The sequence below is a fragment of the Dendrobates tinctorius genome, unplaced genomic scaffold, assembly GCF_039654945.1.
Source record: "Dendrobates tinctorius isolate UK_male_01 unplaced genomic scaffold, ASM3965494v1 ptg000005l, whole genome shotgun sequence".
Lineage (NCBI taxonomy): Eukaryota > Metazoa > Chordata > Amphibia > Anura > Dendrobatidae > Dendrobates > Dendrobates tinctorius.
In genome coordinates this window covers 11,613,292-12,190,007 of record NW_027361673.1, presented here as the reverse complement: position 1 = coordinate 12,190,007, position 576,716 = coordinate 11,613,292, and the positions used below count along the sequence as shown (strand labels likewise).

The following is a 576,716-nucleotide window of genomic DNA, read 5'->3' as shown; positions in this document are numbered from 1 at the left end:
AAACACAAATTCTTTGGTATGATTATCTTCATTTAATTTGTCTTAAATGAAAAAACACAAAAAGAATTGTCCTAAAGCCAAATTGGATATAATTCCACACCAAACATAACAAAGAGGGTGGACAAAAGTTTTGGCACTGTTTGAAAAATCATGTGATGCTTCTCTAATTTATATAATTAACAGCACCTGTAACTTACCTGTGGCACCTAACAGGTGTTGGCAATAACTAAATCACACTTGCAGCCAGTTAACATGGATTAAAGTTGACTCAACCTCTGTCCTGTGTCCTTGTGTGTACCACATTGAGCATGGAGAAAAGAAAGAAGACCAAAGAACTGTCTGAGGACTTGAGAAACCAAATTGTGAGGAAGCATGAGCAATTTCAAGGCTACAAGTCCATCTCCAAAGACCTGAATGTTCCTGTGTCTACCGTGCACAATGTCATCAAGAAGTTTAAAGCCCATGGCACTGTGGCTAACCTCCCTAGATGTGGCCGGAAAAGAAAAATTGACAAGAGATTTCAACGCAAGATTGTGCGGATGTTGGATAAAGAACCTCCACTAACATCCAAACAAGTTCAAGCTGCCCTGCAGTCTGAGGGTACAACGGTGTCAACCCGTACAATCCGTCGGCGTCTGAATGAAAAGGGACTGTATGGTAGGAGACCCAGGAAGACTCCACTTCTTACCCCGAGACATAAAAAAGCCAGGCTGGAGTTTGCCAAAACTTACCTGAAAAAGCCTAAAACATTTTGGAAGAATGTTCTCTGGTCAGATGAGACAAAAGTAGAGCTTTTAGGGCAAAAGCATCAACATAGAGTTTACAGGAGAAAAAAGAGGCATTCAAAGAAAAGTACACGGTCCCTAGTCAAACATGGCGGAGGTTCCCTGATGTTTTGGGGTTGCTTTGCTGCCTCTGGCACTGGACTGCTTGACCGTGTGCATGGCATTATGAAGTCTGAAGACTACCAACAAATATTGCAGCATAATGTAGGGCCCAGTGTGAGAAAGCTGGGTTTCCCTCAGAGGTCATGGGTCTTCCAGCAGGACAATGACCCAAAACACACTTCAAAAAGCACTAGAAAATGGTTTGAGAGAAAGCACTGGAGACATCTAAGGTGGCCAGCAATGAGTCCAGACCTGAATCCCATAGAACACCTGTGGAGAGATCTAAAAATGGCAGTTTGGAGAAGGCACCCTTCAAATATCAGGGACCTGGAGTAGTTTGCCAAAGAAGAATGGTCTAAAATTCCAGCAGAGCATTGTAAGAAACTCATTGATGGTTACCGGAAGCGGTTGGTCGCAGTTATTTTGGCTAAAGGTTGTGCAACCAAGTATTAGGCTGAGGGTGCCAATACTTTTGTCCGGCCCATTTTTGGAGTTTTGTGTGAAATGATCAATGTTTTGCTTTTTGCTTCATTCTCTTTTGTGTTTTTTCATTTAAGACAAATTAAATGAAGATAATAATACCAAAGAATTTGTGTTTGCAATCATATTCAGGAAGAAACTGAATCTTATCTGACAGAATTGCAAGGGTGTCAATACTTTTGGCCATGACTGTATGTTGTATGAATGTAGTATATATGTAGTATGCATGTATTATGTAGTATGTATGTATGTTGTATGAATGTAGTATATATGTAGTATGTATGTATGTTGTATGAATGTAGTATATATGAAGTATGTATGTAGTATGTATGTATGTTGTATGAATGTTGTATATATGTAGTATGTATGTAATATATATGTAGTATGTATGTTGTTTTTTTTACATTCAACACATTAGCAGGACGATGGGACTACTACTGTCCCATCATTGGCTAATGTGTCAATCACTGTCATTGTAGCAGGCATAGCCCGATGGGACTTGTAGTCCCATCGGACAATGCCTGCACACACACACAACCCCCGGCAGGCCCGCACAGACCCCCGGCAGGCCTGCACAGACACCCGGCAGGCCGCACAGACCCCCGGCAGACCCGTACGGACCACCGGCAGGCCCGCACAGACCCCCGGCAGCCTGTACAGACTCCCAGCAGCCCGCACAGACCCCCAGCATGCCCGCACAGACCCCCGACAGGCCCACACAGACCCCCGGCAGGCCCGCACAGACCCCCGCCAGGCCCGCACAGACCCCCGCCAGTCCCGCACAGACCCCCGGCATGCCCGCACAGACCCCCGCCAGGCCCGCACAGACCCCCGCCAGGCCCGCACAGACCCCCGCCAGGCCCGTACAGACCCCCAGCAGCCCGCACAGACTCCTGGCAGCCCGCACAGACCCCCGGCAGGCCCACACAGACCCCCGGCAGCCCGCACAGACCCCCGGCAGGCCCGCACAGACCTCCGGCAGCCCACACAGACCCCCGGCAGGCCCATACAGACCCACGGCAGGCCCGCACAGACCCCTGGCAGCCCGCTCAGACCCCTGACAGGCCCGCACAGACCCCCGGCAGCCCGCACAGACCCCCGGCAGGCCCACACAGACCCCCGGCAGGCCCGCACAGACCGCGCCTCATGATGACATCATTTCAGCAGCCAATCATAGCCATGTCATTAGTTAACATGGCTAACACAACTGGCTCATTGTATTATGGGAACTTCCGATTCGATATTGTAAAAATATCGGAACTCAGTATCGGAACTCCGATACAGCAAAAATCGGCCGATACTCGATATTTGCAGTATCGGAATGCTCAACACTAGAGTTGAGCGATACCGTCCGATACTTCAAAGTATCGTATCGGATGGTATCGGCCGATCTTTAAAAAAAGTATCGGTATCGCCGATTCCGATACCGGAAGTCCCATTCAAGTCTATGGGACTTCCGGGATCGGAATAAGAAAAACCCTTTCCTGCCCTTGTACAGCCTCTCTGGGGTCTGTACGGGCCTTTCGGGGGGCTGTGCCGGCCTGCCAGGGGGTCTGTGCAGGCTCCGGTGGTCTGTGCCGGCCTGCCGGTGGTCTGTGCAGGCTCCGGGGGGCTGTGCCGGCCTGCCGGGGGGCTGTGCCGGCCTGCCGGGGGGCTGTGCCGGCCTGCCGGGGGGCTGTGCAGGCTCCGGGGGGCTTTGCCGGCCTGCCGGGGGGCTGTGCCGGCCTGCCGGGGGGCTGTGCCGGCCTGCCGGTGGTCTGTGCAGGCTCCGGGGGTCTGTGCAGGCATCGTCCGATGGGACTACAAGTCCCATCGGGCGATGCCTGCTACCATGACAGTGATTGACACATTAGCCAATGATGGGACAGTAGTAGTCCCATCATCCGGCTAATGTGTTAAATGTAAAAAAAAAAAAAAAAAAAAATATTACATGCTACATACATACAACATGCATACTACATACATGCTACATTCATACTACATACTACATACATGCTACATTCATACTACATAAATACTACATGCAACATACATACTACATATATACTACATGCATGCTACATACATACTGCATGCTACATACATACCACATATATACTACATACATACTACATGCATGCTACATGCATGCTACATGCTACATACATAACACATATATACTACATGCATGCTACATACATACTACATGCTACATACTACATGCATGCTACATACATACTACATGCTACATACTACATATATACTACATGCATGCTACATACATACTACATGCTACATACATACTACATATATACTACATGCATGCTACATACATACTACATGCTACATACATACTACATATATACTACATGCATGCTACATACTACATGCTACATACATACTACATATATACTACATTCATACTACATACTACATATATACTACATACATACTACATACATACTACATGCATGCTACATACATACTACATGCATGCTACATACATACTACATACATACTACATACATACAATACATTCATACAATACATACATAGACATACAGTACATATAACATAGAGTAACATACTTACCAATACTTGTCACATTGTTCCCCGAAGCCATTGTCTTTTCCGGGATAAATATTAACATAACAAACCACAAAAATACTCACCCACGATCCGAAGCAGTCCACGAGTGTGTCCCACGACGATCTTGGGTAGAGAACTGCAGCATCAGATGATGCTGCCGTTCTCTACGGGCTGCAGGAATCCAATGACGGAAGGTAGGTATCCTTCCGCACTGTATTCCTCCGCCACTTAAAAAAAAAAAGTCCCTAGTCTCACTTTATGCCATTGCTGTGTGGGAATTTCCCACACAGCAATGGCATAAAGTGAGACTAGGGACTTTTTTTTTTTTAAGTGGCGGAGGAATACAGTGCGGAAGGATACCTACCTTCCGTCATTGGATTCCTGCAGCCCGTAGAGAACGGCAGCATCATCTGATGCTGCAGTTCTCTACCCAAGATCGTCGTGGGACACACTCGTGGACTGCTTCGGATCGTGGGTGAGTATTTTTGTGGTTTGTTATGTTAATATTTATCCCGGAAAAGACAATGGCTTCGGGGAACAATGTGACAAGTATTGGTAAGTATGTTACTCTATGTTATATGTACTGTATGTCTATGTATGTATTGTATGAATGTATTGTATGTATGTAGTATATATGTGGTATGTATGTAGCATGTAGTATGTATGTGGTATGTATGTAGCATGCATGTAGTATGTATGTAGCATGCATGTAGTATGTATGTAGCATGCATGTAGTATGTATGTAGTATGTATGTAGTATGTATGTAGTATGTATGTAGCATGCAGTATGTATGTAGCATGTATGTAGTATGTATGTAGTATATATGTAGTATGTATGTAGCATGTAGTATGTATGTAGCATGCATGTAGTATATATGTAGTATGTATGTAGCATGCATGTAGTATGTATGTAGTATGTATGTAGCATGCAGTATGTATGTAGCATGTATGTAGTATGTATGTAGTATGTATGTAGTATGTATGTAGCATGCATGTAGTATGTATGTAGTATGTATGTAGCATGCAGTATGTATGTAGCATGTATGTAGTATGTATGTAGTATATATGTAGTATGTATGTAGCATGCATGTAGTATGTATGTAGTATGTATGTAGCATGCAGTATGTATGTAGCATGTATGTAGTATGTATGTAGTATATATGTAGTATGTATGTAGCATGCATGTAGTATGTATGTAGCATGCATGTAGTATGTATGTAGTATTTTTTTTTTTTTTTTTTTTTAACATTTAACACATTAGCCGGATGATGGGACTACTACTGTCCCATCATTGGCTAATGTGTCAATCACTGTCATGGTAGCAGGCATCGCCCGATGGGACTTGTAGTCCCATCGGACAATGCTTGCACAGACCCCCGGACATCAGCACAGCCCCCCGGCATGCCGGCACAGCCCCCCGGCAGGCCGGTACAGACCCCCACAGGGTGCACAGACCACCGGCAGGCCGGCACAGCCCCCCGGCAGGCCGGTACAGACCCCGGGCAGTCCACACAGCCCCCCGGCAGGCCGGCACAGCCCCCCGGCAGGCCGGCAGAGACCCCCGGAAGGCCCGAAATGACGGCGCATCATGATGCGCACACACCGCGCATCATGATGACGTCAGGCCGTCAATCAACTGAACTTCCGATTCCGATGCCGAATTCCGATATTGAAAAAATATCGGAAGTCGGTATCGGAATTCCGATACAGCAAGTATCGGCCGATACCCGATACTTGCGGTATCGGAATGCTCAACACTACTCAACACTAAAAAGCAGATAACGAGGGCCAACTGAAGCTGGGTCAAAAATTTTAGACTTTTTTATTGAATGATACAATATTACATGACTGCGAGTGGAAAAGTATGTGAAGCTTTGTGTTCAGTATTTGGTACGCATAAATAACTGCATCTAAATATTTCCAATAATTGTTGATTAGTCCTGCACATCAGCTTGGAGAAATTTTAGCTCATTTCCACCATACAAAAAAAAATTCAACTCTGTTATGTTGGTGGGCTTTCTCCCTAGAAACTGCTTGCTTCAGGTCCTTGCACAGCATTTTTATAGGATTAAGGTCAGGACTTTGGTGTGGCCATTCCAAAACTTTAACTTTATTTATCTTTAACTATTCTAAAACAACTTGTGTACTTTTGGTTGTTGTTTTGCTGCTTGACCCACATTCTCTTGAGATTCAGCTAATGGACAGATATCCGGACATTTCCCATTTTCCTTTATAATTTGTTGGCATAATTCCAAATTCATTGTTCCATTAATGATGACAATCCATCCTGACCCTTGATGCAGCCAAAAAGACCCAAACCATCATACTATCACCATATATCATGGATAGTTAGAGGCTTTTATTCTGTTTGCAGTGTTTTGCTTTCTAACCTCATAATTCATCTCACTTAAAGGGAATCTGTCACCCCATTTTTGGACTATAAGTTGCCGGCACCGCCATTAGGGACTTATCTACAGCACGGTGCAATGCTGTAGATAAGCCCCAGATGTAACCTGAAAAAGAAGAAAAACGAGTTAGATTATACTCACCCAGGGGTGGTCCGGGTCTGGTTTTGGTCCGAAGGGAGTCACGGTGCGGTCCGGCACCTCCCATGTTCTAACGGTGACGTCCTCTTCTTTGCCTCCTATTGTGGCTCCGACACAGATGCACTGCTCTGCCCTGTTGAGGACAGAGCAGAATTCTGCAGTGTGCAGGTGTCAGGAAAGGTCAGAGAGGTCCGGCGCACTGCAGGACTCTGTTCTGCCCTGAACAAGACAGAGCCGGAGCTGCGACGGGAAGCAAAGAAGATGACATCACCGCTAGAAGATGGGAGGTGCGGACCGGACAGCGACACCCATCAGACCAAAACCGGACCCCCGGGTGAGTATAATCTAACTTGTTTTTCTTATCATTCAAGTTACATTACATAATGCTGTAGATAAGTCCCTGATGGCAGTGCTGGCAGTTGATAGTCGAAAAATGGGGTGACAGATTCCCTTTAAACTAAAAAGCTTTGGTTTATTTCATGGTGGACTTCTGAACATTAACATGGGCTAATGTTAGAAAGGCAATTAGCTGCTTAGAGAGGTTCACTTGAGTTCTTTTATGACCTCGTGGACTAATATACTCATTGTTCTTGGAGGGATCTTTGCTAGTCAACAACTCTTTAGGAGGGTAATAATAGACTTGAATTTCCACTATTTGATAGTTGATTGGTGGAGTTCAAACTCTTTAGAGATGGTTTTGTAACCTTTTTGTTGATGATGAGCATCAACACCTCGTCTTCTGAGTTCCTTTTTGTTCATGCCATGATACATTTTCACAAATGTGTTATGAAGCTCAGACTTTAATAAATCCCTGTTCTTTATATGAAACAGGTTTCCCAATCACACTTGATTGTTATTCTACTGACTGAAAACAACAGACTATAATTTCATCTTCACATTATTTGCTAATTCTAAAGATTCACATACTTTCAGTCCTCACAAACATGTGATATTGGATAATTTTAGTCACTAAAAAAATTACAAAGTCTAATATTTTTTACTCAAGTTTGGTTTGATTTTCTTTATCTACTTTTAGGACTTAGGCTGTGTGCCCACGATGCAATCTGTAAGCGTTTTTGCCGTGATTTTTGGCGCGAAAACACTGCAAAAACGTTTAAAAATTTTGTACATGACGCACCCCATGCATTCCTATGGCATTCCACACATGCTGTGCTAATGCTGCGCTTTTTTCAGCGGCGGAATCGCATCGCGGAAAAAATTGCAGCATGATCATTCTTTTGTGCGGAATCGCAAAGAATTGCCACGATTCCGCACCCATAGGAATGCATGAGAATCGCTTACTTCCCGCATGTGGCTATGCCCACCATGCGGGAAGTTAAGCGTCTCATGTGGGTTGTTACCCACGGTGTGGAGGAAAGGAGACTGTCCTCCAGGCCCTGGGTACCATACCCCTGTAAAAAAAAGAATAGCGTTCCCAGCGATGCCTTGCGAGACCTGTGATGACGTTGGTCTCGCGTTACTATAGCGATCTTGCGAGACCGCTAGAGTCACGCGAGACTACGTCATCACAGGACCTTGCCGCAAGGCATTACTGGGAATGCAGCGCGGGACATCGGAAGGTAAATATACCCCTATTTTTTATTTTTTTATCATTTTTAACATTTTATCTTTTACTATTGATGCCGCATAGGCGGCCTCAATAGTAAAAAGCTGGTCACACTTGTCAAACACTATGTTTGACGAGTGTGACCAACCTGTCAATCACTTTCCAAGCGATGCTTCAAATCGCTTGGAAAGTGCTTGATAAAATCTCGGCAAAATCGCGAACACAATCGAGGTGAAATCGCGCGGAAAAACCGCGCGATTTCTGGGAAGGAGTCCGGTTTTCATTGTGCGTTTTAAAACGCTACGTGGGCCCATAGCCTTAATGTAGTTTTAGGTTAAATGTATTCAGAAATATGAAAAAACGTTTGAATGCCATGGTATTAGGATGCATCTGTATTTTAATCACTCTTATATTTAATATAAATTTTTCAGCCACATAACAGCACAAAATAAAAAAATCTGTGTTTTTTTTAAAAGTATGCATAATTTATACATGTATGTGAATAGAACCTTGAATATTAATAATAGCTTCATGCTATGGTTAAAACAGATGCAATACTGATGACAATATGCTCATGCAAAACTGGTTAAGGCCAAAATCAACACATAGTGTATGGGTTTATGAATTTTTAGTATGAAATCAGCAAAAAATCCAGAGCAAAGTAGAGTAGAATGCAATTTTCATAATTTGGGAGAAGTATTTTGCTGCTGTTTACTGGCACAGATGGATTGGAGATGGGCCAATCCAGCCAGGGCACCAATCCAATGCAATGCATTATAAGTTATAACCACAGCGCAGTAGCCAGATACAAACATTGTAAGAAACAGAACAGCTCAGCTTCATACACTGTTTAGCGACCACTGAAGGTACTGCTGCTCAGGTACTATTGAAAAGAATAATAGTGTAAAAATCTCCATACTGCTCCAAGCACTGTCACATCTGGCTGCTGGTAGAGGTGATAACAGCTGATTGGTGGGGCTGCTGGAATTTTTACCCCATCAATTTAATATTGATGACCTAGCATAAAAAAAGTCTTTAACATAAAAGTACTGGACAGCCCCTTTAAAGGGTGAAGATGTGGAAGCCATCAGAAGGAAATAGGGAGAATTAGCTTAAATGGACATTTCAAACAGCAATCTTAAGCCAGAGCTTGCTGGATTGAAATGCAACAGTGTCCAGCATGTCACTTTAGTAAAGATCTTTTTTTTTGCTGGATAGCACACTTGTCGCTCAAGGGGGTGCTCCGTGAAGAGTGAGCCTCCTCAACATTCTGTGGCATTTGTGACCGGAAATTGCAACCTAACGTTCAAAATGAACCCAGCGGCACCGAAAGGAAGGATCAACAGAGAGCACCAGGTCAGGTGATTCCTTTGACCCAATTACCCTATATACAGGGTGGGCCATTTATATGGATACACCTAAAGAAAATGGTAATGGTTGGTGATATCAACTTCCTATTTGTGGCACATTAGTATATGGGAGGGGGGATACTTTTCAAGATGGGTGGTGACGATGGCGGCCATTTTGAAGTCGGCCATTTTTTTCAATGGGAAAAGGGTCATGTGATATATAAGGACTCAGGAGGGCACCACTGAATAGGGAGTGCGGATCCACCAGCAGTCAGTATAAACAGAGACTATAAAACTAGTAGAAAAAGCTACTGACCAAAAATGCAGGGATCACTGCAAAAATTACAAATTTTATTGGTAACAGAAAAACAAAACCATATAAAAACATTTAAAAGTCATAAAATGACATAGACAAAGCACAGAGGCGCATAATAAAGCCAACAAGACTCACTCCAGTAGGTAGGAATACATAGAAATGGCTCTAGAATGTATAATATACAATGACATGCCTGCAACCGTGATAAATTGTCAGAGGTATATATTTATACACAGATCACAATGATCCACACAAAAGTGGATCTGTCTGGATAGGATACAATACAAAAATGGTTACAGGATATGTAGATGTAAGCGCACAGTGCAGACATGAAATACAAGAGGATTCAACAACCTATACAGAGTATGGCAAACATGATATAGCCCAATAGGCTGAAATAGGGCACTCCACAAGCTTCCCCCATGTAAGTGGTAGTACTCTGGGACAATGCAGGCAGGATCCAATCTTTGCTATTTCAGCCTATTGGGCTATATCATGGCACGTTCCCTGAGTTTTTTCAGCAAGATGGTGCACCGCCACATTATGGGTGTCAGGTCCAAGCATTCCTACAAGGAATCTGACCCCCTTAGACTAGCATTTCTTCTGTGCATCAACCAACGGCCCAGAGAGTCTGTAACTTTCGGTCACGGGAGGCAACGGGAACTCGGCAGATTACTGTCCACAGTCAGTGTCCCAGGAAACAGGGGATCTACAGCGCAGGCCTGTGCTATCACGATGCTCGAGGGATGGAGCACCAAACTTCTCCTGCTGCATGCGCTGTCTTCCCACCAAGTCTCCTCTCCGCTTCTCCTGCACAGCCCCTTTTATTAGAAGCACCCTCCCTGCTGGATGGTGCAAAGGTCGGTCCGGGTCGGAAAGCTTTTCCTCGGGCAACAATAGTGACAGCTCAAATAGTTCTGGAACCAGCGCGAGAGGTACCCCCGGTCCGGTCCATCTTCTTACACTATCACAGCAACATGTGGATGCTGCAACCAATCACTGGCTGCAGCGGTGATCCATGATGATCAGTGATTGACACAGCAGTCAAATTTCCCTGAGACAGGACATAAAAATAATAAAAAAATCTCTAGATTTATTTGAAAAAGTGGGATAATATATTTTAAACAGAATGTATGATTTTTTTTAAAAAAACAAAGGTTGGAATAGCAAAATATATACATTAATACAAAATTACTGAGTTTGTGATTAGCTTAAATGTATTACATAAAAAGATAATAACATATTTCTAATATATTACTTATTTCATATAAGATTGCACAAGAACTAGAAACATGCATGGTTGAAGTGCCAGCCCTACCTAATTACCTCATTACCTCTCGGTTTCCAATACATAGCCCATAGATTATAATCTTTACGAAGACTGAAAATTTGTACCAGATTTAACCAATGTCTTTGTAGCCTGATATCTATGAATGAAAATACAGTAGTAGCACATACAGTAGGGGCAGCAAAAAGAAATTTCTCCCTATTCCCACCCACGAGCAGGAGACCACCCAGCTTACAACCTGTAAGCTATTTGAGGTCTAAATTTTTTGTGGGAAAGATTTCCATGTAGAAATTGCATATAATAGGCTTAGTCTGTCTCATTATAGAATAACCTCAATTAAATTAAAAATAGTTAGCACAGTAACAGTAAAGTCCGTTATTTTCGTTCTGAAGCACGACATTACGACTTTGACCCAGAGTTTGCCAAGAATCTCTACAGTGGACAGGGTTAAAAAAGAAAGAAAGGAGGATGGGATTAGAGAAAACTACTTGAAGTAGTGTAAACAAGCTGTCACTGTAATGCCAGGACTTTTGCTATTTATTCCAACACTTTACAACCACATAACAGACAGATTAAGAGGAAATGAGTCTTTGTGGTCTAGCCATTAACACTTGTAGGTCACTTGCGAAATTATGCATCTTTCCACTTTATTATCGCAGTTAAAGAAAACAGCTTGTAGCATGTAATACAATGTCAGTTTTGGCACTTTTGTGACCTTTAGTTTTAGTAATAAATTTAATCAATATTACTCATGTCATTCTGCCTCAAGGTGTACAGAAGTTATGCTTATAGAACTATCATCTAAATAAAGTACTGTATATATTCGTGTATAAGCCGACCCGTGTATAAGCCGACCCCCTAATTTTGCCACAAAAAACTGGGAAAACATATTGACTCGTGTATAAGCCGAGGGTGGACTCCATAGACTATGCCCCCATATGCTGCTGCATAGTTTATGCCCCCATATGCTGCTCCATAGTTTATGCCCCCATATGCTGCTCCATAGACTATGCTGCCCCATATGCTGCTCCAAAGAATATGCCCGCATATGCTGTTCATAGATTATGCCCCCATATGCTTCTCCATAGTTTATGCCCACTATATGCTGCCCCATAGAATATGTGCATATTCATGAGTGGTAATGAGCGGTATCACGTGACCACTGAAGACAGGAAGGGAGACAGTGGTGAAGCGAGCGAGGCTGCAGAGACCGCGGCAGGACAGGTAAGTATGATCTCTGACACCCCCGCTCCCCCGCCGACCCCCAGGTATATGATCCGTGTATAACCCGAGAGGGGGACTTTCAGTCCCAAAAAATGGGCTGAAAATCTCAGCTTATACACGAGTATCCATGCAAAGAGAAGAGGTCGCACTCATTGAGATTGAAGTTTCACTGATTTATTGACATATCATGAACATGTCAAGTCGGGGGAGTGACATAAGGAGTGCAAGGTAGGCTGACAACGGCCGTTTCGCGCTGCTCGAGCCGTTGAAGTGCTCGAGCAGCGCGAAACGGCCATTGTCAGCCTACCTTGCACTCCTTATGTCACTCCCCCGACTTGACATGTTCATGATATGTCAATAAATCAGTGAAACTTCAATCTCGTTGAGTGCGACCTCTTCTCTTTGCATGGATTCCCAGGATTGACTGTTTCCAGGTCTTGCACCCGAGATTCCCAGCTGCTGGGCTTCTGCATGCCGCACATCATTTGAAGTCACACGGTAACAGCGGTGCCGTCCGCTTTTTATCTTGAGTTTTGTTATACACGAGTATATACGGTAGATATAAATCTAAAATAAAACACAAGCACAAAATGCTAAAGTTACTATGTGAATTGCATAAAATTAAACACAAAGGCTGGTTTCACATTTGCGTCTGTGTGTGCAGCATTTGATCCGCATAGATCCGCATGCGTCATGCATACATATAGTTAACATGGTGTACGCAAGGACATGCATACGCATACGTTCGATACGCATGCATACTTCAGAATGAGCAGGTCCAGGAAATGGTTTCATCCACCCCCAAAACAAGCCGTTTGGAAGTGTGGAAACTGCAAGACTCTGGATCTGACAACAACACTGGCTATGTAAGTATAGAACCTTTGAAAATGTCTGTCTCTCTTACTGCAGTCTGTACTTTGTACTAATTTTTTTTCTGTTCCTTTTCAACTGGTTGTCTCCTGGTGCTGCCGTCTCTCCTGGTGCTGGTGTCTCTCCTGGTGCTGCCGTCTCTCCTGGTGCTGACGTCTGTCCTGGTGCTGCCGTCCTGGTTAGGACAACACTGTCTATGTAAGTATAGAAGTTTTGAAAATGTCTGTCTCTCTTAATTTTTTTTCTGTTCCTTTTAGACTGATTGTTTTCTGATGCTGCCATCTTTCCTTGTTCTGCCATCTTTCCTTGTTCTGCCATCTCTCCTGGTGCTGCAGTCTCTCCTGGTGCTGACGTCTCTCTTGTTGCTGGCGTCTGTCCTGGTGCTGCCATCTGTCCTGGTGCTGACATCTGTCCCTGTCCTGTGCTGACTGCTGTGCTGTTGGACTACTGCCTGTAATGTAAGTATTGGTGTCCATTGTTTTTTTTGTTTTTTTGGCTACATTGTGTTTGGCTCTTAACAAGTTTAATTTTTGTTATTTTTTTTTTTGTAGTGTTTCACTTGACTGCTGCCTGCTCTTCAACCATGTCCTCAAGTGAAGAAATGACTGCTTCCCAGGGTGTACATGACACCGATTATGTAATCATATTTGCTATACTGATTGGTATGTATTGACTGGCAATACTATACCTCTGTTAAATCATGTAATTTCTTTACAGGTACCTTCTACTGATGAAGAGCAGGAGCAGTCGAGTGGAAATTATTCTTCCCAGGGTCATCGGGCTTATGTGTCTCAGGAGCAAAGATGGGGTGTAAGTATTCTTTTCACCAGAGTTGTAATTGAATTTGTTTTCTGTTTTACTTAAAATTCTTTTGTTTTATTTGATCTACAGGTTCCACAATGGGAAGAAGTCAAACAGGAAGTTGACAACGATCAACTAATTAACCTTGTGCAAGAGCGAGTACCATTGTGGGACTCCGTGATCGTCAGCACTCCGACATTGTAGTGATTCGATGACTCTGTGAAGAAGTGGCCAGATTGATGTTGCATGATTGGAAATGTGCCACGCCACATACCACAAATGATTTTGGTAAGTATTGCAATGTGGTCTGACGCGCCAGTAAAACTGTAAATGTAGGTGCATTTTTTTTACAATTAATGTTTTTCCTTTTTTCCACCTTCACAGTGAAGAGAATAAGAGTCCGTTGGCGCTCGATAAAGGATCGCTTCAACAAGAACATGAGACAGGAGAACCAGGTTAAAAGTGGTGCTGCTCAAAGGATAAGAAAATACAAATACCAACGTAACCTTGCTTTTCTGAGGCCTGCGCTTGCTCAGAGAACGTGAGTATCTTTTGTGTTGTCTGACTATTATTTAACCTTTTTTTTTTACTAATGTTTTTCTTTTATTTTCACAACAGAACCTGGTGCAGCACAACACAGCCTGGATCATCCTCTATTGATGCGGTCCCTCATCGACCAGGCAACAAACAGACGCAGTCCCAATCATCCACCAGCGATGTAGCAACCTGTCAGGCCTCACAGGCTGAGGAATAGGCAGCCACTGGTCCATCAGTGCATGCGGATGATACGCTGCAGACTCAAACGCTAATGTAAACCTAGCCTCAGTTCAACATTTCCATATACATACAATACCCTGCATAATTTGTACTAAATACTGGACAAGAATATATCTGACAATATTCAAATTCACCAGATCGCACAGATTTTCCCAGGAAATTGAACTTGAAATGTAGTTAGTCTCCATTAACCTCTTCACGACCGCCCACAGTAGATAAACGTTGGCGCTTGCTGGGCTTTGTGCAGCGCCGACGTTTATCTACTGTCGGCGGTTTTGTGCCCCCCGGGACCCCCACATACCTTACAACGCGGGGATCCCGGTGCGCAATGCATGCTGGGACCCCCGACGTCATCGAGACCTGATTGGTTCAGGTCCCGATGACGTCAGCGTCACAGCAGCCAATGGGAGCGATCGCTGGGAAAGCTGCTTGTTTCCCGGCGATCTCCCTCATTGTAACGCGGCTTCTCCCTCTGATCTAACACTGACAGCTGATCAGAGGTGAAGCAGCGTTATTGTGTGACTAGATCGCTGCCTGGCACAGCTGATCGCTGCCTGGCACAGCTGTGCCAGGCAGCGATCTTGTCACACAGTAACGCTGCTTCACCTCTGATCATCTGTCATTGTGAGATCAGAGGAGAAGTCGCGTTATTATGTGCCAGGCAGCGATCTTGTCACATAGTAACGCTGCTTCTCCTCTGATCTCACACTGACAGATGATCAGAGGTGAAGTGGCGTTACTATGAGTCAGATCGCAGGGCAGCGATCTTGTGACAAAAATAAAAAAAAAAGTAAAAAAAAAAAATGCAGGGGCTAGGGCTAGGGTTGGGGCTAGGGCTAGGGCTAGGGTTAGGGTTAGGGTTAGGGCTAGGGCTAGGGCTAGGGTTAGGGTTAGGGCTAGGGCTAGGGTTAGGGCTAGGGCTAGGGTTAGGGCTAGGGCTAGGGCTGGGATTAAGGTTATGGGTGTGTTGGTGTTAGGTTTGTGGTTACGGTTATGGTTAGGGCTGAGATTAGGGTTAGGGGTGTGTTGGGGTTAGGGTTGGAATTAGAATTGGGGGTTTCCACTGTTTAGGTACATCAGGGGCTCTGTAAATGCAATATGACGCCCGCAAACCATTCCATCAAAGTCTGCATTTCAGAACGTCACTACTTCCCTTCCGAGCCCCACCGTGTGCCCAAACAGTAGTTTTCTCCCACATATGGGGTACCAGCGTACTCAGGACTCAGGACAAATTGGACAACAACTCTTAGGGTCCAATTTCTCCCGTTACCCTTGTGAAAATAAAAATTGGGGGCTAAAAGATCATTTTTGTGGAAAAAAAATGATTTTTTTATTTTCACACCTCTACATTATAAACTTTACTGAAACACTTGGGGGTTCAAAGTGCTCACCACACATCTATATAAGTTCCTTGGGGGGTCTAGTTTCCAAAATGGGGTCACTTGTGGGGGGTTTCCACTGTTTAGGTACATCAGGGGCTCTGCAAACGCGACATGACACCCACAGACCATTCCATCAAAGTCTGCATTTCAGAACGTCACTACTTCCCTTCCGAGCCCCACCGTGTGCCCAAACAGTAGTTTTCTCCAACATATGGCGTACCAGCGTACTCAGGACAAATTGGACAACAACTCTTAGGGTCCAATTTCTCCTGTTACCCTTGTGAAAATAAAAATTGGGGGCTAAAAGATCATTTTTGTGGAAAAAAAATGATTTTTTTATTTTCACTCTTCTACATTATAAACTTTACTGAAACACTTGGGGGTTCAAAGTGCTCACCACACATCTATATAAGTTCCTTGGGGGGTCTAGTTTCCAAAATGGGGTCACTTGTGGGGGGTTTCCACTGTTTAGGTACATCAGGGGCTCTGCAAACGCGACATGACACCCACAGACCATTCCATCAAAGTCTGCATTTCAGAACGTCACTACTTCCCTTCCGAGCCCCACCGTGTGCCCAAACAGTAGTTTTCTCCAACATATGGTGTACCAGCATACTCAGGACAAATTGGACAACAACTCTTAGGGTCCAATTTCTCCTGTTACCCTTGTGAAAATAAAAATTGGGGGCTAAAAGATCATTTTTGTGGAAAAAAAATGATTTTTTTATTTTCACGCCTCTACATTATAAACTTTACTGAAACACTTGGGGGTTCAAAGTGCTCACCACACATCTATATAAGTTCCTTGGGGGGTCTAGTTTCCAAAATGGGGTCACTTGTGGGGGGTTTCCACTGTTTAGGTACATCAGGGGCTCTGCAAACGCGACATGACACCCACAGACCATTCCATCAAAGTCTGCATTTCAGAACGTCACTACTTCCCTTCCGAGCCCCACCGTGTGCCCAAACAGTAGTTTTCTCCAACATATGGCGTACCAGCATACTCAGGACAAATTGGACAACAACTCTTAGGGTCCAATTTCTCCTGTTACCCTTGTGAAAATAAAAATTGAGGGCTAAAAGATCATTTTTGTGGAAAAAAAATGATTTTTTTATTTTCACGCCTCTACATTATAAACTTTACTGAAACACTTGGGGGTTCAAAGTGCTCACCACACATCTATATAAGTTCCTTGGGGGGTCTAGTTTCCAAAATGGGGTCACTTGTGGGGGGTTGCCACTGTTTAGGTACATCAGGGGCTCTGCAAACGCGACATGACACCCGCAGACCATTCCATCAAAGTCTGCATTTCAGAACGTCACTACTTCCCTTCCGAGCCCCACCGTGTGCCCAAACAGTAGTTTTCTCCAACATATGGCGTACCAGCGTACTCAGGACAAATTGGACAACAACTCTTAGGGTCCAATTTCTCCTGTTACCCTTGTGAAAATAAAAATTGGGGGCTAAAAGATCATTTTTGTGGAAAAAAAATGATTTTTTTTTATTTTCACGGCTCTACATTATAAACTTTAGTGAAACACTTGGGGGTTCAAAGTGCTCACCACACATCTAGATAAGTCCCTTGGGGGGGTCTAATTTCCAAAATGGGGTCACTTGTGGGGGGTTTCCACTGTTTAGGTACATCAGGGGCTCTCCAAATGCGACATGGCATCCGATCTCAATTCCAGCCAATTCTGCATTGAAAAAGTCAAACGCCACTCCTTCCGTTCTGAGCTCTGCCGTGTGCACAAACAGTGGTTTAGCCCCACATACAGGGTATTGGCGTATTCGGGAGAAATTGCACACTTGTGAAAATAAAAAAAAATGGTTTTGAAGTAAAATGTTTGTGAAAAAAAGTTAAATGTTTATTTTTTCCTTCCATATTCCATTCATTCATGTGAAGCACCTGAAGGGTTAATAAACTTCTTGAATGTGGTTTTGAGTACATTGAGAGGTGCAGTTTTTAGAATGGTGTCAATTTTGGGTATTTTCTGTCATATTGACCCCCCAAACTCACTTCAAATGTGAGGTGGTCCCTAAAAAAAATGGTGTTGCAAATTTTGTTGTAAAAATGAGAAATCGCTGGTCAACTTTTAACCCTTATAACTTCCTAAAAAAAAAAAATTATGTTTCCAAAATTGTGCAGATGTAAAGTAGACATGTGGGAAATGTTATTTATTAACTATTTTGTGCGATATCACTCTCTGATTTAAGGGCATAAAAATTAAAAGTTTGAAAATTGCAAAATTTTCTAAATTTTTGCCAAATTTTGATTTTTTTAACAAATAAGTGCAGATCATATCTAAAAATTTTTACAACCATCATGAAGTACAATATGTCATGAGAAAACAATGTCAGAATCAGTAGGATCCGTTGAAGCGTTCTAGAGTTATGACCTCATAAAGTGACACTGGTCAGAATTGAAAAAATTGGCCCGGTCACGAAGGCAAAAACAGGCTCGGGTGCGAAGGGGTTAATTGAATGTCCCTTATTGCCATATCTCAGAGCATAATAAACATATGCTGCAGAAATTAAAAAAAATATTTATGCTCACCTTATTGCTCATCTCTCTGATCCCCCATATGTCCAGTCCTCTGTGCATCTTCTTATCACTTCCCCCAAGTGCTAAATCTAGGCTGGGCCGAGACTTCCAGCTCTGAAGAGGCCCAGAAGAGTTCTGTGCAAGCGCACATAAGTTACACTGTCATGACGTCATAACGTGTTCCATGACCTTGCACATGCATATGCAGAAACTTCCTGGACCTCATCAGTGCTGGGAGTCCCAACCTAGTGTGAAGAGGTCTGGGATTCAGCACACCACAGCGGTAATGATAACATGATGCTCAAAAGGCCAGAGGACGATGGCACAAAGCAGAGGGGGAGAGAAAGGTGAGCAGTAAGATGAGTATAAGTATTTTTTTTTATTTTTTAACCTTTTGATGGCCATTTATGGAATCTGCTCAGAGGCGAATTATGTAAATGTCTGCATTTTGGTTGACTCAGATTTTTGTAGTGCTCAAGTAGAATTCAATTCCACTCAAATTCACTGAAGTTAATGAAATTTTGATCAAAATATCAAAATGTAAAATGGTTGCTTAGGTTAAACAAATACATTATGAGAATTATAAAATTATTATTACTTATATAGCGCCATTGATTCCTTCCTTCCTCCTCCTTCCTTTGTCCATTGTCATCCTCGACAATCGTCATCCCTGCCTTGGTCGTTCTGAAGCTTCACCTACACTCTGTTGTGGGACCAGCTGTTGGGCCAAACCCACTACCTGCAGGGGCCGAACTATACTGGGAGCACCATGCTCTGAGTAGCCTACTGCTACTCACCAGTGCGCACGCCACATGACAACGTCTTTCACACTGGGCTAGGTACACCCATATTCTCTCTATGGCATGTACCTTCCCCTACTCTCCCCTTCTGTCACCTTTCATTGTCCGGAACGCCATGATCGAGGCCTCACACCTACCAGATCATTGCCGGCGTCCATCTTTCTCCTTCAGGGGTGTCCGTGGTGTCGGGGACCTGACCTAGGACGGCTGTCTTTTCACATCTTTCACCTCTTGTACCTTTCTTTCAATTACATGTCATGGTCGGCGTCTCGGTCTCCCAGACCCTCTTCACACATAGACCCCTCTTCGGATCTCACACTTCCCGTTGGTCCCTCAGACCTTCCCTTACCCGGACCTGTTGCATTTTACTTTGGCATATTATACATTAAACAACTTTATAATAGCACAAGTACCCATTTTTTTATTTTTTTTTTTCATTTTCTTTTGCTCATTTTCTTTAAACCAACATTTAACAAATAAACATCACATGCTTTTTTCCTTCTCCCCCCCTTCCTTGGACATATGCACTCCCTCGCTTCTTGACACCCCAGCTTCACCAGGCTTAATATAATCAACAACTTTAACTTCTTATATCAAACTTTTCATTACCGTATACATCAACTGTCCTTATGCTTTGGCACAACAGTGCAACAAAATTTTGAGAGTTTAAACCACTCCCAGGCGGCCGGCAGCGAGGGGCCCCACAGCCATGGAGCGCCCGGGGTATAGGGAGTGTCCTAGGAGTTCTTACTATGGGGGTTCACGGTCCTCTGGCTCAGCAACCACAGCTACCGCGTAGTAGCTATGGGGGCAGTACTCCTTGTAGTACGACACCCAGTCCCCCTCATGTAGAGCCCGGCCGTGACGAATAGATGCCACATTAATATAGACCTTTTGTCCAGTCTCATCCCGGATGAAACCGTATCCTCTATCGATGTTGGTGTATACCAGCTGGCCCCGTGATCTATTCACCGCCATGCCAGCCTCTAGCTTTTCATGCAGCTGCTTCCAAATCATTTGCTCCCATGCCTTCTTCCCCTTAATAACCTCCGCAACCCAAATGGAGGGTACAGCGCAGGCTCTAGAGTCCGGTGGGCGGGACTTTGCCAAAAAAGCGCGTGGGGCAGAGGCGGCCAATGATATCTGCGGCCCAGCAGCCACTGGGGCCGGGTGGCGGACGGGAGCAGCCATGTTTCTGGAGGACTGAGTCACAGGGCCTGTCAAGCAGGCCGCAGCCGGTTCTAGCCCCGGCATAGCCGCGGCCGCAGGGTAGGCCGCATCCAAAACCTCCAACAGAACCGGGGTGGCGGCCAGTTCTGGTAATGAAGCTGTTACCGGTCGGGGGAGCACAGCCGCGTCTTCTGTAACCGAGCTCCGCGCTGATGACTCCGGGCGGGATGACTCAGGGACGGGAGCAGGGGCCTCGCTCAACTCCACATACACCATAGGGCCCTCCGCGCTCAGACCTTCCGATACGCTGGAGTGTTGTGAGTTCATTTTTCCCTTCACCAATGAGGTCTGATGAACTCCCTCCTCTGGTGAAGGAAGGTAGTGAGGCTGATTACCAAACACATGGGCAGCTAGATGATGACTGGGTGGCTGGAAGTGAGGACTGGATATAAGGCTGCCGACGCCCTTCTTCCTGGCTGGTGATTTTCCTGCTGGATTCTTGGAGACCCGTCTGATTCCTGCATCTCAAAGCTAAGTTTTTCTGCTTTGCTTTTTTGCTTTGTACTCTTCAGTTTTGTTTTGTTTTGCCTTGTTTTTTGGGAGTTCTGCCATCCCCGGCGGGGGGTGAGCTGAACTCCATTTTTGTCTCTGATCTGTTGATATTTTGCTCTGTCTTCAGAATATACCTGAGTGCTGATATATATGGTTTAATCATCAGATTATTATTAAGTGAGAATTCACATTGTGATATGTTTGTATAAGATGAATGCATCATAGGGTTAAACCAGTGAGGTACTATTGTTAACTTTGAATTAGTGATGTCAGTTTCACAGCTGATTTTGGTGGGTGTTACCCAAGGCAGCCTTCTCTGGTTGCTTTTCCTTGATAAGTGCAACATTCATTCAGTATTTTATGCTATGATTAAGGGTCAAATATGATCCGAAACGCGTAAGCCTACACATGCTTTTATCATCACTGGAATTGCATTTTTTAATTGTGGATTAAATAAAGGCTTTTCTTAATTTTTTCACATCGTGTGCTGGAACTATAAAAAACTTTTTTTCACTGAGTGCTGATATAGTCTTTTGAAGCCTAGCGACTTCAGGGCCTGTTTTTCCTATCAGTCGGTTGGCTCATTTTGATAGGGTTTTTGCGGATGGCAGACAGCAGCTTTCCTATCCTGTCCTATGTAGTTAGCTTGGGCCCCATCATTTGCTCAACCTATCTTTCTATCTGTGTTAGTGTTTTCATCTTGCTTCACCGTCATTATATGTTGGGGGCTGCCTATTGCTTTGGGGTCTGCTCTGGGGCAGTTTAGTTTTTCCCCTTTGTGTCTTTAGGCTATATAGTTCTCCGGCTGTGATCAAGGGGTCTAGGGCACCGTAGGAACCCCCCACGGCTACTGCTAGTTGTTGTGGATAGGTTCAGGGGTCTGCAATCCGATAGCTGCCAACCTCTCTGGTTTTTCTGGACTTAGCTGGTATTTTGTTTTTTCCTCCTTCGGTGACTCATCATAACACTGGAGGCTGCGTGCCACGGCAGAATGGTGGGGGCCGCTTGTGAAGCCGCCGGCAGGGCCGGGGGAACTCTCACCTTCCCCGGCGCCACGGCCTCCGTCACGTCACCACGTGGCTCTTACCGCAGTCTCCGCTCAACTCATTCTCCGCCGGTATCAATGGCGCCCGCTCCTTCTGGCTCCGCACAGGCTCCGCTTCCTGCCCGTGGATCTGAAGATGACGTCTTCTGGCGCAGCTCAGTCTCCAGCCGCCATTGCCACTCCAGGCGGCCGATGCCCCGACACCCGCAGCATCTCATACCGTCCGGTGAGCAGCAATCGAATGGCGCCAAGCAGCCGCACCCAAGCTATTCTTCGGTGTCACTCCCTCTGTGTGGTGGGGCGTTGGCAGACCTCTCCACCCACCTGACAGGGTCCAATATATGGAAGCGTCAGTCTCTGGGCACATACCGCTTCCCTTTGGGGTACATTGGAGGGGGTCCCAGTCCATTCTGAACAACTGCAAACACCCGGACCTCTCCTCTACGCTGAAGCAATACCGCCATACTGCACAGTACCTGGTACCGCCCCGGATCCTCTGCTGGCCACACAGATCCGCCACCACGCTCCCCATTTGTATTCCACAAGTAGGTAATTTGTAATCCACAGGTGATTGTAATCCAAGCAGAGTAGTCCAAGCCTTTTTCCATTCTTTGAGGCAGGTCTGCCGCAGAAGATGACGTATTAGCGACGTTCATCCTGCCGACTACGCCAAGTGTAGGGTCGGTGGGCCGAGCTGGGAGGTGGTCCCTCTCTTACCACGCAGAGATGTAACAGAGACACGATGGAGGCAAATGTCGGGTACAACAGGTCCAAGTTTTATTCTCTCTTGCCGCCCACTTGACGGTCTCCGCAGTGCACCGCACTTCAATGCACTTCTTCACTTTACTTATCAGCCCTCCGTTCCCAGAGCCGCTTCCCGCACACCGTACTTTACACTGGGGACGTGTATGTATACACCATCCTCTCTTCACTCTTCAACGCTCCTGTCAGATCCGTCACTGTGGCCGCCTTAGGCCCGTAAACCAACAGTACTTCTACTGAACAGTCGTCTCTCTCGATACGGTATGCTTTACCTCAGTGCCTTGTCTTTTCTGCAGTACTTTCCTGTCAGGACCACCCCCTGACGTTCTCTCTCCTCAGTCCCCCCTGCTTTGGTTTTCCTCAGAGTGCACAGACTGTCGTAGTCCTCCTGTCACTTGAGCTCCCCCTGGGGAGTGGAACTTTCTGGAACCCTCCCTCAAATATATACCTTTCATGGTTCCCTGTAACTCTGCACCCCCCTGACCAACAGTTTCCTAAGCTCTAAGCTGATGTCAAGTCCTTTGCTCACACTCCTCCCTGCCCTCTAATGGTCAACCCAGGTACTGCACGTCCACTACACTTTCCTAGCTGTTTCCCCACTGTAGTAACTGACAACTATCTGAACTGTGCAAACCTTTCCTTCTCTATACTGACAGGTCCGTCCGTCCGTCAGGTCACGTTCCCTACAGGAGCATAATGGATCAAGCTTTTATTGTGCTTTTATGTCAGTAAAGGAATACACCTTGGAATTTGGGCATGGAGATCTTCAGTGTTTAGTCTTCAACTTTCTTTTCTGAAACCTCAGTGACTGCTAACAAGAAATCTTGCTACAGATCTTTTGCAGACCCTATAGGATTTTTGAACACCTGTCTTCTCAGGAATCCAGTGGCAGCTGATGACATGTTTCTCTATCTGCCATTTTCAGGTAGTATAGCCAGTGTTCCTTTAACTTTTAACTATTCTTCCAACTGTATCTCTGGGAAAATTCAATACTTTTTCTATCTTTTTGTATCCTTTTCCCTATTTGTGCAAGGCAAAAATCTTTTAACTTTCTGAACCACTCTCTTGACAACCCAACAATATTACTTGAGGCTAGTAAGAACTGGAGGCTATTGCCAAGGAGAAATGGGCTAAGATTCTGCAAAAGCACTGCTAGAACCTGGTACCTGGCTATGCCTCACATCTATAGCAGGTCATAACATTCAAATTGTGCTCTGATACAGTCCGTCCCAAAAGGGCAAATCTTTCCATGAAACTCCCAAATGTTGAATCCACTGAACTAAAAATTCTGAAAAGAAATTTCCACAATTACATAGGGGTGCATCTCACAAAATTAGAATATCATCAAAAAGTTAATTTATTTCAGTTCTTCAATACAAAAAGTGAAATTCATATATTATATAGAGAAACAGAGTGATGTATTTCAACTATTTATTTCTGCTAATGTTCATGATTATGGCTTACAGCCAATGAAAACCCATAAATTATTATCTCAGAAAATTAGAATACTTTATAACACCAGCTTGAAAAAATTATTTTAAAATCCGAAATGTTGGCCTACTGAAATGTATGTTCTGTAAATGCACTCAATACTTGGTCGGGGCTTCTTTTGCATCAATTACTGCATAAATGCATCGTGGCATGGAGGCGATCAACCTGTGGCACTGCTGAGGTGTTATAGAATATCAGGTTGCTTTGATAGCAGCTTTCAGCTGTTTGTTAGGCAATCCCTACATGTATTCAGGCTTTGTAGCAGCCACAAATCATGCAACTGCAACGACACAAACTAAATCTCCGAGCACGCCCAAACTACTCGGAGACCACCTGAGCATGCTCGGAAATCTCGAGTAACGAGTATAGTCGCTCATAACTAGTGGATAGTCCTGTCAATGGGTCAGATACACATGGAAAATTAATACAGATGGAGACTCGTATTATCAGTAAATGTAATACAATTGGATTATTGGATATTAGTAGAAAAAAATCTGATTTTTCAGTGTTTTTATTAATTTCATCTGCATTGTAAAATAGGTTTAATATATTTATGTTTACCAATATAAGTGATAATAATTAGATGGGAAGTATTTTTATTCCATTCTGTTGGTTTATTGGTGGTGCTACTGTAGGCTTTTCATATTTTTCTTCATATGAGGTTTATTATAGAGATAAGTGGATCAGGTAAAATCTGAATTTCCTGTTTGGGTGGATTTTCCCAGGAAATTCGATTCACAAAGACTCCTCAAGCCACCTCATCGTGGGCTGGAACTTCTCGCTCTGATGAGGGCTGGAAGGGCTCTGCGCAAGTATGCGTGAGGTTGCATCATCAATACATCACAATGAGTTGATAATACTGTGCATTTAAGCTGTAGTACAGCTCCTGTGAGGCCTTGAGAATGGCAATATTGACGCTAAGTAGCGGTGGCTTGAGGGAGCTCCGGTTGACTTGAATACCCACACTATTGTGGAATAAAGCCCATTTGTTGTGAGTTCATTCTTTGACACCTGAAGATCCTATTCTGACTAATGTGGATGCATTTTTTCAAGCCTTGGGGTTATTGTATGATGAACCTAATGCTATTGATCAAGCTGAGAAAGTCCTATTGGCATTGAACCAAGGTCAGGATTTTGCAGAGTTATACTGTCAAAAATTCCGAAAGTGGGCGGTCCTTACTACATGGAATGATAGTGCCTTGGCAGCTCTCTTTCGGAAGGGTTTGTCAGAAACCGTAAAAGATACTATGGTGGGATTTCCTGTTCCCTCTGGTCTTGACGATTCTATGTCATTAGCCATTCAAATTGATCGGCGTTTACGTGAACGCAAAACTACACGAGAGGCGCTGCCACCTTTTGGACAAATGTCTGAACCTATGCAATGTGATAGAGTTTTGTCTAGGGTGCAACGTCAGGAGTTTAGAAGGCGTAATAAGCTGTGTTTTTTCTGTGGAGACGTCTCTCATACTATTTCTGTCTGTCCAAAATGAGAGAAACGTTTTGCACACACATTTGCTGTGGGCAGTATACAACCTAAGTTTCTTTTTGGCAATTACTCTGATCTGCTCCTTATCCACATTTTCCATGAAGGCTTTTGTGGATTCAGGAGCAGCATTGAATCTGATGGATTTGGACTTTGCTAAACGTTGTGGTTTTTCCATGACGCCTCTGCGGACGCCTATTCCTTTGAGGGTTATTGATGCTACTCCTTTGGCGGAGAATAAACATCAGTTTTGGACCCAGGTCACGATGCGGGTTGCCCCAGACCACCAAGAAAATTGTTAATTTTTGGTGCTGCATAATTTGCATGATACTATTGTTCTGGGTTTTCCTTGGTTGCAAACTCATAATCCAGTTTTGGATTCGGAAATCTGGGTCTGTGGTGAGTTGGGGTTGTCAGTGTGTTCTTAGGGACGCTCCTGTTTTCTCCACCTAGCCTCAGTCTCATGATATTCCTGATTATCTAGCCGAGTTTTCTGATGTATTTAGTGAGAGCAAGTCTGCCTCTTTGCCTCCTCATAGGAGTTATGACTGTGCAATTGAGTTGATGCCTGGGTCGGCTTTTCAACTTATCAGTACCCAAACATGATGCTATGCGATCCTATATTAAGGAGCCATTGGAGAAGGGTCATATTAGATCATCCTCGTCACCTTTAGGTGCTGGATTTTTTTTGTGGCCATTAAAGATGGTTCATTAAGACGGTGTATTGATTATCGTTCCCTTAACAAGATGACGGTTAAATATCAGTACCCATTACTAGAGTTGAGCGAAACGGGTCGAAAAAATTCAAAAGTCGCCGACTTTTGGCAAAGTCGGGTTTCATGAAGCGAAACCCGACCCTAGGATGAGGTCGGCCACGAGGTCGGCGACTTACGCGCCAAAGTCGCGTTTCAAAAGTTTGTTTTGCGCTCTTTTTCAGCCAATCAGGATCCACGGACACTGTGGGCAACGTGATGACCTAGGCACGGGTCACCACCATCTTTCAGAAGGGCATGCAAGTGATTGGCTTGCTTTGGTGGGCGTCACAGGGGGTATAAAAGGGCGTGCACGCCGACCGCCATCTTACTTCTGCCGATCTTAGTATAGGGAGAGGTTGCTGCTGATTCTGTAGGGAGAGCGTTAGGCAGGGAAGAAGACAAAAAAACTGCTTCTGCTGCTAGCGATTTGGCCTGCACAACACACAAGTCACTGTGTGTGCAGTGCAAGGGGAGGCTATATTGTGGTGTATCAGTGGTGTTGGTTGTTGGGCTGCCTTTTAAGGCTTCCTGACACGCTGGCATTGCTGTTTACCCACTGCTCCGCAAACTGCTTTTTTAAAAGCAATCCAATCTCCCTTATCCTCTAGTCACTTTTGTCACAGCTGTGCAATCGAGCCTGTCACATAGCGCTCAGATATCAGTGGGCCTCACACAATCCACAAGTGTCCAGTGTCCAAAAGTGTGCGCAGAGATTCAAAATCTCCATTATCCTCTCGTCACTTTGGTCACAGGCAGCTGTGCCATCGAGCGTGTCACATAGCGCTCAGATATCAGTGGGCCTCACACAATCCACAAGTGTCCAGTGTCCAAAAGTGTGCGCAGAGATTCAAAATCTCCATTATCCTCTCGTCACTTTGGTCACAGGCAGCTGTGCCATCGAGCGTTTCACATAGCGCTCAGATATCAGTGGGCCTCACACAATCCACAAGTGTCCAGTGTCCAAAAGTGTGCGCAGAGATTCAAAATCTCCATTATCCTCTCGTCACTTTGGTCACAGGCAGCTGTGCCATCGAGCGTGTCACATAGCGCTCAGATATCAGTGGGCCTCACACAATCCACAAGTGTCCAGTGTCCAAAAGTGTGCGCAGAGATTCAAAATCTCCATTATCCTCTCGTCACTTTGGTCACAGGCAGCTGTGCCATCGAGCCTGTCACATAGCGCTCAGATATCAGTGGGCCTCACACAATCCACAAGTGTCCAGTGTCCAAAAGTGTGCGCAGAGATTCAAAATCTCCATTATCCTCTCGTCACTTTGGTCACAGGCAGCTGTGCCATCGAGCCTGTCACATAGCGCTCAGATATCAGTGGGCCTCACACAATCCACAAGTGTCCAGTGTCCAAAAGTGTGCGCAGAGATTCAAAATCTCCATTATCCTCTCGTCACTTTGGTCACAGGCAGCTGTGCCATCGAGCCTGTCACATAGCGCTCAGATATCAGTGGGCCTCACACAATCCAAAAGTGTCCACTGTCCACAAGTGTGTGCAGAAATTCTAAATCTCCCCTGTCCTATAGACACCTTGTACCTTGTTTTACATTACTATATAGTTTGTTGGATTTTGTCTACATTTCTACCAAAAATGAGGAAGGCTGGTGGAAGAGGCCGTGGAATTGGGCAGCTGGTAATGATGGTGTTGGTGGTGGATCTGATGGTAGTGGCAAGAGCAAAATAGGACCGAATGCAGGAGGTGCTGACCCTACGTCATCGTCTGGCTACATAAGGCCTCGAACGCTTAGTTTTCTAGGAGTTGGCAAACCGCTTTTAAAGGCAGAGCATCAGGAAAAAGTTTTGTCTTACATTGCTGACTCAGCCTCCAGCTCTATCGCCTCCTCTTCTTCAGTTGTAAAAAGTAAAAGCACTGAGTCGTCATTGGAGGCTCATGTTCATGAACCACACCTTTCCTTGTGTCCTTCACCCCAACCAAGATTGAAGGATGACGCAGGCCATACTACTGATTACTCCATGGAGCTGTTTTCACATACCATGCCTGGATTATCAAGTGAAATGGTGAATTACCCAGGCCAAGATGAATCTGACATGGAGTGCACTGATGCACAGCCGCTGATGGATGATTCTGCTGGTACATTCACTCAGAGCACTACATTGTCCTCGCAGTGTACAGAGCCAGATTTTGACCCTGATGAGACTCAGGTGCCCCTTCCCGCACACTATACCACCATACACGGTGACACAGAGAAAGGTGCACATGACATAGAAGAGGAGGTGATGGATGACCCAGTTGTTGACCCAGATTGGCATCCATTGGGGGAAGAGGGTGCTGCTTCCAATAGCTCAGATGTGGAGCATCCACAGCAGACATCGACATCGCAACAGCTGTTATCTGGCAGGCCCGGAGCACTCCAAAGACAGGTTCCAAACATCAAAAGAGTTGCTGGACAGCTTGTCCAGAGGGTCAAAAGATCACAGCGTGCTAGGCCGCAAAATGTCTGCCAAAGTAGGAAGAGTGCAGTGTGGCACTTTTTTGAACAAAATCCTCATGATCAGGCCAAGGTTATCTGTAAGAAGTGCGCAAAGACCTTTAGCCGAGGGAAAAATCTGAAAAATTTGAATACCAGTTGCATGCTTAGACATTTAACCAGCATGCACTTGCAAGCGTGGACACAACACCAAACCTCAAGTGCCACATGTGCAACTGATCACAACGAAGGTAGTCAGCAACGCTACATTGTTTCCCCCACTGTAAGCCCACCGGTTAGCACAGCAGCAAATGTTGAGGTGTCGTTGCAAGACCACAGCAGTCAGGGAATTCCACTGTTATATCAACGAAAGACTGATTCTAGGCCATCAGAAAGAACACCAACTCCATCACCATCATCAACCCTCTCTCAGTCCGCCCTGTCCACCGCTACTTCCACCATATGCAGCTCTCAAGTCCAGCTCACCCTCCCAGACACTATGAGTAGGTCAAGAAAGTACTCAGTCTCTCATCCGCGTACACTGGGTTTGAACGCCCACGTTGCCAAACTAATCTCGTTTGAGATGATGCCCTTTCGGTTGGTGGAAAGCACAGCTTTCCGCGAACTCATGGCCTATGCAGTACCACGCTATGACCTACCCAGTCGCCACTTCTTCTCTCGCAAAGCCATCCCAGCCCTCCACCATCATGTGAAAGACCGCATTGTCCATGCACTCAAGCAGTCAGTGAGCGGAAAGGTGCACCTCACAACTGATGCGTTGGCCAATCGGCATGGCCAGGGCCGTTACGTGTCCATCACTGCGCACTGGGTTAATGTGGTGGATGCAGGGTCCACAGGGGACAGCGGTGGTGGGACAGTGCTGCCTAGCCCACGGTATAGGAAACAGTTGGCTGTAGGCGTTCGACCCTCCTCCTCCTCCTCCTCCTCCTCCTCCAGAAGCGAAAGCTCGTCCACAGAGCGCAGTCGTACGAGCACTCCATCTGCAGCTGCCACTGTTGCACATGATGTGTCCCCCTATCGAGCAGCTAGTGGAAAGCGTCAGCAGGCTGTGTTGCAGATGATGTGTTTGGGCGACAGACACACCGCCGAGGTGCTGGCCGAGTACTTGAAGCGACAAACTGAGTCATGGCTGGGCAGTGTACATCTTGAGGCAGGCAAGGTAGTTAGTGATAACGGCCGTAATTTTGTGGCAGCCATAGCCCTTTCAAAACTCAGCCACATACCTTGCTTGGCTCACACCTTGAACCTGGTGGTGCAGTGCTTCCTCAAAAATTATCCGGAGTTAACAGCCCTGCTCCAGAAGGTGCGAAGACTGTGCGCGCACATCCGCCGGTCGCCTGTACACTCCATTCGTATGCAGAAGCTGCAGCGATTGCTCCACCTTCCCAACCACCGCCTCATTATCGACATTGCAACAAGGTGGAACTCCACCCTGCACATGGTGGAGCGGCTGTGCGAGCAGAGGCAGGCCATAATGCATTTGTGGGAGGATACACGGCCAGGCACTTTGAGAGCAGACATGGAGTTGACAGGCGTGCAGTGGTCGAAGCTGAAAGACCTTTGTAAAGTCCTTCAGTGTTTTGAGGAATGCACACGGCTGGTAAGCGCAGACGACGCCATCCTAAGCATGAGCATCCCACTTATGCGTCTGCTCATGCAAACTTTGACGCACCTTAAGGAGCAGGCGTCTGCAGCCAATGTTGATGAGGAGGAAGAGGAGGAGGGAATCCTTGATGACATTCAGCCATTGTCTGCTCAGGGACCTCTCCTGGACAAGGTGGAGGAAGAAGAGGAGGAGGATGATGGGGATGATTACTTAGGGGAGGAGGATGCATCTCGTGGGGCAAGTGAAAATGTTGGCGTGGCAAGGTCTGGTACAGGGTTTGTGCGTGACTGGAGGGATGTGGATTTGCCAGAAAGTGCTCCTCCACCCATCACTCGCAGTGCATCATTGACACCGGGAACATTGGCCCACATGTCAGATTATGCCTTGAGGATCCTAAAAAGGGACCCCCGCTTTGCCAAAATGATGAACGATGACGACTACTGGTTGGCCAGCATCCTGGATCCACGCTATAAAGGCAAATTACAAAACATCATGCCACAGGAGAACCTTGACCTAATATTGGCTAATAAACAAGCAACTCTGGTAAATCGGTTGCTTGAGGCATTCCCAGCACACAGCAGCGGTGATGGTTCTCACACGAGCCGTACGGGCCGGGGGCAGCTTGGCAGAGGTGTTCGTGGGGCACACAGCAGAAGTGGCGTTGGAGACAGGGGTTTCATGACAATGTTGTGGACTGATTTTTCAAATACCGCTCACACAACTGGTAATACTGCATCGATGGAAAGTGACAGGAGACAGCAGTTGTCAACTATGGTTACAAACTACTTTTCCTCCCATATCGATGTTCTCCCACACAGGTCATTCCCCTTTGACTATTGGGCCGCTAAACTGGACACCTGGCCTGAATTGGCCCAATATGCCTTACAGGAGCTCGCTTGCCCAGCTGCAAGTGTGCTATCGGAAAGAGTCTTCAGTGCAGCTGGATCAATCCTGACAGAAAAAAGGACCCGTCTGTCAACCCAAAATGTGGATGATCTAACCTTCATTAAAATGAACCACGCATGGGTTTCCAAGGATTTTGTCCCACCTTCCCCTGATGACACATAGGGTGACAGAAAAATGGCTTGCTTTGGTCCACCTCTTCCTGGTACTTCACCTATTTCGCCTTTTGCATCAGCTGAATGTCCAACATCAACATATGCCACTTTCTAAAACTCCCTAACTGTGCTGCCTCCCCCCCCATGGCCGGGGTCACCACCTACCGCACGACACCATGCGAGTGCCGTTGCCCTGGACAGGTGGGTAGGCCGACTCTTGGGCGCGGGCACTGGCACAGGGTCCCTCATAGTGCAATCAAGTGTCTCTGACGGTGGTGGTGCACACCCGCCGTCAGACACACCGCTGTACTATGAGGGGCCCAGTGCCAGCACCGACGCCCACGAGTGGGCCCCCCTTGCTTGGGCAGGGCCCCAGCATTTGCAATCTTTACCTCTCCCTGCTCCTCCGCTGTGTAATCTGGGCCGTCAAATCCATACTGTGCCTGACACCGTCTGAGCCTGCCTCCTGAGACATATATTTTGAATGTGTACGCTATCCATACATGTTATCCGGGGATACGGTACCCTTTCTAACCTTTGTGCAATCACGTGCAATCCATACTGTGCCTGACACCGTCTGAGCCTGCCTCCTGAGACATATATTTTGAATGTGTACGTTATCCATACATGTTATCCAGGGATTCCCTAGCGAGGAGACTTATTTGATTGTTTTCAATGTTGGGACAGCAATTTTTGGGGAGCACTATACTCTGGAGAATGATAGATGGGGCCCACCATACACTGGAACATTCCAAAGGTGGACATCAGACACTGGAGCAGCATTTACAGGGCCCATTATACACTAGAGCATTAGAAATGGGGCCCATTATGTTTGGAGCATTATTTGGGCCCATAAGACAGTGGAGCTTCATCCATGGGGACCAACATATACTGTAGCATTATGTGGAGCTCATCATATACTGTTTCAAACATTATATGGGACCAATGATTCTGTATGGAGAAATAGATGGGCCTCGTCATGAGATGTAAAAAGTGAGGTATTTTTCATTGTACTATAACGCTATTTATCTGCCGTATCGGAGCATGATGAGTTGTGGTATGTGTTAAAGGGGCGCTCTTTCGCCCAGGGCACATGAAAACCTGCAGCCAGCCCTCCCCCCCCCACAACTTTAGCCAAATAACCCCCATTTTTCAGTGCGTAACTTGTATTATGAAGTTAATTAAGGTTGACAAGCTTAAGTAAGAAGAATTGATGCTTTTGGCATTCAAATGGGCACTGTAGGTGTGTTTCCTGTCCTCCTCTCACTGCCGACTTTTATTCCCCATTGACTTACATTGGGTTTCGTGTTTCGGGACGACCCCGACTTTTCCCTATAATCGGACGATCTTGCTCGACCCGACTTTTGGAAAAGTCGGATTTCACGAAACGAAACGCGACCCTAAAAAACCAAAAGTCGCTCAACTCTACCCATTACCTCTGATGTCTGATTTATTCTCCAGAGTTAAGAGTGCCTGCTGGTTTACTAAGCTTGACCTCAGGGGGCGTATAATCTTATTCGCATCAAGCACGGGGATGAATGGAAGATGGCGTTTAATACTCCGGAGGGACATTTTGAGTACCTGGTGATGCCTTTTGGGCTCACTAATGCCCCTTCTGTCTTCCAGTCCTTTATGAACGATATTTTCCGTGACTTTGTGGATAAGTTTTTGATCATCTATCTGGATGATATTTTGATCTTTTCTAGTGATTGGGATTCTCATGTGGAACACGTCCGGACTGTGTTCCGGATTTTGAGGGAGAATTCCCTGTTTGTTAAGGGATCGAAATGCCTCTTTGGTGTACAGAGGATTTCATTTTTGGGATTTATCTTATCTCCATCGACTATTGAAATGGACCCGGCCAAGGTACAGGCCATTTATGATTGGGTTCAGCATACTTCTTTGAAGGCCCTCCAGAAGTTTTTGGGTTTTGCTCTTTTCTATCGTAAATTTATAGGTAATTTTTCTGGTATTGTCAAACCACTGACTGATCTGACCAAGAAGGGCGCTGATGTGCTGAATTGGTCTCCTGAGGCTATCTCAGCATTTCAGGAGCTTAAGCAGAGATTTACTTCAGCTCTAGTTTTACGGCAACCTGATGTCTCACTTCCATTTCAGGTGGAGGTAGATGCTTCTGAGATTGGTGCAGGAGCTGTTTTGTCCCAAAAAGACCCTGTGACTTCTAAGATGAATCCCTGTGCCTTCTTTTCTCGAAAGTTCTCCCCATCTGAACGCAACTATGACGTGGGGAATCGGGAATTGTTGGCCATGAAGTGGGCATTTGAGGAGTGGAGACATTGGTTGGAGGGAGCTAGACATCAAGTTGTGGTCCTCACCGATCACAAGAATTTGATTTATCTGGAGTCGGCCAAATGCTTGAATCCTAGACAGGCTAGATGGGCCTTGTTTTTCACGCGTTTTAACTTTGTGGTCTCTTTTCTTCCGGGCACTAAGAATGTTAAGGCAGACGCCCTTTCTAGGAGTTTCTTTGCCGATTCTCTTAGTGTGACTGAGCCTACTACTATCCTAGGTGAGGGGGTAGTTCTTTCTGCCATTTCGCCTGATTTGAGACGCGCCTTGGAGGAATTTTAGGAGGATAAACCTGAGCGTTGCCCTAATGGAAAATTGTATGTTCCTGACCAGTGGAGAAAGAGAGTGATGTCTGAAATTCATTGCTCCGCATTGGCTGGTCATCCAGGTATTTTTGGTACCAGAGATTTGGTGAGTCGGCCTTTTTGGTGGCCTGCCTTATCTCGTGACGTCAGGAATTTTGTACAGTCCTGTGGGACTTCTTCTCGGTCTAAACCCTGTTCTCGTTCTAGTGGGTTGCTGATGCCCTTGCCGGTGCCCAAGAGGCCATGGAACCATATCTCAATGCATTTTATTTCTGATCTTCCTGTCTCTCAGAGAATGACTGTTATCTGGGTGATTTGTGATAGATTTTCGAAGATGGTCCATCTTGTACCACTCCCAAAGTTGCCATCTTCTGCTGAGTTGATGCTCTTGTTTTTACAACAGGTGGTTCGGTTACATGGGATTCCTGCGAACATTGTGTCCGACAGAGGAGTCCAGTTTGTTTCCAGATTCTGGAAAGCCTTTTGTTCCAATCTGGGAATTCAGTTATCCTTCTCCTCCACGTTTCATCCCCAGACCAATGGACAGACTGAGAAAACAAACCAGACCTTGGAGTCTTATTTGAGATGTTTTATATCTGCTGATCAGGATGATTGGGTCTCATTTTTGCCCTTGGCCGAATTCGCACTGAACAATAGAGCTAGTTCTGACACTTTGATGTCACCCTTTTCTGTAATTTTGGGTTTCATCCTCGATTCTCTTCTGGGCAAGTGGAATCTTCGTCCTGCCCTGGTGTTGACACTGTGGTTAAGAGAATGCAGCAGATATGGGACCAAGTGGTGGATAAGTTGTCACTCTCTCAGGAAAAGGCCCAGCGATTTTCCAACCGGCATAGGACCATTGGTCCCTGGTTTAAAGTGGGTGATATGGTTTGATTGTCGTCTAAGAATATTCCTATGAAGGTTGCATCTCCTAAATTTAAGCCAAGATTTATTGGTCCTTATAAGATTTTGGAAATTCTTAATCCTGTTTCGTTTCGATTGGCTCTTCCAGTTACGTTCAAGATCCATAACGTATTTCACAAATCTCTGTTGAAGAGGTTTGTTGAGCCAGTGGTTCCTATGACAGCACCTCCTGACCCTGTGTTAGTCAAAGGCAATGTGGAATATGAGGTAGAGAAAATATTGGATTCTCGTTTGGTTAGACGGAGACTCCAGTATTTGATCAAATGGAAGGGTTATAGTCAGGAGAATAATTCTTGGGTCTCTGCCTCTGATATTCATGACAATAGATTGGTTCGTGCTTTTCACCGGGCCCATCCTGATCGGCCTGGTGGCGTGGATGAAGGTTCGGTGACCCCTCCTCAAGGGGGGTACTGTTGTGAGTTCATTCACTGGTTCACCAGCTGTGAGTTCCCCTTCTGGACTCCCTCTGGTGGTGACGGGAGGTGGTGCGGCTGGTTTTATCGGTGGAGATCTGCCACCTGAGAATGAGGATGACGATTGGATCTCACGATTCTCAGATTGGATTTAAGACAGCCGACGCCCTATTCAGTTGCTGGTGATGCCTTCTGGCTTGTCAGCTCTTGGTTTTCAGCTCTGTTCCAGTCATCTAAAGCTAAGTTTTTCTGCTAATGTTCACACTTGATTTTGTTGGTCTATTCAGTTTTTTGTGTGGTCTGCCAGCCCCGGCTGGGGGCTGAGTTGAATTTCCACTCTTATTTATCAGTATTTTGCCAATTGGCTTTTTGTCCCTTACTAGTTCGGCCTCTTTTTGCTCTGTCTCAGAATATTCCAGAGTGCTGATATAGTGGGAGAAGTCTAGTGACTTCAGGGTTAATTTTGCTATCAGAAGTGTTGGACATTATTTTTGTAGGGTTTTTTGCAGGTTGCAGACAGTGACTTGCCTTTCCTTTCCTGTCTAGTTAGTTTGGGCCCCATCGTTTGCTCAGCCTATTTTACTGCCTGTGTTTGTGCCTTCATCTTGCTTCACCGTCAATACATGTGTGGGGGCTATCTATTCCTTTGGGGTCTGCTCTGGGGCAGTTAGTTTTCCCTTTTCTTGCTTTAGGCTTATGTAGTCCTCCGGCTGTGACGAGGCGTCTAGGAACATCGTAGGCACGCTCCACGGCTACTGCTAGTTGTGTGGTAAGATCAGGGATCTGCAATCTGCATAGTTACCAACTTCTCTGGTTTTCTGTGGCTTAGCTTGTTTTGTTTTTTTTTCTCCTCGGTGACCCATTCATAACACCCATTGGAGATCATTTAAAAGGTGGCACGTTTTTCTAGTTTTTCTACATCTCATTATTAGCAACATTCCATTCAACAAGGATTAAATCATGTTTGCAACATGCAAAAGCAATCAGCCCTAAACTATAATGAACATTTATGAATCTAAAGCTCAACTTTAAAATATTTATTTATCTAAATAAACTCTCCTGGGCTAAGGAAAAAGCTTATTTTAGCAAGAAAAGTGCAAGCAACATTTCAGCCCTGTATAGGTAGAGTTTTCCAGTACTCGGTCCTCTCCTGTTGTGACTATAAAAGCACAAACCAGTTTTGGGATATAGGATACACCAATTTTTAAATACTCATATTCCTACTTATATTATGTTAACACTGTCACATCTGTCTTTTTCTAGTAGTCCACAATATGATTGGAAGTCATTATTACAAGATGTAAAGCTCATCCAAAGTGAAAAGCTGCAAGAACTTTTGAAGCTTCTGAATGTACAGGGGCAAAAAACCATTAAGAACTTTGATAAAAAAAAAAGCTCTAAGGCTGGTTTCACACTAGCGTTTTTAAGCGCTGCGCCTTGTGCGCTGTTATGCACTTGCGCATGTCTCCCCTATCTTTAACATGTGCGTGCATTGTTTAGCGCATGTCAACGTTCATCAGCGACTCTCGTACGCAGCGTTTTTTTAAGGTATGCGCCCGGTCTCGCCAGACGCTACATGTTGCATTTTTTGTTCCGTCCGTCTCCCCAAAAATTGCGCATGCGCGCGAGTGCGCGCGGAATGCACAAAAACCTAATATTAAAACCTATGGGAGCGCTGATAATCGCATTGCTCAGCGCACGTCTGCGCTTATCTGCACTTATCACAAGATGCCTTTTTGGAGTAAACAATGTCTAGACACTTGCAAAATCCACACCCCCGAAGAGAAATATTGTTTGGGATGAGTTTAGATAAAGGAAGGGGTGTGCTTGCACTGTCACAACTCTGCAGACAGCCTTGAGAGAAGACAGACATCAGCACAACAGTGAATTTTGCTGCTTCATCAGCCATGTGAGTATTCTTCATCAAAAGTATGCCTGTCTTTTCAAGTTTATTTTGTTCTAATGTTTTTAATTTTTTTTTTATTCAAGAATGTCATCTTCTGGATCGCATTATTCCCCAACCCGGGAGGAAGTTGCCCAAGCAGAACGTGAGGTGATTATATATGTGCCTTTGGGTAAGTATAGCTTGTTCCAATACAAAGGTTATATTTTCAATTTTTTTTTCAGTCCTCATCATCGGAACAGTCGAGTGAGGTTGAAGAGCGGGAGCAGCAAACTCAAGTCCCAGCGGTGACCCGTAATGTAAGTGAAATCATTAATGTATATCCATTTTTTTTTTTATTTGATTCCTTCTTGCCTTTTTTTTTAAACAAACAATTCAAAGACTCTAATGCTTTTCTATTTTTATAGGTTCTACAGAGGGCTGAAGACGTTTACCTGGACAATGAACAACTGATCCAACTAGTCCAGGAGCGTGTACCTTTGTGGCACAGCCGTGACCAGCTGCACAAGGACAATGTTGTGACTTGGAGGCTATGGAATGAGGTGGCCGCAGCATTGATGGATGACTGGGACAGCGCCCCTGCAACCTCCAAAAAGGCATTTCGTAAGTCATTTGCTCTGTGATGGTGCCGTAACTATTGACCCTGATTCTGTGGTGTTTCTTGATAGATAAATTCTATCCGTAAACACAACATACCAGTAACAATAGTGAACGTTTTTTGGTAATGTTGTGATGCATTGTGCTGCCTTGACTGTTTTGACTGATGGTACCGTTGTGTTTACTCATAGATATATTGTATGTGTAAACCTAACTGTATATCAGGAACTACAGTTAACGCTTTTTGGTAATGTTGTGATGCATTCTGCAGCCTTGACTGTTTTGACTGATGGTAACGTTAGATTTACACATAGATATCATAGATATATTCTATGTGTAAACCTAACTGTATATCAGGATCTACAGTTAACGCTTTTTGGTAATGTTGTGATGCATTGTGCTGCCTTGACTGTTTTGACTGATGGTACCGTTGTGTTTGCTCATAGATATATTCTATGTGTAAACCTAACTGTATATCAGGATCTACAGTTAACGCTTTTTGGTAATGTTGTGATGCATTCTGCAGCCTTGACTGTTTTGACTGATGGTAACGTTAGGTTTACACATAGATATCATAGATATATTCTATGTGTAAACCTAACTGTATATCAGGATCTACAGTTAACTCTTTTTGGTAATGTTGTGATGCATTGTGCTGCCTTGACTGTTTTGACTGATGGTACCGTTAGGTTTACACATAGATATATTCTATGTGTAAACCTAACTGTATATCAGGATCTACAGTTAACGCTTTTTGGCAATGTTGTGATGCATTCTGCTGCCTTGACTGTTTTGACTGTATAGATGTATTGTATAGATGCAGATATATTGCCTGATAATAATTTTTTTTTTCTTTTTGTTTTATAACAGTGGACAAAGTCCGAACCCGATGGCGATCGATGAAGGACAGCTTCAACACTGATGTTCGTGCAGAGTGGCAGGTTCGCAGTGGTTCCTCGGCAAGGACCAGAACCAAGTACAGATACCATCGGAATTTGGAGTTCCTGAGACCGGTCCTTGCCACTAGAGCGTAAGTATTTTGAATAATTTTTTTTTTGGATGTTGCTTTTATAAATCAATGCTTTTCTATTCCACAGCTGATGCTTCTGGTCAATGCATGTCAGTAATTTTTTTTTGTTGTTTTTTTCAACAGCACCTGGAGCAGCACCCTGTAACCTGTCCTTGGAGCGGTCCTTCATCGATCGACCTCGGACCCATCCCAGCCATCCGACAGCCAGGAAGCACTTTGCAGGTCAGCCACACACACAGCTGGTGACCAGGAAGCTGGTCAATCAGGTGTTCCCCTGTCCCAGGTCTCTGCCACTGGTTATGCGGGTACTACCCGCCAGCGGCAGAGGGCCTTGGACAGGCCTGTCTTGCCCGAGTTCATGCATTTGAGCGAGTGCTTTCGTGACAGCCTTAAGGCGCTGTCAGACAGAGTTGAAAGCGGCTTTTTCCTCGTGAAAAAAGATTTTAACCAAATGGAACTCCGCTTCAACTCTGTCGAACAGTGCCTTGGCCGTCTCGAGGCTGACCACAACAGACCAGCGCACCATTTTTTTAGTAAAATCGGACGAGCAATGGCGGAACACCTTAGTCCTGAGCAACAGCTGAGTGCCTTGCAGGCATGCAACACTGCTTACTTGCAGGCTATGCAGCAGAATCGGTATGTGCAGCAGTCAGTGGTGTCATTCCCCCCTGTGCCACCGCTGACTCGCTTCACCACTGTACCGACTTCTGCTGCGTACCACTGCACGGCCACCTCTATGCCAAGGCTTGATAGCCAATATTACAGCACCACAAGTGCAGCTGGTCACCTCACCGCCACCACCATCGCAACTGCCGCTCCTGTTTGGAGCACCTCCACCGGCCACACGCCTGCTTGGAATACAGAGACTGTGGACACCAGTGCAACGTGGAACAGCCCTGCCGCCAACACTCAGACAGGTTGGAGCCTGGCCTCCACCACCACACAAACATGGACCAGCACTGCAGTCACCGGTACTCCTGCAATGACGAGCACTGCCAGCGTCACCACAGAGCAGCAGCCGCCTCAGCAGCTTCAGCAGCCACAGCAGCAGCAGAAATCACAGGCTCGTCTATAGCTGAAAAAACAGCCGCAGCAACCTCAACCTGAAATGCAGCAAGCTGGGGACCCACATTCCCTATTTTCCACAACTGTGTTGCCTTCACAGGACTCAAGGCGGCATTGGGCACCAGGAGGCAGTCAAAGCGCCCAAAGAAAGGTCCTAAAAGTTTGACTGTTCAGCAACCCTCTCCTACTAGTTTGTCCACCTCCCTTTCCATGACTGACCTCCCTTCCCCAACCGCTTTTGTAGCCCCTTCACCCACCACACCTGCGTCCACTGTAAGTTTGTGTTCCACACTGCACACGCCAAAGATTATACCAAGTTCCCCCAAACGAGGGAGAAAATAATGTTTTTTTGTTTGTTTTTTTTAAATAAAACTAAAAATATGTTTTCACATAACAATGATTCATTAAAGTCTGTATCGCCGACTACACACACTGCACCTACACACACAGCGCCATACACTTTGTTTCCTTGGCCACTCATATCTTTACTACACATGTTTCTTGTGTGGTTCAAGGAGATATGTGTTGTCAACCAAACCAATCTGACTTGTATGTTCACCACCATTTTCTGCAGTTTACTTGCAAAAACTTAATGGAGGATGTTGTTGAGTGCAAGGCATATCTATTGTTACCTTTGCAGGTAAGATAAAAAGTGACTTGAGGATGGTATGTTATTACAATCCTCCTTTTTTTCATACCATCACAGGAATTTGTAGATATTCCTTGAAATTAACCACACCCTCTATTCAGTGTGTTGCATAAACTGATGGGTAAAATACACGTCATATTTACACTACACAGTCCTAGTATAATCAATATAGAACAAAAAAATGTTCCTGAATAAATATTATTTGCCGCATCGCCTCAGTGTGAATATATTTCATGCACACTGTTGCGATGAAGCAAATACACTGATGTTTATTTAGCTTGCCAGATGTTTTAAAATTAAGGGTTTTTTTTGAAATCTTCCCTTCACCATAACACTATTCCTGGGTACTGTAGAAGTGGTATCAGTTTGTACTCAAGCAACATATATTATACCACAAATAACACAGGTCAACGAAAAAAAATTTTTTTTCTGGTGTCCAAAATATTTTAATGAATTTGGGGTATTTTTGGGGTGCTGATTCTGAATATGTCATCAGTTTTGCCAGATTGGCTCAAGTTTTTGAGATTTTTGGTATCTTATTTATAGCACTTGTTGGTAAATGCGACGCATCATCTCATTAATTTCTTTGGATTAGTACTTGAACTGAGCAGTTCTCAATATAGTTTTGTGTTAATTAGTGTTCTAAAAGTTTGTTCATAGCTTGATTTTTGCACTAACTTTATGTTGTTGTCTGTTTTCCAGTGAAAAGCATGAACTCATCATGAAGAAGTTGTCTTAACGATCCAGACTCATTCTGTTACATTTGTGGTGAATATACACTGCCAAAACATAGAAGAAACATAACACACTTCGTAAAAAAAGTGTATTTTGCCTATTTTGGGGTTATGCTTGGGGACCAAGACAAGTTTTGGGCACCACACATAGTGTGCAAAGCATGTATCGAATTATTACGAAAATGGAGCAAAGGACAAAGAAAAAGCTTCAAATTTGGTGTTCCAATGGTGTGGAGAGAGCCAAAAAATCATCATGATGACTGTTATTTCTGTGCAGTGCAAGTGCAAGGATTCAATAAGCATAAGAAACGAAAATGGGAGTAACATGGAATCTGCAAGAAGGCCTGTCCCTCATTGTGAAGATGTGCCTGTACCTGTGTTTACCATAAATAACAGTCATCATGATGATTTTTTGGCTCTCTCCACACCATTGGAACACCAAATTTGAAGCTTTTTCTTTGTCCTTTGCTCCATTTTCGTAATAATTCGATACATGCTTTGCACACTATGTGTGGTGCCCAAAACTTGTCTTGGTCCCCAAGCATAACCCCAAAATAGGCAAAATACACTTTTTTTACGAAGTGTGTTATGTTTCTTCTATGTTTTGGCAGTGTATATTCACCACAAATGTAACAGAATGAGTCTGGATCGTTAAGACAACTTCTTCATGATGAGTTCATGCTTTTCACTGGAAAACAGACAACAACATAAAGTTAGTGCAAAAATCAAGCTATGAACAAACTTTTAGAACACTAATTAACACAAAACTATATTGAGAACTGCTCAGTTCAAGTACTAATCCAAAGAAATTAATGAGATGATGCGTCGCATTTACCAACAAGTGCTATAAATAAGATACCAAAAATCTCAAAAACTTGAGCCAATCTGGCAAAACTGATGACATATTCAGAATCAGCACCCCAAAAATACCCTAAATTCGATGAAATATCTTTGGCACCAAAAATGCTGTTGACCAGTGTAATATTTATGATTACATGCTAATCCGTCACATCAAACATTTTGTATGCTATTGAGTAAACCAATCTCAATTTTTACCTGCAGTTCATGTGATCAAAATATTATTGGTGGTCGCTACAAATGAACACACTTTGGAACTGATTTTCATAAAAAAAAGTGTGTGTTTATTCACCTACTCTGGAGTGATAGTAAATTGTTGATGCACAAGACACAGCATCAAGAATTCACAAGAATACATGGGAACACATGGATATTGTATTGCAGTGTAGAAAAAAATATTGCACTGGGTATAGGTATAAAGACATGTTTATTTAAACTAAAAACAGTAAAAAAATTTTAATTATACCATGTGATCCTGCCATTCCACTCTACCAACATCTGAGACGAAGTAAGCCGCAAAGTGGTCCCTCATTTGCCCTACTTCGACGGATGACCTGAGAGGGTGCTGACTGAAATCAGGCAAGGGGTTTGAAGATGGTTCATCAAGTTCAAAGTTAGGGTTCTCTTTACACATCACAAAATTATGGAGAACCACACAAGCTTTCACCACCTCATCCACAGTTTCCAATTTAAGATTAATTGCTGTGGCAAGAATGCGCCATCTGGACACCAGAATACCAAAGGCACACTCTACAGTTCTTCTTGCCCTGGTCAGCCTATAATTAAATATTTTTTTTTGGTTGTCCAAGTCACAGCTGGAGTAGGGTTTCACGAGGTTCTGACTCATCTAGAATGCTTCATCGCCAACCATTACAAAGGACTGTGGTGGAGCTTCGGTGTGGGGAAGAGGACGTGGCATGGGGAAATTAAATTGGTTGCCATACAACCTGCGGCCCATGTCCGAGTTCTTAAAGGCCTGTGAGTCATTCCCACGGCCAAATGCACCAATGTCCACTGCTACAAACTTACAGTCAGCATCAGAAATGGCCATGAGTACTGTAGAGAAGTACTTTTTGTAATTATAGCACTCCGAGCCAGTTCTTTTGGGTTTGATTATCCATATGTGTTTGCCATCAACAGCTCCCAAACAGTTTGGAAAATTGCAGATTGTCCAAAATTTGTCAACAATTTCTATCCACTTTTCTACGGTGGGCAGGGGCATATATTCAGGACAAAGAACATTCCACAAAGCCCGGCAGGTGTCAGCAACAATACCCGACAAGGTGGAGATTCCGATCCGGAACTGAAAGTGTAGTGAAGATAGGGTCTCTCCAGTTGCCAGGAATCTGATAAGCAGACAAAAAACAAAGGTGTAAATTGATATACATAAAAGAAAAGAATTATTTTTACATTGCCGAACCAGAAATATGCCTGCTATGGAATATTACATGGCAGAACCATAAGAAGGCAGGCATTGTTTTGTAAATTTCATTACATACCGTAACGTCACCAGTAGCCGTTCCTCAGGAGAAATCGCAATACGGAGATGTGTGTCCTGTCTCCGGATGGCATCTTGGACACGACCAATGGGATGTATCCACAAACGCCGATGCTGACATCTTCTCTGTCTCTCTCTCTCCCTTTGTTTGTGGCAAGCTACTGCATAAGCCTGAGCCATCCTGATGTCCAAATCCAAGTTGAAGTGAAAAGTCTTCCATCGCAGATCCATGTTGTCAAGATAAAAGCACTCTATGTGAACACTGTAGCTGAAAACAGGGTCTATTTAATGAATTCCCATATACACACCCACTGCTGTTCAATTGGTGTAGTCTGATGCAATAATTGTTCAGGGATTTCCCTCTGGTGATTTGTGCCTTCATGTGCAAAATAAACGCAAACGCTTGGAAAACACTTTACAACGCATACACACGCTGTGTTTTTTTCAATTTATGCGCACGATTATGCGAAAATAATAAGCAGCGTTTGCAAGCGTTAGTATGCGATTTTGCCACGCGTTTGATGTGCATAACAAACGCAGAGCAGAAAAACGCTAGTGTGAAACTAGCCTAAGGCTATGTGCACACGGAGTTTTTTGGCTCTGCGGATTTTGTAGTAAAAACCGCAGACAAATCCGCAGGACTAAAGTCCTGCGGTTTATCTGCGGTTTTGCCCTGCGGTTTTACACCTCATAATGGATGAGGTGTGAAACTGCAGCGTTTCTGCACTAAAGAATTGACATGCTGTGGATTGTAAACCGCAGCAAAACCGCGCGGAAAAATCTGCAGCATGTGCACAGCGTTTTCCAGTTTATCATTGAAAACAATGGTACTGTACAACGCACCTAAATATGCTGCGGACCCACAGCTGCAGAAACGCTGTGGATCCGCAGCAGAATCCGCACCGTGTGCACATACCCTAATAACTGTGACTGCAGAAAAAGTACCTCCAATGAATGTAGCGTACTCACCTTGACACCCTCCATTGCTGCCATTCCTTATCAATCATTATTATTGTCAAAGTAGAGATAAGGCTTATGGTGATGTTAGATGTTGTAGAACACACAGTCATCAACCAGTAAGTATGCCCCATTGTTTGCCCAATTAGAACACTCAGTCCTGTATTTAAAGCAGAATCATAGAATCATAGAATCGTAGAGTTGGAAGGGACCTCCTGGGCCATCTGGTCCAACCCCCTGCTCAAAGCAGGATTCGCTAAATCATCCCAGTCAGATGTCTGTCCAGCCTCTGTTTGAAGACTTCCATTGAAGGAGAACTCACCACTTCTCGTGGCAGCCTGTTCCACTCATTGATCACTCTAACTGTCAAAAAGTTTTTTCTAATATCTAATCTGTGTCTCTTCCCATTCAGTTTCATCCCATTGCTTCTAGTCTTTCCTTGTGCAAATGAGAATAAAGTTGATCCTTCTACAATGTGACAGCCCTTTAGATATTTGTAGACAGCTATTAAGTCTCCTCTCAGTCTTCTCTTTTGCAAACTAAACATTCCCAAATCCTGCAACCTTTCCTCATAAGACAGGGTTTGCAGACCGGTCACCATTCTGGTCGCTCTTTTCTGAACTTGCTCCAGTTTGTTGATGTCTTTTTTAAAATGTGGTGCCCAAAACTGGACACAATATTCCAGATGAGGTCTGACCAAAGAGGAGTAGAGGGAAATAATGACTTCACGTGATCTAGACTGTATGCTTCTGTTAATACATCCTAGAATTGCATTTGCCTTTTTTGCTGCTGCATCACACTGTTGACTCATATTCAGTCTGTGATCTATTAGTATACCCAAGTCTTTTTCACATGTGCTGTCACTTAGCCCTATTCCTCCCATTCTATATATGCTTTTTTCATTTTTAAGAAGTTTACATTTTACAGTTTACATACCTTTGCTGAGGAATTAATATCTTTAGTGTCTCTTCTGGTTTTGACTTTTCACTTGCTACTGAGTACGCTTCTGGTGACTTTATCTCTCCTTGTCCTAACTGCACCTCTGCTCCACCAATTCATTTTTAAGAAGTTTTATTACATTGTATTTGAACCCATGCTGGTTGCATTTTTCCAGTTCTTTAGAACTGTCTTCTAATACAGTTTTGATCCAATCTGACCTTAATCATGCTAATTGGAACTCCCCTTTTGTATGACATATTTTTAACACAGTGTTACTCCTGGTCTTCTCCCTAACTCCATGTTTGTTTCAGCCTGAACTATTTCCTGACCCTTTGGTTTTACACCAGGGATCTGTTGTGTTTCCTCTAGTTTCCCAGTTTGCTCCAGTTTATACTTGAACCTGAAACTTGGATAAGTTGCCTGAAATCTGTAGTGGCCTAAGAATTAAAAAAAAATACTGATGAGACTGATCCCAGTCTGCTGTGCATCACTAGTGCTTGGACATGTGCTTTTGGGCATTCTTTGAACTAGTGCACAGATCAGGCTTGCAGAACTTCAAGCAAGATCAAAAATGAATTAATTGACAAAGGAGGGATCCAACAGCAACAGACAATCCAAATTTTTTACTACCTGGAACCAGAATCACAATATGAGAGTCATAGTGAATCAAAAATGTTTCAGATGAATATGCACATATCACATTTTTTATGGATTTATATGATTTTTAACTGGTGCTGGATCCTACCTTTGCTGAGGAATTAATATCTTTAGTGTCTCTTCTGGTTTTGACTTTTCACTTGCTACTGAGTACGCTTCTGGTGACTTTATCTCTCCTTGTCCTAACTGCACCTCTGCTCCACCAATTCAACTGCTACCATACAACAGGTGTTCTGGTGACCACAACCCTAGGATTCTCCTTTAGTTAAGTTCAGCCTTTTTTTTTTAGAAAAACTAATTTGAAAACCAGAGCATCCCTTAGATATCACACCCCTGTCTAGCCTGTGCTAAACCTTTGCTGAACACTTTCAGGGCATGTAGAGGAATTAGCCAGGGGAGCAACCACGCTGGTAAATCACAGGATCACTTCAATCTTGAGATATAGGCAAGTCAGCCAGTTTATGCTCCATATTCCTGGGCAGAAAGGGAGCTTACACATGCCTGGTGCAGAAAGCTATGAACCCTCGTTCTTCAATTACATAATAATCTATTTGATTTGTACTTATGTTTTCAACTGGACAATAACCAAAAATACAATGTAAAACCTCCACCCTGAGTAGAATCTACTGTTGGGGAATCACATCTAGTGACTACCTCATGGAATTGTTTGAGAGACAGCCAAGAGAGTATCTGGCTGTCAACGAGGTAGACAGTGGCTACAATGAAAATATTACATAGTTTTAATCAGCATTACTTTTTTTGTCATTGTATAATTCAATCAAAATACTAATACCCTCATAGAAACAAGGATACAAGGAATGTATAAAAAATGTATCAAAATTGTATTCATTTCCATACAAAGTACACATCAATATAATGGATGCTACTGTAATTAGTCAACCAGAAAAACGGGCAGAGGCTGACATATACCAACAGGAAAAACATCAATGTAAAGCTCAGCGATTTATTTGTAGTTGTAAAATAGCAGCTAGTAAACCTATCGCAATAGCAGATAAGCTCAAAAAAGAAACTGCACTAAACTTGATTTAAAAAATACTTGAAAAATAACCACTCATGTATCAAGGCACAATGCCAATATCATCATAAACCAATATTAAATTCATGTAAAAAAATTACAATAACAAATGAGAGGCCATCTTATATATAAAGTGTCTATGAGCAACACTGCTGTATCAGCAGCGCTAATTAGATGAAACTATTCTGCCATGGGTTAAACCTAAATACCATCAATCCCAATAAATTACAATGGCATGCATAAAGTATTAAATTACCTGTTTAAATATGTCAACACACCAGCCTCGTCTACCCCAACGCGCGTTTCAGCGTTTCTTCTTCACACACCCCTTTGAAGACGGAACACCGAAACTCGCGTCGGGGGGAGACAAGGCAGGTGTGTTGACCTATTTAAACAGGTAATTTAATACTTTATGAATGCCATTGTGATTTATTGGGATTGATGGTATTTAGATTCAACCCATGGCAGAATAGTTTCATCTAATTAGCGCTGCTGATACAGCAGTGTTGCACATAGACACTTTATTGTTAGGTGTCGGGTTCTGGGCGCTGCACAGCGGGAATCCCGAGCTTTGCCATCGACGGTCTCCCATTCTTCTTCGGCTGCAGTGGAGCCTGCTCAGCAGACTCCTCGATCCTGGCATTCTGCTCACACCAGCAGTGTGGGCTCGGTTGCTGCTGCCACCTCTGGTCCAGTTATGATAATGCAGCCTGGCCAGCAGCAAAAGACTCCAGAGTCTAAGTCCTTCCGTCGCTCCACTGAGCATGCTCATGGGACGATCTCCCATTGGGGATCGGGAGTCACATGCTCAGGTCCTTCTCTAGTTCTGATTGGACCATCAGGGGGATCAGGAAGGTTCCGGAAGGACACGGCTATAAAAAGTTTGCATGGCCGCCCCGCCATGCCCTATGATAGACTCTGGGGCTATAGTGCTTAGTGTATGTGTGATGATGGATGAATGAGCCTGGTGACTGATGCATTATATTTCCCCCCTCCTTGGATATTACATATGAGTTAGGGTTAGGAATCAGAGTCAGCACCGTAGCTCTGACACTGCTTAGCACCGCAGTGTATCTCCTCATCATCCACTAGCGCCTTGGGCGTCGGCCAGTACTGGCCTCTGGACTACTGCTACCGCAGTGTCCGCCAGAGCAGCGCCGTGCGTCGTATGTGTGCTTTCCAGCACAGTTGAAAGGCTGGTTAGTGGCATCCGTCAGGGCGGACATTGCACCCACTCCAAGCGGTGGTTCACATTACTGTGACCTGTGTCGTTAACAGGTTGCGTTTGCTCGCCGGCTGGCGCGAACTACGTGAAGTAGCGAAGTTCGTTCCTGCTAGCACTGGGTTAGTGGTTACCCACCGCTGTCCGGCTTTCCCCTACACGCCTTCTCCTCATTGTTTAGCTGCAGTTGGTCACCTCTGCACGATGGGCCCCGGGCTGCGAACGCATCTCATATATTATTCCATCTTTATTATTTGGTGCGTTCTGGCAGCCCATAACACTTTATATATAAGATGGCCTCTCATTTGTTATTGTAATTTTTTTACATGAATTTAATATTGGTTTATGATGATATTGGCATTTTGCCTTGATACATGAGTGGTTATTTTTCAAGTATTTTTTAAATCAACTTTAATGCAGTTTCTTTTTTGAGCTCATCTGCTATTGAAATAGGTTTACTAGCTGCCATTTTACATCTACAAATAAATCGCTGAGCTTTACATTGATATTTTTCCTGTTATATGTCAGCCTCTGCCCGTTTTTCTGGTTGACTTATTAGCATCCATTATATTGATATGCACTTTGTATGTAAATAAATAAAATTTTGATACATTCTTTATACATTCCTTGTATCCTTGTTTCTATGAGGGTATTAGTATTTTTAGTCATGCACGGAATGTCACCTAGTTGTGAGGTTTAGGACTAACATATATACATATTGTATAATTCAATATATATAATAATATATAATTCGATATTGGATAAAAAAGCAAAGGAAACATCTAATGTAAGTTTGCAGGAGAAAAAGGCGATTCACAGCCTTAAGAACAACAGGGAGATCACAATTAAGCCTGCGGATAAAGGTGGTGCCATAGTTCTCCTTAATACAACTGACTACATCAAAGAGGCTCACAGACAACTGATGGATATACAGTACTACACAAAACTGGATGATGACCCAACTCCAAAATATCTGAGGGAGTTGAAAAGAGTCATCAAAGGTCTATGTACAGACCCCATAAACCTTCTGGACTTAATACCCGAGAATCCAAGGATGGGAACTTTCTATATGCTTCCCAAGATTCATAAGCCAGGCAACCCAGGGAGGCCAATCATCTCAGGGGTGGGAACACTAACTGAAAAATTCTCAGGGTGGATTGAAAACATCCTCAAGCCACAGGTAAGGAAGACAGCCAGCTATATACAGGACACTACAGACCTGCTTAATAAGCTATCCACGATAGGTCCCCTCCCCGACAGCATCATCTTAGCCACCATGGACGTCGAATCCTTATATTCCAACATCCCACACGAAGATGGACTAGCGGCCTGCCAAATGTTTCTTGAGGCCAATGGGATCCCCTCCAAGTCTGTAAGGCCTGTTTCACACTTGCTTTTTTTTGCAGCGCGTTTTTCCCGCAAAAAAAGCATTGAAAAACGCATACAAAAGCATACAACTGCTGCGTTTTTTTCAAGCATTTTTATGAGCATGCATGAAAAAAACGCAGCGTTTTTAGCGCGTTTTTACCGCGTTTGCGTTTTTTTCCAACATTAGGTGGCCCCTCACACTAACCCAAACCATGACTTTACTAACCCTAACCCTGACCCTAACCCTAACCCTAACCCTTAACCAAACCATACTTAACCCTAACCCTGACCCTAACCCTTAACCAAACCATACTTAACCCTAACCCAAACCCTAACTAACCTTAACCCTAACCCTAAACCTGACGCTAACCCTAACCCTGACCCTAACCCTAACCCTAACCCTTAACCAAACCATACTTAACCCTAACCCTGACCCTAACCCTTAACCAAACCATACTTAACCCTAACCCAAACCCTAACTAACCTTAACCCTAACCCTAACCCTGACCCTAACCCTAACCCTAACCCTAACCCTGACCCTAACCCTTAACCAAACCATACTTAACCCTAACCCTGACCCTAACCCTGACCCTAACCCTAACCCTGACCCTAACCCTTAACCAAACCATACTTAACCCTAACCCAAACCCTAACTAACCTTAACCCTAACCCTAACCCTGACCCTAACCCTAACCCTAACCCTGACCCTAACCCTAACCCTAACCCTAACCCTAACCCTGACCCTAACCCTAACCCTTAACCAAACCATACTTAACCCTAACCCTGACCCTAACCCTTAACCAAACCATACTTAACCCTAACCCAAACCCTAACTAACCTTAACCCTAACCCTGACCCTAACCCTAACCCTAACCCTAACCCTGACCCTAACCCTTAACCAAACCATACTTAACCCTAACCCTGACCCTAACCCTGACCCTAACCCTAACCCTGACCCTAACCCTTAACCAAACCATACTTAACCCTAACCCTAACCCTGACCCTAACCCTAACCCTAACCCTGACCCTAACCCTTAACCAAACCATACTTAACCCTAACCCTGACCCTAACCCTAACCCTATCCCTAACCCTGACCCTAACCCTAACCCTAAACCCCCTTAACTAACCCTAACTCTAACCCAAACCCCTAAATTCCATGGTTAACAAAAAAAAACGCATGTGCAAAAAAACGCATACATAAGCATGCCAATGCGCACATATGCGCACCCATAGACTTATATTGGGTGTCTTGCTGTAAAAAAACGCATTGCGCGCGCATGCGTTTTTTTGAGGCAAATCGGACGCACAAAAAATGCAACAAGTTGCATTTTGTGCGCCCGAGCGCATACCGCAAAAAAACGCATGCGCGGTAAAACGCGTACAAACGCATGTGTATGCGCACATAAGCGCATCCCATGCAAAGTATAGGGAAAAAAAACGCATGCGCTATTTAGCGCTAAATTACCGCGAAAAAAAACGCAAATGTGAAACCAGCCTAATAGCACTTACCAGATTCATCCTCACACACAACTTTTTCTCTTTCGGTGAGGAGCTCTACCTACAACGCACCGGCACCGCTATGGGAAGTAAAATGGCACCCCAGTACGCTAATCTCTTCATGGCTAAACTGGAAAATGACTTTTTAGCATCCTGCTCCATCAAACCCTTTGCCTATTTCCGTTACATTGATGACATATTAATAATCTGGACTGAGCCTGAACAAGAACTTCTAAATTTCCATGACAAATTCAACAAATTTCATCCAACCATAAACTTGACATTAGACCATTCAAAAACAAAAATCAACTTCCTAGACACCACCATAAAAATCCAAAATGGTTCATTCCAAACATCAGTATATCGGAAACCAATTGACCGTCCCACATACCTCAAATGGGACAGCTTCCATCCTAAACACATTAAGAAATCCATTGTCTACAGCCAGGCCCTCAGATATAACCGTATCTGTTCCAGTCCCAAGGACAGGGATGAACACCTAACCCAGCTTAAAATGTCATTTTTAAATCAAGGTTACCATCCCACCTCCATTGATGATCAGATCGTTAGGGCCACAAGGATCCCTAGAAGTCAAGTACTTCAATACAGAAAAAAAGAGGAAAATCATCGTGTACCTCTGGTAGTGACCTACAACCCACAGCTTGAAATACTCAGAAAAATGGCTAAGAAACTTCACCATATCCTACACAAGGATGACCGGTTAAAAACACTATTCAAAGACCCCCCCCTTGCTATGTTACAGGCAACCTCCCAATCTAAGAAACATCATTATCCGAAGTTCAATGCCCTCTGATTCACCAAGAGGAACATATCCTTGCAATGGGAGAAGATGCAAAACCTGCATTCATATAGAGACCAAAGACAAAATCCAAATTCCCAACACACAGCAGGACTATAAGATCCCAGGGACATTCACATGTTCCTCTTCCAATGTGGTGTATTTAATTCTATGCAATATATGTCCTGTGGGTGGCCTGTATGTTGGAGAAACAGGACAGAGACTGAGAGCAAGGATGAGGTCTCATCGTCATACAATTACAGACAAAAAAAACCATTTACCTGTGGCTAAACATTTCTGTGGTCCAGGACACAACATAGGCAATATGAAAGTTGTCATTTTAAAAGGCAATTTTAAATCGCAGACACATCGGAGAGTGTGGGAGCATAAATTCATTACTATCTTTGATTCTATTCACACAGGACTCAATTTGTCAGAAGGTTTTATGACCCATTACCATATCTGAGCTATCTACTCCAAGTAGCCCTTTGATCTTCAGAAGTTTTCATACTACCTATCTGATCTTACCTAATTAAGGATTCTCTCTTCAAGCTCATTGTTTGTTTATTGAAATGTTGTGCTTTAAACTGTGTATAAATAAGGTTTCTTCAAATATTTTGTCATATCAGCCTGATGAAGGGACATAAGCAGTCCCGAAAGCTTGCTTTGTAACAACATTCACTATTATTTGTTAGCCATTAAAAGGTATCATACCCACAAGATTCCTATTTTGTTTCTCTCACTGAGAGCACTTTATATATTTAATTCAATGTATGAAATGTAAAAAATGTTGATTTGTACAAACCTTTTTATTTGGTTATCCAGTTTTCAAGACAAGTTATTATTACTGACTTTAGATTTGCTTATCCTACATAGGATTTTGTTTATCAGTCACAAGCCCTCTATCAGCAGCTGCAGACCACCAGAGTTTCTACATCGAAATATAACCAAATATGCTAAATCTCAGGCCTAAAAGATTAATTCACCAAGACACATTTGATTTCCTATTTATTTTAATAATTCCAATGATAAAATATACTCATATAAGTACTCATTTACTCAAAAATCATAAAATACAACATACCATAATGCATAATACTATATGTAAACAGGATATATGTTGCCAAGAACATCATCTTCAATGAGCACAGAACGAATGTGCTAACGATGGTTCTATACACATAGAAACATGGTCAGTCTGTCTAAATATGCTATTAAACTACTGCCGATCGGCTTCAATGTGGCCATTGGGACCTCGGTTAAAGGCTACAGGATGTCCAGTGTAAATGCACATTAAAGTGAACACAACAGCATGAATTCAAAGACGTTGCCACGACTCTCAGACCATGTACTTTATCAGGTCCAAAATCTATGCTGATAATTTCTTGCTATATCTTGATATCCATTGCAGTTCTGTTTTTCTGATACAGACCTGTAAATACCCAGTAGCGACACATACTTAGAGCATAAGATTCTGGCTGCCTGTAGCTGCCACTAGTGGAAGTTTAAATGCTTTCTGATTACTGTTATTATTACTTCCAGTGAAAAACAGTAAACACAATAAGTAGAAAGCTCCTAAATGGTTTGTCCAATGTGAAAAAGCAGTTTAAATGTGTGTAAAGTGCAGATACAACTTACTAATGTACTTGAATTTAGAAGGCTGTCACCGGTCTCGACAACTAGAATGTAATCTCTTTCATTTACTTCTATACAAAGGTTTTTGAGGTCTGGATCAGGAAAAAGTTCAGTCCATTATATATATTGTGAATTTAACATAGTTGTATTCACAGGTGGATAATCTATTGTAACACCTATACTGGCTTCTGCTTCAGTCACTAGGCGGCGGCACTTTTTTTTGCAGTCACTGTCACGCTATTGTAAAGCAGGTAAACTGATGCAGTAGCAAAGAGGCACAGAGCAAGGGTTAACAAGGGTGTGGTTTAATTAACACAATAGGGGTTCTCCTCCCAGGGAGCCAGCAAGGGGTTAAACAACTTAAACTATGTAAGGGTTATTTTTAACTCAACAGTCTTTTTTTATCAGGTTCAACTTATTGTGACTCCGCTGTCCTTTACATGCTTGCATTCTGATGGGTGATGGGATGCCGGCGAAGGCCGATGCTGTGTCTTCAGGCTTCCCCACCCCACACACGGTCATGCTTCGGGTGGCATCGGTGGTCTCCGGTTTTGCCCGCTGAGCTCCTAGTCCATTGAACTCCAGAGCCCAAGAGTGCAGCTCTGCACAAGTCTCTACTCAGCATGTGCTTTCCTGTGTACCCGCCAATACCTGGATGCCAGCACCACAATGCTTCAGTTGGCGCCTGACTCTCGGTACGCCCACTGGTATCTGGTTAGCCACACGGCGACACTTCCCTCGGCATCCATCTCTCTGTACACTCACTGGTATCCGGGAGTCCCCCCTGTGCCGGTCTGGGTCTCTGCTCTGCAGTCTGTCTCTTGGTTGGTGCTGCCTGCTATTTAAACCCCTTGGTTTCTGACTTCCACTTCTAGAAAATTAATTTGTCCAGATGGCAGCCCTTCTGTGGAATCATTCCACTGGACTCCGTTGTAAGACCAGATCCATCTACAGGGGTTAAAGGGTGAAGGCTGGGTTTCCTCTGGAATCTTCCAGATGGAGTGGTTTCTGCCAAGTCTATCTGACGTAGACTTTTTGAGCACATGGCCTCTGACAGACTTGACATCTACTTGGTATAACAGTTCCCCAGACATTACATCTGTGTTTACATGAAGCATTTTTGAAGTGGTTTTTGTCACTATTTTCCAAAAACACAGAAAAACTAATTAATTTTTTTACCGCACTTTTGAAAAATGTAGGCGTAAATGTATTGTGATTGCATCTTGTGAAAGATCTCTCTCATGTTGAACAATAAGTGTGGACGATGCTCACTTATTTCATAGTTATATCAGTAACCTACCTCTGGGTCACAATAGCAAAAAATCGCAGGCACAGTTACATGTTGTAAATATTTTTCCACATATTAATAGACTGACAATTTTCAACACTCTATTGATATAGGAAACAACTTTGCTCCATTTCCTCAGTTGAAACAATTGTATTTTTTCTTTCAAGTTTAACTAACAGATCTCAAATGATGCTTTACTATCAGCTTATAAAATTTGGATAACCCCTTTAATAAATGTATTCTAAGGAGCAGGAATCATTCGTAAACCCACTAAAAACTATTATTCGATTAATCTTTAATGAGCAGGTGGGAGAGTGGCGTAGCCTGGCACGATCCACAGCTCCCGTCTCTGGACCTTCTCCTCAGTCCTCCTGGCCCTTCTTTAATGCCTCTGATCACATCAATGCTGGCAAATAAGATAAACACCTTCCCAACACATACTCACCTTCCTGCCGCCTTTCCAGCATGCATTAATCGCTTTCTGAGAAGCACGACCTCTTCACTATTAGCGTCGGAGGCTTCCAAGATGGCGTTAATGCCTGCTCTGCGACACGTCACAGCCTGAGGTGAGCGGCTCCGGGGTACTACTGCCTCCCATATCGCCCGCAGAGAAGGTTCTTCCCCCGGGAGCGGAGTGTGAAACCCCAGGTTTCAGGCCCCAGAAAATACATACTCCACACTGCAGAGTGACCCCCATTATCACAAAATGGCGCCTTGCGGACATGCTGCTTCTCCACAGCTGCACATTATTCAGGATCAAGTCAGCCTCTGGCCCCTTGTCCTCCTAGCTCAAGTACCTATATCCTCATGCTTATCACCAATATGCAAGGAGTCTGTTCCATCTATTACCCCTGATAATAATGGGGAATCTTTCTATGACTTTTATCTAACCTCTCCCAGGGACTCAGAAGGGGAACCATATGACTCACCATAACAAAGGGAGAGAATATGGGAAGAGATGAGAACACACATAAGGGCAATCCCAACCTGGGTGGACATGGAAAATTATATCTCCAGGCTGGAATCTTCCTATAAGGAAGGGGCTGCTTCAATAAAAGGAGAATTACAACATTTAACTGAGAGGGTGTCATCTACAGAAGCACAAAAGACCTCAATTACTCAAGAAATGAGTGTATGTGACAAAGTTATCTCCCCTCATACATATCAACTGGAATATTTGACAGGCTTGATGGATGATATTGAAACCAGTTGCCGAAGCAATAATATTAAGATCAGGTGGGATTTCTTTAGGGTCATGAGGCAAGGGACAACACCATCAACGCCATGTTGATAATTTCTAAACCCAAAACCAAATCTATTCCACTTGACCTTTTTTCTGTCGATGGAGAAAAGGCTTTTGACAGAGTTAGTTGGATATTCATGAAGGAAATCCTTCGTCAGATTGGTGTTGGCCCCCCTTTATTCAACTGATCTTCTCATTATACACAGGCACCACTGCACAGGTAAGAGTCAACTGCTCATTGTCTTCTCCCTTCGCGATTCAGAATGGAACTAGGCGGGGGTGCTCACGTTCCCCATTGTTGCATGTCATAGTGATGGTACATTTAGCCAACAATATCAGAAATAATATCAACTTCCATGGTATTTAAATAGGTCCCTCTAATTATAAAACTGCATTGTATGCAGATGATATTTTATTATACATCTGCCAGAACCATCTTTCTCTGCTTTCCTTGATTAAAGAATTTGAGAAATTTAGCTTTTTGATTACACTGTTGAAAATCTGAGGCTCCAAAAACCCATAGCTGCTGTTTTTTGGCACAGAGTTAGAGAAGGCTGGATTTTTATAAAGCTGGGAAATTTGCATCACCTGGCCTTTCCTAACGATGATAGTGAACAAGCCTATCAGCTTATTTAAGGTGTGAAACTTTGGTCAAAGTTATTTGAGAACACAAATCTCCAAGGGTGTCCAAATATTTTCAAAGCACCATTTCACTTTTTGTAATTTTTTACAAATGAAAAAAATTACAATATATTTTTTTTTTCCTAAGATACAAAGGAAATATGTAATCTCTAACTTTAGGCATTTTAGAGATCATTTCTTCTTCAACTTCCTTAAGTGTTAACATTAACAGTTACTTTGACCAGGGGCGCTCGATCTTTTACGTACCACTGTATAATGGCCAACAAAATGGCAAACAGGCAGGAACCAAGGTCCACAGATGACCAAAACGTTGGTCATTATACATATTAGGCCGGGGTCACACTAACCGGCGCAAAATACGGTCCGTAGTTTACAGGCGTAATACGGATGAATGACCCCTAAATAGTGCTCCGTATGTCATCCGCAAGCAATGTGTGGTCGCGTATTTTGCGCATGTAAGCATCCGTATGTAATCCGTAAGCTGAGATTTTCTCGCCGGATTGCAAAGTGGACATATAATGGAGCCCTATGACAGGTTTTATAACACAAACGAAAGAATAGATATAGACACATAGAATACATGTATATATATGTAGGGTTCTGCAGGTTCGCAGGATGCAGTGACGAGACACTAGACGGATGGTGGTTGGTGAAATAACTTTTTATCAAACTAGCCGCTGGGGCTTAACTGAACAAACAAGATATACTGGGACAAACAGTCCACGCAGGGACTCAACAATCTTAACAACACTATTGCGGTTCTTAGCCTTCCAGGGGCTGACAGGTTTGTGAACGTGGCCGCTTAGAGGTTGCTGAGGCGGCTGTCCTGACGCCTCGTTACTCCTGGGAGGAATGGGGCTCAACAGGCCCTGAAGAAAGTGATGACGGTGGGGCGCAACAGGCCCTGAAGAAAGCAATACCTTTGGGGCGCAACAGGCCCTGAAGAAAACAAGGCCGTTGGGGCGCAACAGGCCCTGAAGAAAGCACTGCCGCTGGGGCGCAACAGGCCCTGAAGGAAATGCTGCCACTGGGGCGCAACAGGCCCTGAAGAAAGCGCTGCCGCTGGGGCGCAACAGGCCCTGAAGGAAACGCTGCTGCTGGGGCGCAACAGGCCCTGAAGGAAACGCTGCCGCTGGGGCGCAACAGGCCCTGAAGAAAATGCTGCCGCTGGGGCACAACAGGCCCTGAAGAAAGCGCTGCCGCTGGGGCGCAACAGGCCCTGAAGGAAACGCTGCCGCTGGGGCGCAACAGGCCCAGAAGAAAGCGATGCCGTTGGGGCGCAACGGGCTCTGAAGAATGCAATGACGGTGGGGCTCAACAGGCCATGAAGAAAATGATGGAGGTGGCGCGCGGTGATGACGCAGTTCCCCAGATGACCTGTAACCGTCCTTTATCAAGGAGTCTCTCCCAAAGCCAGGGTAGTGAGCCTTTTATCTCGCCTGTGACGAGATGGCGTACCTTCAGGCCGGTGACGGCCAGGTCGGCGTGATGGGGAAGGCTGGGGGGAAGTGACCAGGCCTCTGTGACCTGGTTACGGTTACTCACGGCCACAACCTGAGGTAAAGTTCCTCTCTCGCCAAGGCGGGGGAAAGCGGGGACGATTCTCTGAGAACGGGGGTGGGTAGCAGTCTCCGGTAACAGTCTCTCTCATCGATAAATGCGCAGTTTTCTCCTCACAGGCTCTTGTCAGTGCCCCTGCAAGTCACTCTCCTCCCTGCCTTCACTCTGGCTCCTCTCCAACTGCCACTTCAGCGCGTCCCCTGCTCCTTTTACCCTAGCCCTGCCCCCTGTTGCCCTGACAACCTCAGTCGCATGTCTCCCTTTGTAATCCTCCTGATGTGATTCCTTCAATAACTCTGATGGCGGTCCCCTTGGTTCCGGCCCAATCACTATATGGGGGTCCTCCTCCCCACATTCCCCCACCCTGTAAGCTCGCCAGTCCTCGGGCGAGGGAGTTAGTCTATTGAGATTGGCCTGTAAAGGTGTCAATATTCGTTGCCATACGAACTGGTCTTGTTCATACCGTTCGGGGGGTTTGCAGACTGTTGACCGCTCGGAGCGTCTAAGTTCGACTGGGGTGGAATCTTCTGGGGTGGTGGACGTCGGTGGGCTGCAAGATGCCGGTGGGTTAATTGTGTCAACTGGCTCATTATTGGGTGGAGGGCCCTTGGGAACTGGAGGGAAATCCTCGTCGTCCGAGTCCCAGCATATGGACTCCGGTTCGGATGTCTTCGGGACGGGTTCCAGTTGCTTCGGGTCGGTGGAAATACACGGGCGTAACATATTACGATGCACAATGCGGGTGGGCAGTGTTTCATCCTGCTCGGGCCGTATTTCGTACACAGGTCCTTCTGGATGGATACGGCGTAGTACCCGATAAGGACTCTCTTCCCAACGTGACTCCAGTTTATTCTGGGGGCATTGATCTAGTACAAGCACACGGTCCCCGCTTTGGAGATGGGGAGGGGAGGTTGTATTCTTCCCTGGGTGTTCCCAGTCTTGAAGTTTGGTATGTACAATTCGGTGAAGAGTTTGCAACCTGTGGCGATGATTTCTACCTCCGTGATCCCTTTACCCTCTCGTCCGAACAGCAGGAAATAAGGAGTATAGCCCGTTACTCGATGTACCCGGTTATTATAAACCCATACTAATTCAGAAACATATTCAGGCCAACGAGCTTTCTTGTCACTCTCCAGAGTGCGTAGCATTTTAATCAATGTCCGATTAAATCGCTCACAAGCCCCATTCCCTTGCGGGTGATATGGTGTGGTCCGGGATTTATCAATCCCATAAAGATGATGTAGTTCCTCCATAACTTTCCCCAAAAAACATGCTCCCTGGTCGGAATGTATACGTTGAGGACAGCCGTACACTTGTATAAAGTTTCTGCAAATTGCGGAGGCGGCTGACTCCGCGGTCTGGTCTCGAGTAGGGGTGACCACAGCGAACTTGGTGAAATGATCCACCATGACGAGGCAGTGTTCGTATCCCTGGAATGCGGGACTAATGTGCAGATAATCCACCGTCAGGAGCTCAAAGGGTGCTGAAGTCACAATTGTCTGTGTTGCGGCCTTCTGAGCAGGCGGTTTGGCCAATTCACATAAGCGGCAGGTACGGCAAACTTCGTCCACAACAGCCAACAAGCGTGGGTGATAAACTTTCTGTTGTAACCATTGCAAAGTCTTTTTGACTCCAAAGTGGGCCCCTTTTTCGTGAGCCTCTCGAGCCAGTTCATGTAGTTGAGCTCTGGGCGTAACCACCTGCCAAACAGTCGTTGAGGTTGTTTGCGAAGTGATTTTATGGTACAGTAGTCCCTTTAGGATAATCAGTCTCTCCCATTGTCGCAGCATCAGCGACAGGTCTTGGGTCAAAGCTTGTCGTTGAGTATCAGTGGGTAATTGACCAGCGGCGACCCATGTCCGGAGAAGTCCAACTTCTTCATCTTCTTGTTGCTGTTGTATCCACTTATCCAGAGATTGTTCCAGGATGCCCCTGTGGGCCTCTGGGGAAGATACTTTTGCATCAACATTGGTGAGCACGGCAGCGGTAAGAGCGAACGGTATTTCCTCTCCTTCTAATTCTTCGTCTCAATTCTGTCCAGGAGTTGTATGTCGAATCCTAGAGAGAGCATCTGCATGAACATTCTCGGCCCCTCTTTTGTAAATAATCTTGTAATTGTACTTCGCCATTCGGGCCACCCATCGCTGCTCCAAAGCCCCCAACTTGGCGTTTTCCAAATGAGCCAGTGGGTTGTTGTCAGTTCGCACTACCACCTCGGAGCCCGTTAGGTACTCTGCGAATCTCTCCGTCATAGCCCACACCACTGCGAGGAGCTCGAGCTTAAAAGAGCTGTAATTGTCAGGGTTACGCTCGGAGTCATGGAGTGAATGGCTTCCATATGCGATCAGCCTCTCCCGGCCATCCTGAACCTGTGACAACACAGCCCCTAGCCCGTGAAGACTCCCGTCAGTGTGCAGGATGAATGGCTGAGAGAAATCCGCATAAGCCAACACTGGGGCATCCGAGAGTGCAGCCTTGAGATCTCGGAAGGCCTCTTCCTGAGGGTGTTGCCACTGGATTTTTCACCCATTGGCCCCAGCGGGAGCCCCCTTCAGCAGGTCATGCAGGGCTCGAGCTCGACATGCAAAATTCTTTAAGAAACGACGGTAATATCCAGCTAACCCCAGAAAAGCCTGCACGTCTTTCACCGTCTTGGGGGTAGGCCATTCCTGGATAGCAGCAATCTTCTCCCGGGATGGCCTCAAACCCTCTGCCGAAACGACATGACCCAGATACTCAATCTGAGAGCGAAATAGGTGGCATTTCTGAGGCTTCACCTTCAACCCGTACTTTTGCAGCCGGCTGAGTACCTGTCCCAACCGCTTCAGGTGGTCCTCGAAGGAGGCGGCATAGACAATGATGTCCTCCAGGTAGATCAACGTGGCCTCAAAATTGAGATCCCCTAGACATCGCTCCATCAATCGCTGAAATGTCCCAGGGGCGTTGGCCAGCCCGAATGGCATTTGATTAAACTCAAACAGTCCCATGGGCATTATGAACGCCGTCTTAGCTCTGTCCTCTTCTGACATGGGCACCTGCCAATACCCACTGGCCAAGTACAGGGTCGAAAAATATGTTGCTTTGCCCAATGCAGACAGAGATTCTTCTATGCGGGGCAGTGGGTATGAGTCTTTAATAGTGCAAGCATTCAATTTACGATAATCCACACAGAATCGTAGTGTACCGTCTTTCTTCCGGACCAACACGATGGGGGCCGCCCAAGGGCTTTGACTTTCCCGTATCACCCCTTTTTGTAGCATCTGAGCCAGCAAAGTTTTCACCTCTTGATAGAGTTGTGGCGGAATCTGTCGGTATCATTCTCGGATAGGGGCCGCTCCTGCTGTGGGGATCTCATGAGTGATGGCGGTGGTACACCCAAAGTTGTCCTCATGACTAGCAAATACTTCATGGTACTGTCCCAGCAATGCTTTTACTTGTGAAAGTTGGGCCGCAGTTAGTCCAGAAAGCTCGGCCCGCATCTGCTCCAAAATATTTCGGCCCTTCTCTTGTGTCGAGACTTCGTGGGCCTGTAAGGTTCGTATTGTTACCTCCCAAGGATCCTCGGGGTGTACTCGTAATTGAACCGCAGGAGCGGGCAGCACTTCTTCTAAAGGCTTTACTAGTTTGGCCAGTACAGTCCGTGCTTTCAGAATGGTATCTCGGTCTTCAAGGTTAACGCAGCGAACCAGGACGGTTCCTTTTCGCACCATAGCGAGAGAACGGGCCACCAGTATGCCAGGAGGTAAGTGCTCTGAGTGACACGGCTCCACCTGCACCTCTACGCCTTCCAAAGGTATCGGGGCCCGAATTGGCAGGGCCACCACTGTCTGTCCAGGAGGCAGCACAAGCAGGGGTGCCGCTGACGCGATGACCTTGCCCAGAGCCTCACCCTCCTGGCAGTCCCGATGCACCTGCGCACCTCGCACCAGCTGCTGGAATACCTGTCCCTGAGCTGTGCGAGAACCCCACTGCTTCAGTGTCCTTTGTGTGGGATCATTAAGCAACAGGTTACCAAACTCTTTTAAAATATTCATGCCTAGGGTGACGGGGTGTCGTTGATCAGCTTCTCCTTGAGTCAGCACCACCCCTCTGCGGCCGAGGGGTTTACCGCACAACGTCACCTGCACCCACACTACCCCAGCAACCGGGACCGGCAGTTGGTTGGCGGCTACTAGTCTAATCATGGGCCCCCACTGAGGCCTTGCTGCCTCCGGAAAGTTTCGTTGAAGGTACGCTGCGGGCATAGTGGTTACTTGTGACCCCGTGTCCACCAGACACCGGACGGCCCGGCCCTCTACTTCTGCCCAAACTACCGGACACTTTGCTACCAAATCTTCGGGACTTCCACCACCCCTAGTTGTGGTTTTCAGCTCCGAGCGGCGTCCCCCCAGCCCGGAGCCCTTTAGTTTAATGGCCACCGGGGTGGGTATCTCCCACGCCGCGGACACTCTCGGCGAAGTGGCCTGGTTCTCCACACTCATAACACCGGGCCGGTAGAGATTGACCACCCCGTGGAGAGCGTGACCCCAGGGACCGGGATTAACACTGGATCGCCCAGTCTCCAGTTCGGTTCTTCTCTTTACTTCAGCCAACTCGCTCTTAATATTTTTCAATTCTCGCTTCATTTCCTCCACCCACTGAGGTTCCTCAACTGTGTTCGAGGAGGCCTCTACACCTCGGACCTTCCCCACGGGGACCGCCATCCCCTGCTCTTGCTCCCGAACCCGTGCCTGACTTCCCACTTCTGAAAAGTCTATTTGGGGATTCATTCTGATCTGTTCTCGTAATGCCTGCTTTATCAGTGGATCTCGCAGTCCAGTCACCAGTAGGTCACGTAGGGTAATGTCAACAGGTCCTACCCCTACCCCGTCTTTTCTTTCAATAGCAGTATGCAACTCTTGGAGTACATTCATATACTGAGTAATCGTCTCCCCCTCTGCCTGCATCCGGCTAAACAGACGGGTCCTTAACTCTCCCCGTGGGTCTGTTCCACTATCTGCAACACCTTTTCAAAAGTGTTGCGGTGCCCCAGAGGTTTCAACATCACTGACCTCCGCACCTCCCCGTCTAGGGCCATGAGTGCCACTTCAGCTTCCTGGTCAGGGGTCATTGGGTGCATCTGAAAGAGCCCCCGCATTCGCTCTGTCCAGCTCCATGGCATAGTATTGGAGCCGGAGAATCTAGGCAGGTTGTTCAGCATGGCCCCCAATTAAATGCTAGTACGGGGGCCCTCATTATTTACAGAGTCTACAGCTTCCCCTTGACCTGCGCCACCACCATCTACGCTCGGAGACTGCATCCTGCCGACTACGCCAATTGTAGGGTTCTGCAGGTTCGCAGGATGCAGTGATGAGACACTAGACGGATGGTGGTTGGTGAAATAACTTTTTATCAAACTAGCCGCAGGGGCTTAACTGAACAAACAAGATATACTTGGACAAACAGTCCACGCAGGGACTCAACAATCTTAACAATACTATTGCGGTACTTAACCTTCCAGGGGCTGACAGGTTCGTGAACGTGGCCGCGTAGAGGTTGCTGAGGCGGCTGTCCTGACGCCTCGTTACTCCTGGGAGGAATGGGGCTCAACAGGCCCTGAAGAAAGCAATACCGTTGGGGCGCAACAGGCCCTGAAGAAAACGAGGCCGTTGGGGCACAACAGGCCCTGAAGAAAGCACTGCCACTGGGGCGCAACAGGCCCTGAAGGAAACGCTGCCGCTGGGGCTCAACAGGCCCTGAAAAAAGCGCTGCCGCTGGGGCGCAACAGGCCCTGAAGAAAACGCTGCCGCTGTGGCGCAACAGGCCCTGAAGAAAGCGCTGCCGCTGGGGCGCAACAGGCCCTGAAGGAAACGCTGCCGCTGGGGCGCAACAGGCCCTGAAGAAAGCGATGCAATTGGGGCGCAACAGGCCCTGAAGAAAGCGATGATGGTGGGGCGCAACAGGCCCTGAAGAAAATGATGGAGGTGGCGCGCGGTGATGACGCAGTTCCCCAGATGACCTGTAACCGTCCTTTATCAAGGAGTCTCTCCCAAAGCCAGGGTAGCGAGCCTTTTATCTCGCCTGTGACGAGGTGGCGTGCCTTCAGGCCGGTGACGGCCGGGTCGGCGTGATGGGGGAAGGCTGGGGGGTAGTGCCCAGGCCTCTGTGGCCTGGTTACGGGTACTCACGGCCACAACCTGAGGTAAAGTTCCTCTCTCGCCAAGGCGGGGGAAAGCGGGGACGATTCTCTGAGAACGGGGGTGGGTAGCAGTCTCCGGTAACAGTCTCTCTCGTCGATAAATGCGCAGTTTTCTCCTCACAGGCTCTTGTCGGTGCCCCTGCAAGTCACTCTCCTCCCTGCCTTCACTCTGGCTCCTCTCCAACTGCCACTTCAGCGCGTCCCCTGCTCCTTTTACCCTAGCCCCGTCCCCTGTTGCCCTGACAATCTCAGTCGCATGTCACCCTTTGTAATCCTCCTGATGTGATTCCTTCAATAACTCTGATGGCGGTCCCCTTGGTTCCGGCCCAATCACTATATGGGGGTCCTCCTCCCCACATATATATATATATAGATATATATATACATACATACATGTCATTGTGACAAACATATCTATATATTTGTACTTCACAGGGTTCTTCATAGCAGAATAGCCGCTAATTAACTTGCCGGCTTCTATGAAATCATTCCCCAACCCCACATGAAATGACACATGGTTTACATTCAGTAAAGCATTTCATTTCATGTTTTTTTATATGTCCCTGACTAATAATTAGATGAGGGTTTGTGTGCAAAATTTGGGAGTTGCAGTTTTTATTTTAAGGGGTTAATTCGTTGTTAAAAAATGCTTGGGCTTCCCATTGCCCTGTAGCGGTGGCGAATGGGTTAATCTAACAAAGGGTTAATGTCACCTTACAATCGAATGGTGACATTAGCCCTTTGTTAGATTAACCCACTCGCCACCAATATAGGGCAATGGGAATTTTTTAACAAAGAATTAACCCCTTAAAATAACAACTACAACTCCCAAATTTTGCACACAAACCCTCATCTAATTATTAGTCTGGGACATATTAAAAAACATGAAATGAAATGCTTTACTGAATGTAAACCATGTGTCATTTCATGTCGGGTTGGGGAATTATTTGATAGAGTTAATTAGCGGCTATTCTGCTATGAAGAACTCTGTGAAAAATAAATATATATATATGTTTTTCACAGTGACATGTATGTATATACAGTATATATATATATGTATTCTATTGTGTATATATCTATTCTTTCTTTCTTTATTAAACCTGTCAGTGTGAGTTTACTGTATAGCGCACTGAATTGCCGGCTTTTCTAAAAGACACCGGGTGCGTATTTCTCGCAAGTCACATGTGTGGTCCGTGTGTAATCCATATTTTTTGCGCACCCATAGACTTGCATTGGCATATTACGGGCGTAGTACGCTGACAATCGCAGCATGCTGCGATTGGCACGGACCGTAGAATACACCCGAGAAATATACGGCTGTTGGGAGCTGCCCCATAGAGAATCATTTGTCCGTGTGTAATGCGTGCTTTTTACATCTCTCACTCGTCCGTATTCCTCTCTAGTGTGACCCCGGCCTTAGAGCTTTATGCTGACACTTCAATAAAGTTTAATTTGATTTTCTGATTGCATCTCTTGGAGATCTGTGGTTATTTCCCTCTACATTTGGGTGGACTTCCACTACCACTGCAGCAGCCCCACTGAACCGGTAGTGTCCAACCATGATATCCTGCAATACAGAGGTAACCAGGCTCACATAAGTTCAAGAAAATACTATATATAAAACACAATAAATCAATATAGCAAAATGAAACATGACATTTTATATGCAAGATTATTGCCTTTGGATTACAATGCCGTTGCCTCCTCTTCTATTTAGTTTTCAGAGTGTGATTTGCTTGTCAAAAGAAACTCAATTACAGCAGTAATTATGATCATAAAGAAAGAACATTTTATGATCATATTGGATGTCGTTCAAAGCTTCACCCAAGCAGCTATTGTAAATGTGTGATGTAAGAGCTATCCATATTATTTGGTTGTACAGAAAAGTCTAAATCCTCACTAAAATACTGCTGATGATGATGATGAATTTTCCCGATCCATGGCCTATGAACTACATTGGCTGATTTCAATTTCAGTGCTGCAAATTGTATCTACATCTAATGTTCTTGTGTCCAGTATTAACAGGTCTGTGTGACAGATGAAACACGCTCAGTAAAAGATGAGCATAATCTCTTGTATTCTTTCTGCACTGACATGTATAATCTTTGTTTAAAACTGATAAAATATTACAAGAAATCTCATTCATATCTGTACGAATTTAAGATTATGACTTTATTCATGTATAATATAACAAAAAAAAACAATGCTAAGAATTCTGTTAGTATTTTTGCATGAACATAGATATTTTAGACTTATAATAGTTATTTTGGAACAAAATGTGCTTATGTTCAGTTATGGAAAATGGTGTTTTGTCACTTTGATCATCTAAGTTGCCAAAATTTTATCCAAAAGCAAAAATGTTGCAGTAAATTGTGAAAAATGTAAGTCAATATTGTAGGGGATGCGACTCTAGATGCAAGAGAACTAAATAAGAAACTGTAGCGCCATTCTGGCATATTGCTTGCATGGAGAGTGTGCTGCTACTGCTAGGACCAGCCATTTAATGCTCAAAATCAGTTTTTGACTTTAGTTGGCAATATCAATTTTAGACCTCCTACAGACATTTATTTTTTTTTTATTTCACCAGGAAAAAGTTGATCATTTTTCACCACTGTGTTGGATACAATTTATGATGCATTTTTGGTCCATGATTTTATTCTAATGTAGGGTTAGTGGCGGAGGTAGAGGAGATGAGAGAGATTGACCAACAGGGATGGGGGGGTGACCCACTTCTTGACGCCGATAGACTGGAGACTGAGACAGAAATTGAATTCAACAGGTCCGTGTTTATTCACTGCCTTTTGACGACTTCCACACTTCACGACAGGATTTTCACAACTCATTTTTACACAGACCCGGGTACCTTCATTTTCTCTGTTTCACCGTCGTGGCGTCCTTTGTGACTTCTTCCACTGTGGCTGCCCTAGACACTTTCACCTCAGCGGTTCGCCATTCAAAGTACACCGTTATCTGTTGCTCTCAGACCGTCTCTGTCTGCCGCCACTGTCCTTTTGGGTCATCCCCCGTGACCGTCTCTACTGTCAGATCCTCTCTGAGGGCTCTCTAATGCCTTTCTCTTCACAGTAGACCCTCCTTTCTAGTGAGCTCCCCTGACTGACTGAAGCTTCTGGAATCTTCCCTCAGACAGCCTTTATACTACCTGCCCTGGTAGCTCTGCCCACTATCACCTAACCGAGACCTCTGACCAATGACAGTGACCTTGACCCCTGGCAGTTACATAACCACTTTCTTTTTCGCTCCCCACTGCCCTCTAATGGTCACTCTACAGCACGGTACCCATTTCCACTTCATCTCAGTGCTTCCATTCCTACACTGAGCTATCCCTCTGCCTACAACTAAAGGCAGATCTCTCTCTGTCAGTTCCCCCTCCCTACACTATCATGGCATTCATTTTACTCATATGCCCCCAAAAATTCCAAGCTTTTCCTATCCATTAAATACTAAAAAACGGACAGTATTCGGATGATACATGGCATCCATTAGCAGTCCATTTTTTCATGGAACCTTTGATTTGAATAGTTGAGTTCAACCCTTGGCTCAGATGAAAAACAGAAATGTCTCCATTTTTTTTCACAGACATTTGGTTATGTGGACTGTTCCAAAGGCTAATAGGTACATGTTCTATCTGTGAAAAACGAGGATAGAAAATGTATTTGAATGAGGTCTTAGGCCAGGTTTTTCTTCAGGATTAAAATATTTGGCTTCAGTCCCATTATGTTGAATGGAAATGTGCTGCAATACCCGGCACATCCAGTGCAAAATATAAGGCTATATTCTAATTCAAGAAAATCCTTGTAAGATATATTAATAAACCAACAAAAGTCAATACAGTAAAATCCCATAACAATGACATACGTACGTTTAGAGATCTACACTGATAGATCAGCAAAAAACATCTCTCTGCACTGATTCTGGTTATGAAAAACACGTGAAAAATTCAGCTGAAAATTTTGTATACCAGCAGGAGTGCCCTACCTGTAGGCATGATTCGTTTGGGTGTAAGGGAATTATATTGGTTTTTGATATTGTATCTCTGCAGATTCCATCAATGTAAATAGTAAACTAAAGAGCACATAAACAGAAGATGTAATATGGCCAATCTAAATACGGTAAAACCTGCATAACTAGATATGTCTTTTGTTCCCCAGGCCAAGTGTCAGTTATACCACGATGAACATATTGTACTTATCTTCTTCACCTAATGAAATTTATAGGGTGTAAATCCTTTTGTGATCACTTTCTAATAATAAAATATAGTAACTTGTTATTCTAAAGAGCTGCTTTAGGGAATATGCTAAAGAAAACTAAGAAATATTGCACCTAAAACACACTCTTTAAACTAGGTGCACGTAAAAGAGATCCATTTATGTGCCATAAATATGTCATTCTGTTACTTGCTGTTCTTATGAGTTGGCATAGCTTAATTTTTGTTCCTATGACTCTCCGTTCCTGAGATATTTCCCTTTATTATTTGCTTATAAATATAGTATATTTTTAGCCAACTGGGTGTGGTCTCAAAAAGACTCCCATGGTAGAGAGATGAGGATCACACCATTTGGCTAAAATAAGATTGGATTTACGTACAGGGAAGAGTGAACCATATCTCAAGAGTGGACAGGAACAGGAATAAAAAAAAGAAACAGCATTAACATCAAGTAAAAAAATAATTACAAATGTGGACATAATTTTTGGTAATCTTCTGTTAACTCCTAAATCCCTGGGTCATTTTCTGTTTTTGAGTTTTCGTTTTTTGCTCCCCTTCTTCCCAGAGCCATAACGTTTTTATTTTTTGGTCAAAATGGCAATGTGAGGGCTTGTTTTTGAGGAATAAGTTGTTCTTTTGAATGACACCATTGGTTTTAACATATCGTGTATTGGAAAACAGGAAAGAAATTCAAAGTTCGGTGAAATTGCAAAAAAAGTGCAATTCCATAGTTGTTTATTTTTTTTAACCATGTTCACTAAATGCTAAAACTAACCTACCATTATGATTCTCCAGGTAATTACAAGTTCATAGACACCAAACATGTCTAGGTTCTTTGTCATTTAAGTGGTGAAAAAAATCCAAACTTTGTTAAAAAAAAATAAAAAATTGCGCCATTTTCTGATACCCGTAGCGACTCCATTTTTCGCGCCACTGTCAGAGATTTACAGTGGCATTTAAAGGGTTAACAACTACGGGTGGATCGTGATTCCACCCACGGCTGTTAGTGGCACATGTCAGCTGTTCAAAACAGATGACATATTCTGGGAAATATGTGGACTCAGCGCCAGAGCCCACATCAAAGGGAAGGAGTCCGACGTAGGCGTATTATTATGCCCAATGTCGGAAAGGGGTAAAATCCCACAATGGTCACTGAACTAACTTGAAAATGACAAAAGTAATTTCCAATTTAAATTTACGGCATATCATCTAATGAAAATCAGACATTGCTTATGAATTTTGGTTCAACAAACATTTTTTACAAAACAAACTAATGAAAATGACCGGGACAAAAATGTTAGTACACAACTTAATATTTTGCTGCACAACATTTTGAGGCAATCACTGCAAACAAACAATTTTTGTAACTCTCAATGAGACTTCAGCATCTGTCCACAGGTATTTTGGTCCAATCCTTATAACAAAACTGCTAAGGGGTGACGATGCCTTCTACAGACTGCATGCTTATCCATCCACAGATGTGCAATAGAATTTAGATAAGGGCTCATAGACGGTCACTTCAGAATAGGCCAATACTTTAAGTCATTCTTGGATATTTTTAGCTGAGTTTTGGATCATTATCCTGTAGGAGGACCCATGATGTGTGACTCAAGCCGAGCTTTAGTGGAAACTGAAAAGAAAAGAGCGCAATAGGGTCTTACCCGAGAAGATAAAAATGTAAGCCAAATAATTATACTCACCCTATGCAGGAGAGTAATAGACATAAAGGAACAAGGTCAGCCTGCTGCACATCCAAATGACCACGCCGTGGCCATAAAATCTTCAGATTCAAAGGTGGAACTTTTATGGATTAAGCGTGCGCTACCAGACCATCACTCCTCATCAGTTGTGTGTTTCATATATTTATTGCCCAACGCGTTTCAAGGTAAAAAAACCTCTTCCTCAGGGGATGACATGTACCATGGTGTGATCTAACATTGATGAACCTTGATTTTGGCGTTCACCTCTAATTGCTTTCAAAGTTATGCTGGAAAAAGGCTAGGGAACAAAGAAAGTGCAATAGGGCATTATCCAGATTAACTTGGAGATCAGAGGCAGTTCTCCTCACCTGATATAGTTGTGTGAGACACAACTCTGAAATGACATTAAATGTGGTTACAGCTGCTGCAGCCCCTCAGATTGGTAGATCCAACGTGTTAATGGTAGTATTAGGGAATTACTGCTACCATTACACGCTGGAAGTTGTTCTGGGCTCTACCATTTGTAATCAATTTTCCTCTTGTGGCCACGTCCAGGTGGCTACAGTCCCATAGACATTATACCTCTTAATGCAATTGTAGTAATTGGAACATAAGACTCTTTGGAGATCTTTAAAAGGGTTGTCCCATGAACAAAGTTAATTTTAATCAATAGCTCTTGCCATAATAATAATTTAAACAACTGAATGTTTACAAAAATGTTTCTGTGCTGAGATAATCTTATAAATGTGCCCCTGCTGTGTGCTGTGTAAAGGTTGTTTCTGACCGTGCAGGGACATGGTCTGATCATACCACATCTCTGGGACAGGGGAGGAAGTAAAAAAGTATACAGACAGGACATGGGATGTAATCTTGTAATCAGTCAGTCTGCTCATGTGAAGACGGATTACACGTTTGAAGACAGCTCTGATGATTTTTTTTTCATTTTCTGTTGAACATTCAGGAAATTTAAATTGAAAATTACTTTTGTCTGTTTCAAGGCATTTTGGTGACCATTGTGGGTATTTCTTACTTTAACAGAAGGGTAAGTAAACCCGTCTGAAATCCCAAAGCACTCGAATTAAGGAGTGATAAAGGGTAATCAGAGAAAGCATCTGAGGAAGTGTTGACAAAACGCGCATCGGGGTGGAGGGACACTGCTCGGACCCTGCATCATTTTGTAAGTTGCCTACTTAGGGCTTTGTGCCTTTGTTTACTATTGCATAGCAGCTAAATATTTGAGCTAATTACTCATAGTATACTGTAATTCTGGTTATTACTATGAACTTATATTTGTAATAGGATATTTGTCCATATAGCTCCTTTCTTTTGCCTTCCTATTTGGGTTTGGCTTGCCTAATTTTTGGTTTATTTATGCACTGGCACTTTATAATTAGGAACCTTTTTTTATAATAGATTTTTTTGTCTATACCAGTATTGACTGTCATTAATTATGCTGCTCCATAGGCAATTGATGTTTAATAGGGTCCTTAACTAATATGTCCCTCACATTTGAGGAATCCTTTTATCAGTTTACTTGTAGATATCATGATTAAAATAAAGATTGGTTATTGATTTCTTTAATTTTGTTTTGGTTGTGCTTTCTCTGATTACCCTTTATCACTCCTTAATTCGAGTGCTTTGAGATTTCAGATGGGTTTACTTGTCTTGTTGAGCACCATATTATTGGATCCTTTTCTATTGATTCTATTTTAACAGAAGGGTACTAATAATTTTGTCCATGTATGTATATATTTATGGCAACTGACAGGCACTCTTTAGCACAATGTTTTTCTATGGAGTCTATCATTCCTGTAAAGAATTTTCTGGCATTAAGCTACATTTCTGAAATCACTCTTTGTGACTATAGATTGATGAATCCTGACAATATCCATCATTCATGTGATTTCTGCAACTGCTGCAAGCAAATATTAGGCCACAGTGGTCACATTCTGTGCATATAGGCATCACTCCTGAGGCCAGCGATGAAAAACAGGGAACATGTGAAAAATGTACGGCACGTGATCGCAGCGAATCACGGTCTCTGGAAAGGCAGGAGATTCAAGAGAGAAATTTTTTTATATTTATTCCATTCTCTGCTATTGGCTACATTTTTATGAATTGTGGAAAACCGCATTAGTGGATAGTTAAAAAATGACCAGTAGAGTAAATCTATTACTAAAATAAAAAAAAACCCTAAATTATCATAACCAGGATCTTAGTATAAAATAGTGCATTATGTAAAAATATTGTCTGTTTCATGTAAATTATGAAGAAATAGTTTGAAATAAAGCGTGCCATTTTAGTTTTAGAATGACAACTTACTTATCAATGGAAGTGTTGGTTTTTGGGGATCTGGTAAGAGCAGGGCCATGTCACGTAACAATGTAGACATTGTTTCTATATTTTTTTCTGCGCTTTAAAATATAACTAAAACATTTTTTACTTACTTGCTTTGTTTCTAGAGTGAAATGTCAGAAATATTCTCATATTTCTCTATAGTATAGACATTAAACTAATATTTAGCTACTGTGATTTTTGCCCCTCCAATGATAAATCCATTAAAAATGCAACTAAAATTGCTTTGCGTGAAACTAGTATTACACAGTACCCCTATACAGTATTTTCACAGCTTAACACAAAATGATGTAGACAGCATGATGTATTTCCAGCAGGAAGCTGTACATTTATATCACTGATGGGTACAACAGGTATCCCTGGGTTATAATAGCTGCCATTGGGCAAACTGGGTAATTGCCTAGTGCCCCCAACTCCACAAGAGTCCTCTGCTTCATATCCATCAATTAGCCAGCATAGTCTCCTTTTCTTCCCTGCATGGAGTCTCCTTATGTACCTCCTCCCTCAGGCTTCTGTGTCCATGCTGCTACATCATCCAACATTATTAATTACATATGTCCAAAAAGCAAAGAAATAGGATGCTAGACATTTCAAATGACGCAAACACATACACTGTCCCCGACAGCTGTCAGCAATGCTGCAGTACACAAAAGAGATTCTGGCTAAAAGATAAAATAGTATTCTTTATTAATCGGAATAAGTCACCCCCCCAGGATGTTTATGACCTATTAATATGGGCATACAGGTAATAGAAATGTTAAGCTAGGCCTACCTGTATGCCTCATGTTAACGGCCTTGTTGCTGAGAAATGTTATATTCTTTCTGTATGCTAATGATTTCTTCCAGGCTCTGGGGCGTGCTGTGCCTGAAAGAAATCCCTGCCCTCTCTCTTCATTGTCATACTTACCTCTTCCCATCATTGTCAGCTATGTCCCCAGAATCCTGCACCTGCACGCTGCACTCCCTCAGACATAAATACATAACTTATCCTCCCTTCTGTGGGCACTGCATCCAGGGATCTTCTTCGCAGGCGCTGGGAAGTCACTGTGACCTCTGGTGTGCACCCCAATAAGATGCTCTCTCCACTTTCTCCCTGCACAGTCATCTCTAGGAACCATGTGTCCATGGCGATGACTATGCAAGGAGAAAGTGAGGAAAGCATTCACACCAGAGGTCACTGGAGCGGAAGTCGCTGGAGCCTGTGCAGAAGATCCCTGAATGTAGTGCCCACAGAAGGGAGGATGTATTTCTGAGGGAGTGTAGGGCGCAGACGCAGGAATCCAGGGCCGCAACTGATGCTGATGGGAGGGGGTAAGTATTTCAATAAGGGGAGGAGGCAGAGACTTCTTCCAGGCACCACACGCCCCGAAGCCTGGAAGAAATCATTAACATAAAGACAGAATATAACATTTCTCAGCAACAAGACCATTAAGATGAAGCATACAGGTAGGACCAGTATACAATTTCTATTACCTGTATGCCCATGTTAATAGGTCATATACGTCCCGGCGTGGTGGTGACAGATTCCGTTAAATGCATAGAACATAAAAAAAAGAACAAAACAGGGTGGGAAAAGACCTCCAATAGGGGGGAGGAGCAACAAGTGAGGCTGCGTTATCTCATATATACAGGTACATCTGTACTATATACAGATGCATCTCACAAAATTAGAATATCATCAAAAAGTTAATTTATTTCAGTTCTTCAATACAAAAAGTGAAACTCCCATGGAGTCCATGCTAAGCAGAGCCTGGAGGACATAGTGCCATTACAAGATGTCTGCTGCAGCTGCACTGCAGGATGTCAAACAAAGCATGCAGGAGATGCTGGTGAGTCAGAGCCACTGGCTGCCTGCTGTGCCCCTTCTGACACGCTTAATGAGGGCACTGGATCACATAAGAACATGGAACAAATTGGGATGTGGGGTAAGCAGAGGATTTATTCTCTTAATCATATAACTGCGTGCCAGCAAAATCAGGGGAACACACAGTTGTTGGGGACCCTCACTTAATAATAATAATAATAATGACAAATTTTATTTCTATAGCGCCGACATATTCCGCAGCACTTTACATTTCAGAGGGGACTTGTACAGACGATAGACATTACAGCATAACAGTAATCACATAGATCATAACAGATACCAAGAGGAATGAGGGCCCTGCTCGCACGGTTACAATCTATGAGGAAAAAGGTAGACACGAGAGGTGGGTGGTAACAATTGCACTGATTGTATGGACCAGCCATAATGTTAAGTGTGTACCAGTACAGACACAGAGGGCTAATAGATGCATAAAGCATGTGGGAACATGATGCGGGGAACCTGGTTATGGTAAAACTTTTGACAGGGATAGATTAGGTTAATGTGTTGAGGCGGTAAGCTAGTCTGAATAAATTTGTTTTCAGGGATTGCTTAAAATTGTTTGGATTGGGGACTAATCATATTGACCTGAGAAGTGCATACCAAAGAATTGGCGCAGCACGTATATAGTCTTGGAGACGGGAGTGGGAGGTTCTGATTATTGAGGATGCTAACCTCAGGTCATCAGCAGAACGGAGGGCGCAGGTAGGGTGGTATACTGAAACAAGGGAGGAGATGTAGGGTGGTGCTTAGCCATGGAGAGATATGTGGGTGAGGGTAATAAGTTTGTACTGGATTCTGGAGTGGATGGGTAGCCAGTGTAATGACTGGCACAAGGTAGAGGCATTGGTGTAACATTTGACGAGGAATATGATCCTGGCTGCAGCATTCAAGACAGATTGGAGGGGGGAAGAGTTTGGTAAGAGGGAGACCAATTAGAAGAGAGTTACAATAGTCGAGACGAGAATGAATAAGAAAAACAGTAAGAGGTTTTGCGGAGTCAAAAGTAAGAAAAAGTCGAATTCTAGAAATGCTTTTGAGGTGCAGATAACAAGAACGAGCCAGTGATCGGATGTGGGGGGCAAAGGAAAGCTCGTTGTCAAGTATGACCCCAAGACAGCGGGCATGTTGCTGGGGAGTAATAGTGGAACCACACATGGAAAAGGCAATGTTGGGTATGGGTACATTAGTAGCGGGAGGAAACACAAGGAGTTCAATCTTTGACAGGTTCAGTTTCAGATATAGTGAAGACATGATGTAAGACACAGCGTTTAGACAATCGCTGGTGTTTTCCAGAAAGGCTGGCATGATGTCAGGGGAAGAAGCGTATAATTGGGTGTCATCAGCATAGAGATAGTAATGGAAACCAAATCTACTGATTGTTTCACCAATAGGGGCAGTGTACAAAGAGAAGAGGAGGGGACCTAGGACTGATCCTTGAGGAACCCCAACAGTAAGGGGAAGATGAGAGGAGGAGGAACCAGCAAAAGATACAGTAAAGGAGCGGTCAGAGAGATAGGAGGAGAACCAGGAGAGAACTGTGTCCTTGAGGCCAATGGAACGAGCATAGTGAGGAGAAGCTGATGATCCACAGTGTCGAATGCTGCAGAGATATCCAAGAGAATTAGCATGGATTAATGACCATTTGATTTAGCTGTTAGTAGTTCATTAGAGACTTTAGTGAGTGCAGTTTCAGTAGAGTGTAAAGAGCAGAAACCGGATTTGAGAGGGTCGAGAAGAGAGTTATCAAAGAGATAGCGGCTAAGACGGGAGTAGACCAGGCATTCCAGGAGTTTAGAGATGAAGGAAGATTAGAGACAGGTCTATAGTTAGCGGCACAGTTTTGGTCGAGGGATGGTTTTTTAAGTAGTGGATGTATGATGGCATGCTTAAGTGAGGAGGGAAAGATACCAGAAGAGAGAGAGAGGTTAAATATTTTAGTTAGGTGAGTGGTGACAGCAGGGGAAAAGGACTGGAGGAGATGTGACGGAAATGGGTCACTGGTGCAAGTGGTTGGGCGAGAAGATGCAAGGAGCCTGCTTACTTCTTCTTCTGTGACTGGTTCAAAATCAGAGATTGAGCTAGATGCAGTGGGGGAGGGAGGACAGTGCATGGTATGAGGTGATTGGGAGATAATTTCCTGTCAGATCTGGTCAATGTTTTCTTTGAAGTAATTGGCCAGATCATCAGCTCGAAGCTCCTTGGTTGGGGCCTGTACTTTTGGGTTGAGTAGAGAATGAATAGTGCCAAAGAGACGTTTAGGGTTATTGGACCGTGAGGTGATGAGGGTGTTGAAATAGGTTTGTTTTGAGAGGTGAAGAGCAGTGTTGTATGTTCTAAGCATAAACTTATAATGGATGAAATCTTCATGTAGGTTGGATTTTCTCCAATTCGGCGCACCTGGAACACCGCTGCAAGAAACGTGTTTGCAGGGTGTGCCAGGGTTGTCGCCGTCTGTGTTGTGGTGTTCTATTTATAGGGGGTGCAAATTCATCCAGGGCACTTTGAAGTGTTTCATTGTAATGCTTCAATGCTCACTTCTATGCTGGGTGAAACATCCAGCTATGCCCAAAACACTCTACACCAGGAGACTCCTGTCCCCACAGCTTCCCCTTATATATCCACTGAGGGATCAGGCTTACTCACCTCAGGAGAAAAGGGAGTGCAGCAGTGGATGCAGATCCCAGATGAGACTTGTCCTGCTTCCCCACAAAGAAGGTGCACAAGCTCATCATGGGGGACACATCACCACGTTCAGCAGAAAGACCTGAGGTGGTCCTGCATACTTTAAACAATGTGGACACTATTCCTTTAAATGCTGTGGACATTTTACCTATTCAAAAAAATTCTCAGACCTCGGTAACTATGGCTACAGTGGGCGCATCAGCCTTGTGCAAGCCTGCTCTATGCAACTCCACAACACAAAATGAATCTCATACAGAAAGGCCACTACCCCTCAAATACACCTATGGGGATGATGAAAGACCTGTGTCCTTAGCAGATCTCTGGGCTATTCTCCAGACGATCCCAACTAAAAGTGACATTGCAGCCCTGACTTCTCAAGTGGTAGCAGAGTGTAAATGGCAGTTTGCAGAATTCAGGTCAGATCTCTCATCTCTTAATTCTAGAGTTGATGTAATAACCCAAACTCAGGAGAACAATGTTTCAGCTATACAAGTCTTACAGCTGAAAATATACTCACTTCAACAAAACCCTGATGATTTAGAAAATAGAAACAATTTGCAATTTGTTGCGGTTGCCGCATCATCAAAACAACGCATGTGGAGGCATCCGCATACATCCACATGGCCTGCATACCCATTGTTAAAGATAGGTACGCAGGCGGCATGCAAACGTAGGCGGAGCTGAACGGAGGAGGTGCGACAGTGGGCGGAGCTTCACGGAGGAAGTCCACAGCCCTCCTCAGCTCTGCCATCCGCAAATATGAACCTAGCCTCAGACAATGCCCTTCCCTTAATCCAGGTTGCCGTAATATTTTGTGGGGATCTAAATGTTACTCTTGACCCGGTGTTAGATAATTCTAAAAGTAGATCGCATCTCTCTTATACGGTTATCAAGCATATCAGGAGAACCTTTTTGCAAATGCAGCTTTATAACATCTGGAGGCTCCAGTACCCATCAGATCGGGATTATAGTTTTTACTCCCATCTGCATGATTCTTATAGTAGGTTAGACTATATCCTCCTCCAATAAAATGCCTTACCTTGGCTTTCAGATTCTAGTATTGGTAACATACTTTGGTCAGATCATGCCCCTGTATATTGCTCACTAAAAGTACCATCCCTTACCAAAACATTAGGGTCTTGGCGTCTCAATGAGTCATTAATATTAGATACATTATGTGCCTCGGACATACGAGCCTCCATACCTAACTTTACTGTTGATCACAGAAATGATGATACAGCCCTCACAATTAAATGGAGGTATTTATCAAACATGGGTCCCGAGTAAAAAAAAAAAAACCAGAGGTCAGGCAATCAAACTAGCTTTACAGAGAGTCACTGAGCTGGAGTTAATTCATAAAAAGGCACTCTCCACTGCAACCCTCAGAGATCTTCTCAAAGCGAGATTAGAAGCTAAAAAATTACTTGATTCTTCATGTAAACGTTTATTTCAGTTAGGTCAGAGTAGGTTCTATGAGTTTGGTAACAAACCGGGAGTAATGTTAGCTAAAGCCCTTAATGCTAAAAAGACCAAACAAATGTTCCCTGAATTAAGAATACTCACGATAAATTGGTTCATACCACACCTGAAATTGCAGCTGTCTTCCATTCATATTATTCAAAGCTATATAACTTACCTACATCTGCCCTACACACAGGAAATTATATTAATAAATCAGCCCTCTCCAAAAAATTGGAGGATGAAACAGTAAAATTCCTGGAAAATCCTTTTTCACATAAAGAACTAGAGGCCTCTTTTCGAGATCTCCATAGCAATAAAAGTCCAGGGCCTGATGGCTTCACAGCTGAATTCTATAAAGTATTTTTTGAACAATTGTCTCTGTTAATATTACAATCATTTAATTCCATATCTACTTTTCTTTCCTCCCCATTCCACAAAGGCACATATTGCAGTCATTTCCAATCCAGGGAAAGACCCCAACTCATGTAGTAGCTATAAGCCTATATATTAAATGTAGATTTAAAATTATATGCCAAGCTTTTGGCCAATAGGCATAAATCACTTAATACATCCAGACCAGGTGGGTTTTGTTCCAGAAAGAGAGGCGCGAGATAACACTTCGAAAACAATAGATATTATTAATCATGCACACGCTCAAAAAATCCCTTTAATGATCCTATTGCTTGATGCCGACAAAGCTTTCGATATTATCTCATGGTCTTCTCTCTCTCAAACCCTGAGCCACATCGGTTTGGGTCCAGTATTTACTTAAAAAATCTTAGCCCTCTACCACTCCCCCTCAGCCAAGCTAAAAATTAACGGCTCCCTTTCGGCCCCCTTTACTATAAAGAATGGTACTCGACAAGGTTGCCCCCTTTCCCCAATGTTGTATATCCTGATAATGAAGCATCTTATGGAGGCCATACGTGCTAATCCTGAAATATGTGGAATCAAAAAAGCGGGTCAGAGTATAAGTGTTCTGCATTTGCTGATGACCTGCTAGTTTATTTAACTACTCCTCATACCTCGCTTCCTTTCCTGATATCTGAGCCGGCACGTTTTAGTAGTCGGTCCAATATTAAAATCAATCTTGAAAAATATGAAGTCATAAATATTTCCCTACCCTTGCAAAAGGTGAATGTTCTAAAAATAAATTTTCCATTTAAATGGCCCTCAAATAATCATACTAACTACTTGGGCACCATTATTTCGGTGGATTTATCAAAATTGTTTGATATGAACTTTGGTCAATTTTTGTCCAGATTGGAAGCGGATCTTAATTCCTGGAACCGTGGAGAGTTCTCCTGATTTGACCGGGTTAACATCCTCAAAATAACTGTATTGCATAGACTTTTGTATTTACTTCAAACTATCCCGATATATATCCCATCCTCCTTCTGGACGAGAGTCCAATGTAAATACAGTCAATTTGTTTGTCGGCAGAACACCCAAGAATTCGTAGTACTGTTTTGGTGCTTCCAAAGGATTTTGGGGGTATAGGTTTGCCGGACTGCCGAAAATACTATCTGGCATCCGCCCATGCAAGAAACTTAGATATTCTGCACTGTAGAGAATCTAAACTCTGGGTATATATGGCCTATGAGTCTTGTCATACATCAGTTTCCACTCTACCATGGACTTGGCCTACATTCCTATTCTCATTTAGTCTCGGGCAAACACTCAAAACTGTCCACATTCCCAGTATAAAGGGAATTCTAATTGACCCATTAGGACCATTATCCCCAATTACAGATAACCCAAAATTTCCATCCGGTGTCTCCTCAAGCTTTTTTCTGGTTAGCTCCAAGAAAAACCCCTTGCGTCTTTATCATGTGGCCCCTGAGGGTGTATTGCTTTCCCTCTCAGCTATTTTAAGTGATCGTCCACAGAAAATAAGATATTCTTTTGAATATATAACTAGGGCATTTTTTCTCTACATTTGCCAATTATTTAGAATGGATGCGCCCCCTTTCTTAGTTTGAGTCCCTATGTATGGCTCCCACTAATCCTGCGCTTGAAATTTCCGATATTTATAAGCTATAAGCTTCTATTGATTAGTGATCCGGATATGCTTCCCCCTTTTTGTAAGGCATGTGCAAGGGGGCTCCATCAAACCTTTACAAGAGAACAATGGTATAAATGTTTCCATCTCTCTCATAAATCTGGTGTCTCTTCTCGTGAACAGGCTGCCACGAGAAGTGGTGAGTTCTCCTTCAATGGAAGTCTTCAAACAGAGGCTGGACAGACATCTGACTGGGATGATTTAGCGAATCCTGCTTTGAGCAGGGGGTTGGACCAGATGGCCCAGGAGGTCCCTTCCAACTCTAAGATTCTAATATAGCCACTAAAGCTCAGGAAACTAGTAATAAAATAGTACCTAGATGGTATCGTGTTCCTTCGGTCTTACATAAATGGTTCCCAGGAGTATCCAACTTGTGCTGACGATCTGACGATGTGGGGCCCATGTGGATTCGATGTCGCATATATGGTGGGCGTGCCCGGCCTTGGCGGCCTTCTGGGAAGGAGTTCTTAAAGTGATTAAAGAAATGACTGGGGGTGTCAATCCCTAAAAGTCCGGAAGAAATTCTACTATTTATGTTTCCCATGCCTAAGAATGCCGCTAAGATGGTAATTCCACACTGGAAGTCCTTAGACCTGCCTTTGCTAGCGGAATGATTTGGGGAGGTGGCTAGAGTTCACCAGATGGAATCCCTGATAGCCCATACACAAAAGGCAACTAACAAAGTGGCTGCAAAATGGTTTCATTGGGAATCCTTCTTATCCTCATTGATGTACCAAAATATGCTAAGATAATTGCTATCTTATCTTTTTACGATATTTAATATGCCGGTATCATAGTTCATGGTCCGTCTGCCTTAATGATTTGTCCTCATGGTCCCTATAAACATTTCCTCTCTTTTCTCTTCTCCTTCTTGTTATTTAGTTTAACAGGTTGTCAATTGTCTTTTGAAAACTACTGTTGATACCGTATAGAGTTGTTTGTTTTCATGTTACTACACAATTTTCTATTTCAGTAGGCACTCTTCCATATGGTGTGTTCTTTAGAACCTGTTTATATGTTTTTGTTGTGTATTATAAAACAATAACATTTTGAATAAGAAAAGTGAAACTCATATATTATATAGAGTCATTACAAACAGAGTGATGTATTCCAAGTGTTTATTTCTGTTAATGTTGATGATTATGGCTTACAGCCAATGAAAACTCAAACACCATTTTCTCAGCAAATTAGGATACTTTATAACACCAGCTTGAAAAAATTATTTTAAAAAACGAAATGTTGGCCTAGTGAAATATATATTCAGTAAATGCACTCAATACTTGGTCAGGACTCCTTTGGCATCAATTATCAATTACTGCATCCATGCAGCGTGGCATGGAGGCGATCAGCCTGTGTCACTGCTGAGGTGTTATGGAAGCCCAGGCTGCTTTGATAGAAGCCTTCAGCTCATCTGCATTGTTGGGTCTGGTGTCTCTCATCTTCTTCTTTACAATATCACATAGCTTCTCTATGGGGTTAAAGTCAGGCAAGTTTGCTGGCCAATCAATTTTGTTTTGAAATCAGGTATTGGTACTTTTGGCAGTGTGGACAGGTGCCAAGTGCTGCTAGAGAATGAAATTTCCAACTCCTAAAAGCTTGTCAGCAGAGTGAAGGATAAAGTGCTCTAAAATTTCCTAGTAGGCAGTCATGCTGACCTTGGTCTTGATAAAACACAGTGGACCTACACAAGCAGATGACATGGCTCCCCAAACCATCACTGATGGTGGAAACTTCACACTAGACCTTAAGCAGCTTGGATTGGCTGTCTCTCCACTCTTCCTCTAGACTCTGGGACCTTGATTTCTAAGGTCTGGTGTGAAGAGTCAATATGCTCACTGCACCCCTAGATGATTTCAATAAGATGTGTACTTTGCAAAATGTGGTCACTAATGGGCAGTCCTGATCTCCTGGCTCTGCCAAAGTGAAGTGCATCCTCAAACAATTCCAAGCAAATCTGTACTCCAATATGGCACTCCTTCCCTTCTGAGCTTTGCGCTGCGCCGAAAAAATATTTCTTTGACACCATATAGAGCATTGGCGCACTCAGAAGACATTGCGTAAAAAAATGTATGGTCCATTTTTGCCTATTATCCCTTTTGAACTAAAACAACATTTTAGTGGAAAAAATGTAACTCTCATTTTCACAGCCCAATGTTATATAATTCTGTGAAATACCTATGGATTTAAAATGCTCTCTACAACCCTAGAGCAATTCTTTGAGAGGTGTCGTTTCACAAATGGGGTCACTTGTGGGGGTTTCTGCTGTTCTGGAAACTTGGCGGCTCCAAAACTGCAACATTCTGTCCACAATCTATTCCAATTTTGCACTCCAAAAAACAAATAGCATTCTTTTCCTTCCATACCCTGCTATTTGTCCAAACAATAGTTTCTGAACACATATGGGGTATAGGTGTGCTCAGGAGACATTGCACAACATACTATATGGTCCATTTTCTCTTGTTACCTTTGTGAAAATGAAAAATTTGAGGTTAAAGCAACATCTCTGGAAAAAAACGATTTTTAATTTTCATGCTACAATATTTTAAAATTCTGTGAAGCACCTGTTGTTTCAAGATGCTCACCACATCTCTAAATGAATTCTTTGAAGGGTATACTTTCCAAAATGGGGTCATTGTTTAGCCACATCAGGGGCTTTGCAACTGCAACATGGCATCCGTTATAGGTTACGAATAACAGAATATTATAGGTAGATGGTTGACCCAGCTTAGGGGAAGGAATTTTTTTCCCTATGGAGAAAATTGGCTTCTACTCTGTGGGTTTTTTGCCTTCCCCAGGATCAACAGTGCAGAACAGCTGCACTAAAAATAGGCTGAACTAGATGGACATAAGGTCTTCCTTCAGCCTTCAAAACTATGTTACTATGTTACTATTCCAGACAATTTTGCACTCTAAAAATCAAAGGGTGATCCTTCCTTTCCGAGCCCTGCTGTGTATCCAAACAGTAGTTTTCTCCCACATATGGGATATCAGAGTACTCAGGAGAAATTGGACAACAAAATGTATGGTCCATTTTCTCCTGTTACCTGTAAAATGTTCATTTTTTCCTTCCACATTGCTTTAATTCCTGTGAAGCATAAACTTCCATGAATGTGGTTTTGAGCACTTTGAGTGGTACTGTTTTTAAAATGGATTCGCTTTTGGATATTTTCTGTCATTTAGCCTTCAAATTCACTTCAAATATGATGTGGTCCCTAAAAAAATCGGCTTTTTTAAATTTTGTTGGAAAAAAGGAGATAAACTTTTTGTATTTTAATTTATGTATCAAAAATGGTGCTGATGTAAAGTAGACATGTTGTAAATGTAATTTATAAATTAATTTGTATGGTAGAACTATCTAATTTAAGGGTATAAAGGGTATAAAAATGTAAGGTTTGAAAATGTCAAAATGTTGTAATTTTTGGTCAAATTTTTGAAGTTTTCATAAGTAAGCACAGAAACATATCAAACTAAAATTACCACTAACATAAAGTACAATGTGTCAAGAAAAAACATTCTCAGAATCACCTGGATACGTTGAAGCGTTCCGAGATATTACCGCATAAAGTGACAGAGGTCAGATTTTAAAAATGAGTCTTGATCACTAGCATACAAAGTGTTTCAGTCCTTAAGGCTGGTTTCACACTTGCGTTTTTTTGCGCTGTATTTTATCGCTAAAAAACGCATGCGTTTTTTCCCTATGTTTTGCATGGGATGCGCTTATGTGCGCATACACATGCGCATGTATGCATTTTTATGCGCATGCGTTTTTTGTGGTGTGCGCTCGGGCGCACAAAATGCATCCTGTTGCATTTTTTGGGCGTCCGACTTGCCTCAAAAAATGCATGCGCGCGCAATGCGTTTTTTTACAGCAAGACACCCATTGTAAGTCTATGGGTGTGCATACGTGCGCAATGGCATGCGCATGTATGCGTTTTTTTGCGCATGCGTTTTGCTGGTTTTGCTGACCATTGGTTAGACAATGTAAATTAGGGGTTAGGGTTAGAGTTAGCGTTAGTTAAGGGGGTTTAGGGTTAGGGTTTGGGTTAGGGTTAGTATGGTTTGGTTAAGGGTTAGGGTTTAGGGTTTGTTAGGGTTTAGGGTTAGGGTTTGGGTTAGAGTTAGGGTTAGTAGGGTTTGGTTAAGGGTTAGGGGTTAGGGTTAGGGTTAGTAGGGTTAGGGTTAGGGTTAGTTGGGTTGGGTTAAGGGTTAGGGGTTAGGGTTAGTTAGAGTTTAGGGTTAGGGTTAGGAGTTAGGGTTAGTTAAGTCATGGTTTGGGTTAGTGTTAATCCTAACCCTATCTTGATTTTTTTGGTGAGGCCAACTAATGTTGGGAAAAAACGCAAACGCGGTAAAAACGCACTAAAAACGCATACAAACGCATAAAAACGCTGCGTTTTTTCATGCATGCGCATAAAAATGCTTGAAAATATGCAGCATTTGTATGCGCTTGTATGCGTTTTTTCCATGCTTTTTTTGCGCAAAAAACGTGCAGCAAAAAAACGCAAGTGTGAAAGTAGCCTAAGGGATTAAATAGAGGGAAATAATCTGAAATTTGTGAAAAAAAAACCTTTTGGTATGTGTTGTCATTTTCCCATAACATGTTTATTTTTCGATTGATTGAGCATGTTGAGACTTTAATTTTTGTGAGACGAGCTGATAGTTTTATTGACACCTTACTGGGCTATACACAATGTTTTGTTCTGTATTTGTAGCATTTTTTAGTGAAAAGTGATGGCCAAAACAACGCATTTCTGGTGTTATTATTTTTCTTGCTGTGGCGTTTACAGTTTGGGAAAATGCATTTTATATTTTGAGGGTTCGGAATTTTATGAAGACGGTGATTCCAAACATTTTTTTTTAATTTATTTTAAATGCGCAAAAGAAGGATGATTTTAACTTTTATATCTTTATAACTTCTTTGATAATTTGTAAAACTTTTTTTACTATATTTTTTAGTCCCCTAAGGCAGGGTTCCCCAACTCCAATCCTCAAGGCCCACCAACAGATCATGTTTTCAGGATTTCCTTAGTATTGCTCAGGTGATAATTGCATCACCTGTGCAATACTAAGGAAATCCTGAAAACATGATCTGTTGGTGGGCCTTTAGGACTGGAGTTGTGGAACCCTGCCCTAAGGGAACATGAACCTAAGATTGATCAATCAAATGGTCTCATTTGAAGCTCAGCATAATGGTGAACTTCAGAGGAGTACTATGATGGGGACAATGCTGGCCTTCTCCAGGTCCCCAGCTGCCATAGTAACCCATCAGCGTCCGCATTCACATCACAGGATGATAATGGGAGCAAGTAAAGTGAGAGCAGCGGTGCTAGTTAAATGTCGCTGCCAGAGATTGACAGCAGCATTTAAACGGTTAACAGCTGCAGCAGAGCTCATCACCAGTCACATCTATTAGAGGCAGATGGCTGCTATTTAACGCCTTCACCACATTGAGATTTTCTGTTTTTCGCTCCCCTTCTTCCCAGAGCCATAACTTTTTTTGTATTTTTCTGTCAAATTAGTCATATGAGGGCTTGCTTTTTGCAGGAAGAGTTGTACTTTTGAATGACCTGCAAATCTGTAGCATAAATCATGATCTCCTATGAACGCAGGTCATTGACCAATGTTCATATGAGATTTATAACAGCAGGCACAGTGGTCTTCTGCAGACACCCGGCTGTCATATTAACCCATCACGTGACAGGGGCGCTGATGGGTGTGTCTTATGACACGCTTCCAGATTACGCGAGTTAAATGCTGCTTTCAGAGCCCGCATCAAAGGCAGAGACACGAACTTGGACATACCAATGTTGTGAAGGAGTTAATGTAGATGATATCTGCAGTGTGTAGAGAGAGTTCAGCTCCTGAGCCCCCTCCACACGCGATCACTCCGCAATCACGTACTGTATTTGATATACTGCCGATTTTGCAAGTTTTCCTACCTACAAAGAATGGAGAGGTCTGTAATTTTTAGCGTAGGTACACTTCAACTGTGAGAAACAGAATCTAAAAATAAAAACCAGAAAATCCCATTGTATGATTTTTACATAATTAATTTGCATTTTAATGCATTAAATAAGTGTTTCATACAATAGAAAAGCAGAACTTAATATTTGGTACAGAAACCTTCGTTTGCAATTGCAGAGGTCAGACGTTTCTTGTAGTTCTTTACCAAGTGTTCACACACTGCAGTAGAGATTTTGGCTCTCTCCTCCATACAGATCTTCTCCAGATATTTCAGTTTTCAGAATGTTCTTTGGGCAACATTGAGTTTCAGCTCCCTCCAAAGATTTTCTACTGTCTTCAGGTCTGGAGACTGGCTAGGCCACTTCAGGACTCTGAAATGCTCCTTACAGAGCCACTGAAAGACCCAGCCACGACCCATCTTCAATGCTCTTACTGAGGGAAGGAGGTTGTTAGCCAAAGTCTTGCAAAACATGACCGCATCCATCCTCCCTTCAATACGGTGCAGTTGTCCTGTCCCCTTTGAAGAAAAGCACCCCCAAAGTATGATGTTTCACACACCATGCTTCACGGTTGGGACGATGTTCTTGGGGCTGTACTCATCCTTCTTCTTCCTCCAAACACGGCGAGTGGAGTTGATACCAAAAAGTTCTATTTTGGTCTCATCTGATTCCCATGCCTCCTCTGGATCATCCAGATGGTCAATGGCAAACTTTTAATGGGCCTAGACATGTGCTAGCGTGAGCAGGGAAACCTTGCGTGCCCTGCAGAATTTTAATCCATGACGGCATAGTGTGTTACTAACGGTAATGTTTGAGACTGTGGTCCCAGCTCTCTTGCAGGTTGGTAGGTGCTCAAATACTTATTTCATGCAATAAAATTCAATTTAATTATTTAAAAATCATACAATGTGATCTTCTGGTTTTTATTTTTAGATTCTGTCTCTCACAGTTGAAGTGTACCTATGAAAAAATTACAGACCTCTCCACTGGTGGGAAAGTGGGTAAGTGGGAAAATTTGCAAAAATTCAGCAGTGTATCAAATGCTTATTTTCCCCACTGTATACACTATTGTGTTAAGGGGTTAAAGAAAAAGTAGCTGGCTGCAATAGAGTGGTCATTCTATAAATAAAAGTCACCTTTTTAAGTAACATTACTTAAAAGGAATGCCATTGTAAAATGAGCAATTATTTAAAACAGATTTGTATGTTAAAGGTTTTTTTTTACAATATTATATTTTCACATCACTAAAATCTTGCAATTTTTACACTGGTCATTAGGCCTAAAATTAGACACCTACTTCTTACTCTTTTCGGTAGCCACAATACGTTCGTTTTTTTTTATTGAAACATTATTATTATCTTAGTATGCACTAATTTGGCCAAATATTCATCACCTATTGTGATTGGTGGATCATGTGTTATCTGCTGTATATAGAGGCGTTACCTGTCATTGTAATTCTGTCTGTAATGATATGTAACTGCTGAAAAGTCTTCTCTTCAGAACTACAGTAAATGAGAGTCTAGCATAAGTCCTAATGGCCAGTTTGAAAAATTCATGAATTCAAATTTTTTTTCAATATAAATAATGATATAAAAAAACTGCAAAAAAATAAACAAAAGATAAAACCCTGATGTCACAATAGATCATTTTCTGATTAGCTATGTATTCCATGTAAATGGTCCTGCATTGCACCTATTTATGCAAAATAATCTATCAGACCTTGTAAAAGCAGGGCTCTTTTATGTAAATTATGACCGAATATCTTTTTTCTCTGTTCTTCTATTACCCAGATGACAGAAATCGATCATATGCATGGGTTTCCAGTTTATGAGTTTAGGGGGCATGGTTGTGGAATCTGTACAAACATTTCTAATTGTTTTATTGGAAAAGTAACTTTTTTGACACAATGCTGAGATCAAGAACTTTTTGTTTACATGTCCATGTATGAGTTTTCCTTTTTGCTAGAAGGTTGCAGTTTAATAGATACCTTTTGGCATGTATATAATTATTGAAATGGTCCATATATATATATTTTTTTAGGGTACTAGATGAAATCCGCCATATTATTTGCCCCTTGCAATATAAATAATAAACAAAAGTGGTTGTCCACTACTTTTATAATAATGACCCATCCATGATAAGGTCCTCAGTGCATGATTAGTGACGGTCAACACCTGGCCGCCCCACCAATCAGCTGTCATGCCTTCTGGCGACTGGTTGTAATAGTGTACGGAGCAGAACATCACAGCGCCGTCTCACTGATTATATATATACACCGCATTTCTTTTTTTTATAGCTTATTATTTTTAAAGCGAGGATGTGGAAACCACAATAAAGAATTGCGACCATAGATCCATATTGATAAGATTGCAAATTCTCTTTATTAAATTATGGACAAGACAAGACAAAAATGGGGAACATATGCAAAGGACAATCAAAAAGTGCAAAAGTGTAAATGCTGACACGAGCAGGACCTGCCCCAGTCCACCTGAGCTATCATGTTAAATGGTTAATATATATATTACTACTCCATATAAAGAGCAGCACATATTAGATCTAAATAGATCAGACACAAAGTATGTCGTACATAGAAAGGGGGCCAATGCCCATCATCTGTCATATGTAATATATATATGTACTATCCCAATGAAGTAACTTAGAAAGTTAACTAAAAGTTAACACTGCTACCCTCGGGCCATATAGAGCACGGCTCACATGTGTGGGGAAGGGAAAATGGTACAGTGAACAGTGCCTATACTGCACCAGCGGGCAGATAACCCGCCCTACTAGGGTAAAAACCCAAAGCACGTTACCTCAATGAAGCCTCAGGATGACCAGGCGGTACGCTCGTCTCCCCGACGCGCGTTTCGGAGCAATGAGCTCCTTCCTCAGGGGGCATAAGTGTCCATCACCATATGCATCTATTTAAATGCGCCTACCGGAAATGCCGCAGAACGCGCCATCCATCCCTCCCACTGTGGGCACACCTCCTACCGGTGACGCGGCCGGAAACACGTGGGCCCACGTGATCCGGCACCCGACGTCGGCAGGGCACGCCACACAGGGGGAGCAGAGGGCACGCATGCACGATGTAAATGAAGCTCCGGCGGCCATATTGCAAAAGGGCAGATAGATTGAATCAGACCGCAGCATAGTACATAGATGCAAGGACGCAAAAACAAAACAAAAAGAACCAACATTACATTAAAAAATTGTATATAGGGTCGTACACCATACTAAAATCCAATCCTCGATTACTTTAGGCAACCATAATGAGAGGCAGTGAGCAATAGAGGAAAGGAGGCATGAAAAATATGAAATAATATACAAAATTATACAAAATTATTTCTAAAGTACCCCACTGCCATACCTATCTAAATACTCATTATTACTCAATGCGATAATACATCTAAAACAGGATTATCCATATTACATAGTATATCCCATACAACCCCTCAGATACTCAAAAAGCACAGTATTGAAGCCAAATGACCTCATATATATAACCATCATATTTACAAATTCAAGGCATTAAAAAAGGCCCAAAAGTATCCCCTAGTTAACACACAATGTCCCATATAAGTGTGCTACATTGCAAAATATCTATAGATACAATATCTGCCACACATATATAGACAAAGGGGAACAACGATAAGGGCCATATGAGTAGTCCATTTCGGTTGATGCCCATTTAGGTGCCTTAATAGATGGACCAAGGTTTACGCCACTTCCACCATGGATAAAGCTGTATATCACGATATCCAAGGTAAAAATATCTGGGATTCTTCTCCATTCCATGAATGTTACTGGGTTGCCAAAAATTATTTTCTTCTTCACCGAGAATAATACTTATAAGTATCCCCAAACCAACACCTTTAAACCGACCCTAATAACAAATTAAAACAACATGTGTTAAAAACAATGATAAAAACCAACAACTCCTGCACCATTGTATGACCCCGCACAGTCCCAAACCGGGGAACTGTCATCACAAGAAAGAAGCATAAGATAGACTTTCATTTAGCCCCTTAGGATACACCGTATTAAGCGTCCAAATCCAACGCGTTTCTTTTTGAGCTAGCCGTTGAGAAATATTCCCCCCTCGAATACCCATATCTACCATATCTATACCCTTAAATTTGAGGCCACTACTATCACAGTTATGGTACAATTTAAAATGTTTTGGTAACGTTTTTAGTAGTTGCACCTCTTCCTCATTAGCCGCGGCTTGTATGCCCAGCACATGCTCCCTGACCCTAACTTTCAGCTGCCTAGTGGTAAGCCCTATATAGATCAGGGAGCATGGGCATGTGGCGTAATAGACAACATTCCGGGACAAACAATTGATGTTTTTCTTAATTTTAAATTGTTTCTGTCCTGAGGAATCCATAAATATATTGTCTGTAATCATGTTAACACATGCCACACAGTGTCCACAAGCCGCACTACCACCTTTCTTATCCCGGGTAAAATTATCCAAGAAGGTCCTGGGAGGATCTCCAATATAATGGCTACGTACAAGGTGATCACGTAGGTTCCTTGATCTCCTGAAGGTAATTTGTGGTTTCTCCGGAATAATCTTACCCAGGATGGGATCAGTTTGTAAGATATTCCAAGATTTATTCAAAATGCCCCGTACCTGGCCGGATCGGGCATTGAAGTTCGTGATAAACCTTACTATATCAGGTTTCATGGACTCGTCCTTCTTTTTATACAGAAGGACATCCCTATTATTATGTTTGGCTCGTAAATAAGCCCTCTTAATTGACCGATTGCTAAATCCCCTATCTGCAAAACGGCCCCTCAAGTCCTTAGCCTGAATTTCAAATTCCTCCTCTGTAGAACATAGACGTCTAAGACGTAAAAATTGACCTATCGGTACCGCACGTACCATATGTCTCGGGTGTGAGGAGGATGCATGTAGGAGCATGTTTGTGGCCGTCGGTTTCCTAAAAATCGTGGTCTGTATATTTCCTTCCTGACCCTTACTGATTCGAACATCCAAAAATTCAACCCTTTCCCTGTCATAATTAGCAGTAAGATGGATATTCAAACAATTATCATTCAGTTCCAAAATGAATTTATCCAATAAACTCATATCCCCCTGCCAGAACAATAAAATGTCATCTATGTAGCGCGTCCAAAAAGGGACGCGCTCCATAGATGACAGTTGATCTGACATCAGGAGGTCTCTCTCCCACAGCCCCAGGAACAGATTGGCGTAGGAGGGCGCGAACGCCGCCCCCATCGCTGTCCCCTGGAGCTGCAGGAAGAAAGACCCCCTGAACATGAAAAAATCATGCGTGAGGGCAAATTCTAGAACTTCCAAGACCAGGGCTCTCAAACTCGGGGAAAGACTGGATGTCGACAGAAAGAACTCAACAGCTCGTAATCCATCACCATGGCGGATATTCGTATATAACGATTCGACATCCATAGTGACGAGAATAGTGTCAGCATCTAACGTAAGACCATCCATTTTACACAACAACTGGTTGGTATCCTTAAGATAGGATGGTAGATCCTCCACCAGTGGCTGAAGGAGAGAATCCAGCCACCTATTGACACGCTCCAAATAGCCCCCCCTCCCCGAAACTATAGGTCTACCCGGGGGGCATTGAATATTCTTATGAGTCTTGGGGAGGAGATAAAAAGTTGGCACCATAGGTTCAACTACTATTAATGCCGTGAATAGTTCCCCAGAGATAATGTCAGCATCCCTAGCTCTTATAAGAATCTTTTTCAACTGTGTGCAGAAGGCGGACAAGGGGTTGAAGGTCAGTCTCTTATAGCATGTTGTATTCAAGAGCTGACGCATGGCTTCCTTTTCATACATATGTTTGGGCCATAGAACGATGTCCCCCCCTTGTCCGCCGGCTTGATCACAGTATCAGGGAGGCTTTTCAGGTGTCCCAAACGTTTCCTCTCCTCCCCTGTCAAATTGTCCCCTTGTATATATTGTGGTATCTTAGCAAACTCGTTGCCAACAACTTTCACAAAGAGATCAATAGCACTACAATTCGAGAGAGGGGGGAACCTCTTGGAGCGTACCCTCAAGGCCGGAGGAATCTTACCTCCCTCAGTGGTTGAGTGCTCCTCCGCCAACTCCTCAAGGATCATCAAAGCTGATTGTTCTTCCTCTGTAGGAAACAATGTGTTCTTATTATCATCGTAATAGAAACGTTTAAATAATAGAGACCTCGCAAAAATATGTAGGTCTTTAATGGCCGTGAATCTGTCAAAGCCCGCCATTGGTGAGAATGACAGGCCTTTATACAGTAAATCACAGTCAGCTCTAGTGAGCAAGTGATCGCTGAGAATGATTACCTTATTCTCCCTGCTTTGGTTTTCCGGTGATCGATTTTTCCTCCTCTTATGTGTATGGAAGTTAAAATTTCTCATTCGCCCATAATTAACTCGAGAACGAGTAACCATGGAAGCGGTAGAAGTCTCAGACGAAGCACTAAGTGATGATATAGAAGTGCTGGAAACACTACGATGTCCCACTAATAGATTGCCAGTATGTGTTTTCCATTGGTAGACCGTTTTATCTTGATAGTCCTTACTGTCCCTATTAAATTTTGAGGCCTGCGTCTCATTAATTTTTTTCACCACGGTATCTACCGTTTTTTCCAAATTATCCTCATATACTTTCAATTGTTCCACCGAACAACCAGCCTGAAGATCTAGCAAAGTCTGATCAATCTCTTTATCCAAAACATTGAGAGATTTCGTATTATGATCAATCAATAATTTCATTAAAGCCACTGAACATGTCCCACATGCATCCTCCCAACTAGATATAAATTCGGCATCCTCAATGGGAAAGGTTGGTAGGACCCGGACCCGTAGGCCCCTTGGTATCATATTCTTTACAGTGTATTTTTCCAAAAATATCCTACTCCACCAAATTTTTGTACGTTTAATAAGCAGTTTTTTAATGGACTCAAACAGCCCATCATTCCTATGACCAACAGCCCGCGTTCCACCTATCCCGTCCTGTCCAAAAACTTCATCAGCTTGTCCCAGCCAGGATTTTTCCCTGGCCTTGTAGTCCATTCTACCAGTGCAAAACCCTGTGCAAAACACAGAAAATAATTGACAAATTATAACAGCAACGGTACAGAGCTGCATCCTGAATGTATTATGTATCTCTCCATATAGGTGTCGCTCTATTTGGACAAACTAGGATCAATTGCTAGTATATAAAGCGAGGATGTGGAAACCACAATAAAGAATTGCGACCATAGATCCATATTGATAATATTGCAAATTCTCTTTATTAAATTATGGACAAGACAAGACAAAAATGGGGAACATATGCAAAGGACAATCAAAAAGTGCAAAAGTGTAAATGCTGACACGAGCAGGACCTGCCCCAGTCCACCTGAGCTATCATGTTAAATGGTTAATATATATATTACTACTCCATATAAAGAGCAGCACATATTAGATCTAAATAGATCAGACACAAAGTATGTCGTACATAGAAAGGGGGCCAATGCCCATCATCTGTCATATGTAATATATATATGTACTATCCCAATGAAGTAACTTAGAAAGTTAACTAAAAGTTAACACTGCTACCCTCGGGCCATATAGAGCACGGCTCACATGTGTGGGGAAGGGAAAATGGTACAGTGAACAGTGCCTATACTGCACCAGCGGGCAGATAACCCGCCCTACTAGGGTAAAAACCCAAAGCACGTTACTTCAATGAAGCCTCAGGATGACCAGGTGGTACGCTCGTCTCCCCGACGCGCGTTTCATAGCAATGAGCTCCTTCCTCAGGGGGCATAAGTGTCCATCACCATATGCATCTATTTAAATGCGCCTACCGGAAATGCCGCAGAACGCGCCATCCATCCCTCACACTGTGGGCACACCTCCTACCGGTGACGCGGCCGGAAACACGTGGGCCCACGTGATCCGGAACCCGACGTCGGCAGGGCACGCCACACAGGGGGAGCAGAGGGCACGCATGCGCGATGTAAATGAAGCTCCAGCGGCCATATTGCAAAAGGGCCGATAGATTGAATCAGACCGCAGCATAGTACATAGATGCAAGGACGCAAAAACAAAACAAAAAGAACCAACATTACATTAAAAAATTGTATATAGGATCGTACACCATACTAAAATCCAATCCTCGATTACTTTAGGCAACCATAATGAGAGGCAATGAGCAATAGAGGAAAGGAGGCATGAAAAATATGAAAAAATATACAAAATTATACAAAATTATTTCTAAAATACCCCACTGCCATACCTATCTAAATACTCATTATTACTCAATGCGATAATACATCTAAAACAGGATTATCCATATTACATAGTATATCCCATACAACCCCTCAGATACTCAAAAAGCACAGTATTGAAGCCAAATGACCTCATATATATAACCATCATATTTACAAATTCAAGGCATTAAAAAAGGCCCAAAAGTATCCCCTAGTTAACACACAATGTCCCATATAAGTGTGCTACATTGCAAAATATCTATAGATACAATATCTGCCACACATATATAGACAAAGGGGAACAACGATAAGGGCCATATGAGTAGTCCATTTCGGTTGATGCCCATTTAGGTGCCTTAATAGATGGACCAAGGTTCACGCCACTTCCACCATGGATAAAGCTGTATATCACGATATCCAGGGTAAAAATATCTGGGATTCTTCTCCATTACATGAATGTTACTGGGTTACCAAAAATTCTTTTCTTCTTCACCGAGAATAATACTTATAAGTATCCCCAAACCAACACCTTTAAACCGACCCTAATAACAAATTAAAACAACATGTGTTAAAAACAATGATAAAACCAACAACTCCTGCACCATTGTATGACCCCGCACAGTCCCAAACCGGGGAACTGTCATCACAGGAAAGAAGCATAAGATAGACTTTCATTTAGCCCCTTAGGATACACCGTATTAAGCGTCCAAATCCAACGCGTTTCTTTTTGAGCTAGCCGTTGAGAAATATTCCCCCCTCGAATACCCATATCTACCATATCTATACCCTTAAATTTGAGGCCACTACAGACACAGTTATGGTACAATTTAAAATGTTTTGGTAACGTTTTTAGTAGTTGCACCTCTTCCTCATTAGCCGCGGCTTGTATGCCCAGCACATGCTCCCTGACCCTAACTTTCAGCTGCCTAGTGGTAAGCCCTATATAGATCAGGGAGCATGGGCATGTGGCGTAATAGACAACATTCCGGGACAAACAATTGATGTTTTCCTTAATTTTAAATTGTTTCTGTCCTGAGGAATCCATAAATATATTGTCTGTAATCATGTTAACACATGCCACACAGTGTCCACAAGCCGCACTACCACCTTTCTTATCCCGGGTAAAATTATCCAAGAAGGTCCTGGGAGGATCTCCAATATAATGGCTACGTACAAGGTGATCACGTAGGTTCCTTGATCTCCTGAAGGTAATTTGTGGTTTCTCCGGAATAATCTTACCCAGGATGGGATCAGTTTGTAAGATATTCCAAGATTTATTCAAAATGCCCCGTACCTGGCCGGACCGGGCATTGAAGTTCGTGATAAACCTTACTATATCAGGTTTCATGGACTCGTCCTTCTTTTTATACAGAAGGACATCCCTATTATTATGTTTGGCTCGTAAATAAGCCCTCTTAATTGACCGATTGCTATATCCCCTATCTGCAAAACGGCCCCTCAAGTCCTTAGCCTGAATTTCAAATTCCTCCTCTGTAGAACATAGACGTCTAAGACGTAAAAATGACCTATCGGTACCGCACGTACCATATGTCTCGGGTGTGAGGAGGATGCGTGTAGGAGCATTATGACAGGGAAAGGGTTGAATTTTTGGATGTTCGAATCAGTAAGGGTCAGGAAGGATATATACAGACCACGATTTTTAGGAAACCGACGGCCACAAACATGCTCCTACACGCATCCTCCTCACACCCGAGACATATGGTACGTGCGGTACCGATAGGTCAATTTTTACGTCTTAGACGTCTATGTTCTACAGAGGAGGAATTTGAAATTCAGGCTAAGGACTTGAGGGGCCGTTTTGCAGATAGGGGATTTAGCAATCGGTCAATTAAGAGGGCTTATTTACGAGCCAAACATAATAATAGGGATGTCCTTCTGTATAAAAAGAAGGACGAGTCCATGAAACCTGATATAGTAAGGTTTATCACGAACTTCAATGCCCGGTACGGGGCATTTTGAATAAATCTTGGAATATCTTACAAACTGATCCCATCTTGGGTAAGATTATTCCGGAGAAACCACAAATTACCTTCAGGAGATCAAGGAACCTACGTGATCACCTTGTACGTAGCCATTATATTGGAGATCCTCCCAGGACCTTCTTGGATAATTTTACCCGGGATAAGAAAGGTGGTAGTGCGGCTTGTGGACACTGTGTGGCATGTGTTAACATGATTACAGACAATATATTTATGGATTCCTCAGGACAGAAACAATTTAAAATTAAGAAAAACATCAATTGTTTGTCCCGGAATGTTGTCTATTACGCCACATGCCCATGCTCCCTGATCTATATAGGGCTTACCACTAGGCAGCTGAAAGTTAGGGTCAGGGAGCATGTGCTCGGCATACAAGCTGCGGCTAATGAGGAAGAGGTGCAACTACTAAAAACGTTACCAAAACATTTTAAATTGTACCATAACTGTGATAGTAGTGGCCTCAAATTTAAGGGTATAGATATGGTAGATATGGGTATTCGAGGGGGGAATATTTCTCAACGGCTAGCTCAAAAAGAAACGCGTTGGATTTGGACGCTTAATACGGTGTATCCTAAGGGGCTAAATGAAAGTCTATCTTATGCTTCTTTCCTGTGATGACAGTTCCCCGGTTTGGGACTGTGCGGGGTCATACAATGGTGCAGGAGTTGTTGGTTTTATCATTGTTTTTAACACATGTTGTTTTAATTTGTTATTAGGGTCGGTTTAAAGGTGTTGGTTTGGGGATACTTATAAGTATTATTCTCGGTGAAGAAGAAAATAATTTTTGGCAACCCAGTAACATTCATGGAATGGAGAAGAATCCCAGATATTTTTACCCTGGATATCGTGATATACAGCTTTATCCATGGTGGAAGTGGCGTGAACCTTGGTCCATCTATTAAGGCACCTAAATGGGCATCAACCGAAATGGACTACTCATATGGCCCTTATCGTTGTTCCCCTTTGTCTATATATGTGTGGCAGATATTGTATCTATAGATATTTTGCAATGTAGCACACTTATATGGGACATTGTGTGTTAACTAGGGGATACTTTTGGGCCTTTTTTAATGCCTTGAATTTGTAAATATGATGGTTATATATATGAGGTCATTTGGCTTCAATACTGTGCTTTTTGAGTATCTGAGGGGTTGTATGGGATATACTATGTAATATGGATAATCCTGTTTTAGATGTATTATCGCATTGAGTAATAATGAGTATTTAGATAGGTATGGCAGTGGGGTACTTTAGAAATAATTTTGTATAATTTTGTATATTTTTTCATATTTTTCATGCCTCCTTTCCTCTATTGCTCATTGCCTCTCATTATGGTTGCCTAAAGTAATCGAGGATTGGATTTTAGTATGGTGTACGATCCTATATACAATTTTTTAATGTAATGTTGGTTCTTTTTGTTTTGTTTTTGCGTCCTTGCATCTATGTACTATGCTGCGGTCTGATTCAATCTATCGGCCCTTTTGCAATATGGCCGCCGGAGCTTCATTTACATCGCGCATGCGTGCCCTCTGCTCCCCCTGTGTGGCGTGCCCTGCCGACGTTGGGTGCCGGATCACGTGGGCCCACGTGTTTCCGGCCGCGTCACCGGTAGGAGGTGTGCCCACAGTGTGAGGGATGGATGGCGCGTTCTGCGGCATTTCCGGTAGGCGCATTTAAATAGATGCATATGGTGATGGACACTTATGCCCCCTGAGGAAGGAGCTCATTGCTCCGAAACGCGCGTCGGGGAGACAAGCGTACCGCCTGGTCATCCTGAGGCTTCATTGAGGTAACGTGCTTTGGGTTTTTACCCTAGTAGGGCGGGTTATCTGCCCGCTGGTGCAGTATAGGCACTGTTCACTGTACCATTTTCCCTTCCCCACACATGTGAGCCGTGCTCTATATGGCCCGAGGGTAGCAGTGTTAACTTTTAGTTAACTTTCTAAGTTACTTCATTGGGATAGTACATATATATATTACATATGACAGATGATGGGCATTGGCCCCCTTTCTATGTACGACATACTTTGTGTCTGATCTATTTAGATCTAATATGTGCTGCTCTTTATATGGAGTAGTAATATATATATTAACCATTTAACATGATAGCTCAGGTGGACTGGGGCAGGTCCTGCTCGTGTCAGCATTTACACTTTTGCACTTTTTGATTGTCCTTTGCATATGTTCCCCATTTTTGTCTTGTCTTGTCCATAATTTAATCGAGAATTTGCAATCTTATCAATATGGATCTATGGTCGCAATTCTTTATTGTGGTTTCCACATCCTCGCTTTATATACTAGCAATTGATCCTAGTTTGTCCAAATAGAGCGACACCTATATGGAGAGATACATAATACATCCAGGATGCAGCTCTGTACCGTTGCTGTTATAATTTGTCACTTATTATTTTTAAGCAGAATTATTTTTTTTGGGGGGTGGGGGCTTTTTTTTTTTAAATAAACTTTATTTTTCATCTTTTTTTGTGTCCCGGTGCACATTTGATTGCATACATCATACATTTACATGCTCAGTTTTCTCATCATCATTGCCTGTCAGTGTTATGCTGACAACCTATTAGGCCCTGCAAATCTTATTTGGTCTACTAGACCTATACTTGCATGCTTCTAATCACCACGATAACCCACTGGCATCCCATGAACACGCTATGGTAAGTGCTGAGCAATATGTTGGTGCTGTGCGCTCCTGTATATACCTGCAGTATTTTTATGCCCTTTTCCCTCTACAGGCCTACATTGTTGGCATGTAATTTTTGTAATTATGTGGATTAATAAAGGTTATACTTGCTTTTTACATTTGATACTTTTTTTCTTGCTCCAATTTTGTTCTCATGTTTTGCATATGTTCCAAGAGTGGGAGCTTTTCCATCTTTTATTCTATTTGACTGGCATTTGTGCCTTAGTCTCTGGATTGAAGCAACGGTTTCGCTGCTTATCTTAGACATTCACTGCTTATTTTGAATTTTTGTCTCTAATGTTGGTGCTATGGAAATGAAAATAATTATTAATCTAATGTCGAACTCCTTAGGCCTGTTTCACACTTCAGTTTTTTCTGTCAGTCAAAATCCGCCAAAATAGCGGAAAACGGATCCGCAGGCGGACTGACAGAAACAGGTGTGAGCGGATCGGCAGATGTACCGATCCGCTGATGGTAAAAATTTAAAGGAACCGTGCCTGGGGAAGGAAGGAGAGAGAGAGAGAGAGAGAAAATTTTCTTCCAGCAGCCAGACAAGATTCAGGGTTAAAAAGGGAAAATGTGGATCCGCAGGGCAAAAAAACGTTACAGGCTCCGTTCGATGATCTCAGCAGACGGCAAAAATTTGGCGGATCCGCAAAAAAACGGATCCAACGGATGGCCATCCGTCAAGATCCGCCGGTAATGCAACTCAATGGGGAAAAAAACGGATCCGCCAAGCAAAATGGCAGATCCGTTTTTTTTGCAAAAGGGCGGATTTTGACTGATGGTGACAAACGGAAATGTGAAACAGGCCTTAGATGCCAAGGACACAATGAACCCCTATACATCAGGGAGTCAAACAGCTGAGATCAGAGCTTATTCTGATGGCAATTACGGCAGGAGGCCACGTTAGTTACCGGAGGGCCCGGTCACCATGACTGTGTTACTATATGTATACAGTTGAAACCAGAAGTTTACATACATGATATAAAAAGACACATATGCATGTTTTTCTCAATTACTGACATGAAATCGGAATAAACTTTTCCCTTTCAGGTCAATTAGGATTACCATAAATATTGATAATTGCCAAATGCAAAAATAATGAGAGAGACAGAATTTTTTAAGGTATTTTTTATTACTTATTGCAAAGTGAAAAGTTTACATACACTAAGATTACTATGCCTTTAACAATTCTGGACTGCCCATATGATGATGTCATGTGTTTGGAAGCTTCTTTTTTGGCAACATCTGAGTTAAATAGAGACACACCTGTGAATGTATTTTAATGCACACCTAAAACACACTGCTTCTTTGTGTAGCATCATGGGAAATTCTAAAGAAATCAGCCAAGTTATCAGGAAGAGAATTGTGGACTTGCACAAGTCTGGCTCATTCTTGGGTACAATTTCAAGATACCTGAAGATACCTTGTTCATCTGTACAAACAATTATATGCAAGCACGAACAAGATGGGAATGTCCAGCCATCATACCGTTCAGGAAGGAGATGGGTTCTGTGTCCCAGAGATGAACGTGCTTTGGACTGATATGTGCATATCATCCTGAGGACGAAAGCAAAAGACATTGGGAATATGATGGCAGAAGCTGGTAAGATTGTGTCAATATCCACAGTGAAACGAGTACTGTATCAACATAGGCTGAAATTCCACTTTGCCAGGAAGAATCCATTACTCCAAAAGGAACATAAAAAAGACAAACAATATGTTTGCAAATGCACACAGGAATAAACACCTTAATTTTTGGAGACATGTCCTATGGTCTGATGAAACTAAAATTGAACTTTTTGGGCATAATGACCATCGTTATGTTTGGAGGAAAAAGGGAGAAGCTTGGAGGCCAAAGAACACCATCGCAACTGTGAAACACGGGGGTGGCAGTATCATGTTGTGGGGTTGTTTTGCTGCAGGAGGGACTGGTGCACTTCACAAAATAGATGGCATCATGAAAAAGAAGATTATGTGGCAATACTGAAGCAACATCTCAACACATCGGCCAGGAAGTTAAAGCTTGGGTGGAAATGGGTCTTCCAAATGGACAATGACCTGAAGCTTCCTGCCAAAATGGTAACAAAGTGGCTTAACCCCTTAACGACCACCGATATGTCTTTTAACGGTGGTCGCTAAGGGTACTTAAACCACAGCGCTGTTAATTAACGGCGCTGTGGAAAAAGTAAATAGCGCCCCCCAACCAGTGAGAATTTTCTCATTGGCTGCTGGGTTTTGATTAATGTGATAGACCCTATCACAGTGATCAAAACCCCCAATATTAGTAAATATGGCAGCACTTGGGCTGTGCTTTCTCTCTTCTCTCCTTGTAGTTGTTTTGGGAGAGAAGAGAGATAGACTACAGCTGAAGTGCTGCCCTGACAGTGAACAAAAATCATAATTTCTGCGTCCGCAAGTGTCCTAAAAATCCAGTTACCCACCCCCGTTCTCCGTAATCCCCGCATCCCCATCCTCATTATCAGGGGATTATAAAAATATATATTTTTTTTTTATAATTTTTTTTAAATAATTTTTTTTAAATAATTTTTTGCGGTTAGGGTTACACGTGTTAGGGTTAGGGTTACACATATTAGGATTAGGAGGGGAAAAAAATACTAGCATTAAACTAGGGTTAGTATTTCATTAGGCAAGGAAATAAAATGGCCCATAGAACTTACAGCGTGGAGCTAGCTTACAGCCTGCTTTCCTCCGGCAGTGAAACAGAATCTGCCTCTGAAGTTGAGCATTTTTCAGACAGTGACGACGACTCTTCCTCCACAGGATCCCTCAGCCCGATGGTAGCGGAGTCGGTTGTCACTGCTGAAGCTTCAGAGGCAGGACCAAGTACCACAGTCCTCCCATCGCTGTGGTATAGTGACACCTCATTTTCCCCTGAAATTCCCTCTTCTTCTGCTGTCCCTGGAATAAGAGTAAATATCGTCAATTTTACCCCCATTGATTTTTTCAAAATTTTCAATAGCCCCGAAGTCCTAGAATTAATTGCCCACCAAACAAACCTATATGCCGGACAATACATTTCCCAAAAACCCACTGCCTTTCATTCCCATTCCTGGATCCCCACAAATGTCCCAGAAATAAAAACATTTTTTAGGCATTATCCTGAATATGGGTTTAGTAAAAAAAACCACACTTGGCTCTTACTGGGCAACAAAAACTGTCCACAGCACCCCTGTATTTGCAGCCATCATGTCCCGAGTCCGTTACGAAGCCCTGATGAGATTCCTTCACTTCAGTGACAATTCCCAAGGCCCCCAAGAACTGACCCCAATTATGATCGGCTAAATAAATTGAGACCCCTAATTTCCCTCCTGCAAAATTCATTCCTAAATTCCTATACCCCAGAGAAAAATGTGGCAGTTGACGAGTCCTTGATGAGCTACAAGGGCCGTCAGTCATTCCACCAATTTATCCCCTCCAAGCGTGCCAAATACGGAATCAAATTATACAAAACTTATGAGAGCTCATCAGGGTACACTTACACCTTCCTAATTTATGAAGGTTGGGACCGCCAAATAAACCCCCCAAACTGCTGCCAGACAATTGGCATCCCAGGCAAAATCGTGTGAGAGCTAATGACGCCCTTTCTAAATCAAGGGTATCATGTGTATATGGACAACTATTACACAAGTTTCCCCCTATATAAATCCCTCCACGCTGCAAATACAGGGGCCTGTGGGACAGTCAGGAAAAACAGAGTGGGATTTCCGTCACAGTTGGTGTCCAGACATTTGGAGAAGGGGGTGTCATTCTCACTCGCAAGTGACCAACTTCTTTCAGTGAAGTGGAATGACAGGAAGGACGTCTACATGCTAACCACATTGCATGAGGACACCACTATGACGGTCAGAGAGAGGGGTGCCACCAGGGACAAGGTAAAACCGGTCTGCGTCACAGACTATAATAAATTTATGGGTGGTGTTGACTTATCAGACCAGGTTCCGCAACCATACCTGGTCAAGAGGAAGACCAGGGCCTGGTACAAAAAGGTGGCAATCTACCTAATTCAAACTGCCACATACAACAGCTTTGTCCTGTATAAAAAATCCCAAGGACTCCTTACATTCCTACAGTTTTAGAAAAAAATTATTGAGTGCCTCATGTTTGAGTCAATGGCACAGGGGGAAGTCTTTGAGTTTGAGGATTCCCAGAGACTTGCAGAATATTTAGAATTGAGAGTCCTCAGTGGTTGATACCTTTTAATGGCTAACTGAAAAGATGGTAACAAATTGCAAGCTTTCAATATTACGCAGGTCTCTTCATCAGGCTAGACTAATACAAAATCTGAAGAATAGACAAGTGATGTGAAGCGGAATAGTCATTGTGGGAGAGAGATAAGCAAAAATATTGGAGTAGTTCATAGATAAGCAGTGTGAAGGTTTTATTGCCCTCTGATTGCCTGTCTAGTTTGTGTTGTGATGACCCCAGAAGGTCTGAGGGGCAAATTCCTTAACTGATGTAAAAAGACATAAATCCATGCGACACAACACCTGCACTGAATGTGTCGAAAGTTTTCATAAATTTGTACTCAGAGATCTCTGAGTTCAAATTTATGAAAACTTTTGACACATTCAGTGCAGGTATTAATGTGTCGCATGGATGTATGTCTTTTTACATCAATTAAGGAATTTGCCCCTCAGACCTTCTGGGGTCATCACAACACAAACTAGACAGGCAATCAGAGGGCAATAAAACCTTCACACTGCTTATCTATGAACTGCTCCAATATTTATGCTTATCTCTCTCCCACAATGACTATTCCGTTTCACATCACTTGTCTTATGTATTGAGTTATTTATGTGCTGTCTTGTGTATATGTTATTCTTCTGATTTTGTATTAGTCTAGCCTGATGAAGAGACCTGCGTAGTCTCGAAAGCTTGCAATTTGTTATCATCTTTTCAGTTAAGGGGGTTTTACACTAAGCGATATCGCTAGCAATATCGCTAAAACGTCACTGGTTTTGTGACGTTATAGCGATATTGCTAGCGATATCGCTATGTGTGATACTTACCAGCGACCGGCTCCCCCGCTGTCCATCGCTGATCGCGCGAGAATGTCCGGCTCCATTTCTCGTCGGGCGCTTCCTGCTGAGACTTCCTGCTGTGACGACGAGCGACGCTGGACGCGGGCGGGAGGACGCCAGGATCGCTGTGTGTGAATGGTAAGTATCGTGCGCTGCGTCGCTGCTGCATCGCTGTGAGATCTTTCTGTATGAAAGCTCACTAGCGATCATTTAGCGATGCACCAGCGATCCTGACCGGGTCGGATCGCTGGTTGGATCACTGGTGCATCGCTAAATGTAAAAGGGCCTTTAGCCATTAAAAGGTATCAACCACTGAGGACTCTCAATTCTAAATAGTCTTCTATCTACTGGCTAACACGGTACAAAGATATATATCTTTCCTGTATCAAAACGGAGACTTGCAGAGAGCCATTTTCCTCGCCCTGTCCCTGTCACTCCCACCCAAATGTATCCTCAAAAATGATGCCGGGTTTGCAGGGAGCATGGTAGACAGAGTGATTCCCAATACTATTGTCCCTCATGCCCATCCCAACCAGGCCTTTGTATCTCCCCCTGCTTTGAGACCTACCACACCACCTACAATTATTAGTTTTTTTTTATATAATTTTTATTTTCTGCTTAGTGGCCCCAGTAGAGTAATTTGGAACATGTAATAGAGAATATTTTCATTAGTAGATCCCATTTTACCCCATTCCACATTTAATTCCAACACTTGATCAATCTCATACCAAACTACTATTCGAACAAATTCTCATCCACGTACCCACGTCTGTACAACCCAGAGTGTGGACCCCACAAATGTTCTTGAAAAGTCAGGTCATCTGAAAATCAATTCTAGGACTTGATTACTCACAAACATTTTTCACCATTTATCTAACTTTGTTTTTACGACTGTCTTGCTGCACAAAACTTTGGTTTCTGTTGTGAGTTCATTTTCCCCTCCGTCACTGAGGCCTGGTGAACTCCCTATTCTAGTGAAGGAAGGTAGTGAGCCTGATTATCAGGCACCTGGGACTAATGAAGACGATTGGCTGAGTGGAGTCACTGACTGGATTTAAGGCAGTCTACGCCCTTTCTGCCCTGCGGGTGATTTCTCTGTGGACTCTTGGACACCAGTCTGATTCCTGCTCTCCTAAAGCTAAGTTTTCTGTTTTGCCTTTTTGCATTTAAGATTTGTTTTTGTTTTTCTGGCTTTTTGGATTCTGCCACTCCCTGCTGGAGTGTGCAGTGTTCCGTTAGCTCTGTCTTCAGGAAGTACCTGAGTGCTGATTTAGTTTTTGAAGCTTAGTTGCTTCAAGGCCATTTTTATATCAGCTTGTTGGCTTTTGTCTCTGATAGGGTTTTGGCAGATTGCAGACAGCAGCCTTCCTATCCGTTCCTATCTAGGTAGTTTTTGGGCCCCGTCTTTGCTCAGTCTGTCTTTCTGTCTGTGTAAGTGTTTTCATCTTGCTTCACCGTCATTATATGTGGGGGGCTGCCTATTGCTTTGGGGTCTGCTCTGGGGCAGTTAGATTTCCCCTTTCCTTCTTTAGGCCTATGTATCTCTCCGGCTGTGATCGAGGGGTCTAGGTCATCATAGGAACCCCCCACGGCTACTGCTAGTTGTGTTGATAGGTTCAGGGGTCTGCAATCTGATAGTTGCCAACTTCTCAGGTTTTCTGGACTTAGCTAGCATTTCTGTTTTTGCCTCCTACGGTGACTCAATCATAACAGAATCACCCGCCAAACCGCAGATCCTTGGGTACTCAATAGCAGGAAAGAATTGTGTTTAAAAAAAAAAAAAAGGAGTGTGTATATTCTTTCCTCTATATCTCTGAGGCCGTAGGGGGAATTTTTTTTTTCTCTCAATGGAGATAAAGCAAGTGTCTGATCGTGTGGAGCAGCTCGCTGCTGAAGTGCGAGGAATTTCCGCCTACCTTGCTCATTCACATGCTGTTGAACCAAAGATCCCCACACCTGATGTATTTTTTGGGGATCGATCTAAATTTTTGAGTTTCAAAAATAATTGTAAATTATTTTTTGCTTTGAAGCCTAACTCGTCGGGGAGCCCCGCGCAGCAGGTTAAAATTGTCATCTCTTTGCTGCGTGGCGATCCCCAGGATTGGGCGTTTTCTTTGAAACCAGATGACCCTATTCTGACTAATGTGAACGCATTTTTTCAAGCCTTGGGGTTGCTGTACGATGAACCTAATGCTATTGATCAGGCTGAAAAGACCCTGTTAGCATTGAACCAGGGTCGAGAATCTACAGAGTTGTACTGTCAAAAGTTCCGAAAGTGGGCGGTCCTTAATACCTGGAATGATAGTGCCTTGGCTGCTCTCTTTCGGAAAGGGTTTGTCAGAAGCCGTAAAAGATACTATGGTGGGATTTCCTGTTCCCTCTGGTCTGGACGATTCTATGTCTTTAGCCATTCAGGTTGATCGGCGTTTACGTGAACGCAGGATTACACGAGATGTGTTGCCACCGGTTGAACAGACGTCTGAACCTATGCAATGTGATAGAGTTTTGTCTAAGGCGCAACGTCAGGAATTCTGAAGGCGTAATAAGCTGTGTTTTTTCTGTGGAGATGCCTCACATATTATTTCTGTTTGTCATAAACGTGAGAAACGCTTTGCACACACGTTTTCTGTTGGTGGGGTTCAGCCTAAGTTTCTTTTGGCGATTACTCTGATCTGTTCCCTGTCCACATTTTCCGCCAAGGCTTTTGTGGATTCGGGAGCAGCGCTAAACCTAATGGACTTCGATTTTGCTAAACGTTGTGGATTTCCGTTGACACCTCTGCAGACGCCTATCCCTTTGAGGGGGATTGATGCTACCCCTCTGGCTAAAAATAAACCTCAGTTTTGGACCCAGTTGGTCATGCGGGTCGCCCCAGACCACCAAGAAAATTGCAGATTTTTGGTGTTGCATGGTCTGCATGATGCTGTTGTTCTTGGGTTTCCCTGGTTGCAGATTCATAATCCAGTAAATTTCCTAAGGGTCGGCTCTTCAATTTATCTGTACCCGAGCACGAGGCTATGCGGTCCTATATTAAGGAGGCATTGGAGAAGGGTCATATTAGATCATCCTCAGGTGCCGGGTTTTTTTTTGTGGCCAAGAAGGATGGTTCTTTGAGGCCTTGTATTGATTATCGTGCCCTCAATAAAATTACTATTAAATATCAGTATCCGTTACCCCTGATTTCGGATCTATTCTCTAGAGTCAGAGGTGCTTGCTGGTTTACCAAGCTTGACCTCAGGGGGGCGTATAATCTTATCCGCATTAAGCAGGGGGATGAATGGAAGACGGCGTTTAATACTCCGGAGGGACATTTTGAGTACCTGGTGATGCCTTTTGGGCTCACTAATGCCCCTTCTGTCTTCCAGTGCTTCATGAACGATATTTTCCGAGACTTTGTCGATAAATTTTTGATTATCTATCTGGACGATATTTTGATCTTCTCCAAGGATTGGGATGCTCATGTGGAACATATTCGGACTGTGTTCCGGATCTTGAGAGAGAATTCTCTGTATGTCAAAGGATCAAAATGCCTTTTTGGAGTACAGAGGATTTCTTTTTTGGGATTTATTTTGTCTCTGTCAACTATTGAAATGGACCCGGCCAAGGTACAGGCCATTTATGATTGGGTTCAGCCCACTTCTTTGAAGGCCCTCCAGAAGTTTTTGGGTTTTGCTAATTTTTATTCGGAAATTTATAGCAAAATTTTCTAGTATTGCCAAACCATTGACTGACCTCACCAGGAAGGGTGCCGATGTGTTGAATTGGTCTCCGGAGGCGGTTGCTTCCTTTCAGGAGCTGAAGCGTAGATTTCCCTTCGCCCCGGTTCTGCGGCAGCCTGATGTCTCACTCCCGTTTCAGGTAGAGGTGGATGCTTCTGAGATTGGTGCAGGAGCGGTGTTGTCCCAAAAGGATCCGGTAACATCTAAAATGAATCCCTGTGCTTTCTTTTCCCGAAAGTTCTCTTCATCTGAACGTAACTATGATGTGGGGAATCGGGAACTGTTGGCCATGAAATGGGCATTTGAGGAGTGGAGACATTGGTTGGAGGGAGCCAAACGTCAAGTTGTGGTCCTCACTGACCACAAAAATTTGATTTACCTAGAGTCGGCTAAACGCTTGAACCCTAGACAGGCTAGGTGGGCCTTGTTTTTTACACGTTTTGATTTTGTGGTCTCTTTCCTTCCTGGAACTAAGAATGTCAAGGCAGACGCCCTCTCTAGGAGTTTCGTTGCTGATTCTCCTATGGTGACCAAGCCTGCTACCATCTTAGGCGAAGGGGTAGTTCTTTCTTCCATCTCGCCCGATTTGAGACTTGCTCTGCAAGAGTTCCAGGAGGACAAACCTGAGCGTTGCCCCAGTGGAAAGTTGTATGTTCCTGACCAGTGGAAGAAGAGAGTGATGTATGAAGTTCATTGCTCTGCATTGGCTGGTCATCCAGGTATTTTTGGTACTAGAGATCTGGTGAGTCGCTCTTTTTGGTGGCCCACCTTGTCTCATGATGTCAGGAATTTTGTGCAGTCCTGTGGGACTTGCTCCCGGTCTAAATCTTGTTCTCACTCTAGTGGGTTGTTGATGCCTTTGCCGGTCCCCAGGAGGCCATGGACCCATATTTCAATGGATTTCATCTCTGATATGCCGGTCTCTCAAAGAATGACTGTTATTTGGGTGATTTGTGATAGGTTCTCTAAGATGGTTCATCTTGTACCACTCCCTAAGTTGCTATCTTCCTCTGAGTTGGTGCCCCTGTTTTTGAAACAGGTGGTTTGCTTGCACGGCATTCCTGAGAACATTGTATCTGACAGAGAAGTTCAATTTGTGTCTAAATTTTGGAGGATGTTCTGGTCCAAGTTGGGAATTCAGTTGTCCTTCTCCTCTGCTTTTCACCCTCAGACCAATGGGCAGACAGAGAGAACAAACCAGACCTTGGAGTCGTATTTGAGATGTTTTATTTCCGCTGATCAGGATGATTGGGTTTCATTTTTGCCCTTGGCCGAATTTGCTTTAAATAATAGAGCTAGTTCTGCCACTTTGATGTCACCTTTTTTTTGTAACTTTGGGTTTCATCCTCGATTTTCTTCAGGGCAGGTGGAGCCTTCTGCCTGCCCAGGTGTTGACACTGTGGTGGAGAGAATGCACCAGATCTGGGACCAAGTGGTGGGTAAGTTATCTCTTTCCCAGGAAAAGGCCCAGCGGTTTTCCAATCGACATAGGACCATTGGTCCCCAGTTTAAGATTGGTGATATGGTGTGGTTATCATCAAAAAATATTGCTATGAAGGTGGCTTCTCCTAAGTTTAAGCCTAGATTTATTGGACCTTACAAGATTTTGGAGATTATTAATCCGGTCTCTTTTCGTTTGGCTCTTCCTGTCACATTTAAGATCCATAATGTGTTCCATAAGTCCTTGTTGAAGAGGTTTGTTGAGCCAGTTGTGCCTGAGGTGGCACCTCCGGACCCTGTATTGGTTGAAGGTAACTTGGAATATGAGGTAGAGAAAATTCTGGATTCCCGTCTGGCTAGACGGAGACTCCAGTATTTGGTTAAGTGGAAGGGTCAGGAGGATAATTCCTGGGTCTCTGCCTCTGATATTCATGCCAAAAGATTGGTGCATGCCTTTCATCGGGCTCACCCTGATCGCCCTGGTAGCGTTGTTGAGGGTTCGGTGACCCCTCCTCAAGGGGGGGTACTGTTGTGAGTTCATTTTCCCCTCCGTCACTGAGGCCTGGTGAACTCCCTATTCTAGTGAAGGAAGGTAGTGAGCCTGATTATCAGGCACCTGGGACTAATGAAGACGATTGGCTGAGTGGACTCACTGACTGGATTTAAGGTAGTCTACGCCCTTTCTGTCCTGCGGGTGATTTCTCTGTGGACTCTTGGACACCAGTCTGATTCCTGCTCTCCTAAAGCTAAGTTTTCTGTTTTGCCTTTTTGCATTTAAGATTTGTTTTTGTTTTTCTTGCTTTTTGGATTCTGCCACTCCCTGCTGGAGTGTGCAGTGTTCCGTTAGCTCTGTCTTCAGAAAGTACCTGAGTGCTGATTTAGTTTTTGAAGCTTAGTTGCTTCAAGGCCATTTTTATATCAGCTTGTTGGCTTTTGTCTCTGATAGGGTTTTGGCAGATTGAAGACAGCAGCCTTCCTATCCGTTCCTATCTAGGTAGTTTTTGGGCCCCGTCTTTGCTCAGTCTGTCTTTCTGTCTGTGTAAGTGTTTTCATCTTGCTTCACCGTCATTATATGTGGGGGGCTGCCTATTGCTTTGGGGTCTGCTCTGGGGCAGTTAGATTTCCCCTTTCCTTCTTTAGGCCTATGTATCTCTCCGGCTGTGATCGAGGGGTCTAGGTCATCGTAGGAACCCCCCACGGCTACTTGTGTTGATAGGTGTCAACACGGCTACTTGTGTTGCTACAACACGGCTAGTTGTGTTGATAGGTTCAGGGGTCTGCAATCTGATAGTTGCCAACTTCTCTGGTTTTCTGGACTTAGCTAGCATTTCTGTTTTTGCCTCCTATGGTGACTCAATCATAACAGGTTTCCATTTATATTACTTATATTTATGCTGGTGATACGGGCATGATCATTTTATTGGAGGATTTCTAAAAATTAGGACGTTCTGTACTTACACACTATGTTTTTTACTGTATGGTTCTTGCCGAACCTCTGGTACCAGACAATACTTTACAGATTCTGTAGGGGATAGGTTGTTTTGTGCATATAGCGGTTCTGACCTTGGTGGGTGGGAGCTTGCTATGGTGCACCACGTCAATTGGCACATTCATCTCTCATATAAGGATTGATGGAGCTAAAAGGACGTTTTATGACAAGTCTCTGAAAGAGACTAGCCCTGCTAGTGTTCTTTCATCTTTGGAACAAACTGAGCTTTGCCACAAAGTTGACTGCACTGTCCTCCACATTTTGCACTTCATTCCAGTACAGTTTATTCTTCCTGCTTCAATATACGCAAATGCGGAACAAATGTTTTGTTAACAAGACCAAATTTTATAACCAGCCAATGTATTTTTAGGAGCATGCCTCCCTCTGTGATTAATAATTCCTGAAAGGATTTTCAAATAAAGCCAAATTTGTCACATTGTCCCCCTTCCTATCTGAGCACTGCAGTTTGTCCAAACAGAACTTTTTGGCTACATATGGGATATCACCACCCTCACTTTTTGGTGTAATCTCTGACAAAAGTGAGAAATTCAGGTGTAAACCAAGATTTTTGTGGAAAAAATGAACTTTTTCAATATGACGACCTAATGTTATCAAATTCTGTTTCGTACCTGTGGGTTCAAATTGCTCAATATACCCCTGGATAAAATCTTTGAGGGGTGTAGTTTACAAAATCGGGTCAGTTTGGGGGGGTTTCTGCTGTTTAGGCACATGTCCAAACCCGACATGGCATCTGGTCTCACAATTTTGAGATTAAAAGTCAAACGGTGCTCCTTCCCTTCTGAGCTCAACCGTGCACCCAAACAGAGGTTTACCCCCACATATGGGGTAACAGAATTCTCAGGACAAATTGCACATCAACTTTTGGGGTCCAATTTCTCTTGCTACCCTTGGTAAATTAAAATATTGGGGGCAAAAAGATCATTTTTGTGAAAAAAATATGATTTTTTATTTTTACGGCTCTACGTTATAAACTTCTGTGAATCACTTGGGGGTTCAAAGTGCTCACCACACATCAAGATAAGTTCCTTAGGGGGTCTAGTTTCCAAAATGGTGTCACTTGTGGGGGGTTTCCACTGTTTAGGCACATCAGGGGCTCTCCAAACGCAACATGGCGTCCAATCTCAATTCCAGACAATTCTGCGCTGAAAAAGTCAAACGGTGCTCCTTCCCATCTGAGCTCTGCCATGTGCCCAAACAGAGGTTTACCCCCACATATGGGGTATCAGCATACTCAGGACAAATTGCTCAACAACTTTTGGGGTCCAATTTCTTTTGCTACCCTTGGTAAAATACAATATTGGGGGCAAAAAGATCATTTCTGTGAAAAAAATATGATTTTTTATTTTTACAGCTCTACATTACAAACTTCTGTGAAGCACTTGGGGGTTCAAAGTGCTCACCACACATCTGGATAAGTTCCTTAGGGGTCTAGTTTCCAAAATGGTGTCAGTTGTGGGGGGTTTCTACTGTTTAGTCACATCAGGGGCTCTCCAAATGCACCATGGCGTCCGATCTCAATTCCAGCCAATTCTGAGTTGAAAAAGTCAAACGGCGCTCCTTTCCTTGCGAGCTCTGTTGTGTGCACAAAAAGTGGTTTACCCCCACATATGGGGTCTCGTCGTATTCAGGAGAAATTGCACAACAAATTTTGTGGTTCATTTTCTCTTTTAACACTTGTGAAAATAAAAAAAAATTGGTTCTGAAGTTAATTTTTTGCAAAAAAAGTTAAATGTTAATTTTTTACTTCCACATTGCTTCAGCTCCTGTGAAGAACGTAAAAGGTTAATAAAGTTCTTGAATATGGTTTTGAGCAGCTTGAGGGGTCCAGTTTTTAGAATGTTGTCACTTTTGGGTATTTTCTATCATGTACACCCCTCAAAATAACTTTAAATATGTTGTGGTCACTAAAAAAATGGTTTGGTAAATTTTGTTGTAAAAATGATAAATCGCTGGTCAACTTTTAACCCTTATAACTTCCAAACAAAAAAAAATTATGCTTCCAAAATTGTGCTGATGTAAAGTAGACATGTGGGAAATGTTATTTATTAAGTAATTTGTGTGACATATCTCTCTGATTTAAGGGCATAAAAATGTAAAGTTTGAAAATTGCAAAATTTTAAACATTTTCACCATATTTCCGTTTTTTTTCTTAAACACAAGTCATTTCGAAGAAATTTTACCACTATCATGAAGTACAATATGTCACGAAAAAACAAATTCAGAATCAGCAGGATCCATTGAAGCGTTCCAGAGTTATAGCCTCATAAAGTGACAGTGGTCAGAACTGTAAAAATTGGCCTGGTCAATAAGCTGCAAAATGGCTCTGTCACTAAGGGGTTAAGAATAACAAAGTCAATGTTTTAGAGTGGCCACCACAAAGCCCTGATCTCAATCATATTGAAAATTTATGGGCAAAGCTGAAAAGGCAAGTGCGAGCAAGGCGACCTATAAACCTGGATCAGTTACACCAGTTTTGTCAGGAGAAATGGGCCCAAATTAAAACCAACTATTGTGAGAAGCTTGTGGAAGGATATCCCAAACGTTTGACCCAAGTCATTCAGTTTAAGGTCAATGGTACCAAATACTAATGAAATGCATGTAAATTTTTGACTTTGCAGCAAGTAATAAACATGCCTTAAAACATTCTCTCGCTCTCATTATTCTGGCATTTTGCAAACATTATTATGGTAATCCTAACTGACCTAAAATGGAAAACGTTTATTCTGATTTCATGTCAGATATTGGGAAAAACATGCATGTGTCTTTTTATATAGTGTATTTAAACTTTTGGTTTCAGCTTATGTGTATATATATATGAGCCCATGTTAGTTACCGGAGGGGGCCGTCACCATGACTGTGTTATTATATATAGATATGATATATACACACACGATCTGGGTGTGTAATAGAAGCAGCGCGCTTTATCTAATGATGACAGAAAGTCGTTTTGCTCAGCCCCTCCATTTGTGTAGCGGCTAGGCATGCAAGGGCCCTGTTACGTAACCCATGGCCGTTCCCTGCACTATTTCTCCCATAGTCGCCATTCTTCCCTCAGGATGTGCGGGCTATGTGGATCACACACGGACCCAGCTTATGCAGCAGAGCCGAGCTCTCGCCGTACAGTATGAGGCAGTGTCTGTACCGATGTGGAGCAGAGGCTGCTGCCTCCTCCTCCTCCTCACACTCCCGCCCTCCCTATCCTTGTTCGTCCTCCCCAGGCAGGGTCATTTCAGGACAAGCCCAGCGCCCTGCTGCAGAATCAGCTGGAGCCGGAGCTTTCCTCCTGCCTGTGCTGCTGCTCGTCCCGTGCATTTGCCTGTCAGGTGAGAGCTCGCCTTCTCTTCCTATGTGCTGATCCCCCGCATAAGAGGCTCCTGCCAGGACACCATGTCTGTGCTGCTCGGCTGGGTAAAGCTGCAGCTCTGCGGGTTGTGCAATGCTCATGTCGTATTATTATAATATCTCTGCTGCTGCTGTAAACTGCTCTGGGTGATTGTCTGCGCTGAGGTGGTTAATGCAGCAATGTGTCATCATGTAGACTCCAGTCATGTGACTCTATCGCATGGTGAGAAGGAGCCACATGCACCGGCTGTGCAGGCAGTGTGCTGCTGACAGCTGACCGAGGTACAGTGCTCAGTGTTGTGTGCAGTGGGTGACATGGGGTGTGTGGGGGGCTGTGTATACATCGCATTTGGGGGTCGTTGCATGGACTTAGTGATATGATGTATTCTGCACTTGTATCACTCAGGGTGCAGTCCTGGGACAAGATGGGGACTGAGAATGGGGCAATATATGTGTTTAGTATGTTTTCTCCATGGATCTATATCTTCTGTATACTGCATTGTCTTCTCTATATACTGATTGGTTACAGGGGGTTTTCAGGGGGAAAAATGTCCAGAAGTGATAGAACTTACTAATATAATTGTACTAGCCCCGATTGTCCGATGCGATCATCCAGTAGTCACGTCATCCTGGGTCCTGGCCATTTTTCTGTGACGGCACAGGACAGTTTTTTGTTTGTTTTTCGGCAGCACGTGACTGGAGCCATGCTTGAGAGAACGCCGGCTGACTGCTTATTCCTGTAATCAGAGTTACAGTATTCCCATGTTCTTGTATGGTAGAATTGTAAAGTGCTTTGTTATAAAAAAAAAAAATAACCTCCCTTCTCAAGAAATGTTTTATTTTTTATGCTATTGTTTGCTGCTTGTTGCCTAGGTTACTGGCCACCGCTGAGGTCTGACAGCAGTGATCCAACATGCACAACGCTTACAAGCTCTTTTCTAGAAAGCTTGTAAGAGCTCCTCCCAAGGTGGCTGAAGCGCACTGATAGATCCCGATCCCGGCGTCAGCTTCAATGTCGCTGCGCTCCTCCAATGCTGCAGAGGCAAAGTCATCTTATAGAGCATTATATTGAGTGCACAGCTCAGGCCAACAGTGCAACAGGGCCACTGGTCCGTACTGTCAATCAAGCAGGAGCACAGCACCCCCTGCCATCAGAAGGAATGGGGCAGTGCTGCTCAATATCTTGAGTCAGCCCCCTTCTCTGTCAATATATCAGCAGTGACAGAGAAGGGGGCTGCCACTGAAATTAGCAGTCAGCTGGGAGCACAGAACTGCAAGCCAAACTCCTGGAGCCCAGGATAGGACCCAGAATAATGCACCTGCCATAGGATCAGGACAATATATTAAGTGATCTGTATAATGTATTGTTTATAGCTAGTTTTTGAGCATTTTTTTCTTCCTGGAACCACTATTTGGGGTCATCTGTACATAAAATGTAACAATTTAGTTGTGAGCTCCAGGATAAAGCTTTGTAGAGTGCTGCGGTATATGTGGGTGCTATATACATAGTAAAACAGGCTTATTTCTGCATTTGTGTGTAGACCTTTATAGACATATTCCAGGCCTATATGGATGCCCAATGGCTACAATACGCCAACACTGCAATAGGCGCAGGAGCGGCCTTTGCACTCGGGCCCTGGAGCTTAGGGGACCCAGAAGGTCCATATGAAAAGAAATATACTGTTAAAGACCTGTGATTTTTTGTGTAGAAATAGCAACTCTTGTCCCTATTTGTATATAGGGCCATATATATGTAATATACTTGTACTTGTCATTAGGTTTATATTACTTATTATCCATTGTAGCATTTCTTAATCTCAGGCTGTGCATTGATGGGGAACAATTCATGTAAAGGTCACGTCACTTTAAGTGATGTAATGACATCCAAGGTGACAAGCGAGAACTCTCGGTAATGTCGTAAACTAGAGATTATATGCCTGGAGTGATCATCTCAGATGCATAGACGATTGCAGTCATAGGGTCAGTGGCAGATAAGTAGAAGCAGTCATCACACAGTAGAGTAGGTCAGCAATCATCTGCCGGCTCTCTGTCAGCGGTGCTGCTTTCGAGGCACCCCGAGTAGGGTCCCCTGCTGCTCCTGAAGGGGTGAACAGTTCAGTGATGCCAGAAAGGATTATGTTTGGATTAACTGAAAAAGAGAAGTTTGTTTTTTTTTATTCCACTTTAGCTTTTCAGAAAAATACAGCCTGTTCTCTGGTCTGAAGAGATTCCTTCATTCTTGATGAAAACATTGGAGGGAGACAGGTCAGATGGAAGAGTGTGCCAGCCAGTCTTTTATTACAGACATTTTCGTGTAAACTAACCCAGTTCTTCCCGTGTCCACCCTCCCGCTCCCTCCCTTCATGGGCATTTACAGACACTTGGGCAGATGCCAACTGGGAAGTTCACAGACTGCAAGTGCTGCTACCTTGTCCTTGTTTGAAATTTCAGGCCTGCACGCTCTGAGATCCCTCACACTCTGAGATCCTGCATGCTCTGAGATCCTGTACGCTTAGAGATCCTGCATGGTCAGAGATCCTGCAGGCGCTGAGATCCTGCTCACTCTGAGATCCTGCTTGCTCTGAGATCCTGTACGCTTAGATGTCAGGCCTGCACGCTCTGAGATCCCTCACACTCTGAGATCCTGCTTGCTGTGAGATCCTGCATGCTCTGAGATCCTGTACGCTTAGAGATCCTGCACGGTCAGAGATCCAACATGCTCAGGGATCTGCTCACTCTGAGATCCTGCATGCTCTGAGATCCTGGATGCTTTGAGATCCTGCACGCTCAGAGATCCAGCTCGCTCTGAGATCCTGCATGCTCTGAGATCCTGCACGCTCAGAGATCCTGCACGCTCAGAGATCCTGCATGCTCTGAGATCCTGGATGCTCTGAGATCCTGGATGCTTTGAGATCCTGTACGCTCAGAGATCCTGCATGCTCTGAGATCCTGCACGCTCGGAAATCCTGCACACTCAGAGATCCTGCACGCTCAGAGATCCTGCTCGCTCTGAGATCCTGCACATTCTGAGATCCTGCACATTCTGAGATCCTGCACGCTCAGAGATCCTGCATGCTCTGAGATTCTTTCTGCACACTTTGAGATCCTGAACGCTCTGAGACCTGCACGTGCTGAGATCCTGCTCACTCTGAGATCCTGCTCGCTCTGTTGTTCTGTTTGATTTACACTTAGCCGCTTACACATCATTTGTGTTGCTATGATAATTTGTTTTTTTCATCTTCTTTTTTTTTTTTTTTACCTCCCTGCTCTCTTACATTAGTCAGACAAAAGCCGGGCCTTTTTTATACCAGGCTTTTCAGGTCATCAATCTCATTAGGATTATCCAGTACTGTCGCTATGTTCCTGAACAGCAGGCTAGAGAATTTCCCCACTCATGTGATCACTTCTGTTGCTCATTTCATTGCCGTTTAATTGCTCGCAAATGAATAGTAATTTATTTTTAACCGCAACGTTGCGTCGGAGACACCAAGTGGAAGTGTTCCTTGGTCAAGAGAACGATGGGCAAACAAAATAATTTATCACTATATATAAAAAAAATTAACATAAGAGTTAATAATTTTGAGAAATCAAAAAACCTAATTTGTTTCAGAAAACTTTTTAAAAAGGTACAAAAACTTAGAACATTAATTTATTTATTACTTTTATGTTATATATTTCTATGTTTAACTGTTTATTGAATAGTATTTTCAGTTTAGTGGCATCTTTTTATGAATGTTGCATAAACAGCATTCCCATGATATTCTCCAAACTAAATCCAAATCTGGGGCAGAAAATATAGGAAAGTGACCTGTGGAAAATTCACTTGCCTGTGGTGTGGTAAGATCCTGCCAGCTAGCTGAGCCCTTTATGACAGTCATTTTTATGATAGTCTCCAGACTACATCTCACTTGCAGACTACAGGCTATAGCCTGTTGACAAGCTGTAAAAGGAGTCAGCTGTATTGAAATTCCAGAAGTGATTCCATTAATAAAATAGGGGATTTCTTTTTAAACTAAAAATACAGAATATTATTTATCATTATATAGAAACACTTTTTGGTAGTGCTCCACCATATACCGGCCCAGACACCTTTACATTTTTATACCAGTTTAATATACTGCATATGCATCCTGTATAAATATGCGTCATATACAAAGTCCTTTACCATTATAGATTTTAATGCAGAGATTTTTTTATTAAAAAAGGACATAATTAGAGTTTGTCAGTCCAAAATGACTGCTCAAATCAAGCACCTGTGCTTGGTGCCTCCTTGACGTGGCCAAATAGTTTGGTGCACCGTCCCATCCACTTGTTTTCCATATATCTCTTTCGGCTCTTTTGTGATTGACAGCTCTGGCGTTACAAGAGCGTATATAGTTAGAAGATAAGTGAAAATATGCACTGAACAATTTGACCATGCCTTGGGTGCAGGATGTGCGTGTGCTTGGCTTGAACAGTCATTTTGTGCAGACATAGTCTCCATAAAGGGGGTATCCGGGACTTTACAAAAAAAATGTACTTAAGAACTAACAGCCTGCAGGGCGCTGTTCTTCGCGGGCACAGAGCAGTCACATACCGCTCCTGCCGGGGATTCAGCTGCCTCTGTTGACGCGACAGGGCAGGACTTCCGTTGTCATTCTGACTGACAGCCGGCTAGTTAGGCAGCTGGGATCCAGCTGTCACTAAGAATGACTTTGGAAGTCCCGCACCGTCGACAGACCGGAGCGGAAAAGAAGTTGCAATTACCTGCCTGTTAGTGCTTAGGTACATTTGTTATTTTTTATGAAGTCCTAGATCAGGGTTCCCCAACTCCAGTCCTGAAGGCCCACCAACAGATCATGTTTTCAGGATTTCCTTTGTATTGCACAAGTGATGCAATTATCACCTAAGGAAATCCTGAAAACATGATCTGTTGGTGGGCCTTGAGGACTGGAGTTGGGGAACCCTGTCCTAGATTATGTAAAGTCCCCTTTAATTATGTTCTGCTAAATATCTTTACATTAAAATATATGACTGTAAAGCACTTTGTCTGCAGTGTATATATTTATACATGATGCATAGTTATTAAACTAGTGTAAAAAAAAACAAAAAACAGTAACGTCTAGAAGGTCAAGACTTCTGGTTTGAACAGTGATTTTGTGCAGATAGACTCCATTACAATTCTATGCCTTAAGGCCCCGTCACACTAGGCGATATCGCTAGCAATATCGCTATAACGTCACTGGTTTTTGTGACGCAGCAGTGATATTGCTAGCGATATCGCTATGTGTGATACTTACCTCCGACCGGCTCCCCCGCTGATTATCGCTGATCGCGCGAGAACATCCTGGACCGTTTCTCGTTGTCAGCTTCCTGTGGCACCAACAAGCGACGCGTGGACGCGGGCGGGAGGACGTCAGGATCACCTCGTCTGACAGGTAAGTAGCGACCCCCGACCCCTGTTATGTCGCTGGTGAGATCTGCCTGTGTGGCAGCTCACTAGCGACCACTTAGCGATGCACCAGCGATCCTGACTGCGTCATATCGCTGGTCAGGATTGCTGGTGCATCGCTAAGTGTGACAGTACCTTAACCCGTTTTTGTCCAAAATGATATGCAAGATAACTTTTGGACCCTAAGGCTAAGGAGTGGCGAAATGGAAAAACAAACAAAAAAGTTTTATTCCGCTCTGCTGCCAGTATTACATCATGTCCCCAGCTCAACATCTAAAATTTGGCCCAAAACACTAAAGAGTCACATAAAGTCAGTTGTGTCATCAGTCTAGTTATACAGTAGATTCATATATAAAGTAATATAAGGATTGGCTCGGCCATTTGACCTTACATAGTTAAAGAGAGGCTATCATTAAAAAAATGACATTGTTTCAATCAGGTTTTTGTGTTAAATGTGTTTTTTTATCTGGGTTTTTTTTTTTCATACAATGATTTTTAATTAAAAATAAAATTAGCAATCTTGCAATTTTCACACTGGCCACTGGGGCTTATTTTTTATTTTCCTATTTCCTGTCCTTTAAAGGGAATCTGTCACCCCATTTTTGCTGTATGAGCTGCGGCCACCGCCATCAGGAGCTTATCGACAGCATTCTGTAATGCTGTAGATAAGCCCCCGATGTAACCTGAAAGATAAGATAAACAAGTTAAATTATACTCACCCGGGATCCGTCCGATGGGTGTCGCGATCCGGTCCGGCGCCTCCCATCTTCATACGATGACGTCCTCCTTCTTACTTCTGCTGCGACTGCTGCGCAGGTGTACTTTATCTGCCCTGTTGAGGGCAGAGCAGAGTACTGCAGTGCGCAGGCGCAGGACCTCTCTGACCTTTCCCGACGCCTGCGCAATGCAGCAGGAGCCAAGCCAGAAGTAAGGAGGAGGACGTCTTCCCTTAAAGATGGGAGGTGCCGGACCGGACCGTGACACCCACCGCACCTGACCCTGCCCCCCGGTGAGTTTAATCTAACGTGTTTTTCTTATCTTTCAGGTTACATCGGAGGCTTATCTACAGCATTACATAATGCTGTAAATAAGCCCCTGATGGCGGTGGCCGCAGCTCATACAGCAAAAATGGGGTGACAGATTCCCTTTAAGGAAGAATTTTCAGCAAGTCTTCTTATCTTCAGAGGCAGAATTACAATGACAGGTAACACTTCTATACAGATAACACCAATAAGCAATGTCCCAGCTGACCCTCATTTTCCTCCCTTCACAATAACTTTTGCACATGCTTATTTGAGAATTCAGTACACATGATCAGGGGGTCTCACCACTTTAGCTCCGAACATGTGTTGTTTCCTGAAGCAACAGGAAATTAGAGTCTAAAAATGCTCCAGTGGCCAGTGTGGAAATTGCAAGATTTCTCTTTTTTTGTTTTTAATACATATTGTGCCAAAAATGTTTAAAACTACTTTTAAGAAAAAAAAAATGTTTAACCAATAGGTCATTTCTGATGATAGCTTCCCTTTAATTAAGTGTTTCTTTAGATTCTCTTGTTTCCTTTAGTTCTGCTACGCTTTTGTTTTTTTAGTCAGTTTTACAAGGACAAGAACATTGATTTAGGTTTCCTTTCCACTTTTTTCATGTTGTTTTTGTGAGCATATAGAAAATCTTCATATATAGTAAAAAAAACAAAATTGAGGTTTAATACATCTCATTCAAAACTTTACAGCTGTGGCTCACTGTTAAAGTCTCTGCCTTCCATGCAACAGGTCGTAAGTGTGAATTGCAGTAGTGGCAAGCTACAAAATGGAGTTGAGAATTATTGAAACATTTAGGAGAACAGTAAGATGCCAAGGGTCGGGTATCAGAACCTGAACTTACATGGGTCCGCTCCTCCCTATTTGTGACTTGCAGGTTATGGTACCTACGGTAATTTTTTTTACGATCTTTAGATATATGTGGAAACCTCACATTTGTCAGGAAAGTGTATTATGTATTGACTCTTTCTGCACATTGTGTAGTTATTATTTACAACAGGACTGGAAGAAGAATAAAAAGGTAATTTAATGAAGATCAGAAAGGTGGAAAATGTGGGTGGGAAATGATCCAATGAAGTTACGGGCCCCAGGCCTGAGGCTGTATCACTGAGCGATTCTAAAGATATTTACTGTTCTGATATCAGCACAGAACGTGTGAAATGTTCTCTAAGGCTGTGTTCACATGCAGCAGTCGTGTTGTGGCTTTCCTTGCACAATCACTTAATCATGGGAAAAAACAGTTGTGTCACCTGCAAGACGGCGTGTCTGATCACAATAGCCTCGCGTTTCTGCAGGTGCAGCAATTGTACGCAGGAACAATTAATATTCCTGTAGGATATGTACCTTCCTTGATTAACTATTATATGTGTTTCTGAGAGTGAGTGCAGGAACGTTCTAGATGACCGAGTGCTACCATAGTTGCGACTCTTTGGGTTCTGAGTTATGGTACATTACATAGAGTGGGCATGTCTGTTTGTCTCTATGCCCCTTCTAAAGAATAGTTTGGTATTGAGACATTTTATCCACAGGCCTGTAAAAATATAAAAATAATGATGTGGTTATTATTAATCCCCTCATGGCATGGTGATATTAGATTTTTTTTCCGTTTTCATTTTTTCTGCCAAGAGCCATATTTTTTTTATTGTGGGACGAGTTGTACTTTTGAATGACACCATTGATTTTACAATATAGTGTACTGAGCAGCGGGAAAAAAATACAAGTGTGTTGAAATTACAAAAAAGTGCAATTCCACAATTGTTTTTTATTTACCATGTTCACTATATGGTAAAACTGACCTGGCAATATGATTCCCCAGGGCAATAAGAATACATAGATGTAAGAAGGTGGAACTAAAAGGGCTGCATCCTCTGTTTCCGGGGGGGAAAGCTTGAGGGAGCCGGACCAACCTCTGAACCCAGGAGGGCGCGGACAGCCAGAAAAGGGTGCGCAGCATTGGAGGCAAAGAAAGAGCACGCGAAGCAGGGGAGTCTGGCACCAGCGGAGAGCAGTGCAGAGGGTAGCGCAGTGAGCAGCGCGCAGAGCGGTGAGCGACGCGCTCTGCTTCCCCCACCACAGAGGACTGGCTTGGCAATGGACCATATAGAAGGAGCCTCCGCTGCCTACAGAGCAGAACCATGCCAGCAGAGAGGGCCATGCCAGCAGAGCCGTGCAGAGCCGTGCAGAGCAGAGTCATGCAGAGTAGAGCCGTGTGGAGCAGAGCCGTGCCAGCAGAGCAGAGCCAAGCCGGGTACAGCAGCAGCCAGGGAGAGGAGTGCCCTGTCCGGGGAGCACCAGCGCCACACAGACCAGTGACTGCTGTTGCCTGCCGTCAACAGCAGGGACCAGAGCGAAAGAGACGGGCAGTGTGTGACCGGTGACCGTCATAAAGCCAGGTGCCAGACGCTTCAGTATCGTGAGTATCGTGTGCGGGCTGCCTGAAAGAGACCGGGAGCATGACCATTATCCACACCCCGACTGTGCTAGAGAATACCTGCCCAGACACATTTGACCTGACTTTACCAGCGCATATATTGTGGAGCCACGCTGGTCTTGTATAGTACTGTGGCCCTCACCGTTTTTTAGCCACTACAGTATATGGACTAGGACAGTGGAAGGTACCGGAGACCGACCACTGTCACCAGAAGACAGGGTATTGTCATTTGCCGGACCCCACTAGAGAAGACACTGCACCCGCCGTTGCCAGCGTTATTGAGTTCGCAGCAGGAGCTGCAGTGTTAGGACTTCCTGATACGATTGATACCAAACTGTCGTTACTTGAACCATTGTACTTCATTTAGCCATTTATACTGTTTGACCCTTTACCTCCCTACGTGGAGTATTCCCCTGTAAATAAACTTGTTAACCCTTGCACTGCCTTCCGTCCGTCCCTGCGATTTCTACATAGATACCAAACATGAAAACATTTTTCTAAATTTGGAAATTAAAAAAAATATACTGTATATATTGCTCTTGTCGGCATTATTCGAGACCTGTAACTTTTTCATTTTTCGTTATATGGGGCTGTGTGGGGGCTTATTTTTTTTTGTGCCCTGAGCTTAAGTTTTTACTGATATCATTTTGGGGTAAATATGATGTTTTCACTGCCTCTTATTGCATTTTATTGCAATGTTGTGGTGTCTGAAAAAAAACATAATTTTGCCATTTTGATTTTTTTTCTCTTTGCCCTGTTTTCCAATCGGTTTAATTTACTTTATATTTTTATAGATTGGACTTTTACGAACGCAGCGATAGCAAATATGTGTATTTTTATTGTTTTGTGTTTTTTTTAAATTTTTTTTCCTATTTTTAAAAACTTATTTTAAAACTTCTTACTGTATGTAATAGTTCCCATAGGGGGCTTGAAGCTGCGATCATCTGATCGCTTGTGCTGTACATTGCCGGGCTTCAGCACTTCTCTGTATAGAGAAAATCACAATCTCCTATGAACGACAGCCACGGGCTAGCTTTCACAGGAGAAACGTAATGACAGGGTTCATCAACAAACTCCCTGGATGTCATGACAATCCATCGGTGTCCTACGATTACTTCACAGGTGCACCGATGGGCATGTGGAATGACACGTCCTCTGCCAAGTCATATTTAATGCCGCTGTCAGAGATTAACAGCAGCATTTAACAGGTTATCAGCCACCGGCGGAGCTCTGTTCCACCAGTGGCTGTTAAAGGCACATGACGGCCGATTAAATCAGCCATCATCTGCCAGGAAAGATGAGGGTTTGGCATGCAAGCCCGCATCAAAGGCAGGGGCATGGGATATGCCGTACATGTATGTCATATGTCATGAAGGGTTTAAAGGCACAAATATGACCTTTTTACTGGAAGAAGGTTTAATTATCATCACAGATACGATTCTTTACAGTAAGAGCAGTGAGTCTATGGAACTCTCTGCCACAGCATGCTGTAATGGTTGACTCACTACCAAAGCACAATGAAGGAATTTTTCCCCTAACATGGGGCTTTTAGCTTCTCCCTATGTTTTTTTTTGTCTTATTCTGTATGTTAAATCTTAGGTTGAACTTGATGGACTTACGTCTACATTTGACCTTAAAACCTATGAAACTATTTTAACAATCAGAGACATCTCATTCTCATTTTTTAATGACCATGAATGTTAAAGTCCCGGGCAACCCCTTTAAGATAAGTATGGCACCTACAGTAAGTGTTTTATCAAAAGATTATGGTGCACGATCCCCATTATGTTCTTGCTATTGCTTGTAAAGGATTTCCTCCTTTAATCAAGTTTTTCCTCCTTTTCACAAGTGCACAGTGAGGCGGGTCAGGTCTGGGAAGCCTCATGAATATGCAGATATAAACGTAGGATGATATTGGACGCAGTACAGATTGCTTCTATTAACTAGACAAAATAAAAGAGGACATCAAACTCCTGCAGGAAGGACAGCTGGTTTATACTAGATGGTTTTTCTGCATTGCAGCTGATGAGGACGGATGATCCTCCTGACGTTATTAACGTGAAACATATGAGTTTCTTGTGTTTGATTAATAACAGGCTGGTAATTATATAAACAGGAGAAAAGCCGTCTGTGTTAGGTTTATTTGTAGTAAGCAATTGATTGTGATACACTGCAGAGTACAGGAATACAGTTCATGGTTCTAAACGTGGCTGTTGACATTTTATTATAGGGATATCCCAGGTAGAACAAGTGATCACATATCATTAGGATTGATGATAACTTCCGGATTGGTGGAAGCCCAACTGCTGGGACCCATAGATCACCAGTACGGGGCATTTATCCCCAAAAGAATAGAATGATGCAGCAGTTCAAATGTCTGACCGCTCATTCATTCTCTAAGACTGCCAGAGTGCTATACTCGACTTTCTCCAGCAGTCCCATAAGAGTGAACGGAGCAGCAGTTGTGTGTGCCCGCTGCCTCTTCATGCTTAGGCCTCTTTCACACATCAGTTTTTTGGCGTCAGTCTCAATCCGGCAGTTTTAGAAAAAAACGGATCCGTCGCAGATTGTGAAAAACTGATGCGACGGATTTTGTTTTTTCTCCGGATCCGACTGCCCTACCTGGTAATAGTAATTGGAGCATAAGCAGTTTAAAAAACGGAATCCGTCACTGGATTCCGTCATTTGACGGACAGCGACGGATCCGGCGCCCATAGGCTTCCATTCTAGCAAACGACGGATGGCGCCAGATCCGTCACTGTCCGACTTTTCGACGGAGGCAAAAAACATTACTTTGTCCGTCGTCTCTGGCCACCGGACACAAAATTTCCGACGGATCTGGCAAACGACGGATGAGGCCATCCGTCGCAGTCCGTTGCTAATACAAGTCTATGAGAAATAAACGGATCCCGCGGCATCATTTGCCGGATCCGTTTTTTTCTAAAACTGCTGGATTGCGACTGACGGCAAAAAACTGATGTGTGAAAGACGCCTAAGGGGGATAAGAGTGTCCTATTCCCATGATCAGAGGGGAGCTCAGCAGTCAGAAGGTATAGGTGATACATGCTAACCAGAAATACCCCTAGGAACATTTTTGATTGCTTTAATGTATCCAAAATAAAAGCAATGGAACTTTGGAAATATTGTACATTTTTGTGTATGCAGCCCCTATGCAGACTCATAGGTCTGATCCTGTAGACATACTGTACACCATATTAAAAACAGTAACAGAAATAAATTGCAAATATTCTAAAATAAAAAAAACAAAAAAACAGAATATTCACTAGTATCCCGATCCCAGCAGTGATGACAGTAAGCATGGTACATGATTGCGGAAGTCAATGATGGGCTGCAGTGATCACGTGGTGATATGACTGGCAGTTGAAAATAGACCAGCAGAAGACTATCACACATTGTACACTAGATTGGTTTTGTTTTTTTAGTTAGCTCTTGGACAACCCTTTTAGTGCTCGTGCATTGTGACAGATTTTTGTATGCTTTCACGTTAGGGCTCATTCAAACGTCAGTTTATCTCATACAAGCTCTATCCTTGGTTTTTACAGATAGAACTTGTACCTATTATAATCTGTGGGGTTGTTCACTTGTCCATGTTTTCTTGTAGACTGAGTGGTCGGCACAAAATCAAGTAGACATGACCGATATGGATCAGAGTCTCATATCGAACTTGTCAATGCAAGTCCGTGCTGTGTTCTTAATTGGGCTTTAATTCTTGTTCTGATAGCACTCATGTAATGAGAATTGTTCTTAAACTACGTAACTCAACACACACTGTGTGGACAAAAGTATTGGGACACCTACACAGTAGACCTACAGTTTTTATGACCGTCCATTCTAAATTCTTAGGCATTAATATGGGGTTGTTCCTCCCTCTGTAGCTTCTACTCTTCTGGGACAGCTTTCTACAAGATTTTGGACTGTGTCTGTGGGAACTTTTGCCTCTTCATCCAGAAACTGGTGTTGGACAAGAGGGTTTGACTTGCATTCTCCCTTCTAGTTCATCTGAAAGATGTTCTGTGTTGGCCGGTCGAGTTCTTCTACTCCACACTCACACAATTATGCCTTTATGGACTTTGTTTTGGGATGACAGCAAAAAAAGCTGCGCTATCATATTGAGGGAAAACATCCCTGATGAGCTGTGTTCCAACGTTGCTTGATCATTGTGTTTATTAGACTTTTTTGTTTGGGAAATTTGCTGCATTAATAGTTCAAATAAAGCGGATGTGTTTCACAAAACCTCATGACCTGTAGGAAGCCTGAAAAAAAATGCCGATAGAATCAGAATTTTTTTCATCAGTGCATCAAATCTGCACCAAAGACACATCAAAAAGCATAAAAAACGCAATAAACCGAGCAGCTTACTGTAGCAGAACACATGCTGAAAACACATTGTTTCCACATGTGGGGATATGGCCTCACGCTGCACGGAGAGGACATACATCACAGCTTTCAGTACATTTTCATTACTATATAAATAGCAATCATACTAGGAACACAGATGACACACTTTGGTGAAACTGAAAGTCAGTGGAAAGGGTTAGACCGGGCTACTGGGTCTAAGAAAGTGACTAATGCATATGCTTATCAGATCTATTAGCTTTAAGCCTCCTTTATCATATTAAGCACACAGTTTCTCAGTCAGAAGCCAATACATTACCAATACATTAAGGCTCAGGGTGATTTCACATTTCGCTTTCTCCATGTTCATGGGTCCAGTCAGGGTTTATGTCCGAACTTCCCCCTGCAAAACAGGATTCAGACATAAGCACGTAGGGGGCCTAAAGGTGCCGACAGAGCGCACGTTCGCTCATTTTCGGGTGTATATGCCTACTGGTGGCGGACAGACTGCATCTGGGTGTCCATCTCCAGGAGGCGGACGCGCTCCAAAATGATGCACGACAGAGCTCACGTTCGCTCTGCCTGCACCATTACAGTCTGTGGCCCCGTTGGTGCATACTCCATAATCTTGTTTGGTGGGGATTTGGATACAAGCCCCTACTGGACCAACGAATGAGTTCCAGAACGCAGTGTGAAAGCACCCACACACAAAAGTCATCTCACAATCATCACAATATTTGTCCAAGTACAACCCAGGAAATTATCCTAAGAGCATAAAAACAAGTTGTAGCCAGTCATCTGAGGGCAGACTTGTGATATACTGTCAATTTATAACAATTACATGGTTTGCAAAGCTGCAATTGTTCATATACCTGCAGTACTTAAATACCAGTGCAGTTTTACAAATAAGCAGCCTTTCCCAGGACCATATACAGGATATTTCCCCATTAAAGGCCCATTTACAATCAGTAATTATCATCATGATTCCGTCATTTCCAAGCAATTATCATGATCCTTGGTCAGCATTAACAATAGAAATATGCACTCTACAATAAATGTACCATAATACTATCAAATTATCAGTGGTAAGACTGATACATGTACCGTATGTTAGCACATAGGAATATGTAATCTCGGCATTGCTGCAATCTCGACCCCTTCCAAGTCAGTCTTAGGCTACATTCACACTTGCGTTTTTTTGCGCTGCGCACCGTGCGCAGTGCAAACGCACATAAAAAATGCATCATGTGTTTGTGTGCTTTTTTTTGCAGTTTTGAGCATGTTTTAAAAAAAACCGCATGCTTTTTTTGCGCTGACGTGCGCACTACTATGCGCACGTCAGCACACCCATAGACTATAATGGGTGTTTGGGTGAAAAAAAGACGCATTGCGTGCGCATGCGTTTTTTGGGGACAAGTCGGACGCACAAAAAATGCAACAAGATGCATTTTGTGCGCCCGAGCGCACACTACAAAAAAATGCATGCGCGTACAAACGCATGTGTATGCGCACCCATGTAATGTATAGGAAAAAAAATGCATGCGCGTACAAACGCATGTGTATGCGCACCCATGTAATGTATAGGAAAAAAAATGCATGCGTTTTTTTGCGCAAAAAACAAGCGCAAAAAACGCAAGTGTGAAACCAGCCTTATCGCCCATTTACACTGCGCAGTAATAACAGACAGGCATACCTAAGGTACTGTCACACTTAGCGATGTACCAGCGATCCCGACCAGCGATATGACGCGGTCAGGATCGCTGGTACATCGCTAAGTGGTCGCTAGTGAGCTGCCACACAGGCAGATCTCACTAGCGACATCGCGGGGGTCGGGGGTCGCTACTTACCTGTCACACTAGGCGATCCTGACGTCCCCCCGCCCGGCTCCACGCGTCGCTCGTCTCTCCACAGGAAGCGCCGCAGGAAGCTGACGACGAGAAACGGTCCTGGACGTTCTCGCGCGATCAGCGATAACCAGAGGGGGAGCCGGTCGTAGGTAAGTATCAGACACAGCGATGTCGCTAGCAATATCGCTATAACGTCACAAGTTATAGCGATATCTCTTAGTGTGACAGGCCCTTTAGGAACGATAACAGGCAGTATTAACAGACTGACAATCTCCTGATGAATGAGTAAAAGATCATTGTTGCCGTACAAAACATCTTTGTTCTCAGACGTGCACTGACCGATCTGTAATATATTGCTTGGTGTGTGTATGCGGCTGTTGTTCTTGGCAGCATGAGTCCTGTTAAAAATGGATGGTGCGCTGTATACAGTAACCACACATTGAACATTGTATTACAATCAATGAGTGCACGATTGATGACAAGTCGGCCTGTATAAACTGGCTATTCAACGGCTGCCAAATGGCAAGCATGTTGCAGTCCGGTGGTCTTTTACCAGCACTTAGTGGTCTCATATACTTATTAAAATTAAACAAGACATTTTTGTTACTAAGGGCCTAATAGCTAACAGGCAGTCAGTTGTTAACTGCCTGCATGTTCTACCCAGCACTAGCGCAGAGCAGTTACCGACCTCTCCTGCTGGTCTTTTTAGCTGCTACACATCAATCAACAGAGCTGCTGATCTCCTTCCGGGCTGCTCTGTCAGTGATGCCTGACTTAAGACTTTCGACATCAAGCTGATTGACAGATGTCTCCCCACAGTTAGGCATTCGGGAGCTAGCTGTCAATCAGCATGACACCAACAGTCAAACACCGTCAACAGAGCAGTGTGGAATAGAAGCCGCTGCTCTGACGACACAATGTCAGCGGAAGCCACTGAACCTCCGGCAGGAGTGGTCTATGACCGTTCTGTGTTGGCATAGATCGGCATCAGACACAGTTGGCAACTACTTGCCCAAAAGTACTTAGATACATAGTAAAAAAAAAAATTGTCCTGATGACCCCTTTAAGTTGGACAAACCCAGTAGACTCATCAGCTAGTTGTAAGCTTGCAAGCAGGGCCCTCATTCCTCTTGGTATCTGTTATGATCTATGTGATTATTGTTATGCTTAATGTCTATCGTCTGTAGAAGTCCCCTCTGAAATGTAAAGTCCTGCGGAATATGTCGGCGCTATAGAAATAAAATTTATTATTATTATTAATTTATTATTATATAACAGTCTCTATAGATACACTATAGACTATAGAGACTGCAGGCACTAGCACTGGGTCCTCTTTCACCAGAAGCTGATCAGAGGGTCGTTCACTGTCCTCCACTAAGTTGAATTCCTATCCAGCGTCTTGTGCCGTCATGGGCTAAACATTGCCCCTTAGAGGGTCCGCTCCTCCTATGACTGCTCAGCACAGAGTTTCAATGACTGTCCAGTGCCACTTCATAGTGCTATGGCGCGGCATAGGATAGGGGTTGAAGGAAAAAATGCTAATATTTTTTAAAAGTAGCTGGCACAGCCCTCCTTATCCTAGTGGTAAATCTTACTTGGTTCATTTATTGCACTACATTCACACAGACCATGAACATTTAGTTATGAACATATGGCAGCTTCTCAGTAAACTACAAAAATCTAGTTGTCATCTGACCATATAGGATTTTTTCAGGTTAGTGACACAGCAGAGGTATTTGCAGAATTTTGAGATATAACTTGGCAGTGATGTTCATGATGGATTATAGTGGAGACAGTATGGCTGACAGAATACCCGATAGTAATAAGTTATAGTAGCCAAGCACATAAAACTGATTGGGGCCAGGATTAGTGTTTTCACAGTGTCAATAGAGAGGTGAGGGCAAATGAGGGACATAATCTTTGGGTGACACTGAAAAGATTTCACAATGAACTGAAAGTAAGGTGTAATCACATATAACTTCAAGAAATCATGCCTTGGGTTCAGAAAGGAGTTTTGCTGAGAGAAATGGGAACATCTGGTTTAGGTGTATAAGAAGATTGAGGAAACAGAAGGATCTCAGTTTTAGAGAAAGTATACCTTAGGTTAAAAAAAACAGCTGATAGACCCTGATGCCTGGATAGTAGAAGTAAGTCCATATTTGTAACATCAGAGACAATGTCTCTGAAAATGCTTCGGGAACGCCTACCAAACAGGTGATTTTGCTAGTGGAAGCCTTGCCTTATTCACAGAATCACTCTAGATGTTCATAAATAAGAGCATTCCACCTTTTATGATGTCCATATAACCTAATGGGCAAGGGTTGTCGAAGGTGCAACTAGAAGATACATTGAGGGATAGGCCCACAGGTCCCAAAAATTAAGAGAATTGGTAGGCTTGGCAATTGAGAACATGATTGCAGCTGTTTTAGGAGAATTTAAGGCAGGGTTCTGATATTGCTGTGTAGCTAAGAACCAAGCTGTAAAATCTTCCGGTTTTACAGCAAATCAGTCTGAAGTACATGATTTTTGCGATGGGCTGGGCCTATTGTCAGATAGTCGATCATCAGCACTTCCAACGGGGCTGAGGTCACAAATGTTTGTTCGGGGGCTCTCTGCTCCGGAGGTTTGGACAGCTCGCAGCTCCTACAGTGCCTTCACACCTCTTCAACCGCCGTCTTCAGCAGGGGGTGATAAAGCAGTTTCTGCAACCACTGAAAGGTCTTCTGGCCGAAGTGAGCCCCTCTCTCATGTGCATCCGTGGCCACTTGATGCAGCAGTGCTTCCGGGATAACGACTTGCCAAGTGACGGACAGGGCCCGCTGCAACAGAATCTTCCTGCACAGCAAACCGTCTCTCAGGTGGAGCCTCTCCCATTTGCGAAGAATTTGCAGTGTCCCAGGAGATAGGGCCTCTCATTCTTGCAGGGCAGCTGCTTGAGGGCCACCCACTGACGAATTTGGGCGAGCTCTCCCTCTTAATGCTGAACCCGCACCCACTCGTCATGGGGCTGTCCTAACATATTTTCTTGTGGGTCTTCTCGAGCTTGCTCCCTCATAGCTGTCAACGTCCTGACAGAGCCTCGAAACTCAGGAACTTCTTCAGCCTCAAAGTCTTCGCATCTATTAGAGCCGGGCTTCTCATATGTCACTCTGGATAATACATCTGCATGTGTATTTTCATTTCCCCCTTGTAAGCAATTTTATACCAGTATTTGGCCATTTTGCCCACTCAGCGCTTCTCCAGGGCCCCTAACTTCGTGTTCTCCAGATGAACCAGGGGGTTATTATTGGTGCGCACCAGAACGTCATACCCAGACAGGTACTCTGCAAACTTCTCTGTCATGGCCCACACTAACAACTTTAACTTGAACGAGCTGTAATTGTCCGGATTCCGTTCGGAGTCATGGAGAGAACGTCTCGTGTAAGCTATCACCTGCTCTTTTCTGTCTTGAACCTGCAACAGCACAGCTCCGAGCCCATGCAAGCTTCCATCAGTATGGAGAATGAAGGGTAGAGAGAAATTGGCATAGGCCAGGACTGGTGCTACCGTCAGAGCAATTTTCAAGGCTTTGAACACTTTCTCCCTGTCAATTCCAAGAAGACTTGCACATCTTTCTCGGTCTTCGGAATGGGCCAATCCTGCACTGCTGCAATCTTCTCACGGGATGGCCTTACACCTTCCGCAGAGACCACATGTCCCAGGTACTCAATCTGAGTGCAAAACAGGTGACACTTGGAAAGATTTACCCTCAGCCCATGTTTCTGAAGCCGACTTAATACTTGTTCCAGACTCTGCAAATACTCTTCGAACGTGGCGGCATACACAATTATATCATCCAGATAAATGAGGGTGGCTTCAAAGTTTAGATCTCCCAAACATCTCTCCATGAGTCACTGAAAAGTACCAGGGGCATTAGCCAGACCGAACGGCATTCAGTTGAACTCAAACAGACCCATGAGTAGTATAAAGGCCATCTTCACTTAGTCGTATTCTGACATCGGTACTTGCCAATAACCACTAGACAGATCAAGCGTGGAGAAGTATCTCGCATTTCCCAGTGCAGACAAGGATTCCGCTATACGGGGTAATGGATATGAATCTCGCACAGTGCAGGCATTTAGGTTGCGATAGTCCACACAGAACCAGAGAGAGCAGACTTCTTTTCGCAGTAGGACGATGGGAGCAGGCAACGGTCTTTTACTTTCTCAAATGACAGCAGTCTGAAGCATCTGTGTGAGCATCCCTTTCACCTCCTGATACATTTGTGGAGGAATTTGGCAGTAGCATTCTCTCACAGGCGCAGCATTACTTGTTAGAGTCTCATGTGTGATTGCAGTCATACAGCCGAAATCATCCTCATGTCTTGATAGCGTCCCAGTAAAGCTTCCACCTACTCTGCCTGTTGCGGAATGAGTTCCACCAATTCAGCCCGTGTTTGTTTGAGAATGCGACGCCCCCTTTGCTGCTGTTGGGGTTCTGACACTGGGACTGTCTCCACATCTGCAGTCCATGGGTCTTCCCTTTTTTACACTCAATTGGACGGACTGTGGTTGTATTAGTTCCTCTGGCATGCCTACAATTTGCGCTATTTCGCTCTTGGGGGAAGCATCAGGGTGTCCTCCTACAAATTTACGCACAACACGGGTACCGTTCCATTGCGTACTGTAGCCAGGGTCTGTGCAACTGGGAGTCCCGATGGTAAATTCTGCATGGTAGCTGATTATAGCTGTACCTCAACCCTCTCCAGCAGAGTTCAAGCTCGGACAGGTAGCAAGAGTACACTTTGCCCCAGTGGTATGACAAGATTGGGTGAAGCCGGAATGATTACTTAGTCAGTCAAAGAGAAACATCCGGCACTGTCCCTGAGGAAGAAATACTCGTAAAGTCACTTATAACCGCTATCAGTGTGACACCTGTAACCCTTGCTGAACGGGTGCTCTATCCATGTGAAGAAAAAGCATGAACTATCATAGTAGAAAAAGACAGCAGGATGGCACTCACCGTTCTCTTGAAATGATTCACTTTATTTCATGTTAATAAAGCATAGGCAATGGCACGGGAGAAATGCAAAAAGACGGACGACAGCCGTTTCGTGCACAATGCACTTCAACAGGTCCCATGGCTGTCTTTTTCTACTAGGAATGATCACTTTTCCCAGCACTTTTCCATCACGGGAGACCTCCTGCGCCTGGGCTGTCTGGATCAGTTGTTGAAAAACTCTTCTCTGGGGCGTCCATGGGCTCCACTGTTTCAGGAACATGTCCGGAGACTCAATAATTAGAAGGCTTCCAAACTCCCTAAGCACATTCATACCTAGAGTGACCGTATGTTCACGCTCTGTGTCGCCTGCGGTTAACACCACCCCCTTGCGGCCCAAGTCTTTGCCGCAGACCCTGATCTGCATCCACGCCACCCCTGCGACCGGGATGGGCAGATGATTAGCAACCATCAACTTTATCACTGGCACCCACTTAGGCCTTTTTGCTTCAGGGAAGTGTCGTAGTTACTTGAGAGCCCATATCTACCAGGCAGCGGACGGCCCGACCATCCACTTCGGCCCAGACTAAAAGGCACACTGAAACTAAATTGGTGGGACTTCTGGTTCTCATTTCTGGATTTTCTGGCTCCTGGCGGCATCCACCAGCCTCGGAGCCTTCTAGTTTAACGGGCGGTGCTGGAGCAGCCGTCCTCATTGTGGCAATCCGGGGCCACATGCCCCAGCTCTCCGCAGAGATAACATGTAGGGGGCTCTTCCCGATGGAACACTCTTCCACACCATCATGGTTCTGAGAGAGTTCTACTCCTGGATGAACTTAGCGAGGTCACCTTCCTTTTGGTTTCAGTCAGATCTTCCCGCATGACTTGGATCTCCTTCCGCAAGTCTTCCACCCATCCTGGTTCGGTGATTAAGTTCACAAACACCTCCCCGCTCCGAACCTTCACCGCCGGGATTGTCACACCCTGCTACTGTTCATGCGCACGCGCCTCGCCTCTAGTCTCTACAAAGGTCATGCGTGGGCTCACTCGCAGGGCCTGTTTTAACAGCGCGTCTCTCATCCCGGTCACTAACTGGTCTCGAAGCACTACGTCAGTCGGCCCTACTCCCACACCGTCTTTCCTGACTATGGCCGCGTTGATCTCTTGTAATACATTCATGTACTATGTCACCGTCTCCCCCTCTCTTTGAACCCGGCCAAATAGCCACATGTGCAATTCCCCTATATCTGCGGGGTCCCCATAAGTCTCCTCCAGTATGCGCAATACTTTGTCAAATGTATCCCGTTCTCGAGGGGGTCGCAGTATAACTGAATCCCTCGCCTCTCCCTCCAAAGCCATCATGGCGACCTCCGCCTGCAGGTTGGGAACCATAGTGTGCATTCGCATCATCCTTCTAATCCGCTCAGTCCAGCTCCACAACATGGTGTTATTCCTATTGAACTTTGGAAGATTGCTCAACATTGCCCCCAGGGAGATACTGGACCTAGGTCCCTCCCCAGACTCTTGGTGTGCCTCATCCATACGGGTAGACTTCATCCTGCCGACTACGCCAAGTGTAGGATACAGCAGGAACGCGGGATGCAATAACAGTCAAGGGGGTTTAATAATACAAGTAAGGGGTTTAATAATGCAGAGAGAATTGGGGAAAATGGCTTACTTCAGTGGGGTATTATAACTAGGGGAAACAAGTTTAAGCAAATAAGGCAAGAAGTTCAGAAGTGTTAAACTTAACAAACCAGCGACTTAACCCCTTTCTGCCATATGACGTACTACCCCATCCATGTGCCGTGGGACTTAATTCCCAGGGACGGGATAGTATGTCATAGCGCTCAGCAGCGCCCAAATAGTGGTTTACCCCCACATATGGGGTATCAGCATACTCAGGACAAATTGCACAATAACTTTTGGGGTCCTGATACCCTTGGAAAAATAAAAATTGAGGGTGAAAATATGATATTTTAATTGTACGGCTGTACGTTATAAACTTCTGTGAAGCCCTTGGGGGTTCAAAGTTCTCCCCACACATCTAGATAAGTTCCTTGGGGGGTCTAGTTTCCAAAATGGTGTCATTTGTGGGGTGTTTCCACTGTTTTGGTACATCAGGGACTTTCCAAACGCGACATGGTGTCCTATCTCAATTCCAGCCAAAAAAGTCAAATAGCGCTGCTTCCCTTCCAAGCTCTGCCATGCACCCAAATAGTCGTTTACACCCACATATGGGGTATCAGCGTACTCAGGACAAATTGCACAATAACTTTTAGGGTCCTATTGCCATTGGGAAAATACAAATTGGGAGTGAAAAGATCATTTTTGTTGAAAAAATATGATTTTTTAATTGTATGGCTGTGCCTTATAAACTTATGTGAAGCCCTTGGGGGTTCAAAATTCTCACCACATATCTAGATAAGTTCCGTGGGGGGTCTAGTTTCCAAAAGGGGGTTACATGTGGGGGGGTTTCCACTGTTTAGGTACATCAGGGGCTCTCCAAACGTGACATCTGATCCAATCTGAATTCCAGCCAATTTTGCATTGAAAAAGTCAAACGGTGCTCCTTCCCTTCTGAGCTCTGCCATGCGCCGAAACAGTGGTTCCCCCCGACATATCAGGTATCAGCGTACTCAGGAGAACTTGCACAATTCCTTTTGCAGTCCCATTTCTCCTGTTACCCTTGGTAAAATTAAAAAAAATTAGACCTGAAATAATTTTTTTGTGAACAAAAGTTAAATGTTCATTTTTTTTAAACATTCAAAAAATTCCTGTGAAGCACCTGAAGGGTTAATAAACTCCTTTAATATGGTTTTGAGCACCTTTAGGGGTGCAGTTTTTAGAATGGTGTCGCTTTTGGGTATTTTCTATCATATAGACCCCTCAAAGTGAGTTAAAATGTGATATGGTCCGTAAAAATAAAATGGTGTTGCAAAAATGAGAAATCGCTGGTCAACTTTTAACCCTTATAAATTCCTAACAAAAAAATATTTTGGTTCCAAAATTGTGCTTATGTAAAGTAAACATATGTGAAATGTTATTAAGATTTTGTGTGTCATATCTCTGTGATTTAAGGGCATAAAAATTCAAAGTTGGAAAATTGTGAAATTTTCAAAATTTTCGCCAAATTTCCATTTTTTTCACAAATAAACGCAAGTTATTTGAATGAAATTTTACCACTAACATGAAGTACAATATGTCACGAGAAAACAGTGTCAGAATCAACGGGATCCATGGAAGCGTTTCAGAGTTATTACCTCATAAAGGGACAGTGGTCAGAATTGTAAAAATTGGCCCGGTCATGAACGTGCAAACCACCCTTGGGGGGTTAAGGGGTTAAGCAGTTGGAGTCCTGGGTGTAAACGTTGGCGCCAATGCCGTGGCACCTGTGGGGTCCGGCGTAGTCCTGAAGAAGATGGCGTCCTGGTGACAGCGATGATTCCTTGTGGTCCTGGTGACGGTCTTGGTTCCGGAAGATGAGGGAACGGAGAGGATAAAGTCTCTATCCTGAGCAGTGTTTACCACTGCGCGACGACTATATGCAGACTTTTCAGGGCACAGTTCAGCACGAGTCACCCAGTTTTCGTGCCAGGATGGGCGCGTGTCTACTTACCTCCAACGGGCCTTTTGACTAACTGTCAGTAGTGTCAGCAATGTCAATGGTGTCAGCGGTGGCAGCGGAGTTGGTGATATCAGCGGTAGCAGAGCTGTCGGCGATGTCAACGTTAGCAGCGGAGTCGGCGGACACAAGGCAAGTGTTTGTCGACAGTCTCTGGTAGTCGTGATGTGGCCCTTCAGGCTTGGGCCTGCTCTGATGCGATGCTCTGAGGTCGGATCACTCACACTGTCTGCCTGTTCGCTGTGCGTTCCTGCCAAGTCTGACCTGTTTCCCACGCGCTGCAGCGTTTTTAGCTTAGCCGCGCCCCCTATCACCGGGTGCAAAAGTCGGTCCGGTGCCTCAAGCCTTCCCCGTGCAACAGAGGTGACAGCCCCGACAGTTCCAGATCTGTCACGGAAAAGGTATGCCTGTTCTTCTCCTTACATTTATACAGTACATGTGTGTGAAAAAAGGGTACCTGTGTTATCAGTGTTTTTGATCTGTGTATCATCAGTGTGGTCCATCAGTTTGTCATCTGAGTTTTTCACGGTTGGTTAAAAAAATAAATAGATGACAAAGCTGCTCCTATTCTTTTCAATGTGAAATACATGCAGCACACAGACATGTTTTTCATGGACTCACAGAATTGTATTGGCCCTTGTCATCCGTGATGCCGGAAGAGAACAGACATGTCTCCATGAGCTTTGCATGGGCATATGGTCTATAAAAATTTACGGACATGTGCATAGCACCATAGATTATAATGTAGGAGCAGATGTTGCATCCTCCTATCTACTAATGATGATATATCCTGAAGATAGGTTAAAAAATATAAAGTATTGTACAACTCCTTTAACTATCCTTATTAGTTCATCAATTAGATGACTGAAGAACGTAGGATTCCAGTTACAGAGACTGTTCCTCTAAATGTACGCTCAGCTGCACTCTTGCTTTGATAGAGACAATAGGACTGTTACCGCAACGCTCTTCCTGTGCTTATACTCACTGCTATATATGATGGCGGACAATTTATCACACTTTCAGTTATGTTACATATTTTATGTAGGTGGCTACCCCTCCCAGTTGGCAGAGATTCAGACATATGATTTATGTTTAGGCAATGTTTTTTCAAAGTATCCGACAAAAATATTTATGTCAGTGTTCTTCCAGTTTAAGGATTTATGGCATTGTATAATATTCTGTGTTTAATGTCATGCACGAGGAAGAAGAGCGAGGAACAAAAGGCTTTGTAATTCCAGTTGTTGGCACATTGCTTATATGTTGGGTAAATACAGAATTGTTATAGATAGTAATGAGTAGTAAGCACCGGTTAATTAAAGCATGTATAACACCTTCATAAAACAATGAAAATGTACTAACAGAATGTATAACTGATATCAAAGATGTTCCTAAAAATGTAAAACCTTGTAGTCAGTGTGTTCCTTTTGGGTTCTTACCCTGTAAAAGTTTGTGCTTCCTCTGTTTCCAGTTATAGTATGGTTTCTACATTGTATTAGTTGATGGATGTTGCCTAAATTTCACTTCTTTCCTTAAATTAGGACACGTATATGTGCCCATTGTACAATCTCTTCCTCGTCATGCTCAGGTATGATTAGCTGATGGACGTGCAATATCACAACTACTGTAAGTTTCCCCAGAGTAGGATCAAGTCAAGAAAAGGGCAAGTGTCAAACAGGCACCATAGTAAAGGGATTTACACAACAGTATTCCACACTCACCAGACTGTCACATCATTAGTGGCTTGCTTATAAATTAAATTAATTCGCTGTCCTTGTCCTACAATGTACTTGACGTTAACATATCTAAATAGAGCCAGAAACTTTTACCTCCCTTCCCCTAGATCTTTTATATGGCTGTTGAATACAAACGCATGGGCCATGCACATACAGTGAACAAGTCAGTAGGACAGTTTTCACACCACCAAGAGACTGAAACACCGAGAAATACAGTACAACAAGCGTGAAAAAATACTCTGTTGTAAAAAAAAATATCTAACAATAAACAGCAAGTGCTAGTAAAAAGATGATAACAAAACAGGGTATTTAGTTGATAGGTTTTTTGCAAAAAATGTATACTAAGCCGCTCTACCAAACACCAAGAGTATTTTTTCACGTTTGTTGTACTGTGTTTCTCTGTGTTTCAGTCTTTTATATGGCTGTGTAGCTTCTTTGAATGTAAGACCTTCAATAACTAAGTGCTGTTTCACTTGCAGAAAAATCACGTTTTGAAGTTGCAAATGATGTTGGATGTCCATTGGAGTGTTACGATGCCTACACTTCCAGGTCCAAAGCATCCTCTCCATTCCCCTCCTCTGGTTGATTAACAGGTCAATGACTCTATCTCATCATGTCTGTATAACAGAGCCAACGACCTCTCAATCAACCATCGGAGTGTGGTGCTAGGCAGAGCATACAGTGTAAAGTTATGGAGCTGGACGTACATGCATAATCCCACCCCCAATGGACTTCCGATCACATTGGCATTTACCCTTGAAATGTGATTTCTGGCTGCTGAAGCAGCATTTTGGGAATATAATGAAGAGATGTTTTGTGCCCACCAGAAAAATAATATTCTGTCCCGATTCTCTACAGCACATATGCACTAGCTTTAATATTGTAAGATTATTTGTAAATCAATTTAAAGCAAATTGATCCTGGTGACGTGACGAGTCTTTAACTCCAAATGTAGTTATGTTTCTGAGGACCTTTGTGACTCTGGCCATCCAGCTTGTCTCTAGTACTGTGTTAAACACATCATCTATAGGGAATACATGATTCCTAAATCAGTATAAAAATAATTAGATCACTACTTGGTTCAGTTTGGAAAAAGGCATTCAAATAGTTTTAATAATGTAGTAATGTAATTAGGCAAATGTCACGATACCTCATGTTCCACCCAAGGCGTGCGTCCAATGGTCCCCTTCTCAATATGGTAAGCAATCAATGGAAACCCTGACTGTGACATAATATTCATAGTAAAATCAGCACATCTTGTCATATTACCATAAAATACTTTGACTTCAACTGAACTCTGTTCAGTGTAGGCTGCAAAATTCTTCAATTCAGGAGTTCGGATCTGCTATGATAATGGCATTTGACATAGTATAAGAACAGCATCTCATAGCACGGTGGCTCAGTGGTTAGCACTGCAGCCTTGCCGTGCTGGAGTCCTGGGTTTGAATCCCACCAAGGACAACATCTGCAAGGAGTTTGTATGTTGTTTGCGTGGGTTACCTCCGGGTACTCCGGTTTCCTCCCACATTCTGATAGTGAATTTAGATTGTGAGCTCCATCGGGGACAGTGATGATAATGTGTGCAAACTGTAAAGCGGAATATGTTAGCACTATATAAAGATTATTATTATATGCATGTGTTGCGAGGATTGTTTTAATATGATGAATTTTAAGACCCCAGCTGTGCACATTTTATCCATCCGTTGACAAAAATTACAGTGTTTTACCCCTATATTTTGTTAAAGCACCATTCCAATGTTTTTATAGCGCTGGAGTGGTGCTTTAAATGTAAGCTCTCTGCCCCTAGTCATTTACTCCCCTCCGGCGTCTACACCGATTTTCGGAGGCAGCTCCGGTCCCGCATCGTAATCTTGTGAGCCCAGGTTCTGACTGACCGGAAGTCAGAAGATACGTCTCAAGCTCTCAATGCAGGTCTATGAGAGCCAGAACAAGGCCAGAGCAAGGCTCTCATAGACTTACATTGATTAGTGACCTCCGGCGCACTCCATGAAACACTTGAGAAGCCAGCAGGTCACAAACTGCAGGAGACGGACCGGAGCGGCGGCGAAAACAGATAAAAATGCCAGAAGGGCAGTATCAGACAGGGGACTTGGATTTTAAGCACCACTCCAGCAGTGAGATTAAAAAAAAACCCTGGAGTGGTGCTTTTAGCTTCTTTGGGGGGCTATCTACTAAGGAAGTGCTAAAGTTCTCTATGAGAATCAGCAACTGGCTTTGATTCATATCGTTATTTACTGAGGTTTCCAGTGGCATTACTTCATTTTCTCTGCTATTTCTAAGCAAGGATAGCATAGCATCCAGATCAAATGTACTAGGGCACCATAGCATTCAAAGTTGATGTGTGTCTGTGCATTTATTAGTGCTGGCAACGGCTGGATAGAAATTCTAGACGCATCAGCACATATATCATAATTAACACCTTTACAGCTTCTGTCTACAATGATATGTCATAGATTCAACAGGAGTAAACTAGTTTACGAGTTCCCGAGGAGAGGGCCAGAACACAGGCTTCTGCTGTGGAGGTCAGATGCTAAGTCTGCTCTTTCCATAGACTTCTTGACTTGCAATTTTGCTAATGTTATTAAATGGAGAAATATATAAAAAATGCTATCCATAAATTACACATTATTTTATTAATAAGTAGCCAGAGCAATAAATAATTTCATATTGTGATAAATACAGTCAGATACCTTATTAGTCTAAATATCTAATCTGTAATAGTAAATAAATATTATATTTGGCAGCAATTGGGCTAAGACGCAATGAGAACAAGAAACCTAAAAATAAATGCCAAGCCATCTTAAACCTAGACATTGTAATCTCTAGCATATGGTATAATGTATTTATGTAGGGGGCATGTTATTTCAATATATAGTAAAAAATATATACCTGTTTTTTTCACTTACCGTATATACTCTCGTATAAGACAAGATTTTCAGCCCATTTTTTGGGGCTGAAAGTCCCCCTCTCGGCTTATATGCGAGTCATATACCAGGGGGTCGGCGGGGGAGGGGGAGTGGGGGTGTCAGGTCATACTTACCCCCTCCTAGTGCGGTCTCTGCAGCCCCCTGCTTCTCCCGGTCTTAGGCTCCTTCAGCGGTCAGTTGGTACCACTCATTAAAGTCATGAATATGTGCATATTTATGACTTTAATGAGTGGTACCACGTGACCCCTGAAGGAACAAAGGGAGAGCGGGAGAAGCAGGGGGGCTGCAGAGACCGCGACAGGAGGGGGTAAGTATAAGCTATATTCACCGGTCCATCGCTGCGCGCTGCTGTTCTCTCCTCCGCGTCCTCTGTCTGTGATGTTCAGGTCAGAGGGCGCAGTAATGTAGTTAGTGCCATGGAGCGGGATCAGTAAATATCGCCAGTCCCGGGGTCCTGAGCCAGCGGTGACAGGTGTCACCGCCTGCTTAGGACACTGGCATTGGGCCCCCAGCAACAAGAGGTGAGTATGTCATTTTTTAAAGGGAAGGTGCCTCAATTTTATATAATTTGCAAAAAAATAGTAAGTTACAAAACATGTTGTTTCAGCAAATGTTGTACTAACCAGGATTTATGGTTTGTTTGTAATAATGTTTTCATATAGCCACTGGGCGCTGACATCTTGATTTGCAGATCTGTGGAGGACACATACAGTCTGCAAATATGGCCGTCCCTGCACATAGGAAACTGCGGTCGGCTTCCGACCGCACATTGCAGCCTCAGTAGCAGAGAACTGGGCACGCCCCTGTGGGCTGCACCATTCACTGCTGTAGGTGTGGCTGGGCGCCATTTTACTGTAGCCAAGTGCTATCTGCTGAGCTCCACTTACCCTCTATCACAGGACCACTTGTGGCATAACAGGTCCTGTGTTGTGAGGAGAGGCTGACGATATGGAGAAGGTGGTCAGCAGAGGAGAGAAGCGCTCACTGGAGCCGGAGGATGGAGAGTGGTGAGTGCGGGTGACTTTCCTCTATGCTCCTCTGTACTGCTTACTCCAGGCTCAGCCCTGTGCTTCCTGCTCCAGCGTCCTCCTGCTCTGTCTCCGCCTCCTCACTCACAGCCCCAGTGATCTCCGGTAATCTGACACCTTTGCTTTAAAGGCTGTCTGAGGAGGACAGTGACTTATACAGCCCATAGTCTTGTGTATAATTGGGGGGGGGCTGGAAGTTTCACCAGTGTGGGCATATCTGTAATACAGTCTGCTGAGATGTGTATCTAATCCTCTCCTGTGTGATACTGCCTGCTGAGCCGTGTATCTAATCCTATCCTGTGTGATACTGCCTGCTGAGCCGTGCATCTAATCCTCTTCTGTGTGATACTGCCTGCTGAGCCGTGCATCTAATCCTCTTCTGTGTGATACTGACTGCTGAGCTGTGTATGTAATCCTATCCTGTGTGATACTGACTGCTGAGCCGTGTATCTAATCCTATCCTGTGTGATACTGTATTCTGAGCCGGGTATCTAATCCTCTCCTGTGTGATACTTTCTGCTGAGCCGTGTATCTAATCCTCTCCTGTGTGTTACTGTCTGCTGAGCCGTGTATCTAATCCTCTCCTGTGTGATACTGTCTGCTGAGCCGTGTATCTAATCCTCTCCTGTGTGATACTGTCTGCTGAGCTGTGTATCTAATCCTATCCTGTCTGATACTGTATTCTGAGCCGGGTATCCAATCCTCTCCTGTGTGATACTTTCTGCTGAGCCGTGTATCTAATTCTCTCCTGTGTGATACTGACTGCTGAGCTGTGTATCTAATCCTATCCTGTGTGATACTGCCTGCTGAGCCGTGTATCTAATCCTCTCCTGTGTGATGCTGACTGCTGAGCCGTGTATCTAATCCTCTCCTGTGTGATGCTGCCTGCTGATCCGTGTATCTAATCCTATCCCGTGTGATACTGCTCTCCTGAAATACTCTGTGCTGCTGTCACTCTGCTCCCAGAATCCTTGCTGCCTGCCATCCTCGGTGACCAAAGACCCCATTCCTCTCCTCAGATCCCGTCCTGGCGATGTGTGAAACCGAGGGGACAGGGGCCTGATGTATGGTGGAAGGAGCAGGGCGACAGCACCACAAAGTATTTCAGGAGAGCAGTGTGCTGGTCTGTGGGGGGCGCCCTGTTCGGTGCCAGGGATTGTACAAAGAGCGCTGTGTTTTATACACATGGATGGACCGTCTGCTTGTCTGCTCCACAGAAATCCAGGAAACATGTCTGCTGATTGATGGCCTGTTCTGATCCAGACTTAACATGCAAAGACAGTCAGTAACTTTGCAAGCCCCATCAAAATGGCTGCTCACTGTGTCTATAGATGTCAAGGGTTTTTGTGCCAGATTTCAGTAGCTGCTCCCCCTAGTGTTAACAAGTGGAAATGCCAAACTTTTTAAAATTATTTTTCATATTTTGCAAAATTAAAAACAAACGATAATATTTTTTAAGAAAATGTAAACATTAATTCTTTACATTTTTTCAATTGCTGAAAAAAAAATTTTTGGATGGCACCTTCCCTTTAATTTTTTTATTTGCAGCAGCAGCAATATATGGGGGCATAATCTATGGAGCTTCATTATGGAGCAGCATATGGGGGCATAATTATGGAGCAGCATATGGGGGCATAATCTATGGAGCAGCATATGGGGGCATAATCTATGGAGCAGCATATGGGGGCATAATTATGGAGTAGCATATGGGGGCATAATCTATGGAGCAGCATATGGGGGCATAATTGTAGAGCGGCATATGGGGGCATAATTATGGAGAAGCATATGGGAGCATACAGTTGTGGCCAAAAGTATTGACACCCCTGCAATTTTGTCAGATAATACTCAGTTTCTTCCTGAAAATGATTGCAAACACAAATTCTTTGGTATTATTATCTTCATTTAATTTGTCTTAAATGAAAAAACACAAAAGAGAATGAAGCAAAAAGCAAAACATTGATTATTTCACACAAAACTCCAAAAAAGGGCCAGACAAAAGTATTGGCACCCTCAGCCTAATACTTGGTTGAACAACCTTTAGCCTAAATAACTGCGACCAACCGCTTCCAGTAACCATCAATGAGTTTCTTACAATGCTGGAATTTTAGACCATTCTTCTTTGGCAAACTGCTCCTGGTCCCTGATATTAGAAGGGTGCCTTCTCCAAACTGCCATTTTTAGATCTCTCCACAGGTGTTCTATGGGATTCAGGTCTGGACTCATTGCTGGCCACCTTAGAAGTCTCCAGTGCTTTCTCTCAAACGATGTTCTAGTGCTTTTTGAAGTGTGTTTTGGGTCATTGTCCTGCTGGAAGACCCATGACCTCTGAGGAAGACCCAGCTTTCTCACACTGGGCCCTACATTATGCTGCAAAATTTGTTGGTAGTCTTCAGACTTCATAATGTCATGCACACGGTCAAGCAGTCCAGTGCCAGAGGCAGCAAAGCAACCCCAAAACATCAGGGAACCTCCGCCTTGTTTGACTGTAGGGACCGTGTTTCTTTCTTTGAATGCCTCTTTTTTTCTCCTGTAAACTCTATGTTGATGCCTTTGCCCAAAAAGCTCTACTTTTGTCTCATCTGACCAGAGAACATTCTTCCAAAACGTTTAGGCTTTTTCAGGTAAGTTTTGGCAAACTCCAGCCTGGCTTTTTTATGTTTCAGGGTAAGAAGTGGGGTCTTCCTGGGTCTCCTACCATACAGTCCCTTTTCATTCAGACGCCAATGGATAGTACGGGTTGACACTGTTGTACCCTCGGACTGCAGGGCAGCTTGAACTTGTTTGGATGTTAGTCGAGGTTCTTTATCCAACATCCGCACAATCTTGCGTTGAAATCTCTTGTCAATTTTTCTTTTCTGTCCACATCTAGGGAGGTTAGCCACAGTGCCATGGGCTTTAAACTTCTTGATGACACTGCGTACGGTAGACACAGGAACATTCAGGTCTTTGAAGATGGACTTGTAGCCTTGAGATTGCTCATGCTTCCTCACAATTTGGTTTCTCAAGTCCTCAGACAGTTCTTTGGTCTTCTTTCTTTTCTCCATGCTCAATGTGGTACACACAAGGACACAGGACAGAGGTTGAGTCAACTTTAATCCATGTCAACTGGCTGCAAGTGTGATTTAGTTATTGCCAACACCTGTTAGGTGCCACAGGTAAGTTACAGGTGCTGTTAATTACACAAATTAGAGAAGCATCACATTATTTTTTGAACAGTGCCAATACTTTTGTCCACCGTCTTTTTTATGTTTGGTGTGGAATTATATCCAATTTGGCTTTAGGACAATTCTTTTTGTGTTTTTTCATTTAAGACAAATTAAGTGAAGATAATAATACCAAAGAATTTGTGTTTGCAATCATTTTCAGGAAGAAACTGAGTATTATCTGACAAAATTGCAGGGGTGTCAATACTTTTGGCCACAACTGTAAACTATGGCGCATCTTATGGGGGCATAATCTGCGGAGCATCTTATGGGGGCATAATCTATGGAATATATTATGGGGCCATAACTTTTATGGGGCAGCATATGGGGCATATTATTCTATGGCGCATCTTATTGGGGCATTATTAACCTTTGTGGAGCATTATATGTGGCATATTTTGTGCGGTGCATCTTATGGGGCCATCATGAACTGTATGGAGCATTATATGGGGCTCCTTATTCAATATGGATATTCAAAAACATTTAACCTACTGATGTCTCAATTAACCCCTTCCTGCCATCCGACGTACTATCCCGTCCATGGGACCTGGGCCCCTATGCCCATGGACGGGATAGTACGTCTCAGCGATCAGCGGCACCCACGTGGTGAGCGCCGCTGATCGCGGCCGGGTGTCAGCTGATTATCACAGCTGACACCCGGCACAATGTGTCAGGGGCGGTCACGGACCGCCCCCGACACGGTAACCCCTTGCACACCGCGATCAAACATGATCACGGTGTACCGGGAGTTAAAGGGAAGCATCGGCAGGGAGGGGGCTCCTTCCGTGCTTCCCTGAGCCCCCCACGGCAGCGCAATGTGCAGCGCTGCTGCGGGGGGCTCCTTTCCTGCAGGCCCCCGAATTCAAGATGGCGACGGGGGCCTTCGGGGGCCTGCAGGAAGCTGGCTTCCTCAGTGCCTGCAAAGCGCAGGCATGTGGAAGCCTTCGGCACTGCCTGTGACAGATCGCTGATCTGTCACAGTGATCTGTGATGTGACAGATCAGCGATCTGTCACAGGACAGTGATTCCCACCTGGGACTATGTAATAAAGTTAAAAAAAAGTGTAAAAATAATTTTTAAAAAATCGCCAAATAAATTAGTAAAAAAAAAGAAAAATATTCCCCAATAAATTCATTTTTTGAGAAAAAAAATAAAATAAAATAAAAGTACACATATTAGGTATCGCCGCGTCCGTAGCGACCCACCCTATAAAACTGTCCCATTAGTTAACCCCTTTAGCGAACCCCTTAAAAAATAAAAATAAAAAACGAAGCAAAAAATGATTTATTATCATACCGCCAAACAAAAAGTGTAATAACGCGCGATCAAAAAGACGCATATAAATATCCATAATACTGCTGAAAAAGTCATCTTGTACCGCAAAAAACGAGCCACGACACAGCATCATCAGCGAAAAAATAAAAAAGTTATAGCTCGCAGAATAAAGCGATGCAAAAATAATTATTTTTTATATAAAATAGTTTTCATTGCATAAAACCGACAAAACATAAAAAAACGACCTAAATGAGGTATCGCTGTAACCGTACTGACCCGAAGAATAAAACTGCTTTATCAATTTTACCGCACAAGGAACGGTGTAAACGCACTCCCCCAAAAGAAATTCATGAAACGCTGGTTTTTGTTCATTCTGCGTCCCAAAAATCGGAATGAAAAGCGATAAAAAAAGTCACGTGCCCGAATATGGTACCGATAAAAATGTCAACTCATCCCGCAAAAAATAAGACCTCACATGACTCGGTGGGTCAAAATACGGAAAAATTATAGCTCTCAATATGTGGTGATGCAAAAACTATTTTTACAATAAAAAGCGTCTTTTAGCGTGCGACAGCTGCCAAACATAAAAACCGCCATAAATAGTAAATCAAACCCCCCGTTATCACCCCCTTAGTTAGGGAAAAATAATAAAATAAAAAAAAATGTATTTATTTCCATTTTTCCATTAGGGTTAGGGCTAGGGTTAGGGCTAGGGCTAGGGTTAGGGTTAGGGCTAGGGTTAGGGCTTGGGTTAGGGCTAGGGTTAGGGTTAGGGCTGAGATTAGGGTTAGGGGTGTGTTGGGGTACGGGTTGGAGTTAGAATTGGGGGTTTCCACTGTTTGGGCACGTCAGGGGCTCTCCAAATGCAACATTGCGTCTGATCTCAATTCCAGCCAATTCTGAGTTGAAAAAGTCATATGGTGCTCCTTCCCTTCCAAGCTCTGCCATGCGCCCAAACAGTGTTGTACCCCCACATGTAGGGTATCAGCCTACTCAGGACAAATTGCAAAACAATTTTTGGGTCCAATTTCTCCTGTTACCCTTAGGAAAATAAAAAATTGGGGGCAAAAATATCATTTTTGTGGAAAAAAAATGATTTTTTTATTTTCACGTCCGAGCGTTATAAACTTCTGTGAAGCACTTGGGGGTTCAAAGTGCTCACCACACATCTAGATAAGTTCCGTGGGGGGGTCTAGTGTCCAAAATGGGGTCACTTGTGGGGAGTTTCAATAGTTTAGGTACATCAGGGGCTCTCCAAACGCACATGACACCCGCAGACCATTCCATCAAAGTCTGCATTCCAAAACGTCACTGCTTCCATTCCGAGCCCCGACGTGTGTCCATACAGTAGTTTTCTCCCACATATGGGGTGTCAGCGTACTCAGGAAAAATTGGACAACAACTTTTGGGGTCCAATTTCTCCTGTTACCCTTGGGAAAATGAAAAAATTGGGGACTAATTGATCATGTTTGTGGAAAAAATACGATTTTTTTATTTTCATGCCCGGTCATTATAAACTTCTGTGAAGCCCTTGGGGGTTCAAAGTGCTCACCACACATCTAGATAAGTTCCTTAGGGGTTCTCGTTTCCAAAATGGGGTCATTTGTGGGTGTTTCCACTGTTTAGGTACATTAGGGGCACTCCAAAGGCAACATGACACCCGCAGACCATTCCATCAGTGTCTGCATTCCAAAACGTCACTACTTCCCTTCCGAGCCCCGACGTGTGCACATACAGTAGTTTTCTCCCACATATGGGGTATCAGCATACTCAGGACAAATTGGACAACAACTTTTGGGGTCCAATTTCTCCTGTTACCCTTGGGAAAATAAAAAAATGGTGACTAAAAGATCATGTTTGTGGAAAAAATACGAATTTTATATTTTCACGCCCGGGCGTTATAAACTTCTGTGAAGCACTGGGGTGTTCAAAATGCTCACCACACATCTAGATAAGTTCCTTGTGGGGTCTAGTTTACAAAATGGTGTTATTTGTGGGGGGTTTCCACTGTTTAGGTACATCAGGGGTTTTCCAATCGCGACATGGTGTCCGATCTCAATTCCAGCCAAAAACGTCAAATGGCGCTGCTTCCCTTCCGAGCTCTGCCATGCGCCCAGATAGTGGTTTACCCCCACATGTGAGGTATCAGTGTACTCAGGACAAATTGCACAATAACTTTCAGGGTGCTGTTACCCTTGGAAAAATAAGAATTGAGGGTGAAAAGATCATTTTTGTGGAAAAAATATGATTTTTTAATTGTACGGCTTTATGTTATAAACTTCTGTGAAGCCCTTGGGGGTTCAAAGTTCTCACCACACATCTAGATAAGTTCCTTAGGGGGTCTAGTTTCCAAAATGGTGTCATTTGTGGGGGGTTTCCACTGTTTTGGTACATCAGGGGTTTTCCAATCGCGACATGATGTCCGATCTCAATTCCAGCCAAAAACGTCAAATGGCGCTGCTTCCCTTCCGAGCTCTGCCATGCGCCCAAATAGTGGTTTACCCCCACATGTGGGGTATCAGCATACTCAGGACAAATTGCACAAAAACTTTTAGGGTCCTGTTACCCTTGGGAAAATAAAAATTGGGGTGAAAAGATCATTTTTGTGGAAAAAATATGATTTTTTAATTGTACCGCTGTACGTTATAAACTTCTGTAAAGCCCTTGTGGGTTCAAAGTTCTCACCACATATCTAGATAAGTTCCTTGGGGGGTCTAGTTTCCAAAATGGGGTCACTTGTAGGGGGTTTCCACTGTTTAGGTACATCAGGGACTCTCCAAACGTGACATGGCGTCCGATCTGAATTCCAGCCAATTCTGCATTGAAAAAGTCAAACGGCGCTCCTTCCATTCTGAGCTCTGCCATGCGCCGAAACAGTCGTTCCCCCCCACAAATCAGGTATCAGCGTACTCAGGACAAATTGCACAATAACTTTTGCAGTCCAATTTCTCCTGTTACCCTTGGTAAAATAAAAAAAACTGAACCTGAAGTATTTTTTTTGTGGAAAAAAAGTTAGATGTTCATTTCTTTTTAAATATTCAAAAAAATTCCTGTGACGCACCTAATGGGTTAATAAACTTCTTGAATGTGGTTTTGAGCACCTTAAGGGGTGCAGTTTTTAGAATGGTGTCACTTTTGGGTATTTTCTATCATATAGACCCCTCAAAGTGGCTTCAAATGTGATGTGGTCCTAAAAATAAAATGGTGTTGTAAAAATGAGAAATCGCTGGTCAACTTTTAACCCTTATAACTTCCTAACAAAAAAAAATTTTGGTTCCAAAATTGTGCTGATGTAAAGTAAACATGTGGGAAATGTTAGTTATGAAGTCTTTTGTGTGCTGTATCTCTGTGATTTAAGGGCATAAAAATTCAAATTTAGAAAATTGCGAAATTTTCAAAATTTTTGCCAAATTTCCGTTTTTTTCACAAATAAACGCAAGTTATTTGAATGAAATTTTACCACTAACATGAAGTACAATATGTCATAAGAAAACAGTGTCAGAATCACCGGGATCCATGGAAGCGTTCCAGAGTTATGACCTCATAAAGGTACAGTGGTCAGAATTGTAAAAATTGGCCCGGTCATGAACGTGCAAACCACCCTTGGGGGTGAAGGGGTTAATTTTACTTTTATTGGTATCTCTTTTTATTGTTTGCAATTTACCAGTAGCTGCTGCATTTTCCACCCTAGGCTTGTATGCTAGTCAATAAGTTTTCCCAGTTTTTTGTGGCAAATGTAGGGGGGTCGGCTTATACACGGGTCGGCTTATACACGAGTATGTATAAATCATTTTATTCAATGTAATAGTAGTCATAAAATAATTGCATTGTTTTTCTTCTTGGCCATGGATGGTATGATTTTCTACATGTCATTGAATGTAGTGAATTTAAGGTAATTTAATATATCTGGATTATACAACTTGAAACCTTAAAATACCAGAGAATATGGAAATGGCATCAGCCAGGCTACTGTGCGGAGCATCAAATGCTGCAAAGTATTTTATCATACAAAACAACATGCGGAGATCTTCATTCAAATTATATGCAAAAGTGAAAATCCTTATTGCTACAAGTGATTCTAATAGGAAGAAAATCCTTCACAATCGTGATACATCGTGGATATTTAGTCTTAACCCCTTCACCCCTGAGCCTGTTTTCACCATCCTGACTAGGCCAAATTTTACAATTCTGACCAGTGTCACTTTATGTGGTAATAACGCTGGAACTCTTCAACGTGTCCCAGTGATTCTGAGATTGTTTTTTCGTGACACATTGTACTTCATGTTAGTGGTGAATTATAGACCATATGACTTGCATTTATTTATGAAAATATCGAAAATTTGCCAAAAAATTTAAACATTTATCAATTTTCAAAATGTTTATGTCCTTAAATCAGAGAGTTATATCACACAAAATAGTTAATAAATAACATTTACCACATGTCCACTTTACATCAGCATAATTTTTAAAAAAATATTTTTTTTTGTTAGGAAATTAGAAGGGTGAAAAGTTAATCAGCAGTTTTTCATTTTTCCAACAAAAAAATGGCCACGGCTTCAAGAAAATGGCCATCTCCGGCGGCATAAGCATGGATTGAGATCTCAACTCAGCTCCCCAGAGTGGCTCAATGATATTGAGGTCAAGAGACTGAGATGGCCACTTCAGAACCTTCAGTTTGTTCAGCTGTAGGCAGGTCGATTTGGCCTTGTGTTTTGGATCGTTGTCATGTTGGAAATCCAAGTACGTCCCATCTGCAGGTTCTGGGCTGATGATTGCAAATTTGTCTCCAGTATTTGATGATAACGTGTGGCATTCATCTTTCCTTCAACTTTGATGAAGTTTCCTGTGCCTTTGTAGCTCACACATCCCCAAAACCTCACTGATCCACCTCCTTGCTTTACAGTAAGAACGGTGTTCCTTTCATCATAGGCCTTGTTGTCCTCTCTCCAAATGTAACATTTATGGTTGTGGCCAAAAAGTTCAATTTTGGTCTCATCACTGCAAATTACCTTGTTCCAGAAATTTTGAGGCTTGTCTCTGTGCTGTTTTGCGAATTATAGGCGAGATACTTTGTGGCATTTTTCACAGTAATGGCTTTCTTTTCGTGACTCGACCATGCAGCCCATTTTTCTTCAAATGTCTCCTTATTGTGTATCTTGAAGCAGTCACACCGCTAGCTTTCAGAGAGTCCAGTATTTCAGCTGATGTTATTTGTGGTTTTTTTCTTTGCATCCCGAACAATTTTCCTAGCAGTTGTGGACAAAATTTTGTTGGTGTAGCTGACAGTGGTTTTGTTTTAACAGAGCCCTTGATTTTCCATTTGTTAATCACAGTTTGAACGCTGCTGACTGACATTATCAATTCCTGGGATATCTTTTTGTTTCCCTTTCCTGATTTATACAGTTCAACTATCTTTTCCCATAGATCCGTTGACAATTCTTTTGCTTTACCCATGACTCACAATCCAGAAACAGCAGTGGCTGAATGAAAGATGCAAGAGTCTGTCTGGATCCCAGAAACTCACTCAGCTTTTATGCACACACAATGATTACAAGCAAACAGGTCACAGGTTCAGATGTTACCTTTAGTAGCCATTCAAACTTATTTGTGTCAACTTCTGTGCATGTTATCAAGCCAAAATCATCAGGGTATGTGAACTTTTGATCAGGGTCATTTGGATGTTTTGGGTTGTTTAGAGAGGGAAGGGGAAAGAGAAAGTGAATATAAAATTTAAACTTTATTAATCATGTATAAAATTATTATTATTGAATGAAATGTACATACATCAATCGATGTATTTGGAACATAGTGTGTGGTTGTTTATAATATAAATTTTAATTTTATATTCACTTTCCCTTTCCCCTTTCCTCTCTTCAGTATCTTTTTGGTTGTGTACACCTTCTGAGTATGTACCATGAGTTTGGATTTCTATTCTCTTGATGTTTTGGATTGTCATTATGATTTAAAAAGAGAAAACACAGTAGTTTGACAATAAATGGCTTCACCCAACCACTAACCATGAGTGGAGAAAAAGTTTTGGTGTTTTCATATTCTCTGAAAAAAGGCCAAGAAAGCAAAAGTTCTGCCGGGGTATGTAAACTTTTGAGCACAACTGTACTTTAGAGACGGATTTCTTATTTACTTACTGTTCAGCATTTTTATCCTAGATTTTGTCTGTTAACGGCCCTATTGTGAATGTGCACCTACACATTGTCCTTATACCAACAGTTGTGTTGTCCCATTTCTTCGGTTTTGCAAAAAGATGAAAGTAATGGCTCTTGGGATATGTAAATGATAAAAAAGGGTAAAAAAAAATAGTTTTGCTCTGAACGCCCAAAATAGGCTGATCCTTAAGGAAATCGAAAAAATCCCCAAACTGTAGAATGAAATATGTCCCTCATGAAAAAAAAATGACGTAAACAATGGGTCATTTTTTCACAGTAAATTCTCAGCCTTATTTTTTAATTTGAGACTTGTTTCTAGTGAAAATTTGATTTAAGAAAAGACGTAACGCGGCTGCCTCGCGTCTCCACGGGAGAGTCAGATGATAATTATTATACCAGTGTATGATAGCCAAAACAAGCAATGTCGGCTCACACAACTCGTCAGCTATCAAATGAATGAGCGGCAATAAACAGAAGAGACGATAGGACCATAAACTCCTTTTTAGTGGATCAAAGATTAAACAAAGCAAATTCAGTGCATGAACTCCAGGGCTGACATTTATCTGTGATTCTATGCAGCTTCTTTTAAATAATTTTTTTTTTTTTTTGCCTAATGGACTGTAAACAATATTGCATTCTAATTCAGTTTTCTATTCACACATTAAAGTGGCTGCTTGTAGTTCGGGTTGCACCTATTAGAGACAAATGCGCTTTCTGCTTTGCCAATGAGCTAAAAATTGCTTTTTAAGTCAATCTTTGTTTGCATAATTGGAAACGTAAAATGTTGTCACGACTGCATCGTGTAATGTGTCTGTTGTCAGAATTAATAGGCGAGTAGTTGCTCTCTGTTCCATTACCTTATACGATAAAATGGGCAGATGTAAAAACATACTGCTTTATTTGTAATATCATCACCGCATAGCTCACCTGATATATCTTCTCCCAGTAAGTCACTAACAGGGTTTTAGAAGGTGAAGGATGGAAAACACGTAGATGAGGAAGTAAAAGGATGGTCTCTGACAAATCCAACCCCTCTTCGGCATGGATTCCTTATGTAAGGGTTCACAACATGCCTTTTTCCATTTTTGATTGCTCAATAGATTCAGAAAAACGCTTGAAAACACAAGTAAATAAATGACTAAAAAATGCAGACAAAATGCTTAAAAACCATAAACACCAGCGGAAAAAACAGTAAATGAAAAATGCTACAAATGCTTTAGATGCTTCAGATTTACAAAACTCCATAGAAAAGGAGTGATTCCCAAATGTCTTCTTGAAAGACTGATGGTTTTGATAGCTGGAAAAAGATTCAGTGTGAACATTCTCTAACGCCACATCAAGTCCTCCATTATTCTATACCCGGTGCATGTAAATGGAGTGGATTTTCGCACATGGCAGCAAGCATCTACAGACATTGAGCACGCACATTTTTAGCACTAGTGATGAGTGAGGGGTGTTATCTGAGCATGCTCGTTTGCTCCCGTGCCTAACACATGCACTGATTGCCTGTTTGTTAGGTAATACCTGTATGTGTTGTTGCTGTCGAACAGCCATGAGACATGCAGCCGTAAGGACTTGAACTTTTTTTTTCGAGAACACCAAAGACGCTCGGATAGCACGCGAGCATGCTCGGATGACACTTTATCCAAGCACGTTCACTCCTCCCTAGTTAGCACCAGTGAATGACAGTTTGCTCAGTCTTAAAGTCAATCTTTACTATTTGTCCCACCATATCAATCACCTGTGCTAATGGAATAAAAGATTCCAGTGTGAACAGGGTGTTATTTGCAAAGAGACCAATTGCGTAATATCTCCCTAAATTTAATGTATAACTGGCTCCAAACCAAGACTTTATTCTCTTGGCCCCCTTTTCCTAAAGGTACCAGTACACTTATATAAAGATGACAAAATACTTCCTGCATGTTAGCCAGTCCTGGCAATTTGGAGTCCAGACAATAATGTGTATAAAATGTTCAGCTGTTGTTCATTCGGCATGTGTTGGAGGGGAAAAAAGAATCTGGCATATTCAATCTCAACATTTCCGATCCTTTGTACTTAAGGAAGATCATCCAGAGGTGTCTGGCATTGGCCTATTCCCTTCTCCTCATTAAAAGCATATGCACGCTATCCTGACCCGAGAGTGCATATGTTTGGGATGTTTGCTAGAATTAATAATAGTGCATGGACACTTTTAGGCTTGTGTTACTCAGTAAATGTTTCGGAATTAAATGGGGTGTCTACTAGTTTTATATTGCTGACCTGCTCTTAGGATAAATCATTAATATAAGATTGTGAGGGACTAACACACGGCACGACCAGCCATCAGCTGTACTCACCTTGGCAGTGGTTGAATGGAAACTGTTGGCAGTGGAACATCACTGATGTCTTTTAGACGTCTTTGCACCCTCCGAGAGGGAGATGCTTGAGAACAGGCTGGCATCTTTTCTCCTGGTGCCTTTTTTAGGCATCTTTTTGATCGTTTCTCCAGCGTTTTTTGCGTTTTCTTCGCCTGCTGCTGTTTTTTTCAACTTTTTTAAGTACAGTGCTAGAAGCCCTCCTGAAGAACGGTCAGGATAGCTCATCTAAACACTTTACGTCTTTGGAGACCTGAAGCCATTAGAAGAAACTCAGAAGACTGAACATGTGAACAGCAAGTTGTTTTCACATTGCATATGTTCATTTTTTTAGCATTTATGAGGCGCTTTTTCAGGAGCATACCTGCTTGAAAAAGATGTCGTGTGCCCTAGGTGTGCAGTCTATTAGACTGTGTGCACACACTGCGGAATCTGCAGCGGATTGATCCGCGCGGATTTACAAAATCCGCAGATATGCGGATTATCCTGCGGTTTTGCCCTGCGGTTTTACCTGCGGATTGCTCTGCGGTTTTGCCCTGCGGTTTTTCATCTCCACAATGGAGGAGATGGTAAACCGCAGCGGAATCCGCAGAAAGAATAGACATGTCAATTCTTTCTGCGGTTTAGAAACAGCAGAAAATCCGCGCGGAAAATTCCGCAGCATCTGCACTGCGGTTTCCATTTCCCATAGGGAATAATGGTACTGTACACCACAGCAGAAACTGCTGCAGATCCACAGGGCCAAATCCGCTGCGAATCCGCAGCAGAATCCGCAGCATGTGCACACAGCCTTACAATAAATCAGTAACTCTGCCTGTGCCCCCTTATTTCTTTCACCTTAGTAGTCATAAATGGCCTATGTGCCTTGTAATATAGTAGCTGACATTGAACAATAGTTCTGATTGTGTAGACAGACCATAATAATCCTATCACTTGACCTATGTGTGCCCTGCTACTGACAAACACAGAGGAAAATTACAAAGCAGTGTTAAATCAACCCAAAGCAAACACATTGAGGTAGGAGCTGCCATGTATTCATTTGTGCAGCGCAGAATATTCAGGCAATGTCCTCTTTGTGGGACACCGTGACTTGTGGCATTCTCTATTGTTTAGGACTGCTATCAATTATGTGGGCATTTACATCAGATCATTCACATTTGATGCAGTCATTTTGGCCCATACACATGATAATGTCAAACAACAATTGTTGTATGTGTTGAGGATTTGGTCTTATGCTTATAAAATATTTTTGCTTCCGATTTTTTACTTTTTTTACAGAGATATGGTTGAAAGTGTAATTTATAGGAAATGTATTGTGCCACCATATGACTGCACGCCCAGTGCCTGCATACCAAAAAGTATAGACTCTTTGTGCCTCCATATTGGGCTTCAGTGCGGGGTTTTTATTTAGATGTATGGTATATTCACAGTTTGACACACTTATCTAAATGTATTGTTTCTTTTTACGACCATGTACTGCCGTAGTTTGTATATAGTAACAATAGGCCTCTTAGGCTGGTTTCACACTTACGTTATTTTGCGCATGTGTTTTTTTCCTATACTTAACATGGGTGCGCATAGTCATGCGTTTGTACGCGTTTGTATGTGCATGCGGTTTTTTGTAGTGTGCGCCCGGGCGTACAAAATGTATCCTGTTGCATTTTTTGTGCGCCTGACCTGTCTCAAGAAACGCATGCGCACGCAACGTGCACGAAATTCACCCAAAAACACATTATAATCTATGGGAGCGCTGACGTACGCATGGTCATGCGCACGTCAGCGCAAAAAACGCATGCGCAAAAAACAAGAAAACGCATAAAAACGCATGATGCGTTTTTTATGCACGTTTGCACTGCGCACGCAGCGCAGCGCAAAAAAACGCAAGTGTGAAAGTAGCCTAACTGGGTAGAAATGAGCTGTTAATGCTGTGACTTCCCTATGAGCTTGCGGTACAGGGGGAGGAGAAAGCAGCAGTGTGAACCAATGATCAGGCAGTAGGTCTCAGACTACCTCATCATAGTCACAGATCATGACTTTTCTCTATTCAAGATAAGCTAAAAATTAGCCAAGCAATAAGCTATGACAAATTAAGAGCAGCTAGTCATCCCCTTGTCAGTGCTAACCTATTCATTATGCAGTTCTTGAACTCTTTAAAAGATAGTTACTTGTTGTCACAGCATGTAAAATGGTAGTAGATGTATATGAACAGCATGTATAAAACAAACTTGTATCTGTGCCTTTTAATATGGGGAATTGCATATGTAGTAATTCATTTCAGGGATTGTCCAGGCATATAATATTGCTGACCTATCATTATCACTATGAGATCGGTAGGGGTGCAAGACCCAGCACCCCACCAATCAACTGTTAAGAGCTACGGTGGTACAGCCATGTGTTAATATTGCATGGAGCTCTGATCATTGCCTTTATACATTGAAATGAGAAGGGCTGCTCAGCTCTATTCAATAATTGCCCCTTGCCACTACTGGAGCTAGCAACTAGCTAATCAGTGGGGGTGGTAAGTTTTGGATCTCTACCGTTCTAATGTAAATGATCTAACCTATCCTAAGGATAGGTCATAGACACGTGGTCAAAATTGTTGGTACCCCTTCGTTTAGTGGCAGAAAAACCCGCAATGGTCACAGAAAAAACTTGAATCTGACAAAAGTAATATTAATTCAAAAATCTATGAAAATGAACAAATGAAAGTCAGACATTGCTTTTCAACCATGCTTCCACAGAATTAAAAACAAAACTCATGAAATAAGCCTGGACAGAAATTATAGTACCCCTGAAAATAACGTGACAAAAGGGACATGTTAAATCACGGTGTGTCCACTAATTAGCATCACAGGTGTCTACAATCTTGGAATCAGTGAGTGGGCCTGTATAGAGGGCTACAGATACTCACTGTGCTGTTTGGTGACATGGTGTGTATCACACTCAACATGGACCAGAGGAAGCGAAGGAAAGAGTTGTCTTATGATATTAGAAAGGAAATTATAGACAAACATGTCAAAGGTAAAAGTTATAAGACCATCTCCAAGCAGCTTGATGTTCCTGTGACTACAGTTACACATATTGTTCAGAAATTTAAGCTCCATGGGACTGTAGCCAACCTCCCTGGATGTGGCCGCAGGAGGAAAATTGATGACAAATAAAAGAGCCGGATAGTATGATTGGTAACAAAAGAGCTCAGAAAAACTTCTAAACAGATTAAAGGTGAACTTCAAGCTCAAGGAACATCAGCGTCAGATCGCACCATCCGTCGTTGTATGAGCCAAAGTGGACTTCATGGGAGAAGACCAAGGAGGACACCATTGTTGAAAAAAAATCATAAAAAAACAGACTGGAATTTGCCAAACTACATGTTGACAAGCCACAAAGCTTCTGGGAGAATGTCCTATGGACAGATGAGACAAAAATTGAAATTTTTGGCAAGGCATATCAGCTCTAGGTTCACACACGGAAATATTAAGCATATCAAGATTAGAACACTGTCCCTACTGTGAAACATGGAGGAGGCTCTCTTATGTTCTGGGGCTGCTTTGCTGCATCTGGCACAGGGTGTCTAGAATCTGTGCAGGGTACAGTGAAATCTCAAGACTATCAAGGGATTCAAGAGAAAAATGTGCTGCCCAGTGTCAGAAAGCTTGGTCTCAGTCGCAGGTCATGGGTCTTGGGAACAGGAGAATGACCCAAAACACACAGCTAAAAACACCCAAGAATGGCTAAGAGGAAAACATTGGACTATTCTGAAGTGACCTTCTATGAACCCTGACCTAAATCCTATTGAGCATCTTTGGAAAGAGCTGAAACATGCCGTCTGGAAAAGGCAACCTTCTAACACGAGACAACTGAAGCAGTCTGCTCTTGAGGAGTGGGCCAAAATACCTGTCGAGAGGTGCAGAAATATCATTGACAGTTACAGGAATCGTTTGATTGCAGTGATTGCCTCAAAAGGTTGTGCAACAAAATATTAAGTTAAGAGTACCATCATTTCTGTCCAGGCCTATTTAATGAGTTTTATTTTTTCAAAAATTCTGTGGAAGCATGGTTGAAAAGCAATGACTAACTTTCATTTGTTCATTTTCATAGATTTTTGATTTATTATTACTTTTGTCATATTCAAGTTATTTCTGACACCATTGTGGGTTTTTCTATCATTAAAAGAGGGGTACCAACAATTTTGACCACATGTGTAAATATATGTCTAGCCTTTTGATATAGCTTTGGTACAGGCTTATACTACCACAGTGTGCACGGAAACTACAACAGTGAAGTGAAAATAGTTTTCTTGAGTTTTAGTCTTCTCTGTAAGCCAACATGTCATGTGTTTGCTTCATAATACAGCTGTCATACATTTTGGCTTGTAATTTTAGATACAAAATGTCTATTATTTCAAATGGTGCTACACATTATTAAAATATTCTGAATATACTGATTTGTTTTATTGCATAAACTGCTGTCTACCTAGAGCATTCTCACAAGTGCCATCTAATAACAGTGGCAGTAAATCCCAGGCCTTCTGTAGAGCCAGATGGCTATTTAATAGCACTGTTGGCAGTTCTGTGTATTAAAATGTGTGACCCTAGCAGTACACCCCTTTTATTCCTGCTCTCCAAATATTTTTGGGGACAATTTTCTGTGGTTCCACCTAAAACAGGACCAGTAAAATTTGTAACTGGCAGATTACACCAAAAGATAACTTTGCTTTCTCAAAGAAGCTCGTAAGTTACAGTACAGGTATAGCAGTCGCCCTACACCAGGGTCTTCAATCTTACAGTTAGAGCCACATTGAGGTCTATCAACATAATGGATAGCAACATTCTGAGCAAAGAATTGATTGATGCCCCTTGTGTGCCCTTTAGAAGGTTCTAAGTCTCCAATCGTCCCTTATAAAGTAACAATGCACCTACAATGGCCCTTTAAAAATGCACCAAGTGCCCCATTATAAAGTAAGAATAGCCAGAAGGCCACCTCATAAAGTACTTATACCTCTGATGCCGTCTTATGAAGTAGTAGTGCCCTTAGACAGGGAAGAGGGACAGGGAGTCTCCACTAAACGTTTTCCATTTTAACTGGTCGGTATCCCGGAAACATATCCTTTCCTTTTCCTAATAGTGCCCTTAGTATCCCTTATAAAGTAATGATGGCCCTTCAGTTCTCCATTAAAAGGTAAAAATGCCTCTGAAGTTCCCTCCAGGAAGTGATAATGCCCTTTCTTTTCACCAAAAAAGTATTTTTTTTCGAGCGCTGGATCCACCATTTCTAAAAAAAAAGTAATTGTGCCCCCCAAAAGTATTACAGTTTCATCCCAACTTCTTCCTGCCATGCTCTTACTGCTCTGTTGCGATAATACATGTGCATGATTTCCCACATGACACAACCAATCGCTTGCCTCAATGGTACAATTAGAGGCAGCAATCCAGCTACAAAAATGAGAGCTAAGAGTTTGGTGTCAGGAGTTTTGTGTCCACATATAAGAGAAGAGTCACACTGAAGATCCAACAGCGGAAGTGATCCTACCCACAATACACAGAACATGCCCATTGCCAGCTGCAGATGAGAAGGACAAAGTCCCAGAAATATGTGCACCCCATTTCCATCATTATATGAGACCCACTATTTTATGATTAGAGAACATATACCAATCTATAATTAGGTATCCATTTTGGACACCATGCTGTTAAGGGATTTTGGGCAGACTTGAAAATATCTTGGCGCTGGGTTTTGTCAGAGATGTTCCTTTTTTGGTGGAAGTTAGACTTCTCTTCATATCTCAGTTTATGGTCTGGCAAGAATTAGCTTAGTGAGGAGCGCTTCAAGCAGTTTTGCTTATTCTTTACACAATGACGTTTCTGGCACAGGAGCGAGCACAGGAAACTTCTGTCCTTTCTGCACAAGTCTGACTTTTTATTGTTGCATTAGTAATGCAGTAAAGTAGAAATGGCTTTTTACAAAGCACCTCAAGAACATTTTCTAAGCATGATGCCCTAGCTTCATGGGACTTTTTGTACTCGTGAACACAAGGCCTACAGGAGTTACTAAAGTTTTATGTGTCAATGTTGTGTAACGCAAAAACAATTTCCAAATCAAAGCATGCTCGGACATCTGGCAAAATCTCCATATCGCTGTTAATGTGTGGAAACTGGATAGAATTAATAATTTGAGGAACCATAAATCCACAACTGGTTCTCACAAGTTATACTCTGTGACATGTGCTAAGATGGAACAAATGTCATTTTAAAAGCCAATTAAAGGAGGTTTCAGCAATAAACAATAGCAATGGGGTGAGCTACTGAGCTTAATTTAGATAAGCTCAGAGTTGAAGGATATAAGGCACATGAAACTAGCCTTCAAGGACATGAACCGGCTGCTATAGAGATCGGAAGAGATGAAATTCCGCCACTAGAGTTACAAAGATGAATGACTTTGCCTGCTGTACAATGAGATGGATGGAGAAATGTGCATTTCACAATATGGCTATTGTGTATAGCTTAAACTATTGTGTTACTATTCACAGTGAACCATGTATGTATATCACTGTACAAAGCTAGACGGTAAAAGATAACTTTCGGGACAATGCCTTACAGCCAGTGGCATCACCACTGGTATAAGTTACTACATTTTTAGGTTTTGCTATGTAAATATTCTTATCAAATATTTTTATAATAAATGACCTGACGAATATAATCTGGAATTACATTGATAGATAACACTTATTGTAATCAAGGCTCTTCAATATGTGACATGAACTATTCACTTTTTATGATCTCCTTTTGGTATAAGCTAAATGCAGAGTTTCCCACTACTGGAAGTTGGACCACCAAAGATTACTTTTCTGGATGCAACCAAGCTGCAAAGGTTGCAGATTAGGAAAGTTTAAAGCAGATTTAAGAAACTTTGTGATATATTTTATCAGAGAAATGTCTATCTTTCTCCATTTAAGAGCCACTTCTTATCCTCCCATTGAAGGGAATAGGAGCTGTGCTGCAGAAGAAGGTCCATGACACAGTGTGCAGAGCTGAGGTGTTCTGACTCCATACACTGTGTACTTCCAAAAACTGTGCTACTCACCCACCTGACTTATTATAGTCCTGGTCAATCCCTTTAATTATTCCACATTCACAGTCATTGGAATATTTGTGTAATCAGTGCAGTATTTAAAGGTGTACGTCAGACTAATAATATATCAGTATCAGATTGATGGGGCCCAGCATCCAACAACCACACCAATTAGCAGCTTTCGGCTCTGGGAAACACCGAACATTAACATTGAATAGAGGTTGAACAGCAAAGCTCCACTCAGTGTGTGGTGGTCGACGCTAGGAACTGCAGCATCGCTATAGTTGAAGTTACGTACCCATAGAAAAATGGCATCATGAACTTTACGTGCCTAATGGTAACATATAGTCCTGCTTGTAACATTAGGACATTACGTGCTTCAGATCTAGACATACTCTTTATAGCGGCTGTCTGTAGGATGAGGTAACATGTTATCCGAGTATCTTGACCATGCTCATATATTATGTTCGAGTCCCCGCGGCTGCATAATTTGCGGCTCTCAGACAGACACAACACATGTGGATATTTCCTAACAAACAGGCAATCCCTGAATGTGTTATGTCTGCTTGACAGCTGCAGATCATGCAGCCGCGGTGACTCGAACATAATATATGAGCATGCCCAAGATACTCGGATAACACTGCGATAGATGCTACTGTGCATGCACCACCGCTGGCGCCATTTTTCTAGAGGAAAAAAAAATTGTCTCCATGTAGATGGCATCGGCGGCGCCTGTGCAGTAGCATCTATCAGCGATCCAATAGATGCTAATGCCCATTTTGAGATTTTTTTAAGTAAAAAATTATTTCACCAAATAAAATAATTAAATGGATATTATAGATGCAATCATGCTGCAGCGCTGGTGCCAGCATGTTGAATGTGAATTTTTTTCTTACAAACAGTAAGGCCATGTGCACATGTTGCAGAATTCCTGCGGAAATTGCAGCGGGAATTCCTGAATTCCATTCCGTGGGAAATATGCGAGCAAATCGCATTTTAATTTGCGCCTATTTGGTGCAGAAAAACTAGCGGTGTACAAGCGTAATGAGCTTGCAGAATGCTAGCATTTTCCAAGCGATCTGGAGCATCGCTTGGCAAACTGATTGACAGGATGGTCACATTCGTCAAACGTAGTGTTTGACGAGTGTGACCAACTTTTTACTATTGAGGCTGCCTATGCGGCATCAGTAGTAAAAAGATCTAATGTTAAAAATAATTTAAAAAAATAAAAAATCATGTTTTTCTTACCTTCCGGCGTCCCGCACAGCGTTCCCGATCATCGTGATGCTTCCCGGCAGGTCCCGTTCCCAGTGATGCATTGCGGCAATGACCTTTGATGACGTCGCGGTCTCACGAGACAGCTATGGTGTCGCGAGACTGCGATGTCATCAAAGGTCATTATCGCAATGCATCACTGGGAACGGGACCTGCCGGGAGCATCGGTGAGGCCTGGGGACGCTGCGCGGGACATCGGAAGGTGAGAATATGACGATTTATTTATTTTAATTCTATTTTTTACAGGGATATGGTAACCACAGCCTGGAGGACAGTCTCCTCTCCTCCACCCCCTGGGTACCATCCGCAAATGTTCTGCTTACTTTTCGCATGGTGGGCACAGCCACATGCGGAAAGTAAGCAGAACAATGCATTCCTATGAGGGCAGAATCGCCGTGATTCCGCAAAATGAATGAGCATGCTGCGTATTTTTCCACGATGCGATTCCACCGCGGAAAAATCCGCAGAATTAGCACAGCTTTGCGGAATCCCGTAGGATTGCATGGGATGCTTTTTTTGCGTTTTCGCGGAAAAATCGCACGTTTAAAAGCGTCGTGAAAACGCAAAAAAAGCTACGTGTGAACACAGCCTAAAAAAACAATAAGATATACTATATGTAAAACAAGGGGCAGGTCACTGAGCAGTCTTCATTATGAGTACCTAATCAGAGCACCACATGAAGACCCCCCACATGCCGCCCTGGAGAACGAGCATATCAAAACTGAAAATAAAAATTAAACAACAACCACAAGACGGATTTCATCAACCAAGGTATCATTTTTATCAGTATAGCGGCGCCGACCTGACACTGTCTGTAGGTTACTGTGCACAATCCTGCTGACAGGTCTCCTGGAAGGTGCTACTGAGCGGAAACTGCTGTAATGCTTTAGTGAAAAGCAATGACAAATGAGATCTCACATTTTGAAAGAGGGCTGCCATAAAGTATTATAGTATCCTGACCAGCACCACCAAATAGTTCAGATATGACTTCTCCGGCAAAATCAAAATTTTTTATTAGGTGATTATGTTTAGTGTTTTTTTAAACTAAATAAGAAAGTAAGATAGTGTAATACATTTTGAGAATGAAATTGTTTTTAAGTTGGTTTATAAACGAGATTTCATTCCATCTTCCATCCAATGAGCGCAGGCGATGCTGGCAGGGAGGTGGAGATTTTGGCCCTGTAGACGACTCATGTGGCCGCTGGATCAGAGTCCCGATAATCGTTTTGCTCAACTCTAGTGCAGATCAATTTGTTACTTCAGATGAGCTACAACAGTTCAGTCTTGTATAAAATGTCCTCAGGATGTGATGGTAGATGGGCATGAAATTATTAACTTTACAATTACAATTGTTTTTAGTTTATAAACTAAATTCCATAAACATTTCCTTTTTTAGTACGCTGCCAAATTAAGTATAGAAATGCTACTCGTCAATCGACAACGGAATTATTTATGTTCCTAACCTTGTTGTTCCTACAGCTGGGAACTGTTAAATCTTTTGCTTTAATCAGGAACATTTGTTGTGGTGAGATATAAAAAACTCATGCATTGGTCAGCAAATTATCCTGACTAATTATGATCGCCCACACTGGCTACATAGGGAGGATAAGGCATTTGCTTCGTTTGAAGTTCCACAATCTTTAAGAATTTGACTTGGCAATGGAATCAAGCAATGGTTATATGTCCTTGTGCATTCTGCAAAGATTCACATAAACAGCTGCCATTTCAATAGGAATTAAATAATTGCCAGACACAAGCTGCACTGGCTCCATCATGGTGACCAGAGGTCTGCATCCCGTTTTCACTTGTGGACTACATTTTAAGGATGACAGGTGCTACTGCGCCCCATTGCCTATTAAAAGAAAAAAGGTTTATGAAAGGTATGACCGAGTCATGTGAATTTTCACTTATTGTGTCAGACTATACTGGGCTGAGTGTATCTAAGAGTTAAATTATATATTTGTACCGTGTTAGCCAGTAGATAGAAAAATATTAAAATAACGCGGTGCCTGATGAAGAGACCTCAGTAGTTTTGAAAGCTTTCTATTTGTTACCGTTTAATGGCTAGTGGAGAAGATGGCATCAACCACTGAAGACTCTCACATTTTTCAGGGAATTAGCAGCAATCGTCTATAGAAAGCAGATAAATCCGCATGTGTTCACTGAACCGTGCGGATTTACTGCATTCAATGCATTTCTATTGGTATAATTTCTGTTGAGTCTCCGCAAGAGAAATTGACGTTGCGGTCTGGAGAGCCGCGCCGCATGTCAGTCCTCCGCAGGTGAGCCACGGCACCTGTGGACGCATAGTGAACCTGGGATTTCTAGAAATCCCATCCACTATGCTGTCACAGCTGGCCACTGCGGGTTTGACGCTGCATAAATACGCAGCATCAAACCCGCAGCAGTTCCTGATCGTGGGTACCAGGCCTAAGAGGTAAATGTAAAGCTGCTGTTTATAAAGTATTTTATTGTTGTTAGATTTCAGCCAAACACTATTAAATCCTAGGTACTATTTGGCACGGTGAGTATTAAAGGGAACCTGTCATGTTGGATAAGGATATTTTCCTTCAGATATAGGGCTAATGTGCAGGTACACTCAAGAAACCATATATAGGTAAATACCTTTGCTCTAATATGTCCTTCCCAGGAACACGTAGGACTCACAGCTAGTGTGCTAAATTGCAAAAAAAAAAACTTATGTATATATCAACAGCACAATAGGTATAGGTAAAAGGAGCACCAATAAAAACTAAAAAAGGCTGTATATGTACACTGTAATAGCAAACTATGGGGTAGGTAGGACTAGAACTGGCGGATTGCATCGGCCTGTGTGACGTCACACGCTGCTGTACCTTGGCAGCATTACCTTGTATTTTTGCGTTCAGGCACGCCATTGGCTGGGGCAGCCTGTTCGCTACATTGCAGCTCTACTTGCTTGTTTACTTTGCCAAGGGCCTCCGTACACCCACCGAGTGTGGCTCTTCTTTCAAGTGGATACAGCTAAAAACTTTGCAGGACTGAATAGCGGTGAATAGGGTAATTACATACTTCGTTAGTGTGTAGTGTTTTTCACTACGTTTGTTGAGTTTTTAATGTATAATTAGATACATATTGGCACATATGCTATGATGGCAGGGTGAGCAAATTAGGCTGATCTCCATACCTCTATTTTTATATATCACGTATTTGCAGCCTGGTTTGTCACCTACCCGATAGTTTGCTATTCAGTGCACAGAGCACATGTACAGCCTTTTTTATTGTGCTTTTATTGGCACTCATTTACATTTAAACCTATTGTGCTGTTGATATACTGTATACATAAAGTTTTTTGGCAATTTAGCAGGAATCAAGGGGGTTACCATCCCCCTTTGATAAAGCGAGCACATGAAACGCGCGTCAGGGGCCATGGGGAGGTCGTTGTCGGTCCAAATTTACAATGGGTAAGCATTTAACTATTTCCATAGCAGTACAGGTTTGAGCAAATTCTGGATGATTACTTTCTTGTCATGTTACTTGAGCACTTGTCTCTTGAGCGCTCCAATGTGTTTGCACATCCTTTTTTGCTTGCCCAAAATCTTACATTTTGACCTGCACCCCCTCCTCCTTTTTACCCGCAGTTTTCCTCCTTTTTCCTGCTGATTTTTGTATGATGATTTGTCATGATTTTGGCAGAAATTAATGTTGTGTCATTTATTAATAAAGGATATTTTTGTATTTTATATACATTGGTCTTTGCTACTCCTTTTTGTTTCATGGTATTGTCGGAGTATTCCACTTTTGTACTTTCATGATTACCATTGGGGGAGCTTAGCTCTATCATGCTCTCACTATTCATATACAGAACGTGCTTTTTGATCTGTTCTTATTTTAAGTTTGCACACGTTTGACAGGATGTACGACATACCTGTTTGCAACTTTTGCTTTCTCCCATAGGCTGTCCTTCTCTGAAGGCTTTTAGTGCAGGTGTATCTCATTTTGTGTGACTAATCTGCAGGTTAATAGCATTAGAAAGATGCCTGGCTGCCGTTCTGAAAGTGCGGCTTCCAGGAGAAAATGAACTTTATTCCTCCCCCGAAAGACGCCGCCTTTCAGTCATGGAGGTGTGCCGGAGCTGATGATGCATTTTAGAACCGGCTGTCAGTCATAGTGTCAGGGATTGCTTACAGTTGCCTCTCACACTGCTGCGAACAGTGACTATAACCATGTTTTTTTTTTTTAACAAGCGACAGGTCCTCTTTAATTTTAGTGTAAATTTACTCAAATAAAAATAAAATAAAAAATTTGAACAAATATGTTTTAAAAAATACCCAAAGTGAAAAACATCACAATTTTTCCTATAAAATGGCATAAAAACCATCCCTACATGTAATAAAACATATAATGCAAACATTAAATGGGCAGCTTCAGGAATAAAGATGTAATAACAAATGCTAAAAGTTTTTAGTTTTGAGGACTAAAAAGTATTATGGGTTTATTTTCCCAGTTTAAGCTACCAAGTGTACATCATGTGTATTTTATCTATATTTTTCAGCAGTCCTTTTAAAGTTTGATCATTCGAAGGTGCTAATTATTATATTATTAGAGCTGTGAAATTACATATTTGTTTTGTAATTTTTTTTAGAATTCCACTAATAGCTAATCTTTCCTCAGTTATTACACAAGCCTCGGGTTTAAAATTGTTTAGGAGTCAATAACAGTGGTATTGTAAATGTATCTGTCTTTCTACAACCTGAGAGCCATAGCGTGCATGAGCTTTAACCTTGTCCTCAGCGTAGTCTGTGAATCAGCACAGTATTCAGAGAGATCAAAACAACTGTCTGTAGTGATAATTACTGGCTATGCACTATGCACGCAGGCTGAGATCCAGAGCTTGTGCGGTGATATACCATGATTTAGTTTGGTGCGGAGTACACTATGGAAAATCAGGCTTCCATGTTTTTATTATCATACAGCGATGGAGCTGTCCTGACGAAATTAACAATTTCTTTCAACTTCGTGCACCATAACAATTATTTTAGACAATAGGGGTAAACCGCATGTATTCATCTTTAGAAAGTTGAACTGATACGTTTTCAGCATAATGTTTATAATGTTTTTTGACATGTTTTAGTTATGTGTTAATGTTGTAATACTTAAAATATCATACTTTAATATTTTTGTAATTGACCAGAGCCAAGGCACCCAATGACGTGTTCAGTTGGTATTGGTTAACATTGTTAACTACCACACTAGAGAATTATTCATGCAGAACCAGCCTCTATAACAGGGGTGGGGAACCTCCGTACCTCATGTCATAAACGTCCTTTTCTCCGCCCCCCAGCAGATTCCCAGGGACAACAGTTTTCAGGCTGAAGGCTAGCAAAACGCGGCCTCTCGCCCTTTAATTGCTCCTAACACTGCGTCCACGACACTGCAAGGAATAAAGGATTACGTCTTGCGTCAAGATGTAATTTGTGCGCAGAGTCAGTGTGCTCTGTGCTCCGCACTCCAGTCCCACCAACGACAACAGCAGCGGCATCCCTAGCCTTTCCTGTGATGTATGTGTGCCCCCAACCCTTCTATAATGTATATATTCTCCTCGCCCCTCTTGTAATGTATATGCCCCAGCCCCTCTTACGATGTATATGCCTCCAGCTCCTCCTATGATGTGTGTACCCCAGCGTCTCCTACGATGTATATGTCCCAACGTCTCGTGTGATGTATGTGCTCAAGTGTCTCCTGTGATGCATGTGCTCCAGTGTCTCCTGTGAAATATAGGCCCCAGCGTCTCATATGATGTATGTAGCCCAGCGTCTCATGTTATGTAAGTGCCCTCGCATCTCATGTGATGTAGGTGCCTCCACGTCTCCAGTGATGCATGTGCTCCAGTGTCTCCTGTGATATATAGGCCCCAGCGTCTCTTATGATGTATGTAGCCCAGCGTCTCATGTTATGTAAGTGCTCTCGCATCTCATGTGATGTAGGTGCCTCCACGTCTCCTGTGATGCATGTGCTCCAGTGTCTCCTGTGATATATAGGCCCCAGCGTCTCATATGATGTATGTAGCCCAGCGTCTCATGTTATGTAAGTGCCCTCGCATCTCATGTGATGTAGGTGCCTCCACGTCTCCTATTATGAATGTCACACCGCGTCTCCTGTTATGTATATGTCCCTGGCCCCTCCTGTGATGTATGTGCCCCCAATGTCTTCTGTGATCTATGTGCTTCAACGTCTCCTATGATGTACGAAGCCCAGCGTTTCATGTGGTGTATGTGCCCCCAGCTCCTCCTGTGATGTATGTGCCCTGGCATCTCGTGATGTATGTTCCTCAGCATTTCATGTGATGCATGTACACCCCGCATCTCCTGTGATGTATGTGCCCCCAGTTCCTCCTGGGATGTATATGCCCCAGCTGTCTCCTGTGAGGTATATGCTCCAGCCTCTCATGTGATGTATGAGCCCCCATCATCTTCTGTGATGTATGTGTCCTGGTGTCTCATGTGATGTATGTGACCCCAGTCCCTCTTGATATACCGTATATGTACCCCAGCGTCTACTGTGATGTACATGTCCTAAAGTCTCCTGTGATGTATGTGCCCCAGTGTATCCTATGTGATGTATATGTTGCAGCCCCTGTGGTTCTTCTATGATGTATATACAGCAGTCTCAGTATCTCTTATAAATACAACAAGTAGGGCCTAGATAAGTGGCACTTCCTAATAAACATATCATCCAAAAAGATCAGGGAAGCATCCCTGATCTTTTTGGATGATATCAGTATCTTTTATGTTGTCTCAATACTGCAGGGCCCCCACTGCTTGAGTTCTATAAATGTAACGTGAGCAGTTATTTCTCCATATGAAGAGACATGTAGTATACGGTAATATTCTACTGTGTTCAGAACTTACTAATGCAAATTTCATCAAAGATTCAAATGCACTCCAGATCGACACATATCTGGAAAAGCAGTTGCGAGTTGCAACATCATCAATACACCGAACATCACAGACATTCAGTTCCAGCCATTACATTCACATGGGTGAGCTAATTACCGTAAATGTTTGACCAAATACAGTGTATAAATAAATTTCAAATTGATCATTTTCTATGGTCCCTGAGTGATGGTCTAAATATCCAAAAGACTCATTCTGCTAGTAACGTCACTCATTCATTCAACTTCATTCACCTGTTAGAAGCTTCATTCATTCACTGCTACCTAGAGGACAGCCAGGATTTTTATTAGTTTAAGTATATGACTGTATAAAAGCAATCAAGGCAATTATGAGTGCTGTAAAAGAAAATTGAAGCAATATATTGTGAAATTTATTATTGCAGAATGTTCGATATCTTCTGTAAAGAACAAAATGATTATCCTTTAAATGTGAAAATGTATAATCTCTAATGTGAGTTGATTCTCACGTACTGCATGTTCTCACTTCAGGTTATCGTGGACTTTATGGTTCAGATGAATAACATATGTAATGTAGGTTAAAGAAAACAAATCGCAATCAGTAAAAACGTAAATACAAGGATCGATTGCCAAGTTATAATGGCCAGTTTACGTGGAACAAGTTTTTTTGATCTATTACAGTGAATTTACCATTAAGATAAATGAGGAACATTTATATAAATAGGAGTCACGTAATTGTGGTTAATGTCTCATTTATCAGATGTGCACATTAAGTTTTGGAATAAAACTTTTTTACTAGCACGCTAATACATCCCTAGTTTTTTTTTTTTCGTTTAAGGCCACGTTCACACGTTCAGTATTTGGTCAGTATTTTACCTCAGAATTTTTAAGTCAAAACCAGGAGTGGGTGATAAATAAAAATAATAATAATAATCTTTATTTTCATATAGCGCTAACATATTCCGCAGCGCTTTACAGTTTGCACACATTATCATTACTGTCCCCGATGGAGCTCACAATCTAAAATCCCTATCAGTATGTCTTTGGAATGTGGGAGGAAACCAGAGAACCCGGAGGAAACCCACACAAACACGGGGAGAACGTACAAACTCCTTCAGTTGTTGTCCTTGGTGGGAATCGAACCCAGGATTCCAGCGCTGCAATGCTATCCACTGAGCCACCGTGTTGCCCTAAATCCAGAAGTGGTGACGTGTTTCTATTACACTTTTCCTCCGATTGTTCTACTCCAAATTTTGGCTTACACATACTGATATACTGTAAAATACTGAACAAATACTGAAAGTGTGATCGTGGCCTAAGGATAAAATCTGAGGTTTTCTTCTCATAATAAACCTTTTTTTTTAGAAACGTTGTCCAACACATTTGTTAGGTATCCAAATAAACAAAGTACTGTAGGGTCCCATTTGTCTTTTATAATGAATGTGGGAGGTTTACATACAGTAAGTGTTGCTGTTTTTAAAGAGAACCTGTCACCAGGTCAAAAGTGGCCAATTTTTGTTCTTATTTTATTCCTGCTTCTCCACAGAGTATTCAGGATTTTTTTTTTATTGAAATCCACCACATGGATCCAGAGATGAGCATTTTTATGGTCTCACAGAACGCTGTTGTGCTCTGGGGACATGTCTTTAGGCTGCTCCACGGTATTACCAAGTGAGCAACCCCAACTTAAAATGTCCCATATCTTTGTAACAGTAAATAAAGCAAAAAATGGAATACTTAGGTGAGCAGCATGAATAAAATATGAGCAAAACAGGCCTGGTGACAGGTCTTATCTACACCAGTCAGTACTGTGGGATATTGCAACAGATACTGTAGGTATACAGGTATACAGTCTTATATACATACACATATATATACACACGTGGTCAAAATTGTTGTACCCCTCGTTTAATGACAGAAAAAACCACAATGGTGACAGAAATAACTTGAATCTGACACAAGTAATAATAAATCAAAAATCTATGAAGATGAACAAATGAAAGTCAGACATTGCTTTTCAACCATGCTTCCACAGAATTTAAAAAAATAGATAACACTCATGAAATAGGCCTGGACAGAAATGATGGTACCCCTGAAAATAATGTGACAAAAGGGACATGTTAAATCAAGGTGTGTCCAGTCCACTAATTAGCATCACAGGTGTCTACAATCTTGGAATCAGTGAGTGGGCCTGTATAGAGGGATACAGATACTCACTGTGCTGATTGGTGACATGGTGTGTATCACACTCAACATGGACCAGAGGAAGCAAAGGAAAGAGTTGTCTCAGGATATTAGAAAGAAAATTATAGGTAAACCTGTTAAAGGTAAAAGTTATAAGACCATCTCCAAACAGCTTGATGTTCCTGTGACTACAGTTGCACATATTATTCAGAAATTTAAGATCCATGGGACTGTAGCCAACCTCCCTAAATGTGGCCACAGGAGGAAAATTGATGAGAAATCAAAGAGACGGATAATACGAACGATAACAAAAGAGCCCAGATTAAAGGTGAACTTAAAGCTCAAAGAACATCAGTGTCAGATGGCACCATCCGTTGTTGTATGAGCCAAAGTGGACTTCATGGGAGACGACCAAGGAGGACACCATTGTTGAAAAAAAATCATAAAAAAGCCAGAATGGAAGTTGCCAAACTACATGTTGACAAGCCACAAAGCTTCTGGAGAATGTCCTATGGACAGATGAGCCAAAAATTGAACTTTTTGGCAAGGCACATCAGCTCTATGTTCACAGATGGAAAAATGAAGCATATCAAGAAAAGAACACTGTCCCTACTGTGAAACATGGAGGAGGCTCTGTTATGTTCTGGGACTGGTTTGCTGCATCTGACACAGGGTGTCTAGAATCTGTGCAGGGTACAATAAAATCTCAAGACTATCAAGGGATTCTAGAGAGAAATCTGCTGCCCAGTGTCAGAAGCTTGGTCTGAGTCGCAGGTCATGGGTCTTGCAACAGGATAATGACCCAAATTACACAGCTAAAAACACCCAAGAATGGCTAAGAGAAAACATTGGACTATTCTGAAGAGGCTCTCTGAGCCCTGACCTAAATAATATTGAGCATCTTTGGAAAGAGCTGAAACATGCCCTCTGGAAAAGGCAACCTTCAAACACGAGACAACTGGAGCAGTTTGCACTTGAGTTGTAGGCCAAAATACCTGTCGAGAGGTGCAGAAGTCTCATTGACAGCTACAGGAATTGGTTGCAGTGATTGCCTCAAAAGGTTGTGCAACAAAATATTAAGTTAAGAGTACCATCATTTCTGTCCAGGCCTATTTCATAAGTTTTTTTTTTTTTTTTATTTCTGTGGAAGCATGGTTGAAAAGCAATGACTGACTTTCATTTGTTCATTTTCAGAGATTTTTGATTTATTATTACTTTTGTTAGATTGAAGTTATTTCTGTGGCCATTGTGGGTTTTTCCTGTCATTAAACGAGGGGTACCAACAATTTTGACCACGTGTGTATGTAAATATACTGTGTGTGTATATATATGTATATATATATATATATATATATATATATATATATATATATATATAGTCATGACTAAAAGTGTCGGCACTCTTGAAATTGTTCCAGAAAATGAAGTGTTTCTCCCAGAAAATTATTGCACACGTGTTTTGTTAAAATGATTGCACTTACACATGCTTTGTTATGCACACTTTAATTTCCTTTGTGTGTATTGGAACAACACAAAAAAACAGAAAAAAGGCAAATTAGGCATAATTTCACACAAAACCCCAAAAATGGGCAAGACAACATTTTTGGCACCTTTCCAAAATTGAGGGTAAACAACTTTGTTTCAAGCACGTGATGCTCGTTCACACTCACCTGTGACAAGTAACAGGTGTGGACAATATGAAAATCACACCTGAAGCCAAATAAAGGGAGAAATTTGCTGAATGTTTGTATTGTGTGTCTGTGTGTGCCACACTAAGCATGGAGAACAGAAACAGCAGAAGAGAACTGTCTGAGGACTTAAAAACCAAAATTGTTGAAAAATATCAAGTTTACAAGTCCATCTGCAAAGGTCTTGATATTCCTTCATTCGCAGTGTGCCACACAAGGAAGAAGTTTACAACCCATGGCACTGTAGCTAATCTCCCTAGATGTGGATGGCAAAAAAACTGATGAAAAGTTGCAATGCAGGCTAGGCTGGATGGTGGACAAGCAGCCCCAATCAATCTTCAAAGAAATTCAAGCTGTCCTGCAGGCGCAGGTTCAGGGTGTATCAGTGTCAGTGTAAACTATCTGTCGACATTTGATTTAAATTAAATGCTATGGCAGGAGACCCAGGAGGACCCCATTGCTGACACAGACATGAAAAAGCTAGATTGTAGCTTGTCATAATTTACGCAAGTAAGCCAAAATCCTTCTGGGAAAGCGTCTTGTAGACAAGTGAGACCAAGTTGAGCGTTTAGGTAAAGCACATCATTCCACTGTTTACTGAACAATGAATTAGGCCTATAGAGAAAGAACAGGATGCCTACAGTCAAATATGGCAGAGGTTCAGAAATGTTTTGGGATTGCATCCACCCCAATGCATGTTTTATCAGAAACTAATCATTTAAATCAACTGTAGGCCAAATGTAGTTTGTGAATGAGATATGGACTGAACATTGGTTGACCTATTTTTCACTGATTTAACAGTCTATTTAATTATCTCAAGATAAATTTCTCTGTAATTAGTAATTTATTTAAAGGGATCTATAAGCACAAGATGACTGTTCAAACCAACCACAGGCACTTGGTGCACCCTTGGTGTGGCCAAAAGAGTTCAGTGCACTTTTCCACCTACTTGTCTTCCATCCCTCTCTGCCCTTTTCTTACTTGATTGACAGTGCATTCAGAGTAGGATGGAGATAGATGGAAGACAAGTAGGTGGGAAGTTAAACTTAACTGTTTAGCCATGCCAAGAGTGCACTGAGATCCTTGGTTTGAACAGTCATTTTTTTGGTGACAGACTCCCATTTATTCACAGATACAGTACTTATAGCTGTTAGATGTTTAGGCCATGCATATTTATTCAAGACTAGCTGAAGAGCCCGGCGTTGCCTGGGCATTGTAACCAACTGTGGTTTTAGTTATAAAAAATTATGATTATATTGCACATAAAAACATTTCACATCATATATTCAACACTACAGATTTGAAACACAAATTAACTAAACGATTACCCAAGTATTGATAGTATTTTATTTTCAACTCATTCAAGAGCCTTTTGATAAACAACATTTTTGGTTTTTCCTTTCGGTGAAAAGATGAACAGATTTTTGGCAGTTCCAACTCTTGAACAGATCAACAGTTGACCATGAGAAAAGCATGGAGATTGCAAATTGATCCCTACTACTTTCAAGGACTGTCCCTGAGCATTGTTAATGGACATTGCAAATAGCAGTTGAACTGGAAACTGGAGGCGTTTAAAATAAAAAAACAAATCAGATGGAATGAGTGGAATTCTTGGAATGAAAATGTCCTCTCCTTTGGCACATCCTGTTTCTGAGCTGTGTATCTAACCCTATCCTGTGTGATACTTTCTGCTGAGTTGTGTATCTAATCCTATCGTGTGATACTGTCTGCTGAGTCGTGTATCTAACCCTATCCTGTGTGATACTGACTGCTGAGCCGTGTACCTAATCCTATCATGTGTGATACTGACTGCAGAGCCGTGTATCTAATCCTATTCTGTGTGATACTGTCTGCTGAGCTGTGTATCTAATCCTATTCTGTGTGATGCTGTCTGCTGAGCCGTGTATCTATTCCTATCCTGTGTGATACTGACTGCTGAGCTGTGTATCTAATCCTATTCTATGTGATAGCGTCTGCTGATGCTGAGCTGTGTATCTAATACTATTCTGTGTGATACTGACGACTGAGCTGTGTATCTAATCCTATTCTGTGTGATGCTGTCTGCTGAGCCGTGTATCTATTCCTATCCTGTGTGATACTGACTGCTGAGCTGTGTATCTAATCCTATTCTATGTGATAGTGTCTGCTGAGCTGTGTATCTAATCCTATCCTGTGTGATACTGACTGCTGAGCTGTGTATCTAATCCTATCCTGTGTGATACTGACTGCAGAGCCAAGTATCTAATCCTATTTTGTGTGATACTGTGTGCTGAGCTGTGTATCTAATCCTATCCTGTGTGATACTGTCTGCTGAGCCGTGTATCTATTCCTATCCTGTGTGATACTGACTGCTGAGCTGTGTATCTAATCCTATCCTGTGTGATACTGACTGCTGAGCCATGTGTCTAATCCTCTCCTGTGTGATACTGACTGCTGAGCCGTGAATCTATTCCTATCCTGTGTGATACTGACTGCTGAGCTGTGTATCTAATCCTATCCTATGTGATACTGACTGCTGAGCTGTGTGTCTAATCCTCTCCTGTGTGATACTGACTGCTGAGCTGTGTATCTAATCCTCTCCTGTGTGATACTGACTGCTGAGCTGTGTATCTAACCCTATCCTGTGTGATACTGACTGCTGAACCGTATACCTAATCCTATCATGTGTGTTACTGACTGCTCACCCGTGTATCTAATCCTATCCTGTGTGATACTGACTGCTGAGCTGTGTATCTAATCCTATCCTGTGTGATACTGACTGCTAAGCCGTATATCTAATCCTATCCTGTGTGATACCGGGCTCCCCCTGCAGTCTGTGTCAGAGCGTGGTGTGTGTTGGCATGGTAATAAATTGTGTTATTTCCAGCTTTACAGAAGGACGATAACACCATAGAAATGATAAGAATAATAGGCCAAATTGTTTGGTGAATTGGAATGCGCGGGGTTAAAATTTCACCTCACAACATAGCCTATGACGCTCTTGGGGTCCAGATGTGTGTCTGTGCAAAATTTTGTGGCTGTAGCTGCGACGGTGCAGATGCCAATCCCGGACCTACACACATGCACACATACATACATTGAGCTTTATATATTAGATTTACAGATAGAAACCTGAAGTCCTAAGTTACTGACAGCTATCAGTGTGGTAAATAATCAGTTTCAGGCTCAGTCTCCGACGTTTCAGTGGCCAGTCTGCATCAAATATGGAGCAGCCAGGGCCGCCTCGTTATCAGCGGTGGGTGAGAAAACAGTGATCTAAATAACAACTAACTTTTATTTTATGGCAAACTTTTTTTCTGTCCAAAATGGCCATTATACAGTATTAAGTAGCAGCGACATTTGAACCAAGAGCACAACTTATGATCTATGGGTTTTCTATGCTTCAGTGAATCAGCTCATGGGAAATTTGCTTATCTTTCCTACGTGATGATGTACAGTAGTTTGTTTAGAGGGAAACTGGGGAAAATACATCGACATAAAGTCTTTTTTTATGTGTTGTCATAGGAACAGACAGCGTAAGCACATAAAGAGTTTAGAGGAATGAACACACATCAAGTAATGCTTTAAGTAATGTTTAGAGAGCAATTAACTCTACAAATGTTCCCCATTGTAAAAGGTCATTAGTCATCTGTCCTAACGTGAACCTCTTTTACAAAGATATCTTGTCTGACAGATGTATTCGTGTTTGTTGTCATCTCCGAGCTGCGTGCATTTCTATCAGTCTAGACAGTATATTTCTTAGCTGCCTATAACATTTCTGGCTTGTGGGATGTATGGCGCGTGACAATAAGGAAACACAATGGAAGGAATTGTTGCGATGGTCCTTTAACGTTCACTGAGTGATGAGCCTGTCTTTGCCTCTTGTAGCGCAGCATTGATGACTTTATTATCAGTTTGCATGACGCTGTGATAGCAGTTAGAAAACTTAGATCAGAGGGCAGATATGGAGGATTTCTGTTGTGTGCTTCATGCCGTAGTGTGTGATGTCTTCCATTAGGGTATGTGCATACGTCATCTTTTATACACTATTCAACCTGCTGAGGTTTTCAGGCAGAAAATGCTTCAAGAAACACCAGTGTCTTGTGTCCTAAAGCATCCTTTCTTTTTGCTTGTTTCCCCGAGTTCTTTTTGCAACATCTTTTGTCGCCATTTTTAATTTTATTTTTTTCTTATATGGTATAAACTAGTAAGTGGCCTCCATGCAGAAACCTCCTGAAGAATCATCATGGTACTTTTCACTGCTTCAGAACCCTGAAGAAGTGGTTAAAAGACACAAATTCACAGCAAGTTCTTTTTACACTGCGATGCCTATGTTCAGTCTTTTGAGCATTTATTTAGCGCTTTTTCAGGTGGGTCATGGAAAGTACAAAATTGAACAAGACATTGTGAGAACATTCACTTATTGCTTACATAAACTTTTTATCTGTGTAGAGTGTTTGTGTGATAGGATCGGGCACATACTGTATGTCATGTGTATGCCGACTCCCAACTCAACCCCAGGGGCAGATGTGTTATTCTTTTGTTCTCTAAAAGTAAAACCACTGCTAGTGGAGTCCACTTCCTACAAGAAACGTGCAGATTTTATAGAGATGATCATGCATGTGTATAAGGAAACGGGGAGAGAAAGCTGGCTGCCAACAGTTATTTAAAAGGGTTGTCCGGCCTTGGGCTACTTTATGGGACTGCAGACTTGTGAATCCTCACAGCACTGTGAGAATTCTCTGGTGTCTGGAGCGGCAGTCATGTGATCACAGGTATGCGATTTGCATACTTCCAGCCACATTCCAACTAGACATGTTTGGCCTTGCTCAATACACTTGCTTTGAGTGAGGCCGCACGCTTCTAATCGGCTCGTAACCGCATATATGCAAATCACATACTTGCTGTCCGGTGCCTGGCGCTCCCAGAGGCAGCAATGGTGAATCCTCACAGTGTGCATGCTGTAAGAATTCACAAGTATGCAGTCACATAGAGTGACTGTAGACTTGAACTCTAAGTCCGGACAACCCCTTGTGCATGGTCTGCCTTTATTATCAGGAAGAGGGTAGCATGAATTCATGAATAGGGTAGAGTAGAACCATGGTGGTGATTTAGGGGGGCTAGGGCAGTTGACAGGTTCCTTTTAGGATAGGCTGTTTATACCAGACACATCTAGATATGGGTGTAACTTTTAGTACCTTTGTTGATCAGTTGATTAAATGAACCATGATTCTCCATGAATGCTGCAGCCTCTTCAGCTATGCTTACCTGGACATTGTCTACTTTGCAGCAGCTGTGCTCTAGGGTGACCCTATTAAAGATCTAAATATGTCATGACTCCAAAGACAGATCCCAAATGGAATAGAAAATAATGCACAGTTATTAGAAAACAATTCAGATGTGACTAGGACATGGTATTAAATGGAATCTGTCACCTATTTTTTGGACCGATGAGTGTCGCGGTCTGGTCCGGCACCTCCCATCTTCTAGCGGTGATGTCCTCTTCTTTGCTTCCCATTGTGGCTCCTGCACAGGTGCACTGTTCTGCCTTGTTGAGGGCAGAGCAGAGTCCTGCAGTGCGCAGACGTCGGACCTCTCCCCGTACCTCAACAGGGCAGAGCAGTGCACCTGCACAGGAGCCACAATGGGAAGCAAAGAAGAGGAGGTCACCTCTAGAAGATGGGAGAGCCGAACCGCGACACCCATCGGACCAAGACCGGACCCGGACCGCCCCTGGGTGAGTATAATCTAACTTGTTTTTCTTATCTTTCAGGTTACATAGGGGGCTTATCTACAGCATTACAGAATGCTGTAGATAAGCCCCTGATGGCGGTGCCAGCAGCTGATAGTCCAAAAAATAGGTGACAAATTCCCTTTAAGACACATAAATATAACAATCACTACTAACAATAGTAGTTGTTGGCATATTGAATGCCATGGGAAGCGTCAGCTAGTATGGATTGGGCATGATATTTAGGTACAAAGCTAAGGAAATACACTGAATCTTTTCATGGATGATTTTAAAGCAGGGGTGGGGAACCTCAGGCACATGGGCCATTTATGGTTCATGATGACCTTTTCTCCAGCCCTTGGGCAGATTCCTAGGGACGATAGTGTGGGGCTGACCGCTGTGTTTAGATGGCTACCGACCTTTTAATTTCTTCTTGCTGTGTGAGCACACGCACGCAGTGTTAACTACTAATCACCGAGGATGTGCAATGAAAAATTACATCTTGACATCTGTGCCAGCGTCAAGACTTACTTTGTGGTCAGAGTTAGTGCATAATTTTTACAGGCCTTGAAGGATGGTTTAAATATCCAAATTGCCCTTGGCAGAAAAAAGGTTCCCCACCCATTAAAAAGCCTTAATCAATGATTGAAGAAATCGGTAGGATAAGTGCTACTATTACAAAACCTCAGCACCAGATGAGATATGAATGCTTCCCAGGATCCCGAGAACACTATAACTATGGATCTATCTATATATATAAAATTGAATGTATTTGTGTGTGTATGTGTGTATCACCAACCAATCATGAAGCATCTTTCATTTCACCAGAGCTGTTTAAAAGAAGCTGAGCTGTGATTGGTTGCTATGAGCAACAGTTTTCCCACTCGACATCACCTCAGCAGACACTGACATGGGAGAAATCTAGCATCCCCGGAAACATATGCTCCAGCCATTGTCTGCCCCCCAGAAAGCAGCAAAGAGCACATGACAGAAATGAATCCCCCCCTCCCGTGCCCATATACCCATCACACATCCTCCATCCCATAGGCACATCTTCCCTCATAAAGGGATCTCCGATATGGAAGTTAGGGCAAATCCCTCAGCACTCTGATACTGACCCCAGGCCCCTCTTAAAGGGATCATTGGTATGGAAGTTAGGGCAAATCCATCCAGCGCTTTGGTTTTGACCTCAGGCCTCTCTTAAAGGGATCCCCGGTATGGAATTAGGACCGTTCCACTAAGCATTCTGGTTCTGACCCCAGGGTCTCTTAAAGGAATCCCTGGTACGGAAGTGAGGTCAAATCCCTCAGCGCTCTGATTCTGACCCCAGGCTTCTATTAAAGGCATCATTGGTATGGAAGTCAGGGCAAATCCATCCAGCACTTTGGTGCTGATCCCAGGCCTCTCTTAAAGGGATGCCCGGTATGGAAGTCAGAGCAATTTCCTTCAAATGCTCTGGTACTTACCCCAGGCTCTCTTAAAGGGATCCCCGGTATGGAAGTTAGGACCGTTCCACTCAGCGCTGTGGTTCTGACCCCAGGATTCTATTACAGGGATCATTAGTATGGAAGTTAGGGCAAATCCACTCAGCGCTCAGGTTCTGACTCCAGGGCCCTCTTAAAGGGATTCCCCGTATGGAAGTGAGGGTAAATCCACTCTGCGCTTTGGTACTGACCCCATGCCTCTCTTAAAGGGATCTCCGGTATGGAAGTTAGGGTAAATCCCTCAGCGTTCTGATTCTCACCACATGCTTCTATTAAAAGGAACATTGGTATTGAAGTCAGGGCAAATCCACTCAGCGCTGTGGTTCTGACGCTAGGCCTCTCTTAATGGGATCCCCAGTATGGAAGTTAGGACCGTTCCACTCAGCGCTCTGGTTCTGACCCCAGGTTGACGGGATGATGTGGGATATTAGTGGTAATAATCCGGTGGCTCTGGCTGATGGGATGATGTGGGATATTAGGGGTAGTAGTCCGGTGGCACTGGCTGATGGAATGATGTGGGATATTAGGGGTAGTAGTCCAGTGGCTCTGTCTGACGGGATGATGTGGGATATTAGGGGTAGTAGTCCGGTGGCTCTGGCTGATGGGATGATGTGGGATATTAGGGGTAGTAGGCCGGCAGCTGTGACGAGATGATGTGGGATATTAGGGGAAGTAGTTCGGCGGCTGTGATGGGATGATGTGGGAAATTAGGGGTAGTAGTCCGGTGGCTCTGACAGGATGATGTGGGAAATTAGGGGTAATAGTCCGGTGGCTCTGACAGGATGATGTGGAATATTAGTGGTAGTAGTCCGGCGGCTGTGATGGGATGATGTGGGATATTAGTGGTAGTTGTCCGATGGCTCTGGCTGACGGGATGATATGGGTTATTAGGGGTAGTAGTCCGGTGGCTCCGGCTGACGGGATGATGTGGGATATTATAGTGAATGTGGCTATGCGGAGTGGGCGTGGCTATACACTCAGCTTTATATATATAGATATAATCATTATAATTTGTTATAACTAACTAGTATGCCCTGTCAGCGCTGGGCTTTTCAGCTAGTAGAAGATAAAAAGGCCAATGTTTTTCTGAAATTTCATATTTTACATGTTTAAGTTGTAATAATTGAAATACCCTTTAAAGGGTTACATAAATATGTTATCCACTATCGATAAGATCGGGGCGTAGCTTGTTAATTGCTGGGGGTTCGTCCTACATTGCTCCTCTGAACAGGGCGTCGGAGAAACCAGTCTGATTGGAGCAGAGGTCGAGTGTACATTCCTACGTACCATTGATTCTCTGTCGGTAAATTTCCATAGAGAATGAATGGAGCAGAGCTGGTCATCTTCAACCTCCGCTCCATTCAGATGGGACTCTGCTGAACTCCATTCTCAGGATCAATGGTGGTTACATTGGTTAGACCTCCAGTGATCAATAAGTTATCCCCTATCCTATCACACAGAGGGTTGGTTTTGATCTTCAGACTTTCTAAATCTTTCATTTGAAATGAACACCAAGGAGGGGCAGTTCATCAAGACCAGTGATTTTCTTGCTGGTCTTGAAGAGGTGGCATTTGGAGTGGGCGCTCGCCTCTTAATGATTCAAGAGAGGCGCATAGTGACGTGTGCCACTATGTGTGCATTGCAACAAAACTCACTCCAGCCTCTGCTGGAGTAAGATTGGTGGCATAGCAAACACTGCCGCTCTTCATGATTTTGCTGAAAGTGCGTCACCACACCCTGTCCTGCTCCTGGTCCGCCCACTTTGTCAGAGCTGGGATGAAAATGGTGTAAAAAAAAGTTGAAGGTCAAATTTTGCAACTTTTCAAAGTTTTTATCTCCAGAAATTTGTAGAAAAAACTTTGATACATTACACTTAAATGTTTTTCTGCCGGCATAAAGATGAAGTGAATGTTAGATTATAAGACTGGCAAATACCGGGTAGACCTGAGGAACCCAGTTTTATTCTTATGTGTTTATAGTAAGATTTCACAACACTGGAACTTAAAAGTGCAATTTCTATACATCACATATTTCCATTCTGTCTCCCCATGTATTCACTGTCTAGAGTTCAAGAGGTAACATTCATCTCTCAAATTTCTAACATATGCTGTTGAAAACAAATGATGGACACTTTATTATATAAGTTCTAACAATAGGTTATGTCCTCACATGCTCTCAATACAAGCTGGATTTTAGCATAAACTAAATAATGTCTTAAAGCGACACTGAACCTTTAGTCTGTTCATCTCTATTCACTGTGTAGTTAAATATCTGTTGTTGATTGGAACATTTAACACTGCATGTACTTTGGGTCTTAATTACTGTATATAAGCCGACCCGTGTATAAGCCGACCCCCTAATTTTGCCACAAAAGAAACGGGAAAGCTTATTGACTTGTGTATAAGCCGAGGGTGAAATCCATAGACTATGCCCCCATATGCTGCTCCATAGTTTATGCCCCCATATGCTGCCCCATAGACTATGCCCCCATATGCTGCCCCATAGACTATGCCCCCATATGCTGCCCCATAAACTATGCCCCCATATGCTGCTCCATAGAATATGACCCCATATGCTGCTCCATAGAATATGCCCCCATATGCTGCTCCATAGACTATGCCCCCATATGCTGCCCCATAGAATATGCCCCATATGCTGCTCTATAGACTATGCCCCCATATGCTGCTCCATAGACTATGCCCCCATATGCTGCTCCATAGAATATGCCCCATATGCTGCTCCACAGAATATGCCCCCATATGCTGCCCCATAGACTATGCCCCCATATGCTGCTCCATAGACAATGCCCCCATATGCTGCCCCATAGAATATGCCCCATATGCTGCTCCATAGACTATGCCTGCATATGCTGCTCCATAGACTATGCCTCCATATGCTGCTCCATAGACTATGCCCCCATATGCTGCTCCATAGAATATGCCCCCATATGCTGCAAAAAAAAAAGCCATACTCACCTCTCCTGGGTCCATCGCCACTGTCTGCCGCTTTTTGTGTCAGTGACTGTTCAGCCAGCAGAGGGGCGGCATGCACTAACCACGTCACCGCGCCCCCTGCTACCTAAACGTCACTGACACAGGATGCAGCAGAGACAGCGGAATATCGCTATACTCACCCATCCTGCCGCGGTCTCTGCAGCCTCGCTTCTCCACTGTCTCCCTTCCTGTCTTCAGTGGTCACGTGGCTCCGCTCATTACACTCATGAATATGCGCATATTCATGAGTGTAATGAGCGGTACCACGTGACTGCTGAAGTCAGGAAGGGAGATAGTGGAGATGCGAGGCTGCAGAGCCTGCGGCAGGACAGGTAAGTATGATCTCTGACACCCCCGCTCCCCCTCTCCCGCCGACCCCCAGGTATATGACCCGTGTATAAGCCGAGAGGGGGACTTTCAGCCCAAAAAAATGGGCTGAAAATCTTGGCTTATACACGAGTATATAAGGTACCTGGTAACTTTTAGCATTTTTTTCCCCCTTGTTTTGGTTAACAGTGCATTTTTTTATATTGCCTTTTTACATGACACATATGGCTTTATATTTGAACACTTTTTTTATATTTCTTAGGTTTAGAGTGCAACAGAGAGAAAAATCATTTTAGTTTTTAAAATGTAAGCATCTTTTTTTCAGCATTTGAACACTTGTGAAAAACTAAAAAATATATACTCTTTTATTTTCTGTAGCATTTGTTTGGCTTTTTTAAAGTCCTATAAAGAAGCCTATGGAAAAAACACTATAAAAATACACAACCTAGAGATTGCAGTATTTTGAATTAAAAAAAATCCGTAAATCCATTCTAAGAAGTGCATTTTTTATATGAATAGAAACTTTAAAATAGCAATCCGTTACAGTGTTTTTGGCTGAGTGATGATAACGTCCTAAAAAGAATCTATTAAATACAGCAAAACTGCCATAGATAGCATGGCTTTTACTAAAAGTTTGTCATTTAGATTTTCAGAGCACTATGAACAAAGAAAAGTCGAGGCGCAATGGCCTATCTTTGTTTTTTGACTGGAGTAAAGGAATTTTTTGAGTTTTAGACTAAAATCCTTAATCAATTTTCTAAATAAATATATTTCTAAAGGTGCTATTGAAATTAAATTCTCACCAGATGTCGGTAACAACCCATCCAATCCACACAGGCAAAGAGATCAAAACATGGATGTCCATAAATTGTTATGTGTAATAATGAGAAATGACACAGGAAGAAGTATTGTACATGCTTACAGAAATGTATTTAATACTTTGTACTAAAGCCTTTGTTGGTGATGACAGCTTCAAGACACCTCCTGTATTGAGAAGCTAGTCACATGCATTGCTCGGGTGCAATTTTGGCCCATTGGTCCACACAAAACCACACAAAACACTTCAAATCCTGAAGGTTCTGTGTAGTGGCGTAGGTAGAGTCTGTATGCATATATATATATATATATATATATATATATATACAGTGGGGAAAAAAAGTATTTAGTCAGTCAGCAATAGTGCAAGTTCCACCACTTAAAAAGATGAGAGGCGTCTGTAATTTACATCATAGGTAGACCTCAACTATGGGAAAGAAACTGAGAAAAAAAAATCCAGAAAATCACATTGTCTGTATTTTTTTCCATTTTATTTGCATATTATGGTGGAAAATAAGTATTTGGTCAGAAACAAAATTTCATCTCAATACTTTGTGATATATCCTTTGTTGGCAATGACAGAGGTCAAACGTTTTCTGTAAGTCTTCACAAGGTTGCCACACACTGTTGTTGGTATGTTGGCCCATTCCTCCATGCAGATCTCCTCTAGAGCAGTGATGTTTTTGGCTTTTCGCTTGGCAACACAGACTTTCAACTCCCTCCAAAGGTTTTCTATAGGGTTGAGATATGGAGACTGGCTAGGCCACTCCAGGACCTTGAAATGCTTCTTACGAAGCCACTCCTTCGTTGCCCTGGCGGTGTGCTTTGGATCATTGTCATGTTGAAAGACCCAGCCACGTTTCATCTTCAATGCCCTTGCTGATGGAAGGAGGTTTGCACTCAAAATCTCACGATACATGGCCCCATTCATTCTTTCATGTACCCGGATCAGTCGTCCTGGCCCCTTTGCAGAGAAACAGCCCCAAAGCATGATGTTTCCACCACCATGCTTTACAGTAGGTATGGTGTTTGATGGATGCAACTCAGTATTCTTTTTCCTCCAAACACGACAAGTTGTGTTTCTACCAAACAGTTCCAGTTTGGTTTCATCAGACCATAGGACATTCTCCCAAAACTCCTCTGGATCATCCAAATGCTCTCTAGCAAACTTCAGATGGGCCCGGACATGTACAGGCTTAAGCAGTGGGACACGTCTGGCACTGCAGGATCTGAGTCCATGGTGGCGTAGTGTGTTACTTATGGTAGGCCTTGTTACATTGGTCCCAGCTCTCTGCAGTTCATTCACTAGGTCCCCCCGCGTGGTTCTGGGATTTTTGCTCACCGTTCTTGTGATCATTCTGACCCCACGGGGTGGGATTTTGCGTGGAGCACCAGATCGAGGGAGATTATCAGTGGTCTTGTATTTCTTCCATTTTCTAATTATTGCTCCCACAGTTGATTTCTTCACTCCAAGCTGGTTGGCTATTGCAGATTCAGTCTTCCCAGCCTGGTGCAGGGCTACAATTTTGTTTCTGGTGTCCTTTGACAGCTCTTTGGTCTTCACCATAGTGGAGTTTGGAGTCAGACTGTTTGAGGGTGTGCACAGGTGTCTTTTTATACTGATAACAAGTTTAAACAGGTGCCATTACTACAGGTAATGAGTGGAGGAAAGAGGAGACTCTTAAAGAAGAAGTTACAGGTCTGTGAGAGCCAGAAATCTTGATTGCTTGTTTCTGACCAAATACTTATTTTCCACCATAATATGCAAATAAAATGAAAAAAAACAGACAATGTGATTTTCTGGATTTTTTTTTCTCAGTTTGTCTCCCATAGTTGAGGTCTACCTATGATGTAAATTACAGACGCCTCTCATCTTTTTAAGTGGTGGAACTTGCACTATTGCTGACTGACTAAATACTTTTTTTCCCCACTGTATATATATATATATATATTGTGTGTATATATATATATATATATATATATACACACACACACACACACACATGCAGTGTATCTGTCCTCCATCTTGGTATATACAGCTCTGGCAAAAATTAAGAGACCACTTTCAAATGTTCAGTTTGTCTGATTTTTCTCATTATAGTTATATTTTCTAGTAAAATGTGAATTACTCTCTTATTCTATAAATTTCTGACAACATGTCTCCACATTTCCAAGCAATAAATTTTGTATTTTTTTCTGACAAAGAAAAGTGGTCAAAATTAAAAAACAACAACAGTGCTTTCAGACCTCAAATAATGCAAAGAAAACAAGTTTATAATCATTTAGAAACAACAACAGTTGAGTTTTAACTCAGGAAGAATTCTTAAATCAATATTTTATGGAATTACTATGATTTTTAATCACAGCTTTCATGCGTCTTGGCATGCTTGCCACCAGTCTTTCACACTGCTTCTGGCACAAAAATTTAAGCAGTTCTTCTTTGTTTGTTGGCTTGTGACTATCCATCATCCTCTTGATTAAATTCCAGAGGTTTTCATTGGGGTTCAGTTCAGGAGAATGTGCTGCCCATGACAGGGTTTTGATGTGGTGGTCTCTTAATTTTTCTAGAGCTGTATGTCCCTCACCATGGTATATATGTCCCTCATACTTGTATATTTGTATTAGGGTTGGTGGATTGCACTAAATAAAAATAAGCAATAAAGTGCAATCGCAACCCGGGGTCCACCGTGCAGAGATGTATAACTTCTGCTAGTGTGAACAATGGCGGAATGAAGCAGCGAGCGTTCACCCTAATCAGACTTCTTTAACTCCACACAGTATGAACAGAATGCAGAATACCCAGCTCTGCTAACTTCACAGGGAGGTAGTGCAAAAAGGGTTGAGCTTGCTCTGTAACTCAACTGTGCTAACCGCACACATGAAGGAAACAGATGCTAAGTCAAGCGGACAAAAGAAAACAAAAAACTCTGACTAAAAAGTAGAAACAAATACACACACACACGTGCAGACAGAGTGGTAGAGTATCCACCCACCATGAATGATACTAGTGCATCGGGGTGTGCCGCTGAGAGCCTTTTAAACCCAAGGCTCTGCCTCAAACACTCATGCCCAACCGTCCATGACATCGCTGGTGGGCCAATTGGAGCTGCCACATTACCAGAGCAGCTAATGTCCGACCACCAATGAGAAGATGCCATATCACGGACATGCTCAGTAAGGTGATTTCTGGACTTAGACTCCAGAGCACCAGGCTGCACCTGTATAACAATGGTTACCATAGACTTGGCTGGAGAGGCAGCAGTAACCAAGCGTATACCACGAGCCTGAGCAAGATGCTGGAACCGACATCTGTGCTGAGCAGCAACTGTAGTGGCCAGACTTGAATGGGAGACCACAGTACCGGACCATGCTTGGAATCTATCCCGCACAGCTGGAGAATCCCGTAGCCTAACATTATGTCCCTCATCCTGGCCCCATCCTGGTATATATCCCCCATCTTGGTATAAGTCCCCCGTTTCCAATTAATTTGCGCAGCACTGTACTGCACAGCTCATAGTCATCCATGGAGTATAATGCACAGACCATAGTCCTCCAAATAATATACAGCTCAGCTCATTGTCATCCATAAAGTATAATGCACAGCCCATAGTCATCCATAAAGTATAATGCACCCTCAGTCATCCCTAAAGTGTAATGCACCCCATAGTCATCCATAAAGTATATTGAACCCCATAATCATCAATAAAGTATAATGCACAGCCCATAGTCCTCCATAAAGTATAATGCACAGCCCATAGTCATCCATAAAGTATAATGCCCAGCCCATAGTCATCCATGTAGTATAATGCACAGACTATAGTCCTCCATATAATATATTGCACAGCTCATAGTCATCCATAAAGTATAATGCACCCTCATAGCCATCCATGTACTAGAATGGCCACTGAATTTTTAAATAAATATATATCTTCCGTTCGCTCCCCCGCCACATGCATCCTCTTGTGAAGCCGGCATCTGACTTCAACGTGCAACGGAAGCGTGTGATGTCATTGCCATGGATCCCCGGTCACATGCACGCTGACATCAGCTGCTAACCTCTGATTGGCCGAAAGCGTGTATTGTGGCTCGCTGACCTAATGTTTCTGTGCGACGCAATACAAGCACATCCAGTTGAAGTTTTTGCTGGTGTCCGCGGGCCTTTTGACTCACCGGGCCCAGTCGGAGCAGTGACCGCGGTCATTACACTGCTGGTCTGTGGGTTTCTTTTATGAACTCTGAACTTTAGTTCCTTCCATATATTTTCTATCGGATTCAGGTCAGGTTTTGGCTGGGCTTTTCTTGCAGCTTTTTTTACTTTCTCTGAAACCAATTGAGAGTTTCTTGGCTGTTTTTTGGGATCATTGTCTTGCTGAAATGTCCATCCTCATCGTCATCATCCTGATAGATGGCAGCAGATTTTTATCAAGAATGTCTCAGTACATTTGTCCATTCATCCTTCCTTCAATCATAAGATGTTTACCAGTGCCATATGCTGAAAAACAGCCCCATACCATGATGTTCCCACCTTCAAAGGTCAGTGTTGGTATTGTGTTTTAGTCGTGATATGCAGTGCCTTTTGGCCTCTAAACATAGTGCATATTATGGTATCCAAAGAGTGTATATTCTCCCAGTATTTCACAGGCTTGTCTAAATGTTGTTGAGAAAGCTTGAACATGGTTTTTGCTCAGCAATGGAGTCTTGCCTCGTGAGTGTTCATACAGGCCATTGAGGTTGAGTGCATTACTTAGTTTTCTTTGAAACAATTGTACCTGCTGATTCCAAGTCTTTCTGTAGCTTTCCAAAGGTGGCCTTTGGTTCTTGGACAACCCTTATGATAATTGCTTTCACTCCTCTGTCAGAAATCTTTTCAAGAGCACCTAGTTGTGACTGGTTTATGGTGAAAATGCTGTTCTTTGCACTTCTGGATTATGGCTTCAACAGTGCGCACTGGAATCTTCAGTAGTTTAGAAAATCGTGTGCAACCAATGGCATCAGTATATTTTGCAGCAATATGATTGCAAAGGTCATTAGTTAGTTTATTGGTTTTAGCTATCATGAGATGTTTCTTGTGTGGCATCTTGGTAATAAGACACCTTTTTATAGACCATCAGTTGAACCATTATTTTTCGCTAAGTGACAGGATTTCGTTGTAATTACTGATAGATTTTGGCTGGTGTCATGATTTCCATGTTTTTGCACCTCTCTTTATGTGTTTACTGTAAGTGATATCTGTAATTTGTATGCAACCCCTTCTCATGTACAGCACCATGGAACCAATGGTGCTTTATAAATAAATAATAATAATAATAATAATGATGATGATTTCATGTCAATAGCACCTTTAGAAATATATTTACTTAGAAAATTGGTGATGTGTTCAGTACTTCATTCACCCGCTATACATATTAAAAGTATTACAACTTTCTAATATATTTAGAGGTTAAATTTAGTAAATGTTAAATAATAAAGAATTGTAAGATTAGATGCCAAACAGGCTAGGTCTTCCACAAAGAACAGATATTGAAAGGGGCTGTTATGATGATGCAACCTGTTTAATTTACATTTAACTGTATTAAACAGAAAGTAAGGTTTACTTTAATTACTGGATTAATGTAAAGTTATGCAACATGGTGAAAAATTGTGCATGCATCATATTTTCAAGGTAGGTTAAAACTATTAGAGTCACTTTTGTAAAAGGGTCTGTGTATTTGTAGATTATAGAGTTAATAGCAGCATGCAATGTCTATCAGCTGCGTTTAAGGCCAGCAAGATATTATCATGCATTAAAAGAGACCATGGATTTGTGGGTCAGAGCTATAATACTACCTATTTGCAAAGGGCTATTGAAGCCTCATCTGGAATCTGCAGTTCAGTTCTGTGCATTAGTTCATATAAAGGGGGTTCTGAAGCTAGAAAAGGTGCAAGCCACAAAACTGATAAAGGGCATTGAGGATTAGATACCTCTCCATTACGATTCCCTGGGCTTGATGTCAGCTGACATTGCAAAGCTGACATCAACCCCCAATACTATTAACCCACTTGCCACTGCACCAGGGCAAGTGGGAAGAGCGGAGGCTAAGCTCCAGAATTGGCACATCTAATGGATGCGCCATTTTTGGGGCGGCTGAGGGCTGATTAGTTTGGGAGTGGGAGCCAATATCAATGGCCCATTCCTAGGCTATTAATACCAGCAACCAGCTGTCTGCTTAACCTATGCTGGTTATTAAAAATAAGGGGACCTCACGTCATTTTTTGAGGAGTCACCCATTGTTCATAACCATTAAAGGCTAAGGGGACAGCAGTGACCTGATATTAATAGCCTGGGAAGCTCCACGTTTATTCCCCCTTCCCAGACTACATACATCAGCACCCAGCTGTTGGCTTTCCCTCAGCTGATTAAGAATAATATGGAGGACCCCACACCAATTTTTTATTCTATTTATATATTTCTTTTGCTCCAGCCATCTGCTTACCTTCCTAAATCTGACATCTCCCTCTCAGTGTGTGGCACCACAATAATGCCTAGACAGCAGGCACCCTGTCTGGGTGTTATGTTTGGCATTAGTCTTTCCTTCACCTCCTATATACAATATCTTATCCGCTCTTGTCACTTTCACCTGAAGAACATCTGTAGAATCCGCCCCTTTCTCACAATGGAAACAACAAAACCCCTCAATTTTGCCCTGAATCCACTCCCATCTTGACTTCTGTAATTCTTTATTAATTGCCCCTCCCTCCTCCTCTCTCGACTTTCCTCTCTCCAGTCCATTTTTAATGCAGCAGCCAGGATCATCTATCTGGCTAATTGTTACTCGGACGCTTCTGGTCTGTGCCAGTCATTGCACTGGCTGCTTATACATTATAGGATCCAATTTAAATTGCTTTTTCTCGCCCACAAAGCTCTCCACAGTGCGGCACGCCATTACATCTCCTCCCTCATTTATGTTTATCGGCCTACCCATTCTCTATGCTCTGCAAGCGACTTTCGACTAACAGCCGCACTAATTCGTACCTTCCATTCCCAGGTCCAAGACTTCTCCTGAGTTTCACCAATTCTTTGGAATGCTTACACAGTTTTAGGCGTTTCCTAAAAACACATCTGTTTAGGGCGGCCTATCATGTTCCCTTATCTAAGTCCTTTTATATACAGGGGTTGGACAAAATAATGGAAACACCTGGAAACTTCAACAAAAGTTAGTTTAATATGGTGTAGGTCCACCTTTTGCAGCGATTACAGCCTCAATTCTCCGAGGTATGGTTTCATGCAAGGTGTGAATTGTTTCCAAAGGAATTTTAGCCCATTCTTCAGTTAAAACACCCTCCAGTTCTTTGAGCGACGATGGCGGCGGAAATTGACGTCTAACTTGAACCTCTAAAATCGACCATAATGCTCAGTAATGTTGAGGTCTGGGGATAGTGGGGGCCAGATGAAATGCTCAACTTCATTAGACTGTTCCTCGTGCCATTCTTTAATCATTCTAGCTGTATGAATTGGTGCATTATCATCCAGAAAGATGGCGTTCCCCTCCGGGAACAGTGCTTGAACCATAGGATGCACTTGGTCGCCCAAAATGCCTAAATAATCTCGGCTGTTAATTCTTCCGTGAAGGGATATCATTGGCCTGGTGGATCTCCACGAAATAGCACCTCAGATCATCACAGAACCTCCGCCATGTTTTACAGTTGGGAGAAGGCAGTCTGGATGGAATGCTTCTTTCGGCTGTCTCCAAACGTACACTCGGCCGGAGGTCGGAAATAGGGTAAATGATGATTCGTCTGAGAATCTCACATGTTTCCACAGCTCGAGGGACCAATTCTGAAGGTTTCGACACCACTCTAAACTCTTGGAAACATTTGTCATTGAGAGCAGCGGTTTTCTAATTGCAGCTCTTCCGTGGAATCCAGATTTGTGCAGCTTCAGACGAACAGTTTTCGTGGAAACTGAGTTCTGTAGGTGTTCATTGAGCTCAGCAGTGATTTTTGAGCTGTGGTCTTGCGATCCTCTCTCACAATTCGCTTTAGATTCCGACGGTCTCTCTCAGTCAACTTCGACTTTCGGCCAGACCTGTGCTTTGCTGCAGACGTTTTTCCTTCTCTTTCAAACGCAGTCATTACTTTGGAGACAGTACCTCTTGACACGCCAAGCATTCGGGCACTTTCTGTTACACTAGCGCCTGCCATACGAGCACCAACAATTTGGCCTCTTTGAAAATCCGAGAGGTCTGCCATTGGTATCAGGTTTTCATCACTGTTCTTACAATTCTGCAAAACAAACAGTTAATTTCCATACATATATCACATAACTCAAATAATCAACTACAAAACATTACCATATGTCACGGTTTGCATGTTTATAACATGTTCGAAGATTATGATGCCAAAACGTTGTTTCCATTATTTTGTTCAACCCCTGTATATAGCCCATTCACTACTTCTCTGAACATAATTCTACATCAAACACCACCACACCCAAAAGGACTACAAATATTGGCTGGTGACTAACTCATGCAGCCTTTATGTATCCCCCATTTCCTCAAGATGCTGGACCATCATTGGAAATAAGCCCCTGAACTTTGTCACCCCCACCTCATTGTAGATTATTACCTCTTATGAGCAGTGTATTTATTTTCGCTTTAATTATTGTATTATCTTTAACTTTGTTACTATGACTGTTGTATATGAACTGCTGAATTGTAAAGCGCTTTGGAATACATTGGCGCTATATAAATAATGATTATAATATATCTCTTCTATTCTATTCTGATGGTTCATACTGTAAATTTACTGTACTCGGCTGATGAAATGGCAGATTTCCTATGAGATAGGTGAGTAAAAAATTTTCTAGCACCCATTAAATTGCCTTGACGAATCTCGTCCGATTATACGCGGCCACTTGTAGCATGGTGAGATTTTTTTCTCAGTCCGATCCAAGCTGAGAAAAAAATCTCAGATGAACACTTAATCATTGACTAAAATTAGTCAGAGCGCAATCTGATTTTTTATCAGATTGCACTCATCCGTTTTAAACGTAGATGAGTATGAGCCGTCAAAAAGATGATCACCGGTGCATGAGTGCCTAGGCAGTCTGAATACATAGATCCAGCATACACTCATTTCTTCAGCCTTACTGCAACATACAACTTACCAGTACATTGGATTCTGTTATTTTCCAGTTTTGGCACCCAACATGAATTATCTTTTCATTACTTCTTTATCTGTAAACAGTATAATACTTACATACTGTAGTGATAACGATACTGCAGTAATGAAGAGCTTTGCATTGTCTGATGTCCTGACTTCTATCTGGGGACATATTTTTAAATGAGGCTTTTTGGCAGAAAGGATCTGGAATTATTGCCAATGATGTAATGTCTGTTGTTACGAGATTGTGTTTTCATAGCTTTGTTGTCATTGACATAACTGTGATTGTGTTATTGCTAATGTGACTTGATATTGGAGAGAAAATTGTATGGAAACTAGGGCATGTATGTGTTACAAATAAATGGTTGTGCTTCTTCAGTAGACATTTGGCCTTCTTCAAAATCTAGCATGTTAGCTCTTCAAAATACCGTACAGTTGTGCAACAAAACTGCATTGTATCTTTACGATATAAGAGAATGGCAACCTGTGCAAACTGTTCATGTATGACCTGTCACGGTCACGTGTGTCTGGACGCAGCGAGTACCGCAAGGCGAACCCATGACACGCGTGACCCTGGATACACCGCCTCCAGTAGGGCGAATTTAAATAATAAGACGTGCAGCTGGATACACCGCCTCCAACTGGCGAATTTAGGTAATACACGTTATATATACAAAAGTCTGGAAACCCCGCCTCCAGTAAGGCGAATTTAAATAATAAAGGGAAACCTGGGAAACAATAACAATGGTGGGCCCTGCAATAGGGAATAGGGACGTGGAGACCTCCTGTACTGCCCTGAGCCAGTGTCCCTGCACTCCTAACGTTCCCTATGCCGGTTCCGCACCGGGCGACGCACGCGTACCTCAAACCCTGACTCGCCCTGCACCTAAACCCTCCCTAGGGAATTGGTCGGTGCGGAAACTAATCCCACCACTGCACTAAACACACATAAGGGAAAATGACAATACAGGGGGAATACCACTTAGCTTTGCTCTGTTGCTTATGCTCCCCGCAACAGAGCCCACCACCTGCGGGCATCTTCTCCTTCAACCGGATCCATCACCATAGTGCAGCCTTGGAGCAGAGTCCACCACCAGTTGCAGCTGCCCAGTAAACAGAGTCCCAAAGATGAGTCCAGATTCTGCCAAAAAGTCCAGCATGCTCGATTCCAACTTTTCTGCCAAGAAGTCAAGCATGCTTGAGTCCAGCTTTCAGCCACCAAGTCCAGCATGCTGAGTGCAACTCTCACCATAGTTGCCACTCCATCAAGCCATGCAAGCACTTCCTGCTGACACCATAAACTGTGACTCCACCATGCCATGCCAGCCCTTCTTGCAGACATCAACGTTGAACTCCACCAATCCATGCCAGCACTCCCTGCAGACTCCATAGCTGACTCAACCCCTCTGGCTGGGCTGCCCAGGACTCTCATTCAGCTCCTTCATCACTCAGGCTTCCTTGAGAATGACTAACTATCACCAACAGTGATTGAACACACCTGACACTCTTTTATAGAGCCTCACACCTGATTTGTAATTACGTGCATATTAAACCAAAGAACTAAAGTGCAATACCACTAACCACCACCGGGGCAACTTAGAACAAACGACACCACGTGTAATAATTCTAATGGCCATCGGGGGCAACCAACCCGCTTTGGCACCAAGCCAAAGGAAAAAAAGTTCACTTTGTCCATTTACTTGTCAGATCCACCTTGGATCATGACATGACCATTGCCGATAGGTAACTCTATTCTTGCAATCTTGACTTAAAATTGAGCAAAATCAGGGATGACATGACCGGTGCAACAATCAGTGAGCTTAGCGGCTCTGAACGTCTAGTGCACCATGAACTACCACCAAAATTCCGTGCTGCACTCAGGTAGGGTAAGTAAAGTATAATATGTTTTTTTCTTACTTCCAAGGGAACTTCTAGAAATACATTTTTGTAGCGGAACAGCCCCTTTAACCCCTTCCTGACATCCGACGTACTATCCCGTCCATGGGACCCGGGCCCCTATGCCTATGGACGGGATAGTACGTCTACCGCGATCAGCGGCACCCACGTGGTGAGCGCCGCTGATCGCGGCCGGGTGTCAGCTGATTATCACAGCTGACACCCGGCACAATGTGTCAGGGGCGGTCACGGACCGCCCCCGACACATTAACCCCTTGCACACCGCGATCAAACATGATTGCGGTGTACCGGGGGTTAAAGGGAAGCATCGGCAGGGAGGGGGCTCCCTCCATGCTTCCCTGAGCCCCCCACGGCAGCGCAATGTGCAGCGCTGCTGCCGAGGGCTCCTTTCCTGCAGGCCCCCGAATCCAAGATGGCGACGGGGGCCTTCGGGGGCCTGCAGGAAGCTGGCTAACTCAGTGCCTGCAAAGCGCAGGCATGAGGAAGCCTTGTGCACTGCCTGTGACAGATCGCTGATCTGTCACAGTGATCTGTGATGTGACAGATCAGCGATCTGTCACAGAACAGTGATGTCCCACCTGGGACTATTTAAAAAAGTAAAAAAAATAAAAATAAAGTGTTAAAATAATTTAAAAAAAAATCGCCAAATAAATTACAAAAAAAAAAAATATTCCCCCAAATAAATACATTTTTTGAAAATAAAAAAAACAATAAAAGTACACATATTAGGTATCACCGCGTCCGTAACGACCCGCCCTATAAAACTGTCCCATTAGTTAACCCCTTTAGCGAACCCCTTAAAAAATAAAAATAAAAAACGAAGCAAAAAATAATGATTTATTATCATACCGCCAAACAAAAAGTGTAATAATGCGCGATTAAAAAGACGCATATAAATATCCATGGTACCGCTGAAAACGTCATCTTGTCCCGCAAAAAAAGAGCCGCCACACAGCATCATCAGCGAAAAAATAAAAAAGTTATAGCTCGCAGAATAAAGCGATGCAAAAATAATTATTTTTTATATAAAATAGTTTTCATTGCATAAAACCGACAAAACATAAAAAAACGACCTAAATGAGGTATCGCTGTAACCGTACTGACCCGAAGAATAAAACCGCTTTATCAATTTTACCGCACGCGGAACGGTGTAAACGCACCCCCCCAAAAGAAATTCATGAAACGCTGGTTTTTGTTCATTCTCCGTCCCAAAAATCGGAATAAAAAGCAATCAAAAAAGTCACGTGCCCAAAAATGGAACCAATAAAAACGTCAACTCGTCCCGCAAAAAATAAGACCTCACATGACTCGGTGGATCAAAATACAGAAAAATTCTAGCTCTCAATATGTGGTGATGCAAAAGCTATTTTTACAATAAAAAGCGTCTTTTAGCATGCGACAGCCGCCAAACATAAAAACAGCCATAAATAGTAAATCAAACCCCCAGTTATCACCCCCTTAGTTAGGGAAAAATAATAAAATAAAAAAAATGTATTTATTTCCATTTTTCCATTACGGTTAGGGTTAGGGTAGGGTTAGGGCTAGGGTTAGGGCTAGGGTTAGGGTTAGGGCTGAAATTAGGGTTAGGGGTGTGTTGGGGTTCGGGTTGGAGTTAGAATTGGGGGTTTCCACTGTTTGGGCACATCAGGGGCTCTCCAAATGCAACATGGCGTCTGATTTCAAGTCCAGCCAATTCTAAGTTGAAAAAGTCAAATGGTGCTCCTTCCCTTCCAAGCTCTGACATGCGCCCAAACAGTGTTTTACCCCCACATGTAGGGTATCAGCCTACTCAGGACAAATTGCAAAACAATTTTTGGGGTCCAATTTCTCCTGTTACCCTTAGGAAAATAAAAAATTGGGGGCAAAAATATCATTTTTGTGGAAAAAAATGATTTTTTTATTTTCACGTCCGAGCATTATAAAATTCTGTGAAGCACTTGGGGGTTCAAAGTGCTCACCACACATCTAGATAAGTTCCGTGGGGAGTCTAGTGTCCAAAATGGAGTCACTTGTGGGGAGTTTCAATAGTTTAGGTACATCAGGGGCTCTCCAAACGCACATGACACCCGCAGACCATTCCATCAAAGTCTACATTCCAAAACGTCACTACTTCCCTTTCGAGCCCCGACATGTGTCCATACAGTAGTTTTCTCCCACATATGGGGTGTCAGCGTACTCATGACAAATTGGACAACAACTTTTGGGGTCCAATTTCTCCTGTTACCCTTGGGAAAATGAAAAAATTGGGGACTAATTGATCATGTTTGTGGAAAAAATAAGATTTTTTTATTTTCATGCCCTGGCATTATAAACTTCTGTGAAGCCCTTGGGGGTTCAAAGTGCTCACCACACATCTAGATAAGTTCCTTAGGGGGTCTCGTTTCCAAAATGGGGTCATTTGTGGGGGGTTTCCACTGTTTAGGTACATTAGGGGCTCTCCAAATGCAACATGACACCCGCAGAACATTCCCTCAAAGTCTGCATTCCAAAACGTCACTACTTCCTTTCCGAGCCCAGACGTGTGTCCATACAGTAGTTTTCTCCCACATATGGGGTATCAGCATACTCAGGACAAATTGGACAACAACTTTTGGGGTCCAATTTCTCCTGGTACCCTTGGGAAAATAAAAAAATGGTGACTAAAAGATCATGTTTGTGGAAAAAATACGAATTTTTTATTTTCACGCCCGGGCGTTATAAACTTCTGTGAAGCACTGGGGGGTTCAAAGTTCTCACCACACATCTAGATAAGTTCCATGGGGGGTCTAGTTTACAAAATGGTGTCATTTGTGGGGGGTTTCCACTGTTTAGGTACATCAGGGGTTTTCCAATCGCGACATGGTGTCCGATCTTAATTCCAGCCAAAAACGTCAAATGGCGCTGCTTCCCTTCCGAGCTCTGCCATGCGCCCAAATAGTGGTTTACCCCCACATATGGGGTATCAGCGTACTCAGGACAAATTGCACAATAACTTTTAGGGTCCTGTTACCCTTGGAAAAATAAGAATTGAGGGTGAAAAGATCATTTTTGTGGAAAAAATATGATTTTTTAATTGTACGGCTTTATGTTATAAACTTCTGTGAAGCCCTTGGGGGTTCAAAGTTCTCACCACACATCTAGATAAGTTCCTTAGGGAGTCTAGTTTCCAAAATGGTGTCATTTGTGGGGGGTTTCCACTGTTTTGGTACATCAGGGGTTTTCCAATCGCGACATGGTGTCCGATCTCAATTCCAGCCAAAAACGTCAAATGGCGCTGCTTCCCTTCCGAGCTCTGCCATGCGCCCAAATAGTGGTTTACCCCCACATGTGGGGTATCAGCGTACTCAGGACAAATTGCACAATAACTTTTAAGGTCCTGTTACCCTTGGTAAAATAAAAATTGGGGTGAAAAGATCATTTTTGTGGAAAAAATATGATTTTTTAATTGTACTGCTGTACGTTATAAACTTCTGTAAAGCCCTTGGGGGTTCAAAGTTCTCACCACATATCTAGATAAGTTCCTTGGGGGGTCTAGTTTCCAAAATGGGGTCACTTGTAGGGGGTTTCCACTGTTTAGGTACATCAGCGACTCTCCAAACGTGACATGGCGTCCGATCTGAATTCCAGACAATTTTGCATTGAAAAAGTCAAACGGCGCTCCTTCCATTCTGAGCTCTGCCATGCGCCGAAACAGTCGTTTCCCCCCCACATATCAGGTATCAGCGTACTCAGGACAAATTGCACAATAACTTTTGCAGTCCAATTTCTCCTGTTACCCTTGGTAAAATAAAAAAAATTGAACCTGAAGTACTTTTTTTGTGAAAAAAAGTTAGATGTTCATTTTTTTTTTTAAATATTCAAAAAAATTCCTGTGATGCACCTAAAGGGTTAGTAAACTTCTTGAATGTGGTTTTGAGCACCTTAAGGGGTGCAGTTTTTAGAATGGCATCACTTTTGGGTATTTTCTATCATATAGACCCCTCAAAGTGGCTTCAAATGTGATGTGGTCCGTAAAAATAAAATGGTGTTGTAAAAATGAGAAATCGCTGGTCAACTTTTATCCCTTATAACTTCCTAACAAAAAAAGTTTTGGTTCCAAAATTGTGCTGATGTAAAGTAAACATGTGGGAAATGTTAGTTATCAAGTTTTTTGGGTGCCATATCTCTGTGATTTAAGGGCATAAAAATTCAAAGTTGGAAAATTGCGAAATTTTCAAAATTTTCGCCAAATTTCCGTTTTTCTCACAAATAAACGCAAGTTATTTGAATGAAATTTTACCACTAACATGAAGTACAATATGTCACGAGAAAACAATGTCAGAATCACCGGGATCCATGGAAGCGTTCCAGAGTTATGACCTCATAAAGGTACAGTGGTCAGAATTGTAAAAATTGGCCCGGTCATGAACGTGCAAACCACCCTTGGGGGTGAAGGGGTTAACAGACAAAGGAAATATGGAGCCCAATCGTACCTGTGGAAGTCACCTGCCCAGTGATCACCTTACTTTATGGGAGCTAAAAGATGTTGTCTCTGATGAGACAGAGGAAAAAATATCGCATGGTGGCCATTCACTTGAATTCTCATCTGTTTATTGCATAGTTCACAAAAATGGGGGATGCTCTCATAGATCGTCTCTTTGTACTGGGTCATCCAGGTCCTACGCATGGTAGCTCTCAATATCGTCCAAAATACCTAATACATATGGAGAAGAGATCTCTTCACAAGACATCCCCTTAAAGAAATGAAAATGTAATGTACAATATGCAATTAGCATTCTGTTCCCTCTCCCATGTGGATCTTAGAAATTTTATGTAATGGGTCTAGGCTGCATAAGTATCATTTTCCCTTTTTCCTAAATCTGCTGCAAATCCATGGCAAATGCATCTGCATCTGTTACGTGCTGATTTCTGCTTGATTTTTTCTTAGACTACCGTAATTTATCATGGATTTCATCTTTTGTGTTGCCAAGGGAGAATCTTACCATGAAAGTCCACAACAATTCTAGAACATAATGGACATTTTGGAGATTTCAAAATCGGCAAACTGCCCTAAAATCCCATCCATTTTTCCTGTACTATAATTTGTTGCAGATCATCCACCTAAAATCCCTGTGAAATATCAGCCATGTGTGAACATACCCTTAATTCTGCAAGATGTTGCAGTCCTTTGATGTTCTGTACGAAAGTCATTTTTGATATGATTAAACATGTATTAATGCTGAGTTTCTGTTATCGTTTATTAACATTTTAAATAGTTGCATTGGTTTAGTTTTGCAGCAATTTATCAAAGGCTGTGTGCCAAAATTTAGGCAGAAAAAAAGTTGCAAATGTTTTCACAAAAATGTAAGCTTTTTTTCAATGTTACAACACACTCACCACTAATAAGCAGTTGGAACTTAGTGGAATGGTATAGCCAACCATCACTAGCAGATTTGATCTAATTTACCCAGAGGCTGATGGAAATCATAGTAAACATTCATTTCACTGCATGGTTACATTCAAGTTTGTGATGCATAAACAGCCCAATATACCAGACTTCTTAAAATGAGCTTTTGTTTAAGACTGAAACACCAAACTTAAAGCACCACTCCGGAATTTTTTTTTATTTCAGTGCTGAAATGGTGGCAGTAATGTAAGTTCCTTGCCCCTAGTATTATACTTACCAGCTGCTGTCTTCCTCTTCCCTTCATACAAACCGGAACTCAGAGGTAGCGCTCACAAGTTTTCTGTGTAAGTCTATGAGAGTCTTGTTGAGTAGTGACCTCAGCAAACAATAGAGCTATCCGATAGGTCACAAACTGTAGAAGACAACTGGATTGGCACTGTGAACAGAAGAAGATAGCGGCTGGTAATTATAGTAGTAGACTCAGGAAATGTACATTAATGGCACCACTCAAGCCCTGAAATAAAAGAAAAGCGCTGGAGTAATGCTTTAGTATATTTATTCAAAAATGTTTTCAAGAAATCACTACATGTGCTGACACAGACATAAGAGAAATGTTTGCAAATACAGAAAACATCAACCTGTGTTATGTCAAACACAATGGTGTAGAATGTAGACACTGAGCTTTTTTGTGGTGATCAAAAACCATGAGTCTTTCAACTATCAGAGTTCTCCTACATCTAAGAATTCTGTATCACAACTGCTGCACCCAGTAATCTAAGTGATATATCTTTGGAATCAGGGTCTTTGTCCTTATTTCATATGCTGCTCTCAGATGAGATTTCCTTAAAAGAACTTGTCCACTACTTGGACAACCCTTTCTCATACCCCACACTTGAGCCTGAGAAAATAGAAAAGCTTTTACTCACCTCCCGTACATGCACCATTCCCACAGGGTCGGCAGTCGCTCTCCCTAGGGCTCCCATGTGGTTGTTGTGACACGTGAAAGACGGGCTACGCTGATCTCTGGCTTCCTCTTATGTTTATTTTGTCCAAAGGCGGAGACAGTGACGCCAGCGCTGATTGGGCGCTGGGCATCACATGTCATGCAACTGCATGAGAGCCCCGGGAACGCTAGTGCCGACTCCGCGGAAACGCCGCCGGCACGGGAGGTGAGTATAAGCTTTTTATTATATCGGGGCCAAGTGTGGGGTATAAGAGGTTGTTTACCAATCAGTGGTGACTTTCCAATAAGGAAAAGACTTATAGCAATTTAGATAACAGTCTGCAATTTACCAAGAACTGTCAAAAGCAGAACTCAAGGCTGCACAAATACATTGCATAGAAATGCAAGAAATCTGCCATCTCCAGTGTTTCTTAATATTGTTATGCAGTAATTTGAAATCTAATGGAAATTCTCGCAGGGCACTTTTAAGCTAATTGCTGATATGATATTTATGAAATTAATGAAAGTCTAGACTGTGTTTTCAGTGTTCTCCATTACATCCTAAGAAAATTACAGGAAATCACAGCATCCTATCGACTAATGAAATTTCACAGATTTTTTTTAGTAAGTAGAGCAATATAGACATAGAAAAGGTTTGAGATCCGTGTCTGTCACTTCTTTCTCAAGTATAAAGTTAGATTCACCTGAAGCAGTTTTTCCATATTACGTTTAGCTCGAGGGTTTGCTAACACTGGACTATTGAGAAAGTATGGTCTGCTAGTGTACATGAATGGAAAAAGAGGCCTGAACTTTTTGTGTCACACTCCCGTCAAGTAGTTTCTTTGCTTATACGCTTTAGATTTCCCATTTGTGTAAAATGAACACTAATGAGTAATAACTATGGCATAAGTGATGTTTATTGTGCCCATTACAGTGAATGTCTACATCTTCAAATCCTTTATCTACACATTGGTCCACATTGGCTAATCCTATTTATGGCATGAGTCAAATTTCCACAAAAATGTGCAACTTTTCTTGTAATTCACTTAATCTACAAGAAATTAAGTCAGCTTAGGTCTCGTTTAAGTAAATTAACTTTATTAAGAGATATGTGACTTTAAATATTTTTGGCACTATCCACCTGCTTTCTCCACTTTGAATTACGCCAATATTCAAAAATGCAAACCAGAAAATTAAATTTTCAAATTCAGTCTGCTTATAGCCAGCATTAGGAGGCACTTGCTGCATAATACCTTATTATAGGGCACAATGTTGGATGAAATCACTAAGAATATTATCAAGTACTAGGGATGAGCAGACCCTTGGAAGTTTGGGTTCTGGTACCCTACCTGAAATTTAGTCCAAAGTTTGGTTTGGGCACCAGAACTATACCCAAACTTGAACCAGAACCCGAATCCCATTGAAAACAATGGGGGCCCGAACTTAGGATCAGGAGAATTCTCTCTCTGTCTTCCTCCAGATCTCCGACTAACTTCTGGGAGAATTCCGTGTTTGGACTAACTGTCCGGTACGAGCCCCGAACTTTTAAGTTCAGATTCGCTCATCTCTATCAATTACCAATTAGAGATTAGGGAATGGACTAATAATAAATCAAATTCATTATCAGTTTCCCAAAAATGTATGATTTTGGTGATTCTGTAATTTTGGGGATTTCATTCACTTTCATCTTTCTGTATTTTTTACGGCACAGAAGAATCTTAAAAATAATAATAATAAAATCAACATTATTTCAGACAGCACCTGTCTTAGCTCCTTCCCTCCCCTTCTTTTATTGTTCTTTGGGCCTGGAGAGACCTCAGAATGTAATGTTTCTTTTCTGGGCACTTTTGACTCAAACTAATTTTATTTGAAACAAATTGAATTGAATTGTTAGCCCAGTTGAGAAAATGTGACCAAAATGAATTTCAAGAAATTCACTCATTTCTGTTACCAATATGTGTGTGTAGAAGGTATGCACAGACCAGTTTTTCAGGGCTTTGATGCAATAAAAATGTTTAAACATTTGGCTATTTGTGAAAATAGCTATATATACTATATTCTCCAGAATGCAGAGTTTTTGTAATTCGCCCCACACAAATTCAGCAAAATGGCAGCTGGCCATAGAAAGCCAGCAAAAGGTTGAAAAAATGTAAAAAACCTCCAAAAACTAATACCCCAGTCATCTTACTCTTCACACTAGACCGGGACTAGATGGTTCAGGACATCTGTGCACTGTAAAGCAGCGTCGTTCACACTGTGCAGAGATGAGGCAGTGACCCAGCAAGTTCCAACAAAAAAATGTGTTCAATGTCCACAAAAAAAACCACTCACAGTGCACAACACGCTGTGTCCTCCGGATCGCAGCCGGGAAGCAACAAAACAGTCCGTGGCCAGTTGCCGTGAGCGACTCACGTTGCCCGGGTATGAAAGGGGTGCCAGACCCTGACTCAGCTTGGCCCTGTGTTACGTCACACAGGGAGCTCTGCAGACCACTGCTCTGTCTCTGTGCAAGTCAGAACTGACACACCCAAACCCTTTCTGCAGGGTTTTTTTTCCTTTCTCCAATCTGTGGCCATAGGCCACTTATAAGACCTAGGCTGGAGGAAATGGACTGGACCCCACTACCTTCCTGCAGTCTGTTTCAAAAATAAAAGCCCATGCCGGGTTTTCCTGAATAACACCTTGGTCCAAATAACTTGACCAGCCTCAAACTCACTTTTATTCTGCCCTGTGAGTCACAGGCACACTGCTGCGACGACAGGGCACTCCAGCGGATCTAATATGCTTCTGAGCACATTCTGGGGGACACATAGCGACCCTCACATATGACTCCGGTCGCTGCCTCACAGCACATGCCCAAATACATTCCATGCTTAGTCACAGCCAAAAGCCTGGTGTAAAGTGAAGTGAGTGTCGTAAGGTTACAGCACATGTTGTGATGTCACAACAAAACCACAACCTTATAACATGTGCAGATATATCCAAGGCTTAGTCACGCACCCTCGGCAGGGATGTCACATTTTCCATTATAAACTTACTATAAATTTGTATAATACAGGGGACAGTGAGCAATGTAGGTGAGCAGTGAGGTGAATATTAATTGAGTGATTGATTGATTTTTTACATCCTATATTTATTATGCCCATGAGCCTCTGCAGAACCATGTGTATAATAAGGGCATTCAATTTGTGGAGAAAAGAAATCCCTATGAATCGAATTTTGTAGTAAAATCCTCATAATTTGGCAACTTAGAACCTTGTCAGATCTGCTCATCTATATTCAAAATGAAAAAAAAGTGATACTTACAGGTCCTCCAACACAAAATTACCAAAACTTTCAATAGTGATTAACCCATTAACCAGGCAATTTTTCATTTTTGCGTTTTTGTTTTTTTCCTCACCTTCAAATAGCCATATACGGTATATATATTTTTCCATGTCCACATAACCGTATGGGGCTTATTTGCGGGATGAGTTTTATATTTCAATGACACTATCCATTTTGCCATTCAATGTTTTGGAAAACTGGAAAAAATTTGATGAAATTGTGAAATAAAAACAACACAAATGGACAATTGCTTTTTGGGGTTTGTTTTTATTGTGCTTACCGTATTGTATTATTTTTTGTGTGGCCAGTCGATTTTTTCATTGATACCATTTTGAAGTGTAAATGACACTTTGATCACTTCTTATTTCAATTTTTGCAGGGTTGCAACGGCCCCTCAAAAAAACTGCATTTCTGGCAATTCAGTCTTTTGTGTACATTATGGTTTTTACCGATTGGGTTAATTAATTTTATATTTTCATAGTTTGGACTCTGTGATATCAAATTTATATATATTTATTAGGTGAAAGTGTATTTTTATTTCTTATGTGTTTTTCATATTTTTAAGATTTTTTTTAGCTTTTTACTTTTTTCAGTCCCCTTAGGTCCCACAGTGGGCTTAAACCTGAAATCATCTGATTGCTTGTACTATATACTGCAATACAAATGTACTGGCTGGTCTTCATAACGCCATCATGGCAGACACAAGGTCATTCAGCATGCTGTTGGCTACTATCACAACCCCTGGACACCCCAGTATGTGGAGCGGAATACCCTCATGCCACGCACTGTAAATGCAACTGTTCAAAATTGACAGAAGAATTTAACAGGTTAACTGCAACTTTAAGCAGTAGATGATGGCTGAATAACACAGCCATCATCTGCTGGGAATGGAGAGGACTGAGCCATACACCCTTTCCCGATGTACATGTATGTCATTCGTTAAGGGGTTAAATAAATTGATATAATTTGTTTTCGAAGCCACATCCAGAGTTTCCGTCATGTGTAAATTATATAACAATGTAATTCAACATTTTCACGGCAAAAAGCCAATTATTATAGCATTCCATTCCTAGTTCATGAGATGCCGAAAGAGTCGTTTCAGCAAGGAACAGCGTGCTTGTATGTTTCGGGGATGTACCCTCTTCTTTAAGCATGGATGCTCACAGTGAGTCCCTCTGATATCTACTTCTTAGTCCCTCTTATCACACAAAGAATGACCGCTCAGCCAGTCAGTGAATACAGCGGTGGTGCGCCTTAGCCGGTGACTAGCTGCAGGGGACGTTTTCAGTGCAGTTGGAAGTAGAGACTGTAGGAGGACTGGGCAGCTTAGGAACTAAAAATAATGAACTTAGAACAACATAATGTTAGAAGTGAACATTTACAGTAAGACAGAGATACCTTTATGCAGTGTGCAGAAGTATGCATTCTGTGTGTACTATTTCACCGGCTGAGCCACTCCCAAATTGTCGGTAATAGGGAAAGGTGATAGTCACTTTCCTGTGTGTTACTACAGACACATACCAGATATATTGCCACATACTCTACAGTAACTTGAACTTTTTCTTAGGACACGTTTTGTACAATTTTTTTTTTTTACAGTATCAACAGGTTTACTAGCATTCCTTATCATCAGCTATTTAAATACAGCTGTTTTTCACATTTGCTGTGTAGATTAAACTGTCAGGTCAAAACTTGCACAATCCTCAACTGACACAAACACTGATGTAAAATCTACACGGCAAACATGTTCCCTTCTTGGTGAAATGTATGCTGTTAATATTGGATGGACGGCATAAAGAAGTCATGGTGTGAGTAATTCGTAAAAACCTCTGTCTTTTAATAAGACACTTGAGGTTGCTGATTAAAATATCTTCAATTCCCTTCTGTTTCAGCATTACTATTCATGGAAAAGGCAGTATGTTGTAATTCAATGTATTTTTTTGTGACCTCATTTGATAAGTCCCCATATTAAAAACAGGGCTTATGCCAGGTTTGGAATATAATTAGCTTTTCATCATTACTCACTTTAAAAAGACCAAAGAAATTTATTACTATTTGACCTCCTCCAATATCGCAGTCATCACAAAGCTGCTCCATTTCCATTCAGAATTCATGTTGTTATCTGACAGGACGCAGCAACCTTGTCAAATTCAGGATGAGCTATAGTGTACTTTATGCCATGAATCTTTCCCCAGTCTCTGATGAGGATAAAAGTTGTGGTGAGGTATACATAGAGTCACATTCAACTTTGCTCCTCCCTTGATTCATTAAGAGGCGTGCTCCTCTTAATATATCAGGTGCCTCACACTCCACCTTGCCCCCTCATCAAGACCGGTGTGAAAAACACTGTTCTCGAGAAATTAGATCCTATGTGACAGCAAACTGAATATATTAATTACACTATTGTTATACTGTACATGTTTTTCATATTATACATTATGAACTGTGGCCCACTCCCACGCATTGCACCCTTACCAGCTTTCCCAGAAAGGTTTTAGTTATAAGCATAGCCTGCATAGTTTTCCCCTTGTACAGTTGAGTCCTGACTAGGCAAATAGAAAGTCAGAAGAGTTAGGGACCATCTAAAATTAACTCCTTAACGACATACACCATACATGTACGGCGCATGTCGGGTCTCCCCTTTGATGTGGGCGCTGGGACTGAGTCCACATCTTTTTCTGCACATGTCAGCTGATTTCATCAGCTGACATATGTCCCTAGCATTTAACATTATTGCGTTACTAATCCCACCGATCGGCGCCCGTGTTACATGACCGATGGGTCATGGACCGATGGGTTGGCATGACAATTCTACAGCAGACCCTATGGTTGTCATAGTCGGATAGCTATGAGCACTTCTAGTCTCCCAGAAGCAAGTGTAAAGTAAATAAAAGTTTTAAAAAATATTAAAAAAAATGAAAATTAAAATCATCCCCCATAAGCCCCATTCAAAATAAAACAATTAAAAAAATGCATGTATTTGGTATCACTGCTTTCAGAATCGCCCGATCTATCAATATATAAAAAGAATTAATCCGATCGGTGATGACGTAGCGAGAAAAAAAAGTCAAAACGCCAGAATTACGGTTTTTTTGGGTCGTCCACCATTGCATTAGAATGCAATAACAGGCGATCAAAACATCATATCTACACCAAAATGGTATCAATAAAAACTTCAGCTCGGCACGCAAAAAATGAGCCCTCACCCATCCACAGGTCATGAAAAATGAAGATGCTACGGGTCTCAATTTTTTTTTTTAGCAAACTTTTGGAATTTTTTTTTCACCACGTAACTAAAAAAGAATCTATACATGTTTTGTATCTACAAACTCGTAATGACCTGGAGAATCATAATGGTAGGTCAGTTTTAACAATTGGTGAGCATGGTAAAAGAAAAAAAAAAACAGTTGTGGAATTGACTAGATTAGATTTTAATTTCTTTTATTTCTAAAAATGTTAACTAAGTACCTTATGTATTTCCATGTACAGCAATAGTGGCGTTCCATGTATTTATTATAGTGAGCTAACGCACAGTGTATGTGCATGTTTGTATATTGGCCACATCATATTTGCGCACTTACAAATTAATGGACTGCATAAGGTGTGTGGGTCTTTTTTGTTTATTTGTTTTTCTGTATCAGGGCTGGTGTAGAAAACACAAGTCTTGATGTTGTAGCAAAGCCGGGTAGGACTTGGTTAAATTCTAACACTGCAGGTCTTAATTAGATGAACCTGGCTAGCTTTGACTAAGAGCCAGGAAATGTGTTCACCTTGTGTCAGTCTGCTGAAAGGAGCAGAGTGGTGAGTGTTGAAGCTGGTGATTAACCAGTCAAAATGTGAGCTGTAGCTGAGAGAGAGCCCAGAGTCTCTCTGAATGGAGACTGCATGGGTCAGCTAGGAAAGCTGAGCAGTCTGTGTGTTGGAGCTGCAGAGTAACGTGTGGAAGCTGTAGCCTGTTCAGTGTGAATGGAGTTGAATATATCTGTTTGGTGGCGGAAGCTGTTGTACCTTTGGCTGAAGGGGATACCTAGACTGGTAGGACCGTACCTCTTCTCTGTATAAAGTTTGCTCTGTGAAAAAGGACTGTAATCTGTCCGGGGAAACCCATACTGACATTTATGTGCTTGGTAAATTAACTGTTTATTTGCTGTTAAACCTTTTCGGTTTTGAATCCCTTGGAGTTTTATGAAACTAATAAAACTGCACCTGTTTGGACTAAATCTCATTGCCAGTGTGAATGCTTCCTGAGAGTATGAAATCCTACAATGGATTTGATATCACTTACTCTGAATATTATCTGAATTTGCTCAAAAAATATTTGCACAAACATAGTGTTTTCACAATGCAAGGTTATTTAAAGGAATTGTTCCTTTTCAGTAAATTAATGTCCATGGCTGTAGGTTATTACAAAGAAACTGTACTCACCTTCTACAAGTCCACTGGTCAGTCTACGCAGGTTCTCCCAGTGTATGGCATTGGTTGCAACGCTGACGTCATGTCGACAGCGTCACAACCAATCAGTGCACACAGCAGTTCTGAAGGGGAACTCACTGATTGATTGCTGTACTGTCGATGTGATGCCAGGGTTCCAGTCCCAGGAGGCGCTCAGGAGGAGGAGAAACAGTCAGGAGAACGGACAGCGGTGGAGAGCTTGACCAAGGGACTGAGAAGAAGAGACAGTCAGGGGATTGGCCCCGACACGAAGAACCACAGAACAGACAAGGCCCCGGGGGTACCAAACTGACGACGACCTCAGACTGGTGAAGCGCTGGTGGTAGAAAGGCCTAGGGCAGCCCCTGCAAAAGAGCCGCGAGGAATGTCACTACGACAGAAGGAAGGTGCAGGTACCCGGGCCTGAATACGGAGAGCTGTAAAGGTGCTGCGGTGTATGGCTACGGTCGTCAGGAGGACGGCCAATAAACTCGGACCTGTTGTACCTGAAAATCTGTCTCCGTCTTGTCTCTGTGTCGTCTGTGCGCAGTAAGCAGTGGACCACCCCCCAATTCGGGCCATTACTACAAGAGCAGCACAGTTTGTTTCTTTATAAAAACCTGCAGCCAGGGAACATTCATCTACTGAAAAGGAACAACCCCTTTAATGTATACATATCTCATATCATACAGTCATTACATAGGATATAATGTGACACATTTAAAAGGAATCTGTCACCCTTTTTTTGCCCTATCAGCTGCTGGCATTAACATCAGGGGCTTATCTACAGCATTCTGTAATGCTGTAGATAAGCCCCCGATGTAACCTGAAAGATAAGAAAAACACGTTAGATTATACTCACCGGAGGGGGCGGTCTGGTCCGATGGGTGTTGCGGTCCAGTCCAACGCCTCCAATCTTCATACGATGCCGTCCTCTTCCCTTCCTGTAGTGGCTCTGGTGCAGAGCAGAATACTGCAGTGCGCAGGCGCCAGACCTCTCCCAACGCCTGCGTACTGCAGTATTCTGCTCTGCCCTCTAACGTGTTGTTCTTATCTTTCAGGTTACATCGGGGGCTTATCTACAGCATTACAGAATGCTGTACTGTAGATGAGCCCCTGTTGTCAATGCCGGCAGCTGATAGGCAAAAAAAAGGGTGACAGATTCCCTTTAACTTGTAGTTTTCTATATTCCTGTAGATTTCCAATTGAAAGTAAAATACAGCTGTATAAAACTGGAAGGTTGTTACATGCTAATTAAAACCAAATATATCAATATAAAAGTGGACGAATATAGGTCACCGTCATGTCGCCTGTCACGCCGCTCCCGCCCGAGGGCGGGACCCCGGGCCCGCCGTCACCACTTCTGGTGCCGCGGCCGCTCCGAGGGTCTCGGGTGCGCACACGCACCTCTCGCTCCTACCTCCATGGTTGCGCTATGCTCCAGTGCGCACGCACGCTCTGCCCAGCTCTGTCTTCGGTCTTGTCCTCTCTATGATACTGGAGGACTTGACCCCGAAGTTCTTGTACTCATGTGCTATATCAGGCTACCTCTTCCTATGGGAAGTGCCTGATTATTGTTGTGCTTCCTGGCTTGGTCTTTTCAGTCCTTGCCTGGCTGTGCGCTGTATTCAGGTCCTCTGCCTTTTGCTCTGTTCCTGGACTCTGCCTTGTGCGCTGTTCCTATACTCTGCCTAGCCATACTTCCCAGCACATGCTCCGTGCATACACTCTGCTCTTTGTCCTGTCTAGCTCTGCACTCCGGCATGCTCTCTGCACACACTCTGTCTGACTCTGTACTGTGGCGTGCACACGCCATACGTGCTCTCGTGTACTCGCCTTGCACTATCTAGCATCCAGCGCACTCCTGTGTGCTCTCCTAGTATTGACCTGTACTCCCTGTGCTCCTGTACACTCATCCTGTTTACTCTGCATGTCCCTGTGCCCACGCTTTGCAAACTCTGGCATTCTGCACACCTCCGGTTCCTAGACACACTCACTCATGTCTCCTGTGAGCCGGCCACCTGGTGCTAGCAGTCGTTGTACCATACCCCCCGGGGCTTGCCCCTGACACTCCCTGTATAGGGGGTGATCCTCACTAGGCCAGCTCGCTCTGGGAAGGTTGGTGCCACGATCCAGGGGGTCCACTCCAGGAGTCGTCACAGTATAATCAGGTCATGGACTCCGCTGGTACCACAGCTTCCGTCCAAAAGGAGCTGCTGTTCCTACCGGAAAACCAGACCAGGATCGTGTCCTTTTTGAAATCCTTGGAGTCCCATCTGTCCTCCTTGCAATCCTCTGATCCTGGGAATGCATCCCAGCTAGCCAGTCTCCAACAAGAGCTCACTCGGCAACGCGACACCCAGGCCCAAATCCTCAGCTATATGGCGTCGGTAGATAGCCGGCTTCTTTCCCTTCAGTCTGCTGCCTCTGTTTCCGCCGAGGCTTTGGCCCCGCACCCGCTGCTGTGCTTGTGCAAACCACCCTGATACAGTGGTGACCCCAAGTTTTGTCGGGGGTTTTTGAACCAATGCCGTTTGCATTTTGAGCTCTTGCCGCAGCACTACCCCACCGATCGTGCTAAAATTGCTTTTGTTGTTTCCCACTTAGAGGGAGAGGCGTTGGCATGGGTAAACCCTCTCTGGAAGCGTGATGATCCCCTCGTTGCTCAACTTTCTATTTTTTTGGACACCTTTCGCAAGGAATTCGATGAGCCGGGTCATCTGGCTTCCGCCACACAGTCCCTCTTTAACCTCCACCAGGGTACTCTATCGGTAGGACAATATGCCTTCCAGTTTCGCACCTTGTCCTCCGAACTCGGTTGGAATAATGAGGCCCTTGTGGGGGCCTTCTGGCATGGCCGGTCGGATTAAAGATGAACTGATGGGTCAGGATACTCCCACCTCTTTGGAGGAGTTGATCTCTCTTGCCATTGACCTGCGTTTTCAAGAGCGTAACCGTGAGGCAGCCAGAGAGAGAAGATCTCCTCATATCCCTCCGTCTACTAGCCGTCCTCCCCACTCATGACCCGTGCCTTATTCTGCTGTCTCCACTCCTGAGCCTATGCAGGTGGACCATTTCAAGATGGCTGAACAGCATCACAATGAGAGGCTCACACAATGACTCTGTCTTTACTGTGGGAGTCCTCATCTTCTTCGCTCCTGTTCCCAGAAGCCGGGAAACTTCTCTGCCTAGGAGTGGTAGGAGAGACCTCCCTAGGTATACGTGACTCCTCTCCTCCCCTGATCGTATCTGTTCTGTTGCATGTGGACTCTAAGCGCTATTCTTAAGAGGCTTTCTTAGACTCAAGAGCGGCAGGGAACTTTATTAGGCTCAAGGCAGTTAAAAAATACTGGATTCCTGTCAGATCCCTGGAGACTCCTCGGGTAATTGCTTCGGTCGATGGTAAACTCTTGCAGGAGACAGTTACCCATATCACCGAGGAGACTGAGATGCAGATTGGAGCTCTACACCGGGAGAAGATTTCCTTCCATGTCTTGTCGACTATGTCCCACAGACTTCTTCTTGGTCTCCCTTGGTTACGGACTCATGAGTAAACCCTGGACTGGCGGACGGGTGACATACTCCGCTGGGGGTCATCTTGTCAGGAGAAGTGCTTGTCGTCTGTCCATCCCACGAACTTTACCTGTCCATCCTCGGCACCTGCAGGTCTGCCGTCGGCTTATTGGTCTTTCACGGATGTCTTCAACAAAAAGGAGACTCTGCTTCCTCATCGTCCATACGACTGCCCGATTGACCTCGTTCCTGGTGCTACCCCACCAAGGGGCAGAATTTACCTGCTTTCGCCTGCTGAAACCCAAGTTATGTCAGAATATATCCAAGATAATCTTGCCAGAGGTTTCATCCGCAAGTCCTCTTCACCCACAGGAGCGGGATTCTTCTTTGTAAAAAAGAAGGACGGCTCCCTCCTTTCCTACATAGACTATCGAGGGCTGAACAATATCACAGTCAAGAATAAGTACCCACTACCACTGATCCCGGAGCTCTTCGACCGGCTAAGAGGAGCACAACTTTTTACCAAGTTGGATCTTCGTGGGGCCTACAACTTAGTCCGTATTCGCTCCGGTGATGAGTGGAAGACCGCCTTTAACACCCGAGACCGTCACTATGAGTACTTGGTCATGCCCTTCGGTCTTTGCAAAGCCCCAGCGGTATTCCATGAGTTTGTGAATGACGCCTTCCGGGATATGCTGTACTCCTGCGTGGTAGTCTACTTGGACGATATCCTTGTGTTTTCCCCTGATCTGTCTGCTCACAGAAAAAACGTGCGCAAAGCCCTCTTGCACTTGAGGGAGAAGCACCTTTGTGCTAAGCTCGAGAAATGTGTCTTTGAACAGACGTCCTTGCCATTCCTGGGGTACATTATTTCAGACTCCGGTCTCCAAATGGATCCAGCAAAAGTGTCTGCCGTTCTCGACTGGCCACGGCCCCATGGGGTGAAGGCAATCCAACGTTTCCTCGGCTTTGCGAACTACTATCGGCAGTTCATTCCACATTTTTCTTTGTTGGTTCATCTCATCCTTAATCCGCAAAAGGGCTAACCCGAATGCTTGGTCCCTTGAGGCAGAAGAAGCTTTCCAGTTCTTGAAACAAGCTGTTACCTCGGCTCCAGCGCTTCATTGCCCTGAGGTTAATAAACCTTTCACTCTCGAGGTGGACGCATTCCATGCCAGGATCGGCACAGTCCTTCTGCAGAAGTCATCTTCCGGACACCTCGTCACCTGTAGCTTCTTTTCTAAAATTTTCTCCCCGTCTGAGCGAAACTACTCCATCGGCGACAAAGAGCTGTTGGCCATTAAGTTGGCCCTGGAGGAATGGAGATATTTACTGGAGGGTGCCATACATCCGTTCAAGATCTATACGGACCATAAGAACCTGGTGTACATCTAGTCCGCTCAGAGACTCAATCCCCGGCAAGCCAGGTGGTCGATGTTGTTCGCCCGCTTGGACTTTGAACTTCATTTTCGGCCCGGAGATAAAAACGTTAAAGCGGAGGCGTTGTCAAGGTCTTTCCAGTCGACTGATGCTGAAGAAGAGCCTTCTCATATCATCGACCCATCTAAGGTGATTACCGTGGCTCCTGTCAGGTTGACTACATTACCTCCGGGAAGAACCTTTGTGGTTGAGAACAACCGGAGATGATTGTTGAACTGGGGACATTCGTCCAAGATTGCCAGCCACATTGGTGTCAAGAAGACACTCTCCCTAATTTCACGCTGCTATTGGTGGCAATCCCTTCCCCAGGATGTCAAAGACTTTGTGATTTCTAGTCCTTCCGGAGCTCAGAACAAGGGACCCAGGCAGCCACCCTCCGGTCTTCTGCTTCCGCTTCCTGTACCTTCGGTTTCATGGCAACACATAGCCATGGATTTCATTACCGATTTGCATTGTTCCTCCAGTTGTACTGTGGTCCTGGTGGTTGTAGATCGATTCTCGAAAATGGCCCGGTCTACCCTCGGTCCCTGAATTGGCGAAGATCTTCATTTCCCACTTCTTCAGAATCCATGGTTTCCCGTTGCACATTGTCTCTGACAGAGGGGTTCAATTCATGTCCCGGTTTTGGAGATCTCTGTGGACTCATGAAGGTGACATTGGACTTTTCTTCCCCCTATCACCTCCAAACCAATGGGCAGGTGGAACGTACCAACCAGATCCTTACATCCTATCTCCGGCACTTTACTAATGCTCATCAAAACAACTGGGTCGGTCTACTTCCTTGGGCTGATTTTGCCTACAATAACCACTCCAGCGATTCGTCCACCAAGTCTCCCTTCTTCACCGTCTATAGACAGCATCACAGTGTGCCTCTTCTGGTACTTCCTGTCTCGGGGGTACCTGCGGCCGACTCTCTATCTGTGGAGTTCTCCAGGGTATGGCAGGAGACCAAAACCGCTTTGAGAGAGCACGTGACAGGATGAATCAACATGCTGACAAGAGTCGTCTGGACGTTCCCCCTTATCTTTCTGGTGACAAAGTGTGGCTTTCCTCCAGATACATCCGCCTTAAGGTACCATCTTACAAACTGGGCCCCCATTACATTGGTCCTTTTGAGGTTATCAGGCACATTAATGATGTTGCGTACAAACTGAAATTACCCCCTTCGCTCCATATTCCCAATTTCTTCCATGTGTCCCTCCTCAAACCTGTGGTACTGAACCGGTTCCATCCTTCCACTGGCCACACTCCTCAGCCTGTTGGCACGGAGGATGAGTTTGAGGTAAACAACATTCTGGCCATGAAGAAGGTAAGAGGGAAAACTCTTTTCTTAATTGATTGGAAGGGTTTTGGCCCTGAAGAAAGGTCTTGGGAACCCAGAGAGAATATCCATGCTCCTCAGATTTTGTCTGTTTCTTTCCAGCCTTAGAAAGAGGAGGCGTAAAGGGGGGGTACTGTCACGCCGTCCATCACGCCGCTCCCACCTGGGGGCGGGACCCTGGGCCCGTCGTCACCACTTCCGGTGCCACGGCCGCTCCGAGGGTCTCGTCGGGTGCGCACCTCTCGCTCCTAGCTCCATGGTTGCACTATGTTCCAGCATGCACGCACGCTCTGTCCAGCTCTGTCTTCGGTCTTGTCCTCTCTGATACTAGAGGACTTGACCCGGAAGTTTTTGTACTCGTGCTATATCAGGCTACCTCTTCCTGTGGGAGGTGCCTGATTATTGTTGTGCTTCCTGGCTTGGTCTTGTTAGTCCTTGCCTGGCTGTGCGCTGTATTCAGGTCCTCTGCCTTTTGCTCTGTTCCTATACTCTGCCTAGCCGTACTACCAGCACATGCTCCGTGCATACACTCTGCTTCGTGTTCTGTCTAACTCTGCACACCGGCGTGCTCTCCGCGCATGCTCTGTCTGACTCTGTACTGTGGCATGCACCTTTGCACGCACCTTGCGTTGCTCTCACCTGGGTGTGCTTGCCTGTACATGCCATACGTGCTTTTGTGTACTCGCCTTGCACCATCTAGCATCCAGTACACTCCTGTGTACTCTCCTAGTATTGTCCTGTACTCCCTGTGCTCCCGTACACTTATCCTGTTTACTCTGCGTGTCCCTGTGCCCACGCTTTGCACACTCTGGCACTCTGCACACCCCCGGTTCCTAGACACACTCACTGGTGTCTCCTGTGAGCCGGCCACCTGGTGCCAGCAGTCGTGGTACCATACCCCCTGGGGCTTGCCCCTGACACTCCCTGTATAGGGGATGGTCCTCACTAGGCCAGCTAGCCCTGGGATGGTTGGTGCCATGATCCAGAGGGTCCACTCTAGGAGTCGTCACAGTCATGTTCACGTGAAGATCTGCAACAAAGTATATAGTATGATACAAATGAATGGAGTTAAAGCAAATATGGAGGACATCTGCAGGAAAATGAAATCTGCAGCCTAATATAATGCTGGTGTAAGGAAGTGCCCAGGATTGCACAACAGTCCCAGAATTGTTTGCTCATTAATTGAATTTAGAATCTATATGGCAACAGTTTAGATTACAAATTAGTCCTAAACCATGAAAAACACATGCATTGGAATATTTATTTCAGCTCATGTACAATATTTACATTATGGCAGACCCTTGTAAATTATTCACTCTTTGTTTCATTGCAGCATTTGGTAAATTCAAAAAAGTTCATTTTTCTTCTCATTAATGTACACTCTGCACCCCATGTTGACTGAAAAAATACAGAAATGTAGACATTTTTGTAAATTTATTAAAAAAGAAAAACTGAAATATCACATGGTCATAAATATTCAGACCCTTTGCTCAGACACTTATATTTAAGTCACATGCTGTCCATTTCCTTGTGATCCTCCTTGAGATGGTTGCACTCCTTCATTGGAGTCCAGCTGTGTTTAATTAAAGTGATAGGTCTTGATTTGTAAAGGCACACCTGTCTATATAAGACCTCACAGTTTACAGTGCATGTCGGACCAAATGAGAATCATGAGGTCAAAAGAACTGGCCAAGGAGCTCAGAGACACAATTGTGGCAAGGCACAGATCTGGCCAAGGTTACAAAACAATTTCTTCAGTACTCAAGGCTCCTAAGAGCAGAGCGGCCTCCATAATCCTTAACCCCTTCCTGACATGAGACGTACTATCCCGTCCATGGGACCCGGGCCCCTATGCCCATGGACGGGATAGTACGTCTACCGCGATCAGCGGCCGGGTGTCAACTGATTATCACAGCTGACACCCGGCACAATGTGTCAGGGGCGGTCACGGACCGCCCCCGACACGTTAACCCCTTGCACACCGCGATCAAACATGATCGCGGTGTACCGGGGGTTAAAGGGAAGCATCGGGGGCTCCTTTCCTGCAGGCCCCCGAATCCAAGATGGCGACGGGAGCCTTCGGGGGCCTGCAGGAAGCTGGCTTCCTCAGTGCCTGCAAAGCGCAGGCATGAGGAAGCCTTCTGCAGTGCCTGTGACAGATTTCTGATCTGTCACAGTGATCTGTGATGTGACAGATCAGCGATCTGTCACAGGACAGTGATGTCCCACCTGGGACTTTTTAATAAAGTAAAAAAAAAAATAAAAAAAAGTGTTAAAATAAATTAAAAAAAATCGCCAAATAAATTAGAAAAAAAAAAAAATATTCCCCCAAATAAATCCATTTTTTAGAAATAAAAAAAAACAATAAAAGTACACATATTAGGTATCGCTGCGTCCGTAACGACCAGCCCTATAAAACTGTCCCATTAGTTAACCCCTTTAGCGAACTCCTTAAAAAATAAAAATAAAAAACGAAGCAAAAAATAATGATTTATTATCATACCGCCAAACAAAAAGTGTAATAACGCGCGATCAAAAAGACGCATATAAATATCCATGGTACCGCTGAAAACGTCATCTTGTTCCGCAAAAAACGAGCTGCCACACAGCATCATCCGCAAAAAAATAAAAAAGTTATAGCTCGCAGAATAAAGCGATGCAAAAATAATTATTTTTTATATAAAATAGTTTTCATTGCATAAAACCGACAAAACATAAAAAAATGACCTAAATAAGGTATCTCTGTAAGCGTACTGACCCGAAGAATAAAACCGCTTTATCAATTTTATCGCACGCGGAACGGTGTAAACGCACCCCCCCAAAAGAAATTCATGAAACGCTGGTTTTTGTTCATTCTGCGTCCCAAAAATCGGAATAAAAAGCGATCAAAAAATGTCACGTGCCCGAAAATGGTACCAATGAAAACGTCAACTCGTCCCGCAAAAAATAAGACCTCACATGACTCGGTGGGTCAAAATACGGAAAAATTAGAGCTCTCAATATGTGGTGATGCAAAAACTATTTTTACAATAAAAAGCGTCTTTTAGCGTGTGACAGCCGCCAAACATAAAACCCGCTATAAATAGTAAATCAAACCCCCCCGTTATCACCCCCTTAGTTAGGGAAAAATAATAAAATAAAAAAAATGTATTTATTTCCATTTTTCTATTAGGGTTAGGGTAGGGTTAGGGCTAGGGTTAGGGTTAGGGCTAGGGTTAGGGCTAGGGTTAGGGTTAGGGCTGAGATTAGGGTTAGGGGTGTGTTGGGGTTCGGGTTGGAGTTAGAATTGGGGGTTTCCACTGTTTGGGCACATCAGGGGCTCTCCAAATGCAACATGGCGTCTGATCTCAATTCCAGCCAATTCTGAGTTGAAAAAGTCAAATGGTACTCCTTCCCTTCCAAGCTCTGCCATGCGCCCAAACAGTGTTTTACCCCCACATGTAGGGTATCAGCCTACTCAGGTCAAATTGCAAAACAATTTTTGGGGTCCAATTTCTCCTGTTACCCTTAGGAAAATAAAAAATTGGGGGCAAAAATATCATTTTTGTGGAAAAAAATGATTTTTTTATTTTCACGCCCGAGCGTTATAAACTTCTGTGAAGCACTTGGGGGTTCAAAGTGCTCACCACACATCTAGATAAGTTCGGTGGGGGGCCTAGTGTCGAAAATGGGGTCACTTGTGGGGAGTTTCAATAGTTTAGGTACATCAGGGGCTCTCCAAACACACATGACACCCGCAGAACATTCCATCAAAGTCTGCATTCCAAAATGTCACTGCTTCCCTTCCGAGCCCCGACGTGTGTCCATACAGTAGTTTTCTCCCACATATGGGGTGTCAGCGCAATCAGGACAAATTGGACAACAACTTTTGGGGTCCAATTTCTCCTGTTACCCTTGATAAAATAAAAAAATTGGGGACTAATTGATCATGTTTGTGGAAAAAATAAGATTTTTTTATTTTCATGCCCGGGCATTATAAACTTCTGTGAAGCCCTTGGGGGTTCAAAGTGCTCACCACACATCTAGATAAGTTCCTTAGGGGGTCTCGTTTCCAAAATGGGGTCATTTGTGGGCATTTCCACTGTTTAGGTATATTAGGGGCTCTCCAAAGGCAGCATGACACCCGCAGACCATTCCATCAAAGTCTGTATTCCAAAACGTCACTACTTCCCTTCCGAGCCCTGACGTGTGTCCATACAGTAGTTGTCTCCCACATATGGGGTGTCAGCGTACTCATGACAAATTGGACAACAACTTTTGGGGTCCAATTTCTCCTGTTACCCTTGGGAAAATGAAAAAATTGGGGACTAATTGATCATGTTTGTGGAAAAAATACGATTTTTTTTATTTTCATGCCCGGGCATTATAAACTTCTGTGAAGCCCTTGGGGGTTCAAAGTGTTCACCACACATCTAGATAAGTTCCTTAGGGGGTCTCGTTTCCAAAATGGGGTCATTTGTGGGGGTTTCCACTGTTTAGGTACATTAGGGGCTCTCCAAAGGCAACATGACACCCGCAGAACATTCCCTCAAAGTCTGCATTCCAAAACGTCACTACTTCCCTTCCGAGCCCAGACGTGTGTCCATACAGTAGTTTTCTCCCACATATGGGGCGTCAGCGTACTCAGGAAAAATTGGACAACAACTTTTGGGGTTCAATTTCTCCTGTTACCCTTGGGAAAATAAAAAAATTGGTGACTAATTGATCATGTTTGTGGAAAAAATACGATTTTTTTATTTTCATGCCCTGGCATTATAAACTTCTGTGAAGCCTTTGGGGGTTCAAAGTGCTCACCTCACATCTAGATAAGTTCCTTAGGGGGTCTAGTTTTCAAAATGGGGTCATTTGTGGGGGTTTTCACTGTTTAGGTACATTAGGGGCTCTCCAAAGGCAACATGACACCCGCAGACCATTCCATCAAAGTCTGCATTCCAAAACATCACTACTTCCCTTCCGAGCCCCGACGTGTGCCCATACAGTAGTTTTCTCCCACATATGGGGTATCAGCATACTCAGGACAAATTGGACAACAACTTTTGGGGTCCAATTTCTCCTGGTACCCTTGGGAAAATAAAAAAATAAAATGGTGACTAAAAGATCATTTTTGTGGAAAAAATATGATTTTTTAATTGTACGGCTTTATGTCATAAACTTCTGTGAATCCCTTGGGGGTTCAAAGTTCTCACCACACATCTAGATAAGTTCCTTAGGGAGTCTAGTTTCCAAAATGGTGTCATTTGTGGGGGGTTTCCACTGTTTTGGTACATCAGGGGTTTTCCAATCGCGACATGGTGTCCGATCTCAATTCCAGCCAAAAACGTCAAATGGCGCTGCTTCCCTTCCGAGCTCTGCCATGCGCCCAAATAGTGGTTTACCCCCACATGTCGGGTATCAGCGTACTCAGGACAAATTGCACAATAACTTTTAGGGTCCTGTTACCCTTGGAAAAATAAGAATTGAGGGTGAAAAGATCATTTTCGTGGAAAAAATATGATTTTTTAATTGTACAGCTTTATGTTATAAACTTCTGTGAAGCCCTTGGGGGTTCAAAGTTCTCACCACACATCTAGATAAGTTCCTTAGGGGGTCTAGTTTCCAAAATGGTGTCATTTGTGGGGGGTTTCCACTGTTTTGGTACATCAGGGGTTTCCAATCGCGACATGATGTCCGATCTCAATTCCAGCCAAAAACGTCAAATGGCGCTGCTTCCCTTCCGAGGTCTGCCATGCGCCCAAATAGTGGTTTACCCCCACATGTGGGGTATCAGCGTACTCAGGACAAATTGCACAATAACTTTTAGGGTCCTGTTACCCTTGGGAAAATAAAAATTGGGGTGAAAAGATCATTTTTGTGGAAAAAATATGATTTTTTTTAATTGTACCGCTGTACGTTATAAACTTCTGTAAAGCCCTTGTGGGTTCAAAGTTCTCATCACATATCTAGATAAGTTCCTTGGGGGGGTCTAGTTTACAAAATGGGGTCACTTGTAGGGGGTTTCCACTGTTTAGGTACATCAGGGACTCTCCAAACGTGACATGGCGTCCGATCTGAATTCCAGCCAATTTTGCATTGAAAAAGTCAAACGGCGCTCCTTCCATTCTGAGCTCTGCCATGTGCCGAAACAGTCGTTCCCCCACATATCAGGTATCAGCGTACTCAGGACAAATTGCACAAATTGCAGTCCAATTTCTCCTGTTACCCTTGGTAAAATAAAAAAAATTGAACCTGAAGTATTTTTTTTGTGAAAAAAGTTAGCTGTTCATTTTTTTTTTAAATATTCAAAAAAATTCCTGTGACGCACCTAAAGGGTTAATAAACTTCTTGAATGTGGTTTTGAGCACCTTAAGGGGTGCAGTTTTTAGAATGGTGTCACTTTTGGGTATTTTCTATCATATAAACCCCTCAAAGTGACCTCAAATGTGATGTGGTCCTAAAAATAAAATGGTGTTGTAAAAATGAGAAATCGCTGGTCAACTTTTAACCCTTATAACTTCCTAACAAAAAAAAATTTTGGTTCCAAGATTGTGCTGATGTAAAGCAAACATGTGGGAAATGTTAGTTATCAAGTTTTTTGTGTGCTGTATCTCTGTGATTTAAGGGCATAAAAATTCAAATTTGGAAAATTGCGAAATTTTCAAAATTTTCGCCAAATTTCCGTTTTTCTCACAAATAAACGCAAGTTATTTGAATGAAATTTTACCACTAACATGAAGTACAATATGTCACGAGAAAACAATGTCAGAATCACCGTGATCCATTGGAAGCGTTCCAGAGTTATGACCTCATAAAGGTACAGTGGTCAGAATTGTAAAAATTGGCCCGGTCATGAACGTGCAAACCACCCTTGGGGGTGTGAAGGGGTTAAAAGGAAGAAGTTTTGGACCACCAGAAGTCTTCCTAGACCTGGCTATGTAGCCAAGCTGAGCAATCGTGGGAGAAGAGCCTTGGTGAGAGTGGTAAAGAAGAACTCAAAGATCACTGTGGCTGAGCACCACAGATGCAGTAGGGAGATGGGAGAAAGTTCCACAAAGTCGAGTATCACTGCAGACCTCCACCAGTAGGGCCTTTATGGCTGAGTGGCCTGACAGAAGCCTCTCCTCAGTGCAAGACATATGTAAGCCCGCATAGAGTTTGCTAAAAAAACACATTAAGGACTCCCAGACTATGAGAAATAAGATTCTCTGGTCTGATGAGACAAAAATAGAACTTTTTGGTCATAATTCTAAGAGGTATGTGTGGAGAAAACCAGGCACTGCTCATCACCTGCCCAATACAATCCCAACAGTGAAACATAGTGGTGGCAGCATCATGCTATGGGGGTGTTTTTCAGCTGCAGGGACAGGACGACTGGTTGCAATTGAAGGAAACATGAATGCGGCCACATGCAGAGATACAGTCATATGTTAAAGTTTGGGCACCCCTATTAATGTTAACCTTTTTTCTTTATAACAATTTTGGTTTTTGCAACAGCTATTTCATTTTCATATATCTAATAACTGATGGACTCAGTTATATTTCTGGATTCAAATGAGGTTTATTGTACTAACAGAAAATGTGCAATCTGCATTTAAACAAAATTTGACCGGTGCAAAAGTATGGGCACCTCAACATAAAAGTGACATTAATATTTCGTAGATCCTCCTTTTGCAAAAATAACAGCCTCTAGTCGCTTCCTGTAGCTATTAATGAGTTCCTGGATCCAGCTAAAATCACATAGGAGTGGCTTCAGAACAACTCTGTGACCATTCTTGACTGGCCCAGTCAGAGCCATGACCTAAACCCAATTGAGCATCTCTGGAGAGACCTGAAAATGGCGGTCCACCAACGTTCACCATCCAACCTGACGGAACTGGAGAGGATCTGCAGGGAAGAATGGAAGAGGATCCCAAAATCCAGATGTGAAAATTTGTTGCATCATTCCCAAGAAGACTGATGGCTGTGCTAGCTCAAAAGGGTGCTTCAACTTAATACTGAGCAAAGGGTCTGAATACTTATGACCATGTGATATTTCAGTTTTTCTTTTTTGATATTTGATAAATTTTCAAAAATTTCTACATTTCTGGTTCTTTTCAGTCAAGATGGGGTGCAGAGTGTACATTAATGAGAAAAAAAAATGAACTTTTTTGAATTTACCAAATGACTATATTGAAATAAAGAATAAAAAATTTAAGGGGTGTGAATACTTTTCATACCCACTGTATGTATAAATATATTTTTGGTGCAAACGCTCACTAAAAAGTAGCCCACCTAATTAAAAAAAATATATATTTGTCATAATTTTGTGTAGCTGTAATTTTCAAGCTTGTATCTAAAATTCTACATCTTGTTTTCCATTTTAGAATCCAAGAGACATTTTGCACATCCCACCGGAAAACAAGGCAGAAGACTATTTAATGGTCACACGATAGAAACATTTTTTTGAGGATTATGGCCATGAATGTCTAGTAAGTGTTTGTTTAAAAAAGGGCTTTAAAAAATTGTAATGTATTCTATTATAAGCAGATCCAAGAGCCGTAAGCTGCTACTTTAGATATTAACGATTTGCTTTGTGAGTTTAGAAAATGAACTTTTCTTATGGAAATGAAATGTCCTCTCCGTGTTACTTTTTCTTTCCATGCTTCCTCGGTATTGATAGGCTACTTGGCCTCTAGTGGTATTGGCCAGACTGTGATTAATTGAGCAAATGTGATGATTTTATTGGTTGCAGATATATTTTTCATTAGTGAAGTAGGATTATATTTTTCATTAGTGAAGTTGGATTCTGTTTTCATTTAGAATTTGCTTTTAGTGAAATAATGATTTTTCTAGAAATTGTGTTATTGCCCTATCTAGAATACCCTTGCATGATGAGATGTTAGAAAAAGTAAAGGCAGCAAGTTACGTTTTATTGTAATGTTCAAAATCACTACTTAGGTAGATATAGGGTGATTCTGATCTCTTCATTTATACAAATATGTGAAACTGGGCTGCTCCTAAATGATAGAACTCGATGTCTAATCTTGGACCCTCCAGTATTTCTTTGGAACTGGTTCAACATTTCTGTTCATGAACATGAGATGATACAGTATTTCTCTGGATAATATAAGAATACATTTTAACTATTGCCAATTGAATAGTAAAAGTCTAAGCTTTAGGGAAAAAGTAAAATCTAGGATGTCTTCAGGTGTACCTTGAAGCATTTTGGACCCGTCATGCACCTGGACCAGGTTGAGACTGCTACCTACGCTCTCTAACACCAAGCATTAGCTCAAGGAGAGGCAACTAGTGAGCATGCGCTCTGAATGCTTGGTCCTGGTGGGGGGTCGCCAACAACACTCTTTGTCTGTGCCAGGGTATTTAGAAACATTATGAATTCTGTGAACTGGACCTTCACCCTGGGTATGCCTAGCTACATCTCTACTGCCAAGAATGTCAATACAATTCTTATCTTTTCAACATTATTAATGTGGTTTGCAACTCCTTTTTATTGATGATCTAGCCTTCAGATAGGCCATCAATCTTTGATCAGTGAGGGTGCATTACCCGGCAGCCCTGACAATCAATTGTTGCTGGTGGTGGTCGGAAATCCTTGCCGGATCCTGCACAGTATTGAAATGATTCTATAGCGTCTGTGACCACGTTCTACAACTCCACCCTACTTTCAAATGAAGAGGTGGTGGATCTGTGTTAACCTTCCATGGCCATTATAGTTTTGACAAAGCTGTTGTGTACCATAAAACTTTAGGCCACTGCCGGTGCCAGTAACATCACCCCCTCCGATCAGATTTTGGTGGCTTATCCTAAGGGGAAGCCATTAATTAAAAAGTAGTGATCAACCTCTTTCAGCAATAGTGATGGGATAAAATTTCAGTAGAAATCAAAAAGTATCCAAAACTTGTAATGATTTACATGTCTAGGTTTTAACTTATAGAAATGATATTGCAGTGGTTTACAATTTACTAAATTATAGTAACATTTTAGTTTTCAGATGTATGATGCGTTAATTAATGTGTACAACCTTTATTTTGTTAATTAAGGGTAATTTCAGTAAATTTGTTCTATTACGGTATTTGAAGTGCTGACATTTGACATTTTGTTCTGATCCAGTCATTCAAATGAGAATATAAAGAATGTTTTTATTTGAGTTGAGACTACACTCTGAAGTTTCAAATGTAATTAATTTTTTTGAGTGTTGTTTATCGATATTTCATGAACCGCTCATAATGGGTTGCTGTGTATTTATTTAGCAATTCACACGTTTTTTAATCTTACGACAAATTTGTGCGCTATGGTTCTTTTTTGTTGCTCAGAGTATGCAACTCAAGTAAAAGAACAGTTTACATTCTCTCATTAAAGGAAATATGTTATCAGAAAAGAAGTTACTGTTTACATCAGGAGCAGACAGAGATAGAAGAGGGCCCCTGTAGAAGAACAATGAACAATATGTGGGCCCTTTGTAGTCCAATAGCTCAACATAATACAGAGTTCCTCCTGTTTTGGAGGTGGATGTGACCCTTACCTCTTAAGCCCCTGAGTGACTGTATACATTGCACCAATGCTATGTTCACCCCTGGTTTACATCAGGTTTTTATATTACCATATTTTGCGGTTTATAAAACGCACCGGATTATAAGACGCACCCCAAATTTTGAGGAGAAAAATAGGAAAAAAAGATTTTTTTTTAATAGCATGGTGGTGCTTCTTACAATCCATGCATCTTATTGCTTACTGGGGGTGGTGGCTGAGATGAACCAGGGTTCCAAGGTCGTGGCTGGCAGAGGCAGGAGTGAGGCGATGCTGTGGACCCCAGACTGGAAGAAAGGGCTGTTCTGATGTGCGACGCTGCAGGTGCTGGGTAGTGCGAGGGCTCCGCCAACATTTTGTGAAAACCCAGAGCCCCCAAACATCCATGGTTTACTTTGTGGTGGACTCTGGGAAAATGGATGCCGAGGGCAGCGCATGTGCAGATGGAGATATTGGCGCTGAGATCTCATCTCCCTATATCTTGGTGCCGAGATCTCCATCTGTGCATGCACTGAGGCGGCAGCCATTTTCCCGGAGTCCAACACAATGTAAACTGTTATGAATGAGTCACCGAAGGAGGAAAAAACAAAAATACAAGCTAAGTCCAGAAAACCGGAGAGGTTGGTAGCTATCGGATTGCAGACCCCTGATCCTATTCACACAACTAACAGTAGCCGTGGGGGGTTCCTACGGTGCCCTAGACCCCTCGTTCACAGCCGGAGAACTAAATAAGCCTAAAGAAAGAAAGGGGATATCTAAACTGCCCCAGGCAAGACCCCAAAGCAATAGACAGCCCCCAACATGTATTGTCGGTGAAAAGCAGATGAAAACACAAACACAGACAGAAAGACAGGTTGAGCAAACGATGGGGCCCAACTAACTAAATAGGAAAGGACAGAAAAGATGCTGGCTGCAATCCACAAAAATTCTGCCAAAATAATGTCCAACACGTCTGATAGAAAAAAGGCCCTGAAGTCACTAGACTTCAAAATCACTATATCAGCATTCAGGTATATTCTGAAGACTGAGCAAAAGATCAACTTGACCAGAGACAAAAATGGAGCTCAGCCTGTACCAACAAGGGCAGGCAGAACACAACACTAAGTAAACAGACACAATCTCATGGAAAAATAAGAGAGCAAAAACTTAGCTTTCAGAAGACAGGTACTGAACTGGTTTGCAAGAGCTCAGAGCAAAAGGATCACCAGCAACCCTGCAGGGCATCAGCTGCCTTATATCCACTCAGTGAATCCGGGTGTCCAATCACGCTCCGCCTGTTCAGATGACAGGTTTTTCCCATCCCAATCAATTTCACTACCTCTCTTCACCAGCAGAGGGAGTTCATCAGACATCAATGGTGAAGGGGAAAATGAACTCACAACAGTAAACCATGGAAGTGCGGAGGTCCCGGGCTTTCACTAAATGTCGGTGGAGCCCGCGCACAACCGAACACCCGCAGTGTTGCACCTCCAAACACCCCCTCATCCCAGCCTGCAGCCTGCAGCAATGTGCCACTCTTGCCTCCTCCAGCTGGAACCCTAGGACCATGTTCCACCATGGCCAGTAAGGTATATTTGAATTAAAAGACGCACCCCCATTTCCCCCCCCAAATTTTGGGGGAAAAAGTGCATCTTATAGTAAAAATACGGTAAATATAATTTTTATAAACTTTAGAAAAAAAGTAGAAATCTTGCAGTTTTCACACTCACCACTGGGGCTATTCTGGATTCTTACTTCCTGTTCTTTCAGGAAATCCACATCTAAATTTGTAATGATAGGCTCAGACCCTGTCTTTAGTTTTGAAGTATTGAGTGAACATTTGCAAAGGTCAATGTGAAGAAAGGGGGAATAGGAAGAACTGTGAAATCACCTATTGTGATTGGTGGATCCTGTGTTATTAGCGGTGTATAGAAGTGTTACCAGGTAATCCTGGTCTTAATAATAATGAGACTTCTGAAAGCTCTTCTTGAAAGAACAGGAATTATATGTCTAAAAAAATCCACAGTAGCCACAATGAAAACGGCAAGATTTTCATTTTCTTTAAAATACAGATTGTGATATTTTTTTTTACAATGTGTTTAATACAAAAACTTTATTTAAACAGTATGTCATCCTCTGATGATACTTTTCTTTTACTGACATTTATTTTACCTTTCCAGTTAGCTTAAAGTTAATATTTAAACTGACTACATTGAAATATCAGCAGAGTAAATCATATACAGATCAACAAATCAAGTGTATGATGACATTTTTTTACTGCAACTAATTATATTATTTTCAACTTCTGAATTTTAGGCAGTGTTCATCATATTTTTTTCAATTTACATAATTTTGTGTTATTATGCTCTATAATATCTTTTTGTGAATGATCATTTTATTACAATCATTGATCTAGATTTTGAGCTTTTAAAAAGGGAACAACTCCACCCTTATCTACGGCTGTGTTATTTTATTGCAACTAAACATTGTTCTGCTCAGAAAACTGTTTAAGAGGAGCATTTTCTAACCATTCAATCAAGTGGAAAAAAAATAGTCCACAAAAACAGGCAATGTTTGTGTAGAAACAATAATGGGGCACAGTGCAGTGTCTAACGTGCCAAATAATTAGATTTGCGGCATATACAATATGTTTAGTCTTTTATACCTATTCTCTCTTATTTGTTTATTTATTGTACATTGCGCTTCATTTTTACAGTATCAGTATACCAAAACTAGGGGCTACCAAAATGGATACCAGACAGGATCACGTCACTGCTACCAATTGTGTAAGAGTGACAGCGTTATTTCGTGTACACATGCTTTCTACATATGGTATGATAGATCTGTATTTTTATCCAACTATGAATTATAAGCCAAATTGACTTTTAAATAAAACTGCAAAATGTAAAAGCTTTACTAGTAGTAATGTTTTATATTACCATACACTTAAAGGGAAGCAGTCTGTCGATTCATGCTGCACAAACCACGGGCAGCATGAATCAGAGCCTGGATGCATGATTGCTTCCCGGTATGATTTACTCCGATACACATTAAAGAGAAAACATAGTTTAGAGATCTGTCCAAGCACGATAGGGAGTGATGTGACAAGTCCAGCACCGCACCTAGCTGGCTTCTCCAGGTGATTGACAGACCTCTCCTTATGGGCATACATGGGAGAGACCTATCAATCAAGTAGTGCGAGGAGAAGCTGCTCAGGGGCCACATCAGACTAGATTCAACTCTTCCTATGATCTGGTTGAATCTGTAAGCTATATTTTCTATGAAACACAGGAGCGTTTCAAAGAAAAAAAATAGCACAAAAGTAGACTGACAGGTTCTTTTATTTAAAAAAAAAGCATTAAATTTATAATTTCATATAAAGTAATATAAAAAAACAGCACTCCAATATTGGCTGCAACATGTAATATTAAAGCAAGTTATTTAAAACTAAACACATAATGTAGTGGTTTATCCCATTGCAGGCTGCCAAACACCATGTTTGTCTGTTATTAGCATACATGAATATGGGAGTAACCTCAGCACTCTGCTCTCTGTCTCTCTACTAGCTAAAGCCAAAGCTGATCTTCCACATGATACATTGCGCTCCTCTTCTTGTCCACTGGTGGTCAGTTACCATCAATGGACGGACAACAGGAGCAGTGGGAGATTAATTTCACATTGAGATAAATGAATATGCCAAAATTAATTTTGAGTCCAAATTGTCTGGATCATTTGAAAAATCTGATTTGGAATGAATTGATTCTGCACAAATCAAACATGTTTCTAAGTCTCTTATTGCCCTGAAAAGACGTGTATGATACTCTGAAGGGTAAAAGACTGTATCCAAACCCCTTCTAACTCCTAAGTATAAACACGCCCTTAGAAACGTCACGGTGGCTCCATATATACAGTATACTGCGTCTATGTGTATAAATGAATATTACATTTTGGTTTAAAAAAAAAAAGGCAATGGACAGCTATGGCCTTCATCTGTTACTACTGGCCAGACCGCTGAGGCTGACAATGCTGCTGCTCCCACTTTCTCCTGCATTCTTAATTGGTAAATTAAGACATTTTTAAATGAGGCACCGATGAGCTTGTGCTGGTTATTGATAGAGATGAGTGATTGTTTTAAAGTGAATCAAAATCACCTTAAATTTCAGGAAAAAATGCAGTTCTTTAAATCCAACCGGGAAACCATTTTGCTGGATTCTGTAGGATCCAGAAGTGGTTAAAAACCTCCATAATAATATGAAAACCTTTCTACGGCCCTCACCTGTCAATCCCTACAATTTAGTCTTCTCTTCAGACATCTTTTCACTTCCTTTTGTCGAGTTTTCTCTTCCGGCATCTTCAGTGGCTATGGCATTTATTAGACCTTGCAACATCATAACATCTCAAGGCATCAGATATCAAGAATATGTGAGTTTGAAATTCGCAGCTTTTCTAATTTTTTTTTTATCCAATGTTACTTGCTGACTTTTTAAAATTGAATAAATACATTTTGAGATTTTATCTTACCACGCTGTGAAACCAGATTTGTGGAATTTTCATGTCTTCACAAGTGTCATTGACTAGGCTTCATGCTACATCATGACATGTGTCACAGCTCAGCCTAGTGTGCTCGATGGTTGCTGAATATGCCAGAAGAAAAATCTAGACGTGACCAGAGAGAGCAGCAGTTGAGGACCCAAGAGAGTTGAGTATTAGTTTGATTCTCCATGTTGGAGGAATCTGCCATATTCCAATTAGGTTGAGTCGCTCATGACTAGATTTGAGTGGTCACTCCTCACTAAATTGGCAGAGACTGACCTATAGTTAATGGTGGTGTATAAATGCTACTTTCCTTAAAAAAAACCAAACATCAATATTGGGTCACAGACAGTGCACAGATGCAACAAAATGAGTGCAATGCAGAATTGTCAGTTCACTTAGACATAGAGCATTAAACCACAGACACAGTGTGATTGTGAATTGTGACATTGAGTGCTCCATCTCTTCCTGTCTAACATAGTGTCGATGACAACCATCTCTCTGCCTCAATCTATTAATTTCTTGTAATTAAATGTTTCTATTCACTTCTCCTCACACAATATCTCTTTGTACCAAGTCTCTCTGACTGAGCTCAGAGGTACAATCTCCTATTAATATTCCTTACAAAAGGTCAGCAGCTTCTCCTTCTTGGACTTTTGTAGTGGCTACAAGTTATCAGTGACTACTAACTAACAGTCTCTCATAATTGGCTGTGCTATAGAGTGGTTGCCTGCAAGGCATTAAGGGGATGTCAACCATGCCATGCCCCAGGTCATGTTATCCTCTTTCTCTGTCCTTTGTTATTTGTAACAGTGAGGTGACCATTTTTTATTGACTTACCGTACTATTTTTCATAAAAAAAAATTGTTTTCTATCGAGAGTACTCAATAGTGGTTTGATTTTATTTTTTAAAAATTGAGTGCCCAGTCGAGCACTGTACTATTAAAATCAAACTATTTTTATACTATATTTTTCCCCTTCACACCTTCCAAAATGTTAGTGCTTATAGTGTTGGACCAAAACCTATCATTACGCCTTGCTAACTTCTAAATAAAACCTTGATGCCCGGAAGCTGTAAGAACTTGAAGTGTTTACTTTGAACATTGAATGCACAGATAAAATTATAAAACCTTGATGACATTTTGAAATGTGAACAAGATAAGTTTGTTTTGCTACTTTCTTGAAATACGGTACATGCATACATTTTCAAATGATACTATCTTGCTAAAAATAACAGAATGTCCCTTTCTAACTAGTGGGTTTACCTTGTAAGTCATACCAAGTGTTAAGACATGCAGCAATCAAATATATAGTAATGCAATGTCGTATCAGCAAAAATCGTCAGTCTATGTCACATGCCATTATAGACCATGATTTGTGCACTGTTGAAGTTACGCTGAGACAGAAAAAAGCCTTTCCCAAACTGTTTCCATGAAGTTGGAAGCATACAATTGACTAAATTGCCTTGGCATGCTAAAGCATTAAGATTTCCCTTTACTGGAACTAGTCCAGCCTCTGAGAAACAACTCTACAGCATTATACCTCCTCCACTAAACTTTGCAGTTTTCACAATGCAGTCAGGCAGGTAATGTTTTCTTGGCATCAAGATCGGGACACAGAGAGAAGAGGGCCCCAGTGCACAAACAATATATTGTATTTGTGCAGTCCAAAAGCTTATCATAATGCATAGTTGCACCTGCTTTGGTTATGGAAGCGGGCCCCCTTACTGCCTGGACTGGTTGCACATTTGGCATTTGACCAACACTCATCCATCAGACTGCCAGATAGAGAAGAGTTTGATTTATCGCTTCACTCAATGCATTTCTATATTGTTGCACTGTGCTTGATAATGTATACGTTTGCTGCTTGGCCATGGATCTCACGGCGCAGTTTTATGCTGATATTAATGGTTTTGGTGTCTGCAGTTATTGAGTCAGTAGAGCGTTAGCGACTTTTGTGCACCATGCGCCACTGCTCTGTAACTTTACGTGGTAGCTACAGTTTGGCTGAGTTGTTACGCTTAATAAACACTTCCATTTTTCAATAATACCACTCAGGGTTAGATCATGGAATATTTAGGAAGAAAAAAATGTAACATTGTTTCAAGCTGTGACAGTTTCTTCTTCAGTTCTCCAGTAATATATGGTATTTCTTAGGAAGCAGACCGATCCTTTTAAAGCAATACATAAAGTCTTGCAGTGTCAGATTAGCATTATAACTTAGAAAGCAAATAAACAAATAGGAATGCAACGAGAACCACATAGTCTATGATACTTCTACATCACAGACTGGAGGTTGAAAATATTTAGCTCTTAAGGAAATCTGGAAATGTTGCCCAATTCTTACTCAGAATTACTATCCGGACTTGTTTTTCAAAGTGAAATTACCAACCTGTGCTTATATCGCTAACAGTAATAAAAGAAAACAAATAATTACAATTTTAGGAAATAAAGATCATTCATTATTATATAATAAAAAGTTATACCGTTTTCTAGTATAGATTCTACATCAGTTTCTTGTGTTATTTTTCTAATTCTCTGAATGCTACCATCCACCAGAAATCTTCATTGTTTTACTTCCAGGGGAAACTTTGTGTCCCAGTTATGTGATGGACTCACAGATCATTTACTTTAGAGTTAGAGTTATGCTATGTCCATTACTAGGACAGTGTTATTCCCACCTCAGTCTTTCATGGATGAAATGGATATAACTCCATTGAGATCTATTCTCAACCACAGGAGATGGGGCTATCAAACCAGCAAAGAGTGGTTGAGCTATCCTGTTTCCAAAACTCCAGTAGAAATGAATGGACGCTACAGAGATGTCATGGCACAGTCACTCTCAACTTCTTCTGTTAGCCCTTCTTCTGTGGCTGGTACAAGAGTGAAGCTAATCTAGTCTCACTCAAGAGAGGCTAAGATGTGAATAATTGATTATTTAACCCTTTACCTACATAGGGCGTACTGTTACTATTAACTATTACTGTGCAAACTGAAGATATTGATCAACTCTTTATGCATCAAATGGCCAAGTTCTCAAAAACATATGACATAGCTGTCATAGGAGATTTCAACTATCCAGACATTTGTTGGGAATCTCTCTCAGGCAAAACTAACTGGTTAAGCAAATTCTTATCCTCTCTTGCTGACAACTTTATCTTCCAAAAGGTAAGGGAGAAAACAAGGGCATCTGCTACTTTGGATCTAATCCTTATAAACAGGGAGGAAATGGTTGAGGAGGTAAGAGTGGCTGGGACCCTAGGAGGTAGTGACCATGCTATTTTAGAATTTTGGATAACTAGAGGAGGAAGACCTGTGAAAACTCAGACTTCAAACTCAGAAAGGCAGATTTTAAGGGACTCAGAAAGAGAACTGGAGGGATCCAATGGCTGGATATCCTTAAGGACAAAAATGTCCAGGAAGAATGGGAAATCTTGAAAAATGAGATTCTCAAAGCACAATCGTTATCATTTCCAAAAAGAGGGAAGAATATGAAGCATTTAAGGAAACCTAGATGAATGAACACAGAACTTAGACACATGCTTAAAGGAAGAAATAAATGTTTATCAAATGGAAAGAGGGAGGCATATCTAAAGAAGAATATAATGCTGTCTGCAGAACCTGCAGGGAACAAATCAGATTATTAAAGCTGACAATGAAGTAAGGCATGCAAGAGACGTCAAAACCAATAAAAAAGGATTTAGGGGATATGTCAAAAGTAAAAGAAAAGTCAAAGATGCTATAGGATTTTTACAGGATGAAAATGATGAAATGGTAAGAAAGGATGTCGAGAAGGCCGAACTTTTAAATTCCTATTTTGCATCTGTTTTCTCTCAGAAAGGACATGTAACATAAACTGATCTTCACTGTCCTATTAAAAATAGAAGAATCTAGGATATCTATAAACAGAAAGATAGTGAAGAAACACTTAGCTAGCATAAATGAATTCAAGTCTCCAGGTCCAGATGAATTACACCCCAGAGTACTGAAGGAGCTAGCAGAAGAAATTTTTGAACCACTCTCGTAATCTTTGAAAATTCTTGGAGAACAAGAGAAGTCCCAAAAGACTGCAGAAGAGCAAATGTTGTTCCTATCTTCAAAAAGGGAGAGAAGGTGGACCCAGGGAACTATAGGCCGGAGAGTCTGACTTCTATACCGGGAAATTATTAAGCAACATGTAGGTACATACCTGGATAAGAATGAAGTGATTAACCAGAGTCAGCATGGGTTTGTAACTAATAAGTCATGTCAAACTAACTTAATTTCCTTCTATGACAGAATCACTGACTGGGTGGATCAGGGAAATGCTGTAGATATAGTATATCTTGACTTCAGCAAAGCATTTGACAAAGTATCTCACACCATCCTTATTGAAAAAATGACAAAGTATGGAATGGACAAGGCAACTGTTAGGTGGATTCATAACTGGCTTAGTGATCGGACCCAAAGAGTGGTCGTAAATGGCTGCACATCCAGTTGGAAGAATGTCTCAAGTGGGGTACCACAGGGTTCTGTCCTGGGCCCTGTATTGTTCAACATCTTTATCAATGATTTAGAAGAAGGAATTGAGGGTAAACTGATTAAATTTGCTGATGACACAAAGCTAGGAGGGATAGCTAATACTAGAGAAGAGAGGATTCAAAAAGGTATAAATAAACTGGAGCAGTGGGCAGCAACTAACAGAATGTTTTTTAACAGGGAAAAATGCAAAGTACTACATCTGTGCAATAAAAATGAACAACGCATAAACAGAATGGGAGGAATAGGGCTAAGCAACAGCACATGTGAAAAAGACTTGGATATGCTAATAGATCATAAACTGAACATGAGTCAACAGTGTGATGCAGCAGCAAAAAAGGCAAATGCAATTCTGGGATGTATTAACAGAAGCATACAGTCTAGAGCACGTGAAGGCATTATTGCCCTCTACTCCTCTTTGGTCAGACCTCATCTGGAATACTGTGTTGTTATGACTGAGTCACCATAGGAGGCAAACACAAAAATAGAAGCTACGTCCAGAAAACCAGAGACGTTGGCAACTATCAGATTGCAGACCCCTGAACCTATCAACACAACTAGCAGTAGCCATGGGGGGTTCCTACGGTGCCCTAGACCCCTCGATCAAAGCCGGAGAGCTAAATAGCCTAAAGACAGAAAAGGAAATCTAAACTGCCCCAGAGCAGACCCCAAAGTAAAAGGCAGCCCCCAACATATAATGACGGTGAAGCAAGATGAAAAAACACTCACACAGATAGAAAGATAGGCTGAGCAAACGATGGGGCCCAAGCTAACTAAACAGAACAGGAAAGGAAGATTGCTGTCTGCATTCTGCCAAAACCCTATCAAAGACATAAGCCAACAAGCTGATATGGAAAAAGACCCTGAAGCAGCTAGGCTTCAAAAACTAAATCAGCACTCAGGTATTTTCAGAAGACAGAGCTAAAAGAATTCAGCTCACCCCAGCAGGGAATGGCAGAAATCCAGAAAAACAAAGCAAAACAAAGTCAAAGGACAAATGCAAAAAGCCGAGCAGAAAACTTAGCTTTAGAAGAGCAGGAATTCAGACTGGTCTCCAAGGATCCCACAGAGAAATCACCCGCAGGGCAGAAGGGCGTTGACAGCCTTATATCCAGTCAGTAACTCCAATCAGCCAGTCTTCATCATTAGGCTCAGGTGTTTGATAATCAGGCTCACTACCTTTCTTTACCAGAAGAGGGAGTTCCTCGGGCCTCAGTAGTGAAGGGGAAAATGAACTCACAACACTGTGTCCAGTTTTGGGCACCACATTTTAAAAAAGACATCAACAAACTGGAGCAAGTTCAGAGAATAGCGACCAGAATCGTGACCGGTCTGCAAACCATGTCCTATGAGGAACGGTAACAGGATTTAGGAGTGTTTAGTTTGCAAAAAAGAAGACTGAGAGGAGACTTAATAGCTGTCTACAAATATCTGAAGGGCTGTCACATTGTGGAAGGATCATCTTTATTCTCATTTGCACAAGGAAAGACTAGAAGCAATGGGATAAAACTGAATGAGAGGAGACCCAGATTAGATATTAGAAAAAACTTTTTGACAGTGAGGGTGATCAATGAGTAGAACAGGCTGGTCTGTTCTGTCTGTCTGGTATGATTTAGTGAATCCTGCTTTGAGCAAGGGGTTGGACCAGATGACCCAGGAGGTCCTTTCCAACGCTACCATTCTATAATTCTATTAAGGTCTATTTCGTGTGCGGGTATATGGAGTGGATTTATGAGTGGTTTAACCACTTGAAAAGAATGGAATGTCAGAAAATGACATAATTTGAAGAAAATTTTTGTGTTACATGTGTTTTTTTCATATGACAATATGTATTAAAAATATTTTTTTGCACTTTTCCCACTGGCTACTTTGGCTATTTTAGACCCCCACTCCCTGTAATTACAGGAAGAGTTGTCAGCAGGGTCTTTATTATCAGAAGCAGGATTGCAATGACAGGTCGCACCTCTATACACAAGTATTGACAAAGGACCCATAGTTCTCTATAGGAGATGTCACAGATGACCCTGCTTCCCCTTGAATTCACTTTGACCTTTGCACAAACTCAGATGATTTAGTACAAGTGATAGGATCTGAGTCTTCTCATTGCTTCTAATGTACATGTGGATTTCCTGAAAGAACAGGAAGTCAAGATGTAGAAAAGCCCCAGTGGCCAATTTTTATTTTGAACGTTGTGACATGGAAAGAAAATAAAACCTTGCCAAAAATTGAAAAAAAAAAAAATTAACGCAAAAATGATTTAAACAATAGGTTATTTTCTGCTGATACATTCCTTTTAAATACCGCTCTCATTGTTTTATGTCACCAAATGGGTGTGCAGTTACTGTGTAATACTCATTAATAGCGCTAGTTAGTTTGTCCCCTAAAGGTTTATAGAGCCAACTGAAAAAAGCATCTATTATGGCCTTCTGGATAGATTGTAGTCAGAGAATAATTGAACTGCAGAAACTGTTCGAGTGACTGCAGCTGCTAATAGACAATAAAAGGTAATTAGAAAAAATAAATTTGTATGTGAGTGAGTAAAGTACTGCGTATTGTACATAAAAACACTTCAGGTGAGGATACACAGGGCAATATTGTTCAGGCAAGGTTGGCGTAAAGTGCTGCCCACACAGGTCAAAGAAAGCATAGCATAATGAATAGTAAAAAGATAATATGTTCAAAAATCTACAGACTTTTTTGTAAAGTGCTTATATGTTGGTTGTTTATGAACATTTTTAGTATAAGCAGTTTATATAGAGATATATATACAGCAAATAAAGTTACTCCTTAAAGCTGATGTGTTGGAAGTTTGGAGAATGGGCAAGTGTGAGCATGTCAGTAACTTTGTAGAGGTTTAGTTTGTGATTGATTGATGACTGGGTCTGAGCATTTACAGGCATTTTTAGGTGTTTAAGGTATACAGTGGACTATATAGGCAAAAAAATGTGAGAAAAAGACAAGGTTCTCCCTAGTGAAATACTGTTGGACAGTTTGTATAGATTAAAGTGCGTATATGGACTTACCTTCGGATCAACCCCTTCTTGATCAAAATGTTTTGCCCCATAAAATAATAAAACTTATACTTACCTCTCATGCCAGCGCCATTCACGCAGTGTCGGGACTCATTCTCCCCACCACAGTTCTTGCTTTTGAACAGATCGATCATGAAGAGGAAGTCCAGGCTGCAGCTGATACCAGACTTCCTCTTCATGTTCGATTCATCCGAAGGTGGAGACAGTGACACCAGCATACTGATTGGGTGCCGGCATCATGTGTCACAACACCGCACTAGAGCCCCGGGGAGAGTGACTGTCGACATCATGGGAACGGCGTCGGCACAGGGGGTGAGTATAAGCTTTATTATTTTATAAGCTAGGGGTATGATAAGAAGTTGTCCAAGTAGTGGACAACTTCTTTAAGGAACATGAGAAAGAGTTCAGGGTATTGTCTTGATATAAAAGATCTAAATCTTGTGAAGCATTGATAATCCATTCAAGTCCAACCTAACAACAGAGTTCTTGTGGAGTCCATGCCTCCATGGGTTGGAGCTGTTTTGACAGTGCAAAGGTTCCTAACACAGAATTAGGGAGGTATTTATGATGTTACCACTGCATAAAAGGAGTTTGTTCATGTTTAATTGTATCCATCTAAGCTAAAAATTAGACCAACTTTGCAAATATCTGCAGTTAAGATATCCTATCACGTAGTGTATACAGCTCATATGCAGACTAATATATTTCTATGGTACAGGATACAAACAAACACTGCGTAGTCGGATACTGTATTTGCATGCTTTTCTATTTTCTCTACTTACTGTATTTGCTAGCTGATATTTGGTAGGTTTCTTTAATGTATACATGCCCCTTTTTGTTCTTACCAAGAACCAAGATACAGGAATTGCAAATCCACTTGAGAAAATTCAAAAAAGAAGAGTGCAGTGTTACTTACACACTCTTGAATATCATAAAAATCCTTTATTTGGATACATGGACTGTTTTTCTCTTTTAATCATAAAAGTGAACTTTGACTACAGTAACAAGTAAGGAATGTGCTGAAATGCAGCAAAGCAGGGGTTTTATTTGTTTAAAGTGTGAATTGGCACTTGGATGAGAAGCGGGCACTGCTAATGTAATGACTAACTTTTGTTCTTCTGCATGGAGTATAACATTTCAATATACACTCAAATGTGCCATGGTGCTAAGAAGTGATCAAAGGGCTAGAAATCAACTGAACTAGATCCCATTGCTTATGAATGTGATAGAAATAAAGTAGACTTCTAGATTATTATTATTATATGGAATGTATCTACCCGTATGTTGGAATGAATTAGGTACCAGCTCTGGAGGATAATGAGAGGCTGAAGTTAAATGGTAAATGCACTGATAAGTTTCTCCTGTCCTCTTAGTTTACAGTATACAGACATTCTTTGAGACCTTCTTAGGTCAATGGCATTATTCTGTAAATCCAAATAGAATCTTGGGTTCTCATCTTACACAATTCAGTGCTTGGTCATTAGGTGTCAGGATCTTTATTTTAGGATTGTGTGGAATGTGCACAGTTCTGGGATAATCTAATATGCAAATTGCCTCTTCAGAAAGAAAGAGGACTTTTACTCTACAGCGCCACCTATTGGTAGTAGCGATCCTACAAGTCACAATCAACCCTTTAACGAGTCTTGTAGTATGACTTAGGATACAAGCCAAATCAGAATCTCAATTTGCAGACACGGTGTTTCGAGCTGTTGGCTCTCGTCAGTGCAAAGTATGAGATCTGATTTGGCAAGTCTCCTTACCTTGACAAGCCACAGCTGGCATGTCACTCTCCGCAAGGAGAAACCTTACTTCTTAGACCCTAGTCCAGAGCCTCTCACCTTGCACGGCGAATAAGTCTCCTTACCTTGACAAGCCACAGCTGGCATGTCACTCTCCGCAAGGAGAAACCTTACTTCTGGGATAATCTAAATAATTCTTGTGTGGTTGAAATCTTTGCCATCATCTGCTGATGGAAGATGAAAGACTACCTCAGTTAAGAATATGAATGTATAGTCATGACTCAAATTTTGGTTTTCGCAAAGTTTGCTAATTCAGTGAGGGTTTTTTTTTTTAGATTTTTTGTCAGATATGGTTACTGAAGTACAGTAATAATCATTTTCTAAGTTTGTAACATTTTATGTACAAATACATAAATTTTATGCAAATACTATTTATGTTTACAGTGTAGAACCTTATTTTTCAAGACTTATGCAATTTGCACTGGCATGTTGGATATCAGCTTCTTGGCCAAATCCTGACTGATGGCAACCCACTCTTACCTAATTAGTCCTTGGATTTTATCACAATTTCTTTGTTTGTTCACTCACTTTTTGAGGATTGACCACAGGTTCTGAATGAGATTGAACCTAGAGTGCTTCCTAGCCATTGACTTAAAATTTCAATGTTTTGTTCACCAAGCCACCTAGTTATCACCTTTGACTTTTGACATGGTGGTCCAACATGCAGGAAAAAGCATTTTTCATCTCCAAGTTGCTCCATAATCATTTGGAGAAGTTAATCTTGGAGGATGTTTAGATACCATTCTTTATTAATAACAGTGTTCTTAGGCAAAATTGTGAGAGAGCTCACTCCTTGAATGAAAAGCCACAAAACACCTAAATGGTCTCAGGATATTTTATTGTTGGCATGACACTAGACTCATAGTAGCACTCACCTTTTGTTTTCCGGCCAATTATTCTTCCAGATGTCTTAAGCAGTCTGAAGGGGACTTCATCAGAGAAACTATCTTTACCCCAATCCTTTGCAGTCCAATCCTTGTATTTTCTACAGAATGACAGTGCATGCTTTATGTATTTTTGCATACTATATCTCTCTTTTTGTGCTCTTCTCATGTGTTACAATTGATGTAGTTTTTTATCAGCCACTTATTTTGTCACCCAGTGTGTTTGTGTTTTTTGCTATTCCATTTCTGTATAGTTTGCCGTTTCTAATTTTATCAGGTTACTCACTGAATAAAATAATATTTGTAAAACCTTCATTGGAGGACCTCTCTCTCTTTGGTTTGCTTTTGGTTTCACGGTCCTCCGTGTTATAACCTTTAATTTCTGAATATAAGTTCTGCACTAGAGTTGAACTAATCCCATAGCTAAATCCTATTTAAAATATGTCCTGGAACTTGCTGGAATTGCTTGGCACACTGAAGCCTTTGTCATAGCAATTGGATCTTTCTCTTTGAAGTTCTTGATGATCCAATAATGGTTGATTTAGAGGCAGTCTTCTAAACACAATGTCTTTGCTTGTAAAGTACTTTATGAGGAAGATGTTTTTCCTTGGAGGTAACTATGATTAACAAAGGAAGACAATGATTTAAATCACTATCCCCCTTTTAAAGCAATCAGTCTGATAATTCAATCAACATGACAGAGTAAAATCAGCTGCCTTGTCCTTGTTAACACTTTCTCCTGAGCTAACGAGAAGATCACTGAACTGATGTAAGCAGATCTTTTGCAATTCATCTGTTCACTCTTCATAACAATCTAGAATTAATACAAATTGCTACTTTGAAGACTTTGAAAACCAAAATTTGTGTCAGTCTCAAAACTGTACTCTCAGCACTAAGAAAAAAAAGTTACCAAATTTGATTTTTAAAAATCTGTGCTGTGATGTGGTCCAAAGCCTTATTGTAATGATTTTGTGTACTCTTAGAACGCATCTTACTTCTACTACAGATAAACAAGAACTCAAAATTTACAGATGAAATAGGAGTCTCACTTCTTGATTTCCTGAAAAATTGTATTTTTTTAATTCTCTTTTTCAAAGTCAATATAAGAATCATTTATACTAATACCACTGACAGAAAATTACTTGGGAATCTTTTATCTGGCAGTACAGTGCAGAGACAGCTGGAGCAGAGTCATGTGTAATTGGTTGCACACAGTCTGTTCATATACTAATTGTGAAACATCATGCTTCTGGAGTTGTGATTGTGTCTATACCAGCACTACCACATCAAGAAACTGTGCCAGACTTATGTAGCTCTGAATTTACTGTCTGATTTTCCTTGGATGTAACATTACTACTTCATTTTCTTTCTAGATGTAAAATTAATCCACTCATTCACTATTTATTTGGAAGGTAGCTAGCCATAGAGGAAGGAGCTATCTTGAGAAGGCTATAAATTATTGTAGGCAGAGTTTCCCCAGTAGTGGATATATTCTGTTCTTCTTCAGGGTCGTAGATGAAAGTTTGATAAACCTGAATTCAGGAGACATTCAGATTTATTTTCATTTTATGCACAAAAGGAAATGGTAGAATCCTGACCTAATTATTGTGTCTACAGTAGAGTTCCTGAACGGACATCCTCGAGTAACCTTAACTAATCATTATGACATACAGTATAAGCAGCTTGTCTCTTTAACTCGAGAGTTTGCTGAACATGAAGAAGAGGCAGATCGGTGTATTAAGTAGAAGGAGAGAAGGCAAAGCTCTTTTGCTTCCTCCCCTGCCCAGGAGCAGTGGTATGATCAGACCATGTCATTGCATGACACCGCCATTACACAGTATATATGCAGTGACACATTTATAAGATTATCTCAGCACAGGAGCATTTTTTCTTAACACATCTGTGGAGACACAAGGATCAGTAAGTGCTCTCCTCCGCTGGCCCGGCTGTCTTTAAAAAGCCTGCATGGACCAGGCCTCATCCCACTGAATGCCCGCACTCCTTTCCGTGGGTGGAATAGTATTCAGTCAACACAGGGTGAGTAAAACAGTGTGTCGATATTTTATTGAACCATCAACAGACAATAACACATAGAACAGTCCCAGCAAATACATAAGTTGGTGCAAATTACAGAGTCTCACCCTTCCGCTGGCTCGCCGAGATTAGAGCAGCTACAACTTCGGGGCTTCTTGGGCCGACTATGCTAACCAGTGGCACCCTGATTTTGGCTGGCACACACAAGGAGGCGGTAACGACAAGCTTAGGAAGCTGACAGTCCATTGAGTTACGTGGCCAGGTGACCTGATTGTCCCAACCTAGTTTCTTCGAACGTCTCCATGGGGCTAGGTGACCAGATGGTCCGAACCTGGCTTCTCCAAACATCTCCATGTAGCCAGGTGACCGGATGGTTCCAACCTGGCTTCTCTGATCGTCTCCATGGGGCCACCAGGGATTCATAGATTTAATGAGAGAATAATCTTTATGTCTGTGGCCATTTCAGAGGCATTATGTGCACCAGCAATCTGTTACTGGAGATTTTTATTTAAATTGTTGCGTTGTATAATCTTCAAGCTTATAAGACTTCACTTTTTCTTTTTCTTTGCAAAACTATAGTCAATTAAAGAGTAAAACATGAAGAAACAAGTTGAATGTCTTCTTTCTCTAAACCTGGATACTTTAGTATTTTATGTGGCACATGGTAGAGAGAATAAAGTTACGACACTGGTGACAATTTTGTGCTTTGCTGAGACCTAAGATATTTGAGACAAACTGGTTGTTAGGGACATTCTACTTGACAACCACATTGAATAAGCTGCTTTTGTTAGGCAATGTTACTCCAGCAACCATTTGTCTTACATAACTCAGCTGTTCATCTGAAGAACGGATGGGCACTGTGCTGATAGCAATAGCAACGAAAAGCGGTTTGGCAGGAGTCATGCAGTGACATTCCCCATTTGAGGCTGCAGAATTTGTTTAATCAGAAGCTTCACTATATCGCGCACAGACTATGTGGACCTTTGAGGGGTCGTATCCGAGAATATCAACACTATGAGTGATGCATGATAGTTAGTGAGTTCTTTTACACATTTCGTGGACTGTAGGCTTTAAGCCATTAGCAACATCCACAGTGCATGTATGGCATCCTGCACTATTACTATATAGAGCGAATTCAGGAGCCGTGCCTGCTCCATACAGCATGGATGCCGCTGTATTACATAGCTAGCACCAGAGGGTAACTGATTCGCTAGCTGGAACTGATGAGCTAGCTACTATTGCATCAGTTCAACTTCTTGAATACCGCCATCAAGTATGACAGCAGCATTTAGAATGCCTCCAAGATGGTAGTAGTCAGTCCAGAGCCCGTTGCACGTGGAGATCTTGCGGTGCAGATGGATTAACATGACTGTCAAAGGTATGACTTTTTTAATTGTTTGCCCATAGGACACCAGCAATTTTATGATACACTGCAATACTACAGTATTGTACTATTTTGTATAGATAACCAAGAGATTGCAGGTTCAAGTCCCAGTGCAGGGCAGTTTTTCAGTATATTATGTCCCTGATTTATCAAACTGTTTCCGCCATGTTTCTGGTGTAAAACGCATTGATAAGTCACAAAATATTTGCGAAATTTGAAGTTATGAAATAAATCTGCTTTTTAACTCTAGTTTTGCCTTCTCCACCAAAATGGGAGGAGCGGGGACAGAATGGGACTTTTCTAAGAAAGTGAGAAAGAAATAAAAGAGCAAAAAAAATTACATTTTATTGTCTTTTTTTTTTTACTGTTTTGTTTGGGGCAGTAAATTTGCAGCAAATACCGAAAGTGTTAGTGCAGTAGGATGACTCAGTAAGAACTGTGGAGGCTGAATGTGAAGACACCAGCTGAAGGTGCAGGACTGGAATCACAGAAGCCATTTAAGCAGAGTTATAGAAATGACAATTGGTGATGAAGATTAAGGTCATGGCAACTGGTGCAGCAGAAGGAAGTAACAGCTACAGTTTAGCATCAAAACTGGAGCATGGAGATAGCAGTTATTCCAGCAGTATAGCCAAACTACCGTTGTGCCAGAGGCCGAGACTAAGCAGTCCCAGCAGTATAGCAGAGGTCCCAGTGGTGTAGTCAAGCTAGGGCTGTGACAGAGGCTGAGACTGAGCAGGCCAGCAGTATAACAAAGGTCCCAGTAATGTAGTCAAGCTAGAATTGTGACAGAGGCTGAGACTGAGCAGACCAGCAGTATAGCAAAGGTCTCAGTGGTGTAGTCAAGCTAGGATTGTGACAGGCGCCGAGACTGAGCAGGCAAGCATTATAGCAGAGGTCCTAGTGGTGTAGCCATACTATGGTTGTGACAGAGTCCGAGACTGAGCAGGCCAGCAGTATAGCAGAGGCCCCAGTGGTGTAGTCAAGCTAGGGCTGTGACAGAGGCTGAGACTGAGCAGGCCAGCAGTATAACAACGGTCCCAGTGGTGTAGCCATGCTAGAATTGTGACAGAGGCTGAGACTGAGCAGACCAGCAGTATAGCAGAGGCCCCAGTGGTGTAGTCAAGCTAGGGCTGTGACAGAGGCTGAGACTGAGCAGGCCAGCAGTATAACAACGGTCCCAGTGGTGTAGCCATGTTAGAATTGTGACAGAGGCTGAGACTGAGCAGACCAGCAGTATAGCAAAGGTCTCAGTGGTGTAGTCAAGCTAGGATTGTGACAGGCGCCGAGACTGAGCAGGCAAGCATTATAGCAGAGGTCCTAGTGGTGTAGCCATACTATGGTTGTGACAGGCCAGCAGTATAGCAGAGGCCCCAGTGGTGTAGTGAAACTAGGATTGTGACAGAGTCCGAGACTGAGCAGAACAGCAGTATATCAGAGGTCTCAGTGGTGTAGCCAAGCTAGGGTTGTGATGGGGCTGAGACTGAGCAGGCCAGCAGTATATCAGAGTTCCCAGTGCTATAGCCATTCTAGGCTTGTGACAGAGTACACAACTGAGCAGGCCAGCAGTATAGCAAAGATCCCAGTGGTGTAGTCACACTAGGTTTGTGACAGGGGCCGAGACTGAGCAGGCCAGCAGTATATCAGAGGTCCCAGTAGTGTAGCCAAACTATAGTTGTGACAGGGGCTGAGACTGAGCAGACCAGCAGTATAGCAGAGGTCCCAGTGGTGTAACCACACTAGGGTTGTGACAGAGGCCGAGACTGAGCAGGCCAGCAGTATACCAGAGGTCCCAGTGGTGTAGACAAGCTGATGTTATCATAGGGTCATAGTTAGTAATGTCCAACAATATAGCAGAGATCAAAGGCAGTACTGACTAACAACTTCGCAGATTGCTAAGAATGTAGCAGAGAAGAGATTGTAACAGGGTCAAAGGTAGAAAAGAAGTCTTTAGTAGGACGCCAACTGCTTGAGCCCACCAATAAGGCCTGAGAGTGCGTCTTCCCAGGAGTGTGCTGGGTTACCATGGTAATCCATTCACAGAAAGAAATGGCTGAGATATGAGGAAGACTCAGGTGGGACAGGTGAATAAGGGTATGTTCACATGTGGTGTTTTTATAGCTTTTTTTTCTGCATCCAAAACCTTAACTCTTGGCAATAAAAATTCTGCTGCATTTTTCAGGCAGATTACATGTGTGATTTGTCTTCAGTACATGTTAATAAAGCTAATTTTATTTAAAAAAAAAAACAAAGCACAAATGTTCTTCTGCGTTTTATCAGCATTTGTGCAGTTTCCCATTACTTTCAATGGGTAAAAATGCCGTAGAAACGCTGAAAGAATTGACATGCTTCAGATTTTAAAAAATGCTGCAGTTTGCATATTTGACCACTGTGCAGAAGATTTCTGATATCTCATTGCTTTTCCTGTTACCAGAATAGAGCTTCATTTCTCTCTGAAAAGACGTGCCACAACCTATACTGCCAAAACACCGCGTGAGAACGTTCATACCCTAACAACATTATAAATGTTATTATTATCATCGCCACATATCACTTTCTGATTTTCTCACTGAACATTTCGGAGATGACGTCACATATTAGAGCATGTATTTAGATCTGTGGCCATATTTCAGGATCACCTCTTTAGTGATTAACAGGTTATCCTCCACATAACACTTTCCCTGATCAGGTCATAGATCTAGAAGAGTGCGAACATATAAATCCCTTAAAACAAATTATTTATTTAATACATTAAAAAACACCTATCCCAGTGAAAAAATGGCCAATGCCAAAATTAACCAGACCTACGCTGGGATGCTACATAGCCCTACTTTAAGGCTCACTGATACCTTCCTAGCCGTGGAGGTTGGCACCCTAAAAACTAGAGTTGGCGCCCCCACTCAACATGGACTATCCCTCACTCCCCTACCAGTCCCTATTCAGACAGGAGGGAAAACAATAATCTGATAGTGCAGAAATGAAACTTCAGAATGCCCTAAGCTCAAGCAAACCTAAAAACAATTGATGTTGTCCTGATAGAACCCCCACATAGGGGTATATTAACCAATAAATTGTTTGTCATATGTAGGTATGCCCATCTGATATTAAAGCAATGAACATTAAAGTTGCCTTAGGCTAAAGTAGGACCCCAGGATAATATAAACAATAAAAAATCTAATATCTCCACATCATGATCATAAGTGACAAACTGATATGTCCGGCAGACAAATAATACAATCTAGCCCCTCTCAAGGGTATAATCTGAATCATAATATAATAAGCAAGGTCACTTATCATGTGTAGGTCAACCCCGACGCGTTTCCCCGCCTGTAGCGGTTCATCAGGAGGATAAATCAATAAACGTCATATCGATATATGATACCCAGATGATGCATGATGGTCATAGATCTAGAAGAGTTCTGATAGTTTGGAGTTAACCACTGGGCTGGGCATAAAGAAAAGTCTGCCCCACGGAGCAATGCGGTCTATAGAGCACTAGTCGAAAGTGATCCTTTCTACTGTCATTATTTGTTTTATGTTTTTTGTAAATAGTTTTTTTTTTATTGGAGTGCAAACATACTTTTCAGGTTTTTTTTAATATTTTTATATTCTTTTCTTTTGAATTGTTCTGTAGTTCAGTGTGACAATTAGGAAGTATCATGAAAAGAGATGGTTAATAGTCGTCTTCCTAGCCTTGGACACTATTTTAATCTTTCCAAGTAAAATGGATCTGTAACTGTTGTACGGTCTCTTCTGTTCAGAAACAGGTTGGACATTCCTGACTTAGGCAAATCTCTAGTCCGGAACATTTTGTTACTACACTATGGTGTAAATAAATAACCCAGTAAGAAGAACTTACCAAATTAATGTTTAGTCTGAGGCCTCTCAATTGCATATACCAGACTGTGGAGCAGAACCTGGTGGAGTTCTGCCGCGACGTTTGCTGTATTTTGAAAAAGTCATAAGAGAACATTTAAATTAAAATAAGTTTAGCATATTTCCATGTCAACTTAAGTACTGTTATATACATAAGTACAAAATGGTTTAACTATAACATTGGTTTTATCTGCATTTTATGACATAGATCTATTCAATGTACTTATTTTCAGCATGCGCACTCATATTTTTCTTGCATCTATATAGTAAGCTTAAAGGGAGTCCGTCAACCCTCAAATGCATTTTAAATGGACTATACAGTATTGTAAGGGAATAGAATTGTAGGATAATTAGCCCCTATAACAACCCTACTAGCCAAATGAGGAGTATTCGGTGCATCCTTGGTGAGGCCAAGAGATCTGTGCACTGTTACATCTTCTCTTTTGTATATTGGGACCCTAGTTCTGATTGACGGTGCTCGCTTCCCAGAGATCACTGTGTATAGTTGCAAGAAAAATATACGAGTGAACCCGTTGGAATTACCTATATTTCTGATTAATATAGATTATTAATAAAATGTGGTATGTTTATTGTCTAAGTAACAGATACAAATGCTTACAAATGTTCAGCCCTGGTCCTAGCATTCCTAGTAACTACGGTAAATATTTCCTGATAATCACCCAGCAAACAAGCAAAACACTTGTTCATCATATTCATAACGCATGCTTAAAAATCACAAGTCTCGACAGCACGTCATCCTATGTAAACAGGACATATGCTGCCAACAACAATGATGTTGTATGCACTCAGAGTGATTGTGTTATGGAAGTGCACTGAGCCTTTGTAAAGAGGCTACTAGATGGCCGTCCATTGACTCAGATGTAGCCGATCCCTGTACAGTATAAAGCATAAGCAATCAGACGATTGCAGCTTCAAGTCCCCTAAAGGGGACTATGAAGAACAGTGAATAGTGAAAATAAGTTTTAAAAAAACTGAAAAAAACCCAAAAAAACTTAAAAGTTCAAATCACCCCACTTTTCTGCCATTAAAAATAAAGATAATGAAAAAGAACCACACATATTTTTTATTGCCGCGTTTAGAACAACTCAACTCTATAAAAATATAGGAATTATTAACCCAATTGGTAAATACCGTAAGCAAAAAAAATTGAAGAGCACCAAAATATTTTTTTTTATCGGTCTGCAATTTTGCAAAAAATGCTGTAAGAAGCAATCAAAACTTCACAACTATCCCAAAATGGTATCAATAAAAATGTCATCTCTCCCTGCAAAAAAATAAGCCATCACACAGCTCACAGATGAAAATGTTATGGGTCTTGGAAAAAAGCGACACAACCCCTAAATTTTTTTTTGCAAAATTTTTATTTTATTTTCACCACTAAAATAGTAAACAAACTGTTAATGATTGGTATCACTGTAATCATACTGATGAGCAGAATCATATTGCAAGGTCATTTTTACCACAAAATGTACACCATAAAAATGTTCTTAACCCCTTTGAGGCGAAGCCTGTTTTCACCTAAATGTCAATTTATGAGGTCATAACTCTGAAACACTTCAACAGATCCTGGTGATTCTGACATTATTTTCTCGTGACATATTGTACTTTATGATAGTGGTAAAATTTCTTCAATATGACTTGTGTTTATTTGTGAAAAAAAAACAGAAATTTGGCGAAAATTTTGAAATTTTCAAATTTTCAGTTTTTATGCCCTTAAATTAGAGAGTCATATCACACAAAATACTTAATAACATTTCCCACATGTATGCTTTACATCAGCACAATTTTGGAAACATTATTTTTTTATTAGGAAGTTATAAGAGTTAAAAGTTGACCAGCGATTTCTCATTTTTGCAACAAAATTTGCAAAACCATTTTTTTTAAGGACCACCTCACACTTGAAGTGACTTTGAGGGGCCTATATGGCAGAAAATTCCCAAAAGTGACACAATTCTAAAAACTGCAAGGTGTTCAAAACCACATTCAAGAAGTTTATTAACCCTTCAGGTGCTTCACAGGAATTTTTGGAATGTTTAAAAAAATAAACATTTAACTTTTTTTCACAAAAAATTTAATTCAGATCCAATTTGTTTTATTTTACTAAGGGTAACAGGAGAAATTGGACTCCAAAAGTTGTTGTGCAATTTGTCCTGAGTACACTGATGCCTTATATGTGGGGGTAAACCACTGTTTGGGCGCATGGCAGAGCTCGGAAGGGAAGGAGCGCCGTTTGACTTTTCAGTTCAAAATTGTCTGGAATTGAGATTGGGCGCCATGTCGCGTTTGGAGAGCCCCTGATGTGCCTAAACAGGGGAACCCCCCAATTCTAACTCCAACCCCAACACACCCCTAACCCTAATCCCAACCCTAACCACATCCCTAACCACAAACCTAACCCTAACACACCCCTAACCTTAACTCCAACCCTAATCCTAATTCCAACCCTACCCCTAATCCCAACCCTAACTTTAACCCCAACCCTAACTTTACCACCAACCCTAACCCTAACTTTAGCCCCAACCCTAATGGGAAAATGGAATTAAATACTTTTTTTTATATTATTTTTTTCCCTAACTAAGGTGGTGATAAAGGGGGGCTTGATTTACTATTTATAGTGGGTTTTTATAGCGGGTTTTTATGTTTGGCAGCTGTCACACACTAAAAGACGCTTTCTATTGCAAAAAATAGTTTTTGCATCACCACATTTTGAGAGCTATAGTTTTTCCATATTTTTGCCCACAGAGTCATGTGGGGTCTTGTTTTTTGCGGGACAAGATGTCGTTTTCAGCAATACCATTTTTATTTATATTTATCATTTTGATCGCGTTTTATAGTACTTTTTGTTCGACGGTATGATGATAAAGCATTGTTTTTTTGCCTCTTTATATTTATTTTTTTACGGTGTTCACTGAAGGGGTTAACTAGTGGGATAGTTTTATAGAGTGGGTCGTTACGGATGCGGCGATACCAAATATGTGTACTTTTATTGTTTTTTATTTACATAATAAAATGGATTTATTGGGAAAAAAATTTTCTTTATTTGGGGATTTTTTAAAAATATATTTTTACACATTCTATTTTTTTTTAACTTTATAACATTGTCCCAGGTGGGGCCATCACTATATCATGTCAGATCGCTGATCTGGCACTTTGTATAGCACAGTGTCAGATCAGCAATCTGACAGGCAGGGAAGGTGGCTTGCTAGCGCCTGTTCTCAGCAGGCCCTCACAAGCCATCTCCTTGCAGGACCCGGAAGGACCCTGCGGCCATCTTGGAGCCGGAGGTCTCCATGGAGACTACCGGAACAACACGATCACGTGACGGGGGTCAGCGATGCGTATATTTCCGGCCTGGTGGCCGGAAGCGCTTGTTAAATGCCGCTGTCAGCGTTTGACAGCGGCATTTAACTAGTTAATAGGTGCAAGTGGATCGCGATTCCTCCTGTGCCTATTGCGTGCACTGTGCCTATTGCGTGCACATGTCAGCTGTTCAAGACAGCTGACATGTCCCGGCTTTAATGCGGCTCACCACAGGAGCCCTCATCAAAGCGGGGGATCTGACCTTGGACATACTATTGTGTCCAAGGTCAGAAAGGGGAAAGCACAGAGGCTCCTTCTTCAGGACAGTTTACAAATTTCCAAAAAAATGCAACATGTGGTCATTAGCCTTTTTTAACGTCAAAAACCTTCACAAAACTTTTCCTGGAGATGCAATATTGCACATATATTTTAGACCATTGCGGCAAACTTGTTCAGATCTTGAATATTTCTGGGATAGATTGCATCCACAGACTTCTTCAGATCACACAATGCCTTCTCAGGAATCAATTATAATCATCAGGCACAGTATTCCAGTATATGTGGACCTTAGATGATTGAATGCAACTTAGATGATGCAACTTAGATGATTGAATGTTTGAAACTTAGATACTTGTGATACCTAGATGCCTGAATCATCACTGAGTATAAGTCTTCTCAAAGTGGATGAGATGTTCACAGTCCTGACTGTGGTGTGGAATTATGTTATTATAGTGGCCTCAGACCATAAAGAATGCTGGAAGGGCGCCTTGCCAGAGGATTTATATTTCTGGCTATGTCTGGATTCAGACATGGAAAAGAAATTAACTATTTAAATGAATCAGGAATACATATAGTAATTAAACAGCATGCCCTCACAAGAATCAAAGCATTTACATTCTTTTACTTTGCTTCACTTTCAGTATTGTACAGTACCTGCTTTACAGGGGTTGTCCACTAATTTGACATCTCCTCAATCCCTATGTTTCTATACTCACCTCCGGTGTCGGCACTGTTCCAGCAGTGTCGACACTGGCTGTCCCAGGGATCGAGTGATATTGTTATGTCATGCGATCCCTGCAGCCAATCACTCTCTGTGTCTTCAAACCAATCACAGTGGCATGTAAAAGTTTGGGCACCCCTGGTCAAAATTTCTGTTATTGTGAACAGTTAAGCAAGTTGAAAATGAAATGATTTCTAAAAGTGTGAAAGCTAAAAATGACACATTTCCTTTGTATTTTAAAAATAAATTACCATATATATTTTCATCTTTTACATTTTAAAAACTACAATAAGGAAAATGGGTCAATGCAATAGTCTGGGCATCCTGCTTGGATAGTGCCTAGTAGAACCCCTTTTGCAAGTATCACAGCTTATAAATGCTTTTTGGAGCCAGCCAAGAGTCTTTCAAATTTTGTTCAGTTCTTCCAGTTCTCTGAGATTCCTGGGTCATCTTGCATGCACTGCTATTTTGAGGTCTAGCCACAGATTTTCAATGATATTCAGATCAGGGGACTGTGATGACCATTGTAAAGCTTTCAACTTGCACCCTTTGAGGTAGTCTATTGTGGATTTTGACATGTGTTTAGGATCATTATCCATTTGTAGAGGCCATCCTCTTTTCAACTTTAGTTTTTTTACATGCAGATGGTGTTATGTTTGTGTCACGGACCGGGGGTGTGACCTTTGGCCGCAAACGGCTATCACAGGCACAGGGGGCTTATCTTAGTTATCCCACCGCTGGCACCATGTGATAAAAACAGCAAGCTAGTCTTGCCCTAACCATTTACCACAGACCGGTTTATTTTAGTTATCCCACCACTGCCACAATATGTTACAAGCTGTCGGGATTTATGGATATCCCAGTTTCCAGTTCCCCTTTGGAACTTGCAGCTCTCTGGCTCCCCCTTACCCTCAGGTCAGTCAGGGAACTACACCTGGGATAATTAGTCGCCGGATGGCTACTTGTTGTGCAGTGGCTATTAGGCCCGCTTGCAGTGAGGGAGTTATTAATGCTTTGGCCGCAGCCACACAGTCAGCTTATATAACTCGCTTGGACATTGCCAGTGTTACCCGCCTAGCCAGAACACACTTCGCTGTCACCAGCTTCAGATTCCTCGTATTAATATTTAAAACTAATAGAGGGATTCGAAGCAAACCCAAATCAGTAGCGTAATTAGCTTATAGGCACGTATGAATTCGTCACAGAGCAAGGAGGCAGAACTAATAAATTTTATAGTTTATTCCCAAAAGATGGGCAGTGTTTACAGACGATAAAAAGGCTTTACGAAATGAGACAATTATAGTATGTACCATGCAATTACAAATAATAGGGATTTTAAAAAAAACAGAGAAACTTGCATATTGCTTAGATCATTTCAGGCAGAACCATGCGGGGAGGAGGAGCCAGACATCATAATTCATTCATGAGGTCCTGTGGCCACGGCTCACAAGCAGCAGCTAACTAGGGGGGCTCAGTTGCAGACTTATAAGTCTGGGCTTGTGACATCACCAAAGGGGGTGTCTGGTGACAGTCCTCCCCCTGCTCTCACAGTTACATTCTGGCTGAAAATCTTATCATAACCATATTTTCCAGCCTGCCGCTGGCATTCATCCAAAACCAAACTCGAACTAGTTATTTCACACCATTCAGGAGAAATCCATTTCTCTGGTTCTATTGGTGCTGGAACTGTGAAAAACATGGGCTAGGAAGCTGAGTCGGTGCACGTTGCAGAAATGTAATTTTCATTTTTCTGTCACTGATTGGGTCCGAGTTACGGCCTCTTTAATATTTCCCACACTTATATCAGACAAAGAAAATTCCTTTCGGAAGGGAGGGGGGAAGAGCAGGAAGGAGTGAGTGTAGTGTTTCAAGCTGTAAATGAAGCTGCAGGCGGAGGAGAACACAAGGCTGCAATGTGTTACAAGGGGGGAAGAGGGGGGTCGCTTGGCTCTGTGTTGCTATGAATCATTCTGGAATGTTCCGGAAAAGTCATAGATGATATTTTTACATTATCGATACAGTTTGCATCAAGAATTTGTTTAAATTTCATTGAATAAATTCTTCCCTCTACCCGTGAAATATTCCCCGTTCCATTGGCTGCAACACAACTCCAAAGCATGATTGGTCCACCACCATGCTTAATGGTTGGTGAGATGTTCTTTTCTTGAAATTCTGTGCCCTTTTTTCTCCACACATACCTTTGATCATATTGGCCCAAGAGTTCTACTTTAACCTCATTGGTCCACAGGACTTGTTTCTAAAATGCATTAGACTTGTTTATATGTTCTTTTGCATACTTGTGTTGCTGACTTTTAGGGTGAGGATGCAGAAGAGGTTTTCTTCTTATGACTCTTCTATGAAGGATATATTTGTGCAGGTGTCTATGAACAGTAGAATCATTAACCACAACTCCAGAGTCTGCTAAATCTTTCTGATGGTCTTTTGCAGTCAAGCAGGGTTTCTGATTTGCCTCTCTAGCAATCCTGCGAGCAGCTCTCACTGAAATGTGTTTGGTCTTCCAGACCTTATTTTGACCTCCACTGTTCCTGTTAACAGCCAATTCTTAATTACATCTTGAACTCAGGAAAGGGCAACTTGAAAACGCTTTGCTCTCTTCTTATAGCAGTGTGCCTCATCATTTTGTGCACAATTATTAGGCAAGTGAGAATTTTGAGCATATTATCATTTTTATGTATATTTTTTAACTACAAACTGCATAAACTTGATGTTTATTGGATGAAGCGGATCATGTGATGTGTATTTGTGTAATGAGGAAATGTGAAGCCTAAGGATACAACACCGTTTATCAAGGGGTGCAGAATTATTAGGCAGCACGTTCTCCTCCATCAAAATGGACCAAAAAAGATTTATCTGACTCTAAAAAGTCCAAAATTGTTCATTTGAGTATCACACAAACGTATTGAGGAATCATAGTTAGATTTGTAAGAGTTATATTGAAATAACATTTTTTTGTCACATGGTTTCTAAATAGTTTTTGATGTATTTCATGTCATGCTAACCACTGTGGCGGTAACTTGCTAGGGAATCATTTTCCCTTCTCCTTTAAGAAGTATATGAAGGCTTAAGTGTAATGTATAATCTTGGAACCATATTCCTGTGGTTTCTCCAGTGAGGCTTTAGGTCCAGATTTCCAGTCAGCTAACACATCTTAAATTTTTCAAGATGGAGGATTGGGTGTTATATGGCTTGATGTTTTTGGCCATTGCTGATTTAACATCTATCCTTATATCACATTTACATTTAATGAATGTACTGGAGATTTCAATCCAGACATTATGAAGTCTGTGTGGCAAAAAAAAAGACATAACGTTGTTCATGCAGATGCATATCTACAAGGACTTCATTCACTCGGCTAACATCTCAGTAAAACACACTTTCCACTATATACTTATAAATTATTTTATCAGTAAATGTGGGTTTAGCAATCAGATTGTTACATAAGAAGGAGGTTATATTCTAAACAAGATATATAAAGTTACTACTGCTTTTAGGATATATGACCAATAGTAATTTTATATATATTTGCTTGTCATAAATGTTTAGTTTGGTGTTTACAATATGATGGATAAGTTAATTAGATTTGTATATTTAGGTGGTTTACATATGTTAATATAGTACTGCTTGTGCCAAGCAAAGGTGTAACAACCCTGCTGGCATCACTGCATGGCCTCCCATCCCCGCACACCAACTTACTCGCTGCTCCAGGTTATGCGGTGATTTCTGTCTGCTGCCAGCTCCATGCGCTATGCCTCTTGTTTGCCTGCTTGCTCTCTTCATGTTTCCTGACTGTGTGTATAGGGGGGCGGCACCTGAACTCTCTGCTTCTTATGCAGTCAGGGTGCACTGGTCCAATCTGTCCCCGACCAATCACCTGGAGCCCTTTACTATATAGGGTCGTCACACCCACTAATCCTTGCCTGTGCAAGGTCTATACTCAGTTAGTGTTTTGCTGCTGAGGAAGCCAGGCCCTGTTCTGTGTATCTTCTTCCCTGGAGGAATACTCTAGCCTTGTGTTGTATTCTTTGTCTGCCCTCCAGGAGGCTGTATATCCTGGTCTCTGTGTTCCGGTCCTAGCCTTGTGTTTTCTTGTCCTTCTGCCCTCCAGGAGGCTGTCTATCCTGTACCTTTCTTGTACTGTCTCCTTGTCTGTGGCTTCCTTCCCTGCTGTGTCTTCCTTGTGTCCTCCCTGTCTGAGCCTCTGCACCCTTGCAGCTCTGTCTGTGCTGCGGCTCCCTTGCAGCTCTGTCTGTGCCGCGGCTCCCTTGCAGCTCTGCCTGCTCGGCTCCCTTGCCGCTCTGCCTGCTCGGCTCCCTTGCCGCTCTGCCTGCTCGGCTTCCTTGCCGCTCTGCGTGCTCGGCTCCCTAGCCGCTCTGCCTGTTCGGCTCCCTTGCCGCTCTGCCTGCTCGGCTCCCTTGCCGCTCTGCCTGCTCGGCTCCCTTGCCGCTCTGCCTGCTCGGCTTCCTAGCCGTTCTGCCTGCTCGGCTCCCTTACCGCTCTGCCTGCTCGTCTTCCTTGCAGCTCCGCCTGCTCGGCTCCCTTGCGGCCCCGCCTACTCCGCACTCCTGTGGCCCCGCCTACTCCGCACTCCTGCGGCTCCGCCTACACCACACTCTTGCGGCTCAGTTCCTACCTGTTCCTTCATACACCACACCTGCCTGTCCTGTGTCTCCAAGCTATGCCCGCCTGTCCTGTGTCTCCAAGCCGTGCCCGCCTGTCCTGTGTCTCTAAGCCATGCCCGCCTGTCCTGTGTCTCCAAGCCGTCCCCACCTGTCCTGTGTCTCCAAGCCGTGCCCGCCTGTCCTGTGTCTCCAAGCCGTGCCCGCCTGTCCTGTGTCTCCAAGTCGTGCCCACCTGTCCTGTGTCTCCAAGCCGTGCCCGCCTGTCCAGTGTCTCCAAGCCGTGCCCGCCTGCCAGGTGTCTCAAGCCGTGCCCACCTGCCTGGTGTCTCAGCCATGCCCACTTGCCCTGTGTCTCAGCCGTGCCCGCTTGCCCTGTGTCTCAGCCTGCTAGTCCCTCACACCTGTCCAGGTGTCCTGTTCCTGAGTGGGATCAGCAGCCACAGCCAGACACCACCCTGGAGCGGCACCCGGCAGCTACCTGCCGCACAAGCCTGACCTCACCATCAGCGGCTCCAGTGAAAACCAACCAAGGTAGCTGTCGTAGTCACGCCCCTTCCAGGGTAGTCTGGGCTGTGGCACAATGGGGCCACAACCCCCCGGCTCGCGCCCTGCTCATTGTGAAAGCAGGGATAGGTGAGCAGCAGGGTTAGATAGTTATTGTTTTTTTAATGCTTTTAGTGCACAGGGATTAGGGAACCTCTGTGTGGGAATACCGGCATTACATTTCCAATATGGAGGTACAAAAATGGGATATTATTACTGTATGAGGATCATGAATGGGGATCTTATTAATGTATGGGGGTCCAAGAGGGGCTTAAGTAAGGTATGTCAGCACATATGGAGATGTTAGGCTGGTCTCACATTTGCGTAGGGCAGAGCTGCGGAGGGCTGCGTAGTTCCTCTGTTAAGCCCCACCCACTGCCACACCTCTTCCTTCAGCTCTGCCTACGTCTGCATGCGTCCTGCGTACATTATCTTTAACATTGGGTACGCAGGCCATGCGAATGTATGCTGACGCATCCGCATGCCTCGTTTTGACGCTGCGCCGAACGCAACGTGTTGCATTTTGTTGCGGTCTGAAGGCGCGTCAAAACTCACCAGTGCCAGGGAGGACGCTCACCGAGAACTCCAGAAGGACGGTACCGAGGCGACTATCCGGGACTTGTTGCCCCGCTCCAGCCCGCGGCCACTGCGGCCCCAGTCCAACCCACGGCCGCTGCCGCTTCCACTCAGCCCGCAGCTGCGGCCTGCTTGCGGTCACCCGCGGCCGCTGCTGTCCCGCCCGAGCCCGCAGCTGTGGCCTGTTCCCCACCACCTGCAGCCGCCCTGTTCTCACGAGTTGCCGCGGCCAGTACAGCACCGCCGGCGGCCATCACTGTCCCTCTCCGGTCCGCAGCAGAGGACGGGCCTCCGCTGACCGCGGATCCCCCGTCGCAGCTGTTAGCTGCGCAGGTGGCCTACCCTTCGCCACCACACATCGCTGCCGCTTGCTCCAGGCCAGGGGCTGTGGCCCAACTGTCCAAGGACCCCGTCGGAGCCTGTGGGGCTCCAGTGTCATCAGTGCGCCGGAGTGTGCGAAGACTTCGTCATCGTCTCAGCAACTGGGCCCAGCAACTACTACGCCGAAAGACCACCAACCCGAACGGCGAGAGACATCTGGACTGCTAAGTTTACTTTATAATTAAGGACCCGTAGTCGGCCATACCGCGGCCCTATAGTGACCGGCTATTGCCGGAAGTAGTCGTGTTCTACCGTTTTGTGTGTGCCTGTATAGAGCCCCTGCGAGGGTAACCCTTGTTACCCCTGTTTTTGGTGATCAGGCCGGGTCTGAGGAAAGTTCCCTCTGGCCCTATAAACGTTAATACAGAAAGCACCTACTTGTCTCGCGACTCGTCATTGCATCCTGCGCACCTGCGAGTACCACATTGCACCAATATTTTTTTAGCATCCCAAATCAATCGGAGTCTACTTGAAGCATTCAACAATAATGTACGGAAGATTTTGTACCCATGGGTCAGATGCTCAGACATCTGAGACAGCAGGTTACAGCATTGTCTACCTGTTCTTATGGTGACTTGTTAGGATGGTTTTCGCTTGTACAGAGGTTGCTAATAGTGATGAGTGAACGTGCTCGAATAAGGTGCTATCTGAGCACTCTCATGAGCTAATAGAGTATCTTCAGTGTGCTAGAATACTGTGTTTGAGTCGCTGCGGCTGCATGTCTCATGGCTTTTCGATAGCCACAGCACATGCATGAATGCCTGTTTATTAGGTAATCCATCCATGTGTTGCAACTGTCAAATAGCCACAAGACCTGCAGCTGCGGCGACTCAAATACAGTATTCGAGCACACGGAAGATGCTCTATTAAGCACACGAGCATGCTCGGATAACTTATCCGAGCACATTCGCTCATCACTAGTTGCTAAGACTGCTTCAGTAGTGGAAAAATATGTGGAGAAAAAAAACACATCCCTGAATGCTGTTAACCCAACTCAGGCAAGATAGTTGCCCCATAATCATGCTTTGGAAGTGGAATAAAAACCTACAATCAGAAAATTAAAAGCAGATTTAAATAGACCCTATCACTAGGTCAAAAGTGGGGAGCTTTTTCTCTTATTGTAATTCTGACGTTACCCTGAGTGTATTGTTTTTGTTTTTAAATCTCCGCCAAATTATTCCAGAGATATGGGCCTTTTTATTTAGTGTTAACTTTTCTGGTCCTTACTAATGAAATGTGGCTCACAGGGTAATTATGCAGAGCAGCCTAAAGACACAAGTGAGCCATAAAAAGGAACACATCTCTGGAACTGTACGAAGGATTTAAAAATGCAAAACAAAAACAGCATACTCGGGAGCAGCGGGAATGAAATGAGAGCAAATACTGGTCACGTTTGACTAGTGACAGGACCTCTTTAAGGGTATATGCACACAACATCTTTTTATAGCAACTACTTGAGGAAAGCCTTCTTAGGCTGTGTGCACTGGGTGCGTTTTTGCAGTGTTGTTTCCTCGCGGAAATGGGACAAAAACGCTATGGAATCCTTATGCAAGGTAATTCAATGACAATCCTGAAGTGTTGTGCACATGATCAGTAAATTTCCTTTGAGTATTTGCAGTGCGTTTTTTTTTCTGCACCATGTCAATTCTTTCTGCATTTCTGCAGTCTTTTTCACCCTTTGACTTCAGTTGAGTCAATTAAATCCGCTGCAAAAATGCAGGTGTAAAAATGTTTTTGGATTTACTGAGATTTTGTTTGCGTTTTTACTGGCTTCCTATGGTGTTTCCCATGTTGTCATCTGTGTGACAGTGTAGGAAACACAGTTCTGGTCGGCAGTAATGCTACCTCCAGTAAGACCGTCGGTCAATACGCTGGGGGTATTACCCCGCAGCTGTGACTGTGACCCGCAGCGGTGACCTGCTGTTAAAAGCTTACCGCAGGCCAGCAGGCATGGGCTGATGAGACTACTTCTCCCATCGGGCTATGTCTGCTGTCACTGATAAGTGACAGCAGGTGCAGCTGATGAGAAGTGTAGTCTCATCTGCCGGCACCTCTGCTCACAGTTAAAAAAAATGTCAAATAATTACATGCATATTAAAATAAAAAAAACATTATACTCACCTAACATCAAATCTCCGATGCCCTTGTCTCCTAGAAATAATGAAAAATAATAAACCACCATACACTCACCTGTCCGCTGTAGTCCACATAATCCCTAGTATCCCACGGCAATTTAACGTGTAGAACAGTCACATCGGGAGATGTGACCGCTCTACCCGACTGCCGGCGCTGCGTGAGAACTTTCTCATGGCAGCTCAGTAATACACCACGGGAGCAATTACTTCCGTTCAGTGTATTGATGTCTGTCTTTGAGAGCAGTATGAGCTGATATTAATAGCCTGGGAACCTTTATGGCTATTGGCTCCCTCCCAGAATATTAACATCAGCGCTCAGCCAACAGCTTTCCCTCTGCTGGTTATTAAAATTACGTGAGAGGCCACAGAATTTTTTTTTTCCTTTAAAATTTACAGTTGCGGTTTGGTTACAGTCTTTGTATATTCGTTCTGTTAACACTCTTACACAGGCGGGTGACAATGTGTGTGTGTTTACTTAACAGCTTAGAAATGAGGGTGTTGGGCTGACACCTTTTCATTACAAAGGGCCCCGTTACATGTACCAATGTCCCAGCGATCCCACCAATGATCCGACGCGGATGGGATTGCTGGAACATAGTTAGCTGATCGCTGGTGAGCTGTCACATAGACAGACCCTCCAGCGATCAGGACCAGCGAGCAAGCTGGTTTCCAATGTAAACTGTGGGTATCGAAGAGCCACGCGGCTCTTGGTTACCCGCTATTTACCTTGGAAACCAGCATGCACACTGGTTTCCAGGGTAAACAGCGGGTATCTAAGAGCCGCGCGGCTCTTAGATACCCGCTGTTTACCTTGGAATCCAGCATCCAGCGTCACTGACCGTTGGCGTGCTGACCAGCGGGTGACCAACGATCAAAAAATGGCCCAGGACGTTCGAGCGCGATCAGCGATACCCAGCAGGGGGGCCGGTTGCTGATACATGTCACACGCTGGCGATATCGCTGTGTGTGACAGGGCCTTAAGCCTAGAGCTAGGTGTCAGTTACAGCTGCTGACACCATGCCCTAATCCCAATACCCTGATGCCACTGCATCAGCATGAAAAAGGTGGTGTTTGAACCAAGAAATTACATCACAAAACTTCAGCAGCTATTCTGACGACTCAGACCTCGATAGGCGTGCTTCAGTGTTGCCTTTTCCACGCCCCTCTGCTCCGATTGGTGGCCACTACTGTTCTATCACTACGAGGTTTGCTTCAGAGTCCCTGTCTGAGTTGCTAGTGCTCTATTTATTCGTGGATCCACAGTCACTGACACAGGCACACGCGATTATTATAACTGTACATGTTAAATGTTATGATTGCATATAATTGATAGCTGACCTATAAAAGGAAACGCTACAAAGATCCTAATTTGAGACTACCAATCGGAGCTGAGGGGGCGTTGAAAAGACAAAGCAAAATCACGCCAGTGTCTCTGAGTTCTGAGTCGCCAACGAGGTCGCTCGTCATTGTTATGGCGTCAAACGCAGTGATGCATGCTGGCCAACGGGACACCAACGATCAAAAAATGGCCCAGGACATTTGAGCACAATAAGTGATATCGCAACGGGGGCCGGTCGCCGCTATGTGTCACACGTAGCGAGATCGCTGGCGAGGTCGCTGTTGCGCCACAAAACCTGTGACGTTTCAGTGATCTCGCTAATGATCTCGCTATGTGTGAAGTACCCTTTACATAATAGTGAACATGTGCACTGCAATATCGCTTTTACATTGCTGCGCACTATGTTCGGGGATTTGCGGGACTTTTTCAGTTGGATTCCAGGTGGAATCTCTCTTAAAGAAACATCCTGTGCACCTACTTTAGTAATCAATATTTGTTAGCACCTGGTTTATGTTAGTGAATTACCGTAGATGACACATTCCTTTATAAAAGTATTGAATCTCAAGTAACTCTAAATACAGTACTAGCAGATGTGCAATAGATATATATATATATATTTGCGCACAAATACATATATATGACTACACTCTGTCCTCAGTTGGATGTCGTTTTAGTTTATTTAATGATTGAAGGATGCCAGATTACTATTACATGTCTGTATTTGAAGACATTGCAGATTTTGTCTTCAGAAGCAAGTCCGCATATTCATCATTCTTTTACCTTCAGTTCTTAAACATGCAGACCTGCTTCTCTGACAGCAAACCACAAACTGACCACAATACTGGAGAACTCCTGTATATTCATTCAGTACTTTGCGGTAATGGTGTTGCCTTTCATTTTATGGAAATTTATACACACTACTTTTATAAATAGATAGAGTATCACTGGAATCAAAGGCTGGCTTACCAGGCTGCACGCCACAAAATCAACACATAGAGGTTGCCATGCTAATAACCTATGCCCATAGAAAACACATAAGCCAAGCTAAATAGTCGGTCTAGTCTGAATGTGTTTAATAAAACACAAGACTGTTTTCTACGGCTCTGCTGAAGGAAATCCTATCATTATGGGATGTCAAACCAAAGTTGGACTCAACAAGGGTTAAATTAGTGTCCGCGTACACATCCTATATAGACTTTTATACATACAGTATGTGTCACAGTTTCAAATGAACAGTCTTTTATTGCCTTAGGCAGAGAGAAAAAAGACAGAAAGTCATTGGAGATGAATTACACCAAACAGCCAAAGCAATCAAACCATTGATAAGTGAAATTATTGCCAATATTGTCTGTCAGGTTAATCTGTATGGGACACTCATGACTCTTCCCAGACAGTTCATGGTGTAGATAAGGACCTGGCATATCTGGAGGAGGCTGGCAGTGGCTCTCTTGTAGAACTTTGGGACAGAAAGGTGCTGGCTGGTTGCTATCTACTGTGAATTGGGTCCTTTAGATCTGATGAGGATGATGTATTTACTTTGATAAACCATGTCAGAATGGCTGTATAATCCTTTTTAAAAGTTTATCTTAATCTCTGCCCATAAACCTGATTGACAGCTCCTTGCTCCTTAGTATCTATCCTCTTTGTTTCTGAGATCTCCCACTCCTTAGTACAAGCTGCAACTTTCAGTAAAGGCCCTTTTACATTTAGCGATGCACCAGCGATCCGACCAGCGATCCGACCCAGTCAAGATCGCTGGTGCATCGCTAAATGATCGCTAGTGAGCTTTCACACAGAAAGATCTCACAGCGATGCAGCAGCGATGCAGCGCACGATACTCACCTTTCACACACAGCGATCCTGACGTCCTCCCGCCCACCTCCACGCGTCACTCGTCTCACAGCAGGAAGCCCAGCAGGAAGCGCACGACGAGAAATGGAGCCGGACATTCTCGCGCGATCAGCGATGGACAGCGGGGGAGCCGGTCGGAGGTAAGTATCACACATAGCGATATCGCTAGCAATATCGCTATAACGTCACAAAAGCGGTGACGTTTTAGCGATATTGCTAGCGATATCGCTTAGTGTAAAACCCCTTAAATCCCCCGTCTCACATAGCGAGATCGCTAGCGAGATCGCTAGCACATCACTGATTTTGTGATGCAACAGCGACCTCGCCAGCGATCTCGCTACATGTGACACACAGCAGTGACCGGATCCCCCGCTGGATATCGCTGATCGTGCTCGACTGTCCTGGGCAATTTTTTTATCGTCGGTGTCCCGCTGGCCAGCGCGCATCGCTGTGTTTGACACCAACAAACGACTTCGTTGGTGATGCAGAACTCAGGGACGCAGGCGGGAATCGTCAGAAAAGCTGTGACAAGGTATCAATGACCGCCGAGGTCGTTATATGGATCGTTGCTGCGTCAATGAAGAGATCTGCCTATTTGGCAGCTTACTAGTGACCATTTAGTGATGTACCAGCGATCCTTACCAGGTCGTATCGTTGTCGGGATCGCTGGTGCGTCGCTAAGTGAAACGGGACCCTAAGGCTGGGTAGGCAGAGACTGAATATCAGGATTATGTTGCCTTTCTGCCTTGGATTTTCAGAGTAAATGAACCGTATCTTAAGATCTAAGAGGACTATTTATTATTGTATATCATTTGTATTGAGGAATTTGATAATAGATGCGCATCAATAATGTTATTTTTTTAGAATACCATCTTTCAGGAGGTGGGGTATATATTAGTCAACAAGTGGACAGTCAGTTCTTGAAGATGGTATGTTGGAAGCAGACAGTATCGACAAGTTTACTGATCTGAGTAACATTAAGAAGAGATAGATTTATTAAGCTACTAGCTGAAGAGTCTGGCGTTGCCTGGGCATAGTAACCAACTGTGGTTTTAGTTAAAAAAAATTATAATGATTATATTGCACATAACATTTCACATCATATATTCAACACTACAGATTTGCAACACAAATTAACTAAACGATTACTCAAGTATTGATAGTATTTTATTTCCACGTAAAGTTGACCATGAGAAAAGCATTGAGATTGCAAATCGATCCCTACTACTTTCAAGGACTGTCCCTGAGCATTGTTAATGGACATTGCAAATAGCAGTTGAACTGGAAACTGGAGGCGTTTAAAATCAAAAAACAAATCAGATGGAATGAGTGAAATTCTTGTAATGAAAATGTCCTCTCCTTTGGCACATCCTGTTTCTGAGCTGTGTATCTAACCCTCTCCTGTGTGATAATGTCTGCTGAGCTGTGTACCTAATCCTCTCCTGTGTGATACTGTCTGCTGAGCCATGTATCTATTCCTATCCTGTGTGATACTGACTGCTGAGCAGTGTATCTAATCCTCTCCTGTGTGATACTTTCTGCTGAGCTGTGTATCTAATCCTATCGTTTGTTACTGACTGCTCAGCCGTGTATCTAATCCTATCCTTTGTGATACTGACTGCTGAGCCATGTATCTAATCCTATCCTGTGTGATACTGACTGCTGAGCTGTGTATCTAATCCTATTCTGTGTGATACTGTCTGCTGAGTTGTGTATCTAAAACTATTCTGTGTGATACTGTGTGCTGAGCTGTGTATCTAATCCTATCCTGTGTGATACTGACTGCTGAGCTGTGTATCTAATCCTATCCTGCGAGATACTGACTGCTGAGCCGTGTATCAAATCCTATCCTGTGTGATACTGGGCTCCCCCTGCAGTCTGTGTCAGAGTGTAGTCTGTGTTGGCACGGTAATAAATTGTGTTATTTCCAGCTTTACAGAAGGACGATAACACCATAGAAATGATAAGAATAATAGGCCAAATTGTTTGGTGAATTGGAACGTGCGGGTTTAAAATTTCACCTCACAACATAGCCTATGACGCTCTCGGGGTCCAGACGTGTGACTGTGCAAAATTTTGTGGCTGTAGCTGCGACGGTGCAGATGCCAATCCCTGACATACACACATACATACATACAAACATACACACACACACACACACACACATATTCAGCTTTATATGTTAGATTTGCATCAGTTTTCTGTTGGTAAAAGTTGGAAATTTTCAGTGTTGAACCCCGTTCAAGGTACTCCCGCAATCACTTACTCTTATAGTGAATTGACTTTTGACCTTTCCCAAGATTTTCTAAACATTCCATTCCCACTGCCTACTCCACTCAGTTCAGTGTGGTTCAGAACTGTACTATTCTTCCAAATTTTAGGTTTCATAGACAAACAAACCTCACATTAGATTCTAGCAGCCCATAATGTACACCTCTGCAGCCTCTCCCAGGTATAGGCAGATCTCGGCTCCCGAGATTTCAATCTGCGCATGCTCCGACTGCAGCGGCCATTTTCCCGGCGTCCACCACATTGAAACAATAGAAGTGCTGGGGCTTCAAGCGTTCATGAAATGTTGGAGGAGCCCCCGCTCCACCGACAACCGCTGAGTACCGCCAAGCACTGCCAAAACCTTCTACCATCCTGGGATGAGACTCGCAGCATCAACCCGCCGCTTCACATCTACAAACACCACCTGTGACCCCACTCCACTACACCACCACCGCCCCCCACCGCTAAGCTGAATTCAGACTGTAAGAGAGACGCCCATTCGATGCTCTAGTTTTTTGCCCTATTTTCCTCCTGAAAACTTGTGGTGCGTCTTATGGTCCAGTGCATCATATAGTCTGAAAAATGTGGTATGTGAATTGTGGACACCAGCATCATCCCATACACCAGGCATAGTGTGCTTCATGTTTTCTGCAGTACAGTTGTCTACCTTACTTTGTGTCTGCCTCATGCTTCTTTTAAGCTATCCAGGGCATTATCTAATAGAGTATGAACTGACACTAATGAGGATGCAGCTGTAAGGCTGGTTTCACACTAGCGTTTCATCGCGCAGCGCATCGTGCGCTATCGGGCGCACGCGCAATGTTCCCCTGTCTTTAACATGGTGGTCGCAGGGTCTTGCGAATGTACGCGCTCATCAGCGTTTAGCATGCGCTGCGCATTTTACAGGTGTGTGCCCAGACGCGCCGTACGCTACATGTTGCATTTTTTGTTCCGCTTACATCGTTAAAAAAATCGCGCGCGCACGTGCTCGGTGTGTGCCCAAAAATAGCATTACAGTCTATGTGATCACTGACGTGCGCGCACGCGATTTGAGTAAACAATGTCTAGACACTTGTCTAAAACTCCCCCTAAATAAGCAACATTGTTTGGGAGGAGTGTAGATAAAAGAAGGTGTCTTCAGGGACAATTACTCTACAGACAGCCTTGCAGAGAGCAGACAAGAGCCTAGAAGAGCCTTCCAAGTGTGGATTCAAGCTTCAGGAGCCAAAATGTGAGTATTCTTCAACATAATGTCTGTGTGTCCTGCACAATTTTATAATGTACTAATGTATTTTTTGTTTTCATTTCAGCATGTCTTCTTCTGGATCACTGTATTCGCCATCTCGGCAAGAACTGACCCAAGCTGATCGTGAGTTGAGAATCTTGCTGCCTTTGAGTAAGTATATCTGCCTCTAGAAATGTGTTTTAATTTTTTCTTTCTTTACAGACATCGGACACAGGCACTGAAGATGAAGTGCGGGAGCAGTCTGAGCGGGAGGATTCTGAGCGGGAGCAGTGTAGTCAAGACGTGGCGAGGAGACGCAATGTGAGTATATATTATTTTTTTTTTTTCTGTCTTTATTTATCTTGCTTTTTCTCTGTTTCTTTTTGTATCTGTTTCATTTTCCAAAATTCAAAACATTATAATATTATTTTTTCAAGGTTCCACAACGGGATGACGAAGATGTAGTGTACATCGACAACGAGCACCTGATCCGCCTCGTTGAGTAGCGTATCCCATTGTGGGACAGCCGTGACCAGCAGTACAAAGACACAGTGGTGACCCGGCAACTCTGGAATGAGGTGGCCGCAGCGATGATGGATGGCTGGGACAGCGCCTCTCCAAGTTCAAAAAGGGCGTTCAGTAAGTATAAAGATGCTCTGTGATACTGCATTGATTTTTGGACCTGATGGTGCTGATGTGTTTTTTGCAAGATATATTCTTGCATTAAACACATCAATGCCTTGTGGAATACATTGATTGATTTTTGTCTTCAACTGCTGCATTGCTTTATGGTCCTGATGGTGCTGGTATTTTTTTGGCAAGATATATTCTTGCATTAAAAACACCAATGCCATGTGGAAAGCAGTGATTGCTTTTTGTCTTCAACTGCTGCATTGCTTTATGGTCCTGATGGTGCTGGTGTTTTTTTGGCAAGATATATTCTTGCATTAAACACATCAATGCCTTGTGGAATACATTGATTGATTTTTGTCTTCAACTGCTGCAATGCTTTATGGTCCTGATGGTGCTGGTATTTTTTTGGCAAGATATATTCTTGCATTAAAAACAGCAATGCCATGTGGAAAACAGTGATTGCTTTTTGTCTTCAACTGCTGCATTGCTTTATGGTCCTGATGGTGCTGGTGTTTTTTTGGCAAGATATATTCTTGCATTAAAAACACCAATGCCATGTGGAAAACAGTGATTGCTTTTTGTCTTCAACTGCTGCATTGCTTTATGGTCCTGATGGTGCTGGTGTTTTGTGGCAAGATATATTCTTGCATTAAAAACACCAATGCCATGTGGAAAACAGTGATTGATTTTTGTCTTCAACTACTGCATTGCTTTATGGTCCTGATGGTGCTGGTGTTTTTTTGGCAAGATATATTCTTGCATTAAAAACACCAATGCCATGTGGAAAACAGTGATTGATTTTTGTCTTCAACTGCTGCATTGCTTTATGGTCCTGATGGTGCTGGTGTTTTTTTGGCAAGATATATTCTTGCATTAAAAACACCAATGCCATGTGGAAAACAGTGATTGATTTTTGTCTTCAACTGCTGCATTGCTTTATGGTCCTGATGGTGCTGGTGTTTTTTTGGCAAGATATATTCTTGCATTAAAAACACCAATGCCATGTGGAAAAAAGTGATTGCTTTGTCAACTGCTGTCTTGATCCGGTTTTCACTCTTGCTCTGGATGATACTGTTGTTTTCGCTGCTACATATATTCTAGCAGGAAACATAACAGTGTCCTCAGTATCAACAGTGACTGCATTGTGTCTAGAATTTTATTTGTGCTGCAGCATTGACTGTTTGCAAAGTTCTATCCGGTGTGTGTGCTGATAATTAAGTTGCCTTAAGTGCATTTTCTAATTTTATTTTTCTTTTTTTTCCCAATAGTGAGCAAAATCCGCACACGTTGGCGCTCGATGAAGGACCGCTTCAACACTGATGTTCGTGCTGAGGGACAGGTTCGGAGTGGTTCAGCGGCAAGGCGCAGAAGAAAGTACCGCTATTATCGAGAGTTGGCTTTCCTGAGACCGGTCCTTGCCAGCAGAGCGTAAGTATTTTTTTTTTTTTTATTACTATGTGCTTTTCTATTCCACAGCTGATGCTTCTTGTTAATGCATGATACTAATGTTTTCCCTTTCTTTCCACAGCACTTGGAGCAGCACCCTGCAACCTGTCCCGGGAGCGGTTCTTCATCGATCGACCTCGGACCCGTCCCAGCCATCCGACAGCCAGGAAGCATCTTGCAGGTCAGCAACACAGACAACTGGTGACCAGGAAGCTGGTCCATCAGGTGTTCCCCTGTCTCAGGTCTCTGTCACTGGTTATGTGGGCACTACCCGCCAGCGGCAGAGGGCCTCGGACAGGCCTGTCATGCCCGAGTTCATGCTCTTCAGCGAGGCCTTTTAGGGCAGCCTCAAGGCGCTGTCCGCCAGAATGGAAAGCGGTTTTACCCTGATGGAACGTGGTTTTAACAACATGGAACACCGCTTCCACTCTGATGACCAGCGCCTTGACCGTCTGGAGGCCGACCTCAACAGACCAGCGCACCATTTTTTCAGTAAAATTGAACAGGGCATGGCGGAACACCTTAGTCCTGAGCAACAGCTGAGTGTGTTACAGGCCTGCAACACTGCTTACTTGCAGGCTATGCAGCAGAATCGGTATATGCAGCAGTCAGTGATGTCATTTCCAACAGTTCCACCGCTGACTCGCTTCACCACACTACCGACTTCTGCTGCATACCACTGCACGGCCACCTGCATTCCCAGCGAAGCCGGACACCACTACACCACCCCAAGTCTGAGTGCTGCTGGACACTCCTCTGCCACCACCACTATGGCAATCGCTGCTCCTGTATGGAGCACCACCACCGCCACAGCACCACCAGCTTGGAGCCAAACCACCACAGAACCTGCTTGGGCCACAGACACCACCAGTCAACACCAAAGGAGCACCGCCAGCACTCCTCAGCAACAGAGCACCGCCAGCACTCTTCAGCAACAGAGCACCGCCAGCACTCTTCAGCAACAGAGCACCGCCAGCACTCCTCATCAACAGAGCACCGCCAGCACTTCTCATCAAAGGAGCACGCCACCACTCCTCATCTTAAGATCACCGCCACCAATACTCCTCCTCGGAGTCCCCCAAGAACTTTAGCTGAGATCCCAGACAGGCAGCTGGACACTCCTCTGCCACCACCACTATGGCAATCGCTGCTCCTGTATGGAGCACCACCACCGCCACAGCACCACCAGCTTGGAGCCAAACCACCACAGAACCTGCTTGGGCCACAGACACCACCAGTCAACACCAAAGGAGCACCGCCAGCACTCCTCAGCAACAGAGCACCGCCAGCACTCTTCAGCAACAGAGCACCGCCAGCACTCTTCAGCAACAGAGCACCGCCAGCACTCCTCATCAACAGAGCACCGCCAGCACTTCTCATCAAAGGAGCACGCCACCACTCCTCATCTTAAGATCACCGCCACCAATACTCCTCCTCGGAGTCCCCCAAGAACTTTAGCTGAGATCCCAGACAGGCAGCCTCCTGCCCTGCTTGGAGCACCGACCCAACTTTCTCCCCTTCTAGGAGCACCGCCACTGCCACTTCTAGCAGCACCGCCACCGCCACCACAGAGCAGCAAAGGGGTGATCCGCATTCCCTATTTTACGGGGCAACGACACAGTCCACCATCACCAGGTGGTCGACCAAAGTAAGGCGGTCACAGTCTGCAAGTCGGTCCGGGCAGGATATTCCTGCGCCAAAGAAAAAAAAAAAAAAAAACTTTGTTCATCCATCACCCTCTCCTCCTAATGTGTCTCAACCTGCCTCCATGTCCATTCCAGAGCTCCCTTCCCCCAGTACTTTCGTCGCCCCTTCTACTAGAACCCTTTCCTCAACCTCCAGTCGTTCCTCGACTCTCCACACACCCAAAAGATTCCCAATCTTCCCCCAAACGTCATTCCTAATAAAAAAGTTTTTTTTACTTTTTGTTACAAAATAAATGTGCAATTGTGCTTTCAAAATATTTTGATTGGTTACTGTGTCAATCGCCGACTACACACACTGCGCTGTACACACACTGCGCCGTACACTTAGCGTTTTTGCCACCAGATATCTCCATTACTGAGACATGTTTCTTGTGTCAGTCTTGGAGATATGTGTTGTCAACGAAACAAATCTACATGACTTGTCTTTTCAACAACAGTCTCTAAATTCTTGTAATATTGCACAGACTGGATCCAGCAGAGTTCCACAACTCTAGTCCTCAAGATACACCATCAGATCATGTTGTATGGAATCCTCTTTTTTTGTGCTCTTGTGAAGCAGTTAGCAATGGAGCTATGGATTTCATTACAACATGATCTGTTGGTGGACCTTGAGGAGTGGAGTTGGGGAACCCTGCTGGATCCAGTCTGTGCAATATTACTAGAATGTAGAGACTGCTGTGGAAAAGACAACTCATATAGATATGTGTTGTCCAAAAAACAAAACCAATCTACGTGACTTGTCTTTTTCACAGCAGTCTCTATATTCTTTTAATATTGCACAGACTGGATCCAGCAGGGTTCCCCAACTCCAGTCCTCAAGGTTCACCAACAGATAATGTTGTATGGAATCCTCTTTTTTTGGGCTCTTGTGAAACCGTTATCAATGGAGATATGTATTTCATTACAACATGATCTGTTGGTGGACCGTGAGAAGTGGCGTTGGGGAGCCCTGCTGGATACAGTCTGTGCAATATTAAAAAAATGTAGAGACTGCTGTGAAAAAGACAAGTTATATAGATTGGTTTTGTTGACAACACATATCTCCTTGACTGACACAAGAAACATCAGTAATGGAGATATCTGGTGTATTGCACACACTAAATTATGGAAGGGTTCCCCAACTACAGTGTTAAAAGCCAACAAACAAATCATGTTTTTAGTAATTCCATTGAGTTACAAAAAAAAAAAAGGAAACATGATCTGTTGGTTGACATTTAGGACTACATTTTGGAAACCCTGGCATAGAGGATGGTGTTGAGTGCAAGGCATATCTATTGTTACCTTGCTTTTTTTTCCGTTCGCATTTAACTATTAGAGAAAAGGCAAGGAACTATAGATAATACCTTGTAAATAACCACATACTCTATTACGTGTTTGTGGAAGAAACACATTACTGATGGTGAAAATAAATGTTATATATACTTCCCAAATACCCTGACCTTGCATCACTATCACACCTGGGCAGGTGAATTGATTTTGAACCTGCAGCGTTGCTATAACTCTCCATATATTTTGCAGAAGAGTGTAGTGATGCTGCAGTTTAATCTGTATTGTAATGGCCATTTGTGATAAGTATTCAGCATGACACAAGGCCTGGGTATTTTACCTGACACAGTTGTATTATCTCCACCATCGCTGTTAATTGAACACACTGTAGAGATTATAAAAGTAATACAACTTGTGTGTGTATGTCACCTACTCAGGAGTATTAGTGAATTCATCATGCACAAAACACAGCATCATAAATTCACTGATGCACCTAGCTACTTGCTAATGGTATTGGGAGGGTAAAAACAGAGAATGCACTCAGTACAGGTATCAAAACAGTTTTTTTTGTTAACATACCAACAACATGCAATAAATTTTTTTGCACCATTTGCTCTTGCCATTCCACCCGTCCTACATCTGAGTTGAAGTAGGCCGCAAATTGGTCCCTCATTTGGCCAACTTCGACGAATGACCTGAGAGGGTGCTGTGTAAATTCAGGCAATGGATTAGGAGCAACATCATCAAGATTTAAGTTCGGGTGCTGTCGAGAAATGACAAAATTAAGTAGAACAACACAGGCCTTGACCACCTCTTCCAATGTTTCCAGTTTCAGATTAATAGCTGTGCCAAGAATGCGCCATCTAAATACAAGTATACCAAATGCACACTCTACTGTTCTCCTGGCCCTGGTGAGCCTGTAATTAGAAATTCTTTTGTGGAGGTCCAAGTCCCGGCTAGAGTAGGGTTTGAGCAGGTTTTGGCACATCTGTAACACTTCATCACCAACCATTACAAATGGCTGTGGTGTACCTTCGGTGTTGGGAAGAGACCGTGGCATGGGGAAATTGAAGTTGTTGCCATACAACTTCCTGCCCATGTCATAGGTCTTAAAAGCCTGGGAGTCATTCCCACGGCCAAATGCCCCAATGTCCACTGCAATAAACATACAGTCTGCATCCGCAATGGCCATCAGTACAGTAGAAAAGTACTTTTTGCAGTTATAGAACTCAGAGCCTGTTCTTTTGGGCTTGATAATCCGGATGTGTTTCCCATCCACCGCTCCCAGTTAGGGAAATTGCATACAGTCCAGAATCTGTCGGTGATTTCCAACCACTTTTCTGCAGTTGGCACGGGCATGAATTCGGGACAAAGAACGTTCCACAAAGCCCGGCAGGTGTCCGCTACAATTCCAGACAACATGGTACTGGAAGTGCAGTGACGAGAGGGTCTCTCCAGTAGCCAGGAATCTGTGACACAAAGAAAACAAAAAAAATTAATATTTGTGTATACGTAATTTTTTTTACACACGTTAAATTAAAAAAAAAAAAAAAAAATCTGCAGCCTTTGGTTCAATACATGGTTCAAAAAATTACGGCAGCCTTTAGTTAACGACATGGCAGAATTGTAATTCTCCCATATTTGGAAGAGTACATGTCACAACCAAGAAAAATCAGCAGGCATTGGTTTAGCAAAACTACGTACCTTAATGTGACCAGGATCTGTTCCTCAGGAGTAATCGCACGCCGGAGCTGCGTGTCCTGTCTCCGGATGACTTCTTTTACCCGTCCAAGCAAATAGTGAAAGGTTTCTTTGGTCATTCGGGTATAATCAGTAAATTTCTCCGGGTTTGCCTGGAGCTCGCTGTAGAGGGTGTGGTACGCTCCACGGCTCTCCCGGAGTTCAATAATGGGATGTATCCACAAACGCCGCTGCTGCCGTCTTTGCTGCCTCTCTCTCTCCCTCTGTTCATGGCAAGCAGCGGCATAAGCCTGAGCCATCCTCATGTCCAGATCCAAGTCAAAGTCAAAGCTCTTCCAGCGCAGATCCATGTTTCTCAAGTCAAATGCAAGCAGATGTGAAGAATTCAGCTGTAAACAGGGGCTATATAAAGAATTTCCATAAGACACGCCCACTGCTGTCCCATTGGTGGAGTGTGTTGCAAGAATTTTTCAGGGATTTTTTCTCCAGTTTATTGCGCATAAAAAATGCAAACGCATGAAAAACGCTTACAAACGCATAAAAACGCTGCGATTATTTGTAGTTATGCTCAAAATAATGCTACAAAAAAACGCAGCGTTTACAAGCGTTTGCATGCGCTTTTGACATGCATTTCATGTGCGCTCCAAACGCAGCGCAAAAAAACGCTAGTGTGAAACCTGCCTAAGACTTTGCACCAAAGTATCTGTCATTCTGAATTTGTGGTGCTTGGGGTAAACACAAGCAGATCCAGAATGGAACGGTTTCTATTGTAGCTATATTATCCTTGCCGATAGCTATGTGTTAGGGTGGTATCTAATCTCTGTATGCAGTTGGATGGCTGTGCAGGAATCTTTTATTAGTACTGTACTATTTGCAGAAAGTCGGATTATTATCATAATTACTATAACATGACCTGATGCATAAACTTGTCCTTTAATTGCTAAATTGAAGGGAAACATTCTGATCTTTTATTCTGGCATTTATGTCACTTTTACTTTTTGTTAAGTATACATAATAGACATTTGTGTGAGTTGAAGATTAAAGCTATAACACCTCAGTTGTCATAAAACGTTAACCCCTAGCATTTCACGCTAACCTAAATCTTGTTAATCATGTACAGTATTTTACATAACGTTCACTAGTAAATGCATCAATAATCAGCTGAACAATACAACATTTTCATGTAGAAATAATGGAATTTATAATGTAGCCTTCTAGTAATAAAACTTCACAAGATTAAATTATAGGTTTTAAAGTGAATCAGTCAACAGATTTCATGATACAAAGTGCATACATAATTAAAAAGATCCCTTAGCCCATATATATTGTGTTCTCATTGGGTATATAGTAACAACTACTCTTGGGGTTTACATGAAATTATTAGAAATAGTGCAGCAACAAACAGGTAAGTGGTGATAAATCAAGTTTTACGGATATTGTGTGTAATGTACCAACCCATATTGATGAGTTGGGGTCTAAATCTATACACTTGACTGGTTCCATGAAATAAATACATTTTTACAATCTTAAGAAGATTTTGACACCATGAAAATCCTTGTTCTTTGCCCCCGAAACCATTAACATCATTCAGGAAATTCCCTTCCTCCTTGGTTTCAACTTTTTTAATTCAAAATACATCAGCAGATCCAGCATATCCTTTAATTATTGAACCACCATTATTTGACTAGCTATTCTTTAATCGGATGTCTGGTCTAAAATGACAAGTCTGCTGTCGCTCTGCACTTCCTCTTGAGAAAGCGTTACACAAAACGGACGTCGGGGCAGCTTGGCGGGCTCATCTATCCTCCCTTATTATTTGTAAGCAATAGCAATGAGCGAACGTGCTTGGATAAGCTGTTATCCGAGCAGGCTCGGGTGCTAACTGTATGTCTTTGGCGTGCTCGAAAAATATGTTTGAGTCCTTGCGGTTGCATGTCTCGCAGCAGTTAGAGCAGCGCAACACATGTGGGGATTGCTTGTTTGATAGGCAATCTATGCATGTGCTGCGAATGTTGAACAGCCGTGAGACATTAAGGCGCAGGGACGCGAACATATTCAAACACGCTGAAGACACTCGGTTAGCACATGAGCATGATGAGATAACACCTTACCAGAGCACGTTCGCTCATCGCTGGTAAGCAATATACAGCTCTGGCAAAAATTAAGAGACCACTGCACAGTTTTGTAAAAATCAGCTTCTCTACATGTCTGACAGCCATTCCATTACAGTGTCAGTTGAATTCCAACCAGAGTACACCTCATTCTACTTAATGTGCTTCTGATTAGGTGATCGCCTGAACCAAATCTTATTTAACGAAGGAAACTATAAAAACGATGCTGTGGTGTTCACAGTCCTCTTGCAATAGGACAAGCTGGATGGCAAAACAAGTGCTAGTAATATCCCAAAAGTAATAGGAATGAAAAAATAACTTTTAACCATGCCAAAGGAGTTGAAAAGAAAAGTCTTGAGTGAGGAAAAGAAGAGCTCAATTCTGGCTTTACTAGCAGAGGAATACAGTGAGCATCATGTTGCCTCCATCTTTAAAATTTCTAAGATGGCAGTCTATTACAACAAGGTCAAGCAGCAGACATTGGGGACAACAAAGCTACAGACCGGCAGAGGGCGAAAACGACTCTCCACTGACCGTGATGACTGTCATCTTATTCGAATGTCACTCAGCAACTGTAGGATGACATCATGTGACCTACAAAAGGGATGGCAAATGGCAGCTGGGGTGAATTGCATGGCAAGAACAGTTCGTAACAGGCTCCTAGAGGCAGGGCTCAAGTCATGTAAAAGTAGAAAAAAGCCTTTCATCAATGAGAGGCAAAGGCGAGCCGGGCTGAAGTTTGCCAAAGACCGTAAGGATTGGACCATAGAGGAGTAAGGTAATCTTCTCTCATGAGTCTAATTTTCAGCTTTTCCCAACTCGTGGTCGCCTAATGGTTAGACGGAGACCTGGAAAGGCATACTGTCATGATCCAGGTTGGATCATGTCAGATAAAAAGCACAGGTAACCTTTTTTTTTCCTTAAGCTGTGCTTAAGTTTGGGTTTTTGCCCCCAGTGGAGTTGAGCGTCATTGCACTCTGGTTTCTTTAGTTAAGTGCACATGATTAATGCAGGTGTGGTTGCTTTGGCTCTGCTATATAAGAGTCACAGGTGTTGCAATCAGTGTTGGTGATAGTATTCATTTCCAACCATACTTGGTGGAGGAAGGAGCTAGTGAGAGAGTTCCTTGCAGCTCTGACAAGGCCTGGTGAAGTTGCAGCGTTTCTGGAGGAAAGCTGTATTCAGGTGCTGGACTCTGTTGCTCCAAGGCGGCACTCAGTGCTGGACGGTGTTGCTGTAAAGCTGCACCCAGGTGTGGACACGATCGGAGGAAGATGCACTCAGGTGTTGGACTCTGTTGCTGGGAGCGTTAGCAACAGAGCAAACACTTTTCCTCATGTTGGTGTTAGTGCAGTGGTGGGATTAGTTTCTGCACTGTCCATTGCACTAGTAAGGGATAGGTGCAGGGCGAGCTAGGGTCACAGGTTCCTGAGCGTCGACCAGTGCGAAACCGGCATAGGGAACGTTAGGAGTGTAACGGACACTGACTCAGGGGAGTGCAGGAGGTCTCCAAGTCCCCGTTCCCTATCGCAGGGCCCACCGTTGTAACTGTTTCCCTTTCCCCTTTGTCTTGTATTAGTTACCGGCATGCGGGCCGTGTCACACAGGACATTTACACGTGCCACGTCCTGTTGTTTCAGTTACCGGCCTGCTGGTCGCGTCACACAGGTCGGGGCACGTGACACATACAAGCCACAGTGTCTTGCACCCACTGTGAAATTTGGTGGAGGATCAGTGATGATCTGAGAATGCTTCAGCAAGGCTGGAATTGGGCAGGTTAATCTTTGCGAAGGATGTATGAATCAAGTCGCAAACAGGGTTATCCTGGAAAACAGTTGATTCCTTCTGCTCAGGCAATGTTCCCCAAACTCTGAGGCTAGTTTCACACTAGCGTTTCAGGCCGCAGCGCACGGCTGCCTCTAAGGCCCGCCCCCGGCCACGCCCCCTCCTGTAATCTACTCCTCCGTTTGCATGACTGCATGCGAACAACGTACCCTATACTTAGCTTTCGGTGCGCTGATCATGTGCTGGTCTGATCTTGCTGGCGCTGTGCCCTTTTGGTGCTGCGCCCATCGCACAAAAACGTGCGCAGCGCCAGCAAAATCAGACCAGCGCACAGTCAGCGCACCCACCGCTAAGTATAGGGTGTGCTGATCGCATGCACAGTCATGCGAATGGAGATGACAGGAGGGGGTGTGGCTGGGGCGGGGCTTAGCGGCGGCTGTGCGCTGCAGCCGTGCGCTGCGGCCTAAAACGCTAGTGTGAAACTAGCCTGATTACTGTTTTTTCCAGCAGGATAATGTGCCATGCCGCACAGCTAGGTCAATCAATGTGTGGATGAAGGACCACCATATCATATCCTTGTCATGGCCAGCCCAATCTCCAGACCTGAACCCCATTGAAAACCTCTAGAATGTAATCAAGAGGAAGATGGATAGTCACAAGCCATCAAACAAAGAAGACTGTGAAAAATGAGGATGAATGAACTCATGGAGATCAACATCCAACACTGTGGAGACACCATCACATGTTTCTCAATGCAGTGATTCTAGAGCAATGCCCGCATCCCTTATGGGAAATATGTAAAAATATGCAAAACACAAGCCACGGAGACACCATCACATGTTTCTCAACGCAAGCAATGACTGGCCAGGTCTTTCCCCGGGAAGGAACAACCACGAGAAGGGCAGTCTCCAATGAAGGAAACCACCTATGCCAAAACAAGGAAACCATCCATCGACAGCTGTTTCGGGGTATTGCCCCTCATCAGTGTGGAGTAGGAAACTGGCCAGTAGGAGCAATGCCTAGTAAAAGACTGTGAAAAATGAGGATGAATGAACTCATGGAGATCAACATCCAACACTGCGGAGACACCATCACATGTTTCTCAACGCAGTGATTGTAGAGCAATGCCCCCATCCCTTATGGGAAATATGCAAAAATATGCAAAACACAAGCTGCGGAGACACCATCACATGTTTCTCAACACAAGCAACAGCTGTCTGTGGATGGATACCATGTTTTGGCATAGGTGGTTTCCTTCATTGGAGACTGCCCTTCCCGTGGTTGTTCCTTCCCGGGGAAAGACCTGGCTAGTCATTGCTTGTGTTGAGAAACATGTGATGGTGTCTCCGCGGCTTGTGTTTTGCATATCAAACAAAGAAGAACTGCTTAAATATTTGTACCAGGCGAGGCAAATGTCACCCAAAAGCAGTGTGAAAGACTGGTGGAAAGCATGCCAAGATGCATGAAAGCTGTGATTAAAAATCATGGTTATTCCACAAAATGTTGATTTCTGAACTCTTCCTGAGTTAAAACATTAGTATTGTTGTTTCTAAATGATTATGAACTTGTTTTCTTAGCATTATTTGAGGTCTGCAAGCACTTCATTTTTTTGTTATTTTGACTATTTCTTATTTTCTGAAAATAAATACAAAATTTAGTGCTTGGAAATTCGAAGACATGTTGTCAATAGTTTATAGAATAAAAGAGCAATTTACATTTTGCACAAAAATATACCTATAAAGAGAAAAATCAGACAAACTGAAAATTTTGCAGTGGTCTCTTAATTTTTGCCAGAACTGTATATTATGCTGAGCAGCGTGTGTCACTTTAGGACCGATCATTGGCACTTTGATGTTACATATGTCTAATTACGTAATGTGACGCTAGTCACTTCTCACGTCCAAGCTGTGAGTCAGAGTGGTCAAGGAGTCCAAGGTCAAAAGCCAGGAGGGGACATCATAAACAGAAGGAAGAATCAAAAGCGTAGTCAGGTAACGTTCCGAGGTCAGAGTACCTGGAGGATAACGGATCAGAGCTGAAGGAGTTAAACAGGTGGATGGTCAGAATGAAGCCCAAGGTCAGGCAACAGATCAAGCATACAGAACTCAAGAAACAGGAAAGCACAAACCTCACTAGATGAATGTGCGTCTGGCAGTGGTTTGGGAGAAGCTGCTCAGTTAAGTAGGCATTGCAATTACCCGGGAAAGTGAACACCTGAGACAGCCGAAGCCTCCCAGTCACAGATTGGCTTGTTGAGCCATCTATAAAGACACTGACAGCTCAGCACACCCCTGACCCAGACTGGATGGTCATGCTGTCAATCAAAATACTAACCGCTTCTGCACGTCCCTGTACCAGATTGGATGGCCGAGCTATCAGTAACTGCATCCCAGACACCCTGAGGTGGAACTGTGACATGTTACTTATGAACTGTTTACATGATCCATGTTAGCAGTTTCTATGTAAGATTTTTTTCTTGTAATTTGATGGTATCCCTACCATTTCCTCCTACTAGACCTTTATATATGTTTTTAACATTCATTTTTAATATCTATAAATAAAATGTAATTTTAATTATTTTTGTTGATAGTTTGTGGCTTCTCCGGTGTTTTTTGGGGGGTTTTATCAACTTCATTCTTTAGAAATAAATAGGGGGAATTATTCACCTTTGTTCCCAATCTGGATATGTAACATGCGTCTGATGAATATTTTTGTAGTGACATTGTGTGACTTCAGACTTATCATTATAGACCAGACAATCCTTTTATTGCTACATTTCCCTGAAGCCGGGTTCTATTAATGCGACTGACATCTAATATGTTGATATTTTATAATTTCTGTAACATCTAATAACTGACTTGTTAAAGTTGTTATTCAGTATATCGGTGATCCTACCAATATCCGTAAGTATGTGGAAAGTATCAGAAAATTGCGTTAAAGATTTACCGTACTTGTAAATACTGTAATACTGATTGCCATAATACTGCATCCTGAGTTCAGTTCCCTCAGCCAGACACTGGTGACCTTGTAATTATTTTTCTTTCACAATTAATTTATATTCATTATTTTGTAAAGCAGATGTGTATAAGAAACAATATCATATGTACTCCAAAGTTTAGTACAGAAAAATAATATTGTGTGCAAAGCCTACATTCTGTTGCACTTATTGAATATTGATAAAAATGAATAAAAATCATTCGAATAGCATTTGTTCTAACAAAGCAGTTCTGCTGTCAATTTAATCTGGAATCTACTGATAAACATAATTAAAATTAAGGAGTCTACAAACTAGTGGGGACAGGAGTATAAAATCTATTTCTGGGGATTGTAATGCAGTGCTCATGGCTTGGTATGACAGCGTGATGAATCACAGGGAGTATTAATCCCTTCACACCCGGGCCATTTTCCATTTTTACATTTCTGTTTTTTGTCCCCTTCTTCCCAGAGACATAACTTTTTTATTTTTCTGTCAATATGGCCATGTGAGGGCTTGTTCTTTGTGGCGACGAGTTGTACTTTTGAACGACACCATTGCTTTTACCATATAGGGTACTGGAAAACAGGGAAAAATTCCAAGTGCGATGAAATTACAAAAAGAAAGCGCAATTCCACTTTATTTTTTTTACCATGTTCAATTAAAGTTAAAATTAACCTGCCATTATGATTCACAAGGTCATTATGAGTTCTCAGATACCAAACATGTATAGGTTCTTTTTTATTTAAGTGGTGAAAACAATCCAAAGTTTGTAAAAAGAAAAAATTTGCATCATTTTCCGAGGTCCATAGCGCCTCCATTTATTGAGATCTGGGGCAGGGTGAGGGCTTATTTTTTGCGAGCCGACCTGACATTTTTATTGATACCATTTTGGTGTATATATAGTGTTTTGATCACCGTTATTGCATTTTAATGCTGTTTACCAATCAGGTTAATTCTTTTTATATATTGATAGATCCGGCGATTCTGAATGCAGCGATACAAATATGTGTAGGGTTTTTTTTATTATTATTATTGTTTTGTTTTGAATGGGTGGTGATTTTAACTTTTTTATTTTTGTAATATTTTTAAAAACTTTTTTTTAACTTTAGACTTGCTTCAATAGTCTCCATGGGAGAGACTAGAAGCTGCGATCATCCGAACACTTATGCTACATAGAGCAGGGCTTCAGCCCTGTTGTGCATAGCAAAAATTCTCACTTGCTTGGAGTACCAGCCGCTGGTTGGCACTCATAGCAATGACAGCCACAGGGGTCTCCTGCAGACCCCGGATTGTCATGCCAACCCACCGGCGACCCTTGGTCATGTGACACGGGTGGCACTGGGCGGGATTAGTGATGCACTTCCAGCACGATCATTGACAGCGGCATTTAACAGGTTAACAGCCATGGGTGGATAGCGATTCCACCCGTGCTTGTTAGGGGCTGAGGACAGCTGTTGAAATCATCTTACATGTGCTGGAAAAGATATCGACTCAGTGCTGGAGCCAGCACCAAAGGGGAGACCTGACATGTGCTTGCACATGTACGGTGCATGTCGTGAATGGGTTAACTAGTCTTCTGAATTTTACAACAAAGTGGCTTTTCCACTGTGTAGAGTCATTACAAACAGAGTGATCTAGTTCACATGTTTATTTCTGTTATTGTTGATGATTATGGCTTACTGCCAATTAAAACCCAAAAGTCATTATCTCAGTAAATTAGAATACTTTATAACACCAGCTTGAAAAATTATTTTAAAATCCGAAATGTTGGCCTACTGAAATGTATGTTCAGTAAATGCACTCAATACTTGGTCGGGGCTCCTTTTGAATCAATTACTGCATCAATGCGGCATGGCATGGAGGTGATCAGCTTGTGGCACTGCTGAGGTGTTATGGAAGCCCAGGTTGCTTTGAAAGCAGTCTTCAGCTCTTCTGCATTGTTGGGTCTGGTGTTTCTCCTCTTCCTCTTGACAATACCCTATAGATTTTCTGTGGGGTTAAGGTCAGGCTAGTTTGCTAGCCAATCAAGCATAGTCATACTGTTGTTTTAAACCAGGAATTGGTACTTTTAGCAGTGTGGAGAGGTGCCAAGTCCTGCTGGAGAATGAAATTTCCATCTTTAAAAAGCTTGTAGGCAGAGGGAAGCATGAAGTGCTCTAAAATTTCCTGGTAGATGGCTGTGCTGACTTTGGTCTTGATAAAACACAGTGGACCTACACCAGCAGATGACATGGCTCCCCAAACCATCACAGATTGTAGAAACTTCACATTAGACCTCAAGCAGCTTGGATTGTGTGCCTCTAAAAAAAAATAAAGTCCAACTCACCAGTTAAGACATCACAAGAATCGTGGGACATTGCACAATAGAAGAGAATCCAGCTCAGCGATGAAGTGAAAAAACCCAATTCTTTATTCACTTGAGAGTTTCAAGAATAGAAGATAAAAGTATCATCATAGATAGCAGCAACACCTGAAACGCGTTGATAATGCATTGTTTGCTGCTATCTATGCTGATACTTTTATTGTGTGCCTCGCCATGGTTCCTCCAGACTCTGGGACCTTGATCTCCAAATTAAATGCAAAATTTACTTTCCTTGTGTAGTATGTCAGTGATTGCCTTCTGGACATGTGTCAAGTCAGCAGTCTTCCCCATGATTGTGGAGCCTACTGAAACAGACTAAGCAACCTTTTTAAATGCGTAGGAAGCCTTTGCAGGTGTTTTTTGTTAATTCTAATTTGCTGAAATAATGACTTTTGGGTTTTCATTGACTGTAATCCATAATCATCAACATTAACGGAAATAAACACTTGAAATAGATGACTCTGTTTGTAAAGAAACTAATGGACCACGAAACGTTGGAGGACATGACTTTGGGAAGGGTTTACTTTTAACTCCTGCAGCTTTGTTTGTATATTTTAGATTTGTAGATTTTAAGCAAGAGTGATGTTTCTTTAAGATGAAGGAGCACAGTATGTCTGTGCCTGGTGTGTTACTGTGAGGAGGGAGAGCTCTTATAGAGGAGGTAACTCTGTCTCTCTCCTTCTTTATCTCAACAGATGAACTGGAGGAAACATCAACCGCCCTCCTGCCCTGTTATAATCACTGTCTAAAAACGTTTTAATTTATTGCTTGCATAATGATGAATGCTTTATTGTATTTTTTGAGTTTGCCACTGTATATCTTGTACCAGGTCCAATTTTATCATGGCTATAAAGAGTTAACATTAGCATTATCCTTCTAAGCTCAAGGAAAGGGCAATCCTTCAGCCATGGTTCCCTAGAGGTTTCCTACTCAGGGGAGTTTTCCTCTCCTGAGCTCTGTAGGATGACTCTTTGTGAGTCGGAGGTTTGCCAAGTTTAGTACCCTTAATGCTTTTGCTGGGACTTCTAGTTTATAAGTTTACAAAAGTGATTTATTAAAAGAAAACAAAAAAAACAAGTGTCAAATGTGACTTGGAATTTATAACTCGTCACTGCTTTGCGGTTTAGGAGTCAGGTGGAAGTTGCTGACAAGTTAAGGTGGACTCATTTTAACTAATCGAGGATGTAAAACCTCATGGTGGTGAACATGCTAGGCTTCGGTGGCCAGCCTCAAGGACATTGTAATGGTAACTTCAATCAGGGGTGGGCACCGTGGTTAAGCACAGGAGTGAGGATAATAGGGTCATTGATGCCATGAAAGTTTACTGACTCTGCTTGAGTGTCAAGTCAGTGCGTGCCACCCCTTTGTGGCTGTCTGTTCTGGTGCTGTATGTCAGACAGCTGGGGATATCACAGTACTTGTGAATCTCAATATACTAGCACTTCACCTGACTCCTACTGTGATTGTTTTAATCCTGTGATTTAAATAAACCTGTGGCCAATTTCACAACCAAAATAATGCGTTTTGTGTATTTATTCTAATGCCTAGGTTTACTGTAGATATGGTTGTTTTAAGATGGCGTGGGGGTCCGGCCCATATTCAAAAGTCATGACTCTATAGAATATATGAGTTTAATTTTTTGTATTGAAGAACTGAAATAAATTAACTTTTTGATGATATTCTAATTTTGTGAGAAGCACCTGTAAGTGGAAGCAAGCATAGGCTGATGGACTTGCTGTAATGCCGATGAGGGCGCATGCGCATTACTGGCACATCATCTGCCGCCTAAATGGATCTTAATCAAAATGGGCCTTAGCCTACATTGGACATATGGACCCCCCCGGGCACTGCGTCTAGCAATATCTTTCATCACCCCCCAGGTATCTCACTTACTGAATTTTTTTTGTATTTTTATGTCAACATTGTGATAAATTCATGTAATCTCCAAATTAAAACAGCAGAGAATACTGACCCTGTGTAAAGTTCATTCAGCTCTGTTTGCTTTTAATTTGATTCTCCTAAATGTACAGTAGCCTTCGGCATGACTTTATGAACAGAGTGACTTTTCATACAAAAATATGTATATCATTTTGGTTCCCTAGTTGCCAACTTGGTCAGTTTTGTAAGACCTCTGCCAATGAACTTCTTGATTAAACACTACCTTCTCAGATTTATGAAACACTATATAGTCCTCCCGGCAATACTTTTTTTGGGGGGGGGAAATGGACGTTTGCCACAGACGAATTAAACTCATAAAACCGATGGAAGACAACTGCAGCTTTAGATGTGAAGGTCACGTAATTCAAAATGTAAACCCAACATAACTAAAACAGGGAATTACAGTTCCTGCTAGTAAGAAGCACATATATCATTTACAGTATATTGTACAGACTTAAAGAACTTTCTGAATTAATAATCTGTACTAGACTTTGTAGAGTAAGCAGATCTGATTTTGTCAGGTGCAGTGAGGTTGAGATAATCTCCTGGCACCATACATCATAATTTTTCATACTGCAACCAGAGGTTTCGCTTAGGACTACAGGTACAATTATTACAATATCTTACAGTAGTTTGTTTTTTAAAGGTTTTCTAATATAAATAACCTCTACGTAGAATTAAGCTGCAGTGGCGATCAGCTCGGCTCTATTCTGGTGGTGATCAACTATTATCATAGGAGGAAAAACCAGCTGTTAATTTTGCCTGCATCCATTCATGGCAGTAGATGCAGAAGGTGGAGAGTTCAGAAACAGCCGAGTTGGCTTGGCTATGCTGTTTTCGTGACTCCCATTCTAAGGGATTTATGGAGAAAGCATAGTGCTGTTAGCTCAGCTTTTTCCGATGTCCCACCCTCCTGCTGCCACCCCGTAGAGAAAGCCTTTAATGACTGAATTGGGAATACCTGTTTAACACTGTCCTCTCCGCTCTACAGCACCCAGGCACTTACTCATAACTTACTGTTCAAACACATTTTTATTATCTTTAGCCAAAAATAAATATATAGCTGTAAAGTCTGAAATGAATTATACATGTTTTTGGCAGAGGAGGACAGCTTTTTATTTTATTGTTAGTCTTACTGCAATGTTATCTTAGTTTTGCACTTTCAGTTTGTTTAGAGAAATATCTTACTATAAGGGGTTGCCAAGTTTTCTTATCGGCTGTAGCCTTGCAAGATCATATTTTTGGCTTTGAAAAGTATGAAGAAATCACGATTCTCAGCTTAAAGGAGCATGGAAACATATTTTTGTTGTGGAGTTTTGTTATACGTTTTATAAAAATACATTTCTATTAAAGGGGCTGTCCACTACCTGGGCAACACATTGCTAAATCAAGTAGATCTCCATGTAAACGGAAAAATAGAAGCTACCTTCCGTACCAGTGACCAGCGTTTTTGGCTTCAGGTCTGCCAGGGTTCAAGTGTTATTGTTATGCCAGGTGAGCCGCTATTGACCTGCTGCCCTCTTCTTTTCCTTGTCCGACATTAGTCCAAGAGAAGAGCACAGCTGCCCATTAGTGTCATGAACACTGGCAGAAAGATTTTCATTATGTTTATTCAAAGTTTTTCCCCACTCAGTGGTATCTACCAGCTCAGAGGAAGGACAGTTACACAGTTTAGAGCCCACTTCAGCCTCCTTCCCTTACTGGCCCATAGCTTTTCTTACCAAGTTAGTGAGGAAGTTTTTTACTTTCTTAATAGTAAATGTTTGAGATTGGGTTATTTTTGGTCTCCTTTTACTCTATGAAATTTCCAAAGAAGTCAGGAGGTGATAGGTTGTCTGTAGCTTTTTGCTCGCACCCCATTTTTAAACGGTCAGGCTTGTCTGTGGCAGCACATGGAGTACTTGTGTATTAGAATTACCGACCAGTTGGGGCTCTGCGCCATATTACTCACAGTGTTCTCCTATTAGTAGTTGTTGTAAAATAGCGGTAGGGTATATAAAAATTCAATGGATTAAACCTGTTTCTATTTCTCCTAGGATCTAAGTTAGGTAATCTCATATATTTATTTTTGTCTACTACACAGTTTCCAGAACATGTAGTTTGGGATTTTCCAGCAGTATTTTGGTTGGAATATGTTTGGAAATCATTATTAAACTAACTGCCTAGAGAGTTTCTAGTTTCTAAGTTGCTTCAATTTTCTATTGACCAGGTGGCTGTATACCTCTTCCTTTTGATGAAATAGCAGTTTCTGCCATCTTGCATTTGGCAGGAGCATGTATCATGTGAGGAAAGTATCCCGGCAATAAGTAATTTAATAGTCCTCCAGTTCGTCTGATATACTCACAGTTTAATCCACCAGTAAAACTGGACGATTTTGATTAATGACTGTGTTGTTACTCATTTAAGGATGTGGTAATATTGTATATGACTCTTTCCAAGAATATTTCTGAATTGTGGTCTGCGGAGAAAATTTACATACAGTAGTTCATTATTATGACATTGGTAAACCTTGTACAGTGCCTCTGCGGTGTGATATTTATAGACGTTGAAGAGTTAAACTTTTATTGCCTGAAATTGAAGGGGGTTTCTTGCTATCTGTATATGTACACAATATATAGACGTATATAAGGCATGTGTCATCTGCGCAGTTCTCATTGAACATTAGTGGACAGGTGGAAAGACTCATTTATGTATAATGAAGTCTGTGATTGCTCAACAGACCCCAATTGTGGTAAATTGGGGACTGTCAAGATTTGGTATGGTGTCTATAGTATTTATTCTTGAATGGACAAAATAGAATTGCATTTAGTGCTGTTTTTCCTGTTAATTTGACAGAATCCATAAGGAAAAATCCAAATGGAGCTTGAGACATGTGTGTCCCAATGATATATGTATACAGCTACTGGACATGAAGAGTGTGTACCTTCCTAGACCTCTCAAGTGTTATCGTAAACCATTATTGAGTTACATTCTTAGCAAATCTGATGCACTGCAGGGGCTAAGTTGGTGGTATAAGGTTCAGGGCGTGGGGTTTTCGTATGGTGTTCTTTAAATCACTAGGTCATGATCTGGGCTCTGAGCATAAAATAGTGTATAAAGTTTGCCTGGGGTATTCCTTAAGTCCAGCCTTAAAGCCTCTATAAACAGTAGACAAACGTTGTCTGAAACCACTAATATCGGCATGATTGACTGACAGTATAATATGTATGCATGTATGCAGAGTTCCCGACTCTCCCCCAAAGATAATGTTAGGGATGAAAATTATGCAGCATGTTGGACTTCATTGGCCAAGTCAGGCAGTGGCACTGCCATAGAGAGCACAGGCTCTCTCAGCCAAGAGAAGTATTCTTGTATATGAGGGATCAGAGCTATCTAATGTGTGTAGAAACCTTTATTCTACAGAACTTTCAAGCAATTATAGCAAAATTATACCCAGATCTCAAATGTTTACTTGCCAAGGAGAAAGTTTCTTGTGAAAGATATCCGTTATGGTCTATATCCCAAACATGTCCATTGCTAGTTGGTTTTTTCGGAACAATAGAATTTCCTTGGAATATCCATTGAAGCACTTAGAACGAATATGACACAGCTGCAAGTCTTTCTCGATAAGACATTAATCAAGCAGACCATGCATGGTTTGAGAGAACACTGAGTTACGGAGGGTTGTGGCAAGGCAGCACGGATCAGTGGATTGCACTGCAGCCTTGCAGGTCTGGTGTCCTGGGTTCAAATCCCACCTGGGACAACATCTGCAAGGAGTTTGTAGGTTCTCCCTGTGTTTTAGTGGGTTTCCTCCAACATTTAGTGGGTTTCCTCCAACATTCCAAAGACATACTGATAGGTAATTTAGATTGTGAGCCCCATCAGGGACAGTGATGATAATGTGTGCAAACTGTAAAGTGGGGCGGAATATGTTAACGCTATATAAAAATAAAAATTATTATTACTTACACATTTCCATTGATGACATGAAATGTCTTATGTGGGTGCTTGACCAGCTGTAGATTTATAGGAGAGTAGCTGAAAGGGTGTCCTGTTACAAAAAAGATAACCCTTATAATCTGCACCAGGGCTGTCAATGTGAGGACTTGGACAGTCGCTTTTATAGAGGCTGATATTAGACCTAGTGATCATTACATCTGCAAGGAGTTTGTATGTTCTCCCCGTGTTTGCGTGGGTTTCCTCCGGGCACTCCGGTTTCCTCCCACATTCTAAAGACATACTAATAGGGAATCTAGATTGTGAGCCCCATTGGGGACAGTGATGATAATGTGTGCAAAATGTAAAGCGCTGCGGAATATGTTAGCGCTATATAAAAATAAAGATTATTATTATTATTATTAAACTCATGTTTCTGATCACTAATTAATTTACATACCAGGCCATGAAGAAATAAACATCCACTGATTATATCTTATGTGCCAACTAAATACAGCTAAGGAAATTGTAATGGGGCAGGAAAATCATTCCCAGTTAAAGGATAACAATTGTCTGTTATGTGATTGGGTAAAAAGAAGAAAAACAGAAATGAAACAAGTCACCAATTATATGTAAGATATAATGCAAAGTCTAAGTGTCTCTTGTATTAATGTTACCCACACCCTTGTATGTGTGTGACTTTTAATCAAACCTTGTTAAGGCAAAGCAATCCCCTGGGACTGCATGTGTTAGTGTCTGATAAGTAAGGACAATCAGTAGAAAATATGCCTTTCATTTATGTCCTCATATTTTGCAAACCTCAGAAATCCGATAAAAATTTAAAGTGAAAACCAGACTAAAAAATATAATCGGTAATGACAGTTCATCCTCATGCAGTTTGCATCCGCTCGCGTAAAATGGCTATATTATCGATTAGTGCTTGTTACTTTACAGGGTACATTTTTAGAGGGGCACTTTTAAAGAAAGAAAGCAAGTGGTGTATTAAATCATAGAAGGATAGAGTTGGAAGGGACCCCCAGGGTCATCGTGTTCAACCCCCTGCTCAATGCAGGATTCACCAAACCATCTCAGACAGATGTCTGTCCAGCCTCTTTTTGAAGACTTCCATTGAAGGAGAACTCGCTACCTCTTATGCACATATTTGATCTGTTGTACAACTGTACATCACAATAAAGCTAATCCAGCTTCTGTGTATTTGTGTAATTGGAAAACTCAGCAATTGGCTAATATTCTTTTTGCTACCATTCTGAGGTCAAATCACTTTCACAGTATAACACTCACTTTTCCATGTGTTTCTAGAGGCTACGATGAAACTGAGCACGTTGTCCCACTAATACATTCCTGCTACACGCCCACATTCACTATTCATCCACATTCATCTGTTTGCTTTTGGCCTTTTGTTGGCAGAGGCACTGGGCTGCAAACACATTGCTTCATTATGCTTTTAATCAACAATCTAAACAGAAATATAAGCCAGAAAGTGTGTTTATACAATCACAGCAGCATACAAGTATGTAGCCCAATGAATATTTAATGCTCTTTGTTATAATTCCGTCTACTGTAAATATATTTAGCTATAATGATGTTGCCTGGTTCTGAGTTTTTTTTACTACTTATTCTTTAAAAGCTCGCCTTTGCTTTGCCTGTTTCTTTCAGCATGATTAGGAAACTTTGTTTAAAACTTAATACTAATCTTTGTGTTTTGCAAGACTTTAATTCATGGTGAGAGAGGGTGTAGCTAGCACCCCTGTAAATCAACCCAGCTCCTTTGGTCTGAATCCCAAGTTTAGCTAGCTCAGCTATAAATTAAAGAACATCCCTCCTAACTGTCTGACTAAATTACTAAGTGGAAAAGATCTCTGGATGTTTTATCCTCAGGCTGAGTAGAAATGGTTGTTATACAGCCCAAAAAAAAAAATCCAGTATTTAAAAAGTTGCAAAACACAAACACATGCAGGTCCAGGGTCCAAGATCGCCTGCCAGAGTACTAGGAGAATCTCTGGTGGGGGCATATTAATGACGACCAATGTTTTAGCAAAAGACAACCCATTTGGAGCAGACTTTGGAGCCAAATACTTGCTATTTGGGTCTATTTCTTGATAACCTAGCTGATCTTTTTGATAATGTATTTTCTCTGCACTGTGATAACATCATTTTTCATTTTCTGCATGGGAAGAGATTGGACCTTTTTGACGTTTTATGTTTTAGAGATAATTTAAGGAGCACAAACATATAGACGGAGTACTAAGTACAATATACTGGTGTCAAATATATACAACTCACCCTTTGAGAATCTATGTAACTCACCCCATGGCCCCTGTGATGCCTTTGGAATGCGTTCACTGAAAGGGATGATTGTCAACCCAGTGCTATACATATTAGACTTCTGCTTTCTCATAAATATTCTCATGCTGTTAAAGGGGGGCATCTCAACATGTCACACGGTTAAAATTGCTAAGTGCTTGTAAAATCTTATTTTTGAAAATCATATTCTGCTTTTAAGAACAAAGGATTTTTGATTCTATAGTTTACTGCTTGTTGCTTAGCTTACCGGCCACCTTTGCAGCCGCAGCCTAACAGCAGTGGCTGGTCGCCTAGGCAAAGACCACAGTACCTACAACAAATCCTTTACTCTAAAGCTGGCCAGATCGCTGGATCCTACCAGCTTGCGTGTCACTGCTCCATTGATGCTGCAGAGACATTGTTGCCTTGGCTTGCAACATTGTGTAGAGCACAGTTCAGGCCAACGGTGTGACCATGCCACCAGGTTAAACTGTCAGAGTTGAGGAGAGAACCGCCAACCCTCTGGCATGTAGGAAGCTGGGCGGTTGGGTAGTGGTGCGCTCCTGCAGATTGATCTTGAAAAAACCCCTTTAAATTAGAAGGCAGTGTCTAAGACAAACATCCTAAGTCCTAAATCCAAACAGCTTAGGAAATTGTAATGGGCCGGGAAAATCATTCACAGTTAAAGGAAACCACAGTAATAACCCTGATAACAACTGTGTATTATGTGATTGGTTAAAAAGCAGAAAAACAGAAATGAAACAATTCACCAATTGATCATATCTAAGATGTAATGCAAAGTCTAAGTGTCTCTTGTATTAATGTTACCCACACCCTTGTATGTGTGTGACTTTTAATCAAACGTTGTTAAGGGAAGCAATCCCCTGGGATTTCATGTGTTGGTGTCTGATAAGTAAGGAAAATCAGTAGAAAATATGCCTTTGATTTATGTGATCATATTTCGGAAACCTCAGTAATGTGTTAAAAATTTTAAGTGAAAACCAAATAGAGATAACTAAAATATAATCAGAATTTCCTTTTTAATGGCCTATTTTGCCTTCAACTTTTAGTGCATTTGCAAACTTTGCAGGATTGTGAGGAAACAATATAGCAAAATAGCTCTTAAGAAGGAATAACAGAGGAAAACTGTCTCTATTGCCAACTACAGCTAGCCAAGTCTGACTCATCATAGTGCTTCAAGACGAAAAGAGGGTTATCAATCAAGCCAGAGTCCCATCCGTAGACAGCGCTGTTTAAGAGTTTTCTCTTCTCAGTCTCCTTGCTGACATCAAGCTGATGTAGGGACATCTCAGTAAGCCAAACAGAACCAGATTCTGAAATACTGAGAAGCAATAACTGTGAAACAGTGCTGTCTACAGATGGGATTGTCTAGTTTTGTTGATATCCTTGGTCATGTGTCATGGCTCAATTAGGCTCAGACTATGGCTTCCAGGGTAGATAACTTTAAAAAGGATTTTTTCCACTCACAAAGTTAATTATAATCAATAGATCTTGGAATAATAATAATTTCCAAAATTACATGTGTTAAAAAATGTTCCTGTGCTGAGATAATCTTACAAATGTGCCCCTGCTGTGTACTGTGTAATGGCTGTGTCTGACCGTGCAGGACCATGGTCTGATCATAGCAGAGCTCCTGGACAGGGGAGGATGCAAGAGAGTATACAGACAGGACAGCATGGAATCATAGCCGATTCTTTCTGTGAGATAAAACATTTGCTGTTGTTTTTAAGCAATGCTTTGCCTCATAGAAATCTGCATTTATGATCCCTTTCTGTCCTGACTCTCTTTTGCTTCCTCCCCTGCCCAGGAGCTGTGGTATGATCAGACCATGTCCTTGCACGGTCAGACACAGCCATTACACAGTACACAGCAGGGGCACATTTATAAGATTATCTCAGCACAGGAACATTTTATTTCAACACATCCAATTGTGGAAATTATTATTATTCCAAGATCTATTGGTTAAAATGTACTTTTGTTTCATGAAATAACCCAGTTAATTGACCTTATAGAAAAAGTTGTGTGCCTTTGTGGAAGTGAGCAAGAAGAACCAATTCCTTCCAAGAAAAGCTGCTTCAAAATATTCTCTTAAACCTCGTTCATATCATACCAGCCTTATGGCTTTTTTTTCCATTTAGCATAACAGTGAACCACCATAAGGAATCTGATGTGAGAACAGATTCCATAGTTTACCATGGGTTCATTCACATTCATCTGAATTTTCCCTGGACCCTTCAAGGAGCCACTCAAAAAATACTACATATCATGTTGCGTTTTTTTTTTTTTATCCAGCTCACTAGTTTTGTAGTAAACTGGTAAAAAAAAATCCTGTTGACAACTGATGCCATTTTGCCATTAGCTCTTGTCATTCGAGGTACATGAATAGTGATCTGGATGGCACTGATATATATGGAAACTCGGCCTAGGGTATTGGCACTTTTTAATGCTGAGTGAACTGGTTATCGTGGCTTGTTAATGGCTTTCTGATCGCATAGAAGGACTGGGAACGGTGAATATGGGAAACAGTTAATAGATTGGCCTGCTCGATATATCCAAATTGTCTCCTATTTGTTTGCTGATGGGCTGGGATGAGCACCCTTTGTTCTGCTACAATTGATGAAAAACCTCATTTACTGTAGAGCTCCAAATTTATCAAATCCTATAAGTGGAATCTGGGAATCTCAAACCCAGCAATATGTTACATTTACTGTCAGTCTTTGTACCATACCACATGTCGTCGTTTATGACTAGAACCTGATTATTTATTTTTTATTATGTTTATTATGCCAAACAAGGCAAGTCAACCACCACAACCCCTTTGTATACCAGACCAATGCCCAAAACACATAACCTCCCTCTCCAACATCACTGAAGGGGAGCTTAATCGCCTCTTCTCCAAATCGCACCTCACAACCTGTGCACTTGACCCCATCCCACCTCCTCCTCAACCTCACCAATAAGACACCTATCCATTATTAACCCTAGACTAGTAGAGGGTTAAAAAAACACAGACATTAATTAATGGTGCCATTGTAAATCAGTTAACCCTTTCTGATGGAGTGCAGCGGGGGACCTGATTGACCAGCGGAGAGGTATGTATATTGTTGCTTTTTTGTTTTATTTTTTTACAGGACCATGTTTTTTTTATGGATAAGCAGAGCAATAAATTTGGTCAAAAACTTGGTGTCTTTAATTCATTCAAAGAATTTTTAATTAATGTCTGTGTGTGTTCTTTAGAGGAAAATCCAGCTTCACGAGAAAGTGAAAAAATCCATTTTTTTATTCACTTAAAATTTCAGAGATAGAGGATACAATATCAGCATAAATAGCAGCGAAAAAATGTGTTATCAATGCGTTTCTGGTGTCGCAGTACCCTTATCATGACTATTTGTTCCACGCCTTGACAAGGCGGATCCGTGCTCGGAGTTACATGATGTCATACTGGTGAGCTGGACTTTATTCATTTTATTTATCTATATGTGTGTTTTTTAACCCATTACTAGTCTAGGATTAATAATGGATAGGTGTCTGATTGACACTTCTCCATTATTAATCCGGCTTAATGTCACCTTCCAATAGCAAGGTGACATTAACCCATTATTAACCCAATTAGCCACCACTACAGGGCAATGGGAATAGAGAGGCTAAGTGCCAGAAAAGGCGCATCTTATAGATGCGCCTTTTCTGGGGTGTCTGGGGGCAGATTTGTGTTGTATTGATTTTAGAGAAAGCCGGCAATTGATTTAGCGGCTATTCTGCTATGTAGAACTCTATGAAATGTAAATATATATATATATATATATATATATATATATATATATATATGTGTGTGTCCCAATGACATGTGTATGTATGTATATATATATATATATATATATATATATGTATTCTATGTGTTTATATCTATTCTTTCTTTTCTTTATGAAACATGTCAGTGTGATTTTATTGTATCACAAAATGAATTGCTGGCTTTTGTTAAAGGACACCGGTGTGTATTTCTCACAAGTCACACATCTGGTCCGTGTGTAGTCCGTATTTTTCTCATCCCCATAGACTTGCATTGGTGTATTTTGGCCATAATGCGCTGACAATCGCAGCATGCTGCGATTTTCTCGACCTGTAAAATACGGTCGAGAAATATACGGATGATGGGAGTTGCCACATAGAGAAACATTGGTCCGAGTGCAATGCGTAGTTTTTGCACCTCGCACTCGTCCATATTTCTTGCTAGCGTGATGCTGGCCTTGCTCTACTTTCCAGTTTCAGAAAACTCTTCTCCTCTGATTACAGTTAGTTTAAAAATAACTAACAAAATGTCCTTTACTCACCCTCCCTTAGTCCATCTCTGAGTCTTCGCCACTGTTCCCGTTGTCTGTTATTGACTGCAGCATTGATATCACCTTGACACAAGTGCAGTCAGTATCTGAGCTGAGTGGATCTGCCAAGTCTATGGCACCAGCGTTTTCAAACCATTTCCTGAACTTGATGGCTGATTTAATCAGCCATCAAGTGCCTCTAACAGTCCCGAGTGAATCCGAGATCCACTCGCGTCTGTTAACCAGTTAAATGCTGCAGTCAGTCACTGACAGCGGCATTTAATGTTCGGAGGCCAGAAACGCATCCCAAGTCCCGCCCATAAGTGCCCATGTTATGTGATTGCGGTGTGGCGATTAGTTGACATGACAGCCAGGGGTATGCAGAAGACCCCCATGCCTATCATAACAAATACTCCTGTGAATGCTGGCCTGTGGCCGGCGTTCATAGGAGATTGTTATTTTTGCTATGCAAATCAGTGATGAAACTCTGCTATATATAGCACAGGTGATTGGATGATCGCAGCATCAAGTCTCCTAAGTGGATTAATGAACACAGTAAAAAGTAAGAAGAAAAGTTAAAAAAATAGTAAAAAATAAAAAAACACAAAAGTTTAAATCACCCCTATTTTGCTCCATTAAAAATAAAACAATTAAAAAAAAAATTCACTTATTTGGTATCACTCTGTTCAGAAATGTCCAGTCTATCAAAATATAAAGAAAATTAATCTGATAGGTAAACAGTGTCACAAAAAAATTAAGACGTCAGAATTACTTTTTTTTTGTTGACCCAACACTGCAATAAAATGTAATAAGAGGTGATCAATACATCGTATGTACCCCAAAATGGTATCAATAAAACATCAGATCATGAAAAATGTAGACGCTACTGGTCCAGGAAAATTGCGACAAACACAAAAACTTTTTTTTCATACAAATTTTGGATTTTTTTTCACCACTTCATTGTGGTAATGTCTAGAACCAAAATTAGAAAAATGTTTTCTCTGTCCCAATATATATGGACCTAACTGTAGATTAGCTCTGCCAGTGCACCGTTTTCTGCACGTGCATGTTTTATCTTTCCTTTCTCTACCTGTACCTGCTGGTGCCTAATACACTTTTGTACTCGTATAACATTTGAGATGTTTGATCGTTTGTCCTTGGGTTCTTTTGTGGTTATAAGTTATGAGTGATTTATCCCTTTATCATAGACATGCTTTGTACAATAATCATCGTGGCAATTAGTTGTGAAGGCTAGCATACACGGAGTTCCCCATGAGATCTTTATAATATGGTTTAACTGTAGTGGTAGCAGTATTTTTCTATTTTATTTTACTTGTTATTTTTTTTGCTTGTTTTTTTTTCTTTTGTTTTTTTTTTAACACCTTAATGACCGCCAATACGTCTTTTAACTGACGTGAGATATAGGAGAATAGCATCCCCATACAGGTGACAATCCAGCAGCTGTCGGCTGTACACTATAGCTGACAAATTGCTGCATCAGCCACGATCAGTGTTTGCATCGTCCAAATCATTTTATCCCCTTAGATGCTGCTGTTAATAGTGACAACATCATATAAATGGTTAGCAGAGTGTGGGGTCTTCCTCTTTATCCCCATCGGCACCCTGAGATCATGATTGTGTGGTCTTGATGTTTGCCATGGCAATTCACGACCAAATAGCAGCCTTAGAGCCTGACGGCTGTTGTAACCTGTTCAGAAGTTAGCGGCATTTAGGTGGTAAAAATACACTTTTTCATTTCTGTCATGCCACTTTGCATTAATTCCTGAAAATGACCTGAAGGGTTAATAAACTACTTGACAGCAGTTTTCAATATGTCAGGGGGTGCTTTTTTTAAAATGGTGTAACTTTTGGGGGTTTTCCAATATATAGGACCCCCAAAGTCAATTCAAACCTGGATAGGTCCCTAAAAAAAAAATTTTTGAAAATTTCCTGGATAAAATGAAAAATTACTGCTACATTTTTAAACCTCCTAAAATGCTAACAAAATAAACTAACATTTTACAAATGTTTTTGTGTGGTATGACAATCTGGGTTAAAGGGATAAGCATTCAAAGTTTGAAAATTGCTAATTTTTTAACATTTTTCTCAAATTTCTGATATTTTTTATAAATAAAAACTTAACATATTGACCTAAATTTACCGTTATCGTAGAGTTTAATGTGTCACGAAAAACAATCTGTTCCAGAGTTATTACCACTAGTGTTGAGCGATACCATCCGATATCGTGAAATATCGGATCGGATTGGATCGGACCGATACCCAAAAAGTATCGGATATCGCTGATTCCGATACCGGAAACCAATGCAAGTCAATGGGACAGAAATATCGGAATTGAAATAAACCCTTTCTTTCCTTGTATGTTAATTCTACATGAAGAAAAACAACTAATAATAATGTAGAATGTATTGCGGGAGGTGGAGGAGACATTAAAGGCATAGAGGTTTAGCCCAAAGAAATGGAATAGCAGGAATATTTTTTTTTTTTTAAAGACGTTCGGAGTTACAAAGATATTGACTATGTTAACCTTTTTTATATTTTGTCAGATATGTATGTTTCACTACTTCCATGCTCTTCACCTTCTTTTTTTACTTCTCCCACACTTTCTCCTTCTTGATCCTCAGCAGTAGCAGCAGCAGCAGCATCTTTTTCATCAACTTCTTCACCTTATTCATCTTCTTCTTCTTCACCTTCTTCCTATTATTCTTTTTTTTACATTCTTCATATTATTCTTATTCAACTATTATTCTTCTTCATATCCTACTTCTTCATCTTCTTCCTATTCTTCTTCATCATATTCTTATTTGTGACAGGCATTCCTGTAGTTGGTATCTATAAAAGTTTGAAGATTACACCTTCCGTTCTGCCTGTCACAAAAGATTTACAACAGGATTTGACCGCGTTCAGTTTGGCCAGCAGCAGCAGGCATTTTCCAGGGGCACCACGAGGAGGAGCGGACTCACCCCCATACACTGCTTAGTCTTCTTCTGCTTATAATTTAGATAATCTCTTTTGCTCTGATTTTTAATCTTATGCTTAATGTTCTTCTGCTTTTTGTTCTTCTGCTTCTTGGTCTTCTGCTTCTTGTTCTTCTGTCTCTTGTTCTGTATCTTGGTGGTTGTCTTCATGTTCTTTGTCCTCTTGGTCATCTTCAGGGTAATCTTTTTGGTCTTCTTCGGGGTGGTGTTCTGGGTCGTCATCTTCAGGGTCATCGTTAGTGGTCGTCGTCTTCTTCGGGGTGGTCTTCAGGGTCATCGTCTTCAGGGTCGTCGTCAGGGAGATCCAGAGTGATAACCAAAAACCATTTCCCAAAGCTTGAACTTGGAAATTTTGCATAAGGTACAAGAAGGCTATGGAACTGCCGAGAACCAGCTGACGGTACTGGAACCCGGATGGGTAGCAGAAGGAACAAGAGTCAATGGCACTACCGAGGACCAGCTGATGGTACTGGAACCGGGTACTAAGCAGCAGACGCTGTTGGAACTCGGATACCGAGAAGGAGGCACCTAAGCCAAAGGCACTGCCGAGAACCAGCTGACAGTGCTAGAACCCGGATGCATAGCAGAAGCTGCAAGAGCCAATGGAACTAGCGAGGACCAGCTGACGGTGCTGGAACCCTTATAGGGGCAGCAGAAGGAACAAGAGCCAATGGCACTACAGAGGACCAGCTGACGGTACCGGTTACTAAGCAGGAGGTACCTGTGCTAGAAAGCACTACCAAGGACCAGCAGACGTTGCTGGAACTCAGATACCGAGAAGGAGGCACCTCAGCCAAAGGCACTGCCGAGAATCAGCTGACGATACTGAAACCCGGATGGGTAGCAGAAGGTACCCATGAAAAACAAAGTTGCAAGGCCGCGAGCTGGCCGCACTTACCGAAACCCACAGTCCTACAGGGGGTGCTTGTCCTATTGGCACTACGGAACCAGCCTTTGTTGCCAGATCCCACAGCCCACATAGGAAGCCCATAAACTGCAGGCACCATAGACTCGGCTAACCTGGCCGCAACACGACAGGACAACGTATTGGTGGCAAAGTGACGTTGACACTACCCGGAAACAGGAGGCATGCTGGAACCAGGCTGGGCAAGAGGGAGTACCCATGCCAAAGACACTGCCGAGAACCAGCTGACGGTGCTGGAACCCGGTGGGCAGCAGAAGGAACAAGAGCCAATGGCACTACCGAGGACCAGCTGATGGTGCTGGAACATGGTTACTAAGCAGGAGATACCTGTGCTAAAAAGCACTACCAAGGACCAGCAGACGTTGCTGGAACTCAGATACTGAGAAGGAGGCACCTCAGCCAAAGGCACTGCCGAGAGCCAGCTGATGGTGCTGGAACCCGGATGGGTAGCAGAAGGTACCCATGAAAAACAAAGTTGCAAGGCCACGAGCCGGCCGCAGTTACCGAAACCCACAGTCCTACAGGGGGTGCTTGTCCTATTGGCACTACGGAACCAGCCTTTGTTGCCAGATCCCGCAGCCCACATAGGAAGCCCATAATCTGCAGGCACCATAGACTCGGCTAACCCGACAGCAACACGACACGACACCGTATTGGTGGCAAAGTGACGTGGACACTACCCGGAAACAGCAGGCATACTGGAACCAGGCTGGGCAGGAGGGAAGTGTGCTGTTTCTAGTATTTACCCTGAGCTCCAACACCGCCAGTTGCTGCTCAGAAGTGCCGTCTGCACAGTCAACAATTGCTCCTGTGTTATTGGGGTTCAGAAGGGCAGCTGATCCCCTGCTGTGTGTCCGGCAATTTCTCCTGCTCTGTCCACATTCTAGTGGGAATGTGGACAGGGTAGGAGAACTTGCCGGACACACAGCAGGGGATCAACTGACATTACTGAACCCCAGTAACACAGGAGCAAGTGTCGATTGTGCAGACGGCACTTCTGAGCAGCAACTGGCGGTGTTGGAGCCCAGGGCAAATACTAGAGACGGAGTGGAGACAGAGGCCTAATTGGAGCAAGTTTAAAATCAGTAGTAGTGTGAATGTGGACAGAGCAGGAGACATTGCCGGACACACAGCAGGGGAGCAGCTGACGTTACTGAACCCCACTAACACAGGAGCTAGTGTTTTTCTCTGTGCACACGGCACTTCTGAGCAACAACTGGCGGTGTTGGAACCCAGGATCAATCATGGTGTAGGCTGAGGCCTACTTGGAGCAAGTTTAATATCTGATGTAGTTTGAATATGGAGGGAGCAGGAGATATTGCTGGACACACAGCAGGGGAGCAGCTGACATTACTGAACCCCACTAACACAGGAGCTAGTGTTTTTCTCTGTGCAGACGGCACTTCTGAGCAACAACTGGCGGTGTTGGAGCCCAGGATCAATCAAGGAGTAGGCTGAGGCCTAATTGGAGCAAGTTTAATATCTGATGCGGGGTGAATGTGGAGAGAGCAGGAGATATTGCCGTACACACAGCAGGGGAGCAGCTGGCGTTATGGAACCCCACTAACACAGGAGCTGGTGTTTTTTTCTGTGCAGACGGCAATTCTGAGCAACAACTGGCGGTGTTGGCGCCCAGGATCTATCATGGTGTAGGTTGAGGCCTACTTGGAGCAAGTTTAATATCTGATGTAGTTTGAATGTGGAGGGAGCAGGAGATATTGCTGGACACACAGCAGGGGAGCAGCTGGCATTACTAAACCCCACTAACACAGGAGCTAGTGTTTTTCTCTGTGCAGACGGCACTTCTGAGCAACAACTGGCGGTGTTGGAGCCCAGGATCAATCAAGGAGTAGGCTGAGGCCTAATTGGAGCAAGTTTAATATCTGATGCGGAGTGAATGTGGAGGGAGCAGGAGATATTGCCGGACACACAGCAGGGGAGCAGCTGGCGTTACTGAACCCCACTAACACAGGAGCTAGTGTTTTTTTTCTGTGCAGACGGCACTTCTGAGCAACAACTGGCAGTGTTGCAGCCCAGGATCTATCATGGTGTAGGCTGAGGCCTACTTGGAGCAAGTTTAATATCTGATGTAGTTTGAATGTGGAGGCAGCAGGAGACTTTGCCGGACACACAGCAGGGGAGCAGCTGGCGTTACTGAACCCCACTAACACAGGAGCTAGTGTTTTTCTCTATGTAGACAGCACTTCTGAGCAACAACTGGCGGTGTTGGAGCCCAGGGTCATTCATGGAGTAGGCTAAGGCCGAATTGGAGCAAGTTTAATATCTGATGTTGGGATGAATGTGGAGGGAGCAGGAGATATTGCCGGACACACAGCAGGGTAGCAGCTGGCGTTACTGAACCCCACTAACACTGGAGCATGTGTTTTTCTCTGTGCAGACGGCACTTCTGAGCAACAACTAGCGGTGTTGGAGCCCAGGGATTACAGTTCAGGTGGTAGAAACATGAACACAACAGGAGACCTGGATACTGTTGCCAACCAATTATTTATTCTGGAAGAGGACTGGCAAATTCCGGCGAGATCCAGGCCTTGTTCATTTTCAGAAAAGTAAGCCGGTCAACGTTATCGGAGGATAGTCGCGTGTGACGGTCTGTTAGTACACCACCTGCGGCACTAAAGACGCGTTCCGATAATACACTAGCAGCAGGGCAAGCCAGCACCTCCAATGCATACTGGCTAAGCTCTGGCCATGTATCGAGCTTAGAGACCCAAAACTAGAAGGGGGGAAGAGCCGTCTTGGAGTACACTGAGAGGGCAAGACATGTAGTCTTTCACCATCTGATGGAAACGTTGCCTCCTGCTGACTGGAGCCGTCTGTGATGGTGTAGACATTTGTGGCGGTCACACAAAACTTTGCCACATTTGGGCCATACTGGTCTTGCCTTGTGCTGAGGCGCTGCCTCTGCTCCCTCTTTGTGCAGAGCTTCCTCCACTGCCTCGACGCACAGAGCTGCTTTGTAAAGCACTAGCAGCACTGCTCTCGAGTGAAATGGAGAACATGATGGAATGCACCAGTGTGTCTTGATACTCCCGCATTTTACGCTCCCGGTTTAACGGTGTTATGAGGCTTTGTAAGTTGTCCCGGTAGCGAGGATCTAGGAGTGTGTACACCCAATAATCAGCCGTGTTGAGAATGTGGGCGATGCGGCGGTCGTTTCTCAGGCACTGCAGCATGAAATCAGCCATGTGCTGCAGACTCCCAACTGCCCAAGAAACGCTGTCCCCTACTTGAGGCATCATCTCTGCCTGCTCTGCATCACCCCACCCTCGCTCTACATACTGACTACTAGATCATTGTGTACCTCCCTCCTCTGGAGAGATGTCTTCCTCCTCCATTAACTCCTCCTCATCCTCCTCACAGAGTGTCCCCAGCCTATGCCTTTGTGAGGAACCACGTTGCGCAGACTGTCCAGAAGCAGATGGCATTTGTGACTCTTCATCCTCCACCTCTTCCAAAACCTCCTCCCTTAGTGCTTGCAGTGTTTTTTGAAGCAGGCAGATAAGGGGGAGAGTCATGCTGACTAGTGCATCATCTGCTCTCGCCATCCACGTGGAATCATTGAAGGCACGCAAAACGTGGCAGATGTCCTTCATAGAGGCCCACTCAGTGGTGCTGAAGTGTGACCGGCGCACAGTGCAACTTGTTTGCGCCTGATGCAGCTGGTACTCCATTACTGCTGCCTGCTGCTCACACAACCGCTCCAACATATGTAACATTGAATTCCACCTGGTGGGTAGGTCACATATGATGTGATGTTCCGGAAGGCGGAATCGGCGCTGCAGAGCTGCAATGCGCGATCTTGCCATGCTGGAACGACGCAAGTGAGCGTACTATATGCGGACCTTGTGCAGCAGTGCATCAAGATCCGGATAGTCCCTCAGAAAGCTCTGCACGACCAAGTTGAGCACATGTGCCAGACATGGGATGTGAGTGTGGTTGCCTAGGCCCAGAGCTGCCACCAGATTTCGGCCATTGTCACACACTACCAAGCCTGGCTGGAGATTCGCTGGCACAAACCACATGTCGCTCTCCTGCTTGATGGCATTCCAGAGCCCCTGCGCTGTGTGGCTTTGATTCCCCAAAGAAATTAATTTCAGTACGGCCTGGTGACGTTTGGCCACGGCTGTGCTCATATCGGGTAAGCGTTCACGGGTCCATGTGGAGGTAGACCGTGGCGGCTCCTGCAGTGCTGATTCAGAGGAACTGGAGTATGAGGAGGAGTCAATGTGTACAGACTGGATTCCTGCAATCCTTGGAGTTGGCAGAACACGTACAGCGCCATTCTCAAGATCTGTACCCGGCTCCACAACATTGACCCAATGGGCAGTGAGGGAAAGGTATCGTCCCTGTCCATGGTTACTGGTCCACGCATCGGTGGTCAGGTGGACCTTGCTACTGATGGCGTTTAGTAGCGCATGTTTAATTTTTCCCTCCACATGCTTTTGCAGGGCAGGGACGGCTTGCCTGCTGAAGTAAAAGCGGCTGGGGATGGTGTATTGTGGGACTGCCAATGCCATGAAGTTACGGAAGGTGTCAGTCTCCACCAGCCTGAATGAGAGCATTTCAAGGGCCAGTAGTTTTGCAATGCCAGCATTCAGAGCCTGTGCTCGGGGATGGTTTGCCGAGTATGGCCACCTTTTCTCCCATGCCTGTGCTACCGATGGCTGTAGAGTGGACTGGGAGTGTGAGGATGACGGAACGTGGTGCTGTGAGTGGAATGTCACTGGGTCTCTGGACAACAGTGCCAGAGGTTCTTCCATGGCGATCCTGTGAGGAAGCCGAACCAGCTGTGTGTGAGCTGGAGGAAGAGGCTACAACACGAGCTGAAGAGGTGGTAGGTGGCGCTGTAGGTTGGCCTACGTCTTCAGTGTGTCTTTGTAACTCCACCACGTGCTTGGTCCGCACATGTTTCCACATATTTGTGGTATTGAGGTTGCTGACACTTTTCCCTCTTTTGACTTTATGATTACACAGCTTGCATTTGACAAAGCAAATGTCATCTGCAACTGTGTCAAAAAAGGACCACGCACAGCAAGTCCTGGGAGCGCCCGTTTTGGGTTTTGGAAGAGGAATGGGTGCCGAAGTGGAGGCTACAGGCAACCAAGTCTGCCCCCTCCCTCTCCCTCCTGTTTTGGCCATTCGGGGAATCTCTTCCTCAGAGCTGCTCCCACCACCTTCCTGTTCCTCACGCCATGATGGGTCAAGGACCTAATCATCTACACTCCCCTCTTCAAACACCTGCTTCTCCTGGGTAGTCTCGCCAGCACAGTACGCTCCAGAAAGTGGAACCTGAGTCTCATCATCTGATGCGTACTGAGGTGTGCTGACCATAGGCACAGGCCCATTTGCTTGGCTGGCCCCTGTTTCCAAGCCAAGAGATTCAGAGAACAGAAGTAGAGATGGCTCCTTTCCAGGGCTCTCTGACTGTCTGGGTAATTTGGCAGGTGGTGAAGAGACAGATGGTTGCTCTTCAGTGCTCTGGCCCTGAGAGGATGTGGAAGTAATTGAAGTCGATGTGTTAGCTGCCATCCATCCGACAACGGCTTCAATTTGTTCGTCCCGCAGCAGTGGGGTACGGCGAGATCCTACAAAGCTGCGCATAAAGGACTGTTGCCTGGTAAAACTGGGGGATGCTGAGTCACTGGTGCCCGCAGCGGGCACAGAATCCCCACGTCCTCTCCCTGCTGAAACTCCACACCCACGACCACGTGCCTTACTCCCTGCCTTCTTCATCTTGGTAGACTGATAAAGATAGGCAGAAAAGTACAAAGGGGGGGCTTAGTGTGCTTATTCCTGAACAGCTGCTAACAGGTATAAGAAACACTAATTTTATAAATTGTGTGGACTACACTTTAATATGAGTTAATGTGGCCTACACAACTGTCAAGTGGAGTGTTTGGTGAACTTTATTTACTTGTTTTTTTTCAAAAAAACAAAAAGGATGTGACCAAAGATGTGAAAGCAATAGTATCACAAACTTTTTGGAGCTATTACAATGCAGGAAGGTAGCCTACAATGCAATAGATGAGGCTCCAAAAAATAGGCTAATACTAATCTGGCTGCGGCTGCAATGCACAAGCCAGAAAAAAGGCTCCTCTATCTACTCCTATATAGTGTTTGCAACCAACCAATGTAGATGGATACGGATGGAAGCACACTAATAGGAGAAAAAAATCAGGAAAAATGAGCTGCAATAAAACAAAAAAAGGACTATGTATGAGGCAGTGACGCACGCTGAGCGGACTACAACCAGAGCTGGCTGCAGAACACACTACAATGTGAGCTGCACTCACACAGAGACCTCACAGACAGCCGTGAACAGTGCAGCGAATTGGGCACTAGCATTGAAAGGCTGCAGAAAGGCTCCGCTGTCTACTCCTGCAGTGTTTGCAACCAACGTAGATGGATACCGATGGATGCTCACTAATAGGAGAATTAATGAAAAATGAGCAGCAATAAAACAAAAATAAATATGTATGAGGCAGTGACGCACGCTGAGCGGCCTACAACCAGAGGTGGCTGCAGGACACACTACAGCGTGAGCTGCACTCACACAGACCTTGCAGACAGCTGTGAACAGCGCTGCAAGGCAAAAGAAAGCTACAGTGATTGATAATGTAGCCTAGGTAAAGCACAATATTATATAGCAAATCGCTATGTCTAACTGACCCTCAGAGTCTTGAACAGCAGCCTGTCCCTAACTGAATTCATAGCAGAGTGAACCCTAAATGGCGGCGGCGGCTTTTATAGTGCATCATGACATCATTTCAGCAGCCAATCACAGCCATGCCATTAGTTAACATGCCTACATGCCTAACAGGATGTGCCCACACTTCTGAGGATTCCTCATTGGCTGAATCAAATCAAACTGGCTCATAGCATTATGGGAACTTCCGATTCCGGTATTCGATATGCAAAAAGTATCGGAACTCAGTATCGGAAATCCGATACCGCGAATATCGGCCGATACCCGATATTTGCGGTATCGGAATGCTCAACACTAGTTACCACATAAAGTGACACTGGTCAGATTTCAAAAATTTGGCTCCGTCACTAAGGGGTTAAAGCCCAAAGCTTAGCAATCAGGTTAAGTAGGATTCTCATACAATTATAAAAATATTAGCGTTATAAATCAATTAATACATGGAAATTAATTTTAAAAAATGTCGTATCTGACATACTTTATATAGCAGTGCATTACATAAACCATGCCAAAGCCAATTAATTAGTCTGAGACTGTACTGCATGTGTTACAAGTATCAAAGTGTGTTTAATAATGTTTGATAGGAATCTTTATGGAAATGGCTCCATTCCTTCTCGAAAATGGAGTGTGCCCTTTTCGCCTCAGTTTTACAAACCCAACGCTGTTCACTAAAATTGCCAGAAGTTGTTTTTTTTTTTCAGACAACCCACAACCCATTAGCACAAAAGTGGGATAAAAGCAAACAACTAAGGTATTGCTATAAAATGTATACTATATGTATTAGTCAATGTTTTCTGTTATGTGCTGCCGCAAAACAAAGAATTATTTGCAGTAGCTGGCATTGAAGCAGAAATGTTGTTTTAGGCTTTGTTAAGTTGACATGTAAAAGCATGCGTAATTTAGGATTTACATTCTAAAAGCCATTGTTAAAGATTGCAAGGAAAAAATAAGAGGTGAATTCATGGTTTCTTATAAGAATTATTCTAAGCTCTAATTATTATGTCTGATGCTGCTGCTGTCTCTGAATAATAAAATATCAGGCAAAATTTGCTTGGTCGCTGGCCAGCAGCAATACAGGGATGTATCGGGCACTTGTGGACACAGACAGAAAAGGGCGCATGTGCAAGTATAATATATGGGCCCTTTGCAGCCCAAGATATCCTAAGAATGCAGAAGAACTGCACCTCTTTTAGAGGTAGAAATGAGCCCCCTTACCTCTTGAGCCCATGTGCAGCCACACAGTTTGCACCAATGATATGTCCGCCCCTGGTATCAGGTAAGAACCACAAATCTCCCTATGGTAGGGGCAGATGTGGCGATACTGACTTGTTCACTATGAGGCAGAAAACCACAGCAGTGTGCAGTCCTTAATTTTTCATGTTGGTTGCTAAGTGTGCACACGATTTTGTCAGAAAACAGCTGTATCACCACCAATTCACAGCACCAATTGTAAGCATCGCACAGTTTGCAAGTGGTGCTGCTGGTTTCTGGCAAAATTATGAAAAACCCTTAAAGTTAGTGTATCACCCCCAAAATGGAAAAACAAACTACTTAAACAAGTATCTAGGGGAAATAACCCCTATTAATAAATAATAAAATAGATAATAATTTTATATTTCTTTAGTGCCAACATATTCCGCGGCACTTTATATTTTAGAGGAGACCTGTACAGACAATAAAGACATAACAGAATAACAGTAATCAAATAAATCAACAGATACGAAGAGGAATGAGGGCCCTTCTCGCAAGCTTACAATCTATGAGGAGATAGGGGAGACACGAAAGGTGGATGGTAACAATTGCTTTCATTGTACGATCCACCCATCAATGTAATACATCATGGGTTCATGTAATGCTGCATGAAGCGGTTATCAGTCTGAATGTGTAATTACAGACACAGAGGGCTATTAATTGCATGAAGGGTGTGAGAACAGATGATACGAGTGTCCTGGTTTTGAAGAACATTTTGTATGGCCAGTCTGAAGAAACGCGTTTTTAGGGTACGCATAAAACTATGGCTATTAAAATCATACCAGCAGTATACAGTATAAACGGCTGAGAAATCAACGATTAATCCATTTTCAAATGAGGAGGCTTTGGCGCACCCTTGGTGTGGCCAAGTTCTCATTGTTATGCCCCCAATTAGCATTTTAAGAACTGCCTCTGATCCTGATTGATAGCACTCACTCGCCCAAAGCGAGTGCTACCTGAACTTAATCTGAATCCCTGCACATGCACACTGATACGGCTGCCACTCCATACACCAATGCATCTGAACGTGAAGTGAACAAGCGGTTTCAGAGACGAGGAGAAAGGAGGGAGGAGGACATCTCATGTGGCTCCTGACACCTTTCCATCATTACACAGGGTGGCAAGCGTGAGCTGTCAATCAATTTCAGGGGTAGTGCGATAAATGAGGGCATAACAGTGCACTGAACCTTAAGGTCCCATTACATTTAGCGATGCACCAGCGATCCCGACAACAATATGACCCGGTCAGGATCGCTGGTGCATCGCTAAATGGTCGCGAGTGAGCTGCCAAACAGGCAGATCTCACTAGCGATGCAGCAGCGGTCATGGGTCATCACTTACCTGTCACACGCAGCGAGGGTGACGTCTTCTGCCCTCGTCCATGGAGTCGCTCGTCGGCGCCAGCAGTAAGCCGATGACGAGAAATGGACCAGGCTGATCTCGCGCGATCAACGATATCCAGCGGGGAGCCGAGTCGGAGGTAAGTGTCACATGTAGCGAGATCGCTAGCGATATCGCTTTTGCGTCACAAAATCGGTGACGCCTTAGCTAGATCACTAGCGATCTCGCTATGTGTGAATGGGGCTTTAGGCCATGCCAGTCGTGCACCAAAGTCCACTCATTTGAATATGAATTAAAATTTCTTAGCCACTAATACTCTAAAATGTATATATGCAGTGTAAACATATCCTTAGACCTGGGCATGGCACTCTTGTGACCTGGAGACTACTTTTTATGCTTACCCAAGCAACATGGGATATAAATGGTTCCAGATAAAATGGGGAAGATTGAAGACCACTTATACCATGGGCCAGGTAAGGGAGTGGTGGGAATGATTGTAAGTTTCTGCTGAAGTTTCTCATTACTATTTATCGCAGTCTCTTAATAGTTTTCTGTTTGGCAACAAGCTCCTGACTTAATTCCTGCGTCTGGTTATAAATATACATTGTTGGAAAATACTGTAATCAAACATAATTACTGCAAAACGCTTTCACAAATAATACATCGAATGCATAACTCCCCTATGATTTTTTCTAAGGGTGGCATGGCAAAGCAGCTTACTTTTATCTTTTATTTCGGAATGCTTTTAGGCATTAATGTCTTGAATTTGTGAGAATCACTATAATATATCTGTGTCTCACCTAGAGATGGAAGTACGCTTTATTAAGTGGGTAAAGCAGATTATGTTAATGCAAACCTGAGGGCGTAGAGTCTGCTGTCTGTAGGGAGGACATTACAGGTACAGGAATAATTAATTACCTTATTGCACTTTGGTTTGTACTTGCTTTACTTTTGAGCCTATATTAGTTTTTTAGATTATGAACTACCATTCTGTCTCTATACTGTCTTGCTTGTTAAATGTAAGTGATTTTGGTTTTTTTTAGCTTGGGAAGAATTCTTTTAGATTAATTAAATAATAAGCTCAATAAATATTTTATCATAACTGATGGAAAATTAGCTGTTGATGTCTTGCACATCCCCTGTGGCAGAAAGGTTGGAAGCCATGAAGGGAAGACACAATCTATGTCTTTTATGTGTATTCCTGTATACATATTACAGTTAAAAGTAGCTAAATGACTTCTTAACGCTATATCACAGTTATGTAAACAATAAAACTACTATATATCCTGACATCTCAAAGACTGTAACTAAAAAACACTGTCTACTAGGTAGAGAGGAGTGAATAACTACGCAGAACCCTGGTCCAGCAGATATATCCGTATTCTGTGAGTCGCACTGTGGCGGTCGTCGGTAAGGAAGGGGGAGCCTCAAACTGTTACTGGAACTTTGACCCTAACTATCCCTGTCCCGGGGGTACTCTTGAAGGTGGAGAGACCCGAGTCTCTGACTTACTATGCTCCTGTTAAACCCAGATCTGTCCCCTCCCCAACCCCATGAGGCATAAGGCAGAAATGAAAGGTAAATCAGACGCAAAGACAAAACAGTGATTACAGAAAACCTCTATCATACAAAAGCACTAACCAACAATAGGGAGGAGGATAGGGACGTGGAGGAATAAACTAAATTGGAAAAAGGACCAGGAGATAAACACACCTACTACAGCAAATCACAGATCACTACTACAACAACTCTACTCCAACCTCTTAGCTTTAGCACACAGCACAGGAGAATTAAGCCCCCGTTACACACTGCGATATCGCTAGCAATATCGCTGTAAAGTCACCGATTTTGTGACGTTGCAGCGATATTGCTAGCGATATCGCTGTGTCTGATACTTACCTCAGACCGGCTCCCCCGCTGGTTATCGCTGATCGCGCGAGAAGCTCCTGGACCATTTCTCGTCGGTCACTTCCTGCGGCGCTTCCTGTGGCGCCGACGAGCGACACGTGGAGCCGGGTGGGAGGACGCAGGATCGCCGCATCTGACAGGTAAGTAGTGATCCCCGTCCCCAGCGATGTCGCTGGTGAGATCTGCCTGTGTGGCAGCTCACTAGCGACCACCTAGCGATGCACCAGCGATCCTGACCGCGTCATATGGCTGGTCGGGATCGCTGGTGCATCGCTAGGTGTAACGGTACCCTTAATCTTTCACTGGCAGGGAAAAGGAGGTCTGACCAGTTTTTATAGGAAGAGGTAATAACCAGATCAGAAGCAGCTGAAATGGAGCTGCATGTTTCTGACCAGCATAGAATTGGTCGTTAACCTCTTTAGCACCTATTTAATTTGGGACACAAATCACACCATCTCTAAAGAAGACCTATGATTCATTACATGGTGTAACTCCAAGTCTTCCAAGGGGACTTGACACCCTTGTGACACCATGGCCTTCAGGAGCTCTGCAAGATAACTACTACCTGCTCCTCTTTTGATCAGCTGTCCTGGTGTGACATCACATGTGTCACACTGTAACAATGATGTTGCATGAAATCAGCTAATCAAAAGGAGAGTTTGGCGTCCTAGCAGGTAGGAGGCAGTTTGCACGGTTCCTCTCCTGTGGCCTTAGAATACTAATGTTGCTGTTGGACCAGGGTCTGGCAAACTTATTTGGTCATCTCTGTTGCTAGGTATTTTCATGGTAAAGGCCTGTTCGTATCATATTTCCTGTTTATGTTTAGCATGTGCATGGCGGGAAAGACTACAACTTTCCGTAGGGCATCATTATCAGAAAGAGGCCACAAAAAAGTGTAATTTTCCTTTAGTCTTGACGATTTAAAGAAAAAAAGTAATGAAATATTGTATTTGACTACGTTAGATAATCTGTTCCATCGTTTATAGTTAAGTAATAGAAGTATAAATTACAGTATGAAAGCTGGATGTGCCACTAATTAAAAATGATCATAGTAATGACGATTCGTCTACATGCAGGTTGCATCAGCGTGTGGAAAGACCTGAAAACAAGCTCTGATCAATATGATATAATTGTGAGAACTCATTACGATCAGAAATCTGCCTGTTTTAAAGGGCTTTAAAGCAACCTGGGTCTCCGGTGTAAATACAATGTTGACCGGGGGTTCAACTCTCTGAAAATAAGAAAAATGCATCATACTCACTTACTCTATCAACCTGATGGATCTAGTATAGGGTCATCTGTGGCCTGTACCAGCATTGGAAGTGATGACATCACCAGTCACCTGTCAGAGGACTGCTGCTTCCTGTGATTGGCTGCAGTGGTAAGGTGACAAACACATAGCAGAGAAATATCTGCACTGACCAAGTTATTTAATTGGTCAAGTTACTTGACTGCTGCAGCCAATCACTCAGCGGTACTGTGACAGCTAAATTATTATTTCCCCCGTAATCGCTTCAAGTGCTTGCACAGACTGCAGAATGACCTGTGCTGGATCCACAGGGGTATGGCACATTTTGTTATTTTCAGAGAATCCAAGTCCCCAGTCAGCATTGTATTCAGCTCAGAAAACCCTGTAAAGCACCCCAGCAGACCTTACAGTATTCAATTATTTGGACAAAGATAATAGCTTGAGACTTAAGAGAAATTCAGCTTTTGCCATATTTGGATTTTATTCTGATAGTAGAATCTACTAACTCATTGTCCCTCCAAATACTGTATATATATATTTTTTAATTCAATCTTTTGCAGTCTCCGCTCATATGTAAACTGGAAAAACTCTAGTTTCATTCCTTCAAGCAGTAAATTTGCATTATTTTTATTAAATTCAAAAGCAGAGACATCTTCCACTAGAGAAAGTGTGAATGCTCAGTGTGATGAAGGAGTTAACTGCTCCTACCCCCCCAGGGCATGTTAGCATATTGAAAAAAAGCAGGATTTAGGGCTCCAATGTTGAATAGCAAGGCCTTTTAGTATGTTAATGAGATAAGGCCCAAAACAGAACTTCAAAGCCAAGTAGGAGCCACGTCAGCATGGGGCAGGGAGGCGCCTGGGGGCTTCAATTAGAATATACCTGTCAGCTAGACACAGAAATACGCATCCATTGTCTCTCCCAGCCGCCCCGAATCCATCCTAGGATCATGGATTATGAGCACATCTTTCGAGTTATGGACTTATGAAAAATATTCGAGTGACCCTGAGGAAATCACGCATCTGGCAGTGCGACTCCTGAGGCGGTGAGTATTCTGGGGCCTGAGATACATAGATTGGCCCTCCACAGCGACCCAATGGGGCCATGTTTGCTCTCCACATGACAGGCAAAACAAACCGCATTCACTGGTACCTCTCATGTCCTGATCCGATCATGCTGTTGAAAGTTACCCCCTTTCTTAGATATTGGGAATAAGTTCTGCAGGGAGCTACAGGATGGAGATTATTAGCCCAACCTCTGACACAGGGGGAGGGACCTAGCGTGCTTAAGAACTAGCAGCCCATGGCAGAGAGTGTCTCTCACACAGAAGAATCAGACGATTATGATCTAAGAAGGAACTGGGGACAGATCTGCCAAGGGGAGCAGCGGCCCATGCTTTGGGGTCTGTCCGGCAACTAAGATTCTTGTACCTGTGGGCTGCAGAGCTCCCGGCACCCACATGCAACCTACAATCTGGTAAATTGACCTCCAGCTTAATATCTCTAATTCTTGTACCCTTATTGTTATATTTTACTCTGACTGCAAATCCACTGTAATTCCATTGTATAGCTTACTGTATATTTCTGTAATTATCTAGTGCGCCCTTAAGGCAATTAAACCATAAAATTAATCTTGGGCTGATGCTTTTACTCTGATTACGAATCTTAGAATACCCAGCGGGTAACAGGACATCCTCCCCGGCGGCCATTTGCTCTAGGTGCAGTTCCCTTACTGACCTGAGACAAAAGGGGCGCCAGAGAGCTGTGCCTGTGTAGTTACGTCACATTGGTGACGTGGGAGGAACGGGTCCTGTTTCCTCCACATTTTTGGCAGCGGTGGGATCAGAGTAATAGTGTGCGTGGGACCCCTACTCCCAGACACTAGAGGCTACCAGCGGTAACTTTCACTGCTGGGGTCTTAAGGTCAGCCCAGCATTAGATGGTCAGAGTGCAAATATAATAAGTTGTGTGCAAGGTCAGGGTTGCAGCTGTGTCAGTAACCAGAGATTCCCAAGATGGCGGAAGGCACCAGGAGTAAGGCAATGGGGGACGCCAATGCTATTGTCTATGAGGAGGTGGTGGAGGACAATACCAATGAAGGAGAGGGGGAGCTCAGCCAGGGCTCCCCAAGGAGCCAGACCCCCGTGCTCAGTCCCGCAGTGGACTGTCCACCACCTGCCCGCGCCAGCCTGTCCAGATCGGAGGCCCTTTTCCAAGCGGCTATGGCACAGCTTGAGGCTGGTAACGACGCCGCTCATGACAGACTCCTGGTGGCGGCAGAGAAAGCAGCAGAGCGTGAGCATGCCGAACGTGTGCTGCAGGCTACAGAACGCTGTGAAGCTGCGGAGCTCCGGCACCGACTGGAGATGGCTCAGCACGGGCTCCCGCTGGACGCTCCAGCCCCACCGGGGACCAAGGCTTCCAAGGTCCGGGCGGAGGACTTTCCCCTGCTTGAAAAGGATGGAGACCTGGATTCCTTTCTGCTTGCCTTTGAGAGAGCCTGCTTTTAACACCATCTGGCCCTGGATCAGTGGGCAAGGTACCTGACCCCCCCGTTTGAGGGGTAAGTCCCTGGAAGTTTTGGGGGACTTACCTGCCAGGGAGGAGTAGGACTACAGCAGTATCAAGCGGGCCCTGATCCAGCACTACAACCTCACCCCGGAGTCGTACCGCAGGAAGTTCCAGAGCCTGCAGCGGGGCTCAAAGGACACCTGGACCGACCACATGCGGGCACTGCTGAGAGCTGCGGAGCACTGGACCTCGGGTCTAGAGCTCACCACCCACCAGGAGGTCCAGGAACTGTTTGTCACGGAGCAGTTCTTGTGGAACTGCCCTGAGGACCTCCAGCAGTTCCTCCATGACCGGAAACCAAAGGGGACTTCTGCTACAGCCGCCCTGGCAGATGAGTATGCCAACAACAGGGCGTCCGAGCCAAAGAGCCTGCCAGCAGCACCTGGAGAGTGCCCAATGCTGCCCCTGTCCCCCTAGCCCCCAGAGTGCAAGGGGTGTACCCTCCTGCTGCCATCTCCAGGCCAGAAGAAGAACCCAGACGTCATCATTGCAATCAGCCAGGAGACTTTAAGACTGCGTGTCCCCAGCGCCAGAAGGCCCCATCCCTGTCCCAGAAACCGTCCACTGTTTTGTGTGTGGGGTGGTGGTGGGAGGTCCTTGGAAATTTACCAACCCGTCACCATCAGCCATTCAGGGGTCATGGGACTGCGGGACACAGGCGTTGAACGAACCCTGGTACGTCCTGAGGTGGTGCCCCTCAAGACTTGGTGCCTGAGAAAACCCATTCCATCTCCGGAATTGGAGGTGTTGAACCGGCGCTGCCCGTCGCCAAGGTGTTTTTGGACTGGGGCGCCGGGAGGGGAATGCGGGAGGTGGGAGTAACGCCAAATATTCCTGCCAATGTGTTGCTTGGGACCGATTTGGGGTGGCTAGTGTCTCAGTATGTGGCCACTGAACCCCAAAGTCCGGCTCCCCAAGAATGTCATGACTTTACTGTGACTGCTAATGTTAATGTGTTGAATGTGCCTCCAACAGTGGAGGTGGGAGTAACGCCTAATATGCCTGCCAATGTGTTGCTTGTGACCGATTTGGGCGGCTAGTGTCTCAGTATGTGGCCACTGAACCCCCAAGTCTGGCTCCCCAAGAATGTCATGACTATACTGTGAATGCTAATGTTAATGTGTTGAATGTGCCTGCAACATTGGAGGAGGGAGTGAAACCTGATGGCAAGCCATGCACTGACATTACACACACAGGGCTCACAGTGAGGACAGGTGAGAAGACTGCAGGGGAGAGCGCAGAGGTGGAGGGAGAAGCTGCTATGGACAGTGTAGGGCCCCTAAGTGAATCCAGCCTGCTGAGTCTAGGGCCTCTGCAGAAAGAGGAACAGGCCATGGGGGGAGGGGGCGTCCCGGGAGAGGAGCCACCAGGTAAGACCCCAGGGCAGGAGTTCTCCGCATCCAGGATGTCCAGAGGCCAGGGAAGTCTGCCTGACCCAGCGACTTGGTCGGGGGCCAAGGTGAAGCAGGCGCTACCTGCCGTCTCAGCAGTCGTGGCCGCTATTACCAGGAGTAGGAGTGCCGGAGCCCAAGGAGCCTCGCGGAGGTCCGACGGTTTTCTCCTCTCTGACCAAGTGGCTGCCGAGTCAGACAGCGGCCAGGAGACAGATCCCGGGGAGCTGACAGAGGATGTGGCAGTTTCGTCAATTCTTGCCACATCGAGTCAGGGATTTCAGGCAGCGTTGGAAGCTGACGCTAGCCTGAAAGCTCTCAAGGAGTAGGTGGCACAGCCTCCCCTGGAGTCCGACCGCGAGCGAGTGGTCTGGGACCAGGGACGGCTGTACCGGGTAACGGTCCAGCAGGGTTCACCGGAGGCGTGGCCCTAGGACCGACAGTTAGTGGTACCCTATCAATTCAGGGCAGAATTGTTGCGGATCACACACGAGATTCCCATGGCCGGACACCTAGGGATCACTAAAACCAGGGCCAGGCTAGCCCTGAGACAGCCATCCATGACGTGGACACCGGCAATCACCCCCCAATCCGGCGTTCAGCGTATCAGGTCTCTCTTGAGGTGCAGCACCACATGCCCCAAGAGATAGACGAGATGCTGAAGCTGGGGGTGATCCAAGTGTCCAACAGCGCGTGGGCTTCGCCTGTAGTCCTCGTCCCTAAAAAGGACCGAACTACACAGTTCTGCGTGGACTACCGGGGGCTCAACGCTGTGACGGTCACTGATGCGTACCCAATGCCGCGCATCGATGACCTACTCGATCAGCTGGCCGGGGCCAAGTACCTGACTATCATGGATCTGAGCAGGGGGTATTGGCATATTCCCCTGACCCCTGAGGCACGGGAACTCTCTGCCTTTATCACCCCATTACAAGTCCATGGTGATGCCATTCGGCATGAAGAATGCCCCTGCCACTTTTCAGAGGATGGTCAACACGCTGCTCAAGAGACTGGAAGGGTATGCGACCGCAAACCTAGATGACATCGCCATCTTCAGTCCCACCTGGGAGGATCACCTAGAGCACCTGGCGCAGGTGCTCGGGTGGATCCAGCGAGCAGGCTTGACCATTAAGCCAGAAAAATGCCAGCTGGGTATGAGTGAGGTCCGCTACCTGGGATACCGGGTAGGTGGGGGAGCTCTGAAGCCAGAGCCCGGGAAGGTGGATGCCGTCGCATCCTGGCCCACCCCCAGGACCAAGAAGCAGTTGATGTCCTTCTTGGGGACTGCCGGGTACTATAGGAGGTTTGTTCCACACTATAGTGCCCTGGCCAAGCCCCGGACGGACCTCACCAAGATGAGGCTGCCCGTCGCAGTCGACTGGACAGTCGCCTGTGAGACAGCTTTCCAGGCGCTCAAGACCGCCCTTTCAAGTTCTCCTGTACTACAGGCAGCCGACTTCACGCAGATGTTCGTAGTGCAGACCGGCGCCAGCGACATCGGCCTCGGTGCTGTGCTCAGCCAGGTCGACACTACGGGCCATGAACACCCTGTTCTGTACCTGAGCCAGAAGCTCCTGCCGAGGGAAGTGGCCTATTCCACGATGGAGAAGGAATGTCTGGCAATTGTGTGGGCCCTGCGGCATCTGCAGCCATACTTGTACGGACACCAATTCACCGTTGAAACAGACCACAACCCCCTCAGCTGGTTACACACAGTCTCTGGGATGAATGGGAGGTTGCTACGCTGGAGCCTTGCTCCTGCAGTATCACTTCATTCGCCACAAAAGAGGCAGGGACCATGGTAACGCTGATGGGTTGTGGGTGCGGAAGGACGCATGGGGGAACACAGGAATGTGATACCCCCTAGCGCCCTCTAAAGCAGGAGGTGTGATGAAGGAGTTAACTGCTCCTACCCCCCAGGGCCTGTTAGCATATTGAACAAAGCAGGATTTAGGGCTCCAATGTTGAATAGCAAGGCATTTTAGTATGTTAATGAGATAAGGCCCAAAACAGAACTTCAAAGTCAAGTAGGAGCCACGTCAGCATGGGGCAGGGAGGCGCCTGGGGGCTTAAATTAGAATATACCTGTCAGCTAGACACAGAAATACGCATCCATTGTCTCTCCCAGCCGCCCCGACTCCATCCTTGCATCATGGATTATGAGCACATCTTTCGAGTTATGGACTTATGAAAAATATCCGAGTGACCCTGAGGAAATCGCGCATCTGGCAGTGCAACTCCTGAGGCGATGAGGGTTCTGGGGCCTGAGATACATAGATTGGCCCTCCACAGCGACCCAATGGGGCCATGTTTGCTCTCCACATGACAGGCAAAGCAAACCGAATTCACTGGTACCTCTCATGTCCTGATCCGATCATGCTGTTGAAAGTTACCCCCTTTCTTAGATATTGAGAATAAGTTCTGCAGGGAGCTACAGGGTGGAGATTATTAGTCCACCCTCTGACACAGGGGGAGGGACCTAGCGTGCTTAAGAACTAGCAGCCCATGGCAGAGAATGTCTCTCACACAGAAGAACCAGACGATGATGATCTAAGAAGGAACTGGGGACAGATCTGCCAAGGGGAGCAGCGGCCCATGCTTTGGGGTCTGTCCGGCAACTAAGATTCTTGTACCTGTGGGCTGCAGAGCTCCCGGCACCCACATGCAACCTACAATCTGGTAAATTGACCTCCAGCTTAATATCTCTAATTCTTGTACCCTTATTGTTATATTTTACTCTGACTGCAAATCCACTGTAATTCCATTGTATAGCTTACTGTATATTTCTGTAATTATCTAGTGCGCCCTTAAGGCAATTAAACCATAAAATTAATCTTGGGCTGATGCTTTTACTCTGATTACGAATCTTAGAATACCCAGCGGGTAACAGGACATCTTCCCCAGCGGCCATTTGCTCTAGGTGCAGTTCCCTTACTGACCTGAGAGAAAAAGGGGGCACCGGAGAGCTGTACCTGTGTAGTTACGTCACATTGGTGACGTGGGAGGAACGGGTCCTGTTTCCTCCACACTCAGGGAGGCAGTGTCACTTTTTAGCCTGATGATTTCTTGCATCCTTGGGCTCATTGTGTTTGACCCATTTTCTGAAAATCTTAACAAGGCTCAAAAGAAAAACGGAAAAGTTTCAGCATAGTGTTAGAGGGATTGTGTCATTTGAAAATGACCTGAAACTAGTTTCTTATGTTAGATTTATTTTTAAAAAATGTTTGATATCTTTTTTTGAATCTTCATACCGCTATCTACCGTATATCAAATAAAAATTCAGAATTGCTGTCATGTTCGCACTGGCAACTTAGCTTAGAAGTCAGCTTATATTTCCTGGTCTTTTTATTAGTCACTGGCTCCTACTCATTGAGTTGTATAGAAGTATTTCCGTGGTGAATGGTAATATGAAGGGAGGGGAAGCGGTGAGCTGTGACCATCACCCTTGCAAATGGTGGATCTTGTGTTATCTGCTCTATTGTAAAGGAACTATCATTGTCATCCTGTCCGTATTGATAATGAGATGATTACTTAACAGTGATATGTACAGAACAAGAAGTATAGGCCTAGTATTAGTCTCAATAGGCAGTGTGAAAATGGCAAGATTACAGAAAGTATATACATGATATCATATATAAATATTTTTATTAGATAGAAAGATTAACAGACCATGGTATGGACATTTGTAAAAAGCTACGTAAAACTTGATTTAGGCTTCATTCAGAAGTCCAATTTTTTCATGTATGAGAAAATTGGACCTATTTTTCTGATCAGAGTTTGATCTGAGTGCGGTATGAGTGTCATCCTGAAGAGATTTAAAAAAATATGCACTTTCTTCTTTCTGACAATTCATGAAAACCAGGCCGTAATGGGATGTCATCTAAGTGCAGTTTGATTTTTTTCCTGGACCCATTGACTTGGATTGCAGATTTTGATCTGCCATTCAGATCAAAATCAATCATATTTCTGATATTTTGGTTTAGAGCGTTAAACATAAGTTAACGAGTATCTTGTAAACGTCAAAAAATTTCCGATAGTGCTCAAATGGTGTAAAAATGGTAATTTAATGCAGTCTTGCTTATATCTTTTTTTTTTAATTTCTTTACTCAAGTCTTATAAACAAGACGTAGATACATACTAGCATCTCTACCAAATTACTTGGCAACAGAAGGATTCTCCTTTATGCTTTGTAGTTTTCCTTGTCTCATGGATGGGCAGATTCTTTTTTCAGTGATGTTGTGATGGACTTAAAGAGTAACCATCATTTTATTCATTTAATTTTTTTTCACAAATCGACAGTACACATGAAAATTAGAAATTTTGTAAAAATCTCTCTAATTATAGAAAACAGCTTCTCTTTCCTCCTGGATCATTCATTCTCAAAATTCTCAATTCAGGTGTAAAATCTGTCTTCAATAAATTCAGACTTTGTCATTACTGAGATAGGAGATGACAGTTGGTGCTCATAAAGTTCTACATAGAACTCTAACTGTGGGTTCAGGAGAACTTACAGCAGAATGTCTGTGTCTGCCCTTAGCTCCATCCTCTTCCTTCTCCCCTCTTCATAGAATTCTCTGAATACTGATTTTACAGCTCTACCTATATATTACAACTCTACCTATATATTACAACTCTGCCTATTTTCAGGTGTATTATTAATTTATGAAATAAAAATGTAAAACAATGGTTATTCTTTAAGGAAATACCATCATGTTTGTTAGCCTAGGAGTTGATATTGGTGAAAGAATAAATATACCAGAGTCCGAATCTGATGACCAGAGGTGAACAATTATCATGCTCTTAAAAACGTTATCCAGACTGCTGCATGTCATGGCAAATTTAATACTAGAGTGTAAAAATAAATTTTCCCAGCACTTCCATGTTTCTTGTTGGATTTGAACACACAAAGCACAAAAATCATTGTTCTATGTGTCCTGAGATCATTGTACTATATGACCCATTCCAAGATTGACCTTGTATTTTTACAAGGTACAAAACCTGCACAGATTTTTACAGTGCTGTATTGTTGGAAATTAATGAAATGGCAAATGTAGTCAAGTGAAACTCCTGTGTTAGGTGTTGTGGTTTTAAACAGTGCAAGACTGCAGACTCGGTGTCATCCCACAGCTAGGCTTATTTCACTGCAAAAGATTATTCATTACTCTGTGACTCCTCAGTTTGTCTAGACAGTGGTTAATGTTAAAAACTGCCAAAAGTTGTACCATATCCTGTCTTATAGTGACCCTGTCATTATGACTTTGCTAAGTAAACTACAGGCACTGTCAGATTAGCGCTGTTACACTGTTTAAAATGATACCTGGGTTGAAAATTTCCGTATTGTGGTTCATTTTTTAATCTGTGCTTAATGAGATTCTTGTGCTCTGGTGCACGCCTGTGGGCGGGGCTTTTTTGTGCACTAGCCTCATCATCATTTTGGGCTTAAATGACAGGTCTCTGAACTGTCAATGACCTGCCTTCTATTTTAATTACTGTGCCTGACCATTTAATATTGTGATCTTCAAAAAAAAACTTTTGCTTAAAAAAAAATGGTACCTGTGGCGGCGCATGCCCAGTAGCATCTATCAGCAAACATTGCTCTCAATCTGCACATGTGCTGCCCACTTTGTTCTGAGGACCAGTGCGAGAGCACACATAAGAAGAGGAAATTGTCACTCCCGTACTGGTTCCCCGGAAGTTTAGGTGGTAGTCAAGTGGCCCTGGGATTATTGCACAGCATTTCCAAATACATGTGCATTCAAGTTGCGGCTGAACGTGCTAAATGTGGGAGGCAATTAGACCTGTTGAGGTTGGAGGATGTTCAGGAACAATTTTGTAGACAATTGGGTGAAGGGACTGACAAGAGTAGAGAAGAGAAAGGGGTCCTGTCAGGACTGGAGAATATGTGTGAAAAGATGTTGGGAGATTAATTTGGACATATAGGGAGGAGATTTTAGATAGCTTTGTAAATCATTGTTAATAGTTTAATTTGGATTCTCTGGGGAATTGAAAATCAGTGAAGGGACTGGCAGTGGAATAGCGAGAGAGAGGTGTATTAATTGGGCAGTGGAATTAAGGGCATGCGGGAGAAGTGTCAGAGGGTTATTTGGGAGGAATAGAGGAAGATTTTTTTAATAGGCCCAGTGGCCAATGCTGAAAGAATGTACTAACATTTTAGTAAATTCAAGGTTGAGGAAAGGATGAATTCTGGAAATATTTTTGAGATGGAGGCAGCAGATGGTGGTAAGGGCTTGGATGTGCTGTTTGCAGGACAGTGTGGAGTCAAGGGTTACACCAAGGCAGCAGACTTTGTAATACAAGAGAAAGCATGATGTAATTTACTGTGATATATCTAGTAGTATTGTTGAGTGAGATGGCGGAAAGATTGAGTTTGGTTTTGTCCTCACGGAGTTTTGAAAGTGTGATAAGAAGGAGGATGCTAATTATGGTGCTAATATAATTGGTGCTGGTTTTTCTCATTTTTCATAAATTGGATTTAAGCAGAGATAACTTTGACAACAGGTAAACCACAATACATCATGGGTACATGTTATGAATGGGTCACCGAGGAGGATAGCAGGCCCAGGCTAAGCCACAGAAAACCAGAGAGGTTCGTAATTAAGCGGATTGCAGACCCCTGATCCTGTCCACACAAATAGCAGTAGCCATGGAGCGTACCTACGATGATCCTAGACACCTCGGCACAGCCGGAGAGCTAACTAAGCCTAAAGCAAGAAAGGGGGAATCTAAACTGCCCTGGAGCAGACCCCAAAGGAATAGATAGATAGCCTCCAAACATATATTGTCGGTGAGACAAGATGAGAACACAAACGCAGGCAGAAAAATAGACTGAGCAAACGATGAGGCCCACACTGACTAGACAGGACTGAAAAGGAAAGGCACTGTCTGCAATCATGCAAAAAACCCTGCAAAAAGTCCAACACGTCTGATGCACAAAAAACACTGAAGTTGCACGACTTCGCCCTCACTATATCTGCACTCTGGTATATTCTGAAAGCAAAGCAAAAAGAGACCAATATAACAGGGGAAAAAACAAACTGGCACATGCAGTAACATATGGGCGGTGATTCAGCACAGCCCCAGACGGAGCTGGCTGACCCGCACAAAGCAGAGATAGACAAAACCAGATCAAATGCAAACAAAATTGCAAATGAACCACTTAGCTGAACCATGCAGGAAAAGAGCATTGGACATCAGATCTCAGAAGGCACAGGAAGAAAATCACCAGCAGGGATAGAGGGAGTCAGCTGTCTTAAATCCCAATCAGAAACCCCAGATCTCAAATCGTCTTCCTCATTATCAGGTGGCAAGCCTCTGTCAATCAGATCAGCTCCACTACCTCCAGTAACCACCAAAGGGAGTCCAGAAAGAGAACTCACAACCCCTCTGTCAATCTGACCAGCTCCACTACCTTCAGTAATCACCAGAGGGAAGCCAGAGAGAGAATTCAGAACAGGTACAGATATTTAGGTTAGAAGGGGGAGGTGTTAAGGGAGAAAAGGAGAAGAAGAGAACAGGGAAACATAGGGGCTCAGTAATCAAGGACACGGAGGATAGGGAAAAGAGACTAGACCAAGAAGCAATAAATTCATGGGGTGGTATCTAGTGGAAGAGGCCCTAGTAAAGATCTAATATATTGGCCCTGCCTAACAGTGGAGGTTCAATACACTGCAGAGAAGATGATGATTCCAGTCCACGCTGCCCAAATAATAGATTTCCAAGACATAGTAACAGTTAAGAAGTGGTTTAATCTACGTGTTTCAGGTTGAATACCACCCCTTCCTCAGGAAAATACTACATATAGCTTCTCTGCAGTGTATTGTATTGTTGGGTCATTGACCGACCTGTGAATCTGCGGCAGCCTCTCCTACGTGTGCTTTAACCACCTAATACCAGGTGAGCAGCTTCCTACTTAAAAAGTGCTAACTTACTATCGGATAAGACCCTATTGCACTCTGTGTCTCCCTTGCTTTATCTATTAGTTTTACAGTGGAGGTTGGCACCCTAAAAACCTACGCCAGTGATGCTCCCACTCGTCGGTGGGTGAAAGAAAAACAAAAGAGGTTAATGAAAAGTTTTAAGAGATTTATTAGGGCTGGCATGAGTAAGAAGATGAGGAGGAGTTGAAATGGGATAGGGTCAAATACACAAGTAGTGAGGTGTGACTTTGAGAGAAAATGAGCAAGATTTTCTTCAGTGTTGTTGGTAAAGAAGGTTGTAAGGGAAGGGCATTGGTCTGTTCTGCAGAGGGAGTGTGATGGTTCAACATTAAAGTTTTGTCTGTTGTGGTTAAGTCTAGTTCTTGAAGTACTAGCTGAAGAGCCTTGCATTGCCCGGGCATAGTAACTAACTGTGGTTAGTTATAACAAATTATAATGATTATCCTCCATCCCATAGCCCAGTGCCCATATACCCATCATACATATCCTCCATCCCATAGTCCAGTTCCCATATACCCATCACGCATCCTCCATCCCATAGTCCAGTGCCTGTATACCTATCATACATATCCTCCATCCCATAGTCCCGTGCCCATATACCCATCATACATATCCTACATCCCATAGTCCAGTGCCCATATACCCATCATACATGCTCCATCCCATAGTCCCATGCCCATATACCCATCATACATATCCTCCATCCCATAGTCCCGTGCCCATATACCCATCATACATATCTTCCATCTCATAGTCCAGTGCCCATATACCATCATACATTTCCTCCATCCCATAGTCCTGTGCCCATATACCCACCATACATATCCTCCATCCCATAGTCCAGTACTCATACACCCATCACACATCCTCCATCCCATAGTCCAGTGCCCATATACCCATCACACATCCTCCATCTCATAGTTCCATGCCCATATACCAATCATACATATCCTTCATCTCATAGTCCAGTGCCCATATACCCATCATACATATCCTCCATCCCATAGTCCCGTGCCCATATACCCATTACCCATCACACATCCTCCATGCCATAGTCCGTGCCCATATACCCATCACACATCCTACATCCCATAGTCCCGTGCCCATATAACCATCATACATATCAGGGAGTTCCTGGAGATTTGCTGTTATGTAACCTGGCAGTGCTGTTCTGCGTGCAGCCGCTGATGATGCGATTTTCTATGTCAGTAACAATAGAGCGTGGCAGTAATAGAGGAGGTGGTGATTCATTTCTGTTATGTGCTCGCTGCTCCTTTCTGGGGGGCAGACAATGGCTGGGAGCTTATGTTCCTGAGGATGCTAGATTTCTCCCACCTGGTCAGTGTCTGCTGAAGTGTTGTGGAGTGGGAAAACTGTCTAGCAACCAATCACAGCTCAGCTTTTATCTTTGAAACTGCTCTGGTGAAATGAAAGATGCTTAGTGAATAGTTGCAATGGGCAACACAAGCAAGTGTAACCTGTTGTGGTCAAAGAGATGTGCCTATGAAATATATATATTAATATATATTAGATATTTATTTTATGTATATATCTATTAGATATTTATTATATATATTAGATAATATATATGTACAGTATATATATATATATATATTATACAGTGCTTTGTGTGTGGAGTGAGTGTTGCTATGTGGAGTGGGTGGGGCTATGCGGAGTGGGTGTGGCTTGATATATACACACACATACATACACTTATTTATATATTTATAAATAAGAAGGTTTTCTATAGAAATGATTGAGATCATAGGGTTCAGTGGTGGATGATGTAGGGAATTAAAAATTTTGAATAACTGTTTGGGGTTATGGTATAGAGAAGGTATGAGGGTTGTGAAGTTGTCCTGTTCAGCAGTGGTGACAGCTGACTCGAATGTGAAAATTGCTTGTTTGAATGTGGTGAAGTCTTTCTGTGAGTGCATTTTCTTCCAGTGCCGCTCTGCATCCCTGGATAAGCTTGGTGCAGCATTTTTGTTTTTTACCACAACTATATGACAACCGAGTCAATAGCTAATACAAGTGTGGCACTGAAGCAAATGTTGTCTGTGTCATGGAGTGAAGGTATGGTGGACAGCGGTAAAAGAACATCAAATTGCTTGTTAATATCTAGGTGTGAGAGATTTCTTGGACGCTGTGGTAATTGCTGTACTTGGGGGGATAGTTGAAAACGACAGAGATGGGAATGTAAGTAGGTGACGGACAGTTATCGGTAGAGATGAAGCTATAGGGTTAGACGGGGAACAGAGACGGGTGAAGATGACGCTTAGGGTATTTCTGTCTTTACGGGTGGTTGGGCAGAACCATTGTAACAAGACGGAAGGATGAAGTGAGTGACAAGAGTCTATAATGCTTAATGTAAGTCTAAAATGTTTCATTTTAATGTGACTAGAAAAATCTACTGAAAATGCTTTTCTGAACCGTTACCTACGAACCTTTATCCTGCAGTTGAAGTTATGTGTTTTGTGAAACCCACTGAAGCAGTAAACCAAGCTTCAGACTTGGTTTTTTTTTTAGAATGGAAAAAACACAGCTAAATATTTGAAGGACTTACTAAATATACTATGCTCCTTATTACATTACCCTAAGGAATTGTCATACACTTGCAGCACCCATTTCATTAGGCCCTCAGGTTTTGTCGTGCAGTTGCGCTCACAAAGCTATTTTCACAGCTCTAAACCTCACCGTCCTTTAGTCCTGCTCACCACTCACCATTGTCCTAAATGTTATGGACATGTCAGGAACAATATAATAAAGTCTACACGTGTTTCATCTACAGTATAGTGACACAATCCCCTTGTCTCCCAATAACCTTTGATAGACCCAATGATCGATTTTTCCCACCATATATTACTGACTAATAAGAAATGTATACCTTGTAATACTATAGAACCCTTTTTTTTATATCATTCTAAAAATATGTTTGACCACTTATTCCCTATAAGTTAAAACATTAATTGCCAATCGACTGTTTATCCTGTTTAATTTATAAAAAAAAATAATGAAAAGAATGAATTAGTTTTTCATCACCTTATAGCCATATTGTGCAAGTATGCAATTAATTTGTCTTGTTGATATTGTGCAAGTATGGAGTCACTCCAGATTGAGGGTAATACTACAGGGTGGGCCCATTTATATGGGAACGGTTGGTGATATCTACTTCCTGTTTGTGGCACATTAGTATAAAGGAGAAGAGACACTTTTCAAGATTTGTGGTGACCATGGCGGCCATTTTGAAGTCAGCCATTTTGGATCCAACTTTATTTTTTTCAATGGGAAGAGGGTCATGTGACACATCAAACTTATTGTGAATTTCACAAGAAAAATAATGGTGTGCTTGGATTTAACATAACTTTATTCTTTCATAAGTTATTTACAAGTTTATGACCACTTATAAAATGTGTTCAAAGTGCTGCCCAATGTGTTGGTCATATGCAACCCTCTTCTCCCACTCTTGACACACTGATAGCAACACCGCAGAAGAAATGCACTTGCAGTGCTGTTTCAACTTTTGCTTGTGAAGAATCCATCCTCTACAATCAGAATGCAGAACTTTGAGTCTCTCTGCACCCTTCCCCATACTCAGACAGGGAAAGTCAGAATATAGAAATAATATAGAAATTTTGTAAATTCTTTCTGAGCAGCAGGTGAAAGCAGTTAGTTAAAGAGCTGGAGTTAAAGGGAAAGTGGCAGCATTTTTTTTTATGTAATCTGAAGATAGCAGGAGATAGAGTCTGAAACACAGAATTCAGGGATGTGTCACTTGTCAAAGTGCTGGCTGTTGTTTACTAACTGTGAATGATTTATCACTAAGAGATTAACACTGCTGACTAGTTCTGCAACTAAGCACTTCACTGTCAATGGACTTTGTGCATGGAGAGCCTCGAGGGGGCAGCTCTGCTGCATTCTAAGTCTAAAAACTTGACTGTGTCAGACTGGCTGCACCCAGTAATCTAAGTGATACATCATTGGATTCAGTTTCTCTTTGCCTACATCATGCTGCTCTGGCAAAAACCTGCTGACAGATTCCCTTTAAGCATTGAAAACAGCACTGCATAGTGTTTGGGAGCAAAGGAGGGAAAATATGGTAATGAAATATACTAAAAAAAAAAAAACAATCGTTTGCAAAGGCTAATCAATAATTAAGTGTTATTTCCCATTAAAATAAGACATACAATCTGTTAGCAGCCGCAAGTCTGTTTGCTGACTGCTTCTAGATGGAAACAGTAGTGATTCTTGGTTATGTAGAATTAATTGATCCTTCACAGCCAGTCACCAGCTTTTTGAAGTATCACATAATAAAGTTTGTGAATTTTTTTTTTCTTTTAAGAAATCATGGAATTTATGTCACATGCTCTATTTTAGAGCTGCTTACTGGCTGGAATATAGTACCGAATACACCTTGTGACTGACAGTGCTTTCATTTCATTAACCGACCTGCCCATCTGTTGTTAATGAAGGAAATCATTGGATTTTCTTAATAAATCCTGTATTGTTTTAAAGAATTATCAAAAGCTGAAAACTGCCAGGACTTTGCATTGTATTCTGTCAGCCTGATTGACGTACCCCCTCAAGGTCTCCCATGGTATTGGTGATTGTGATTGGTCACATTGATCAGCGGTATAGCTGAGCCCCTCTATAGCCCAGAACCTTGGAATTGTTTTCTCTCTCCTGCTGAGTGTTGCACATCACACATTTCACCTACTAGGCAACATTAACCCCTTCCTGACATCCAACGTACTATCCCGTCCATGGGACCCGGGCCCCTATGCCCATGGACGGGATAGTACGTCTACCGCGATCAGCGGCGCCCACGTGGTGAGCGCCGCTGATCGCGGCCGGGTGTCAGCTGATTATCACAGCTGACACCCGGCACAATGTGTCAGGGGCGGTCACGGACCGCCCCCGACACGTTAACCCCTTGCACACCAGTTAAAGGGAGTTAAAGGGAAGCATCGGCAGGGAGGGGGCTCCCTCCGTGCTTCCCTGAGCCCCCCACGGCAGCGCAATGTGCAGCGCTGCTGCGGGGGGGCTCCTTTCCTCCAGGCCCCCGAATCCAAGATGGCGACGGGGGCCTTCGGGGGCCTGGAGGAAGCTGGCTTCCTCAGTGCCTGCAAAGCGCAGGCAAGAGGAAGTCTTCTTCAATGCCTGTGACAGATTGCTGATCTGTCACCGTGATCTGTGATGTGACAGATCAGCGATCTGTCACAGGACAGTGATGTCCCACCTGGGACTATGTAATAAAGTAAAAAAAAATTAAAAAAAAGTGTAAAAATAATTTTAAAAAAATCGCCAAATAAATTAGTAAAAAAAAAAAAATATTCCCTAATAAATTCATTTTTTGAAAATAAAAAAAAACAAAACAATAAAAGTACACATATTAGGTATCGCCGCGTCTGTAACGACCCGCCCTATAAAACTGTCCCATTAGTTAACCCCTTTAGCGAACCCCTTAAAAAATAAAAATAAAAAACGAAGCAAAAAATAATGATTTATTATCATACCGCCAAACAAAAAGTGTAATAACACGCGATCAAAAAGACGCATATAAATATACATGGTACCGCTGAAAACGTCATCTTGTCCCGCAAAAAACGAGCCACCACACAGCATCATCAGCGAAAAAATAAAAAAGTTATAGCTCGCAGAATAAAGCGATGCAAAAATAATTATTTTTTATATAAAATAGTTTTCATTGCATAAAACCGACAAAGCATAAAAAAAGACCTAAATAATTTATCGCTGTAACCGTACTGACCCAAAGAATAAAACCACTTTATCAATTTTACCGCACGCGGAACGGTGTAAACGCACTCCCCCAAAAGAAATTCATGAAACGCTGGTTTTTGTTCATTCTGCGTCCCAAAAATCGGAATAAAAAGCGATCAAAAAATGTCACGTGCCCGAAAATGGTACCAATAAAAACGTCAACTCGTCCCGCAAAAAATAAGACCTCACATGACTCGGTGGGTCAAAATACGGAAAAATTATAGCTCTCAATATGTGGTGATGCAAAAACTATTTTTACAATAAAAAGCGTCTTTTAGCGTGCGACAGCTGCCAAAAATAAAAACCGCCATAAATAGTAAATCAAACCCCCCGTTATCACCCCCTTAGTTAGGGAAAAATAATAAAATTAAAAAATGTATTTATTTCCATTTTTCCATTAGGGTTAGGGCTAGGGTTAGGGCTAGGGTTAGGGCTAGGGTTAGGGTTAGGGCTAGGGTTAGGGCTAGGGTTAGGGCTTGGGTTAGGGCTGAGATTAGGGTTAGGGGTGTGTTGGGGTTCGGGTTGGAGTTAGAATTGGGGGTTTCCACTGTTTGGGCACATCAGGGGCTCTCCAAATGCAACATTGCGTCTGATCTCAATTCCAGCCAATTCTGAGTTGAAAAAGTCATATGGTGCTCCTTCCCTTCCAAGCTCTGCCATGCGCCCAAACAGTGTTTTACCCCCACATGTAGGGTATCAGCCTACTCAGGACAAATTGCAAAACAATTTTTGGGGTCCAATTTCTCCTGTTACCCTTAGAAAAATAAAAAATTGGGGGCAAAAATATCATTTTTGTGGAAAAAAATGATTTTTTTATTTTCACGTCCGAGCATTATAAACTTCTGTGAAGCACTTGGGGGTTCAAAGTGCTCACCACACATCTAGATAAGTTCCGTGGGGGGGTCTAGTGTCCAAAATGGGGTCACTTGTGGGGAGTTTCAATAGTTTAGGTACATCAGGGGCTCTCCAAACGCACATGACACCCGCAGACCATTCCATCAAAGTCTGCATTCCAAAATGGCACTGCTTCCCTTCCGAGCCCCGACGTGTGTCCATACAGTAGTTTTCTCCCACATATGGGGTGTCAGCGTACTCATGACAAATTGGACAACAACTTTTGCGGTCCAATTTCTCCTGTTACCCTTGGGAAAATGAAAAAATTGGGGACTAATTGATCATGTTTGTGGAAAAAATACGATTTTTTAATTTTCATGCCCAGGCATTGTAAGTTTTTGTGAAGCCCTTGGGGGTTCAAAGTGCTCACCACACATCTAGATAAGTTCCTTAGGGGTTCTCGTTTCCAAAATGGGGTCATTTGTGGGTGTTTCCACTGTTTAGGTACATTAGGGGCTCTCCAAAGGCAACATGACACCCGCAGACCATTCCATCAAAGTCTGCATTCCAAAACGTCACTACTTCCCTTCCGAGCCCTGACGTGTGTCCATACAGTAGTTTTCTCCCACATATGGGGTGTCAGCGTACTCAGGACAAATTGGACAACAACTTTTGGGGTTCAATTTCTCCTGTTACCCTTGGGAAAATAAAAAAATTGGGGACTAATTGATCATGTTTGTGGAAAAAATACGATTTTTTTATTTTCATGCCCTGGCATTATAAACTTTTGTGAAGCCCTTGGGGGTTCAAAGTGCTCACCTCACATCTAGATAAGTTCCTTAGGGGGTCTAGTTTTCAAAATGGGGTCATTTGTGGGGGGTTTCCACTGTTTAGGTACATTAGGGGCTCTCCAAAGGCAACATGACACCTGCAGACCATTCCATCAATGTCTGCATTCCAAAACGTCACTACTTCCCTTCCGAGCCCTGATGTGTGTCCATACAGTAGTTTTCTCCCACATATGGGGTGTCAGCTTACTCAGGACAAATTGGACAACAACTTTTTGGGTTCAATTTCTCCTGTTACCCTTGGGAAAATAAAAAAATTGGGGAATAATTGATCATGTTTGTGGAAAAAATACGAATTTTTTTATTTTCATGCCCTGGCATTATAAACTTCTGTGAGGCCCTTGGGGGTTCAAAGTGCTCACCTCACACCTAGATAAGTTCCTTAGGGCGTCTAGTTTTCAAAATGGGGTCATTTGTGGGGGGTTTCCACTGTTTAGGTACATTAGGGGCTCTCCAAAGGCAACATGACACCCGCAGACCATTCCATCAATGTCTGCATTCCAAAACGTCTCTACTTACCTTCCGATCCCCGACGTGTGCCCATACAGTAGTTTTCTCCCACATATGGGGTACCAGCATACTCAGGACAAATTGGCCAACAACTTTTGGGGTCCAATTTCTCCTGTTACCCTTGGGAAAATAAAAAAAATGGTGACTAAAAGATCATGTTTGTGGAAAAAATACAAATTTATTTTCACGCCCGGGCGTTATAAACTTCTGTGAAGCACTGGGGGGTTCAAAGTGCTCACCACTCATCTAGATAAGTTCCTTGGGGGGTCTAGTTTACAAAATGGTGTCATTTGTGGGGGGTTTCCACTGTTTAGGTACATCAGGGGTTTTCCAATCACGACATGGTGTCCGATCTCAATTCCAGCCAAAAACGTCAAATGGCACTGCTTCCCTTCCGAGCTCTGCCATGCGCCCAAATAGTGGTTTACCCCCACATGTGGGGTATCAGCGTACTCAGGACAAATTGCACAATAACTTTTAGGGTGCTGTTACCCTTGGAAAAATAAGAATTGAGGGTGAAAAGATCATTTTTGTGGAAAAAATATGATTTTTTAATTGTACGGCTTTATGTTATAAACTTCTGTGAAGCCCTTGGGGGTTCAATGTTCTCAGCACACATCTAGATAAGTTCCTTAGGGGGTCTAGTTTCCAAAATGGTGTCATTTGTGGGGGGTTTCCACTGTTTAGGTACATCAGGGGTTTTCCAATCGCGACATGGTGTCCGATCTAAATTCCAGCCAAAAACGTCAAATGGCGCTGCTTCCCTTCCGAGCTCTGCCATGCGCCCAAATAGTGGTTTACCCCCACATCTGGGGTATCAGCGTACTCAGGACAAATTGCACAATAACTTTTAGGGTGCTGTTACCCTTGGAAAAATAAGAATTGAGGGTGAAAAGATCATTTTTGTGGAAAAAATATGATTTTTTAATTGTACGGCTTTATGTTATAAACTTCTGTGAAGCCCTTGGGGGTTCAAAGTTCTCACCACACATCTAGATAAGTTCCTTAGGGGGTCTAGTTTCCAAAATGGTGTCATTTGTGGGGGGTTTCCACTGTTTTGGTACATCAGGGGTTTTCCAATCGCGACATGATGTCCGATCTCAATTCCAGCCAAAAACGTCAAATGTCGCTGCTTCCCTTCCGAGCTCTGCCATGCGCCCAAATAGTGGTTTACCCCCACATGTGGGGTATCAGCATACTCAGAACAAATTGCACAATAACTTTTAGGGTCCTGTTACCCTTGGGAAAATAAAAATTGGGGTGAAAAGATCATTTTTGTGGAAAAAACATGATTTTTTAATTGTACCGCTGTACGTTATAAACTTCTGTAAAGCCCTTGTGGGTTCAAAGTTCTCACCACTTATCTAGATAAGTTCTATGGGGGGTCTAGTTTCCAAAATGGGGTCACTTGTAGGGGGTTTCCACTGTTTAGGTACATCAGGGACTCTCCAAACGTGACATGGCGTCCGATCTGAATTCCAGCCAATTTTGCATTGAAAAAGTCAAACGGCGCTCCTTCCATTCTGAGCTCTGCCATGCGCCGAAACAGTCGTTCCCCCCACAAATCAGGTATCAGCGTACTCAGGAAAAATTGCACAATAACTTTTGCAGTCCAATTTCTCCTGTTACCCTTGGTAAAATAAAAAAAATTGAACCTGAAGTATTTTTTTTGTGAAAAAAAGTTAGATGTTCATTTTTTTTTAAATATTAAAAAAAATTCCTGTGACGCACCTAAAGGGTTAATAAACTTCTTGAATGTGGTTTTGAGCACCTTAAGGGGTGCAGTTTTTAGAATGTTGTCACTTTTGGGTATTTTCTTTCATATAGACCCCCTCAAAGTGGCTTCAAATGTGATGTGGTCCTAAAAATAGAATGGTGTAAAAATGAGAAATCGCTGGTCAACTTTTAACCCTTATAACTTCCTAACAAAAAAAAACAAACAAAAGAAAGTAAACATGTGGGAAATGTTAGTTATCAAGTTTTTTGTGTGCCGTATCTCTGTGATTTAAGGGCATAAAAATTCAAAGTTGGAAAATTGCGAAATTTTCAAAATTGTTGCCAAATTTCCTTTTTTTCACAAATAAACGCAAGTTATTTGAATGAAATTTTACCACTAACATGAAGTACAATATGTCACGAGAAAACAATGTCAGAATCACCGGGATCCATAGAAGCGTTCCAGAGTTATGACCTCATAAAGGTACAGTGGTCAGAATTGTAAAAATTATGAACGTGCAAACCACCATTGGGGGTGAAGGGGTTAACATCACTTTCCCAACACACTGTTTAAATCAGCGAGACAGTGCTCCCCTTGTCTTACTGCTTCAGCTTTATTTTGACATTGAATAAACATGGTTGATTCGGAGAAGGGAACTATTAAAGCCAAAGTATAAATGTGTGTACAGAACTTATGACCCCAATCACTGTTAGTTGGGCAATGTGATATGAATCAATACAATTAAATAAAAAGATTATTGTATCTACTAAACCTCATTGTTACTTTTTTACAACAGAGTATTTTTATTTGTTTGTTTTACTGTGTTTTTCTGTGTTTCAGTCTTTGGTGGTGTGAACACTGTCATACAGACTTGTTCGCTGTGTGCATGGCCCATGTGTTTGTGTCTAAGGCCGGGGTCACACTGGCGAGGAATACGGCCAAGGGAGAGGCGCTAAAAGCACGCATTAGACATGGACAAATGATTCTCTATGGGGTCACTCGCACCAGACGTATTTTTCTCTTCCGTGTCCTACGCTCCGTGTCAATCGCAGCATGCTGCGATTGTCAGCGTACTACGCCCGTAGTACGTCAATGCAAGTCTATGGGCGCGCAAAAAATACGGATTACACACGGACCAGACGTGTGACCTGCGATCAATACGCAGGTCTTTTGGCTGGTGACAGGAAATGGGCCAATCCATCATCAGGAAGCCTAGACATGCAAATGAGCTCAAAAAGCGTTCCAGACACCCAGGAGTACAGCAGCAGCATGGCGTCCACGTACATAAATGTTGAGATGCTCATTGTCCTGGTGCAGGAGCGTCCCGAAATCTGGGACCAACGCGATGCAAATTATGCAAACCGGGCAAGAAAGGAGGCGTCATGGAGGCGCATCTGTCGCCAGATGTACCATGACTTTTGTGACCAACCACGTGAGGAGCAGCATAAAATTCGTAAGTACAACGCAAAACATCAGTAACCTTAGCGCGCAAGAAAAAAGGAATATAGAATTAGCACCCCCCCTTCAGGTGCATGTACTTTTAGCCTCATGAGGCCATTACATTTGGATGTGACACGTGGCTTCACACAGCCATAATTTGGGATTAGGCCACAAGCTCCTCATCCTCCTAGACAAAACAATTATTAAGTGTAGCTAAAGAGACCCTGTGTATCTGCCTAATTACATATGCCACCATGGGTATAAAGCACACCCCAGAAGGCCCCATGCCTAGACTACTGGTAGAAAATGTGACCTCTCAAATATGTGAATTTGACAATATTTCCTGTCATATTGCAGTGGAAGATATGATGAAACGCTGGCGAAGCATCTGGGACCAGTACTGCCGGGAACGCCAGCAGCGGTCCAGGAGTGGGGATGCTGGATATGTTAAAAGGAAGTACATCTACTATAACCGCCTGTCCTTCCTCGCCCCAATTCTGGATCTGAGACCGTAAGTAGATACCTCACACCACATTACACAAATACTTTACAGGGCCAAAAATATTGATGTATTTTTGCCTCTGTTCTATTTCATAACAGAACGCAATCCAACCTTACGGATCGAGGAACGGCCTCAGAGGCAGAGCCCATAATAGATCCTGTAGGGGATGAGGTGGCTGGCCCATCTTCTCCCCCTACAAGAAGGATGGCAGAAGATGAGGCATCACAGGACAACCCAATGGCTGCCCAACACACAACACCACCAGGACGGTCTGCTGCTGCCCCATCACCCATCCTGGAAGAGCCGGGCAACTTGAGCAGCAGCCCAACTGGCCAGATCAGGGCCTCCCCACAGGCTGCTCTTACATCACAGCGAACACGAAGAAGGCACCAGGTCACTATTCAAGAGAGCAGGACCAATGTGGACACAGGGGTGCTCAATTATTTATCTAGAGTAACTACAGATGATGGGAAGGAGGCCTACGCACGTAGCCTCACCCTTTATCTCCGTGCCCTTACCCGTGAGGTCAGGCTCCGTATTAGGGGATGTATTCAGATCCTGCTTGATGCAAGCACCCCCCCAATACCCCATATGAGGTATTCGAATATCTGGAGAGGTGGCAGCTCTCCCTCCAAAATCTAATGCTCATGAGACCATCCACACAGATGCTTGCTCAAGCAGGGTCCGAACAGCCCCTAATACGTGGGCCAACACCTCAACCCCTTCCTCCCACTACCCAACCTTCTATTCCACAGCCCCAAATGTCAGCCTCTAGCCAACCCCACCAATATGGCCACTTGTACCCACCCAGTGTTGGAGGCTGGTCCCAACCTGGTTGGGGACGATCTGGCTATCTTGGTGGGTATGAGCCACGTGCCTACCACAGCCAACAAGATGCCCCTCACCATCATCATTACTCTGGCCAGTATCCCCAACAGTCCCAGGAGGCAGGACAATTCCAGCATCATGGGCAACGGTATGGCCCCACACAGGGCGATGTTGTCCACAGTGTCCAGCAGCACCCACAGGCTGCTCTTCCACGTTCCTCTTCCCCAACCTATGAGGATTTATAAGTCTGATGGCCGGAGATGTCCAGTGCGGTTTAACTGGTGCTCCAAATAGAAAGGAAAAAACAGGTGTTCTCCATCACCAAACTTAGTTACCTAATTTAACATTCTAATTTTTTCACAATGTTTTCCAATCATATGAAAGAATCCATCATGACAGGCAAGGCTACCTCACGCCTTTCAGACAGATATTACATGTGTGTACAAAACAGAATATTTCAACGCGCTATACTGTAAAATGAAAGGATGAAAATACAGTACTCACTTGCTAATGCCTAGGAAAGGCGTGCTGGCCTTAGTGAAGTAGTCACCTTTTTTGCTAGCAATCTCTAGTAAAACAAATCAAGGCGACCAGCCTTCAGAATAGCACGCTCTCTCTATGTCTTAACAAGTGAGTTTTGTTTTTTCATCCTTTCCAGTGTAGCATGGTTAAATATTTTCTGTTCTACAGGCAGGTAATATCTGTCTGAAAGCCGTGAGGTAGCCTTGCCTGTCATGGTGGAATCTTTCTATGATTGGAAAACATTATGAAGAAATGTGAGTGTTATCTTTTAGCATTTATTTTGGTGATGGAGCTCACCTATTTTTTTCATTTCTAGTTTAATATTCTCATGCAGCAATGTTGTTATTTATTGCCTAATCTTTTTTTGGGTTATGTTATGTAATGTTACTTTTCAAAAAAGTTAAAGAAGGCACAAAGGGTCATTTTGCCCATTGCCAAAATGTTCTTATGGCAATATTATGTTTGCCTTTAAGCAAACAAAACAAAAAGGCAAAACTAAAAATTTGTCTACTATAGTTAACGTCTCTGTGTGATTTTTCACAAACCCTCATAACATACTAACATACACTAACCAATGCAATGAAACACTCATAGAATCATAAGGGGTTGAGTAATATATATTTAGACACACTTAAAGAAACAAATTATAACATAGACACAGCATGCTCTTGCCAAGAAGTTGCCCCCTCAGATGAGATAAAGTAATTAGTGAAAATATCACGCACTTTGAGGCCAGAGAGCGGTCTACGTTGAGGGTTCATAGGTGGTCTCACCCTGCGCACATTGTCCGGCCTACGCACAACACCATCAGAGGAGGAACAATCATGTATCCTGGTAAAGTTAGGCAGAACAACACAGGCTTTCACAACTTCATTCACATTTTGTTCACTCAACTGAATGGCAGACTGTAGTACCCACCATTTGGCGCAAAGAATCCCAAAGGAACACTCCACCAGTCGCCTAGCACGTGATAGGCGCAAGTTACAAATTCTGCGCCTGTGGTCAAGGTTGCGCCGAGGATATGGCCTCATGACATTGCGCGATAACTGAAAGGCCTCATCTGCCACAAGGACATAAGGGACTGATTCTTCAGGGGAGCCTGGTAGCTGGCGTGGTGGTGGTAGATCCAACTGGTTGGTGCGTAGCCACCGAGCCATTATGGAAGTATTGAAGACTCTAGAGTCTCCCGTCCTTCCATAGGCCCCAATGTCAACAATTATAAACTTGTATTGAGGGTCTACCAGAGACAACAATACAACAGAAAAGTATTGTTTATAATTGAAGTATTGGGAGCCAGAGTCCGGCAGATTACGCACCCGGATATGTTTGCCATCCAGGGCCCCAATACAATTTTGAAACTGGCAGTCCTCCTCAAAGTCCCTTGATATCCTCAACCAGTCTTCCATCCTGGGCTCGGGCATGACCACTTGATGGAGTCTTGTCCAGATTTCTGTACATGTAGACCTCACTATGCCTGAAATGGTTAATCTTCCACTGAGAAACTCATGGTGGAGGGCGGCATAAGACAGGCCAGTGGACTGGAAGCTGTAGAACAACATAAATTGATAAGTTTAGAATGCCTAAAGTCCAAAAACATCAGTTACATGCCGACCAAACTTGGTAGGAATTGAGATAGAATAACACACACATATTTGGTTCCACAATGACTAAGTGATATGCAGTACATATTAGAGCTAACATTCTGGTGTGTAAGTTGAAACATATTTGGAGTAAGATGAGGGCATAAAACTTTGTCCAAGAAGGCAAAAAAACATACTTTAGCACACACATTATGAACATAGAGAATGTGGTTGTGTAGTACATACCATATTGTGAGTAGAAGTCGCTCCTCTGCAGATATCGCTTTGCGCATCCTTGTGTCCTGAAAGGTTATCCCAGGGTGCACTGTCTCCAAGAGTCGATCAAATGTGGAAATGCTCATGCGACAGTACTGGTAAAATTTATCAGGATGCTCCTGCAGAGAAGAATAGAGGCGGTGAAAATGACCTCTTGTGAGTCGTTGACTCAAAAGTGGATGGACCCACATGCGTCTCCTCCTCCGCGGATCCACTATCACTGGGTCTGGGTGCCCATAGCGCCGTGACAAAAGCCAGTTAAAGAGAACCTGCTCAGTTGTATTGAATGTCAGACCCTCTGCCATGTTGCACAAAGAACACCAAAACACCTCGTGAAAGCAAGCTCACAAATGGACAGTATGGAGGCAGCCACCTGTTTCTGAGTGTATAAATAGGGTGCTGGCTAATGATTTAAATAGTTAGCAGGCCTCAAAACCGTTAAATGTCCATTTTGCAAGGCTGCGAGAAAATCTCGCCATACGGATACCATACGGATACCATACGGATTACATACGGATGCAGACATGCGCAAAATACGCGACCGCACCTGGCTTATGGATGACCTACGGAGCACTATTTAGGGGTCATTCATCCGTATTACGCATGTAAACTACGGAGCGCATTTTGCGCTGGTTAGTGTGACTCCAGCCTAATTGTTTTTTTGTTTCTGCAAGATTTGGAGGTTCCACCCCTCCCTTATGGTCCATGTACACAAAAGCCGTCTTCCTTAGCATGTCCATATCGGACATTACATGCCTGAATCCTGCTCATATAGGTACTATACACATGATCAGGTTTTTAAATACATTGGTTAGGACTGCTCTGATGGGTATACCCTGACGTTTGGTATAGTGGCTTAGTATACATTTTTTGCAAAAAACGTATCAACCAAATACCCTGTTTTGTTATCATCTTTTTACTAGAACTTGCTGTTTACTGTTACTTTTTTACAACAGAGTATTTTTATTTGTTTGTTTTGCTGTGTTTTTCTGTGTTTCAGTCTTTTGGTGGTGTGAACACTGTCCTAGAGACTTGTTCGCTGTGTGCATGGCCCATGTGTTTGTGTCTAAACCTCATTATTTGTATAAATGCTAAATATAAAATTAGTAATCCCCATCACTCCTTTAGGCTGTGTGCACACGATGCAGATTTGCAGCGGATCCGCAGCGGATTTTACCGCACAGAAACGCTGCATCTCCACATTGTGATATACAGTAGCCTTAAAATCAATGAAAAAAAAACGCTGTGCAGACGCTCCAGATTTTTCCGCACGGTTTTCCTGTGGTCCAAAATCCGCAGCATGTTACTTCTTTTGTGCGGTTTTCCACCTCCCCTGTCACCAAATCTGCAGGGGGAAAACCGCAGTGGAAAACCGCACAAAAACCGCAGGAAAAATGGAAGAAATCCGCAGGAAAAATGCAGGTCATTTGACCTGCGGATTTCTTCCTTCTGCGCGGAAAAATCCGCAGGGCTAAAAAGTCCGTCTGCACTCAGCCTTAAAGTGAATCTGTCAACAGGCTTTGGCTACACCATCTGAGTGCAGCATTTTATCGGAGCATAGACTCTGCTTCCAGGGATGTCACTTACTGCTGCAGTTTTGATAAAAGTTTTCTTTGCTGCAGATCTAGCTGAGCTCTGTATAACCCCACCCCCACCACTGATTGGCAGCTTTTTGTGTATACTGCGCATAGGCAGGAAGTTACCAATCAGTGGTAGGGGCGGGGTTATACAGAGTTCATGGATATGCAGGACTGCATGGGAGCAGGATTACTAGTCCTCTAGTGATAATCTCCTGCTGCTAAAAATAAATAAATAAAATAATGATTGTATCAAAACTACAGGGAGCAGCCCAGTAAATAACCTATTCTGACTCATGGATATGTAGAACGTATGGTACCTGGATAGACCTCTCTTTCTGGGCCCCTTCCGTATTGACCTGTACTCACGTTCATACCGATTAATCAGACAGCTTAACTCAGCCACGATCTCATGTAAGAAGACTCCAGGAAAAGAGGGATGCTTTAACTGAAATTCTTGTATTATGATGAAAGCAGCAGGTAAAAAGGAATATTCTTCAGAGGACATGTAACAGGAAGCATACAGATGGAGGGACGATCACAAAATGGAGAATAAAGGAGGGAACAAACATACATCACAGGACTACAGGGAGAGAGTTGGAACAAAATACAGGGAAAGGCAAACTTCTGCCTAGCAACAGAGATGCAACACAAACAATGCAAATATTAAATGATTTCCCAAGTCGTGGGACATGACACTCCCCGTCTGAAATCCTTGGATTTCACGATGTCCGTAATTCTTCGAAGTCGTTCGAACCTGAAAAACAAGAAAAAACAGAAAAAAAACATGTATGCAATAATAAACATCAAGCATTTTTAAAGTCCAACTCGTTGTTGTTGACCCGTAGATCACACCGGGAGATAAGTCCAAAACTATAAACCCATCTTCGGATTGGGGAAGCCGGAAACATGCCAACTCTTCCACCAACCCAGCAATCCAATGGAAAATGTCAATGTTCAATAAAAAACTGGGGAATGAGGAGGAATGCTCCCCGCCGTGAGCAACGTCCAGGAGCAATGTTCAGTTCATGTGACGTCCTCCTTTGGCAGTAGCAGCACGAGATCGGTGGAGATGTGAGGCCACTGCTCGGGGGTAGAAAAACTTCTGATGCGCTCTACTCTGTTGCTCACATATACATAGAACTGCTTTGTTTGGTTGTGTATGTACCCGAGTACCACTCTGCTGTCTGTGTAGAAGGTAAAGGAATCAACTGCAATGTCCATTTCGTCTCTTACAACTTCAGCAATTTCTACTGCCAGTACTGCAGCGCAAAGTTCGAGTCTGGGTACAGAGTGTGCAGACTTCGGAGTTAATTTGGCCTTACCCAGGACGAAACCACAATGCACCTTATCAGCTTCTAAGGTCTTCAGATAAGCTACTGCGGCTATGGCTTCTGTAGATGCATCACAGAAAATATGGACTTCTCTTCTGGTTGCAGCCAAAGATGATCTTGGAGAATAACAACGTGGGACTTGGAGTTGCTCTAAGAACTTCAAGGACTTCTTCTATGTCTCCCACCTTTGCTGTTTCTGAGTCGGAAGCGGGGTGTCCCAATCAGTGTTCTTGGCAGTGAGCTGTCTTATCAGTATCTTGCCTTGAATAGTGATGGATGCTACAAACCCGAGAGGATCGTAGATGCTGTTTATGACAGACAGGACTCCTCGTTTGGTAAAGGGTTTGTCACAGGGCGACACTTGGAAGGTGATGGTGTCCTGTTTGATATCCCACAGTAGACCAAGGCTGCGCTGTGTGGGAGGAACATCAGAACCTAGGTTGATGTCCTTTAGGTTCGTGGCATGGTCCTCAGATGGAAACGCGCTCATTACTTCTTGACTGTTAGCGATGATCTTGTGGAGTCTGAGGTTTGATGTGGATAGCATTTCCTGTGTCCTGGAGACTAGGTCAATTGCCTCTTCACTTGTGGGCAAGGACTTGAGCCCGTCGTCTACGTAGAAGTTCTTCTCTACGAATTGACGAGCATCGGATCCGTACTCTCTCTCACCTTCCTGGGCTGTCCGTCTCAGTCCGTAGATCGCCACAGCAGGTGAAGGACTGTTGCCGAAGACATGGACCTTCATCCGGTAGTCTATGACTTGATTGTTGACATTGTTGTCTTTGTGCCATAGGAACCTAAGATAGTTTCTGCTGTCTTCCTTCATGATGAAGCAATGAAACATCTGCTGGATGTCGGCCATTATAGCAACAGGTTCTTGTCTGAAGCGGATCAGTACTCCAAGGAGGCTGTTGTTCAGGCTGGGTCCAGTTAGTAACAGGTTGTTGAGAGAGAGGCCTTCATACTGAGCACTGGAGTCAAACACCACTCTGATCTAGTTAGGTTTGCGAGGGTGATAGACGCCAAAGGATGGAATGTACCAACATTCTTCTCCTTCCTTCAGTGGTGGCGCAGGTTCAGCATGATCTTTGTCAAAGATGTTCTGCATAAAGTCAATGAAATGCTTCTCCATCTCTGGTTTCCTCTTTAGGGTACGTTTTAAGGATGAGAACCTTGCAGTTGCTTGCTGCAGGTTGTTTGGCAACCTCGCTCTTGGGAAACGAAAGGGTAAAGGAGCTACCCAACTGTTGGAGTCATCTTGAACAAATTCTTTGTCCATAACCTTTATGAATTCTTTATCTTCCCTTGTGGGTGCTAACTTGTTGTCTTCACTTGTGGAATCAAACACTGTTGACCCAAGGTTTTCGTCCCAGGGCTGGAGCATGTTCATGTTGTTGAAGGATTCCTGTTGCCTCTTGGTGTTGCTCACTTTCTCTTTCACCCAGTAATGATGTGGGCATGGCTGAAAATGAGTGCTGCGACCATTTGGCAAGATGTGTGTTTTGTAAGAGGAGATGTTATTAGGTCTCTTCATCTTATGTATGCAAACATCGCCTATAATTACCCAGCCTAGATCAAAGCGTTGGGCAAATGGTGCGTCGTGTGGTCCGTTAATTTGCTGACGTACCTTGTGCAGCCGGAGAATGTCTCTGCCAAGCAGAATCAGGATATCTGCGCTGTTGTTGAGGGCTGGTATCTTGTTTGCTATCCCCTTGAGATGTGGGTGATGAAGAGCAGCCTCTGGCGTTGGGAACTCTTCTCGATTGGATGGAATCTGGTTGCACTCGACAAGTGTGGGTAAGGGTATCTCCACGGTGTTGTCGAGGGATGTCGCTATAAGACCACTGGCCCTTCTCCCAGAGACCTCTGTAACACCGCTGCAGGTACCTGAGGTGTAAGGGTAAGCATTTCCCTTTAAGTTAAACATATCAAAGAGTTCTGACCTTGCAAGTGATCGGTTGCTCTGATCATCCAAGAGGACGTACACCTTCACGGCTTTCTCTGGGTGACCGTTGGGATATACGTTCACCAGGCAAATCTTCGCACAGGACTTGTCCCAGAGACCTTCTCCGCAGACTTCTGTGCACGAAGAAGATATTGTGGTATGACTTGCAGTTTGAGTTGCGTCCTCCCCGCCATGGCTCGTGGTGGGGGAAGGAGTACGTGTAGAGTCAGGACGGTATGGGTAGAGTGCTTGTACGTGATCCTCACTGTCACACTCCATACACTTAATTGTAGTTTTACAGTCTTTAGCAAGGTGTTCAGTAGAAGCACAACATCTGTAGCATACCCCGAACTTCTTTAGAAGTTCCTTGCGTTCTTGGAGCGGTTTCTTCCTGAAGCCGATGCACTGTTTTAAGGGATGTGGCTTCTTGTGGATGGGACACTCACGATTTGGGTTCTCTATCTTTTCACCCTTGTTGCTCTTGCCTGGGGCTGATGTTGGTAAGGGAAGAATATCCGTCTTCTTCACTGACACTGGACCCCTGCGGTTTCTGTCATTCGAGCGTGTGCTCACGTATTTAGAGGGAGGTGAAACTGGGCCACTGGATTCTCCGTAGGAAAAGCTTGGGTCGTTCTTACGTTCTGCAATGTCTTTTATAAACTCACAGAAGTAGGAGAACGGAGGAAATGACACTTGATGGTCTTTCTTGTATTTTGACCCTATTGCAGTCCACTTCTCTTGTACATTGTATGGTAGCTTGGAGATAATGGGGTTTACTCCACGAGCAGTGTCCAGGTAGCTAAGGCCAGGTAGGTGGGTGTCTGCCTTGGCCAGCTGGAGCTCTAACAGCAGGTCACTGAGCTCTAGGAACTTTGAACTGTCCTTGCTTGATATCTTTGGAAAATTCTGTAGTCGCTTGAACAGTGCATCCTCTATGGCTTCTGGACTGCCAAAGTTTCTCTCTAGTCTTTCCCATGCAGCCATGAGACCAGCCGTTGGATTACTGATATGTACAGACCTGAGTCTCTTGACACGCTCTGTGGATTGTGGTCCTAACCATCTGATCAGCAGGTCCAGCTCTTCCGCAGCAGTGATGCCGAGGTCACCAGTTACGGTTCTAAAGGCACTTTTCCAACCTCTGTAATTTTCAGGTTGGTCGTCGAACCTTGTGAGACCGGTTTTAGTAAGTTCACGGCGAATCATGTACCTTGCGAAGTCGGACATGTCTGTTCTTTCTGACTTAGGATGCACAATTGTAGGCTGAGCGGTGTTTTACATAGGGGTGGAGACGTCTTGGCCTTGAAACATGGGGAAGTATGAAGTGGCAGATGCATTTAGTCCAGCAACTAGTTTGGTGGGTATAGTTTCTGCTACATGTGGAGGTGGCACTGTGTGGTTGTTGAGGGTATAATGACCTTGAATGCAGGATTCTGTAAGTGGATCGGCATCCTGGTGCTCTAGAGAAGCGTCAACACCATCAAGAGTGTTAGTGATGATCTGCGGTTCTCCATCTTGGCTTAGCACGTAGTCTCTTGTGCGTTCAATAGGGTCTTCTGCCTCCATTTCACACAAACTGACGCTGTCTCTTTGACTCCCACTGATAGCCTGCTCGAGTACCTTTAATTCTGCCACGGCTGTTGCATGCTCACATTCCTTCTCTAGAGCTTCCATTTCCGCTTTCATGCGTGCCGCTTCTGCATCCATTTCTGCTCTACTTTGTGCAGCAGCTGCATCCATTTCTGCCCTCTTTTGTGCAAAGGCAGCTTGTACCTTAGTAGTTTCAGCCTTAGCACGTGCTCTTATAAGCTGCTCAGTAAGAGTAGAATATTTTGATGAACTTGACCTAGATGAACGTTTTGAGTGCTTACACGATTTGGATGAGCGAGTTGATGCATCTGGTGTCCGTGCGATTCTAGCCTCTATCTTGGCTTTAATGTCACGTACAGTGCAGTCTCTTTCAGAATTAAGCTGCTGGAAACCTTGCAATTCGTTTAAAGTCTCTGGGAGATTCAGTTTCTTCAGGAGAATAATGTATTGGTCACTCTTCTCCATATACATTTGGTATGCTGTGCATAATTGTTCTAGGACTCCCTCTGGTGGTAACTCAAGTAGGCCTTGATACAGTGTCTATGTGACTCAGCACTTTCTTCCATACTGAAGACACATCACTATATAATTCACATTTTGCAGTCTCTAAATTCTCCATGACTTTCCATGTGGGTTTGACTGTACGTTTTCCCCTTTCGCTAGATGGTGGATGGGGGTCTGGGTCTCTTTCCTGTGCTTGTAAGTCTGGTAGGGACATTGTATTCCTTGCTTCAGACATGATTAGATTGCAGGCAGGAAGAGTTGATGATGGGGGGTTATACTTTCTCTCTGTTCAGCTGCAGTGTGTGGCTTCTATGCGCGCTGGGGTCTGGCTGGAACTGGGTTACAGTCTGTCTGGGAAATATCCTTTTCCACTGAGATTTAGCACAGACCTTGAGTTACTGTCTCTGAAGGCAGGTTATTCCTTTTTACTATTCTGACTCATGGATATGTAGAACGTATGGTACCTGGATAGACCTCTCTTTCTGGGCCCCTTCCGTATTGACCTGTACTCACGTTCATACCGATTAATCAGACAGCTTAACTCAGCCACGATCTCATGTAAGAAGACTCCAGGAAAAGAGGGATGCTTTAACTGAAATTCTTGTATTATGATGAAAGCAGCAGGTAAAAAGGAATATTCTTTAGAGGACATGTAACAGGAAGCATACAGATGGAGGGACGATCACAAAATGGAGAATAAAGGAGGGAAGAAACATACATCACAGGACTACAGGGAGAGAGTTGGAACAAAATACAGGGAAAGGCAAACTTCTTCCTAGCAACAGAGATGCAACACAAACAATGCAAATATTAAATGATTTCCCAAGTCGTGGGACATGACATAACCCATTACTGAAATCGGTCTTTTTTGGTACATGATGCAGCGCTCAAATTAAAGGTACTGTCACACTTAGCGATGCACCAGCGATCCCGACCAGCGATATGACGCGGTCAGGATCGCTGGTGCATCGCTAAGTGGTCGCTAGTGAGCTGCCACACAGGCAGAATTCACCAGCGACATAGCAGCGGTCGGGGGTCGCTACTTACCTGTCAGACGAGGCGATGAAGACGTCCACCCGCCCGCGTCCACGTGTGGCTCGTCTCCACAGCAAGAAGCCCAGCAGGAAGCTGACGAGGAGAAACGGTCCAGGACGTTCTCGCGCGATCAGCGATAATCAGCGGGGGAGCGGTCGGAGGTAAGCATCAGACATAGCGATATCGCTAGCAATATCGCTGCTGCGTCACAAAAACCAGTGACGTTATAGCGATATTGCTAGCGATATCGCTTAGTGTGACGGGGCCTTAAGTGTTAGCATTTTACTTCTCAGGTAGAAGATTAATGTCTCAGGACACTGTTCTTTGCACTAGATGCCAGGGACACTCAGAGACTACAGATCATGGCACCTTCCTACAGTTGTTTGGATTGCTGCAACCAAAATAGATTAGGTATATACAGTACATGACATCATACATATGATTTAGGTGTATGACCATCATACACATGATTAGAAGGCTTAATGCTTGTCAATATAAAACTTCACCCTGGCCCACATTAGTTATGTATGCATAGTACAAGCAGGTGTAGCACATCCTCTTTGGGTACAAGATCCTTCAGGGGTAATTGTGCTCTCTCCACAGATATCCAGATTAAGGCTGAGTTCACACATGGCATTTTTTTCGCGTTTCCGCGGCGGTTTTAACCGCGCGATTTTGCCGCGAAAACGCGAAAAATAAGCATCCCATGCATTCCTATGGGATTCCGCAATGCTGTGCTAATGCTGCGGTTTTTACCGCGGCGGAATCGCTTCGCGGTAAAAACCGCAGCATGCTCATTAATTTGCGGAATCGCGGCGATCCCGCACCCATAGGAATGCATTGTTCCGCTTACTTCCCGCATGTGGCTGTGCACACCATGCGGAAAGTAAGCAGAACAATTGCGGATGGTACCCACGGTCCGGAGGAGAGGAGGCTGTCCTCCGGGCTTTGGGTACCATATCTCTGTAAAAAATAGAATTTAAAAATAAAAAATATTGTTATTCTTACCCTCCGACGTCCCGCGCAGTCTTCCTGCTTCTCTTCACGCTCCCGTTCCCAGTAGTCCTTTGCGAAAATGCCCGCGATGGCGTTCGTTCTCGCGGGATCGCGAAGTCTCGCGGTCATTCGCGCGACGTCATCGGGAATTACCGCGAGACATCGCGATCCCGCGAGAACGGACGTCATCGCGGGCATTTTCGCAAAGGATTACTGGGAACGGATGCGCGGGACGGCGGAGGGTGAGAATAACACCATTTTTTATTTTTTTTTACATTTTATCTTTTACTATTGATGCCGCATAGGCAGCCTCAGTAGTAAAAAGTTGGTCACACTCATCAAACACTATGTTTGATGAGTGTGACCAACCTGTCAATCAGTTCTCCAAGCGATGCTACAGATCGCTTGGAAAACGCTAGCATTTTGCAAGCTAATTACGCTTGCAAAATGCTAGTTTTTCCGCGGGAAAATCGCGGGAATTTAAAATGCGATTTTCCCACGGAATGGAATTCCGGAATTCTCGCGGTAATTTTACGTGTGCACTTAGCCTAAAGATGATGCAGCAAGTCCAGTTAGTGAAAAGTACCCTTTATTCACAAATACAAGTTGCAGTTTAGCGCTTTTTTTTTCACACATATACCATACTGTGTAAACGTTTTAGACAGATGGTGAAAAAATGATGCAGAGGTAAGAATACTTTGAAAAATAGAAATCAAATCAATATTTGGTGTAACCGCCTGTTGTCTTCAAAACAGCATCAAAGCATCAGTTCTTCTATGTACACTTGCACACAGTTTTTGAATGAACTCGAATGGATCCAAACATCCAAACATCTTGGGTCCCCGAGAAAAGTCGGGACCCAAGATGAGGTTATAGCTCTGAAACGCTTCAACGTATCCCACTGATTCTGAGAATGTTTTTTAGTGACATATAGTACTTCATGTTAGTGGTAACATTTCTTCGATATGACTTGCGTTTATTTATGAAAAAAACTGAAATTTGGAAAAAATTTTGCAATTTTCAAACTTTTAATTTTTGTACCCTGAAATCAGAGAGTCATACTGCACAAAATCTAATATATAAAGCTCAAAGTGTGTATGTATGTGTGTATGTATGTGTATGTGTGTATGACCGGGATTGGCATCCGCACTGTCGCAGCTACAGCCACAAAATTTGGCACAGTCACACTTCTGGACCCCGAGAGCGTCCTAGGCTATGTTGTGAGGCAAAATTTTAACCCCGCGCGTTCCAATTCACCAAACAATTTTGCCCCTGTCTACATAATGGGGGAAAAATGTGTGTGTGTCAAGCCCCGCCCCTCATTATGATGTCATAATGCCCCTATCTATATAATGGGGAAACAGTGTGTGCGTATCAAGCCCCGCCCCTCATTATGATGTCATAATGGTTGCCATGGCGACGCTGATGTCATAGGTTGCAAGCCCCGCCGCTCATTATGATGTCATAATGGTTGACTATGGGATGGAGGATGTGTGATGGGTATATGGGCACTGGACTATGGGATGGAGGATATGTATGATGGGTATATGTGCATGGAACTATGGGATGGCGGATATGTATGATGGGTATATGGGATGGCGGATATGTATGATGGGTATATGGGCACGGGACTATGGGATGGAGGATGTGTGATGGGTATATGGGCCCTGGACTATGGGATGGAGGATATGTATGACGGGTATATGGGCACGGGACTATGGAATGGCGGATATGTATGATGGGTATATGGGCACGGGACTATGGGATGGAGGATATGTATGATAGTTATTAAAATTTCCCCTTGTTAGATTGTTGTATTTCATTTTTTCTTCCTTCCAACTGTTCTTTAAGAATATACTGTACACATACATTATATATACAGTACAGACCAAAAGTTTGGACACACCTTCTCATTCAAAGAGTTTTCTTTATTTTCATGACAATGAAAATGCTAGATTCACCCTGAAGGCATCAAAACTATAAATTAACACATGTGGAATTATATAATTAACAAAAAAGTGTGAAACAACTGAAAATTTGTCTTATATTCTAGGTTCTTCAAAGTAGCCACCTTTTGCTTTGATTACTGCTTTGCACACTCTTGGCATTCTCTTGATGAGCTTCAAGAGGAAGTCACCAGAAATGGTCTTCCAACAGTCTTGAAGGAGTTCCCAGAGATGCTTAGCACTTGTTGGCCCTTTTGCCTTCACTCTGCGCTCCAGCTCACCCCAAACCATCTCGATTGGGTTCAGGTCTGGTGACTGTGTAGGCCAGGTCATCTGGCGTAGCACCCCATCACTCTCCTTCTTGGTCAGATAGCCCTTACACAGCCTGGTGGTATGTTTGGGGTCATTGTCCTGTTGAAAAATAAATGATGGTCCAACTAAACGCAAACCGAATGGAATAGCATGCCGCTGCAAGATGCTGTGGTAGCCATGATGGTTCAATATGCCTTCAATTTTGAATAAATCCCCAACAGTGTCACCAGCAAAGCACCCCCACACCATCACACCTCCTCCTCCATGCTTCACGGTGGGAACCAGGCATGTATAGTCCATCCGTTCACCTTTTCTGTGTCGCACAAAGACACGGTGGTTGGAACCAAAGATCTCAAATTTGGACTCATCAGACCAAAACACAGATTTCCACTGGTCTAATGTCCATTCCTTGTGTTCTTTAGCCCAAACAAGTCTCTTCTGCTTGTTGCCTGTCCTTAGCAGTGGTTTCCTAGCAGCTATTTTACCATGAAGGCCTGCTGCACAAAGTCTCCTCTTAACAGTTGTTGTAGAGATGTGTCTGCTGCTAGAACTCTGTGTGGCATTGACCTGGTCTCCAATCTGAGCTGCTATTAACATGCGATTTCTGAGGAAGGTGACTCGGATGAACTTATCCTCCGCAGCAGAGGTGACTCTTGGTCTTCCTTTTCTGGGCCGGTCCTCATGTGAGCCAGTTTCTTTGTAGCACTAGATGGTTTTTGCCACTGCACTTGGGGACACTTTCAAAGTTTTCCCAATTTTTCGAACTGACTGACCTTCATTTCTTAAACTAATGATGGCCACTCGTTTTTCTTTACTCAGCTGCTTTTTTCTTGCCATAATACAAATTCTAACAGTCTATTCAGTAGGACTATCAGCTGTGTATCCACCAGACTTCTGCACAACACAAATGATGGTCCCAACCCCATTTATAAGGCAAGAAATCCCACTTATTAAACCTGACAGGGCACACCTGTGAATTGAAAACCATTTCCGGTGACTACCTCTTGAAGCTCATCAAGAGAATGCCAAGAGTGTGCAAAGCAGTAATCAAAGCAAAAGGTGGCTACTTTGAAGAACCTAGAATACAAGACATATTTTCAGTTGTTTCACACTTTTTTGTTAATTATATAATTCCACATGTGTTAATTCACAGTTTTGATGCCTTCAGAGTGAATCTACCATTTTCATAGTCATGAAATTAAAGTAAACTCTTTGAATGAGGTGTGTCCAAACTTTTGGTCTGTAGTGTGTATATATATATATATATATATATATATATATTTTTTTTTTTATATACGTTACACAATAAACAGAAGAATACTTATCATAAGTTTAAGAAATATTTTGTAAGTTATTATAAATGTGCCAGAGACAGTCTTGTGTATTTTTCCATGACATCACTAAGTGTCATTAACAACAGGAGCTGAAAACCTTATGAAAGACAATGGAAACATTTATCAAAGAACATGCTGTTCTAAACATGCTTACATTATATTGTTTGCATCACTTTTATGTTTTGTCTATGTGTCAAATACATTTCCTCCAGATTTAAAGAGTTTGCACAGTAGAATAAGTTATTGGCTTACATCCCGTAGTTACTTTGGCAATATGTTAATATGCAATGTTAGTTGGTGGCTCTATATTATTATACTAGCTGAAGAGCCCGGTGCTGCCGAGGCATAGTAACTAACTGTGGTTAGTTATAACAAATTATAATTATCCTCCATCCTATAGTCCCGTGCTCATATACCCATCATACATATCCACCATCCCATAGGCCCGTGCCCATATACCCATCATACATATCCTCCATCCCATAGTCCCATGCCCATATACCCATCATACATATTCTTCATCCCATAGTCCCATGCCCATATACCCATCATACATATCCTCCATCCCATAGTCCCATGCCCATATACCCATCATACATATCCTCCATCCCATAGTCCCATGCCCATATACCCATCATACATATTCTTCATCCCATAGTCCCATGCCCATATACCCATCATACATATTCTCCATCCCATAGTCCCATGCCCATATACCCATCATACATATTCACCATCCCATAGTCGAGTGCCCATATACCCATCACACATCCTTCATCTCATAGTCCCATGTCCATATACCCATCATACATATCCTCCATCCCATAGTCCCGTGCCCATATACTCATCATACATATCCGCCATCCCATAGTCCCGTGCCCATATACCCGTCATACATATCCTCCATCCCATAGTCCAGTGCCCATATACCCATCACACATCCTCCATCCCATAGTCCCGTGCCCATATACATATCCGCCATCCCATAGTCCCGTGCCCATATACCCGTCACATATATTCTCCATCCCATAGGCCCGTGCCCATATACCCATCACACATCCTCCATCCCATGGTCAACCATTATGACATCATAATGAGCGGCGGGGCTTGCAACCTATGATGACATCAGCGTCGCCATGGCAACCATTATTACATCATAATGAGGGGCGGGGCTTGATACGCACACACTGTTTCCCCATTATGTAGATAGGGGCAAAATTGTTTGGTGGATTGGAACGTGCGGGGTTAAAATTTCACCTCACAACATAGCTTAGGACGCTCTCGGGGTCCAGACGTGTGACTGTGCCAAATTTTGTGGCTGTAGCTGCGACGGTACGGATGACTATCCCGGACATACACACATACACACACACACACACACATACATACACACTTTGAGCTTTATATATATTATTATATTATACAGTTATTATGCATATTGTTTCCGTCTATTGCATACATAGACTTTTCCAATGTGCAGTATTTCTGGACTATAATTTTACTCAGTAAGATGAGATTCAATATATTTTAAAAGCAATAAAAATGAGGCACCCTGGATATAAATATAGCAGTCATTTGGAGCGTACATAGTGGTGATAGGCGTTAGGTTTCTTTGTCTGTATAAAAATACATTACTGTTCAGTAGAAATGGTGAGATCACTAGTCGTAATCCTTGCGCTTTTTGGATATTTTCATATGTGATACTCCTGTGCACCTACGTAGAGAAGTGGCTTGTATGTAAGTTCAATCCCTATATATAGAAAGATACACTAATGAGACTTACATTAGAGCCTGTGAGTGTTGAAAAATGTTTTTTGTCATCACAATGCAATGAGCGTGAGCATTTGTAGGGCTGTGAAGTCGGTAAGTCAAGGTTCCAAATCTTCTATTTTTCTACACTCTGTCTCCCCAGACAAGGTAGAGAGTCTCAAAGGCACTGCGCAGTATGAAACCAAAAACAACTGATAAGTGTCAGGACTAGAGTAATTACAATTGTTTTGTTTTTTTAAATAATGATTTTTATCGATGAAATATTAACAAATATATAGGAATCCAATAAGACAGACACAAGGACAAATTGGTGGGTTAGCCAGTAAGGGAGCTCCTAAAATCAGAAGGCACCAATCACACGATAGAAAATATTGAATGCAAAGCGTGTACCTGTGTAAATATATAGGATAGTATACAAATAATTAATAAGAAAGTAATATCAAATATACATAATCACCTAGTAATTCAGAGTGGAATACTAAATTGAGTAATTCCCAAAAATTGAATCACATAAAGTTCAATGAGTTCATATAGTAATCAAGACATGAGACTCAGTCACCAAACACCTGAAACGCGTTTCACAAATGCTTAATCATTTATTTTAGTCTAAGCACATGTCAGTATTGTGATAACTTGGCAGTCCAATCTGAGACGTGGGAGTGCTGAGCTGTCAGTGTGGTGAGTGACAATCCAGATGCCCAATCAGGGCCGAGGTGTGTTTGGCTTCCTACAGGTGTCTTCTGTTTGGAGTGATTTCCAGGCTATTTTGCTCTCTGTCTGTCTCTATTCTCTGTTAGTTGTAGTTTTCAGCCCTGTGTGGATTTTTGTCTGTGCCTTCAACTCTGATTTCTGATATTTTGTTGTCAGACCCTGGTGTGAGGGATGAGAGAGAATCCATTTTGTATTATAGGACATCTCCGTCTCCTGGAATGTGCCCGCACCCTTGCATCCCCCCAGGCCATAAAAGGCAATGCAATGTTTTGCTTTAATTAGAAGAGCTAGGAAGAAATTCTTTGAAGCTTTTAACACAAGGGTGCAAACTTTTTTTGCAGCTGCAGCCAGCTGGCTCTTTAGTCTGACTGAAGCACATAGAAACCCCATGGTACAACAAGTCACAGCAGGCTCTGAGGTATTGAATCTGGAAAATGACCTATAATAACTGAATGCAATATCTCTGAGACTAGCTAAAGCACATTACTAGAATTGGCATTCCTTTCCCCAAACACCCATATTATTTAGCCACCTCCAGAACCCTGCATTATGGAGTTATAAAGCATAGCTTTATATCATAGCTCACAGGAATTACCCACGGTAGGCATATTTGGTCTCTATGCGCAGATAAAATCCAGCTGAACCCAGTGGCAGCACAAGCAACCCATTCAGAGCTTTAGGCGCAAAGTTATGGGCCATGCATGATACTGGACAGAAAAACTTATTCTCAGACATGGAACGAGGGAGGCTGCCCAGCCCAGGGGTGGCAGCAGAGTGTGGGAGGGAACAGCCTAGGAGATATAGGGCAGTCCCTCATTTTGGACTTAGTTTTCTAATGGCAGGAGGATACGTTAGCTGACGCAGCCAGGAAAGCCTGTAACTAAGATTTGGACCTGTGATCCATCAGCGCCTCCCTGTGGTCACATGCTACATAACACAGTAATTGCAATCTATCTATACCCTCTCCTTGTCCTACACTTGTGACTGTATTCCTGTGTATTGTTCTTGTAAATATATACCTGTTATGATTGGGTCATTGAGGAGGAAAGCAAGACCAAGCTAAGCCACAGAAAACCAGAGAGGTTGGTAACTAAGTGGATTGCAGACCCCTGATCTTATCCACACAACTAGCAGTAGCCGTGGAGCGTACCTATGATGATCCTAGATGCCTCGACACAGCCAGAGAACTAAATAAACCTAAAGCAAGAAAGGGGAAATCTAAACTGCCCCAGAGCAGACCCCAAAGGAATAGATAGCCCCCAAACATATATTGTCGGTGAGACAAGATGAAAACACAAACGCAGATAGGAAAATAGACTGAGCAAACGATGGGGCCCACACTAGCTAGACAGGACAGGAAAAGAAAGACTGTCTGCAATCACGCAAAAAACCCTGCAAAAAATTCACGTCTGATAGAAAAATACTGAAGTCACTAGACTTCGCCCACTCTATCAGCACTCTGGTATATTCTGAAAGCAGAGCAAAAAGAGGCCAATCTAATAAGAGACAAAAACAAACTGGCACAAGCAGTAACATAAGGATGGAAATTCAGCACAGCCCCAACCGGAGCTGGCTGAACACACAAAACTGAATTAGACAAAACCAGATGAAATGTGAATAATAGCAAAAGAACACTTAGCTGAGCATGCAGGGACTGAGCTGGAGACTAAGACCTCAGGAGGCAGGAAAAATCACCAGCAGGGATAGAGGGAGTCGGCTGTCTTAAATCCAGTCAGAAACTCCAGATCTCCAGTCATCCTCCTCATTATCAGGTGGCAGGTCTCTGTTAATTAGATCAGCTCCATTACCTCCAGTAACCACCAGAGGATCCCGGAAAGAGAACTCGCGACCCCTCTGTCAATATAACCAGCTCCACTACCTTCACTAGTAACCAGAGGTTGACCAGAAAGCGAATTCACAACATATACCTGTATATTTCTAATGCGCCTTTTCAGCGGTAAAATATAAAATTAATCTTGTTCTGCCCTTTTATCTCGATTCACAAATCCCCACATCCGCACACTCAGTTCGTCAATTGTACACTGCCTGGGTTGGTTTCTGACCCAATATAAGCCTGTTGTTGGACAGGGCTTATGTCGAGCAAGGAACTGGTGGCAGAATATTATTTTAGTGAGGAACTCTGGCAGTGATGACTGGGAGGTTTAAATATATATCCCCAGCCTGGACTGGTGATATATATCCCCCCTCACTGGGAGCGCCTCACTAACTCGTACCTATAAGGGAAGCCTTTCCGGTGACTATTTGCCCTTGGTGCAGTTCCCTGACTAACCTGGAGCAAGTAGTGGCACCAGAGAGCCGATCCCTGCGGGTCCTTCTCCGCTCCCCCGAGGTGAGCAAATTCGACGCCCCCCTTCCCCTGTGAGATCCCCCACACCTGGATTTTTCTATTGACTATCCTATTTTCACAAGGCAATATGCTGACAAGAACAATAATTATTAATTAAGCTTAACACCATTTCACCCAATGAATGAGTGTATTACGCGTCCATTCTGCTTACACTGGCCCATTATTTGACCTGATTGTTCACGGCAATCCAACAGTATACATGCACTTAGTAATAACAAATGTACTGTAGTAAAATAGTAATATCCCTGTGTGACTGTTTTATATATATGCAGTTATGGCCAAAATTGTTGTCAGCATTGAAATTGTTCTAGGTAATTAAGTATTTCTCCCAAAAAAATTAGTGCAATTACACGTGTTTTGTTATACACATGTTATAAGTTCACAGACACTTCTCCTCTTTCTGTTCTCCATGCTTAGTGTGGCACACACAGTCACACAATACAACGATTGTGTCAACGTCTCCCTATATATCTGGTTTCAGGTGTGATTTTCATATTGCCCACACCTGTTACTTGCCACAGGTGAATTTGAACGAGCATCACATGTTTGAAACAAAGATGTTTACCTACAATTTTGGAAAGGTGCCAACAATTTTGTCCAGCTCATTTTTGGGGTTTTGTGTGATATGTCCAATTTGCATTTTTTTCTCTGTTTTTTTTTTTTTTCTGTTTTGTTCCAATGCACACAAAGGAAATAAACATGTGCATAAAAAACATGTGCAACTGCAATAATTTTCTGGGAGAAATACTTAATTAAGGGTAGTAAATGTATATATGAGCTTTAGATTGACAGAGCATGCAATATATTTTTATCAACATTACGAAACTTGCTTAAATTCCTGTGAAAGTTAATACATTTATTAACATATATTCACCAATATTACTTATGGGTAATGTTTTTTTTTAAAAGGATTGGAAACTTTCTCATGTTAGTGTAACTTTCCTCAAAAATTGACCAGCACTTCTGTCCATTAAATGGCTGCTGGTGGAGAAGCTTGTGGCCAGATCAGTCCATCACCTTCCTCCAGTAGAGAAAGCAGCTTTTCCGTGTGAGGAGTTTACATTTGGAGGAGGCTGTTGGACAGGTCTGGTCACTGCTTCTCCACCAGCAGCCATTTAATGGACAAAAATGTTGGTCATTTTGTACGGAAAACTGTGCTCACAAAAGAAAGTGGCCGACCTCTTTAAGGGCCTGCTCAGACTAGCGTATAGCAGCGTAAAATTTGGACAAGTGCTATCCGATGTTTCATAAGCTATGCTTTTATGGGTCAATATATATGACTGGACATATTCATGTGTTGTGAACATTAATGAATTTTATTTATGATCTGTAAACTATTCTACTTGTTCAAAAGTTACCGTAGATATTTTCCTGTGTGTACTAATGGCCTAGTTTGCCATTTGTATGAGTTTAAAATACTTTTCTGTTTGCGTTCAGGAACAATACTACTTTGGGCAATAGAATGTGTCTGGTATTGTAATTGAGTCCTTGTGAAGTACATGGAGCTCAGCTGCAGGAGGAGGTCTAGCCATAGCCTACTTAGAAGAGGCCCTTTAGTAATATGGTATAGAATTACAAAGCCAGAGCACATGCGGGAAACTTATGTCAGTGGCTTGTGGCTGCTTTGCCTTCATTTATCATTTTATCAAAGTGTTGCACAAAATTTGATAAATTTAGCACATCTTTAACCCCTTTCCTACATTAGACTTACTATTCCGTCCACGTGACCTGGGACCAAAGTCCCAAGGAAGGAATAGTACATCATAGCGATCAGCGGCGCCCCCCGTGTGGAGCGCCACTTATCGCGGCCGGGTGTCAGCTGATTATCACAGCTGACACCCGGCACTATGTGTCAGGGCACATTAACCCCCGGCACACTGCGATCAAACATGATCGCAGTGTACTGGAGGATCAGGGAAGCATCGGCAGGGAGGGGGCTCCCTCCGTGCTTCCCTGAGACCCCCGCAGCAGCGCGATGTGTAGAAAAAGCCTCCAGCAGTGCCTGCAGATCGCTGATCTGACACACTGCTGTGCAAGGTGTCAGATCAGCGATCTGACATATTACAATAATGTCTCCCCCGGGACAATGTAATAAAGTAAAAAAAAAAAAAGTAAAAATAATTTATAAAAACTCGCTAAATAAATTAAAAAAAAATATTCCCTAATAAATTCATTTTTTGAAAATAAAAAAAACAAACAATAAAAGTACACATATTTGGTATTGCCGCGTCCGCAACAACCCGCCCTATGAAACAGTCCCACTAGTTAACCCCTTTATTGAACCCCTTAAAAAATAAAAATAAAAAACGAAGCAAAAATAATGCTTTATCATCATACTGCCGAGAAAAAAGTGCAGTAACGCGCAATCAAAAAGACGGATTTAAATAACCATGGTACTGCTGAAAACGTCATCTTGTCCCGCAAAAAACGAGCCACCATACAGCATCATCAGCAAAAAAATTAAAAAGTTATAGCTCGCAGAATAAAGTGATGCAAAAATAAATATTTTTTTATATAAAATTGTTTTCATTGCATAAAAGCGCCAAAACATAAAAAACGATATAAATGAGGTATCGCTGTAATTGTACTGACCCAAAGAATAAAAGCGCTTTATCAATTTTACCATAGACGGAACGGTGTAAACGCACCCCGCAAAAGAAATTCATGAAATGCTGGTTTTTGTTCATTCTGCGTCCCAAAAATCGGAATAAAAAGCGATCAAAAAATGTCACTTGCCCAAAAATGGTACCAATAGAAACGTCAACTCGTCCCGCAAAATAAGACCTCACATGACTCGGTGGGTCAAAATATGGAAAAATTATAGCTCTCAAAATGTGGTGATGCAAAAACTATTTTTACAATAAAAAGCGTCTTTTAGCGTGCGACAGCTGTCTAATATAAAAACCCGCCATAAATAGTAAATCAAACCCCCCCGTTATCACCCCCTTAGTTTTGAAAAAAATAATAACATAAAAAAATGTATTTATTTCCATTTTCCCATTAGGGTTAGGGTAGGGTTAGGGTTAGGGTTAGGGCTAGGGTTAAAGCTGAGATTAGGGTTAGGGGTGTGTTGGGGTTAGGGTTGGAGTTAGAATTGGGGGGTTTCCACTGTTTTGGCACATCAGGGGCTTTCCAAACACGACATGGCGTCCGATCTCAATTCCAGCCAAAAAAAGTGAAATGTTTCTGCTTCCCTTCCAAGCTCTGCCATGCGCCCAAATAGAGGTTTACCCCCACATGTGGGGTATCAGCGTACTAAGGACAAATTGCACAATAACTTTTGTGGTCCTGTTACTCTTGGGAAAATACAAATTGGGGAAAAAATATGATTTTTTAATTGTACGGCTGTACGTTATAAACTTCTCTGAAGCCCTTGGAGGTTCAAAGTGCTCACCACATACCTAGATAAGTTCTTTGGGGGGTCTAGTTTTCAAAATGGGGTTTCTTGTGGGGGATTCCACTGTTTAGGCACATCAGGAGCTCTCCAAACGTGACATGGCATCCAATCTGAATTCCAGCCAATTTTGCAGTGAAAAAGTCAAACGGCGCTCCTTCCCTTCTAAGTTCTGCCGTGCGCCGAAACAATGGTTCCCCCCCACATATCAGGTATTAACGTACTCAGGACAAATTGCACAATAACTTTTTCTGTCTAATTTCTCCTGTTACCCTTGGTAAAATAAAAAAATTGAACCCGAAGTAATTTTTTTTGTGAAAAAAAGCTAAATGTTCATTTGTCTTTTAAACATTCAAAAAATTCCTGTGAAGCACCTGAAGGGTTAATAAACTTCTTGAATCTGGTTTTGAGCACCTTGAGGGGTGCAGTTTTTAGAATTGTGTCACTTTTGGGTATTTTCTATCATATAGACCCCTCAAAGTGACTTCAAATGTGATGTGGTCCCTAAAAATAAAATGGTGTTGTAAAAATGAGAAATCGCTGGTCAACTTTTAACCTGTATAACTTCCTAACAAAAAATAATTTTGGTTCCCAAATTGTGCTGATGTAAAGTAAACGTGGTAAATGTTACTTATTAAGTTTTTTGAGTGCCATATCTCTGTGATTTAAGGGCATAAAAATTCAAAGTTGGAAAATTGCCAAATTTTCCAAATTTTCGCCAAATTTCCGTTTTTTTCACAAATAAACACAAGTTATATGAATTAAATTTTACCACTGACATGAAATACAATATGTCATGAGAAAACATTGTCAGAATCACCGGGATCCATGGAAGCGTTCCAGAGTTATTACCTCATAAAGGGACAGTGGTCAGAATTGTAAAAATTGGCCCGGTCATGAATGTGCAAACCACCCTTGGGAGTAAAGGGGTTAAAAATAATGTTTAAGCAGGTTATACAACAGAAAGAAGCCAAATTTAAAAGTCAATGCTAAAAGGAAACTTTCTGAATATTCATCCTGCCCGAAACATTGGAAGCATCAATCAGACAATGGTTGCATTATTGCTACCAAGTAAGTGTTAAGGTACAATGCTTCAGCATTTCAGAAAAAAACATACTTTGAAAAGCCAGTTGGGGACTATGCATCTCCGATGACTAGTCTGAAGCAGGTCCTTGGTGGCTTTGTCCCCCTGCATCAGATGAATGATAGGGATAGACATGTTAATCAAGGAAAGGGCAGTGAGAAGAAGTAGCTTTGGGACTGACCTCTTTGATTCCTCATCTGAGGCACATAGACCCGTCAGCTTTTCACGGTACGGTATGTTTTGTCTGAAGCGCTGCAGTTTTTCATATTAACCCTTACAGGCCTTGATTCATGCTGCACGTGGTTCAGACAGCATGAATCTTCTGGCAAGTTCCCTTTAAAGCCCCTAAACTATGAAGCTAATTTGTAAGATGGTCTCTGTTCTTTTCTCCAATAGTAGATGTTGTAGAGGAAAATGGAATTAGCCCTCTGTCAGCATATAATTTTATTCTCTTCGCTAAAATTGGCAAAGTGTGTATGTTTAGATGGAGTCATGAGAAATAGCTTTTGGAGCTTTCGGCTGACAGCTTCTGTATTTCCAGTGAATGGGCAGCTATTCAGTTCATTAAAAAAGTTTGGAGCAATGAACTTTTCATGTACAGAACTGCTTTGTAGCCTGTTCCCCAGTACAGTATTAGTACTAGGCTGAGATCTGATATTGATTCTTATCTTAATGTAATAGAAAATGAAATTCCCTCATATAATAACTCACTTCCTGACCGGAGCTTAATTTTAAGGCCGTGGGCGTGTATTTATAAGTCAGACTGATTTTAAAGAAGTATTCTTAGCTAATATAAACTAGCCCCAGATAATACTTATACTACCCACTGTAGATATACAAAGGTTTTCAATGTTTGTGAGAGCAGAAGGTTCTCTTCGGTCAGGATCGGTGGTGCATTGCTAAGTGGTCGCTAGTGAGCTGCCACACAGGCAGATCTCACCAGCGACATCGCTGGGGACCGGGGTCGCTACTTACCTGTCACACTAGGCAATCCTGCGTCCTCCCGCCCGGCTCCACGCTCGTCGATCGTCTCTCCACAGGAAGCACTGCAGGAAGCTGATGACGAGAAGCGGTCTTGAACGTTCTCGCGCGATGAGCGATAAGCAGCGGGGGAGCGGGTCATAGGTAAGTATCAGACACAGCGATGTCGCTAGCAATATCGCTATAACGTCACAAGTTATAGCGATATTGCTAGCGATATCGCTTAGTGTGACAGGCCCTTTACAAGGTTAAACTTGTCTTCTTTACACATAGTGACCTAGTGACCCTAGATGGGAAACGTAATGAGATTCAGAAGTAACTATATTAATATACATGAGCGCTCTGGAAGTGGATATAGTTGTATGTAATTACTGTTAGTGTGAACAGTTAAGTTGAAGATGAAATGATCTCTGAAAGGGCTAAAGTTAAAAATGACACATTTCCTTTGTATTTTAGGAAAAACAATTTTTTTACATTTTAAAAATTACCAAAAGGAAATGGTCCGATGCAAAAATTTGGGCACGCTTGGAGATTTTTGTGCTCATATAATTTTGGCCAAGGTTTCAGACCTTAATTAACCTGTTAGAGTTATGACTTCACTATCATCATTAGGAAAGGCCTGGTGATTCAAATTTCACAGATTTCTAAAATACCTGATTCCTCTAACCTTGTGCCAAAAACAGCAGCTATGGGTTCTTCAAAGTAGCTGGCTAGCACACTGAAAATGAAAATGGTGAAGGTCCACAAAGCAGGAGAAGACTATAAGAAGTTTTTGGGCGACTAATCAAAATCTCTTAAGTTATGCCTATGCTTTTTTTAACACAGACCTAAATTTAATTTTCATGAAATGCATATAATTTAAAAATGATTGTGTGAATGTGTGTCACCTTAGACGTGGGTCCTGGTTCTCATAATTATAAACCTGACCTTATTAGCCCTTTAACAGCTGTAAGCAGTACACTGTTCTGATTTTGCTGGAAGTGAATATATCCAGCTTTTGTTTTCAACATGACAATTCTGGATTTGTGAATAGTGTCATATTTCCATTGAAATTCCTGGACGCGGCTCTCACCGTGGCATTTTTCCAATCGTGTGCAAAGTTCACATGAAAACTCCAAAGGCATAATTAATATATCAGGTTTATGATAAACAGTCTGATGAAAATCTTTGCATGAAAATACTTTACAGGTACGAGGAACATCAAAGAACCAATCTAGCATCTTACTTTCACTTAAGGTACTGTCACACTAAACGATCGCACCAGCGATCACGACAACGACACGACCTGGGAGTGATCGTTAGAACATCGCTATATGATCGTTAGTTAGTATAAAATGTAAAATGGAACTGTTTGATGCTGATTTTACAGTTTTTTGAACGTTAATGTAAATGCCTCCTCTATTTTACATAGATCTCATTACTTTTCTTTATTGTTTCTGTGGAAAGATCATTACATCAAGATTTTATACTGAAAGTTATTTTATATCATAAAAGTAAATAATTCAGACTTAGGCTATGGACATGTTTGACATAGAAAAAATATTTTTACATACATTACTTATTACAGTACCTTTAAGAAAGTTACAGTCCTACAATGCCCGGATTTGTATCTAAAAGTAAGGCACTGCCGCTGACACTCGGATTGGTGCGTTCAGCTGCATGTATTTCTATGCAGCTGAAATCTCCGATCCGAGTGCCGGTGGCAGTGCCGGGTATTGACGTGCGAGACTCGTCCGAGTTTCTCGCAAGTCTGTCCCCGGCCTAATAATTTGCTTCGAATGGAGAAATATGTCCTTATAAATATGGACCCTCCAAACATATCTGAAACCCTATGGGCCTCTTAGCTTGATACGTCCGGTCATACATAGAGGTCTCTTGGCCTCCTACATTTGCAGAATAACATTGACTTGCTTTCTTCATACATACCTGACATTTTCCTCCTATCTTGGTTTCACTTTACAGAAAAGATGGAGACTAAGGCCCCAATTCATGAAGACTAGCAATTTTCTCGCCAGTCTTGATGAGGTGACATGCAGGAGTCAGATGCTCATGGTTCATGTAGTCGCGCAACTATTAACTAATCAGTAGCGTTTCACAAGTAGCGCTTGCCATTCTATGAATGGAGCAAGATTTCTGGTATAGACATGCTGTGGCTTCAGGCCCCCATCCTAACACGGATACAGTATACCCATGTTGGCAAAGCTTGGAGAAATTGCGCTGAAAATGCCAAAATTCACAGCGTTTGTGAAACTCCCCAGTTGCACAAAAATGTTGAGACTTTTCAAATAATTCTGTTGGAAGTGCTTTGATGAATCGAGACCTTATTGTACCATAGATTATCGAAATCCCTGTGGTATAATGTGAACTTTTAGCTTTGTTTTTGGAGGAGTGGATGTGATATGGGGCACGGGGGGATCTTTGGGGTTTCTTTTATTGTTATGTTTGTTATAATTTTTGGAAAATACAATAAAAAAACCTAATTAAAACAGTCACACTAAGTCTACAGTTATTTTCAGTTCCCTAATATGACATTTGCAGTTTTTCTATTGTAGGAGTGACTCTCACAGTAATACGGGCTGGATGTGACTTCGGTGTGTATCTGAGATGTTAGCGTTCTTCATTAACTCATACATCAACATAGCTCTAATACAGTACTAATCTTCAACACTTGCTGCTGTTTCTAACACTGAAAGAAGAAAGTGGAGAGCAGAGAGAGACATCCAGTGCAGGAGCTCTGAAAGATTATCAGTTTTGCAAGAAGGCTGACGTAGCGAAAGGACTTACAAACACTCTGCAGCTGCAAAATGGTAGCAACTCTTTAGTAAATACTATTTAGAGAGTTGCTTTAATTTAAATTTAGTAAGCAAATCAACAATAAAGAAAAAAATTCTGTGAGAGTTGCCCCCTCCCCACACATTTGATAAAAGCCATATCTGAGAGGATTAGCCAGTCAAAGTGTATGGAGGCCTCCCAACTTCACTGGACAGATATTGTAGGGGTGGCAAGGATTCGGTGGTTTTAATTCAACAGTTCCTCTTGTTCTGCAGGCAAATACATTTTGCTATTTTCTGCCCCTCGAGAACTCACTCAGCCGAGCATTCATGTGTATTAGAAAACTACGAGAGAGTTGGGAGAGCATTCGGCTGACCATTATCTGAGTTGTTTGGGCGTCTTTAGCAGTCTAAGAAAGATGGACATAAAATCACAGTTTTATGGAAGACTGAGACCACTTTAAGCATGTTTACCATTTCTTCTATGACATCTATTTTACTGTGTCTATAGGTATAAAATCCAGAAATATTAACAATTGTATGAATTATGCTGAGTGGCATTAAAGGGTTACGTCACCTAAATATTTTAAGATATGAGTGCACACAAGTTAATATTTAGAACAAGGTAAGAATCTCCGCCCCTCTCTACTTTGGTGAGAGGAAGTGTTAACCACTCCGGGCAGCATTTCCTTGACTTATTTTTAAACTCCTTGGCAAATTCTCAGGAAAGAGTCCACTAGTCTGTAGGAGCTTTTTGTCTTGTGGATTATTTACAGTGAGTTTCCGCAAAGGTCTTCAAATGGAAATGTGAATGTAATTTTGTGCAGACAGTTCCCTATATTCTGGCTTTCATTTGCATTTGGACCACAGATACACTGATAGTCCTGATATGTACAATTTTGAATGATTCATAAATAAAGTATACCTCTCAGCAAATCATAGCAATTTATTAAGTGAAATTAAATCTGTCAGTAAGATGAACCCAACAGACCGCCTACATGAGCATGCAGGTCTTTAAAAGCTAAATCCATTAACACCTTCATATCTTCTATTTGTTGCTGCATTCCCCCCAAAAATAGCATTTCAATGAAGCATTAAGTGCCCTGGGCAGGACAGAGCACTTCCTGAGCCTCTGCCTCCCAAGGTTGTTTTCCTGGCACCAGTCTCTTTAGCTTGATTAATAGCTCAGTGTCAGAGTCACAATCCATTTTTGGATTTGTGGCAGCTCTGGTTCCACTATGATTTAAATGTAGCTTTTTTTCCTTTCAGACCAGCGGGGGTTAATGTCAGTTTCCCTTGCTGGCAGCTTGCTGAAACTGCAGAGTTGCTAGGTCAGCTGATGTGGGTGGTGATCACTCCCATCCTTTAAATGGTCACCTGATGCATCAACTGACTGTCGGTGATAGAACATTCTATATTGACCAAGCCTGGAGTAAGGAGCTCTCTGGCTGCTGTGGTCAATTAGTTGGTTTTGTGAGATTGTGATCCTGGTGCCTTTCTTCTGCTGTGCGGTGCTTTGCAGCAGAGAAAGTTGTAAAGCTAAGTTGTGTTATTACCTCATCTGTATCGTGATTGTCATTGTCCATGGCAGTGCTAGGTGACAGCGAGAGATGAGTTTCCTGACGGCGATGGGGGGAAGGACCCACTTAGGGCGTTAGGGGAGTGCAAGGTCAGGCTCAGGTTTGAGAGGTTTGAGCAGAGGTTTGAGCAGGAGGTGACCAGCAGCCCTCATTCCCTATCAGTGGGGCCTTCCTCTCTCCACTTCCATCACGTTGTGTGTGTTGTGCTGTTCGCTCACTTACCCCCCCCCCCCCGTTGGGTAGTGATATATTTTGACAGTCTGATTTCCTTGCCTGGCGTCTGATGCCACACTAACATTGAGGTATCAGGCTAAAGAGTCTGGTTCTAAATGGGGAAACAACCTCTGTAGGGAGGGGCTCAAGAAGTGCTCTGCCTGTCTTGTCCAAAGCACTTAACGCCTTATTTGCATTTGGACTAAAATGATGATTCCTTGGGAATACAGCAACAGATAGGAGATATGAAAATGTTGATGGATTTACTTTTCAAAGACTTGCATGGTCATATATGAAGGTGATTTGGTTGTTGGTTCTTATGTTGTTTTTTAATATTGGTATACAAAACCCATGATTATTTCTCTCCCATAGAAATAATCCACAGATTATATCACAAATCTATTACTGTGGTCATTTTTACTAAAAGTAATATTTTAAAATTGCAATTAACAAGCACGAAATGGTTCAGAGGTCCAATTTATTGTGCAGCTTTAAAAATACAATACAAAACATATCCCACAATTGTTCTCTATTCATTCAGCAAAGTCATTACTTGGGCATGGACTGATCTGTGCAATGTGTGTATTGTGATCAGGCTTTGGCACGAGTTTTATATTTGGTCTTTTTTTAGGTTTGCCCATTGGTTGTTTATCTAGCATTAAATAGTCCACTAGAGGGCACAACAGAGCACCGGTATATCTTACCCCTCCTTGGTACTTATTCTTCAATGGCTTTCTACTTTCTTGCCATTCTCCTGCTCTCTGTACTTGACATATGGAGTAGCATCAAACTAGCAGACTTTGCCATAACCGGCTCTTTTGTGATGTTTAATCAAGCAAGAGATCTGGCAATATGATTATAAGCATAAACTAGTGACAAACATTACATATGTGACTTATGCTGTATAGAAGAGATATCTTAGGAGCTGTAGTTCCCAAATATCATATGTACTCTACTACTGTGAAGTGCTACCAACAGTTCACTTTTGAGACTTTTAGTTTGTACCTCCATTTATATAAGATTATTGTGTTTTTTACACTTTGAGCTGCTATTATGTAATAAATGAATCTGGAAAAGTGTATTTGAACATTTAAGAGCAGCCATGGTCATGCGTGATAAATATCACTAAAGTGATAATTTCTGTTTCATTATTATCAAAAAGGAAATAGATGAGATTTTCAGTCCCAGGAAATAGTCTGAACCTCTGAAACCACACTGATTACAATATACAATGATGAGATAAATCTACCCGGTATCAGCTTGAATGGAGCCTTTGAACTTGCATCACATCAGATTAATCTGTTATTTCATGGAAAACGTGTGACAGTGCCACAAGCATGGGAAATAAAGCTGCTGAGTGCTATGTTCGGGTACCATGCTAGGCACAAGACCGTTTCTTTAAGGCACAGGGCTCTAGGAAAAATAACTCTCATGCCTATTTGGTGTCATGACAAACCCCATCTTTGTACCTGACCACTTATGTTAAATCACTATTAATCATTCATTTTGACAATTATTTTGTGCTTAAAACTTTGAGTTACTTGGCATATACCTTGCTTTAAATCGTATTTTGAATTTTTGTTCTGGAGCAATGCATTACCATAAGTTACATTTAACCTACTGTAGTAACTTTTCATACTGCAAGTAACAGATTGCTGGCTGCTTGCTGTATGTAATGGTCGTTCCCAACCATAACATCTTTGCATGTATACTAGCATTTGTCACCAACACAAGAACAGTCAAATTGCATATAGTAAATGTCAGCTAAAATGTCCTTGAAGTCTCATGCACAGTGGGGTCACTTGAAGTTTGCAAAATCTCCAGTAGTGCCCTTTACTATCATGGGTTTGTAATAGTAATGATGAACCCATATGGGCCAAAGTGACCTTTTGGGCCCCCCTAAGCTTCAACACCTGGGCGTGATTGCACGATGACTCAGTAGTTAGCAGTGTTGCCTTGCAGCGCTGGGGTCCCGGGTTCAAATCCTATCACATCTGCAAGGAGTTTGTATGTTGTCCCTGTGTTTGCGTGGGTTTACGCCCAATTTTCCGGTTTCCACCCACACGCTAAATATATACTGGTAGGGAATGTAGATTGTGGGCCCCAATGAGTACAGTGATTGATGATGTCTGTAAAGTGTTGTGGAATATGATGGCACTAGGTGCAATGCAAAAAAAAAAAAAAAAAAACTCTGCACACACTATATTTATGCACCTGATCATGTACATTATTTAGGCTCTGTCTTAAAGGAAAAATGTCATCAAGCTTTTGCTATGTAATCTAAGAGCAGTATAATGCAGGGGCTGTGAGCCTGATCAGTGTTTTATCAGGAGGAGATTATCACTAGGTCCCTGTGCCTCCTAGTCAACTTCTTCTGTGTTGCCACGCCCCCACCACTGATTGGCAGCTTTCTGTCAATATACAATGTACTCAGAAAGCAGCCTATCAGGACACAGGGCTTAGCATTCTTGAGCTCTGCTAGACCTGCAGTAGAGAATCCTATCAATTTGACAACATGCAGACCAGCAAGTGACACATCGCTGGGATCAGGGTCTCTTTATCTACATCATGCTGCTCTCAGTTTACATAGGAAAAGCCATTGTGAGCAATCCAACAAACACATAAAAGTGTCTTGCTCCCATGATTGTTGTATGTATGCAGCTCTTCTCTGTTAAAAGTATTGCTCATAGGAGAGAAAAGCTCTGTACCTATAGATCCATAGTCGCACTATTTAGTGAGCCCTGTCGTCATGACTGATTACCTAGACCAGTAACTATATTGTATATACTGTATAGAAGAATAATATTGATCAACAGTAAACACATTTTTTTCAATTATTATTGATTCTGGGTAATATTCGTCACGACCGCTCAGTCATGATCAAATTGTGTTGACCCTTGCTATGTGTCAAGAGGCCTTTTTTATTGCGTCATCTACCAACATGGTGCAGCAGAAGGAGTTTGCTTTTTCTAGTATATGACATTTCTGTGCTTACCTGACCTAGAGCAGTCTGTAGACTACACTGGGATTTTGGATTTTATATTCTGTAATTACTTTTCAATGAACTATACTGTCTATAAATAAAATGAAAAAAAAAGCACATTTGTCAGAATTAATAGATTTGTGGGATTTTAATTCTGACATTCTAAGAAACAAATAAGTGAAAGCATCTAGAGAAATAGTAACATGAACTTGGATAATATAATGATGATGTGCAGCGGTTTCTAAAGTTTAAGAAAGACGTTTCCGCCTCCCATAAAAGAATAAAGCGTTATGAAATGATTTATTAATAAATATAATGCATTTTCCTTTCTAATTTGCAGATTGCACCCAGCTTGTACAGAGGAGACTGCATCATCTTTCAAATGAGGTACAGATCCATTCCTGCTCTTACCTGTTCTTATATTTGGAATCTCTGCCCTCGAGGTTCTACTCGCTCTCCAAAGAATTCTAATACAAGCTGCCATTATTTCTTCTTTTTTTTGTCTTATAATGCACAATGGTAATTCATGGAGTTGGGTATTCGGTGTTAGGCCGGGGTGACACTTGCGAGAAACTCACACGAGTCTCGCGTCTCAATACACGTCACTGCTGCCGGCACTCGGGATCGGAGTGTGCGGCTGCATTTATTTTTATGCAGCTGAGCGCTCCGGTCCAAGTGCCGACGGCAATGCCGGGTATTGAGACGTGAGACTCATGCGAGTTTCTCGCAAGTATGACCCCGGTCTTATAGTGATGCTCTAGTTTGGAAACACTTTACCTATGAAATGAGTCTATTTTCAGTGATATCCTAGCGTATTGCTATACTCATAGTGATAGATTACACTCGCTGTTTTATTATGCAGTCAAGAAACAGATACATTTAACTAAAACTAAAAAAGTAGCACTCTGATTCTTCAAATGGGGTGAAAAAAGTGATTTAATCACTTGCGAGGCACAACATTTAAAGGGGCTGTCCATAACAAACTTTCATTTTTCATTTGAGCTTAGACTTGCACATATAGAAAATAACAAATGTACCCTCCCAAGGTCCAGTGTTGCTGCTCTGGTGTTTGCTGACAGCCTGCAGGGATTGTCTGGAGCTTTTATATTGAAGGCCTATCCTTAGGATAGGTCATCAATATGTGACGTGATGGGTGGGGATGCAACACCCAGCACACCAGCCAATCAGCCATTCCTCCTGATGCCGGTTTTGATGTGTTATGTATGGGGCTGAACAGCTCCATCAACTGTATAGTGGCCATAGCTAGGTACTACACATGCGGCCCCTGTTCGAATCAATAGAGGTGGATGTGCAGTACCTGGCCGTGGCCATTATACAGCTAAACGAGCTGTGTAGTTACGCTTCGCAACTGAGCACATCCATCTGACACCTGGAACGGCTAATCAGCAGGGTGTCAGGTGTCACCCCCCCACCCATCAGATATTGATGACCTATCCTAAGGATAGGCCATCAATATTAAAATCCCACACAACTCCTTTAAGTACAAGGGTGTGTCTGAGACATGTTGGTTGATGCAATGATTTCTTCCTGCAACACTCACTATATGGAATAAGTTTTCTGATTTTTTAAAAATTGCTGCTAAAATAAAACAGTGAAGACGTTTTTATCCATACCGGCTGTACTATTCGCATTTTTATGTGCCAAATTCATTGAGTTTCATGAATTTGGGGCTCTTCCTCCATTAGACACTGGATCATGACTGTCACATAAAATAACAGTCTTGATCAATTTCTCACTGTGTTTTATCTGAAACTCTGCTGCATTCAGTGTAAAAAAAAAAAAATCGCCTGCCGCTGTTCTTTGATGCTCTTGGTTGGGGAAACGTGAGTCGGGGTTCACTTTAAGCTTTGTCTCCAGATGCGTGGCCACTGCCCTCTATGGGGAGGGAACACAGAATACAATGTAAAAGATTTAGGTCCGAGACCCATGAATTCATCTAAAACCAAGATCTAAATCATTTGGCCAGCTTATGTAAGCGATGTCAATAATAGCACTGAAATATGGCAGCACGGTGGCTCAGTGGTTAGCGCTGCAGCCTTGCAGTGCTGGGGTCCTGGGTTCGAATCCCACCAAGGACAACATCTGCAAGGAGTTTGTATGTTCTCCCTGTGTTTGCGTGGGTTTCCTCCCACATTCTAAAAGACATACTGATAGGGAATTTAGATTGTGAGCCCCATCGGGGACAGTGATGATAATGTGTGCAAACTGTAAAATGCTGCGGAATATGTTAGTGCTATATAAAGATTATTATTAAACATTTCCACAGTAGACGTAATGAGCCCTCACTTTGATGTAATATATCTGAAGACACGATTAGATCCAAGTAGCAATTAAACACATTTTACTTTTAATGTTTCTTTTGCATTAATTGGCGTATACGTAACATGATACATGATATGACAAGTTTTAATATGTTATTTAATGAGCTCATCTTTTTCACATTAATCCTAATCATTTTGAAGGGTTTACTAAAAATTAATGACACCAAAATTAGGCACGGGCTTTTTATCACATTATTTTGCTATATGGAGTGATGAGGCAGTACGTTGTGCAGTTAGTATAACATTAGAATCTTCTAATTGGCATAGTATGATTAGCTTTACATCATTACAGGATTTGATGAACTTTCATGAGCAATGCCTCCAATGGCTAATGGCTACAGCAAAATTTCATCTTTTAGCGCAATACATTTCAAGACTTTTTAACAAGATCAGGCAAAATTTGAAGTGGCCTGTTCTCGTGGATTTTCTCTGGAATTTTTAATCACAGAGAAGTTATTCTCCACAAATGTAATATCCATTGTTATGCTCTGGGGTCTCTCTAAAGATAATATGTAAGAAATAAAGATACTACTTATGGAATACTCACATCTCCAGCCCTTTGTCTCCTCACCATCATCTTGTGACAGCCACCAACAGGGCCAGACTGGCCATCTGGCAATTCTGGCAAATGCCAGAAAGGCTGGTTCAGTCGTGGGCTGCATTTTCTAGTATGCTGCTAACAGTATCAGCGTCCTCAGGGTGCAGTTGAGACTGAGCATCAGGAGGAGGAACAAAATGGGCCGATGTGCTTTCAAATGCCAGGGCTGAATTTCACTCCCAGTCTGTTCCTGGCCACCGACCACCGCTCGTGTTAAATTCCCATGACCTTGCATGTGCATACACCGTCCAGGCCTATTCAAACCCAAAAGCCCGGGCCCAGTCAGAGAAGCCCTGGAAATTCAATGCGAGTGGATGCAAACTAAAAGTATGACCAAGACACGACGGGTGATGGTAAGGAGTGGAAGGACCTTAGAGTTGAGTGGTTCAGTGAGTGTAATAATTTTTTTTTTAACATTTCAATGGACTTTTATGATTCTGAAAAATGGTGGCCAGAAGGTATCGATCAATATACATTTTAATGACATCACTTCAGCAGATACATCATAAATCGGTCAGTAGAATCAACCCTCCTAAGCCGTCTACGTGGACATGCGAGTCTTAGGAAGCAGAATATAATGATACTTTGATATCTAATGTCTTATTACAGAAATAACCATGTTTTTCTTAATATATACATGAGCTGTTAAGATCTAGGGCTGGACATAGATCTCCTTAAAAATCTGCCTCCAGAGTTTATTTTAAATGAAAGGAGGCATTATTCATGTGAGACATGTAGATCAGGAGAGCAGACTGTCAGTCATTACATGTCTCACACTGGTAACGCAGTTTCATTTAAAATAAGCTCTGTAGACAGATTCTCAGGAAGATCTATATCCGGCCCATAGATCTTATTAGATCATTTACATATTAAGAAAAACGTGGATATCTCTTGAATTAGACCGCGGATCACAGGTATCAAGGTATCATTTTATTCAGTTTTCTATGACCCTCATGCCCATATAGATGGCTTAGGTGGGTTGATCCCACTGACGGATTCCCGTTAAAGAACTCATGACTTATATGTGTAAAGTGAACCTGTCAGCAGGATTGTGCTCAGTAACCTACAAGCAGTGTCAGGTCGGCCCCATTATACTGATTACAATGATACCTGGGTGATGAAATCCACCTTGTAGTTGTTGTTTAATCTTTATTTTCAGTTTTCACTTAATGATACAGTATTCTCGTGCTCTGGGGCGGCTTGTGGGGGTCTTCATGTGGTGCTCTGATTACAATTACATATTCATCTATATGGCTTCTGACAGGTCACTGATCCCTCACTGACCTGCCCCCTACTTTACATACTGAATATTATATATTTTTTTTTTTTTAAAAATCACCTTCTGCACTGCAACCTGATCGCATGTATAATGTGTAGTTAATTATTTTTTTATGGTATACATTAATTCATAAAAAAAAATCTGTCTGAAAATGTTGCCTGCCGTGCCTGCTCAGTAGCAGCTATCGGCAATCCGATAGCTGCTGTTGTGCAGACGATGGTAGCCCCATCTTGCTAGAGAAAAAAATTGCCTCTTCCAAGATGGTGCCGCCAGCGCCGTAGCAGCTATCAGATCGCCTATATCTGATACTTTACAGGCAAGGCCGGCGCCATCCTGGTGGAGACATTTTTTTTTCTCTAGCAAGATAGCGCCGCTAACGCCTGTGCAGTAGCAGCTATCGGCGATCAAATAGATGCTACTGCACAGGTGCCAGAGGTGCCCTCTTGAAGGAGGCAATTTTTTTTTCTCTAGCAAGATGGCGCCGCCGGTGCCTGCGCAATAGTAGCTATCGCAGACTGATTTTTTTTTAATGAATTAATATATACTATAAAAAATAATTAACTCCACATTATTCATGCGATCAGTCTGCAGCGCAGAAGGTGATTTTTTAAAAATATGTATAATATTAATTAAGTAAACTAGGGGGCAGGTCAGTGAGGGATCAGTGACCTGTCAGGAGTCAGCATTATGAATACCTAGTCAGAGCACCACATGTAGACCCCCCACAGGCCGCCCTGGAGCACGAGCATATCATTAACTGACAACTGAAAATAAAGATTTCACAACAGCCACAAAGCAGATTTTATCAATCAAGGTATCATTTTAATAAGTATAACTGCACCGACCTGACACTGTGTAGGTAAGGCCTGTTTCACACATACGTTTTTTAGATCAGTTGCAATCTGCGAAAATGGCGGGACACGGATCCGTGACAGTGATAATACCAACGTGTGGTACCGGACCGTTTCATAGACGGATCCGGCGAAGGCTGAAATTTAAAGTAACCCGTGCCCGGGGAGAGAGAGAGAGAGAGAGAGAGAGACTCACCTCAGCCGCCAGAACGGGATTTAGGTTAAATTTCCGGCAAAGGCAATTCTTCTGGGCAAATGCGGATCTGGCCAGCAAAAAAAGTTTCATTGTCCGTCCAGTCATGTCAGCGGACGCCAAAATTTTGGCTGATCCGTGAAAAAACGGATGCTACTGATGACCATCTGTCAAGATCTGCCGATAATGCAAGTCAATGGGAGGAAAAACGGATCCGCCAAGAAAAATGGCGGATCCGTTTTTTTGCAAAACGGCGGATTTTGACTGATGGGGACAGACGGATGTGTGAAAGAGGCCTTACTGAACACAATTCTGCTAACAGGTTTATTTTAATGGATACTTTTGACAGGTGGCATACAGTGGCCTCCATCACACACAGAGAACACATAGTGGCATTCATTGGCTTCTCAGCAACAGGTCGCACTTTGTTATTAGCAGACAAGTAGATAAGGTCACAAATAGTCTTTAGATTCCAATTTCTGAAAGCATTTGTTGTAATATATCATTTGTCACTTTGATGGAGCATGCTAGGAGTAGTGATTGTAGTCAGCGATCTGTCAGCCCTTCCTTTGTTTCTTAAAGATTCATGTGTTTTATCATGATGGAAAAAAGTTACTTGGGCACTTTATTGGCCGGGCTCTATACAATAACATTTATATGATGCTTACATTGCACAGGAATTTGCATGTAGCGAGCCAAATGTTGATTGAGAATGACCTTGAATATCTCTTAGGCGTATTACCATTTCAAACAGTTTTCTCTAAGCAAACAGAATGTAAATGTTCAACATATGATCTGTAGGCAGTTTGTCATATCATTTCATGTGAAATGCTCATGGCCAGCTACCAGGAGGTTTTAGGTTGTCACAGCAGACCTCGGGCATGAAATGATGAGGATGTAATGTGGAGGTCAATGGTAAGGGTTTTTTTATGCAAACTATCTAGAATTGTATGTGTTATATTGGGCATTTTGGTGTTACTGTATGGAATCTATTATATATATTCCACAATAGCATAAATTGTGTTGCTCACACTAAAAAGGTATTGTACAGGTATGTTTTACAATTTTCTGCTAAAGATACTTGTCCAACATATTTCCCTTTAAATGTCCCCAAGTTGTACAATATGCAGATAGTATAAAAGGCTAAACATGTTTTATTGGTTCCTGCACCATATAGTACTAAGTCAAATGTCTATTGGTGGTTTGTTTAGAAAACTATTCAGAATTGAGAGTCCTCAGTGGTTGATACCTTTTTAATGGCTAACTGAAAAGATGGTAACAAATTGCAAGCTTTCGAGACTACTCCGGTTTCTTCATCAGGCATTGACTAATACAAAATCTGAAGGGTCACATATTTATGCACAACACAGCACAGAAAAATGCAATAGATAAGACAAGTGACGTGAAGCAGAACTGTCATTATGGTAGAGGGAGAAACATAAATATTGGACCAGTTCATAGATAAGGAGTCTGGATGTTTTATTGTCCTCTGATTGGGGTCTCCTAATGTGTTGTGATGCCCCCACAAGGTCTTAGGAGCAAATTCCTTAATTGATATAAAAACACATAAATCCATGTGACACATTCATTCCAGTATTGAGTGTCAAAGGTCATCATGAACTTGTACTCCCAAACTCTTCTCTCTCTCTGAGATGTGAAGTTACTTTTCAATACCAGTAATTTCATATCCATGGTGTTGTGATCAGGCATACAAAAATGTTTTGCCACAGGTAGATCCATTCTTTTTTCTCTTATTGTGTGGCGATGAGAATTCATCCTTGTTCTAAGCTTTTGCCCTGTCTCCCCCACATACAGACCCCCAGTTGGACATTTAGTACAAATAATTAGGTACATCACATTAGATGTGATGCAGCTGAAAGTACCTGGGATCTTATAGTCCTGATGTGAGTTGGGGATCTTTATCTTGTCCGTGGTCATTATAAATGGTTTTACATTTTTTCTGGTTGCAAGGAAAGGTTCCTGCAGCTGTTGGAGAGGACAGGGAGCTTACAATGATGCTTCTTAGATTTTGGGGTCTGCCTAAAGCACAGTAGTGGGGGGTCTGGAAAAATGGATTGTAATCGGGCATCTTTTTGTAGTAAAGGTTGTAATTTCCATGCAGCTCCCCTTAGCACTTCCAGATTTGGATTGTAGGTGACTACTAGAGGCACCCGGATATTTTCTTCTTTAGCGTTGTAATGTAGCAGGTGATTCCTTGATATTCTGTTGGCTCTTGTAATTTGGTTTTGAATTGTTCTTGGATGGTAGCCCTGATTCAAAAAGGTCTTTTTGAGGCGACCAAGGTGTTCATCTCTATCCATGGGGTTGGAACATATACGATTGTATCTGATGGCTTGGCTATAGATAATAGAGTTCTTTATGTGTTTTGAATGGAAGCTGTCCCAATCAGATCAACGTGCAGCCCCAGGTGGCAGCAGTACATCACTGTGATCCCTCGGAGGTAATTGTATCCTATATATTTGGTCATTGGTCCGGTATATGTTTTATGGATACATAGATCAACAGTGTTTTGAGGAGGTGCTGTTTCTATACAAGGGATTGTGGCAATCAGTATATTATTTGAGTATCCATCCTCTATTGGGGAGAGCATTTTCTGGCAGCAAGCACTGTGCTTATTAGTTGCATCGATTATGCTGCTCTGGTTGCTATGTAGATTTTGTAATTTAACCTCTTCATGACTTAGGCTGTGTTCACACACAGCGTTTTTTTAGCGGTTTTTACCGCGGTTTTCACTATAAAACCGCTAAAAATAAGCTGCACAGTCATTTCTATGCATTTTGCTCTTTGTGTGCACATTGATGCGTTTTTTACTGCGAAAAAAACGCATCGCGGTAAAAACCGCAGCATGCACATTAATTTTGCGTTTTTTTCTGCGGTTTAGGCTTCTCCCATGCTTTTAGAAACCGCTGCGGTAAAAAAACGCATCAAAACCGCTCAAAAAATGTGCAAAAACCGCCGCGGAAAAATAGGTGCGGTTTCTGGGAAGGGATTCAGGTTTTTGTGCAGAAATTTTCAGCAACGTGTGCACATACCCGAATTGTACTTTCTGCCATCTGGCTTTGCATGTTAATGAGTTATTATGGAAGTGAGCATTTTTGCCCTCCCCATTTTTCCCTACATCTTGGCAGTATATTTTTAATGGATTTTTCTAATAAAAATTACATTTTTGGAATTAAAAACGTTTTGCCTTGCAATCATCTTTTTCTTATGTATGTCTATTACCTAAATACTAGACCGGTTTACATGTAATTAGTACAGAATAAGAAATTCGGCACTCCCAAATGCAGAAAAAATAGTTTCGTTTTATTCACAGCTTAATAATCCACACGGTGTACATTCTATTTGTTACGTTTCGGTCACTATCATGGACCTTCTTCAGACAATGGCAAAACCTGTTAATATTCCAAAAAAATGACACTGTGGATTCAGAATAGCATGTAGCAACGTAGGCAAGCTGCTCATGTGGAGCTGTGAGGAGAGCAGGAGGAGGAACAAAGCGCTGACAGAGATGTGCTGTATCGCTATGGTGCAGTGCAATAGTGACCGAAACGTAACAAATAGAATGTACACCGTGTGGATTATTAAGCTGTGAATAAAACGAAACTATTTTTTCTGCATTTGGGAGTGCCGGATTTCTTTTTCTGTATTGAACTGGGACTGGTATCCTTTTCTGCGCACCCCACATCTGAATTCTCGGAGTGACGTGTCTTTTTTTGTCATACATGTAATTAGTAAGTCTATGCTCCCACAATGTGTTTTGTGAGATTTCTGCACCTATAAGAATTTGGTTACTTTCCAGTCACTAAAAATGTATTTGCATTTTTCACCTGTGGATTTTACTCATCTAATTCCATAGGCAAAATCAACACATAAAACTCAATTTACCCATAAGAGAAATTGATATGTTGCAGATTTCAAAAACACATCATAGGTCAGATTAGGTGTAAAAAAAAAAAAGCAGCGTGGACATGAGATTTCTATAAATCCCATCCACTTTGCTGAAACTGTAAGACGCAGCGTTTTTTCTACAGCAAAAGTACACAACTTTAAAAACTCATCATGGGAACTTTAAAGAGCACTCTGAAACACAAAATAATTTTCATCCTAAATCCCTATCTAATTCCATAATTTAATATATTTTCTATTATACGCAAATTAAAAAATACCTTCCGTTCCCTCACTACGCTATCTAGTGCTTTATTGCTTTTCCTACTTCCTTTTTGATGATGCTTAGTTTGAGTATCACCAGTGCATGCTGGCATAGTCAAACAAAGCATAGGCTGCGATCACCATGGAAGCCTCTGCCCCCTCCAGGAAACAAAGTCTCATCAGTGACCTCCGGTTCAGGGGCTGGGCTAGTCCCTGAGCATGCATCAGTTGTCAATTCTGACGGATACCAAGTAGATTCTTGGCACTGAAATATGCATAGTGACAGTGCGCTCTCTCATCAGAAGTAACCATCTACTAAAAATAACTGAGCTTCATTTGAGTATCCCAGTGTGCACTGGGATTCTCAAATAAAGTGTCGTCAAATAGGAAATAGTTAAAAAAAATATAATAAAGCACTTAGATACCGTAGGGGGGCAATGGTAGGGAATTTTTAATTAAAATAGATTAGATTATGGCATTAAATAGAAAGATATTTAGAATGAAAATTAGTTTGTGTTTCGGACCACCCCTTTAACCTAACATAGCAGATCCAATACTCTTTTTTTGGCTAGCTGTATTATCTTACAGAGTTTTCTGTAGATTTATAAATTGCTGATATGTTAATAGATATAGGATTAGGAGAGTAGCCTAATTCTTTTAGCAGAATCTCTGTCTTTTGTTGGTTTATGTGGAATATCTTATATTTGATACTTTGCCAAGGTCGGCTCTGCATCTCACTTTTTCTCCGTCGAATTATTTATTGCCTTTCAATAACGTTTGGACATATTTATGGTTTGCTAAATCATGATTGTTATTTTTATATTAAGCAACCTAACAGAAATCACATATGTGGAGCATACTTGTGTTTATTTTATAGTCCTTAAAAGATGGACATTCCACACTTTATATTCATTTTGGGGTTTTTGTTTTGTTGAATTTATACACAAGATGGAACTGAGGCTTTTTCTAAAAATGTTATCCATATGTTACTATTATATGTTTGTGAGGGAGTTATTGCACACTCGATAAGCAATGAAGAATTAGCTTTTGTGGCCAGGTCTGTAGTTAACATTGATGCTTCCCCAGACATCGAGAGTGAACACACCCTAAGTAGATTCCAGTGGCTGGAGGGAGTTTCTCCATAAGCTGCAGCTGAAACTGGAATGCAATAAGGGATTTACTTTCATTTCAATTCTTGTTTCCTTGGGAAGGAAAATATATTTCAGATTTGAGTTAAAAAAAAAGGGCTAGTGTGAAACTTTACCTCCAATGGTGCCTGTATGCCAACAGCCATTTTTTGTTCCAATCCCCGCAAACACACACTCGACCAACTCGGACAAGTGTTCGCCGCTGTCAGCATTTCATACAGGGAGACATTGCTCATATGGAGTCTCAATATATGAGTCTGTAACCATCTCTCTCTTTGGTTTGATTCATTCAGCCCTACCTGATGAAGGACGCTTAGCATGTTGGAAACGTTGCTGTTTTGGCTAACTTGACGGAGAAAATTAAAGCTTTAAAAGCAAAAACAAATTGAGTGTAGTCATTCCTATTGGAATATGCCTTAGGAATAAGCTGCTGTCAGACACCTCTGGCAGCAGCTTACCTCTTTTGAGTACAAAGGTTCGGACATTTAAATTCACATCCAGCCTTCTTCTTTCCCCCCACTATCTCTAGAAGGAGGCAGTCAGGGCACCACCATAAAACATTAGATACTTGTTTGGTTTCACCAAAATCAGCTGGTTCTGTGGACATTATTCTTCAGTGTATGGTCAACCTAAGTAATATTTCACACTGGAGCTAATGTACTATTTTCTACCCAAACACTAGGGTTGTCCTGATAAGCAACAGTACACATTACGGGAATACTTTATGTTTGATAAATAAAAATGATCCTAAGCTGTTCAGAAGGTCATTTTTGTAGTGTAATGGATAAGGCCTGTTTCACACTTACGTTTTTCCTGTGCGTTGGCAGCCGCTAAAATGGCAGATAATGGATCCGTGGGCGATGAAACACCAACGGGAGCCACCGGACCGTTGGTGCGCCAGGATCCGCCGATTTTGGAATTTTAAAGGAACCGCTGAAAAGAAAAAATGACTACCGGCGATGTAGCGGTAGCAGGCAGAGGAGGCGAGATCTCGGGCGATGTCACGGTGAGTGGAGGCGAGATCTCGGGCGATGAGGCAAGATCTCGGGCGATGAGGCGGTGAGTGGAGGAGAGAGAGAGATTTTTTTATCCAGCAGCCAGATTGGATTTAGGGTTAAACATGTAGCAAAGGAGGAAAATACGGATCCGGACAACAAAAAAACGTTGCATTGTCCGTTCGGTGATCTCAGCGGATGCCAAAATGTTGGCGGATCCGCAGAAATACGGATGCAATGGACGATCCTCAGTCAAAATCCGCCGATAATGAAAGTCAATTGGGAAAAAAACGGATCCGCCAAGATAAATGGCGGATCCGTTTTTTTTGCAAATCGGCGGATTTTGACTGATGGTGACAAATGGATGTGTGAAACAGACCTAAGCAGAACCAAAAATGGGTGAGTTCATGATAACATCACCACTTAGTTATGTGGATTGGACATAAAATTGTTTAATTGAAGAGGACAGAATTTTGGATCCTAAACTAGCTGCCCTTGACTGAATACCAGTGAAAGTGCCAACCCCGTCCAATTCTCAGTTCTAATTAACAAAGCTTTGATTTATGGGGAACTTGTTATTTTATGTAACATTTGAAAATTAACTCTCAAAACTTGCTAAATATTTTGCTATGTCTGAGTGATTCATGATTAAGGCCCCAGAATGTTCAGTTTATGATGAAAATTTACAAGGCGTTTTATGCCAGTTGCCCAGTGGGTTACTTTGGAAATGATGACAAATTAATGCAGAATGCCGTCTTTGTCTGAAGGAGGGCAGATGTGCAATTGCATAATAAAAACACTTGGAAACGGTATCATTTTCCATAAAAACAAACTTTTATTTCATTTTAATCAGCAGGAGGAAACATTTCTACATTTAGAAAAGATACTTTTTGCAGAGGTTTCTCTCATGAGAAGTGTGTGACTCTTACAAAATGAACATTCGTTCTCCGTCGGTTATATCCATGATCTGCTCATCTCTTATATTATCCATAGAACCAGCTGGAGGGAAAACTTGTCAGCTTTGGTAAAAAATCTGTCAGCATTTTAGCTACACATGCTTTATTTTCAGGTCGGGTCATCATCACAGCTTTGAATACAGAAATGCAAAATTTAAAAGATGAGCAGATCATTTACAATTCTTATTCCTCAACCTTGCAGAATTTTCACCCAAAATTTGCTTTGCATTCTCTCTGTCTCTATGATGAGGAACATGTTTGTGCTTCGGGACAGCCTGTGCACAGGTGTTTCCTTGGTTGCCTGTGATTCAAATGTCCATAACTATTCTTTGAGGCCTCTACAGACCTCAGAACAAAATAAACATATAAAAAAATATATAATCATCTATCCCTCCAGACTGTCCTGGTTAGGTTGTCTTCTGTCTGGTCACTGGTGCAGCATCTTGAAAGGCATCTTAGGCGCCTCTGACAAGAGGCCCCGTAGTGTCATGGTGTTGTGTGAAGCCTATTGACTAGAACTTATGTGATGCCATGATGTGTGAAGCCCCACAATGTTATGATGTTGTAGGGCCTAGGTGGCACCAAAGACAGATGACATGATTGGGACTGCAAAGCAAGACAGGTGAGGGTGTCTTATTTATTTCTTTTTTGTAACACATTCTCAGCCCTTTATAATTTAGGAAAATAACAGCTGGCCAGAGGCCATTTTACTGGATTCAGTTGAAGTGAATCACAAAAAATTTGGATTCTGGGAAATCTGAATTTTTTTATAAAGTCTGAGTAAAATTCCAGGCTGAATGTCACCAGAACAGAAGAAATGTTTGGGAAATGCTTCCTTTTAGGAAATTTATCCGTTAACCAGAAAGCTTGAGAGCTCAACTGGCAATTTGGGAATTCTCCCCCTTTACTGGGGAGCCTCCAGGCTCGTGTTTTCGGAGAATTAACAAGTATGTGTCATGTCGGACGCTGTTCACACCACAGCGTCCGGCAGGCAGCGGTAGTTCCATCTCCGTCCACTATAGCCTCAGTGGCGCCGGCTTGATTTTACTCAGGTTATCTGGGGTTAATCTAGCTGGAAATCAGGTGGGATGTTTGGTCACGCCCACGGTCTTTAAATAGTCGTGCTGGCCTGTGGGCGTCGCCGATTATAGCTTGTGTTTTGTGCCAAGTGGTTCCGGTCTGGAGTGGAGGTGTTGGAGAGAGAAATTCATATCTGGTGTCGTATGATCCGTTGTTACCTTTTCGCCTTCCTATATTTGTGCTTTGTTTTGCCCTGTTCACATTATAGTATTGTCCTGTGTGTATGCGGCGCGGTGCGGTTTGAGTTCTCCCTGTCTGTCATTACTGTGTGGGTTTTGGTGGTTTGACAACTCACTGGGTGGAGGGTGGAGGGTTCAGCTTAGGGCTGAGCAGGAGATAAGGAGAGGCTGGAGGCTCAGGCATTTGCACCTTTAGCAAAAACCCTGGGTTGAGGGTCAGACAGGGTTTTCCCTAGTTTGAGGGACTCCGCAGGGGCCCGGGTTTGTCAGCCTCCTTCGACCTAAGCCTCGCATAACATTATGTTACACATATATAGTATTTTATGAAAGTAATAATTTTGATGTAAAGTATATAATTAGTGAGGAAATATCAGGAGACAGATTGGTTTGAAGCTGTTCACATACGTGGCAAGCCATTTTAGTGTTGCAGCAGTTCATTACGTTGGGAGTGTGTACCCAAACAGGGCCGTAATGTGACCGTGACACAACAGCAAGTATGACTATTAGATTTGCTGTATGAGAAGAAATCAGAAAAAAGCTTGCTTTTTCTGAAATTCAATCCATATATGATAATTACTGATTATACTAGCTGAAGGGTTAAGAAGAGATGGGGCCTCATTTGTGAGCATAACTGTCATCCATATCTTGTATGTACATACTAGGACCCTTGAAGGACCATAGGTCTCTAATATCTTCTTTGTCATCAAATGAGACACTTGGTTTTGCTCCATTTTTGTAAAACTTTTGTAAACATTTGTTTTGTTCCTTCCTCCTCTTTTTTTCTGACCACTTGATCCCAGCAGATCCACCTGGTTTTATTTTTTTTCTACTTTTTAGTTTTAACAGTATTTTACTATCATAATTTCATTCTTATTTTAATCCATTTTTACCGTATTTTGTCCCCCATTTAGTAATCTATCGCTGACCGTACAAGCAGAAAGCACGCCTTTACTTCTTTTTTTTTCGGTCGAGCCAATCTCGTCTCATCAACTATCTGGAATTTCATCCCATGTTTTATTTATGTATTAACATGATATAAATATAACTCTCGCAGTGCCCTTCATCTATGTCACTTTCGCACAAACATTCTTTTATTATTTATTATTCAACACAACAATACTCATTTTCTTTTTCACAAGTTTTTTTCTCTTTAACTCAAACAGATGTCGACATTCACACTTCAGTACACATTACTAATTTTAATCAATTTTCCCACTTTGCAAGGAACTAATGTTTTTACACTAAATATGCATATATTTTTTTCAGATTTTTAGATCTTGTATTTTGTATGTTTTTTCATAGTAATGATTGTAATTTTATGTACACTTATCACTTTCCTTTACATTTTGTTTCATTTGTACTTCTTCATAAATATTCAATATTGCATGTATATTTATTCATAACCAATTTATTCTCATTTGAGTCATCATCTTTTATTTTCAAATTTTCATTTATATTTATTCACTTTCATTATATTTACTTTTTAACAATACCATGGTTGATCAGTTTATCATTATTATTCTATTGAATTCTTGGTATTAATTTCATGTGCCGTGCTCTAATCTTATTTTTATTATTCATTTCTTACCCTTTAGACCTTTATTTACCGCTGACTGCTCATCCTCCCAGTGCATGCGGCAGTCCCCATTGGCTGGCTGCATTGTCTGACACTTAACGTTTCTGCTTCTCCTCTCGGCCCAGATTACGTGAAGGATCTGCTGTGCGTGAACAACACACAAATGACCAGAACTTCACTTCTATGTATTTGTGCCGTGATGTTGGATGACACAATGCAGGATATGACCTCCAAATATAGTGACCAGGGTTTGTTCCATCAGACCACACATGGCTCCAACTACTCTCTCCCCGGATTGGGGCCACATTCACACATTCAGTACTTGGTCAGTATTTCATATCAATATTTGTAAGCAAAAACCAGGAGTGGGTGAGAAATATAGAAGTGGTAACGTGTTTCTATTATACTTTTCCTCTGATTGTTCCACTCATAATTATACAGGTTGTAAAATACTGACCCAGCTCAGATAGTACTTGAAAAAGACCATGCTATGGTCGAAACTTTGTACTATTTTCTGATGGCAGAATAAAGAACCTTTGAACATTTTTTCACCCGGATTGGATGCTGTTCCTCTTTTATGGGTTTGCTCAAGCTCAGATAGTGTGAACGTGGCCTTTGGAGATATATCATCAATAGTGAGTCCATGGTCATATATTTTTCTCCCACTCCTGGTTTTGGCTTACCAATACTGATGTAAAATAGTGACCAAATACTGAACGTGTCCTATGTATGTGACCTAAGAAGAAGCAGCGAGAGGAAGCGTATGTAGGAGAAGGAAAATCCAAGGCTTGTTTTGCGTTTTAAAAGGAGGGATCTAAGGTTTACAAGCTGGTGCGGTGAGCAGGTAATAGGGACGGAAAGCTAAAAATTTGTATCTAGGGTGTTGGTGATAAAGAAGAAGATTAAGGATTAGAGGAGTAATAACTGTGAGGGAATATGCAAACATGGCAAAATGGTGTAATTGTGGCGTAATAAAAAATGGAGACGTTAGTAATAGGTTGTTGCTCATACCTTTTGTTCACAGACAGAAGATTAGATAGATAGAAATTTAACACGTGCAGGTCTATATATGCCACCTAGGCTTATGTCTACATTTTATATATCTTTATAAAATCATCAGTACCGGAGAGACAAAAAATCTGGTTTTAACCTGGAAAATTCCAATTTGCCATGTGTTACTTGTAGCAATAACGTTGGAATGCCTTTACTTATCCCCTTGGTTCTGAGATTGTTTTTTCAGAACACATCTTTTCATTCCTTATTTTTGTAAGGAATGGAAAAAAAGCAGCTATTCTGCTATTGTTTTTTGGGTTTCGCCTTTATGGTGTTCACAGTGTGATATAAATGATAACTTTATTCCATTTGTCATTGCAATTGCAGCAATACCATATGTTTGTCTTTTGTTCTGTTTTACTACTTCTGGGCAATTACAGGTGCTTCTCACAAAATTAGAATAACATAAAAATGTTAATTTATTTCAGTTCTTCAATACAAAAAGTGAAACTCATATATTATATAGAGTCATTACAAACAGAGTGATCTATCTAGACGCGATCAGCCTGTGGCACTGCTGAGGTGTTATGGAAGCCCAGGTTGCTTTGATAGCAGCCTTCAGCTCATCTTCATTGTTGGGTCTGGTGTCTCTCATCTTCCTCTTGACAATACCGGGTTACGGTCAGGCGAGTTTGCTGGCCAATCAAGCACAGTGATACTGTTGTTTTGAAACCAGGTATTGGTACTTTTGGCAGTGTGGACAGGTGCCAAGTCATGCTGGAGAATGAAATTTCCATCTCCAAAAAGCTTTTCGGCAGAGGGAAGCATGAAGTGCTCTTAAATTTCCTGGGAGACGGCTGCGCTGACTTTGGTCTTGATAAAACACAGTATACCTACACCAGCAGATGACATGGCTCCCCAAACCATCACTGATTGTGGAAACTTCACACTAGATCTCAAGCAGCTTGGCTTGTGTCACTCTCCACTCTTCCTCCAGACTCTGAGACCTTGATTTCCAAATGAAATGCAAAATTTACTTAATCTGAAAACAACTCCTTGGACCACTGAGCAACAATCGAGTTCCTTTTCTCCTTGGCCCAGGTAAGACGCTTCTGGCATTGTCTATTGGTCATGAGTGACTTGACACAAAGAATGCGACACTTGTAGCCCATGTCCTGAATACGTCTGTGTGTGGAGGCTATTGAAGCAATGACTCAGCAGCAGTCCGCTCCTTGTGAATCTCCCCCAAATTTTTGAATGGCCTTTTCTTAACAATCATTTCAAGGCTGCGGTTATCCCGATTGCTTGTGCACCTTTTTCTGCCACACTTTTTCCTTCCACTCAACTTTCCATTAATATGCTTGGATACAGCTTCTTTAGCAATGACCTTTTGTGGCTTACCCTCCTTGTGGAGTGTGTCAATGACTGCCTTCTGGACATCTGTCAAGTCAGCAGTCTTCCCCTTGATTGTGGAGCCTACAGAAACAGACTAAGGGACATTTTTAACGCTTAGGAAGCCTTTGCAGGTGTTTTTTATTAATTATTCTAATTTACTCAGTTAATGACTTTTGCGTTTTCATTGGCTGTAAGCAATAATCATCAACATTAACAGAAATAAACACTTGAAATAGATCACTCTGTAATGACTATATAATATAGGAGATTCACTATTATTATTACAGAATAAATGGCTTACTGTTTTCATTGTAGATTGTTATGGTTGCTGTATATTAAATTAATTTTCCCATAATAATGCATCTTGTAAGTTTTTTCATTCTTTCTTTGAAGTTTTTTTTTCATATTTTTGAGCACTTTGTGTAATTTCTTATGATACACTTCTCTGTTTTGTAGTGCGGTTTGCCATTATTATGCCACTTTCCCCATAGTATTTTGATTGGCATTTTGCACAAGTATTTGTAAGGCAAAATTAACCCCTTCGCCCCGGGCAATATTTCGTTATTTGTTTTTGTTTTTTTCATCTCCTTCTAAGAGTCATAACTTTTTTATTTTTCCAACCATATAGCCATCTTTTGTGGGACAAGTTGTACTTTTAAATGACACCATTCATTATGCCACACAGTGTACTGGAAAATGGGGGAAAAGAATCCAAAATCAGTAATATTGCAAGTTTTTTATTTACCATACTTATATGGGAAAACTAACCTGGCAGTATGATTTTTTCCAGTTCAGTAGGAGTACGCAGATACCAAACATGTATGGGATCTTTTTTATTTAAGTGGTAAAAGACAATTCAGCAATTTGTCCCCCCCCCCCCCAAATTTTTATTTTTGCTGCCATTTACAGAGGCCCGGTACATTGTCATTTCTCTCTGAGCTGACGTTTTTACTGGTACCATTTTCAAGTAGATTCAATGTTTTGATCACCTTTTATTGCATTTTATTGCAATGGTGCCGCCAGCAAAAAAATGTAATTCTGGCGTTTATACTTTTTTTTTCCATTACGCCATTTACCGATTTCATATTTTGAAAAGATGCAGAAAACCAGTGTGGTTCGGCGCTCCTGAAAATTATATCCTGTGCTGTATTGGTTTATAAAAAAGTTTTTTATTCTAAATATACAAGGTAAAAACAATGCGTTTCGGCTTGAAGAGAGCAAAAGCCTTCATCAGGTAAATTTTACAACCATACTAGAACAATAGCCGTGCCTTTTTAAAACCTTTTTCACGAAGGGAGAAGGAGGGGTGTTTGCTACTCGCACCAATACTCCACTTGATTTGCTTACTCCTCCTAATTATCACAGGTGGATAAGAGGTATAATTCACTCAGAGGCAAAAGGAATTTATATGCAAATGAGGACCATATATCTTAAAACGTTATACTCTTGTAAAAGGTAATCATACATTATAGGGCCAATATAGCCTATCCAAAAACTTTCACTTTCACCTGCGGATGATTGAGGATCGCCTTGTGGACCAGGAGCCATGCAGCTGACCGAGTAACTAGGACCTTGGTTGGGATTCTCCCCCAGAGCCAATACGCTGTTTCTTCAACCTAAGTCTGGTGAGTGTATCAGCTCTGCACTTTTATTTGTGGTATTTTTAATATTGCGCTTAGATCCTGCATGGTGCTGTCCCTTTTATATTCCCTATCCTCAGGGTATTTTATGAAAATCAATTTCATATTTTGATAGATCAGACATTTCTGAATGCAGCAATATCAAATATGTGTTGTTTTATTGTTTTATTTTTAATTAATCAAAAGGAGGTAAATTTAATTTTTGTGGTTTTTTTTCTAACTTTTTTTTATATTTTGCCACATTTAATATTCCCTTTAGGAGACTTGAAGCTGTTATCATTCGATTGCCTGTGCTATACATAGCTGTGCTTCATTGTACATACCCTCCTCAACATTCGATTACAACACCAAAAAGGAATACTTGTGGATGTATGAAAATTATGTTCCTGTTACATGCTGCCAATGATATAGCTCGTCCAGTAGCAGACTTCAGTTCTGAAATAGCATGCAGAGATGTTTTTTTGTAGTAAAGGGGTTTTGTGTGCGGAGAGGAGCATACATAAACCTCTGTTAGTTTCATTCAAAACACTACCCAGTGATCAATAATGGGCACAGATCTCTACTCCGAGGCTGCTGCTATGGACTTACTAACTAGTTGGACCTTTTCTGGTTGAAGATAGACACAAAATCAACCCCCAAGCCTACTGACAGTTTTTAAAAGAGCCTTTCTTCATGCACTGGTATTGGAAAAAGACTGATTCTTTCAAGGAAGCCATGATTTTGTTATCCAGTCTACTACATCTGAGTGCCCGACTCCAGTAGGCATAAACCCCTGAAAATCTTGGACAACAGAGAACACGTTGACTCCATCAGCACCATTATAGTCAGTGGCAACACTGGTGCAAACATCCAGTTTTTTTGAGGGGGGGGGGTTCGAACGTAAACCCCGACAACAGATGAACCTAGGGCAAAAGCGCAGAGTGAAAGCACAAATAATTGTGCACATAGTGCAAATTTTTAATGATCTTATAAGCAGAATGCATACACTATAATATTTAAACCCTTTTAATTATATTCAAATTATGAAAAAATGAGGGCAACATTTTCAAAATATCACAGTATATTTAGTATCAAGTATCAATGCCATGTGCAGTCATATACACACTTACACATCTTGACATGCTATCAATGGGGTTATTACTGGTTGTCTGAGGAATGTTCTTCCATGCTGAATGCACGTAAATCATCAAAATCTTCTTCCTGCAGCTCTCTTTCCGATTGCTGAGAATGATGTCCCAGAGGTGTTTGATGGTATACAATTCCAGAAATACAGCAGGCCAAGGTATTATATTTAGCCAACAGAGACTACCCACAATAGCACCAGCAACATGCGGCCTGGTGTTGTCATGTTGAAAATGGTTCCTGGGATGAATTCGCTTATAAAGCCTCTTCATGGCATGACACATGTGCTCCCCAGACCAATCACAGGTTGTCATTGTATCCAAGACGAAAGCAGAACTCATTGCTGAAGAGGAAAGACCTCCATTCCAGCCTCCATTGCTGTTTTATGCACCATGGTAGCCTTTGAGAGCACTGGCGTGAGGTCAATGGAACACTTGTAGCTGTACATTTGGCACGTAGCCCGATGTTGTCCAAATTCCTTCTGATGATTGGTTTGTAGACACTGTTTGATGCCTTAAGGTTCCGTTACACATAGCGACGCTCCAGCGATCCCGACAACGATACTATCTGGTAAGGATCGCTGGTGCATCACGACATGGTCGCTAGTAAGCTGTCAAAAAGGCAGATCTACTCAACGACGCAGCAATGATCCGGCGATCCATATGACGACCTCGGCAGTTGTTGGGTCCTTGTCACACAGCAGCTATTCTGATGACTCACGCCTGCGTCTCTGAGTCGCCAACGAGGTCGCTAGTCAGCGTCAAACACAGCGATGCATGCTTGCCAGCAGGACACCAGTGATCGAAAAATGGCCTAGGACATTCGAGCACGATCAGCGACATCACAGCGGGTTAGGCTTGGTATCTGACATCTAATTTTATTTGCAGTACAAAATGGTTTGTTAAGCTCCATTCTTTAAATCTGACAAAATGTAAATGGCACTCTGGTCCTATTCCCTATATGTGAGGGGTGGCATAATGTGCGGTAGACATACTCCACTAGTCCACATTCCAGGTATGATAACAGCTCGGCGTTACATTGATCTGGTCATGGAGCCTGGGGTATGACCATCTCTTCAAAGTGTCCTAAGAGATGTTTTTGAACACATTAATGTCAGTCCACATCTTGCTGATGCTACTGTGATCAGCCTACTTGGCTTAGACATGCTACCATGGCTTCCAGTATCTCCGGATTCTCCCATATCTGGAACATCATTCGCTGGCAATTACAAAGGAAGCTGTCAGCAGAGGATCTTGACAATTTGCAGACCCAATAATAATAATTTGCATTCAGCATGGTATAGCATTCCTCAGACAACAATTAAAAACCTCAATAATAGCATTAAATTTATTTATGTGTATTTCTGCTAGTGGCACTCACATTCGATACTGAATAAAATTGACATGTTTTGAGAATTTTGCTTCCATTTTTTCATCATTTGTATATCATTAACATATCTATGGATTGTATGAATTTCATAATTCCACGACTTTTCCTTCTTGGCTTTACAATTTCAATGTTGAAGAGTACATAAATCCAAAAATAGCAGCACAGCCTAATTGGGTGAAAAACTCATTGAGAGTAACATATCATATCTTACAGAAAAAAAAAAATAAAATAAGGCATCATATCCAATATGATTAACAAAGTGTACAGATTCTTAATTCACCAACACAGCTATGTTTCAGCACTCTGGAGCCTTTCTCAAAGTTCCATAGAGAGAGCTCAACAGTAACGTGTGGGTGAATGAAGGATCCATGCGCTTTTTCCACCATGTTAGATGTGCTGTCTTATGTTTTGGATTTTTTTGTTGCACACATACTGTAATTTTTCCCTTTCTGTTAACTCAGTCACTAATGAACTGTCAGGAATGAAAGACTGTATAGTTGTCATTATGACTGTCATTAACACTCTTTATGCGAGTTCTACTATCCGATACATTTGCTACCTTTTTTTTTTGTCAAATTTTTACTGTTAATCTTCATGCATAAAGAGGAGTACAGATGCACAGAACGCTCATGTGTATATCTATGAGTTGGCTTGCAATTTAGGCAGCTGTAATTTTGACATCTAACATTTTCCCTTTGAAAAATATAATTTAAAGGATACATGTGGAGGTTATATTTTATAGATCATGTATTTTTGCATCTCTTCCAAAACATATTGTGAATTTGGCCCTCAGGAATGATGTTAAATATTTGTTTTTTTTCTTTTGTGAAAATATAATGTTCCCGTTCCAGCAGAATTTTATCATAAATACTGTATATTTATGCGTGATTTGAGATTTCTTGATTAGTTTCCCAAATTCTTTACTATCTCTTTTGTTTTTTTTTGTTTGTTTTTTTTTTACATGTGTGGGTTGTTGGTCAGCCTTAAAGGTTTTAGCTACTACTAAATCAACATACAGCTTCCTTTATGAAAGGTATCCCATTTTACTACAATAAAAATGCTTTTTTTTTGCACTAGGGATTAGTGATATTTGATTACTTTTGTTTCTATGATTTATCAACTTTTTGTTATCTTATAATTGCTATTTGTTAGAGCATTAGTAAGTAAGGAGGTTAAAATACTATTCGAAGATCAAGTAACAGTAAATTGAGCTATAACATGAAATTGAAAGTCCCAAGATTTGATCTAAATGCTATAAAAAATCATGAAACTGGAAAGCACACTAATTCTATAAATTAAAGGAAATCTGTCAGCAGGTTTTCGCTACCTCATCTGAGAGCAGCATAGTGTAAGCAAAGAGAAGCTGAATCCAGCAATGTATCACTTAAGCGGGTTTTACACTAAGCGATATCGCTAGCAATATCGCTAAAACGTCACTGGTTTTGTGACGTTATAGCGATATTGCTAGCGATATCGCTATGTGCGATACTTACCAGCGACCGGCTCCCCCGCTGTCCATCGCTGATCGCGCGAGAATGTCCGGCTCCATTTCTCGTCGGGCGCTTCCTGCTGGGCTTCCTGCTGTGACGTCCAGCGACGCGTGGAGGCGGGCGGGAGGATGCAGGATCGCTGTGTGTGAATGGTAAGTATCGTGCGCTGCGTCGCTGCTGCATCGCTGTGAGGTCTTTCTGTGTGAAAGCTCACTAGCGATCATTTAGCGATGCACCAGCGATCCTGACCGGGTCGGATCGCTGGTTGGATCGCTGGTGCATCGCTAAATGTAAAAGGGCCTTTAGTTTACTGGGTTCAGCTATTCTGGCACAATCATAGATTTTAGATTTAGCAATAAAGCAGAGCTGAGGAAGCTAACCCCGCCCCCACTAGGCTCTGTATGTACAATGTCTGCAGACAGTGAGGTGATAATCACAGAAGGGGGTTAAAGGGGGTTTTACACTAAGCGATATCGCTAGCAATATCGCTAAAACGTCACTGGTTTTGTGACGTTATAGCGATATTGCTAGCGATATCGCTATGTGTGATACTTACCAGCGACCGGCTCCCCCGCTGTCTATCGCTGATCACGCGAGAATGTCCGGCTCCATTTCTCGTCGGGCGCTTCCTGCTGAGACTTCCTGCTGTGACGAGCGACGCGTGGAGGCGAGCGGGAGGACGCAGGATCGCTGTGTGTGAATGGTAAGTATCGTTCTCTGCGTCACTGCTGCATCGCTGTGAGGTCTTTCTGTATGAAAGCTCACTAGCGATCATTTAGCGATGCACCAGCGATCCTGACCGGGTCGGATCGCCGGTCGGATCGCTGGTGCATCGCTAAATGTAAAAGGGCCTTAAGTCAGTCTACCAGGCACATGCTGCTCTAGTCTGAGCAATGATAAGCTCCTGGTGCTAATATAATTATTGAAAATAATCAATAGCACAAAGTTTGGTAAGAGAGGCATCACTGAAATCTGTGTTTTAACCACTACATCATGCTGTATAAGATTTCATAGCAAAAACCTACTGACAAATTACCTTTAAAAGTCCTTATGTAAACACAAGACTAACTGTGCATCAAAAAAATGTTAGTGATCAACATGTCACATGTGGTGCAAATGTATGCTGCAGGCTCAGCCCACAACAAAGAGAGGGTGGCAGCTGTGTTATACAGCTAACATTGACAGTAAATGAACAGATTAGAAATTACTCTAATTGTGACAGTTCAAACCATTACATGTTGTGATCAATTGTAATTATAGCTCCCAGATAGTTAGACATGCCCCCACTTGGTGCCAGTAAATCATTATACTGGGCAGGGGCAGGTGAGACTAGTCATAACAATATATTACAGTACAAAAGTATTGCAGTAAATTGTATTAATGATTGGAAGCTGGTGTCACTTAGTGGGACTAAAATACATTTTAAAAGTATAATCATTAATATTAGTTTAGAGATCAATTACTGTGAATCTTTTGAACAGCAAGACGCTGGCATGTGAGAAAGCTGCATTAAAAAACAATGAATGTGATACAGTTGTGGCCAAAAGTATTGACACCCCTGCAATTTTGTCAGATAATACTCAGTTTCTTCCTGAAAATGATTGCAATCACAAATTCTTTGGTATTATTATCTTCATTTAATTTGTCTTAAATGAAAAAACACAAAAGAGAATGAAGCAAAAAGCAAAACATTGATCATTTCACACAAAACTCCAAAAATGGGCCGAACAAAAGTATTGGCACCCTCAGCCTAATACTTGGTTGCACAACCTTTAGCCAAAATAACTGCGACCAACCGCTTCCAGTAGCCATCAATGAGTTTCTTACAATGCTCTGCTGGAATTTTAGACCATTCTTCTTTGGCAAACTGCTCCAGGTCCCTGATATTAGAAGGGTGCCTTCTCCAAACTGCCATTTTTAGATCTCTCCACAGGTGTTCTATGGGATTCAGGTCTGGACTCATTGCTGGCCACCTTAGAAGTCTCCAGTGCCTTCTCTCAAACCATTTTCTAGTGCTTTTTGAAGTGTGTTTTGGGTCATTGTCCTGCTGGAATACCCATGACCTCTGAGGGAGACCCAGCTTTCTCACACTGGGCCCTACATTATACTGCAAAATTTGTTGGTAGTCTTCAGACTTCATAATGCCATGCACACGGTCAAGCAGTCCAGTGGCAGAGGCAGCAAAGCAACCCCAAAACATCAGGGAACCTCCGCCATGTTTGACTATAGGGACCGTGTTTTTTTCTTTGAATGCCTCTTTTTTTCTCCTATAAACTCTATGTTGATGCCTTTGCCCAAAAAGCTCTACTTTTGTCTCATCTGACCAGAGAATATTCTTCCAAAACGTTTTAGGCTTTTTCAGGTAAGTTTTGGCAAACTCCAGCCTGGCTTTTTTATGTCTCGGGGTAAGAAGTGGCGTCTTCCTGGGTCTCCTACCATACAGTCCCTTTTCATTCAGGCGCCGACGGATAGTACGGGTTGACACTGTTGTACCCTCGGACTGCAGGGCAGCTTGAACTTGTTTGTATGTTAGTCGAGGTTCTTTATCCAACATCCGCACAATCTTGCGATGAAATCTCTTGTCAATTTTTCTTTTCCGTCCACATCTAGGGAGGTTAGCCACAGTGCCATGGGCTTTAAACTTCTTGATGACACTGCGCACGGTAGACACAGGAACATTCAGGTCTTTGGAGATGGACTTGTAGCCTTGAGATTGCTCATGCTTCCTCACAATTTGGTTTCTCAAGTCCTCAGACAGTTCTTTGGTCTTCTTTCTTTTCTCCATGCTCAATGTGGTACACACAAGGACACAGGACAGAGGTTGAGTCAACTTTAATCCATGTCAACTGGCTGCAAGTGTGATTTAGTTATTGCCAACACCTGTTAGGTGCCACAGGTAAGTTACAGGTGCTGTTAATTACACAAATTAGAGAAGCATCACATGATTTTTCGAACAGTGCCACTGCCAATACTTTTGTCCACCCTCTTTTTTATGTTTGGTGTGGAATTATATCCAATTTGGCTTTGGGACAATTCTTTTTGTGTTTTTTACATTTAAGACAAATTAAATGAAGATAATAATACCAAAGAATTTGTGTTTGCAATAATTTTCAGGAAGAAACTGAGTATTATCTGACAAAATTGCAGGGGTGTCAATACTTTCGGCCACAACTGTACATTGCACTTAATCTTGCTATGTTTTTGTAATGACTAGTCCGGGACTATATATTGCATCATGTCATCACTAAATATTCCAATTGGATAATGTCTTGTTGCATTATAATATAGGCTGGAATGGAGGAGTGAGTGTAAATTTCCAGTGCCCTAAATAAAAGTAATAAATTTGATATCACCCATCCATAAAAGTCTGAATTATTACCATATCATGGTTTTTTATAACCAAAAATAATATATTACAAAAAAATGTAATAAAATGGGGATGAATGTACGGTACCACCAAAATCATACATACGGTATATCAAATATAACAAAAACTACAAAAAACCCTACACTTTCCAGAAAAAAAGCCCTCACACCATCAAATGAAAAAACATATAAACAAATGTGTTTGTAAAATAAAGAACGATTTAAATTTAGCATTTTGTTGTACAGACTCACAGATCAATATGTCATAACCGCAAAGTGGACACTGCAAACATTAAACACAGATTAACAATGATGAAATTGGCCTGTTACCAACTTTTTCACCTTTTTTGGTGACTGTTGACTTTAGTATGTTATTCTAATTGTTATGCTAATTTTGCTACTATTTACCCCTTCCTTACCTTTGTATGGTGTGTGTCAGATACATGTACCGTCAGTGGGTTCAGAAACTGTGCCCGCTTTATATATGCCTCGAATGGCCTATTTTATACAGCCAGCACCTGCCTCTAACAGCAGAGGTCAGATCTAGCTCTGATCTTTATTATTTAACCACTTAAGTGCTGCAGTCAATCTCCGAGAGTGATATTTAAGCATTGCCATCTGGACTGTGGGTCTGTTCCAGTGTCCATTACCCGCCAGAGACACAATTTCAAGTTGCCATGGCAGATGGGAGTTTACTAAAATTCCCATCACTGCTGTTTTGGTATAGTGCTCCTATGAAGCCCATCCCAAAGCTGGGCTTCAAAGTTGTTTTCACTATATACTGTAATAATAAAATATTGCAAACAATCCAATGATCGCAGAGTTAAGCCCCCCAAACCCCCCAGAGGAGATAAAAGAATAAGTAAAAAAATTTTTTTAAAAAGTTTTTCAAAATAAAACAAGATCTAAAATGTTAAATCACCCTTCTTTAACCCCTTTCTGACATCTGATGTACTATCCCATCCATGGGACCCGGGCCCCTATGCCCATGGACGGGATAGTACGTCATAGCGATTATCACAGCTGACACCCAGCACTATGTGTCAGGGGCGGTCACGGACCGCCCCCGACACGTTAACCCCTGGCACACTGCGATCAAACACAATTGCAGTGTATCGGGGGTTTAGGGAAGTAACGGCAGGGAGGGGTCTCCCTCCGTGCTTCCCTGAGCCCCCCGCAGCAGCGCGATGTGCAGCGCTGCTGCGGGGGCCTCCTTCCCTGCAGGTCCCCAGATTTAAAATGGCGGCGGGGACCTTTGGGGGCCTGCAGGGAGCCGGCTTCCTCAAAAATCACTAAATAAATTTAAAAAAAAATATTCCCTAATAAATTAATTTTTTGGAGATAAAAAAAAAAATAATAAAAGTACACATATTTGGTCCATAACGACCCGCCCTATAAAACTGTCCCATTAGTTGACCCCTTTAGCGAACCCCTTAAAAAGTAAAAATAAAAAACAAAGCTTAAAATAAAGCTTTATTATCATAACATAAAAAGACATAAATGAGGTATCGCTGTAATCGTACTGACCTGAAGAATAAAACCGCCTTATCAATTTTACCGCATGTGGAACGGTGTAAACGCACCCCCCAAAAGAAATTCTTGAAATGCTGGTTTTTGTTCATTCTGCGTCCCAAAAATCGGAATAAAAAGCGATCAAAAAATGTCACGTGCCCGAAAATAGTGCCAATAAAAACGTCAACTCGTCCCACAAAAAATAAGACCTCACATGACTCGGTGGGAAAAAATATGGAAAAATTATAGCTCTCAAAATGTGGTGATGCAAAAACTATTTTTAGAATAAAAAGCGTCTTTTAGCATATGGCAGCTACCAAACATAAAAACCCGTCATAAATAATAAATCAAACCCCCTTTAACACCCCCTTAGTTAGGGAAAAATAATAAAATTAAAAAAATGTATTTATTTCCATTTTCCCATTAGGGCTAGGGTTACGGCTAGGGTTAGCATTAGGGCTAGGGTTAGGGCTGAGATTAGGGTTATGGGTGTATTGGGGTTAGGGTTGGAGTTAGAATTGGGGGCTTCCACTGTTTGGGCACATCAGGTGCTCTCCTAACGCAACATGGCGTCTGATCTCAATTCCAGCCAATTCTGCGTTGAAAAAGTCAAACGGTGCTCCTTCCCTTCCAAGCTCTGCTATGCGCCCAAACAGTGTTATACCCCCACATATGGGGTATCAGCCTACTCAGGACAAAGTGCAAAACAACTTTTGGGGTCCAATTTCTCCTGTTACCCTTAGGAAAATAAAAAATTTGGGGGCAAAAACATCATTTTTGTGGAAAAAAAATATGATTTTTTTTATTTTCATGCCCGGGCGTTATAAACTTCTGTAGAGCACTGGGGGGTTCAAAGGGCTCCCCACACATCTAGATAAGTTCCTTAGGGGGTCTAGTTTCCAATGGGGTCACTTGTGGGGGATTTCCACTGTTTAAGTACATCAGGGGCTCTCCAAAGGCAACATGACACCCGCAGACCATTCCATCAAAGTCAGCATTCCAAAATGTCACTACTTCCCTTCCAAGCCCCGACATGTGCCCATACGATAGTTTTCTCCCACATATGGGGTATCAGCGTACTCAGGAAAAATTGGACAACAACTTTTGGGGTCCAATTTCTCCTGTTACCCTTGGGAAAATAAAAAATTGGGGACTAAAAGATCATGTTTGTGGAAAAAATATGATTTTTTTATTTTCACGCCCGGGCGTTATAAACTTCTGTGAAGCCCTTGGGGGTTCAAAGTGCTCAACACACATCTAGATAAGTTCCTTGGGGGGTCTAGTTTCCAAAATGGTGTCGTTTGTGGGGAGTTTCCACTGTTTAGGCACATCAGGGGCTTTCCAAACGCGGCATGGCGTCCAATCCCAATTCCAGCCAAAAAAGTCAAATGGCGCTGCTTCCCTTCCGAGCTCTGCCATGTGCCCAAATAGTAGTTTACCCCCACATGTGGAGTATCAGCATACTCAGGACAAATTGCACAATAACTTTTAGGGTCCTGTTACCCTTGGGAAAATAAAAATTGGGGGTGAAAATATTTTTGTGGAAAAAATGTGATTTTTTAATTTTACAACTGTACGTTATAAACTTCTGTGAAGCCCTGGGAGGTTCAAAGTTCTCACCACACATCTAGATAAGTTCCTTGGGGGGTCTAGTTTCTAAAATGGGGTCACTTGTGGAGGGTTTCCACTGTTTAGGCACATCAGGGGCTCTCCAAATGTGACATGGCGTCCGATCTGAATTCCAGCCAATTTTGCATTGAAAAAGTCAAACGGCGTTCCTTCCCTTCTGAGCTCTGCCATGGGCCGAAACAGTGGTGTCCCCCCCCCACATATCAGGTATCAGCGTACTCTGGAGAAATTGCACAATAACTTTTGCAGCCCAATTTCTCCTGTTACCCTTGGTAAAATAAAAAAAATTGAACCTGAAGTAATTTTTTTGTGAAAAAAAGTTAAATGCTCATTTTTTTTTAAACATTCAAAAAATAACTGTGAAGCACCTGAAGGGTTAATAATCTTCTTGAATGTGGTTTTGAGCACCTTGAGGGGTGCAGTTTTTATAATGGTGTCACTTTTGGGTATTTTCTATCATATAGACCCCTCAAAGTGACTTCAAATGTGATGTTGTCTGTAAAAATAAAATGGTGTTGTAAAAATGAGAAATCGCTGGTCAACTTTTAACCCTTATAACTTCCTATCAAAAATAAATTTTGGTTCCAAAATTGTGCTGATGTAAAGTAAACATATGTGAAATGTTACTTATTAAGATTTTTATGTGCCATATCTCTGTGATTTAAGGGCATAAAAATTCAAATTTGGAAAATTGCAAAATTTTCCAAATTTTCACCAAATTTCCATGTTTTTCACAAATAAACGCAAGTTATTTGAATGAAATTTTACCACTAACATAAAGTACAGTATGTCATGAGAAAACAATGTTAGAATCACCGGGATCCATCGAAGCGTTTCAGAGTTATTACCTCATAAAGGGACAGTGGTCAGAATTGTAAAAATTGGCCAGGTCATGGACGTGCAAACCACCCTTGGGGTTAAAGGGATTAAAAAAAGTAATAATAATAAGCATAGTCGGTATTGCTGCATCTGTAAAAGTTTGGGGCATCAAAATGTAACATTATTTACCCATATGGTAAATGTCCTTTAAAAAAAATCAAAACATCTAAATTAGCATTTTTTGAGCTATGCACTTATCAAAAAAGTGCAATGAAAAGCTATCCAAAAATTTTGTGCAACCCAAAATATCACCAATAAAAGCTACCACTTCCTATGCAAAGAATAAGACCTCATACAGTTCCATCAATGGAAAAAGTAAAATAGTATAGCTCTCAGAAAGCGGCCCCACAGAAAAAAAAACAAGCCCTCATGGCTATGTTGAAAATATAGAAAAGTTATAGCGTTTGGAGTAAAGTGAATGCGCAAAAACGAAAATTGGCCCTATCAGGAAGGGATTGAATGTTTTCTTAAATCTTGTCCTATTTTTTTAATGGAAAAATGCCCTATACAATAAATTACCAGGCGTTCTTCATATGCTCCCAGTTCGTTACTTTTTACACCATAATTCTAAATCTTGGGGAAGGCATAAAGCATTTATTAATTTTGAGTTCAATTATTATTTTGAACAGCAAGACACTGAAGTGTGATATCATGTAGAATGCCGCATGCAAAAAGATAAATGTGATGCATCTGATTTAATCAGGTAATTTTTTGTAATTCGTATAATGACCAGTCTGGAATTGTATATTACATATCATAACTAAATATTCAAACTGAAGAACAGACTGGAATGGATGGGTGTATTAGAGTCCAGAGCCCCGTAGGAAAGTCGTGGATGGCGCCTCCACCTAATTGGCAGTGAATTGCAATAAAACAAAAGACAGCATAACTACGGTACTTTTTATTTGAGCAGTTATCAAATTGTGTTTAGTAGTGTCACATACTGTATCAGATCGTGTGCATTAATGAGAACATACAAGAAATGTTGCCTTCTGTTACCAATGTATAAGCCAAATGACCTATTATAATATTCTATACCTGTACCATACCATGGTGAAGTACTTCAAACAAATGTCCATAACCTTCCTTTTTGTTGCCTACATGCTGTAGAAATTGTCATATCATATGCCAGTACCATACTAATATATACTGCCAAATCAGTGAAGATGCTACAGCTGTGCCCCAAAACCAAATACTCACTTTCAGTCTTTGCATTTGTTTCTGTGATTTGATCAAGTGCAGAATTCTACATTAACTGTTTTGATTTTGTTTTTTTTGTTTATTGGTACACGTTAGGTCCTTAGTAGAGAAGAAGAAATTGATTAGGAGTCCAGCAGCCAGGTCAGTAGCCTGTGTAGTCTGTGAAGCTGGACAGGAGTTCTGCGAAATGCATCTTACCTAATTCTGATGCGACATCATTGCTGCAACGTTACATGCACTTGACGTTGCGCCAGGACTACAAATCAATAGGAGCCAAGGTGCCGGCAGTAGGAGGTGTTTCACAGGATTCTGGTCCAGTGGCCTTTGACGACTGACTGGATCAGAGTCCTGTGAGCTAATTCGCTCTTCTGTAATCCTGAGTCAGAAATAATAACTGAGCATCAATGACATCCACAGCATAGAGGAAGACCATGTGGCTGGTAATTGACCCTTGGGTTGGATCCATTGTTTTTTTCTATTCATAGTAACTCAACAAGCAAAGGAATGGGGGTTAGTATATGAAGGGATTGAGATGTTGAAAAGAGAATGGAATTGGAATATTACTGTAGGTCACCATAAGGGAGGTCCTGTTTGATTTTTGTTGTCTCTCCTATGTGGCTTTTTCCTGATAAAGACTTTGGTTCAAAATCAAAAACGTGTTCAGCTTATCATTTTAATACATAATATTTTACTTTATTGGATTTTTTTGTGTTTACTTTTTGTAAGTAATAAATAACCTAACTTGAGAAAACAATCACGTTCTACCCATTCTGTTAATACAAGCTCCAGGGTCGGGTAGAACCTCATTTTTCTACTGCTGGAATTAAATTGCTATAGCCATGGTATCCCAACCAGGGAGACCCCAATATAGAGGCAGCCAGCCAATAGAGAATTATGGTATGTTTTTTTTTTTTGCAAAGCTCATGAGGTGAGCACCAAATAATACATCTTCTAGTTCTTTTTTTTTTAAACCTAATGGTATCGCCTCCCTATCTCTCCTTTCTTTTCCATACATTATTCTTCTTCTTGTAATGAGTACAATTGACTTTAATTTATCCATGGTATATCATGTAGATTATGCAAAAAGAATTGTCGAATTGTGTGTAACATCTTTTAAGATCCATCTAATTCCAGTTCACTGCCTATTGTGTTAAAAAATATTCTTTATTCATAATGTACTATCTCTATAGTAATACACCAACGTATGACATGTAGCATCATCCCCAAGGTTCATAAAGTAACTTACCATGGAAACATATCTCAAAATCATTGTATTTATGTGTACACATGCCTGTTTTATTCTGCCGGAGGCATATACTGAGGATCAATGTGTAATAACCGGCCCGTAGACTGTTATATAAAACCCGCTGTCAGCTTACTTGACTGCTCTGTTCTCCTGCCTGGCAATCACAGTGTTTTCCTCCTCTAAACAATGGTCATCATTGTCTAGCGATCACTACATCTGTAGTTGTTTGGCACAGCATTCATTATTTTCTGTGCTCTGTGTTTACCACGGTTTAAGGCTAAACAGAGAGCGTTGGGCATACAAGTATTTTCCTATTAGAAATCTTTGCCATTTCTGTAAGGCTGTTCTTCAAAACTTCACTGCTGTTTCCTTACCTTGTCATTTCATATGATGCACATGCTGCGTTAACATCCCAAGTGATGACCGAAGAGCTGATATATATTACCAAGTTACACATCCATAAGTAGGTTGTTTGGAGTCTTAATATTTGGTTCATACTAGACGATGGTCTAGTGTACCTTCATTTGCCAAAAATTATTTACAGAGTCATATAGAGTTTTTTCAGTCAGCATCTGTATGAATAGTGGCATGCTTCTCCGGACACCTTGTTATAAAGGTTTTACAAAACTTCAGTTCCTTGAGAGGATAGCTATGTGATGTAGTGCCATACAGACGCACCACGTGGCTGCACACTCCAGCATGTCCATTTGATCTTAACTCAATGGTAGATATTTAGAAGTACTTTTGCGAAGAAGGTATGACCAGTACAAATGTTGTTCCTTGTCTTCTTTTTTTTTTCTTTAAAGGGGCTGTCCAGTCCAAATTGATAAGTCTGCAGTCACTCTGTCACTGCAGACTTATTAATCCCACCAGCGCACGCACTGTATGCCTCAGGGATTCGCCAATTTCTGAGCTGGGACCAGATGGTATGTATGCGTTATACATACTACAAGCCACAGCTCGTCTAAGTGCATGGAGTGAGGCCGTGCCCTCTAGTCGGCTACGCTCACTGGACGGTCACATCATTAGTCGAGGTGCGGCATCACTCCCTGCAAGTGTATGGAGCTAGATCGCGCCCTCTAGACAGGCTTTGGCCGGGAGTACATATAACTCATACATACCTTCCGGCTGAGAAACCGGCGAATCCCAAATTTGGACCAGATAACCCATTTAATTTGTTTTAGTTAAAGGGATCCTATTGGTAAAGAATGGCAGTACATTAAATTGTAAGACATTTCTCAAATACATCATTACCAAATGATTTCCCTCAGTATTGTAGGGTAGCAGAATTCACTTTACCAATTCTGGTGAGTAGAGTCGAGCGAAACAGGTCGGCCAGATTAATAAGTCGCTGACTTATGCCAAAGTCGGGTTTCGCCCACCGAAACACAACCACAGCGTGAAGTCGGCCATGCGGTCGGCAAAACGAGCGCCAAAGTTGGATTTCCCAGAATGCTTGCACGTGACTTTTTTTCAGCAAATGAGTAAGGACATTCACTGTGGGCAACGAGATGACATGTGCAGCATTCGAAGAGAGAGATTTTGCCACCTCTAGGGTTAAGTCTGCCGACTTTTCTTCCCCATTGACTTGCATTGGGTTTCGTGTTTCAGTCGGACAACCGACTTTTCCCGATAGTCGGTCGATTTCGTTTGACTCAACTTTTGAGAAAGTCGGGTTTCATGAAACCCGACTCGACCCTAAAAAAGGCAAAGTCCCTCATCTCTACTGGTGAGATTTTCTTCTTTCCGACAGATTAACTTCAGGGAGAGGGAGGGGCAGATTCAGTACAATATCTGGGCCTGTTTTATTGATTTGCTGACCCTATGGTACATAAAATGTAATGGAAGAATTAATTCATGCACACACGTCGTCAAAATTGTTGACGCCCTCGTTTAATGACAGAAAAACCCACAATGGTCACAGAAATAACTTGAATCTGACAAAAGTAATAATAAATCAAAAATCTATGAAAATGAATAAATGAAAGTCAGACATTGCTTTTCAACCATGCTTCCACAGAATTTTTTAAAAATAAAACTCATGAAATAGGCCTGGACAGAAATTATTGTACCCTTAACTTAATATTTTGTTGCACAACCTTTTGAGGCATTTACTGCAAGTAAATGATTCCTGTAACTGTCAATGAGACTTCTGCACCTCTCAACAGGTATTTTGGCCCACTCCTCAAGAGCAAACTGCTCCAGTTGTCTCGTGTTTGAAGGTTGCCTTTTCCAGATGACATGTTTCAGCTCTTTCCAAAGATGCTCAATAGGATTTAGGTCAAGGTTCATAGAAGGCCACTTCAGAATAGTCCAATGTTTTCCTATTAGCCATTTATGGGTGTTTTTAGCTGTGTGTTTTGGGTCATTATCCTGTTGCAAGACCCATGACCTGCGACTCAGACCAAGCTTTCTGACACTGGGCAGCACATTTCTCTCTAGAATTTCTTGATTGTCTTGAGATTTCATTGTACCCTGCACAGATTCTAGACACCCTGTGCCTGATGCAGCAAAGCAGCCCCTGAACTTAACAGAGCCTCCTCCATGTTTAACAGTAGGGACAGTGTTATTTTCTTGATATTCTTCATTTGTCCATCTGTGAACATAGAGCTGATGTGCCTTGCCAAAAGTTCCATTTTTATCTCATCTGTCCATAGGACATTCTCCCAGAAGCTTTGTGGCTTGTCAACATGTAGTTTGGAAAATTCCAGTCTGGCTTTTTATGATTTTTTTCAACAATGGTGTCCTCCTTGGTCATCTCCCATGAAGTCCACTTTGGCTTATACAAAGACTGAAGGTGCCATCTGACACTGATATTCCTTGAGCTTCAAGTTCACCTTTAATATGTTTAGCAGTTTTTCTGGGCTCTTTTGTTACCAATTGTATTATCCATCTCTTTGATTTGTCATCAATTTTCCTCCTGCGGCCACCTCCAGGGAGGTTGGCTACAGTCCCATGGAGTTTAAATTTCTGAATAATATGTGCAACTGTAGTCACAGGAACATCAAGCTGCTTGGAGATGGTCTTATAATTTTTACCTGTAACATGTTTGTCTATAATTTTGTTTCTAATCTCCCGAGACAACTCTTTCTTTGCTTCCTCTTGGTCCATGTTGAGTGTGATATACACCATGTCACCAAACAGCGCAGTGAGTATCTGTAGCCCTCTATACAGACCCACTCACTGATTCCAAGATTGTAGACACCTGTGATGCTAATTAGTGGATACTCCTTGATTTAACATGTCCCTTTTGTCCCATTATTTTCAGGGGTACCATCATTTCTGTCCAGGCCTATTTCATGAGTTTTATTATTTTTCTTTTTTTAATCTGTGGAAGCATGGTTGAAAAGCAAAGTCTGCCTTTCATTTGTTCATTTTCATAGATTTTTCATTTATTATTACTTTTGTCAGATTCAAGTTATTTCTGTAACCATTGTGGGTTTTTCTGTCATTAAACGAGGGGTACCAACATTTTGACTGCGTGTGTATTTTATCATAATGTCACTAAAGTGAAATGGTGAAATGCAAATCAGGCTAAAATTTGCCTCACCTCCAACCTGGAGCCAAAACTTTACCTCAAACTGAATATTGTTATCTGTCAGCCATGTAATAAGAAGCTCCTGTGTATAATGCAGACAAACAAGTAATTGGCCGGTTGTAAAGGATTACTGTGAGTCTATGACTACATACTTTACACAGGCGGCACACAATCACAGCACACTGTGGAGAAGCTCTGACAAGATTGCAGTTGTTTTTAGCATTCTTCTCTTCCTGCTGCTCCATAGCACACTGGAATCCATCTTACTTCTCCGCTTACCTCACTACATCCAGAATGAAATTAACAGCACCTCTCTTGTGTATGAATATAATGGCACTGCTCCTCTGTGTTTGAAGATAATGGCACTTCCCCTGTGTATGAATATATTGACACCTCCTCTGTGTATGATGATAACTGCACCTCCCCTGTGTATGATAACTGCAACTCCCCTGTGTATAATGATAACTGCACCTCCCCTGTGTATGATAACTGCACCTCCCCTGTGTATAATGATAACTGCACCTCCCCTGTGTATGATAACTGCACCTCCCCTGTGTATAATGATAACTGCACCTCCCCTGTGTTTGATAACTGCACCTCCCCTTTGTATAATGATAACTCCATCTCACTTGTGCAAGAAGATGCGAAATAGTTTTTGAAAATGTATTTAATATTTTAATCGGAAAATGAATTTAATGAATTTAACTATTAAAGGGGCTGAGTACCTAATGAACTGTTCATAGCATTAAAGGCTTTTTCTCATATTATAAAAGCAAAGGCTCATCAATAAGTAGTAAATGTCACCAATTGGCGATTGGTCAGGGTGTGACTACTGGGACCCTAGGAGTTTTTAGAAAGAAGGGAATTCAGCAATGTTTTAGCATCTCATCATTTTATTTTCTTTCTCTCCACTGCTGTGCTTGTGCCAATTTTAGTGCAGTGAACCGTAGCGCTGCACTATTCAAGGAAATTGTCCATTACTTTTTTTTATTATTGGCCAATCCTTAGGATGGAGATGAATTTGCAGTACCTATGAAAATGACAGAGCTGTTTAAGCAGCATCTGAGAACTTCCGTCTGGGACCCGTAACAATTGATCAGTAGGGATGCCGGATGTCGCTCTCCCACCAATCAAATATGGTTCCCAATCATTCTCAGGACCAATGGGAGAATTCTAACCCTCGTTGGTCATTTTTACACCATTTTATAACAATTGAAACTCCCTTTAATGATGTTTCTGTGGAGAAAAATAAAAGTTTGAAAGCATCAATAGTGTGATGTAAAGTTAGTGATTCCCATCCCATTAAGTTCACTTTAAGCACTCAGTCTTGATATAATATCTACTTTAGATGGCTGGAAATGAATACAACACTACTAAAGGAATGCGTCTATTGAGGTCACAACTGATATACAACTGATATAACTCATCCTGACATAGGTCTAAGTAGGTTGCATTTTCTGGTAATAAGCAAGAAAACTGACATCATTTAGTTAAAATGTCTTCAGAAATCAGGGCACAGTTGGACTGTAACTTTGCAATCATGCTGTTAGACTGCCGGCTCAGCTTTTTATATTATTCAGAATGTTTTCTTGGACATAGAACAGACAGAATCTGGATTGCAGCATCATCGCATGAGTTCTGCAGTCGGGCACAAGCAGGCTGCTGATTAACTCACATTAATTACTGTTGTTTTTACTATTTATGAAGGAATTAAATATGGAATCTTGTTTTTCTTAATTGTTAGAGTGCAAAGATATGCAGACATTACAAGGATTAATTGCTGATCACTGTGTAAGACAAGTCATATTTCATCTGCAAGTTCTTTCGCAGCTATTAAAGAATTTGTGTATTTGACTGGTTGCCAAATCCTCATTTCGCTATAGGACCAGTGCCCACAAGTTGTCTTACAGTAATTCTCTGTGGGAACAGAACCAGCCAAACCAGTTATCGCCTATATGCATTTTTTTTTAGTAAACTATCCCTTGTCATGCATGGATTTGGCAAATTCACACACAGCTCTAAGAATGATATATGGAAAAGCTTTCATTTCTGCAACTTGATAGTTCAGAGCCGAGTAGCAAGGCTTGAGTACGCTGTACCCGTTCTGTGGATGGCATGGATGCTCTAAGGTAGGTCTTTGACTCAATCATATATCATTTAAAGTTTTTTTTTGCTATGGATTTTAGGAGGATTCAGTGCTGATTGTAAGAACAGATAGTGAAATACATAGTGGCATTGTAGTATTGTGTAGTAATATCAGGGAGTAGGAAGCAGTTTGCTTGTAATGAAAACTATTGGAGGATTCTAAAAATATATAAAGAGTTTACTTCTTAAGTGATTTTTTTCAGTTGATCTGTATCTATATTAAAAGTGAAATCTGATGCGCAATGTCCAGCACAGGAGGCAGGCTTTCTTAGTCTTCACCCTTGTACTGCCCTATATTTCTACTCATTCCTTGGAGCATCCTACTGTCCTAAGAGCATTCCTACTCAGGGTGAAGGGTGATGATACAGGGCAGTTGAGATCAGCACCCAACAAATTGGGTTAATAAAACAAATGGCACTATTATTCGAAACCCATGTTCTGAAATCTTCTATATTTTATTTTTAAATATATTTTGAATGTTATTCCTCCTGTTTAGCCTATATTAGCTGACTTCATTAAAGCAGATGGCCGGCATTTTCATTGACATATGAAAAGCATTATAATTTGTTACTATGAATATATGTGTATAGTGAAGTCTTACCATATGACCACCACTTTTTAGAAGACTTCTCCAGATCTAGACTTAACAGGGTTTTCTAGCATATAACTTATTTACGCATAGGCTTGTTTAGGTGTAAAATAACAAACACAGCAGATATTAACTGTCACAGGAGCAGTGTTTGTGACAGCCTGGCAGCTGTTAATAGGGCTTCGATGGACAGTTTAAGTGCAAGTCCTAGCCTTCACCCTTTTACCCCTATACAAGAAACTGGACTTACACTGGGGAACCTGGGTTGGGGCAAAGGAGTCGTCTGCTGGTCATTGGAACAAGCTAATGGTAAGAAGAGTCATCACACGAGGCCGATGCCAGGAGATCAAATGTAGAGGCAAAATCTTTAGGCAGAGGAATTGACAGAAAATGATAAAAAAGGAGTAAACAAACTGCAGATAAACAGACTAGTATTTGCTATAACTGGCACTGGAAATTGACTCTCAGCAGTTTAAATAGAAAGCAGCTCCACCCAGAGATAACAGCAGGGAGAAAAACTGACCGGCCAGGAATTAACCCACAATCTTCCTGGCTGGGTGAAATATCAAGTCCCAGGAGTCACCCAACAAACAAAGCGGACAAAGAAGGGACAATCACTGTCATGGATGTCAAACTCAATCTCCCCTTGTCCATTACCGCTCCACTCAGTCTCTGAGTATCAAGACCCTGCCGATGTAGATGCTCAGATAATAGTTTGCAAGTTTATCCTAGATAGCCACTTTAACCTACAGGATTGCCAGTATATAATGCTTTCACATTATCTGTATATCTTTTCAGTAATTCCTTTTCATAATAAATACATTGTAGTGGTCTCTAGAAATGAGCGGACCTGAACTTTAAAGTTTGATGTTTGTATCGGACACCTAGAGACCGGTGCTGAAGTCTATTTTAGTGTTGGGATGTGTGAGAGAGAGACTTTTGCAGCCCCCTAGCCCTTAATATGACCATTTTATAGCACCAAAGTTCAGGTCCCCATTGTCTTCTATGAGGTTCAGATATAGGTTTGGTACCCAAACCGAACCACGGACTAAGGTTTGCTCAAACTCGATGAACCCGAACATCCAGGGTCTTCTCATCCCTAGTGGTCTCATTTCTTTTTAGCATGCAACATATAATTTGTCATTTGGGAATTGGCTGGGAGACTGTACACACAAGCCACTATAAAAAGACACACTGATATTAGAGAAACCAATCCAAACTCAATTATTGCCCATGTAATGAGTCTCCATTTGCACTAATAGATAAAAACCAAAACACCACATTAATTTGTGCAGGACTAAAATGTTATTCTATAGTTTATAAAGCTTTTATTTGATTCAGATAAAAACATTGTATACAGCAAAGTACCATAATATCTATACATAGGGTTACAGGGTAATCTGGAAGGGATGGAATGAAAGAGGGAGCATAGACTGTATGATCAGGAGGAGATAATCACATACAATGTACCTTACTCTGCAAAGGAATACATGGATTTCGTCCGCGCTACCCAAATGATGAAATTCCAGAAGGTTAATAAAGTTTGACAGTGGTTTATTCTACGTGTTTCAATGTTTTGAAACGCGTAGAATATACCCTGAAGAAGAGGTTGCAAAAAACTTTGAAATGCGTAGAATAAACCACTGTCAAACTTTTTAACCTTCTGGAATTTCATCATTTGGGCAGCGCGGATGAAATCCACATATTCCTCTGCAGAGTTCTGTTTCATATAGTCAGTGACCGACTTGTGGATCTGCAGCAGCCCTTATCTATACAGGCTTTGAATACCTACTACCAGGTGAACAGTTTTTTCTCAAACCGCTTACTGTATTTGTGGGATAAGACCCTATATTGCGCTTGTGTCTCCCTCTTTCCTCACAATACAATGTACCTTAGCAGAATGGAGTACAATATAATGTGAATGCAGTCACTGTATAAATTAGTAAAGACCATAGAGAATCCCTATAGAAAAATACAGATCACGATATATATAGTACATTATTAAAAAGACCCATTGAAGCAATAAAGACAAATACGTCTTACCATGAACACATAGGCAGCCACCCCCACCCGATACGTGTTTCGCGTTGCAGCTTTGAACGGTTTTGATTACTCTTTACCCCATTGGGTAGATTTTATTGTACAGTGCTGTATGTAAGGTTGTTAATCGGGATCAATCAAAAGCTTTATAAACTATGGCATGTCCTTTTAGTCTTGCACTTAATAATGTGGCAATAATTGTGGAGGGGACAAAAGGTAAATTGATTATTAATCTTGTAGTGTTGAAAATGCTGCAGAAAAATATCATAGTAGTCTAGTCCTCGTTTATACTCTGTTGCCATCTTACATTTTAAAGCACTACATCCCCCAGCACTATAATAAGTTGTGGATCTGCGTTACTGTATTTGGATGTACACATCTTATTCGAACATCTGTTTACAATCCTCATCATTTGGATGCGGTCCCAGACATGCTTGAAGGAGACAGGAAGATATAGACCACTAAGCATGGTCATAACAAGCGTTGCCATCCATCCAGTAAAACTCCGACATGTCCTATCTTTGAGGCATAAATCCAGGAATAAGGCAGATTTCCATATGTGTCTGCCTGCATCAATTACCTTTACAGTATACATCAAATGCTGGTCACCACAAAAGGATGTTGGACGACATGTCATCCTGAAGGTATAGTCTACAAGTTATTTTGAGGCCATGGCAAATTTGAGGCATATAACATATTTGAGATGGGAGAAGCTGAAGATCTGATATGCTTTATACAGTGTGATAATATCCATTACATTAGTGTTTATATACTGTGTTCATTTTAATATATCATATGCAGATGGAGCAGATTAGACAGATTTGTTGGATAAGGCTCCGTTCCCAATTTTTCATCGGCAACTGTGGTTTGTTCATCTGTGTGATGAGTTACTGTATACAGGACTCGAGGCGGCGGCGTGTATATTATAGTGGGTATGCATTGTGACATGTGGTTAATCAGTGGGAGTCTGGAGGGATTCATTTGTAGTTAGTTGTAATTGGAAGAGATGTAGCTATGGTAGTTCAGCTATAATATAATATTTGGAGTGTGTCATGGAAAAGGGGCCCTATTCATCTTTTGCAATTTATTGAAGTCAGTTTTCTTTTTCTATCTTATGATATTCGCTGACATTTTTTTCTGACAAATTTGTAAAAAATGGCGCAGGCTGATCATGAATTTGTTGCAAATTCAAAAGTGTTCATCTTTCAGTCCCATTTTGTGTGATTTTTCAGCACCAAAAGTCACAAATCCTTTAAAAAGATGCACATTTGCCTAAAAAAGCATCAAATGTCTAAAAGTGTGACGCAATTTTTGCCAGCTCCATCAAAATGGTGAGGATGGGACAGGGCGTGGTGACCGCTTCATGATCTGCAGCTGCGTTCAATATATCACAAATCTTACTCTAGCAGGACTGGAGTAGGATTTTGGTGATGTACACACAGAGGTGTACACCACTCATCCAATGCTCTTGATTCATGAAGAGTCGGACGCTCCTTCAGAAATCAGGAGTGTCTGACTCCAGCTCCGTCTCCTCATCAAGACTAGAGTGAACAACGTCTGTCTTGTTGAATCGGGCGCATAGAGAATAAAGCCACTGAAAAGGAGCAAACTACTCCAGACAACTAGAGAAGCAGCAATGATGAAGCGGGGCCATGGACTATAGATCGGATTCACATTTACCTTGCATCACGGCAAGCAATTTATTTCTCTTGCAGTGATTGTAGAACAATAAGTATAAGTATATAGGAAATTGCTATGTCTTAGGTGATAGTTTATGGGACAAATACTGCTATTAAATATCTGGGTTTTTGTATTAGCAACTAAGGGTCTTCCACCATAGACTGGACCAGATACACATCATATTAACAGCTGCTCCATAACTAACTATTGTTGTATTTTGACTTCATCATAGAGAATAGCATCTGCAAATATCTCAGGAATTTTCAGATCCCAAAACAGATTGACTACAATGGGAATTGTGTGCATTTCGTGAGTTTTCGAGTCTTGTGTATCTCAGATTTTTAGTCTAAAATTTTAGTAAAATTTTATCAGCATATCTTTTTGGAGAATGAATGATGTAAAACTGTACCCAGACCACTTCAACTTCAACAAAAACTGCCAGCTCATCACCTTCTCAGATCACATCCTCCCATTGATTGAAAACCATCTCTAACGGTATGAAAAGTCAGCTTTATTTAGGATTACTAAGTAAAGAACTCACCAAAATTAGCTTACCTGTTTTGGAAAAGATCTTAAGTTACACTCTGCTGCTTTCTGTACCTTAGATAGCAATTTGACTTCTTATGAGGCTTTTATGAATATTGAATATATATTTCTTCTGTGTTTTACAGCATGTGCCCTTCCTGGAGGAGTTGAGTCTGAGTTTCTAGGAAAGTAGCTTTCATCATGACCAGCAACATGCTGTGTAAAACGGCAAATCTGGTTTCTCTTTGCAAGATCTAAAGGCTATGATTAAAGATTTTGATGCATATAGTATTTATATAGCGCTATATGGATGGGCTATATTCTACTGCACTAAAATGCAGTGCAATGCAGTTCTAGTTATCTTCATGTTCACCGATCTCTTCCAGCTCAGTCCATTGAGGTTGAGTGCACAGAACCAGTACACTGCCAGAAAGCTTGGAGGGCAGCATATATACCGTCAGTGTCGGACTGGGGTACCAAGGGCCCACCATTAACATTGACTTTGGGGGCCCACTTTTCACCTTTATACAAATCTTACACGGCCCTGGTTAAAAAATGTACCTATATCTCTTTATAATAATAAACTGGGTAGTTTGGGTAACGAATGATGAGATGCTGCTTTTTTCTGTACGGAGTGAATCAAGTGAATTATAACAAGTACTGCCCATACAGTAAGGTTCGGGGCCCTGATTTGCACAGAGGCCCCTGTTACCCTATGGGCCAGTCCGAGCCTGTATACCGTAACTATTCTCACAACCACTTACCCTGCAAACTGCATTCAGGCTTCAATATTTCTCTTGAATAGCTCTGATGAACAAATAGTGATGTGTCTTGGTTACAAGATATTTGCAGATATCTAAAATCCATTCTAGTATCGACCACAAGTGCATTTTTGTATTTTTGATAGATCTCCTTCTTATTATTTAGTAAACATTTCACCATGACAACCACATGAAGTGCAATTGTAAAGTCTCTCCGTTCCCTTTTAAGCAAAATGTTAATTGGACCATCTAAATCCTACATCTGAAAGTGACATTGATTTAATGGAGCATTCACTGGAAGATCAACTCTGATCCTACAAGTTACAGTCATGCTTGAAAGTTTGTGAATCCTTCAGACGCCTTCTACCCTAAAAGTAGACCCAAACAAATAAGTTAAAATGTTACACTTTATCAGTTTTTTATTGAGGAAAAAGATCCAATATCACATGTCTGTAAGTGGTAAAAATGTGCGAACCTTTGGGATTAACAGATAGTTTGAAGATGAAATTCCAATTTGGTGTTTTCGCTCAATCAGATATAGGTGGGCAGCCCGATTTATTTAAAGAACATGAATATATCCAAGTTTGATCTTGACAACATGTGTTTGTGGAAGTGTATCATATCACAAACAAAAGGAGAAAAGTTATTGATGCTCATCAAGTTGGAAAAGGTTACAAAACCATCTCTAGAGAATTTCACTCATCCAATTCACAGTCAGACACATTGTGTACAAATGGAGGAAATTCAATGAGCATTATTACTTAGTCCTTGAGTGGTTTACCAAGAAAGATGATTACAAGAGCAAGGCGTAAAATAGTCCACACGATCACAAAGGATCCCAAGGTAACCTCTATAAGCAACTAAAGGCCTTTCCTACATTAACTAATGTTAGTGTTCATAAGACTACCATCAGGAAGACAGTGAACAACAATGGAGGGCATATCAGGATAGCAAGGAAAGAACCACAGCTCTCCAAAAAGAACATCCCTGCTTGTCTAGTTTGTTAAAGATTACCTGCACAAATAAGAAGGCTATCAAAACAATGATAGCTGCTGGAGGAGACCAAAGGAGAACTTTTTAGTTTAAACGAGAAGCATTTTGGTTTCAGAAAGAAAAACACTGCATTACAGCATAAAAAGTTCACGTTATCTGTGAAACATGTTGGTGGTAGTATAATAATTTGGACTTATTTTGGTGCAAGGTCTGCTTGGCATCATAGATAAAATAATGAATGCTAAATTTTGTTAGCATTACAAAAATGTTTGGACATCTATCCATGAGCTGAATCTCAAGATAATGTGGGTCATGCAGCAAGACAGTGGCCTAAAGCAAACAATTCATGCTTCAAAAGATTGGCTAATGAAGAATAAATTAAAGCACCACTCCAGCACTTTTTTTTAAATTTTCACTGAATTGGTGTCGCTAATCTAATTTTCCTGCTCCTACAAATATACTTACCATCCGCCAACTTCATCTGTTGTCACTGCTGTTCAGGTCGTTTTCTGCAAGTTGTGAACTGCCAAATTGCTCCAGTGTTTGCTGGACAAGCTAGAAGTCGCTGCTCAATGTTACTCTATGAGAGCCAGAACAAGACTATCATAGACTTTCATTAAAAGCTTGGGGCGTTACTTCTGATTTCTGGTCAGACTGAAGTTGCGGTCACAAAATGGCTGCTCGGGAATGGAGAGGTGCCGAGAACAGCTGTAGACGGTGCTGGTACGTATATTGTCAGGGTCAGGGAACTTATATTAGTAGTATCACTCCAGCACTGAAATAAAAAAATGCTAGATAGAATAGTGCTTTAAAGTTTTGGAATGTGTAAAGATAGAAGTGGGAAACAGAGCGCACAGTAGGGTGATACCCTATGGAGGGAAAGTAGAAGAGTGCTGGTAATGCTCACGCAGATGGACTGTGCTTCAAAAGAGTAAATCAATTCTTCAGAAATGATGCTGAGGAGAAGGCTTTTTATTCATAACACGTTTCAGTGCCATACCTGAGTCTTTTTGAATTGAAAATTTCTGAAGAGTTGAGTTCCTCCAGCAGCACAGCCCACCTACATGTTCATCCAACTGGATCCAAGGTTTTGGAATGGACACATCAACGTCCTGACCATAATGCGATAGAAAGGTTCTGGAAGGGTCTGACACGAGCAGTTCGTGGGAGATAACCCACCAACATAAATAACAGATGTAAAATTGTTTTGTAGGGAGGAATGAGCTAAAACTCCTCCAAGCCGATATGCAGGGTTAATGAACAAGTACTGGAAACGTTTACAAGCAATTATAGCTGCACAAGGGGTCACACCAGGTACTGAAAGCAAAGGTTCACATACTTTTGCTGCTTACAGATACATGATACTAAATCATTTTACTTTAAAAAAAAAAACAGTTTAATTTTTTTTAGTAATTTGTTTCATTTGGTTCTGTTTATCTACCTTTAGCACGTGTGTGAAAATCTGAGGTTTTACATAAAATTTAATCAGAAATATGAAAAATTCTGAAAGACTCACAATCTCTCAAACACTATACTCCATGCTTTTTAGAGCTAAATTTTTTTTTAGGCTTGAGAAAGGCCAATTATGACCTTTGTCTTCCTATTGTAACTAATTTGAATAAAGATCAAATCAAGTTTTTATCAAGAACCTCCTGGTTTGGTGCCTTGTCTTCTCTGAATTTTCTACGTTGTTTTTGGACCTGGTGCTAAGCACATGTTTGGTCAGTGGAGCATATGAATCTACTATTAAACTGTACTCCTTGTTCAGTCCATACTATAGATGAGCGAACCCGAACTGTAAAGTTTGGGTTTTGTACCGGACACCTCTTGCTCGGAACCAAACTTCGAACATGGACTTTTTTGAAGAAGTCCGTTTTACTGTTCGGTTCAGTGCTGAATAAAGTTTGTTGAAAGGCTGCAGCTTTTAGGCTGTGGGCACTTCCATAGCCATCACAGCCATTCCAACTATTGACATTGTGAACCAGCCTGTATAACCACCGGATCATGGGTCGTACCGCCATTGTGCTCTGACTAGCATTGGGACAGTGTAAAATAAATAAATAATTTTAAAAAGTTCCTGGTGAGGAAAAACTCTGAGATTTTCTCACATTGTGTTTGCCGAGGTTAAACGCTGATGTGAGCGCACCCTAAAGGGGTTTAATATATGCTACACAAACCAACCTTGATTCATGCCTTGAAGCATTTTTATAAGATGTAAGTTTTCTTGCATAATTAGAAAGTTCCTAGGACTACATGTGTCTATATATGACAAAATTTGAGTTACTGTAAGTTACGTACTCCTTCATGACTAAAATACTCCTTAAACATGCGAAGAGTAATCTATTTACCCTGCTCTAAAATATGTAGGGCGATGGGTTAGTATGCCCTCTATCACATGCTACACCTCTCATACAAAAGTGAGAAACAGATGACTATGGGCGGTAAAGTTATTCTACCATAGCCGCATTAGTAATCTTACAGTCCACTTTACAAGGCACATTTTTGTGGTTCAGCAATTTATCACGATCTCTAATGGATCGCAATTCACCAGTAATTTTGAGTTATGAAAATCTAGAGTCTGTTGCATACCTTTTAGTATACAGTAGCAGAGTATTATCTAATATACAGATGGGCAGGCTACATAGGATTCTGTCTGTCCCTGTATTCACACACAGCAGGCAAGATTTTTAACTTTATATTATACGATTAAAGAGTAGCTAAACTTTATCTTAATCATCTTTCAGGCATGGCAAAGTTATGAAATTTTGTAATAAACTTTTCCTTATTTTGCATCCTTCTCTCCCAAGCACTATGCTGCATTGCTGTTTTAATGCCATATACTCCTTTAGAAGCTTCTTTAAACTGCTGCTCAGAAAAATGTGTACACTACTATATCAGGGCAGGGGAATTATCCTGAGTCTCTCTGCTCCATTCACCATACTCATACAGGGTAATTCCATACTCTGACTAGTGTTTAGATTTTGCAGCAGTTAAAAGCAGCTACTAAAGGAACATGACATTGGCATTGAAGCAGCACTGCTGCATAGTGTTTGGTAAACATGGAAACAAAATATGGTAGAGAAATATTTAGCAAAAAATATAGCTCTGCAATGCCTGGATGATAATGAAATTAAAAAATAGCTATTCTTAAAGCGTTGGTTTTGTAAGGTGTTGTTTCCTTCTGCATCAGAATTTCCATCCTAAATTGAGATCATATTGCAGTGCTGAATCTTACACATGCCAGGCAGAAGCCACTCCATTGAATTACAGGGTCCAACAGGTGCTGCAGCAATTTCAGTTGTTTTGTAAGAAAGTGTAGGTGTCATGATCCAGTTCGGGGTTTGTTTCTGATTATTCTCTCTCTGGGATGGTCATGCAGGGGTTAATCTTCCCTGCCTCGTTTTGGGATCTGTCTGGCTATTTCAGTCTGCTGTTACCTGCAGGCAGCGTCAGTTATAGTTCCTGTCTCTGACTTGAGCAGCTGACCCCGTTTTACCTTGATTTGTCCTCTGTCCATTTACCTAGATTCCGTTCCTCTGTTCCCCTTTGACTTCGCTCATCTTTGTACTCGCTCTGTGTTGTGACCCCTTGGTATTTGATGGCTTATCCTCTGACCTGTTTGACTGTCTTCTGTCTCTGGCTTTCCTGCTCCTGACCGGCTTGTTTCTGACCACATGTATTGCTGTGACCTCTGGCAGTTCATTCCCTCTCTGTTGCTGACACAGCTCTTCTGACTACTCTTCTTTTAGCTAGTGGCTTCTACCTGCTGCTCTGTGGTTTCACTGTGAGTGTACCTGTTTTTACTTCACCCGCACCCCCTGGTGGAGGTTGTGTGCTACTGCGCTGCAGCAGGCATTACAGTAGGTATGAACAAGATCTAGCCACTGCAATGTAGGTAACATCAGGATCTAGCCATTACAAGGTAGGTATGATCAGGATCTAGCCAGTGGAAGGTAGGTATGATCTGGATCTAGCCAGTTCAAGGTAGGTATGATCAGGATCTCGCCAAAGCAAGGTATGTGTCAACAGGATATAACCACTGCAGTGTAGATCTGAACAGGCTCTAACCACTGCAGTGTAGGTATTATCAGGATCTAGCTACTGCAAGGTAGTTATGAACAGGATATATCCACTGCAATGTAGGTATGAACAGGATCTAATCACTATAATATAGGTGTCATGATCCAGGACGAGGTTTCGCTTTGGCCCGTCCTGATCAGACTGGGGGTTAATTGTTCCGCCTCTCTCTGGCAGAGAGCGGCTATTTAATGCTCTCTGGACCTAGGTCCGGTGTCAGTTATACTCCTGCCCTCGGCTGAGTTAGTTGACCTTGTGCATACGTGTGCCTTGTGCCTAATATCTTGCTTGCTTGTTTGGTTTTGATCCGGTTCTGTCCATGTTACGAGTTCTGCCTGCCCCTCTGGTACTGCGCTACCTCTCGTGTATGACTCTCTGCTTGTGACTCGACTTCTCTCTGCTCGTCCCCTTGGTACCACGTCGCCCTCTTGTGTATGACCTTTGGCTTTGTCTGACTACCCGTCTGTTTGTCTCTCCTGTACCTCGTTTGCCCGTACTGTTCTGACCTCCATTTTGCCTGACTCTGAGTTGTTGTATGGTGTCTTGTCATATCTGAAAGCAGGACGCTAAGCCCCGCCCCCTTGCAGTTCCCTGACCATAGGTCCTGTGCCAGCTTGCTCATTTGAGTGTCCGCAGGTCCTGTGCCTCTTTACTTTCCGGCGCTGACTGGACCATGACACTAATAGTTTGAAACATGCATTGTCACCTCTGCTGCCCTGCTCCACAGGTATCTTTTAGCATTGTTTCTGTACTCAGGACATGTGCACTGGCTCTGTGAGTGAGAGTAGTGCGGTGTCTCTGACAATAGGTATGAACAGGATCAAGCTACTGCTATGTAGGTATGATCACAATTTAAAGCTGGGTTTACACATAGTGATAGTATGGTGCAAAGCAAATCTGCCTGTAATTTACCCCATATTGCTCTATTTTTGCAATGTGATTTTTGCCGTGTGATTTTAACAAGTTAAGATTAAGAACATTCATAAACATTCTTAGTGACCAGGCCAAAATTTTAAAATCTGACCAGTGTCACTTTATGTATTAATAACTCTGGAACGCTTCAACAAATCCCAGTGATTTTGAAATTGTTATTTTTGTGGCACATTATACTTTATAATAATGGTAAATTTGGGTAGATATGTTTTAAGTTTATTTATAAAAAAAAATCAGAATGTTGACACAAATGTAAACAAATAGCAATTTTGAAACTTTGAATGAATATCCCTTTAATCCAGATTATCATACCACACAAAAACATTAATAAGTAACATTTCCCACATGTCTGCCTTACATCAGCACCATTTGTAAAAAGTTATTTCATTTTGTTAGCATTTTAGGAGGTTTAAAAATGTAACAGCAATTTTTTGTCATCGAAATGTACAAAATTTATTTTTTTAGAGACCTATCCGGGTTTGAAGTGACTTTAGGGGTCCTATATATTGGAAAACCCCCAAAAGTGATACCTTTTTAAAAATAGCACCCCGGCATATTGAAAACTGCTGTCAGGTATTTTATTAACCCTTCAGTTGCTTTTCAGGAATTAATACAAAGTGGCATGACAGAAATGAAAAATTGTATTTTTACCACCTAAATGTCGCTAACTTTGGAATAGACCACTGTAGCCAGCAGACTATAAGGCCGCTATTTTGCTGTGAAATGCCATGGCAAACATCAGGACCACACAATGATCTCAGGGAGGCCCGATGCTATTGCATCGGGAGGGAGGTGATGTCCCGATGGGGGCAGGCTATGCAGCACTGAGAATCTCTCCTCCCCAAGGGCTCACCCACCTATCCACTCTCTCTTTCCACCATGTGCTGAGTTCTTCTGTCTGTGCTCTGTGCTGAGTTCTTCTGTCTGTGCTCGTGGGGGTCTGGATTCCAGCGGCGGTCGGGATCCCAGCAGCGGGGAGGGGTCCTTGCGCCGGGGGAGTCACAGTTGCGGGGGGTCCGGCGGTGACCTGCTGATGGTACTGCGGGTGCCATATTGGAACATCCATTACTTGGGTGTTCTAATATGGCGGACGACGTACTTCCGGTCAGCGTGGTGAATTATGGGTTTCAAGGACATCCGGACGATAGTGGATGATGGACAATTTTAGGTAAGTATATATTAGATAGTCATTATTGACAGCAGCAGCTAAGGAGTTAAACAGATATGGACGGTGACAACACTGATCGTGGCTGATGCAGCAAGTTGTCAGCTATAGTGACATTATTTTATTTTTTGATAGTTCCCTATTTTGGCCATTCGCATTGTTTTCGGAAGCTGTTTGTAAATTAGGTAAGAGTTAAAATACATCAAAGTACTTTTTTTGCACACAGATCTTTTTCTCAGGAAATGATCCATGTAGATGACGCACATACAAAGACATTTTTATGAGATAATGTGAAAAATACCTGAATCATATTCGTAGTCAACTGCGAACCACAGCTGCAAAAGGCTTTTACGTTTCCCCTCATTCTCTCTATGATAGAGTATGTTCACATAGAGCTGCAGTATTGCCAAGCCTGATGCAGACTTTACATGGCCGGGGGTCCGAACATGGATTAATGATTGATCCAATTATTGAAGTGGTTTTCAAAACTAAGACACAAAATCTGTGGGCCATATTAACTGCAATTCAGACGTCTCATTATAATCAGTAGGAGGCTTTTTTTTCCCAGTTGTCTATGGATTTTGATGCAGTATAGGCACCAAAGTCCTTGTCCCTTCATGTAAGCACATCGTTAAGTCGACTTTTCAAGAGCAGACGGTAGATGCCAATTAGGTTTATCAGGGACTAATGATATGCAGCCTCTTACATATTCTACTTCTGTAATGGCCTTCTGCTACATACAGTAGCTATTCAGCACTGTAAATCATGCCTAAATTTACATATAAATATACAGAAACAGTATTTTTTGTCTAGAAATGGGCTGATTTTACAACTCATATACTGCCTACTCTTCTGGCTGCGCTGTGGCCAATGCAAAACATTGGGCACCCTGCATGGTTAGTACCTAGTAGCACACCCTCACGCAAGTACCACAGCTCGTAAACACATTTTTTAGCCAGGCAAGAGTCTTTTAATACTTGTTTGAGGGATTTTCATCCATTCTTCTTTGGAAAGTTCTTTCAGTCTAGTGAGATTCCTGGGTCATCTTGCATGCACTACTATTCTATTTATTATTATTTATTTTTAAAGCATCATTGATTCCATGGTGCTGTACATGAAAAGGGGTTACATGCAAATAACAGACATCACTTACACTAAACAAACAATCACAGACTCATATAGAGGGGAGAGAGGACCCTTCCCTTTCGGGCTTACATTCTACAGGATGGTGGGGAAGGAGACAGTAGGTTGGGGGGTTGCAGCAGCTTCAGTGATGGTGAGGCGGTAGCTCCAGTAGTGGTGAGGAGGCAGCGGGGTCATTGCAGGCTATCGGCTTTCCTGAAGAGATGGGTTTTCAGGTTCCGTCTGAAGGATCCAAGTGTGGTTGATAGTTGGACGTGCTGGGGCAAAGAATTCCAGAGGATGGGGGCTATTTGGGAGAAGTCTTGGAGGCGGTTGGGTGAGGAGCAAATAATATATTTTGAGGTCTAGCTACAGATTTTCAGTGATGTTCAGATCAGGGGACTGTGAGGACCATTGCATAACCTTAAACTTGCACCTTCTGAGGTAGTCTATTGTGCATTTTGATGTGTTTTTAGGATTATTATCCATTTGTCTAAGCCATCCTTTTTTCAAATTCAGCTTTTTTTACAGATGGTGTTATGTTTGCATCAAGAGTTTGTTGAAATTTCATTGAATCCATTCTTCCCTCTGCCTGGGAGATGTTCCCAGTGCCATTGACTGCAACACAACCCCAAAGCATAATGGACCCACCCCCATGCTTAATAGTTAAAAAGATGTTATTTTCCTGAAATTCTGTGGCCTTTTTTCTCCACACATACCTTTCATCACTGTGGCCAAAAAGTTCTATTTTAACCTTATCGGTCCAGAGGACTTATTTCCAAAATGCATCAGGCTTGTTTAGATGTTCTTTTGCATACTTGTGACGCTGAATTTTATGGTGAGGACGCAGGAGGGGTTTTCTTCTGATGACTCTTTCATGAAGGCCATATTTGTGTAGGTGTCTCTGAACAGTAGAACAATGTATCACAACTCCATAGTCTGCTAAATCTTTCTGAAGGTCTTTTACAGTCAAGCGGGGGTTCTGATTTGCCTCTCTATCAATCCCTTGACCTGCTGTCACTGAAATTTTGCTTGGTCTTCCAGACCTTATCTTGACCTTCACTGTTCCTCTTAGCTGCCATCTCTTTATTACGTATATACTCGTGTATAAGCCGACCCGTGTGTAAGCCGACCCCCCCTAATTTTGCCACAAAAAACTGGGGAAACTTATTGTCTCGCGTATAAGCCTAGGGTTAAATAGTGGTCCAAGAAGATGCTCCATAGATAAAAACCCACCCATATGCTGCTGCACAAGGGTTAATGCTGGCCCAAGAAGATGCTCCATAAATACCCCCCATAATATGCTGCTGCACAAGGGTTAATAATGCTCCATAAATACCCCCAATATACTGCTGCACAAGGGTTAATGCTGCCCCATAAGATGCTCCATAAATACCCCCCATATATTGCTGCTGCACAAGGGTTAATGCTGCCCCAAAAATACCCCATATGCTGCTGAAAAAGGGTTAATGCTGGCCCAAGAAGATGATCCATAAATACCCCCATATGCTGCTGCACAAGGGTTAATGCTGCCCCATAAGATGCTCCATAAATACCCCCCATATGCTGCTGCACAAGGGTTAATGCTGCACAAGGGTTAATGCTGCCCCATAATATACCCCCCATAATATGCTGCTGCACAAGGGTTAATGCTGGCCCAAGAAGATGTTCCATAAATACCCCCATATGCTGCTGCACAAGGGTTAATGCTGCCCCATAAGATGCTCCATAAATACCCCCCATATGCTGCTGCCCCTGCTGCTGCAATAAAAAAAAAATTATATACTCACCTCTCCATCGCTGGGGGGCCAGGTGCCGGTGTCCTGAGACCCCGGGCACCGGCGATATTCAACTGTCTGCGTTCCAAGCCATCCACCGCTCTGTCTCCCGGCTCTCAGTGTGCGCCCTCTGCTGTCACTGCAGACTACGTCATTGCGCCCTCTGCCATCACAGCAGGAGGACACGGAGACACAGCGGTGCAGGGCTTGGAACGGGGACTGGTGAATATTGCTCTGCCCCCATCATACTCACCCTTCCTGGCCGCACGGTCTTCTCTGCAGTGGCAGCTCCTGCTTCTCCTGCTTCTCCCTCTGCCGTCTGCTTCCTGCCTTCAGCGGTCACGTGATACCGCTCATTACATATGCGCATATTCATGAGTTTAATGAGCAGTACCGTGTGACCGCTAAATGCAGGAAGCAGACTGCAGAGGGAGAAGCGGGGGGCTGCAGAGAAGTGCCAGGAGAGGTGAGTATGGTCTCTGACACCCCCGCTCCCCCTCCCCCGCCTACCCCCTCGGTATATGACTTGCGTATAAGCCGAGAGGGGGACTTTCAGCCCAAAAAAATGGGCTGAAAATCTCGGCTTATACACAAGTATATACGGTACATTTTGAACTGAGGAAAGGGCAACTTAAAAACGCTTTGCTATCTTCTTATAGCCTTCTCTTGCTTTGTGGGCCTCCACCATTTTCATTTTCAGAGTGCTAGGCAGCTGCTTAGAAGAACCCATGGCTGCTGTTTTTTGGCACAAGGTTAGAGGAGGCTTGGCTTTTATAAAGCTGGGAAATTAGCATCACCTGTCCTTTCCTAAAGATGATAGTGAACAAGTCATAACCCTAACAGGATAATTAAGCTCTGAAATCTTGGTCAAAGTTATATGAACACACAAATCTATAAGGGTGCCTAAACATTTGCATTGGCCCATTTTGCATTGGCCCGCATGCGTTTTAAGAGTTAACATGGCTAGAAACGGGTTAAAACGCATGCGCATGAAAAAAGCAAACACATACAAAACGCATGATGCTTTTTTTGTATGCGATTCTATTAGCGCAGCGCTAAAAAACGCTAGTGTGAAACTAGCCTAACAGTAATTTTGACCAGGGATGCGCTAACTTTTTATATGCCATTGTATATAGATGACTAACCTGTTCTCATGGTTCAGTCAGTGACGATACTATACACTGACAACAGCAGCCAAAAATCTCAGTTTTAAAGAAGCTTTCCAGATAATAAATGTAACTATGAGAACAGGTTGGTCATCCATCTATTGTTAGTATGACATAACACAGGCATTACATATACAGACAGCTACTTTGCATATAAATCAACATGGCTCTAATTTCAGCTGAATGAATTGGACATAGCAGCCGGAAAAGTAGGGAGTATGTAAAGGGTTTGTCCAGCCTTAGGATACAAGGCTGAAGTCACTCCATGTGACTGCAGACTTGTCAATCTTTGCATTGCACGCACTGCGCACTATGAGAATTCTCCAGTCACTGCGTAACTGCAGGTATGTGATTTGCATACAGACGGTCATATGTCGACTAGATGGGTACTGCCTCGCTGAATGCAAGTGTACTGAGCAAGGCCGGACACAGTCTAGTTGGAATGTGTCTGAAAGCATGCAAATTGCATACTTGTGGTCACATGAGCAGCTGCTCCCGGCGCCAACATCAGAGAATCCTAACAGCATGCAATGCGCACTCTGTGAGGATTCACAAGTCTGCAAGGACATAGAGTAACTGCAGACTTGCAGCCTAAGGTCAGACAACTCGTTTAAGTTGTAAAATCATGAAATCTCTAGGCAGGTAGATGATTCACAGATAAATAATAGACAGAGAAACAGACATGGCTAGATAAAGAAGAAACAGTAGATAGATAGATAAAATAATTTATAAAAAAATTAATTTTGTGATACTTTGTCACTAGATAGAGAGGCTTTTATTTGCTTGAGAAAGGCTCACAATTGTTTTGTTCTGGAGCCAAAATATTGCATTTAGATAAGTTAATAAACTACCTCTTTTTTCCATACTTGAACTGGAGTGCTGCCTGTGATGTTCTCTGTCTAAATGGATCGATGAAAGCCAAAGAATACAGCATTACTCTCTATACACTAAGATATATGCAAGCATTGAATATATGAATTATTTTAAATGCCAAATAGACTGTATTTAGAAAATTGGAATACTTTGGGGATGATACATACATCAATCTATTATGCCAGAAAATTGGTGTAAAATACTTTGAATATTCACAAAATATTTGCGAAACGTAAAGTTTTGTCAAAATTTTGCGACTTTTGGCATTTTAACATCAGTTTTAAGCAGCTCCACCAAAATTGACATAGCTGGGAAGGAACAGGGGTGGGATGGGATGTGGCTAAGCCCATCAAATTCATGGAAAGCGGCGATGTTACTCTAGTCATTGGGTCGATTAATATTTCTGGCAAGGCGCGTGGAGGCACACCTTTCTCTGGGAGTACGCTGATCTAATATTTATCAGACATACCTCTCCCATGCTAATAGAAAAGGCAGATAAGATCCAGCACTAATTAAAAACGGCATTCGTCTGATGGGAGATATGTGCAACTATGGAATGTATGGATTTTAAACGTCATTAATTAAAATGGAGGTTCTCAGTGCACAAATAGGCCAATTAGATAGATGCAATAGATAGAAATACGCAAGTTATTAACAGAAAAACATAATTTTGTGATACTCTGTCACAAGGTGTTTTTATTATAAGTGTGCATGTCTGGCCACCAAGTACAGTAGATGTGATGTAGGCTGCTAAGATTTTCTCAGATGTCTCAACGTTGCTTTGATTAAGTTTCATGAGAAGCTGGCGTACGTAACCTTTCAAGACACAGGAAAGCTATATATATTTATTTATTTTATTTTTTTGGGGTGGGAGTAATCAGAATGAAGAAAGAGACCAGAGTAGGTAAATTATAGTAGAACAGATGTCAACAAATGTGCGAGCTGACTTTCTTCTACTGTATATCAGCAGCCATGTGTATATGGAAATGAAAGAACTTCAAAGAGCAACACATAAATACAATCCATGTTTAATACTGCTCCGTGCATATGTCTAAGGTTGTCTGAATCACAAGGCGCCTGGGCAAATTTTGCACAAGGACACGTCATGAAAACAGCATGTTTCCTCTGAAATGAAATACTTCATTTTTGCAGTCGTGAACATATTTAAAGCTCGTGCACCGACATCATCAAATGTTTGCTGCAACCGCTCGGTGATGTGGTGCATGACCTAGAATAGGGACATACTGGACCTCTATGAGCCCCAAATCAGTTTTACCTGATTGTGGTGGTGAAGCCAGCAAGGATTTTACAGGATTTTTACAGGATTTGTGTAAAAAGACAAATAACTTCTAAATTGTGTCCTAATTATAGACTATAAAATGTAGCTATTCCATTAGCCATTACAAATTAAAATACAGGCAGTGTCGAACTGGGATGCCAAAAGCCCACTAGTACGGCTGGAATCACACGGTAACGATCCTTGGCTCCAGCTCTGCTCAGTGCGCTGTGCTCCGATCCTCTCGCAGGTGCCGAGGAGATGACGCACCCACCTATAGACTTGCATGGGTGCGAGGGAGCCGAGTTTCTGCCAATGCCGAATCGGCATGAGAAAATAATCGCTGATCTGCTCTGCCCCATAGTATAATACCAGGCCAAGTGCATGGGATAGCTCTAGGCCATGTTACCCCAGACTAACACTGACTCTGGGGGTCTACTCTTCATTCGCTTTCTAATATTACATTACCATCATTCACAAATTTACCAGTGCTTCAGTATAATATTAAACTGGGTAGTTGTTTAAAATGAATGATGAGATGTTGCCTTAGTCTGTACATAATAAATCAAGTGTATTGTACCAGCAACTGCACACATAGGGTGTTGGGGAGCCCACTCCTGCACAACGGCCCACCAGGGGACCCACCTGTTCCCCTATGGGCCAGTCCAAGACAGGTACATAAAATAATAAAGTTGCAGGTATAACAACAACAAACCATTGAAACTAGCACCACCATTATGTTTAGGATTTATAAACCCCAGGGATGTACACATAGCTGCTGACTGATTTATTTTTCCCTATTATTGTGCATAAGGAGAAGGCTGTCAATCAGCGGCTGTAGGGTGGAGAGCGTGCATATCAATTCATCAGACTCTTACTGCACAGAGCAGACCCACGGTGATGCTACAATTAAAGCCTGAGTCTGGCCAAATGACCCCATAATCATTTACAACACACACCGCCCAAGACCCTATGCCTGCCTCTACCTCATGCTGCTGTCAGACAGGGCGGCATAAAGTAGCCAGCAGGTTCCTTGTAAAGTGTTGTTTTTCTTGTCCAAATGTATTCTGCAGATGTAGCCCGTATACACGATATGAATAGAGCCTTATTCTCATGTAAAGGTGAGCTTTCTTTTCTTGTCTTCATAGTGACCCCTCCAGCGATGGCTGAATTCAATAACTTTGTGCCGTTCCTTTGAGATCTTTATGCGGCATGATCAGAGTCAGAATCTAAATTATTACCAGTCTTTGTGTCCCTGCTTACTTTCTGTGTGCAAACTAAATGAGTACATTGTGTCCTGAAATTAAGTGAAGTATAAATGTGCATTTATTTATTTATTTATTTCAAAATGCCAAGAATGTTTTTCTTAGCCGCTTCATTTCCTCGGCTGTGTCCTAACAGAACAGTGCAATAAAAAGGAGAAAAAAAAGACTTTGTGCATTGTAAACCGGTGGAATGATATGAAATTGAGTGGTTTTACTTAGGGGAACACTGACAGGGCAGGAGGGATGATTCCGCAATTGAACTGTCATTGTGGAGCCCACACCTGAACTTAAAGAATAAGGACTGTATGGGTTCTTTTTTTTCCAATTCCTTGTCAGCAAGCATATGTAATGGTATATAGTTTATTCATCTTACTTTGTCCCTTAACGCTGTAAGGTCATGTCACTTTCTCAAAGAGGTTTATGATCCATGTAGTCCTGAAAACTTGTTTATTTGTCTCTACATTTATTATTTCCTGCTATCTTAACTTAGTTGATTGATTGCTAACAAGGCAAATTAGTAATATATCTAAGAGCAAGCCTCCTATATATTCAGACCTAACTTGTGGATGCACCCTGTATTTGTCTGTCATTACTGGTATCTTTTTTTTTCCTGCATGTTTCTCACCTTAATTTCTTGACGCTAAAGGCCCCGTCACACTAAGCGATGCACCAGCAATCCTGACAACGATATGACCCAGTCGGGATCGCTGGTGCATCGCTAAGTGGTCGCTAGTGAGCTGCCAAACACGCAGATCTCACTAGTGATGTAGCGACGCAGCAGCGGTCGTTACTTACCTGTCAGACGCGGCGGTGAAGAAGTCCTCCCGCCCGCTTCCACGCGTCGCTCGTCGGCGCCAGCAGGAAGCCCAGCAGGAAGCGGCCGACGAGAAACGGCCCAGGACGTTCTCACACGATCAGCGATAACCAGCAGGGGAGCCGGTCGGAGGTAAGTATCACACATAGCGATATTGCTAGCAATATCGCTGCTGCGTCACAAAATCGGTGACGCTTTAGCGATATTACTAACGATATCGCTTAGTGTGACGGTGCCTTAACACACATTTGACTTTATCTGTCCATTTGGATCTGAATATTTCCTTTTTTATTTTCCATTCTGACTTCTAATTCTCCCCTCCTGTGTCTGTGATCAGTCTCCCTGCGGCCCCTCCATATTGATCACACGTGGTCTATTTCATGTTCACTTAGCTTGTTATAAATTCTGAGTCCCAAGCCTGTCTGACTGTGGTCTGTCTCCATAAGAATGGCTCGTTAAGTATGCAGCAGAAATATACCAGAAATGAACCAGAAAGGAACAGAAGGTACAACTAACCACTGTTATTAAATGTACTACATTTCTTTCTCTTTCCTCCACACTTACTCTCATCATGCTGACATACGCTCTACCAGTTGTGGCTCCATTACTCCTCATTCTCCTTTTCTATCCCCATACCGCAGCACCATCAAACCAAAGTAATAATCTCTCCTTCCCTCTTGCCTCCCCACCTGACCTCCTCCGCAGACCTCCTTCTCAGCATCACATCTCTCCTACTAAAACAAAAAAAAGCCGCCCACTCTCCGTCTCCCACCTTCTCTCCCTCTCTCTGCTTCTCACTGCTGGCAACATATCTCCCAATCCTGGACCCCCACAGCTCATACCTCTCATTACTACCCCTCCTATCGTTCCCAGCTGAATATAAACACCCGAAATCTTGCCCACTTCAAATCTGTGCCCTTGGCGCTCACCACCCTGCTCCCTCTCTCTGGATCATTCTGGAATGCCCACTCTGTCTGCAATAAACTCCATGTGATTCACAACCTCTTTACCTCTCGTAATCTTTCCTTCATGGGCCTCTCTGAAACATGGCTGACACCCTCCAACACAGCCTTCCCTGCTTCTCTATGTTACGGTAGCCTCCACTTCACCTACACTCCTCGCTCTGGCAACAGACATGGTGGATGAGTGTCAGGAACACCGCACTGTACTTGCTCACTGAGCCAGTGCACGTGTCCTGAGTACAAAAACTGTGCGCAAAGATACCTGCGGAGTGGGGCAGCAGTGGTGACGATGCATGATCCAGGCTCACAGGACCTGAAGCATGTGACTGCTGGGGGTGTGGCCTAAGCTCCACAGAGCTAGGAGCTGCAGGGAAACTCCTAGAAAGGTAACTATTGGACAATGTTACCAAGGGGCATAGACAGAGACAGAAACCAGATCAAGCCGAGGTCAAAGCACGAGATCGCACGACAGTACCAAATGGTTAGACAGAATGGATAGTCAGGACGTAGCAATAGATCAGAAAACCAGACGGTACATTAGGGACAAACTGTAACTGAGTAACGATTGCCAAGCCAGGAGGTCAGAACCGGAAAAGACAATAGTACCAAAATGAGAGACGGAGTACAGAGTGAGGGGGCAGACCGGGTCATACACGGGAAGCAAACAAGCAATGCAATCTACAAGCACACCAGGAGGGTCAGACACACAGCCATAATAACAGTACAGTCATGGCCAAAAGTTTTGAGAATGACACAAATATTAATTTTTACAAAGTCTACTGCTTCATTTTTTCTAATGGCAATTTGCATATACTCCAGAATGTTATAAAGAGTGATCAGCTTAACAGCAATTACTTGCAAAGTCAATATTTGCCTAGAAAATGAACGTTATCCCCAAAACACATTTCAACATCATTGCAGCCCTGCCTTAAAAGGACCAGCTAACATCGTTTCAGTGATTGCTCCATTAACACAGGTGTGGGTGTTGATGAGGACAGGGCTGGAGATCAATCTGTCATGATTAAGTAAGAATGACACCACTGGACACTTTAAAAGGAGGCTGGTGCTTGGCATCATTGTTTCTCTTCTGTTAACCATGGTTATCTCTAAAGAAACACGTGCAGTCATCATTGCACTGCACAAAAATGGCCTAACAGGGAAGAGTATCGCAGCTAGAAAGATTGCACCTCAGTCAACAATCTATCGCATCATCAAGAACTTCAAGGAGAGAGGTTCCCTTGTTGCCAAAAAGGCTCCAGGGCGCCCAAGAAAGACCAGCAAGCACCAGGACCATCTCTTAAAAGTGTTTCAGCTGCGGGATCGGGCTACCAGCAGTGCAGAGCTTGCTCAGGAATGGCAGCAGGCAGGTGTGAGTGCATCTGCACGCACTGTGAGGCGGAGACTCTTGGAGCAAGGCCTGGTCTCAAGGAGGGCAGCAAAGAAGCCACTTCTCTCCAGGAAAAACATCATGGACAGACTGATATTCTGCAAGAGGTACAGGGAGTGGACTGCTGAGGACTGGGGTAAAGTCATTTTCTCTGATGAATCCCCTTTTTGATTGTTTGGGACATCTGGAAAATGGCTTATTCGGAGAAGACCAGGTGAGCGCTACCACCAGTCTTGTCTCATGCCAACTGTCAAGCATCCTGAAACCATTCATGTGTGGGGTTGCTTCTCAGCCAAGGGAATGGGCTCTCTCTCAGTCTTGCCTAAAAACAAAGCCATGAATAAAGAATGGTACCAGAATGTCCTCCAAGAGCAACTTCTCCCAACCGTCCAAGGGCAGTTTGGCGATCAACAATGCCTTTTTCAACATGATGGAGCACCTTGCCATAAAGCAAAGGTGATAACTAAATGGCTCAGGGAACAAAACATAGAGATTTTGGGACCATGGCCTGGAAACTCCCAAGATCTTAATCCCATTGAGAACTTGTGGTCAATCATCAAGAGACGGGTAGACAAGCAAAAACCATCAAATTCAGACAAAATAAAAGCATTGATTTTGTAAGAATGGACTGCTATCAGTCAGGATTTGATCCAGAAGTTGATTGAGAGCATGCCAGGGAGAATTGCTGAGGTCCTGAAGAAGAAGGGTCAACACTGCAAATATTGACTTGCTGCATTAACTCATTCTAACTGTCAATATAACCTTTTGCTACTCATAATTTGATTGCAATTATATTTCTGTATGTGATAAAAACATCTGACAAACACACATAAAAACCAGAGGCCAGCAGATCATGTGAAAATATAATATTTGTGTCATTCTCAAAACTTTTGGCCATGACTGTATAGCTGACAGAGAACCCTGGTAAAGAGTGAGTATAAATACCCCTCCCAGATCCAGAAAGAGGCCAATCCCTCCTCTTCCCTCCCTTATCCTCTCCTCTTTGAAGTCCACTCTGTCCACATCTACTCTCCCTGCAACTTCCTAGTGGCTGTCGTATACCGACCTCCAGGCCCGACCACTGCCTTTATTGACCAGTTCTCCACCTGGCTTCTTCACTTTCTCTCTGCTGACATTCCCACCATCATCATGAGTGACTTCAACATCCCCATTGACACCCACCAGTCAGTAGCCTCAAAATTCCTTTTGCTCCCTTCATCTTTTGGACTTACATAGTGATCCTCCTCAGCCACCCACAGAGACAGACATACATTAGGCCTAGACTTCACCCGTCTCTGCTCCCTATCTAACTTCATAACCTCCCCTCTCACTCTATCTGACCATGATTTACTCACGTTTTCATCACTGTCCTCCTCACCTGTCACCCATGTCCACCAACTTGCGCAACCCCCGCAGAAACCACACACATCTAGACACTCGCACACTCTCTGACTCTATTCTACCACTGTCCTCAATATCTTCACTCCATGACACAGACACTGCCACTAGTTTCTACAATGCCACTCTTGCATCAACCATCGACTCGGTCGCCCCTGTCATGCATAGCAGAGTGTGAAGAATCAATAGACTACCTTGGCACAATAACATCACTAAAAAGCTTTGGCAAGTATCCAGAATTGCAGAGCGGCATTGGAAGAAAATGTATTCGCAAGGCGACTTCACCTCATTCAAACAAGCAATACTTGCATTCAAATTGGCTCTCACCTCTGCTAAACAGGCCTACTTTACATCCCTCGTATCTTCCTTTTATCCCACAACCCTAAAGTTGTTCAACAATTTTAACTCCCCCTCCCGCCCACCACTGCCACCTCCGATTTCCCTAATCTCTGCCGAGGACTTTGGCATGCACTTCAAAAATAAGATAGACCAAACAAGTCAAGTTTTTGTTGTCCGACCACCACAACCCCTTTCTATACCAGACCAATGCCCTAAAACCATAACTTCCCTCTCCAAAATCACTGAAGGAGAGCTTGCTCATCTCTCCAAATCACACCTCACCGCTTATGCACTTGACCCCATCCCACCTCCTCCCTAACCTCACCACTACACTTATCCCATCGTTAACCCATCTCTTCAACCTATCATTAACTTCTGGTACCTTCCCTCTGCTTTCAAACATGCCACAATCACACCTATCCTCAAAAAGCCATCCCTTGACCCGAGCACTATGTCAAACTATCGCCCCATATCTTTGCTCCTATTTGCTTACAAACTTCTTAAAGAGAATCTGTCACCCCATTTTTCGAGTATCAGCTGCCGGCACCGCCATCAGGGGCTTATCTACAGCATTCTGTAATGCTGTAGATAAGCCCCTGATGTAACCTGAAAGATAAGAAAAATGAGTTAGATTATACTCACCCAGGGGCGGTCCGGGTCCGGTTTTGGTCCGATGGGTGTCGCGGTCCGGTCCGCCGCCTCCCATCTTCTAACGGTGATGTCCTCTTCTTTGCTGCCTGTCGTGGCTCCTGCGCAGGCACACTGCTCTGCCCTGTTGATTGCAGAGCAGAGTCCTGCAGTGCGCAGGCGCCGGGAGAGGTCCGGCGCCTGCTCACTGCAGAATTCTGCTCCGCCCTCAAGAGCAGTGCGCCTGCGCAGGAGCCACGACAGGCAGCAAAGAAGAGGAGGTCACAGTTAGAAGATGGGAGGCGCCGGACCGCATCAACCATCGGACGAAGACCGGACCGCCCCCCCTGGTGAGTATAATATAACTCATTTTTCTTATGTTTCAGGTTACATCGGGGGCTTATCTATATCTACAGCATTACAGAATGCTGTAGATAAGCCCCTGATGGCGGTGCTGGCAGCTGATACTCGAAAAATGGGGTGACAGATTCCCTTTAAGCAGCACGTCCACACTGAAGTTTCCTGTCACCTTGCATCTAACTCGCTCTTCGACAACCCACAATCTGGCTTCCGTCCCCACCATTCCACTGAGACTGCCCTGACCAAACTTACTAATGACTTACTTACAGCCTAAGCTAACAGACAAATCTCTATACTCCTCCTTCTAGACCTGTCCTCTGCCTTCGACACAGTTGACCACTGCCTCCTACTACATATCCTCTCTTCCTTTGGTGTCAAAGACCTTGCTCTATCTTCTCATACCTTACCAACCGCACATTTAGCGTTTCCTACTCTCACACTACCTCCTCATCTTGCCCTCTCTCTGTTGGTGTCCCTCAAGATTCTGTCCTAGGACCCATTCTCTTCTCAATCTATATACTTGGCCTGGGACAGCTCATAAAGTCCCATGGATTCCAGTGCCACTTTTATGCTGATGACACTCCGATCTACCTCTCTGGCCCAGATGTCACCTCTCTGCTCTTCAGAATCCCGGAGTGTCTATCAGCCATATCCTCCTTCTCCTCTCGCTTCCTCTAGTTCAATGTGGACAAATATGAACTAATTATCTTTCCTCCATCTTGCATATCTTCCCTGCCTGATCTATCTATCACAATAAATTAAATCACACTGTCCCCTGTCCTGGAAATCCGCTGTCTCGGAGTAACCCTTGACTCTGCCCTGTCCTTCAAACTGCGCATCCAAGCTTTCGCAACCTCCTGTCGCCTCCAGCTCAAAACATTTCCAGAATCCGTCCTTTCCTCAACCCTCACTCTACCAAAATACTTGTGCATGCTCTAATCATCTCCCACCTTGGCAATTGCAACATCCTCCTCTGTGGCCTACCTTCTAACACTCTCGCACCCCTCCAGTCCGTCCTTAACTCTGCTGCCTGACTAATCTCTCTCCACGCTACTCTCCTGCTTCCCCTCTTTGCAAATCTCTTCATTGGCTCCCAATTTCCCAGCGTATCCAGTTTAAGCTACTAACACTGACTTACAAAGCCATCCATAACCTTTCTCCTACTTATATTTCCAAACTAATCTCTCAATATCTTCCCTCACATAATCTCCGGTACTCCCAAGACCTTCTTCTCTCCTTCACGTTTATTCGCTCCTCACCGTATCGCCTCCAAAATTTCTCACGAATATCCCCCATCCTCTGGAATTCTGTGCCCTAACACATCCGGTTATCCACCACATTTGGATCCTTCAGACAGAACCTGAAAACCCATCTCTTCAAAAAAGGTTACAACCTGTAATGACCACACTGCCACCTCAACACTATCAAAGCTACTGCAACCCCAGACCTACTGTCTCCTTCCCCATAATCCTGTAGAATGTAAGCCCGCAAGGGCTGTCTTCCACACTTTTGCTCCTGTGACATCCCCACCCTCATAATGGGAGACTTCAACATCCCCATTGCTTTTCCTCTCTACCCATCTGCTGCTCACCTTTTATCTCTAACCTCCTCCTTTGGCCTTTTGCAGCTTACTAACTCTCCGCATGAAGACGGAAACTCCCTCGACTTGGTCTTCTCCCGGCTTTGCTCAGAGTATGATTTTACAAACTCCCCTCTCCCGCTCTCTGACCATAACCTTCTTTCATTCTCGGTTAAGAATTGTCATCCCACTCCTTTCACCCCCACTTTCCACACTTATAGAAATATGCAGGCCATTAACACCCAGAAACTTATGAAGAACTTGCAGTCATCATTGGCCCCTATCTCCTCCCTCTCATGTCCTGATTCTGCACTGAAGCATTATAATGAAGCACTGCAAAGTACCCTGGATGAAGCTGCACCTCCTGTACATAGAGCAACTCGGCACAGATGGCGACAACCCTGGCACACGCTGAAAACTAGTTTCCTACAGCGGTGCTCCAGGTGCGCCCAACATCTGTGGGCAAAATCCAATCTACCCAAAGATTTCATCCATTATAAGTTTATGCTTAAAACATACAACACGGCCCTTCACCTCTCCAAACAAACCTATTTCAACACCCTCGTCACCTCACTATCCAATAACCGTGAACGTCTCTTTGACAGTTTTCATACCCTATTCAACCCAAGAGTGCAGACCCTAACCACGAATCTCCACGCTGACGATCTGGCCAATTACTTCAAAGAAAAAATTGACCATATCGGACAGGAGATTTTCTCCCAATCCCCTCATACCATGCACTGTCCTCCCTCCCCACTGCATCTAGCTCACGCTCTGATTTTGAACCAGTCACAGAAGAAGAAGTGATCAGGCTCCTTGCATCTTCTCGCCCTACTACTTGCACCAGTGACACTATTCTGTCACATCTCCTCTAGTCCCTTTCCACTGCTGTCACCATTCACCTAATAAAAATATTCAACCTCTCTCTCTTCTGGTATCTTTCCCTCCTCATTTAAGCATGCCGTTATACATCCATAGCTTAAAAAAACAACCCTCGACCAAAACTGTGCTGCTAACTATAGACCTGACTCTAATCTTCACTTCGTCTCTAAACTCCTTGAACGCCTGGTCCACTTCCCTCTTATCCGCTATCTCTCAGATAACTCTCTTCAATCCGGTTTCCGCGCTTTACACTCTACTGAACCTGCCCTCACTAAAGTCTCTAATGATCTACTAACAGCTAAATCTAATGGTCACTACTCCATGTTAATTCAACTGGATCTCTCTACAGCATTCAACACTGTGGATCATCAGCTCCTCCTCAATATGCTCCGCTCCATTGGTCTCAAGGACACCGATCTATCTTGGTTATCCTCCTACCTCTCTGTCCGCACCTTCACAGTATCTTTTTCTGGCTCTTCCTCCTCTCATCTTCCCCTTACTGTTGGAATTCCTCAAGGATCAGTCCTAAGCCCCCTCCTTCTCTTTGTATACTGCCCCTATTGGACAAACAATTAGTAGATTTGGTTTCCAGTACCATCTCTATGATGATGACACCCAATTATACACCTCTTCTCCTGACATCATGCCTGCATTTTTAGAAAACACCAGAGATTGTCTCACTGCTGTCTCCAACATCATGTCCTCCCTCTATCTCAAACTGAACCTGTCAAAAACTGAACTCCTTGTGTTTCCTCCCTCTACTAACCTACCTATGCCCGACATTGCCATTTCCGTGTGTGGTTCTACCATTACTCCCCAGCAGCATGCCCGCTGTCTTGGGGTCATACTTGATTCAGAGCTTTCATTCACCCCCACATCCGATCGCTGGCTGGCTCTTGTTATCTGTACCTCAAAAACATTTCTAGAATTCGACCTTTTTTTACTTTCAACTCTGCAAAAACTCTTACTGTTTTTTTTATTCATTCTCGTCTGGACTATTGTTACTCTCTACTAATCGGTATCCCTCTTACCAAACTCTCCCCACTCCAATCTTTCTTAAATGCTGCAGCCAGGATCATATTCCTCACCAGCTGTTACACCAATGCCTCTACCTTATGTCAGTCATTACAGTGGTTACCCATCCACTGCAGAATTCAGTATAAACTTATTACCCTCACCCACAAAGCACTCCATGGTTCAGCACCACCCTACATCTCCTCCCTCGTCTCAGTCTACCACCCTACCCATGCCCTCCGTTCTGCTAATGACCTGAGGTTAACATCCTCAATAATCAGAATCTCCCACTCCCGTCTCCAAGACTTTTCACGTGCTGCGCCAATTTTTTGGAATGTACTACCCAGGTTAATTTGATTAATCCCCAATAACCACAGTTTTAAGCGTGCCCTAAAAACACATTTCTTCAGACTGGCCTACTGCCTCAACACATTAACTATACCTGTGTTGCCCATTCAAAACTTTTACCATAACCAGGTTCCTCGTATCATGTTCTCACATGCTTTATGCATTTAATAGCCTTCTGTGTCTGTACTGTTCATATTCAGGCTGATAACCGGTTCATGCAGCAACAGGAACACCTGATTTCTTACATTATGGCTGGTCCGAACAATGAAAGCAATTGTTACCATCCACCTTTCGTTTCTCCCCTATTTCCTCATAGATTGTAAGCTTGCGAGCAGGGCCCTCATTCCTCTTGGTATCTGTTGATTTATGTCATTATTGCTATGCTGTAATATCTTTTGTCTGTTCAAGTCCCCTCTAAAATGTAAAGTGCTGCAGAATATGTTGGTGCTATAGAAATAAAAATTATTATTATTCCAAATGTATCTGTACTGTATGTCAACATTTTTTTCTATTTTTGTTTCTCATTTTATATATATTATACTCATGTCCTTCCATGATTTGGGGGGCAGCCATATTTCCTAAACTTTATTTTTGAGCTGTGAACAGCTTTTTCAGGCATTTCTGTATAGCAACCACAAGAACATAAGTAAAATTGCAACTCATTAACTTCTATGTGTAATTGTGATCTTGCTCAGTGACATAGAGAGGTCACCGTGCAGGAGGGATGAGATGTGGAGCTGTCGTAATTACCTGTCTGAGGGATGCTGCGGTGTTATCTGCCGCCTATGTTAATAATGAGATGATCTCTGCAGAAAAGTAAGGGTCATCCTATTGTTTGCGCTTAGTGGCCAATGTAAAAACTTCTGGAATTACCACCATTTTTAATGTAAAAATTTGATTGAAAGCACCTAGCCTTTTCTAACAATACATCACCCATAATGGGATATCTACATCAGCCATATATTCTGCAGAAAAAAAATATGCTATGGATTTGTGAAAACCTACACAAGTTGCTTCCTGATTTGTCACAGATTTTGCTACAGATTTGAATTGCACTATACAATATAGGGTGAAAACAGTTGTGAAAATTTGCTGCATAAATTGACCTATTTCAGATTTAAAATGGGAACCATCAGTCGGCACAAAGCAGATCTGTTATGCACCGTGTGGATGAGATTTTGTCAAAAATTTGATGTAATATGCTATAAATTTTCCACCTTCTATGACAACCGTTGCCTACTGAGTATCCGCTAATTTTGATCGACTATATTGATCAACTTTGATCAAGTATATTGACTTTAGTTACCAATACCAAAGTAACATAAAAAGTTCAAAACCTTCCTTTATATTACATTTCGTATTATAAACAATATCAAATATACAATTTAAGCATTCTGCATTCTTGTAGAGGGATGTGCCTCATTCAAGGTTATCAGAAAGCAACGGTTTACCAAGAACAGTTGTTAAAAAAATACTCTATAATTTTCTTGAAAATAAAAAATCTTGAAATATTTTGGCCGTTTCTGTCCTCTTAGCAAAGGACCAGAAGTTCTCTACTTTTTTAATCATGACATAATGGGAAATAGGTTCTGTGCTGAGATGTAACCATGTGACCAAGCCCCTTTGGTCTCTTTCCCCCTTAGTAGGTACTGTTCATTGTGCGGGAATCAATCCTCCCCATACTATTCTTGTTCCACCCCCTGTTCGCTGCTTGACATAGAAACAAGACCCCAGGATTCTACATCTATATCTGAAATAAGTGAACTACAATGTATAAATTCAAAACGCTACGATCATGTGACTATGGAATGCACCTAGTGGTGGGTGGAACAAGAATAATACGGGGAAAACTGCCTCCCCATATTGAACAGAACATTTCCTTCCAGGTTAATACTAATAAATGTAGAGAGCTAAATTACAAAGGATATTTTTTTAAATGTCCCTTTTTAAATAATTTTGGAACACCCCATTAATGGGCAGTATGGAATGCTTTTTTTCCTTTACAGTAGTACTGTATGAAAGTTATACACTTGTGGGTTCAATCACAGACGGTAGATTTAGTAGTGGTGCATCCAATAATCAACTCAGTCTCAGGGACTGTGAAAAGCGGACGACCCCCTTAATCTTTGACCTTTAATCCAAACATTTTATTGTTAAAGGGGTTTTCCCATGAGCAAAGTTAATTTTAATAAACAGTTTAATCAATAGATCTCGGAGTAATAATAATTTTCAGAATTGGATGTGTTTAAATAAAATGTTCCTGTGCTGAGATAATCGTATAAATGTGCCCCTGCTGTGTACTGTGTAATGGCTGTGTCTGACCATACAGGAACATGGTTTGATCATACAACAGCTCCTGTAAGTGTAAATGATCTTAACATATGATTTTGTATGGCTTTATTCCAAAGCCAAAAACAAACTGAAGCATGTTAGAAAATCAAAGCATGTTGCCATATTGTCAAATAATGTTTTCATTGGAGAATGGTGCCTTACATATACTATACTTATTGCGTTGAATGCTTCAGAAGAGTCACACTTTAGGTGGCATCATACATCATTTGTCATCATAGTAACAGTGAAATCACAAATGTACTAATGAGTGATAGAATATTGCTGAAAAAGGAAATATACATACTGTATATTTGTAAAGTATTTCTCAAGGTGCAGGGTCGGAGGCTTGATACCTACAGTTCAGATGACTTGTAATTATTAAATTAATACTTTACAAGGTTTGTGTGTTGTGCACTTGCCTAATATGAGAGCATAAGATTCTTTGGGAAATATTTTTCTTTCTGGCCGTTTACTAAATTAAATATCTGATTGCTCCAGTGCCTATTCTTTTTGGCACAATCTACAAGAACGTCTCCCCACCATTTCGTCTCCCTGGTTGGCATCGCGTTCGGACAGAATGGGCACTGTGCTACTTCTGCAAACACTTCCACTGTTTAGTTAGATCATTAAAATGCGTTCTTTGTTCTCATACTATAGTATGATTTCTTTTCTAGCCGTTGTTTGTTTTTTATTTCCAAAGCATCTCAGGAACGAGTGATGTTTTCCTTTGAACGTGGCTTTCCAGTTGTTTAAAATGTTCTTTATGGAATCCATTAACAGTGCAAAGTTGGCAACAATTACATTTCTGGCTACCATCTAGAAATGGGAAATCTCAGAAGCGATTTGAACATCACGAGGTTTCAGATGACTTTTTTTTAGGAAGTTTACATTTAAATGCGACTAGATGGTTTGCATCGACTGGGTTCGGATAGGAGCACGGCTGTGGTCGGTCTGTGATTTCAACCCTAATCTAAAATAACTTCTGTGTACATTCAGGGCTGTAATAAAGGCCGACTTCAGATGAGTGTATGAAAACTCATCCAATTTTCATCCAGATAAAAGCAGACGATTTTCATCCATGTTGTCATCCGTATTCCATCCATGTGTCATCCATGTGTCTGTTTTTCACATCTACATAACATTTGTTTGGCATTCATTTTTATGCATCAAGAATTTAAAAAAATACAAGACAATATTCAGTTTTCTATGTTAAGAATTGCAATTTACCCATAAAAATCGATGTAATACAGATAATCCGTATGTGATAGAAGAGTGCATGCTTCCATTTTCTTCACATGGACACTCGGACCGTGTGTAAAAACTCAACGGACATTGACCAGTGTGCTGTCCATGTACTATCCGATTCTTAAACAGACAGCACACGTACATGTAATACTTGCATCTGAACGAGACCTAGAGGGACTATAGTGATGCAGACAACAGCTCAACCATCTGATACCAACTCACAGAAACTGTTGGATGCCAGAGCTGCTAATTGCATTTATACAAAAGACTCAAGCCACATGGGAAAACCACTGTTGTAAGGGTACCGTTACACATAGCGATGCACCAGCGATCCCGACAACGATATGGATCGCTGGTGCATCGCTAAGTGGTCTCTAGTGAGCTGTCACACAGGCAGATCTCACTAGTGACATCTCAGGGGTCGGGGGTCGCTACTTACCTGTTAGACAAGGCGATCCTGACATCCTCCCGTCCGCGTCCACTCGTCGCTCGTCGGCGCCACAGGAAGCCCAGCAGGAAGCGCCCGATGAGAAATGGCCAGGACCTTCTCGCGCGATCAGCGATGGACAGCGGGGGGAGCGGTCGGAGGTAAGTATCAGACATAGCGATATCGCTAGCAATATCGCTGCTACGTCACAAAATCGGTGTAAAGGGGGCTTAAGACTTGTACATTGACAAAACAAGTAAAATCACTCTCAAGACATAATTTACCTTTATTTTTAGCTGTGTCTTTTTCAACCCATAGATACCAATTGAATATTGCAATAGTACCAGTAAGTAGAGGCCATTTTTATTAGCATTGTCAAATGCCTGCTGGGTCCTAAAATACAAAATTAATGCAATTACATTAGCACAACATTACGCAGAATTATGGTAACTATTTTTTATTTCATCAAGCTTGACAAGCTGGTGCTGTCCTAGAAAGTCATTTTAGCAATTGGGATGAAAAATGGATCAATACATGTGCTATACTGTGGTCTATAGAATAAACTAAAATCCCATTTTGTTCTTTATGTCAAAAACAGTAGATTAGATGTAACTGAGAGCTACCACGTACATAGTTTCACTATGGCAGAAAAGAAGTGATATTAAAAAAAATCATAAAACATTATTTTATATTAGTATTTATCAAGTTAAAAAAACAAGTTAAAACCAGAAAAGGTGCAGGATTAAATGAGGGACGTAAACTCAAGTGAACAATTAAAGACTTGTTCAGTCATCTTCATATAGACTTATTAGAAATAATTAATCAAAGGTGAAAATGCAGAACCACTACAGCAAGTTCTCCTGACTAGCCGCATATAAAATTGACCCAGTGTATGGAATATTAAATGGACTTCTCTCTTACTGCAATAATTTACTCCTATTTATATGTTTCAAATTTGTTTTAGGCTATGTACCCACGTTGCAGAAATGCTGCGGAAATTTCCGCAACATTTCCGCACTCCCGCCGCAGGTAAAATGCATGCAAAATCACATGCGTTTTTCCCAAGGAAAACATGCGTTTTGCAAGCGTTTTTCACTTGCGGAATGCTGGCGCATTCTAAGCGATTAGCATAGCTTGGAAATAGGATGCTAAAAAAAATAAAAAATATTATTCTCACCTTCCGACGGCCCCCGATCTACTCTGCGGCGCATCCGGCATCTTCCGGTCCCAGTAATGCCTTGCGTGAAGGACCCGAGATGACGTCACGCTCGCGAGAGCGCGACATCATCAGCGGTCATTCGCACAAAGCATTAATGGGACCGGAAGATGCCGGGAGCGTGGTGAGAGGTGGGAAGGACTCCGGGGACCGCCGGAGGGTGAGTATATCACTATTTTTTTTTTTTTTTTTTTACAGGATTATGGTACCCAGGGCCTGGAGGACAGTCTCCTCTCTTCCAGACCCTGGGTACCATCCGCACATGAGACGCTCACTTTACGCATGGTGGGCATAGCCACATGCGTAAAGTGAGCGTTTCACTGCAATCCTATGGGTGCGGAATCGCTGTGATTCCGCAAAAAAGATTGGGCATGCTGCAGATTTTTCCGCTATGCGATTCCGCAGTGGAAAAATCTGCAGCATTAGCACAGCATTGCGGAATCCCATAGGATTGCATGGGATGTGGGTTTTTTGCGTTTTCGCGGCAATTCCGCAGCGGAAAAACACCGCACAAACGCAAAAAAACGCAACATGTGCATACAGCCTTATGTTTTCACCAATAATCAATTAATATCTTTGCTATCTTAACATTTTTGTCTGAATAAAGGGTGTATTTTTAAAAATATGGCTGATTCTCTATTTACCATAAGCAGGTGCCAGATAATGCATACCACTGTTAGTTATTTTTTCTCCACAGGTTTGCAAAATAACCTTGGTCCCAATCATAATACAGACATAAATATAAGAACAAATGATTTCTCCTAGCAAGTAACATACAGTGCAATAATATAGAGTGTTAACCCCTTCCAGACAATGGAGGTATCCATTCTTCATAGTCGGCTGGTACTTACCGTCCTATGACGTATGGATGCGTCATGGCAATTTTGCTTGCACAGAGACTGATTCTGAGAGCTGACACCCAGCACTCAGTGCAGAAGCGGTGTCCGCACCGCACCCGGCACTTTAGGATCGATATAGTATTTAGCAGGCAAACAGAAGGAGCGAGCCTCCTCTTTTCTCTGATCGGCGCCCGACGTGATCACGGTGACAACACCCAGGTCAACAGAGCTAGCAAACTTGCTAGATCCTCCTCTGAGCATGATGTAGCAAGTTTGTCTGTCAGTGCAGCTCCTACTTTGCTATGCTTTACAAGAGATCAGACTGCAAAAAGTAAAAAAGCGCCAAAACATAAAAAAATATAAATGTGGTATTGTTGTAATTGTACTGACCCCGAAGAATAAAGCTGTATTATCAAGTTTACCACACGCAGAACTACATAAAAACATAGATAAACAATTCCAGAATTGCTGATTTTTCATAGAATCATAGAATCGTAGAGTTGGAAGGGACCTCCTGGGCCATCTGGTCCAACCCCCTGCTCAAAGCAGGATTCGCTAAATCATCCCAGTCAGATGTCTGTCCAGCCTCTGTTTGAAGACTTCCATTGAAGGAGAACTCACCACTTCTCGTGGCAGCCTGTTCCACTCATTGATCACTCTAACTGTCAAAAAGTTTTTTCTAATATCTAATCTGTGTCTCCTCCCATTCAGTTTCATCCCATTGCTTCTAGTCTTTCCTTGTGCAAATGAGAATAAAGTTGATCCTTCTACAATGTGACAGCCCTTTAGATATTTGTAGACAGCTATTAAGTCTCCTCTCAGTCTTCTCTTTTGCAAACTAAACATTCCCAAATCCTGCAACCTTTCCTCATAAGACAGGGTTTGCAGACCGGTCACCATTCTGGTCGCTCTTTTCTGAACTTGCTCCAGTTTGTTGATGTCTTTTTTAAAATGTGGTGCCCAAAACTGGACACAATATTCCAGATGAGGTCTGACCAAAGAGGAGTAGAGGGAAATAATGACTTCACGTGATCTAGACTGTATGCTTCTGTTAATACATCCTAGAATTGCATTTGCCTTTTTTGCTGCTGCATCACACTGTTGACTCATATTCAGTCTGTGATCTATTAGTATACCCAAGTCTTTTTCACATGTGCTGTCACTTAGCCCTATTCCTCCCATTCTATATATGTTTTTTCCATTTTTATTGCCCAGATGTAGTACTTTTCATTTCTCCCTGTTAAAAACCATTCTGTTAGTTGCTGCCCACTTCTCCAGTTTATTTAAATCTTTTTGAATCCTCTCTCTCTCTTCTCTAGTATTAGCTATCCCTCCTAGCTTTGTGTCATCAGCAAATTTAATCAGTTTACCCTCAATTCCTTCATCTAAATCGTTGATAAAGATGTTGAACAATACAGGGCCCAGGACAGAGCCCTGTGGTACCCCACTTGAGACATTCTTCCAACTGGATGTACAGCCATTTACGACCACTCTTTGGGTCCGATCACTAAGCCAGTTATGAATCCACCTAACAGTTGCCTTGTCCATTCCATACTTAATCATTTTTTCAATAAGGATTGTATGAGAGACTTTGTCAAATGCTTTGCTGAAGTCAAGATATACTATATCTACAGCATTTCCTTGATCCACCCAATCAGTGATACCGTCATAGAAGGAAATTAAGTTAGTCTGACATGACTTATTAGTTACAAACCCATGCTGACTCTGTTTAATCACTTCATTCTTATCCAGGTATTGACATACATGTTGTTTAATAATTTGTTCAAAGATCTTTCCTGGTATAGAAGTCAGACTCACCGGCCTATAGTTACCTGGGTCCACCTTCTTCCCCTTTTTGAAGATAGGAACAACATTTGCTCTTCTCCAGTCTTCTGGCACTTCTCCTGTTCTCCAAGAATTTTCAAAGATTATAGAGAGGGGTTCAAAAATTTCTTCTGCTATCTCCTTCAGTACTCTGGGGTGTAATTCATCTGGACCTGGAGACTTGAATTCATTTAGGCTAGCTAAGTGTTTCCTCACTATCTTTCTGTTTATAGATATCCTGGATTCTTCTATTCCCTTAATAGGACAGTGAATAACAGTTGATGTTACATTTCCTTTCTGAGAGAAAACAGATGCAAAATAGGAATTTAAAAGTTCAGCCTTCTCAACATCCTGTCTTACCATTTTTGTTCATTCTGGTTCCTAAAAATCAGAAAAGAAAGTGATCAAAAAGTGTCATGTGTCCCAAAATGGTACCCTTGTGAAAATAAAAAAATTGTAGCTAAAATAAAAAATTTTGTGGGAAAAATTTAATTATTTTTATTTTCACCGCTCTATGTTATAAACTTCTGTGAAGCACCTGGGGGTTTAAGGTGCTCACTACACATCTAAATACATTCCTTGAGGGGTCTAGTTTTCAAAATGGGGTTACTTGTGGGGGTTTTCACAGTTTAGGCATATCAGGGGCTCTCTAAATGTGACATGACACTTGCAGACCATTCCATAAAAATCTGCGTTCTAAAGCATCACACCTACCTTTCTGAGCCCTGCCATGCACCCAAACAGTAGTTTTTCATCACATATGGCATATCTGTATACTCAGGTAAAATTGCACAACAAATTTTGAGGTCCATTTTCTCCTGTTGCCTTGTGAAAATAAAAAATTTGGGACTAAAAAAATTTTTTGTGGGAAACATGTGATTTTTTATGTTCACGACTCTACGTTATAAACTTCTGTGAAGCGCCTGGTGCTCAATACACATCTAGAAAAGTTCCCTGAGGGTCTAGTTTCTAAAATGGTGTCACTTGTGGGAGTTTCCACTCTTTAGGCCCATGAGGGGCTCTCCATGCGCAACATGATGTCAGTTAATTATACCAGAAAATTTTGCATTCAAAAAGTCAAATGGCGTTCCTTCCCTTCCAAGCCCTGTTGTGTGCCCAAACAGTAGTTTTCCTACACAAAGTACTGCAGTGCGCAGAAGCTGGGAAAGGTCAGAGAGGCCAAGCCCCTGTGCACTGCAGTACTTTACCCTGCCCTCAACAGGGCAGAGTACACCTGCGCAGGTGACTTACTAATGTTCAGCTTCCTGACACAATTATACTACAGGCTCCCACATACATTGAATGAAATTTGGCCAAACTTACCAATTTTTATTGGACTTGTTGAACCTATAAAGCATCTACTGGACCTGGAAATGTATCGAGGATGATGTCAGGCAAGTGAATGACTATAAGAGCCCCATTTTTAAATTTCTTTGGAAATAAGCCTGCGAGACGTGTCTGACAACGACTTATTGAAAACAATCAGTAACTGTATCCTCATATCAGGTGTCCAATGGTTTACTCACCACTCCAGGCTTAAAGAGAATCTGTCATGGCAAAAAATTTGATTACCCTGCAGACTGCTCCTCTATGACTGAAAGCTGCCGAGAGAAGTAAAACTTCATGTCCTCCCTTCAGCTAGACGGCACACGGCTTTAGAGCACTATTAACATCATATTTGCAGGTCAATATCATTCTTTGACATGACAGGTTCCCTTTAAGCCAGGAGTGATGAGTAACTCACTCGACAACAGATATGATGCTACAGATTCTCTGACCACTTCTCTGCCTTAGGCCGGGGTCACACTTGCGAGAAACTCGCACGAGTCTCGCATCTCAATACACGGCACTGTCGCCAGCACTCGGGACCGGAGTGTGTGGCTGCATGTATTTCTATGCAGGTGAGCGCTCGAGTCCGAGTGCTGGCGGCAGTGCCAGGTATTGAGACGTGAGACTCATGCGAGTATCTCACAAGTGTGACCCCGGCCTTAAGGCGCAATCGGATGTCAGTGATTTTTCTAGTATGCCGTAAACAGTCAGAGTTTCATCAGTATTTTTGATCAGAGTCATCAGGGTTTGGTCAGTATGTTGTTAGTTTTTACTATCAGAGTTTGGTCAAAATTTCATCAGTTTTATCTGGATGAAAAGAAACTGAGGTTTTTCATGCTTCTACAAAACAGTCTATGAAAAGCAGACAGCACACTGATGGCATCTGAGAGCTGTCCAGAATTCTCATGGACCCATAGACTTGCATTGGCCAGTTTAATCTGACACTCAAGTCAATGTGGAACAAGTCTCCATGGTTTTAAGCAGATCTCTGTCTGTGAAAAAACACGGATAGCACTTATATGAGAAAAACTTACATCTGAATGAGCCCTTATATTATCAGGGATGTAAGTATTAATCCACTATCTTGATAAAGACCACCAAGATTGCAGAGATTGAACACTTCACCTTTTCAGACCACCATGACTCTTAACAGAAAACCCTACCATAGATCATCAGGGAGACTGGCCCACTAATGGAGCAGGCATAGACACTATAAAACATTGATCTAGATGCTGTATTTTCCTAGATAATGCGTACTGAGCTTTTTGTTTCTATATAACTATTTATTTGGGGTCTGTATAATAATATTTATTTTATGATCCCAGACCTTACTTCGCCGCTCACAGTGACAAAGAATCTAACATTAGGTTTATCCAGATAGTTTTAGGCATTGGACCAAGCATTACAACATGACTTAGTACGCCTGGTATCAAGGACAGAGTATACAATTTTTCGATTTGCAAAACCTGGATGATGTGTAAGAGACATTGGGGTGAAGGTAAATGTAGATATTTGTTTCTTTTTATTATAACTTTTGCTGTTTAATACCACTAGTCCCTTAGCTTTTAGAATTGCAGACAGTGTCTATGTAATGAAATCACATGTTGGTATGGTGTTTGCTGTTATTAGTGCGACACCAGGTTGATTACTGCAGCAATGGTAATCTGTAATGTTAGCTCCTGTGTGCACCTAGCTAACCTGTCATCCTGAGGACAGGTGGTTCCCTGCTCACTATCGGTCTTTGTCTATGTACATCCTAATACAAATTGTATGGAACTCAGGAATTATTCATTGCCAAGGTAGCACAGGTTGCTATGACAGTCTGCACTATAAAGAGAAATAACAAAGACGGAGACAGTTCGAGGTTAAAATAAGGTTACGCGGGGTGTCGATACCGCTGAGTCACTTTACCGTCTGATCACTCCTCTGCTATTCGTTGGAAACACTCATATAATGGAATATAGCTACATATATTCCTCACTTATCTCATTGTTTCCCTTTTAGAGAAGAGTAAAAGGATTTCAACTTAAGATGTGAAAATGGACAAAAATTAACAAATTGGAAGCTCAAACAAGATCCAACATCTGATAATTGTGTTTAAGGCCTAATTCAGAGTCTGTTTCTCAACTATGTGTCCTGTGTTCTTCATGGATAAAACACGTACCTTTCATAGTCGATGCGTCAGTTCACATTATCACATTTATTTACGCAAAAAAAGAATAACAAATGTCAGTTTTGATCTGAGACACGGATCAAACACACCTGTTCAGATCAATAGGTCTGTGAAAAAACTGGATGTCCGAGTGCTGTTCGTTTTCTAATGGTTAGGAAAAGCTTGAATTTTTTTTTCTAATTTTGCAAACAAGAAAATGGATGCCACAATGTAGATAAGTATGGATATACTGACCAAACACTGAGGAAAACCTGATCCTGCGCACCAATGGAATATGGTCAGCATTTATCATGCATAAAAAAAAGACTTTTGAATGAGGCCGTGCTTACTAAGATGTTGCTCATTTTGTAAGGCCACGTTCACGCGTTCAGTATTTGTAATCCAAAATCAGGTGTGGAACAATCAGAGGAAACGTATACCATAATAGAAGCACGTCAACATTAGAGATGAGTGAACATCGTCAGCTCCCTCCTTATTCGGCAAGCTATGTTGCTTACCGAAGAAGCTGCATCGGGAACCCGGATACCTGGAGCGCTCCTGATGATCAGCTGTTCGGCTCCGCAGCTATATGTGTCACGGCTGTGTGACAGTCACAACACATGCATGGAGAGCCTGTGTGTTGGGCTCTACATGCATGTGCTGTGACTGTCACACAGCCGCTGGTGTATGGAGCAGCCTCAGGAGCTGAGCCTACACAAGGCAGGTGTCGGCTATGTTATACTCCAAGATGGTAGGCAGCAATAAAAACTATAGCTAGGCACAAAAAAGCCCTCAGCCTACTCCATCAGTGGAAGGATTTATAAAAAAAGGTTACAGGTCTCAGAAAATTGAGACACAAACCAATATTTTATTTCTTTTTACAAATTTGTGATTTTTACCACTAACATATAAAAACTATACAAGATTGGTATCTCTGTAATACTACTGACCTGGAGAATCATACTGCTATGTCATTTTTACTGTACAATAAATGGCGTAAAACTGAAACAAAAAAAACTGTGGAACTGCAGGTTTTTTTCCGCCATTACACCCCACTTTTTACTCCTTTTTCCATTACACTAGATGATAAAGTGTGAGCGAAATACACTCACTTCTATGCCTTTTGAACTCCAATTTAATAAGATTTGTTTTATTTTGTGCCCTAGAAATGAATACAGCACAGCCTTGTATGGTGTACTCAGGATTTCTGCTTTATCAGCACATCCAAGCTACTTAAATATAGTGTGACAGACAAAAGAAAAGATCTCTCCAATATAAGAGAGAATAGGAACTTTAGATGCGTAAATAGAAAGGTGAAACTTCCCCGCCCTGTAGTGTTGTTTGATCACCATGACAAATGAGTTATTAAAAAATGTGGTAGTCAGTAATGGTTACTTTTTTTAAACCAAGCATAGGGAAAAAATTATGGAATCACTCAATTCTAATGAAAAAATTATGGAGTCATGAAAAACAAACCAACCAAAAACACTCCAACACATCACTAGTATTCTGTTGCACCACCTCTGGCTTTTATAACAGCTTGCAGTCTCTGAGGCATGGACTTAATGAGTGTCAAGCAGTACTCTTCATCAATCTGGCTCCAACTTTCTCTGATTGCTGTTGCCAGATCAGCTTTCCAGATTGGAGCCTTGTCATGAACCATTTTCTTCATCTTCCACCAAAGATTTTCAATTGGATTGAGATCCGGACTATTTGCAGGCCATGACATTGACCTTATGTGTCTTTTTTCAAGGAATATTTTCACAGTTTTTGCTCTATGGCAGGATGCATCATCATCTTGAAAAATGATTTCATCATCCCCAAACATCCTTTCAATTGATGGGATAAGAAAAGTGTCCAAAATATCAACATAAACTTGTGCATTTATTGAAGATGTAATGACAGCCATCTCCCCAGTGCCTTTACCTGACATGCAGCCCCATATCATCAATGACTATGGAAATTTACATGTTCTCTTCATGCAGTCATCTTTATAAATCGCATTGGAATGGCACCAAACAAAAGTTCCAGCATCATCACCTTGGCCAATGCAGATTTGCGATTCATCACTGAATATGACTTTCATCCAGTCATCCACAGTCCACAATTGCTTTTCCTTAGCCCATTGTAACCTTGTTTTTTCTGTTTAGGAGTTAATGATGGCTTTCGTTTAGCTTTTCTGTATGTAAATCCCATTTCCTGTAGGTGGTTTCTTACAGTTTGGTCACAGATGTTGACTCCAGTTTCCTCCCATTCGTTCCTCATTTGTTTTGTTGTGCATTTCCTGTTTTGGAGACATATTGCTTTAAGTTTCCGGTCATGACGCTTTGATGTCTTCCTTGGTCTACCAGTATGTTTGCCTTTTACAGCCTTCCCATGTTGTTTGTATTTGGTCTAGATTTTAGACAGAGCTGACTGTGAACAACCAACATCTTTTGCAACATTGTGTGATGATTTATTGTCTTTTAAGAGTTTGATAATCCTCTCCTTTGTTTCAATTGACATCTTTCGTGTTGTAGCCATGAATCATGTCAGTCCACTTGGTGCAACAGCTTTCCAAGATGTGCTCACTCCTTTTTAGATGCAAAATAACGAGCAGATCTCATTTGATGCAGGTGTTATTTTGGGGAATTAAAATTTACAGGGTGATTCCATAATTTTTTCATTAGAATTGAGTGATTCCATAATTTTTCCCTATGCTTGCTTTAAAAAAGTAACCATTACTGACTACCACATTTTTTGTTCTTGATTTCTTTTAGTGGTTCTTAAAGCCAGAAAGTTGCCATTTGAATTGACTTTAGTTTTGTGCCATGTCTGTGATCTGCTTTTTTTCTACAAAATTAAACAACTGAATGAACATCCTCCAAGGCCGATGATTCCATAATTTTTACCAGGGGTTGTATATTGGGGCTTTCGGATGTCATATATGGGCCTTGCAACAATTTTGAGAGTGTCCACAAAATTGTCCATAATGATTGCTTGTGTTGTTGCCTATAGCAACTGATCAGATTCCTATTCAGTTGCCATGTACATTAAACAATATAATCCCCTATTACTCGGTTGCTATGGGAAACTTTCTTCTACAATCGATTTCTCATAGAAACCTAACAATCTTTTCCTATTACGTTACTCAGTGGTGATATTTCAAAGAAGTTGTTTTTTTTCTCTGTTCAGAAAATGAAATGAAGCCTGTTTTCCTCTGTATCTAAGACAAGAGCCAGTAACGCACTGCTCATTTCCCTACTGAATGCCAAAACAAACTGAAAACAAAGTATATTGAAACTCTGACAACATTACAGTACCACAATGGTATCTGCAGGCCGCTCCAACATAATAAGACCCGGCTAGTGCTCGATGTTATGAAGCAGAATTGCTCTCACATGTGGCCGTTCTGTCACACATATACTGAATATTAAGTATTGTGAAGCGCGCGTTGGGGAGGGGGCGCTACCTTACATTTCGGTTAAGTCTTTACTAAATAAATAAGAGCCTATTTTTAGTTTTAGAACTTAACCATACCCAGAACAATCACAATTTCCGCAGGATATGCCTTATTTCTAGATGCAAATCTTCCTCAATGTTGTGAATGCACTTCTTTAAAAGGGAATCTGTCACTAGGATCAACCCTCCTAAGTCATCTAAACAGGCATGTAGGTCATAAAAAGTTGAGTTAAATTAAATATCCTTGATTTTTGCAATCATATGTCTTATTTCAGAAGAAATCCACCTTTTTTTCTTAACATGTAAATGAGCTGTTAAGATCTATGTGCTGGACATAGATCTCCCTGAGAATCTGCCGCAAGAGGTTATTATAAATGAAAGGGGCATTACCAGTGTAGGAAAGCCGGTCAGTCATTACATGTCTAACCCTGATAATGTCCTCTTTCATGTGAACCAAACCTTGAAAGCAGATTCTTGGGGAGATCTATATCCAGCCCATAGATCGTAACAGCTCATTTACATAACAAGAAAAATGTGGATTTCTCTTGAATAAGACATCGGATCACAGATACCAAGGTATTATTTTATTCAACTTTCTATGTCCTACATGTCCATATTGAGGGCTCGAGAGAGTAGATCATAATGACAGATTCCCATTTAAATCATTAAAAAAATTAAATTCGGTGATCAATTTTTCAATATATATTTATAGCAATCAAAGCTCATTTTTTCTATAACAAGACTCCTAATCCACTGTCTAGATACAGATAATATACTTATAAAAAGATAAACCTAATATTTTACAGCTTGCACTCACAAGTAGAGGGAGCAAAAGAGCTTACAGTTTAGCCTTTCAGTTCACTATGTAACAACAGCCAGAAAGAAGCTCTAGTGGCTGTAGACAGAATAATATGCTTGAAATGTATGTGTTAATAAGGGGATGAACAGACATCTGTCTGAGATGGCTTAGAGAATCCTGCATTGAGCAGGGGGTTGGACACGATGACCCTGTAAACTACTTCAAAAATACTGTACATGCAATTGAGAGCTCTATGTCAGGAAAAAAGTTTTTTTTTAAAAGTTCACTGATGCTGAGAACATAGCTCTAAGAAATCCCAACTCACTTGAGCCTTGTTCCCTATAAGACGGCTAGAGATAGTCGAGTGCTGTTCTCAGCTGTCTGAAGCAGTCCCATAGAGAGTGAATGGAGCGGAGCTCTTTAGAGCCCCATTCGCAGGATCAAAAATGTAAAAAATTCAGGCTTAAGTGAAGATAAACCTTATTCAGACATCCATGAATCATGTACGTGTTCTATCCTTGTCTTTTACGGATCATACACATTCCTATTATAGAACAGTTGGTTGCTCAAATGTTCATGGTTTTTGGGGGTTTTTTTGCAGACGTCCACAAAAAATAGAAACTTGTCCATTTTTGATCCAAGTCTTTGATCAAGTCTATGGGCCAGGGAAAACCCACTAATAATCTTTATATAGCGCTAACATATTCCGCAGCCCTTTACATACATTATCATCACTGTCCACGATGGGGCTCACAATCTAAATTCCCTAACTGTAGGTCTTTTGGAATGTGGGAGAAAACCAGGGTACCCGGAGGAAACCCACGCAAACACAGGGAGAACATACAAACTCCTTGCAGATGTTGCTCTTGGTGGGATTCGAACCCAGGACTCCAGCGCTACAGTGCTAACCACTGAGCCACCATGCTGCAGTGTTGTTTGTGTGATGTCAGTGATTACCAATAAACTGCAGACATTTATTCCTGTCTCTATCATCCTTCGATGGCAGCGCAGTTTAAGGGCAGAGTCAGACTTCCGTATAACTCGTGCGAGAATCACATCGTAAACCTCGTCCTGGCTGTTGGCTCTCCTGACCTGAGCTTGATACATGCATAGTAATCCATCACGCTGTCTTGCTCAGGTCAGGAGATGTGCCGGGCCAGTCTGTGCAGTGCGATGCGATTATCACACAAGTTATACGGACGTCTGACTCAGCCCTAACCCATTTTGTCTCCAGTGCTTAGAAAGAGGTAATATGGCAGATGTGTGCAGAGTTTTCAAATTAGAGAGCACTGTCCATATGACTGCAGAACTTTGAGAGAAGCGGTGGCCACTACCTTATAATTTTTCCTGTTTTACAAAATGATGCCTCTGTGAGGTTCAAAATTCATCTTTCAGCCATTGTCATGTAGGGATATTACTTGTTAGGCCTGTTTCACATTTCCGTTTATTAGATCAGTTGAAATCCGCGAAAATGGCGGAAAACGTATCCGACGGCGGCTGGACAGCAACGTGGGGCACCGGACCGGAAAAAAAGAGAGAGAGAGATTCTTCAGCCGCCAGAACGGGATTTAGGGTTAAATTTCCGCCAAAGGCAATTCTTCTGGGCATGCGCAGTGACAAATGCGGATCTGGCCAGCCAAAAAAACGTTTCATTGTCCGTCCTCACATGTCAGCGGACGCCAAAATTTTGGCGGATCCGTGAAAAAACGGATCCAACGGATGACCAAGAAAAATGGCGGATTCTTTTTTTTGCAAAACGGCGGATTTTGACTGATGGAGACAAACGGACGTGTGAAAGAGGCCTTAGCCAATCAGTTGAGTTTTTTTATTACTTTACTACTGTTCCTGCACTACGTCCGATACTCCCCACTAGTCTTCATTTACCTTGGCAGGGCCAGTGGTTGCATAGTAAAAGAAAGTCTTGCAAATGCTATCTGTGGTAGAGACTGCTACCGCCCAGAGACATAGAAAGTGTCTGTAGTGTCACCTATCTGTATATAATCATTAGCTCATGTGAATATTGTTTATGAAATATATCAGTGGAAAATCATCACAATATTATTCTCAGAATAAGTCCCTTTAAGTGTGCCAAAAATACAAAAGATGGGTTGAAGTAAATATCAAATGTCCTACCTTTGACCTACAAATCTGTCAGTAAAACACCGGCTGCCAGAAACCAGCCAGTGGTCAGGATGCTGGACCTTGAATTCTTCTTGATGCACCGCTGCAGAAGCGGAATGCTCCTGATCCAAAAATAACGCGACTCTGAGGAATTGGAGGAACCACTGAGGACAACACAAAGCTCGCTTGCAAGATTTAGAGCCTGGGTGTGATAACATATCCTGTGCTTAAGCACAGGGCTGATAAAGTGTTTGCCAGAAGTAACTTGTTACTGAGCACTTGATAAACTAATCGTTAATGAATGGAATTATTTCACACATTTTTGAGGTGTTTTTTTTTGTTGTTTACTTTTTCTTATTATTTCCTTTAAAGTGTAAAGAAAACAATGCCAGAAAAATGTCATACCTGGAGCAGGCTGCCCGTTGTAAAAAGGCAACAAGTGTAAAATGAACAGATGCTACAGAAAAAAATTAGAACAAACTCACCCCGCGGCAAATTTAGCAATACTTTCTAGTTTTTAGGCCTTGTTTAGATGTAGCGTAAATATTTTTTCTGTTGCTTTTTAGCTTCATGTTTTCTGCAGGGGTCCTCACCAATCTATGTAATAACAATCTTTTTTGGGTTTTGCGTTGTTGTCGTGTTTTTTTATGTGTTTTCCCACATTGTTGCATTTCTGGGACAGATTTGAAGCAGCATTTTCCTGTTTTTTATAGTGCAGACAAGCTTTGATTCTGAATTTAAATACACAACTGTGTTTTTTATATGGTACATACAGTTTCTTACATGCATTTTTACATGTGTAATTTACATGAGTTTTCTTATATCAGTTTTTTTCAGGCTCATCATAGAAGCCTATAGAGGCAAAATGCACCAACAATGCAGCGTCACATTAGAAACACTGGAGATTAATTTTCATGAAATCACACCCACTTTGCAGGGACAGTTAAACACATCAGATTATCTGCATAAATAAAACAGCAGAAAAAAGCGTAACTTTAACACTACGTGTGAACACAGCCTTAAGGCCCCGTTACACATGACGATGTCCCAGCGATCCCACCAATGATCCGACATGATGGGATCGTTGGGTCATCGTTAGGCTGATCGCTGGTGAGCTGTCACAAGACAGCCCCTCCAGCGATCAGGACCAGCGACGCTGGATGCTGGTTTCTAATGTAAACATCGGGTATCCAGGAGCCGCGCGACTCCTGGATACCCGCTGTTTACCTTGGAAACCAGCCGGTTTCCAAGGTAAACAGCGGGTGTCCAGGAGCCACGGCTCCTAGATACCCGATGTTTACATTAGAAACCAGCGTCCAGCGCCGCTGATCGCTGATCTCTCGCTGCCACATGCAGCGATGCGTGCTGGCCAGTGGGAGAGCAGCGATCTAAAAACGGCCCAGGCCGATCGAGCACGATCAGCGATAACCGGCAGGGGGGCCGGTCGCTGATCCCCGTCACACACAGCGATCTCGCTGCCGAGATCGCTGTGGCATCACAAAATCAGCGATCTCGCTAGCGAGATCGCTGCGTGTGACGGGGCCTTAGGCCGGTTTCACATTTGCGCTTCAGGCCGCAGTGACGGCCTGCGCACGGCCACCGCTAAGCCCCGCCCTCTGCCGTGCCTCCGCCGGTAGCTTCGCCTCCGGGCGCATGACGCTGCATGCATCCCCTATCTTTATCACTGAGGACGCAGGCCATGCGCAGTGTGCATTTTTGCGGTGCCTGCGTCCTTTTGACGGTGCGCTGACCAGCGCCAAACGCAACCTGTTGCAATTTGGTTGTGCTCGGCGCACCATCAAAAGGACGCAGGTGCCGCCAAACGCATACTGCGCACGGCCTGCGTCCTCAGTGATAAAGATAGGGGACGCATGCAGCGTCATGCGCCCGGAGGCGGAGCTATCGGCGGAGGCGCGCCAGGGGGCGGGGCTTAGCGGCGGCCGTGCGCAGGCCGTCGCTGCGCCCTGAAGCGCAAATGTGAAACCTGGTTTAGAGTGTTCATAACTTAAACTAGACAAACTTAGAGGGAACCTGTCAAATACAAAAATGCTATTTACCTGCATATATAGTGATAACCTGCATACAAATAGTAAATCATATTTAGCAGCTACAGGGAGAAAATGACGTTTTATTCTCCTTGCAACAGCTCACTTTGAGGGATTGGATGGTGCGGGGGGTTTTGTTGTAACAGTCACTGCTAACTAAGCAGTGAGTGTGCTGTAATCCCTCTCCCTGCACCTGGACTTACTGTGATAGCACTGGAACAGTGAGCGGCTGCAGGAAGAATAAAACCTCATGTTCTCTCTGCAGCCGCTCCTCCTGAGTAACACAATGTACCTGCAGATTACCTCTAAAATTGCGTTTTTGTAGCTGACAGTTTCCTTTTAAATGAGGGAGATTTCTGATTATAAATTTTCCCACTGCGATTTTTTAAGCATGGAGGTACTTTGCACCATTAAGAGCCAAAATGTTACGTAAATAGTGATTTTTCATGCATGTTAATCGGTTTACTTCAATGTTAGAAAAAAGCAGGACAGTAATTCCTCAAATGCCGCCTGTGAATGTAGAATTTCATGTATGTTGTGACTTTTTATGTTTGCATGTGAAGCATGTTTTTATGCAAAAAATACATAAATGCAAATACGTACGCTTTTCCTAGGCTGCTATAATCTTTCTTGAAGATGCAACTTTTTTGTGAATGTTATATAGAAACACAGTCATAAAAAAAGCCACACTTTACACCAAGAGACGTAAAACATTGATAAACCTGGCTTAGGCACTTAAGACAAGAAAATGTTGCAGTTTGCGCAAAAATAAATGTTTCCCAAAATGTCTAATAGTCATGATGAAAGATTGTTTTGTTTTGCTGTGTCAACAGTAATCTGGTGTAAAAGTCTGATAAATCTCCCCCATTGGTTGTGTATGAAAAATAGAAAATCTATTGAGAGCTCTTGTACAGCTCTTCACATTGTGTCGGCATAAATAAGCCGCACCAGCGGCATCTTGCCCTAATCTCTCAGTTTAACCATTGAAATGCCGCAACACAACAGTGGGAAACCGATGGGGGCTGAGGCTGAGCTTCATAGGAGAACATCACACAGACTGAGCTTCATAGGAGAACCGCAGTTTCATGATGTATTGCAGCACATAGTGTAAGCGATCAAACAAATCAAATAAAAAGTGTAGAAAAGTTAATATCGCTAATTTTTTCCCCCTTTAAATATAAGGAAATTGCAATAATTAAAAAAATAAACATATTTGGTATTGTCAGGTCTGAATCTATCAAAAGAGAAAAATATTTAAACCTTAACTTAAACACCTAAAAGAGAAAAAATAAATTGCTATTTTTCAGTTAGTGGAATTTTCAACAAAAATGCAACAAAACAATATCAAACTTCATATGCACCCAAAATTGTATCACTAAGGCTACTTTCACACTTGCGTTATTTTGCACTGCGCACCATGCGAAGTGCAAACACATAAAAAGCGCATCATGAGTTTTTGTGCGTTTTTTTGCGGTTTTGTGCGCGTTTTTTTGCGCTGACGTGCACATTAATATGCGCAGGTCAGCACACCCATAGACTATAATGGGTGGTTGGGTGAAAAAAAAACGCATTGCGTGCGCATGCGTATTTTTGGGGCACGTCGGACGCACAAAAAATGCAACAGAGTGCATGATGTGCGCCGAGCGCACACTACAAAAAAAGCATGCGCATACAAACACGTACAAACGCATGTGTATGTGCACCCATGTAAAGAATAGGAAAAAAAAACGCATGCTTTTTTTGCGCAAAAAACGCAAGTGTGAAACCAGCCTTAAAGGGAATTTGTTACAAGATTTTTGCTAACTCATCTGAGAGTAGCATAATGTAGGGAAAAAGACCCTGATTCCAGCAAAGTATCACTTAGTGTATGGGTGTAGCAATTGTGCAGCAATAAGAATTTTCTCTCCTGTAGATGTAGCAGTGCTCAGAAAGCTGCCCCTGCCACACCACTGATTGTCAGCTTTCTGTGTACATTGTATTGACAGTAAACTGCTAATCTGTGCTGTGGGCGTGGTGGACTAGGAGACATGGGGACTGCTAGTCCGGCAGTCATAATATCCTGCTAATAAAACTGATAATATTGAAACAGCAGCACACAGTCAGTAAGTGACACATCACTGAAATCAGCGTCTTAACCTTTACTTCATAGTGTTCTCAGATTACATAAAAACCTGCTGACCCTTTAAAGCATCAGCTCTAGGTGCAAAAAAACAAGCCCTTAGACAGCTCCAGCAAATAGTTTTTGTTTTTTTTTACAAATTTTAGATTTTTTCAACTATAAAGTAATAAAAAAAACAAGACAATTTCAGTAGCATCATAATTACACCGACCAGGTACCATATTGCCAGGTCATTTTTACCACAAAGTGATTGCTGTAAAAATAAGACTCATGTATTCACATTTTACAGAACATTGTATGGTAAAATGGTGGCCTTCAAAACTTCAACTTGTCCTGCCAAAAAATATCATCTACTCATATGGCTATGTTAATGGAAAAATAACAGTTAAGGCTCTTGGGAGAAAAAGACAGCAGCAAATAAAAGCACAAAAATGAAAAAAAAAGTCATAAAGGGGTTAAGTTAATGTTTTATTAATCTATTTTTACATGAAATAAAGTCAGAAATGTAAAGCAGTCTCTTCTAGTTAACATGCTGAACTGATTTGCTCAGATTACAGTGGATAATGTGAAGTCCTATAGATATTTTCCTGGTAAATTAATTCTATTTCATATTTAGAACAATCAGTGAGAAATGTCCTGTATTGCCACTAGGTGGAGCAGTTTGTATATATCTTTTCTGATTCTTTTCCAGGAACCTTGGAATCACATGCTGTATAAGCCAGGATGTCAGATAGGCGGGAAGCGCAGCGCTGAGAAGATATCATTATTTATTATATAAATGGCAATATATATACTTAGAGAGAAAGGAAGGAAGGGAAATGAGAAACATGCAATTATTATAAACATAAGACATTATTAATACTATTATTGCTTACATAAGTAAATCAGGTATATGGCGTTCATATAAATACTACTGCCATACACTCTATGCATAAATAATTACTTCATATGCACAAATAATGCAACACTTAATAGTGGACAGTGACACACACATAATGCCGATATATACTGTACATACATCAACAACATATAACCATTAAAGGGATATTTCCACAAAAGTTAATATTAATCAATACATTTTGGAATAATAATAAGTTCCACAACTGAATGTGTTTAAATAAAATGTTCCTGTGCTGAGATAATCTTATAAATGTGCCCCTGCTGTGTACTGTGTAATGGCTGTGTCTGACCATCAGGGATATGGTCTGATCATACCACAGTATAATAATCCCCATAGCATGAAGCCCCTAAAGTTCCCCATACCCAGTATGATGTCCCCATAGTTCCTCCACAGACAGTATCAGGACTCCCACATTCCCTGACTCAGTATAATGGCCCCTACCCAGTATGATATCCTGCACAGTCCCCCACTCAGTATGATGGCCCCAATTCACTATGATTCCCTACACAGTATCATCACTGCCACAGTCCTCCTCTCAGTCTTCAACTCAGTATGCCGCCTCCCACAATCTCCACTGTCGGTATGATGGCCCACAGTTCAGTTTAATGGCCCCCACTCAGTATGATGCCCCCACAGCCCTCAAACAGTATGATGTCCCCCCCTGTCACCCACTCCGTATGATGACCCCAATTCAGCACTATGGCCCCTGCTCAGTATGATGCCCCCCACAGCCCTCAAACAGTATGATGTCCCCCCCGTCACCCACTCCGTATGATGACCCCAATTCAGTACTATGGCCCCTGCTCAGTATGATGCCCCCACAAGTACTGAAATTTAGAAATCAAAAAAGAAATAAACACTACTCACCTAGCCGCGTTCCCACAGCACCATGCTCCAATCTGTGCAGCGTGGGAATTTAGACGCTAGGCCCCCTGACTCATGGGCACCATAGCGGTCCTGGGGTCTGCTGCCATGGACAGTACACCCCTACATACTGCATATATATTGATAACCAAAAAATGCAATATCACCTGTAATATGTCTGTATGACAGAGATGTATTATGCATGGTTGCACGTACAGTGGGGAAAAAAAGTATTTAGTCAGTCAGCAATAGTGCAAGTTCCACCACTTAAAAAGATGAGAGGCGTCTGTAATTTACATCATAGGTAGACCTCAACTATGGGAGACAAACTGAGAAAAAAAAATCCAGAAAATCACATTGTCTGTTTTTTTTTTAATTTTATTTGCATATTATGGTGGAAAATAAGTATTTGGTCAGAAACAAAATTTCATCTCAATACTTTGTGATATATCCTTTGTTGGCAATGACAGAGGTCAAATGTTTTCTGTAAGTCTTCACTAGGTTGCCACACACTGTTGTTGGTATGTTGGCCCATTCCTCCATGCAGATCTCCTCTAGAGCAGTGATGTTTTTGGCTTTTCACTTGGCAACACGGACTTTCAACTCCCTCCAAAGGTTTTCTATAGGGTTGAGATCTGGAGACTGGCTAGGCCACTCCAGGACCTTGAAATGCTTCTTACGAAGCCACTCCTTCGTTGCCCTGGCGGTGTGCTTTGGATCATTGTCATGTTGAAAGACCCAGCCACGTTTCATCTTCAATGCCCTTGCTGATGGAAGGAGGTTTGCACTCAAAATCTCACGATACATGGCCCCATTCATTCTTTCATGTACCCGGATCAGTCGTCCTGGCCCCTTTGCAGAGAAACAGCCCCAAAGCATGATGTTTCCACCACCATGCTTTACAGTAGGTATGGTGTTTGATGGATGCAACTCAGTATTCTTTTTCCTCCAAACACGACAAGTTGTGTTTCTACCAAACAGTTCCAGTTTGGTTTCATCAGACCATAGGACATTCTCCCAAAACTCCTCTGGATCATCCAACTGCTCTCTAGCAAACTTCAGACGGGCCTGGACATGTACAGGCTTAAGCAGTGGGACACGTCTGGCACTGCAGGATCTGAGTCCATGGTGGCGTAGTGTGTTACTTATGGTAGGCCTTGTTACATTGGTCCCAGCTCTCTGCAGTTCATTCACTAGGTCCCCCCGCGTGGTTCTGGGATTTTTGCTCACCGTTCTTGTGATCATTCTGACCCCACGGAGTGGGATTTTGCGTGGAGCACCAGATCGAGGGAGATTATCAGTGGTCTTGTATGTCTTCCATTTTCTAATTATTGCTCCCACAGTTGATTTCTTCACTCCAAGCTGGTTGGCTATTGCAGATTCAGTCTTCCCAGCCTGGTGCAGGGCTACAATTTTGTTTCTGGTGTCCTTTGACAGCTCTTTGGTCTTCACCATAGTGGAGTTTGGAGTCAGACTGTTTGAGGGTGTGCACAGGTGTCTTTTTATACTGATAACAAGTTTAAACAGGTGCCATTACTACAGGTAATGAGTGGAGGAAAGAGGAGACTCTTAAAGAAGAAGTTACAGGTCTGTGAGAGCCAGAAATCTTGATTGCTTGTTTCTGACCAAATACTTATTTTCCACCATAATATGTAAATAAAATGAAAAAAAAAACAGACAATGTGATTTTCTGGATTTTTTTTTTTCTCAGTTTGTCTCCCATAGTTGAGGTCTACCTATGATGTAAATTACAGACGCCTCTCATCTTTTTAAGTGGTGGAACTTGCACTATTGCTGACTGACTAAATACTTTTTTTCCCCACTGTACATTTGCCTGAAACACATAGTCTTACCGCATGTATCATAGCCTAATATGGTGCCCTATGTGTCTTTCACTTCCTGCCTTACTGTTGTGTCGTGAGCCAACAATTTACCTAGGAAAACTCATGTAAAACTGTTAAAAATGCATCAAAGTTTTTGCTCAACTCGTCATTGTGCAAAAATGTTGCAACGTTTCTGTTAGGAACGGCGGAACGCACTAAATAAAAATAATAATAAAGTGCGTTCGCCGCTCGGGATCCACCGTGCAGTAGGTGATATAACCGCTGCTAAGAGGTGGCAGGAGCAACATGGCGGTAATGCGCACAGGGTTAAACTTCACCCAGGTGCGCAGGCAATCTCAGTTAATTCACAGAGATGCCAAATAAGTACAAACACAAAAGGCTGAGCCTGTTGAGGTCACAGTACTCAGTAAAAACGCACACAAGGTATCAGGTCACAGGAGTAGCCCAAGATGCCGGCACTACGTCAGTCTAGACCTACCATGTGCGGAGCATTGCAGCTGCGGACGCAAAGGGGCTGCTACTGCAGCGCGGCGTGGACACTGCCGCTAAAAGACAAAGGCAAGGCGCAAGCGCAATGTCGGACGCTAGCAGCTGTGGATGTTGCAGCAGAGGACGCTGGCGCTGATTCTAACTCAGTCCCTAACCACATGCGTAATATCAGAGGGAAGGGGTTTTATAATGAGTCATTCACCAGAATCATACATCCGTCCTCATACACACAGCAGCAAGTAAGTCTATACTAGCGCATGGCGGAACAGCCATGCGCTCCTTTTATAGCAGCCGGGACCTTCCGCAAGCTTCCAGATCTCTGAGATGGACCAATGAGATCTGGAGTGGGACCTGAGCACATGACTACCGATCTCCAATGGGAGATCGTCCCATGAGCATGCTCAGTAGGAGGACAGAAGGACTTAGCCTCAGGAGAGATTTGCTGCAAGGCAATTTCCGCTGCAATCTCCTCTGCAGTAGATAAACAGCAGGAGACTGCAGAATGTGAGGGTCTGGATCCCTGCGGAGTATACGCAGAAATCTGACATCTAACAGTTTCTTGGCCCAATAAATCCATAGTAATTTATACCACAAAAGTGTCATAAAATATAGCAGAACTGAATAGAGCACATTTCTGTACATTTGCGCACAACAGATGAAAGCAAATGTCTTAGAGGCAACTTATTCCAGCGTTTGCACCAAGACTGGAATATAAAACGCCAGTCTTTAGTTTTTCCTTTAGTTTTCCAATACTGAAAGGGAAAGGAGTTGTTTGCTTTGGCCAACCTATTTTTATATATATTACTAGATGGTGGCCCTATTCTAATGCATTGGGTATTCTAGAATATGTATGTAGTTCATTTATGAAGATTTAGGAATAATGCAATGAATACACAGGATTTTCCAGGTAAAATATATACATTATCATTAAATGTTATTGCTCATAGAACTTAATACAACTGCAGGAGATGACCCGCGGCAACTGTCGGGAGATCAGCGGCTAGTGCCACAGATCTCCCAACGGTAGGGGTGGTGTGCGTCGTTCGAATTCCGCGCCAATTCACGGCCGGACTGCGCCTGTCACTGATTGGTCGCGACTGGCCGGAAGCAACCAATCAGCAACGCGGGATTTCCGTTACAAACAGACAGACAGAATTAGACGATTATGTAGTAGGTTGGGTCATTCGACTTCAAAAATGGATTGTAATTCGAGACAACCTCTTATGGCCAGAGCAAAGAGCAGCAGTTGCCAGGGCCATGTGTCACTCTGGAGGAAGTATTACTTGACCATTTTCTGGTTTCACTGGCCATGTATAGTAGGAGTATTATATAGTCCCCACAGCTTTATGGCAGCCATGTACAAGCAGGTCCAGAACTATTTGATAGAATCTTCATGATTTGGGCTCTACACGATGCTATTTTGGATTTAAAATGAAACAACTGAGATCCAATTGAAGTGGAGACTTTCAGGTTTAATTAAAGGGGTTGAACAAAAGTATACTGTGAAACGTTTAGAAATTGCAACCATTATTCCACAAACCTCCTCATTCAGAGGCTCAAAAGTAATTGGACAAATTAACTTTCCCATCAATAAAATATTCATTTTTAACACTTTGTAGAGAATCCTTTTCAGGGAATGACTTGCCTGAAGTCTGGAATCCATGGACATCACCAAACGCTGGGTTTCCTCCTTTGTGATACCTTGCCAGGCCTTTACTGCCACTGACTTCAGTTTTTGCTTGTTTGTGGGTCTTTCTGCCTTCAGTTTTGCCTTAAGAATGGGAACTACATGTTCGATGGGGTTGAGATCTAGTGGTTGACTCGGCCATGGCAATACATTCCACTTTATTGAATTAAAAAACTCCTGTGTTGCTCTTGCAGTATATTTTGAGTCATTGTTTATCTATGCTGTAAAGCACCATAAAAAAAACCTTAATGCATTTGTTTGATTCTGAGCAGAAAGCATCGCCCTGTACGCTTCAGAATTCATCGGCTGCTGCTGTCCTCAATCACATCATCAATAAACACTAGTGACCCAGTACCATTGGGAGCCATTCATGCCCATGCCATCACACTTGCCTCCAGTGTCTCCTTCCCGTCATTCTAGTACAAGTTGTTCTTAGCTTCATCTGTCCAAACAATGCTTTTCCAGAACTGGGTTGGCTTCTTTAGATAATTTTTGGCAAAGTCTAATCTTGCCTTTCTATTTTTAAGGCTGATTAATGATTTGCACCTTGTGGTGAACCCTATGTGTTTGCTCTCATGAAGTCTTCTCTTTATGGTAGACTTAGACTCTTAAACACTTACTTCCTGGAGAGTATTCTTCACTTGATTAAATGTTGGGAAGGGCTTTTTCTTTACCACCACTGTTGTCTTCCATGGATATCCAGTCTTTTTTGAGTTCCTAACCTCACAAGTGCGCTCTTTTGTTTCCAGAATGTACCAAACTGTTGATTTGGCTCTCAACATTTCTGCTATCTTTCTGATGGATTTCTTTTTTTTAAGCCTATTAAGGGTCTGTTTCTCTTCCATTGAAAGCTCTTTTGACTGCATGTTGTGGGTTCACAGCACAAGCTTCCAAATGTAAATGCCACACTGGGAATCAGCTCAAGACCTTTTAGCTACTTAATTGATGATGAATTAGTAAGGGAATAGTCCATGCAGTCCATTAAAGAGCTTTTGAGATAATTGTCCAATTACTTTTGGTCTCCTGAAAAAAGCGACAACCACATATTGACAAGCTATAATTCCTAAACCCTTACTCTTGTTAATATGTGACTACCCTCAAATTAAAGCAGAGCATCTGCACTTCAAGCCCATATTGACTATATACACTCACTGGCCACTTTATTAGGTACACCTGTCCAACTGTGTGTTAAGACTTAATTTCTAATCAGCCAATCACATGGCGGCAACTCAGTGCATTTAGGCATGTAGACATGGTCAAGACAATCTCCTGCAGTTCAAACCGAGCATCAGTATGGGGAAGAAAGGTGATTTGAGTGCCTTTGAATGTGGCATGATTGTTGGTGCCAGAAGGGCTGGTCTGAGTATTTCAGAAACTGCTGATCTACTGGGATTTTCACGCACAACCATCTCTAGGGTTTACAGAGAATGGTCCGAAAAAGAAAAAAAATCCAGTGAGCGGCAGTTCTGTGGCCGGAAATGCCTTGTTGATGCCAGAGGTCAGAGGAGAATGGGCAGACTGGTTCGAGCTGATAGAAAGGCAACAGTGACTCAAATTGCCACCCGTTACAACCAAGGTAGGCAGAAGAGCATCTCTGAACGCACAGTGCGTTGAACTTTGAGGCAGATGGGCTACAGCAGCAGACCACACTGGGTACCACTCCTCTCAGCTAAGAACAGGAAACTGAGGCTACAATTTGCACAAGCTCATCGAAATTGGACAGTAGAAGATTGGAAAAACGTTGCCTGGTCTGATGAGTCTCGATTTCTGCTGCGACATTCGGATGGTAGGGTCAGAATTTGGCGTAAACAACATGAAAGCATGGATCCATCCTGCCTTGTATCAACGGTTCAGGCTGGTGGTGGTGGTGTCATGGTGTGGGGAATTTTTTCTTGGCACTCTTTGGGCCCCTTGGTGCCAATTGAGCATCGTTGCAACGCCACAGCCTACCTGAGTATTGTTGCTGACCATGTCCATCCCTTTATGACCACAATGTACCCAACATCTGATGGCTACTTTCAGCAGGATAATGCGCCATGTCATAAAGCTCGAATCATCTCAGATTGGTTTCTTGAACATGACAATGAGTTCACTGTACTCAAATGGCCTCCTCAGTCACCAGATCTCAATCCAATAGAGCATCTTTGGGATGTGGTGGAACGGGAGATTCGCATCAGGGATGTGCAGCCGACAAATCTGCGCCAACTGTGTGATGCCATCATGTCAATATGGTCCAAAATCTCTGAGGAATGCTTCCAGCACCTTGTTGAATCTCTGCCACGAAGAATTGAGGCAGCTCTGAAGGCAAAAGGGGGTCCAACCCCTTACTAGCATGGTGTACCTAATAAAGTGGCCAGTGAGTGTATATAACTGTATCTTGAATCTGTTTTGGCATATTGCTAAAATGCCAGTACTTGCGTGTCTGTCTAAATATTTCTGGACCTAGCTGTATATCTTAATAAGGATTTTTTTATGTGCCATGTATCTGACCTTACATTTGATTTAATATCAGAAATCCCCTTTACATTTTTAAGCCCTTTTTTCCTTCAGAAAACTGTAATAATGCATGTAAAGACATGTAAAAGCGTAATAAGTTATGTGAATACTTATAGCCAATATTTCAGTCTATACACTTTGTCTTGCAGACAAACATGAGGCAGGCAATTTGAGTTGTTTGACAGAGTGTTTTTCCCTACAGTAACTGTATTGTATATATTTTTTTCCTTGAAAATGTCCCAATCAAGTTTGAATTTCCCTTTTTGCTCTGTAATTGTAAGATGTCAGTTCTGAGGTGAAATGTTGACAGTTGCAGTTAAACTATTCAAAAATACTACTAAAATGCATCAAGTTAGAAAACTCAAATACTACGGACACATTGTGTTAATAGTAGCTCTGAAATGGTAAAAATCTACTGCAACTAAAATAATAAAAAACCAAAAAGGCTCAAATTTAAGGAAAGTATTAAAATATTTACTTTAAAGATGAAGCTGGTTCCCATGTGCTATGTGTAACATGGACAGTTTGTCACCACTGAAGTTTTAGGGGGTCATCGATTGCAGGATACCTGTATGATGTTCCTTTACAAGCGCTCAACCCCTCTATTGATTTTGAATAATTTTTTTACCTTCTTTGTTAAAAGAGTTTTACCATTCTTTAAGGTTATAGCGTGCTGCTACAATGTGTCGTCATCTTATGATCGGTGGGCGTTGGGACATCTAACAATCCTGAGAATGAAGGCAGTGTAGCACTGATGTAGCGCTGTCAATTTCACTGTTTTCCCCCTGAGTAGTGGCACCTCATCTTCCCACTTTACAGGGACCTGGAGGGTGATTCCATTCAAGTCAGTGAAACTGACGGCAGGATAGCAATTTGTCTGGTAGCATCTCTCTACAGAACAAACTTATCCATTTTTAGGATCGGTGGAGTGCCATAGGTCAGACCCCAACCAAGGTCCATTAGGTTCCTTCAAGGTGGCCATCATTTTTATGGGAAATAAAGCGCTGCATGGTACATCTGGGACATAGTATCCTTGGGACACTTACAACACAAATTTAACAACTTATTTCTCTTGTCTAAAAGCCCCAATACACATTATACAGATGTCAACCGATAGTCTAATGCAGGGGTGGACGATCAATTTTTCCAAGGGGCCACATGAGAAACCTTGACTGTTGTAGAGGGCAGAACCAATTGATTGAAATTATTTCTGCTCAGTATTATTATTAAGATTTTAATTATTATAATTATTTTATATTAATATTAACTGCATCACTTAATATTGAGAATTTAGAGAATTAAGTATGCCGACATCCCCATATATGCCTTATGAGCCCACCACAGCCCCTGTATACCGCAAGAGCCCACACACAGCCCCCTCTATAAAGTTATGAGCCCACACATAACCCCTCTATATTTAGTATGAGCCCTCAAATAGCCCCCTTTATACAGTATGAGCCCCCACATAGCTCCTCTCTCTATATTATGAGCCCACACATAGCCCCCTTTATACAGTGTGAGCTCCCACATAGCCTCTCAATATACAGAATGAGACCCAACATAGCCTCTCTATATATAGTATGAGTCCCCACATAGCCACTTATAATAAGTATGAGCCCACAGATAGTCTCTCTGTATACAGTATGAGACCCCAACATGGAATCTGTATATACAGTATGAGTGCCAATTAGCCTCTCTACATACAATATGAGCCCTCACAAAGCCCCCTATATATAGTATGAGCCCCCACATAGCTTCCTATATACAGTATGTTTCCCAACATAGCCCCTTATATATAGTATGAGCCCCAACCTAGCCACCTGTATACATTATGAGCCCTACATAGCCCCTTATATTCAGTATGAGACCCAATATAGCATCTCTATGTACAATATGAGCCCTCACATAGCCCCCTGTATACAGTATGAGTCCCCACATAGCTTCATATATGCAATATGAGCCCCCAAACAGCCACCTGTATATAGTATGAGCCCTGCATAGCCACTTGTATACAGTTTGAGCCCCCACATAGCCTCTCTCTATATATAAAATAAGTCCTCACATAGCACCATATATACAGTATGAGCCCCCACCTAGCTTCTCTATATAAAAAAAATGAGCCCTCACATAGCGCCGTATATACAGTATGAGCATCCACATAGCCTCCTATATACAGAATGATCACCCACGTAGGCATCTTTATACAATGTGAACCCCCACATAGCCTATCTATATATAATATGAGCCCTCACATAGCCCCTATATACAGTATGAGCCCCCACTTAGTCACCTGTATATAGTATGACCCCCACATAGACTATATATATACAGTATTAGCCCCTACGTAGCCACTGGTATACAGTATGAGCCCCCACATTGCCTATATATAAATATATATAAATAAATATATATACACACATTATGAGCCCCCACATGCAAACATCCCATACACATATGAAAAAATAAAACAACACATACTCACTCCACTCCCTTTTCCCCGGCACTTTGCTTTGGTCTCCGGCGCACTGACTCTCTGCAATTCAATCCTTTGTTCGATTTGCACATTTTTTACAGATCCATACACATAGAAACATAATATCAAACAGGTAAATACTGTGAATTAGGGGAATTTATTAAAATGTTGGCACCAATTTTCTGGCTTAAAAAGTCATCATTTTTGTTGTAAAAAAAACTGACTTTTGCAATTTTATGCTGCTCTCAAACCTTTGAAAAAGTGAATGAACACTGCCCATGGTTAGCCATGCTAAAGGTCTAATGACAGTAATGACCAGTGATATTGATTTTGGGGGCTCACTGTTCAGCTATATGGAATATTTTTTTTAGAGTTGAGCGAATTTATTCTGATTCGGTTGCCGAATCTGATTTTGACATATTCGTCTCATATTGTTACCCTATTCTTGCCGAATTTATGTTTGATGATCGATTTCGAACATATTTGGTAATTTCTACTCCCATTGACTCTAACGACGTTTGGCTGTGTTCAACGAATATTGCAAAAACAATATTTGATGCCGATTGTATTCGGACCCAAATCCGAACAAATTCGCTCAACACTATATTTGTTCACCATTTTTAAGAAATTTGTCTATGATTATATATAATAATAAACTGGGTATTTTGTTAAATGAATGATGAGATGCTGCTTTTGCCTGTACATGTTGCATTAAAGGGATACTCTCAAGTTGTCACTTGAGCAGTTTACTACAATGCAATCATGTTACAGTCTCCTTACCTCCTGGTCTCTGGCAGGACGAGCTCTCCCCCATTGAATGAATGCTCTGGTGAATAGAGCTGTATCATTAGTGGAACTATAAAGCTCAGCACAAGTTCTGCCGTACCACATTCAGCCATTAGTGGTTTGTACTGAGTCTACCCTGCTATTGCTGCATATACACATAAAGATAACAAGGTATTAGAACAAGCACACAGGTCCAGACAGTGAGAGCAGAGAGCCTTGAGGGTGCTTTCACACTGCGTTCATGCACCCATTCGTTGGCCCCGTCTTGGCTTACGTCCAAACCCTCTGCAAAATGGGGTTCAGACGCAATCCCCGACGAGGCCAATGAACGAGTACCTCAACGTAGTTTGTAAGTACCTTTAGGAGACCTGCTGTAAATGCTTCTACTCCCTCTCAGCCAGGTACTAGAAGCCAGGCTCCATGGAAATGAGCAGTACGCTATACAAGATAAAATCTCTCATTGCAGGAGAATGACAGCAGATAAAGAAAAGCAAGCCAGATGCAAACTTGCTTATTTTCATTGTCTAACTAATTAAAGCAAGTTAAAGAAGTTGTCAACTACTTGGACAACTTCTTATCATACCCCTCACTTGGCCACGATAAAATAATCTCGTTTATACTCACCTCTCATGCTGGTGCCATTCCCGCAGGGTCGGCACTTGCTCTCCTGGAACTTCCATGCTGTTGTTGTGACATGTTATGTGCCCAATCAGCGCATGCGTCGCTGTCCCTGCCTCCTGTCAAAATGAGCATGAAGAGGAAGTCCGAGATCAGCTGCAGGCTGGACTTCCTCTTCATGTTTGATTTGTCCAAAGACAGGGATAGTGATGCCAGCGCTGATTGGGCACTTGTGTCATGTGTCACAACAACCACACTGAAGCCCCGGGAGAGCGAGTGCCGACACCAGCACGGGAGGTGAGTATGGGCTTTACTATTTTATGGGGGTCAAATATTTTAACTAAGAAGGTGTTTTCCACTACTAGGACAAGTTGTTCTAGATTGAAATATTTGTCTCCCATAAATACTTGAGAAAACTTCATTAAGTGTACTTTAACAATTATTGCTCATCTTGGGAAATTGGGAGGCCAATCCCTGCATTGCGGCCCCCCAGGGGATTCACTTGTCCTCCTGTGGGACAGTCCGAGGCAGGATAGAAATACTATATTCTGAGCCAAATTTATCAAACATTGAGCCAAAAATCAGCAATGCTGCCACAAGCAAAACAGTTGAAATATTACTCTCATGATGAATTTCTCCTATATTTAGTTGAAATACACGACAATCAATAGAGCATTGTTTCTGATTCATTTCTTTTCTATCCTCAGGTTACTTGTGATGCTTAGAAGAATGCACAGATCCACCTATCCATAATGCCTAGCAGCATGTCAGGTATGTTCACAGCTTTTCCATTGGTTACATAGTAGTCTTGAGAAAACAAATTCACAGGTCCCTAACTAGGAGGTCCAGCATGATGTTATAATTGCGATGTGACGCATGAACAACATCATCCAGGGGTTCACGAATCAGAAGAAGCACGGGGGATTCTGGTATGTAGAAGGGGATTGGCAGGGCTCATGAGTCATGACCAGACCTGCATCCTGCAAATCTTTTTGTTCAACTCTACTACATACAGGTGTTTCTCACAAAATTAGAATATCACCAAAAAGTTAATTTATTTCAGTTCTTCAATACAAAAAGTGAAACTCATATATTATATAGAGTCATTACAAACAGAGTGATCTATTTCAAGTGTTTATTTCTGTTAATGTTGATGAATATGGCTTATAGCCAACAATAACCAAAAAGTCATTATCTCAGTAAATTAGAATACTTTATAACACCAGCTTGAAAAATGATTTTAAAATCTGAAATGCTGGCCTACTGAAAGATATGTTCAGTAAATGCACTCAATGCTTGGTCGGGGCTCCTTTTGCCTCAATTACTGCATCAATGCGGCGTGGCATGGAGGCGATCAGCCTGTGGCACTGCTGAGGTGTTATGGAAGCCCAGGTTGCTTTCTTAGCAGCCTTCAGCTTGCCTGTATTGTTGGGTCTGGTGTCTCTCATCTTCCTCCTGACAATACCCCATAGAGTCTCTATGGGGTTAAGGTCAGGTGAGTTTGCTGGCCAATCAAGCACAGTGATACTGTTGTTTTTAAACCAGGCATTGGTACTTTTGGCAGTGTGGACAGATGCCAAGTCCTGCTGGAGAATGAAATTTCCATCTCCAAAAAGCTTGTCAGCAGAGGGAAGCATGAAGTGATCTAAAATTTCCTGGTAGACGGCTGAGCTGATTTTGGTCTTTATAAAACACAGTGGACCTGCACCAGCAGATTACATGGCTCCCCAAACCATCTATGATTGTGGAAGCTCCACACTAGACCTCAAGCAGCTTGGATTGTGGCCTCTCCATTCTTCTTCCAGACTCTGGGACCTTGATTTCCAAATGAAATGCAAAATTTACTTTCATCTGAAAACAACACCTTGGACCACTGAAAAACAGTCCAGTTTTTTTCTCCTTGGCCCAGGTAAGACGCTTCTAGCATTGTCTATTGGTCATGATTGGCTTGACACAAGGACTGCGACACTTGTAGCCCATGTCCTGGATATGTCTGTGTGTGGAGGGTCTTGAAGCAATGACTCCAACAGCAGTCCACTCCTTGTGAATCTCCCCCAAATGTTTGAATGGCCTTTTCTTAATCCTTTCAAGGCTGTGGTTATCCCGCTTGCTTTTGCCCTTCTTTCTACCACACTTTTTCCTTCCACTCAACTTTCCATTAATATGCTTGGATACAGCACTCTGTGAACAGCCAGTTTCTTTAGCAATGACTTTTTGTGGCTTACCCTCCTTGTGGAGTGTGTCAGTGACTGCCTTCTGGATGTCTGTCAAGTCAGCAGTCTTCCCCATGATTGTGAAGCCTACTGAAACAGACTAAGGGATCATTTTAAACACTTAGGAAGCCTTTGCAGGTGTTTTTTGTTAATTATTCTAATTTACTGAGATAATGACTTTTGGGTTTTCATTGGCTGTAAGCCATAATCATCAACATTAACAGAAATAAACCCTTGCAATAGATCACTCTGTTTGTAATGACTCTATACAAATGGGTTTCACTTTTTGTATTGAAGAACTGAAGTAAATTAACTTTTTGATGATATTCTAATTTTGTGAGAAGCACTTGTAGCTATTGTATCATTAATTACTAGGATTAATGTGCCTCCTTTTTTCTAGCTAGAACAAGTCTTGTTTTTGAGAATAAAATATTTCTATTATTAATAAAGAAGTACCGTAGCTTCAAGTAAAAAAGAATTATTTCAGCTTTAAAAAAGAGCTTTGATTACGGTCTGTTATTATAGATGAGGAAATGAATAATTTTACCTTTCTCTGGAATTTACTGAATTTCAAATTTGTCAATAATATACTTAGGAGAATCTATTAGCTAACTATTTTCTTACATTTTCCTATGACAAGTCTCAAGCAGATTATTTTATGAGTGTATGCCAATAGTCTAGGAATTACTCACTGATTCAACATTTAGACATGCATTTGGCAAAGAAGTGCTGTCTTCTGCTATTCATTCTTTAGCTCCACATTCTAGATGTTTTGTGCTCCCGTCACTTACTTGTTTCTATATTGTAACAGATATTCATTTTTTTCATGACAAAAATTGTACCTTATTTCACCCAAATATCAGTGAGCAGGTACAGACAATCATAAAGTCTGCTATAGCATGCCCTGCCTATTAATTGCGCTGAATTCCACATTTCCATGACTATGATCTCTATTCCCTTTGGCTTGTTCTATGTACAGTAATAAAATCTTCAGCTCCAGTGATGCCTCTTCGCTGTTAGTTCTTGTCTTTGATGATAGGCTGTAGTGACGTCACAACTACGGCAAAAGTTACTGCTGTAGCTAAGCACTGAGGTCAGCGCTCTTGTGCTGACTTCATCGGCATCCCACTGAGCCAAGTGATTGGCTGCAACGTTCACATGCTGCAGCTGCTCACCCTGAGCCAAGTGATTGGCTGCAACGTTCACATGCTGCAACTGCTCATACTGAGCCAAGTGATTGGCTGCAGCCTGCCATCAAAGCCAGAGCAACAGCAGAGGTGCCACTGGAGCAGTGGAAAGTGAGAATAGCTAATTTTATAAATTTTTACAAGAACATTTCGATGGGAGTACTAACCTTATTCATAGATAACCACAAATCCTCTGCATCAGAAATTATGGCCAATGTATAAAAAAATGTAAATTCAAATATAACAGAGACATTCTGCAATCATTTATTTTCAGTGCTAGTTGTACAAAATGTATCAGTATGGGGGACATTATATAGCAGATTTACTGTTCAGCTTATAGCTGAAATATATGCACACCAGTATTTTCTCCCTAATAGGAATTAATGGGAACCTGACAGGTGATACATGCTGCCTGATCAGTATGATATTGGCTACGTACATTTGAGTTGGAAAATGCTTCGGCATTTCGGTGAATGGCATACTTTTAAACAGGTGGGTCCCCGGCGGCTTCTGCCCCTCCATTGCAGTGACTCACAGGTTTTTACATATACACATGGATGCAGGGAGAGACCAATCGCTCTAGGGTAGTTGGGGGGAGGGAACGCCGGTAGGTCCCTCCTCTCTCACTAGTCTCCCATGCAACTTGGTCCCCGGTGGCTTTTAAACTATGTTTTTCTTTGAAACGCCACAGCATTTCAGAGTCAAACATATCTAGCTGAAAACATGCAGCAAATGCCTGTACATGCTGCCTGTAGATCGGAGGCATATATCAGCTGCCAGGCTTCCTTTAATACAAATCAAACACTAACATATAGCTACTAGGATTACAACTTGGTCCTAAAAAAGCAGTTTCGTGCAGCCACAGTAAAAATAGAAACCTTTGGCTGCTGGACTGTAATGAAAAATCTGTTCTTGTTCTCAGAACCATAAATGGTGAAGACTTTGAGTTGTAAAGGTTTTCTTTATTTTGTGAAAATTATGTATTTCAGACCTCAGGGATCATGTCTTGCTGTCAGTATGTAGATGTTCTGATGTACTCTACAGTAGGCTGATAAGGAGCCCATTTAGAGGCAGTTCACTAGGTTGTTGTGCAGAGAATATATAGGCTTGATCCGCATTCTCATCAGCTTTTCTCTGGGATGAAACTAGAAATCCATAAGTTGCACTGTGTTTGTGTATTTAGCTTAAAATATTTTTTCTTCATTTTTCACAATGTACATGTTAACGGGTACACGGATGCAACAGCGCAGACAATGAGGAGACAGTGGTACTTAACAAATAACTATTTATTTAGCTAACACGAATACATACAGTGAAGGAAAAAATTATTTGATCCCTTGCTGATTTTGTAAGTTTACCCACTGACAAAGACAGGAACAGTCTATAATTTTAAGGATAGGTTAATTTTAACATTGAGAGAGAGAATATCAAGAATAAAATCCAGAAAATCACATTGTATAAATTATATAAATTTATTTGCATTTTGCAGTGAGAAATAAGTTTTTGATCCCTCTGGTAAAAAAAGACCTAATACTTGTTGGCAAAACCCTTGTTGGCAAGCACAGCAGTCAAACATTTTTTATAGTTGATGATGAGGTTTGCGCACATGTCAGGAGGAATTTTGTTCCACTTTTTTAGCTACTCCTTTGTTACCTTGGCTGTATGTTTTGGGTCATTGTCTTGCTAGAAGACCCAGCCATGACCCATTTTTAATGACCTGGCGGAGGGAAGGAGGTTGTCACTCAGGATTTTACGTTACATGGCTCCATCCATTGATGCAGTGAAGTAGTCCTGTGCCCATAGCAGAGAAACACCCCCAAAACATAATGTTCCAACCTCCATGCTTGACAGTGAGGATGGTGTTCTTTGGGTCATAGGCAGCATTTCGCTTCCTGAAAACATGGCCAAACAGCTCAATATTTGTCTCATCTGACCACAACACCTTCTCCCAATCACTCACAGAATCATCCAGGTGTTCATTGGCAAACTTCAGACGGGCCTGCACATGTGCCTTCTTGAGCAGGGGGACCTTGCGGCCACTGCAGGATTTCAGACCTTGACAGTGTAATGTGTTAACAATGGTGTTCTTGATGACTGTGGTTGTAGCTGCCTTGAGATCATTAACAAGTTCCCCCCCGTGTAGTTTTAGGCTGATCTCTCACCTTCCTCATGACCAAGGATACCCCATGAGGTGAGATTTTGCATGGTGCCCCTGATCGATGTCGACTGACAGTCATTTTGTATTTCTTGCATATTCTAACTATTGCACCAACAGTTGTCTCCTTCTCATCCAGCATCTTACTTATGCTTTTGTAGCCCATTCCAGCTTTGTTCCGGTGTATGATCTTGTCCCTGACATCCTTAGAAAGCTCTTTGGTCTTTCCCATGTTGTAGAGGTTAGAGTCTGACTGATTAATTGAGTCTGTGGACTCCTTTTATAAAGATGACTATGTAAGACAGCTGTCTTTAACGCAGGTAACAAGTTGATTAGGAGCGCCTAACTGGTCTGTAGGAGCCAGAACTCTTAATGGTTGTTGGGGGATCAAATACTTATTTCTCACTGCAAAATGCAAATAAATTTATACAATTTATACAATGTGATTTTCTGGATTTTATTTTCGTTACTCTATCTTTCAATGTTAAAGTTAACCTACCCTTAAAATTATAGACTGGTCATGTCTTTTTCAGTTGTCAAACTTACAAAATTAGCAAGGGATCAAATAATTATTTTCTTCACTGTATATATAGATATTATTAAGTCTGCCACACCTAAATGGGAATTCAAATCTTAGACAAAGATAACACAAGTAAATACAAAATCTATATATATAAAATTGAACTTATGTGTATGTGTGTGTGTGTGTGTGTGTGTGTGTATCACCAACCAATCTCGAAGCATCTTTCATTTCACCAGAGCTGTTTAAAAGAAGCTGACCTGTGATTGGTTGCTATGAGCAACAGTTTTCCTTGCAACCAATCACTAGGCATCTTTCATTTCACCATAGCTGTTTAAAAGAAGCTGAGCTGTGATTGGTTGCTATGAGCAACAGTTTTCTCACTCCACGACAACACCTCAGCAGACAGTGACCGGGGGGGGAGAAATCTAGCATCCCCAGGAACATAAGCTCCCAGCCACTGTCTGCCCCCCAGAAAGGAGCAGAGAGCACATGACAGAAATGAATATGCCTCCCGTGCCCATATACCCATCACACATCCTCCATCCCATAGGCACATCTTCCCTCTTAAAGGGATCTCCGGTATGGAAGTTATGGCAAATCCCTCAACGCTCTGATTCTGACCCCAGGCTTCTATTAAAGGGATCATTGGTATGGAAGTCAGGGCCAATCCATCCATCGCTTTGGTTTGACCCCAGGCCTCTCTTAAAGGGATCCCCGGTATGGAAGTTAGGACCGTTCCACTCAGCTTTGTGGTTCTGACCCCAGGGTCTCTTAAAGGGATTATTGGTATGGAAGTTAGGGCAATTCCACTAAAAACTCTGGTTCTGACCCCAGGCCCCTCTTAAAGGGATCCCCGATATGGAAGTGAGGGCAAATCCACTGTGCGCTTTGGTACTGACTCCAGGCCTCCCTTAAAGGGATCTCCTGTATGGAAGTTAGGGCAAATCCCTCAGTGCTCTGATACTGACCCCAGGCCTCTCTTAAAGGGATCATTGGTATGGAAGTCAGGGCAAATCCATCCAGCACTTTGGTTCTGACGCCAGGCCTCTCTTAAAGGGATCCCCGGCATGGAAGTTATGGCAATTCTACTCAGCATTCTGGCTCTGACCTCAGGCTCTCTTAAAGGGATCCCCATTATGGAAGTCAGGGCAATTGCCTTCAAATGCTCTGTTACTGAACCCAGGCATCTATTAAAGGGATCAGTGGTATGGAAGTCAGGGCAAATCCATCCAGCACTTTGGTTCTGACTCCAGGCCCCTCTTAAAGGGATCCCCGGTATGGAATTGAGGGCAAATCCAGTCTGCGCTTTGGTACTGACCCCAGGCCTCTCTTAAAGGGATCTCCGGTATGGAAGTTAGGGTAAATCCCGCAGTGCTCTGATTCTCACCCCAGGCTTCTATTAAAGGGATCATTGGTATGGAAGTCAGCGCAAATCCACTCAGCGCTCTGGTTCTGATGCCAGACCTCTCTTAAAGGGATCCCCTGTATGGAAGTTAGGACAGTTCCACTCAGCGCTCTGGTTCTGACCCCAGGCTGACGGGATGATGTGGGATATTAGGGGTAGTAGTCCGATGGCTCTGGCTGAGGTGATGATGTGGGATATTAAGGGTAGTAGTCCGATGGCTCTGGCTGATGGGATGATGTGCGATATTAGGGGTAGTAGTCCGGTGGCTTTGACGGGCTGATGTGGGATATTAGTGGTAGTAGTCCGGTGGCTCCGGATTGACGGGATGATGTGGGATATTAGGGGTAGTAGTCCGGTGGCTCTGGCTGACGGGACGATGTGGGATAGTAGGGGTAGTAGTCTGGTAACTCTGGCTGACGGGATGATGTGGGATATTATAGGGAATGTGGCTATGCGGAGTGGGCGGGGCTATACACTCAGCTTTATACATAGATATAATCATTAGAATTTGTTATAGCTAACCATAGTTAGTTACTATGCCCGGGGAGCGTCGGGCTCTTCAGCTAGTGTTGTTTATGAATGAAGGTCTTAATTATTAAGGGAAAAAGAAATCTATGGTCATTAAACCCCTGAGATGTTGCTATCAGTAGTGACTACTGCAGTTAGATGGTAACAGAGTGCGGGGGCTTCCTCTTAGCCCCATCAGCACCCTGGGATCATGATTGTGTGGTCCTGATACTTGCCATGAGAATTCACGGCCAAATGACTTTGCTGGCTATAGTCACCTGTTCAGAAGTTATCAACATTTAAGTGGTAAAAATAAAAAAAATTTCCCGTAATGCCACATTGCATTAATTCTTGAAAAGCACCTGAAGAGTACCTGACATCAGTTCTGAGTATGTTGAGGGGTGCAGTTTCTAAAATTGTGTCATTTTGTGGATTTTCCAATGTATGGTCTCCCAAAGTCTCTTCACAACTGAATAGGTCCCTAAAAAAAATAAGTTTTGTGATTTTCCTTGAAAAAACGAAAAATTACTGTTACAATTTTACAGCTTCTAACACCCTAACAAAATAAAAGATCATTTACAGATGGTGCTGATGTTTAGCAGACATGAGGTAAATGTTATTTATTAACTATTTTGTGTGGTGTGACTGAATTAAAGGGATAATCAAAGTTTGAAAAATGATAATAATTAAAAAAAAAAAATTCTGACATTTATGTAAACATAGACAAAATATAACAATCCAATTGTTTGCATTGAACTAAAGTACAATGTCTCACAAAAAATTTTTTTTCAAAATTACTGGGAAATGTCGAAACATTCCAGAGTTATTGCCACATAAAGTGACGCATTTCAGATTTGAAAAATTTGGCCTCATCACTTAGAGTTTAATATTGAGCAGAATTAAGTCTATTGAATAGTGTTACTGTTAATACATGTTACGATAGGTCTTATTGTAATGTTCTGTTACCTGTAGCAGATAATCAAAACAATATCATTTATATCTTTTTTAAAGTTCATAAATCATACTGCTCTGGTTATTCAGCCTTTGTACCTTGATCAATAGCTCCCAAAACAATGAGGTCTCCACAGCCTCTCAAATAGTATGGTGTCCCAGTATGCCACCACAGTGCTCCCCACGCAGTATGATGTCTCCACTTTGTCCCGTTACACAATATGACGATCCCACACAGCACCCCTACACAGTGTAATGTCCCCACAAAGCCAAGCCAGACTGTATAATGTTCCCACAAAGCCCATCACACAAAATGATATCCCCCCTCAAAAAATATCACTGCAGAGCCCGCCACGCAGTATGGTATCCCCACAAAGTCTCCCAACACAGTATACTATCCCCACACTCTCTGTATAATTTTACCAGAAAGCCTTGCTACACAGTAAGATGTTCCCACAAAGCCAACCTTACACAGCCCCTCACGCACTATGAAGTCCCCATATAAGCCCTTTATACAGTATTAAATCCTCACATAGCCACCCTACATATTATTATTTCCTACACAGTCCACTTGCATAGTACGTTGTCCCCACGAAGCCCTCCATGCAGTATGCTGTCCCCACACAGCCACTCTACATGGTATGATGTCCTCAAAAAGCCCTTCACACAGTAATATATCCCCAAACAGGCCTTGATCATAACATTATATCCCCACACAGCCCCCTTGCACAGTATTGTGTCCCCATACAGCCCCCTTGTACAGTACTGTTTTCCATACAGCCTTCTTACATTGTGTATAGTGGCGTGATTGCACCTGCTGCTCTATTGGATGCACAGACTCAGTGATAGTAGAGGGAGTTGACTGCTCCCTGTTCCACCATAATTTTTGCTAGTACCTGCATCTCGAGAATGCAGATATCATTGACGATAGGATGCAGGGTGGGGGTGGACACATGGTGCAGGATGCCATGGTACCCAGCAGTTTTTGCTGTCTGCACTGGGACAGGCAAAGCGCCACATTTTGCCCAATACTTTTCTAAGCTAGGCACCCTGGAAGCAATAGGGTTAAAATTCTGAACCCTGCTGATTGAAGAGCTGTCATTTGGTTTTCTGATTATTATGTTGTTTTAATAATTTGCTTTCCGGAGCACACAGGTTTTAGGGAACACTGAATATAACTGTTATGTGCTTTAGAACACTTAGTACATTTTCCTTGACCCACATTTTCAATAATAATAAGAGGTATAAAGCATGCACAATATGGGATGTAAACCTGTTAGATATAACATTATAACAACCTGTCTAATGTTGTGAGAATCCCACTTGTCACGCCAAATCGGCTCCGAATTAACAAATCATGGTGTCATATGGTACCTGACATGACGACAATAGCTGCAGATCTTTTTAAAGATAACCTTTCACCACTTTTTACATGCTAAACAGACTACATCGTGATGAAGGGCTGACATTCTGAATAAAACTTTGTTTTTTTAAATTTCCATTTAGAAGATATTAGCTTGTAAGGTTTAGATAATAATTTCTTCATCAAATAAGTTTAACAGAGATTCTTCTCTGGTGGCCTTTACTTTTTCTCCTGTATGATATTGCCCAATCATATTCAGGCAGTGTAATACACAGGGAAAAAGCAGCGTTCTTCCCAGAGAAATATAGAATGAGCTTTCTCACTGTGATGTGGTAAGACTCGTATGTCTAACCGGGTCACACTGAGATCTCATGGCAGACTGTACAAGGGCAGGAGGAAGAGGAGTTCTGAGTTGCATTGTGTGTCATGGCATAGTGCACATCACACAATGTACATCGTGCAGGGACTGGGTCTGTTGAGTTGTGGTCTGAATACCCGCAGCTGGCCTTGGCATTGAACAGTCAGTGTTGGATGTGTGGAAATGGTCTTTGAATAGATTGGACCAGGGCTGTGGAGTCGGAGTCGTGGAGTCGGAGTCGGTGCTCATTTTGGTGGAGTCGGAGTTGGAGTCGGTATAAAATGGACCGACTCCGACTCCTAAAATATATAATAAATTGGGTACAGTAATTCAATGCAGGATGTGCTGAATATTTTTTCATAGGAGTTTGGGAAAGTTATGAAATGTCCTATAAATGGCTGTTATATTCCTGATCTAAGGCTACATTCACACGTGTTTTTTGAGGATACGTTTTTCAGCTGCAAAAGCTGATCATCTTTTTAAAAAACTGCATCACCTGAAAGGTTTTTGAGCTCATAGATAATGTTTTCAATAGCAAAAGCAGATTAGAAATCTGCTCTATCTATCCATTTATCCATATCTGTCTATCCATATCGTATCTGTACCAAAAAAGAATGAAAACCGGGTAGTACACCAATATATATTCTGTTCTATCTAAATATCTTGATTATTGGATCATAAAAATGATTAAATGTCTGAGGTTCACATTGTACTACAATAAATTTTTCACTTAAATATAAGCAATATGTGTGGGAGTCGGAGTCGGAGTCGTGGAGTCGGAGTTGGAGTCGGTGTAAGGGAAATTGAGGAGTCGGAGTCGGAGTCGCAGGTTTGGCTTACCGACTCCACAGCCCTGGATTGGACAGTGCTGTGCTTGACTATATTAGGACATCCACCATTGACCAGAGGAATATGAAGGCTTGGTTGTCAATTTATTCAAAGATTTCCTAAAGGAGTAACAGATGAATGGAAAAATGCAAAGTTCTAAGAAAAATTTCACTGAATAGTTTTATGTAACATACAATTGTTGATAAAGCTGGCCTGTCACAGAGCTTATCGTCCCTCCGTAAGGCTTTGTGGCATGTGTGATTGTGTTTTATAATAGGAAATCTCATTTATATGTTCAGAAGAATAACTTTTTACCAGAAATCTGTCTTTAACGTGCATCCAGTTATACTTCATAATCTAATGTAATTTTAATATTTCTTATGACGATATATTTTATATTCTTTTTTAGCAAATATTCTGTGCAGAATTTAGTGACAATCAAAGGTAACCAGTTTAACTCATGGTAGTAGTGTTATTGACAGGAAAGTTGTGCTACCTTATCCACATGGAGAAATGGACAAAAATGTAATAGAGACAAGGGCATTTACTATCCCATAGCACAATCATATGTCAAATGCAAAATGCTGGAAATGTAAGGTAGATTGAATACACAGCCTGGTGGTGCCCGACCATTATACTCTGGAAAGAACTTGTAAGGAACTAGATGCTTTCTAGCAATCCATATTATTACAGGGAAACACCTTTATCAACTGAGCCCCCGTGAACACCCAGGTTGCACATATATGTTTACCTCTGCTTTAAAAATGATGTACAGTATTTCCTAACCAAACGTTAAGTATGTGGTCAGCTGAACTCTGGACAATGTAAATGGCAAATACTGTTTAGCTTCTGCTATTTTTATTCCATCACTATATGCGACAAATAAATAAAGCCACGGCATCATCAACAGCATTGAAAAAAATTAACATACAGATACATCATTAACTTAACATTCCCCTTCTTTTTTACGCTTTTTTGTTTTTTAGTTTATATCTTCAGCTTCCTGCTGGCCCTTTGGCCTCAGTATAGAAATGAGAGGCAATAAAAGGGGGAGACAGGGCGCTTCCAATGCGTAGGTCTGTATGGAAAGTAGATGAGTGCACAGCAAGTGTTAGGCTCACCTGATAGGGTTGTGAGAGTCACAACACCTATAATCGCATAAAACAGCTGCAGCAGTCTGCACGAGGTCCAAGGACTTGGTACAAAGAGAAGGCTGGTAGTGCAATAAGAGACTGCGCTGCTGTGGTAGAATTCAAGGTATCTTTATTGCCAACGCGTTTCCTGAGCCAGTCCCAGCTCACTTCATCAGGGCATGTTACAGAAGTTCATTGCAGGGGTATATATACACATAAAAAAAAAAAAAAAAGGGGGAGGCGCCAAGAATAGTGAGGTGACACGTCAGCATGGATACATATACATGAATCATACAAAACAATAAAACTTTATTACAACCATATTAAAAACGATGTTTAAAATGCCATAAAAAGAGTGTTGGTATAAAAAACGTGATTAAAAAATAAAAAGACACGGGGGATCACGAGGTAAAAGATTAAAAAATGGCTCTCGAGTCCTGGGGTGGATTAGAACTGGAAAGTAAGGAGAAAATGGTTAAAATCATGTGTAAATAGCTAAAACTAGTATCAAATATCTTTTTTCTAGGTGGAGAAAAGAGAAGAACAACAAGAAGAAACTCTCTGGAATATGTGATATAAAAATGGTTAAAAATTGAGTGTTAAGACATAATAAAAATAAAAAAAAAATAAAAAAAGTTAAGGAAGTCAGGAAACGCGTTGGCAATAAAGATACCTTGAATTCTACCACAGCAGCGCAGTCTCTTATTGCACTACCAGCCTTCTCTTTGTAGAAATGAGAGGCGAGAGACGGTTTCAGCAGAGTTCTGCTTAAAAAAACATTTCAGTGCTTTGGGGAGAGGATAGAAAAAAGGCCACTAAAACAGCTTGATATCTCTACTGTACAGTTATCATTAAAATTCAAGATATCGATGTTTTAAAGATTCTTCTGCTGTATGAGACTGGTAACTTTGGATGCAATTAAGCAGTTTATGGATAGAAATCTTCTACATTAAAAGTGAGGAACCTTTATAAACACGTTGCATTACTTATCTGGTACGTGTCCGGATTTACAACCTGTAATATCTCCTATGCCAGCATTGACAATTATGCTACGTCCTATTGGAAATAGATGTTGGAATTAGAGATGAGCAAATATCTTTGGCTCCCTCCTTATTCGGCAAGCTATAGCGCTTACTGAACAAGCTGCCGCGGGAACTCGGATGCCTGGAGTGCTCATGCTCATCAGCTGCATGTGTCCTTGGCACATGTGACACATGCAGCTGATGAGCAGGAGCGCTCCAGGTATTCTCTGGGTTCCCGCGGCAGGTTGTTCGGTAAGCGCTATAGCTTGCCGAATAAGGAGGGAGCCAAAGATATTCGCTCATCTCTAGTTGGAACATCTTTATTAATAGACAGTCCAAACTTAGATGAAACATTTTTAGCATGCGCTACATTTATCATAGTGGTTCATGCTGTTTGATAAATTTGGTGCATCTTTAGACTTTTGTCTCTCTAAGTTTTCACCACCTAGTAATTGGCTGTTCTGTGAATAAAACATCACCTGCTTAGGCTTATTGCCAGACACAATCATATCGTCTAAGGGATCGTGCACACGACTGTAAAACAAGTGTTATCCAACGTTTTGACAGATAGCACTTGTCCCCATGTTATTCTATGGGGCTGTGCACATGTCCGATATTTTCCTCGAGGAAAAAAGTGCAGCATGCACAAGTTGCATCCAGTATCTGATTGCACACAGCCATTCATGCCTTGTCCACTCAAACATCAGAACGAGGTCCAATTTGGTTGTCAAAAATAGGGGGCACTCCACGCCTGTTTTTTAAATTATTTACTTAAATAATTAAAAAAACAGCATGGGGACTCCTTTATTCTTGAGAACCAACCTTGCTGAAGCTGACAGCTGAAGGCTGCAGCCCCCAGCTGTAAGTTTCGTCTGGTTGGTTCACAGAGGGAGACCCCATGTCGGGTTTTCATTCATTCTTCTCTCCTGCTCGCTGTTGCTGGCAGAGCAGGAGAGAAGAATGACGGCCACATTCAGCACCAGCCACAGGGGAACAGCGCTTACAGTAGCTGCTTCTTTCCCAGCGGCCGTCCATGAGCATGGAGGACAGTGCGAACTGTTCTCCGTGTGCACGAGTTCAGCACTTTTGTGGACCGTGAGCTCCCACGAACACTGACATGTCTCCGTGTTTTTCACACGGACCGGGTGTCCATAAAAACACGTTGACATGTGCAGAGACACATTCATTTTAGTGTGTTAGTGTCTCCGGTATGTGAGGAAACTGTCACTACACGTGCCGGAGCCACTGACGTGTGAAACCGGCCTTAAGGCCCCGTCTCACTAAGCGACTTACCAGCGATACCGACACCGATATCAAGGTGTCAGGATCGCTAGTAAGTCGCTATGTGATCGCTGGTGAGCTGTCACACAGACAGCTTCACCAGCGATCAGCACAGCGATGCCGAGCGCCCGGCATTGCTGGCCATCCTGTAAAAAATAGAATCAAAATAAAAAATATAGTTATTCTCACCATCCGATGTCCCGCGCAGTCTTCCGGCCTCTCTCCACGCTCCGGTCCAAGTGATCCTTTGCATGAATGACCGCGAGATGTCACGGTCTCGCGGGATAACAAAGTCTCGCGGTCATTCGTGCAAAGGATCACTGGGACTGGAGCGTGGAGAGAGTCAGGATGGCTGAACGGGACATCGGAAGGTGAGAATAACTATATTTTTTATTTTTTTTATTATTTTTTACACCTGATCGCTGGTCTCCCGCTGTCACACACAGCGATGTGTGCTGGCCAGCGGGAGACCAGCGACCAAAGAAATGTCCAGAGATTTCTTGCAGCGATCAGCGATACCGGCAGGGGGGCCGCTCGCTGATCGCTGTCACACACAGCAATCTCGCTGGTGAGATCGCTGTTACGTCACAAAAGTTATGACTCAGCAGCGATCTCGCTACCGAGATTGCTTAGTGAGACGGGGCCTTTACTTTGAGGTCTGCAGAACTTGTGCTATTGTCAAAGTCAGTGTTCCCTAGCCTCATTCATTCTTCCAATGGTTTTTTGGAAGTTTTGGAAACTTTTGACCTTAGTACAAGTTTATTAGGAGTAAAGCAGCACAGTATGTGCAGAACTGTTTGCCAATTAAGAGTTCGTTGTTTCCAATGTCTCTTTCTGCTGAGGCTCAATATTATGCAAATTATTTACGCCATCTGGATGCTTTTGATAGCATACTATTAATTCCAGGTCCACTTTCACATGATTACACCAGCACCTAATCCAGAAAGATTCAGGTCACATAAGGAGAGATGTGAATGTTAACATACCATGAGAATACCGCATGGAAGATTTATTGAAGTTGCGCATCCGGGTAATGTGCTGTTATCTGTTACATATTGCTAATGTGCCTGTTGTTTAGGAAAGCATTAACTGTACTGCTTGCTGTCATTTGATGAAGGGAAACAGATTCACCTTTCCCATATTGAACGCAGTTTCTAAAAAAAAGAATATTACAGCCTATGAACTGTTGTTACCATTAAATCTTGAAAGCAAATCTGTCCCCAGATTTCACAATACACACTGAATAGATTAGTAAATAGATCTCTTACAACTGATGAGGCTATTGTACTTACTTTGAAAATCCATGTTAAAGTGACGGTACAGTCCTGAAATAAAACTCAGCAATTTTTTAAGTCCACCGTGAGCTGGACTCCTGCTGTGCTCAAATGACTATACAGCTATTGTGAACATTAATTTCAAAGTAACTACAACAGACTCATCAGGTCAAAGAGTTATGTTTTATCATGTACGCAGTGGCATTTGCTAAGAAATTTGATTTCCATTTTGTAGGAAAGCATTCAAATACTGTAATATCTAGATTAAATCACATAAAAAATAGCAATTGGATCAAATATACAATAAGAAGCTATGACCCCGACATATCTCAGGTCCCCTAAATTATGGATCATTTTGTACTTCATTCATGTTTAATGCTATGTAAGGGTCCCATTTCACTTAGCGACGCACCAGTGATCCCGACAACGATACGACCTGGTAGGGATCGCTGGTGTGTCGCTAAATGATCGCTAGTAAGCTGCCAAACAGGCAGATCTCTTCAGCGACGGAGCAACGATCCAGTAATCAAACAGCGATGCGCGCTGGCCAGCGGGACGCCGACAGCAAAAACATGGCCCAGGACATTCCTGCACAATCAGCGATATCCAGCAGGGGGGCCGGTCGCCGCTATGTGTCACATGTAGCGAGATCACAGGCGAGATCGCTGTTGCGTCACAAAATCGGTGACGCATTAGCGATCTCGCTAGCGATCTCGCTATGTGTGATACTTACCTCCGACCGGCTCCCCTGAAGGCTATCGCTGATTGCACGAGAACGTCCTGGGCCGTTTCTCGTCAGCCGCTTCCTGCTGGGCTTCCTACTGGCGCCGAAGAGCGAGGCGTGGACGCGGGCGGGAGGACGTCTTCATCGCCGCGTCTGACAGGTAAGTAAGGACCGCCGACCGCTGCTGCATCGCTGGTGAGATCTGCCTGTTTGGCAGCTCACTAGCGACCATTTAGCGATGCGCCAGCGATCCTGACCGGGTCGTATCGTTGTCGGGATCGCTGGTGCAAAGCTAAATGTGACGGTACCCTAACAGCTACCACTTTTACAACCCTACCTCCCATTTACATATCAGTTTGTTTGTTTTCTTAAAGGGAGACTAATGGTAGAAATGACCTGCTGTTTAAATTAAGTTTTAATGTTAAGTACGGTATGTTTTTTTTAAAAAATTGTAATCATATCACAATCTGTATTAAGAATAGTAATCTTGCAATTTTCGCACTTTACACATGCTCAGACTCATACTTCCAGTTGTGAAGAGAGGGGAAGCAGGGTCCGCTGTGACATCACCTATTGTGAATATCAGCTGTGTATAAAGGGGTTTCTGCTGATAATGAAATGGCTGCAAACTGTTCCTGATAGTACAGAATGTATGATCTAAAAGAGCCTCTATAGCCAGGGAGAAAATTGCAAGAATGCTGGTTTTTTTTATAAAGATTGTGATATGGAGTAAAAAAAATGGACATTTTTATTAAAGAATACATGCAACACTAAAACTTGTTTTAAACAATAGGTCATTTTCCGATGATGGCTTCCCTTTAAGTGGTGTGTCCGTTTTTTTTTTTTTTTGCTATAAAGAACCTTACAATAATTTTGCCAAATGAAAACTAAAACATCTTTGTTAAAAAAAAAAATACTATGATGCCTGAGCCTGGGCCCAGATAATCACCTGGTCTTTGGGGCTCCAGTGATTGATACTGAAAACTAGTGTGAGATATTTTTCAGCATCCCACACAATATGAAATGTTTTTTAGCAGGTATTGTCCTTATTGCAATATGGCCCTACATCAGATGGCGACACTTCTAATAATAGTACAAATAAACAACGAACAGCCAAGTGCATAGTTTTACCATGGCAGAAATGAGAAGTGATGCATAACTCATATATAAAACTAGATTTTTATTAGTATACCGTCTTAATAAACAAATAAAATCAGAACAAGGTGCTGGCTAGAAAGAAGGACCTGAGCACAAAATATGATAATAGTGAACAGGCAGAAAAGAGTTCACAGGTCAGGCTATGAATCACAGAAAAATGAACATATGACCATATAATAGTCTATTACATCCTGTGATTGAGATGCATAGAGTCTAAACAATTGTACTTATAAAAAACATGCATTTTAAGTACAGAGAGCTAGTAGCAATTTTTGCTGGGTTGCAAATTTCTGTCTGAATGCAAAGTGCAAGGTGCAAAAATGCATAGAATCGTACTAAACAAGATGGTAATAGCCTCTCAGGTTTCATCTGTTGATGATATAAGAACTAAAAGATGCAGTCACCAGGAGAATAGGCAGCATATCTAATGCTATTTTACCTATGCAGTAAATCGCTGTGTCGCGCCCCCAGAACATGGAGGGCGAAACACGCGCGTCGGCGCTGACTGCAAGAGCTCTCCACATTTTTACATAGCAATTTACTGCACAGGTAAAATAGCATTATTTATTTATAACAAATCCATAAACATTATGTGAAAAGGAAAGATCTCACCACATGCAAATGGAGGATGTCCGAAGTCAGATGTCCCATCTGAGTCATGTCAGGTCAGGAAAAAAGGCATTCGCCCTATTCAAGCCCTAAAGGAGACCTGACATGACTCAGATGGGACATCTGACTTCGGACATCCTCCATTTGCATGTGGTGAGATCTTTCCTTTTCACATAATGTTTATGGATTTGTTATTTTGATGTCTTCTCTATATGCATGAAAGGGCATATTCCTTGATAACCTGTACAGGGTAGAGGTTTTTCTTATATATTCCTCTGATAAGGAAGCTGTTCATTGTTTATACCTGGTCTTTACTCATATTGGTTTAGACCAAGTATTCTTTAGTCCAATCTTATCAAATTTTTGGACTTGGAATAGCCACATGTATATACTGGGGGTGATCTGTTGTATTGAGATTTATACAGACACTTTCCATTATAGTCTGTGGTATTTGATTCAGTGTGTTTTTTATCTGCACTTTAATCTTTGGTAGCTTTTATTATATCCATTAAAGGTTATGTTTTATGATTTTTCTCTATTGCTGATTTGCTACTCTGTATCATGAGAATTTGTGGGTACTTAATCCACTGAGTGCTGTAACTTCCATACTATAATCTTACAAAAATGGGAAGTCACTGCCCAGTATTAAAAAAGTCATCAACTTTATTTACATTTTCTAAAAATCCTATTCTAATGGAGACACAGGTACAAAAATAGACTACACAGGTCCGGTATGCTTCAGTGGGTATATGTACACAGACTAGTTTTAGTTACGCTTCATCATATCTTTCTTGATTAAGAGCCCAAGGGTAAGTATCAAGATATTGAGCTGCTAGATTTAAGTATATACTGATAGACAGCAGTACACCTTTAAAAAAAAGTATATTACAAAAATGCAGACGCTATATCAGTTGGTCATGTACATAACACAGTGCATTATAAAATATGTTATCCACTGCTATAAATACCCTCAATAAAGTGTATAAGGCAGGTTATAGCAGCATAATATTGAGACATAGTATTCAAACATAGTAATCATATTTTCAACCCCTCAAGTTTATGGTATGTGTAAGAGTAGCATGTTGCTGGTGCAATGAATATGTGGTATATCTACCTATGAGTCTCAAGGTGTTCAAGCAATTATGAGTGGCACATAAATACTGATAGCCTGAGTTGTAGTCACGGGCCCCGACGCATGTTTCGCGTTTACTTCTTCCTGGGGGGTACGTTTTTATGGTAAATAAAGTTCATTCATTTTGGAATACTGGGCAGTGACTTCCCATTTTTGTAGGAGTATATATTAATGGAAATGGCATTTTCCAGGCCTATGGTAATTGTTTGATTCTCAGCCATACTAGTTGTCAGTGGTATGCCAGATTGGACACCTGCCATCAGCTGGCTGTGTAGCTGGCCACAACCTGCAATTTATAATTTATAGGGTGTGATAAAGAGATGATCATTAGCACTAATTGTATAATGGTGAATTGCACTTTAATTGTCATGTAACAAATCACTTTTATGGCTGTATCTCCTAATTTTTGTCACACCAGCTAATTTTATGGCTCACAGCATGTAATAGACTTTTATATGGTCATATGTTCATTTTTCTGTGATTCATAGCCTGACCTGTGAACTCTGTTCTGCCTGTTCGCTATTTTCGTATTTTGAGCTTGTTTCTATTAGCACCTTATTTGGATTTTAATGGTTTTTTTAAGATGGTTTACTAATAAAAGTCAAGTTTTTTAAATAAGGTATACATCACTTCTAATTTCTGCCATGGTGAAACAATGCACTTGGTTGGTCACAAAATGAAATGTTCAAGGAGCTAAAGACTAAGTCATCAGGCTAGACAAGTCCACTACTTACATGGGCTACTGCAGATCCGAGACCTCTCTTTCTAAGCCAAGAAGGGGCAACGGTGTGACAGTAAATGTTTAGGATGTAGTACCCAGGTCATTCTGTGTTCAAGCTTCTTGTCTGAACGCCGGAGTGCCTCTGTAAGGAGTTAATATATTTCCAACAAAAGTACATCTTCAGGATCATTGAAGAGGCGGACTTCATTATTCCCATCTAAGTCGCCTAAGTGCTAAAGTTTTTTGGTGTAAATCATACATTCACACCACGTCCTGCGTATCTTTATTGTCTGCCTTACTGCACATTAGCACCACTGCTGTCATACAAGAAGCAGAATAAGAGCCTGGACAGAACGGAGCTACGTGAGCACCCTGTAATACACAATAATAACTGATCAAAAACTGTAAGGTTAGTAAAGGAAGATGACAGCAGCTAAGTGCTTTCAGAATGTTCTGTAATATTCAAGCAATAATAGGATGAATAGCTTTAAAATGCAGAGATATTGAGCTCAACAACAATGATATTGGCATCAGGTGAAATAAACTGATGTTTTTAGAATGAATCTGCAGTCCTCTCCAAAGATATACTCAGTGGGGATTATTCTTCAACTGTGAATGTTTTTGATTTCCCCACTTTTGTGGTCCTATCCTTTTAAATTTTGCAGATTACCTGATCAGATGGTCACTAAATAGTTGGCAATTAACCCCTTTGATACAAAGCCTGTTTTCACCTTGATGACCAGGCCAATTTTTACAATTCTGATGAGTGTCAATTTATGAGGTCATAACTCTGGAACTCTCCAACGGATCCCGGTGATTCTGAGATTGTTTTCCCATGACATATTGTACTTCATGTTAGTGGCAAAATTTATTCGATATGACTTGCGTTTATTTGTGGAAAAAAATTAGCAATTTTCAAACTTTTAATTTTTATGCCCTTAAATCAGAGAGTCATATCGCACAAAATAGTTAATAAATAACATTTCCCACATGTCTACTTTACGTCAGCACAACTTGAAACATAATTTTTTTGTTAGAAAGTTAGAAGGGTTAAAATTTGACCAGCGATTTCTCATTTTTACAACAAAATTTACAAAACCATTTTTTTAGGGACCACCTCACACTTGAAGTGACATTGAGGGGCGTATATGACAGAAATTACCCAAAAATGACACCATTCTAAAAACTACACCCCTCAAGGTACTCAAAACCACATTCAAGAAGTTTATTAACCCTTCAGGTGCTTCACAGGAATTTTTGGAATGTGGAAGGAAAAAATAAACATTTGCTTTTCTTTCAAAAAAAAAATTTTCCTTTAGAACTAATTTTTTTTACTTTCGCAAGGGTAACAGGAGAAAATGGACTATAAATTTTGTTGTGCAATTTCTCCTGAGCATGCCGATATCCCATATATAGGGGAAATCTACTGTTTGGGCACACGGCAGGGCTCAGAAGGGAAGGAACGCCATTTGACTTTTTGAATGTAAAATACGCTGGAATAATTAGCGGTTGAAATGTTGCGTTTGGAGAGCCCCTGATATGCCTAAACAGTGGAAACCCCCAATAAGTGACACCATTTTTGAAACTAGACCCCTTATGCAACTTATCTAGATGTGTATTGAGCACCTTGAACCCACAGGTGCTTCACAGAAGTTTATAACGTAGAGCCGTGGAAATAAAAAAAATCACATTTTTCCCAAATAAATCTTTTTTAGCTCCATATTTTGCATTTTCATAAGGGTAACAGGAAAAATTGCACCATACAATTTGTTGTGTAATTTCGAATGAGTACACCAATACCCCATATGTGGGGAATACTACTGTTTTGGCACACAGCAGGGCTTGGAAGGGAAGCAGCGCCATTTGACTTTTTGAATGCAAAATTTGCTGAAATAATTAGCGGACGCCATGAAGAGCCCCTGATGTGCCTAAACAGTGGAAACCCCCACAAGTGACCCCATTTTGGAAACTAGACCCCTTTGGGACCTTATCTAGATGTGTATTGAGCAACTTGAACCCTCAGGTGCTTCACAGAAGTTTATAACGTTAAGCTGTGAAAATTTAAAAAAAATCACATTTTTCCCACAAAAATATTTTTTAGCTACAAATTTTGTATTTTCACAAGGGTAAAAGGAGAAAATGGACCCAAAATTTTGTTGTGTAATTTCTCCTGAGTTCACCGATACCCCATATGTGATCTAAAACTATTTTTGAGGCACAGTGCAAAGCTCAGAAGGGAATTGGGAATTAGCACCATATTACAGTGCAGATTTTGCTGCACTTGTTTGAGGGTGCCATTTTACATTGACAGAGCCCCTGAGGTGCCAGAACAGCAGAACCCCCCCTAAGTGACCCCATTTTACCAATTAAACCTCTCAATGAATTCATCTAGGGGTGCAGTTATTATATTGACACCACAGATGTGTCACAAACTTTTATACCATTGGGCAGTGAAAATAATTTACATTTTTACCATCAAGATTGTGTTAGCCCCAAGTTTTACATTTTCACACTGGGAAATGGGTAAAAATGGCACCAGAATTTGTCTCACAATTTCTGCAGAATGTAGAAATACCCCCCCCCATATGTGGCTGTGTAGGAGGAAAGACCGGACTAGGGTTACTTCACATGTCTCTGGGCTAGAACTGTCTGGTCGGTCACCAACGTTAATGGGGGGAAACCTTTCAGACCTGGACAGACCAGAGCATCTGACTTTAAGGGCCAAGTCAGTTCTAAAAGGGAGCGAGCGTGCGATTTTGGGGATTTTGGCGGGAGGAGAGCTGACCCGAAGGGAGAAGGTTGACTCCGTCTCCACACTGCCTGACACAGCTTACAGCCAGGTCGACCGCCTTCCATCCTCCACACATGCTGAATGTGTGTTACCTGACCGTATATTACCTCAGACTGAAGTTCATAGCTGCCCTCGCATACCGGTGTCCCCGACTAGGTCCAACATGCTCACCACCGCTGAGCCTCTTCACCACCCTGTACTCGAGGGCGCGTCTGTGGCCTGCGCTCCGGGATTTTGCACTACGCACTCAGTGTCAGAGTGCTTTACCCGTTCCCCTTCGTGTACCAGGACTGTTAGTCTTCGTCAGGAAAAGCCCAGGAGCACCGTTTCAGGACAGAGACTGTGCAGTAACTTCATCCGGGACCGGTTCAACGCTTTCTTGTGACACCTTGAGGACTCTTCCAACCTCCCTCCATCTAGGAGCTACGAACCGATAAGTTTACATGTTTTATTTATTGATTCTTCTCTCTGCAAAGTGTTTACTGCGCATTGTCTGTGTGCTGTGTACCATTATACCGTTGTTAACCCCCGCGCTCCCTGTGAGGAGCATAAACTGCTACTTTTATTCTTGCATAAAACACCTGTTAACTCTTGGTTTACCTCCTGCTCGTCACTGTGTAGTACTCGCAGATACGCCGGATGCAGTGACGAGACGCGAGGCGGTTTGAACTTTAAAGTGTAACTTTTATATATAGATGCCTATAGGGGCTATCTTGAGCAACCAAACAAGCTAACAATAATTGTCCTCGCAGGGATCAACACAAGAATACACATGTAATGCAAACACGACTACCCCGGCAAAGACCGGTCAATATAGGGCCGCGGTATGGTCGACTACGGCTCCTTAATTACAGCGTGTCACTTATCCTCTCTGACGTCCGGCAGAGTACTTGTCGGCGATGCTTCAGCGTTTCAGCCGCTGGGCCCAGCCGATGAGGATCTGGCGAAGACTTCAGGCGCTCCTAGGCCCAGGCGAGATGGGGGCACAGCAGGCCCCTGGAGAGTTCCACGGCATAGCGCCCCCCAGCAGAGGCAGTGCGGTGTTGCCCGGGGGCTGGAGAATGGAGGCCACAGCCCCAAGACGGGAACGGGCGGCGGTGGCCCCGAGTGGCTGCAGGCAAGCAGCCGTCGCAGCCCAGAGCTGCGTTATGGGGACCGCGGGCGGCAACAGACAGGGGGGCTGGAGTGGAGCGGCGACGGCTGCCTGCTCTATCGTCGACTGACTGCTGTTGGCATCCCCAGCCCCTTTTATATTAGCTCCTCCCCCAACCTTTCTAGAAGTCTCTGCGGTATGTCTCCTAATTCTGTCCCCCGGAAACAGTCCCCCTAGGAACCTTAGTGACGGCCCCCTTGCTTCCGGTCCGGACACACAGCGGGGACTCCTCCTCCTACAACTGCATCCCACGTTCCTGCTAGCATCTTATAGCTGTGCATTACTACTTTACTATACAGAGTGACTCGGGAGGGACAGAGCACTATTTGCCTCCTGGAACACAGATTTTCCTAGACTAGTTTGCGGACTCCATATAAAGAGCCCCTAAGTGCTAGAAAAGCAGAATCACCCCTCAATTGACCCCATTTCGGAAATTATAACCCTTTCGGAATTTATCCTCAGACGTAGTGACGATTTTGACTCCATGGGTGTTTTCCAGAAACAGGCAGCAGTGGATGTTGCTGAGTGAAAATTGCAAACTGCCGTTGTAGCGACCAGTACGCCGTACTGACCAGTGCATTATATCCAGCCTGCGCTTCTGGAGACACACACCTGTAAATTAGTTGGGCTCTCATCACTACAGGAATGCCAAACATGTGGGTGCTAAATGTAGTTTAGGCACACTGGGGCTCAGAAGTGAGGGGGCCATTTGAATATGGGAGCGGAGAATTTGCTGAATTTCTTTCGGCGGGTGAGGAGCCATTTTGCTTTTCCAGAGCCTTTGTGCTACCAGTAATGTGGAAGCCCCCTATATTTCTGTTAACAGATGACAGACTTGCTTTTTTTGTGGATTGAGTTGAAGCTTTTATTGGGAACATTTTACATAACGTTTGGGATACCAGTTATCCGGCGCTCTCTGCTGACCTCTTACTTTGGGGTTTCCATCTAAATCTTTGAGTGACGTGATTCAGTATAGTGAGGCAACAGAGTTACTCTGGACTCCGTCTGGCCTCTGTTCCATGGTTTCCTTCTTTTCAAAAGTGCACAAAACTGTGTCTGACAGTACTTTTATGCAATCCTAAAAAGATGGACAACCCCGGATCACAGATGCTATGGCATCCACAGTGCCTCCATCTGCCTCATTATAGGGAACGTTCAGCCAGAGGTTCGGTCTGAATCACGTATTTCAGAGATCTACACAGAAACCCCGATGTAAGCGCTCAGCATAGAGCGCTGGATAAATGTGCGCCGAGCCTTACTGCGAACTTTGCGAGGCAGAATTAAAAAATCAACAGCATGTGAAGAATTGGTTTTATTTGTTTTTTAAGTAATTCCTCGTGCAGTATAAGTGATTAGGCGACTATTCTTCAGGTCGGTGCGATCACACACTAAAAGACTCTTTTTATTGTGAAAACTAGTGCATCACCATATTTTGAGAGCTATAATTTTTTCATATTTCGGCCGACAGAGTCATGTGAGGGCTTGTTTTTTGCAGGACGAGCTAACATTTTTATTGGTACCATGACCTTTTTATTGAGCACATGGCATTTTTTGATTATCGTGAGACAGAATGAACAAAAACTAGGAATTCAGGAATTGATTTTTGATTTTTTTTGTATTTAACTGTGTTTATTGATTTTGAAGTTTTAATAAGGGGAAGAGTGAGGAGGGAAAGGTAAGGTTTTAGGAAAGGGGGAATACAATTAGGAGAAGGGAAGAAAAGGGAAATGGGGTGACAATAAAAACTAGAAAACTCCAAAGATACATTTCCATAGTTTTGCATATGAAATTAAGGTAGATGTAAACTGGATCCAACTTTCTGCATGTGGTAAAATTGGTAAGGCAGTACAATTACAGCGATACCTCATTTATATTTTTTTTATGTTTTGGCGCTTTTACACAAGGAAAACTATTTTGTAGAAAAAATAATTATTTTTGCATAGCTTTACTCAGAGCTATATCTTTTTTATTTTTCTGCTGATGAAGCTGTATGGCGGCATGATTTTTGCGGAACAAGATGACGTTTTCATCGGTACCATGTTTATTTACATCCGTCTTTTTAATCGTGTTTTATTGCACTTCTTGTTTGGCGGTATGATGATAAAGCATTGCTTTTTGCCTCGTTTTTTATTTTTTTTTTACGGTGTTCACTGAAGAGGCTAACTAGTGGGACAGTTTTATAGAGTGGGTCGTTACGGATGCAGCGATACCAAAATATGTGTACTTTTATTGCTTTTTTTTTATTTACATAAATGTATTTATTGGTAAAATATTTATTTTATTTTTTTTTATTCGGGGATTTTTCCCAAAAAATTTTACACATAATTTTTTTTTTTAATCTTTTTTACATTGTCCCAGTATGGGACATCACTATATAATGTCAGATCGCTGATCTGACACTGCCCAGCAGAGTGTCAGATCAGGATCTGACAGACAAGGAAGGAGGCATGTCGGAGCCTGCTCTCAGCAGGCGCTCACAAGCCACCTTCCCTGCAGGACCGGGAAGGACCCCACGGCCATCTTGATGCTTGGGTCTCCATGGAGACCATCAGAACAACGCGATCGCATCGTATTGTTCTGGTGGGAGCTTGAAGGGAGCCCCCTCCCTGCGCAATGCTTCTCTATGTCACTGTCACTACTGACAGCTGCATCAAAGGGGTTAAATGCCCATGATCGGTGCTAGCACCCGCACGTAATCACCGCGGCGCTCAGCGTGAGGCCGCGCAGTCACGGAGCCGTACTAGTACTGCTCTTGGCACAAACACTCCATCCGCAGAGCAGTTCTAGTACGATGGATGTCGTGAAGTGGGTAAAGCCATACCAGGCATCTAGGTGGCTCAGTGGTTAGCACTGTTCCTTTGCAGCACTGGGGTTTTTGGTAAAAAACCCACCAAGGACAACATCTGCAAGGAGTTTGTATGTTCTCCCCATGTTTCTGAGGGTTTCCTCACGGTACTTTGGTTTCCTCCCACACTACAAGGACATAACGATAGAGAATCCAAATTAGTTGCCCGATTGCAAATAATAAATACATTGGGCTATAGTAAAAACTTGAAAGTGTACAATAAAGGGGTTGTGAAGTCTTAGCAAACATGACTACTTTCTTTAAGATACTGCACCACATCTGTCCATATTTCAGCTAAACTCAATAAATTGTGGAATGAGCGTATCTAAGGTATTAATGGTATTATAATTTAAGGGCCTGTCTGGGATTAAACAACTGGTGACATTTCCATTGAACAAGATCAGTTAGGATCCAACACCATGCATCCCCACGGATCAATAGAAATATGTAAGACATGTATGGGGCAGAACATGGAATCCCCATACATTGTTTAATGGTCACTGAATCCGCTGCAGGTGCTAAACAATGTAGGGGGCTGCTGTGTTTTGCCCCATATATTGCTTATATCCAGCCACCGGAGAAGTATCAGCTGATCACTGCTGGATATCAGACACCAAACAATCTCATACTTATGACTATTAATGATTATTAATGTATGGGGGTAGAGAGCTGTTTTATAATGGTCAAATCCATATGTGGCATATACCAGCTAAGTAGTTAGAAGGTAGTCCACTACAACAAAATAAGTTGTCTTAATATATAGTTTGTATCAATAAATAAAAATAAAAAAGTATGATATATTTTATTTGAAGCTACCGTAGTTAAGCTGTCAATACACATTAGATTAATGTCGGCTTAATTTGTCTATTTTGGTGGGACTGGCAGACCATCTAATGTGTAGGGTGGTGTCCTAGGTCTTCCCCAACAGGAGATGTTGTAAGCAAAAAATCCAGCATCCAACATGCGCTATACTTTGTTTTCAGAGGAGATAAGCTGCTACTTGAGATGACTGGTGCTGGCTTATTCCCGTCTCTCCATCAAGAACACACGTATGCTCGGCCATGTGTAAGGGGGATGGTAGGACTTGCCGTTAGCCAACGTGTATTCAGCCAATACCTCTGGTGTAAGGATAATATTTACTACCAAACGGACAAAAATTATGATGTGCAGCTGTGGTAATAGAGTAATGCTTGCTCCATATAGTGTATGTTTGGGGTATACATTTCAATATGAAGAAAGGAAACAAATGGATGTAACAAATTATAATTTTTCTATGGGGAAACATATGCCCGATTTTGCAGTATTGCTGAAAGTATTACAGCGATTGAGCAGAAAATTCATGGGCAGATGTTTCCAGCTGTGGCATATTCTCGGCTATATTTTGGCAAACAAGAATGTAAAAAAAGAACTATTAAAAACTTGAAAAAAGTTATAATTACATTAAGAAGAAACATATAAGTCTGTGAAGTTTTAACTTATCCTTAACTTTATCTTTAGGATGACCACTTTGATTTTTAGTGTGTAGTGATTTTTTTCATTAGTATATTTAACATTAAGCATTAATCTGGCGTTGTTAGGTCAGTTTTAATATGTCAGTTATAGGCTTTGTTTTTTACTTTTTACAACAAATTTAAGTCTAGTTTAAAGTATTTTGTTTGTGGGGAACCGGACAATTTATATGCGTGTCATCGGACAGTCACCAGTAAAAAGTAATTACGGTATGTGCAAGTCAGAGAGAGCTGACTGCTCAGTCAGTTACCAAGAATGTCACACTTAGGTGAAGGAGGTGTGAGCCAGGTCACTATCTGGTAAGAACAGTCACACCAGGCTGAATCCTCAATGTTTTAAGTTCTCAGAGCCTAAATGTTATTCACGACCAGCCCCGACCCGAGAGACCTTACATGATCATAGTGTAAAAGCGCATATATTGCTGCTGCATGCCTTCAAAACCTCTGTCTCCTGAAGACACTGCGATGAGAACTTGCAGGCGAGCAGTGCAGAATATGTACGATGCGTGTTAGCATGATTGGGATGGACAATTGGTAATGGAAGCGAATAACAAACATTTTTAAGGATACAAAAATATCACAATTGAGCAATTTTTTAAACATGACCACAAAATGTCCCAAAATATCGCTCAGTACAGCTGAAGAACAATTGACAGAATGGGACCTGAAGATGAGGTTTCAGCCAAAATTCCCTTTTGAGAGATTTATTGAAGACAATACAATTTGCTGGGAGTACTGGGAATCCATGAACTTAAAACCTAAGAGAAAGTGCCATACAATGCATCTGGATCATACGTAAATGAAACAAGCTTTCAAGTAAGGCAGATGGAAATTAATAGGCCGACTGATACTCATGGCATTGGCTTTATAGTGGAAGACAAGAAAGGTAACTGAATTCATTGTGGTGTTTTCAGATTCATGCCCTCAGTAATGAATTGCAGCAAATACTCCTTTTGTCTACTAAGACAAAGAGGCATTGGTTTTTATGGACTTGTATTGTTAAGTAGATGAAAGCTTCAATTTCTAAAGCTATAATTTTTATTTTAGGTTTATACACACAATGTTAAGAAAATGCTAAATGGGTAAAAGAAAGTGATTTCTTATTTTGTGTTAAATAACAAAACTAAACAGAGTGAAGGCCATAGTGGATATTGGATATTAAGAATATTTGTGGGGGAGGATTATCGTACATTCAAAAAGTCCTAACTTTAGAAAAGACGCATATTTTAGATCATATTTAAGACTTTAATTAAAAAAACAATAAAAACACATAATTATAGGCAATATGTGTAATTCTGTTACTTTACTGTATATCCATCACATGACACCTAACTAGTTCCGTTGATGAAAGACGCCAATTATTTAATATATTCCCTGCAAGATGTTGAGTCACAAAATTTATAATATAAAAAGCATTAAACCCCCTGAGGAAGTGTTCATTGCGAAACACAAATTGGAGTCCAGGGTAACATTTCACCTGTTTGGTTGCAGTTTTAGACTTTATTAATATGGGTATGTGTATGGGTAGCACTAGATGTGCTATACTTGGGTACATGTGGATCGGTATTATTTTGTATCTGTAACTGGAATTTAATTATTGACTTGACACTTAGATCTGTAAAACTACATTCTTAAGATTTTCTTACTGTTTCATTCAGCTTGGATTATAATTTCTGCTATTTCTTAATTAATAGCAATTATGCTAAACTTTTAATGTTATGCTCATCAGTTACACTACTGTCCAGATTTCTGAGCCACAGGTATTTTCCTGTTTCTACACAGCCCATATGGACTGCATAAATCTCAGTCTACTGTGTGTGCTTCTTACTTACAATGTATGGAAACTAACAGGCTCCGATGGACTTTTTCCTGTAAAATTACATATGTGTACTTTCTGGGCAAGAATAATGTTTCAGAAAGCATGTGTTGCCTCTTTTCAGAAGGCACTTATCAGCAGGTGCAACAGACGTCATTTATTGGCATCTGAGGACACTCATGGTGGGATTAAGTATTTTGAATGGCTGTCACCTCATAGAAAAGTTAAACTGGTTTTAAGCGCTGTGCTTCTTTAGAATTAGCTGTTATTTACCTCAGAATGCCTTCTTCTGACAGATGCTCCCTGATTACAGCCTTAAACTCAGCCTCAGGAAGCAAGACGCTCCATTACGATATATTAATTCTTGTTGTGTTTTAGGCTATAAAACAAATAGTATTATCGGTGAATTTCCATATTTCTCATATTTCTCTTACTGTCCCATTGCAAATATGTTGATAGCTATATTCCGTTAAAGGCGCGCTGTATGAATTATCACAATCAAGTTTAGCTTTTAATAATGTTTTAAGCATTAAGCGGAAAGATGTGGAAATCTACTGCTTAGTCCAGTGTTTCATAAACAAGGTTCCTAGAAACACGGGTTCATTGGTTTTTGGTTAGACGTTCTCCAGAATACAGGAACACCAAGACCTACCATTTTACACTAGAGAAGACAATCTAGTCTCGGCCTACTCAACAATGGCAAAGTACGGTAATCAACATATCAGTCAAATTACATTAATGGGCTTGTGTGGAACAATGTTTACCCTCCCACACATCCAAGCTTCTTTGAAGCAGAAATGGGAATGGAGGCTTCCTGGATTGGGGAACATTTTTCATTAGTTTTCCTATAGTAATAAGTTTGGCTTAGATAGTGATAAGGTGTGGTGAGTAGGTGGTAGATAACACCCAGGAGGGGAAATTTTACTTACCCTTTCCATATAGTAAGAGGGGTTGGGAATTTCTGCTATACCTTATAATAGTCTTTTTTCAGTAGTGTGTACAAAGGCAAGGACGAGAATCCTTTTTGAAGGTGAACTTACCCAAGCCTAAATTATATTTACATTCATTGTGCAAGATATCAACAGATATGAGCTTTCATGCTCTTCTGTTCTCTAGTTCCCCTCTCATAACCAGTTGCTTTACAATATATACATGTTTTGTAGTTTTGACTATAAAGGTCAAAAGTATCTCTAACAGTCCAGATAATCGATTTTATGTAACCTGACATTACTCATTCCCCAGAAATCAAGTCATTACCTCTCAGCTTTAGTTACTTCCAACCCAATATTCTCTACTGGTACTGTGCTCTCACACTTCTCATTTGCTTCCTTAAAATGTTAGATCATATGATGATTCCAGATTAAAATGATGTTTTGGTCCATTGTGGGTGTCTACAGGACAACTGGGATGTCATATACTGTTTGTAATCTTTTTGTAGACTTACAATCCGTGAAAGGAGGTATCTATATACGTTCTGGGGTATCATATAGACAAAGTAGATGAATGGACAGTCATGGAATGTAATCTACTGGAATGGAAGCCACTCTTTTAGGGATTCTTTGTTCTGGTTCATAGAGGGGTCCCAAGTAGGGGATAAGTGCACGTAGGGGACCCATCCTCTTTGATGACCATATGGGCTAATAGGACACATTGATCAGCTCTATGCTGTATGAGATAAGCCCTTTTTAACACACTTATAATTGCTCATGAGATGTACATTTTATAGTTATTTCTGATTAAATTTATTTTACAAAATCTTTTCTATAGAGTTATTAAAATAAATAACTGACTATACAAATTGCTCCTCTGACAATCTAAAACAATTCAGGTACTAGAGGAAAATAGTTGTGAGGAAATCACATCTGCTAGGTCCTTTCAATCAGGAATGAAGATACCAGCAGAGAAGGACTATGCAATGTGCCGATGACGGCCCCTCTCCATTCTCTGGACACAGTTGAAACGATTTGAATTACCTTTGTCAGTGTATCCCAATTACAAGAATTGCAGCACTTGTAAGTGGAGTGCTTTTTTGGGGGCATGGGGGTGAGCAGTGATGTCTGGCAATACATTTATAGACCTGTACAAAACAGCAATTACACAATGACTGAGTGACCCCCTGCTGTGTCTTTCAGTTGATGCAACATTTGATAAAATGTTTGTTTGAGATGTAATAAACCTGCTGACTTAAAATTCTGTCCAAAATGTTTGCTCCTCGTCTAATGTAGCAATCTGATATTTGCAAGGTCTTATTTGTTTCCAAGGAAACAACTGTTCCCGCTTCTTGTAGTACAAATATATTTTTCATACACAACAAACCAAAAACTATCTTAGTAGCCAACACGCACGTCTCAAAAACTGCATGGTCGAGATCTTGTGATTACAGACCAAAAAAGGTATAATAACTTTTGGGATTTCAAGCCCACCAGCAGACATATTGGGATAATATAGGCACCCTAACAGACACTCCTAAATCTAATCATGAAACCAAAGGACCGCAAAGGAGCAGAGTCCATAATAAAAAAGTATATAGATTTTATTAAACATATATCATATAAATAAGAATACAAACAATAGTACACTACAGGATCAGGTAGTGATGGCCAAGGTCACTTTGTAAAAAAATGTACAAAACGCTGCAGTGCTACAACAGATCATGAACTCAAACACAGGGTATATGTAAAGATCCTTATTTCACCATAATGTCTATTGCATGTGCACAGGAAATAACATGGATCATCTAAGCAAAGTGCTTACCCATATTGTGTCAGCCTGGACCCGAGCCTTCCGCTACCGACGCGCGTTTCGCTGCACTCTATCAAGGTGCGGACAAATAAAGTGCAGCGAAACGCCATTGCCTGTGGTTTGGAATGCATTTTCATGCTGATAGGTTCCCTTTATCTTCCCCAACAATCATCTATCTAGGGTTCCAATACACATTAGACTGTTGGCTTAAAAATCAAAAATCTTGAACTACAAAATGAGGGTTCACTTTGCCTCACTGCTCGCATCAAGTATACAAAATATGGGATTTCTCCAGTCCAAGTGGTTTATTTATTCCGCAGACATTAAGCGTTATTGTCTGTACAATAAAAAATTTTTATATACCTGCATTCTGTGCTGACAATGGCCCAGTGCGGAATTCAGAAGAAAGGTGCCTGCAGCACCTCTTACACTAAATACAAAAACCTCAGTGACATCTCAAATGTCAAAAAGAGGTAGGGCCAGAAAAAGCCCCCCTAAGGCAAAGGGAACGACATCCACTCCAATGCTTGTGTACACCAAGAGAAACAGGAGTAAATAGGTGGATAATATAGAAATTTCATCTTTATTTAGTACATTAAAAATAACATCAAGGTAACAATAGCTTAATAAATATGACAACACCGCAGGGTAAAAGCAGGAGACCACAAGGTATACAAAATTGCCAAACTGCACACAGGTGCACGATGTACAGAGAGATGAATATATCACAATAGATAGCCAATGCGTATTACGCAAATGGGTAAAATCATGTACCACGGTAGAGAGACCCCCATACAGCAAGTGCACATAGAAAGTTGAAGCGGTCCAAACATTCAAGAGAAGGGGAATATCTTACCGATCACAGAGGCAAAAAGAACCCTGGGCCAGGAGTGAGAGGGCCCGACGCGCGTTTTGCGTGTCACACAGCACGCTTTCTCAAGGGAATTGTAAGTCTGGTATCAGCAGGACCTTCTTAAGCTCCATGTAATCAGTCACGTGGTGGCCGGTGAGCCAATCATTGTGGGTCTAGGCACATCCCAAGTGTCGGCCAATACAAGGAAAGCGTCATGCGCTACCACGGGCGTGCGGGTAAAAGCGTGAATGTCCCCGAGTGTCCGGAGAAGGCACAGACGCCCCCGATTGCCGGCAGCATGGGAGCGCAGAGCGCACGCGTGCAACCACTACATCGCTAATGAGATGTAAACAAAGGACTTAGTATATGTAAAGGGAGTCATGTAAATGTACGCCAGAATTAGAATACATGTATACGCTTGAAAATACATAAAATACAGATCTCCATACATATGCATACAAAGAAAGTCACATAAGTATACAGTAATGTTGAAGTACATATATATGTTTATAATGCAGATCTCTATCAAACAGGTGAATCAGCGGAAATGTAGAGCACACATCCAAGGAAGAAAGGGAGAGGGTCCCACTAGAACTAGAATAGGAGAAAATGTCACAAATTAAAAAAAATATAAAATTCATATCAAAGGTTAAAAACAAAAGTCACCCCCAAACAGACCCCCCAGAATATGGGGGACATAGAGGGAAGGACAATGAAAGGGAAACAGAAGCATAGATTCAGTATCAGCTCGCAATAAACATATCACCCGGAATTGAGCCTACAGATAGGAAGAAAAAGACAAGGACGCATTTAAGCCCTTAGGTGTCAATGTATCCAGTATTGTAATCCATTTGACTTCAACTTGAGCCAATCTTTTTTTATAATCACCACCTCTAACACCAAGATGGATTTGGTCAATCCCTCTAACTTGAAAGGAAGCAGGATCACAGTTATGAAATTGCCTGAAATGGCGAGGGAGTGTTTTCAAAAGTGAAACATCGACCACTGACTTTGACGCACAAATGTCCCGCACATGCTCACGTACCCGTATTCTGAGTTCCCTGGACGTGAGACTAATATAGATTTTCGGACAGCCACATGTGGGATAGTAGATTACATTTGTACTACTACAAGAGATTCTTAAATGTTTCCGTCCATCTGAAGAACTAAAGGTGGTACAGCGCAGGACATTTGTGCATGCCAGACAGTGGCCTCATGATATAGATCCAAATGTAGGGCCCCGGAGCAAAAGGGATTGGGAGGGGTAGGTGCGTAGTGACTCTTAACAAGAAGGTCATTGAGGTTTTTGGGCCTCCTTGAGGTCATGGAATGATATTTACGCAGGGAAGCACCCAGGGAGGGTTCGGTACTCTAGATCGGCCAATGTTTGATAAGAATCTGCCTCATCCCCTCCCATTCATGATTAAAGGTGGAGATAAACATGATGGGCCCATCTCTGTCCATGTCAGGGTTCCCCCTCTGGGACTTTAGGAGACCACCGCGTGGAGTAGCCATAGCTCGCTGATATCCTTTTTTAATACATCTGTTAGAGTACCCACGGTTGGAGAAACGTGACCTTAAATCAGAGGCCTGAGACTCAAATTTGGCATCCGATGAACAAATCCGCCTCATCCTTAGAAACTGTCCGACCGGGACGGCCCTTATGGTGGAAGGGTTGTCAGCAGAGGACGCATGAACCAAGGAGTTCACGGATGTGGGTTTACTATAAACGTCAGTCTGAATGCGACCTGTGTCGTCGACATCCATCGTGACGTCCAAAAAATTAATTTTCCTAAAATCGTATCAGTATGTCAGACGGATGTTAAACGGATTACAGTTCAGTGTCCCCATGAAATCCTCGAGCTGCTGCACAGTCCCATCCCACAAAAACAGAATGTCATCGATATATCTGTGCCAGCTTTTTGATCGAGGTAACAATTCGCTAATGCGCAGTGCGCCGAAAAAGGTGATAGCGAAGGCTGCTGATATGAGGCTAGCCTCATACTGCGATTTGCAGACCGATGGGGGTATAGAAATAATGTCATGCAATAAACTCAGTGAAATGGGGCGGCGACATTCTTGGCTTGGTTGAAGCCTTTTCCACCCTTTGATGGCTTGCTTGATAAAAAAGAGTTTTGTTACATCGGCCCACCCCAATAGTTGGAAGAAGAAAGCTAATCCCGATAATTTCCGTTGCGCCGCCATACCCGACGCCCCTCCTTCCCTTAGCTGAACCAAAAATTTTGTCGTCACTACACCTCTTGCTCGGTCGCACTTGTCTACTGACCTACCCTGAATTAATGAGCACCATTCCTCCCAAGCCTTACCATAAACCTGCCAGGTAGCCAGTGAAACTGAGACACAGATTAAGGGCATCAGTGATTGGCCACTGTGTCCCATAGGGATGGCAGACACTGAATGCCCAAAGGTTGCACCTTGGGAAGCTGGATTCTGAAGGCCTGCCAATCGGAAGATAAAAGTGGGTTAATGAGATTAACACCTATCTCCGCCACTACTGTGGCTCGGCATCAGATGTTGTTTTCCAAGCATAGCAGTGCTAACCGGTGTAAAAAAGCAAGTATGGGCAAAGATGCAGAAGACATATGGTTCAAGCTCTTAGCGGTTGTCATATTTTTTGTTTGAAAGCGAATTGTTCAAGTTTCTCAACTGCTTGGCCCATATCTTAATAGATGCAACTATTGAGAAAATTTCCAACAGGGCTGGATCGCGTCCCCAGCTTGTTGTGGTCCATAACTCTGGCCAGTTGCTTTTGCACCATTGGTCATTGTAGATTGCTGCAAAACCTGTGTTTTTTCCTCCACCCTATTGCAAGCCCTATGTCTTTGCTTGACGTTTCGTTAGCTATGATGCATGTATGACCATTGTATGATTGCAGGAAAGTTTTCCACACAACCAAGTCTGCTTTTAACTAGCGAGTAAGCCTAATTCTATGGCCTGGCTGGGAAATGCCCTTTGTTGCTAAAGATAATCTGCGAGAGAAAGCTCTACCGAACGGCATTACGCGGCTGGCGAATGTCAGTAGGCCCAGTAAGGCCTGCATCTGTTGATGGGTGACTTTTTTTAACTTTACAGAAACCTTCCAGCATCTGTAGAGTTTTCTGAATTTTTTCTGTAGGTAACCGAAAGACCATCTCATTGGTGTCTATTTCGATGCCCAGGAAAGGCAGTACATTACATGATTCGACTGTTTTTTCGGGTGATAGTGGGACACCGAAATGACGTGCTATAAATTTAAATTTGGCTAGTAGGAGGGAGCAGAGTTTAGAATTTTTGGGACCGACGAACAAAAAATCATCGAGGTAGTGAATCAGAGAATTGCTGCCTGTTTCATAATGGTCCACCCAATCTAGGAACGTACTGAATAACTCGAAATAGTGACATGAAATGGAGCATCCCATCAGCAGACACATATCAAAATAATAGTACTGGTCCACCTTGCATCCTAATAGGTGGTAACATTCGGGATGTACTGGCAAAATGCGGAATGCTGATTCTATGTCTGATTTTGCTAGCAGGGCGCCGAGCCCGGCGGCCCCGGACTAATTCTACGGCCTTGTCAAAAGACGTGTATGTGACAGAAGCTTCCTCTGGGGAGATAGCGTCGTTAACCAATTCGCCCTTTGGGTGAGGCAGATGATGGATTAAACGATATTTACCAGGCTCCTTTTTCGGTATAATGCCTAGAGGAGATATTTTGATATTTTTGAAGGGTAGCCACTGAAAGGGGCCCACCATTCTCCCTAGCTCAACTTGCTTTTCTATTTTTTGGTTTAGGATTTCGGGGAATTTTCGAGCTGATTTTAAGTTATTGGCCAGTGTTGGCTCTAGTAAACTTGAATGGGATAAAGAAACCGTCTGTAAAGACTGAGTGTAACAGCCGTGCCGCTTCTTTATTGGGGTACAGGTCTAGCCAGGGGGCCATCGCGGTTACGCTTACCGGGGTTTTGCCTTGTAGGCGCTCTGTTTGTTTGTCGGGTACAGCTTGCTGCTGGGTATCCTCCTCCGAAAGGGGAGCAGTCGTGTCTAAACCTACATAGCGCTTGGAAGCGGCAGCTTCCCTCATTAAATAGCCAGCAGGCCCCTGGTTTTCGTACGACAACTGAGTGTTGACCTGCGGAGTAGTTAGTGGTCGTGGATGAAAAGTGGGGCTGCTTCTGCAACAGCATCAGTTGCAGCCACACATCTGTTGCTTTCACCCCCCCATCCGAGATCGGGCTGTATGGCCAGCCGCCTGCGGAACTCCTCATCATACCGCCACCAGGCGGAACCACCATGGGATTTATACGAATTATATATCAGATCCTGATTTATAAATAATTCGGAGCAACATTCCGGATGCATCTGGCCCATAATACAGCCCAATACTGCGAACGCTTGTAGCTAATTATTCATGGTTTGTGCTACTCTCGATCTATTTCTATCATATGCCCGTTCGTTTTTTCTCCTTTCTCTATCCACTGTCTGTTGGTCGACTGACAATAGAGACCATATGTCAACATAGTCATTATTCCATATTTTTTGTCTTGTCTCTTGGTCTATGTGTGTGCCTAGCGGGCTGATCCCGCAGAAGAAGGCGTCTTTGTGTAAACTCGCTGACTGAAATGTTGCGTTGTTTTCAGCAGTACCGCTTGGTAGCATTAAGTGTTGTATTAGCTCCTTAATCACTGAGGCTACCTCATTCTCCCTTGTGATTACCCCGTTCACCATTAATTCATCATTGACCCTGTAACACTCACCGCCGTGTGAAGCAGGAGGAGTGGTGACCGATGCTGGTCGAAACACGGCTCCCGCAGGCGCAGGAGGGGTGATAACCAAGGATGGAGCAACTCCGGCTCCCGCTATGGCGATAGGCTGGGTAATGCAGTGGCTGGAAGGACCGGGGATTTGAGAGGCGTCTTCCTGACTGAGAGCCATATTTGGAGCGTGTGACTGAATGTCAAGTGCTGTAGCCTGAGTGAAGCCAAGTGATGGCAGAACTCTTGCTCCATGTTGGACAATGACCTGGTGGTCATAATGGCTGTAAGCCCTGTGGGATGGGTATCCCCGGCTGATAGCCTCCAAATTAACCCCCGAATTATGGCGTTCGCTGTGCGCCCAATGTCGCCTATCGGGACTCAGCGACGCCTCGGAGCCTCCTGATGTGGATGTTGATTGAGATGCCAGTATCTACATCAGCTGGTATGTGACTTGTGTCTGCGATCATAACGGGAAGGGTGACTTTTAGAGGGGTAGTGGGAATTAAAGCAGGAATCGTAGGAGGAGGACGCCTTCGTCCGTTATGCCTATAGGGGGTGTTAGGGGCATGTGATTCCTCTGCAAGGGGTGGGTTACTGGCTATAACTGGTAACGCCATGCTGTTGTGCAGCGGTGGAAGGGTTAAATTGCCGGGATATGAGGGGGCGGGGTTAATAAACATTATTTATTAGTTGTTTGGTGTATTGGGGTTGATGTAACTGTGGATATTATGTCCATGTTTGGTGTGAATACAGTAGTATTATACAGTTGCAGAGCGCTTTGATTGGTCGTGCCTGACCGAACAGAGCGCTCTGCAGCTGTGTGAAGTGGTCTCCAGACATCCCCGTGCAGGCGTTTGATCAGCGCCTGCAGGAGACAGCATGGAGACTGGTCTATGGGGGCTCAGACTGATCTCCAGGCCTCCCCGTGCAGGCACAGCATGCGCACCTGCAGGGGACAGCGTGGAGATCACTTCAAGCCTGTCTCGACACTGTTCTGGCCGAGACAGGAAGTGATGTGCTGGAGGGGGCAGGGTCAAGCTATGGAGAGCAGGAAGCCACGCAGTAGGACGCTGGGCAGGGATTTCATGCCGCCGTGCCCGCTGACCCGCTGCCCGCGCCTGGCCAGCGGGGGTCTCACTGATGGTTCCTCCACCTGCAGCCGCTCCAGATGGCAGGTGCCCCGCCCAGACCGGCGGCCTACCCGCGCCAGAGCGACCGCATCGGGAGTGGGTGCCGCCTCCATAGAATCCGGACGCAGAGGACTGGAGGCAAAAATGGTACCAGGGCTCTGTGGGGGGCCGGAGGCAGCACAAAAGCTTCCAAGTGAGTGACCGCCAGAGGGAAAAGGAAGTTCTGACCTGGGCACCTGGATTTAATCCCCTGTAGGTGTGGCCATAGATACCTTCCCCTTCAAGGACCATTGGACAGCAGGGCATCCCAATTAGTACATCACCAGGGGGAGTGGTGTGAGGGGGTGAATTGGGCACTGTCCGTATTTTATTAGCTTTGTCCATGGTGCTCCACAGTCAGAGGCACATTCCTTAGGCAGTACTGTGCCTGCCATTCTGGCCTTTACCCTTTAACCTCTACAGAGTCTGTATTTAAAAAAGGGACTTGTGGGTTGCATCCGCAGAATAGTCGCTGGGCGGTGGAGCAGTCTGGATCAAAACTAAAGAAGGTACGAACCAAGCAAAATCAGATGAAAGGGATGAGGTTAGTGAGATAGCCAAGGTCACAGCCCAGAGAATAGAGTCATAGGCAGAATAATTAGGCGGACAGAAGTATAAGTCAGTTCAGGATCAGCAACCAATATCAAGCAAGCAGAGTCAGGTAACAGAGAAACAGGAGAATATAACCAGGCCCGTACACAATAGCCCTTCACCACCTTTTTATTTTGCATCTTTGTGGTCTTATTTTTTGCCCACCTTCTTCCCAGAGCCATAACTTTGTTTTTTTTGCATCAATATGGCCGTGTGGGGGCTTCTTTTTTGCGGGACAAGTTGTACTTTTGAACAACACCACTGGTTTTAGCATATAGTGTACCATAAAATGTAAAAAAATTTCCAAGTGCTGTGAAATTGCAAAAAAAAGTGCAATTCCACAATTATTTTTTTTTACCTTGTTCACTAAATGCTAAATCTGACCTGCCATTATGATTCTGCATTTAATTGCGAGTATGCAGATACCAAACATGCATAGGTGTTTTTTTTTTATTTAAAAGGTGAAAAAAAATCCAAAGTTTGAAGAAAAAATATTTTTTAAAAATGGTGCCATTTTTCTCGACCTGAAACATCTCTATTTTTCGGGCTAGGTGAGGGCTTATGTTTTGCCGAGCTGAAGTTTTATCGATACCATTTTGGTGTAGATACGATCTTTTGATCGCCTGTTTTTGCATTTTATTGCAATGTTGCGGCGACCCAAAAACGTAATTCTGGCATTTTTTTTTCTCGTTACGCCATTTACCAATTGGATTAATTCTTTTTATATTTTGATAGATCAGACATTTCTTAATGCAGCGATACCAAATATTTTTTTACTTTTTTTTGTGTATAACATAATTTTCCACTTTAACTGATTAATTAGATAAATTTGGAGCGTGATTTCAAACTGAAAAGTCTCAAGAATTGACGTGTTGCTTCTTTTTTTTTGCATTTTTTATTGTTTTATTTTGTATGCAGCAAAAGGGGGGGGTGATTTTAACTTTTATATTTTTTAAAAAGTGGCATTTAACATGTTAATATCCGCGGGTGGATCTTGATTCCACCCACGGCTGTTAGGGGCACATGACAGCTGATCAAATCAAAGGAGGGGCGGCGACGTATGACGTATAACTTTGTCATAGGTCATAAAAGGGATACAGTTGTGGCCAAAAGTTTTGACACCCCTGCAATTTTGTCAGATAATACTCAGTTTCTTCCTGAAAATGATTGCAATCACAAATTCTTTGGTATTATTATTGACATTTCATTTGTCTTAAATGAAAAAACACAAAAGAGAATGAAGTAAAAAGCAAAACATTGATCATTTCACACAAAACTCCAAAAATGGGCCAGACAAAAGTATTGGCACCCTCAGGCTAATACTTACTTGCACAACCTTTAGCCAAAATAACTGCGACCAACCGCTTCCGGTAACCATCAATGAGTTTCTTACAATGCTCTGCTGGAATTTTAGACCATTCTTCTTTGGCAAACTGCTCCAGGTCCCTGATATTTGAAGGGTGCCTTCTCCAAACTGCCATTTTTAGATCTCTCCACAGGTGTTCTATGGGATTCAGGTCGGGACTCATTGCTGGCCACCATTTTCTAGTGCTTTTTGAAGTGTGTTTTGGGTCATTGTCCTGCTGGAAGACCCATGACCTCTGAGGGAGACCAAGCTTTCTCACACTGGGCCCTACATTATGCTGCAAAATTTGTTGGTAGTCTTCAGACTTTATAATGCCATGCACACGGTCAAGCAGTCCAGTGCCAGAGGCAGCAAAGCAACCCCAAAACATCAGGGAACCTCCGCCATGTTTAACTGTAGGGACCATGTTTTTTTATTTGAATGCCTCTTTTTTTCTCCTGTAAACTCTATGTTGATGCCTTTGCCCAAAAAGCTCTACATTTGTCTCATCTGACCAGAGAACATTCTTCCAAAACGTTTTAGGCTTTTTCAGGTAAATTTTGGCAAACTCCAGCCTGGCTTTTTTATGTCTCGGGGTAAGAAGTGGGGTCTTCCTGGGTCTCCTATCATACAGTCCCTTTTCATTCAGACGCCGACGGATAGTACGGGTTGACACTGTTGTACCCTAGGACTGCAGGGCAGCTTGAACTTGTTTGGATGTTAGTCGAGGTTCTTTATCCAACATCCGCACAATCTTGCGTTGAAATCTCTTGTCAATTTTTCTTTTCCGTCCAAATCTAGGGAGATTAGCCACAGAGCCATGGGCTTTAAACTTCTTGATGACCCTGCGCACGGTAGACACAGGAACATTCAGGTCTTTGGAGATGGACTTGTAGCCTTGAGATTGCTCATGCTTCCTCACTATATGGTTTTTCAAGTCCTCAGACAGTTCTTTGGTATTCTTTCTTTTCTCCATGCTCAATGTGGTACACACAAGGACACAGGACAGAGGTTGAGTCAACTTTAATCAATGTCAACTGGCTGCAAGTGTGATTTAGTTATTGCCAACACCTGTTAGGTGCCACAGGTGAGTTACAGGTGCTGTTAATTACACAAATTAGAGAAGTATCACATGATTTTTCGAACAGTGCCAATACTTTTGTCCACCCTCTTTTTTATGTTTGGTGTGGAATTATATCCAATTTGGCTTTAGGACAATTCTTTTTGTGTTTTTTCATTTTAGACAAATTAAATGAAGATAATAATAACAAAGAATTTATGTTTGCAATAATTTTCAGGAAGGAACAGTATTATCTGACAAAATTGCAGGGGTGTCAATACTTTTGGCCACAACTGTAAATGGCAACTCCCAACATACTGCTGGGAGTTTGAATAGAGTGTGGTTCTGCCGCATAGGTCACATAAGGGTCCTACTTACACTTGCTGATTAACTGTTCTGCAGAAACATGCACTCTCCCTGGTGGGGGCAGCATCTTTAATCTTAGTCACACCAATACACTTAGCAAGATTCCACCTGTATTTCACAGTAATGTTAGCAACAATGATACCTCCATTGTCAGCATCAGGGACAGAGCAAGTGTGACCCTGCCTGGCAGCAGAAGCAGAGGTTGTTGGAGCAGAACCAGACATGGATTTATCAGTACGATATTTTATTGAACAAATATAGCATTTTTCTTTTTTACACAATAACTTGATTGATTTGTTGAGTGTCCTGTTGAAATATGTAGCTGCTATATAATAATAACAATTTTATTTTTATAGCACCAGCATATTCCGCAGCACTTTACATTATAGAGAGGACTTGTGCAGACAAAAGACATTACAGCATAACAATAATTACATAAATCTACAGATACCAAGAGAAGTGTGGGCCCGGCTTGCAAGCTTACAATCTATGAGGAGATAGGGGAGACACGAAAGGTGGGTGGTAACAATTGCTTTCATTGTTGGGACCAGCCATAATGTAAGGGTACCGTTACATTTAGCGATGCACCAGCGATTCCGACCACGAAACGACCCGGTCAGGATCGCTGGTGCATCGCTAAATGGTCGCTAGTGAGCTGCCAAACAGGCAGATCTCGCCAGCATTATAGCAGTGGTCGGCGGTCGTTACTTACCTGTCAGACGCGGTGATGAAGACGTCCTCCCGCCCGCGTCCTCGCGTCGCTCGTCGGCACCAGCAGGAAGTGGCCGACGAGAAACGGTCCAGGACGTTCTCGCACGATCAGCGATAACCAGCGGGGGAGCCGGTCGGAGGTAAGTATCACACATAGCGATATCGCTAGCAATATCATATCGGTGACGCTTTAGCGATATCGCTAGCGATCTTGCTGTGTGTAACGGGGGCTTTAGAAATCGGGTGTTCATGTAATGCTGCATGAACCGGTTATCAGCCTAAATATGTAACAGTACAGACACAGAAGGCTATTAAAAGCGTGTGAGAACATGATACGAGGAACCTGGTTATGGTAAAAATTTTGAATGGGCAACACAGGGATAGTTAACTAAATGTGTTGAAGCAGTAGGCCAGTCTGAAGAAATGCATTTTTAGGGCATGCTTAAAACTGTGGTGATTGGTGATTAATCAAATTATCCTGAGTAGTGCATTCCAAAAAATTGGCACAGCACATGATAAGTCTTGGAGACAGGAGTGGGAGGTTCTGATTATTGAGGATGTTAACTTCAGGTCATTAGCAGGATAGAGGGGATGGGTAGGATGGTAGACTGAGACAAGGGAGGAGATATAGGGTGATGCTGAGTCATGGAGTGTTTTTTGAGTGAGGGTAATAAGTTTGTACTGGATTTTGGAGTGGATGGGTAACCATTGCAATGACTGGCACAAGGTAGAGGCATCGGTGTAACGGTTGGTGAGGTATATGATCCTGGCTGCAACATTCAAGACAGATTGGAAAGGGGAGAGTTTGGTAAGAGACCGATTAGTAGAGAGTTACAATAGTCTAGATGAGAATGAATAAGAGAAACTGTAAGAGTTTAATAATGGCATAAATTTATCACTGACATAAGTTTGGCTCATCTGTATTAAAAAGCATAATCAGTAGTGTATATGTTTTTCTGAGAACCAAAAGCTCATGTATTAATTTTTATAGGTATAAAGTTAAAAATATCTGGGATAAACAGTTAGATGATCTTTTAAAATGGTTCTGAAAAGCCTAAAATCTGATAATGATGTGAACCAGGCACTGCGGCACTTTGAAAATTTCTAGTTGATCATGAGTCAGCTTGAGCTTATTTAGCATCAGAAAAGACACTACACTTGAATTTAATATTACTTATTTTAAAACTAATGTTATCATCTAAAATGCCAAGTTGACTTTTTTATGTAGCACAACCCTTGTAGTCATTCATTTTTTTATTCTAAACCAATGAAACAATGATGAGATCTCAGATTAAAGGGAACTTGCCAGAATATTTTCACCACTGAAACGAATGGAATGAAGTGTAACGGCATGCCCCTAATATACTTCCAGGTTATAGCACCACTCCAACATATGTTTTTATTCTGCCGGTGGTATCACTAATGTAAGTTCCCTGTGACCTAGTAAGATACTTACCAGCCGCCGTCTTCTTCTGTTCTTGGCACCGCTCATTTTCTGCTGTTGTGACCTGCTGGATCACTCCAGTGTTTCCTGGGCGAGAGCCAGAATGAGGTTCTCATAGACTTACAATGAGAGCTAGTGACTGTTACCTCTGACTTATAATCACGAGATGGTGGAGCAGGACCATGTCAGTGCTGGGAAAAGCAGAAGACTGCAACTGGTATGTATCTTACTAGGGGTAGGGGACATGGAGTAGTGACGCCACACCAGCGCTGAAATAAAAAAAGTGCTAAAGTGGTGCTTTGATTTACATGTGGCTTCAAAGTGTGATTTATAAGTATAAAGAAGTATCATTTTTTATTATTTTATGACTTATACAGTCTAGTTTCAGTGGTAAAATCATACTGACAGGTTCACTTCACAGAAATGAGATGTTGAAATATATGAGCTGTTGTGCTATAAAATCAGTTTCTGAGCTGCAAAATGACTGTGATGAAACATTATTGAAACCAGAATCATAATCATCGGAATAGCATTATTCAGTTGAAATGTTCTGCTACATATTTAAACTATAAGCTTTTGTTTCCATATAATTAATTCTGTATAAGAAAACCAACTGTATAATTAAGCCAAATGTTTGAACGCTACATTTGGGTCATTTATGTTTATTTGTAGACAGATACTGTACATGGAGTTTACCTTTCAGAATTATTGTATTTGTGAGAACACATGGGATAATAATATATTCCATCACTTTTTTTTTTTAACTTTGTAGGTTTTGTATTCGTTGTATGAAGGGATTGTAAATTTTATAGAGGATTACTATATGCTTCTTTGCTTGGATATCGTGTTATCCGAGCACGCTCAGGTGTTATCCGAGTATCTTGAGCGTGCTCGAATAATATGTTCGAGTCCCCGCGGCTGCATGATTCGCGTCTATTAGACAGCCGCAACCCATACTTAGATTCCCTCACAGTATTCAGTCAATCCCTGCATGTGTTGTGACTGTCTAATAGATGCGAATCATGCAGCCGCAGGGACTCAAACATATTATTCGAGCACGCTCAAGATACTTGGATAACACCAGAGCATGCTCTGATAACACGCTATCCGAGCACGATCGCCTATCACTAGAGTTGAGCGACTTTGGTCGGATCAGGTTTCATGAAACAAAATTTGAGTCGGATGAAACTGGTCCGACTAGGGCAAAAAAAGTCGGAGTTTCGTCCGAAACCCGACCCCAATGCAAGTCAATGGGGAATAAAAGTCGTTCCCCATTGACTTGCATTGGGGTCGCGTTTCGGACGAAACTCCGACTTTTTTTGCCCTAGTCGGACCAGTTTCATCCGACTCAAATTTTGTTTCATGAAACCCGATCCAACCAAAGTCGCTCAACTCTCTATCACTAATAGATATACTAACACTGAAACTCTTCATAAGTATCACAGCTGTACGAACCACTACTGCACTGAAAATTCAATGTGAATCAGTTGGACCCAAAGTGCTCATACATATGGTAAATATCTATTTCTTTTAACTTCACCCTCATACATGCACGCTTATTTTGACTGTACATGCATGTATTCTGAAAAGGAAATTGAGTAACTCATAGGGAAACAGGACCTTCATGTTAAAATCTAACATCCTTCCCCCAACATCTGTTATCACGAGTAGCTTTGGTCCCCAGACACACTAGATAGACAGTTCCCTCAAAATCGGTGAGTTCAACTTCATTAGTGCTTCTCAAAATAATTTTTCAGCAGGCCAAGCATGTATCAGCCACTGGTGGCAATAGCGATTATTATTTTGGTCCCTTGACCAATTATAAGATTTGCTAGTACTCCAGTGGGCCAGTCTTATGCTATGGGAATTTTTTTTTTTAGAAAACACATCAGAAATACTATAAAGACCATACAAATTATCAGATGGGTTCACTTAATATAAAGGCACATATTTCTGGAAACTGGTGGATTGAAAAAACAACAAAAATAACAGAATACTTAAGGGGTAGTAGAAATAGTAAAATTAAACACTGGCGACAGGTTTTAGCAGAAAATAAGAAAGCCCTGATTATGGCCAAAATGTTGACAAAATGTGTATTACCAGTATTTAGTCACTACCCTGTCCCCAATATTTTTAGTAAAGAAGATAGTGGATCAGCACCATTTTAACAAACCATGTAATGTGGGGGGGTAGAAAGGAATCACATCCCGCTTATGGATGATATGTAGAAAAGAAATCTGCAGCTTTCCAACTCTAATGAAATTTTATGCTGTATCCAGCAAGTGATCAGCTCCTGGTGCTAAAACAATCATTACAAGTAGTGATGAGCGAGTATACTCGTTGCTCGGGTGGTCTCCGAGTATTTTGGTGTGGTCAGAGATTTAGTGTTTCCCGAAGTAGCTGCATGATTTGCGTCTGCTGGACAGGCTGAAAACATGTGAGGAATGCCTGTTTGTTAGAGAATCCCCACATGTATTCAGGCTGTCCAGCAGCCACAAATCATGCAGCTACTTCGGGAAACACTAAATCTCTGAGCACACCAAAATACTCAGAGATCACCCGAGCATGCTCAGGAAAAGCAACGAGTATATACTCGCTTATCACTAATTACAAGCAAACAAAAGCACCTGCTTGATAAGAGAGGCATTGCAGAAATCTGTGTTTTAACTCCTACAGCTTGCTTTCTTCAGTTTACATAGCAAAAACCTGCTGACAGATTCCCTTTAAGTCTCCATGTGACACATGCACCTACCATGGAGAACAAAGCATATTCAATATTATACACTTCCCATAAAAGTTAGATGACTGCTACTAAGAGGAACAGCAGCTCTAGACAACCCCTGTAACTCGAATATCCTGGATGCTTTTCTCTGTATACAAATACAGATCTTGAATATACAGATAGATAAGGTTTTATTAATTTAAAGGGAATTTGTCAACACAAAGTGACCATTCAAACCAAGCACACATGTTTGATGCACCCTTGGAGTGGCCATACAGTTCAGTGCACCTTCCCATCGACTTGTTTTCCCTCTATTTTCTCCCTCCTCTTCCTAAATTGACAGCTTTGGCTTTACCTAGTGGAGTGCAGTTAGACGTAAAACAAGTCGGTGGGAAGGTGCAACAAACTGGCCACTCCAGTGGTGCACTGAAAACCTGGGCTTGGTTCGAACAGTCATTTTTTGCTGAAAGACTCCCTTTAAACTAATAAAACCTTATGGATCTGTATATGCTAGATCTGTAACGTGGCATCCCGTATACCTGAGAATGTTTTGAGCAGCCTCTCTTCTTGGTAAAAGTAATCTAATTTCTATGGAAAGTGTATAATATTGAAAATGCATTGTCCTCTTTGGTAGGTGTATGCATACATACATAAGGTTTTATTAGTTTAACCCCAGCAGCCCATTTTCACCTTCCTGACCAGGACAAATGAATTCTGACCGGTGTCACTTTATGAGGTAATAACTCTGGAACGCTTCAACAGATCCCAGTGATTCTGAGAATGTTTTTTGTAACACATTGTACTTTATGTTATTGGTAAATTTAGGTCGATATTTTTTGTGTTTATTTGTCAAAATATTTGAATTTTACAATTTTCAAACTTTTCATTTTTATACCCTTAAACCAGATAGTTATATCCCAAAAATAGTTAATAAATAATATTTCCCTCATGTCTACTTTACATCACAATCATTTTTGAAACATATTTTTTTTGTTTGGAAGTTGAAAGGGTTAATAGTTGACCAAACCTTTTTTTTAGGGACTACATCATATTTGAAGTGACTTTGAGCGGCCAGAAAATTCACAAAAGTGACACCATTCTGAAAACCACACCCCTCAAAGTGTTCAAAACCACATTCAAGAAGTTTATGAACCCTTCAGTTGCTTTTCAGAAATTAAAGCCATGTATTTTTCCCCAAAAAATTTTGCTTTAGCCCCAAATTTTGCATTTTCACAAAAGTATAGAAATCCAATTGGTCTCCTATATTTTCTACTTCAAGAGAAGGTGACCAAAAAAAGCACAATATACCAATACAATTGCAAAAAATTACATTTACTTTATTATTTTCCACATGACAAAATTTATGTTATAAAAGAGAATGCCTCCAATGTGAGGAATTTTTAGGCTAAGAACATCATTATACACTAGGTTACAAAGTTCATATAATTGTATTTAATAATAAATAAGGAATTAAATATTATACTACAATTTCTCAACAAAATTACTCCTTTAATTATATGTAGTAATCATGCAGCCTGTATCGACACTCTGTAACAAGCCAGACAACGCCCATGTGCCACTATAGAGTCCATATCCTGGGTTATGTTTTACATAACATTTTGGATCACATTTATCCTGCGCTCTGTGCCGAGCACTTACAGTGGAATTGCTTCCTCACAACCTAGAATTTCACTGCTTTTTTGAGGGTTTTACATAAGTTTATATAAAGAATATGCCTACAACTGTAAACATTTTATTTCCTTTTCATTGTGATGCAAACAACAAATAGGACTAAACAACAGAAAGCTTGAGTGAGCATTACTATTCACCCCCCTAAAGTCATTACTTTGTAAAGCCTCCTTTTACAGCTGCAAATCACTTTGGATATACATGTGGTCAAAATTGTTGGTACCCCTCGTGTAATGACAGAAAAACCCACAATAGTCACAGAAATAACTTGAATCTAACAAACGTAATACTAAATCAAATATCTATGAAAATGAAAAAATGAAAGCCTGTCATTGCTTTTAAACCATGCTTCCACAGAAAAAATAAATAAAACTCATGAAATAGGCCTGGACAGAAATGATGGTACCCTTAACTTAACATTTTGTTGCACAACCTTTTGAGGCAATCACTGCAATCAAATGATTCCTGTAACTGTCAATGAGACTTCTGCACCTCTCTACAGGTATTTTGGCCCACTCCTCAAGAGCAAACTGCTTCAGTTGTCTCGTGTTTGAAGGTTGCCTTTTCCAGACGGCATGTTACAGTTTTTTCCAAAGATGTTCAATAGGATTTAGCTCAGGGCTCACAGGATCGAACTTCAGAATAGTCCAATATTTTCCTCTTAGCCATTCTTGGGTGTTTTTAGCTGTGTGTTTTGGACCATTATCCTGTTGTAAGACCCATGACCTGCAACTGAGACCAAGCTTTCTGAAGTTGTGCAGCACATTTATCTCTAGAATCTATTTATAGTCTTGAAATTTCATTGTACCCTGCACATTCTAGACACCCTGTGCTAGATGCAGCAAAGCAGCCTCAGAAAATAACAGAGCCTCCTCCATGTTTCACAGTAGGGACAGTGTTCTTTTCTTGATATGCTTCATTTTTCCATCTGTGAACACAGAGCTGATGTTCCTTGCCAAAAAGTTCCATTTTTGTCTCATCTGTCCTTAGGACATTCTCCCAGAAACTTTGTGGCTTTTCAACATGTAGTTTTCAAATTCCAGTTTGGATTTTTATGATTTTATTCAACAATCATGTCCTTGGTCGTCTCCCTTGAAGTCAACTTTGGCTCATACAGCGACGGATGGGGCAATCTGACATTGATGTTCCTTGAGCTTGCAGTTGACCTTTAATCTGTTTAGAATTTTTCTGGTCTCTTTTGTTACCGTTCTTATTATCCGTCTCTTTGATTTGTCATCCATTTTCCTCCTGCAGCCACCTCCAGGGAGGTTGGCTACAGTCCCATGGAGCTTAAATTTGTGAATAATATGTGCAATTGTAGTCACAGGAACATCAAGCTGCTTGGAGATGGTCTTATAACTTTAACTACTTTTAATATGTTTGTCAATAATTTTGTTTCTAATCTCCTGAGACAACTCTTCTCTTCGCTTCCTCTGGTCCATGTTTAGTGTGATACACACCATGTCACCAAACAGCACAGTGAGTATCTGTAGCCCTCTATACAGGCCCACTCACTGATTCCAAGATTGTAGACACCTCTGATGCTAATTAGTGGACACACCTTGATTTAACATGTCCCTTTTGTCACATTATTTTCAGGGGTACCATCATTTCTGTTCAGCATTCTGTAATGTAACCTGAAAGATAAGAAAAACGAGTTATATTATACTCACCCAGGGGAGGTCCGGGTCCGGTTCGGGTCCGGAGGGAGTCACGGTCCGGTCCGGCGCCTCCCATCTTGCAGCGATGACATCCTCTTCATTCCTGCCTGTTGCGGCTCCAGCGCAGGTGCACTGCTCTGCCCTATTGACCTCTGCCACAGATTTTCAATTTGATAACGTTTTGGGCTTTGACTATGACACTTCAAAACATTCACCCATTCCCCTTAAACCATTTGAGTGTTGCTTTAGCAGTATGCTTTTGGTCATTATTTTGTTGGAAGGTGAACCTTCTTCCCACTCTCAAATCAATGACAAACTGAAACAGGTTTAGCTCAAGAATATCCCTGTATTTTGCACCATCCATCTTCTCCTCTATTCGGACCATTTTCCATATCACTGCTGCTGCTTAAAAACATCCCTACAGCATGATCCTGCCACCACCATATCTCACTGTGAGGATGATGTTCTTGGAGTGAAGAGCTGTGTTGGTTTGACACCAGACACTGTGTTTACCTTGGTGGCCAAAAAGTTCAATTTTGGTCTCATTTTACCACAGCACCTTCCTCCATACTGTTGAGTAGTCTACCATATGTCTTATGGAAAACTCAAAACAAGCCTTTCAATTTTTGTGTGTAAGTAAAGACTTTTTTCTGCCCAGTCTTTCATAAATGCCACCTGTATGGAGTAGAGCTTATTGTGGTCATATGGACAGATACTGTTGCTGCTTGGGAACTCTGCAGCTCCTTCAGGGTTACTTTTGATTTCTGTGCTTCCTCTCTGATTAATGCCCTCCTAGCCAGTCCGAGAGTTTTAGTGGGTGGCCCTCACTTGGCAGTTTTGTTGTGGTACCATGTTCTTTCCATTTGATGTCAATGTATTTGATAGCACTCTGGGGGATCATGAGAGATTGTGATATTTTTTATAACTCAACCCTGACTTGTACTTCTCAACAACTTTATCCCTGACTTGTTTGGAGGTTTCCTTGGTCCTCATGGTGTTTTTTGGGTTAGTGGTGCCTCTTGCTTAATACGGTTGCAGTCTTTGTGGACTTTCAAAAAAGGTGTGGATATACTGATAGACCATGTGACACTTAGATTGCACACAAGTGGACTTCCTTTCACTAAGCATATTTCACTTATGAAGGTACTTGCTTCCACCAGAAATTACCGTATATACTCATGTATAAGCCGAGACACCTAATTTTGCCATGAAAAACTGGGAAAACGTATTGACTCGAGTATAAGTCGGTATGCATTGTCTCCTCATCCCTATCCTTGTATGCATGGTTCCTCATCCCTATCCTGGTATGCATGGTTCCTCATCCCTATCCTTGTATGCAAGGCTCCTTATCCCCATCCTTGTCTGCATGGGTCCTCATCCCTGTCTTGGTATGCATCGGTCCTCATCCCTGTCCTTGTATGCATGGCTCCTTGTCCCTGTCCTTGTCTGCATGACTCCTCATACCTATCCTGGTATGCATGGCTCCTCATCCCTATCCTTGTTTGCATAGTTTATCATTGCTATCCTTGTATGCATGGACCCCCATGAGAAAAGAATAAAAACACCTCCTACTTACCTTCCCTGTGCGCCCTTGCAGCATCCTGTTGTTCTGTCTTCCAGCAGCTCCCGCGGCCAGGTGATCACATGTCCTTTCTCATTAAGGTAATGAATATTCACCTCTCTCCACTCAGCGGGGACACATGATCACTCAGCCGCTGCTGGAAGCTGGAACAAGATGCTGTGAGGGTGCACAGTGAAGGTAAGTAGGAGGTTTTTTTTTTACAGCTGCTGGAAGCTGGTGGCTGCGGCTGTAACTGTGCGTGCTATAAGAGAAATGACTATTCATTGCCAGTGCAGTGAATATTAATTTCTCTTTAGCAGCGGGCACAGTTACAGCTGCAGCCACCGGCTCCTGCCTCCTGTAACCCGCTGCTCCGCAGCTCCCCCTCCCTCGCCAACTTCTGGGACAGTGACTCGTGTAAAAGCCAAGGGGGGGCGTTTTCAGCACAAAAAAAGTCCTGAAAAACTTGGCTTGTATATAAGGTTATAGGGGCTTCATAGCAAAAAGAGTGAATACATATGCACATGCCAATTTTTTGTTATTTGATCCCATAAATTTAATTTTTGCCTAGATTTTTCTCACTTCACCAACTTAGACTATTTAGTGCTGATGCATCACACATAAATCAGATTAAAAAAATATTTAAACACAGGTTTTAATGTAACAAAATAGGTAAAAAGCCAAAGGGATGAATACTTTTGCCAGCCACTGTACATCAGAGTTTCCATCTAAATCTTCGAATGACGTGATATAAAAGAAAACCTTGAGGGATCCATTCGGGACAAGATGACATTTTCAACCATACTATTTTTATTCCCATTTGACTTTTTGATCGCGTTTTATTCCACTTTTTTCAGAGGTATGATGAAAAAGCTTATTTTTATGCCACTTTTTTATTGTGTTCATTGAAGGGATTAACTAGTGTGATAGTTTTATAGGTCAGGTCATTCCAGACGCAGCAATTCCAAATATGTGTACTTTGTTTATTTTTGTTTTTATATAAATATATGTATTTATTGGTATAATATTTTTTAAATTTGTTTATTTTGTGATATTTTTAAAACATATTTTTTAATTTTTTTTTTTTACTTTTTTTTAACTTTTCACTTAGGGTATGTGCACACGCTGCGGTTTTGGGTCAGAAAAAAACGAAGATAAATCTGCACTGTGTGCACATAGCCTTAGTCCCTCCTTGTGACTTTAACCTTTATTACTCTAACCTCTGATATTGTGCATTGCAATATACCAGCACTGCAATGCATTATACAGTACCTGTCAGTGTAACACTGACAATGAAGCCTCTTAGACCAGTCTCCTGGCATGGTCTAACAAGGCTTCCATAGCTGGCAAACCCCAGAGATCGTCATGATGACCTCTGGTTGCCATGCCAATGATCGGGCCCTCACAATGACATGGGTCGCTGATTGGAAGTGAGTGGGAGCTCCCTCTCCCAGCCTTCTAAATGCTTCGACTGCTATCGACCACTGCATTTAGGGTGTTAAGTGGCCCTGAGCAGTACAGGCATCACTCATGGCCATGACAGCCGGAGCTTGGCCATCACGTACGGCAAGCTCCCAGCACTGTGCCTCGCCAATCACAATAATGTACCCATAAGTCAAAGGTCGGAAACCCCAACCATGACATATGGGTACGTCAAAGTGTATGAAGAGGTTAAAGAGAGTCTGGGATCACAAAATGACTGTTCAAACTATGCACAGGTGCTTATTGCACCCTTGGAATTTGCCAGTTTAGTGCACCTTCCCACCTACTTGTTTTCCTCTTATCTCTGCTCCTTTGTATAAAGCCAGAGCTGTCAATCAAGGAAGAGGAGGGCAGAGATAGATGTAAAACAGTAGGTGGGAAGGAGCATTGGACAGTTTGGCCATGCCAAGTTTGCGCCAACAACATGTGCTTGATTGAACGGTCACGATTTGCTGATAGACTCCTTTTAACAGGTGAGTATTTAGTTGAGGCCCTATACCCTTAAAGGGTCCTTTGCCTCAATTTGAGTAAATATGCACTCATAGTTTGAGGTATTCTCCTAATAGCGCGGTACCCAACCTAAATAGTCAACTGTTAAAATCGTAAAATGTTATGTATCTGTATACACTGGAACCACAACTGCATACAGAAGCCGGCATCCAGGTGGCCCAGGTTTCAGGGGTGGTCTTCAGTACTGAGCATGCGCTCCTCTCAGCGGTATCTATCTAGCTTTGGCGGTACATTTTTATTCTTTAGGACAAGCCGTACTCTTTGATAGGTGAATGTGCCATGTGGAGAAATGCACAGCGCCAGTGTTTGTATCACTGCCTAGTGACAGAATGTGCCTGTAACCCGCATGTGCTTTACACCAGCCGGACAGCGTGGAGTTATTAACAGGTTTTATGTTCTTTAGTTCTTTTCTAATTTCCATCAAAATATGGAATTGTAACTTGTTATAAGGTTGTGGATATCTAGTGTGTATGATTGATGTAAAGTTATTTATTGGTGAGATGTCTGCTTGCATTATTAGCCCATTTTCTATGTTCTTTTCCACCAATTTGTTCATTTCATAGTGCTGTTGTCTGCAGAAGTGGCATGGCATTAGGATAGGTTGAAAATGTGCAGCTGGGTCTATGCCACCTTATGATAACAAACTTGCATTAAAAAACATTTCTTAGAAAATGTATAAACTTTTAATCTACACAACACCATACTTCCCCCATGCATAATCATTAGCACTTCATGATAGTATTCATTATCAATAGATTTTTTTTCTATGCTTTTTGATGGGTGGATGAAGACAGTCCATGAATGGCAATCAATACCTGCCATCATGCAGAAGGTTAATGCTGTAACGCCAAATCAATAGAACTGATTGTGGATTATGTGGTTACAATGTTCACCTTTTAGATTCTGGTATGGGTCATATAGGTTTTTCCTATTGAGTTTCTTTAAGGATAGAGTTAAAACCTCAGCCTATTGATTTTAGGATTTTATGCAGCCCTCTGACTCACTTAGGCTTTGCTTTTTAAGTTGTCAAGAATATGTCACCCTGATGGGTCTTGAATATGACTGCTCAAAGTTACTACCCAAACTTAAATAAAGTCCAGATTGTGGTCTGCCCGCCTTGTGTTGTGGCTCTAATACCTTCTGCTACCTGTCTGTGAAGCCATCTTCCTAGGATTTAGCCGTGGCTCATAGATTAGGACCTTAAACTGTCATAAATCTCTTTTCCAACATGTTTGACTTCTCAGTAACATCCTAGATATAAATAGGATCTCAGCACACAAGGTGCTGCTCCAAATCATACCAGGGTGCTTCGCTTTGAGACAGGCTTCAGTTTGTATTGTATATTCATCATTTTCTCCCCTCGTTCCATGTGTGTACCTGCTCGTGTGTGTGTGTGGTGCATACGTAAAGTAGAAGCTCACCCTGGATATCAAAATGAACTACTGCCTTCAAGAAATGTACGAAATGCCCCAGTGTGCATCTAACGCCTTCTGCATGCAGCCCCCCGAGCACTGCACCTATATAGAAGATAGCGAGACCTACAGCTCTTGTGAGGCTTATGTCCTACACAACAATAATATATATATGGATCAGGCCTGGGCGGTGAATCAGGCTTATACTTCCAGTTACCCTGGAAACATGTTTAAAAGCGAGTACTCAGAAATGGACATGGCCCTGAATTCGTACAACCAACCCGAGTATTTCTCTGAGGAAAAAGCAACTTTTTCACAGGGGCAGTCTCCGATGTTCTCCCAGAAAAAAGGTAGGGACGCTTTTGTCTTTCCATGTTTTTAATAAGTGTTTTTTTTTTTTTTGCATGTCTGCTCACCTGCCTTGGATCTTTAAAGTTGCAAATTTGATTTAACACATATCTGTCCTTCCGAGCCCGTCTGTAATCAGCCAAAAGACGTTGTCCGTGTTGCTAGGAGATTAAAATGTTTTTTTTTTTATTTCTCTGCCCGAGAGAATTTCTTTGATGCAATTTGAAATTTGTGCTATTCTTCAGACGACCCTTCATTAGGGAGCACAAAAGCGAGAGCGAAATTGGGGGGTCTCGGTGCGCACTGAGCGACAGCTGCAACAAGGGCGCTTTGTGCTGCTGAATTCCGTCACCCGTATAGAAGTGGAGATGCTTGACGCTGGTGTTTTTGTGTAATTAACCCCTATTTTTCACATACATATAATATTACTGACTATACAACATTCACATAGAGAAGTGTCCGTCAGCCGTTACACAGCAATACCTGGAAGCTGCTCTATCTTACTTTCTGCTAAATACCTAGTAATTGTGCAGTCTTGATTTTCATTCTGCAGAATAACTATTATCATACTGTTTCTTTCTCTTAATACCTCGGTTTATACTGAACGATTTAGCATTTTTGTGTTCAGATTTATTCCATGCTGAAAAATCCAGATATAACAAGACTGTTAACGTTACACAAAACAATACAAGACATTTATTGAGCGGGGAGATAAAATATGTAATATAATAGTTCTCTAGACGTAAAAAGAAATATAGTCATTATACAGCATTTATTCCGATGGAACTTTCTGTCCAAAACTTTCTTTTCTGCAGCCGGCAGAGAAGTCACACCGGAGGTTTCCCTGTGACAATTGTTTCTTCAGCTGCTTTTATCTTCATCATTTCCAATTATGTGTTCTGATTCTTCAATTGTTTTTGGATAATACTGTTTTTTGTTTTCTATTTAATTCCGGCTGCGCACTAAATTAATACCCTCACACCAAGCAATATGTTTAGTCTCGTGGTCATTAAACAATACGTAATAACACCCCATTATGGGAGCTGTAAACTGCATAACGGAGGAACGACTACACAAAAATGTGTCTGTGCCGGAGGGAAACATAAGAGAGAATGTGTCATTTGCTTGTATATATTCTACACAGCAATATCTTAATGCAATAATGCATCATAGCAAATCTATTATTTAGGCTCTACAACATCTTAAGTTTAATATTTAGTTTTATATATAATTTTTCCTATATGCATGTTAAAATTTTCATCTAAATTTACTTTCAAATGTCCTTTCAGTTCTATGCCTCCTTCCATCATGTGACTGTATGTACGTTGGGAGACTGGTGACAAGGACATTATTGTATAGATAGAGCCTGTCATGTCTCTTTAGTCTAAATATATTTTTAGCGTTAAATCAACATTATTGAATTTCTTACAAGAGGCAATTAATTCAGTGATGAGGACAGAAGGCTGCTGAAAGCACACGCTTGTCCCTATTGATCAACATTGATTTGAATTTAATGAAGACTATAGCTACTCATTAACACCAGAGAACAGGTGTCCCCTATCAACCTTCCCACTGGGTTTACAGGACATCAGAAGAGTCACAATGGAATGACTCTTAGAGAATAAGTGTTATAAAAAGACAACTCTGTGTGTAACACAGCCCACTACATATATTCAAGTATCTGTCTGTTCACATCTCTACGTACCGGAGAAAAACCTCTCCAGAGTAAAGGGTCAAAACGTCACTATGGCACGTTCCAATGCCTCACATCTACAGCACCATACATGGAATATTGAATCAGATACTGTGGCCCTGAATAGCTCTCAAATATTCTATCTATTTTATCTCTCTATTTATCTAACTATCACTATCTATCATCTATCTATCTGTCTATCTATCGCTATCTATTGTCTATCGCTATCTATCTATATCTTTCTATCTGTCTATTTCATATCTATCTATAGTATCTATCTCTATTTATCTATCACTATTATCTATTTATCTATCTATCAATCTATCGCTATCTATTATCCATTGCTATCTATGTATCTATCTCATATCTATATATCCATCTAAATTATCTATCTATCTATCTATCGATCTGCATGTGTGTGTATATATAGATATATGTGCAATGAATCCAGCAGAACTTTTACTGTACATATGTATTTATATACATCTACACATGTATACTAATATGCTTACACATTTTTAGTAAAAGTGCTGCCAGTTTTGATAGGATGTATAAATGAAAATATGGAAACAATATTATTTTCTAATAGAAACAATTAAAATAGTTTCTATTATGTGGTGATATAGGCCCCGATTCATTAAAGCGATAATTCTGGAGTAAATCACTTTAAATAAAGTCACCAAATTTTTGCTCAGGCCAGTTTTAACCATCACAACTACGATAGGTGGAGATTGGGCCAGGAAGGATGTGTGACGCCACAAATCATCTAATTCTTGATGAACGGAGCTGTTAAATGAGGAATTTTACTCCAGTTCCTGAATGGAGTAAAACTTGTGGCAAAGTGCACGGAGATGCACGCTACTTGTCAGATGCTGCCGGTTCATCAAATTTCATTTTCAAATCTGCTTTTAAATTAAGTTTACTAAATTAATACTAAAAGTATAAAAATGAAAACATATTTTAGATATTTATTTTTTATTGTAATATTTTAAATTTTTCCAGCTGATCTCTTGCTCCAGTACATTCAAATGGGCAAAGACTAACTTGTCTTAACCTGTCGAACACCTTTTATACATATAACAAAGTAAAATTGGCAATTTGGAGAGTAAATTGACAAACATTAATCTGTAAACCCTCTTAAGTATATATTTTGTTACTGGTGCACTGTTCTTGGAAGCCTGAAAGCTGTCAATAGGACTTCCACAGACAGGCTTAGCACAAACAACTCCGCTTACCAGATTCAAGAGGTTGCCCTGGCCTTCACCCTTGAACCCCTATATAGGGATTTGGACTTACACAGGGACCCCTGGACCTGGGCCAAAAAGTCAACATGCAATGCCAATATCACGAGGTCACGTCAGGGACAAAATCAGAAAGCTGGTGGTCAAAATACAAGACAGTCAGAAAACAGGATATACAAAATAGCACAGAGGAGCAATGGGGTTTATATAGTAAGGATCTCTGCCTATGGCTCCCAGCAGAGAACTAATTACATTACCAGCGTACTGCAGCCAAACACAGATGGGCAGGAAAGGGACAACTAGTCTCAGCAATCTAAAATCTAATCTTCCACATGCTGCCAACGTCCAGCAGTATCTACAGTATTAGTGCGGCACCACTTAGTGACCAGGGCAAGGGTTGCAGCAGTATGTTCAGACATGGATGTAACATACAGTGGGTACGGAAAGTATTCAGACCCCTTTACATTTTTCACTCTTTGTTTCATTGGAGCCATTTGGTAAATTCAAAAAAGTTCATTTTTTTTCTCATTAATGTACACTCTGCACCCCATCTTGACTGAAAAAAAGCAGAAATGTAGAAATTTTTGCAAATTCATTAAAAAAGAAAACTAAAATATCACATGGTCATAAGTATTCAGACCCTTTGCTCAGACACTCATATTTAAGTCACATGCTGTCCATTTCCTTGTGATCCTGCTTGAGATGGTTCTACTCCTTCATTGAAGTCCAGCTGTGTTTAATTAATCGGATTGGACTTGACTCCCAGACTATGAGAAATAAGATTCTCTGGTCTGATGAGATGAAGATAGAACTTTTTGGTGATATTTCTAAGCAGTATGTGTGGAGAAAACCAGGCACTGCTCATCACCTGCTCAATACAATCCCAACAGTGAAACATGGTGGTGGCAGCATCATGCTATGGGGGTGTTTTTCAGCTGCAGGAACAGGACGACTGGTTGCAATTGAAGGAAACATGAATGCGGCTAAGTACAGAGATATCCTGGATGAAAACCTCTTCCAGAGTGCTCTGGACCTCAAACTTGGCCGAAGGTTCACCTTCCAACAAGACAATGACCCTAAGCACACAGCTAAAATAACAGGAGTGGTTTTTGGTTCTTTTCAGCCAAGATGGGGTGCAGAGTGTACATTAATGAGAAAAAAATGAAAAAGTTAAAGGGGTCTGAATACTTTCTGTACCCACTGTATATGTTACAACCTGTCGAAAAATACAAATTTTACTGATACCTAAAGAACTCTGGCACATTAAGGGTATAGTGCACTACAGTGGTTGTTGACTTTATTGAAGGTTATCTCGAAATACATTTTCAGGTTATTTATGTTCTTAAAGCAATTCCAGTCTTTTTCATTATTAACAAAGACCATCCCCTATTCCATGACATTAATATGCTTAGAAAGATTCCCATAATTTACTAGCATCACAGCTCAGCGATGGGAGCCATGGTACCAGTAGTAGGGCACATGACTGGGAGCATTGCCAAAGGGCCTGGATAGCCAGGGGTACAAATAGTGTTCCTTTTGTTATATTAAAACCGCAGATGTTTGTAAAGAAATAATAAAAAGTTGTATAACCCCTTTAAGAACGTTTCTAGCATAAGAAAACAGTGATAAGTTCTGTGCATACTGTTTATATTCTATTTTAATATGAGACAATACTACTTTATTTCCTAACTGCCAAGCAGATCCACTGGCCATACGATGCACCCTTATGTACTTTACTATGTAGAATTAATTACAGATATGTCGGATTATTGGGTACTATATATAAATTGTCTATGCTGGTGAAAAAAGCTAGTTATGTGTACCAAACAATGTGAAATTTAGCTGAAATTATGGCATTTGTAATACTGTTTTTTTCCTTTAGGGTACATACCCAGCTACTTGGATAAAGATGAACTGTGTGTGGTGTGTGGAGATAAGGCTACAGGGTATCACTATAGATGCATCACCTGCGAAGGGTGCAAGGTAAGTGACGACATATATGCTCCACACAAAATGGTACTAGTTTATTGCAGCATCAGTGAAAAGTTTGGACATCCCTATGGAACATTGGTTTTGATCTAAACTCTTAAGGCTTGAAGTTAAGAGTAAATGTTGTTGTAGGTGTTACTGTATCTGTGTATGCACTCTCCTCCACATGGAAAGTGCAGCATCAAAAAAGAAAAGTTGTGAAATTACAAAAATTGCATGATCGATAGACATATTACTGATATGCAAATGATTAAAAAATTGAAACAAAATTTTAAAAACCTTTTTATTTATACAAATAGAGCATGAGCGTAATGTGCAGAAATACATGCACTTACACGCCTTGGCTCCTATCAATTACCATATATATTCGAATATAAGTCGACCCAAGTATAAGCCGAGACACCTAATTTTGCCACAAAAACTTGGGTAAACTTATTAACTTGCGTATAAGCTGGGTATGCATTGTCCCCTCATCCCTATCCTGGTATGCATGGCTCCCCCCATCCCGTCCTTGTATGAATGGCTCCTTATCCCCTATCCTTGTATGCATGGTTCCTATAAAAAAAATCCTACTTACCTTGCCTTCGCACCCTCGCTGCATCTCATTCAGGCGCCAGCAGCTTTTCTTGCCGAGCGATCACGTGGCCATGCTCATTAAGGTAATGAATATTCACTCCACACCTATGGGAGTGGAGAGGCATGAATATTCATTACAATAATGAGCGGGGCCACGTGACTGCTCAACCGGAAATGCTGCTGGCATCTGAACGAACAATTTGCTGCGATGGCGTGCATGAAGGTAAGTAGGATGTGTGCTGGAAGCCGGCTGTTGTGGCTGTCAATGTGCGCTGTTACAGAGAAATTGATAATCATTTCTCTTTAGCAGTGGCACAGGCTTTAGCCACAGCTGCCGGCTCCTGCCTCTGTAACCAACTGATCTGCCGCTCTCCCACCGTCTTTCTGGGACAATTGGCTGGTGTATAAGCCAAGGGCAGCGTTTTCAGCACAAAAAAATGTACTGAAAAACTCGGCTTATACACAAGTATATATGGTACTTTATTAATAGTTGTCTGAGGAATGAATATTCTGTCACGCTGAATGCACTTGAGCACACAAATCATCAAGATCCGCTGCTGGCATACCCCAACCAATGACATCCTAGATGTGCTCGATGGGTGATGAATCCGGGGACCATGTTTTAGACCAGTGTTTTCAGAGTAGCACAAGCAACATGCGACCTGTCATTGTCATGTTGATAGCAAGTTTTTAGCAAGCCAAACATTGGCTACCTCAAGGAATATAAAATAGAGGATAGTTTCCTGTATTTTCTGTATTTTCTTTTTTCATCACTGTATTATTCCGCTTGTATTAATTCTTAGTTCCCATGTCTTATTATTATTCAAAAATTAGTAAAAAAAAAAAAAAAAAAGTGAAAAATAAATAAACCCCTTGTATGGGTAGATGTGTCCAAATTTTTCTCTTATTGTGTATATAGGATCTTTCAAATTTTTATGACACTGTTATGTGTCTACCGGAATACCTACAGGCTTGTAATGACATTTTCAGGTACAACAGACTTATTGCACAAACCTGATTCATGCGTTCTGTTTCATTGATCTGCACAGGGTTGTTTTTGCAGCATGTGCATTGATTTCTGCAGGTTCCCTGCAAATGAATGGGAAGTTTTTGCCAGCGTGTTAACATATCAAGTCCCCTAATTTGTCACAGAGAGATCACATGAGAGCGAACAATGTGCCTTAATTGATTGCAGTATAAATATATCTATATTTCCAAGACATTAAATATCTATTAAAGTAAAATTCAAGGGCTATTGCCATCTTAGAAATGTCAGCATATCAACAGGTGCAGGCCCCACCACTGTGGCCTGATGTATTTCGTGATTGAGGGTCTGAGTTTGGCTTTTATCCAAAGTCATGTGATAAGGCACGTTAAAGGGCCGACATTGACTTTTAGGATTGCTACCTCCAAGAGGTGGCAATAGAGTTCTAGTCCTCGTCCTCTCTGAAGAGACTATTTTCATATTTACCAGAGGAGCATTGCAGCTTTAAGGGCTCATTCCCACTTGCAAGAGACTCGCACGTTTGAAAACTTGGCACTGCCACCGGTACTCGGACCGGAGCTTGCGGCTACATGTATTTCTATGCAGCCGCATGCTCCGGTCCAATTGCCGGCGGCAGTGCCAGGTTTTCATGCGAGACTAGTACGAGAATCGTGCGAGTCTCTTGCAAGTGAGTATGAGCCCTCAGTCTCCTCATCTTGGCATGCTTAACATGCCACTCTCCGCAAGGAGAATTGATACTTCTTGGATCCCGAGAAAGAGGGTCCAAACTCAGGTCTTGTGGACAGTGTGAATGGAAAAGTCGTTTGTATGCACTGCTCTCTGTGAACATAGGCGTAATTCCCAATCTATTAGATATTTATGGACTATCCTTCAATCATTAAAAACGTTAAACAATATGTATATCGGTCTAGTGAAAGAATCCTAAAAAGTGACATTTCTGCAAGAAGAAATTATAATTTTCCATTTTTGAGATGGGAGCAATATGCAAACAGTGTTTCCCAGATGTTTAGTGATGGGTGGTGTTCTCTGAAGTTGGCAAACCCCCTTTTTTTTTTTTAAAAGTGAGTCTTTCCCCGCTCTTTTACTGACACTTGTAAGTTCTGAATAAGAATCAGAGAAAAAAGGAGCTATCGTTTGCAAATTGAACATTGTGGCAACAACGGTGAGCCGTTCCTCATATCTTTGGTACAACCCTATGTATCTCAGGAGCTCACCAGGCAGGTGCCATGTTGAGGAATCTTGTAGACTGCAAACCCTCAGGGACAGGGTCCTCTCTCTTTTTGTACCAGTCGGTCACTTGTATTGTTTCATGATTATTTTAAGTGTTTTTCACCATTCTTACTAGTGATGAATGAACGTGCTCAGATAACATCTTATCTGAGCATGCTTAGCGTTATCCAGGCATCTGAACGTGCTCGTATATTATGTTCCGAGTCCCCGCGGCTGCATGATTTGAGGCTGTGGTATACAGCAGTGCCATGTAGCGAACCTTGTCCAAGATATGTGTGATGCAACCAAATGTATTTTATTACATTTTTATACCCTATTAGCAGTTATATTTCTAAGCTTAAAGGGGCTCTCTGGTGAAAACCAGTTATCAGTGGTTCACAAGATAGGTGATAATTTGTTAATCAGTGGAAATCCGTCGGCTGGGTCCTGCACTCATCAGCAGAACTAGGGAACTCTTACCCCTGTTAGAAAGGAGCGGCAATACGCATGCTCCATTGATTGCCTATTGGACTGAAGTGGCAGTCGGGTGTTCGACCTGGCGCGCCATTTTGTAATGGAAATAGAAGCTCCCCATCGGAGATAAAAATTCCTCCATCTGCTGAGCGGTGCAGGTCCCAGCGATGGAACAAGCACCGATCTGCAAGTTATCAGTCATCTAGCAGATAGGTGATAACTTGTTTTCACTAGACAATCCCTTTAAGGATGTTTTAAGAGCACCAAAGTGACCTACTTCTCTCATACTTATATAATAATGGCACAATAAGGATAATCTATGCATTGTAATGGTGAATTTTGTGATCTATAGGGCTTTTTCAGAAGAACTATTCAGAAGAACCTTCACCCCAGTTATTCATGTAAATATGAAGGAAAATGTGTGATAGACAAAGTAACGAGAAATCAGTGCCAAGAATGTCGCTTCAAAAAGTGCATCGCCGTTGGCATGGCAACAGATCGTAAGTATCTGAAGCGAGATGTTTGTGGCTCATTCGCTCTTCCATACTGAATACTGTCCAATAAAGTCCCTAAAACAACAATGTGAATCACGTCATACACCAGGATCACATGCAGTATATTTTTGGCTTGACAGAAGCTGATATGTCAGTACGGCTTTTGTGTTAGCTATAATTTTATATGGCACAGCACTAAAAGCAACAAATTAGACAATCACCGCACTGTGCTCCGGCCTTTACTGAAAATGTAAAAAAAAAGACGGTATCTGCATTTTATCTAAAGCAAGGCTGTGCCGATGAATGGCTCTATTTTGTAATCTGAAATTAAAGCATTTCACTAAATAATAAACGGGTGAATTATCAGCCGTGACCCCGCTCTGCCAGTGAGAACGGCACTGTCCCGAGGAACCATTCTTTCCCAGTTTCCTGGAATACTGTACTGATGAATTGCCCGCTATTTGGTAGGACTGCATTCACCATATTGTGCACATTTATTATTAAGCTCAAACCATATTCTATCTCAAATTACTGTCATTTTCCATCTTTTGGTTTTATCTTAGCGGCTCCATATGCCCTTCATTGGCAGAACCTGGAGCTTGTTAATGTTCCCCAGCCCTTTCTTTCCAGTATAATGTGATTTATACTCAAAAGTCAGGTCTGCAAATGTAAAATGTAAGGTTACGACCCCCACATAGTGGCCACAGGTCAGTCGTGCAAGCCACCATAGTTCTCAAGATTATTGCTAAAGGGGTTATCAGGACTATTTAATTTTTTTTTTACTATGGGTCTAAGAACTAAGTAATGGCTAACTACCTGACTGTTGTGCCCGGCCCTGATCTCTGCCAGTTCAGAGAGGTCACAGAACGCTCCTGCAGCGATTCTGTGGATTTCGGTGACGTCACGTTGGCGCAGAAGTGGCTCCTCTTTCACTCTGTTCTGTTGACGGAATGTGACTGCTGAAGTCATGCTGATTGACAGCCGCCTCCTCGCTGCTTAACTGTCGTCAGCCGTTTGTAATTGAGCATGATGTCTGCAGTCACGGCCTGTTGACATAACAGCCCAGGAAAAGAAGAGCTGTTCTGTTGATGTCGAACAGCTAAATTGCCTGCAAGAGCAGCTGAGGCGGCATCGGGGAGAACAGGCAGGTATATTAGCAGCTTCCTTCCTGATTGCTTTTAGGTGCATAGTCAAAAATGTAATGGACAACCCCTGTAAACCTGTAAAACTGTGGTTTTTAACAATTAATAATTAATTTTTAATTATTAATTTGAAAATCAGACGTGCCACCTGATGCAATCTTTTTACTGTAGTCACTGTGGTATGCATACAGCAAACTGCAGAGAGCATGCATGGAGACAAACAGGTTCCTTCAGCTTTGTGTTACGAATTCATAGGCACCTAGGCCCCCACTCATCTCATATTTTTTTTGTCTTGATAAATTGCAACGGATTGAAACATGCTTATTTTTGGCCCTTTTGTACCTTTTCAGAGTAAAAGTCACATAATCCTTTCAACATGTATTAAAATGTTGTAGATTAACGTCGGCTGAACCTGCTGATATCGACAGGTTCGATCGACAGTTGAATGTGTATGGGGGCCCACAATTCTTTCCTGACAGATGATGTCAAAGGAGATAAGTATCCAGCATGTCCAATGCTGGGCTGATGATTCTTTTGTTTTCTCATAGAGAACACAGGAGTGCTTGAAACCATCATTTGTCCCTCAGCTATCTAAATAGTATGGGGGGCTTTAGAATTCAACTGTTCAAACAAAAAAAAATTGTACTCCACTGGGGGACTGGATTACAACTGCACCAAAATTTTGCCACATTTCTAAAATATTGTAGGTAAAGAATTAGGCTAAAACATCTGCGTAACCAAAACCTCGACCCTATAGCCAAACAAGAGATTTTCCAAAACCAAGTAAAGGTAACATAAAAAAAGACTTTAGTGACTTTAAAGGTAATCTGTCTGCAGAATTTCACCCCTCAAACTACTTATTTACCCATATAGCCCTTTTAGATACAAGTCCAACAATACCTTTACATGGCCAGTCCGTTCCTCGTTACTGAGAAATCAGCATTTGAATTGATATGCAATGAGGTTGAAGAACAATTTGTAGGTCTGAAGCTTCTGTTACTCCAGCTCTACTCCCCGCCCAACACTGACTCCTCCTGCTTGACTGATGGCTTCTTTACCTGAACTCTCACAGGGTAGAGGCTGTCAGAAAAGCAGGAGTAGGCAGCACTGAACGGGGAATAGAGCTGGAGTGACAGAGGCATCAGATCTACAAATAGGACTTCAGACTCATTTGCATAATAATTCAAATGCTTATTTCTCATTATTGGAGGAATGGACTGGCCATGTAATGGTGTTACTATACTTGTGTTTCAAAGAGCTACACGCACATACAAATAGTTTAGGAGAGAGAGGGAAGAAAATCCTGCTGACTGATTCACACAAAATAAAATTTTTTTAATTGAAATTATTTTTTAAAAATCCTTTTGTGTCTATTGTGTCCAGTTATTGCTTTTACACACTTGTTATACTGTCACTTATATTATTTTGGGGCTCATAGTGACCTACATTTATGAGCAAAAATGGTGTGCGCCAAATATTTGGTTTACTTACTTCAACTTCACCTCTCCATATTTATTAAATATTTCACCATAATGTTAAATTTGGCACAAATGCATGTTTGTAATCATGATAGCCCACTTCCCAATGTTAGATAGGAGCAAGATCGCCGTGTGTCAAATGTAGCCCACTAATTTACAATGTTGTGCCTTTTTATGCATATTAAAAATGGTTGTAGCATAAATGTATTTGTTACACACCTTTTTATGGTAGCAATGAGCTGTCTAGACTATGAAACCTTTTTGCAACTTTTATATACAAATGCAATCATGAATAAACCATACTTCACGCTAAATAGTAAAAGGAGTTGTCCAGCCTAAAATGGAAAGAAGCAGCTTCTCCCCGCCAGGACTGAACATATCAGGGGAACGTTCTGAGAGGGAGTCAATAAAACACCAACGGAAATATTTAAAAAAGAAAAGTTTTTTTCAATTATTCCAATTGCAATTTGGTAGTTTTTGTGCAAAGGTAATAGTTAGTCATAGGACAAGCGCTTTAAAGTGCAGATAATACAACCCCTGGCAAAAATTATGGAATCACCGGCCTTGCAGGATGTTCATTCAGTTGTTTAATTTTGTAGAAAAAAAGCAGATCACAGACATGGCACAAAACTAAAGTCAATGCAAATGGCAACTTTCTGGCTTTAAGAAACACTAAAAGAAATCAAGAACAAAAAATGTGGTAGCCAGTAATGGTTACTTTTTTAAACCAAGCATAGGGGAAAAATTATGGAGTCACTCAATTCTGTGGGAAAAAAATTATGGAATCATGAAAAACAAACCAACAAAAAAACACTCCAACACATCACTAGTATTTTGTTGCACCACCTCTGGCTTTTATAACAGCTTGCAGTCTCTGACGCATGGACTTAATGAGTGTCAAACAGTACTCTTCATCAATCTGACTCCAACTTTCTCTGATTGCTGCTGCCAGATCAGCTTTGCAGGTTGGAGCCTCGTCATGGTCCATTTTCTTCAACTTCCACCAAAGATTTTCAATTGGATTGAGATCCGGACTATTTGCAGGCCATGACATTGACCTTATGTGTCTTTTTTCAAGGAATGTTTACACAGTTTTTGCTCTATGGCAGGATGCATTATCATCTTGAAAAATGATTTCATCATCCCCAAATATCCTTTCAATTGATGGGATAAGAAAAGTTTCCAAAATATCAACATAAACTTGTGCATTTACTGAAGATGTAATGACAGCCATATCCCCAGTGCCTTTACCTGACATGCAGCCCCATATCATCAATGACTGTGGAAATTTGCATGTTCTCTTCAGGCAGTCATCTTTATAAATCTCATTGGAACAGCACCAAACAAAAGTTCCAGCATCATCACCTTGCCCAATGCAGATTCGCGATTCATCACTGAATATGACTTTCATCCAGTCATCCACAGTCCACAATTGCTTTTCCTTAGCCCATTGTAACCTTGTTTTTTTCTGTTTAGGTGTTAATGATGGCTTTTGTTTAGCTTTTCTGTATGTAAATCCCATTTCCTTTAGACAGTTTCTTACATTTCGGTCAAAGACGTTGACTCCAGTTTCCTCCCATTCGTTCCTCATTTATTTTGTTGTGCATTTCCTGTTTTGGAGACATATTGCTTTAAGTTTCCGGTCTTGACGCTTTGATGTCTTCCTTGGTCTACCAGTATGTTTGCCTTTAACAACCTTCCCATGTTGTTTGTATTTGGTCCAGATTTTAGACACAGCTGACTGTGAACAACCAACATCTTTTGCAACATTGTGTGATGATTTATTGTCTTTTAAGAGTTTGATAATCCTCTCCTTTGTTTCAATTGACATCTCTCATGTTGGAGCCATGATTCATGTCAGTCCACTTGGTGCAACAGCTCTCCAAGGTGTGATCACTCCTTTTTAGATGCAGACTAACAAGCAGATCTAATTTGATGCAGGTGTTAGTTTTGGGAATGAAAATTTATAGGGTGATTCCATAATTTTTTCCCTCAGAATTGAGTGATTCCATAATTTTTCCCCTCTGCTTGGTCTAAAAAAGTAACCATTACTGTCTACCACATTTTTTGTTCTTGATTTCTTTTAGTGTTTCTTAAAGCCAGAAAGTTGCCATTTGAATTGACTTTAGTTTTGTGTCATGTCTGTGATCTGCTTTTTTTCCACAAAATTAAACAACTGAATGAACATCCTCCAAGGCCGGAGATTCCATAATTTTTGCCAGGGGTTGTATACTTGAAACTGAAGTATAATGTGGTATGAATGATTTTGTGTTGTTTCCCGTTCTGCATTTATTGATACTGGTTATATCTTGTATAAATGCATAGTACAAGGTCATTTTACCAGATTAAAAGTTACTGTTGAATTACATCCAGATGTATTTTCGGGTGATATTTATTTAGCGTGACCCACGTAGTCAGCTTAAAGTAAAGCTTATGTTTGCTAAACACTGATGTTCCATCTCACCTTCCTGCCACTCATCCTCGGAACGATGATCCATATAGCGTCAAACATTAAAAATAGCTTCAGGATACTTATTGATATGTATGTTCATTCTTTTTAAGTGGTTTTGGATGACAGCAAGCGTTTGGCGAAAAGAAAGCTAATAGAAGAAAACAGAGAAAAGAGGCGCAAGGATGAACTGCAGAAAACATTGGTACAGAGGCCTGAACCAACAGCAGAAGAGTGGGAGCTCATTCAGGTGGTCACTGAAGCTCATGTGGCCACCAATGCACAGGGAAGTCACTGGAAACAGAAGAGAAAATTTCTGGTAAGTAAAAATGTCATATTGGCAGGTGCTGGTGATTTACTGAGCCCCAGGGCAAGTGCTTGGGATTTACTGAGCCCCAGGGTAGGTGCACGCAGCTGTTTATATTGGGTGAGTGCTATTTGCAGTTTTAACCAATCTTATTCTGTGTTTCTGTGCATATCACCTATTTTTTCCTTGAACTGAGTGGTCCGAAGTAAAAAACGGTGACATGCCAATTTTCTTCTGATCGTCAGATCAAAATTGGCTATGAAAGTCTATGGGTCCAATGAAAACATCAAACCACCTTCAAATGACCCTCCGAGCGCGGTCCGGTATACACTGACCAACAGAATGGAGAAGGTGGAGTAACGTTTTTTTTCTCTCCATCTCCAAAAAAACCTGATTCCATTCTGTTCCAGCTCTGATCAGAGTCTGATCAGCATAATTGGATCGATTTTCTCGGATGGAGTGAAAACAGTTGGTGCACCTGCCCTTAATACAGAGAGCATGGCACATGGCTGGTTGACGTACTTGCTGTAGTATGACATTTTAGGGAATTGTGTACTGCTGGCGGAAGCCAACACAGTGGAGAGCAATAAATGTACATGAAGGTAAATATGTCAAATAGAAAATTAAATTAATAATGTATATTAGCTGTAGATTACATAACTCAAAATTCACCTACATGTATATGAAAATGAGGGTCGTCAGCACCAAAGTAATAATTAATCCTTATTAATTGTTACTTGTTTACTGTTAACGATATCTATAACTTTGTATGTAACCCCCCTTCTCATGTACAGCACCATGGAATTAATGGCGCTATATAAATAAAAAATAATTATTAGACATTATATAAAAATATGATATTAAAAAATAGACCGCAGAGAATGATGAAAACGACATCCACGGGGACCAGTGGTGGAGCATCAAAAGATAAATCATACATTATATAAATGGTGGTAGTATTGTATTGAAAAAAGTAATATAATAAAAGGAATATATAGGTATGCACTTAAGTACCGTAAGTGGATAATACCTCAATATAATGCCAATATGTATTAGATATGAATAAGTAAAATAATAATGATGATGATTGATAATAACAATTTAGTGTATATAATAAAATATATGCCAAACTAACATATAATAGATAAATAAGTAAAGTGCATATGCAATAGATAAATAGATAGATAGATAGATAGATAGATAGATAGATAGATAGATAGAGTTGAAACCAGAAGTTTACATATACTATAAAAAGACACATATGCATGTTTTTCTCAGTATCTGACATGAAATCAGAATAAACCTTTCCTGTTTTAGGTCAATTAGGATTACCATAATTATTAATATTTGCCAAATGCCAGAATAATGAGAGAGAGAATGTTTAAGGCATTTGTATTACTTACTACAAAGTCAAAAGTTTACAGTTGTACTAAAAATTTACTTACCATGGCAGAATTTTTGCTTTTTTGGCCTTTTTTCAGAGAATATGGATGATAACACTAAAACTTTTTCTCCACTCGTGGTTAGTGGTTGGGTGAAGCCATTTATTGTCAAACTAATGTGTTTTCTCTTTTTGAATCATAATGACAACCCAAAACATCCAAATGACCCTGATCAAAAGTTTACATACCCTGGTGATTTTGGCCTCAAAGCAAAAATTCTGCCGGGGAATGTAAACTTTTGAGCACAACTGTACATACACTAAGATTAGTATGCCTTTAAATAATTCTGGACTGCCTATATGATGATGTCATGTGTTTGGAAGCTTCTAATAGTTGGTTTTTTTTTTGCAACATCTGAGTTAATTAGAGACACACCTGTGGATGTACTTTAATGCACACCTGAAACACATTCCTTCTTTGTGTAGCATCATGGAAAATTCTTAAGAAATAAGTCAAGATATCAGGAAGAGAATTGTGGACTTTCATAAGTCTGGCTCATCCTTGGGTACAATTTCAAGATACCTGAAGGTTCCTCATTCATCTGTGCAAACAATTGTACGCAAGTACAAACAAGATAGGAATGTCCAGCCATCATACCGCTCAAGAAGGAGACGGGTTCTGTGTCCCAGAGATGAACGTGCGTTGGTCCAATATGTGCATATCAACCCAAGGACAAATGCAAAAGACCTTGTGAAGATGATGGCGGAAGCTGGTAAGATTGTGTCATTATCCACAGTAATGTATAAACATGGGCTGAAAGGCCACTCTGCCAGGAAGAAGCCATTACTCCAAAAGAAACATAGAAAAGCCAAATTAATGTGTGCAAAGGATTTAATTTTTGGAGACATGTCCTGAGGTTTGATGAAACTAAAATTGAACTTTTTGGGCACAACGTCCATCGTTATGTTTGGAGGAAAAAGTGAGAAGCTTGGAAACCTAAGAACACCATCCCAACTGTTAAGCACGGGGGTGGCAGCATCATGTTGTGGGGTTGTTTTGCTGCAGGAGGGACTGGTGCACTTAACAAAATAGATGGCATCATGAGAAAACATTATGTGGCAGTACTGGAGCAACATCTCAAGACATCAGCCAGGAAGTTAAAGTTTGGGTGGAAACGGGTCTTCCAAATGTACAATGACCTGAAGCACACTGCCAGAATGGTAGCAAAGTGGCTTAAGGATAACAAAGTCAATGTTTTGGAGCGGCCATCACAAAGCCCTAATCTCAATACTTTTGAAAATTTATGGGCAAAGCTGAAGAGACCGGTGCGAGCAAGGCATAAATCTGGATCAGTTACACCAGTTTTGTCAAGTGAAATGGGCCCAAATTCTGAACTATTGTGAGAAGCTTGTGGAAGGATTTCCAAAACGTTTGACCCAAGTCATTCAGTTTAACGCAAAGGTACCAAATACTAATAAAATGTGTGCATATACCCTAAAGAAAATAAATAAGTAAAAAAGCAAGTGCATTAAATAATTAACATAGGGTACTTAGTAAACACTGTTTTTGATTTAAAAAAAAAGCATAAAGCTGTCCCACCGCGACAAGGTGTACTCAAATTGGGACAGTACCTACACGCTCTAATGTTGAAACCTACCCAGTGTGAATTTTGGCAGAGAGTCACCAGGTCCCGACCGGACGCCCAGCTTTGGAGGGACTAAAAAAAACTGATCTGGAGTATGACTTGGATAACATGCATGATGTAAAACATGTTCACACTTGCCATGGAAACAAACAAAACCAAAGAAAAGACAATGTGGGCATATACCCTAATGAAAATAAATAAGTAAAAAAGCAAGTGCATTAAATAATTAACATAGGGTACTTAGTAAACACTGTTTTTGATTAAAAAAAAAGTACAAAGCTGTCCCACCAAGACAAGGTATACCCAAATTATGACAGTACCTGCACTCTCTAATGTTAAAACCTACCCAGTGTGAATTGTGGCAGAGTCACCGGGTCCAGGTTTTGTTTGTTTCCATGGCCAGTGTGAACATGCTTTTACATCATGCATGTTATCCAAGTCATATTCCGGCTCAGTTTTTTATTTTACTAATGAAATGTATGTAAACTTTTGACTTTGCATGAAGTAATAAAAATGCCTTAAAACATTCTCTCTCTCTCATTATTCTGTCATTTGGCAAATAGTAATAATTTTAATAATCCTAATTGACCTAAAACAGGAAAGCTTTATTCTGATTTCATTGAGAAATTGGAAACGGTCTTAGGAGCGCAGGAAAGAGACTCAGACAAGAGATGGGTTTAAACCTCAACGCGTTTCGACGGAGGATCCGTCTTCATCAGGTGGAAGTCTCTTTCCTGTGCTCCTAAGACCGTTTCCATTTTCTCATTGCTCCTATCCTCCATTGGAGGTTTTCGGCTGGAGCTGCGGTGGAGACCTGACATCCTTGTCTGCCCCTGGGTTGCTTCCTAAGCGCTCCTCTATGACCGCTTATCACTGACTCTTATTCTGATTTCATGTCAGATATTGAGGAAAACTTGCATACATGTTTTCTTATATAGTGCATGTAAACTTCTGGTTTTATCTGTAGATGATAGATAGACAGACAGATAGATAGATAGACAGATAGATAGATAGATAGATAGATAGATAGATAGATTAACTAATTAATGGAACTTTGCTTCATTAGAAAGCTGTTGTCTCTGCACTGACTTCTGGATAGGAGGCTAGCGAATCTATTGTCTTCCAGGATCCCCAGTACGGCTTTTAATTAGCCGATCTGATAAGACGTCATCTGTACGACACACCGCAATGATGATAACCAAAAGTCGCACTGATAATTCCTTAAAGTAAGAGATTTGTAAACTTCCCGTCTATTGGCCAGAGACTACTGACATGATCAATAAACCAAAGCCTAATTCTAATTAGCCAAAGTGCATTAATAGTATCACAAAGGATGGAGAAACTTATTTCTTAGGTGTATCAAGTAAAGAAAAATAAAGTACATGGGCTGCATAACATATGTGAAAGAGCACAATGCTAATAAATAATAGGCAGAAACACCACAGGTGGTAATGAAAAGTCCGCAGCAGGAATAACTCCGGTCACTGTGATGGCGTCGGTGCATATGAGCTCCATTTTTATATCCATGTACTACTGAAGGAATTAAACACTTTCATCATTCTTGTGTTTCCCACAATTTGTATGCCTGATTTTCAGATGATATATCCTTTATGTGTTTGTTATAGTATATGATGTATTCATTATGTTGTGTTTCCCACCAGCCAGAAGATATTGGACAGGCTCCTTTAGTTAATGCTCCAGAGGGTGGAAAAGTGGACTTAGAAGCCTTCAGTCAGTTTACAAAAATAATCACCCCAGCAATTACAAGAGTGGTGGATTTTGCCAAAAAATTACCTATGTTTTGTGAGGTGAGTATTTTTATCTCAAGCAGATACAGTATCATGGTAGGCAAGAGTTATAGAGTATGGGCAGAAAATAATCATGAGCCACAGAGGGCACAAGTAGTCAACATTAATCATTCTGTCCCATAGACAATAAATGGAGCGTAGGTCAATTATAGAAAAGAGAGGAAGACCAATGTGTCAGCTGTCTCATGTCAGATGCATAAATTATGACTTTTTATGCATATTAAAAATGGTTACAACTTAAATTTAATTGTTCCATCAGGTTTTTCAAGGCCTGATTCTTGAGTCCTTTTTGGGCTCTTAGAGGAAAGATGGATGAATAACTTTTGATTCTGGATATATATATGTTTGGAGACACAGCCTATTACTCAGGTGGATGGTGGGCTAATTAAAAAAGTTCCTTATATTGTCTAGGACCATGCAACAAGGTTATTGGGTTGGTTTTGCAGTTCCATAGGTGGAGAGAAATGTAAGTGGGGGCAGTAAAGAAATATCACCCTTTCCTTTAGGATGAAATGTATTTTAATATAGTTTGACTTATAGATTATTCTAATTTCCAGCTGCCATGCGAAGACCAGATCATCCTCCTCAAAGGTTGCTGCATGGAGATCATGTCACTCCGAGCTGCAGTGAGATATGACCCAGAAAGTGAGACATTAACACTGAATGGGGAAATGGCAGTCACAAGAGGACAGCTGAAAAATGGAGGACTAGGGGTGGTATCTGATGCCATCTTTGATTTAGGCGTTTCGTTGTCCTCATTCAGTCTCGATGATACCGAAGTCGCCTTGTTGCAGGCTGTGCTGCTTATGTCATCAGGTGGGGGCTATTATATTTATCCTTTAAGGTATTATCTTTTACATTATAATATACTGCATGCTGTAAATGATCCTTGTCATCTCCAAGCACATAGAGGACCAAAAAAAAATATATATTTTTGATCGTGTCACCATTTTCTGAGACCCGTAACGTTTTCATTTTTTAGACGATAGAGCTGTGTGAGGGCATGTTTTTCATGGGGCAAATTGATTTTTTTTATTGATGCTATATTGAAATGACAGTTTCATTTCTTCTTTTTGCATATTATTGCAGCATTGTGGGACCAAAAAGTCGATATTTTGGTGTTTCAAATTTTTTTTTGTGTCCTGTGTTTACCAGTTGGATTCATTAATTTTATATTTCAGTAGATTGGACTTTTCTGAATGCGGTGATAACAAATATGTATATATTTTATAATATCTATTTTTAGTGGGCGAAAAGGAGTGATTTTAACTTTTATGGGGTTTTTTTTACATTTTTCCATTTTTTTTTTACTTTTTTCTATATTTGTTAGTCCCCTTATGGGACTTGAACTTGCAATCATCTAATCGCTTGTAGTGTATACAGCAATACTTTAATATTGCTGGATATACACCGTGTGCAGAATTATTAGACAAGTTGTATTTGAAAGGATTCTTTTTTATTGTTGAATAACAACTATGTTCTCAATCAACCCAAAAGACTCATAGATATCAAAGCTTAATATTTTTGGAAGTTGGAGTGGGTTTTTTTTTTAGATTTGGCCATCTTAGGAGGATATCTGTTTGTGCAGGTAACGATTACTGTGCAGAATTATTAGGCAACTTAATAAAAACCAAATATATACCCATCTCACTTGTTTATTTTCACCAGGTAAACCAATAGAGCAACACAAAATTTAGAAATAAACATTTCTGACATTCAAAAACAAAACAATAAAAAAATAAGTGACCAATATAGCTACCTTTCTTTACGATGACACTCAAAAGCCTTCCATCCATAGATTCTATCAGTTGCTTGATCTATTTACGAACAACATTGCGTGTAGCAGCCACCACAGACTCCCAAACACTGTTCGGAGAGGTGTACTGTTTTCTCTCCCTGTAGATCTCACATTTTATGAGGGACCACAGGTTCTCTATGGGGTTCAGATCAGGTGAACAAGGGGGCCATGTCATTATTCTTTCTTCTTTTAGACCTTTACTGGCCAGCCACGTTGTGGAGTATTTGGATGCATGTGATGGAGCATTGTCCTGCATGAAAATCATGTTTTTCTTCAACGATACCGACTTCTTCCTGTACCACTGCTTGAAGAAGGTGTCTTCCAGAAACTGCCAGTAGGTCTGGAAGTAGAGCTTCACGCCATCCTCAACCCAAAAAGGTCCCACAAGTTCATCTTTGATGATACCAGCCCATACCAGTACCCCACCTCCACCTTGCTGGCGTCTGAGCCGGAGTGGAGCTCTCTACCCTTTACTGATCCAGCCTCGGGCCCATCCATCAGGCCAATCAAGAGTCGCTCTCATTTCAGTCCATAAAACCTTAGAAAAATCAGTCTTAAGATATTTCTTGGCCCAGTGTTGACTTTTTATCTTATGTTTCTTGTTGAAAGGTGGTCATTTTTCAGCCTTCCTTACCTTGGCCATGTCCCTGAGTGGGGCACACCTTGTGCTTTTTGATACTCCAGTAACGTTGCAGCTCTGAAATATGTCAAAACTGGTGGCAAATGGCATCTTGGCAGCTTCACGCTTGATTTTCCTCAATTCATGGGCAGTTATTTTGCGCCTTTTTTTATCAACACGCTTCTTGCAACCCTGTTGGATATTTGCCATGAAACGCTTGATTGTTCAGTGATCACGCTTCAAAAGTTTGGTAATTTCAAGACTGCTGCATCCCTCTGCAAGACATCTCACAATTTCTGACTTTTCAGAGTCTCTCTTCTGACCCATTTTGCCAAAGGAAAGGAAGTTGCCTAATAATTAAGCACACCTTTTATAGGGTTTTGATGTCATTAGACCACATTACAGAGATGCAAATCACCTGATTTACATAATTGGCAGTTGGCTTTCAAGCCTATACAGCTTGGAGTAGGACAACATGTATAAAAAGAATGATGTAATCAAAATACTCATTTGTGTAATAATTCTGCACCCAGTGTAATCAAAATAACGGTCTACTTTGAAGATTGAACATAGGCTTCAGGTCTTCAACAGACCCCTGACATTGACAAGATGGCCAGTGGGCACATTGAATGACACCCCCATGCTGGTACACTGCTAATGCCACTGTCACAAATTGACAGTGACATTTATCAGGTTAACAGTTGTGGGCTCTGCTTCGCTCCACCCATGACTGCTAGAAGCAGATCTTGACTATTCTTTGCCGGGTATGGGTTAGTCTCATCCTTGGAGCCTGCTCTATACACCTCCTCCTGACTTGCGCTGTACATGTTAGCTTAGGATATAAAGCCAAACCACATTCTTCTCCAAATGGAAAAGTACTCCATTTTCAAACAACTGTTTAAGAGTTTTTGGCACTCGACAGTGCATAGAAGGAGACTGGTTAGCTGGATGAGAAGGCTATAAAATAGTATTAGGGAATAGTTCTTTAGGAGTGCACCAAATTTGCATAGGGAGACCTAAAGGCTTTCTTCCCATTGAGGCCTTTACGTCTCCCTACACCGACTTTGTGCTCTGATCAAGAAGAAATGTAGTGCCCCAGAATGAGCCTTAAGAAACAAAAGCCTTAGAAAATAAGGTTTGATAGTTATAAATGTTTAATCATTCAGAAAGGTAATTGCCTTATACAGATTATTCTGATCAGCTTACAGTTTACAGTGAATGCAGCTGATGTCTCCATATAATAATTATGGGCTGTAGAAATGTATCACTCATAATTATAATGATTTATTATGGTTTTCCAATGTGTGTCTAAAACATTTTGTCTGTCCATAATTTTTTGATAAGCCGTCCAGAAGAAAATAAAAAGTCAAGTTGGCAATTCTGTTGACTGCTCCTTGCAATAGCTAATCCAGCTTCCTCTTCATTCACGGCTGATGTATGAACAGAGAAGGAGGCTGGCTTAGCTATTGAGGTGAGTAATCTGGCAGCTCTGCGAGCACAACGCTCAGATGATATGCTAAGATAAGCTTTTCTGTGTTCAACAGAAGCCAAATGTTGAGCTGTGAACCCTAGACTGACTGCTGAGAATTGGGGTAGCTTTGAATATAAAAATTTAAATGAATAAGTTATTTATAATCATATTCTAAATCAATTTATAATATTTTTTTGGGGGGAAAGTGGACAACCCCCTTTAAGGTTATATAACAACTATAAACTTCTTTATTTATGTATAAAATTTCATAAAAATTTAAAATATATTTACAAACATTTTTTGTTGGCAGATCGTCCTGGTCTCTCCAGTGTGGAAAGAATAGAAAAGTGCCAAGAAGGTTTCCTCTTGGCATTTGAACACTACATTAATTACAGGAAACACAACGTTGCACACTTTTGGCCAAAACTGCTGATGAAAGTCACCGACCTCCGCATGATTGGAGCCTGCCATGCCAGCCGGTTCCTGCACATGAAAGTGGAGTGCCCCACTGAACTGTTTCCCCCACTGTTCTTGGAAGTGTTTGAGGATTAGAAGAAACTGTGCTTCTGGATTCTTGGCACTACTGGGGTCTCCCCTTCCATTCCATTGCCTCCGTCACTTTTTTTGTTCTCGTCCGTTCTGAATAGACATGGATGAAAATGTTCCTCTAAAGCGGGTACTTGTGACTATCGTGTTTTTGTTATTCTGTCCTTTTGATGTGAAGTTTATCCGTGGAAGTTTAACCCCTTTTGTGCTGAGGCGGCCGTTAAGACATTACTCAACAGAGCGTTTGACGGTCCTTCCAGTTCTTAAGTGGTTTTTGGAAAAGAAAATGTACAAAAAAAAGAAAAAATATATATTAACTTGCATTCACCAGCACTACGGATCCTACACAGAAAAGGTATTCTCAGATATTGTGCCTGCGGCTAAAAACCCTACTGACCATCTCCCATGGTGATCACTTACTCGTGCAATGTGGGGCAGTTCTAATCATTCACAGCTGCATATATACACCATTTCCTCCGTGAAGAAGGCAGATATTTGATTTTATCACGAGATGATATTTTTTTAATTTATTTTTTTAAAAAGCAAATGATTAAGCCCCTTATTTGGCACACAGTGCGCTCATGGCTGGGGATAAATTGATAGCATGTTTTTGAATTGGTTTGTGGAAAGAGAATTTAGCCTGGTAAATAACCCTAAATAATTATACCTTTATACTGAAGAAAAGAAAATGATAATCCTGAAAGAATGTATTTTTTTACTCTAACTCCCCTTTTCCAAACTCTTATTTTTTTTTTATTACGGAAAGAAACAAGCTAAGCTGACCTGGATGTTAAAGTATGACTTTACATTGCTCACTCTTTTGTTATATAGTTGATGTTTATAGGATGACTGTACAGAACTAGTTCCTTGATTCTGCACATTCCCTTCTCAGGTATTTGAAAGTAAACCTCTAGGAATTCCATTAATGTCTCACCGTTTTCCGATCCCCTTACTTTTGCATGACGATATGCATTGGAATAGGTCTCGTGCCACAAGTCACACGATGATCACTTGGCACTTTGGGAATTGGTAACCTCACACTGTCGTAATAATAGGCCATACTAGGATGACATTTGAACTCCTGAACTGTGATATATCCATATACTCAATTGTACTACCTCCTTCATTACCCATCTTCTAACAGTGCCTAGCAGAGAAGCAGTTACTTAGGTCATGTTCAGATCTGCTTCAGTGCCACATATCCTCAAACCTATTAGTATGTTGTACAGAAAGCAAGACTATCCACATTACACGTTCAGGGCTGTAGTTCATGCCAGAGTCTATATTTTGCCAGACATATTTTTCTATGATAAAATGAACATATAAAATATAAACGGATGCAGAATAGCTCCTCAGCTACTGACAGCAAAACCAAAACCATAGTATATACAACATGTGGAATTCAATTCTGCATGATCGTCTAGTATTTTCAGGAGAAATGATTCTAAATAAATTATGTGTATATGTCTAAAATTCTATTTTATATTAACCTGCATCTCCAAAGTCTGGTCCTTAGCCGCCAGAGAGGACAGCCACGTGCCTTTAAGCATCACGCATTTATCTCAACTGACATGCAAGAAACCCGCGCCAGATACAAGGATCCATATTGGTCGTTCTGTAGCTAGTTTATATTTCTGGAGATACAAGCAGCACCCACATGACATATCTCCCTCCTCATTCACTAGTACTAGAAGGTACTTTTTTTTACAGAGTTGCATGATACGAGAAAAATCCTTCAGCTCGAATACAATTTATTGTAAAACATACACAAAGGATGTTACTTTTGGTTTGAAGACATTGAGAGGGATTTTATTGATGCAGAGGGGGTATATGAATAGCAATGGATTCTACATCGGTAGTTTTTGAGTATAAATTGACTGCTTTTTTCGATCATTTGCAGATAATGTATTTAGTCTTTTAATGTAATTAAAAGAAGCAGGTTTTTTTAGACCCGAAAGTAACGTCATCACAGTAAAGTAACTGTAATGATGATCACTTCCATACCTCTATATTATAGGTCCGTGTTTTCTTTGTCTCAAAATCCATCAGCTATTCTTATGCAAAGACTTTGCTTGCACTTACAGCTCTCTGGCCTCTCTCCCTTTTTGTCTACCTGGCACTGGCCTCCTACCAATGATTGACAGGTCACTTTTGTCAGCGACCTGCTCCATAAGCCAACATTTTGCACAGTCACCATTATTATTGGGGGTGGCACATGTCAAATTATGTCCTGATAACATTGAAAGAGCAGGACAATCCCCCTGCGCATGTATCCTCCTAGGAATGGCGGCTCCTGCGCAAGATATCAGATAGGGGGCAGAACATGTGCAGATAGATAGTCCAGCTTTCGTAACGTCACTAGGATCTTACTGCGCATGCGCCACCCCCGTGACTGAAGGCACCAGCCCAAGATGTTGGCCTGGGCACCAAGCAGAAATAGTCATGTTGCCCTGGTGCCTGGTACTAAAAATGTCAGTATTATGCATTATTATATAGACCATGGGTCTGTAAGTCTTTAATCGAGGAGAAGAGTGATGCACAGAAACTTTCCCAATGATTTTAGGATTTGAAATCAACTGTGTCTTCAAGGACTGTAATTTGTTGTCAGCCTCCCCTGTTGCTCATATATACTCAATTCTTGAAGACTTTACTACAGCTTACTGTTCCTTCTCTAGTAAACTAAACCCAATAGAATTCTACACAAAAATATTTGTATTATTCAAAGGGACACTTTACCCATAGCAAAAATGAAGCCCCCGCAGTGTAAACATATCCCAAAAAAACACTTTTGACTCCTGTCAGTCTCCATACTGCACGTATGCTGAAAGGAAGCAATAACTTGGGTTATCTCAGTTGCACTATGGCTCTCAGTCTGGGGATCTGTGTCAGGTACTTTGGAATGAGGATCTCTGGTAGGGTCCATAGCAGGAGTGCTATCAGGGCTATATGGTGCTCAATGTGAGTCAGATATCTGTAGCAGGCCTTACGACAGGGTCATTTGGGGAATGGTGTGGTCATTAGCCATCGCTCTAGGGGAGGGGTATGTAGCAGGCTCATTGGGGGGGTCCTTCTAAACTATCTTTAGTGTTAATCACATTTCTCATAGTCAATTTAAAAACGCTCTAAAATTTGTGTATTTTTACATTTGTTAAGCACAGTTAATAGAAATACCATGACGATAGTTTACATTTGCATTTATGTTTATTTTGGAGTTCTCCAGAAATATTTTTTTTAAATAAAGGCAGCATCACGGGCTATCTGGGAACACCATTGCTCTTAATATACTTTCTCTGCTCTAGGTTGGAAACTGTTTCCATGTTGAATTGAGTTGACCTAGCCCCTACATTACAATGCAGATCATATACTAAATGTATATAGGTATATATCGGTTTACACATTAACTTGCGAGTTGAACATAAAACATTATCTACCTTAGTATATCGTCAAGGAAAATCCTTCACACAGTAAACCACCCTGACATTGTCTAATTTTCTTAGCGCTGTGGGTAAACTATGGCCTCCAGGGCTTCAACCTGCGCCATGTTTAACACTTGGATGAGTGGTTTATTTTTTTTTTACAAAGAGTCTTTGAACGTTTGATAGAAAATATTATCTACATTTTATAATACCACATTACATGAGGGATTTGCAGATGTTTGTTCCAAAGTCAAATCTTATAAAGCTACCTATGCGCTAGTGCTCAGAGCTCGGAGCTCCCATATACTGACGAAGTAAGATATTAGTAATAAGAAAGAAATACTAAAAATAAATGTAAATTCTGGTTTGAAATTCCAGACTTTTGCACAATAGTGTTTTTCACTATTCTTGTCCTATTGTTATTTGTGCCCCAAAAATGGGCAGTACGATAGCCGTGAAGAAGGGGTGGATAAAAACTGACACATCCTGCTGATCTTTTACTACAAACTAAAGCTAATGCCTACAGTAAAGCGGTGTGTCAGGAGCCAACACACTCATCACAGAGCAGTAGGCGTCCTGTGTGGCACTACTTTTTCTCCCAGCAGTGGGTGGACATGTAGGTTCACGCAGTATCGCCCAGTAGGTAAGGATGTGGCCAATGTCAGCGTAACAGTAGCCCACAGCCTCCTACTGTATATTAGTCCGCATGGACGGGACTGAGCTCACTATTTTCATAGCCTACAATTACTAATGTATTGTAATAAATGAGAAGACTGCTCTATGGAAATCTATACGAGAGCAAGAAGCCCTCAGCTATGGTCATCCACGCCCCAGTAGTAATGCTTTTACTGGATACTACTGCAACACATCCTGTGATTGGACAGGTTAAGCATGATTATACATGAATGTGTCAGAAAACCTCCATACAAACTAGGTAGCCCATGGAGGTAGAATATGGCCCACAGCAGGCTGTCAAGCCCATATTAGAGCTCTAGTGACCATAGTATGTATTATGGCCATCTGTGTGTCTAGATGACATGCACATTGTAAAAAAAAGACTGCTTGCAACCTGAATAATATATGTGTTATCTTTAGAAACAAACCAGCATTTATTTGAGAGTCATACAAGTTGTGTTTTGTATGGAGTTTGTTTGTTTTTTTTTGTTTTATTTTGGTGCAAAAAAAAAGGTAAAACATTTTTATTGTAAATTCTAAAAATGAAAAAAACCTTGAATATTACCCAGGGACTGGTGAAGTAGGAAAAAAAAAAAAGAACTCTAGCACTTAAAAATCTGTACAATGCACCTATCATGTACAGTATGTGTCCTTATCTTAATATGGTAAGCTTTAGATTATTCAGTAGTGGAATAAATTGGACCTGTCACTACAGAGTTTGTCAGGCAACTCAATTTCATCATTCTCATTGAACGGAAAGGGGCTGATGCACACAGTCTGCTTTTTTTAAAAAAGCAGAAACAGCACCACTCTTGTTCAGTGGCAATACTTGGTATTGCAGCTCACCAGATTCAGATGGCTGAATCAAAAAAACAGGCCATGTATGTCTAAAAATGCGGATTTGATGGGCAACTCCACTTGTTCATTTGTATTATGGATGATTGCAGGAGCTGCCTTCTATATCATACATTATACTGGTCTGTAAAACAGACCAGTATAGTGAATGCTGCAATTTTTTTTCACGTGGAATATAGCTCCGCATGGTACTATGCCCATGTGCACTATCACACTGGCAAAATTGATGGGTGTGTTGTCCATCACGAACACAGCCAACTCAATAATCAAAAAAATACTTTGATTGAGCCCTCAATAGGGATTCAATATTAGACACAGCGAATGGACAAGGGTAATGCTGATTTGGGAAAATAATAGATGATTTTTAATTGTCAGACATCCTCATCAACACATTAAATTCATTTATTAAAGAAGCACTATTACAAAAAAAATGTTATCTTCTTAATATAATGCAATCATATTATATAGCTCTGTGTACTTACAATTGCTCATTTTTCCTTTCTATGCAGGTATTTCTTCTCTTTTCCATTAGATCTATGACATCACGTGATTAAAAACTGACTAGCTGAATCCTTCTAAGCTCTATGTAGAAACAGGAGGTCAATTTTCCATGTATGCGTCATCATTGCAAAAGTACCTGACAAAGTGAGTGGTGGAGTAGCTGGGTCAGGAGTTGAAGAGGAGGATGACTCATGTAGGGAAAAGAGACTTCCTGCTTCCACATAGAGCAGAGAAAAGAGAAGAATTACCTGGGTGGAAAGGCAAAATGAGCAATTGTAAGAATACAGTGCTTATGATGACTGCAAAATATTAAGAGGATAAAAACTTTGATGAGAGTGCTTCTTTAATACAGAAAATAGAATTACAAAGTTGTGATCATTTGACTAAATGCATTGCAGATTGGGAGGACATGAAAAACTGCTATGTACAATATACAATATAGATTATCAGTGCATGTTGCCATAAAAAACAAACCATCTGTACAGGACAAATGCTGTGGGCACACACCTAAATCTACACACAACACAATGCCGACACTCACTACGACTGTCCAAACTAGAAGATCGCACTTAGAAACTAGCACTTATATTAGATATATTCATTTCATGTGTCCAATCATTGCACAGAATGTCTTTTGTATGAGAGGATCGCTACAGGGGTTTTTAGATGTATATTTTAGGAAGAAGCTTGTTTGCTCATGGATGACGTCCATCAAGGACTTTTTGCTCTTTTTCACATTGGGTAAATGTTATAAGGAACATCTAAAGACACAAATGATCCTCCTTTGTTCACTTGTTTTCTAAAAACTTCAGTGTCAACGTGTTTCAGAGTTAAAGGATGATTTTTCCAAAATTCGAACAGTTTGTTCATATGGAGAACACGTCTGTCTGTACGAGCCACGTTAGCTCAATCATTTCGGCACCATGCATAGGCCTTTGCTCATGAATGGATTTAGGGGCAGCTCATTCCTTGCATGCATGTTTTTCTTTTGTTGGCAAGGAAATGTGAATTGATGCTATATTTATCTGACAGGGGTGAGATTGTTGTCGAATTTGACTAAAAAAGCTACAAAATGTTATGTGAAAATAATGCAGCTACGTATTGGGTTGGGTCATTGGGCACCAAAGGCTGTGTACCTCAAAGCGCCATGGCAAAACTCCAGTCCTGGTATAAGCCACATGGCTCATTTATCCTAGTAAGCGGCAATTGTCACTTCATATTTGTTGCCACCCAATGAACCTAAAGTGTTGGTCATTCTATCGTTGTGGCACTAATAAAGTGAATTTGTAAAGTTTCTTATACTCAGTTTTCAATAACGGATTACCTGATTTTTGTTAACGAATTTACTAGTCATTTCTTGTGAATGCCATTTATGTAAATGATTTGTATTGCAAAACGGAAAATAAAGCAATTCTTCATTATAAACTATCATGTTCTACCAGAAAATCTTTACAAAACCAGTTTAGAAAAAATATATATACATTATTGCGGAATAGAAAATGTAATGTACCTACTAAGCCTGTACATGGGAGGCCTTGTCCTGGTGGCACTGTCAGTCGTTATCAGACCATAGTCAGTGATGAGCCCAGTATAAAAAACGAAGGAGACTGGAACTGTGTTGGATTTTTGCTACCAGGTTATATATAATATTCCGCCACTGTTCACTTGTCCGAGGTTTAGTGCCCATTTTGCATTCAAACTTGTATATTTTGGCTTTATAGTCTATGCATATGGATTGGGGACAGAAAATGGAACCTGGACCCAAGGACACGACACAGAATAGTTTTCAATGCAATACATTGGAGCGAGCGTTGTGGCCATGTTTGCTCATGCCAATGTGAATGACGTTCAGTAAAATCTTCACACACTATGATCGATTTACAGACCAAAACTGTGGATACAGTAAGTTGCACCAGCTAATTTATAAGAAGTCAGACTAAGCTAACAGGGTTATAGTACATTTATTCTGTATATATGGTAGACACTTTGTACTTGTCATAAGAGAGAAAATAATTCACAATGCCTTTGTAATATTCACTTGCCTTAAGGAGTACACCAAATAAAACCTATACAAACGCGGTTCACGTTCAGGTACACATAATAAATCTGCATACAGAATATTCCATCATTTCCATAGACAGAAGCCATTTTCTGTAGACAGTCCGCTTTGAAATAGCACTTGCCATTTGTGAATATACTTAGATGGTTGTCACCGGTCTTCTTTATTCATGTAGCATTCAGATTAATACAGTTTATAAGCTTAAAAAAGTTATTGGTCAAATATTCACTATGAAACATCAAGGATCTGTTATATGACAAGTCGTATGTTTTATAGAGGGGTGTTTCCCCATTCATCTGAATACTGCAATCATGACACATTGCCGAACAGTTCAGCCATGCTCAGGAGTTCAAATGCCACCCCAATGGCCATCGAAGGGCACGTCTCACCCTCGGAGGACTTTATGGCTAGTACCCGCTAACAATCTGCATTTTCTTCGCTAACATCTATTATTGGCCATTGTCTTTATTTTAACAAAATATTGTTTTCTCCCTCAACTAATGTGTATGGCCTCTGTGTAAAATATTATTTTTTGCACAGTACAGCTTTGGGTCCCTGATAATCATACACAAATTATGAGAAGGCTTAAACACACAATTTGGATACATAAAGTGAACCTGTCAATTTACAGAAATTTTAAATCTGATGGACATTACCTGTTCTCTAAGAAAACGAAACAATGATCCACCTTAGAAATAGATAACGTACAATCGAATGACTCCCAGCACTTACGTAGATTTTAAATCTGAATTCCTTTATTCAGAACTGGACGCGTTTCAGTCTGTCCAGAGCTTTCGACAACATTGGATGGACTGAAACACGTCCAAATTCTGAATAAAAGAATCAAGATTTAAAATCTACGTGAGAGCTGGGAGGCATTTGATTCTGCATGTCTCTGTTCTCCCGAGTCTGGCATTGTTTTTTTGGTTCCTGCTCCTTTCCAGTCCTGAGATATGGCCCCCTGTAGTCTTGTTAGCTAAGTGGACAAGGTCCTTATCTCTTCTCTACTGGAGTCTTCTTGAGGCCTCACCCAGTTGACTTAAAAGACTAGATTCACAAACAAGGAACAGGGGGAAGTCATATCTCAGGAATGGAAAGATGCAGGAACAAGAAATAATACAGATTTAGGGGGAAAGCAGCATTTACACCATGCAAAAATATTATACTGTATGTTTATGGTAAATGATGGGAGTTCTTTATATGATGAAAAATAGTCAACTTTTTTGCTTGAAGCAGCACCACTCTTTCCCATAGGCTGCGTCTGGTATTGCACTTCAGCCTTATTAAAAAGGCCAAGAGTAGGGATATTTTAGAAAAACAGACAGCAAACCCCTCTATCTAACTTTAAAGTGAATAGTTGGTGAGTGGTCCTTGTGCACAGTGTAAGGTTACCAATGTTACTTCTGGGATGTAACACATGTATCTTCAGATATGTACACGTGAGGTGAGAGGGATGAGCCGCGCTTCATGACCCTCTGTGAGAGCCGCTTCTTGTACTGTTTATTGCTATGCTATGTATGTACATGTATTACTGACCTCTACCTGCATGTTTCACCATTTCTGAATGGGCTGGAAAGTGTGAAAGGCTAAACCTTTCTCAATATCTTCATCAAGTATTACAAGAAGAGTGTAGGTAAATGAAAGAATGGTTTACTAAAGAGAAAATTGTTATCTATCACCTCAACGTGCTCACGATAATTACTATGCAGTCACTACTCTTTATATGATTGCCAATAGAAAAAACAAACTAAATACTGACGCATTTCAAGTTTCATTGTATTTGCTCATAGTTTTCTAGTCTCATAGAACTTACTGTTTCTTTGTCCTTTGATTTAACATATTTTTTTCTAACAGATACATTTCCGTCAGTGAGAAAAACATTGGACTAAATTTCAAAACATAATAAGTAGCATGATGTCTAACTAGAATTTGCATTGATTATCATGAGGATTAAGGGGAATCTGTCAGTTGATTCGTGCTGCCACAGACACAGCATGAATCAGAAACCGGCAGCGTTGTTGGGGCCAGGCATGTTTTGCGGTCCTTTCATGCAGCGTTTTTCACCATGCTCGTTGGTACTGTTGGGGCTTACGTCCTGACCTCCCCCCCCTACAAAATGGGATTCTGGTGTATAGACAATAATGGTGCCAACAGAATCAACGTGTGTGTATGTCTACTGGAGGCAGACACTCAGACGCAGTCTACTAAGTGTAGATGTCCATCTCCAGTAGTCGTACACACCCGAAGATGATACACGACAGAGCGCACATTGACTCTGTCAGCACTATTATAGTCTATGGCCCCGTCGGCGCATGCGCCTGAATCCCGTTTTGCTCGGAGGTCTTCCAGACATAAGCCCCAATGGGACCAACAAACATGCAAAACACTGTGTGAAAGGAGCCTTACTCTGAAACCCTGCAGCATTTCAGAGAAGACATACTTGGAAAAGCCAGCTGGGGACTATGTGTCTTGGCTGACTAGTCGGAGACAGGTCCCTGGTGACTTCTGCTCCTCTAGGCTAACAGGTCTCTCCCTATACATAAAGGGAGAGACCTGTCATTCATGGGGAGTGGGGCAAGGAGAAGATATTCATCTGAGATGTATGGTCCCCGCCATTTTTCAAAGTATGTTTTCTATGAAACATGACAATGTTTTAGTGTAAAACATACACAGCAGTTAAAACGGATCCGCTATCTGATTCATGCTGACTATGGTTCGGGCAGCATGAATCAGCTGATAGGTTCTCTCTAACCTGCATTTTTGGTCTTCACCATGAAAGGGCATGTGCAATGGGGCAAGATTGTATTCAAGATGTCATATTGGCTTGGTAATTGTTTAAAGCAGTGCTGTCCATTGAAGGTTAATAGCTCAAAGTTCTTTTTTGTGACCTTGTCATTCCACTTCTATATCTGTACGGTCGGCTGATTCAGACATCCGTTTTTTCCATGCGACTTCCTTCCATGTTTTTCCACAGATAGAACTTCTACCTACTACAGTCTATGCGGCTGTTTCTATGTCCGTTTTCTTGAGGGAGGCAGAAAAGTAGCGGAGACATGCCTGATATTGCTCCGAGTGTCAGGACAAAATCAGCAATGCAAGTCTATGGGTACGTAAAAAAAAAATCAGACAGCATTCGGATGCCATTCATGTGCTGTCCTTTTTTTACAGATGGTTAGATAGGAGGAGGTAAAGAAACTTTATTTTTCTCCTCATATGAGAAATCGGACCAAATTTGGAAGAAACTTGGACAACCCTGTGATGTTCATCTGATGAAACTGAGCAAAATCACTGATGAAACGACGTCTGAATGAGGCCTTAGGCTAGTTTCACACTAGCATTAGGAGGCGCAGCGCACGGCCGCCGTGCAGCTCTGCCCCCTGCCGTGCCCCCTCCGGTCAGCTCCTCCTATGGGCGCTGCATACGAGCTTCGTCCCCTATATTTAGCGTTGGGTACGCAGGCCGTGGGCTGGTATGCTTTTGCTGGCGCATGCGCCCTTTTGGTGCTGCACCGAGCGCACAAAAATGCAACACGGTGCATTGGCGCACGTCGGCGCAGTGCCAAAGGGGCGCACCCATAGGAGGAGCTGACCGGAGGGGGGCGGAGTTTACCTCATAACGCAAGTGTGAAAGTAGCCTTACAGAGACTTATTTTCATGATATAATGGTTAATTATGTCTGGGAAGACAATAGCTTCTTTTTATCGTTGGACTGCATTGCTTTAAAATGGGAGACACTTGGCATGTCATACGTGCCTATTTAAAGTAGTGAAGGGTTTGTATACCTTTGTAACCGCAATTTTGCTGCACTAATGTATCAAAAATGTTAAAAAAAAAAAAAACTTTCTAAAGTTTTCTATTATTTTGTGTGTACGGCTCATATTCAGACCTATAGATCTATATGGAGAATCTGACTGCACATAGGATTCATTTGTAGTAGTTTTGCACAGAGACGTAAGATGCAATGATTTTATCAAGACTATATGCAAAGTGGCTAAACTTATTTTAGATTATAGATCAATTTGAGCAAAAAGAATCAGATTAATCAAAAACATTTCATTCTCTTGATGAAGTTGTTAATTATAACCTGCACCAAATCGGAGAAGTTTGCACCCCCTTGACTACAGAGAATAAGAGTAATAACAGATATTTAGATTTACTTCTAGTAAGCGGGACAGAATCCCAATGTGCTACCTGTTTTAAATAAAGATTTATTATATTATCAACAGATATTTATAGTCAAGAGTTTCCAAAATATCAGAATATTTTATATTCCAGAAATTTGGCAGCATAGAACATTAGTAAAGGTTTGGTCTCAGCCACATTTCTGTTTGTGTCTAAAGTATGTATAAAAGTCAGTATGCCGCCATATTTTGTGTGTAATCTTGCCTGCTTTATTGATGGAGGACCTCATGGTACATAGTGGATCTCGTTGTATGGAGGATCTACTGACGCTAGGAATTACCCACATTAGGAGAAACATCCAATTATCTGGTTGTATTGATTAGTCTATAGTTGATGATGCGCTTGAAGGGTTATTCCCAAGGTAATTAATAATCCCAATCCATCGGATAATGGATAACCTACAGATAACTGGGGGTCCAGCCCCTGAGACCACCAGCGATCCAGAGCATGATAACAGCTGATTAGTGGTCGTGCAGAAGGAGACTGTGGCACACTTTTACCGTATCCGCGATGACTGTTAAGGGACCTACGACCACTCAGTCTCTGGAATATAGTATTAATAATTTGAATTTTACACATACATGATAACAATAAACATAATAGGCATAAAGGTAATAGAAAAACAGCAAAAAAGGAAAGTAGAGGAATCAGCATTGCTGTCCTTTCTCTTTTGAAAGTAACTCTGTAAGATCAATCTCCCCAAATCGCGTTTATGGGCATACAGATCTACAAAAAGAAAATCAATTGACACCTTTATATCTTCTATCTGTTGCTGCATTCCCATTGAATTAGTGTTTTCATTCAAATGCAAATGAGGTGTCAAGTGCTTTGGGTGTGACAAAGCACTTAACAAGCTCTGTTCCCCTGTCTAGCAGCCAGCCTCTTTAGCTTGATTGATAGCACAGTGATTTCCTCATCTGGAGACTGATGTCACCCAGTTAATGAATTATTAAAATAAAGAGTTTGTTGCTGGGAAGGGAATCAACCTGGTGGGGCAGAGAGTTGTTGAGTGCTCTGTTACCCCAAGAGCACTTAACACCTCTTTTACATATGAATGAAGACACTAATCACTCTAGAATGGAGCAACAGATAGAAGATATAAAGGTGCCAATGACCTGCATGACCATATACGAGGATTTGAGGGAGTTACACTTACTGACAGATTCCCGTTAAAATAATAAGTAATTTTTATAATTTAGCATCAAATTCTAATTTTTACAAAAGGTTTATTCTTAATAAAGACGAGGTAAAAAAAAAATATATGCATGCTCATCAATCTCACTGATCAAGTGGCTACAGTCATAGATCTTGAACGATGATTTGTGTTCTTATAGATATGAGTCCATGTAACAAATGGTCCTCTTACGTTTCCGCTTGTTATAGATCCCACCTGCAACTTGAATTCCTCCATCAGTTGCAAAATTAAACGTGTGTAAGGTTTTTATATTGCACAGTTTATCTGCCTGGAAGCAGATTTTACAGCCTATTTTCTGCAGAAGACAATCTCAAGTTCACGGTTTTTCAGGAGCGGTCCCACGTGTCTACAGATGTGATGAGAATGACCATGTCAGGGTTGTAGCTGCTGCTCATGGCTGCCATGTAATGTGGTTACGGATCCCACACAATTCAGTTTGACCTTGTGGTAAATCAATCCACAAGTAAGGACATGCTGTTACATTATATGCAAGCAACTAAAGTAGGTACAGATTTATAGGTAAAGCTTTCTGAAATCAATAGAAATGCAAGGTAGAAAACAGGACTGGAGCCATTGGTTGATGGTTTTTGGTTGATAATTGTATTTATTGAAGAGCTGCTAATGTTTTGAAGCAAAAATTACAAATATATCATCAATGCTTCATTTCTAGAGGTGCAAAAAGAACTGCGCAAGTTGTAAACAGGGATGTAGAAATCCATTATGATGCCAAAATCACACCATTTTGGCAAATGGCAATGGAGTCCCTTGGATTTATTTGGCGTATTTACCAGAGCCTTCTCGGTATTAAACCAAGTGGAGTTCCTGGAGCCAATGAGAACATAATCTAAACGAAACATAATTAAAGTTTGACTTCTGCTTAATTTCAAACTGTAGACTCAAATAGATACACATTTTGGATTTCAGCCTAGTTATCACCAAATGCTCTTGACCCACCTGAGGATTACGTAGGTGAGACCTGCCAGGCAGTAATAGGCATAGGATCAGTTTGTTTGCCGGTTTACTTTGATTTCATAAAGGCCTACAGACTGGTATCACTAGCTCTTCCCATCAGATGCAGCTATTGGGCTAATGCTTCAATATACGCTTGTTAATTTTTACTTTTACTAGAAAGGGATTGATCATGGCGGTCATAAATACCTGAGTGGCTAACGACCAAACTCCTACACTCAGTGCAGAGTGCGACCAACCTCCAACACTCAGTGCAGAGTTCGACCAACCTCCAACACTCAGTGCAGAGTTCGACCGACCTCCAACACTCAGTGCAGTGTTCGACCGACCTCCAACACTAAGTGCAGAGTTCGACCGACCTCCAACACTCAGTGCAGGGTGCGACCGACCTCCAACACTCAGTGCAGAGTTCGACCGACTTCCAACACTCAGTGCAGAGTTCGACCGACCTCCAACACTCAGTGCAAAGTTCGACCGACCTCCAACACTCAGTGCAGAGTTCGAGCGATCTCCAACTCTCAGTGCAGAGTGTGACCGACCTCCAACACTGTGCAGAGTTCGACCAACCTCCAACACTCACTGCAGTGTTCGACCGACCTCCAACACTCAGTGCAAAGTTCGACCGACCTCCAACACTCAGTGCAGGGTTCGACCGACCTCCAACACTCAGTGCAAAGTTTGACCGACCTCCAACACTCAGTGCAAAGTTCGACCGACCTCCAACACTCAGTGCAGAGTTTGAGCGATCTCCAACACTCAGTGCAGAGTGTGACCGACCTCCAACACTGTGCAGAGTTCGACCAACCTCCAACACTCACTGCAGTGTTCGACTGACCTCCAACACTCAGTGCAAAGTTCGACCAACCTCCAACACTCACTGCAGTGTTCGACTGACCTCCAACACTCAGTGCAAAGTTCGACCGACCTCCAACACTCAGTGCAGAGTTCGACCGACCTCCAACACTCAGTGCAAAGTTTGACCGACCTCCAACACTCAGTGCAGAGTTCGAGCGATCTCCAACACTCAGTGCAGAGTGTGACCGACCTCCAACACTGTGCAGAGTTCGACCAACCTCCCAACACTCACTGCAGTGTTCGACCGACCTCCAACACTCAGTGCAAAGTTCGACCGACCTCCAACACTCAGTGCAGGGTTCGACCGACCTCCAACACTCAGTGCAGAGGTCGACCGACTTCCAACACTCAGTGCAGGGTTCGACCAACCTCCAACACTCAGTGCAAAGTTCGACCGACCTCCAACACTGAGTGCAGGGTTCGACCAACCTCCAACACTCAGTGCAGAGTTCGACCGACCTCCAACACTCAATGCAAAGTTCGATCGACCTCCAACACTCAGTGCAGAGTTGGACCGACCTCCAACACTCAGTGCAAAGTTCGATCGACCTCCAACACTCAGTGCAGAGTTCGAGCGATCTCCAACACTCAGTGCAGAGTGTGACCGACCTCCAACACTCAGTGCAGAGTTCGACCAACCTCCAACACTCAGTGCAGAGTGCGACCAACCTCCAACACTCAATGCAGAGTGCGACCGACCTCCATCACTCAGTGCACAGTAATTCCATCTAAACAGAAGCATCTGGATATGAATTGTTTGGGTTTAGTGTTGACTTTTCTAGATGTAACTACTCAGACACGATGAGAGTTTTTCTGTACTATATAGCTTACCTGCATTTTCATCTTTGTTTGAAGCCATGTATAATGGTAACATGCAAACCTTGATGGTAACTTGTTGCTTTTGAAATTAAGAAAACGAGAAATGAAATATGTTTAATTTTCATCCTGCCCAACAAGTATACATCACATGCAAAAAGATGGGCTATATTTTGAAAACAGTGTTAAGTTATACTGCTAAGATTGTCATTTTTGTAGCATAATAAATATGAATAATTACAAATTGTGTCTTTACTTTCTTCTATGTTCAACTTTTTCAATTTGCTTACAATGTAATACTTTTAAAAGTTTAAAAAGGGTTGTCTAGTATATACATATTAATGATGTTTTCTTTCATATACGGTATTTCATCAATATCAAATTATTGGGAGTCCAATAACCAATATCCCCAATAATTACATGTTTCAACTGTGACTGGATGGATACAGTGGATGAAGCCAGAACAGCATGGCTTTGGACATTGTGCCGTGGTTCAGCTCCTGTTAAACTGCTCAATCTGATTTATTCTAAGGAAGTCCTCGAAAACCCTTTTAATTACTAGCAAACCCATAATGTCTTCAGTATAAGTTACTCTTTGAGTTATATGTTTAATTGTTAGATGTTCAGGAGCTCAAACTGCTTAGGTGCAGCAGTGGTTACTGACCATGGCATCCAATGGGTTAGACCAGTGTTCCCCAACTACAGTCCTCAAGGCCCACCAACAGGTCATGTTTTTGGGATTTCCTTTGTATTGCACAGGTGATGCAATTATCACCTTAGCAATACTAAGGAAATCCTGAAAACATGACCTGTTGGTGGGCCTTGAGGACTGGAGTTGGGGAACCCTGGGTTAGACAATTATGAGCTAGCTCTGGTCACAGCGGTTGCAGGTTTCAACTATCTAACACAAGTTTTATGCAGGCACAGGTCATGAACCACCCCTTATATTTCTACCCAAGATATGAGACACATGTACAGTATCTAGTCTTCATGCTCCAGTGATGATGCTGACACAGACATTTGACTGGTGCAGCCAATCATCAGCTGTAGCAGTGACAGGTCAACACCATTAAGGTCTCTTCTTCATGAGTCAACATGTCCTGCATGGGTCACGCTACACAAATTGGTCCACACCAAAAAGGCATCCAATAAATGACCATGGAGACCCCTACAGAAAATTACAAAAGACACACCATCAGACCTGTCATGGATGAACACAATGCTTTGGTCCTTGGTTCAGGTATGGGGTTATTTGGTGGTAAAGTTGGGAGTTATGTTACAGTGATGCCCTCAGAAGTCCTTGGATATGCACACATGGCAAATTTGTGATGTTTTATTCTATTTTACTATAAACTATAAATTTGCAAGCAGCATTGTGGAGATGGCCAGGGAAGGTACATACTGACAGGGAGTGCTGGAAGGGTGTACTCACTTGCCTGGGAGTTGACTGGACCCCTCACCTGAAGAACACAGCACTGAGGCGGGCATCTGTACTGCAGACAGAACTGTGAGTAAAGTCTTGGAAGTACATTCAACTGCGCCATCTGTTTTCTTCCCGCTTCATCAACCCAGCACTGCTTCAATTTTCACTCCACACTGCATTACCGCCTCTAAAACTTCTCTCAACGGCCCTGGGACTACAGCTCTACCTGTGGAGAGCCATTTCACCTCAGCTGCGTCATACCAATGGTCCCAGGGGAACGGACTGCAGCGCTGGTCGCCTCTGACCAGAATAGCACAGGCGGCATCATGAACTTATATAATTACACAAACTTTATTCCTTATTTATTCCACCTATTTTACATGAATGCCAGGGGCCACAGACCGGGTCACCGCCACTGCGACACTTCCCCTTTAAGACACCGGCCCGGTACCGAGTAGCCCATGGGCCCTGGGGTGCTTCATATAGGGGGTGTACTAAGGCTGGTGTGCTCACTGTGACAAGTCAGGACTCGGAGAAAGAGTCAAGGGCAGTGTGCTGAGGTCATCTGACTGGCGTCTCTATGTATCTCTATGTAGTCATATGATGCCAGCAAAGTTCAGGACCTTGAAAAGCTCTGCCCTCCACTCCACCACCTCTCAATCCCCCTCTGAATGCTTATACAGGCTGCACCTTGGCCGCTCCGCCCTCCACTCTGCCTCCTCTCCGCCCCCCTTTGAATGCTTATGCAGGCTGCACCATTGCGGCTCTGCCTCCTCTCAGCCTCACCTCCGCCTTCCTCAGACTCCTCACAGCATGCTGTATTGCTACCTGGCCCGCACGCCCTGGAGAGCAGAGCTGTGACTGTTGGAACATTTGTTCTAGTCTGTTTGCCTGTGCCTGTCAGTGGGCCGGACAAGCACAAGCAAAGGGCCAGATGTGACGAGTTTCTCGCATGTGTGACCCCGGCCTTTAGGGTATTGTCAAGAGGAAGATGTGAGACACCAGAACCAAGAATGCAGATGAGCTGAAGGCTGCTATCAAAGCAACCTTGGCTTCCATAATACCTCTGCAGTGCCACAGACTGATCTCCTCCATACCACGTCGCATTGACGCAGTAATTGATGCAAAAGGAGCCCCGATCAAGTATTGAGTGCATTTACTGAACATACATTTCAGTAGGCCAACATTTCATATTTTAAAATCATTTTTCAAGCTGGTGTTATAAAGTATTCTAATTTACTGTATAAATATAAACATATAAATATATATATATATATACAGTTGTGGCCAAAAGTATTGACACCCCTGCAATTCTGTCAGATAATACTCAGTTTCTTCCTGAAAATGATAGCAAACAAATTCTTTGCTATTATTATCTTCATTTAATTTGTCTTAAATGAAAAAACACAAAAGAGAATGAAGCAAAAAGCAAAACATTGATCATTTCACACAAAACTCCAAAAATGGGCCAGACAAAAGTATTGGCACCCTCAGCCTAATACTTGGTTGCACAACCTTTAGCCAAAATAACTGCGACCAACCGCTTCCGGTAACCATCAATGAGTTTCTTTCAATGCTCTGCTGGAATTTTAGACCATTCTTCTTTGGCAAACTGCTCCAGGTCCCTGATATTTGAAGGGTGCCTTCTCCAAACTGCCATTTTTAGATCTCTCCACAGGTGTTCTATGGGATTCAGGTCTGGACTCATTGCTGGCCACCTTAGAAGTCTCCAGTGCTTTCTCTCAAACCATTTTCTAGTGCTTTTTGAAGTGTGTTTTGGGTCATTGTCCTGCTGGAAGACCCATGACCTCTGAGGGAGACCCAGTTTTCTCACACTGGGCACTACATTATGCTGCAAAATTTGCTGGTAGTCTTCAGACTTCATAATGCCATGCACACGGTCAAGCAGTCCAGTGCCAGAGGCAGCAAAGCAACCCCAAAACATCAGGGAACCTCCGCCATGTTTGACTGTATTTACCGTGTTCTTTTCTTTGAATGCCTCTTTTTTTCTCCTGTAAACTCTATGTTGATGTCTTGGCCCAAAAAGCTCTACTTTTGTCTCATCTGACCAGAGAACATTCTTCCAAAATGTTTTAGGCTTTTTCAGGTAAGTTTTGGCAAACTCCAGCCTGGCTTTTTTATGTCTCGGGGTAAGAAGTGGGGTCTTCCTGGGTCTCCTACCATACAGTCCCTTTTCATTTGACGCCGACGGATATTACGGGTTGACACTGTTGTACCCTCGGACTGCAGGGCAGCTTGAACTTGTTTGTATGTTAGTCGAGGTTCTTTATCCAACATCCGCACAATCTTGCGATGAAATCTCTTGTCAATTTTTCTTTTCCGTCCACATCTAGGGAGGTTAGCCACAGTGCCATGGGCTTTAAACTTCTTGATGACACTGCGCACGGTAGACACAGGGACATTCAGGTCTTTGGAGATAGACTTGTAGCCTTGAGATTGCTCATGCTTCCTCACAATTTGGTTTCTCAAGTTCTCAGACAGTTCTTTGGTCTTCTTTATTTTCTCCATTCTCAATGTGGTACACACAAGGACACAGGACAGAGGTTGAGTCAACTTTAATCCATGTCAACTGGCTGCAAGTCTGATTTAGTTATTGCCAACACCTGTTAGGTGCCAGAGGTAAGTTACAGGTGCTGTTAATTACACAAACTAGAGAAGCATCACATGATTTTTCGAACAGTGCCAATACTTTTGTCCACCCTCTTTTTTATGTTTGGTGTGGAATTATATCCAATTTGGCTTTTTGTGTTTTTTCATTTAAGACAAATTAAATGAAGATAATAATACCAAAGAATTTGTGTTTGCAATCATTTTCAGGAAGAAACTGAGTATTATCTGACAGAATTGCAGGGGTGTCAATACTTTTGGCCACAACTGTATATATATACTAGCTGAAGAGCCCGGCGTTGC

The 576,716-nt window shown here is 42.2% G+C and overlaps 1 protein-coding gene and 1 long non-coding RNA gene across 5 annotated transcripts; one reads left to right on the top strand and one right to left on the bottom strand.

The window, feature by feature from the left end:
- Positions 1 to 114,944: 114,944 nt before the first annotated feature.
- Positions 114,945 to 563,715, top strand: THRB (thyroid hormone receptor beta). 4 transcript variants are annotated; one of them, XM_073568345.1, is made up of 10 exons: positions 114,945 to 115,377; positions 227,980 to 228,084; positions 373,864 to 373,910; positions 477,141 to 477,204; positions 538,330 to 538,430; positions 542,054 to 542,201; positions 547,378 to 547,583; positions 552,260 to 552,406; positions 552,964 to 553,222; positions 556,605 to 563,715. In XM_073568345.1, the coding sequence occupies exons 4-10, from the start codon at positions 477,186 to 477,188 to the stop codon at positions 556,844 to 556,846; spliced, it is 1,122 nt and encodes a 373-aa protein (XP_073424446.1). In that variant the 5' UTR covers positions 114,945 to 115,377; positions 227,980 to 228,084; positions 373,864 to 373,910; positions 477,141 to 477,185; the 3' UTR covers positions 556,847 to 563,715. The 4 variants fall into 4 exon arrangements, with proteins under 4 accessions (XP_073424446.1, XP_073424455.1, XP_073424459.1 ...); XM_073568354.1 differs by having other exon boundaries at positions 114,945 to 115,678; XM_073568358.1 differs by lacking the exons at positions 114,945 to 115,377; positions 227,980 to 228,084; positions 373,864 to 373,910 and adding an exon at positions 412,149 to 412,418.
- LOC141083892 (uncharacterized) lies at positions 464,719 to 497,129 on the bottom strand. The gene is made up of 3 exons (XR_012230855.1): positions 496,991 to 497,129; positions 492,346 to 492,513; positions 464,719 to 465,024 (listed from the first exon to the last, which is right to left on the bottom strand). It is a non-coding gene; the product is annotated as an uncharacterized lncRNA (long non-coding RNA).
- Positions 563,716 to 576,716: the final 13,001 nt, after the last annotated feature.

What these genes read in the sequence shown, in the direction of transcription:
- THRB (XM_073568359.1), top strand. Translation starts at nt 533,188, where the DNA reads ATGAACTACTGCCTTCAAGAAATGTACGAAATGCCCCAGTGTGCATCT. An exon ending in CGTTGGCATGGCAACAGATC is followed by an intron (nt 542,202 to 547,377) that starts GTAAGTATCTGA and finishes ATTCTTTTTAAG; the next exon opens with TGGTTTTGGATGACAGCAAG. An exon ending in AACAGAAGAGAAAATTTCTG is followed by an intron (nt 547,584 to 552,259) that starts GTAAGTAAAAAT and finishes GTTTCCCACCAG; the next exon opens with CCAGAAGATATTGGACAGGC.